Raw genomic sequence first — 479445 nt, forward strand, 5'->3', positions numbered from 1 at the left:
CTCCTGGGGTCTTCCACCAACGGGTGGGGATCTTCAACACAAGTGGCAGCTCCAGCCGGCAACTGCCGGGCCCTCCTTAGGCCATAACTTTAGTGGGGCTCACCCCTTAACTGAAGAACTACTCCCCTTCACTTGGGAGAAATGGCAGGCAGTCCACACCTCCACATAACGAACGAACCAGGCAACCTGTTTTCCTCTGAGTGTCCCCTTCACACTAGGTATGTGAAGTGCTGCTTAACATCCTCATAAGGAATATAATAACGAGGATGAGGTTTCTCCACCATGCGGCCACTCTCCAGAGTGTCCTCAATGCTAAAATAGCGGGGTTTGGGATTGTACTTCCCACAGCTCTGCACTGCATGTTTTAATACGGTGCGGCCCCACCACCATTCTTGCTCAGTGGCCCGCACAAATTTCCAAGCCTGCCTGCGCTTGGCTCTGTCTGAACTACTTAGGATATTTAGGGGCATCTTTTTCTTTCTCTGGATCTCCTCCACGACCCACTCTTCCATCATATGGCCCATCCTCTCATATACCCACAGCGGGGCATACGGCATGTAATAGCCCCATAACATGTGCACCCTAAAATTGATCACACGTTGGATTCTGGATACAGACCGAAATACTGCTGGGTCTGCCTGTCCAGGCAGCACCCAAAACTGCTTCTCCTCCTGTGGGCTGATTTTGGGTGGTGCTACAAAGCTGGAAGGGGAAGCGAACATAGGGCCCTGGTCTGCTGTGGCCTCTTCCCCTGACTCATCACCCCCTGGGGTATATTCACTGGAAGAGTGAATCCCCCCCCTGTGATATGAGGGGGGTCGCCGTTCTGATGTAGCATCCCTCAGGGACTGCAAATATGATGGTGGGGCTAGAACCTCCTCCTGACCCGTTTCAGAGGGCGCTGGTGATGGGGGCCCCATGAATTCTTCCCACTCTTTGTCCCTGGTGCCCTGATAGCGGCCCCGCCTGGGTCCCCGCCGGCTTTTCCGGCCCCTGGGGCAGGTAGCTTGTGTAGCGTCACCCCCTGCCAGTACATCTGGTCTAACCCACGAGTCACTCAGGGTCCCCTGGGTACTCACCGCCTCGGCCGCAGCTTCCACCGCCCAGTCAACAGTGGCGGGAGCGCTGGCCCACTCAGATTCACCCTCCGCACCGGTAGCTGTTTCCTCCGGTTCAGTCGCGGGGTGCATTTCCTCTCCCTCCGGTTCAGCCGCCGGATCCATAACGTCCCCCTCCTGGGTGGAACTAGGGCGGGCAGCAGGGCTTCCCTGCGAATCCGCCTCCTCCTCATCACTGAGGGTGATGGCGGCATAGGCCTCGTCCACGGCCTCAATCTCCAGCACTTGCTGGCCTCTGGGACCTGCTCCAAACGGGCCACTCCAGTACGGCCGGTCACAGGTGGTGCACAGGGCCCCGGGATGCTTCATCGATCCAAAGGACCTCGGCTTCACAGCCGCCACAGAGGGGCACCATCCAGTGCAGAGTGTCATGCACTTTCATTTCTGCAAAGCTGCCGGCCCAAATGAAACGCCGACCGGTATCCTCCATCCGCACCCCCTGTCTCTTGGGTGGCTTGGGGAGCGTTGGGGACTCAGACCCCGATGGCACAAGCTTGCTTTGGTTGGGCATGCTGATGGCTCTCTTCCAACACGCAGCTCCTTCCCTTAGCACAGCCACACACGATCTGCCCAAAATGGCCGCGGTGACGTCACCGGCCAAGTCGCGCCCACTCTGTTTGGCGCACTTTCCCAGCCACACGGTTGGCTAAACGCTCTAAGGGGCGGCTCCAACAATCAGGAATGTTCTGCCTCCTCCCCCTCACGGGGCTTCCCACGGAATTTCCCGGGTCTGTTTGGCGCCACAAGCCTGTGATCTGATTGGCCCAGAGCAACTCCTCTGCTCTTTTGGCGCCAATTATCCCTCACTGGATACAGATTCAGGGTGCCCAAAACTTAACCCAATCGGAGGTCAGGCTTCCAGATTTACACTAGGCCCAAAACTTTGTCATGGCCTTTCTGCACTGTATTTGCTGTTCTTTTGGCTGCTGTTTCGAAAATCTCAGCAGTGCCTCCAAATGTAGCCCACTTTATAAATAGATGTGGCACTACCTGCTGAGATTTCACTGGTTGGCGCTTCCAGGAGTCCTGAGCCCCGCTTACTTTGGGGAACAGCTGTTACTTTATACTTTGGCGTGCCTCCACCCAGAATAGGGATAGACTGAACTATAACTCCCCTCCTGGGACCTAATACTGTACTGCAGTGTGAGGACTCCCAACACTCCTGGCACCTTGCCCCCTCCCTGGGGTAGTTGCTTACCAGGCAGGTGGATCCTCCAGATATGCAGAGACAGGACACTGGATTGATGTTTAACCAGTGGAACTTATTTATTGTACAGTTGTATCAGACAGGCAGATTATGCACAGGAGCAATGAGGCAGTCAGGGTATACTCCCTCTTCCTTAAGAGACCCTCTCTCCACGAGATATTAGCAGTACTACACGCCAGATGATTCCCTTTAGGGGTTCCCTCCGGTACTTCTCGCCGGAAGCCCCTCTCTAGGGCACTTCCCGGTACTACACGCCAAGCGGACACCCCCTCAGCAGACCTCACCCCGGTACTTCCACTTAGATACCCCTGGATTAGGCTAATCTCCTATACTTAGCACTTTATACCCTGACTCCAGCTATGAGTGCTGGTGGATCTTAATCCGTTACACCTCCTGTCGGGGCCACACTGCCCAGCTAGCTTGCCTGTCTCCCACTCCTAGAGTGGTCTATAACAAATCTCTCTCTGTCTAACTCTAACCTGTTGTTCACCTCTTATCCAAGAGGGGTCCCAGGCTGAAAGACCTGAAGGCACATGGCTGCACAGCCTTATATACTGTGTGCACCCTGTGGCCTAACTATTGAACTGCAGGGAAGCTAAATCCCTGTTAACCCTTATAGTGCCAAACCACCCAAGGTGTCCCACTACTAAAGTGTTACCCTCCCTGGGGCCTATCCTGGGGGCAACCAACCTAGGGGACCCAAATTTTGGGGAACCCTACATTTATATCAAAATAAAACAGCCAGCACCAAGGGTCTTTGTGTTTCAAAAAATCTCTCGTGTATTAAAATTGCATGTACAACCGACGTTTCGGTCCCTTTTGGGACCTTTTTCAAGGTGCAAATACATACAACAATTCAGTTTAAATAGCCTCCTCCCATGAATCCAGGGAGGGCCAGTGACATCATATGCATATTAACCCCATAGTGACCATTAATACCATATACTAATTATATATTTTATAAAAGTGCATTCATACTTCATAATAAATCTGTTGCACATATTCAATACATAATATGAATAAAATTGTTGTATAAAATTGTATAATTATAATGTATATGAATATGTATTTCAATTTTGGATGATGCAGTGACACATCGCTGGATCACAGAGGAGCTCAGGGATTATCTATATGTAGAGCACCCGGTAAGACCTGTGATATATACCTTGCCTAAAATACATAAAAACCAGACGCAACCACCGGGAAGGCCAATCATTTCAGCAAGGGGATCCCTGAGTGAATGTATAGCGAAATATGTGGATATGCTTTTGCAACCTATGGTAAGGGAGTGTAGTACTTACCTGAGAGACACCAATGATTTTTTACAGGTAGTGAACAGTATGAAATTGGATCAATTGAATTTCTATTTTGTAACTATGGATGTACAAAGCTTGTACACGTGCATTCCACACGAAGAGGGCATTGAAGCAGTGAGAGAGCTCCTAAGTAATAATCAACAGTATGAAGGCCCTCCAGCAGAATTCATACTGTCCTTACTCCGGTTCATTTTGTTTAACAACTATTTCAAATTTGAAAACCAGTTTTATTTGCAATTATCCGGGACGGCGATGGGATCAAATGTCGCACCTACATATGCCAACATTTATATGTATTGGTTTGAAGTGATGTACATACTGAGTCACCCACTGTTTCGCCAATATGGTGCATATTATAGGCGCTATATAGACGATTTGTTCTTTATTTGGTTTGGTACAGCAGAAGATTTGGAGAAATTAACAAGCGAGCTTAATGCATTGCCCACACCTGTCAAATTGACTTTACACTTTGACTATGACACCATTAGTTATTTGGATGTTACATAATACAAGGATATGGAAAATAAAAGGTTACAAACTAAAATTTATCAAAAGGTGACAGATAGGAACACCCTGCTTCAATTTGGAAGTAATCATCCACAACACTTGCTAAAGTCGCTTCCTAAGTCCCAGATGCTCCGAGTAGCTAGGATTACAAGTGATGCAGATGAACGTAACAAGGGGCTTGAAGCTATGTCAAATCGATTTGTAGAGAGAGGCTATCCCCCGCAGGATATTCAGAAAGTTAAACAATGGGCACAAGGCTTAGACAGAGCTGGCTTATTACAGAAAGAACGAGAAGCTATGGATAAAAATGATAGCAAACTGTTCTATACCAGTACATTTGGTCCATGCAGTGCCCTGACAAGAAAATCTCTTTTGCAGTATTGGCCACTTATCTACACGGACAATGAGTTGTCTAAATTGGTGGACAAGAAATTGTGCTTTGGATACACACGTAATAGGAACCTGAGGGAACTCCTGACTCCTGCGGATCCGGTGGGCAAGTATTTAATTACAACAGGAAACAGTTCCCAAAAATGTGGGGTATTTAAATGTGGCAACTGTGTGATGTGTAATACATTAATCTTGGGGGATAAATTTTATCACCCGCATAATGGGAAACCCTTTACGATCAGACATAGACTAACTTGTTTATCACAAAATGTAGTGTATCTGATCAAATGCCCTTGTGGGCTAATATATTGTGGAAAAACAAACAGACAATTGAAAGATAGGATCAGTATGCACCGCTCCACTATACGGGCAGCATTGGATCCCGAGTATGATAAAAAGAAGGGGAAACAGGATATCTCAAAGCAACCGATTGCACAGCATTGGGCAAAAGCGAGACATTCTATTTCTTCTTTTAAATGTATGCCAATAGACTGTGTAAAAATCCCAAGGAGAGGGATCGACTGTTATTGCAAAAGGAGGCCTTCTGGATTCACAAGCTGGGATGTGTTGCACCGAGGGGACTGAACACCACGTTGCAATTGAACTGTTTTTTGACAGAAAAATAATACCTATTAAGATGTATTACTGTATTATATTGACCCGGGTATAGGTACTATAAATGTCATATAATCTATATGAATGTATTATATTTAAGCAAGGTAAAACTGTACGAATAGGAGTCAATGGGTTAATAATATGGGAAACTTTGGGACCATGGACATAGGAAACTGTGCATAGTCATGTATTGTTTTTAAATTTTACTAATTTAGCAAAATTGCACTTTATATGGTTTACATAATGTTCACATAATATACAATGTTGCACGAGTATTTATAGATGTGGGGGCAATTTTATACACATGTATGCTGTTTAATATCGTTGCAGTTTTAACTAGATTGGGGTATTGAATATGTGCAACAGATTTATTATGAAGTATGAATGCACTTTTATAAAATATATAATTAGTATATGGTATTAATGGTCACTATGGGGTTAATAAGCATATGATGTCACTGGCCCTCCCTGGATTCATGGGAGGAGGCTATTTAAACTGAATTGTTGTATGTATTTGCACCTTGAAAAAGGTCCCAAAAGGGACCGAAACGTCGGTTGTACATGCAATTTTAATACACGAGAGATTTTTTGAAACACAAAGACCCTTGGTGCTGGCTGTTTTATTTTGATATTTATATGATATCCCGTGCACAGGGGCAACTGCAGAGCAGCAGATTTTGGAGTGTGGTGCTGTCGTGTGGACTGTTTTATATATATATATATATATATATATACAGAAAAAGACAGAGCACACCCTAATAATAGTGAACTGCCCCGGGTGCTTGCAAAAAACATGTGTATAGCAAGACAGTGAGCAGCACACACAGGGACTTAGTTAGAAAGCAAAAAATTTATTAATAGAAAAAATCCAATTTTTTCTTTTAATAAATTTTTTGCTTTCTAACTAAGTCCCTGTGTGTGCGGCTCACTGTCTTGCTATATATATATATATATAACCGCTTCACGGGTAGTGTTCCTAACTCACCCTGGACAATAGCATGGCTGTGAAAAGAAAGTTAAACACATTCTGCATTACAGCTACTTTAGATTCCAGTCTCTGGGAACTTTTCTCCCACAGGAGTCCATAGCAAAAAGAATCAACCTCCCTTGAGATATCAGACATAGGACTGTTGTCCCAAATACAGAAACCATCCCACAATGTACAGTCATACCATGTGGAGGAACTGGGCTTTGGTATCCTCATAGGGTATATACTGTAATACTTCGGGTGAGGCTTGTCCACCCATTGGTCATCTCCTATGTAGGTCTCCATATCAAAGTACTTTGTGGAACTGTACTTTCCACAGCTCTTTACAGCATTTTTGAGAATGGTGCTTCCATACCACCACTCTCGCTCAACCGATCTAACGTAGGCCCAGTCCTGCTTGCGCCTCACCTGATCCGGTTTTGTGAGGCAACTGGGGTGCATTTTCTCCCTGCGCAGGATCTCCTGGATCACCCAATCTTCCAGCAAGGCGTCTACCTTCTCATAGGCCCACAAAGGTGCATATGGCATGAAATAGCCCCATGCCTGGTACACTTGGAAATTTATAAAACGCTGGATCCTGGATACAGACGTGAACACAGTGGGGTCTGCCCATCCAGAAAGGACCCAGAAATCTTTCTCCTCATCTTTAGTGATGATAGGAGGAGCCACAAAAACTAACCGACATGGTCACAGAGGGTACAGATCTCCCCTCAGCTTTATTTTTCTTTTTATCATATTCCTCCCAACAGGGAGCAGTATTCGTCAGCCACTTTGGGGATATTAGCAATAAGCCCCTTGCCACTTTCTAGGGGTGATTCTCCCCATTCCAACCGGAACATCCCCGGTCCACAGCAATGCTCCCCGGGGTCACTGGCAGTATCACGGGGCAGCATGCCACATCCTGATGGCCTCACGGGCTCACTAACTGTAGTATGCTGACAAGCGCAGCGCAATTGCAGCACATTCTCATGTGAAGTCCCTCCATCACTTTCAACAAGGGAGGAGGTGGATTGTACCCCAACAGTAACTGGTGCCGAAGGTGGATCTCTGAATTTAGGAGCTACAGGCAACGCACGTTCCAGTTTGCCAAAGGAAAACCTGCTCCACTCAATATCAGAAGACACAGCAGGCACAGTGTTTGGGGCAACAACATCAGAAATTACAGGGGAAGAATAAATGGTCACAGTCATTCCCCCAATGTCATTCACCACTACCTTGCGGTCCAAGATAACCCCGCCTGGGGCAACTTCAGGGCTAGACACGTCCTCTCTGGGTACTGCCACTCCAAGGCCTTTCTCCAGAGCATCCAGCTCACTTACATCCGCCACTGTGGTCGACAGAGGAGGGTGATCTGCATCCATCTGTGCTCCTTGGGTGCTCCCTGCATCACTCTGGCAGGAGCCTGAAACACTTTCAGACGTATAGGCCACATCCTCTGATGTATCACTTGGTAATAGGTCCCCTTGCATCGAGGGTCCTGGAGCCTCCTCAGGCCTAGAAGTTGCTTCCGCACACAGTCCTCCATCAGGACTTCCTTCCGACCTTGCGGTCATATGGGAAGTAAACATAGATAAGTCTGGGCCCAAGCATTCATCATCGAACCCATGACCCTCTTTAGCTGGTAGGGCCTCCTTGGGTTCCGATTCAACTTGGGCAGAACTCGGGCTGGCACACACATCACTCTGGGGAGTTAAGGGTGCTTCTAGTACAAAGGCTGCAGCCGCGGGCACCTCTGACATACACACCTCCCCGCTCTCTATGGAACCCCTTGAAGCTCTTTACCTCCTCTGAGGTTGTCACTCCCCCTGGTGGAAATCGTTCGCTCCCCTGGTAGGGCCCTGTCCACGGTCGCACCCCGCAGTAGGGACATATGCCATTGGGATCCTCCAAGGCCTCGGGTACCGCTCTTTCGCACATACCGCAGAAAGATACCACTCGTGGCCACTCGCTTTAGCACTAAAAGTTCCTTGCCAAACATACCACCTGTCCGGGTCTATCGAGGTATGCAATATGCAGATGTCGCCATCTCATCTATGAATGCAATCTGTTTTTGCTCACACGCGACTCTCTCCAGTGTGCTTGCTACTGCCTGTAAAAGTTTTTTTAAAACATTTTTAGGCTTTACCTCTTCCGCCTGCGGTGGTAGTTTTCGCACCAAATGAGGCAGCACGGGCTCAGTATTGAGAGACACACTTCTGGGCTCATCTACCTCTGGCTGCCTCTGACACTCTGGGCAACTTGTTCTCCCCTCAGCTGGAGACACGGCAATAGTAGCGGCAGCATTTTCTCCCTCACTCTCGGGTACTTGCATGGCCACAGAAACTAGTGCTGGGCAGTATGACCAAAAATTTATATCACGGTATTTTTCAAAATTATATCGGTATCACTGTATTTGACGGTATTTTTTTTTCCCCATGCATGATTAGGTGTTAACCCCAGTTTGCAGGCACACCCCCCCCCCCATATACATAAAAATTGGTGGCCAGGGCCCCTAAATAGTTTGCAGGCACCCCCCCCCCGCATATACATAAAAATTGGTGGCCACCCATCCCCCCTCCCTCCACATAAATAGAAATTGCTGGCCACCCATCCCTCCCTCCACATAAATAGAAATTGCTGGCCACCCATCCCCCATCCCCCCTACCTCCACATAAATAGAAATTGCTGGCCACCCCAAACACCCCGACACCCCCTTCACATAAACAGAAATTGCTGGCCACCCATCCCCCATCCCTCCCTCCCTCCACATAAATAGAAATTGCTGGCCACCCATCCCCCATCCCCCCTTCCTCCCTCCACATAAATAGAAATTGCTGGCCACCCCAAACACCCCCCCACCCCCTTCACATAAATAGAAATTGCTGGCCAGGCAGGCACCCCCATAAAATATCCCCCCTCCCTCCACATAAATAGAAATTGCTGGCCACCCCAAACATTGGTGTTAAGTGATGTCCGAGTGATGCGTCCTAGCGATGGCGCTTTTGTAGAGCGTGCGCGGTGACGTCACATGCGCAACCCGGAAATACTTCGAAAAAATTGCAGGAGGCTCGCACAACGGTATGGGGGTATGTTTAAAATTGATATCATTTTTTTTTTTAAAAAACGGTGTTCGGTTTATATCGGTATACCGCCCAGCACTAACAGAAACAGTCTCTTTTAACACTTTCACCTCAGTTTCAGCTTGCCGTTTCTCTGTACACAACTTGCCTGGCTGAACTGTAAGTGCGTTGTCCACGGACACTGGTAATTCACTATCCGCACCATCACTTGGGGAACACAGGGTTTGCACTTTTGGGGAGTCCTCCATTGCAGACACCTCCGAAGCAGTCACTGGCTCAGTCTTTACTTTAGCAATATTGTTTTTCTCTTTAGCCTTTGCTTCTATTTGTAAAATATGCACCATGCCCACATTGGTGAAAACCATCCCTGCTGCCTTGAGTCTCTCTAAGATACCTGCATTCTCCTTCTCTAGGTTCTTCCTCACATGTTCAGGAACTGCATACAAATTTCCGTATATCAGGTGGTACCCACAGAGATCCATGCCAATGGGGTTCACTGAAAATGGTCCTGAATAATCATAAATCTTAACAGCCTCACTATAGAGTCATCTTTTTCAGAGGCTCTCCAAGCACATAGCTGAAAGCTATCCAGTTTAGGATACCAGGATAATGAGTTATTCTGCTCAGATCATCCTCTTTAGGCACAAAGTCTATGGCGAATGCCTTCTTGGGGTTAATCCCCACTTCTTTAGCCCATTGAGCCATTTCTCTGGGGTCTATGCTACCCATTTTGGCACTTTTTTACTCTGCTTCAGTGCTTCTGAAGTGCTTTGCACAATCACAGCACCAACCTTCACAGGAGGAAAGTCCCAGCCATTCACCCCATGTCCATCCCCTGCACAACCTCCACGGGACGTTTCAGAACCAACCCTAGGTGAGCTCCTAGGGGCAGTAATGAAAAGCCCACCTGGAGGCAATTAAAGTAGACTTGTCTCTACTACAACAAGATTTCTAAAATATGCGTGAATGCACAACTACAGTAGAGAACAGGAACTGTTATCCAGAATGTTCAGAACAAAGGGTTTTCCTGACAAGGAATCATTCTGTAATTTGGATCTCCATAAATTAAGTCTACTAAAAATCATCCAAACATTTAAACCCAGTAGAATTCTTCTGCTACTAATATGGTTTCAGCAGCTTAGTTACCATCAAGTACAAGTTACTGTTTTATTATTACAAAGAAAAACCTTTTTAAAATTATTCAAATAAAATGAAATCTATCTGAGATGGCCTTCCTGTAACTTGAAACTTTCTGGATAATGGGTTCCAGATAAGGGATTTCTTACCTGTATGCACAACAGATATAATCATTGATGCCCAATATTGGCTGCAAACATGGATGTTTGCCACTTTTGCATCAGTTATCTGATAAGGGGCAGCTCTGATATACGTTTGGAAGGCTTTAAAATCATTTTTGGTGCTATAATTTGATAACACATAAGAACATTAGAGAACCTTTCCCCACCTGTCAAGCCATTCACTTTTAGGGCAGTTGCACATGGGGAGATTAGTCCCCAAACATTCCATCCCACCTGCAAGAATGTAAATCACTGGTGGGATGGCATACACGTCGTTTTGGTTTTCCGAAGTTTCCTTGCGAGACAACTTTGGGCGACCGAAGCAATGCATATACCATTCCGCTGGTGATTTACATTCTTGCTAGTGAGATGGCATGTCCGCAATAGTGAAGATTTATCGCGGGTGACTTATCGCCCTGTGTGCCACTGCCCTTAGGGTGAAGACACACAGAGCTACTAATATTAGGTACTTTTTAACGGCTACTGAATGCCAGACAATACCAGCCATAGACAATACTGAAAATAGCCTCTGCTAAAACACATATAGAGACTGTTATCAGTAAATGATCAGCATTGTAGCTCCATGTAGCAGCTACTAGTAGCTCCATGTGTCTTCACCTTTAGGGCTCTGGTACACGGGGAGATTAGTCGCCCGCGGCAAAACTCCCTGCTCGCGGGCGACTAATCTCCCCGAGTTGCCTTCCCCCTGCCATCCCACCGGCGAACATGTAAGTCACCGGCGGGATGGCAGACGCGGCGGCGCGATTTCGCGCAAATCGCCGAAAAAGACTCGCGAGGCTTTTTCGCCGATTTGCGCAAAATCGCCCCGCCGCGTCTGCCATCCCGCCGGCGACTTACATTGTCACCGATGGGATGGCAGGGGAAGGCAACTCGGGGAGATTAGTCGCCCGCGAACAGGGAGTTTTGCCGCGGGCGACTAATCTCCCCGTGTGCCAGAGCCCTTAGACTCCTTCACTCAAGGCTACTAAACTCCAAAAAATACCCTGCCATAGACAATACTGTGAATTGCTCCTGCTAAAACACACATAGAGACAATTATCAGTAAATGATCAGCATTGTCTATTTTAGTAGCTGCTACTAGTAGCTCCATGTGTCTTCACCCTAAGGGCTCTGGCACACGGGGAGATTAGTTGCCCACGACAAATCTCCTGTGTCTCGGGCGACTAATCTCCCCAAAATGCCATCCCAGTGAAATCACGCCGCCGTGTATGCTATCCCACCAGCAATTTACATTTTCGCCGGTGGGATGGCAATCCGGGGAGATTAGTCGCCCATGAACAGGGAGTTTTGTCACGGGCGACTAATCTCCCCGTGTGCCAGAGCCCTTAGGGCTCTGGTACACGGGGAGATTAGTCGCCCGCGGCAAAACTCCCTGCTCGCGGGCGACTAATCTCCCCGAGTTGCCTTCCCTCTGCCATCCCACCGGCGAACATGTAAGTCGCCGGCGGGATGGCAGACGCGGCGGCGCGATTTCGCGCAAATCGCCGAAAAAGACTCGCGAGGCTTTTTCGGCGATTTCCCGAAATCGCCCCGCCGCGTCTGCCATCCCACCGGCGACTTACATGTTCGCCGGTGGGATGGCAGAGGGAAGGCAACTCGGGGAGATTAGTCGCCCGCGAGCAGGGAGTTTTGCCGCGGGCGACTAATCTCCCCGTGTACCAGAGCCCTTAGACTCCTTCACTCAAGGCTACTAAACTCCAAAAAATACCCTGCCATAGACAATTCTGTGAATTGCTTCTGCTAAAACACACATAGAGACAATTATCAGTAAATGATCAGCATTGTCTTTTTTAGTAGCCAGGACAAGTAGCTGCTACTAGTAGCTCTGTGTGTCACCCCATGACAAATCTTCATTGCCGCGGACAACTAATCTCCCTGCAATGCCATCCCACTGGCAAGAATGTAAATCGCCGGTGGGATGGCATACGCGTCGATATGATTTGCCATAGTCGCCCAATCTGCCACTGCCCTAATGCAGTAGCAGATAGAACTGACAGGTCACACTGGAGATAAAAGAATGCTGGCCAGCCCATTATAGTGAAACAGAAGTCATTTTTTCCTAAGACAGGAGCACCCATAATGATAATCATGTTAGTGATAAGTACTAACAAGGGAGGCCTAGGGACAAAGATTTCATAGGCTGGCCTGTGCTTATCTGAGGCCTTTTTTTGGCTTTCTTTTATAATAAAAATTCTTCACACAAGAAAGATTGTGGGTTATGCTAAAGAAGTTCATACTGCATACTTTATTTTAGGAAACATTATACTGTGTTCCTGTGTGCCATGGGCTGGTCTAGATCTACTGCTTGAGTGCCACATAGTTCTGTTTGGTCCTCAGGCCAAATGTTGCAAGCCCTGCCCTGAAAACACAAGGCAAATTTCCTTATTATTTCTTTTTGTTGTTATGGCAGGACAACCCTGTGTGAGTTCAGATTTTATTTGCATAACATACTTTGCTGTCAACATAAGGGCTTATTGTTGCAAATACTTGTTAACTACTCACCCCCCAGCACCTTAAATTTAGAGCAACTGTGCTCTCTGCACTAGAACAAACAAAATTCTAATTTACATTTAAAATTTGGGTCTTCGGTTCTTAAATTTATCAGGGGTGGCTTTTTGCCGCCCCAATAACTTGCAGGGAGCTGCCACCTGAGCTCAGTTGCTTAACTTGCCTCATGGCAGCAGTTCCCCTGGAGAGGGGGCCCAGAATGGATTCTACCAAAGGTTTATTTTTTCTAGGTATACTTGAGCGTACTTTTGCTGCTTGTCACTTTCTGAACATTTTCCACTGCTTCCTTACTACAGCCTACTGTGTTCAGCCAGGCCCGGTTTATGATTAGGTGGAGAGTAGAGGCGGGCTGCATGGGGAGGGGCACATGAATCCTACATCAGTGCTATACTTCCTTTTACTGTGCCTGTACAGCCTGCCCATCCCATTTATTGATTGCACATCTGTGCTGGATATTAATAAAGGAAAGAAGGAAAGCAGTGGATAGTTCCCATGGGTTCAGTCCAACAGGGGTGATGGAAATGCACTAGTCTAGGGACCCATACAGTCAGCACCGGATTTGTGTTGCGGACGCCCCTGTTGATCGCCCCCCCCCCCCCCCCCCGAGCGTGCATGCGCAAACGCATTTTAAAAAATGGAGCAGTAATTAGAACTTGTAGAGTAGTAGATAAAGGCACAGCAGCACCAGCGTAACTTTTGTGACCCACAGCCTTAGCAGCACCCACAACAAAAATAACTGAGATGAACCAAAGCGCCTGAAGGAGCTGGAAAGAGCAGAAGACAAGCGTGCAGGAAGAAGCCGTGAAGATCCGAAGACAGTGGTGACAGAAGGAGCCGAGAGAACCCGAAAGAAGCCACGAAGACCTGAAGACGTGCAGGACACTTAAAGGCACAGCAGGACATTTTAGTAAGTATCTGGGACAGCAGGACAGTGTGCAAAAATGGGACATCTGGGGGTGTGGCCAACAAAAAATCTCCCCGGGCGGCAAAGTATTTTGTCCCTCTTTCTCATTTTCAAATGTTGGGAGGTATGCAAACAGCCCTATGGGTGACTTTCCTTGGGCCGGGTTGGAGCTGCAGAGTGCCATTGAGCCCTATGGGTGACTTTCCTTGGGCCAGGTTGGAGCTGCAGAGTTCCATTGAGTCCTATGGGAGACTTTCCTTGGGCCAGGTTGGAGCTGCAGAGTGCCATTGAGCCCTATGGGAGACTTTCCTTGGGCCAGGTTGGAGCTGCAGAGTGCCATTGAGCCCTATGGGAGACTTTCCTTGGCCAGGTTGGAGCTGCAGAGTGCCATTGAGCCCTATGGGAGACTTTCCTTGGGCCAGGTTGGAGCTGCAGAGTGCCATTGAGCCCTATGGGAGACTTTCCTTGGGCCAGGTTGGAGCTGCAGAGTGCCATTGAGCCCTATGGGAGACTTTCCTTGGGCCAGGTTGGAGCTGCAGAGTGCCATTGAGTCCTATGGGAGACTTTCCTTGGGCCAGGTTGGAGCTGCAGAGTGCCATTGAGCCCTATGGGAGACTTTCCTTGGGCCAGGTTGGAGCTGCAGAGTGCCATTGAGCCCTATGGGAGACTTTCCTTGGGCCAGGTTGGAGCTGCAGAGTGCCATTGAGCCCTATGGGAGACTTTCCTTGGGCCAGGTTGGAGCTGCAGAGTGCCATTGAGTCCTATGGGAGACTTTCCTTGGGCCAGGTTGGAGCTGCAGAGTGCCATTGAGCCCTATGGGAGACTTTCCTTGGGCCAGGTTGGAGCTGCAGAGTGCCATTGAGCCCTATGGGAGACTTTCCTTGGGCCAGGTTGGAGCTGCAGAGTGCCATTGAGCCCTATGGGAGACTTTCCTTGGGCCAGGTTGGAGCTGCAGAGTGCCATTGAGCCCTATGGGAGACTTTCCTTGGGCCAGGTTGGAGCTGCAGAGTGCCATTGAGCCCTATGGGAGACTTTCCTTGGGCCAGGTTGGAGCTGCAGAGTGCCATTGAGTCCTATGGGAGACTTTCCTTGGGCCAGGTTGGAGCTGCAGAGTGCCATTGAGCCCTATGGGAGACTTTCCTTGGGCCAGGTTGGAGCTGCAGAGTGCCATTGAGCCCTATGGGAGACTTTCCTTGGGCCAGGTTGGAGCTGCAGAGTGCCATTGAGCCCTATGGGAGACTTTCCTTGGGCCAGGTTGGAGCTGCAGAGTGCCATTGAGTCCTATGGGAGACTTTCCTTGGGCCAGGTTGGAGCTGCAGAGTGCCATTGAGCCCTATGGGAGACTTTCCTTGGGCCAGGTTGGAGCTGCAGAGTGCCATTGAGCCCTATGGGAGACTTTCCTTGGGCCAGGTTGGAGCTGCAGAGTGCCATTGAGTCCTATGGGAGACTTTCCTTGGGCCAGGTTGGAGCTGCAGAGTGCCATTGAGCCCTATGGGAGACTTTCCTTGGGCCAGGTTGGAGCTGCAGAGTGCCATTGAGCCCTATGGGAGACTTTCCTTGGGCCAGGTTGGAGCTGCAGAGTGCCATTGAGCCCTATGGGAGACTTTCCTTGGGCCAGGTTGGAGCTGCAGAGTGCCATTGAGTCCTATGGGAGACTTTCCTTGGGCCAGGTTGGAGCTGCAGAGTGCCATTGAGCCCTATGGGAGACTTTCCTTGGGCCGGGTTGGAGCTGCAGAGTGCCATTGAGTCCTATGGGAGACTTTCCTTGGGCCGGGTTGGAGCTGCAGAGTGCCATTGAGCCCTATGGGAGACTTTCCTTGGGCCGGGTTGGAGCTGCAGAGTGCCATTCAGCCCTATGGGAGACTTTCCTTGGGCCAGGTTGGAGCTGCAGAGTGCCATTGAGCCCTATGGGAGGCTTTCCTTGGGCCAGGTTGGAGCTGCAGAGTGCCATTGAGCCCTATGGCGCCTACTGGGGAAGCTATCATGCTCGCATGCGTTGGTCTCGGTCCTGCATCATGGGTGATGCATTGTGGGTATTTTTTTTCTATACTAAGTGGTTTTGGGAAACCTAAGGATTTTGATCTACTAAATGGCTTAATAGTTGGCCTGAAAGAGGCGCACTATAACTGAGTATTAAGGTATGCCTTTCCATAGACCCTTTATTGTGCTTAGACTTTCCATGTCCTTTAATAGTTATTTGGGACTCATATCACTGTACAAATTACAAAGTAAAGAGGGTTTTTAGTCATGATACTGAGCCTTGAAAGAGAACAATAGCCTAAATACAATACACGTAACAATACAAAATAAAACCATTATACAATTTTTAGTATGCCTATAGCGACCCACCTATCCTGATCAATACCCATGTATTATGACTGTATTATGACTGGGCAGTTTGGGGATCAAACTGGATTGAAAAATTGCCAAGTGCATGATGCATTGGCAGCTGAGAAAATCAGGTTGTGTGCCTGTATAACCAAAACAATAGCAGCGCGGCCTTACTTGGTATGGCCCATTGTGCATTACCCACTGTCCATCTGTTTGGCTGCTAGGCCAATTGGTCAGATAGTGCAAGGGGTTGCAACGTGTATGGCTGTATATGTGTCCTGTTCTAAAGGGTGATGATGGTAACCAAAGACCCTAAAGGCATTGTAGAAAAGGAGGGCAGGTGCTTTGAATGATATTTGCCAAAATCAGGACTAGGAATCTGTCCTGCCACTCCTGTTATGCTGATAATGTGGGGGCACATTGCTAAACAGGAAGTGCTCTAATCTAGGCAATGCAGGAGCAGTCATAAGGATTTACTCATAAATGACAAGTTGATTTTCATGTTTTTGTATTTGAAAACACTACAAATAAAGAACATTTAAAGGCCCTTTACATCCTGTTTCATAGGGGCCTATTTTTCTGCCAAAATTGCACACAGCTGATTATTGTTGAATTACAACAAATAATGTTCTCAAAAAACATTCAGCCTAGTGGGATGCTTGGAAGTACAAATCAACAACTAGAGGATCACAGGATCTGCATTTATTAAATATACTGTGATATATATGTAACCCTTGTTTGGCTATATTTAGACAAAACCCAGGTTAGTGTCAAGATTCAGAGCATGGGTTACATGTGATTTTCTTGCTCTGGAATGGGCCTCTCACTGCCACTGTGTAGTGTAATAACGCCAGGAGCTCTTGCAAATAAATTGTAACTCTTTATTGTCCAAGACAAGATGTAGCAATTCAGGGATAATATAATATAATACTCACAAACGCACAGATGTAGAAATAGCAGACACCTTAGGTAGATAGTAAGAGAGGATGGCACTGGTAGATAGTAAGAGAGGATGGCACTGGTTTATCCCACCTGTGTGTGAGAGACTGGGCAGGGTAAAGCACCTGTCAGCACGGCACCACTATGGAAGGCAGTCTGGATAGTTACTCCAATCCTCAGTTTGATAACCACTAGCTTGTATGGGTCCTACAGCCGACCGTGGAACAGGGATTTACACTGGCCTGTATCCTGCATCTAAAACAGTGGCCCTAAGCTGAGGCACCATTTCCTGTATGGAAGGGTCCTTCCTTTCTGAACTTCTGGTTGGTGCCTGAACTGCCCTTGCTATCTAGATCTAGCTGTCTCACCCTCCTAGAGAGTGCTATAACAGTATTCTGATATTTTTTCTAGTCCTCATTCACAGGGCCCTGTCCCCGACTTCACCAGAGTGGATGTTAAGCTCTGGGGCAATGCTTGGCTTGACTGGGGCCTATTTCTGATCCCAGGCTCAGTGGAGCTGTTCTTGGGGATTCAGAAGGCAGCCAAAGAGGAAGCCACACCTCCTTGCTAGACACTATCTGAGGCTGCAAGGGGGGACACAACCATCTAAACCAATAAAGTATAAGTGCATAACTATAAACTGATACATGGGTCCTTTGCCCGTAACAGCAGAAATAAGTGGTAGGGTTTAAAGCCATAGGGGCAGATTAACCTTATGGGTCCCTACATATACACTGAAATACCTGTATAATGGAAATATCAAACATTTATTTTCTAGAATGTCCCGTACTTATATTTTATTCGCACATGCAGTCTTTTTACTGACAGGGGCCTAGGGTTAATGCTCTTTTTTACTCCCTAAGGGTTCTTACACACAAGCATTTTTTATCTGTTTGACATGCATTTGAGACACAGGTTTAAACACATCTAAATGCATCAGCTAATTGATTCTGCCTGTTTGCACTCATGAGTGTTCATACGTGTGTTTTATTTCATTCAAGTTTCATCATAAAATTCTGCATTTTCTTGCACCTGACACGGGTTCATAAGGCAATAGAATAATAGAAGGCTGCGCTTTGAGAACGCACTTATATAAGTTTGATAAAATGAATATATAATATAAAAACAATGTTACTTTCAGTGTTATATATACTTTGTAAAGTTTGCAACGACAAACAAAAAGGCTTCTGTGTAAAATCCAACAGGGAATTTCATAAGCTCCTCCTAAAACTCAGAATTAGAATCCTGGGCTAGATTCCAGAAATGCTAGCAGTTTTCTGAATGCAGAAAGGTGCTATGGTTCTATAAAGAGGAACTGCAGTTCTTGTATATTGTATATAAGGAAAGTACAATCTGGATAGAACAAACCAGAGAGCCTTTGCCAGGTGGTAACTTCTCAATGGAACTCAGGATAGTCGCCTTGGTTTTCCTGTTTAGCTGTAAGTAACGTGCAATTTACAAACATTAATCAATAAAATAAGGTCAAGTAACAGATTTTGGATTATTTAAAGAAAACTGTAACCTACAAAATAGAGTACAAAGAGTGGTTGTAAATGGAACATTTTCTAATTGGACCAGTGTGGTTAGTGGAGTACCGCAGGGGTCAGTCCTTGGTCCTTTGCTTTTTAACTTGTTTATTAATGACCTGGAGGTGGGCATAGAGAGTACTGTTTCTATTTTTGCTGATGACACAAAATTGTGCAAAACTATAAGTTCCATGCAGGATGCTGCTGCTTTGCAGAGTGATTTGACAAAATTAGATAACTGCAAAGTTATGCACTTTGGTAGAAATAATATAAACGCAAACTATCTACTGAATGGTAGTGTGTTGGGGGTATCCTTAATGGAGAAGGATCTAGGGGTTTTTGTTGATAACAAGTTGTCTAATGCCAGGCAGTGTCATTCAGTGGCTACTAAAGCAAATAAAGTGCTGTCTTGTATAAAAAAGGGCATTGACTCAAGGGATGAGAACATAATTTTGCCCCTTTATAGGTCCCTGGTAAGGCCTCACCTTGAGTATGCAGTGCAGTTTTGGGCTCCAGTCCTTAAGAAGGATATTAATGAGCTGGAGAGAGTGCAGAGTCGTGCAACTAAACTGGTTAAGGGGATGGAAGATTTAAACTATGAGGTGAGACTGTCGAGGTTGAGGTTGTTTTCTCTGGAAAAGAGGCGCTTGCGAGGGGACATGATTACTCTGTACAAGTACATTAGAGGGGATTATAGGCAGATGGGGGATGTTCTTTTTTCCCCATAAAAACAATCAACGCACCAGAGGTCACCCCTTTAGATTAGAGGAACGGAGCTTCCATTTGAAGCAGCGTAGGTGGTTTTTCACGGTGAGGGCAGTTAGGTTGTGGAATGCCCTTCCTAGAGATGTGGTAATGGCAGATTCTGTTAATGCCTATAAGAGGGGCCTGGATGAGTTCTTGATCAATCAGAATATCCAAGGCTATTGTAATACTAATATCTACAGTTAGTACTAGTGGTTGTATTTATAGTTTATGTATGTGAGTGTATAGATTGGTAGGTGTGGGTTAGGTGTGCTGGGTTTACTTGGATGGGTTGAACTTGATGGACACTGGTCTTTTTTCAACCCTATGTAACTATGTAACTATGTAACTATTGGTAAACTCTCATTGGTAAAATCTAATTTTCTTTGTACAAATAATGATGTGTTATAACTGCTTATTATAGCAACTGTAATAATGATTTAAATTTACCTAGGCGAGTGACTACCGTAATTGTTCTTTATAATGAAATAGTTCATCAAATTAAAACAGATTTGTTTGTGCCTCAAATGTTAAGTGAGTTAAAGCAGAGTTTGGGATTTACTTTTACTTCCAGTCTCCATCAGTACCAAAATGGCTTAGCAGGCTAATGGAAATTGGTGGGAACTTACCAATAGGGTTGGAACTTGTACATTAAAATGTAATATATTAGGCCCCTTCTGTGAAATAATAGCAATTAGAATCACTTAAAGGCAAAACCTTTTTGTCCTACAAATCTAGTGAATATCTACAGAATGCGATTGAAGCACTGCACCACCATCTCTTTTCATGTCTTTACTTCTTTTCATTGTTATTAAACGGATTAACATGATCAGAACAAGTTTTTTTAATGCTTTTTATATTTGACCATGGGACTGTATTTTCTGATATTTGTTTTTTTAATTCCTTCCACCTATGGAACTTGAGCTCTATAGATAATACGGTAGTAGGTATTTCCAGAATGAGTTGAGAACTTATGTAAAAACACATAAGATTTAACAAGAACTAATCAGTCAGTATTTTTAAAATACAATGAATGTTGTCAGTAGATCTAACAAGGAGCTCTATATAATTAGGCAACTTTAACAAAGCTGTCAGAAACCAAAGTATGTCTGTTAGCATAATGCTTTGTCTCCTCTATGGATGTACCACTATGAGTAGTATTTCATTATTTAATGGTCTTTCTGATAAATCCCATTCTGGATGACAGGTCCTGTTATAACAGATTCTGTACCTATATATATATATAGTAGACAGAGAGGAGCACACCCTTAACAGGTACAAATGCCCTTGGTGCAGGATAAATGTAAAAATGTATAGAAAGAGTACCACACACACACACATAGGCTTAATTCAAAAAAAGCAAAGTGTTTCAATAAACTCTTTGCTTTTTTTGCATTAAGTCTCTGTGTGAGCGATACTCTTTCCATATATGATGAACCAAAACCACCTCAAACTGAACCTAAGAAAAACTGAACTAATGATCTTTCCACTTAGTCCTACCCCCCCCCCCCCCCTTTATTATGTCTATCAATGGCACGCTAATCAACCCTGTCGATTCGGTACGTTGTTTGGGGGTGATCTTTGACTCCTGTCTCTCCTTCTCTAACCATATTAACACCACTGTCAAAACCTGTCACTTTGTCTTACGCAATATTGCCAAAATCCGCCCCTTTCTTTCTACAGCAACAGCTAGGCTGCTCATGCATGCTCTCATTCTATCCCGACTTGACTACTGTAACCTGTTACTAACCGGCCTCCCTAACTCCCATCTTTCCCCCCTACAGTCTGTATTAAATACTGCTGCCAGAATTCTCCTCCTCTCACCCAGGAGAGTTCAGGCCCTTTCACTGCTAAAGTCCTTATTGTGGCTTTCCATTAAATAAAGAATATCTAACAAACTCCTTCTCTAAACCTATAAAGCTCTCCATTCCTTTGCTCCTCACTACATTTCTTCTCTTGTGTCTCCATACATTCCTGGCCGACTCCTCCATTCCTCACAGAGCAACCGCTTGATTGTGCCCCCCACTACTACTGCTGTTTCCCACCTTAAACCTTTCTGCCTTGCTGCCCCTTACATGTGGAATGCCCTCCCTGATTTCTGAGTCTTTTTACAACTAAACTTAAAGACTACCTCTTGGAGCACTCGCCCAGCAACTGATCTGGGAACTGGCACTTATATTGTAGTGTCACCCGCTGTGACCTACAGCACTTATATTTGCCTACTTGTGTCTGTAAGTTACCCTCCCATCTAGATTTTAAGCTCTACGGGGCAGGGACCTCCATCCTCTTGTCTCTTTAACTCTTAACTTATTGCAACTGTACCTTGTATTTATTTGTATTTATTGTTATACTTTGTATTTATCTATTATAATTTTAATAACCCCCTGTTGTATTAATGTATTCTACTCTACAGCGCTGAGTACATAAGTAGCACTTTATAAATAAAGATATACATACACACACACATACATATACATACACACACACACCTTGAGAAAGGTCCTAATGAGGACCGAAACGTTGGTTTTAACAATATATTTTCAATAAATTTTTGATAAAGCATTGAAGGGTGTGCTGGCCACAGATGATTATTTTCTGTATATACATAATATTGGCTATGCACCCCGCAGAATATTGAGCCTTGGAGTGCAGACACCATTTGGATTGATATATATATATATACACTGTACATATATAAATATATATATATTTACACAGATCAAAACATTTTCTTATGTGGCTGTAATGTTTATGCTTGTGCATATAAAAAAGGTTCACTCTGACAGGCACCTATGAAATATTTATATGCAATGTTGTTTTTATCATTTTCTCTCCCCTGTAGTATAATTAGTCGCTACTTACAGTCTCAATAAAGTGGGTTTGTCACTGTGACTAATGTGTGATGTTTCCCTGTTCATTTCCAAGGCTTACCGTGGCTCTGCTTGCATTCAGCATGGCTGATTTTACATTAACATTCATGGCTGGCGTTACAAAAGCCTATTTAAAAACAAACAACATAAAACTTTATCAACCAGAAAAAGAGGCACGAGAAAGGAAATTTTTATTTTTAAATGATACCCCACTTCCAGCACACAGTAATTGTTGGCATCTATCAGCAAATGATGCAGAATGTGCAAATGGATTTTCAGCACAGCACATGGCTTCACCTTGCTCTGGGTAAAAAGTAATTCATTAAGGTAATACATGAGAAATTGCTGTCGGGCGATCTTGGGATAAATAAAATAGCTTAACACAACACATGTTGCAGATTAGTGTGCTGTGTAATTCATTTATCTTGAGAGGCAGCTGCCATGCTTGCTGCCCTTATTTACCCACTCCAGCATTAGCCATTAACTCCTGACTCTAGCTAATGAAATTTCTTAGTGGCTTTCTTAGGCTTCCAACACCGACAGCCTCTCTGTATAAACCAGCTCAATGTGTAATGCTCAACACAAAGGGACTAGTACTAAAACGTTATACCAGAACTAAACAGTACAGCGATGCACAAATGCTGTGAGCCCATTAAATGGTCACTATAACTTTCTTAGGTCTCTTACACATTTGTGTTTTGCTCTGCTTTCTCCTTCAGTGGATTTCTCCTGCATTCCACCACAGGGGAGCTCACACACTTCCTTATTGGCCAGGGGCGGGCCAAGCCGACTAGGTGCCTTAGGCAACCCGGTCGGCCACTCCCCCCCCCAAACGACGCATGCAAGCCAAAGCACACGCGAGGGGGGGGGGGTGCGATCCCATCGGTCATTCCCTCCACCGCTAATGACAAGCGGCGGGGGGCAATGACAAAGTAGCACGGACTAGGGGTAGGTAAAACAGGCTCCTGTCTGGCGCCCCCCAATCGTTGTGCCCTAGGCAGCTGCCTCTTCTGCCTACCCCTAGTTCTGGCCCTGTTATTGGCCCATACTGATCCAGGTGCTGCCCAGTGCAGAATGCAGCTGGAACCTAACATGATGCCAAAGATCATTATGTTATCATTATTTTATCTAATTAAAATATAATAAGTGTAACAATTGGACACTGTGCCAGTTATTTCTAGGAAATGCCCCACTTGTGGAATCTTGCAAAAGGTTGAAACTGCAATCAGTAAGAGCTTTACAGAGCCAATGGAAACAAACTAAATGTAAAATAATTATACAAAACCCTAAAAATGAATATAGCTAGAAATGCCATGTTTTACATACTGAACTTACTGCACCAGTCTAAAGGTTTAGCATCTCAATAGCAGCAATGATCCAGGTTTTACAGTTGTCACAGGAGCTACCCATCTTGAATTCTGTTAGAAGTGTCAGTGGCACTGCACATGCTCATTGTTTTGCTTTGTACATTGCCCTCTTGGAGTCAGGATTTTTTTCTTCTTATGCACTGGGGCTACTATATATATGGAATAGAGACCTCCAAAGAGACATAAATAAAAAAAAATGCTTTCAATATTTGTAACCAGAACAAACAAGCCCGTCCGAATTTATACCCCTAAAAGATGTAAAATTATCAAAACGCAACAATGACACCATAGTAAACACAGTATGGAACAAAGGCAAAGAAACCACATATGTATGACTGACATTAATACAGTTTAATGCACTACCTTCAAATAAATGGCAGAGCAAGTGTAGTGATACGTGATGTTGTGTGCAAGTGTAGAGCTGCACACCTATGTGTCCATTTTGCTCTACTATACTTGGCAGTGCAGGGCCAAGGCAACCGAACACCCAAGGCAACCTGGTCAGCTTGGCCTGCCCCAACCAGCACCACATCCCCCCCCCCCCCAGTGTGTGTGAATGCGCACATGGGCAAGTGAGCACACGATGCACACACACAGGGTGGCGGGGTTGCCAGGGCCGCTGTAGTGGGGGAAAAGGGTCCGGAACTAAAGGTAGGTAAGAGAACAGGTACCTGCCTGGCGCCCCTCCACCCCCACTGTTGCGCCATAGGCAGGTGCCTCTTCTGCCTACCCCTAGTTCCGGCCCTGATACTTGGCCTTATACATCTCAGCTCTCTCGTGATGTAATACAAGCAGTCATGCTGTGCTTGTGTTATACATATGTGCTTGCAGGTTTAATCAGAAGATCCAAAAGGATCCATAAGTTTTTTATTATGCCAAAACCACAATGTGCACACTCCCTCCCTCCCATCAATATACATAAGGAAAACAAAATAGTTCCCTAGTTCATAGATACATATGTTTTGTCCAAATTATAAACCCAATGTCCTGTATAATTAATTGTCTAGAAGACAATTATGCAGAAATATTCAAAAAAAGTCCAAAGACACATGCACACATAAATGTACATCTACACACTCTCATACACATACACACATGCACCTATATACATACAGAAATGCACACATAAATATGCTCACACCACTACACACACCTGGCAGTGCAGGCACTGGCCCACATACCCAATGTGTCCCTGGATTACATTGGATCCAGGTTTGCATCTCTATCAGAGAGGGTGGATATCTGAAGAGATTCCACATAGAGAGAGGAGAAGATCATCAATCAAGTTGTAGGGGGGCCCAATAACATTTTTTTGCTGGGGGGCCCAGTGACTTCAAGTTACGCCCCTGATCACTGACTGCGGTCCAATTCCGTTTTGGTTGTTTGCTCTATATGCATGTAAAGTAACCAATCTGTTGTTAATACTGTACTAGTGACAAACCATCATAACCATTCAAATTAATCTGCTTCAAATAAAAAAATGCATTTGTTGAAGGAGATAAAATAAAGAGGAACATTTTAAACATTTTCCACCTGCCAGCTCTGGCCAAGTACAGTTCTGAGACTATAATTTCAATCATTATGGTTATAATTACTTAACACTCAAGAAACAGGATTCCCTTAGCTCCAGTTGCTAGGCTACCATGGAGGGGAAAGACTCCCCTATTTGATGTGTTTGACATCACTATTCTATACTCTATTATTTCAAATTTTGCTTTAAGCAACACTGTATGAGGGAGGGACCTATACTAATAACATTCTGGTATACATGTGTGACGGTACAATTGGCTAAATAGATAATTAGATTTTCAGTGCACAGATTATTTCCCTGCATGATGGACTCCTGTATGCCAAAACAGTTGCAACAAAGGGGAAAGGAGGCACGGGGGTTTTATACTGGTAATCTAATTATCTACCTCACAAGGTCCAACATGGAGCAGCTTCAGTTGTTTCTTAACTTGATGTGTTTAGCTTTAAGAAACATTGGTGATAAAAACCATAGGCAGAAAGTATGTTCAGAACAAGCCCTATTCATTGCACTCATGTTGATAAAGGGGGGTAGGTACTAGAGCTAACACTGCTTTATATGAAATTATTTTTCACTGTGGTTTTTAAAAATAATGTCATATTAATATAATACTAAATATGACAAATATGAATGGCATTCCATGGTGTTAAAGTGCCAATGTTTGGATTTATTACAACATTTTTACACCTTCTCTCCAGTGTCATTTTTCCACTTTTGTAGATGGGTTCGAGGTAAAGTTGTTCTACATTTCCCAAGATCAATGTCATTATATGTTAAAAGAAAGGAAGTCATTACATAAATTCAGTAGCAGCCAGTTTTGTTATTATGCCTTACAACCAAGGAATGATGACCTGGGGCTATAATGATGTTTTGCCATGACGTTGTGTCATGTTGACCCTGCTTGTATGAATATTGTATGAGCCGGACTTTAGTGTTATGTTTCCTCACAGAGATGAGAATAGACCCCATGTGAATTGTAATGTGCAAATCACAATGACAGATTGTGCACGAGGTACAAACACCATTATTTTCTTGGTGGCTCCCTCACACTGACAGCATTAGCCATTAACTCCTTTGCTCACTTGTCTAAGTGATAATTGCAATTACACCCCATGGTTTTATGGACTTTTTTTAAGCTATTACCTGACAGATTCCTGGGGGAAATTAGGTCATATGACCTTAAAGCAATTGCTATCATTAGATGTACAGTGGTTCTTTCTTTTTATAAATGGCCCTCATTTTGGCAGTCCTTGCATTCTTCCATATGCCGAGTGGGGGTTTGAAAATCAAAAAAACAAATTGCTTACATTGCTTTTATGACTTCCTCCGGGGCACTATTAGCACAGTTGGGGCTGACCTTGATATAAAGTTGGTTCTAGATCACGTAGTTATTTTTATGGGCTGACAGCTGACGGAGATGGACATAAAAATAATGGCATGGCAGAAGAAGTTCTTGTAGATAAAGGGAGCCCAGTACACAACAATATTTGCTGCTGTGTTAGCCTTATTGTACCATACCAAATGGAAACAATGTTGTTGGGGGTACACACCTCTCGTCGTCAGGTTGGCAAAAAAAAGGCCATATTCAACCCTACAGAACTTTCTTAAACTTTCTTAAACCTGTTATTTATTTTTTAGTGTGTTGTAGTGAGTGTTATTCAAAGACAATTTGCAATTGATCTCTATTATTTGTGTTTTTTCTATTTCACTTTTTGTTCAGCAGCTGTCTAGTTTGGAATTTCAGCAGCTAACTGGTTGCTAGGGTCCACCAGAGAGTAGTTTGAATAAGAGATTGGAATATGAATAGGAGAGGGACTGAATAGAAAGATAAGTAATAAGAATAAAAAATATCAGTATAATTGTAGCCTCACAGAGCAATAGTGTATTGACTGCAGTCAGAAGAGGAAGTAAAATAATTCAAAAATTATAAAAAATGAAGACCAGTTCAAAATTGATTCATTCTCAAAATGGATTCATTCTCAACATTCTCAAAGTTAACTTAAAGGAGAAGGAAAGGTAAAAACTAAGTAAGCTTTATCAGAAAGGTCTATGTAAATACAGCCATAAGCACTCACAGAAACGCTGCACAGAATTTCTTTTCTCCTTTTTTGTAAACATGTTGTTAGGGTATCTGACTTCCTCTCTCAGAAAAAAACCCATCATTCCTGGGGCCAGAGTCTGTGCATCTCTCTCCTCTCTCCTGCTTCCCCCTCCCATAAGAATTCATAAAACTCACCCCCCCCACCCTTAGGAATGTGTGATCTGAGCAATAACGGCAAGAGCTATAACAGGAAGCTAGGAAGACCAAGCTAAAATGGCAGCTGCAATCTTAAACAAACAGAGAAAGCTTCTAGGGCTCTTTACTCAGATAATGGAGACAAGTCAAACATACCTAAGATATCATGTGCAGTACTTTTACCTTTCAGTATTAATGAATTCACAAATAAGTGCAACTAAAGCAGTCTTTGCACCTGCATCTATGTATACTAAATATCTGATCCCAAATGACACTTCTACATTGGCTTCATGCATTGCCATGACCAACCAGTAAATTTCTTATCAACAATGGTTCTTCCAATCCGGAATATATCTATGAGCAGCAGCTGACGACCGTAAGATGTTATTTTATAGTTCCAACAGGAGGCTAAAATGGTCCTTCCTTAGAGGTTCAGCTGCTTAATGTTCATAACATGCCAACCTTGTAAAGTGACCCTGGGGGTCATATCTAATATGCTTTTAATTTGGTATCTATGGTTTTTGTTTGTAGTTAGAAACACCCAATCAGACTGCAGGAACTTTGGAGCAGGGGTAGCCTTTATATATTTTCTAGTATTGATTTCCCAGGAATAGCATTTATTCCTTAGTACAGTGGGGAGGCACATTTAACAACTTTCCCATGGCTGTGGTTATAGTAGTTTTTAAAACCATGATTAAACTCACTTTCTCTAAAATCATGAATGCCAAGTCATTTATTAAAACAGCCTTTTAAAAAAAGCACAAACAATAGAAACACAGAAAAAACGCGAAAACCACAAATTTTTTGTTTTTCCACAAACGGAGCTTCAGAAAAATCCCAAAACCAGTTATACCATGAAGCAAAACAAGATAGCTTAATTGGAAACAGGACAGTTCCCCATCAACTTCTACATGAGCTCAACAGCTGTAGATAGTAAAGTTTTGTATTAGTGTTGAGTTTTAGCCCAAAAAACACAATGAATAATGAAAGAAAATAAATCCTTTTCTAAATCCCCCCCCCCCCCCACAGTGTATGTACATTTCTTATGTCCTACCTATGAAACATATAAGCACTGCAGAATATGTTTATGCTATAAAGAATAATTATCAGGAATTATTGTATAATAATTATTACTCTCCTGTGCACTTTGCAATGATAATACATTTCTGTGACTGGACACTAATAGAAAGCACTTATGCCATTCATATGGAATTAAGAGGAATATTCCCTGATAGTATTCATTTGTAATATCAGTGATAGATTCAGAATAATTTAGCAGACATATAAACCCTAGTTACTAAATATGCAGCAATACTTTACACAGGATGTAAAATTCTGTTTTTGTATTTATGTTTTGCACTAATATTATCTTTAAAACTTACATTTGCCTCTAATCAAGTCTATATTCTTTATCCTGAATGTTTACTCATAAAAAACAGGGTATTGCGGGGCTGTACTACATTTTTCATTTGTGTTATAGACTGGTCATTTGTAGAAAGGTAGTGGTGGGCAATAATTTATAAGCATATACTGAGCTACAGACACCCAGCAGCCTTAAACAAAGCACAAGGGACATCATTATAAGTATACTGCCAAGTGCTTTCCTCAGTCATGTCACTGAACAACAACTGTAAGGCCACTGTGTCACTGAAATTTCTATTTTCACATCCTTATTTGCCTTTTTAATCAAAATAATGGAAGTGTATTGTTGCATACACATAGTATGGTAGAATCTATTGTTATAAGAGTTGACAACCTATACAGGGCTTGGAAATGTCCTTCAGGTGGAGATGAAGGGGGGGCAGACGGCAAAAATAGGCAAGTGATATCCTAACCTGCTGCTTTGTTACTATACCCTACCCCCAGCCTCATTATTGCCTGCCTGGTATTGCTTAACTACCTCTGTGCGCACCAATAGCTCCAATGAGGGATAAACTGTTTTGCAGACTGCTCTGATAATTCAGTTCACAGTAGGAGTGGGAGCTCAAAAGGTGACAGAGATGCCAACCTGAATCCAAAGTGATCTGGGGACATCTTGGCCACACGTCACACTCGGGCCAGGAAAGTCCTGGAACATCAGTCTAATGGCCTTGTATGGATTGCAACTCCACTACAGGGGCACAGTTGTTGACATGTCACCTCTGAAACCACTCTGTCTCTCTCTGGAGCACAGAATGGCTACATACTTTTATCAACACTACTTCTTACACAATAAGTCCCCTTCCATCCTTATAAAGAAAAACTAAGGGGTTTATTTATCAATTTGTGAATTTGATTTTTTTTCTCTAAATCAATGAAATTCGCAACTGTTCCCTTATTTATTAAAGTGGTAAACTCAATTTTAAAAAAACTCAGATAATCAAATTTTTGACTTTTAAACTAGAATTACAAACTATTGGTAATATCTGTTCTGCCTCTCCATTCTAAGCATTGAAAGTGTGATCTCTATAACTTACCAAGTTGTCTTGAAATAGCAATAACTTACAACCTCAGTAGTGTTGGCAGACAGTTGATTCAATCAGGTTGGCACCCTGGAGATCATTGAGAAGTTTATTCCAAACTGTGAAGATCTTGATAACAGTGAACACTCGGTTTGTTATGTAAGGGGCATTGACGGTTTGGGTTTTCAATTTTGTTGCCTTGATCGGTCCTTTGTGGGCCTGTACTAGGTACAGATAGAACTTCAGTCCTTTTTACTGACACTGGATATCTGTGGTCTCTGTGTGGGCTTGTAAGCTTTGGAGCAGGAGGACCAGGAGGGTTGAATTCCCCAAAGAAGAAACTTGGGTCATTTAGGTGTCTGCAATTTTCCTGATGAACTCACAGAAGTAGGAAAAGGGAGATGCAACTGAATGTGTGCTGCTTTGGTTTAAGACGTAGTTGGTAATGCGTTCCAGGTAACCCTTTGTGTCTGCTAGACTGCCACAATTTCTTTCACTCTCATTAGCCTCTTGTTCTAAAACATTCAGCCTTGCCAGAGCTGTGGCATGCTCACACTGCTTTCCAATGCCTCAATTTCTGCTTTCTTGCATGTGGCTTCTGCTTCCATTTCTGCTTTCTTTTGGGCAAAGGCTGCCTGAACCTTAGCAGCTTCTGCGTCAGCGTGTGCCTTAATAAGTTATTGGCTAAGAATGGAAGATCTTGATTGTAGGGATTTGTTGGATCTCTTGGAGTGTCTCCCAGATACTGAATGATGAAATCTGGATTCATGCAGTGTGTGTGATTCTCACTTCTGCCTTTGTCTTTGTTTGTGATACTAAGTTGTCTCTGTTTAGATTCAACTAATCAAATTCCTTTACTCCTTTCTGTTACTCTGAAGTGTTGTACCGCTTTAAGAAGTTGGTATATTTAAACAGAATTGCTGGTAACTCTCATAGGTAGCAATTAATTGTTTAAGAGTGCCTTCAAGTTGCAGTGGATCAAAGGCAGGTTGAGAAACAGCAGACATACAGTTAACAGTCTTAGGCCATGAGTGGTTAATACTAGAAAGCAAAGCTTCTTTATCTGTCTCAAACATTTGTTGAGCTTTCCAAGTCAATTTTGGTGGTGCGCTTTGATTTTGAACTGGGTTCAGGGTTTAATTTATGATCTGAAAGGACTTCTAATTCTTGCTGTGGATCAGCTTCCACAGAATGTGTAGTGTTGTGCTGAGACATTGTGCTGGCAGAGAAGGAGTTAATGCTAAAGTCCTTCAGCACTAGAGAAATGTATCAATTTAGCTGAGGTTTTGCAGGGCCTGTGTGCAAGGCAATACAGACAGGGTGCACTTTCACTTACTTTACAGGACTGCAGGCAGGAGGCAATACCATGTGCTGATGCAAACAGCTATACTATGTATGTATAATAAAATTCCAATAAACAGTCGCTGCAGTGTTGATAACTTGAAAGCTACTGGGTGCTATGCTGAGGTAAGTTTGCTGGCATATACAGACTTGTATTCCTAGTATCCTTGTATAATATCTCACATTATATTCCAGAGCTATCAATAGATCTTTTGACTGTTTTGCCTCCCCATTCTAAGCATTGCAATAACTTACAACCTCAGTAGTGTTGGCAGACAGTTGACTCAATCAGAATGGTACCTGGGAGATCATTGAGAAGTTTATTCCAAACTGTGAAGATCTTGATAACAGTGAACACTCAGATAGGTCAAAAGATCATAATATGATCCACTCTAGCAAATATATGTTTGTACATAAAATGGAGTCTAGAGATACTGCTGGGGGTGGAGTTAACCACACAGACAGAAAACTGAGGAAACTACGGGTGGAGAGATGGGAACAAATTAAATAAAAAGGCAAAGCATGAAACAACAATGCATGTGTAACATAACAATATGGCTTGACTTTACCTAGGACAACACCCTTTGACTTCTTTTAGATGGCAAAGTTTTACATTCTAGTTTCTGGGTTGTTTGCGCTGATCAAATTCAAGTTATTTAAGCACAAAAAACTCAAATTGAAATAAAAGACCAAACTTGACCATTGATAAACCACCCCCTAAGCCTCTGTAACCATTTGTTATAAATATCCTGGCCTGGAATATAACTTATTTTCCAATACGTAATATTTAACACCATTAGTGCTGAGGGTGAGGAAGGGTGTGATGTGCAAATATACATGCTGTTTTGCACCAGTTTTTTTTGCACTTTGCTCTTTGCCCTGCCATCTGTAATTTTAATTAAGAGCCATATTGTCAGTGCAGATTGCTCCAGTGTGGTTGACTGCCTATGGTTTCTTTCCATAGGGCATTACATCCCCAAAATTCTCTGGCTGCCATACACTTTAGCCAATGTGACATTAAATTAAATCAATATCAAAATGTCACAAAGAAAAAAGAATTATCTAATAAGAATAAAGTTTAACTGATAGGAAAGCAATTTTACATAAATGTCATCTTATTTCATTTACATTTAAAATGCAGTTTCCACAACAGCTGCAGAAGGTTTCTGAGATTCTAGTAAAGCAAATGTCCATTTAAAGAGAGACAGAAATATCTAAAGCATTATAGAAGCAACATAATCAGACCATTTTTGTCACATTGGCACAGAATGGGATTGGAACACAATGGAAGCTGTTGGCAGCACTAGCAGATCCACTGCCTGCAGGCACAAATGCATATCATATTCAGCATATCTGTGCAGTTATTGTCGTTTCTTATTGTTCCTGCTTGACATCAAATGATCTCTCCAATGATAGGGAGAGCGTTCCCAGAGGCATCAGTGATGTGGGAGCGGAGGGAATAAAATGTGGAATGGTTTAACTTGCTGGAAATTCACTTTTTAAAAAGCTGCAGTTTGTTTTTAATAGCATGATGGTGCATTATAATGTTTTTTATACATTTCAATACAGAGGATGCATGGTAGCAGTGCTTTGCTTTTTCTCTTCCTGCTGTTCCAGTTGTTGGGTCCAATGCTGTCTGCTGTGCATTTAAATTTACCTTACCCTTTCCTGCCTATGTTAGTGGCACAGAGCATGTACACATGGGTGGGGTGGCTTAAACCCTAAATTATCTTTCTGTGGGGCGCACACTGGAGGCACATTGTACCATGGGATTGTACCAGGGATTGTACCTTGGGTTCAGGCTCTATGCGCAAACAATTAGAACAATAGGAAGGTGGCCTTATCATGCGTCGCCCTTGTATGCCCTCCAAGGCCTCCATCTGTTTGGCCCATGGGCCATTTGGTCAGAGAGAAAGTCATAATAAAGCATATATGGCCACTAAGTTGACTGGTTGTGGCTTTGGCAAAGTCAATTACAGAAATGTAACAGTTGTTTTGATTGGCATAAAAACAAAAAAAATATATAGTCATGCGATTTGGAATATCTGGAATATAACCCTAATAATAAGGGACAGTGATTGTTTTCTCACAACAGAATTATTATATATTTTCTCTAAAGTTCTAAGTGGCAATATAATAAAAGTTGCAATGTGTCCATCAGTTTTAGTAACCCATAGCAACCAGACAGCAGGTAAGATTTTCTGGTCTCCCGTTTGAAGGCAAATATCTGAGTGTTACAATCTGTGCATTTATTTTGCGTAACAGTAATGGCTCGAATTTACAAACATACAAAAATATATAATAGGGGATATTCTCCCTTTCATTTTGCTGCTTGCACATGATGAACATAAGAGGTAGCTGAGTTTAACCTAAATATACTGTATATTATATAGCGTATTATCACATTTACTGATGACCAGAGGTTGGTGTTGTGAATCTTAGGTCTGGACAGATAAAAAGTGGTGGTTTATTTAGATGCAAGCTGGGGTTTTTTTTAGTTTTTTTTTTTTTAAATTGTACTATGGATGGTCTCTCTGTGGTTAGAAAAGAAATAGGAGAAGAGCAAAAAAATTTAATCAGCCAGAAACTATTCCAGACCATAAATAAGAATTATAAGGGGAATCCTAATAACCTAGTCAGTTAGTACATGTCGGTGATAATGAATAAAGCATTAAACTCCCGGAATCCATACAGGTTGCGGAATGAATTCCATCTTACCATCAATAACGCCATGTTCGCTCAAGCAGTATTGAACGTCACATTGCAGGCCCCACTTACTATCAATACCAGGGCTGCTCAAGCAGAGCGGAATGGCTCATGTGTGGTACTTACAGAAGCAGTTTTAAAGATCACCAATAATAGGGTCATTGTGAGTGACAGAAATCATTATTTTGAATGTGGACTTGACTGCTTCTTAAGGTCAGCAGACTTATTCCATGTGCTACTCTGGCATCTTTACACTTGCCTTGCATATCCCTAACACTGCCTATTGTTTGTGCTTCCCTAGAATCAAAGCTAAACAGATCACAATATACTATATAACTGCAGGAATACAAATCGGGTGAGAAATTTGGATTTGACTAATTCTGTATGTCACTGAGCAATTACATTTATAGGAGTTTTTTTATCTGTATCAATATCAGTTAGTTGAAGTAAAGCCTGCCCTCCAGCATTCTCTGAAAGAATTCAAATTTGTTTTGAATTGTTTAGGCCACAAGAGGATGGGGACTGGCCATCCCAGAACTGGGTAACCTATTCAGGCAGTGGGATTTTAGCAGTTCATTATTCCTTCTCTTATATATTCCAAATAAATACTTTCCAAAAGATGGAAACAAATTGCACCCTTTAGAATTAAATTTCCAGCAATATTAAAGCTTAAAGGACAGGGAAACCAGATTTTAAGGCACACCCCAGTAAAATTATGAATGCTAGGGAACCCATTACATCAAGGATGTTTACTGGCACCCCTTAAAACTAAGTGCCCCAGGCATATATCCTCTGTGCCTTAAACTGCAGCAACTTCCAAACATGCTAGACTTCTGTTGATCACTATAATTTATATAGACTGTAAATCTGGGATTTGTTTTAACTTCTTCCATGCAAACACGTGTGAGCTTTTGCATCCAGCATACAGGAGAGCCCGTTACAGTCACCTTCTAGTTCTTTCATACAGACCCATTATAGAGCTAATTCTGCTGAAGAGCCCGCACACTGCCTGTTATCATCAAGCTTTTTATGCACTTTATCCCCATAAAATATTTGTGCACAAAGCTATCTGGCAGTCCATTGTATCCAAGCCTCTGGTCTTTGCATAAACTGTAGCATAATAGAGTGGAAGGCAGGTGAATTTGTGAGCACAAATCATGTAAATCTCACATTCCTATACCTTAGGAGAGCGATAAAAAAGAATACAGCTTTGCCTGCTGCAGCCTTGCGATAGGCTTCCCTGAATACAATTTGATCCAAGCTGCAATAAATCCACTTTATGAAGCACTTTTTTTTTCTCATTGTAGATAAGGGCATGAGAAACCTGGGTTCATACAATAAAGCCGAAAGTCCAGCCAAGCACATTAATTATTCATGGCAAGTCCATTGCAGCCCCTCACAAGAGACGGCTCCCTAGTTCAAAAAGAAAGAATCCCCCCCTTTTGGTGTACATGCACTGCTTTATAAAAAATAACAAAAATAATCATCCACTTACTAACTAGTACATATAAAAACAAGTTTGGTCAAATAGGAAAATGGAACACATATATATATATATTAATACAAAATAAAAGATCATGTTTACTTCTTTTTGGATAAACTTTCCTCTACTGCTATTGTTTATTTCCTTTACTGCTGTCTTGCAAGCGTGTGTTAGATGAGCACTAAAGGGCACTAAGGGGACATAAATGACCCTGTATATGTATCAAACAACGGCGTAATCAAAAGTTACTGGACCCCACTGCACAATTGGCCCCTTTAGGTCCCATATACCAGCCAGACCCCCCTGCAGTCATAGGGTTGCTCTGATATTAAACAATGTTTGCCAATACCTGTAACTCAAATTGTAATTTTGGAAGGGATGGGTATTAACTTTAATAAGCATGTGGGGCACTTAGACCCACTGAATGTTTACATGAGTATTCATTTAGCCTTTATGCACACCCTAAGTCTCTATAATAAATAACACATTTTAGGTTATAAACCTTGACTCAGCAACAGTCCTAAATATCAAAAAATCTGAAATTATTTTAGTAGGAACATTTTAAGTTACTAATTAGACATAACTTATATGTATTAATTCTACTGATCTAGCTTTGTTGCTCTTATCATAAACTAATGCCAAGAATGAGGGAAATGAATGCACAGAATTTAAATGTCCATATTTTATTAAAAATTCAGTTAACAATTAAAAAGAAATATTATTGACAACCCACTTTTGGTTTCTCCAAAGTTCCTAACACCTTCCAGCTGCATACCAGGCCGAGAGCGCAAATCATTACAGTAAAGTCTCAAAACTCTGATGCAGCGAAGGCCTCCAAAAAAAAGGGGCAAAAATAGCCAAAAGATCAAATCAACAAAAAAAAAAAAGTCTGTATATCATCAGTCAGAATAGAGGTTACTGGGAATTTAAGAAGCAAGTTTATCTATCCTTGAACCGAGGAAGAATTTGTCGAATCAGACAAAAATAAATAAACAGGGTATTAGAAATGGGGAGCAGGGAAAAATATTAAAAAAGCCTTAAAATGTGTTGTTCCTAGTATTTCAGTTACAGCTTTCTAGTTAACCTTGTCCTGAAATATATACAGGTTATTTGTGGCCGCCACTGCAATGATATTTTCTGAAGGGTGCCAAGCCGTATGTAGAATTTTTTTGCTAAAGTCCAGACTGTCCACACTAATTTCATCTTTTCTTCTTTTCCCTCCTACACAGACTTTGCGCGGTTTGAGGATTGCCCTTGGCTTGCTGTTTTCTCTGGAGGCCTCCAATGTGACATCCCGTTTGGTGTTGCGATCAAACATTCTGAAGAAGTTGTTGTAAGAGCCAGTCATGATGACACTGGAAGACAAAAGCATCAGCAGTTCATAACTGTCCAGGAAAATGTTTCAATTTTTCTCATGCACAATAAACAATAACATCCTTCTACTCTTATGGGCATATTTATATATATTTATATAGTCTGTAAGCCAACATCACCAGTAAAATTACCCATAGCAACCAATCAGATCTTTGCTTTTGTTTTCTAGCTTGTAGGGGACTGTTCAAATCTAATTGCTGATTGGTTGCTATTTCCTACACCACCCGTTGGCTTACACACTGTAATAAAAGGTCAGATGTCACACTTAGAAGACATAGATACAAATTCAATGAGCAGCCAGTAAAGTAATTATAAAAGCAATGTCTCTGTCAACATTCTCACCTCACCTAAATAAAAGATTACATGGTTAATACCTTAATATTACATATTTCTTGTCAGATTTGTAGTAAATCGTGAGGACTGTATTACTAGATACATGTATGGATGGTTGGAGATTCTTCTGAATACATGCATACATCATATACAGGGCTTCCATATAAATCTTTGAGTATCACTAACTTTGTATTTGTTCCCTCCCTAGTCACTTTTATTGTAATGTGGGATTATAATGTATATTTTATGTACCAGGACACCATCAAGAGTTGTATGTACACTACATTTTCACATGACACAGCCCTGAAAAAAACCTACTAATTCTGACAGAGCACAGTATTTCTGATTATCTATTGTTCTTAGTGGCCACTTTGAAAGCCTCAGGGAATATTGATTGTTGCAGTATGATATGGCCCAGAAGAGTTGTACCATAGGAAGAGTAGGTTGCTTGTATCATGCAAAGAAACCATTCCTGTCACAACAAATAGAATACAGTACGTTGTTTCAAACTCTTCCAAAGAAAGGGAAAGTGTGCACTACATAGTCATGTCTACTGTGGAAATGAAATGGAAGCACATTCCATTTAATCTGATACAATGCATAGGGTTTCTGTATGCATTTCTTTGCAAATAAACTTGTGCACTAGTGATGTATGGTTTGACCCACAACCCAATGAACCTGCAGGTTTACCCTTAGGTTAGGTGGATTAGGGTTAATATTTGGGCAACCATTGCAGGTTCAGATTGGGTGCAGGTCAGACAAGAGAAGTACACTCTTCCTTTGTTACCACATTTTCTTGGAAACAAAGGTATGCAAAGATGTAGCACAGAGAGTAGAAGACGCAGGTACATTTTGGGTGCAGGTCCTACAAAGGCAACATTGCATGGATTAGGGTCTAAGGTTTTCCCCACCCCCACATCACTATGGTTTATTGCACACAGCATCCTTCACTAATACATTGTGTTCCTAGCTCAGTTAGCTTAACCACCAGTGCACATCTTGTCAGGAACAAGGTAACTAGCACTAGGAGGGGCCTAGACAATAGATATGAGATGAATGTGCTGTTGGTGGTGGCAAGGGTGCTTGTGGGACTACTATTTATACACTCTAAAATGCAACAAATATTGAAAAAGAAAGCTATTGCTCTCACAAATATGCCTGTTTAAAGGTTTTACATTATATTTAAATAGCTATACATCGGGTTATTTACGATATAAGATTGCCCTAAGGATCTACATGTTGTTTGTCCTCACCTGTCGGAGCCATTCCATACACATTCAAATTTGTCAAAAATGCAGTCATTTTCATAGAGCGAGCATAGTTTACTGCGGAGGTAATCATGAACCTAAAAGACATAATGGTGAATAGGAAAAAATTGAGTAATATGGATAATTGTCATGAGGAAGTTCCCCTTTAAAGAATTAATTTATTCAGTTATCCTAGTATTCTTGCTCATGTTCTAGCTAGTCCCTTCACTACTAATCTTCACTTCTGAATTCCACACTATTGTTTTGTTACCGAGGTAAATAAAAGAGGAGTTTTACCTTTAAAGCAACTTTTAGTATGCTGTAATGAGTGCTATTCTGGTTTTCAATTTTATTATTTTATTTCTTGTTTTTTAATTATTTAGTTTTTTATTCAGCAACTCTCCAGTTGGACTGTGGAGACTTGTTCCCTCCCATTATCACTCTTGCCCTGTTGCACCTAGCTGACAAAAGACGCAATGACACCGTTGTGTGGGTGGAGTTCGGCCACAGCTTTATTATCAAATACAACGTCCAAAATTAGTCCTTGCCATGTATATTCAAACTTTTCCAAACAATAAACCATTTTGTTAACGAATGCCGGCCGCTGCGAACGCAGTGGGCATGTAGAAGCCATAAGACAACATCAGAACTTAAATGGGCAAGGACTACCCCCCGCGATTTGCTGTGACAAACCACAAATCTATATTGATATGATGATTTTTTTCATTTTATTTTTTTTAAAAATTTTTTATAAACAGAGTGTGCTTAAACAGGGAGGGTGGGAGGGGGATGCAGCTCGGTGGAATCCAGGAAGCAGAGTGGCAGCAGCAGCGCGGGAATGCAGGCACAGAGGAGGGAGGAGGAGCGAGCAAGGGGGGGGGGGCTGCACTTTCCTGACTGCACTAGCTGGGTAAGTTAACCCCTTACAAGCACGGAGGGAACTGGGCCACAGCTGGCTCCACAGTCCCTCCGCGCTTTCATTATTTATTTCAGCGCTCTCTAGAATGTTAGTAGGCATATGGTTTCTAGGGTCCATATTAGCCTAGCAACCAGGCAATAGTTTGAATGAGAAACTGAAATATGGATAGAAAAGGGTCTGAGTACAAAGAAAAGTAATAAAAGGTAACAATAAAACAACAAATTGTTTTTTGGCTGTCAGGGACCAATTAAAAAGTTGTATATATGTATATAAAAAGTTCTATAACATTCTAAAGGTGAACCACCTCTTTAAGCCCCAACAACCTGACAGCAGTTACATTTCCAAGCTTGACAGCTACACAGTAAAAATGAAGACCAACTGCAAAGTGTTTTTGAATGACAATGCCTACATCATATTAAATGTGCATTTGAACAACTTATTAAATGGCAGTCAATGTTATTAAACCACCACCATTACAAAGAAGTGTGGAAAAGCATGAAAGTCATACCTGGTATGTTTCTATGGGTCTGTTCTCCATATTCAGGTCCCACACTTTTACAGTCAAATAATCTCTGGTCATAATATACCGCCCACTGTGGTTAAACTTCACATCCGATATAGAAGAAATGATTTCAGAAAAAAATGACCTGTTGCTGGGATCCTCGGGCTCTTCAAACACTGGAATTATAAAAGTAACATGAAATTCTATTATTATGTTTAGTTTGTCTTACTACCTCTCTGTAAAGGCAATGGGTTATGTTATTGCTTGTGCAATACCTGCAGCCACAACCCTGGCCCCCTAGGGTCAACCCCTTGTAGAAGAATTGTAACAATAAAGGCCAATCAACAAGTTAAAACAGAGGCCGATAAATGGCTGAACCTGAACATTTTCATAGCAGTGCATAATTGTAGGTTTGTAAACTGGTTATAAATTAAAGTATATATATATATATATATATATACACACATCTGTAAATCTTCTGCCTGCAACTACCAGTCTAGAGCAATGTACAGTCAGACAGGTACACATCAATCGGCTTCATTGCATCAGGACAACATATCAGTATTTATTTTGACAGCTATTATTTTTTTTAAATCTATTGCTCTCCCTGTATGACCTTATTTTGGTTTGCAGCATTTATTCATTAACTAGTTATTAAGTTACTGGTTCTGCCAATCAGAATCCTCTAGACAGTTACCCTTGTAACTAGATGCCTGGTTGTATTTAATAGTGTTCCCGTCAATCTCTTAGGTCTTGAAAACACTGAAATATGGTTTGGATCACATTGTGCAGTTCATAGTGCAGGTATAGGATCTGTTATTTAGAAACCTGTAACCCAGAAGGCTCAGAATTATGGAAGGGCCATCTTCCATAGACTCTATTTTATTTAAATAATTCACATTTTTAAAAATGATTCCTTTTTCTCTGTAATAATAAAACAGTACCTTGTACTTGATCCCAACTAAGATACAATTAATCCTTATCAAAGGCAAAACAAACCTATTGGGTCGATTTAAGGTTTAAATTATTTTTGAGCAGGCTAAAGGTATCAAAATTACAGAAAGACCCCTTATCTGGAAACCCCCAGGTCCTGAGCATTCTGGATAACAGGTCCCATACCTGTACTTTTTGCAACTTAATAAAATGTACATTGCAAGGATTTAATACAAAGAGAGGGCATTATAACTTTCTTGTGCTTTTATGGCTTTCTTAAGTTGGAAGTTAATTAAAATTAAAGGGGAAGTTACCTTTCAACTTCAATTAACTTTTAAAAGTTGTTGATGGGCCCTTTCTAAGCAATTCAATTTGTCATTACTTATTTTGTATGGTTTTGAATTATTTGTGTTTTTATCCTGCCTCCTTCCAGCCTGCTACTGAAAATATGACCTTGTTGCCTGGGGTTACTGACCCTGGTTAACGACCCTGGACCCAGCAACCAAAACACATACTGACTTGGAGGATTCCAGTTTTATTATTCCTATTTTTTATCAATTTCTATTCAAGTCCTCTCCTATTAATATTCCATTCTAGCTTTCTAACTGTGCCCCAGTTGCTACAACCATTTAGTCCTAGCAACCAGGCAGAAATTACAATTTCAAGACTGAGAGCTGGAGAAAGAAAAAAAATGAACAATTAAAGAAAAACAAAACACAAATTTGAGATTAATGGAAAATTGCCTTATAATATTGCTCTCTAAAATTCCCTTTAGCTCCTAGAAAGGCTTATTGCCAAGTACCATATAAAGAAGAAGAATATTTGAGAATTTCTCTCGGTGCAAATGGCAGCACAAATACAGCAGGAAAAAGAGCTCTCTGGCTAAATTATTTAAAGGGGAACAAAAGCCTAAACTTCCCTGCTAATTTAAAAAGAAAAGCAGCACAAAGAATATTATATTTGTCAAAGAATTCTAGAATCTTATTGTACAGCGCTGTGGAATATTTCGGCACTTTATAAATAAATATTAATAAAATAGAATATAAGGACAGGTTTTTTTGTAATTAACAAAAATGTTAGGGGCAAATTTATCAAAATGAGAGATTAAAATTCACAACAGAAAAATTCAGCTTTTTTTAAAAAATGCAACTTTTTATTCATTCCTATAGGATTTTTAGAAGCGTATTTATCAGTGGGTGAAAGTTAGAGCTCACCTTTTGATAAATTCCTATAGGAATGAATAGAAAGTGGGCAAATGTTTCTGTAGTGAGCTCTAATCTCACGTTTTGATAAATCCACTTCTTAATAACAGCCAGTCTAAATGATTAAAGATTGCTCATGTGTATTAATAAAGGGCCATGTATAATATATTCACTATAGCTTGGTATGGCTATTAGGACGATAACAATTTAGATTAAAGTGGAATTTAAAAACATAAAATACACAATAAGAACTTAGAGAAACCGTAATGGGTCTAATTAAAGGGAAATCTAAATTGCATGGTTACAAACAACCACATGGGGCCTTCCACTTGTAGTGTCCATTCAATGCCCTGCAGTTGTTTCCATGGAAACCAGATTCCCCGCTCCCTTCCATCACTCCTTAGAAGGGAAAATCACTCAACTGCCTTCGACAGACAGGGATACACCAGGCAAAGGTCAACTCTATATACAATCTTAACAAAGTCTCTATTGGAGCGATATTATCTTTATTCAGAGAAAGAATTTCATTAGAGACAGTGAGATTAAACAGATGCATATCTCACCGGCTCAGACCTTTCCTTTCATAAAGATAGGGGGAAAATTGCAGGACTGAGATTTCTTCAGCTGCAGAAAAATTTCCTATTGCCCAGATCCAATAGCAACTGTATAAACTAGTAATGAAGTCTGTGCTAGGCAGGCTACACATTCTGCCTTCTAGTTTGTGTGCTCGTATGGTGGGCAGCATTTGTATTTACTGCTGTCGCTATAGGCCTCTAAACCCCAAAATCCAAGGGTAGTTCAGTTATATGAAATTACACCGAGGATACATGGCCCTGCGCAGCCTTACAGTAATATTTATAGCAGCTGCTGGGTCCTAGAGGATATTTTATTACTGCCAGAGCCGGATTTCACTATAGGGCGCCCGCAGGCCGCCCCCTTTTCCACCTCCCCCCCAAAGGATTCGTTCACATACGGCGCACTGGGGACAGGACGCACGGACGTTTTCTGAGCGCCCTGTTCCCAGTGCTCTATAAGGAGCAAAATGTACATGCGGCTGGGCCACATGCCGCCCCTAAATTTATGCCACCCTAGGCCCGGGTCTTTGTGGCCTCGGCACAAATCCAGGCCTGATTACTGCCCACTAGGTAATAGATGAGAGCAATTATATATCTATATCATAGCAATTATATATGCCGGTATATATACAGTGTATATATATATATATATATGTGTGTATGATTTTGAGGAACAGCATTAAAAAAAATACTATATCTATATACAGGATGCAAATCTTGGCTATATAAATCACAGTAATCATTTTTTGAACAGAATATACACTATATGGTAGAAGTATCCGGACACCTGCCTGTCCAGCATCTCTATGCCAAACCTAGATTATTATTATGAAGTTTGCCCACTCTTTGCTGCTGTAACAGCCTCTGCCTCTGGAATAGTGCAGGTGGGATTTGCCTAAGCCACAAGAGAATTGGGAAAGTCTGACACGGATGTTGGCATGTAGTCAGCGTTAATTCATCCCACTCGTATCAAAGCAGACTCATTCTTGTACAGACCTCGTTTGTAAATGGGGAGTACCACCATGCCAAAACAAAAGAGCGCCTTCCCCAAACTGCACAGAATTGTTATACACAGTAATATTCATTTGTTGGCGAGGTTGCCAAACAAGTGGCAGTATGCCCAATCAGGCAGATCCAATTATGTGGGCCCTGCAACAATGATTAGATAATGATGGGCAGCTATGCAGGCCCATTGGGAGAGGACAACATTAATGCACTAATGCAGTCACCACCCAGGGCTGGAACTAGGGGTAGGCAGGAAAGACATGTTCCTAGGCCGCAACAGTGAAGTGGAGCTAGGCACATACCTCTTCTGTTGCCTGCCCCTAGTCCAGGACCTTGCCCGCTTGTCATATCTCTCTCTACTGCATCGGGTGTGTGTGCTTGCTCATATGTACACCATTGTTCTTTTGTGTACTCGTTCATACATGCATGTGCACATGGGGACAGGGTTGAAGTGGCTGAATGGTTGCCTAGGATGATCAGCCAGCTTAGCCCAGCATTGTCCCCATGCGACAGCATTTTCAAACCTGGACACAGAAAAATAAGTTGCCAACTTGGTCTGAAAGAGCAGAATTAGACTCTGAAATCTGTCTGTGTAAGGCCAGCTTTAAAGGTATGCTTTCAATAGAACCCAGGGCCCCAGACTAAACCATGAGTAAGTAAAGCCTCAGAATATTGTTCCCATCTTTACCATCTGCATTCAGGCAGGTAGCATTCTCCTGGCATAAGCCAAACCCAGACTTGTCTGTCTGACAGATGGCAAAATATCACCAGTCCAATGGCGGTAACCTTTCCATCACTTCAGCCTGCACTTGGCATAGCACATGATATTAGGTTCTTTTGCCTCTGGTTACCCATAACAACTAGTTGTTCTGCTTCCTGAGAGAGTCTGTAACTCAGCAGTGAGTTCATGTCATTTTAGAGTGAAGACACATGGAGCTACTAGTAGCAGCTACTTGTCGTGGCTATTAAAATAGACAATGCTGATCATTTACTGATAACTGTCTCTATGTGTGTTTTAGCAGAGGCAATTCTCAGAATTGTGTATGGCAGGGGAATTTCTGGAGTTTAGTAGCCGTGACAAGTAGCTGCTACTAGTAGCCCAGTGTGTCTTCACCCTTAGACAGAATGTCTGAATACTTATACCATATAATGTCAACACAAAGTAATCTGGTCAAGGCTAGCATTGCTGCAAACTTTATTTTTCAACAGATCACCATCTATATTTTTGAGGACTCAAAACGTATTTTAAACTTTCTCAATGCTATTAATTAGGAATTTGTTAAATTAAAAAAAAATAATTTAAAAAAGTACATTTAAAATTCATTTTTTGTATCAATATTCTAAATTAATATATTCATAAAAGTGATAAACAGACATTTCCTTTACACCTGGTCCCATTTCCCCATGTGAAGCCATTCAGTAAAATGAATACAAGGGGACAGGAGATTATTTCACGCTGTGCAGTCCATCTAACAGGAAACCCTTGTTTACTTCTATTGTCACGCTTTCTATAACAGTTGTCATTCCTATTCCTCTATTTTCATTAAAGGATAAAGTTATTAAATTTTCCCAGTGTCCTCTGAGAATTCATCTATAAAAGTCAATGTTACTTTTCATTTTCAACTCTGATGAACTGTTTCACTTGAGCTTTGCCCATCAACTGAACAGCAAATTGACTGAAAGCCACTGAATGCAGGAAGAGGGCGTGAAGAAGAAAATCAATCAGAAATGTCAAGGGAGAGGTCAAACTGAACTATTGTGTTTTGGGAGGATTCCTTCTACAGGCAAAAATATTCAAATTTTTGGTTTCCTTAAATCATTTTGTATCATATGGAGAAAATATTTAGTGTTGTACTAGGTATAGGTCTTCTTTTTATTTTGTCTTTTAACTCTTTAGATTGTAAGCTCTGCTGGGATGGATGTGAATGAGGAAACACATTTCCTTATGACACCATATTAATGGTAAGATTTATCTCTGGCCTAATAAAGCACAGCTTCGATTGGCCAAATGCTATTAGAATGCTCAAACCTACTATTCTGACTGGTCTAATAAAATACAGCTTTGATAGGCCTAATGCTGCTAAAACCTATGCCATAGACATATTAAATGTCTGGTTATGTTCCAGTATTTTATAAGCCTGATACCTTAGGACTGTAACTTTTAACTTGTATAGGCGTCTCTGCCTACCATCCATTTTATCTATATTAGTATATTGAAACTATCTTTTACTACACTGTATATTATATTATTATACTATTATATTATTATACTGTATAATATATTATTCCTTCAGGCCCTAAATAACAGGCATTTCAGAAAAATAAGCCAAATCAAAAGTGTGCTCTCACTGGAATCCCTAGCAGCATGTTGTTCAATAATAACCCCTCTGCACTAATTAGAATTCTCTGATCACACTCTGGGAAGGTTAAGGGCATTTGTTTGCACCCTATGCTTCATTGAACCAGCTAATGTGTATTGTACAGTTGTAAGCTGGCATTTTAGTTAATTAAGGAGCACTTCCTACTGCTGTCCGTCCTGCGCTTTCATTTCTACAAGACAATATAACCGTGTTCACCTGACAGAAAGAACAGGACAATTTATATTCTGTTCCGGTAGAAATTCTGTAGCTCTCCTAAATAAAAAAAAAACCCTACACTGTATGGTAAGTCCCTGACAATCCCCTAGATTGGATTCGGATTTTGTTTTATTGATATTGCTTCTTTTTTTTAGAACAGTTTTCTAGAGTAGTCTATTTTTCATTTCCCTAGGTATGTTTATCTAACTGAACAGAATTAATAGAATTTTGCTAACCCAGAGAAATTGGGCTTAAAAAAAAGAAATTCCCATCTGCTTTGCAACACTTTCATTGCTTGCAAAATGTCTACATTTACATGTTCTGCCTCACAAATCAGGACCAGATTGTGTCTTTATGCTTTTTTAATTATTTGTCTTTCTATTCTACCTCTTACTAACCTGAAAAGATAAATGGTGACTTGGTTTTTATCCATCATGGGCCTGGAAGTTTTTTATTTACATTTATATTCTTTATTTCTGCTCATCTGTTTAATCACACTCTTTCCTCTGCTGGCTTGGTTGCTATGTAAGTTGACCAAATACCTGTTTCAATCTTCACAACCAAAAATGTGTTTTGAAACCAGGTGTATAACAGGGCCAGTATAGGGTAAGGACTTTAGGGATGCATTAGAATGCAGGATTTCGTTTGGGATTTGGCCTTGTCCAGTATTCTTTGCTGCATTGCTCTTCTTAACTCTCACAGCTGCACCTGCTACTGAATTAGACACCTCAGCAGAATTTGGTTTTGAGCCTCAATACATGGCCTAGGATGGGAGACATGTTGATACTCATTTGCCCTGATCTTTCAGAAGGCCTATCCTGATCAGGCTTTAAAGGAGAACTAAACCCTAAAAAACAAATATGTGTAGAAATGCCATTCTAAACTTACTGCACCAGCCTAAAGAGTGCTGAGTGTCCATAACAGGATTGATTCAAACCTTAGAATCAGTAATTTCTTTGATTCTCTTAGGAGTGTCAGTGACGCTGCACATGCTCAGAGAGCTCTGGGCAGCTGTTGAGAACCTAAGCTTAGGGGTCGTCGCAAATCAAGCAGAAAATTAGGTTTGTCTGTAATATAAACAGATGCTTTAAAGCTAATGATTAAATTCTGATGTTACTTGCACTGGTTTTTGATATTTTATTTATATATTTATATATACACAGTATATTGTGCATCGGTCCCTAAGCTTAGTAGCTGACAGCAGCACAGAGCATGTAGGGGCATCTTTGTGCTAAAGGGCTGTGGTTGCCTTGCACTGGTACAGAAGCCCAAGACATAACGTACAACATTTCTAGCCTACGTCTTTACTTAGGTACTTTAGTTCTTTTAGCCAAAAACATACATTAATGTATATATACACTAATACACTATCTGATACGTATATGGTCTGGCAACTTTACAGTAGGAATATCTGTAAAAGTTACTTTTTACTACCATACATTTAATGGCATTCAGTACAATAAATCTGCAAAACATGACATTTTCTTTCCCAACACTCACACACTTGAACACACAGTTAGCGTTGGTGCACTTACATTTAGAATGCCTGTCGCACAGAGCGGAGGAGCGCATGTCGCACAGCCGTATTGTCCCTTTACTGCTGCTGTATACAAATGTGTTGCAATTATGTGGATGGAACTCTGCTGCTGTAATCACTTCTGTAAGTTCTTCCATATTTGTTGGTTTAATATCCACAATATCTGATGTGCGGAAAATTAAGGGCAAACAAGGTTAAACTCCAAAACGTGTTTTTAATGTGTGAGAAGTAATGCAGTTTTATACCTGTTCCAATGTATGTTTTTCTTCTTCGGAGCTAGTAGGAGTCAGACCACATAAATGTTTTTTTGTTCACCTTTAAGTTAACTTTTAGCATGTTATAGAATATCCTATGCCAAGCAACCGTTCAATTGGTCTTGACTATTTAATTGTCATCATTTATTTTAATTATTTGCCTTTCTCTTTTGGTAGCCCCTTTGTGGACTGGCAGCCTACAGAAGGTTCAGTTTGTCAGTACACCTGTTTTTTTATGCCACCAAAACTTGCCCAAAAGCCAGGAATTCAGAAATAAGCCCCTGCTTTGAGGCCACTGGGAACAACATCCAAGGGGTTGGGGAGCAACATGTTGCCCTAAGCCACTGGTTGGGGATCACTAGTCTATGTTATAGTTAAAGTTAATTTAATATGTAACAGAAAGATGGAGACACCTGCACCCCAATGATTTACACTACTCCTGTTTTTCTACATCTCACCTTTTTCTCTCACATATTGACCTAATATTTGTGTCTAAAGGGGTACTAGCAGGTCTAAGTGAATCTGTATATTTACCTAGAGGTATATCGGACCATGCTCCACTACTAACAAACTGGGAAAATCTGAAAACTAACACACATAGGAGATGGTCCCTTAACCCAGCATGGTTAGATATTCTAGACATAGATGAACAACTTGGGAGTACAATAGGAGAATTCCTTGTACATTGGAAAATCTAATACATAAAACAAGAGAAAATATGGGAAAAAAGGCTAGAAAAATCCACTTAGGAAGATATAGGCGGTATTTTAATAAAGCATTTTAAGATAATATGTTAGTAAACTGTAATTTGTGTCAACATCCTGAGGGAAAAGGTCAGAAATGAACGGGGGAAAGGAAAATGGTTACAAATGAAAAAGTCACAATGTAATTTCAAATGCAACATAACTCGCAATTTTTGTCACTGCAAAACATGTCTTATGCTAGAACCTTATTACATTGCGTAACTCTGCCTCATAATATGATGTATATATGCTGAAACTGCTGTAAATTCTTCTCAATAAACTTGCCTGAATTAAAAAAAAAAAAAAAAGTTAATTTAATGTCATGTCCTCCCAGTGCTGCCTCCACCCAACATCTCCCACTTCAAGTTAATAAAACAGTAACTTGCTGGGGGTGCTCACATTTTTACAGCTTCTTTGTGGAATGAATATATTGGTGGTAAGTATGCAGCATGGTGTGGTGAGTAAATAGGGGCAATCAGCAAAAGGCAAGGACTACAGGAGGTAGGGAACATAAAGACTGTATTAGTGAATTGATGAGCAAGCTGTCCTTAATAGTGCTCAATAAGTAACAGACCTAACAAACTGAACATTTGCATCATGCATAAAAAAATGTGCATTTCATGATGTACTCTTGTCCACTAGACTATTCATAGTGACTTTTTCTTCCATTTACTGTCCCCCCACTAGTCTTTCCATTTTTCAATACATAAAGTCAATGTTGCCACCAGCTATATAACCGTACTGATGTTTCCACTGGTAACAAAAAAAGACAATGTTTCAATAAGCAGAAGTAGCCTCCAAACATGAACCAAGATCCCCCCATATCAGGGCAGGTTTGCACAATACTCTCATACAGGGCCGGACTGTGGATTATGTGGATTCTGGCACATACCAGAGGGGCTGCTGTAGGATGCAATAGATAGTCACTATTTATTAGGCTGGGGGGGCTGTTTGGGCCTCTGTGTGCTTAAAATGCCAGGGCCTATTATGTATCAAGTCAGAATTATTCATCCACTTAATGATTCACTAGTTTTCCAGTGAGAATATCTTGAAAATGAGCAAAGTTGAAGGAGGGGATAAGGACAGGTTTGAAGACCTTTGACATATGTCTCCAAGAGGATGGTCAGCAGTGATGCCAAGCGCTGACATGAATCATTCATGGTACAAAAATATACATTTGTAAAAAGGTTGAGTAAATGATTATCTGTCAAGATCTGATCAATATTGCCAAAATCACAGACACAGATGGAAAGCCAACGGTATGCTTCTAGGTTGATTTGGCAGATTCTATGAATAAACAAGCAATTTTTTGGGCAGGCATGGATTCACTGTGAAATTCCAAAGTTCTCTATTTGCAAAACTGCCAAAAATTCTGTGTATAAATATTAAAGTACCCAATACCTTCTACTTTATTTAACCACACTGAGTGGTTGTCCCTTTCCCTGCACTTTCACACAAAATGATCCTGTGCACAAGTTGCTTTTATTAGGTTGAAGGATACTAAAACTTCGATTTGTTATTTCAAGGTTCCACAAGTTTATTCTCAGGTCATCTGCTGACATGTAGGTTTCATAGTCGCTGTTCACAGATATGGAGTTTATGTGATATGTGTGGGCATTGGAAAATACTCTTCTAGGTGTAGCCTCAACCATCAAATCCATTGGCCTCAACACAGGTACCTGAAATGAAAAGTAAAAACAAAAGTCATATAATTTACCAACCCTTCCTACACATGGAGAAAATCAACTCACTTTAGGTTTATTGCTTTTTAGACTTTATGGTGCAACATTTGGTCAAAGTTCCCCTCATAAAAAGGTTGCAGATATATTAATAACATTGTCATATTGATGATACAGCAAGCAAATATGGACTCCAAACTGCATTCTTATTGTCCTTCAGGCTGGTCTTATAGAATTATTAGCATATGGGGGCTCATTTATAAATATTGGGCAAATTTGCACCTCGGCAGTAACCCATAGCAACCAATCAGTGGTTAGATTTTTCCAGCCAGCTGCAAGTTGAACACTGAAAGCAATTATCTGATTGGTTGCCATGAGATACAGCTCAGGTGCAAATTTACTCTGTGTTTATAAATGACCCCCAAGTTGTCTTTCAGGCTGTACCCCCATCATTTGATACACCTCCCCCATAAGGTGTAGCACCTGTAGCCAAATTATTTGGTGAGCTTTAGTTTTCTATCGTACCAAAGAATGGGTAGCATTGTGAATCTAATGTGGTAATGTTATAAAAGCCAAACATTTTGCCCAGGTCTAGTAACCTATAGCATTGATCAGATGCCCGTCTACAGTTTTCCAGTAAATGCTACCTGCTGACTGGTTGCTATGGATTGCTAGAAATGCAGCTGATGTGTTCCTTTTATTACATTGCCCCTAAAGAGTAAACACATAAATACAATTTGTTCTCAAGACCTTTTAAGAACCTCTAACAATGTATTTGTTCCCAGGTTTGAGCCAGTGTTAATTCATTTCAAGATCTACTTAAATATTTAAACCTGCATTTGACAATACAATCTGAATACTCAAACAATTGGAGACAGCATCATTCCAACCCTTGAGGAGTCTCAATGTCCATAAGATAGATGGTGGAAGTGTTAGTTCTACAGCTGGACACTGGTGAGTTGTTAGCATTGCTGATCTAGGTTCTGGTGTTTTCAGGAGTGACCATGCCGACAACCCTTGGCCACCTAGGCAACCCAGTCAACCCAGTCAGCAGCAAGGACAATGATATGGAAGCATGGACTAGGGGTAGGCAGAGAAATACCTGCCTGGAGCCCCCCATCATTGTGCCCTAGGCATGTGGCTTTGCTGCCTACCCGTAGTTCCGGCCCCGAGTGTTTTAATGTGACTAGGGCATGAGCTTTGGATATTTCTCCCCCAGGTCTCCCAGGTGCCCTAGGTTCTTTCCACACAAGGTTAATTGGCTTCTCATAAACCTTACCCTAATATGCATCTGTGTTAGTAGGCCCATGGCACTGTAATTAGAGTGTAAGCTCCACTGGGGTATGGACTGACATGGATGATTAAATACTCAGTATAGCAATCAAGAATATACCATATTAACCACGCATAACAACAGAATCAGATTGCCATAAGCAAGAATGGCCTTTAGTTTAGTTCATTAGTTTGTGATAAATACTGTGCTTTGATTTGATATATAAACACTGGGAATTATTTACTATGAGTTGTATTTAAACCTCCAAGCTTTTCAGCTTGTTATGAAGCCTGATACTGCTATATACTAGGAAGCCTGCAACCACACTTGCTAATGAATGCCTGCCCCAGGTAAAGTATGTATGAAGAAAATCATTGGTTCTCTAGGGAATGCCAAGAATCTCACTCATTTACACAGCGCCATTATCATATTCATTGCATGGTAGGACAAGGTTACAGTATTATGCATACATTTATTATTAGCTTCAGAGCACTAAGGCTTATTCCAAAATGTTGCATATGGTGCATTTTCCAGAAACCCCAAGTGCCCCTAGCTACTAAGCATCATCCAATCGAGCCTCTCAAATACCAAGTCACAGTCAATGATTGAGGCACAAGACTAGAGGATATACAGACAGGAAAAGCCACATTCCCATGTAGATTTCAGTTCTCCTGGAGAGACTGTTTCCCTTTGATCCCCGCATACTTTGTTGTTATTATGAAGAAAAACATCAGTTATATTTACAGCTTTTAGCTGCCTCCACCATTAAAGAGATATTAATACCATACGGATACCAGTAAACCTTTGTCTTGCATGTTATTTACTTTTACATTACCTATCTGATCCCCCATGTCCCTCTATGAGGGGGCTGCCATATTTGTGCAGCAGTAGGCCGTTAGCATTAGAAGCCATAACTGTCAGGCTGAGAAGGCACAGTCAGGTTGGCAAAACAGTCAGGTTTGGGAACTTCAAGTAACAATTACTTACAAAAGCAGCCCTATCAGCAAAAAAACATCAACATGACCTATAGGGAACTTTTAATATATTTATATTTTGAAGAGTAGTTTTTTAGTGTCAGTATCACTTTAATAGCTGCAGAGTGTGCATACATGATTTCTTTTAGCTGTTGCGCTCTACAAAAACCCAGCTGCCCATTATTGCTGGACTATAAACCTTAGCCACACCAGAAGTTCATTTGGGTTCTAAAGTTGATTCACAGAACATCCAGATGAGATAAGTATAATTTCAAATATAGATCTTCTTTCTATTAGACCAGTGCAGGCCTAGCCTGGCACATTCTGTAGAGGCTGCTGTAAGATGCCAAAAATAGTCGCTACTTATTGAGCCTGAGTGGGCAACTGGGCTCTGAGTACTTGAAATGCCAGGGCCTATTTTGAATTCCAGTCTGGACCTGGACCAACGGTAGTAACAGAAGAACAGGAGCAACATGTATAGTTTTGTTTCTCTGGTTTGTATTGTATTAGTTATTCATTCACTGAATGGGCACTAACATTCAATGGCTAGCCACAACATTCCTTATATTCCCTCCTTCCTTATTTCCTGAGGCAAATCTCCTTACAGGGAGGGTGTGTGGTCTCATGTTTTTGGAGACTCTGGCAGACCAGTGGGAACAGATACTTGAGTCAGAGGATTAGCAAGCCTTAAGAAAGTTATCAATAATATGCCAGTATTGTAATTCACTTGTACCAAGCATAATCCATTCTTAAGTGCTCCAAATTACTGTGGCCTTTCTCAACTGCTTTCTGAGTATTACTATTAAATATGTCCGCTTCTGCTTTTCATTAAGGTCACAGAGGAAACAAAAAAGCTAAATAATGGTGCCAGCCGTGAACAAGAATCTTGAAAAATACAAATAAGTGGAAAGAAGGAAAACAGCAGGTAAGTTTCTGAAGCACAAGGTATGATTACATGGCTAGTCAGAGACACAAAGCCACACGCTGACAAAGGGGCGGTTTCAGCACAGGGAACTCTGGGAGAATGCAATCTATTTATCAGCAGTATTCTTGGTAAAAGTACTGCAAATCTACTGGTTAGGTTTCCAGCAATTTAATATTCTCCACTTTGAAGCCCAGGCCAAATCAGACATGAATGAATTTTGCCAGTGTTCCTACAACCTAACAGATCAAGTAACTGCTGTGTCTAGGGGTATTTTCAAAAACCAAAGCCACGATAACAGGGTGCAAATAGCAAACTGAATCTTTTTCATCCCCTAAATCTCTGAGGGCTTCTACAATTTGCGTAGCCACTGCAGTCATGGCTGCACCACTTGATTTTGGCCGTATATTTCCGGTTATGCAGTCATTATTTTTTTTTTACTCAATTAAACCTTAATCCCAAATTAATACAAACTCAATACACATGCCACAATAAGGGGGTTATAACCCAATCTGTTCCAGGGCTATGGAAACTCTGCTGAGCGACAAGGAACCTTTTAAGTCAATCTCTTCCACACTGTTCTGATAAATTACCTTACCCAACTGAACAAGCGCAAATAAGATGCTCTCAGTGATTAATCAAAAATGCACCATACACATACATTTGCTTAGTAATTATCAGCTTTGTAGACCAAACAAGTCAAGTTCTGGAGCCAAATGCAACCCTCTTTCTCATTGTTTGTGGCCCAATGACCTTCTCTGACTTTACACTAAATGGGGCCCCTCTAAAACTGTTCTGTACCATGTAAGAGGACCTATATATATATATATATATATATATATATATATATATATATATATATTGATTTGTATTAGACAATTAAACTACAACTTAAATGAATAAAGTTATTTCATACTAATTATAACTATAAATATTGTAGACTGCCACCCTTGGGCAGTATATGTGGCCCTTTATAGAATGTATGCAGCCTCATAACCTTCAAATAATAATGGATATAGTTCCAATGAACCAGTGCTGTGTATTAGTACACAATATAAGGCAGGTCTCTGTAGCAAACATATAAAGGGTGTAGGAAGCATTACAAAGACTAGTACTGTGCATCAGTCTGGAAAATGCTGACTGACGTTCAGTTATGCTTCATTTTCGGCTTAAGGACTTTCTTTAAAAAGCATTTGGGGCTTGAGTCCAACAATTCTCTAATCGTACAAAGGCAAACAGCATTATTTGCTTGTCAGAACTGCACCGGCTTGCAGAATGTAAAGGTGCCAGCTGGGTTTAATGCTTCTTCCTCTGTAGCATAAAGGGCTCTGGCACCAAGCACTTAATAGTCATGAAGAAATTAATGAGCAGAATGGCAAAATCATTGGCACCAGATGCAACAAAAGCCACTCGCGCTACCTGTGAGAGGTTGGAAAGGAAATAAACTGCAAGCAAATGGCTGAATAAATGAAGACTGACAATTGTCAGACACAGTGCATAGCAAAACTGCCACTGCCTAGGGTTTTTATGCAGAGACAGAAGCACGGCATCCACTGAATGCCATCCCCTCTGTGTGCTTGCTGGGCACAAAATTAAAATTATTTAAAATATGTCTATCAATAGAGCCTTGAGTTTTATTATTTTTTTATGCCTTACAGAACTACAGCTTAAATCCCGTAGACAAATCACTCTTGTTATAATGCTATCCTGGTTATAATATCTGCTTTGACCAATGATTCAAACAGGCAGTAGATTGACTGAAAGTAAATGGCTGTGATAAAACACTACACATATTTTAAGTGAAGACATGACATTTATTATAATTTGATATAATTTAAAGACAAATTAGGGCATAGTACTCTGCATATATAAAACATTCACTGTATAAACATATGTATCTAGATAACCTAAATTTATTTTGCTCACTTCATCTGAGATGTACCTCATACATTTTGAAAAAAAACACATGAATAGAAGTTCATCAATAGAAGAAGCATGTCTGTGAAACACTAAAAGCAGGTCTGGCACCTGTACCAAACTATTGGGAGGAAGCAGTTACTAAACACCTGTTTGGCAGAAAATGATTGGTTGCTATGGGTTACTAGACCTGGTTCAAAATGTGTGCCTTTTATTACCTTCTACATTAAGTCTGGATATCAGAGGGTCTAGCAATGCAGGGCAAAGTTCCACTGCTTACCCAGGGCTTGATGTGCAGCTATCCCACCCTCCCCAGCAGCCAGTTGCTCTCCGTAGTCCCCTCTTTCCCACCACCACTGATCTCTTGCAACTCACTCACCACCGCTTCACTACTGGTTATTTGCAACTAAGTTTCAGACCTCCACAAATTTGTGCCACTTGTTGCGCCACCTACTCTGCCTACCCCTAGTTCTGGACCTGGTACCTAGGCACTAAAGTTTTAAAGAGGATTCATTTATATAGTGCTTTCTTCCCTTGCAGATTCAGTAATAACATGCAATCCATTAAAATAAACTAAATGGACAAATGGCATAAAAAAGTGCTAATACTTCACAATGTTTGACTGATATGTCAGTATTATATAACTATTACATACTACAGATATTCATCCCTAACTATTCATACATGTAGAATTAAAATGATTTTGCTTTCAGAGTATCCCCATATTACCCCAGTCAGAAACACATTTATCCCTGCGGTTGCCCTTATTTACGGTGTGTTCTTGTGTGTGTGTGGCTAACCAACATATTCACACCTTGCGCTGGCAGCAAAACTGCCTTTGAAACTGCAAGGCAGCAAGATAAAGAGGGGTTCCGGCTGACTAACGAAGTGCTTATTGAAGATCTAATGTCACGGTCTTCAGATGAACGTCAGGAACTCTCTGAACTGAAAACTGCACTGTAAGCATTTATTTCTGTGCATCTAATATGTGCTGATTTCCCTAACAGCCAGCTAAAGGGATTTTGTGTCCCCATTTCCTCAGAAACAGAATGTTTGTACCCCACACTGCATGACTGAGATTCTAGTTTTCACCATCTCCTATTCTATTTTACATGTGCACCATTTATAGAAAATAAGAGATTTCTTTAGAAACCAGCATTTGGGTTACAAAATTAATTCATTAAAATACATAATGTGCCCCCCTTGCGCTGACAAGAATAGTTATGCGCAGGCAGGTGGATAGGGGTTAAGAGATATATTCTAACTGAAGCTGCAGAATGGCTCGATCTGCCTTGTTAATAGAAATTATATAATAAGCAATTCAAACCATTTGGGAATCCATTCATGTACACTGATAAAAAGAAAGGGCCTAACAGGGCAGTTTTTGGGAGGTTTTGTCTAACTGTGCTTTTCCCTGCTGAAACTGCAGGTGATTCACATCTGAAAAGTAAAAAGTGCCTGTGCTGATGGGATTCTCACTGCCGATGCCAGAAAATCACCCACTGGCCTAAATAAAAAAAATACATCCATATTTATTTCCTTTGTGTAGGGACTCTTTTTATATACTGCCATCAATGCTTTACTTCATTTTTCCCTTTAATTTTTAAAGAGGGATGACCATGGTTTTAAAGACTCAAAAACTAAAGCAAAGTTAAAATGCCAGTACTCATTCATAAGGATACGAAGCAACGAAACCATTTACTGTTTACCCTGTGTTGCCATTCTGATTAAGAGACAGATAACCGGTATGTGATATCTGAGCATTCAGCTTTCTTTTAGACAGAGGAGAAACTGCACACAGACACCATGCTTCTCTTCCTTCACGAAGTCTCAACTTTATTAACACTTCTGCATTAACAAACAGACATTGTGTCACATAACACCAGATCAGTGTGAGATCTGTATGAGGTCTGTATGAGAGCACATATATTATTGCATATCTGAACACCCTGACAAGTGCACAGTCAATTGTATCTTTACCTTATTTGACTGTATCCATATGTTAGACTCTGGCATACTTCTTCCTTTCCCTGTGGTATTTTTCAATACCTGAGGCTGAGGGCAGCTTTTCCTTTGATAGACTATTAGTAATGCCTCAGGTAAAATAGTACCCACTCATATGTATAAAAGCAACAACAAAGGAAGGTTCTATTTATACAGTAAGATATTTCCTTGTTTGAGATAAATACTCACAAGGATGAACATTTCTGTAAACAGGGTACATACTAAAATCTCTGCTGCTGCTGCTGCTGCTGGACTGTAAAATCAAGACAGCCAAAATACAAAATGAGGAACAAATTGCTTCACAAGCAAAGACCAATGCTCATTTTTTTTATTCAGTAGTAACATTTTATCAGTGACAAAATCATGGTGGCTGAGAGTGTGGCTCCATTAATAATGTATTATGGGCAAAAGCAAATGTGTTTAATCAGTTAATCAGCTAGGAAGGTATCATTTAAACAAAAAAGTTGAACTTGATGGATGTGTGTTTTTTTTTTAACCTAAATTACTGTGTTACTTATATAGTGACATAATAATATAGATTCCATTTTTAAAATTTCAGAAACATCGAGAAATTAACTTGAAGGCTGATTACTTGTACAGCACATTCGAAGCACCACTTATTCTTATTTAGACCTGTTTAGCTTGTTAGTTACAATTGTATCCAAGTGCAGGTGTAGCTTGTTAAGTTTCTGGGCTCTCTGCCAAAAGCTACTTTTTTAATTAAGTTTGAGAGACGTTGTATCTCTTTTAGCATTCAGTGCAGGAGATCAAAGGGAAATGAGTAAGAATCCAGGACTGCAGGGCTGAGCTGTTAAAATCGGGACAGTTGGGAGGTCTGCTAAGAACCATTCTTGGTTACAAAACTGAGGGGTACACACATCACCGGTAATGTTACGCATAGCAACCAATCAGGTATTTGCTTTTGTTTTCTAACAGGTGACTGTTCAAATCTGATTGCTGATTGGTTTCTACTTGCAAAATTACTGGTGATGTTTGTCTCCAGTATTAAATACACACCTAAGTGTTTCTGGGAAACTGATGTTCTGCATAAATTAAATAAGGTTTAAGCCCCCCCCCCCCCCCCCACCAACAAAGCCTCAAAATATAATTATAGAACTGCAAGGGAAAAAAAACACATAAAATGCACATTAAAATTAGTGAATAGACTACCAATGGGATTCCTTAACATAGACAGGGCAGCTAAATATTGTGCTCATTAAAGGATAGCCATGGGTTTGAATAACCTTGGTCTAATACTGGCAGCAGCCCCTCCCAGCCAGCTCAAGAAATCTATAAGATTGTATTTATATCTCTGTGAATCAGACTAGAAGGTCTGGTTTAAAAGGCAAAGCATTGATTTCTTCATACAGTTAAGAAGACACAAAACAATTAACCCAAATTTTCTGAAACCTTCATCTCACAACAAAATTAGAGACATTATTCTATTCTCATTGGTTCAATATTTCAGTTGAGAGGAATAAAAATTTCATGTGTTTGGACCCCAACAGAGAGATACCCTGCAGAGCCAGCTCTTTGTAACCCACAGTGATCACTCTCAATGGCACCTTCACTCACTGTTTGGTACCGCAGAAAAATACATTTTTACAGTATAATTTACCATGAAGGGGAATGAAGCTGATCACAAGTGGAGAAAAAAAACAAGCTGAATAGGCAACTTTTATGTCAAATATACTCTGTGACTGAGTAGAACAGAGACTAAAATTTGGCAATATATTTAAACTCATTGCTCAGACTTTATGGTATTTGATCCTTTTCACTTGTTGTATAACCAAACAGCAGACCGTGGGGCAGAGGGGGTCATGGTAAGGATTGTACATTCCATCATCATGCCAGTCTACATGTCTTCCAGTACAGTTTACTGCAATAATGGGGGGTGGGGTGGGGGATGTGACTACCCCATTTATAAAATTCCATGTAGTACTGAATGTTTAACAAACCTGTTTCCCACACAGTAGGGATTCTTTCCCACTGTTTTTTAGATATTTTATATTGTATTGCCGTGTTTCCTCAACCTACAATTTTCCTCACTGGGTACAACTGGCAGTCGGGCATTCCAGTCTCTGGCTCACGCTGGTGTGCTTTTGTTACATCAAGGAAATCAATGTCTGACTCAAACTCTCTCTACCTAATCATCTTCTCTTCATGTATCCAATTTAAAAATCACAGCATGGGTCATTTGGTTTCACCAAGGGAAAGATGTGTTGAGTTAAGGAAAATTAAATGTCTGTAAACTGTAATACTGTTAGTGAAACTTGTTTACTAAACTTCCTCTATAACTTAGTTTCCCATAGGTGTGTGTGTGTATATATATATATATATATATATATATATATATATATATATATATAGTGGCGTAAGTAAACTCCAGCGCCAAAATTATTACCTAACTATGCTATAGATATTAGTTCCTATTACCTCCACAGAGTGGCATTATCTAAAATGATGCCACAAAATTGCACAGTGGGTACGGGAAGGTGTCAGACCAGTAGTGAATTTAAACTGGGGAAAATAATATCTATAGACTTACTTTTAGGGATGAAAATATTTTTTAACTGATGTTAATTGGCCATAACTAATTTGATAATACATTACTTGATAATTGTTACTCGATAGACATAATGTAGTGATAATTCCTATAAACAATTCATTAACATTACCTTTGGGGACCTGTTATCCAGAATGCTCGGGACCTTGGGTTTGCTAGATAAGGGGTCTTTTCCTTAATTTTGATCTCCATACCTTAAGTCTACTAAAAACTAATTTAAACATCACATAAACCCAAACTAATTGTTTTGCCTCCAGTAAGGATTAATTCTATCTTAGGACCAAGTATAAGGTAATTTTTGCCTGGATGACAGGTTTTTAGATAACAGACCCCATACCTGTAGTTATACTTGGGCATAAAAATCTGCTTTTGTGCTTGCGGGATTCTGCCAGCTATAACAAGACAAATTAGGCACATTGCTTGGGTACTGCGTTTTTTTTGGTGGTAAAAAAAAATTGCAGTATTACTAGATGATGAGGGTAAGCAGATGCCTTAATTTGCTATATAAATATACACAATCTTGTTGCCAAATGCCCAAGGAATCTACCTTGACAGCTTTAGTTCTTCACAAGCCCATGAAGGCAGAGCTCAGAGAAAGAAAGCAGAGAGCATGCTTATTGTGCTTACATGCAGGGAGGCTAGGGTATTACAGAGCAATTACATAGGGGTAACTGAGTTTAACTAGTCAGCTTCAGAACATTATGAAGCTGTCAAATGTAATAAGCCACTAACAAATTCAATTACCTCTTATTTTCTAGTAGAAATTTACCCACATTTTATTCTGTTTAGCAGCTGCCTTTAATCAGATGCTGATTTGCGCCGTTTGCTGTTTATGCATTACGAATACATAGGTAACAGCACTGCCATCTGTATTTTGCAGGTCATAAGTCAGAAAAATAAGAAGAATATAAAACTTGTAAACAGCCAACTAAAATAAATGGGCCTATCTACAATTTAAGCAAAAATTATTAAGACTGAATACCATTTAGTGACCCACATGATTTATAATATTTTGCAAATCTCCCACAATATATGAACAGGCTTCTGATAAGTCCCCAGTGTTCATTTCCTTCAGACAGGCAATTGCCTCGATGTACAATTATGCACGTTATACAGTGCAGCAATATCTTGTAACACTATTGCTGGGAATGATAATGGATTTGCAGGTCTATAATATAAATGTCTCCAGTAGCTGAGAGGTGGCATTTCTCTTACCAACCCAATTCAGTCAGTGCCAATAAACTCCTGGCATAATGTCTTCCGGAGGGAGAATGTAGTCATTCCAATTGTTTTGGCATTCGGGTTCACACTATAGAGCTGCAGTTGCATTGTGGGATCAAATTAAAGAAGCACTCCCCCCCCCTCACTTTACCTCCCCAACTCTCAGAGGCCTTAGCAGCTGGAATATTAGCCATAATGAGTAGCGGATCATAACGATGCATTATAATAGGGGAAAGTGTCCAGCTCTCAATGGCAAGTGCTTTTTGTGCTTCATTGTCACCTGGAGATAAGAGTGAAAGCTGCATATTTTACCTCTCTCCATTTCTAATTGAATTGTAATTTGGCCAGTTGCCTAATGTGATATGCATGTGGCATTTCTTTTTCTATTAAATATTACTTTGTAGGACTGAGCAAGGAAAGAGCTAAACATATGGGGGAAGCTGTGATCGTCGTGTGTGATTTTTTTTCAAATTTATTCAGAATAATTACATGCTGAAGGGTTACATACGTGCCTGTCAGCGCCATCAAAGACAAGCCTGAAATTCTTTTTAACGTGTTATTACTTTTTTTTTTTTAATACAATATCCTTGTCAAGTAAAATTACCTACAGTATTTGTCTAATATGAGGCTAGAAATAACATATCCTTTCTAAGTGAATGGATCAGACCTGCTAACAGAATTCCAGGACTGCTGTGTTCTTCGTCCATAGAACCCTAAACTGTATGATCCGATGTCCATCAGGCAGAACCTCATGACAAGAAATCATTATACATGTCTGTGCTTTTACTTTTTTCTGTGAGTGACAGCCACATTGCTAGGCGGATACAGTATTATGGGCAATGACAGCTGACTTGCAGTGTTCTGCAGACCAACAAAAGCCAACTTACTGCTTGCTGTGGGATACATAGGACAACAAATACCCCAGCCAAAACTTGAACCAGTTTCTGCAGTGAGAAAATTAGCAATAACTTACAGCATCTCCAGACCCACTATTCAATTATTAATATTTTCCACAACATATTACACATTATAAATGCAAAATTATCTTTAACATAAAATGTAATTGATCTGGAACTTTTTGGTAGAACTAGTTGCAAGGTAGATAATTAGATTACGACAATGTAAGTCGCCGGTGGGATGGCACACGCGGCGGCATGATTTCGGGAAATCGCCGAAAAAGACTCGCAGGCGACTAATCTCCCAGTGTGCCAGAGCCCTAAAATGTACACCCTGCCCCCCCTGACCATGATCTTCTGCAGCACCTGGCAATACAATGTTAGGGAAAAGGAACTCTCAGGAGAGAACTCTCTGTGCAAGGGCAGATTGACAACAGAAAGCAATAAAGGATTTGTGGGTGGCTATAAAAGTTGCTAACTGTTTGGAACACACTTACTGACTATAATATATAAATCTAGCTAGTAAACAGCTTGCTGTCAGTAAAAATAACATTTACAAAGGACAACAAGCTATTTTTTAAGGAAAATCGGGTCAAAACATTGATGTGGCAGAAAATGAAGATCGAAATCTGTGAAAAACACCCATTAGTTTTGGAGGGACTAAAAAAAGGATATAAAATTGAGTAACTTAATATGGAATGTAAACATTTTACACACATCAATAGAGTAGTACAGTCCTTTATTGAGGGAAGAAAACTGTCCTTTCACCCTGCAATGGAACTCAATTTATAGCCACATTTCACCTCATTTGGGTAACTTATTATATTCTATTGACAAAGAAATTTGTACATATTTCAAAGAAAGTAATGGCTGAAAATGATGTTAAATTCATCAAATTACTCACTTCTTTACTTACTGCTAATAACAATAATGCACCACTATTCTTTAATCTATTAATGGTAGATTTGTGCTGTAATTGACATTTTATTTGCCATTTAAGACATATATTTCATAGAAGGGAAGCCAGCAAATGCTTATATGATCTGTATGTCTTGGAAAGCTCTGCTATTAGACTGAAGGGACTATGAGATGCTCTCTGATATCATCTTAATATATGAGTTACAGGTTTGTTTCTCAGCACTCAGGGGCATTCAAGGTGATATTTTCCATGACTATACTTTGATGGCAGTATCATGGGGATTTGACCTCCAAATTAATCCACAGTTTATCTGTTCTCTGGGAGGCAAAGTGATGTCGCCTTCGCTGACCCTGCACAGATATGGCAGCAGTCCTATCATTCGGCACACCAGTCAAGGCCACATCGAGTGACAGCTGTGACAATAGGTAAACCACTGTGTCTACTGAACTACAGAGACAACCTTTTATCTTGGTTAATTGAAAACATATATTTCTGTCCCATTTTTCTGTTGTGCCATAGGTTACCCAAAATGGGCTAAACTGAAGCTAGGGCAAAGCTAGGATTTTTGGCTATTAGCATCTAATCTTTTTTTTCAACCTAGAAGATATCAGCTACCCAGCAGCACTGAATACAAATATATTTTACTGAACAACAGTTGTTGTTGTCCAGAGTAAAAGCAAATATATAGCCTTACAGCTTAGGTAAAGCACAAAACAGTATTTATTCCCAAACCTGTCAACACTCAACAATAATGTAAATCTTGTATGTATTGTTTTAACAACCATTTGTTTCAATCACAATTATTTTAATCTTTTAATTTATTTACAAACAAGAACAACATACTACAGGTATAGGACCCATTATCTGCAATACTTTGGATCTGGATTTTTTCCAGAGGTTTTTCCATAATATCATCGTACATTAAGGTTAACATTAAATAAACCCAGTAGGATCGGCTGACCACCAATATGGATTCAAGCAGCTTAGTTGAGATCAGGTACAAGGCACAGTTTTAGTATTACAGAGAAAAGGAAAATACATTTTAAAAACTTCATTATATGGTTTGAATTCTATCATTTGTGTAAAAATACATGTGTTATTTATAATCCCTTAAACTTCTTATTTAGGTTTTAGCTGCGTGACCTTGGCTCTGGCATGTATTACAAACAGGAATAATTAGAAAAATAACACAATCACTGCTCTGCACAAAAGGTTTGTTAACTTGTAAGGAAAATTCTGTAAGCAAAATATGAAAAAGAAACTAGTGTGTTCAATCCGATCAAGTATAGACTTCTTATAAAAATATTTTGGATTCTATTGAGTTGAAACCCAGGTAAAAAGGATTGCCAATATGGGGGTTTATTTTCAGTAATTATATATTGGTGGTGTTTGCCTTTACTAAACAGAGCTGTCAACCACACATCCCACAACCTGATTTTGCCTTCTCTCCCCCCGGTCTCTCATCACCCAGTAGTATTTTCCCATTTTTTTGCCAAACCTGAAGCATTTGAACATGCATGGGTAGCAATCTTTTGAACAGACAACACTTCTGGGTACCATGAAAATTTTTCCCCCAGTGTAATGCACCTTAAGGTTGACAGATCTGTATTAGCAGCAATATGTCTATTAACAACTCTGAATTGGCCATAGGTTACATTCCTTTATTTGGTTAATGATTGCTCATAGCTCTGTCCGCCTCAGTATGAAGTTAACGGTTGGTCATTGCTCTGTCTGCTTCAATATTAGTATATAATAGTGATCTTTTGGGGGGGGGGGTATGGAGGAATACGTACGAGTAAGATATTGGAAAAAAATTTAAACCAACATTAGTAGATACCAGAATGGTTCTATGCACAAAAGATCCTGCCAGGCAAATTGAATTACTTGCTACAAAGTGACTAGGCAAAAGACTAGGCATTGTGGTTGCAGTGGATGTGATCTACTTATATTTTACGAGAGCCTTTGATATAGCACCACACAGAAGGTTACTAATTAAATTAATAAATATTGGCTTGGAACATGTTATCTGTAATTGGATAGACAACTGGCTGATGGATAGATTACAAGAGCGGGGGTAAAAGAAAAGTTTTCTAATTGGATCGGGGTTGTTGTTGGAGTATTGCAGGGGTCTGTCCTTGGTCCTTTGCTTTTTAACTAATAAAATGGCCTTGAGGTTGGTATTGCTGATTATAGTGGCTTGTGCAAAACAAGAAGGAATTTTGCCACTTAGCTGAGTTAGTTGAACATCATTTAAATGGCTCTGTAATTAAATTTAGAATTTTAGAAAAAACATTTGCTCTCAAGTTTCTTGTCACAACTTTTTTGTTACTTTTGGCTATAGTGGTTTCAATACCATCTCTGTAAAATGAATAGGGGAAATTCATTATTTATTGTTCTCTCCCAGTAATCCTACAATACTAGGATGGGTCACTGCAATGATGTTGCAGTGGAATGCATGTCCTTATGCATCTAGGACTTAGTTTACCTATAAAAGACAAACCTGATGAAATAAAATAAACATTATATTTTGTTTTTAGATGTAATGTTTTTTCATTACATTGCCCCATGAAATCACTGCATATCTGGTGTAAAGCTAGTTTTAATTTAGGAAAAAGCATCATCAGTATAACAGTATAATCCCATTTGTGCATATTTATTTTTATTGACTTCAGAAAATGATTACAATGCAGAGTTATCTGACACCGGCACTGCAGCTGCCAAAGCATTATGGCTGCTGTACACCTAATTACTTGACTTTCTTTTTTTCTACCACAACGCAGTGCGACACAGTGCAGCATTACACAAAGGTCAGAATTTCTATAATAATCTCCTGTTATGAGATAACATAATGTCTTTCACTTGAAAGGAAGCCAAACACCTGCCAGGCTGGTTTGTGAGGAGGTCGGAGATCTGTCTACAATCAGCCAGAACTCCAGAGGTCAAATGGAATGGCACTGGCACTAGCCTGAGAGAGAAGTGTCTTTGTAGCAAAGAAACAAGGCTCCCTACTGGACAAGAAAAAGGGACATTCCCTGCACACTTGCCTTGGCAATCATTATGTTCCTCATCCTGGGATTACAGAGAACTGCCATCACTATTCAGAACTGCCATCACTAAGGTTGAACCAAACTGAGCATTCATTTTAGGATAGGATAAGCTAATTTCTAGCACTTTTTGCACAAACGTCTACCCTTATTGCTCAGTGGAGCCAAATCTAAACCCTAGCAGTCATGTGAAAGCGCTAAAGTGTAGGGCTTTAATTTAGAAAGGGATCTGATGAATCTTGTGCGACGTATTCAGTGTTCACTCAAATTATGGTCTGGGTGTATCCCAAACTATAATATTAGTTGTAGTAGTATACAATCAACAGGAAGACTCAGAAATTTGGTGGAAATCAAAGATTATGGCCCTAAAAATTATAAGAGTTTTATAGTTTTTGGATTCATGTAATAAAGTGATTGGCACGTCCTACCTTATTTACCCAGAGATGTCTTTTACATTTTAAATGTGCTTCTTACCAAACCCTGATATATTTGGCTAAACCATTATACATGCTGTGTTGTTCTAATACTGCCATATCTGTCAGTCACACTAGACTGGTGGCATCCTCAATTTGGCAGAGATATTGTTTGTATTTGTTACTCAGCCTACAGGAGGATAGCACTGCCCCCATCCCAGTGTGATGATCAGATCCAGCATTCCTCCTAAGGAAGCATAATCAGGGACTGATTAGTAATGTTGGGCTTGGAAGGGAGGATGAGGAGGGCTTTAAAGAAACAGCACTGCAATTGCTTGTATTTATTTTTGATACTAAGAAAATGTCTTATTAGAAATCTGTTAGTATTTAAAATTATGCACTAATGGGATATCCAGATATCATTAACTATTATTTTCTCTAAATTGTTTGTGGTCTGGATTCCTTTTCAGCTATTCCCCTACATTAACATAAACAGAGTAATGTGATTGAAAGGGACTAAACTGTCCAACCATCCATTGCTGTGAAGATCCCTTAAATAGCAGGTTCAACAAACCAAGCAGATTAATGTAATTTATTTATGTGTATAAACGTGCCAGTGTTTAGCCATTGGTCCTGAGGTTGATGTCATGATGTTTTTGGCACATTGTGCTCTGGATACACACAGTAAGCCTTATAAATACCACAAATGGGTCACAAATGGGGACCCTTAAAGTGGCAATGCTTAAAAACCCTAGGAAATTGCATAATAGCATTAGGCTTTTAAGCTTAGATACACGTATCATATTTTATATTTACACATTTTCTTGAGCTCTGATATTAAGTTTCTTTTCAGCACCTTTGCTACAGCTACCTGAGCATTTTGGGCGTTGCAGTCTATGACAGCTAAAGCTTAAACTGTCCCTGGCAAGGCCCGAGCTGCCATTTGATTCTGCAAATTGCATTTCTCTATTCATTCTGCAGGAAACAGCTCTTTGCAGAGTATTACCTATACTTTAAAGCACTGCCTGAGGTAGCTTAGATTACTAATAAATAGTTCATGTAGAAAAATTCCTCTTTTGATATACTAACCTATCATTTGGCTGTTCTTGAACAGTCTGCAGTGCTGACTAAAGGAGTGCTTTATAATCACACTACTGCCGTTTCTGCTCCTTTGCCCTGTCTATGTATATGTATCTGCGGCTTAGCAAGAGCTCTTTGCAAGCTGTCACCCAGGGGAAAAAGAGGCAGGACAGCCGAGATGAGCTTCATCACACTTGGCTTTACCCAGCAGCTCAGGCTCAGCAGTCACATCTGTTATGTGGAACAGCTCCAAGATGATATCTGTCCCTTCAGTGCATATGAATGACGGCACGGCAGTTTGCTGCTTCCATACTGTGACCTCCCTCCAGCCTGCTTGTACTCCAGGAAGCTCATACAGGTCCTGTAACACTCTGAAACTCTTTGCAGTGTTTGACAAGGGCCAAGAACAACGTTGCTTAGCTGTCAGGATTTCAAGTCTGATTTGAAACCTTTGTGCCTGAGGGAATTCTGAAGTTTCTTCTTTCTTATGCTTCATATTTATACACTTGAACAAAAAAATATTACTTGACAAAATGTGGACCCATTACGACTCTGTGTCGAATTGTACTGGATCCTTGCAGCCTATATAAACCAAACCCTGTATTCCACAAACTAATACGGGTATGAGAGCCATTTTCAGGAAACCCATAATCCAAGAAGCTGCAAATTACAGGAAGGTCATCTCCTATAGACTCCATTTTATTCAAATAATTACATTTTTTTAAAAATGATTTCCATTTCCTCTGTAATATTAAAAAAAGCACCTTGTACTAGATCCCAGCTAATATATAATTAATTGTTATTGGTGGGAAAACAATACTATGGGATTTAATTCATGTTTAAATTATTTTTTTTAGCAGACTTAAGCTATGATCCAAATTACAAAAAGACCTCTTAACTAGAAAATCCAAGGTCCTGTGGAAAAAAACTGAATAACAGATCCCATACGGCTCACTGTCTTGCTTTATACATGTTTTTTGCAAGCACCCGGGGCAGTTGATTATTATTAGGGTGTGCTCTGTCTTTTTCTGTGCTCTTCTTCAGGGTCAAACCAAAAGACCATGGTTATGGTTACAGTCACTGGTTTTTGGCATCCTTTTTTTGTTGAGGGGTATATATAGGGGGGTAGGTTTGTTTGGTCTTTTGGTTTGTCCCTGAAGAAGAGCACAGTTGGTGCTCGAAACGTTGGATTTTTTTCATTAAAACTTTTGTCATTAATTATTAAGTCCTTGTGTGTGCGGCTCTCTGTCCTTATATTCCCCATTTTTGCCAGCACCCAAGGCATTTGAGCCCTAATAGGGTGTGCTCCACTCTTCCTTATTATATATATATATATATATATATATATATATATATATATATGTATATTTGTGGATATCGGCAAGAATCTGTTAATATTATAATACACGTATGTTAACAAATCTGCTCTCTCAGGCAGTTTGGAGGGCAATATAAAGCCACTCTAAAGCCACCTGTGCCTTTTTGCCCAACAGTTGGTCTTCCCAGTATGAACAGACTGACTGCCATCTAGAAGCCAAAAATGTACTGTTAGTTTGCAATTCAAAATGCTCATGAGAGCAAGCACTTCTCTGTACATGACCTTCCAGCTATTCAGAATTAGACATCAGATATCCGAGGCCTTAAAGCTTTGTGTTATCATGCAAATAAGGGATTTCTAGCAAGGAAACTTCCAGCAAAGGGACTATAAATCAATAGTTCTGAATGAACATCAAGCAAGCTGGCTGTTCCAACTGGGTATTACAGTAGCTTTTGTAGAGAATCATACCCCATGGCTTTTGCCTCAACTGTTCTTTAAAGCAAGAGATATAAAAACGTAACAAAATGCAATATGTTAACATGATATTATAAGTTGAACTGTTCTTACTCTGAGTGAAGTAATTGTGCATGGGTCACGTATCCTTCCATCTTCATCTTTTAGGTTATAGCCCTCCGGTCGCTTGTCTCTCTCACTAACTTTCCATAGTTTCACCGTTTTATCTATACATGAAAGGCAGAATGTGTTACAGCATGGGCCTGTAGGGAATGCTTAGACAAAATACCTTTTTTTGCAAAAGAGTAATAGAAACATTATTCAACCTGTCAAATTGTTTAACTAAAATCAGCATGTATAACGTTCTGTACATTGTATAGGATTTCAGCTCTCAGGCACTCTCTCCGAACAGGTAAAACAACACTCATAATCCAAGTAGAGCTTTTTTTAACCTGAAAGCATAAATCTCAATGCCTGTAGCACAAAACCATGTTGTTGTTTTTTTTACCATATATTTCTCTTGCAGTGTTTCCATCAAAATTAAATATTTGTGATTAAGGGGACTAGGCTGTTAAAGAACATAGCAAGCAAGCAAAAAAATAGAGCATGCTGAAAATAAACTATAAGTCAACATTCTTCACTTATATAAGAAGTACTTGTGAAGGCACAGATAAGTGTCTTTGTAGAGAAAATGCTCTCCCTACATATTTCCATTGATGCAGATGCCATATAGACTTAAAGATTGCCTGTTGTTCCCCCCCCAATCTCTGCAGATGTTTCTTTGGTGTCCTTTCAAATTTTAACTAACCAAAGTTTAACTAACCTCTGGTGTGTGTCATCATTGGTAACAATAATTGCATGTTCCTCAGGAATAATGAACAGTTTCTCAACAGATTGAGGCAGCTTTGACCCGGACAGCCCTTCCAAAAACCAGGCTGTGCGGTTCAAATCCAGACAGGTGGCAACCCTAAGGATAAATAAATCCAAGACAGTCCCTAAAGAGTATTCTGGGCAGCCTGAAGCTGTGTTAAACTCCCACTAAACACATCATAATGATGCTTGCCTGATGAAGCTAAGCTAGTTCAATGCATAGCACAATCATCTTGGTTCTGAATATATATGTAATTAACAGTGGCCTGCGAATCAGAGGAAAAGCATCAAGAGTGTGAATCAGAGCAGAGGGGACCAATAGCAGAAGCTGTGGCAAGTTGTTGGTGTGGAGAGTAGGAGTGGACCTAAACAGGTTAGATTTATTTTGGAAAGAGGTACAGTATGGTAGAGGGGGATACTCCAAGGAGATTAGCAGTTATCCACTAATATTAAGAAGTCTGCAATTATTATCTATTGTCTATAATATTGCACTGCCTTGTTCTAATCTTTCCCTCCAAACTATTTTAATGAACTGGCTCCCCGTGATCTGATATAAGTACCAAGGACTCCACACCTTTTTTTCTAAGCCAAAATGGGGCTGATTTACTCACATAAATATATGGAGATGTATTAAAACTGAAGTAAATAACAAGGCCAATAAGATAGACTAAGATATTGTACATTTTGGCTTTGTTCCACAAAGCCAATTATCCAAGGCATGAAAATAATTAGGAAAAAGATAAGGTGACCCTGGTGCCGGTCATCAAATTTTATGCATGTACATTAATAGGGATACTATAAAAAATACAATTTGTGCATGAACGATGGGAGGGAAGGGGGGATGGCACTGAACCAAGCTGTTCAATGTTGCCCTGCTCAGTGCTAAAACAGCAGTTTAAATAGCTTCATAGGATGTGCCCCCAACAGCCAAGGATAAATTGTAAAGAAAAAATAGTCTTAACAGGTAATGAAGGGAAGAGGTATATAGGGCCCAGTCAGGGTATATCCTAACAAATGTCTATCTTTTTGGCACATTAATATATTAAGTTAATCTGTCCAGTAGTTTAATATACAAGTGTTTTCTATTGTTGAGGTGTTTCCACAGAAAAGTACAAGAGCAAATTGTTCAAGTGGCGAATAAGCGGTAAGTGGACAGGAGCATATATTTCCATAATAAGAACACTGATAATTCCTTATTTTATATTGGGAACCTTGTACCTTCCGCATTTGATAGATCTCTTACCTAAATGAAAAACTGCCCCAGGAGTTATACATACCATAGGTATATAGTTTTCCCAGGGGTAGGGAGACAGCAGCCCCCTGAAATGTGTATTAGAATAGGTATACTATTGGATACTGGTGTGCTTGCCTCTACTCTATGGAACATACCATTGGTAGACAGCAGGAAGTAAGCAGCATTCTGCTGAGGAAGCCATCTAATCTTGTTTATCTTTTCTTCTATTTCTAAGCTTTTCAGGTAATCGAACTCCGGCTCGTGGCTCTGGAAAGTGCTGTAAACATTGTACTCTCCCCTCCGATGAGGCTGATTCTTGTTCTGACAAAAGGAGAGAACGGTTTTTGATAGTTAGTTTGGTTAGTAGAGATGAATGTGTTAATTATTAATGTGACAAGCCTCTTTCTTTTTGCCTATAACGCAATGCATCATTTTTAATACACAACATACAGTAAAGAGCCATTAATTAAAGCACTCTGAATCTAAAATGGAAGTGCTGAGTGCAATCCAGAGGATATATATTTAGAACAGAACACATTAACAATTGTGCATTGTATTGCAGATATGGGATCCGTTATCCGAATTACGGGAAGGCCATTTCCGAAATTTAAATGAAATAATTCAAAACAATTTAAAATGGTTTCCTTTTTCCCATTAATAATAATAATAATAATAATAATAATTATAATAATAGTAATAATACTACTTGATCCCAACAAAGATATAATTAATCCTTATTGGAGGCAAAACAATCCTATTGGGTTTATTTAACATTTAAATACATTTTTAGCAGACTTAAGATGGCCATACACGTGGCGATCTGGCGATGTTTCGTACGACCATCGGTCGCACGAAACATCGTCAGATCCGCCACACACAGGTAAGGAGGTAGAAACAATAGGATTTCTACCTCCTTCTGCCGATTCAGATCTGAAGGGAGAATTTTGGTCAGGCGCCTTCTATGGCGCCCGATCAAAATTTTCAAACTGGTCCGATCGGCGAGTCGGGCGATATCAGCAGCTTCCTGCGATATCGGTCGACTCGCCGATATACCATACACGCACCGATTATCGTACGAAACGAGGTTTCGTACGATAATATCGGTGCGTGTATGGCCACCTTTAAGGTATCGCAATCCAAGCTGGGGAAAGATCCCTTATCTGGAAAACCCCTTGACTGAACACTCACAATGTCACACTATGAGCCAGTGGCCCAGCTCAGTGCAAGAACCTCCAGCATGGGTGAAATATGTAGATACTAAAGGTACATATTTAACAATTACTGTTACTATAAATTATATGAAAGTTGTACTTTTACCAAGAATTAAATCTGTCCAAGGTGCCAGTTTTTTCTCTCCCTAAAACCAGCACAGGGCACAAACTAATGTTCCCATATGCTTGTCTACATCCAGTGTTACCTGCACTGTGTACATTGTCAGTAAGCGCTAAGTCATAGGAGATGAAGGCACAGAGCAAACACCCCTCTGTTAATTAAGGCAACAAGAGTTCTTTTATATGTCAGTTCCACTTCTACTTAATTTGAGGCAAGTGACCTACTTCTTAAGTTTAGGTTTCCAGGAGACACTAGCAATCTGCTGTCCATGAAAGCCACTGTATAGAATGAATATTAAGCACTCATATACTGTATAAAGTATCCCAGCAAGCCTTAATAGGTCGCTTTCCATTTCAGTCCAGTATATTTTTACTTACTGTTGTGTCTTAGCGCTAAGTTTTGCTCAAAGAAAATTGTCATTAAGGAGTTAGATTGAGGAGCTGACATTTATCGGTTTTCTTTTTTTATTAAAACTTCCTGAGGATGAAACAAGCCAGAGCTATTTGAATTGGAAGGTGAACGGTAAGATTAGATACGCCAAGAGGTTCTTATCTATGATCAAATTCTCTGCTTCTCTGTAGCTATCTCTCATTTAATGACATTCTGCTGCCAAGAGTGGCTAAGCAGGCCGAGCTCTGTTTATTTGTTCAGCAAGGAATGGTTTACCCTTGTGTCTATGTCGAAATGTAATAAATGTTTTTACCAATTTAATGCCTATAAAATCACAGACATTGTGATAGCTATGTAGGAAATACATACATGTATGAGACCTGTCATTCACAATGCTTGGGACCTGGGGTTTTCTGGATAAGTGGTATTTCCATAATTTGGAAATCCATTTTGGATCTTTTAGTCTACTAAAAAACATTTAAACATTAAATAAACATAATACAATTGCTTTGCCTCCAAAAAAGTTTAATAATATTGTAGTTGGGATCAAGTACAAGTTATTGTTTTATTATTACACGGAAAAGGAAGTCATTTTTAAGCATATGAACTACTTAATTAAAATGGAGTCTAAGGGAGATGGGCCTTCCTGTTATTTTGGATAATGGGTTTCTGGATGATGGATCCCATACATGTATTCAGGTATAGTTTTCCTGAATAAAGGAAATGTGTACATTATTATGACTGGGCCTAAGTGTGCTGCAGAATGTCCTACAAACATACGGATGAGTATTGCAGACCCAACATTTGGTCATAGCCAACATTACATTACATTACTAAAATTAGAATGTGAGAGAAAATGTGCCCGTTAATCACACAGAGACTGCTCAGGCATTAATGGTGCTGCATGGTTTTACATGGTGGTGGAACATCATGTAGTCCAGTGATCCCTAACCAGTGGCTCGTGAGGAACATGTTGCTCCCCAACCCCTTGGATGTTGTTCCCAGTAAAGCTTAAAGCGGGTGCTTATTTTTGAATTCCTGGCTTGGAGGCAAATATTGGTTGCATAAAAACCAGATATACTGCCAAACAGAGCCTCCTGTGAGCATTCAGTAAATACAGGGGCTACCAAATAGCCAGTAACAGTCCTTATTTGGTACCCCCAGGAACATGTTTATGCTTCTGTTGCTCACTAAGTCTTTTTACATTTGAATGTGGCTCACAGGTAAAAAAGGCTGGGGATCCGTAATATAGTCCCACCGAAAACCAATCAGCAGGTAACATTTACTGGACCCCTGATGGGTTGCTATGGGTTACTGCTCCCAGGCAAACTTAGTGCCTTTTATTACATATGGAGGTTAGTACTTTATGCATAAAAGAAATTAATTAAACCTGTCTATCTTTGGAACTGCCTTGTGTCCAACATACACCAGCCAAACCAGGAAATATGTTGCTCCCTATTTGGGTTATTATTAGCCAAGCAACTCTGTTCAGAAATAAACCCTTCCTGATTTGTCGTTTATGAACACCAAAAAAATTATTTCAGATAATATAAAATGCAGGGTTTGTAATTAAAATCTGATTTTATAAATCATGTTTTGGAACACAGTATGTGTAAATCAAACTACTGAATACATTCATCAGCTTATGCAATATCCTTTTGTGTGTATATTAGAATTCTATATATATACATACATACATACACACACATACGCACAAACCCCTACATGCATAATATGAGATGATCTTTTTTTAGTTACTAGGCTACTATGTGTTCCCATATGCCCCTCTCAGCTGTGTTGCGCATCCCTGGAGAGGATGTTCAAACCAATCATTTGCCTGAACTTGACATGCCAGTGTCTCCTGTCAGCCCAAGGTGCTTGGTGCTAAGTCACTGCAGCTGCAATACAGAAGAACTAATGGGCTTGCCTTGTCATCTATTACTAAGCCCCCCTTCGTGATGTTGGCCTGAATGTTCTGTAAAAATCCTACAACATGGTGATCTACTTAATGTTACAAAGTGGATTTGGAAAGCAATTATGTGGATTAAAGTATGGAAGAAATGTAATTTCTTCAAAGTTAATTATTGCAAAAAGGGTCTGGTAAGCAAAGTTCTGCCATCCAAACAGGTTGAATTTATCACATTGTCATAATTTATACATTCAAGCCATTTAATTACATCGGGGTTAATTATGACAAACCAAGAAATATGCATTCTGGCCTGTGTATGGCTCCAGAGGGCTGTACTTGACTCTCCCTGATTTAAGCACATTCACATTTTAATATTGAAAAGCCCAGGTTTGTACAATCTGCCATGTGCTGTGTGTTTATTGATAACCAGGGCAATGTGTGAGACTGAGAAATTAGAAAGCAGCATGAAGCCTGTAATAAGAGGATAAAATACAATTAGATTTGTGGTAGGAAGCCCCTTACCTCCTGCTCGCGCTGAAATATTACAACACGCCCCCCCTTGTCCCCAGTCGCCAGCAATTCTCCGGTGCTGTTGAACTCTACTGTCGAGATAATGTCAGCTATGGAAAGGGGAGAGAAGACAAAGGAACATGTTAGACAGTTTAATTCTTACACTTTTCAAGATGTCTCTCTCTATGAAGGAATGTCTCTGTCAAAGGAAAAACTAAATTTCATGCCAGATGTTCTTCAATTTACATCAGGCTGTGCAATTAGAAAACACTGTCTCTGACAATTTGTTGCATTTTTCTCATTAAGGCTAGAGCTGACATCACAGATTTTAACTGGGAACAAAAGATTAAAACCTAATTTTTTGCTAGTATGCAATTGTGACAATCTCATTATACAGTTTATACACAGATGTATTCTTTCGCCTATAACAAACTATGATGTTTAGTGTTTCTCAGACTGAACGCGCCTTTATTATATTTAAATCTGCTTTGATGGCATTTTGACTACACTGAACATACATAAAAATGAAAATGATCACACTGTGCCTCAATGCACATTGCTCATTTAATATTATACAGTTTACACCTCCATTTTTAAAGAGTTTAAATCGATATATAGTGCAATGGCAACATTCTCTCCACTTCAGATTGCACAGAAACCAATCATCATGTATCAGTTGTTTAGTATGGACATTGTAATAAAAAAAAAAAATCTTGTTGGTTGCTACAGGTTACTGAACCTGAACAAATTTTGTTCAGATTTTTGTTCAGAACAAATTGTGTTTTTTGTAGGTTTTTTGCGCCACTGATCCAGGTACCAACCATAGTATACAGTTATGGTTACGTGGCAAAAATAAAAGGCTTCCTACAGTACAGTAACTTTCTTTCCTTTCTTTCAATTAATATTACTATCAAGTACAGGTATGGAACCCATTATCCAGAATGCTTGGGGACCTGGGGTCTACTAAAAGATTATTTAAACATTAAATAAACCCAATAGGCTTGTTTTGCTTCCAATAAGGATCAATTATCTCTTAGTTGGAATCAAGTACAAGTAACTTTTATTATTACAGAGAAAAAGGAAATCATTTTTAAAAATTAGAATTATTTGCTTATAACGGAGTCAATGGGAGATGACCTTCCCGTAATTCTGATAATGGGTTTCCGGATAACGGATCCCATACCCGTACTTTTTATTGTCTGCCCTGGCACAATACTGCCCAGGTGGCAACACTATACACAGGCAAATAAACTAATATCATGTTAGTTGGTAAAACTTGTTGAGCATACAGATGACTAAATGGAACTAGGCTAAGTATGCGACTAAGTACTTTGGAGAATACAACCTATGGATCCAAGATTTGTTGCTCATTGTCAGATAATGATGGCATGTATATGTCTAATGGAGCTGGTGTGTGTAACAGTGGGCTGTAGTGCAAATATAACATGCTAGTTCACATAAATTACATAAACACTAAGGGGTCCATTTACAAACACTCTGATTTTTTCTAATTCGGATTTCTTAGCGCTAAAATTTGCAGAAAAATAAATATCGACTTTTTTGAGATTTATTATGGGACAAAATGGCTAAAATCCAAATCCAACAAATCATCATCTAAAACTTGTCAAGAATTCAATGTCAGATGTCTCTTCCCTTCCCTGGAGGATCCTTCCTTGCTTTGAAACTTTTCTTTATTGCGACAATTCAAAAAAGTAGGAGGTTTCAGTGTGGCAATTCGAAAAAGGCGCAGTTTTGTTACTTCAACTTTTGTTCCACGTGTACTTTTTCACTTTTTCGTAAATTTCAGACATTCATGGAAATGAGTTTATTTGAATTTGTAAAAAGAAATAAAATGAGAAAAGCTAGAATTTTAGTAAATCTGCTTCTATGGAAAACTACACTAATTGCAAACATAACTCAAAATCACCCCCTTACATTTCCAGACCTAGGTCACAGGGCCATACCCAAAGTTATCTATATAAAGTATGACCTGAATAGCTAGCCTACCCATCTCGGCACAATTACATGCCCTCAGAATGTAGAAAGTATAACAGCAGTAACTATAATACAATCTGGGCCCTGTGGTTCATACAGTACCCTTGCTTACATACCAACATTATGTCCATTCCCTATCCCTAAACAAACCTATCTCCATGATTCTCTTTTCATGCCAAGAGACACACAAGTGTACTGTACTGAGCACAAAAGTCAATAAGAAATAAACAAAAAAACAAGAAGCAACACAAAACAAATCATAGTAAAAACCTCCTACAAACGGCAACGTGAGAAGGGAGTGGAACAAAAGCTTGTTGCAAGTCATAATGCGACATACAGGGATGATACGGATATGTTACCTGCGAGACTGACAGCACAAAGGCTAAATAAAATGTTTCCATTAGCCAGGGGAATTCGATTTTCTGTCTAATACAGTGTTACTGTAGGCCACTAAAGCCACAGCTGCCAATTTATGGATTTTATTACGTTGAAGGGATTTTTCACCCTCAAAAAAGAATCAGGCTTAAGCCATTCAGTCTATAGATTTTTAAACCCAAACCAATTCCAGTGTTTGTCATATTTACGGTCTGAACTAGACGCCACGAGCTTGCATGCAATCCTCTCAGGCTCTATTTTTAATGCATATCTGAACAGGCAGTGTAATATAAAGTAAACTCCATTGCAACTGAAATAAGTTAGGAACTGATTTCCTGATGTTAGAAGTCATGATCCATGGTATGTTCAAGTAATCTGTACAGGTATGAGATATATGGAAACCCATTATTCAAAAAGACTCCATTTTAATCAAATAATTCACATTTTTTAAAAAGTATTTCCTTTTTCTCTGTAATAATAACACCTGTACTTGATCCTAACTAAGATATAATTAATCCTTACTGGAGGCAAATCATATTGGGTTAAATTACCGTTTAAATAATTTTTTAGTAGACTTAAGGTATGGAGATCAGAATTATGGAAAGACCCCTTATCTAGAAAACTCAAGGTCCCAAATATTCTGGACATCAGGTCCCATACTTGTATTTGGAGGAATCAGGATTCCTAATGCATTGGTATTGCACAAGTGGTTTGTATATATACATACATTTAATTGCAAAGCATCCTCTCTTGTTTTGGTTACTTAACATTCCATATTTTTTCACTTTCTTTGTAGTATGAATAGCTTTACCCAACTAAATCAAATTTTTCCAAGCACTCACTGTAAGCCACTTACTAGAGCTGGAGGAGTTAGGGGTATTTCAAGTCTGTGTTTATTTAGAGTTACAACTTTCATTCTTAACGCTAAACACGACAGCCAAAAGGGTAGGTAAATCATTTCTGATTAGCTTTATTGAGGCTATTTCTCCACATTCGTCAGAGGTTAATTCCTGCACAATCAGGCGCTTGATAAGTGTCACCAGTTGCAAACCGCCTTTGCCAGCCAGGCAGGGAAGACAAATGAAGCTGCCAATCCTTTACAAAAATTGAGAATGGACAATAAAGAGAGCGATTAATTAGCACTTCCCTTGCTTCATTGCTACAAAACTCATCTTCACTGTGTAAATGAAGTGAAATAAAAAAATATGGATGGAATAGAGAGGTGGCTCACCTTCTGGCAATCTAAAGGTGCCTATGTAGAACAACAGTAGAGTTAGTCAAGGGAATGAGGGGCACCTTGTAAAATGGAGATATGCAGTTATTATGAGCTGCTAACATGATGGAATGGATAGAACTCAAGTAGATTGTAAGCTCTTTTGGGCAGGGCCCTCTTCACCTCTTGTATCGGTTACTGATTGCTTTATATGTTACTCTGTATGTCCAATGTATGTAACCCACTTATTGTACAGCGATGCGGAATATGTTGGCGCTTTATAAATAAATGTTAATGTAATGTAATATATAGATATATCCAGCATCCTGTTAACTTATCATTTGCCTTAGGATAACTAATTATTGGTACAGGTATGGGACCTTTTATCCAGAATGCTCAGGACCTGGAGTTTTCCCGATAAGGGATCTTTCCATAATGTGGATCTCCATAACTTATGCTAAAAAAAATCATTTAAATATTGAATAAACCCAATAGGATTGTTTTGCCTCCAATAAGGATTAATTATATCTTAGTTGGGATCAATTACAAGGTACTGTTCTATTATTATAGGGAATAAGGAAACCATTTTTAAAAATGAGAATTATTTACTTAAAATGGAGACAATAGGAGATGGCCTTCCCGTTACTCAGAATTTTCTGGATAATAGGTATCCGGATAATACATGCCATACCTGTATATTCAATGGGTTTCTCTCATTAATGTGGAATAATAAAACACACAAGAATATTACACTGGTTCTGGCTTCTTCCAAGGTAACAAGTAAAAAACATATATAACAATAACTTCCATTTGATCGGCAATGTTATAAATCAGTTAGACCAGGCTGTTGACTATGATATGATAACCACGTGACCCAGAAATGATGTAAGAACGTGAATGCACAGAATGTGGCCTTAAAAATGTAAGAGGCAAAATCTGTTATATTGTGATTTTCCAGTTCCAAAATATTATCTTGAAAAAAACAAGATGTCAACTTTCAGCTGTTGTGAACTGCATCTTTGAGCATCCTCAGCTAGCCAACACTGCAGTTCACATCCAAGCATTAGACAGGTAGTACTGATAATCCTGATATATGAAATGCTTGCGAACGATACAATAATATCAACAAGAGCTTTTCTTCCATAGTCCTGCCTCCCCCACCTCACCATCTGTAAGATGCCTATGCACCGTGGCACCCAGTTGCAAGGATCAATGAACAGGGCAGAGGCCAAGGTGGGTGAAATCCCCATGGCCTCCATCAGTACTGAAAGCTTTCAGTGAATGAGTGAATGAATTGTCATATAAATTCCTCAGGGATTGGCCATGGGACTACAGTGGAGTGTGGTTTTCATTGGAATCGTGTGATAACAGCATTTTAGTTTGCCCCAGATTGCTGAAAAGCAGCAGCTGCTCCATTACACATCCAAGATATGGAAGCCACATATCTGTAAATCAGGGCTAGGGTCCCAAGTAGATAAAGGAATGCTGGGGTCTGATGACCAAAAGGCTTCAGCTATATCCTTGCAAAGAACTGGCCTTTTAAAATGCATCAACATAAAAATATTCAGGCAAAAAAGTGTTGAGACCACCATTATGTCAAGGGTTAAAGACCTTGGGATGCATTTGCTGAACTAGCTAGTGTAATCCAAAGGAGCGGCTGTGCTGATAACAGCATGGGATGTGATACACGCATTATGCTAAGTGCTTAGTTCCTTTTAACTAAATTGCTTTACCTTGCTGTGGTTTCAGCTCTTATTAAAGCTCTGCTATGCATCACCTTTTTTATGCAGCAAGACAAGGCTGCTCTAAAGGTCAACAACAACAAAAGCTCATTCCAGCTTAGAATAAAAACGGTAAATTGTAACAATTTTCTTTCTTTTTAAAAAAAAAAAAATGTTTCTAAAGTGAACCCCGGCAGTAAGTTAATAAATGAAATGTCAGGCTCAGACAAAGGCAGGCATCTGCGAGCGCAGAGCGAAACATCACAGTTTACCCTGAAAGACACGTACTCCACCAGTTAATAGACAATTATTACATATTAGGCTGTAACAGAACAAAGTGCTTTTATATGTAGCAGTGACAGGATCATGTAGAAATAATAGCAGCTGCTCTCACTGAAAATCACACTGCCGCCACCGCCTATTGCAAGGGCTGCTTTGGTTTCTGAGATAAACTGTTTTAAGGACCCATTAAACGGTTTTAAGGACCCAACTTGTTTCTTGTGAGTGAAACTCATTGCATCTGAGCAACGCATTTACACATCCTAAAATGAATATGGAAGGAAGCAGATTTAAAGCCTCAAAGGGTATTAACCTTTACATCAATATATGTGATTTATAATATATAACTATTGATTTCAATTAGTGATACATGGCTATAACACATCACTAATATTTACAGTGCGATTACAACTCGCTGCATGGTTGTAAATGGAACTGCTTATACAGTATTTGGTCCAGGTACAATGTCAGTTTTGGTGGCTGTAATGTGAACCACAATATTTTGCGACATTCATAGCAAAATTCATATTCATTCATAGCAAGGAATAATGGATAGCCTAAAACCTTTTATAAAATTGCAACATGAGCAAAGCCAAATGGATACTCACAAGTGATTATGTGACAATCTCAACACTCTAATAAAATCATCAGATCAATCCTACATTGTCAGTAAGGATATATCTCTTCTCGCCCCAATTTCCTGTGCACCATGACACAGGCCCTTGGCTTGGTACATCTCCCCTTACTATTAGGTCAAGTCAATTCACAGTAATCCTCTCAGCAATGCAGACTCAGTTCTTTGTGTTTTATCAAACAGTAGAAAGCTGAGCTCACTGAGCTCTTCGGTTCCTCCTCTGTTACCGTGATTAATCATGGCAGCAAGTATTCTTGAAAAAATGTATTCTTGATTAATGAGAATTTTACCAGGGTTTATAAAATCCAAGAAAAACACTTACTGTGCCTATAAAAATGTTAGCAGCCATTTATCAAGGTAACGCGAATACAGAATTTGTTCACTAAACTCTTAACCATACCTGTGCCTTGAAGGTTTCCAGTATGTTACCCAATGCAATAGAAATGGGCAGATTAGGCAAGTACAACTAGATGGTGGAGTTGTAAATCAGGGCGTGATGGCAGGGAATTCAAATAATGTAGAAAATGAAGAGATAACAGGTATAGGACCCATTATACAGAAATCCATTAATAATTTCCTTCTCTGTAATAATAAAACAGTACCTTGTACTTGATGGTAACTAAGCTGCATGAATCCATTATGGAGGCAAAATAATCCTGTTGGGGTTAGCAGACTTAAGGTATGGATATCCCATACCTGTATCAAAATATAAAATGTAAAGCCAACTAACATTTGTAGTTAATGTTTTTTAAAAGGCTGCTCAGACTTACGTGTTTTCTCATTATAAGAAATAATAATAAAGCCTAATATAAAACATATACTATTAATGTATACTATTTCAGGATATATTATCACAAACTCTTGTCACAGACAGTCATAAAAATATTAAGTAATAAAATATTAAACATCTCATTACCAATATGGGTCCATTCCCCAAGGAATTACTCAGTTTGCCTTGGGCCAACCTATAATTTGGCCACTCAGCTTGCTCTCGCCATGAGGCTGCCATAAGGGTCATTAAATCCACAAAAGCAACATCGACAGTGCTGGTACAGCAAAAACTGAGCCAGACATAGAAAAGCAGTGTCGGTCTCCATCTGGTCAAGTTTCTATTGTTGCTTATTGCTATATTATAAGCTTATATTAAATCCATACCATAACCCATATTATTAAAAGGGTAATATACCCCCACTCTAATTTACAAGCCCTTTGCAAGGTATGGCCCCATATAACCTTTATAAAGTTCTTGGTTCCCCAATGTAATTTATAATCTGCAGTGAGCCTATGTAAGTGCCTATTACTGCTTATACTGGCACTAACATGCCACACTTTCAGAGCTGCCCATTAATAGCAAAGGTGACAGGCAGCAACCAGGATGTAAGTTAACATAAAGCTAATGTTTTTGCTCACATTGCACTCTCATGATGGCGCTAACAGCAGTGCAGACCAGCACAAACATGAACGCATGGTCATTACTAATAGGCAAGATATGTGTCTGTCTGAACATGCTGTTTGTAAGGATATGATATTATGCAGGGTGTACTGTGAAATATATATATTCACATATATAATTGTTTCAAATCCACAAATGTTTATCCATCTTAATTTAATCCATTAAATTATATAACGGTACAATGTTTCAGTTACCTGGTTGGACCTTTATGGTAGTTTTGTTGGTACCTGGTAGCACTTGTAAGTGCAGAGACAAGTTCAACAAATGAGACCAGCACTTAAAAAAAACAATAAAAATGATTAGATTCTCAACAGCATGGGAATTAAGAATTTTTATAATTGGAGTGCTGGTGTCATTTGATGAACTGTGTTTTCACCCTGGTAAGGGGTCAAACCATGCACCATTGGAAGAAAATTATTGCCATTATTCTAAGAATATTACATGTCGCATTAGTAAAATAAAAGAAAATATAGGTGCGAGTGTGAATATTGGATAATAAATATGCTTAGAGTTGTCACTTATTTATTTGGGTAAAGCAGTTAAAGAATACATATACATATTAGGTTAAATCATTTTACATTTAGTGCATAAATGATCGTATTTACACAAGCTCTAGATCAGTGGACAATTAACCTGACAGAATACCAATATTACCGGCTGCTCAGATAGCACAATGCTGAATACAAGATTTAAATGGGATTTTTTACTCCCTAACAGATTGTACAAAAACACCTCTTTGTTACCCGAGTGTGTTAAATCTCTTTATAGTAAGAATTTCCCATCTGCCACTACCTTGCTCCAAATGGCTTAAATTAAAAAGAAATGTTCATGTGTAAAAATGTTTACGTTGTCTGTTATACATCTGGCAAATCCACTGGCTTGATTACTAGTTTGAGCTGTAACAATATGTAGTGCACATTTGAACATGACAAATACTACCAGGAACTGATTCAACTAAAGCTGGCCATATATGTAAAGAGCCACTCATTTGGCAATCCAGATCTTAATGCAGGCTGATGCTGACCCACAGGGAGAGGACCATAATGGGCTGCAGAAATCCCCATCAGGCTGATCTATTATGCAGACCCATATATGGCCAGTTATAGTTTAAATGCTCTGCTTTTGGGTGTTTTTTGGAAAAGAAATAGATATATGAACAACTCAACAATCCACCATAAACATTACATACATTTTACCTCTAGCAGTCTGGGTCTAATGGCCTTAATGCCTATGTCAGACAGCTTTTGTGTGTTCCACTATGATGTTCTAATAGGGTTGCCACGTTGGCAAAAATCTATCAAAGGGGGCGGGCTGATGACATTAGGGGGGTGGAGCAGTGACAAACAGAGGTGGGGTCATGGCATGTGGGTGAGCACTGGCCAGATTTTTGTTTCCCAATGATAAAACCCAAACAGACACTTAACCCCAGGAAAACACAAACCGTTTGATTTAAAACCATACAGGTGGCAACCCTATGCACTGATTTTTTTTTGTCTGTAACTAGACATATCAACTCATGTCAATCTGATTTAAGCCCCTCCTCATCCATAGTAACAGGTCCGTCACCCACTGTCAGTAATTTGCACCATTGATATGCACAGAATCATCAGCTGAAGTCCTCAAATATGTTCAGAAGCAGTAGAACAGAACCATTCAATCATCCCTCTGCTAACTGAAGGAGTATCACAAAAAAGACACCAATTCACAAACAACAAATACTTTCCCCTTTTAAAAAAAAAAAAAAAAAAATCCATTTGCAACAAGTATACAATTTTAAAAAGCAGACTGATGATGCTGAAAGTAAAAAATGACTTTCAAATTATATAGCTAAAAAAATCTTTACAGTAAGTATGTAAATACTTAATGGTTTAGTTGTCAGAGTAAGGAAACCTAACAAAGCATAGGAAACCGCATTTTTCTATTACAGCTATTAACCATATTATCCTAACGGGAGGCCAGCAATATGTATTTCAGTATCTAAGTAGCAGAACATTAATGCGACTTGGCAAATAACTGGATTGCATGTATTAATCATTTATAGCAGCGAGCAATTACATTTCTGTTGGAAACATGTTCTGACAGCAACAGAAATAAGGTTTTTTTTTTCGCCAGCGCTCTCTAGAGACTCTTAACCCTTATACTGCTGAAGGGGACTCGCAAACAAAGTAGGAACCCAGGTTAATGCAACAAGCTCATTGAAGATGAAGAGGAAAATATCTGTGCTGTTTCCATGGCGACCACCCCCTCTGAGGATATGGCTGCACTAAGCATTTCAAAGTGTGTCAATGGCTTTGGCTGCTTTCATGATAGATTCAAAATTAGAAACGGTTTCAGATTTCATCAGGAAACTGTAGGGATTGAGCCAAACTAGAGATGGCATTGAGAGCTACTTATAAAGTTATATATTGCTGTCTCTGAGAATAAAGGAATACATGCACAGCAATAGCTACTGGAACGTCACTGTTTTGATTTTCTAACACGTGTTCTCTTAAATAGTAAATATACAGCACAACACATAAAATAAGTCTATAGCCAAGGTTCCCATGTGTCCCAATTTTCCCAGGATTATCCTGTTTTTAAAGACTTGTGCATATTTATTTCAAAGCTTGTCTTGCTGTCTGGGTTTTAGCTTCAATAACTTGTTAAAATGTATAGATACACCTAATTATGGAGGATTTGTTAGTCTGACATAATTTTTGGACATTGTTTAATATTTTATTGGCAGCCCAAGTCACACATGCTGCCAACTATTATCCCTGTTCACTTTGTCCTCCTTCTGTGTCTCCAAAATCTATGAATCCTAACTATAACCTTGCTCCCTCAGGAACCCTATATAGGTCAACATTTCAGACAGGCCAGTCAAAATAGATCATTTGTCAGTTATAAAATCTTTATGATGTCAGCATATTTCGAGTAAGAGAATTATTTCAGTTTGAATTAAATTATTTGTATGTCAGTTTAATTTGCCATTCACATTAAAATGATTGGAACTCTTTATATTTTTAGACCATATCGGCTTCCATGCAACTTTGGAACTGCAACTAGATTTTTATTTTCCATATAATAATAAAGTTTGGCTGCTAATAAAATCCTTAAGGTGATGCAGAACATTTCATCCTAAACTAGCCACGTGTCAGAAGATCTGGAAAGCTTCCAATGCTATTCCCAGTTGGGTTAAGGGCAATTTGTTGAACAATTGGATTTCCTAGAAATGGGAAAACACGTTTTGGGAGGATTTGATGTTTACTGAGTTTTAGAAAGAGCATGCAGGAATTGGTTACCCTTCCTAGACCTAATAGCAGAAAAAGTAAAACTACAAATTGGTAAACCGTTACAGCAGGAGTCTGAAGGCTCAATAAATATTTTAGCCCAAAAACTGCAGCATAATGCAAAAACACAACATGGCTAGGAAGATAAAAAAGACCAGCACTGGTCACAATTTGTGTCAAAGTTTTTAATTTTCAAAAGGGGATACTCAATAGACTCATAAAGAAGAGCTACAGTAGGGTAGATGGTCAACAAAACAATGGAGCAAAGTACAACTTCTTTCCAAGAATGTAGGAAAGGGGTTGCTAGAAACAATGTGTCCATATAAACTGTTAGTAGGGCACCAGTTATAATCATTGCTTATTGAAGTCACTCGTAACAGGATCCATTCTAACGTGTATATTATGAGCAAATTTCTTTAAAATGTAACCATATGCAAGGTTACCGTAGGCCCCTATGATCATGAAGTTGCCTGGTATCTGTGCCCTGGAAGTATCTAGTGGTTACATATCTATTTTTAATGGCTAAGTACTGCTTTTTCTATTCTTATATAGGTAATACATAGATTCTGTAGGGCACGAGTATGAGAGATACAAATAAACAATGCTTTGCAATGATAAAACCCAAATTGGGGCTTAGTTATCAACACTGGGAAAATGTGCTCCTAGTCAGTAACTCATGGCAACCAAAATCAAATTGTTACTTTCATTATTCTACCTGCTGCTGGCTGAAAAACAGCCAGTCACTGATTGGTTGCTAGAGTTACTGCTCACAGGCAAAATTTCCAGTGTTGATAAATGAACCCTAATATCACCAATATATTGGCTCCTGGTGGCTCCTACAAAAGAGAGCATTGCAAATTATTATGGACTATTATGGCATATTAATAATACACTAAGGGACTGCTAATGAAAGCTATGGCTACCCAAGAGGTTTGGGTATATCAGAGCACAGCCTGTTATTACAGCAATAATGTCAGTAACAGACACTAGGGGGCATATTTATTATATAGTGTGTAAGCCAGCGTCACTAATGATTTTGCCCATAGCAACCAATCAGCAATTACATTTGAATCGGTCACCTGCAAGTCAGAAAACAGAAGCAACATCATGGGCAACATAACTGGTGATGTTGGCATGCATACCATAATGAATAAGCCACTAAGAAAGCTGTAATGGCAATTAAAACAATAAGGTGGTTAAAAAAAATATGTTAAATGGTAATTGCTACATTGTCTATGAGTAAGAATCAGAGTGCCTGATCCACAGCAAATATTAGACTACTCTGCGTGTTATTTAATTGATACTGGTAATTACTCTATAGTCTATGCATTATATTCAGCCAAAGGGACCACATAATTTTAAAAGTAAGCATATTAAGTATGACAAGGTTTCCTGGTCTGTAAATGCATGGATGTGGAAGAGGCGGTGATTTAGAACTAGAAATTGCCCGAGCCAACAGAAGCGGGATTTAGAACCATTTAATCCGGAGACCTGGCTGCCAAATCCATTTTAATACTGATAAATATGGAGTAAAGAGGCTCAGTGCAGGAAGCACAAAATAGAGAAAGGAAGGGATTTCAGGCATGCAATTGCTAGTCTGCATGCTGAGACAGAAACAACAAGGGAATATGAACAAAAACCCAATGGGTAAGGTCCAGTCAATTAAATAAACCAATTCACAGAGCTTGCCAGACTCCTGCCTACAAAAGCAAAGTGGGCTTTTGTACTAACATGTATACTTATGTCATTAGCACCAAATTAAGGAAGTAACAGGGGTTTAACAAGCAAAACAGGGCTTAATCAGCAAAAAGGGATGCATTGTCAGATACAGTAATATGCTTATATTGCACTTATGTTTTAATCACATTCAACAATCAAACTCAGAGGTTTGCCACTCTAGCAATATGCCAGTAATGGGAAATGTCAGCTTTCAACTAACACTGGGCACAAACTCAATCTCACAATCTCTAGTCTGAATGTTTAAACAAACAAACAAAAAAAGGAGATTATCATCTGCTTTTATACAGTCAGTATCAAAGAACATATGATGGTTTATTGGCTATTCAAGGGCAGGGGACTATACATTATTAAGGTAAGGCAGCAAACAGAATAAATATGCCAAAATCTTCACATGTATTTTTACAGCAGAGGCAATAGAAATATATTACAGAACCTGCCAAACAACACAATTCTCAAGTTAGCCACCTGTTTGGCCAAGGTTGAAAGCCTGGATTATGTGTGATTTCACCAAAATGATACACAACATAAAAATGACATTCCGCATTTTTGTATAATTATGTGAGTCATGTGTTTTACCCTTTGCCAATTCCCATAGTCAATGAAAAGGTATTCTGGGACTTTTCGACATCAGTGTGGAACAAGATTTCATATGAGTGACCGAACATCTCATGGACCTTACCCATTGGGTTTTTGTTCATATTCCCTTGTTGTTTCTGTCTCAGCATGCAGACTAGTAAGGAAAGGTAAAAGAAATGTAAAGAGTTATGTTGCACAGGTCTTCAATATGATGTTCCTCACCACCCAGACCATAACTCCCACAGTTTTCAGAAAAAACTGCACTTCTATCTGTTGCATTTATCATCTCATGGGTTGATTGATCAGACATCAGCTAACTCACATAATGTGAGGCCATAAAGGTCTCCAAAAAAACATAGGTTCACATAAGCTTCTGGAGGGTGAAGGCATGTAAGCAAAAGACTGGTGTAATATATAATATTATTATGCCATCTTGTATACTTTGAGTTAGGAAAATCCTTTTAGTTTAGGGCAGGCATAACTGTGTGGGCATCTCCATCGCGATAATGCAGGTATGAAGTTTTTTCCCAGTAAATACAAGGCAGAATATCTCATGGAACTAGGTAGAACACAAGGAAAGGAAGAACAGACAGAAGTAACTGCTTTAGTACAGATATCTTATAGTGTTTGCTAAGAAACACTCTGAAAATACATGTTAAGATTTCTAATGATATTTAGTTATCGTAGGACCAAGCTTGTCCTGAAACTATTGTTTAAAAGTACAATTTGTCCATCAACAAAAATGACCATTTCAACCGATATCATCTAGTTGAAACTAGGAAACTACCTGCTTGGTCCCGCAAACTATCGGACAATGGGCAGATTTCATTGCTAACAAGGAAAAATTTTCAAACCTGCCCAATCGATTTTCGGATATCGGATGAAAAATCACTAGATGTGCGATCATTCTGTGCCCACTAACCTTATGATAATTTGAAAGATTCATCAAATTGCATTGAAATTAGTCATAAGGGAGAGAATTAACGTGTATGGCCACCTTTAGAAACCTTTAGTCTTCTAAATCATAACTATCAGCTATGCTTTTTAAACCAGATGGTGTGTGATCTATTACTCTCCTTTCTACATTTGCTAATGATTTTCTCTAAGCAAAATATTTTCAAATTATCCATGAATAGCCAACATATCTAATTCATGAATTTCATAAATAAGTACACTTTCTCCAAAATCCTTAATGCTCATATTGTGCTAAAAGCAATGCATTAATTAAACCCTTTGTTCAGGGGAATAACATGGGTGTAACATTTTTTTAAGGTCATAGACTGTGGCGAGACAACAAAATTTCCCAAAATGCTGTGTGTCTAGATGCAAGAGTAACAGAGATGGAAGCAAGATTGGGTGACATACCCAAAATCACACACTATTGATTGCAATTGATTTTTTTCCTCCTCACTTAAGGAAATTGTGTGAAAAACAATTCCGCTGCATTAAGCCCAGCATGATACTTATGTTCTGTCATGGCTTATGTTCTGATGGCAGCAATACATCGCTCCTCACAGCAGGTATTAAATCAGGCGCACGCTGGGGGGAAGATGGACTTTGGGCGCTAATATATAAACATATACATAGATGCGAATCATCGTAAGCCTGAAGCTGCTTCTGCATCTACTCAGGTGCTGAGGTGGGAGGTCCATTGCTAGGCAACACAAGTCATGCTCCTCTGACTCTGGTGATAACCTCCAGCTAAGGTGGGATACAACTTCAATGAGATCCAGGAAGCTTCAGATATCAATGAAATGTACAAACCTCTAAAATTAAAAAAAATGAGGTTTAAAGAGATTCTATTGTACTTATTTCCTGAGGTTGTCATTTTCTATTTTAAGTTCTGTTAACTTATTCAGCATATCTATAAAATTACATATTTTCACACTGTTGTGCGTGGGGAGTTTCTATTCCTTTACTTATCTCACCAATATATAAATTATGCCAATGGTACAGGCGGCATGGGGGTGTAATCTGATTCCCAAAATAACTACAATAAAAAACAAATGGTAAAAGTAAAGGAGGAATTCAAGATATGCACCAAAAAAGAGCAAAAATATCCATGCTAGATCAATATAAAGTGCATAAAGTACTTCAATTAAAAGATATTAATGTATACATATTCTAAGTGCATATCATAGGCGTGCCCCCTTCATTAAAAGCATAACAACACAGGAGGTAATAGGCATGTTATTTTTAATCCAGTAATAATCCACTGATCATAATAACAGCTTTGATACAGTCACATGTGCTATATGGGGTGAATGCCTAATTACTTTGTTATACAGAGATTCTTTCTTAGATTGATAATTATATTGGTAATACTTTTCAACTTCAGCTCCTACCTGCTTAAGGCTACAAAAGAGTCATTTACACTTTAAACCCAATAGAATTGGTTTGCCCCCAATAAGGAATAATTATATCTTAGTTGGGATAAAGTACAAGGTACTGTTTTATTATTACAGAGAAAAATGTAATCATTTTTAAAGTCTGAATGACTTGCTTATAACAAAGTCTGCGGTAGATGGCCTTCCAGTAATTCAGACGTTTCTGGATACTGGGTTTCCAGGTACCAGATCTCATACCTGTATAAGCGATTTGATAAAAAGACAATCTTTGGTGATGCCAGGTCTGATGGAGTAATATTCTGCATTAATCTGACTTCAGATAAATGACACACCTTTATAAATATTATAAATCTTACCTCTTTCTAATGATAATTATTTGTGTGACTGTGATACACACAAAAGGACAAGAGAGCTTTACAAATAAGCCAGCAAATTTTTTTAACTTGTTTATAATCGAACAGTTTGTGATTTTTTTTTTATTCGAAGCAACATTTTTGTCCTTTGACCATAATTGGTATCGCTGGTGTAGAACCAGTAACGCACCTAGTTATAATGAATATTTTCAATTATAGAAGATTTTACTGTATTCAGATTACCATAGTGACCCACACTAACCAACACAGGGACCCATTTTTGGTCCTTTAGGTTAAGAATCCCTGAGTTAAAGTTTTGGGAAGCACCTGCATTTCATATCATATTTGTTGCATGTCCTGAATATTGGCATGGATGTTTTGCAATACAATACAATAAGGACTAATTGCAAATGTGTATGATTCTTGTCAAAAACCCAGCCAAAGGGTTAAACACAATATCCATTATTTTAAGCACAATCCGCAATTCCAATTATTGATGTTAATGTCTGTGGGGGATACAAGTGTCCCTTCATTAAACAAATATACACTTATTCCTGAAAGGTTCCCGAAAGGTTCAGAAGGTTAACAGACCAGAAGACAGATCTATATTCCCATATTTTCAGTCCAATTATACTGCTCTCATCAAGAGATAAACCCCACTCAGCGGAATTACAAGAGTAGCCCGGAAGCAAACAGGAGTGAGTGACCATCAAGTTCATTAGCAGAGAGAGAAAGGGACAATGGAAAGCAGCCTAATGACTACAGAATATACACAATAGGGTATTGAAATGTGCAGGAGATGGACATTTTTCATTTACAGGTAAAAAAGATGCATAACAAAAACAGATGCATATTGCCCTTCACCTGAATAACATTTAACTAAAGGCTCTGGTTGTCAGGCCAACGCAGGGTACTTGTGTAAAAGGACAACTTATCTGCTGATTATACGCCAATTACTGCACTCTTTAAATGTCAGTCTTCTGCATCTGCTGTGGGCGATTATTCAGAAACACAAAGCAAACTGTCATTGGCTAAGAAACTGTATATAAACCACCTTAACCTATAAAATGATGTCCCTATGTCTATAGTTAGGGAGGGCAGAAAAGGTTGGCCACCCAACATAAACACATCTCCAGTCAATTACAAGGGTACCGCTACGCTGGCAATGCCGCTGCTAATATATATAATAACAGAAAATACCAGGCCCAGGGCAGTAGTTCACACATTGATACTATCAGCTACTTCCTGGAGCATAATTAAAGCCATTTTTTGGCAAATATAGATGACAGGGAGATATCTGAAGCCTAAATACAAGGGCAATCATTTAATTTAACCCTGTATTCACCAAACATAAAATAAACTGGAACATGCGACATACTTTCCATCAAGGCTTTTTTTTTTTTCCTGTTGCTGAGATAGTAAGTAATGGGCCACGCTTTAGCAAACTAACATTAATGTTGAATTTTTCCATAATAAAATGTGCAACTCGTTAGTTCTGGATTAATAGCAAAGTATGATTATGTGTCCATAAAAATCTTTTAAAGGGCTATTAGACGTTACACCTGTAATAACGGAACAGCATGTTAATTATGGCAATAAGTGTGGGGTCTGGAGATTCTCTTTGAGAATAATTGTTCTCACTTTGTGGAAAAAAATGAACAGCTGCTTTATGGTGTATCAAATCATCTCACTAGGTAAGATGGCACAATTAGAGCTAAGCAATGGAGCTCATTCCTTGTAGAGCAGGGGCGCATCTGGGAAGATGGGAGCAGCTTTATGATGGCTGCACAGTGGTTCCCTCTGCAGTGTTTAGCCAAAGGACAGAGCTTACAGATTCCCTCAGCTGAAATGGCAGAGTCAATACTTAGCTCCATCGAAGAAGAGCGGATCAATTGGATTAACTAATGCACAATGACAATGTAGTTAATGAAACTGGAAAAAAAATTGTCCATCAAATTCAATCGTCACTCAAAGAATTCACAGTTTTTAGCTGAGCCATATGAAAGCAAATTATAATAATGCAAAAATGTGTATGAAGCAATCTCCATTTTGCCTCTGGGTGCCATCCATAATGGCAATCAGAACAGGTAATGGATTACTATTCACAGACTGTAGCTTTCTTAACATCTATGTCAATTAGCTAGGAGAAACCCTTACAACTTTATGTTTATTATATATAAAATGTCAGTATATTCTCTGGGTGAATATCTTGTCCATTACACTGAAAAACCAAAGATATTGATTTAAACAGTTCTCTAATTGAACTGTTTTATGCATAAAAAAAACTTTGGAACGCTAATTATAAAAGGACAAAAAAGAAATTCCATCAAAAGCCAAGTTTATGAGGCTCATGAATAACAAAAGGTGTAGATCGGCCTTTTATATTGGTCAAACCTGTCAATATTTATATTATAGGAATGTTGAAAGACTATAAACAACATTGTTAGTCTTGAGCTCATCAACTGCAAGTAGGGGATTCACTGCCCACTCATGGAGAAGCAAGACTTAGCATTGCTACTTAATAATATCCATCCTTTGTCTGCAGAATGGGGAGGCATGGTCGCCATGACAACAGGCAATAACAAAAAAAGGAAAGTAAAGACAGGAAATGCATGATAACTGCCGTCTCCATGGAAACCGGTTAGGTTAAATCATTATTAAATCACGCTCAGCCATCAGTTTGAAAATATTACCTCCACCCGGCAACATTTAACATGCCAGACACACTCTTATCAGGATTAAACATTTAACACATCAAACATACCTGGACTTTAATAAGAAGGACCGATTAAACACTGATGAGCAAAATGGATGTAATGAGTACATTTTAGCCTTTATACTATGGCTCATTATGTATACCACATTTGCACTGAATTGTAAGCTCAACAAGCAGGGACTGTATTAATCAGCACTTTTCTATGTATTTTGTATGTTTTAAATATACACCCTTCTATTGTACAGCATTGAATATGAGTATGCTTCTGCTTTATACATAGATTTTTCTAACAATATTTAAAACCACTACCATTACCTTTGCCATATTAATCTTGTCAGGTAACTTCATCAATACAGGGCACTGACACTTTTGTTATTGTTTTAATATTTATAACATTTCTACTCATGTAACATGAGAAAATTGGGGTTACTCGGGGTTACATTGATGCCAGCATTGATACATTTCCCAAATACATTTTGATGGCTTGCCATGAAGGAATAGAATAAGTAAATGCAATATATGATCGTACAGGTCTCAGTATTAAACTCATTATTATTATTGTTTGTTTCCAAACTGTAGTACTGTAATACTTTGTTATTTCATTTCTGCTACGGATACTGCCAAATCTGATATGTCATTTTATTTCAGGTTGATCTTTGCAATACCTAGTATCAGTTTAGTTGTGTACATTCATTTGGTTTCTAGGGGTCTATGTAGAAGTAAAATAATGCTTATTAATACATACACCTCACACTTAATAATGGGTCATACTTTGTGCATATAAAACTGTCCAACCCAGAAACCAATTTACTCATGAAACATGACTGACTGACTGATGTGGATGTGCATTGTTAATCTGAGCTTTAAAGTGATTCAAGCATGGCCCTAGAGTAGGAACTATGTACCTCTGTAGCTAATAAATGCAATTCTCTAAAGCTAGATCAGCATAGCTGGCCATATAGGATGGGGTGAAATTAACTTTAGCATTACTGCATGTGCTTTTGAAATTCAGTAATAAGTTTTAATAACATACTGTAACAAAAAAATGCAAATACCATCAACCCTAAAACCTAAAAGGAAATTATCTTATAAGCATAATATATAGTTAATATAGAAACCCAAAGTTGAACCAACCCCTACTGTCTCTGTATATGATGCACATTGTGCATAAATAAGGATATTTATAAACAGAAACAAATATAAATGTAATGCTTGATACTTTGAGCCTAGCAGACTAGTCCTCCAACTGATCTGATTGTTTTAAAAAGACAAATCTGATTCTTTTGTAAGGGTGTTGCGTTCAGCAGCATTAAATACCTAAAAGGGGCAAGCATTTCATTAATGTTAAGGCAGTGCATGTTTTTGACCGAAATATGATTTCCGCCTAAAAACATAATGTAAGAAAATAGATTTCTAAGCAAGCTAGAGCCCTAGCAAGCCCAGGCTGGTATAAGTTGCCAACTCTAGAACAAGTCAGTAACTTATTGGCTAAATCAACATTCTGAGCTGCCTCTATCTGGCCCACCAATTAAGTGGTCAAATCAGGCAAAAATCCACTTATGTGGCAACCAGGGCATCATAAATCATGGGGCCACTTGTTTATTGGCCACTTGTTACCATGATTCTGCCCCCAAAATGCCAGGGTTATTGGTTCCCCTGGGAAGTGGGACCTGCCAAATAAATTGAATGGGAACCCAATTAAGAAAAGCTAAATAGACCCATTACATCCATAATGTCCATTATCTGTCCCAAAATCTGCCCACTCCCCTTTGCAGCATGTTAGACCCTCATGTTCGTCATGTTCCCCTTACCACAGGAACCCAAACTGGACTATCCCTATCCCACCCTAATTGCAGCCCTGAGTTTAGCCAATGGCTGCAGAGATTACTACCTTGTGTAGCCTGTGATATCACTTTGGTGCTAACTCTAGCTATATCTGTAGCCCTGAACTGAAGCAGTTTTAGCAGCTTCCCTGCACTGCCAGGATAAATCCAACATTCTCTCATGATGTGTTAAGAATTGATCCCATTGCGTTCCCCTGCCACAGTGCCTGAATGTTGCACATAGCATTTTGATTTAGAATCAGTGACCTTGTGTTCCATCCTCAGTTCTCAGTAAATTGCAAACTGTGTAATTATACTGGGACTGCTGCCAAACTCAAGACAGTTGGTTCAGTAGGTGCAGAATGTGGGAATGAACACAGTTACATTGAAAATATACATTTCTCTTGACACGGTCAGACAGTAGGCATATTGGCAAATTCAGTACATTGGCAATTCAACATCGCTATGTACTAAGTTAAACACAACTGCTACATAGTAATCTACAAATAGCTAAAGACTTTGCAAGCTACACAATTTTCAGACCATCAGAACAACAGTGTTGAGAGCAAAGGCCAAGGACCGGCCTATGACAAAGTAGAATACTTAAATCAATGATGAGATTTATAGGAGAGAAGGCTGGAATGCTAATCAGAGTGGCTGAAATGAAAGGTCACAGGTTACACATTGCTCTGCCTGGTGGCGATAAGAAAAAGATGTGATAAGAGAAAGTGGTTTCCAGTGGGTACAGGCACATATAACACCTAATTATTATTATTTCCCTGATTTATATGAGGGGATATGCCATGGTGCTAAGGAGATTATACATTGTTCTCATATGTCCCTGCCCCTGTGGAGCTTACAATCTAAGGTCCCTATCACATTGACACACTATGGTCAGGGGACAGCAATGTTAATTGGAGGAATCTGTGCAGACCGTGGTTGGTTTTGGTGGGCTATATGGGCAGTATTTAAAGGCAGTATTCTTCAATACAGAAAACATGCCTAAGCTACAAAAGACACAGCAAATCCTTTCCACGTTGATACCAATCTCATTTCTATGTGTGTCCAAAGGGAAACTATACCACTGAACACTGCAGGTTTCTATAAAAATATATTGCATAAAACAGCCCATATGTAAAACCTTGTTTTACATATATATGTATATATATGAAATATGTTTCTATTAATATGTGCCACTAGGTAATCTTAAATCAAAAACTGCCATGGACAGAGCTTAGTCTCTTATTCACACATTTCTGTTAGACCTGTATTATGTCCTGTCTTTGAGGGAGTGCATAAAGCATCACAAATTGGTGGCTCCAGGTAAAAGGTGCGTAAGGGCAATGTTTAATGGCATTTATGCCAAATTGATAAGATTCTTTAGTAGGCCACTTATTATGATATAAATTATTTGTTGGTTAACTTATTCTGACCATCAGAAGGTTGGTATGGTTTTCCTTTATGGGCAATTGTAAATGGAGAGATTTGTTTTGCTGCCTACACAAATTCCAGTGGGTGGTAAAAAGCTAGGAATTGCTCTTGTATTTACTTTATAGATACTATACTTGCTTGGACCCTGTCAATAAACTCACAAAAAAGCAATTATTGCTCAGAAAAGCAAGCTGCCCGGTTTTCAGCATTAACTGTCTAGCCCTTGAGTGCAGAGCAAAATACTGAGAATATTCCATAGATGCCATAGAAAGTCCTTATGTCAGGGCCTATTCTGAAATAAGAATAAGAATAAACCCAGTCCAGACCTTGTAAGTACTAACACACAAAGAAATTCCAAGTATACATTTATGATAGAATAACCAATCCTCTAGCACATGAAGTTCAACATTGTAAGGCAGGCAGTGAAGCAATGGGCAGAGCTTTTTGTCCATTTCATTAAATCAGCACTGGCAATAGCCCAATAGCTACAATGTCACATGTTTGAATTAACCATCAATCAAAGCAGTTCAAAGGTCAATAGAACCAAATGAAACAAAATGTTTCAATAACCTACATGTATTTATAACTTGTACTTTGCCTAAATTTCACGCTAAAATAAATATTCTAACCTGATGCTAATATGAGACCTTCAACAGTGGTGACATTACTATGCTCAGTGCTCTTTAATTAGTTGTTTTACTTAATCGTACAATTTGGCTAGTATAAATGGAATCCTGGGGACATGGAAAATAACCAAAATGCAGAAGCAGATGTTCATTAGTCTGAAAACTCACAGACAGAGGGGATTTAATTAAATTGATCCTCACAAGAAATTACACAGATCTGGTGAATGTTCTGTTTCTCAAGAGTAAGCCTTGACTGAAACCCAGACAGTGATTCCTGAGCAGGCATAGTGTTAACAGACATTAGTGGGAGAACAAATGGGAGAGATAATCCTCACTCTTGATTTGAGGTCACAGCTCAGTGATCAGGTAGCTTGGATTAATGGCGCCATGATCTATTCTTAGCACAGAAATCTCCAATATTTAATTTGGTTCGGCTTCAGCCTTGACAATTAAAGCAATAGAGAACATCTTTCAGAGACCTTAAAAAAAACCCAAATCACTACAATAGCTGCTAAATATTATCCCTTTTTTCTATTGTAGATGTTATATTCATTAAAATGAGAGCGTATTAGGAGTAACCTGCATACCTGTCAATAAAACTTGATTGTTCTGTAATGAAAGTCATTCATACATATTTCTGAAATTCTTCCCATGACCTTCCCTGATTTAGAGATAATGTCATTATGACAACTCTCTACCGCACACAACCTTGGTTGCAATAATACAGGCAGTATCATCTGGGGGGGGCATACCTCCAAACACTCCCGTTGATCTCCTGCACTGAATCAGCACTGAACGCTAAAAAAGATACAATGTTTCTCAAACTTAATTTAAAAAGTAGCTTTTGACAGAAAGCCCAGAAAGTTAACAAGCTTCGCCTGCACTTAGAAACATTGTTTCTCAGATTTAATTAAATAAGTAGCTTTTGGCAGAGAGTCCAGAAAGTTAACAAGCTACATCAGCACTGCGATACATTTGTAACTAATAAGCTAAACAGGTCTCTTGGGGGAACCAAGACTTGCAGCAATTTCACCTTTTTTTTAGCAAAACTGCAGTAATACATAAAACAAGACTCCAAAACCCGATTTAAATGTTTTCAAACTTTAAAGAACCTGCTAAATTTTGTAAAATGGGAGTGGTATTTAGGGGCGTGGTTGAAAAAATGGGCATGGTCAAAAAAATGTTTTCAAATTTCTTTTTGTCCCTCAAATGTTGGGAGGTATATGTGGGGGGGGGGGGGGGGGGGGGGTGGTAGTCAGGAGTGTAAAGGGCTCTAAGTAGGGTCTTCACTGAAAAGAAATTTCAGTTCATGTGTGCATGAACCAATAACCCAGACTATAGGGAAATAACTATGTGAGCTCCAGTTTACATGCAATTTGGTGAACACAGAGCATAGTCTGGTGCTCATGGGCACCAAATCCCATTATATAAGGCAATGTTATTAGAAAATATGTCTAACTGAGATCTCCTTTGTGCAACAGTGAAACCCAAGAATGCTGGGCCAATCAGGCAGTTAGTTCAATGTTGAAACTCTAGCATCTTGACCAATAAATGCCTGGCTCTCCTTTCATAAAGAATTGTCACTATTACCAAGGCAGGGTCAGCACAACATTTGATGCACCTCACCAGTGTTTTCATGTAATGGTGCCACCCAGCCAATATTTAACCTGCCTAGCTGAGCTGGGGGCCAGTATTACAAATGTAATGGCAAAATGCTAAATTTGTAATTTCCCATCTTCTTCCCACCCCCAAAGCATTTAGCTGGTACAACCTCCCATTTAAACCCTCCCTCTCCCACTTCTTAGTTGACTGGGGATTCAGTATGATTGTGTTTGTGCAAACATGGAGCAGAATGTGACTTTACTTTCAGTTTTGCGCTGTTTATTGCAGGGAACAACAAAAGCTATAGATATAGGCAAAAAGTATAAGCACAAGCCCCAATCACTGAACTAATTCTGAAATAGGGGATATACTGATCCTTAAATGCTTACCTCTAGTTACACTTAAAACTTACTATGTAACCATGGCAGAAGAGAGGAAAGGCCATCACTTTATAGTAACAGGATAACATAGCAGGTTATTGCAGCATGGCACAGAAATATGGTGTCCCAAGGGGAGGGTTTGAAAAATGACATTTGGTTTGTGGCCTGAAGTAAAACCATTATTAACACAAACACATTCACTGGATATTCAATTCCACGCCTTGTTCTTCAGGCAAGGTACGGTGCCCAACTGCTAGGAACAACCCTGCTACCAGGACAAATACTTAATCACTGGACCATGAGCTGTCAGGTCACTTCATCACACCCACTGAAACTATATTGTTCTTAATCCTGGGTTTCACATGATGAATGAGGGCCAAATGTGTATTAGCCCCTTATAGCTTCCTGCTGGGCTCCTTATCAATGGCTGTAATTGCAGGTTGAGTGCTCTAGTTCAGTACAACACAAATAGCCATTTTTAGTCTAGGAATCGCTTCACGCTGTCAACCATTTCTAATCATGATAATGAATTTAACTTGCCTGTTATTAGCATGAATTCAGCAGAAAACAAATATGAATCTTCTGACAAAGACAATACAGTCAAGGACACCAATATGAGCCCCCCTTATTCATCTGAAGCCCTATATCTGTAGGACATTTGGTTTACTGAATACCATTAAACACTGCTTTGCAGGTCCCTTGAAATGAATTAACATTTTCCCCATTTTTCACAGCTAACCAATGTTGCATAGAGGCAATGGACAGTTATTTATTTTGGATCCCAACATTCATTGTTGTATACACGTATATATGACACTACAGAACCTTTTATGGCTGAACTGTATCACACCAGTTACTTTTGAGGTAATTAACCAAAATTCAAATATACCCCAGTATGCTAAAAAGCAGCACAGGCACTTTAACACAATGTGGCTTCCATTGTTTTTAGAATTAATTTTTTTAGATGTGGATGATACATTATGACTTTCAGAATCCATGGCAGGGCTGGCAAAGCTTTTTAATCCAGGGACACCACAATTATTCAATGATCATGAAGGCAATAATAAATATTGTCCCTACCTGTCATTCATTATTGAGAATGCACTTCATTAATATTTTAACATTGTAGTAATTACATTGCTATATTACATATGACAACAAATATGCAAAGCTCTGTTCAACTGCAAAGGGGTCTCTGAAGAGCAGAGAGAACCATTCAATGAGAGAAATGGCAGGACCGCAATCTGCCCACTCCTGCCCAGTGGGGGTAAGAACCACTATGTAGGCAAAAACAGACCCAAATAATTTATTACATTTGCGGAGAAATGAACATTGACCTGCCCAAATTGCTTACAGTATAAAGGAGGCGAGGCATATAAATAAAGGTGGCCAGACACAGGCAGACTTAAGCTGCCAATTTGGGCCCTTCACACCAGACGTCGAACATAAGCTAATTGATGTGGTCCTTGGTCCAGGAGCAAATATTCCCATCATTGTAAACCTGATATCTTCCATCTTAGGCAGGCACATTGGGGAAAATATCTGCGGATGTTATATTGTTCGGCCAACCTAAGTGATTTTACATTTTTCTTTTTATATTCAGTGCTAACGAAAGCTGAAGCAGTGGATTAATACAGGGGAATAAAGAAAATCGCTATTTCTAATATGTATCTACATCATTTCTAGACTGAATACTTTTATTAAAATTGAATGTTATCTACAGGCTCAGAAGAAAATTATGAATCAGTGTTTTGTGTGGGGGGTTTTGTGTTGATAATAGAGAAATGGCAGTACAAACATTTTCCGCACATTTAGTTGGCAGCAAAGAAGGCAGAGATTTCTCTAATCTAAATCACATAAAAACAATATGTGAGGCATCATTTTAATATTGGGCTTGATGATGCTTTACCTAAGCCATACTTTATCAGTTCAGGATATCATGGATTCCATTTGACACATTTCCAGATTGCAGAAGCTTTCGGCAGCAAGCCTCTCTCAGGCTAGATACATATGCCCAATGCTTACGGTTTTACCAACAGATGCCGTTTGTTGGCTCTGGAGGCCCATATAAAAAGATCAATAATTAAGATGTTGTTTAACATTGTAATTCCCGCATACAAGATATTCATTATTTCCTACATCCACTTGCAATGCCTTTCTATGACATGGAAGCAAATAACTGGATAAAAAGGTGAAACTACACTACCCTCTGGGTCAGTGCGCATGGGTGGCTTAATATCTGCACCACTCCTGCTTAATTCCCTGTGTGTGCGCGCATCCTTTTATAAACAATTAGGAGCAAGGAACTGTGGGGATATGACTGGAATTCTGCACACCAAAAAGGTAGACATTGCATATGGAGACACCTTCAAAGTATACATAGATCAATTTGGCTAAATACCAAATCTCTTGTGAGTATTATTATTTCAATTCATTTTATGAGTTTCCCACACAAGCATTTATTTAAGCATTTGCTAATGCATGCTGATTGCATACAAATGCATACTAAGTTCGAAACATAAAGGGGAAGTAAAGCCTAAAAATGAATAGGGCTGGAAATACTGCATTTTATACTGAACTTACTTAATTGTCTCTATTGGAGTAATGGTCCAGGCCATCAAAGTTGTCATAGGAGCTCCACATCTTGGATTCTATTAGAAGTGTCGGTGATACACACATACCCAGTGAGCCCTGAGCAGCTGTTGAGAAGCTAAGCTTAGGCGTCGTCGCAAATTATCAAGCAGAAAATGAGGTTGGCCTGTCATAGAAGCTGATGGTACAGGGCTGATTTTAACATTCTGATGCTAATTGAACTGGTTTCAGAGTTGCCATGTACTAATAATCTGTATTATTTACTAACCAGTCTTATGTTGTGACATTTATATTCTTTATATACAGTATATTGTGAGTGGGCCCCTAAGCTCAGGTAAGTGACAGCAGCACAGAGCATGTGCAGGGAATCCGCAGAAAAGAAGATGGGGAGCTATTGGGGCATCTTTGGGGGCACAGATCTTCCCTGCTAAAGGGCTGTGGTTGCCTTGGGCTCATACAGGAGCCCAAAACATAATGTACAACATCGCCTTTTGAAGAAAATGCACCATGTTTGGTCGAAAAAAAAAGGGATGAAATATGATGATGATGATGATGATGATGATGATGATGAACACTCTTGAGTATAACTAGACAGAATAAAATGGAATCAATTAGATATGTGTTTAGGGGTGCTCAAACCTTCACCTCTACACATGGTCCTTAAGCATTTGCCCAGACTTACCAAGCATAATTGTATAACTTTGGCAAATTTATTAATCAATATTGTGGCTATGAAATAAAGTGAAATGCATAAAGAGGCACCATACAGTCATACTGTAACATCATTTACACTAATACACGTAACTGCAGTCAAATGTCACATTTCTTATTTATAGCGGCAACTGTACAATTTTGTCACTGCAAAGGAATAAAAGCAGAGACATACATGTATACAGTATATGATGGTGGATCAAGTGGGGTTGAGCTATATTGCAAGCAGCAGAAAAATCCTTTTCTGTGTTACATGAAACAGTTAAAATAAACCTTCGATCTAATTTCACAGCTTGATGTTTTTTAAGGCCATAGATGTAAAAGGCTCTTACTGCGTAATTTAGAATATCTTTAATTCCTTGATGACATTATGCAAATGATAGATGTTTTAAGCATATAGAGACAATGATAGATCTTTTACTACAAAATTCCAATAGTACAACCACCCAATTTTATAATTTCACGCAAATTTCAAAAGCAGCTTAATAGCACAAGGAGTATGATTTTGTATTGTATTATATGATCAGGATGGAAAATTCAATACTTCCCTCTGAGAAGACTAGGAATGCGAGTGAGGGATTACCTCCCTAATTTATAATTAAGCTCAGAACACAACCTCGAATATGGCTTGAAAATTATTCTTTGAGGTTGTCTTTATAAATGGCCTTCTGAGAAATGTAAATGATTGGTTTTTACTCGGCTGGAATGTAACAGTATCACAGCTCAGCTTAATTGGAGTAGTTTCATCATGGACTGAACAAGCTCTACCCTCTCCATTAATGAACCAGCCAGCGAGAGTGAGGGGCTTATCCACAGAATAAGAGAGTAACACAACACACAAAGAAATGTGCTTGCAATAACCTATATATCATGAACAATATAACTGTAGATTGGTGAACCTGCTCAGTTCTGTCTAGGACGCAGTACTGAATTTCTATCCACAGCTTCCCTTGGCGGGGTTTGTTTTAAGGCTTTGGTGGGGTTTTCCTCACCCTGCACAGAGAGAGGTATAATATAATTTAACAAAAACAGTGCTAGTGACTGACTTACAGCTTGGTCCGAGTGTGGAGGTTGGTTGAAGGCTTCTACAGCAGTGCTGTGAGCCTGTGACAGAAAAATCAGATAGGGCAACATGCCTATCCGGGACCCCACAGCCTCAAACAGGACTAGGAGCCACCTGAATTGAGAGGCCAGGCAAGCACTTATTCACATATTTCATTTATACAGAAAAGATGCCTGCCTCTCTGACCCTCCTACGGTTCCCTTATTTGTTGGTTTGTGGTCAATTATGTTCCCATAGTGCTATCAATCTGATCAATGATACTGTGCGGTACAGGGTGCATCTAGCTGCTGATGGAAGGGAGGATCATTAGCACGTGCACAACTGATTAGCAGGATACAATGGGACCCAAGAATTTGTGAGCTCTTGGCAAATGGCCTTAGGCATTACCCTTGTCTGTCCCTTTTTGTACCCAATTAAGTTTTTTTTTTCCTTTAAACACCTGAGGTATGCCCCCCTAGACACATGCTCATGGGTGCTAACCCACCACACAAAACTTTTCTTATCTCGAGAAGCACTGCCTCTACCTTAAATGGCCTCTCACAACCATCATGCCAAGGCCCATGTACCTGCCAGAGTAGTAGGTACCTAGGCACAACTAAAACTGCAAGTTGATCCAGTAATCTCTTTACAGATGGTTGTAGATATATTAAAAATAATTCAACATTTGAGTAAATATTTCCATTAGACAAATCTACATAGCAGAGCCAGACCTACCAGCTGTGAATTACTGTAAACCAGTATAACCTGATAAGGAGTAAGATGAAGTATGAAAGAAATAGGTGCCACAGTTGTGTAACCATTGGTAGATTATTATAACATATGTATTCCCATTAAATAAATGAAATTACTTAAATTAATAGACATCTAACCATTCAAGAATTTGCTCAATGAAACAAATATGCTTTGTTATTATTTAAAGCTGCTAAAAAAAAAGAAGTGGGCAATAAAAGTCCAATCGTACCATGGAACCGGCTGTGAATCAAAGCCTAACCAGGTCCCATATTAAATTTTATTTATGACGGAGCAGCAATACTCACCAACAGCACTAATAATTATGAGCTGCCATCAAATAGGTGCACCCACCCCTTGTCAGATCAGATGAGACCCCCCTGCTCCTCATTCCAAGTGCATCACTTGCACTGTGCGTTCCCCTGAGATTAAGTTCGGAGTGATTACTTGCAATGATTTTTATGTACGGAAAGCAATAAATACAATTTATTGCACAGCAAATGCTAACTGCAAATGTAGATAATAAGCAAGAAAAACAGTTCCTTTGGTTCGCTCTAAATGTCTATTTAATTAGAAAAAAGAAATTAGATTTTATTCATCTGGAAACTAGGTTTTTATAAAAAAATAAATAAAAAAAAAAGATATGTTTGCTTTATAAAGCATACTTGGTTTTTACTGTGGGTTTCTCTACAAATACTCCATATAAATCAGGTTGTCTGTTTGCATAGTAGCGTAGAAGTGACTACTGCCAATTATGTAAAATAACCTTTCTTTTTTTATCTTATACAATTATAATATTGAACAAATAAACGGTTTACAACAGCAGTGATGAATTTATGGTTTTTGAGTTTCAAGGGATGATGGGAAATATATTCCTGAAGGGCTGCTTGCTTGGGCATCCCTGTTTAACAGGATATAATCATTTAATAAACTATTTTGCTTGCAAATAAGTGCCTTTGGAAAGGTACACAGCTTCCCAACACAGAAGCAGGACAGAGGTAAAGCTTCTGGGCAGATATAAACATAAAGACTTAAAGACAGACAGGTATGTGACTTACTTATCTGATTTGACCAAATACTGATCCAAGAAGAAGAATAAAAGGTATTCGTAGGACTGTTGATTTTTTCCTAGCCTGACATGGGCTAAAGTTGAGTACTTCAATAAATGTTTTAACCCCCTGTGATTGAACTTTTCCTTCTTCTTTAAGTAGCATTTTGCCCATCTTTGCCGAAGTGGCATTTGCTTGTTATAAGACAGCTATCTAGCACTGCTTATGTCACAGATTATTATTATTATCTTTTGTTCATATTTGGGTACCCAAAATGATCAGTGGGGCAGATAAAATTCTTGTGGATCAGCAAAAATAATACTGACAAACTCAATGCAGTAGCTATGTGGGACAGTCTAGAAATGAACAGGCCTGCACTGCCTCCTTCAGACCCAGCTGACCAGCATGCAAGGCGATCCATCAGATGAAAGCAATGCAGCTGCACGAACATCAAATCATCATGAGTAATAGTCAGATAACCATATGCACAGCCACACAAAACAATAAATCATCCCTCTTTACAAAATAAATCTTTACTGATTCATGAGATCCACCTTAACCAGACAGACAGGAGAGGGGATGCTTAATTACTATACTGAGGGAAGCCCTGCATAACTGTATATTAGAGGTGCTTGACATTTAATGGTGGCTACAGAATTACTTGGCGATAGTACATTGTACATTCATTCTGGCAGTCTGCAGTGCAAAAAATGTATTTCAAAAAACACTGACTGCATTTATAAACACAGCAAGCCCTGGATAGATGTTGATTAGAGCGCTCATCAGATATCCACTGGCATGCCTGAGTGCAACAAATTGAAGCTGGCAGTAGCAAACCCTATCAAGCAGGGAGCTTTCAGTCTGGAAGGCACAAGGGCTCATTAAAGCATCACTAAAGGGTTTCAGTAACTCACTTGCATATCATGTGCTGAAGGAAGAGAAGGAGATTGCCCTTGTGGCACTAGAACAAAATCGTTGTCGCAAATCAACTTCAATAAATATATAATATAATATTTCACATGGTTCTTTATAGTGTATTTCCTAGAGAGGCACAGATCATAGTTACAGATAAAAAACAGGAAAGTCCTACTACATAGCAGAATGTAGAAGACAGGACTGAATAACATGTGATCATACAACACCACAACAGATAAAACTTGTTTTTTTCTTCAATACTGGTCATCTCATATGACAAATGTCATATGAAAAATGTGATTATGAGAAGACAATACTGGACCATGAAATTTAGAGTGTATAGCAAGGCACCCCAGACAACAAGATAGAGTGCTTTAACAGCTCAGATATCCATGGGAGACATGATGGAAGGGTTGTAGGGGTAAGGCCAAGCTGTTACTATTTCAGTAGCACAGGCTATACTATAATCTGTCCAAAAATATACCAGAATGTAATAACTTTTACTTTCCTTGCTAAAAATAGCACTATACCCTCAAATATCCCCTTAGAAATGCGTGGTTAGTACCCATGGTAGCACAGAATTATTGTATCTCTCTGAATAGGCTGTGCTATAGAAAGTACTATTTATGGCCTTGCTTGGCTTACCACATGCCAAATAATATCATGCCAGAGTTTATATTGGCTTCTTGTAATAGGATTATATCATAATAGAAGGGAGGAGATAAAGAAGCTTGTGGTCAGCAAGGCAGAGAAACAAAGGCTGCTTAGGGAAGGATAAAACTGCAAGCCCTCTACTAGGCAAATCTGTAGAGAAAATATGTCAAATGATGAAAGACTTTACTGTCTTCATTTTTAAAACATTTTAACATCATTTTATGTTGTCATCATTTGTTATTTCATTCCTCAAATTAAGTGTAAGTCAAAACTTGAAAATATCCCACTTAAAAACAGATAGAATTTTACTGATGTGCTAGTTATGAGTTCGCAGAGCTATTTGTTAAAATAAAATCCTCTTTGCCCATTAAAAGTAGTAACTACATGTCCCTGAATGGGCTCCATGTCCCTTTGGGCTGAACTGACTCCCCTTGAACACAGGCATCAAGCAGAGCTGAAAGCATGATTCTTTCACAAAACACGTGCGCGGCCTCTCTGACCAGCATTGCTTACCTCTCACTCACACAGGGGCTGGGTTTGGAATTGGTAATTAACCTCAATCCATTTGAAAAATCACCCAGCGGATGCAAGGTTTACAATGGGTCAGAAATTATGAAAATGTGCCACTGAGCGCTAGAGAACCAAATTGTTTAGCGAGGGCTGTTATTTGGCTGATTTCACACTTCATTAGCATATGCATACATTTAAAAACAGGACATTCGGGGAATATTAGATATGTAAATTGCAAGCCTAGAGTGTATATTGGTCTGAAGCTAAAATATTAAAATTCTTTCTAAATAAAATTTCAAAACTCCCCCCTGAAAAAATGTAGGTTCTTTCCTTTTTGAAAAGTCTAATAATACACTTACTAGGGCTAATAATTCAGCTTCATTCTTTTCTGCTTATACATATCCACAACATACCTCCCAAGAGCAATACAATTATTTGTACAAATAGGAAACCCCTTATCTTAAAATGTTTGTATTTTTTACTTTATTTGTGCCATAGCTTCTGCATTCTGACTTCTCTAATAATGACATTATCTTACTACAGGCATTTTTTTATCCAGATACCCAATATTCAGAAAGCCAGCGTCGGACTGGGGCAGTTGTGGCCCACTGGGGCTGCGACTTGAAGGGACCCTGCTCAGTCTACAGGGTCCCCCTCTCGGTATATATATCTCAAACCTAGGGTGGTACTCTGCTTCAGTTTTTGTCTCGGGTGCAGGGTAAATAATTCAAATATCATGCGTTTTTTAATACACAATTGATTTTTTTTGGAATAAACTCTGTGTTGCTGGTCTTTTTTGGATACACACACACATATATATATATATATATATATATATAAATAAAATGTAGAATAGGTCGGCACTCACGAAAAACCCAAACAAGAACGCCTGGGTGCAGTCCTCAATACGTAAACAATCAATCAAAAGATGGGCCACTCCACACAGGACTTATCACAAAATTCAGTCATTTATTGAAGAAATAGTGAAGAACTGACGTTTCGGCTACTCTTGTAGCCTTTATCTTTGATAAAGGCTACAGGAGTAGCCGAAACGTCAGTTCTTCACTACTAAAGGTACTAAAGGTATTACAAGAAGGTTTGTCCAAAATATCAAACTATAGTGGTCCAAATAAAACAAAAAAGAATCGGATGGGACAACGTGTGACTTTTGTCTCACAATATCATACACATAGCCATCAGATACAAACAGTTTTGAATAGACATTGGCATCTTTTGAGAGAGTCATACCCGTCTATCTCAACATTTCAACAACCACCTATGATGTCCTTTCGACGGGGTGGTACTATAGGCAGTAAGTTGGTACGTGCCGAGGTCCCCCCTGCTCCAAAAAGATTCACTTTTCTTGGTCCGCCTAAAGAGGGCATGTATAAATGTAAAGGCTGTGCCCAATGTCGTTTTGTATTGGTAGGTGCCAACTTCACAAATCCTGTTTCTGGGAAAGTGTATAAAATCCGTAGTCACAATACTTGTGACACTAACTTTGTAGTGTACATGTTGGTGTGTCCATGCAATTTGATCTATGTTGGTGAAACCACCCAAAAGGTTCGGGATAGGTTTTCCCAGCATAGATCAACTGTTAATACGGGTAACACCACTTTACCCGTCTCTCGACATGGTCTTGAGATGGGACATACATCAGAAGACCTAAGATTTCGTGTTATACAATATATTCCTCCACCTAAACGAGGTGGTGATCGTGTTTCTATTCTAAAAAGAACTGAGGTTGAATGGATACATCGATTAAATACACTTGCCCCTAAGGGGTTAAATAGAGATTTTGATCTACATTTATTTTTGTGATTTATTTGATTTTTTCTACCTAAATTAATTATGTACTATATCTTGCTACTCTTTAAGCGATCCCTAATATGGAGGTTGAATGAGTATACAGTGCTGAGCTCTTTCCCTTATGATATATATGTCATAAATGGAATATTTTGTATTAGTTTCGCTAATGTATAAGCTGTCTTGATGGATGGGTGTATCGACTTCCATGTAGGCTGAATGCTCTGTTGTATTTGGTCTCCATGGTGACTCGCTACGTCACTTCCGTCTTCTCTTTAAGTATGAAATGATAAGTTGACGTGCTTTGAAAAAGTAAGATGGCCACGCCGCTGCGCTTGAGAAAGGGGGTACAAAGTTTCCCGAAACGTTGCGCTTAGGTGGTATGTCTAACTACTATTCATATTTGCTGTACTGGATGATATCATATGGAACTTTTTAAAAATGTGCTAATAAAGGATTCTTTTTAACGAATTTGGAGTGCGACTCGGTTGGAAAATGTGTATATATATATATATATACTGGAACAAGGGCAGCACTCCTAGGATTTAAAGAATTGTGAGCAAAATGTAAGTGTAAAAATAGAAAGGTTATAAACCTATATATATATATAATATATGAGATTTAACATATCACTGCTACATCATGTGTACCTTTTCCGGCTTGATGATGTCTTGGAGAAATAAACTTTCACTGGTTTCACAATATACCCATATGATCACTCATTCCCTTCCCGTCAAAGACAAAATCTCATAAATCTATTGAATGTGTCCCCTAGCATCACACATAAACTATGGGAGAGGCTGTTTAGTGTCCGTGGTATCTAAACTCTTGGGATTTAGACGGCACCTTAGGCCTTATCCAATTCAGAATTATTGGTTTCCTGCAATGATAGGAAGAGTTGCCTGGGGTTCAATGTTCATCAATAAAGCCCATAAGAAAATAATTTTTCTGCTAAAATCAAATTATGTAGCAAACCATTACATGCTGTATGCAGAGCTCTAGGGGCACTCAATGTATAAATTCACAAGTTAGTCAGAGATATTGTCAAACCATGCATAAAATCATTATAACTTAAAAAATCCCTTAAAGCAATTTTAATATATGAAGATTTTGCAGCTAGAACAGATGGCTAGGAGACCACAGTTAATCCCTGTACAAGATTAAATGATCATGGACTGTTGGCTCCAAAACTGTGGAGTTCAGCCAACCAAATCCCCTCGTTGCCACGGTTCTATCGATGGTTCTATATAGGGTTCTCCTCTGGCCACTGAAGATATACTGGATTTGTTTCCCTGCTTTATTAGTGGTCATATTACTGAACTTATAATAATGCAAGCTTAAAGGAGAAGGAAAGGTAAAAACTAAGTAAGCTTTACCACAAAAAGGTCTATGTAAATACAGCCATAAGCACTCACAGAAAAGCTGCACCTCTATCAAAAGAAACACAGGATTTCTTGTAACCTTTTTTGTTAACATGTTCTTAGGGTATCTGACTTCGTCTTTTAGAAAAATCCTTCATTCTAGGGGCCAGAGTCTGCACAGCTCTCTCCTGCTCCCCCCTCCCACAAGAATTCATAAAACTTGCTCCCCCCTCCCATAAGAATTCATAAAACTCATTACCCCCTCCCTTAGGAATGTGTAATCTAAACTATAACGGCTAGACTGCAAACAGGAAGCTATGGAGACCAAGCTAAAATAGTAACTGCAATCAGAGAAAACTTCTAGGGCTCTTTACTAGGGTATGATAAAGCTTTCCACTGAATAAATATAGCATTCTAGGTGGCACTAATGTGGTAAATCTACTGGCAGTAAAATGCCAAAATGACTTTCCTTCTTTAACATTGAAAGGAATGTTTATGGAACAAGGGTATAAACAAACAATATAAGGAATGACATTACTGCTTACTGAAAATCAGGTCCAATTACCTAACATTACAGATCATTGGTTTCATTGCAATAAATATTTCTTTCCCACTGTGCCTGAGAACCTACCAATATGGACACTGAACTATAAAAGCTCTGCCTGTTGGGTAGCTCTGCAAGTATTAAGTGGTGGGATTAGTATGCAATTTTTCCTACCAGATCTTTTCAACCAAATCAACATTCTCATTTAATGCTAATGTATATAAACTGACTATAGCTCTTTGCAAATGTTCAAGTCAAAAGAACATGCTTAATGCTTAAGTACACAGTATTCAAGTGATTACTTTTAGCTATTCTGCACGGCCACACTGCTGAGTGTTATTAAATATTTCTACTTACAAAAATCACTGCTTTTTTCCCAGAAGAGATAAGCCAGACTAGCTTAGTAAAGATTGCATGCCTTAAATATCTAATTTATAAATAAATAATTATTATAAATAATATCTTAAATATCCGATTCAATTTCCATATAATGTAAATTATTGCATTGCTTTTCTTACTTGATATCATTAAACAACCATTAGATTTTTACACAAACAAGTCACTGTCAGTTTAGGGTCAGTTTGGCCTTCTAGCACACCAGAGGATTTCCCAGTGGGCTCAGGACAATTCTCATGAGTCCTAAAGGTCCCCATACACGGCCGATAGTAGCTGCCGATATCGGTCCTTGGACCGATTCGGCAGCTAATCAGCCCCTGTAGGGGCAGAACCGAGCGGCCTGGCCGACCGATATCTGGCCTGAAATTGGCCAGATCTCGATCGGCAAGGTTAGAAAATCCAGTCGGATCGGGGACCGCATCGGCTCATTGATGCGGTCCCCGAACCGACTGCCCCATGGCCGCAAATGTAATCCGATCGTTTGGCCCCAGGGCCAAACGATCGGATTATTTTTTTTTTTAAGCTACTTGCTACCCGATATCGCCCACCCGTAGGTGGGGATATCGGGTGAAGATCCGCTCGCTTGGCGACATCACCAAGTGAGCGGATCTTATAGTGTATGGGGACCTTTACTCCTAACATGGACCTATTTAAAAACCATTTGGGCCTATCTGTATGTAATTGCTATAACAATGGGCCCAGAGTGTTATGTTCTCATGTGAGTCCTAGGATACTGAGTTTGATGCTGGATTATGTTTATCCTAAACACTGATGTTTTTCATGAGAAAAGGTGATTTCTGCTCCTATAAATAATTCACACTCTGTTAAACTATGTGCTAGGCAGGCCTGAGATACGGTTGATTTTAATAAAGGTTACAGCAGAAACCAAAAGGCAGAAAGAATTGCAAATAGAATTTTTGAAAGCCTTTGGGCTCCAAACGCAAGACCGGTTAATGGAGTAAAGACCATGAAAACGGCATTAAATAAGGAGGAAAAAGAGTCACAAAACCTTGAGGCTGAGACAAATTTGCAAGGCCAAAATTTTCTTAGACATTTAAAAAAAAGTGCTATTGTTGTAAAACTGGCCTAGCACAGCTTGATTTTATTGCAGAAAATAGAAAAGCACTATGAAAGCAGTTTCCAAATATAGAGTAGTAGTATAAAAGGGCAAATAGGCTCCATAAATTCAGGCTACATTTTAAAGCACTTGACAGGAATTACTACAAAACAGTATAAATAACAGAGAAAGAAACAAATTCTACAAGAAAAAAAAACATGATCAAAAATAAAAAAACATAAAATATAATATTACCCAGAGAATGAACTCTGAAGGCAAAAATATGTTCAGTTATCTTTAAGTTTAATACTCATGGATTTGGGCACCCATAGGGAATGACCGGCCTCACAATTTGGGAAACTGTTTAATATGTAATAAGATATATATTTCTCATTTCTCTTAATGCTGTCAGATTCCATAAGTTACTATTTAAACACTGTACTGGGGTCTTTAGTTGGTATGGCAATAAGACAGCAGACCATGTGGTTACTGGGAGTTGCTTATTTAACGTTTTGGAAAACATTTTGCTATTCAGAGCAATTGTCCTCTTAAAAAAGACATTTCATTTTACTTTTAAAAAAATCTGTGTGGGCTGTTTCATGTGTTTAATAGCAAAGTGTTATCTATACTGTAGATCTATAACCCAAGCATAAGCCTGAGAAAGTAATAAACATGCCAATGAAGAACTAGAAGGATTAAATGGATTAAATGGCTACGGGGCCTGCAATTGCCTTCTCTTTCGTTCTGGGATGAAATCCATGGGTCATTTCTGATCTGGCTCTGAGCATTTATCTCTACTTAATGGAACATTCTCATGTACTAAATTTACTCTAACATTACTGCTTGGCAAAAAGGTGCAGCGTTAATGAATAAAAAGAAGTGCACAGTAGCTGCATAGAAAATATATGGTTAATGCCCTTTCCTGGAAATTAGCTTTTTTTCTGGAATTATTAAATAAAGATCACTCAGGACAATACATTATAAAAATATATTTCCCACAACAGACCCTTCTTTAAACAAACGAAGCCAGGCTAAGGAGTGTTGGTCCCCAAAAGAATGCATCAAAGGGGTCCCCCTAAAGAATGTAATTCTTTCCAACATACATTCATGCAACATTCCAGTATACATCCATTAAACATTTTCAGATGTTTTAGGGGACTCCTACTGCTCAAACCAGAACACAAATGGCAGTTAAGCATATACCTAAAAGTGCATCCCCAAGATTTCCTGTGGTAATTTAAGTCTTGAGACCCAAAGAACCTGTTTTGGATAAGCATATAGAGTATGGAATTGTCTTTGGCATACCACATACCCAATAAGGGTAAAATAATACAGGCAATAAGTTGTTTCCTGCCTAAGAATGTATAGCCATGTATAGCAATAAGTAATTTCCTGCCTAAATGTGGCCATATAGAGTAAGATTAGCTTGTCTGGGGGGGCCACAAAACAAGCAGGTTTTTCTCCTGATATGCCCACCTAAAGGTGCAATATTGGTCTATTTCAATCATTGGCCCTAGGGCTAAACAACTGAATTACAACAGCAGGCATAGGCGCCATCGACCGAGGACAGCATCTTGAGCCGATGTGGTCCCCAATCCAATGGAAAATCAAATCTGCCCAATTGAAATCTGGCCAATTTTAAACCAGATCTTGGTTGGGTAGGCCTGTCGAGGGTGCCTATACATGGGCAGATAAGCTGCCAAATGGTTCTGAAGGCCTGGAATCGTCAGCTAAAATCGCCGTGTATGGCCACCTTAAGAATATATAGCTATAAGATCTAAATTATTGTGGAGTGGGTTTATACACATTACCAAGAACATTCCCAGAAACTAGGCAATGGCTGGCAACCGTCGGCAATCTTTCATTTCAACCCCTCCAATGCAATATAGCTTAGTAAAAAGCTGTATCTGAATAATACTGAAAATATTTAATAAGAAAAAATGTGACAGCAGCATTAAACTATAGACTGGTAATGGAGTTTTCTGAATAAACAAATTACCATGCCATTCCACTTAATTAATTCTCCTTCCATAATGGATTAACAACAAGAGTGACTGTTCCCAGAAAATATATTCTGACATCAGCGTCTAATCAGTATTAAGCTACTTGCTTTGTCTAAACCTGATAATAAAACCTCAAAAGGACCAGTCTAATTTTATATACACAAATTAAAAAGGTACATTCGTGAGGGCCTCTTTTCTTGATTTGCTCATCATAAGCCTCTTTTGCAGAGTCAAGCTACCTATGTAACACAGGCCAAAAGCTTACATACATGGTGGATGTACAGCGGCACAGAATTGTTACAACAGAAGATATTTCTGCAGTAGACTTCTATACATAAAGTAGAATCCAAATTAACAGCCATCATACTCAAAATATGCCCTAGGGCTTCCATTTGCTAAAATGCGTTACAATTCTGAGCAAGAATTGCTGCAAATAGCAGAAATGATCAAAGCTATTTTAGCTGATATTCCTATTTCTTTGTGCCTCAGACTACAAAGACTGTAACATGAAGTCTATGGGTCCAGGTATTATAGCACCTAAGTATTTCTGGATATCATCTATAAAATTTACAGAATGAAATTACTCACTCTCTCTATATATAATGATAATATATCCTTTCATACGAGAGTTATTTGTCAACCCTGGCAGGTATCTCAGGAACAGAGAAAGGTTCAGTTCTGCTGAAGGCTTCCATAAGATGTTGCTCGCCAGTACAGATGTTGCCTTTGGTGCTAAGGAAAGGGAAAGCCTGTTTTGGGGAGGAGCAATAAAATTGTATTCCCAAATGATTTTTTTATGAGTGTTCCTCAAAATTCAGGGCACTAAAATATGAATTAATTTCCAAATATATTCCCAACAGCCCCAACGGGAAGAGGAATTAGTATTGGAACAATATATGCACAAACAGCATGCAATTTACTGGGCTTTTTTTTTTCTTTTCAAGCCTACAAAATTGCTGAATGCATTTCCTGCAGAGCACCCATCTGCTTTTACCAAAATAACCTAGATAGAGATCATTTGGCATTATAATAGTAGATAATAGGATGGTTTTATTTCTTCAGAAAGAAGGATACAATTAAATATACCAAAAAAAATAATACTTTTATGACATTTCAAAGAATTTTATGAGCTGCTAGTGCTATTCCAGTACACAGTCATTACGCTTGAACTTTCAGAGCTACATCTGCCAACAAGGCTAAAAATGGGGGGATGCAGAAAGTTGTAGTTTTGCTATATACTGGAGCCTTCTATCAGTATTACTCTGTAAAACATATGAGTTTAAGTCTGTAAGAATGCATTTGCATCATTTTTCATCTGATACAAATGAGAAAGCAGAAAAGCCAGACTTCCTTCTCATGGATTAATTAGACAAGTCAAATATGAATTGATTTCTAGAAGAGACTCGGGGGACATGCTGAATATTGACTCTGTAGAAGAGCCATCACAGCATGGCTGACAATAGCCAACTCACCGCTAATCCAATCATCACTTTGGAACCAAGTGCTTGCAAATCAAATGATAATGACAGATAAGCAGAAACAGGCAGAGCATCCCTTATGGTTTTCCAAAGAATCACCAGTAGATTCAGACCCTATAAAACTGTGTCTTACATAGAAAGGTCAATATGCTAAGACAAGACTGTCATCTAGAGACCTCTAGAGACCCATGGAATGGCTCCTGAACTGCAGGGCCCACCCTGAAGGTAAGTTAGGAAAAGATTTGTAGAGCATTCCTATTCCTGTTCCTCACCTAGATCTTTTTGGTTCCTAGCTTTAAGGTTAATTAGGATTAGACTGAACTGTCCTATATATATTTATAAATTCTTGATATATGACTAAAGGATGTAAAGCAATGTTTTCATATATGAATCATTTTTATGAGCTAAGGGGAGGCTTTGGGCTAATGTTGACTCTTACAGGGAAACCTTAGAGGCACATATCTTTTTTACATAAGAGCTCCATAGAGGCAGACACAAAAAAATAGGTGCTGGGCCCCATCATACTTCCCTATCCAACAGTTACTAACGATTATACATTTCTTATTCCAAACTCTAGCTACCCATATACCTTAAAGCCTGATTCTGGAATTGTTAAACAATGCCACAAGCAAATTTTCTAACCAGCAATAAACAATATAATAATTTCTTGCCCAACTAGGTCTAGTAATCTCACCCCCTATAACTGGACCCCAGGAATAGATCATTGTATGTCATACTGATATTAATATATGCCAGCCTATGAACAAGTAAGAAATCAGAATTGTGCTAAGTGCTCAAAGTTAGTAGCAATACAGCATAATCACATATGGATTTTATGCTGCTTAGAAATACAATACAGGTATGGGACCGGTTATCCAGAATGCTCGGGACCTGGGGTTTTCTGGATAAGAGATCTTTCTATAATTTGGATCTACATAACTCAAGTCTGTTAAAATCATTTAAAAATTGAATAAACCCAATAGGCTTGTTTTACCTTAAATAAGGATACATTATATCCAAGTTAGGATCAAGTACACAGTACTGTTATTAGAGAGAAAAAGGAAATATAATACAATTTAGCTGTATCATAAGAAAAAGAATAAACTTGATGATTTGAATTTTGAAACCCTTATTACATATGGGGGTATAACTTTCAGAAGGCCATCACCGAATGTGACACATTTTCAAAAAAGCCATTTCCATGATCATTTTCCCAGCAGGGACTGGTTCCTATATGCATTAATGGCTATGCTTAGTATGTGTCTGGATATTCTACAAAGCTGACCTGGAATGTTTGCGTAGTTTAATTATATGCCTACTGTAACTTCAATAAATACCTCAAAGTCCCTAATTAGTGTCTAAAAAATTATTTTTCGGTGAGCCATAACAAGCAATAATTGAAATGAAACAAAAAGGCAGGCAGGTAGCAAATATTTAGCTCCATGCAAATGTGCTTTATCACTTCGACGGGGGAACAGTTGTGAGCTGTGCCTTATAATTTATTGGCACAGCAGTTAAGTATTTTGAAATAGCTTTAGAAACACTTGCATTGTGGCCTAAGGGAACAAGCTCACTTCGCTTCATTTTCATTTCTGACTTGTACGGAACAATAACCACAGCCAACAGTGTTTTTTTATACAGGGCAGAGGGGACACTGCACTGAAATTGCAGAGAATGAATCAAAGATTTGTGGCCTTAGGGCTGAGAATGGGACATATTAGGCAAGCGATCTTATGAAGGCTTGTTAATCCTACTGTAGCTAGTATCTGAAATATTTATATATAGCACATCCCCACCGGAGGGGGTGGGGAGGAAAGAAAAAGATTAGTGATCATGAGAAGACTCCAAGCCAGCGGATGCAAATGACACAGCAAGTGACACAGCTCTAGCAAACTGCAACAACCAGAATCTACAGCCAACTGGAAAAGCTCCTCTAACATGTCTATAGTCACTGTCTCACAATGGCAGCCCTTTTGTATTTGTGTATTCTGATATAGAATAGATTGTGCTCTTCTACTACTGGTCTACTACATGCAGAGTAGTTTAACGGCATGATCTATAGTCTATAGACTAATGGTTCCCAAACTGTGCGAGGCACCTGGAGCAGTGGCAGGGTGGCTCAGTCTGAAAGTCAGTTTTGGGTAAATTTGGGTAAAATGCATATTTGCCCTCCTAGATACCTCTGGAGATCTTTTAGGGTTGATATATATTTCTAGAATTATGACAGAATTACTGATAAACCAATGTTTTTTCTCTAACCTGACCTAAGGGGCACCCTGACAAAGAGTTAGCTCTCCAAGAAGGTCTTAAACTACAGAAATCCAACAACCCCTGCTATAGACAATGTAGTCAATGGGCTCTCCTTGTATGTTCTACAGTTTTCATGGTACCCTGTTGTGTACAGTGGTGCTGTTTAATAACCTTCCCAGATGAGCAAGCTCCACAGTTTGGTGACTACTATGTTGTTTACCCATTCTTATGGAAACAAAAATGATTCTTTGTAAATTGAAAAAATAAGCTTGATGAGATAAGCAGTGATGAGAAACACCTAATCTCCATACATCTGGCAACCAAAAATCTATGCCACAATATAACACAGATTTCATATACCTGGATATTTATCCTCCCAGTGCATGTTTCCCTGTATTGCATTTTCTCATTTTTCTGCTTAAAATCTGCTGCAATCAATAGCTATCATTGATCCCTATGGGGCTACAAACACATGCACCTGCAAAAAGCCTAATCATTTTCCATGTGCATGTACCTGTACTAAGGTCAGTTATCAAAAAAAACATTATTTGGCAAAAAAGTTCTATATGTTTCTATATAAGGCATACAAACATTCACTTATATGGCCCTTAAATATAATTTTTAGCATGGGAGGAATATGCTCAATAATGTGTTAGCAGCAGGACAATTGGATAAAGGTATAAGCTGCATTTCTTTAAACCTTGTTTTAATGCGGAGATATCAAATACATCAGTGCAAAATCTTTTCTGTGAGCCATAAGCAAATTCTTCTTCGACTTGTAGAAATCAACTCAGTGACAACCGTTGTTTCAGATTCTTACACATACAAAGAAATAGCATGTACAGTAATGAGGATGCTGACAACAGCCAGCGCTTAACAAAGGGAAAGTATTTCTTTTATATATATATATATTATATATATATTGTTTTATACAGAGCAAAGTAATAATCCTCTAGGCCAGAATGTTAACAGCTAAATAAAAATCCAATATGGCACATTCCTGCTACCAAGTTATATCCACACCTTGGGATTTATAATCTAAAATATATTGCTTAGTGTTAAATAATCAAACCTTGTAATTTATTTTTTAATAACAAGCTTGGCTAATGACATATATATATATATATATATATATATATATATATATATATATATATATATATATATAAAAACATGAGAGAAGCATTAAAAAGAATTATATTCCCTAATGCCCTATAGATAGTAATACAGAGTTTCTAGCAGAGTGAAGCAGGAATATAGTAATGACCCTTTGGTATCTGTCCTTGGTGCTGACAACAATTGTGCATCTATCTTGCTTTCAGGGAGATTTTAATATTTTAGTTTAGTTATTTAAAACACTGCCTTGACTGTGAGCAGGGCTGCTTTAAGACACAGGCCCAAAAATATAATTAGTGGGCCTCTGCAACAGCAAAAACAAAGATAATTATATATAGTTAATGGATCCCTCATCCGGAAACCTGGTATCCAGAAAACTCAGAATTAAGGTAAAATCATCTGCCACAGAGTCCATTTTAAGCATAATTCTACATTTTTTAAAAATCTTTTCCTTTTTTTGTAATAATAAAACAGTACCGTGTACCTGATGGTAACTAAACTGCATTAATCCATATTGGTGGCAAAAAAAAATTCTATTAGGTTTAAAATGTTAAAATGATTTTTAGTACACAAGGTATGGAGATCCAAATTGTGTAAAGATCCCTTATCTGGATAACCCCAGGTCACAAGCATTCTTGTTAGAAGGTCCCATACACACCTTATAATATATACACATATATATAAGCCAAAAAGTTGTGCGCTAACTGGTCTTAGGCAAAAAAATTGAACATGAGTGCAGAATGTTTTTACTACTTCTTTGTTTTTTCTGCACCCAGGCAGCTGTTTTTTACATTGTTTGTGGGCACTCAGTATAACAATGGCAATAGTACTGGCCCTGTTCTGCTTCAGAGTATAAAAGGTAAGTAAATATAAGAACCTGGCTGATCGTGCATATATATATGGGGGTTATTGTTCATTTCAAAATTCTGCTCATCTCTGAAAAAGTGTTTGCAACTGTGAGTTAAACAATTGTAAAAAATGAGAATCAAAACTGATGTGACTGTTTGAGCAAAGCAGTGAGTACTGGCAATGTGGGTGTGTGAGGGACAATGGGGTCAATTATAATGCCTGGGCAAATTTGCACCAGGGCTGTATCTCATGGCAACCAATCAGATGTGTGCTTTCACTGTTTTACCAGTAGCTGGCTGAAAAAAGAAAATCACTGATTGGTTGCCATGGGATACTGCCCAGGTGCAATTTTGCCCAGTTTTATAAATGAGCTTGAATACTGTAAATCACTGTAAATCACAATAAAAGTGTGTGGGATAGTAAGCCCAATTAACAATATAAAAGTGTAAGCATATGTGCAATCATGAGTGTAGAAGTAATTATAGGTGTGAGAATATTAGGATATAAACTATGTGAGAAAGCTTTATATTACACTGCAAAAACAGATCTGAGAATGTGATTGTATGTGCCATAGTACTTATAAGGCTGAGTATGTGAGCATGGGAAGCAGCCGGAACACAAATGTGTGTGGTTACAGTTTCTAACTGTGTGAAAGCTAGTATAAGGATCTCAGTGGGTGAATGTGTTTGTAGGTGTATATTTATACTAGTGTGTATTGTAAAAATGTAGGTGTGTGTGTGGGTATGTGTCAATGACTGTCAATTCAAAGTGCGTCTAAAAAAATTTAAAGTAAACATGAAAATGTGAGTAAATGTACATTCCAAGGTGATTGGCTTGCCAAGTGCACATCCAAAACAGGGCAAATGTAAGGGCCGTGGCAGGCGGGGTGATTAGTTGCCTTGAGAGGAAACTTCTGCGATTTTGGCGCCACGTATGCCATCCCACCGGCAATTTGCATTCTAGCCGGTGGGACGGCATATCGGTGAGATTTGTCGTGGCCCCTAAGTATTAATGTTCTCAACTAGTCACATTTCAAGCAATTCAAACAATCACTACACATTCTCAGGTACAGTATGTACAAATGTTCATATATAAAACAATGCACCTTTTTTGGTAATTGCAAGGGTTTTAGATGCAACCATGGAGGTATTAGAACAAGGGATTTTATGCAGGTTGGTAAAATAAAATGAATAAATCTAAATACAGACCTTGAAGAATTTGCAGAAAATGCTCTGAAGATTTATGGTGTGAATTTGCTTGGTGGAGCTGTAGAACTCCAATATTAACAAAGACAATAAAGGAAAACTTTTGTTATGTGTGCAGGTACTTATCTATAATCCAACATGGTACATTTCTTAAATTTCTTTATCAAGCCACTTGTTTATAGTGCACCACCTATAGTACCAGGCCAGGACTGGCAATCTGTGGCTTCAGGCAAATGCCATAGACAGTCACTAATTAGCAGGCTGGTGGGGGGCTCTTAGGCCCCAGCATTTCAAGTACACAGAGCCCCAATTTTGAATCCCACTCTGGGCCTAGATAGGACTTTGATATTTGAATCTTCTCTCTACGTGTAGTTAACCTATAATACACCGATTGCTTCTCACCACCATTTCTCAGATGACACATTGGTAAGCATGGTCGCACTCCAATGTCTAGTTCCATCCAACCTCTCTCGTATATAGACAATATTGTGAAACAAAATAAGGCCACAGGTCTGTCATTTCCCACACAGACACATAACCACAAAATAAGAAATCTCAGTAGAACCCGGTTTTGCTGACTTTTTGTCGGCACTGGATTTTTTACCTGCATCAGCTTTACATTATTTTAATATTGTACTTATTATCAGAGCGGCCTTTGTATGGAAGCAATCATTTCCTATGCTTCAGGAGTTATTATTAAAATGACTTATGTCCGGATTAGTCCTTTATAAAGTCCTTGGCCATTCAAAGCAAAGAGAACTATTATCATTTACAATTATCAAAGTAATTACACTAGGAATTAATAGTTCAAACACTCAGAAAATACTACAGATGATAAATTTAACTCTGTGCCGCTGATTCAGTATGCATGAGGCGCATTCATTAAAGTACAGTTAGAAACCCAGTATAAAGCCAACTTTTTTATGTTTATCCTCTCCCAAGCATCTCTCAGTTTAATGTGTTCCCATTCCCCTCTCACCAGGGAGCCATCATGAGCAGCTAGCGAGATTTCTCATTTTTTGCTTCATCCTCCTCACATGTTAGACTGCTACATGGTTCTTACATAGCTAGAGAATTCCATTTCTTTCCACAGCCACAACTGTAATTGCAATTTCTTTTTCCCTGGCTTGGCAAAATGTCTTCCTTAGAGTTTATTTTTGTGTTCAGAATATTCATAGGAAGTTATTTTTACACACACTTAAACCTGTGATAAGCTATAAAGAACATTTAAATCCTGATACAAAATTTGCCAGTTTGCAAAATTCTAGGATAGAATGTATTTTTTGTATATAACTATTGCTGGAACACACCATATCCTACTCTTTTCACAACTTACAAATGAAAGGCCCCTATACAGAAGGAAGACATTGGCTGACAACTTGTTCTCTCTTAGTTGGCACATCATTGGCCTGTTTGTGGCCCCAAAATTACCTCGCCCCTTTCAATATTTGATACCTCCTACTGAAGATATTAATTGTACAGGTTCTGCATGCAGTGTTGAACTGGAAAGCCAGTGGATCACCAGGAAACCTTAGCCTGAAAGCCCAATCACCAAAATACTTGTCTGCTTTTTTCACACTCTAATATGTCCTTCCAATTATTTATCCTTTTTGTTCTTTCAAAGAAAAGGGACATGTACAAGGCAAAAGTGTTGGGTGATAGGAGGGCCCACCACAAATTATTCTGGTATCCCAATGGGCCAGTTCAACACTATTTGCATGAGCCCCCAGCACAACACTTGGGTGGGCAAATGCCTGTTCATTTGGTAACCTGACAAAAAGGTGGATCTTTCAAAATACAGGCACAGAATGATTAGGACCAGGAGGTTTTCCAGATAAGGGGTCTTTCCATAATTTGGATCTTCATACCTTAAGCCTACTAAAAATAATTTAAAGATGAATAAACCCAGTAAGACAAGTACAATGTACTGTTGTTATATTAAAGAGAAAAAGGAAATCAGTTTAAAAATTCTGATTTATTTGATTAAAATGGAGTCTATGGAAGGTGGCCTTCATGTAATTCAGAGTTTTCTGGATAACAGGTTTAGGGGTAACTGATCCTATACCTGTGTCATGCATTTTCTGAAAAGTCATATGAACAGTTCAGCCTTTTGTACTTAAAGGGGCTGTTCACCTTTGAGTTAACTTTTAGTACGATGTAGAGAATGAGATTCTGAGACAATTTGCAATTGGTCTTCATTTTTTATTATATGTGGTTTTAATTATTCTTTTATATTGAAAGTTGGAAAATGTCTAAAGAAGGCACATAATTCAAAAACTCTAAAAAATAAATAATGAAGACCAATGGAAAAGTTGCTTAGAATTAGCCATTCTGTAACATACTAACTAACTCCTTAACACCTATGAATAACCAGACATATGGGCAGTTGGTCTACTGCAGTTGTAAGCCATGGGTAAATGATGCTTCTGCTCCTTTATCAAAGTGACCCAGTAGCTGTGCATGCTGGAAGTTTACAATTAACAGTTGATTTTCATGACTTTCATATAATAGGAAAGTATTACTGTGAGGGTACAGTCATTACCCAGACATAACATTTTTTCCTTAAAAATTCTTTGGACTCAGTAGACTGAGCCACCATGCTGATATAGCTGTTATAGTTGGGAACAGAAAGGCTGATGCAGCATTTTGCTATCATGAGAAAATAGTACCAGAAGAATGGTGTGGATGGCGGCATTAGAGAAATATAAGCACTTAATGTTGCGAGTGACAGCTTAAGGTGAGCTGATACAGATGGGCCCTCTCAACATCAAGATAAATTACTGTATATGACCATGAAATGGAAGTTTATTGCTACATTACTACAAAAACCCCCAAAAAAATCAAATTCCATTGGCACACCCTGAAAATTGCTTAACTGGTTTAGTAAAGTCAACGCTGAGACCATTATTGTCTTTCTTAAAATGAAAGGGAATAAAAACAATGGCACCTGGTCAGCAACACACAGTAACCAATCAGCAATCAGCTATGTTCATCCAGCTGCAAAATTTTGGTTGCCATGGCCTAATGCGCTATGAAAAGTCAGCCTCTGGTTGGTAAAAAGCCCAAATAGTTTCATAGCAAATCACCTCAGATTTATAGGCATACATGGTGCCCTCGAGATGAAATAGACAGCAGCCTGTTTTAGGTTATATCACCTCAACTGATTTCTTCTATTATTAGATTCAGTCAGGAAAAAGTGAAGGCTAAGGGGCAGACAGCTCTGTGCCATGCATGGCAAATTATAAATGGGAAAGGAAGCACTGAAATGTTAGGGCTTGATGGTCCCTGTGGATTTTGCACTTCCAGCCCTACTGTATCATAAATTGCCGATACTGAGCAATAAGAAGCTGTTTTTTTTTGTACTGACTGGGACAGGAATCAGTCACTGATTGCTGTATAGTTACGCTGCAAGCAGAGATGCCTGCCTTTCGGGAAAGCCAAACCAACCCCCTCACTGCCCCCCGTAATAAGAAATGAAGCTTTAGGCATTCCTATTATATCTCATTCATAATATCCAGTGCATTGACCTGCTATCAATATTGTATGGGTTGAATGATATTTTGCTCTAGGACACAAAAACCACCACCACCAAAAAAAAAAAAATTTAATGTCAAAACTGCTTATAATTCTATTATTTACACTGTTACAAATTAGTGTTCAGTCCAGCGGAAAGCACCAGAAATGAGTTATTGGCTATGGATATTTGTTTTGATCAGAGGGGAAAATTCAGAAGCCCGGTTCAATAATAAAAATTGGCACGTTTGTCAAAATGCACAACCTGGGATCAATGTATAATTTGCATTCTGTAAAAGTTCCCTCTGAATGAGCCTTTAGGCTGACAAGTTGCTGAAATCAGACAGCTGGCACATCCACAGCCAGGCACAGCTCAGTGCAATTAAAGGCACCGCCAGGCTGCCATCAGTACATTTATGTTTCCACTATTAAATGGGGAAAAACTCACAGCTTGGTGGATTACATTTCCATGTATAGAAACCTTAAGGGCTGCAGATATTAACTAAGGTTAAAAAACATGACTGCCAGGGACAATTATGTTTATCACAGGATTATGCTAGTAAAGCTATATATTTTGTTTGGTGCTTCTTAACCACACCATGGGCTTCACAGCCCTTTAGACATGCAGATCTGTGCCCACCAAAGGCATCTGTAGTAGTTTCAATTACATATACAACAGAAAATTCATATTAAGGCTGATTAGAAATTACTTTGGATCTTCAAATAAAAATCAGTGTGTTCTACATAAAACTTGATTAATAATCAGCCCTTAAATCAGTTTAGAGTTACCAGGGGGCAGCATTTTGATGGAATCTGGCAGAACATAAATGCCATAATAAAATGAATTAAAAATATAAATGAACAATTAAGAAGAAGAGAGGCTTTTAGTGCACAGTCCTAATCTGTTTTGATCACTTTAATGAAACACCTATGCATAGGGTTGCCAACTTTTGTGGCTCAGGAGTCTGGGTGGGGGGCAGGGTGCATACCATCAGTGGTGGGGCACGGGATGTCGTGGGCAGGGGTTGTTACAGGGGTGTGGTTATGAAGTCAGGGGGCTGGGTTATTTCATGGGGATCAGCAATTGGCTGATTGTTGCACCATTAACTTGCAAGGCTTGCCCCGATTTCCTGATTAGGAAAACTGGGCTGTATTGATGAAAACTGGACAGGTGGTAACACTGCCTATGCAAGAAAACTTTAACAGTCTCTTTTTCTAATCATTTTCCTGTATAGATAAATTCCCAAGCCCTAAACAGTCTCCAAATCTGTAGATGGGAAGGGCCCTAAATAAAGGCTTATTACAGTGATGCTTGAGATGAATGTTTATTTTCTTTTCTCTGTATTCTGGGCATAGGTAGTTACAAAGTTTTACATATCCAGAAATGTTATATGCCAAGGGAGGTTATGAATAAATATAGGACCCAAAGGTAAGGCTAAAAACCTCTGTGTTATGACGAACAGACAATTCTTCCATTCCTTTAATCTGGAATAGGGGCAAAGTTCTGTTGCCTGCTTTACCTGAACCTTAAAAAGTGTATATTTACGTGTCTAATTGGTTATAAAGTTGTTGATAACTGAAGTTCCAGTGCCAAGTCATTTACACGTGGCTTGCTGAATGAACACTAACAACTGAAAGGCCCTAAACACCAGAGAACATGAATTTACAGATGGAGGGAGCATTAATCATGAGCTCAGTACCGTGAATCATGCCGAACAGGAACAGCAGCTAAAGTACAGATGGAGGAGCATGTAACGGTACATTTGGTTCACGGCCTTTTTTATGCTGTATGTAGGATTCACATGAATATTCTCTGTAAAACAGATACGTGCATGTAACATCTACACTTCAGTTGTTCTTGGGCAGCACATGCGGTTATTAGCTCAACACAAACCATTATGTGCGACATATTTCTGTTTCTGTTAACTTACTATAAAACTATGTGCTTGTTCTATCTATAAAAACATCAAAATCCATTCGATTTAATGAAACTAAGATTGTATTTAAAAAGAGCCATATGCCACTATCACTGTTACATTATGGTGTTGCCAGTTTCAGCATATTGAGGAGTCATCTTCAATTTATAGCCAATGATTTTAGTACCCTGTGTGTAAATGAAAGCAATCTCTCATCCATTACTAAGCAGCAGAATATCATCACAGCAGCTGGAAAAAGTCTGTAATGCTTTGGTTTGGGGTGGCTTTTGCTTTGAAAATGTAACAGCAGATTTAATCTGATGTATGGATTAACCTAGATTCAATAGATACATCAAAATGATCATTTAGATGGTTGGTCCTCAAGCAGACAAGGGAGGTATTTATTAAGCTCGCCATACATGGGCAGATTTAAGTTGCCGATTTAGCCCCTTCAGACCAAGCTGGCAGTTTATCTGCCCATGAATGGCCCCCTCCCCAATAGATATCTGGTTTCAAAATCCCATTAGGAGAAGGACCACATTGATGCGTTGATGCAGCACCCTTCCGACAGCCTGCATTGGCGCTTGTTATGATCTTTGGACCTATGGCCAAACAACCGGATTAGCTCAATATGGTGCAGCACATAGGTAGTCATGTTGGGCAAAGATCCGCTCCTTTGGCAACCTCACCAAACTAGCAGATCTACTGGTGCATAGCTCTTTAGAAAGGTGCTGTGAGCTTATTAGGGCAGCAACATTAATAACATTAATGCCCCTCTTGGTCCATGGAAGAGAGCTGGTATGCTGCACTTGGTTATTTGTTATAGTTTAACTGCCGTAATATCTCTAAAAATACCCCCTTGGTTATGTTTAGCATATTCCTCAATGGATTATGGTTAAAAGTGGACAATGCCACAATGGCGCCATTTTTAAAAACAATCTATAAACTTCTATTTCTAAATGAGTGAGCAGCCCAGTGGTCCTAATAATACTTAGGAGCACAGCTTATGGAGGGGGGGGGGGATGTCTTCTGATTTCAATCTTAAAGAGGAAGAAAAAAAAATCTTTATATTTCCTTTTTGATACTAGTATTTACCTTTGTATTTATGTATAACTTTATTTATATAGTGGACATAGAATAGGCAGTGCAATGCATTTTTACAATATGGAAAAGTGCACACGGTAGACATTTACAGAGATTAAATACACAGAGGGAAGGTGGTTTCTGTAGGTGCCGTTAAAGTCTCTGCCTGTAAATTTTGCAATCTATGACATCTTATAGAATACAGGTATGGGTAAACCCATTATGCAGAAAGCTCTAAATTATGGAAAGGCCATCTCTCAGATTTTATTTTAAGCAAATAATTTAAAATGTTAGGATCTTTCCAATGGTCGTAGGAAAGATTGTAACTGTAAAGGTGTATGGCCACCTTTACACCATAATGACATAAAATCTGATGTCAAAGACACAAAAACCTACCGTAATGTCAAAGACCTAACAAAGGAATCAAACCAGGCTTCCCTGCTCACAGAACATTGTGTTTTATCTTAGTAAAGGATTATTATTCCATATTTTATTTTAATCTTCATTGTGCTGCTATCGTTTCAGGTTGGCTGGAAACACCCATCCAGTTGGAACCCTTTAACTGTTTTATCGTCTATACAGAAGAAACTGAGAAGATGTGGGGGCTGGCGGAGCAGCGCGACAAGATAACAGGCCATTTAGAGAATATCCCATAGCTTGGGTATTCCACTGCATTAAGCACAATCCTATAGCAAAATACCAAGGTTAAGTGGTTCTGTACCATAGAACTCAAACTATAGTGCGGAGTACAGGGTAAGGAAAAAAATCTTACTGGATGAAAAAATCCTGTGTTTCCCATATGCTAGCTAGGCAGTCTATGTATAGAACAGACTCAGGTCCCTCAGTGGAAATCATTATAGGTCAGAACATGTTGCAGTGGTTCCTTGCTCCTCAGGGGGGGCATTATGAAGGGACAGAAATGCCCTTTCCCAGTCTAACCATTACAACATGTGCTTAGTCAGCACAGTATCAGGATTTGGTTAACTCTTCCTTAAGATTTCCAGAAGTTTAAAAATTAATTAAATAAATTTTAGTAGTACATACATTTGCACCCAAAATAAAAATGAGACTAGAAAATTATCTCCATGTGTACAGTTTTATCAAAATCCAATCTTAAAAACAATTTAGGAAAACATTTGATGTTTTAATAAGAAGACATTTGCTTTCTTTAATCCATGCTTTGGGTATTTTTTTCTCTAAATCAAATTATAGCAGTCACCCCCTTCCAGCAACTAATTCTGCTGCACTGTCATCCGCCTGTGATCGTTATGTAAAGGTTATGATAAGTGATGAGACAGGAAATGAATACATTGTATCTCCTGTGACTTTATCTCTGAGGCAGTGGCGGCTGATGGTGGGGAGAGATGCACTGATACAAAAATGTCACTTTGCCTCCTTAGGGAAACGGAGGGGCTTTAGATGCCACAAGAAAGTGTGAATTCAAATAAAATAATTCTTGCATCACTTTTAACTGGAGAACAAAACAAGGTATCTGGGTTCAAATGCTCTACAGTCCTGCCTCTTAACCATAGCCCCCCCACATATTGTTAACTGCAACTCCCAGAAACAGTTTACCCTTGATCAAATGGGGCTCTGGGGTATAGCGAAATGTAAAGTCACTACGAGATGTTTTAAAGGGCAAAATTATCAAAATGATATAAAGAGGTTTCTGCAATGATATGGTTGGTGCAGTTAGGAAGCAGACTGGGTAGAGAGACCCACCCACAATTAAACCACGCCCTGAAATTAAAAAAAAAAAAAGCTTTTGTGGAAATAGCTCATCACAGGAAGCCGATCGCCAATAGGGAGTATTCTGCAGTTATTGTTCTGAATGATGAAGGGATATTCTATATACTGCTGATCCACTGCAGTACCTGAACTGCTGAGTAACGCTGGATCTGGGACATTCTCCCTTGGCCTATATTACAGAGATGGTAAAGGAACAGTTACTCAGCATTTTTCATGCCTTTCTTATTGATTACTATAGCTTAACAGTGGCTTTGCCTCTGATGCAGAGCCCTTTCTTTTGCATGAAGCCAGAGGGGCTAATTAATGTCATAGGCTGTATACAGCATCAAGCCAGTTACCCATAGTAATCACATATTTCCTTTCATGTTCTAAGCTGTAGAAGGCTGATCATATATAAAGCGCTGATTGGGCAATAGTTCTGGTACAATATAGCATGTTAGTAAACCATCCCAAATCACTCCACATGAACAGGTATGGCTAATTGTTGTGGTTCAACAACATCTGGCCCATAACTGCTCTATCACAGACACAGCTTTGTAGCAAGTCTATGTAACCCCTACCAGCTTAGCTTTTGTGAAGTCAGAGGTCTGCAGCTACACAGTGATGCCAAAAGGTTGTCTACGCTCTAGAACTAGGCTGTAGCAGGGACTGAAGCAAAATACCCTCCGTGGACCTTCAATAATAATATAAACTGCCACTCTCCAGCTGCTACTGCATCTGTCATCATCTTCAGCAGGGGATGCTGTAAGTTTTAGTTTAGCAACAGCTGGAAACCAATGGTTGGCCCTGATTAAAAAAAAAATGTTGCTGGTATTTTCCCCTTTCTATGTACACTACACAAGGGTGTAACTATAGAGAAAGCACCCAGGCTATATGGGGCACATAGTAACCAGGACAGAGTTGTTACCAATTCAGTAACCCACAGTAGAAAACAAGCAGTTAAATTTTACTAGTCTAATGCAATTATTTAGTTGCTATGGGTTACTATTCTGGGGCAAACCTTGCCAGACTTACTACATGACCCCATAAGTGTACAGTGTGACAATTAAAGGAGCTTCAGCCCCACAGCCTAGCAGTGAAGATGAGAGCTACTTCATCACGTCACAGTTATTGTCCAGGCTTCCTACAGCCAGTACATATGTAGTGAGAAATGAAAAACAAGATTAATGAGATAATAATCAAGGTAGGCTGTAGGTGCCTGGGCTCCCAGCCTGCTCACGCACATAACTGATTCTAACCTGGGATTCACCTGTAAAGATTTAACCCATTCCTGCCGCACTGGAGACACCAGGGTGCAGAACAAACAGTACAAACCTGCCCTTCAATAGACCTACATACATTTCTTTTAGTGCAATTCTTTTTCTGGTTATTGTATAAAGCCAGTATATGTTTAGAGCTGACTAACATAATAGAGATTATAGAATGGAATCGCTTGAAGCATAGGTTTATGTGGAGGATCTCCACCCTTCTTCTGAACTGGATCTATTAATAAAACACATAGCATTTGGTCTCTCTCTAAGGGTGTTAGTCAAAAACTGTGTATGTTTGCTAGAGGAATCCTATGTATTTAGCATCTCTGTGCGGAATACCAATCAGTATGATTTCACAAAGAAAGCAGGGCTGACGCTGACCTAGAATATGTTGCACTTTCATTACATATATCAGGCATTCCAATTAAAACTGGGTACTGGTATAATATATGTATATAGGCCTGAATGCAAATAACCCCCCCTGACCATGGATTAGTCAAGGACTGTGGCGCCTCCATGGGTACGACACACCCACCAGATTTACCTGCCCCTACAAAGTAACCTCTGAATGCAGTGGGAACTCCACTGTGCCCATCATTTACTGGAAAGGGGCTGCAACTGTGAGACCAGTCCCACCTAGGAAGGTAGCTTGAATATCTGTGCACTTTATCTGGAGATGCCAGGACCTTGCATGGAAATGGCTGATGCACAGAACTTGAAGTTCTGACTTTTCTGCTAATTGTAATTTTAGAAGTGATTTTTAGAATAGGCGAGGCGCAGGTTTTGAATATGATAAGCAACCAAAAAGGTTGAAAAAAAAGGCAAGAGGCTGCCATTAGTACTTTATATTAAGGCTTTCAAAAAAAAGCTTCCATTTATTAAACTACAATTGACAGCTGAAGGGCTTTCAGCAAGTTGAATTCTACCTGATATTACTTTGCAATATTGTGCCAATCACAGTCACTCCCTTTGGCTCAGTCCTGTGCCACCACTCACACTGTGGTGCAAAAGAGTTGCCACCCCTTGTTCTGTGCCCACCCATCTTTGTCTTATGCTAACACACTGGTCCCCCTACAGTACAGCACATCATGTGTTCTAACTATAGCACTGCCCTTCCTTAAATACAAATTCAGCCACTGCAGGATGATGGTGCAATTTCTCTTACTAAGAATAGGATAATCAAATCACCATTGTGCAAAGTGATCCCCCTGGATTTTTTTTCTGTTCCCTTCTGAAAACCCCTGACCCAAATAACACAGTCCATTATATCAGGCTTTGGCATGGTGTCTGGGAGAGCTCATAGTTTGAATGTTCCTGAATCTCAGCTCAGTTACACTCCTACCAACTGCTTATAAAGCAAAACAACAGAATGACTGCAACAACACTTGGCATTAAATCCCTGCAGCCTTACCAGACCCTTTGCTAATCTCTCAGTGATCACTGGAATGTTCCCATCAAAGCCTCTTAGATGTGTTCCCTTCTAGCCAATTCCGGGGATAGTTCTAGCCCTGCAGCAGTTATAGTTCTGCAGTTTCCATCATGGCCCATGGAGGATGATGGGAGCTATGGTTCAGCAGATATAGGCTTCTAATTTAAAATGCCCTTGGTTACAGTATATATTTTATCTATAAGTTTATTAGTGTGAGCAGAAAATGTTCTATTGTAAGTGCAGAGCCTGTAGCTTATAATAGGAAGTTAATGAGGATGCTCAGTAATGGGAATGAAGCAGCGTTTGGAGGCCAGTGGCTTAGCTGTTGCCAGGGCAATGCGAGCGCTCTAGGCCCCCCTCCCCCCTGCTCGGCCGGTGGAGTGCACAGGAATGCACAGATCGCACAGATGGAGACACTCACCTTCAGTTGCATAGCTGTGATCGCGCAGGAAACTGCTGTTGATTTTGCGGGTATCTATGTCCTCCTCCATTGACAGCAGCGTTACTTTTCAGATGAGTAAAAAGCAATATACAAGTATCCATGATCCCTATGCCAAAGCCTTAGCACAGCTGCTGAGGGAGATGCCTTAAGCACTCCATGGCCGATACCAATCACAAGAAAGGAGGTGGAAAGAGCAGGAAAGGGTGAAGCGGTGCGGCTGCAGCTATTCTAGCACCTGCTACACCAGCAGCCTGGCACTCCCTTAGCCCTGATGGGTCCCCTGAGGCACAGAGTCGAGGTGCAGTGGGTGCGACTGCAGGAGAAGGGGCACCGGGTGAGGGGAGCGCAGTAGTTGCAGTGCCTGTTGGCACCGACAGATCGCACAGTGCGCAGGGAGGACGCGGTGCCAGGTCTGGGAGGCAAGTAGCTGCAACTCGGGATTAGTGCGGAGTGATGCTGATAATTGCACAGAGGTTAGGGCATGGCTGGCAGTGCATGTACTGGGTGTAAGTGCAGATATCAGGGTGGGGGTGAGCAGGGCTTGCCGGGGCTGATGTGGGTGCAGTCCCTGGGGAGATACAGGCAGGGAAAGGGAAGTGCTGAGCTGCCAGTGGGTGCCCCTGTAGCGCCGGGTCGGTGCCAATGCTGCAGATCTTTTGCTGGTTGCGCCGGACTCTGCTGGAAGCAGCACTCGAAGTGAAGGCGTCACACCTGATGTGCTGGAGAGGTTACAATATACAAGAAGGTGCCCTGATGCGATTTTTTGCCGGCAGTGCAGCAGACACTGTTGCATAAGATGGAGGTTGCAGTGGGAGGTGCAGTTACTTGGTAGGGATCAGAGCTGTCCTTATAGTGTCCATCAGTCTGCGTCGCACCTTGCTGAGCCCTCTGGTGCCTCTCCTCTAGCTGTTGCTGCTGCCTGGATACAGTAAGATGCTGCATTAGGCGCAGACTCCTCCTCTCCAGCTTCTCAGTGCAACTGCGTCAGCGAAGGCTTGTCCTCCCCCCACTCTCCCAGGGCTGCTGCAGTGTGGGGGCTGAGAGATGGTACAGCACCAACCTCTCCAAAACTGGCCCAGACAGCCCCTTCCCCATCACTAGCCGCATGGCTACAGGCTACCTGGCATTAGCCAATACACTACCAGCGGGTCGTGTCACTTACAGAAAAGGCTGGGGTGAACGGACCGGGGTATATGGTATAATGCTAGCGCAGAACATTCGTGGATCAGCATATTGACTCTCTGAGTGGCAATGATGCCTGCTATTATTTTGCATTGCTATTCTGTAGATACATTGGCGCTAACCCGTAGTGCCACCTAATATAGTTTCTACAAGTTGGCAGAAGTTGTGCTGTGGAACACAGAAGAAACGAATCTTCTAAGATGCACAGTTATATTTTACAATCCATATTATCTATGTAACTACCTTGTACTAAAGGGGTGTTTTTAAGTCAACTTTTAATATGTTGTAGAATGACCAGTTCCTATCAACCTTTCAATTGGTCTTCACTTTTTTAAGGCTACTATTTCATTGTTATTGTTATTTTTTTATTACTTATATTTTAATTCAGACCTACTACTATTAATATACCAGTTTTTCATTCAACCTATTGCCTGGTTGCTAGGGTAAATGGGACCCCAGTAACCATGTAGCTGCTAAAATTCCAAACTGCAAAGTTGCTGAATATAAAGCTTAAATAATTCAAAACTCACAAATAAAAAATGAAGACCAACTGCAAATTGTTTGAGAATAGCTTTTTCTACAACATATTCAAAGTTAAAAGTGAACAACTCCATGAAATATCTATGTCAAATTAATTTTAAAAGTGATGTCCACATAACATTTTTTTTTGCTTAATGAAAGAATGAAGATGGTGGTGTGGCATCAGCAGCGTAACTAGAGAGATTTGCACTGGGGCCCCACCTTACACAGAGCACCCACCCCTGGGCTAACACTAAAGGTGGCCATACACGCACCGATAATATCGTACAAAACCTCGTTTCGTACGATATTCGGTGCGTGTATGGTATGTCGGCGAGTCGACTGATATCGCAGGAAGCTGCTGATATCGGCTGACTCGCCGATCGGACCAGTTTGAAAATTTTGATCTGGCGCCATAGGAGGCGCCTAACCAAAATCTCCCTTCAGTGCTGAATCGGCAGAAGGAGGTAAAAATCCTATTGTTTCTACCTCCTTACCTGCCGATTCAGCCCTGAATGGTGTGTGGCGGATCTGACGATGTTTCGTGCGACCGATGGTCGCATGAAACATCGTCAGATCGCCACATGTATGGCCAGTTTAACTCCCTACAGGGATTTTGGGGGTGTGTCTTCTTTAAAGTTAATTGCAATGAAAGGCAGTATTTATCTATCCCTTTCTGTTGTCTGTTCAGTCCCCCCTTCAGTAAATTAATTGGATTCTGCTACATTGTTGCAGAAGTCACAACCAGAACTGTGGAAAATATTAACAGACACTACTTCTGTAGTTGTTTTAAAACAACATATTTAATACCATAGCTTTAATGTTTTGTCTGCTGTGTATTTAAGAGAGCATATAAACCCCCTCAAATTTTTTTTTGCCTAAGAAAAAAATCATTTTTTAACATACATTTTAATTTGTAATGGGTTTAAAGTTGTTTGCAAATGTAACTGCTATTAACAACTATTGATAGTGACAAAAATGTAGCAAATGTCAGCTCTCTTTCAGCTGTCTTCTGCTACATTGTCTGAGTCTGAGCCACCACAGCAGAGAATAGAGAGGGATGGACAGACACTGCTTTCAGTAGCAAACCTTTGTTACTAGAAATGGTGATGCCCTAAGTATTATCCAGCAACAGACAGGGCAACTTCCGTATAAGTAAGATATGTGGGATGGTTCCTTGTTGTTACTGAAGATTCTACATTGGAAAACATGTAGCTGCAGTGAACAAGGGCACACTGATAGCCACTAATGTGAGTGGGGTGCTGACTTTAATGTATACTGTATGCACCCTAAGGCTAATGCCACATGTAGTGTAAGTAGCATTTTTTTGGCAAGTTGAAAACTGCTTGCTGAGAATATGCTACACACACTTGCTCCTACCTGTGCCTGCACCCGATAGCACTGAATACGCTCAGGTGCAGGCACAAGCAGCTGATATCCACCAAAAAACGTCAGACTTTGCATTTTCGGTGGATATTAGGTACATGTGCTTCCACCAGAGCGTATTCAGGGTTTTCAGGGTAAGATGATGCAGAAAAACTGGTAAATCTCCATTTCGAGGACCAGGAGGCACATGTGCTATTAAAGGTGGAGGAGGGATTTAATGATTACATAGTATTTGAGGCTGACACATGTCTATTGAGTTCAACCATTTGCTCAGATAATTCCCAACAGATAATATTAGGAGAGGTACTCTCCAAAATTATAGGTAATAAAAAAAAAAAAGGAGGAGAGAAAGGAGGAGTAAGAGAGAGATTTACTTGTAGACTTTGGAATTCTGAGACAGATTGCAGATTATTTATTGCCATGTTCAATAAGCAGGCAGTGATTTGGAAGCCATTATGAAAATTTCATAGATCACCCAGATTACTTTTTTCCTCAACCTTCTAAACAAAAGCTTTTCTTAAATCAATATTAAAAACATGGCATCAAGTAGAGAAACAGATTCAGCAGGGAGGGAGAAGTTCCGTATCCCAGTTATGTCAACCCCACACAAAACATCTCAGAGCCAGCAGCCATTATGCACCAGAATAGAATGACATAACTAACAATTCATACAGATTTCATGGCACTTTCTGCAGTTGAAATAAAGCTCCAGAAAATGAAACAAAATATATTAGAATGTCTGTAGATGCATCCAACCAAGATCCAGTAACTATGCAGCAATTTCCCTCGATGCTGTCATCATAAATCCATAACAAACTGGGTCCTACAGTATTTACCTTTTTGACATTTTCAAGGAATTTTAGTCATTTTTTTACTTCAACTTTTAAAACCATATTCTAACTTTATTTGCTTCCTAGATATTAACTCCATAAGCCTTTGAAATATCTTAATATTTTGCACCAAAACTTTAGTTGCCTCTTTTAGATGTTCAGTCTTTTAACCAGGGGCCAAACCCCTGCAATGGGCTTCACCCCAATGGCCCCCCCCCCCCGCCCCCCCATGTACTGGTAATCCATTTGAATAAAGGGTAGGAGGGAACAAGTAATCACTGGACATGTGCAGGTGACATATACATATAGATGACTTCTGAAAGTCTACGAAAGTCTGCTTCCCCAATTTGACTCATTCCATTGGAGGTATAGCATACTGTATCAAAAGCCAAAGACACCACCAGCACTTATAGAATTGGAGGTAGAGCTTGGAAAAATAATTTCCTTCACTCTGCAGATCTAGTATGAGGGTCATCAAATATTATATATAAGTTTATATTTATATTTATTAAGTTAAGTAGGGTTGAAAAAAGCCCAAAGTCCATCCAGTTCAACCCATCCAAGTAAACCCAGCACCCACACATCCTGACACTCACATACTGTGCATAAACTATATATACCAACATCAATACTAACTGTAGATTTTAGTACAGGTATAGGACTCATTATCCAGAATGCTCAGGACCAAGGGTATTCCCGATAAGGGGTCTTTCCGTAATTTGGATCTTCATACCTTAAGTCTACTAAAAAATCAATAAAACATTAATTAAACCCAACAGGATTGTTTTGCCTCCAATAAGGATTAATTATATCTTAGTTGGGATCAACTACAAGGTACTGTTTTATTATTACAGAGAGAAAAGAAATCAGTTTTAAAATCTAAATTATTTCATTAAAATGGAATCTATGGGAGATGGGCTTTCTGTAATTTGGAGCTTTCTGGATAACGGATCCCATACCTGTATCACAATAGCCTTGGATATTATGCTTGTTCAAGAACTCATCCAGGCCCCTCTTAAAGGCATTAACAGAATCTGCCATTATAACATCACTAGGAAGGGCATTCCCCAACCTCACTGCCCTCACCGTGAAAAACCACCTACGCTGCTTCAAATGGAAGCTCTGTTCCTCTAATATAAAGGGGTGACCTCTGGTGCACTGGTTTAAAGGAACAGTAACACCAAAAAATGAAAGTGTATAAAAGTAACTAAAATATAATGTGCTGCTGCCCTGCACTGGTAAAAGTTGTGTGTTTACTTCAGAAAGTCTACTATAATTTATATAAATAAGCTGCTATGTAGCCAGGGAGGCAGCCATTCAAAGGAGAAAAGGCACAGGCACATAGTAGATAACAGATAAAACACTATTGTATTCTACAGAACTTATCTGTTATCTGCTATGTAACCTGTGCCTTTTCTCCTTTTTTCCAGCTTGAATGGCTGCCCCCATGGCTCCACAGCAGCTTATTATATAAATGATAGTAGTGTTACTGTAGCAAACACACCAGTTTTACCAGTGCAGGGCAACAGTGCATTATATTTTCATTACTTGAAAGCTCTTTCATTTTTTAGTGTTACTGTTCCTTTAAGCTCATAGTTTAAATCTTCCATCCCCTTTACCAGTTTAGTTGCACGTCTCTCACTTAGCTCATTAATATCCTTCTTAAGGACTGGAGCCCAAAACTGCACTGCATACTCAAGGTGAGGCCTTACCAGGGACCTATAAAGGGGCAAAATTATGTTTTCATCCCTTGAGTCAAAGCCCTTTTTTATACAAGACAGCACTTTATTTGCTTTAGTAGCCACAGAATGGCACTGCCTGGAATTTGACAACTTTTATTTACAAAAAACACAGATCCGTCAATACACCACCATTTAGTTTGTTATTTCTACCAAAGTCTCAACATTGAACCTCATTTTCCATTTTGCTGCCCAGTTTTCCAATTTTGTCAAATCGCTCTGCAAAGCGGCAGCATCCTGCATGCAACATATAGTCAGCAAAAAAAGAAACAGTACTGTCTATGCCCACCTCCAGGTCATTAATAAACAAGTTAAAAAGCAAAGGACCAAGGAAAGACATAGTACATCACTGAGCACCAATTATAACTGATGAAATCAATCACTAAGCACCATTTATAAGAATATAATTTACAGGATATTTATGGCATGTATTATGTATATTATTAATATATATGCATATTAGCAATGAGCGAATCTGTCCTCTTTCGCTGAAAAATTTGCCACAAAATCTGATAACTCCCAAACACATAGGGGGGATTGACCGCTCTCTGTACTGTATGGTCATGGGCCCATTGCTGACTTCTAATAGCTTTATACAGTATTATCCTAATAATTTACTGTAGGGCTACATTATTTCCCATATATTTTCACTGCATATTCCCTCAACACAAATCAGTACATCATGCTTCCCTTTTGACCTGGTAATACTTGCATGAATTTTAGTCCATATTATAAGCAACTCTCAGCTATCAAAAGAAAGGAGTACAGCTTTTCTACACAAATATTGTATAACATAAAAAATAGTCTGCACATGTGTATGTATGTGTGCATGTACACATATTCTCATCTGCTCATGCATAAACCACTTAAATGGGTAATTTGAATCTATTTCTTACCAAAATCCCATTGACAATTAGACCCAAATTTGTTTCCTCATAAACTGTAATTGTGCCCCATTGCTACAATGTGTGTTAAGTCAATAGTAACTGCCATGCATTGTGCACACAATGCCTTCCTCCCACTTAGTGCTCTAGATTTGCTCATAGCATTCTGATGAAAAATCAATTCACAGATGTCACTCTCATGTACTGAAAAGAAACGGTAATGAAAAAGATTGATCATATTGATTCCTAAAGACATTAGTGATATCTTTGTATTGCAGTTTTTGGTACACAGTGATCCCCTTTCCTTGTTTCTCTTATCTGCCACATTCCATATAATACACCCGGCACTGTGTGACCGCTGCAGTGGCTAATTCAAACACATTGTGTCTTTTAAATTATCAAAAAAGCTGAAAAAAAACACTCTCTGACTATATTAGGCCGCTGCATATCAGTGAAATACAGTATATGTAAGTGCAGCAGAAATGACTTCTCACCTCTAAAATCAAATGTGGGGGCTAGTGATGAGCGAATCTGTCCCATTTCACTTTGCATTCACTTGTATTAAAGTTGGAACATGATGAAGAAACATACGATAAGTCAGGTTTCACTCACACCATTGCACCAAAGCTTTGGTTTGCTGTAACCAGGGCTGCATTTCTATACTGGCAGTAGAGGGCCAGTGCCTACAGAAGAAGCTTTATGGGGTGGCCCTCTGGTGGATATATATATATGACTCATTATATGTATATATGTATATTATGGCTAAATCTAGTAAGTAGAGGAGTTGATGGGAAAACTATTCCTTTCCTACCTGGTAAAAGCATACATACTACTTGGAGAGGGGTGAGCAAGGGGTGTACCAAGGCTGGGTGTAACTTGGAATGTAACTGTGGAAATGTGCCCTTACAACTGTTTTTCTATGTTAGCAGTCATTTAAAGCACACTAATGTAGAGATTGCAGATATACAGGAGAGAAGACGTGCAACACAAAATAGCGTTCCTACTCCTTGGCAGTGACCCCACTGAGTAAAAAGGAATTTGTGTACCTAGATTTTGGGTTACTTCCCCCCTACATTTGTTATTTAGGCTGTTCCTTAAGCCTGTGTATGGTTGGTATAGTCTGTGACCCTACCTGGGGTAGAGTATAGCTGCAGAATAAAAAAGCCACTAATATTAGGTTACTATAGAGCTCCAAATGAAACAGAAAGTTCATTTTAGGTTGCATTTCTTTAAGGAAAAAGTGTACTCCCAAATTAACAATTGGCATGGACTGCTCAAGAGATTTCCCCATCGGAAAAGCTGCTTTTATCAGTTCTAAACCCAAGAAATTTAATTGTGAAATCAAACTAATAGTGCAGTGCTCTGTGGGATGGGGGAATCTGCAAGCAATAATGGGAGTTCATATGTCCCTGGAGATGGGTGACATCCCACAAGTCTGCTGCTTATAGTTCCTGGGTGGTACAAATTAAACTGTTCACCACTGACATTACTAAGGAGCCAAGGACACAGGGGTGGAGTTGAAAGGAGATGAATGGTGCCCTTTACTCCCTTTAACCCCATTCCTTAGAAATAAATAAGTGGATGGATCATTACCATGGCTCCTGGTGTGCTCATGTAATCATTGCCTGAAATAATGTGATGCTGGAAATCCCAAAAGTTTGATCAGAAATTAACAGCTTTTAGTACCTTTCTCAGTGATTGCCGGCTTTCAAGTTTCTACTTTGGGAAAAAAATTGCAGATAAATTATAATTTTTAGATCTACATTATAAGCCACAGCTGGCTTCAGTTTGGCATTCTAAATGCCACAATTTATTTCCAGCTTTGACCTCCAGAATATTATGCTCTTACTAATGGCATTTGTACATGGGTAGGAAACTGGCTAGAGGATTGTATACAGAAGGCTGTTGTTAATGGTACATTAAGTCGGAGTAAGGTTCTTACAGGGTCCCCACAGGGTTCTGTGTTAGATCCACTTGTACTTAACTTGTTCATATATGACTTAGGGGTGGTACTGGATTATTTGTGTCATCTGCAAACACTGATACTTACCTCTAGATCTAAATGAAAGGGCTTTTTAGAGTGAGAGCTGTGAAGCTGTGGAATTCTCTCCCTGAATCAGTCGTACTGGCAGATACAATAGATATCTTCAAGAAGGGATTGGATTTTTTTTAGCAAGTGAAGGAATGCAAGGCTATTGAAAATAGCACCAGTACCAGGGACTGGTCCAGTTTGAAATCAGGAAGGATTTTTTCCCCACTGTGGCAAATTGAAAAGACTTCAGAAGGGTTTTTTGCCTTCCTGGATCTAAGGTTGCAAACTTCTGACTGCAGTAAGCCTGGGAAGGGGGACGGGGCAGTGATATGTTGGGGGCAAGGCAAGTGATGTTGGGGGCAGTGAAATAATGGGCGGGGTTATGAGAATTGGCAATAGGCCGATTGCTAAATCAATCTAAGAGTCCTGTCCGGTTTTCCAAATTAGGGAAACCAGGCAGGTATTTTTTCGACCCGGATCTGGATCAACTGGAAGTCAGTCAGGTTATATATTTTATATTATATAAATATTTTTAAGTTTTAATTAATAACTTTAGGGGGCAAAACAATCCTATTATGTTTATTTAATGTCTAAATGTTTTTTTTTAGTACCCTTAGGTATGGAGATCCAAATTCTCAAAAGATCCCTTACCAGGAAAACCGCAGGTCCAAAGTATTCTGGATAACAGGCCCTATAATTGTACTCTCTGTATTTTAGCTGTCTCCCATAGAATAATACAAATAATACAAATAATACAAATACAAATAATAAAGTAATAAAGAGTATTAATCAATTGTCCGTCCACTTTAATTTAAGCCAAACAAAAATTAGTCTAAGAATGAAGAGGCAAGCATTAAGCTGTAAAATTCAACATTCTCTGTGCTCTACTCATCAAGTACATGCAAAATGTCTGCACTAAATAAAGGCAACAAGCAATCAATAGGAACCAACAAGGAAACCTCTGTCTATATTTATAATAATTTATTAAATAGCTCTATAATTCATGTGCCTGCCATGCCCCATCTCTGACATCACAAAGAGGGCGGGGCAGGTGGAGGTGAAAGCAGAGCGCAGGAAGATCATGGGTTGGGAGAGTGAAAGGAAGAGCTTGGCCCGAACCCCCACCCCCCCCCCCGTGACCTCAAAAAACTGCCTGACCTGCAGTTTTTGGGCTAGCCTGCACATTACTTATATAAAAAGACTCTCCAACCACATATAGTTGGACTCTCCTATAATACAGGGGGAGACACAGGGGTGTATTTAGGTTCCCCTATGGAATTTCCTATGAAAATCTGCTGGGGGCATATTTTAGAAAAAAAGAAAATATAGGCACCTGAGGCCCACCCCCCAAAACCTGCCGCTATAGGCACAGGCACTTATTATAAGTATGCCCCTGGTGAGACACCAAAATAATGTAAATGGGGTGATTTGGGGACAATGCATATTTACTATCAAGATACCGGATATATCAGTTAGGTCACTTAGAGGGCAGATTTATCAAAATGTGAGTCTAAAGCTTAATACATAAAAACTCACCCACGTTCTTTTCATTCCTACAGTGTTTTTAGAAGCAAATTTATCAATGGGTGAAAGTTAGAACTCATAATTTGATAAATACACTTCTAAAAATCTCATAGGAATGAATAGAAAGATTTAATAATTCTGCCCTTTAATGTAAACTTGGGTTAAACTCTTATTTTCTGTCCTAGATATTCTTAGAATTATGGGTGAATAGCCAATACCAATTTCAATATACCTGTAATCATTTTTTGAGATAAGGGGCTGCAGAATATGTAACTCAAAGAAAACCTAAACCTGACTACTACTTCTAGCCTGTCAGTTATAGCTTCTAATGCCAACGGCCTACTGCTGCACAAATATGGCAGCCCCCTCATAGAGGAACATAGGGGGATCAGAAAGGTAAAGTAAAAGCATTGGGCAAATACTTTAAAGGCAAAATTATAAGTAGCATGCAATGACAATGTTATGATAGATGTAAAACAGGTTTAATTTCTTGTGTCAGTATCTCCTTACCATACAAGCATATGGGCCAGCCTGGAAATAGGTAGTGATTGTAGGTGAGAATAAGCCACTGCATAGGCTTGTTTTAAACTTTTTTTTCCCTAAGACTTGTGTATTCCCCCTTGGCACCAAACTATAACATTTTCATTATCCCTAATACAGCTGTTCCACTGCACACTGAGTAAAGTAAAGTGCATTCACTGTATCAAACACCAAAGGAATTGTTAGCTAATGCACAATTTTGTTATTTCTGTATAATAACTGAAAGCATTAACTATTCTGTGACTGTGCCACCTGTCAGACTCCACGCATAGCGCCGGCTGATCCAGTGCCCAGCTGCACATTAATCGAGTTTAAGGTCTTTATGGAAACAATAAGGATTTGGCATTTCTCAAGAGATAAACAGAACAAAATGGTTTCTGTCAGTGTTATTCTCCATAGCATACTTAATTCTGAGCGCAATGAAGAAAATGCCTGCTTGAAATTAGAATGAGATTTTAGCCAACCCAATGGACTGGAAAACACTGAAATCACATAATTGGTGAATTTTGAGGGAGATGGATAGGGGAGCAAATGGTTACAAATGCAATTACTAGTAAAGTCCTAGTCTGAGACTAATTTATATCCCTGGGGAAGGTTCAGTAAATTACAATGGTTACAGAATACCTCAAGGGTTTGTCTGATATCGAAATGTTTTAAATAGATTATCAGCTTACTCTAGGCAGCAGGCATGGGTCGGCTGCTCTGAAGTCGCGGGTCCCACCATCACAGGGCGCGTAGGCAAAATGAAATGTATTTCAGGGTAGCAATGTTGCCTCTCATTCACACAGGCACAGTCGTTTTATGATTGCTAAGAATAAATTATTCAGTGTTTTTATTACCCCATAATCTCACACAATAGCCAAAAGGAAATAACATTTACATATTGTGATGCACATTTGGTTACTTTCTTAGAGGCAGGAAAAATTACAAGCGACAGGGGAGGGGAAATGGGCAACAGCTATAATATAGAAACTGGAAGAATTGTGTTCATAAAAAGACAAAAAAAAAGAAACTTTTAAAACTACTGCTGGTTAGAACATGTACAAAATATGTATATTCACCATAAACCTACTCATAAGTGCAATTAATCAACGCTGCACAATTGCCCCCTCGGAATCTGATATCTCTGTATTAAATAATTAGCAGGTCATCCCTCATGTTTTGAATGGACCCATGGGAATACGTTTAATTTGCCAAATTGGCTAAACTGTGTGTTTATTACTCTGAAATGACTATTTAAAGATATTGGGGAATTAAAAATACAGGGAAAAAATACTTCCACAGTGGCATGGCTGAAAGATACTGGGCTGTGGCAATTTTATTTTCTGGTTTCATTCCAACTGCCAAAACTTGGAGAGGTGATGTAATACATTCTTAGAAGTACACAAATATATACATATATGTGTATTTATAACAATTCCACATTGGGCCCTCTATACTCACGGCCTCTGCATGTATCCTGGGTAGCATGGTGGCTCAGTGGTTAAAACTTTGCAGCATTGGTGTCCTGAGTTCAACCATGACCTGGGCTCTGTCTGCAAGGAGCTGGTATGTTCTACCCATGTCTGTGTAGGTGTGCTCCAGGTTCCACAATTTTATCCGACACTCCAAAAACATATTGGTGGATTAACGTGTTCCCAATAAAATAGTGAAACATGAAAGAATCCCTAAACACTGCATGGTAGAATGTTCAGCAGTATATTTGTGGGCTCTGGGTGCCACACACCAAACCTACAACTTGGGGTGCAGATCACCATACATTTACACAAAGACTGGCACTCCAAAGCCAAGGCAAAGCAACCCTTGTTTTTGATTCTGAAAACATTCAGAAGTAAAGCCTCTAGTGTTTTGTGCCTACAAGAGCGTAATCATATACTAGCCTATGACTTGTTTTGAGTACCAACCTGTATGTATACAGTATAGAAAAGTGACAGCAGTCCAACCCAAGAACCATTTTGGCTACAAAACCAGAGCACTTGCTACTGTACAAATAGAGATAACTTGTGACCCACGTGTCAAGAAAATATTCATGCATTTCACAAAGGCATCAAGTTAAAACAGTGCCTGTTCTAGACAGCCAGGTACCCCAGTTAACCCAGCCAGCCACCACACCTGCCACATGCACAAGGGGGTAAGGGGAGTTAAGAGTGGGCAGTGGGGTGGACAAGAGTCGTACTAAGAGTAGGGAGACAGAAGAGGTACATGCCTAGCACCCCCTCAACGAACTTTGCACCCTAGGCATATGCCTCTTCTGCCTACCCCACGTTCTGACCCTGAGTGAGGCATAAAGCACAGTTAAAGAATCTTAACTTTACTCATTTGAATTTCTACCATTCAGCCTTTTCCACATAAGCCTATTTTCCTACACAAACCACATAAATGATGGACCAGACTACAGGCAAAAGATGCCATATGAAGAAGTCTGTGGATCCCATTAGAAGGATTTAGGTAAGATAAATTCCTTGAACCACATCCAACATGCAAGCTACTAGCAGGACAACACTGATTAAAGTGCCAAAAATAATATTTCAGTAGTATTTCTTTTTTTTTTTTTTTACATAGAAAGCTGGAAAAATATACAGCTCATATAGTAAACACTCTATATTTATATATAAAAACAAAGCCAGACTTTCCATCTACATTATTCACTAAAGCAGCAGCTTTTTTCAGGTTCCATTTATATTTGGAAAAAATATGGAACATTGCTACTGGGTTTTGCTTTCCCCCAAGCCAATCTGTCCGCACGTCTTATCTAGAAAAACTGAAATCCTGACATTTTGTTTCTTGTCCAAATTCCTCTGCTTGATCAAACTGCAGGTTTCGGCAATCAAGACACAGACCTCTCACCGCTTCACTTTTGGTATCTGCTGATTTCACCAATGTCCTTACTTTTCATTCAGCGGTCTCAGGCAGTTCCTTTATTATACTAATTATGATGTTTATAGGATAGGTATCAAAGCCAGTCCTTTCATTTTTCCAGCCTTTTATTTTAATATTTATTGAGTAATGAAGTAACAAGATCTGCAGTGAATTATTTTATTTTATTTATAATTATTATAATTATTTTAAAAAACAGTCTAGTTAGAATGACCAGCTTGTGAGTTGTCACCCTACAGGTCAAACTACTACTGTGTAAAGAATAGGGCCACTTTTAGGGGCCAAATGACTGCCAAAAATGTTCTATTGGGGACTTGTTTGATGATTTAGGAAAACTACAGTTGACATTCTATTCCTGCATATCATCTCCTTGTCACAATCAAGGTCATTAAGCCTAGCATTGACAATAAGCCCTGTTTCAGCACACTCATCTGCATTTAACAACCACCTTTGACCTCAGGAAGTGCCCACTGCTAATTGGCAGACACTCAGTATGCCACTCGGGAGCTTCCAGGACTTAAACCAAAAAAAAAAAAAATTAATGCAAACTTACTCTAGGTGCTTCTCTGAGCACTTTTGCAATTTACCTTAATTTTCTATGTCAGCCTAAAACATCTAATATCTCAGAAATGACAAAATAGAAAATGAATGTAAATTGCAATAGTGGTCTGAATAAGTCTACAGAAATATATTTCTTTAAAAATTGCATGAGGTTTCCTGAGCAGCCAGTGGCCAAGCTATGAGTACAAATTTAATTTGTTAGAAGTTAAGAGAACTCAAGGTTAGATCAAACAGATCAAACCAGATAAGAAGTCAAATTGCTGAATTAGGTAATGGTCAATACAGGTAGTGATCAAAAAAGTTCATAAAAGAGCAGTCAGGAGCTAGTAACACTGGACCTGTTAGAAATAGGGTAATAGTGCAGGTCTGCAGATCTTTGAAGTACAGGTATGGGACCGGTTATCCAGAATGCTTGATACCTGGGGTTCTCCAGATAAGGGATCTTTCTGTAATTTGGATCTCCATAACTTATGTCTGCTAAAAATCATTAAACATTAAATAAACCCAGTAGAGCTGTTTTGCCTCCAATAAGGATTAATTATATCTTAGTTGGGATCAAGTACAAGGTTCTGTTTAATTTTTACAGAGAAAAAGGTAATCATTTTTACAAAATTAGAATTATTTTCTTATAATTGAGTGTATGGCAGATGGCCTTTCCTTAATTTGGAACTTTTCTGCATAACGGGTTTCCGGATAAGGGATCCCATACCTGTATAGGTTTCAAGTGCAGGCACAGTAAGTTGCACCTCCAGGTACAGATGAGGCCAGTTAACACAACAGCAGAGTGGTGCAAATAGGCATACTATAGACTGACACCAGCAGCCTCTGGGATTCTCTGAGATCAGAGAACCCCAATGCACATGGCCCTGTAGGTTGCACATTACTGCCTTGCTTTTCTCCCTTGCTAAAATAATTCTTCCAAACAAATTTTATGCACCTTATGAAGGTCTGGTTTGTAGAGTAGCCACATTCAGTTTCTAATTATCCATTAGGATAATACAGGTATGGGTCCTGTTATTCAGAATGCTTGGGACTGCTTGGGTTTTCCGGATAAGAAATCTTTTCATAATTTGGATTTTGCCTCAAATAAGGATTAATTATATCTTAGTTGGGATCAAGTACATTATTATTGTTTAAAATGGAGTCTATGGGAGATGGTCTTGTATTTTGGAGCTTTCTGGATAACAGGCTTTCAGATAACAGATAATGTATAGCAAGCTCCATCATGCAGGTCTTAATGTGCCTAAAAGTTTCTCCAACTTTCTAAAGACAAATAGCACAAAACAGAATGAATATATTTCAATTTATTAAAAGTCTTAATATACACAGTGCATGCTGATTTCTTTCCCAGAATGCCACTTTGGAGCCATTCCAGTGAGCAAACATTGACAGAGTGGTGTGTTGAAAAGGTCCATCTGAATTCTTATTAAGTTGAGCTGATTTACAAGATGTGCAGTACATTTCTCTAACTACTGAAGCATTCTGCATGAGAAGCAAGTGAGAAATCTTTTTCTGTTTTAAACCCATGTACAACACAGTCCTTGGTGAGGAGGAGACATACTTTTAATAAAGCTTGTAGCCATATCCCAAGGGCACACTGAATGGATAATTGTGCCACGTTCACCTTTTTTAAAGGGTAAAGGATACTGGATACCCACATGCTTCCACTTCTAAGCATGTACTAGAAAGAGAGGTAATCATTTACTACTATTTCATGCAAAGTAAAGGGAAATGACAGGGCATTAGGGGGTTCGAATGATCCCTCTACAACTGATGCCATGTTGTCATTTACACTTAAAGCTACATAGTGAAGCCAATACTATATTGTAGGGGATCATAAATGCAAAAGGCAAGCACATTGGACAGCAGCCTCTTGACACAATCACTTTGTAGATCAATAGACTAACACAGATCATAATTTATAACAAATATCTTGCACAGTGTAACAGTACTGTAAATGGCCACAATTTGCTCCTAATTTTGTCTATCCAAGACAAGCATTCTGACTCTTTAAAGCCATTCCATTCAGCAAATTTGACAATGTGAATGCATTCAGTACCAATACTGCACAACAGCTTCACCAAATGGAAGAAACGTAACTACATTTGCATTGTTATCAGATCAAGACATACTGGTATGGGACCTGTTGTTTTTTAAAAAAAAAAAAAACAATGATTTCCATTTTTTCTCATCTTGGTGATCCATATGTAGGGACCCATAGGGTTAAGCTCCCTATGGTGTTATTCCCTACCTCTTCACACCTTTACTATTATTGGGCAGAAGCCCTTGTACTCAGTTTACAGTTGTAAAGCTATCCCTTATAGGTTTAGCCTTGTTGTACACACCCCCCGGCAGACTGATATAGTGTCTGGCAGGAGGGTGTGACTTCCTCTTTGGCTGCCGGTCTGCTACCTGAAGCACCACTCCATTGAGCCTGGGTACAGATCCGGCCCAGTAGCCACATCCATCCAAATTAAAGTCGGGGACCGGGCCCCGTGAATGAGGAAAAGACAGCATAGCAACATTTATAATAGCACCCTCTAGGAGGTGTGAGTTCAGTCAGACTTATATAGCAAGGGCAGTCTTTAGCCCCATCCAGGATAATAGGAAAGGAGTAGTCTTCCTATTAGGCCTTTATTGCCTTATTGTAGGGACACAGAAGTGCTAGGGAATAAGGTTAGCAAATATGCCTTGCCCTAACCTCCACAAGAGAAAGGGACTACGCAGGTGAGCTGCCTATACCTATCCTTCTGTTGGTGTTGTACCTACCTAACCTCCAAAAGGAGAAGGGATCACTAGGGAAGCATCATATTCTACCTGTTGATCGTTTGCAATACCTATTGTACTTCTGCATGCTGGTCTGTGTAACATCTGAGTGAGTATATTGACATACCCTGAATATTCATTGTCTTGGACAATAAAGTATTATCTAGTTTATCTGCAAGCTACTGCACTACACCAGTGTGAGTTGTAGTTGAACTATACCATATAGCCCCAGACACAGCTCCCATATAGTGGAGGCTCATCCTGGGAAAGGGGGTTGCATGTAACACATGCTCTAAGCCCAAACTAGCCTGGTAATAATACCCCTATTAAGCCAAACAAGTGTTACACATATTATGGAAAGATCCCTTATCCAGAAAACCCTAGTTCTCAAGCATTCCAGATAATAGATTCTACGCCTTTATAAACTACAATGCGGGACTGCTCTGTTTTAATAAGGGGTAGATTTTCCCTCTGTTAAGAAACCAACTCATAACTTAAACACTTTTGGCAAAGACAATCTGACTTCTTCTAATGATAAGTATAAGGACATATATAAAGGATCAGAAGAAGACTGTAAGACTGTGAAGAATACTTTCTTTAGTAAGCTCAGGTATCTTGGATGGTGCAGTGAATTTTGGAGCTCTAAGGCAAACACTCTCCCATAAGCACCATATGGTACAGAAATGGTGTCATAAGTGAAAGTGCTTGTTTCTACATAGGGTAATTTCTTTCTGTGGTTACCATGGGAACAAATCTTTTTTGGCAGACTTCACAGCTGCCATAAATAAAACGAAGCAACTTTAGAAATACAGTATATGTATTATTTCTGTCCTTCCAGTTAACTATTGATATGAATAGTCAGGGGTGATAAAAGAATATAATTTGATGCAGCTGGATTCTCACTGGCTACAATGTGTGCCTTGGAACAATACAAAGCCCAGGGCTTTACTAATTGTTTGGCATCTAATTGCAAGAGATTTAAAATGGGTTCAGAGACAAGACTGCTCACAAACCAAAAGGCTAGGCTTGGACCTGGATTAATAGAAATAAATTCAAAACCCTAGTCATTAACACATCTTTCTTTTTTGCTCCAGCACTGGTAAAATAAATGCTGCTGGTAGATGAGACCCATTTGTTTTGAAGCAAATTTATTTTACACCTTCAAGTGATCCTTGTATGACAAGACAGATAGAGCTGTGTTAATTATGAATGCGCTGTTACATTTGTACATATTGAGCCTGATTTAACAGCCATCTGGTGGGAAGCAGACTGTCCAAAGGATATTTGCAAGAAGAAATTAGGGAGCATGCAATATAGAATGGATGTCCAAGACTTCACTGAACCAATGACAAATTGAAGATTAAAACTGCGAAATTCATTTATGCTAGGTTTATTGGGATAAATCAAATATATCCTTTATTTAATACAGTAGAACCCCCAGTTTAGGTTTTTCAGGGGACCAGAAAAAAAACTGGTGTAAAATGAGAGAAATGTATTATGTATTATATATTGGTGGGACCACAAAAATACAGTGTAAAATTAGGGCAAACTTGAAATTCTGAAATGTAAAATTAAGGTTTCACTGTATACCAGGATTACCTTAAGAAACTAATTTTTCCACCACCAAATCACTGCAAAATCCCCCATCATTATCATACTGAACACTAATTTATGTTGGTTCTCAGGGTCCTGGAGCAATCTCTAAATTGTTTGGTGAGTAACAGACCTCATTAACAACTGTTCGTACAATACAGTCCACAAAACCCTATAATTATATATCAAAGACCCTGCAACTCCCAGTATACTAACGACTGTAATGCATCAACAACTGGGGAGCATCAACTGTGGTATCTCCAGAGCTATAATTACGTATGTAACTTAAGCATGTATGTATAATATAGGCAACACAATGAAAACTACATACACCAACTAACTTTTCTTTCCTCTGATGTCTATGCTGGATGACATTTACTGTACCTTTATCTGGCTGACATTATAATATGGAATAACTAGGAGGAGTTCAAGATTACACCAACTACATTGTGTGTTTATCCCAACCAGTTCCACACGTATATTATAGAAGATAAATGACTATATTTTTGATTATATGACAATGATATCTAAATTAATTTATCAACCCTTTCATTAACAATTGAAACTGAGACTTACATCTCTAACTGGATTAAAGGAACAGTAACACCAAAAAATGAAAGCGTATAAAAGTAACTAAAATATAATGTGCTGCTGCCCTGTACTGGTAAAAGTTGTGTTTTTACTTCAGAAAGTCTACTATAATTTATATAAATAAGCTGCTATGTAGCCATGGAGGCAGCCATTCAAAGGAGAAAAGGCACAGGCACATAGCAGATAACAGATAAAACACCATTGTATTCTACAGAACTTATCTGTTATCTGCTATGTAACCTGTGCCTTTTCTCCTTTTTTCCAGCTTGAATGGCTGCCCCTGTGGCTACACAGCAGCTTATTATATAAATTATAGTAGTGTTACTATAGCAAACACACCAGTTTTACCAGTGCAGGGCAACAGTGCATTATATATTTATTACTTTAAAGCTCTTTCTTTTTTTGGTGTTACTGTTCCTTTAACTAATGCCACCTCAAACTGATCCTAACAAATGTAACTTGTCATCTTTCCACCTAAACTTGGTCCTTTTCCCCCACACATACACACACCTTTTTTGCCTTTGGAAAATATGACTTTGAATGAAACCACCCATCCATGCTTTGCTAGTCATACTCCTGTAAATCCACGTGTAATTGAAGGGTTAGTATAAAGAAAAAAATTCTTTCTGCCTTCCATCAACTGCACAGCAGTGGCAGACAAAACGTTAAGTAGTATGTAAGACAAATGACAATGCTCACAGATAGAGCATGCCCCTATTTGGTGCAAAAAGGCTTTTGGTTAAAACAAATTACTAGAAAAGGTGCTGGCTTTAGTAATGAAATAGATAGTTAAAATAGCTAAAATGGACAATTGCCTAAGTATTATCTATGTATTCCCTGGATACACTTAAACTAGTGATGAGCAAATTTTTTCAGTAGGCCTGTATTCACAGTGAAATCTCGCACTTTGCCATAAGCTAATGTTTTTTCAAAACAGGCGCAAAATTTCACTGTGGAAACGTAAAAAAAAAGTCCTGGTTGTGTCAAAAAAAAGTCGCTTGTGACGAAAAAGCTGCTTTCCACAAAGTTTTGTGATTTTCTGGTGAAGCAAATAGGACAGATTCGTTCATCACTACAGTTCACCCCTGGTTTCCTAAATCTAAGCTCAGCCAGCAGCCTGGTATTAGAAAATGACAGAAAAGGATTTGGAATTCTCTCTTAGGGTGACAGGTCCCCTTTAAGTTTATACAAGTATTTAATTTAACTGTACTGCAACTCCTGTACTACAACCTCTGTAAAGCGCTCTACTCTGTCCATGGTACTGAAAACCTACACATATCTTCATGCCAAACATAACATTTGTTGGGAGAAATAGAGGAATTCCTCAAACCCTGTTCAGACTGTAACTGTGTGTCCAGTAGTGGGTTTGCGCTGCATTACTATCAGCTCCATATCTAAATCCATATTTTGGGCTTCTCTGCAATGCATTCCCCATATCCTGGTCAGGTGGGCTTTAAGGGTCAATGAGTTTTCTTTTTCACTAGTTTTAAGAGTTTAGGAAATTACAGTAGAGCCATTTCAATTCAACAACCACTACACATTTCAAATTTAATACCCCAATGCATCAGACTATTAACTCAAGTAAAAAAAAATATGCATCAAGAATTATACAACTTGTTTTCCTTGTTCCAGCAGCTACCAAATTTCTCCTTATTTTCGCAACCAGCCCTGTAAAATGGGCCAGAATAATTAAAGGATTGAATTACTACTGCATAAAGCTAAGGCTGATGCCACACGGCACGGAGTCTCTGGCTGTGGAAAAACGCAATCTGAGAATCAGCCCCTACACTGACATCAGCTTTCTACTTTGCCTGCACCCACAACCAGCATTTTGCCTGGGTGCAGGCACAGACAGTGGTTAGCAGCTCTGAAATGCAAACTCTCACATTTCTTTACTGATATCTGCCACATGTACTTGAACCTGGGTCAACACAATGGTTACAGATGCAGGCAAAGTAGATGGCTTATGCCAGTGTAGGGACTGATCCTCAGCTTAATGCCACATGGGGCTGATGTCGGCCTGCGGAAAAGCGCAGGTTGAGAATCAGCCCCTGTGATGACATTAGCTTTCTTCTTTGTCTGCACCCGGAACCATTGTGTGGACCCAGGTGCAGGTACAAGCAACAGATATTGACTAAGAAACGTAAGAGTTTGCATTTTGGAAAGGTAATAAGATGCATGTGTCTGCACCCAGGCCAAAACAATAGTTGTAAGTGCAGGCAAAAAAGCAAGCTTGAGTAAGTGTTGCAGCTGATTCTCGGCCTGTGCTTTATAGGATCTTGCCTGGGAAAGGGTCCTACAACTATTATTAATAATTATTATTAATAATTTCTACAGGGTCAGAATGGGTCTGCCGGGAAACCGTTAAAAAACCCAGTGGCCACTGGCCACTAATGTCCTCCCCTGATGCTTTTCACTTACGTGCGCTCAGGGGAGGATGTCGGGCGGGTGGCGGGGGCACCTGCAGCGGGTTAGGGGGTGCAGCGGGGGGGTTCAGTGGACGTGGCCAGTGGGGGCATCTTGGGTGGCAGCCCCGGTGGGCTCTGCACCCCCCAGTCCGACCCTGATTATATACAAAGGTAGTGTGTTGTACAAAGTGTAAAAAAGTGTTTTTTTATGAATAGGAAATCCAAGCCAAGCAAATTACATAAATCTTTGTTTTGATGCCAAGGATTCCCCTTCTTTACCCTAGCATAAAATGATCAGTGTGGTTCTGGCTAGCTGAGGATCTGTGTACTGTCAAAGTAAACATAAATTTAAAGGTACAAAGGTATTTCACGTGTGTGTGTGCATTTTACCAGATCTTTTAGCAGCAATGCAGGGTGAAACAGCACGTGGAGTAATAAAGATCTGTCCAGATTCTGTGGCTCTTTATGCTGATGCACACACTAAATTATCCTATAAAACTATGTGGCTCCTGGGAGCCCCTGGTGAGGTTGTTGTAAACTATATTTTGGAATGGGTGACTTTTAGTAAAATACCAAGGATAGTTATGGGTTAAGCAAAGAAGAAGGATTTTGTCTGCTAAAAACCTAATTCTTCAAAAAGATACAAGCTGGAAAATTTTTAAATGGAAAAATAATTTTCTTAACTTTGAAATGTAAAGCTATTTTTAAATTTGATTTGCAGGGAAGTGCTGTACCGTCCTTTAATAAATGGTATGAAACAGTAAGAGCAGCCTCCCTTCATTCCTCGGCACTGTGATCACTGATGCCACAATAATGGTCGATAGTGAATCCGAGCGCTCGGCAGTGGCAGCAGCACATGCAAATGACCGATGGTATTCCAATACAGTGGGCTAAAGCAGCTGGTGTGCATAAAATTGAAATTCAATGGATGGTGACAGAAAGTCATTCTCATTACAGAGCCATTTATTATCATACATTATATCTGTTGGTGGTCTTGTTTCACTTTATATTAAGCCCATCACCAAAATACATTACCTATCAACTGCTATTATTGCAGGTATAGTGCTTAATCAGAGCATTTCACAGCGTTGATCATTTCATATATGCAATTCAAAGGAGTGAGATGTAAATGTAAATTGTTATTATGAATGCAGCTGCTGTTACAGTGTCGGCACTGACACATCACAAAGGGGATCCCTACACTGCCCCAGCCTCATCCAACTATACACAAGTAGATACAGATCTACATATATATATGTCTATAAAGATTCTGTTTCAGAATTATTTTATCTGAGCTGTCCTTGTATCCACTTCTTATATCACCACCAACAAATCGTAAATCGTTCACAGTGCAAAGCAGACCAGAATAAAGAAACCCAGGAGTACTGGATACTGTTTGTATTATGTGCTTCACTGGAACTTGCACCTAAATAGAAAAGGCTTGTACTTACTAGAAAGACAATAAAACTATTGTAACACCAAAATGCAAATCATTACATCACTTTCTTTAGTCAACTAAGTTGAAATCTTGGGTTTATAATAAATATATATTTTTTGCACTGATAAATAACCTTTGTTCCTATGTTCATTACTAGTACCCAGGCAATATATTTATATATATACAGATAGATAGATAGATAGATAGATAGATAGATAGATAGATACACATACACACATATACACTCAGGAGGTTTTCCAGTTAAGGGATATCTTTCTGTCATTTGGATCACAATTCCTTGAGTTAAGCTAAAAATTGTTTAAACGTTAAATAAACTCAATAGGATTGCTTTGCCATCAATATGGTTTCATACAGCTTAGTTACCATCGAGTACAAATTATTGTTCTATTATCATAGCGAAAAATATTAGATATACAAAATGCAATGTTAATTCAATCAATTCCTGTTCTAATATTGCCATTCCCAGTAAGGAAACAAGCACCCAGCTAAAAGCATAATCAGGTTTTCAATATTTGAAGGTTTACAGCCCAGGGAAGGGATTACAACGATCCATACACCAGCCAATTTCCAATGTGTTTATCTCCCGAGATGTCCTTTAGAGTCAGGCTCTGATTGATTGGTTTGAATCCTAAGCTCCAATAAGCTTGATGAAGAGTAGATTTATTGAGTAGGCTTTTTCCAGGAAAAATGTGGACAATTTATATATATATAAAAAAAAAAAAAGGGTAGCAATCAATGTAACCTTTTCCAAATACAGATCTAAAAGGGCTTAAGCATTTGAAGTCTAAATAAAAAGATATAAAATAGTAAAAATGTTATTTATGTATGTTACATGCTATAAGCCTTGATCTAAAATAAATATAAACGCACCAATGGTTTGGTAAATGCAGAGGCCATTGATAGAGTTGTCTGTTTGGCTAAGGGTTACAAAGGTAAATATATTTTTATACTTAATGATGATAAATACCTTTATGCTATCTTCACTTACTTTCAGAATTGAAAATCACTGATCATGATGTCTTTTTTCCATATAAATAACTTGTGTTGCGGGCTATAATAACACTCATTTCATATTCCACCCATAAAAGAACAGCAGCAAACTCAATTACATTTACAAATGCCATTGGTTAAGGAAGAGTTGCCGTTATCCCCTAGGGCAAAACACAAGGCATCTTCTAGTACAAACTGTCTGCTTTCTTTTTTTGTTTTGTGGCGTAGGTCTCATGCACTGGACAGGCTGCCATTTTTGTGGGGCTGGTAACATATCTCCAATGCCAGGCATGATATGTGCATAAATGAAACCCCTTCATGGAACATTAACTAACGCAGGACATGTAGGCATATTCTTCCTTCTGCATTAGCAACACATGATGAGGCATTCATCAGACAGGGCCGAGCTGAAGGAATTAATCTGTAATCAGAGCTGTTCAACTGGCAGCCGACAAAGGACATTGACATGCAGCAGAGTGTTTTAACAAAAGTACAGCTGTCACCCACTCTCCATAAATATATACTTTAATTTATGAATATTGTATTATTTAAAAGGACACTATCATTATTATTTCTTATTTTGACAAACCAATTATAGTTACACAAAGTATGCGGTGTCTTTTCTATAACAAGACAGATCCCGTTTTCATAAAAATATAGCAAACTGGGTTTCTATGCTATGATTGGTCTATATCTATTGCTGCCAAATTACTAACACTTTCCCCAGGTAGCTATAATATAAAGCATTTTTTTTTTACATACTGCACCAATTCAAATAATAATAATAGCATACAACACACATAATACACAACACATAATAGCATACAAGACTGTGGAGTACTCAAACAGTCCTGGGGTCCTTCAAAATGCAATGGAGCTCCAAATCTGGCATACAGGCCTTTAGTAGGACAGCACTGGTGTAACTTAAACAATTAGTTTTCGGAACTAGACAAAGTCCAGGATGCCGGGGACCTGGGGGTTTTCTGGATAAGGGTTCTTCCACCAATATGGATTTGTGCAACTTAGTTACCACTAAGTACATGGCACTCTTTTATTATTACAGAGAAAAAGGAAATCATTTTTACAAATTAAAATACTTGCATAAAATCCCCTTCCCCACAGAAGAACAAACATTAAACTATAACATGTAATCCAGCAATTAATTACAGTGAAACCTCAATGTTACAACCCATAATTTTGAGTTATTTCAAATTTTAGTTTTTTGTGGTCCCACCAATATGCAGGTATTTGACCTGTTACCCACAATGCACGGGACCTGGGGTCTTCCCAATAAGGGGTCTTTCTGTAATTTCGATCTCCTTATCTAATGTCTACTAAAAAATAATTTAAATATTAAATAAACATTAGCTAATAAGGATTAATGATTTATTAGTGGAGATAAAGTACAAGGTACTGATTTAATATTACAGAGAAAAAGGAACTAAACTGTTAAATTTTAATTATTTGATTAAAATGATTGCTTGATTAATTATTTGATTAAAATGGACTCTATGGCAGCTGGCCTCCCCATAATTTGGAGCTTTCTGAATAACAGGTTTCCAGATAACAGATCTTATACCTGTATAATGCATTATGCATTTCCCTGATAGGACAAGATCGGAATGGCACTGCTATATTTTGGAGCTTCCTAGATAACTCTACATGTGTGTATGTTGTTTAGCAATCACAGCAAAATGTCCATGGCGATTAAAAGTAAAGTGACATAATTCTATGATCAATAGACACTGTCCCACCCAAGCTTTTTTCCCTTTGCATTAATCAAAGTGACAGCTTGTAGATCCACCAGTCGGATTCTTTCGATAGCACAGCATGGCAAAGACTAAGACACTGCAGACCTTGTTAGAATGGATTCTTCTCTGACTAATTCAATGTATAATGAAAGATGCGCTTTAGGCTGAAAAAATCTTATGTGATGGGAATCATTTTTGGATAACGGCCATTGGTGCCTTATGGCAGATAGTTACATAGGGTTGAAAAAAGTCCATCAAGTTCAACCCATTTAAGTAAACCCAGCATACACAAACCTATACTTACCTATCTATCCACTCACACACATAAACTAAATATACAACCACTAATACTAACTGTAGATATTAGTATCACAATAGCCTTGGATATTCTGCTTGTTCAAAAACTTATCCAGGCCCCTCTTAAAGGCATTTACAGAATCTGCCATTACCACATCTCTAGGAAGGGCATTCCCCAACCTCACTGCCCTCACCGTGAAAAACCACCTACGCTGCTTCAATTGGAAGCTCCGTTCCTCTAATCTAAAGGGGGGGCCTCTGGTGCGCTGATTGTTTTTATGGGATAAAAGAACACCCCCTATCTGCCTATAATCCCCTCTAATGTACTTGTACAGAGTAATCATGTCCCCTCGCAAGCACCTCTTTTCCAGAGAAGAAAACCCCAACATCGACAGTCTCACCTCATAGTTGAAATCTTCCATCCCCTTTACCAGTTTAGTTGCAGTCTCTGCACTCTCTCCAGCTCATTAATATCCTTCTTAAGGACTGGAGCCCAAAACTGCACTGCATACTCAAGGTGAGGCCTTACCAGGGACCTATAAAGAGGCAAAATTATGTTCTCATCCCTTGAGTCAATGCCCTTTTTTATACAAGACAGCACTTTATTTCCTTTAGTAGCCACAGAATGACACTGCCTGGAATTAGACAACTTTTTATCTACAAAAACCCTTAGATCCTTCTCCATTAAGGAAACCCCCCCTACCATTCAGTAGATAGTTTGCGTTTATATTATTTCTACCAAAGTGCATAACTTTGTACTTGTCAACATTGAACCTCATTTTCCAGTTTGCTGCCCAGTTTTCCAATTTTGTCAAATCGCTCTGCAAAGCGGCAGCATCCTGCATGGAACTTATAGTTTTGCACAATTTAGTGTCATCAGCAAAAATAGAAACAGTACTGTCTATGCCCACCTCCAGGTCATTAATAAACAAGTTAAAAAGCAAAGGACCAAGGACTGACCCCTGCGGTACTAACCACACTGGTCCAATTAGAAAATGTTCCATTTACCACCACTCTTTGTAATCTATCCCTCAGCCAGTTCTCTACCCAATTACAGATGCCCACAAAAATGCCCCTTGTAACACAAACCAACCGCAGTAGATATAATAAACCAATATAAAACCTTTTTTAAGGTGCATAGAATGTAAGCTTGCATCTGGTCACAGGTTGGAAGCCAGATTTATACATTCTCTTGGCTATGCATAAAAATGTGCCAAATTGCAATATTGTAAAGTATCCTATAAGCTTATAGTTTTACCATGTTTCTCTTCTATATAACATAACAATAGGAAAAAAGGGATTTCAGTGTTTTACAAAGACAGCATGTGGTGGGAGTTGCTGGAATCATGAAGGGGGCCTTGTGATGTGTGGCAGAGACACTGGGAAGCTTCAGTAGGAACTCTTTTGCAATATAACATATAGATGAAGGCAGCATTATCAGAGCAGCAGGGTGACTAGTGGACTGTGCCAAATACTGCAGAAACATTAGTGTGCTGCAGCTGCGAAATCCATTACAGGGACAGTGCAGCTACAATATTAGATGTACAATTTGTTAAAGGGACTGTAGGGACCCATAGGAACTAAGCTCCCTATGGCTTTAGCCCTACACTGTGCTATCTGCTGTTACTGAGCAGATTGTAATGTTGCCACTTTAGTTATGTGTCACTATGCACTTATTGGCCCTTAGTTAGGATGACCACTTCCTGCACACTGTAATATAGTGTTTTGCAGGGTGTGGGCACTTCCTCTTTGGCATTCCTATCCTTCAGAACAGGTTGCACATTGAGCCTGGGTTCTCAACTGGGCCCAGAAGTCTGTGCCCTAGAGGAAGCCAATCCATCTAGTGATGCTAAGTCGGGGATCAGGGACCCCGTGAATGAGGTGTAGTCATTTGCAGGTTAGACTCTGTTATAGCACGCTTTAGGAGTGTGACTTAGTTCAGGGCTATTTAGTATGAGCAGCTATACGCTCCCACATAGCAGAAGATAGAGGGTTTAGTACACCCAAGGCTCTGCTGCCTTACTGTAGGGACCCAGTGTCAGACATAAGATTTAGGCTGTTATTAACCCCTGAACCACCGTCGCTGTAGGGATCCGGTCCAGATAAAGCAGACACTACCTTTGGGACTCCTGGCTATCCCCTATACCTATCTCCACAGTGGTGCCATACTATTCCTGCTATCTGCAACTGCATTTGACATTTATGTGCTATTCTACCTCAAAGCTGTGAGTATTAACCCTGCATATGCTGTGTACCATCAATAAACCAAGTTCTAGTTCAATGCAAAAGAACCTCTGGCGTCCATAATTACTTGTATATACGTTGTGGCAGTAGAGAGTTGTAGTTCTGCAACACCTCTCAAGTGTAATTCTTCCGTTTTGCGAAGGCCCAGACTGTGTGTTGGAGTCACATGTGCCCGTGCTCATACCTACTAGCCGGTACTGGTAAAACTAGCCAGAATAGGGTTACAGGACTCTAGGGGCCCGTGTTGTATACTTTAGGTCCAGCTCTGCTATAAACTGTGGAGTACACCAGCAAAGTTTTTAGTAAACTACATAACAATGTTTTGGCTTGAACTGTGGTACCAGGGGATGTGCAATGTACTAACATGTTCTGGAGATAGTTACATAGTTACATAGTTACATAGGGTTGAAAAAAGACCATTGTCCATCAAGTTCAACCCATCCGAGTAAACCCAGCACACAACCTATACTAACCAATCTATACACTCACATACATAAACTATATATATACAACCAGTAATACTAACTGTAGATATTAGTATCACAATAGCCTTGGATATTCTGCTTGTTCAAAAACTCATCCAGGCCCCTCTTAAAGGCATTAACAGAGTCTGCCATTACCACATCACTAGGAAGGGCATTCCACAGCCTCACTGCCCTCACCGTGAAAAACCACCTACGCTGCTTCAAATGGAAGCTCTGTTCCTCTAATCTATAGGGGTGACCTCTGGTGCGCTGATTGTTTTTATGGGAAAAAAGAACATCCCCCAACTGCCTATAATCCCCTCTAATGTACTTGTACAGAGTAATCATGTCCCCTCGCAAGCGCCTCTTTTCCAGAGAAAACAACCCCAACCTCGACAGTCTAACCTCATAGCTTAAATCTTCCATCCCCTTTACCAGTTTAGTTGCACGTCTCTGCACTCTCTCCAGCTCATTAATATCCTTCTTAAGGACTGGAGCCCAAAACTGCACTGCATACTCAAGGTGAGGCCTTACCAGGGACCTATAAAGGGGAAAAATTATGTTCTCATCCCTTGAGTCAATGCCCTTTTTTATACAAGACAGCACTTTATTTGCTGTAGTAGCCACAGAATGACACTGCCTGGAATTAGACAACTTGTGATCTACAAAAACCCCTAGATCCTTCTCCATTAAGGATGCCCCCAACTGGGAACTGTACTAAAGCCTATGGAGGGGGCGGGTTACACATTCAAATGTCAGTCAGGACAGTGTAGTTTAGTGAAAGTGAAATCAGCCAAAGCCCACTGTTAAAGGGGTTGTCCACCATTTAATTAACTTTTAGCATGACATAGAGAGTGCTATTCTAAATATTTGCAAATGGTCTTAATTTTTTAGTATTTGTGGTTTTTGCATTATTTAGCTTTTTGTTCAGCAGCTCTCCAGTTTGGTATTTTAGTAGCTATCAGGTTGCTAGGTTCCAATTTAACCTAGCAACCAGGCAGTGGTTTGAATATGAAAGAAGAGAACCTAAATAGAAAAATACTTATCACTAAGTAACAATAACAACAATAAAACTGTAGCCTCACAGAGCAAAAGTTTTTGGCTTTAAGTGACCCCATTTGAAAGCTACAAAAGGTCAGTGGAGGAAGGCAAATATTTAAAAAACGTTAAAAAAAAAAAAAGACCAATTGCAAAGTTGCTAAAAAAATAGGCAATTCTATAACATACTAAAAGTTAACCTGAAGGTGAACCACCCCTTCAACGACACTTTATGGGATGGAATATGCTGCAGGTTTACTGGAGGCTCTGTAATGCTCAGGAAGTGGAAATACACATCACAGTGTATCTTGTGTAAAGGGGTTTGTTATGCCATTAATTACGTAGAAAGGTATTTAAAATTACAGGGTAATAAGCCTCCCTCCTTCAGTGACATCCATCAAACACATTCATTTTAGGAACACCCATGTAATGTGCTGCATGAAGGGAGGCAGCTGTCAGAGAGTGCTATACGAGCAGTTCTTGTTAGTAACAAAGGATGAATACCAGTATGCTTCCTACCATTACAGTAACAATGGGTAATAATGAGAGTGGCAAATATAAAGATTAGATTTTCTTGGAAGTGATTAAGGATTATTCTCTTCTGCGCAAAATAAATGCAGTGCACTTGAATTTATTATGATGGCTGTGTTTCAGAAATATTTGCACTAATGAATTTATTCTTGAAATGCCTTGAAATTCTTTGTGGTTACAGCCATGAATCCATATGAAAAAGTGTGGGAAATTGCATAAATGAAGTAAGTAAATTGTAAAATTATTAAGATAAAAAAATGAAGTATTACCTCCAGGATTTTTATCTTTTGCATCCCCAAACATAAAAACCTGACATTTTTGTGATTATTTTTGTGATATAAATATATCTCATAATTGTGCACAGCTTGTGCAGGGGGGTGCTTCGCAGATCTTATTAACATGCAAAGAGGTGGCTCTACCACAAATCTTGTTTCAATTCACTTCATTTAGTACTATTGTTTCAAATGTCTTTCAGCATAGTAGCACCAAAATCTGTTCTATCTATATCTATTGTATATGGTTCAGTTATTGAGCTATTTCCATAATTCGGATCTCCGTGCCTTACTTCTATATCAAAATAATCAAATAACCCCAAAAGGATTGTTTTGCCACCAATATAAAAATCATGCAGCTTAGTTACCATCAAGCACCAGGAACTGTTATGGGTTTCCGGTTAATGGACACAGGCCTGGACTCTGGCAAATCCCAGAGGGGCTGCTGTAAGATGTGATAGACAGTCACTATTTATTGGGCTGGTGAGGGGCTGTTTGGGCCTCTGTGTACTTAAAATGAGAGGGGCTATTTTGAGTCCCAGTCCAGGCTTGAATGGATCCCATACCTGTATAATAGGTTTGCAGATGTCTTTAAACATTATTTCTAAATTCTGTTTCATTCTGTTTAAATAAAGTTTCATTTTTGGCCTACTTAGCCTGATTCTTAGAGACACAAAGATGCTTATTCCAAAGATGCTCATTCCCAAAGTTTCTAAAACTGTATCTTCTTTGACCTTCTTGGATACAGATACAGTTGATCCCCTCCCCTTCTCAAATCACATGCCCCAACTTGCCTTTTTCCACACTCGCATAGGTGACCCCTATACAGTATCCTGTATTTTACTGGTACACACACCCTGTATGGAAAGAGAACACAGCTGAACTAATTAAGTACAATCTCCTTCTATATAGAAATATATCTGAATCTTATATATATATATATATATATATATATAATCTTCAGTGATGTAACAGGCACTCACGAAAAAGCAATCATAATTGCCTGGGTGCAGTACAAAATAGGCAAGATATATCCAAAAATGAAAGGTACCGCACTCACAGGACTTAAGAAAAACAAAATTTATTTTACTTACAGAGTTGTATCTAACGTTTCTGCTGCTGCTGCAGCCTTTCTCAAAGACGTCTTTGAGAAAGGCTGCAGCAGCAGCCGAAACGTTAGATACAACTCTGTAAGTAAAATAAATTTGGTTTTTCTTAAGTCCTGTGAGTGCGGTACCTTTCATTTTTGGATATATATATATATATATATATATATATATATATATATATATATGTATATATATAATTATATTATAATATATATATATATATATATAATTATATTATATTATATATATATATATATAATTATATTATATTATATATATATATATATATATATATATATATATATATATATATATATATATATATATATATATATATATATATATTCTACAAATAAATTTTTTTGTTCACCATAAGTCCTGTGTGGAGCGGCCTACTTTCGAAAGATTTTTATATATATATATATATATATATATATATATATATATATATATATATATATATATATATATATAAATATCAAAATAAAACAGCCAGCACCAGATTTTGGAGTGTGGTGCTGTCGTGTGGACTGTTTTATTATATATATATATATATATATATATATATATATATATATATATATACAAAAATACCAACATGCGGTGCACTCAGACCCTGACACAATGTTATGGGTGCGTATAAGATAGCTCAAATCGCAGGGAGTCCACCTGCGCAATAATATATTTTCCAACTGAGCCGCACTCCAAAAGCTTAAAACTTAGCTTTTATTAAAGCATCATAAAAAGGTTTACACTGGCCATTCAAAGCAGTATAACAATTATACTTATCAGTCTGTTATGCCACATCTACGCGACGTTTCGAGGGTATCTCACCCCCTTTCTCAAGCGTACCTCGTGGCTAAGCATAATCGATCGTTTGTACAGTCTGTTACTGAGGTATCGGGTCATACAACATGTCCCTGTTCCTAGGAGAGGTGGAGATCGGGTTAAACTTCTTAAAAAAACTGAAGTGGAATGGATTCATCGTTTAAATACACTGGCCCCAAATGGGTTAAATAGGGATTTTGATTTACATTTATTTTTGTAACATTTTTGTAACACTTTTATGCTTCCAATATTTCATTGTTTCACTTTCTCTTATGATTTTTGTGTAAAAATGTTTAGGCCAATAATGAATGATTAGGTAGCATTTAAATCTTATTCCCAGTCTCTAGTATATCGTTCTTGTCAAGCTTTATTTTAATAACATGTATGTCTAGGTACCACTGTTGGATATCTTGACAGTTCCTTATATTGATACGTTCTTTATTATCTATGTAATATGCGGAACTGATGTGCCGGCTTCCGTGTAGACCGAACGCATTGTGTGTTCTGTCTCCATGGTGACCCGTCACGTCACTTCCTGCATTCAGCTATACAAGGAAGTAACAGACTGTACAAACGATCGATTATGCTTAGCCACGAGGCACGCTTGAGAAAGGGGGTGAGATACCCTCGAAACGTCGCGTAGATGTGGCATAACAGACTGATAAGTATAATTGTTATACTGCTTTGAATGGCCAGTGTAAACCTTTTTATGATGCTTTAATAAAAGCTAAGTTTTAAGCTTTTGGAGTGCGGCTCAGTTGGAAAATATATATATATATATATATATATATATATATATATATATATATATATATATATATATATATATATAAAGTCGAAAAATCACATATCAACTGCAGGTAGTGAGGATTTATTCGTCCAACGTTTCAGTCCATTACTTGGACTTTTCCCTGACGAAAGTCCAAGTAATGGACTGAAACGTTGGACGAATAAATCCTCACTACCTGCAGTTGATATATGATTTTTCGACTTTTTATTATTTTGTGCAAAGCCTTTGAGTGCCGTCACTACCTACTACTATATATATATACATACATACATACATACACACATATATACACACATAATGACAGTCAGGTGTCAGTCCGGACAGGGAACGCAGCTAATCCCTTTAGTGTTATTATGTAACATGCTAAACCCAAACCAAAGGAAATCCTCTGTAAAGTCAATTTGACATCTGGGTTATTTTCTTTTAAATGACTTTAGAAAAATGTTTACCCAGTCATTTTTTATAGTGGTCATCAACAATGCTAGGTCTTCCTGATGCACAGATGTCCCCATAAGAGCAGATTTTGGTTTAGGCTTTCCTTATATTGTAAAATATTTGTTAAAATTTACCATTTATCAAGGCCAACATTACCAACCCAAGACTCCTTGAGCCCTGTGCAAGCTGGACATCAAAGAGACCCCCAAAATGATTTTACTCAGCAAAGCGGTACTTCCTTTAGCCTCCCTTATAGATGCACTTGTAATTACTAATACCTATATTGTGAGTAATTTATTACAGAAAACTGTTCTTTGCTACTAATAAAGGCTCACTCCCATTGGTCACTTAAAAAATAGGAAGGTATTATTGGTCATCTACAGTGTACACGTTTATTTCCACTGTGTTTCTTTGAACTGATTCATGTTCCATCACTTGCATCACATTTGAAACTAGATTAAAGACTTACTGTAAATAGGATTTGTTGGTGTTAAGGACTCGTACCATATGGCTCTGGTTCCACATACACAGCTAAGATATCTATTTTTGTGGACCAACCAGAAGCTCATATTACATACTGTATACTGATTCCAATTAAAACATAGTAAGTTGGGTTGAAAAAAGACATATGTCCATCACGTTCAACCATAATGAAAAAGCCTTGTGTGACAAAGATAAGTGTGCTTTGAAGGCACAATGATGAACATGGTGTTCATTTTTACATATTTTTATAATTATTGTCAGTTTGTAAGCAGTTTTTGCACTCAAGCATATCTTGAAGCTGTATTCAGCACTGAGAAATGTTGCCAAAACAAAAGATACAAATTACAAGCTGAAAGAGGGAACCTGGCTTATTTTATAAAGTTACACTGTACTTTTTCTATGTAATATTTGCCTAACTGAAATATTAAATGCCGACTGTATATTTAGTTTTCCTATTGCTATATTTCTCCAAGATTGTATCAAGATATTACGGACTCACCCTGGAGCTTTCACTTTGCCTAAACTGCCACAGCCTCTTTATCAGGCTGGCCCCTATTACTTCCTAAAGCCCTCCTATTGTGTTATAATATAATTACAAATAGCCAGAAAGGAGTATGGCCTAGCAGTCCAGGAGCATAGCATAAGGTCACTGGGGGTATGATTCCATACTGGGGCTGTTAACTCTTTCCATATCGGAAACAAGCAAGGACATTGCAAAGTGTAAAAATTTGAATAGTGTAAAGTGTCAAATGTGAATTGGTCATTGTACCCTCCCAGTCAGTTCTGATTATGTGCAGGCTGACACAAGGGAACCCTGGAATGAAAGGCAGCCTAGGCAGGAACAGGAATGTGAGGATTCTCTCAGGGATGCAACGCACTTGCATCAAGTGATTCAGACACTAAAGCCTTTCTTGACCCCACACACAGGAGGTAACACAAATCGTACATAAATGCAGGAAGAAAAGACATGCTTAGTTGCATCCATATTGTTGCATCAAGCACCTATGGTAGCAGATACTACTTAGATGGCACCTGCTAGATTTCTTGAAAGAAAAACTAATAGTGGGTAAAAATCATAACAATTTGAGTTCAAATTTTGTGATTGTACTACCTTCCTAAATTAGCCCTCATATCTCTAATTGTGTTTCTCTTAGCAAAATATAAGTAGTACTGCCGAAACATTATCGTTATGGACAAGGATGAGGTCAACTCAAATTTCCAACTCATTAGCATCATACAAGTGTGCTAATCCAGGTTAATGGTGTGGAAGATTAAAATAATAATAATAATAATGTCAATACCCTTCAACAAGCAGAGGGAATAGATATCTCTTACTGCTGCAGTGGGACAACTGCTCACTGTGTCTGGAGTTGCAGCTACCAGACTTAGCCTGCCCCATCTCAGCAAATTTTCTTCTCTAGATACAGAAGATTGCCCAACTAAAAAAATTAAGTCCTATTATTATTAACATACGGCACCATATTCAGCAGCACTGTACAATAAATGGGAGCATAAACTAAACAGAGTTACATACAAAGACCTATGACTGATACAAGGAGGTAAAGAGGGTCCTGCCCAAAAGAGCTTACAAAGCCCTATATAGTATTGCCTCCAGCTTTTTAGGAAATTAAAAAAAGAATGGATATAAAGCCCTATCGATTAGCACCTCATGCATGTTTTGACTGCCATTTGGAAGCTTCACCAATCAATTCAAGAGAGTGTATCTCCACCCATGACCTTTTTTTGTCTGTTGGTTTATGCCCCTTTATACCATATGCATTCACTAGACACAAGGCGTGACATATCTAATTTAACTTGGGCTGTTTTGTTAGTAAGGTACCTATGTTTGTCCTTTATAAATCTCTTTTAATACAACAGTACCTATACCCGTCTTAGACATTGCGCCATTTCCCTTCTCCTTTTTCCAGATGTGACTCAGCTGACTTGGAGATAAAAACAAACCGCAGTGCAATATTGTTTTAACATTTATTAAAACAGTATTGCACTAAGGTTTCTTTTTATGTCTTTTCACTAACTAAGAGCATTGAAGTGACATTACAACCACCTTTGCTATAGGAGAGTTTCCATTAGGTGTATACTCGCAAGGTATCACCAAGGGAAGGCTGTGCTGAGTGTCACAGTGGTGGAGTTCATAAAGTTCAAACTTTCCATACACGTTCTGTCTATACCTGGGCCTGTGGTTTCCAGTGTACAAGTGTTGATTATATAAGGCCCTGTCTGATGCGTGCACTTCCTTCCATTTTATAAGCTTTTGGATCTCAAGGTCTGTTAGTTGTAAACAGTAAGTTCAAGGAAGCAGCCCTAGAAGTGAAGTGGTGTAGTATTGATCCAAACTTTTTGTTATCCTAATTCCTCACTTATTTTATAAATCAAAATAAAAAAAAAAAAAGAAAGGGGCATGCAATATTTTTTGGTTAATGTAATAAAAGGTACACATTTTGCCCTGTTCCATTACTCTAAAGCAGTCAGCAGTTTTAATTAATGGTCTACTATTAAAAGAAAGCATCAAATCAGATGCTATGGGTTACAAGCCCTGGAGCTACTGTTAACGCTTATTATTATATTATCACTGTATTGTTTTCTGAAACCTCACTTGGTCATAGTAAGATCCCTTTAAAAAATGCTTATTTTGCTTATTTGCTTATTAAAATGCTTATTTCCACTTAATAGCAAGATTACACTTGATAATGTGGTGCATTGGAAGTATTTCAGTGGAAATGTAACTATAATGTGGCTTTGTCATAAAAAATTGATCTGCATGATGTAAGATAATGAATAAATGTATAATGCAGTATAATGACGGAGCAGGAGATGTCTGGCATTTGGAGTCAACCAGTGACCCGTGACCAGAGACTTTCTCTGAATTCCCCCTCTCCTGTGGCCTGCAACATAGACACGGCACTACTGGCTCCCTGTGGCAGCTCCGCATTAATATCCCATCAACACAATACATCCTTACACAAGACTCCTTGCTTCAGTCTTCTATAAATATATATTCTTTATATATAAAGTGCTTGCTGTAAATGGAGCACTGTGCATATTTAGCATTTTTGTGGTTTATTTGCTTCATCTTATAAAGAAAATGAAAAGATATTACATTTTTTTAAAAAAAATATGATTTAGATTTAAATCATAAAAAAACCATCTTGACTCTTGCATGACACGCTGGCTCTTTAGTGCTTCATTTGATAACCGTGGAATTCTGATTTTATGGTGTAAAAACTAGAAGTGTGCGTGGTACCCTTGCCAAGCATTAAATTACTTGTCTCATGCAGGCATTGAGTGATGGCAGCTATATTGCTTTAAGGCACATGTTACAAATTGCTTGCATAAATATGCATTTAAAGTAAGTACTGCCATAGCAGGGGTTGATTTATTTTTCGGAGGAAATAATAGGGATTCTGACCAATGTTTCAATGCTAAATATGATGTTTAGTTAGAATTTAAACAAACAGGTCATGCAAAAAAAAAAAGTGTAAAGATTTGGTGACTTTTTTTCCCATTAGTAATAGAACTTATCCGTCTTTTATTATTTTATTTATATAAAATGTATTTTTTTCTGTTTAATGTGCATTACTAGGGGATATTTAGTACATAGTAAAGGAAATGTATATCTTATGTGTTTTACCTTCATCAAAAAAAAATAAGCATCACTAGTAAGATTAAATATAGTCTTTTTTGACAAATTTGGGACATTTGGCAAGTATGGTCAGAGCTTAGGGTTGCCACCTTTCTCAGCAAATACTACCGGGGCTTCTGCCTTAGGGGCCCCTACACCCCCCCAATGGCCTCCACCACGGCCTACACACACCTCCCCACAGAGCAACCCCCCACGCTTAAATGAAGCTTATGACCGGAGGATCATTGCAGCGCCCTGCGGGGATTGGGTCTGGTCGGGGCGGCCCAGTCCAACCCTGGGTAGGGCAGAGACCTAGGTAGAGATGGGGTGCATTAGGAGTGGGGGTTTAAGCTGTTATTTTAGTGCTTAGGCTAGGCATGCTTCACTGTTAAAATTAGACCCTTGTTCAAAAATAGGGTATATTTTTCTTTGACAACAATATAAACAAATATGAATAAATAATGCACAACAATTTACAGCACATGTTGTGATGTGTTGTATTTTATATATCCAGTATGCAACCCATTGGTTTTGCTAGGCAGTGTTTCTACTGATACTCTGTTAAGAGAGAAAAGACTGTACAAAAAAAAAAAATGTAAAAATATGAGCTTACCTAACAGTGTGAGCACCAGCATAGCTGCTGTATCAAAGTTTTAAGAATTTTTAGTTTGTCTAAATATGACTCTATTTTGTATTCCTCTAATTGGTCTTAAACAGGGTCTTAAACAGGGACAGCCCCAACCTCGCTCTTCACATTTTGTTACACCTTTAGATTATTTGCCCGGTCTGTCAGAAGCATTCCTTAATAGGCGTGGTTCATATTTCCCCCATTTCAACTTCTAGTACAGAAAAAATGCCAAAGAACCAAGGACTTGAGTTAATTATTAAAAAATGGTTTCACATCCTATTAATGTTCTACATGTAATTACCAAAATCACAAGTCCATGGGCTTAGCTGAAGGAAAACTAGACAAATGCATGTGTTCAGTTAACCAGATTAAAAAATGCCTGAGGTTAGACATTTACACGAATCAACGAGCAATCCATTTCTCCACACCGAAGGCAGGAAAGCAGGAGAGGTATCAATCACTTCTCCATGTCTCAGTGCTGAGCTCAAAAACCTGGTCCTCATATAGGTGCAGGGGGGAAATAGCTGTGGGCTGTACACAGAAACATTGCAGGTAGGAAGCAAGATGGTGACAACAAGGCAAAATGGTGAAGGCCCATCCTGACTGAAAGCTGGTTGAAAGGCAACCCTAGTGGAGCCACTACTAGCTACTGTAACACTTGGCTTCAAGAAATAATGAATGTATTTTGTCTTAACTAAATCACCTATGGGGGAAGTATTGGAGGTGGTGGTACAGACTGAGGCCTTGCAGTGTCTGCACAGAGATTGGTGTTTTGGGGTTGTGGTTGGCTTGATGCTCAAGAAAACTATAGTCTTCCCGGCTGATGGGATACAATGTTGACTGGCTGCTGCAAAGTCTGATCTTGTAAAGCAGCACCTTGCATTTTAATGCCAGCTGGGGATTACTTATTCTCAGCATATTTCAACATAATGGTCTCTTCCACCTGGTGAAGAGACATTCTTATTGTTGCTTTGTATTAGTAGATATACACCGTAATGTAGCACCAATCAGTGACCAATACAGTAGCCAATCACATGTTTGCTTTTATTCTTCTAACTGCACTAGACTAATCAAAGCTGATTGCTAATAGTTGCTATGCTACTGCTTGCTGTACACTGGGTATTTTGAACCATATTTAGATGCTGTCTGAATTACAAATGAATTGGTTGAGGCCAAGGGGAAGGGGGGGGGGGGCAGGAGACAAGACAGATGATGTCCCCATTGCAGGTGCTGTGAATATGCCTGTAGAATTCATCTAGGCAATTTCCAATTGGCAATAACAGAATCAGTTCTGTTTGCAACACAGTAGAAAAGATTTATTGATTCAATTAAATAACAGTGTATCAAGTACACCAAATGAATACACTGAATATGTTTTCCTTTTCTACTTATCCTTTTCTGCCTATCAATGTTATTTTTCCTGCTGTTGTAGACAATAAGATTTTGATTAAGGTTTATAGTGATACAGTAAGCAGTTTTTTTTTGTTATAAACAAATGCTTTCTACTAAACCAAGCATTAAAGCAGAACTCCACCCAAACACAAGTTTGTAAAGTGAAAAGTAAAGTGGACTTGTCTGCTTGTATACTTATATCTGTCCTAAATTTGGACTCTTTTCATATTGATTCTATATCTATGTCCTATTTGGTTAGTGTAATGTTCCTGTAGAGCAGAGTTCTTTAGACTTTTATGGTCGATGTGACATAACAAACTGTATAAGTTGGATGAAACCATGAGATATTTCTGTTTATGCTGAAATGTACCCCCTGCCCCCTCCTACCTGTTGTAGCAAATGCATTGTGTAGGTTAATCTCATCTAGGTGTGTATTGTGTGTATCCAGCCGGCTCTGTCTGGCCCTCCCCATGTAATTGCCCCTATTGTGAGGGCACACAGAGCCAGACCCCATAGTGACACAATACACATAGTTACCCCTTGTGAGAGCAGTGCTCTGTCTAGTAAATGCAAAAGACTGAACTGGGCATGCTCACTAGGGGGCTTCCCATAGGCCCAGTGGGATTAGCTATGATTGGCCCCTCTGGAAGCTGCCTTTGGGTTGGCAGAAGGAGCCAAATCCTGTTTTGGTTTTACGACAGGGGCTGCTCCCTTTCTGGCTACAAAGGTGGCTGCCAAGAGTTCCAAGGGGCCTTTTGTCTGGGGTGTAACCTTAGCTACGGCAGGACCCCCTCCCCTGTGTTCCCCTGGAATCTACCTTAGCTGGGGCAAGAAGATTCCCCCCAACTGTGTGTATTTCCCTATTCCCTAAGGAACAAGAGTGCAGGCTGGCTACCACCTACTGGCTTATGGGAACCTGCTGAGGGCTACTTGCCATTTCTCCAATAAACGCCTCATCCTGTGATACCAACTGTTTGCTCTTTGGGTCCTGCCCTATGTCTGGGAACTCACGGCCCTGAGGTTGTGACATAATTTGGTGGCAGCGGTGGGATAGGATCCCAGGACCCAAAAGGCACCATGAGCACCCCACCTGGATTCTACGCTGACCCATTGGATCTCTTCGCTTGCATGGATTACTCCTGGACTCCAGAGATCCCTACTGATCCCAGAGAGAGGACCCTGTTCTGGCTGAGATGTGAGTCACTGGGACTATCTGGGGATGAGGGTCTGGCATATGGAGTAGGGCAGTTAGTGGCAGGAGAGGCAGACCTGGAGGATGGGTACTATGTTCTGCAGCGCACCATGCACCAACCAGGTGGGAGATATTGGCACAGTCCCTATACAGTGCTCCCGCTTCCCTGTAGCTTGGCGGAATGGCACGGCCAATGGGAGAGGCTGAATTTCTGTGACTATAGCACCTTTGTGGGTAACCCAGAGGGGGAATTCCATACCCTCTATGCACAGCGCTTCTTTTATATAGGAATGAATGATACAGAGGAACGGAGGGACTGGCTTGCTGACCTGGTGTATCAGGAACTGGAATTGATAAAAGAGTATGGGAGTATCCAGGAATTGGAAAACCAACGCAAGGAAGCACTGAGGGTATGTGCACCATCTTTTTGTGGTTTTCAGCAGGCACAGCCTTGTCTTGGTACTGTAGGTCCAAAAGACTTTCACTTACCCCCCAGTACAGTCAGTGCCGGGGTGGGGGAGGAACAAGAAGCTTCCCAAACAACTTTATTATGGTCCCCAAGGGAAATCCCTGTTTGTGAGGAGTTCAGTGGTTGTGTTACCCCTGAGCTGGTAGAACCGGAGAGTGGGTGCTGCCACTTTAAAGGCTTGGCAGAGGCTGAGGCCTCCCCAAGTGAAAACCCTGTTTGTTTGGAGTCCAGTGGTTGTGTTGCCCCTGGGCTGGCAGAACCGGAGAGTGGGTGCTGCCACTTTAAAGGCTTGGCAGAGGCTGAGGCCTCCCCAAGTGAAATCCCAGTCTGTATGGAGTCCAGTGGTTGTGTTACCCCTGGGCTGGCAGAACCGGAGAGTGGGTGCTGCCACTTTAAAGGCTTGGCAGAGGCTGAGGCCTCCCCAAGCCAAATCCCTAATTGTGTGGAGCCTGGAGTTGCTCAGTTTGAAAAAAGCTCCAAGGAGGGAAGAGAGGAGGATTCCCCACTACCTGAGTTGTTGCTGGCTGGAGAGGCCCAGGAACAGGACCAAGAGGAAAGCATTGCTCAGCATTCCCCAATGTCTATCAGAGCAGTCAGTTCTGGGAATGGAGTAAGGGGCACCCCAAAAGCACAACGTGTAACCAGGGCAGTTGTTCCGGAAACCCCCTCTGGCAGACAACAAGGCCAGAGAATTACCCCACAGAGAAATAAAACACTGGTGAGTCCCCGTGCTGTCCCTACAATATCTCCCAGATGGAGGGGTCCCCCATTGTGTAATGTTACAGGGACCGGGGCCTTGAGAGAGGTTGGGTGGAACTTAGAATTAAAGAAAAGACAGGGGGATAAACATTTGTCTAATACTCTTTGGGGTCCACTGGTTATTGGGGTCACTTGAAGATGAGTCACCTTGGCCTGACTGCTTGGGGGGGGAATACAGACTGTACCACCTGGGATTGTTCCCTTCTCCCTGGAAGGCCCCTTTATTGTCCTGGAGGCCAGAACTGTGACATTACAGGGTCGCCCATATGGAGGAGAGAGGGTTAATGACGGCCACCCTGAGATATCCCTCTTAGATCCTGTGGGTTCTGTTTACACCCCATCTTGTTATTCCTGTTTTGCCAATCTGCCCCCCCCCCCCAAGGAACTAAAGACTTTTGCTTTATGGGAATTGGCTAGTGAGGCTGCTGGGAACCTGTGTAGGCCCCCAGCAGGCTCACTATTTGGGAAGGGGGAGAAATGTGACATAACAAACTGTATAAGTTGGATGAAACCATGAGATATTTCTGTTTATGCTGAAATGTACCCCCTGCCCCCTCCTACCTGTTGTAGCAAATGCATTGTGTAGGTTAATCTCATCTAGGTGTGTATTGTGTGTATCCAGCCGGCTCTGTCTGGCCCTCCCCATGTAATTGCCCCTATTGTGAGGGCACACAGAGCCAGACCCCATAGTGACACAATACACATAGTTACCCCTTGTGAGAGCAGTGCTCTGTCTAGTAAATGCAAAAGACTGAACTGGGCATGCTCACTAGGGGGCTTCCCATAGGCCCAGTGGGATTAGCTATGATTGGCCCCTCTGGAAGCTGCCTTTGGGTTGGCAGAAGGAGCCAAATCCTGTTTTGGTTTTACGACAGGGGCTGCTCCCTTTCTGGCTACAAAGGTGGCTGCCAAGAGTTCCAAGGGGCCTTTTGTCTGGGGTGTAACCTTAGCTACGGCAGGACCCCCTCCCCTGTGTTCCCCTGGAATCTACCTTAGCTGGGGCAAGAAGATTCCCCCCAACTGTGTGTATTTCCCTATTCCCTAAGGAACAAGAGTGCAGGCTGGCTACCACCTACTGGCTTATGGGAACCTGCTGAGGGCTACTTGCCATTTCTCCAATAAACGCCTCATCCTGTGATACCAACTGTTTGCTCTTTGGGTCCTGCCCTATGTCTGGGAACTCACGGCCCTGAGGTTGTGACAGTCGAGGCCCCTCTTTGGGGGCCCTATCAAAGTTTGACTGCAACCATGTTGAAGATATGTAAAAACAAAGTCAAAGCAGTCATTCCTGTAAGGGATATCCAGGATTATAAATAAGCATTTATTGTCACAAACAACCCTAACTGGACATCAAGTTGGGTCTTCTAAAGGAGCTAGCCTAGCAGTTTAGGCACCACTGCCCTTTCAGTCAGGATGTTCCCTGCAGTAAGTATTTCATCTTTAAACTCTATCCATGCCTTCTATTGGAGGGGGTGGGGTGCAGACCAATATTACACCTCTCATTGCTTCTAAGAACTATAATGTAATCACCAGCCTCTCTGGTCCGTAACTTGGAGGAATAATAAGATTATTCTAGCCCTATAGGGCACTTAAGGTCAGATGGGGGTTATTTATTCTAAAAATAACAGCAAAACCTTGTCTCATTTGTTAAATATCATTAACAGAAAATAATAACCATGCTCTCTATGTTCCCTTGCCTCATCTATCTATCATGCCATGGCCAACAGGACCCTTACATTCTATAAGGCAAAGTGAGAATCTTCAGAAGTGTGTAGCTTTAGGCAGTAAAATGCCAAAAGCACCCCTAGTAAAAAAATAATTAGAATTACTTCTTCAAAATTATATTAAATTAGGATTTTCCAGGGCTCATCTTATTCACTAGAACTTGTAAACACATTCTGATGATCATATCCATTTAAAAATACTAGTTAGTCCTTAAAACTTAGATTTAAATAAAAAACAACTCAAGAAGAATAAAATACATTAAAGATATGAACAAGGCATAAAAGGAAGCCTCTTGGGGTGAGAATCAGAGATCAATGGCAAGGAAAATGGGACACAAAACAGCAATTTTAGCACGTATAAGTTAATGAGTAATAAAGCTTTATACAGCACTTCAAACAGCATTATAAAATGACAAAGAATAACACCTAATATGGTGCAATAAGTGACCATCTTAAATTAGGTTTTTGAGTCCTAAAGCATTTTTGGTAAAATGAAGAGGGCTTGGGTCTGTGAGAATAACAATGGTTCATCTGACTGATATGTGGTTAAAATTCTAATGAGAAACACTGGGGACCTAATTTCCCTTCAAGCTAAGTACAAAAAAAGCAAACTGCGCTTTAAGGAGAAAAAAAAAGCATAAAAAAAATAATTGACTTATTGGTCCTCAGAGTCTCCCTGTACTTCAAACCACTTTGATATCCTCAAGAACCATCTCAGGAAATCTTGTCATTAAAGGAAATACAACAGCTTGTTTTTGATGTGGCTAATAAATTATATCCTGTGGTTTTATCTTAAAAAAAAAAAAAACTGTATACCACCAAACAAACAAAACTGTAATAAAAAGAATATTAGCACATTGAGCATTTGCCATGGCCCTAAATTAAGTGTTTTACTTTTTAGTAACACTTTTTATAGGCTAAAATAATGGAATATTGTAAAATAAAGTAAATCATGAATAAACATATGTTATAGGAAATAATGTACCCTGTTTTAAAAGATATTAGACATCACTTAGAAAGTTCCATTATCAGATACAGGGAAAATGGCAACAGGACCAGTACTTTTATATAGAGGGTGGACTTCCAAGGTCACTATCATTGTCTTTTCTGCCACTTCTACCCCACTTATGCCACTCGCACCCCTCTCACCCACCCACTGCTCGTAGCATCCTCCCCCACCACTGCTCTGACGAAATTGTTTCCACTGGGGACTGGGTGGATGGAAGATTCAAACGGCTGTCAAAATCTCCCAGCCAGTTGCCAGTGGAGATGCGGTGAGCAGGCAGCATGACGTCCTAGGCCCAGGCCGTTGTGGCTGGTCGACAAATGCTACCTGATAATCGGTTGCTGTGGGTTACTAAACTAATAGAAACCTTTGATTACATTACCCCTACACTCTCTTGTGGTAGATAATAGTTTCTTAAACTTAAATGTCCCCAACAGTGGTCACCAACAGCTATGATTGATTGTTCAGAAGACTCTGAAGGACCATTAGCTTGTAGCAACCTCTGGTTGAATGCACACTTGAACTTTTGTGTCTAAGAAGTACTGCAGCATGATGCAATCGTTCTATGCCTGTGTAAGCTACCCACACCAGAAACAAGCACCCATTGCAAGATTGTTGGGTAAGATGGTGCCAGCCAACCACTGGTTGAAGTTCAATGTGCTCAAGGGTTTGAAGTGTAGCATCAGAGAAGAAGAAAGAAATAGAGAAGGAATATGAGGGGCGATGAGAAGGGCAGAGTTGGGGATCTACTGTTTAACATAAAGGAGAACAAAACAAGGGCATACCATTATTTGACATTCTGCATACTGAAAGTGTCACACACAAAATGGTACAACAAAAAGACCAGCAGCTCTCACAAGAGACTCTTAACTACGGCCCATTTAATAAATGCTTTATAGGGATCACATCTGTTATAATGTGTGGCCACATTTAGTTTTAATAGCTCCCAAACCATAACTATTGATTTTCTTCTAAACAAAAAAACTTTCCTTGTCATTCCCTTTTAAATCATTTTCAAGGCAATGAACCAATAAAATACCCCATGGGACTAATACAAGCAAGTGGAATCATTTTCTTAACAAAAAAAAAAAATCACTGGATTATGACATAACATGAGGCTATCATAATACATACATACGTATATACACACACACAGATATAATATTTTGTTAATATTTTTTTTTTCTGTCATACTTTTCCTTCTTTTGGGTTAACACTTACAATCCACAATGAAGGTAAGGGCAATTAAAGTAAATTTATGTACATGCTCTTTCTACATTTAGAAAGAGGTCTCTGTGCGCCCTGACCAGCCCTCCCCACACTGCATCCTTCCATTGTGCATAAGCAGAGAGAGGAGAACAGCCCAAAAGCAGACATGAAAGCTATGAACAGAATACATTTTAACATAGGTTCTCTGTGTTCAGCTAATTTTAAATATGTGATTAACTACTTATCCAAAAAGGTTTATACGCATTAGGACTGAGCTGCCGATTCAGATACACAGTAGCAGTGTGCCAAATCTTTGCTGACAAATAAAACAGCTGTTTTTTTTTTTTGTTTTTTTTTTTTAAATCAACCAAAAAGAAAAGAGCTTCTGTGAGGGACACATACTATTCCTAGCAAACACACAGTCTGACAACACAAGCAGATGGGTCACATGCTAGAAACTGCTGAATCTCATAATGGGGAATGCATTGCAAAGAGTCACTAACAAGCATGAATGGAAATGCTGAATGTGAATAAACCCGCGGTGCAGCCTGTAAGCTGATAAAGCAGTTACCTACAGAATAGAGCTGGTTCAGCCGCTCACAGTCTGTTGCCATCATTGACCGAAAGCCAGCACTTCACCAGTTAACACAAGTTTCTACAACTCATTTGTTCATCAGTACTTGCCCATGCAGTATTATAGTCTCTAAATAACCTTTATTAGCACTTTAACCCTTCCATGACAGGCACCTTTGATCTTTACGTGCTACTTGTTGGCACCCCCCAGTGAAATAGACTTTACATGTCCTTTAATACCGGTTCATCTTGTACTTGAGGTAAAGTGGCCCTTTTACCTTAAAAGTGTGAAAATACAGCAGCCTACTGCTTATAAAGCTTAAAGAAAAAATTATACCCCCAAGCAATGTAGGTCACTATAAAAATATATGTAAAACCCTGCTTTATCTAAATAAACCTTTTTCATAAAAATATATTTTTTTAGTAGTATGTGCTAATGGGTACTTCTAAATAGAAAATTGCCATTTTAAGAATTAAGGGCTGCCTCCTGGGATCATAGCAGGGACGCTGCTGGCCAAATGGGTGCCCTAAGCAGAAATTTACTTTGGTGCACCCTCCCCCAAATATTACCGAGGTAAAAATAAAATAATAAAAAAACACACCTACTATAGGGGCCAAAATAGAACCAATTGCCCCCATAAACAGTACCCCCCATAGACAGTAGCCCCCACACAAAGTTCCCCCAATTGCCTCATACACAGTACCCCCCATAGACAGTAGACCCCACACACAGTGCCCCCATAGAAAAGTACCCCCAATTGCCCCCATAGAAAGTACCCCCCATAGACAGTAGCCCCCACACAAAGTGCCCCAATTGCCTCATACACAGTACCCCCCATAGACAGTAGACCGCACACACAGTGCCCCCATAGAAAGTACCCCCAATTGCCCCCATAGAAAGTACCCCCCATAGACAGTAGCTCCCACACAAAATGCCCCAATTGCCTCATACACAGTACCCCCCATAGACAGTAGCCCCCACACACAGTGCCCCCATACAAAGTACCCCCAATTGCCCCCATAAACAGTGCCCCCAAAAACAGTACCCCCAATTGCCTCATACACAGTACCCCCCATAGACAGTAGCCAGCCCGCACAGTGCCCCCAATTGCCCCCACAGAAAGTACCCCCAACAGACCAGCGATCGTCGGCGCCTCCTTCTCTCTTATGCCGCGGCAACAGGCACTACTATAAGGTTGCGCCTCGTCGCTGACGTGTGACGTCATACGCACGGGCGCAACCTTATAAAAGGGCCTGTTGCCGCGGCATAAGAGAGAAGGAGCCGCTGGCGCTGACTGGCGCTGGCGAAGACTTGGTATGTTGTTGCGCAGAGTGCGCACTCTGCGTAGGGAGCGGCGGTACTGTCTGGGTGCCCCCCTGGGAGTTGGTGCCCTACGCAGAGTGCGTACTCTGCGTATAGGGAGCGGCGGTACTGGATCATAGAATTCACAGTGCACACAAACAAGCCAAGGCACACACATGCTAGGCCCCATCAGCCAATTAATGGACAAGGTTCTGCCTTTTACTCCCACACTACTTCCTGTTACAGTTAGAGCTGCATTATTTCCTGTCAGGTGAACTCTGAGGGAGCACCCAGCCCATCACTAAATGGTGGATCAAGGGAAAGGATGTAAAAGAGCAATATTTACTGTTTATATATATATATATATATATATATATATATATATATATATATATATATATATATATTCCAGTTTGGCGAGATTCATTAATAGGTCATTTAACATAATATAAACTATCTCCATTCTCCATTCTGGGGGAATAGTTTTTCTTTAATGCAAAACCCATGTTTCCTGCGATCTGCAATGTAATCATAAATTAGCAAAACGTTCAACATTAGTAAACAGTGATTTATGTTCATGTCTGTCCTTGTACCAACATCAGTGGAATAAGGCATGCAGCAATAATATAACTGAATTAATATTGCGTTAGCCTCAAGCCAGAAAACGAGGCCGACAGTGGGACTTTATATGAACTGGTGGCAATTAATCAAATTCCAGTTACACGTGTAACAGACATTTTTTAGCGCAATGGGTTCTCACTTCCCAAATTTAGTGCTGGTGTCCCTGGAGTGGACTGCTATGGCCAACATGTGCCTCTAGGCATCTTTGCCCTGTGCTGTAATGAGATGGCAGCCACTGGAGGTTTCAGAGTTAAACAACACTTGGTTTGAAAGAGTGTGGCACATACAAGCTTTTTCTTTATATCTAAAATTAACAATTGCTTTCCCTGAGATATTATCTCCTGTTCTAGTCTGTTCTGGTACTGTGTTAGGAAGAGCATAAAATCCTTAATCATTTCCCCATAGAAACATTTATGTCACTAGCAAATGTAATGCTGGTTGGGCAATGGTGTTTCTTGTGGATTGACTCTGTTCTGATGAAGTTGTGGATCAGAACTCTCCATAAAGTTATTGCTCTATATGAAAGCAAGAATGCAAAAATATTACTGCAGGGAGTCAAAGTAACGCAGACTCTGGAGCTTGTCACTGCTTTGCTTTAACATGTCAACTACGGCAAATGTAGAACTACAATCCATCGGGTTGCATTTGTCTAGGATTCACAACTTTAATAGATCATTCTGGACAGGGGGTAAAGCAGGTGATCTTGGGGGCAGGCCAATGACATTTAGGGATGGAGTGAGTGACATTTAGGGGCATTAAAATGATGCCAAGGAAGCTATAGCGCAGTGGTTCATGATTGGTCAAATTGTACATCAATCAGGGTAAAGTCCTGTCTGGTTTAAGACTTCTAAAATCTGGGCAAGCAGTTCTGAACCAGACAACCTGTGCAAAAAACAAACTGACCCCAATTTGTCTTTATTAATGCTGGTAATACTAAGCAAGTCTTGAGCCTCTTCACTACCAGGGGCATAATTGCGAATAAATGAATGACCAGGCCAGGGCGGGTGGAGTGAGTGGTTGCATGCATGGGGGGGGGGGGGTACAAGAGCACAGAGGTGGATAGCAGTGCAGGCAGCAATGGGCTAAGATATAAATACTACTCGACCCGGCTCTGACAGGTACCATATCGCTAAAGCATGATTCAATAACACTGCAGCTCAGAACAATCCATAACAAAGGGTTGCTGCACATGAACATTGAAATATACTGTATAAGCACAAACTTTTCCAGCTGCTAGAAGCAAAGGGCTGATCAATTCTGCTAATTGCATTTGTTTAAAAGTTACTGCAGTGGAAAGAAGTGCCTCTATTTACTGGCATTGTTGGCACAAGTCTTTTTTACATAGGCCTCCAGCTCTGGCTTGTGATTTAGATAAACAGAAATAGATCTGCTGCACTCAGCCATATCAATATCAATTCCAGCAGGCCAGCTACAACAAAGTCACCCCTAGCCTGTACTATACTCACTTTTATTCCATTCATTGGGAATGCAGAACTGCAACCTTTACTGTGGATTAATATAATGGTTAAACATTTACATGCCATTTACTTAACGTTAAAACCATGAAAGTATAACCCTATTTAGTCAACATCCCAGAGATTGTTTCAAGGTGGTGTTTGGCCATGCCCCTAGAACACTCCTGCCACTACCCATTATGGCCCAGCCCCACCAGGTACATCCAGACCAAATCAGTTTATAGGGGTGGGAGTAACACAAGAACAAAATGAGGGTGGGATCTAGGGAAAGAGATGAGGGAAATATTGAAAGGGTTATACCACTTTTGTTTTGGAGAAACATAAGTAACCCCCCCCCCCCCCCGCACACAAATAATTTAATCAGTGAAAAGCCTCTTTGGAATCTTTAAATACCTGCCACTCTGGTTGCTAAACACTTAATAGTAAGAGTGAAGCATCCCCTTAATCACTTATGATTCCATCTCTTCCTCTTAACCACTTGCCCCCCTCCCTCAGGAATTTGCTTTGGCTCTTGGCTACTGGCCATGCTCAGTTCTTCTTAACTCAGGTTAATGAACACACCCTCCATTCTAGCAGCCAATGAAGAGATGGCACTGTTGGTTTCCATAGAAACTCTGCTCTGGATGTCCACTCTGCTGGAGAAACATGTCTTTTCTCCAAAAACCCAGCTTAACCATTACAGGGCACAATGCAGGAAGGACTTTTTTGCCTGTGTAAGCCTGCATTCTTCATTGCATGAACTTTATTAGTGCACATGTACTGTTTGCCAATTGAAGCAGCGTAGGTGATTTTTCACGGTGAGGGCAGTGAGGTTGTGGAATGCCCTTCCTGGAGATGTGGTAATGGCAGATTCTGTTAATGCCTTTAAGAGGGGCCCGGATGAGTTCTTGAACAATCAGAATATCCAAGGCTATTGTGATACTAATATCTACAGTTAGTACTAGTGGTTGTATTTATAGTTTATGTATGTGAGTGTATAGATTGGTAGGTGTGGGTTAGGCGTGCTGGGTTTACTTGGATGGGTTGAACTTGATGGACACTGGTCTTTTTTCAACCCAATGTAACTATGTAACTATGTAATGTAAATGTCACTGAAGGTGTGTGAGGGAAAATGGCCACTGGGTGAAAGCTGCTATTTGTTTTATGAAAATGTGATGGTGCTGGCAAATGGAGGGGACATATGCAATACAAATGGTCTGGTTTGGGTGGGGGAGATGTGTCCAATTTATATATTTGGTAAGAAAATGTATAGTTTACATGTCCCTTTAAGGGTATTTGCACAATGGTATTTATTAATTTTAGTCCTTTATTCATATAAAGACATTTCTTTATCTTTTCTCACACCATTAAAAGACTATAAAAATTAAAAGGTAAGTAATGTGCAAATCATATGTATGTTTATCAATTATATTTGTCTGTCCAGTAACAATGTGCACAATAATTCTTGGCATCAATAGTCTGCTTGTGTACAGCAGATAAAAAAAAAGATCATTGCGAATGAGTGTGAAGAGCCATGATTGATTTTTAACCCCTGAATAACACCCTACTTAAGTACTGCAGCCATTGTATCCAAAATATTAGTCTTCTATTCTTACAGTCCTGTATGGCAGCCTCCTCAAAACAAAGAAGCTCATTTAGAGACAAAGTATTAATAAAATGTACATTATATTTAAATGACTAAAAAACAAAAATGTAATCATACTACTTGCCCTTACAAAGGGTTGTTCAGTGATTGATTTAAAAGTGATTTGTAAATCTAATTTCTACTGTGTTATCTTCCTATTCCCTGCTATTTTCTGTTTGTTTGTTACTAGCAGGGAGTATGGTTGGGGGCTTGGCCTGGCAGAAGTCTGTGTACAGAACCATGTGACTTGGGCAGAATGGGGTGCGACAGATTGACAGAGAGCTCATGCCAAGGCCAAAGAGGTATGTGCCTAGCACCCCCTACATTGTCTCAAGAGTCAAAACCAAATTTGCAGAAAGGGACAGCTGCTGTTTTCAACTGCAATTACAAATAAACAAATGCATGGGTAAACATTGCATTTTAGGCATGTCCATCCACAAAAAAAGTGATTTGAAAAGCAGTCCTTTAGAAAAATTCCGTTAGAAACAAAGGGCTAAACTGAGTTTCAGTTGATGAATAAACATTTCTGTAATGAATCTTGTGCAGGATCTCTAAACAAATCAATTGAAATTTTTGTTTTCCTTAATGCAAATCCAATGTATTTATTTGGGATAAAGAGTGTATTCATCACAAACAGGAAAGAGATAGACAAGAAAATGTCATTCTTGGTTGGACAACATGGGATATATAGTGCCAAGAAAAAGGAATATTGGCCAAAAGTACCAGATACACTTTACTGGTATCATGCTATATGTGTTTACATGATACATGGCAAGACTAATTTGTGGCGATGATGATTTTAATAAAGGGTACATACTAAAATCTTTACATAAACAAGGAAATACTGCCATCTTGTGGAAGCAACATAAAATGCACTCAAATGCAAAATCCTGTAAAAAGCATACAAAGGTTCATTTAAATACAGGTATGGGATCCCTAATCCAGAAACTCATTACCCAGAGAGTTCAGAATTATTGGGAGGCCATCTGCCATAAATTCTATTTTAAGCAAATAATTCAAAAATTTTAAAAACAATTTCCATTTTCTCTATAATAATAAAACAGTACCTTGTACCAGATCCCATCTAAGATATAAATAATCTATATTGGAGGCAAACAATCCTATTGGGTTTATTTAATGCTTTAGTGATTTTTGGCAGACTATGGCATGTATGGTAAAAAAATTACAGAAAGAACCCTTATGTGGAAAACCCCAGGACCCAACTATTCCAGATAATAGATCCCTTACCTCTACTATAATGGATGTAAATCTGCACAGCACTTCACAATGGAACTACTTTCAGATAAGCTATTGTTTCCCCTACTCAATACAACTGCCTCCAGATTTGGGTATTTTATTATTGGGTGCTATTCTCATATCTACCACTAGGTGGTTCACGGGAGCATTTTTTTTAGCAATACAAGTGTCAGTGAGCTGTTCTCTTGCCTCCTTCCTATTGTTCTGCTGATCAGCTGCTGAAAGGGGTAGATATCACTTCAACTTGCCGTAAAGAGTGGCAGAAGTTAATCATATGGCCAAGGACACCTGGGAAATTTCAAAATTAAATATAAAAAACTATTTGTTCTGGATTTCAATGCAGGATTCTGCTAGAGTTGCACTATTAACTAATGTATTAACATGTTTTCCTGTGACAGAATCCCTTTAAGCAAGACAGTTATGCATGCTATTTATTATTACCAGTACAAGAAATGGAACAAACAAAAGTAACTTCATTAGAGTGTTCTATCGCTGCCCTAAAGAGACTCCCTCTCTCATATCAGACAGTCACAGAGACATAAGGGGCAATGTAAAAAAAATGCACTAAGTTTGCCCAGGTGCAGTAAACTCTAGCAACCAATCAGCAGGTAGCATTTATTTGTCACCTGTTTAAAAGGAAACATCTTACTGGTTGCTATGTGTAACTGCAACTGGGCAAACTTAGTCCCTTTTATTATATATGGGGGGTACTAGAGCTGAAACGAATAATAAGAACTGGCTGCAGTAATGAATCGAGAAGTGGAGACTTTTTCCCAGCTAAAGTTTTACAAAACAACCTGAGAAAACATAGCTTGTTTCTTTCAAATTATTCCAAGCCTGGAGCCCCTCACCATGTGTAGGTGAGAAACCTAGGTGAAATATACACTTTTTCCACTACTTTTCCAGCCAGTGCCTCACAAACTAAATAGACAGATGATAGATAGATTTTTGCCACAAACCAGGAGGAAACATTTCCTCAAAGGGCACTTAACCAGGGCTACCAAATTTCCCCCTGGTTACATTTGTTTTAGAGACTTTTGTTAACATTACTACTAAACAGAAATTCAGCTGTTTTAGAGCAAAGAGTGCAATAGTTCCCTTTGTACCGGATATACCCTCCCTCTCAAGCTACACAAAAGGTAAGTGAGTAAAAGCACAAAGGAGTGAGGGCAAAGCATTAGGAATTTTGCCTTGTGTAGCAGCAGCCCCAGAATCATCCCTGCCTGAAAGACTTGAGCTTTGGACCACGGCACACTTACTAAAGCCAAAGGCACCACTAGAGGGCTGTTATAGCAAATGGGCAAACATATTAGGGCTCATGTACGTCAGTAAGTGCAGTTGTAATTTCCACACTTTCCTGCAGCCAGTTCTGCATAAAACCACTTTGATAGAAGGTACTTGTGTCAAAATGCACTCTTTGCACCTCCGTATAGTTGCAGTTTGTGCTGCTCATTCCTTCCTGCCTTCCAGTCTGAATCGAGTACTGCTGCTCCTATTGATGCAGGGGAACCTGTGAGCTACAGCCACCTCCTGACCAGGCAGTAGCACCAGCGTTCTCTTCGCACCCAGCATGAATAGGTGCAGCACACAAGAGCCTGAAAAATCAGGCGTATATGTTGCTTGCATGTCAAACGCTGGATGCCAGATGGAGTTCTGTGCAATAACTATTTCCGACTATTTTGGTGAACCAGAAGAAACTGTTAGGTTCAGCATAATTGCACCAAGTGCATCATCCTTTCATTGAAGGGAAAAAAAACATGGCAATTGTGCCTTAAATTACACTTTACTCACTGCTCTTGTGGACCTATTAACCCTAATGACTGCATTATAAGAGGTAAGGTTCCCACTGCTAAAACTTTAGAGGATTTTCTTTAAAAGGTTACACACGTTTTTGGTCACTGCTAACAGTCTTATAGATCACAATTTGTGATGCAGTATGTTCCCACCTTGTCATGATATATATATATATATATATATATATATATATATATATATACACACATACACACACACACACACACATTTACTTCAGCGATATTCCAACTACCATTGAAAGCAATGAGATTATGTGAAAAAAGCGAAGTATTTATACATAAAATCTTAAAATCTTGTGAAGGAAAAATTGCCATGTCAGTGCAAATGGGAATAGCTTCAGCTGACAGAAACGGATAAGGAATGGAGAGTGGTGTGAAGAATGGAGCCAGAAGCTTAATCAATGTGTCATTCCTGGAACAATGGGCACAGATGCTGCATGGTGTATATATTACCCTTGTGTGCGAATGTTTAACAAATTCTGAATAAGAAAGTTCTCTCATCTTTGGTGCATGTACCTATAACTAAAATGTATACAGGGGAATAAAATGTCTGCTTTTGAGGAGGAAAAAGGTTTTGACAGGTACCATTTGATATTAAATGTTAGTTTTGGTAGACAAATCATAGGTTAGAATTTGTACATACCATATTTTTTGGATTTCCCAGGTATCCCTTGCAATTCTCCTACATACGTGTATGCTTAGTACAGAGACCTGAGAAAATGTTCTCTATGGCAAATGCACCTTCCAAGCAAGGTCAGAGAAGATTTGAGAGATGCAGAAAATATGGTGGTGCGGCGCTCAGCAGAAAGGAGGAGCAATGATCCAAGGTACTAGAGTCACTGGGGCATACTTGGCATCCCCCATAGATTTTACCTTTTGTTCTGCATTACGGTGGTTGTAAACTCCCTTAATCTTGCCTAATGAAAATATAATTTCTAAACAAATTGCCAATATATATCCAATAGTTTTTATTTCAAAGTACAGGGCTTTTCTAACATTTTTTTCCAATCTCAATTAGTATTCACTTGTATGTCAGTGTCAAAGCCACGGGTCTGAGCCCAACTGCCACCAATCAACCAATTTGCTCCCCCATGCCACTGCTCCTGCATATCAGCCCCCAAGCCCAGCACAGTTTCTTGTGCCCTGTGGGCCAGTCCAACCCTGCTGAAAATTTCAATTTAAACCCACGCTTATGTGCCCATTAGAAAACATGTAAAACCTTTCTCATTTCTCTATTTTTTTACTATTAAAATTAAATCAGACCCTAAGTGCCCAATATGTGTTAGACTTTTTTAAATGTAATTTCTTAAACTTTTTTTACCTGAACTCATTGTTTCAGGTCCACTTTTTAATTCTTGCTTTTTTCTATACTTTGTGATTCTTTTCCTATGTTGAGGGCCTAGGGAAGTTGCACAAGGTTCTCACATACACTTTGATGAGTTTTAATGCTTTTTTGTTACCTTTTTGTGTGTTGGGTGAACTGTCAAAAAAGTAAAAGTTGTGCTTCCCACTAAATTTTAAACCATTAAGCAGGGGTGTGACTGTGAGGCTGTGACTACAGAATTCAACTCCCTGTTGAAGTTCCCATCCTTCCCAGGTACAGTCAAGTGATCCTAATTGTGGCCAATAAAAGGGCAACCATTTGGGAGTATTAACTTTGAAAACAATCAAGTTGCAGGGAAACCTCAGTGTAAAATGTACAATGAAGCATTAATGAATCAGATTAAAGGAACAGTAACACCAAAAAATTCAAGTGTATAAAAGAAATTCCAATATAATGTACTGCTGCCCTGCACTGGTACAACTGGTGTGTTTGCCTCAGAAACACTACTATAGTTTATATAAAGAATGCAGCTGTGTAGCCATGGGGGCAGCCATTCAAAGGAGAAAAGGCACAGGCACTTAGCAGATAACAGATAAAACACAATTGTATTCTACAGAGCTTATCCGTTATCTGCTATGTAACCTGTGCCTTTTCTCCTTTTTTCCAGCTTGAATGGCTGCCCCCAGGGCTACACAGCAGCTTATTATATATAAACTATAGTAGAGTTACTGAAGCAAACACACAACTTTTACCAGTGCAGGGTAACAGTACATTATATTTCATTTACTTTAAAACTCTTTAATTTTTTGGTGTTACTGTTCCTTTAAAGTGAGTGTAGGGCTGAACAGACCAGGTTGACTTGGACATAGTTGGCCAGCTTGAATCTATTGCAATAAATGGACAAACAATCCCTGTTTTGTTTAAAGGGGAGGGCTTTTCTTAGTAGCTCAGTACACAGAGGGGCTGATTTACTAACCCACGAATCCGACCCGAATTGGAAAAGTTCCGACTTGAAAACGAACATTTTGCGACTTTTTCGTATGTTTTGCGATTTTTTCGGATTCTTTACGAATTTTTCGTTACCAATACGATTTTTGCGTAAAAACGCGAGTTTTTCGTATCCATTACGAAAGTTGCGTAAAAAGTTGCGCAATTTTCGTAGCGTTAAAACTTACGCGAAAAGTTGCGCATTTTTCGTAGCGTTAAAACTTAACGCTACGAAAAATGCGCAACTTTTCGCGTAAGTTTTAACGCTACGAAAAATGCGCAACTTTTTACGCAACTTTCGTAATGGATAGGAAAACTCGCGTTTTTACGCAAAAATCGTATTGGTAACGAAAAATTCGTAAAGAATCCGAAAAAATCGCAAAATATACGAGAAAATCGCAAAATACCGATCATTACGAAAAAAACGCAATCGGACTCCATTCGACCCGTTCGTGGGTAAGTAAATCAGCCCCAGAATGTCTTAATGTCTTCTTATAATATAATATAATGTTATATTTATAATGGGTTAGTGCCAACACATTGTGTGACACCCCACCCCAAAAAATATTTGGATGACACTTAGCTCCAATCCCACTGGTTGATTTGGAAGGTATCTCCCTGTGTATCTAGGAGCTGTCAGGGAACTATGTTTGGAAGATATTGGCAGCATGGAAGCCATTTTTTCAATGCAGAACAGTTGTATCATATTGGAAAGGGGCTATATGCTACTGCAGAGCTAAAAAAAAAACACCTGAGCCTCCTTACTAATGACTCCCTTGTATTTCAGCAACATTTTGCATTTTTCCAATAATTTCTGTGCAGCACATTTGCTTATCACTAGCTATGGGGTGAAATTGCGGATTTGAGTTGACAGATTTGGGCATGTGCAATCACTTCTTCCCATTGTGTATACACAGTTTTTGAAATTTCAGACTATCCATGGTGCTGCCTATGATAGTGAAAAGAACCTACCCTCCCCGTTCTGAAAGTTCTGTTCTCCTATCCCTAACACCATGGTATCCAGGCACCCAAAACAACACATTTTCTGCTTGGCCAGGATCTTGGTCCAGGCCAAACTTTTGCTGCTTGGAAGGGTCTTGGAACAAGCCATGTTGACAATGCCTTTTGCAGGTTGGTTTTTTTTTTTTTTTATCAGTTTTCTGATAAGCAGGGACCTGGAAACAGCTGTGGTTTAACCATCCCAAAAGGAGAGCAGGAGGGTAGATCTGAAAGCACTAATCCACTGTTTCAAAGGTATCCTCACCATATTGTATGTACATTGAGGCTGGTCTGGAAGAATCAAAATAGGTAGATGGTATGCACAAAAAGGTGCTTATTTATAGATCCTTCTTTGTATATTTGTTTACCCAAATACTCCCAAATGACTTATTTATTTTCCTTTCAATGACTACATTCATCATGTAAAAATGTGGGGTTTTTTTTTACAAATATGTACACTTTTTTAGTACAGTGGTAGTTGATCATTTTTCATTTCAAGTATAATAAGGCTTCCTCTAGTGATCAGGCTCATATATCATGCTGCTTTTCTTGGGAATATTGTCAGGGAACAAGGGAAATAAGAGGAAATGCTTGTAGGCTATATATTGGTGCTGCTGACAGCAGGCTTGCGCCATAAGTCCCTCCACAGCTGCAAAATGATTTTGTAAGGGCAGTTTCTTTTCAATAGGTTTTATAACATGATGCTCCCTTTTTATGTCTTTATACTAAATTAGTCTAAAAAGATAATAGAAGGGTAATAGGATAAAAGTCACAAATCTTGAAGCAGGTCTATTATAACAGGACAACCAGTAAAATATTTGGTTTTTAATCTAGTTTTGTTTATATTCATTAGCGCATAATAATAAAGGTTCAGGAAGGCTTACCATCCCCAAAAGGAGACCATGCCATATGTAAGTACAGGTATGGAATCCCTTATCCGGAAACCCCTGTCCAGAAAGTTCTGAATTACAGAAAGCCCATCTCCCATAGACTCCATTATAAGCAAATAATTACAATTTTTAAAAATGATTTCCTTTTTCTCTGTAATAATAAAACAGTACCTTGTACTTGATACCAACTAAGATATAATTAATCCTTATTGGAGGCAAAACAAGCCTATTGGGTTCATTCAATATTTAATTGATTTTTAGCATACATAAGTTATGGAGATCCAAATTACGGAAAGATCCCTTATGCCAGGTCCCGAGCATTCTGTATAACAGGTCCCGTACCTCTATATAGGTATAAGTTCTCCCTTGGAAAGCCATCTATTAGTAGCCACCAAAAACACAAATGTGACCCCTCCAGGGATTTTATACAACTGATCCAATTTGTGAGTCAAACTTTTATTTATTATTGTCTACGCCTTCAAGGTAATATGCCACCAAATAATGGTTCAGAATGTTTTCTTTTATTTCTTCCAGTGGATTTTATTAATATCTAAAAAAAAAAAAGCTGGTTTTCTGGAAGCATAACCACACTTTGCAACAATATTGTTATGATTTGATCAACTCATAACAAATATGAAATGACTGTTGTGGTAATAAATACTAATGATGTTTATGGATTGATCAGAATTAATCACTCAATAATACCTAAAGCAGCCCCTAATTTATCTTCCCTGGTACAGAAAAGGGTTCAGAATTTTCCCAATATTTAATAAATCTCTGTAAAAGTACAAAAGTGAACAATATTATGCCTTCACTCTCCAGTGAAAAACTTTAGTGAAAAAAGGTAATGAGTAAAACATATATAATCACTGTAATGTTCTTTAAATGGGGACCTGTCACCCAAAGAAACAAATCCAAATCCTTTTCTATTGTTTTAAAATAAATTCACAACTGCAGTAAACAGACAGGCACCATTAAGTTTTGTTTCACCCTAGAATAGGGCACCTGATGCCCATGCAATGGCTTAATTATAGTCAGTAAGGAGGGAGGGGGAAGTGAGGTGTGCAGTGGCATGTAGGAAGTGCTGAATGGAAAGTGAATGTAAATTACTGCCCCGCCTCTGTGCCTCACACATAGAGGTGGAGCGGCAATATATGACTGACCGCTGAGGTTTGTATATGGATGTTTTCAATAAAAAAAGCATTTGGGTTTCATGTTTAATTAGCAAAGGACTTATAAATTTAAGTATGATAAAATTAAGTTTTTTATGTCGGAGTGACAAGTTCCCTTTAAGTTGACTATAGATTTAAACACGGTGGATAATTGGAATAGCTGCACCATTCGATCCAAAAATAAGCCAACTGCATTAGACTGTGAGTGGATCTATAGAGATAAAGGCAACAGAAGCTGTTACAGCTTGTCACCTAAGTGAGAGAATTCCAGATATCTAAGGCAAAGGTTATTTTGATCAAATCCCAAGAATAAGCATGCACCTCTCCAGATGCTACAGTATCTTTTCTGCATTTTCTAGATTGATACAAAACCTTTATGTAAAATGAAACTGAATGAACACAAGCACTTCATTACAACATTAGTTCAGGCCAGGTCGGAAAAGACACTGAAACAGACATCAGAGTTAGTCTTTCTAGCGACTGGTCACTATCAAAAGACAAAAGTCACAGCAGCCAAAGTGCTCATAAGAACATCTGCCGAGATCTTCATAAGATACAAAGCAGATGGATCTTCCCTAGAGCTGCCAGCAGTCATGGCAATATGCAGTCTGACTGACGGCAGCCTGGGTAAACATCACGATCCATAGACATTTAATCAGCAAGCCCAGAATGGAAGCTAAGTTACAGCAATAAATCCAGAAGTAAGAACTAAAAGCCAATATTATTGCATAGAGTAATGCACATACAATAATGAGGGCCAGCTAGGTTAATAGTACAGGTAAGGGATCGGTTATCTAGAAACCTGTCATTCAGAAAGCTCTGAATTATGGGAAGGCCATCTATTTGATTAAATAGACTCTATAGACTCTATTTTAATCAAGTAATTCAAATTTTACAAAATTATTTCCTTTTCTCTGTTATTATAAAACAGTACCCTGTACTTGACCCCAACTAAGATGTAATTAATCCCTGTTGGATGTAAAACAATTTTATTGGGTTTATTTAAAGTTTAAATGATTTGTAGTAGCCGTATGATATGGAGATCCAAATTACGCATATACCCATTATCCAGAAAGGACAACAGGTCCCATACCTAAACATATACTTGTTATGTATATTCATTACAAATACTATTATTCAGGCAAATAATAAATCATGCATTTTAACTGTATATCATTTTTAGACTTCATATTAAGAAGTAAACATATTCCCCTTTTTGACATGAGCTCATTTATTTGGGCTTATGTAGAAAAGGTGCAATAACACTATCTGACCTTCTAGAAATGGCCTTTTTTTTCTACACAGACATATCTAATCCCACAAATTTAAAGAACACCATAACACTCATAGGAACCATTTGCCAACCCCCTTAGGCTCACAGGTGTCATGCAACCCCTCCCTCACCTTGTTCCACTGTAAAGTGAATGATTTTGGGACTTGATGTGCCTTTGCTATACATACAGGGTGGTGCACAGGTTCTCTGGAAAGTAGAGGGACTAAGTCCCAGAACCCATTATTTCACAATGCAACAAGTCACTGTGAGCCTAATCAGGGTTTGGGAAATCAATTGTTTAAGTATACCATGATTTCATTCCAATCTGGGGAATCAGGTACCTCTGTGTAATGTAAAATACATTTCTATTTATTATTAAAAGTTCAGATAGTGTTAATTCACCTCTGCCGCATCAGCCAAACTGAATGTCAAAATAGGGGGGTATTTTCCCTTTAAAAGCACAGTATATTGTGTAGCTTAATGACAGTGTCTCCAGACTTCTACTGAAGCCGTTTAATGCTAAACTAAAACCTCCTTGCTGATGGAACAGGGGGGCTGTGGCATAATTAGGAACTATTATTATGTGAAGGTCACATGTGCTCTTATTTCAATATAGAACTTTTTCAACTAGAATGAAGAACTCATTTCATGTCTTGCCAAAACATTTCTACAGAGTATAACTTGTCTCATTTGCGCATAAAGCATTATTGTACAAGTCTCCTGGAACATCCAGCTGCCTTGTGGCTAATCTGGGATGGGCAACAATGTTCCTGTTATAGAGCAGTTGTTTCTTCCTTTCTCTATGCCATAAACACCATGTCCATTTATTCCTATTTCTGATGAATGACTAGGGAACACAGCCACATAAAGTCAAACATCTGTCCCTGCATGTCTGTTTTCATGTAGCTATCCCACCCCTTTATGTAGTTTGTTTGCTACATAAACTACTGTAGATTGTAAAGTTTACAATGATGTAAAGCTTCAGTCATCTATAACTTTTTTAACACTTGAAAAAACTTGGTAAGTTTAGTACAACTATTTAAAGCAGTTTGACTGCCTTAATAAAATAAATGTGCTTAATTAATTTAGGGGTCACCATGCACTTTTAACTGCATGTTAAAACTCACCCATCAATAAGAAGCCCTACCCATGTGCCATCACAGATACAAATGTCCAATGGATTTAGGGGTGTAACAATAGTGCAGTGTCAGTAGACTCTAGCAGCTTCAGGAGTATGGCGAGAACAGTACTAACAGGGACACAAGTTCAATATATTTGTTGATTTATGGGATATGAGCCAAAAATATTTAGCTGTGGGGACAATAACTCTGCTTCTAATATTATTGACTAAGTTACTTTTTACATACAGGTATGGGACCTGTTATCCAGAACCCTGGGGACCTGGAGTTTTCTGGATAAGGGGGTCTGTTATTTTGATCTCCATACCTTAAGTCTACTAAAAAATAATTTAACATTACTTAAACCCAGAATCTGTTGCTATTAAATGACTTACTAACCTGTTACTGTTAAAACATTAAAACAAAAAAGTATTTTTTTTTACACCTCTACTTTCATCTGTGCCAGATTTTCTCTGCTGTTTCCCAAATCCATCTGTAGAACAGAAACATCCTCCCTTGTGTTCAATACTTTACGTAATGTTGTGCTGCTGGCAGACAGAAATATGTTGCTTTTAATGCCAACTTCAAGGTCAATATTGAAAGCATTGGAATGTGGGCCAAGGACAGAAGCCCCGAGGTATTCTACTTGAAACAGTGGGCCAACCAAAAAATATCCCATTATTTCCCACTCATCCCTTTATTCTTTAGCCAGTTTTCTGTCCAAGTACAAACAAGATCTGGCTTTAGACCAATATTGCTTTAGTGCACAGTAACCTTAAATGAGGTACCATCCTGAAATCCTAAGAAGCATGTTACCATACCACTTCCACTGTTACACTGCTTTGAGTTTACTGCATACATTACAGATCATTACCTGATCAGAAGCTAACAAAACCATGCTTAATATTAGCTTTTAGCCAGGGATCCCCAACCTTTCTTACTCGTGAGCCACAGTTAAATGTAAATAGACTTGGAGAGCAACACAAGCACCATAAAAGTTGATGGAGGTGCCAAATAAGGGCTAAGATTGGCTATTAGGCAGCCTCTATGCACCCTCATCAGCTTACAGGGGGCTTTATTTGGTAGTAAATCTTGTTTTTATTCCAAACTTGCCACCAAGTCAACAATTCAAAAATAACTACCTGGTTTGGGGGCACTGAGAGCAACATCCAAGGGGTTGGTGAGCAACATGTTGCCCCCTGAGCCACTGGTTGGGGATCCCTGCTTTAGACTTTTAAATGTATCCTTTAGTCTTTAAAGTCTATTAAATGTACATTGCTTACAATAAATTGCTAGTAAAGCTAGCAAGAACAATTTTTTTGATTATTGGTTAAGCTGTAATTACATGGATTCCTTTGAATTGTAACAAACATTACTACGAACAGAGAAACTGATATTATTTTTAGTAACTGGTGCTATAAGGATTTCTATGCCTTGAGATATCTGCATTACTGCCTATCTTTTCATATTTTCCACTACATATTATCAATGGTCCCTCGAAGATATACTGTATATATCACTGGCATCTGTACCATCTAGGGCATATATGTCAAACACAAGGCCCGGGGGCCAAATCCGGCCCACCTGGCTGTTTTATGTGGCCCTTGGTGAGTGTGTCTGACCATCCAGCCTGATCAATTTCCATTTGCCTCACATAGTAACTAAGACTAAGGAGTATATTTATCATGCTGTGTAAAAAGTGGAGTGAAGCATTACCAGTGATGTTGCCCAAGGCATCCAATCAGTAATCAGATTTCAACAGTAGCAAAGCATCTATTGGCTGCTATGAGCAACATCACTGGTAATGTCTTTCTCCACTTTTTACACATTGTGATAAATATACCCCTTTGTATCTTACTAAGTATATTAATAAAAAATTTGGCCTGCGACTTAGCCTGTGTTTTAGATTTCGGCCCCCTTATGTGATTGAGTTTGACACCTCTGATCTAGGTCAACTAGGACTTGGTTAACGAATATAACTCAACCATGCCTACACCATAAATAATACCAGCTATGAGATATTTTCAATCTCACACCCACCTTCTTTTTACCTCTAATTGAAATCCACATACAATATCTTCAAACTGACATTTGTAGCTTCAAGGCCAAGATTGCAATGCAAGGCTTTAAATCAAGTTTAATATGGAATCACAGAGCTACTCTAATTAGAAAGGAATTCTCAAGTGAATATTACTGTAACCTTTGAGCCTGGCCAATGAGAAGCATGCCGGCCTAGGGCACTATTCCACTGAGCACTGCACTGCCATCTTCTGTGATGTACCAGGGATCCCTTGGCTGTCAGTGAGACAGTATCTTGGGCCAGTGTACTCTTTAGCAAAGATAAGTGCTGGTTTAGGATCCAAGGTTGGCAATTATATTGATGGGGGGGAGCCTAAAAAAATTCCAACCCCACTTTCCAACACTTTCCATGCCCCTCAAAGTTATATATCATACAAAAGTGCAAGAGGTGCATGGAATAGTAGTAGTTATTTGTTCTACATCTCCTCGGGCTCGGAATCAAAACTGATTGCTACCCCATATTTGCCATAGTAACGAGGTGAGATATAGAAGACACAGAAGTGACAATTTGTTTTTGGTTGCCAGGGTCAGTGACCCTGACAACTAGAGAGCACTCTAAGTTGAAAGCTGGGAAAGGGCGTAGTTAGAAAAGAATAAGGTACAATGAAGGCACAGTGGTAATATTCCTAAGAATATTTTTGCATAATTATTCAGAGGTATGAAATAATATTCATATTCCTCTAAATGCTTTCAATCTCTTTTGAAAGCATTTCTATTAAACTGCATAACATTTCTATAAACTGCAAGATAAAAGGACCCTTTGTTATACAAAGATGTTAAAATTTACCTGGAGTATCTGCTTTGCATGTATGGCAACATTAAATCTATCACAAATCGAAGATCAGGTGCCATATGGTCCCTTAGATATGTTTTGAGTTGCTATGCTACAAAGTAAAGGAACAGCTTTTAAATAAGCTTGTTTCCATCCAGATATAAATAATTCATTATAGAGTCAGAACAGAGCACTGTGTTAAAAGGCAATCACTTAAGTGACAGGGACAGATGTGATATCTTCAAAGAAACACCAAAAGTGAAGTGAGGATCTGTCAACACTATACATTGGCACCAGTGTCTGTCTGCTCTGTTCTGTATGCAAAAGCCAGACTGGCAATTCATACCTATGGAGAGAATGTATCCACTTAGCTGGAGATCATTTACACATTAGGTACATGTCTGCGTATTTATGCTCATCCGCTGGGTCCGGACAGATTGACACATCAGCACTACTAGCAAAGTCACAGAGTGGAATCTAAAGGTAACCATACACAGGCTCATGAAAGCTGCTCACTTGCTGACCAAGTTGGCAGCACACTGTCCTTTACAAAGGCCCCCATTATGATCAAATCCTTGACCCAGGGGCCAAATGATGGGATTCATTTCTATGTTAGTAACAAAGTTAGGTAAAGATACATTAGTTTGCTTATCAACATTTTATACAGTACATACAGCACAACTCAGTATAGACTGTTATGCTTTATGAATAATAAGTGGGCCCCCTTATTCCTAGTATCTGAGACTAAAAATAATAAGGGCTTTGTTCTGGTCAGTACAGCTGCAGTATATGCCATTTTCTGCAGGCCACTTTTTTACAAGCCTTCTGTATTTGCGTATGAGTCAGATGCTAAATATTTTGCTTATTTTTTTCCACACAAACGCTACTGTGAGGCAAGGGGAGAGACCACAAGACTGTGAGTGTCATTACTCACTATTGTTTGTTTCCAAGAAAAGCCTTTAAACAAAAAACCCTTGCACAGAGACCTAATATTGCTTCTTCAGACAAGATAGTCTGGAGTCAGTAAGGGCAAAGCCACAATCACAGCAGATGTTTTCTTTCTCCCTAGCTTGGAAAAAAACAAATGCTTACCTGCAGCCATTTATAAGCTCTTGTTCTCTGAGCCGTCGCATTAGCACACATAAATAATATTGTTCAGTTTCTTCAGGTGAAACAAATGGATCAAAGTTGCTACTTTTTATGATTTTAATTTAAAGGTTTGTGAGAGTAATAGCCACACAGAGAGCAATACAGTTATTACAGGGTGCACATGGAACACTTTGCCTATTATGATTGAAGCACAGTGCCTTACCACAGTATACAGAGTATAATTACATTTAGTACACCTTGTTCAATAACCGTGTTTTCTGTCTTATGGTTAAATGCAGTTTTATTTCCCTTCATTTCACTTAAAGTGCTATCAAAATTGGTGTTTATGTCTCCTTTGTTTACAGTAAGTCTGGCCATAAACAAACAATGACAAGACCAGACTACGTCTATGTCCACCAGTTGCTTTTAAGGGCTCTGGTACACAGGGAGATTAGTCGCCTGTGACTAATCTCCCCGAAATGCCATTCCATGGGCGAAAATGTAAATCGCCGGTGGGATGGCATACGCAGCACCACGATTTCTCGAAATCACGGAAGTTTCCTCTTAAGCCCCGTGATAGGGATTTCACCCAGAGGACAAATTGTCATTGCTCCAAGGGGCCTGTGGCTACTTCCCTTGAACAGATACAATATAAATGGGCTCTTGGAAAATTTGCCAACTTGAGGTAAGGAATGTGAACACCAGTTAGTACTCCTTATGTAAATAGCAGCAAAGATCTGGTGTAGGCCCTAAAGAATAAGAATAGTCCCAGGGTGGCAAGATATTCTGCATCAGGTATCAGGTTCGCAGCACACCATCTGTTTGCTCTCCTCAGCTGAATACAGGCCCAGATTTGTGGAAAGGCCACAAAGGCACAGGCCTAGTGCTTGGCTGCTGGCTGCATACACCTTCCTGTGGCAAAAAAAGCCTGCATACCCCTTTCTGTGGCATGATGGCAAAAAAGGCACAGAGCACCAAAAATATTAATGTAGTTAGTGCACCATATGGTCATGAACTTCAATATGATAAATTTATAAACATCATGCAACATGCAGTTGTCCCAAATTACATACAATTAGGATCCTTATACAAAGAGAGATGTGTACATATACTAACATTCTTCAGTAGCAAGGAGCAAAACTGTCCCCTTTCGCCTCGCTAAAAATTTCTCGAAACAGCAAAAACATTGCGAAATGCAACTACCTACGACTATTTTGATGTGATCACTACTTTTTCCTCACTTGCTGAAAAAGATGGTGGGAGGCCTATGTGAAGAAATATTCCTTGGCACCAGTGTCATTGGTAACCTTCAGATGTCACTAGACAACTTTTCTCTGCACTCCCGACTGCCTTTGGCTAGTGGCAAGATCCAGAAAATAGCATTTCAATGATAGGGTTACGATTTGCCTATCTTTGGTCTACATAACTAAACATTACTGGAGACATTTGAATATTTCCACCTTTAGGAGTAATTGAAGCCTAAGGGCTCTGGCACACGGGGAGATTAGTCGCCCGCGACAAAACTCCCTGTTCGCGGGCGACTAATCTCCCCAAGTTGCCGCCAGTTGCCATCCCACCGGCGACAATGTAAGTCGCCAGTAGGATGGCACACGCGGCGGCGCGATTTCGGGAAATCGCCAAAAAAGCCTCGCGAGGCAACTTTGCCGATTTCCCGAAATCGTGCCGCCGCGTGTGCCATCCCACCGGCGACTTACATTGTCGCCGGTGGGATGGCAACTGGCGGCAACTGCGGGAGATTAGTCGCCCGCGAACAGGGAGTTTTGTCGCGGGCGACTAATCTCCCCGTGTGCCAGAGCCCTAAAAAGTGCCTGAGGTCCCTGGGCTCCTGCAGCTGTAGCCCAAATGGTAGTTCTGCCCATGGCTCACTTAGGTTAGCTTCTGTCTCATTAAAAGTTTATATGAACAATAAAATAAAGCTCTCATATTATGTATTTTAAGATTAAAGAGATATTTTAATATTTTTAGTGCCATCTAGTTAGACTAAGCACAGGTTTTCAAGCCCCATGCATGTAAACTGTTAGTAAAGATTTGGGTTAGAGGAATGCATCATAAATCTTGGCACCAGGAGAACTTTGTAATCATTTCTGAACAGTATTCATTTACAGCACATTTTCAACCAAGACTTACAGCTGTAATGCAGAAAGCAATAGCTCCTGTTTCTGAAAAATGCTTTGCTTGGTTAATCCAGCCAAGTGTTTTAACCTTATTCATAATTTGACCATTGGGGAGTGGGGGGGGGACCACTGTTTGAAGCCTTTAGAAATAAACCAATTTGCCTCAAACAAACATGAAGTATGTTAGCTACCACCCATATTAAAACAAATGTGGGTATACAAGACTCTTTGTACAGAATAATCTATACCCAGACATAGAACTAAACATTTCTAGAAATAAACTGAAGACTATATGTTAAAGGATTTGCTATAAAGAAAAGTATATAATAAACAGTACCTTGTACTTAATGGCAACTAAGCTGCATGAATCCAAATCTGGGACAAAAAAATCCTATAGGGTGTATGTAATGTTTAAATTAATTTCAGCAGGTTTAAGATATGCAGAACTAAACCCCAGGTCCCAGTCATACTGAATAATAGATCCTATACCTGTTTTTATTTACCCTTTACAGCAGTGTAGAAAATAGAACGATACAAACACTGGTCACAATTACAAATAACTGAACACTAAAAATGTTTCATGTGTGTTTGGAAAATCCTTAGAAAGCTTTATTATGCAAAAAAAATTAAACGTATGTGAAATTCCCCACTAAATGTGTAGAATTTATCGATATGTATGTTAGTCTTACAGGTACAGGTTAGTCTGCATTATATATAATCTGTTAAGGGCTCACTATAAAACATTATTCCCATGTTGCATGGCTAATCATTACATATGCCTGATTCACACTGCACTGATTTTTAAGACCTAATTACAAACAGAGCTGGACTGGGCTGATGTGACACTGGGAAAAAAACCCGGTGGGCCCTGGCTTCCCCTCCAAACACAGATCCACTTCCCTCTGATCTCCCCTCCAGATCTCTGCTGCATCAGGGACTACAATGTACACACAATGGAGGGAGGGGGGTTTGTGCCATTGCATATTTCTTTGGAGGTCTTGACAATGACCACACAACTGGGGTGGGGGGACTGAGGTGGCAGCCCTGGTGGGATCAAGACCTCCCCAGTCCGACTGATATTAAGTACAGGACAGCCAAATATTCAGTGCACCAACACAGCTATTTATAAAGAGATGTTGGCATAAATTGTATTCACATGACCACCTTTTAAGTGGTACAGCCACTTAATGGTACAGAACAGAGGTAATATACAGCCGGAAGCCTGACCAGCTCTATAGCTGCTTAAAGCAGGAGTTATAGAAAATTCAGTTCACCACAACACTGTCTACATTTAGTTTCATGAATAAATAAAGTTGTGTAGGCCAGCAAGAAAAAATGTCATATAAAGAATAAAACCAATTTGGCAACCTGTAGTTACCCAATGTGCCATAAAAAGGACCAGTCACATGGGCCACGCAAAGAAGATGGCTACTTACCTGAACTCTTTCTCTGCCTGCGTGTGTACTTTCCATTGCAATGGCGGGCCTCTTCAGAAAACACAATAGATTCCTGCAGTTCAGGGATCATAACACTGTACCTGGTGTTGCAAGATCCCACACTGTCTTCTATAGAACAGGGCATTTATTAAATGGATATCTGTGTTAAACAGCAAAAACCTCAGGACAGCAAGATGCTGCTCAATAAATATATATGCCTTGCGGGGGCAAAGTCATTAATCTTTAAATTCCTGGTGTGTAAAACTGGATTTTTCACCCCAATGCAGCTGAAGTTTGCTTGGAACAGTTTAGTCTCAGGTATTTATCAAACTATGGCTGCATATAATATGCTGTTAGCAACACTCTAAGAAAATCACAGTGTGCAACTTCATAACACCAGTTTACTGATCTCACTGCAGTAGGGTGGGTAGGCCACAGTTGTGGCCACTGATTGGACCAATCTATGCCAAAGAATGGGAGTATCTGAAATTTGATTTGCTAGTAGTCATGAATTTAACTATCATCATAGGAAAATGCTTACTACAGGTTTCTGCTAAAATCTGTGTAGCCCAACATTGAATATATTCCTTTCAATGTCCCCTTTACATGGGGCATGTATAAGAAATTCAACCAATCAGCAGCTAGCAGGGGTATTGCCCTGATGGTGTACAGGGATATGCTGAATCATATGCAGTCCCACCTTAAGGTTATTACTCTTATTCCTCTAAAAATAGGTGTGCAGTATGCTTAAGGCCCTCAACCCGCACACAAAGAACAATTCCTCTTAAGGTGGCACTGTATTAAAGGGATATGCTGTGGGGAGTATGCCTACATCTGAAAAACCCTAAACCAAGTATAAACTTTATTCTGAGCTGTCACTCACAGCAACTGCTAAGAACATTTCTTTCATTAGTCTTTATGCAGCTGACCAATCAGTACTAATTACGGACTGATTGCTATGGGTTTAGCCTCTAAATTTAAATGACTCCAGTTTTGTGGTTTAATCCTGTTGCTCTGGATTCTGGGAGTAGGGGCTAAACTCCACGGGAGATTTTGTGGGTCAGATTTAATCTGATCTTGTCATGCAACACCACGCAAACCACAAAATCTGATCTCCATAGGCTGTAGTGTAAAGTTGGATCAGATAAAGTCAGATGGTATGTTTTGTTCCTGCATCTACATCCGACACACAATGTATTTTAATGAGAAAAAAAGTCTGTCAGACACATCAGATTTTATTGGATGAAGACGCAGAATGCAGAATTCCCTTCTGACAGGCACGTCATGTTGGATGGCAAATCTTTCATGTAGTTTACACATCAGATTTTTCTATTACTCCCCTTCTTTTGATCTGACACCATACAAAACCTCTTGTGGAGTTTAGGATTCTGACACAGGCACATCCAAATTGTGCTTCCCTTGCATCCAGCACTTACCTGCGCCTGTGTTAGTTCAGACCCACTAAAAAAAATGGGATGCGTTTCTTCCTGTGACTCTCTGCGGTGGAGCACAGGAGAACGCCATCTGAGAAAGCAACGCTCACGAGTACGAGCCTTCAATGACAAATTCACAACTGTTTGAATGCCATTTTTTCTTTTTTTTTTAATTTATGCCAGAAATGTTTTTCTGTATTGCAGTAAATAAGGTCAATATGGCAAAAAAACACTCCTGGTTAAGTTAAGATTCAAATTTCCATTTTTTTAAAAACAGAAATTTGTTCTACACTAGCGATGTGCCCCCAGACCCCCTCCAGTGCTGTAAAGGTAAGCGCAGGGGTGCTGAGGGGGAGGCGGCATTGGAGGATCCGCCTCTGGCGGCTCAGGGGCCAGAAACACCACTGATTAGAGTTCAGCTGGCGTTAAGCTGGAGTATTCACAACATTTCGGAAATAGGGGAACTAATTATAACTTGTAGTTAAACAACTTTAGTGAATCTGGAGTACCAAATTTCTTCATACAAATTTTCAGCCACGCTAAAGTTGGTGTAAGCTTTTTTGCTTAGTACATTTTATGGAGTTAATACGGCTAAATTCAGAACAAAAGAGTTCTGCAAAATTGCAGAACTCCAACTTTTTGATGAAAAAAAAAATAACATTTTGGTGTAGCATGGCATAAATACAAAAAAAAATGTCATTCAGACAAAAAATGCTTTATATGCTCCACCATGACATTTTTTTTTATGTGTTTCGCCCCATAGGAATATGTTCGTTAAATGGAGCCCATTTATTCCATTAAAGGCTGTACTGATGGGGCTGAACCCCAAAACGTAGGTCATGCAGTGTTTCACCTGCGCAGGCCAGTTCAGTGTGGCCCCCATGAGTACAGCCCATAGTAGAATGAATAGGTTCCATTTACACAATTAACACATTGTGGTAAAACACATAAAAAAGCCACCACATGGAAACACATGAATGAACACTGATGTGCAACAGCCCTTATATTTCTTACTCCAATTTAATTTTAGTCCATTTTTGTGAACTCTTGTCTGATACCCTACCCTTTAAATATTTTTTAGTCTGACATGCTTTTAAATCTTAGCTTTACTTAGCCAGACCAGCTCAATTTCTTAGTATAAATCTGTACAATCTACTGATTAAGTGCCTTTGGATCAGTCAAGACAATTTTCCCTTTAAATTGGTTACCATGTTGTTTACCTCCACACTTAGTATGTCCATGTATGGGATCTCTTATCTGTAAACCCACTTTCCAGAAAGTTCTGAAGTACGGGAAGGCCATCTGCCATAGACTTTTGTTTCATTAAACAATTCAGATTTTTAAAAACAATTCCCTTTTTCTTTATAATAATAAAACAGTACTTTGTACTTGATCCCAGCTGAGAATGAATCCTTATTGAAGGCAAAACAATCCTATTGAGTTTAATTAGTGTTTACATTATTTTTAAGATGATGTATGTTATGGAGATCCAAATTAAAGAAAGATCCCTAATACAGAAAACCCCAGATCCCAAGTATTCTGGATAACAGGTCTGATAACTGTACCAGGTTCTAAAGGGTTGAGGTGAAAATTTTATCTGTATCAGAGTCAAATGCCCCCTGTTGGGGGAAACAATATGGGAGTGATAGGTGCCCTGTTTCCAGGTTCAAACACAAAGGCATCTAAACAGTTTATGAAAAATACATACTGCTGGTCTGTTTGGTATTTTCTGCATTTAACATTGATCCTTTGTATGGGTTGTTCAGGGCACACCACCATCATCCCCTACCTTTAGGGTTGCCACCTTTTCTGACAAAAAATACCAGCCTCCCTATATTTTTGTGGGTTTTCACAATAACATTGGCAATAAGCATCATCTTTAAAATACCAGCCAAGTGGCAATCCTTGTTCCTCTATAAGGACCCACAATTCCACCCCCCCCCCCCCCATCCCACTAACCTGTAAATCCCTTGGCCTAATATTTTAATAATGAATGTTTTTAGGGTGCCCCCCCTTTATGGTTCTTCCACAGATGTGTTGGTACTAAGTTATGCCCATGAACTACTATGAGTTTTCCACCAAGTTAATGTGTTTTATATTGTTTTGTTGTTGATTGTTGTTGGTACAAAGAGGCTTGTGCTAGGTTCAGGGCTAGCATTTAATGTTATTTTGGGAAATCAAAACATTAACTACTGAGATTTCCTCTTGCAGGAAGCTAGAAAATTTACTGCATCCTGTTTAATCTCACACACACAGCAGATAGATGCCTTTGCACTGCTTTACTGGAGGAAAGTTATTCTATACCAACATGCTACTTTGTGTTTTATAGAGATTATTTGTCATTTACATCAACCCCAGCAGAGCTAACAATCTAAATCACAGTCATTTTTTTCAGGACCTGTCTATATGTTTTTGGAGTGTGGGAGGAAACATAATCACAGGAAGCAGCAGTACTAACCCCTGGGCCACCTTGCTGTCCATGTATCACTGGGTATGCAGATGAATGTGATCTAATCATGTACCTCTTCTTTCTGCCTACACCTTGAATGGGCCCTTGTCCGTCCGTCCGCCCCCCCCCCCCCCACGGCTGGTTACTTACCACCCTACCCCGATTCTTGCGCATACGTGAGTAGGGCGAGGGTTGAGCGGCTGAGTTGCCTGGGGATTCTGGCCAGTTTACCCTGGCTCTGTATCTCAGATATTGTCGCTTTCTGTTTTTTACTTACAGCTGGCTGAAAAAAGCTAAACGGTTTCTGCACAATACTGCCCACATGCCTTTTTGCACAGTGTTAGTAAATGATCCCCAAGTGAGTGGGAGGGGGCTCAACAAGCCTGACAACAGCAGGGTGTTGAATGTGCACTAGTAGCTTTAATAAATGGCGTATGCGCCCTTTTGCAGATGTTTTTGTGTTTTACTTTGCTTTAGATTTCTGGCTGAATTTGCCTAATGTCCAAAGCAGGTAACCAAAACCAGAGCAATTCTTAGTCATTTGGAGATGAAACACAACAATGCACCACATATAGACCATACAATTTAGATTAGTGGAGGTAATAAGAAGGGAAAGTAGCTATAGCAAGGCTATACCTAACAAGTGGCCTTTCAGATGTGGTAAAGCTATAACACCCAGAGCCCCTGCCAGTCAGGCTCAAAAAGCTGCACTTCAATAGCAGTTGAGGGGCCATATGCAAAAAAATCCATATTCATATTAAAACATGAGGCCCTGTAAAAAAAACATTTTTGCCCAGGGACATTACCACCACTATAGGCAGCCCCAGTAACAGCACCATTATTAGTATATTTACAGGTAGAATGGGCATACAATAACACATAAAGCACGACATTTAAACATACGATATTGACACCTCCCACTGCACTTGCTAGGATATCTGTGAATGTGCTATTAAACACGTGAGAAACTCACACTTAAAAAAGAGTGTTAAGGCCACATCAGGCTTTACAATATTTTTAACTTTAGATATTATTTGCAGTTCTATCTCATGCAATTTTATTGTGAGAAAAAAAGCCATATGCTGCACCAGTTTAACAGCACCATTAACATTTTAACAGTACAATTAATAGCATGTTTGCTCGTGACCTTCTGTAACTGAAATGTGTAACTATCTTACCTTCACTTAAACTTCAATTATAAGAGTTATTTAAAAAAAAAAAACAGCTGCTTTACATTTTAATAGATTTCACTCTGCAGTAAACACAGATTTTGTAAGGCAGGGATGACCCAAAAATCTAATAAGAAGGAAGGTAATCTAATGGAGCTGCTACCATGGACAATGCTTTGCTCTTCAGATCTTCAGATGTCTTCTGGGCACAGCCCAGATATGTTACTAATCTGACCGTATTCTCACCTAAAACCTGTCTTTTTATTGATTAAAAAAAAATTCCATATGAGGGAGGAAAAAAGCAATAGATGCAACAAAAAATGAAGAACACAAGCAAGTGAAAGAAATGACTGAAGGATAATAAATCAGCCCCTAGGAGAATGTTATTAATAAAGAACCTTGCGTGGTATTCTGCAATCCTACAGCTGCTCATTCTGGTGCTGCAGGCTAATCCTGGGCGTAGGGAACTAGTGTAATTACCACAGAGGCCATACACCTCTATAATAACCTTACCTGCTTAGCCAGAATGTAAAATGCATTTATACCTGCAATGTACATTCCTGTACAGGAAAATGTTTGCAAATCCTTCCCCCCCCAACTATGATGGCTGCCTTGATCGTTATTAATTCAATAAAGTGCTTTGAATCCCATGGGAGAGAGCACTATATAAAAACTTCCCTTTACATATCCCTTCTTTTTATTTAATAAGAATGAATAGAGGTGATTCATTATTGTGCTGTAATTATGCAGCTCTCCTAACAGCAGTGACATGTAGCATGGAACTATTTATAAGCAACGTGGCCAAGAGATGATATATGTATCTTCCTCATTACTTAGCTTTTTTTTTTCTTACGTCATATGCAATGTTTTTTGTCTCAGAATCACCTCAGGGCTCATTTACTTACAATGGAGCAGGGTTCAAAGGGCAAAATACAGACACAAGCCAACATGTTTTTGCACTTTACATGTATACCCTGCTCAGACATCAGTTCCTTGGCCTATTGGTCCTTGCATGCCACAAGTGAGCACAAGGGCCTGCATTCCTTACATGAATAAAGCACTGTCTAGGTTTGGCTGCACTGTATTGAACAGGGGCGTGTGGGGGGGTACATATTCCCTCCTGCCCCCTAGTTTAGACAGGCATGAGCTAGGTGCAAAGGAGCTCTGTATTTAGAATTTAGGTGGTAAGGACAAGCCTGCCGTATATATGCATCCCCTTTCTCACCTCCTAACTTTGACATTCAGACAATTCATAAAGGCCCCCTACTTTGTTACAATCTCTGTTGCATGTTACTTCCTGCCTTATCTGTTTTATTTTTCTTTAACAAGACATTTTTCATCCCTCTCCGGATCTCCCCCACTGCATTCTTTAAAGAGCAGTGACGAATACTGTTAATGAGTTCTTGTGTATTTGCTTTGAGCATCCTCGACTTCCTTCCTACGAAAAAACTGCCCTCTTCAGTTGACCCAATGGGTTTTAAGAAGTACATGATGGAACAAATTGTTAATAATCATCATCATAGTTATTATTATTATTGTTATTATTAACTGTGCTTAATACATTTAACAGATAATTATGGGTATTTTAAATAATACAGGCTGCCATGAGGTACATTGAGATACTCTGCCCCTGAAGTTAAAAAGCTGCTCCTGGTAACTTAAAGAGACAAAATTCTGATTTTTAAATCAGAGTTTCTTCTCTCTGTATCAATGCTGCCCGCTTGGCCCCCTCCAACACAAAAAGCCTAAGAGCTGTGGGGGGGCGGCATCCCATAGGCCGCTTCAGGGCAGCACTAGGAGCCAGAACGCCCCTGAATAATCAAATTATTTATGGAGAGTCTGCAAGATAATTAAGAGTTTTTAGTATGTATTTCATTTGTTTCCTCTGAAAAATTGTTTCAAACAAACTGTGGGCTAGCCAATTGATGGGGAGGTGGGCCAGAATGAAGTCAGTAAAATTATATTTGCTAATGAATGTTCATTAACTGACTTAAGAATATGTGGAACTACGGAAAGGTGAATGCTACAGGCATGACTTTCTTACATCCAAACCATTGTTACATGGGCCACAACCAACTACTAACCTACAAATTGGAAGCAAAACCTCTGCTAGAGGGTACAATATGGAGTTAAACATCACTGATGATGTTTCCATAGCAACCAATCAGATCTTTGCTTTTGTTTTCTAACTTGTAGGTGACTGTTCAAATCAAATTGCTGATTGGTTGCTATGGGCAACATCACCGATGATGTTTGTCTTCAGTGTTAATAAATACACCCCTATATGTACTAGTTCTACTAGTTATTTAACATCCCCTTTCTATGGAATCTGAAAAAATAATGATATATCAATGAACAAATGATGCCAGTTCAGTTTAGGCGAGTCCTATATCTTTGGCAGAGATGTCAGCTGCAGGACTATTTGTATCAAGTAAAATTATATAAAAGGCTGGGCTAAAATAGAAACATTAATACTATAGTAGAACCTTCATCTTACATGTGTAAAAGCAATTTATTCTTTAAGTACTCAAAGGATATAAGCCCAGGAGTCTGTTTTACATTGATATACTATATTTACTGTATTAATAACAAGGGTTAAGCATTGCAGCGTTAATGTTACATTGTGGGGGGCATGTGCAAGACCTCTCTAACAGTCACACACACAACCTAAAGCAATAAGTGCTTTGTGCATGGCTGTATGAGGTACAGACTAATTGGAATTGGCTATCTACAGGCAGAACCATGGCAAAGTATTCATCTGATTAGTGTTTTAAACCTTTTTATTTTCAAACTATGTAGCTATGTAATACTCACCATCCTCTCACTCTATTGCCTACAGTATTTTATCCACCGATGAATAGCAGTCAGCTGAAAATACATGCCATTGTTTTTTTGGGGGGGCGGGGTTTATGCGGGATACCCACAATAAACACATTTAGGGCTATGGAACACAAGGTGAATTTGAGAATTTAACTACATTTCCAGCTCGCGGGGCAGGCAGAAATTTGCATTTATGGACTTTAATAGTAAAAACTTCTTGCCTCATGGGAAAAATGCCCCTGCAAATATTCCTGCTGAAGAAACCCTTATTTCACCATTAAAATATTTCTCACATTTAGCGTCCAGAGAGTGTTAAAATGCACCAGAAGGCACCACAGCCTTAACACAGGGCAAATTGTGTACCTGTACTTACATCATTCATGTATGAAATTACTAAAGAAAATAATATCAGAGCAAGAAGATAATTAAGGAACAGTGCTTAATTTAATGATAAAAGAAACTACATTTGGCACACTTTGGCAAAGGTCAGAATAAAATATATAACAGTAGAGATAGAATAACAAAATATGTACAAATTGGGGCAATCATGTGCAAATCACTTACGCATAATGCAGGAATGTGATGTTCTGTTATTAAAATCTGCTTTGTTGAATAAATTCTGTTCCCTTTTATAATTTGTGTGATACAGTCTGCATGATTTAAAGTATGAAGTCATTTGGGATTATATGCATGGGTCTTCATAGAACATGCACACCGCTGCTGTCTTGGTGCCATGGACTGACTTGGCTACCATAGAGGAAGAACTCACATCTGTTATTTTCATATTACCTCTTTTACTTAACAGAAGCTTTGGTCTTGAAATTAATTCAAAACTGATGTAAAAGCAGAATGGGGAAGTCAAAAGGGACCTTTAATTTTCTGTTATTATCTATTATTTTCTGTTATTATCTGCCTGATATTGAATGCCCACTGTTCAACATAAAAAAAAAAAAATTCTGGGTTTCCAGAATTTCACCCTTCCAAAGTTTTACCCTGTCAAAGAACATGAATATTAGTCATTTATTTATTTTGCCCTGAGTTAATACTAACTTAAACTGGTCCAGATGCTGCAGACATTTGTTTAAATAAAGCACACTGATTTCTATGCATTTATATTATCTACTATGTCTGATTTTGTGAAACCCTGCTAATTAACAAGGATGCAACAGTTTCCGGCAGATGCATGTTACATTATGTGATAAAACAGAACAGTGAAAATGCTGGCCTAACCCAGAGACTGTCACAGGTTTTTGGCAATATTTTTACAAAACCATTTCAGGCAATTTTGCTTGTTCTCATTAAGCAGAACCAAGGCAGAGCTGAGAAACAAATAACAAATAACTCTCACCAGGAGAAACAGGCAATAATAAAAAGTGCTTTTATATTCCTTGTGTCCCATGTGGTAGAATTGTATGAATTCCACTGCTCATCAACACTGACATTAACTGATTAACTGAAGTGTCTCTTGTGGATCAGGTCAGGAGCAGGCATCAGTGTTGAGTAGAGAAAAAATGGGTACAGACCCACAGGGAAGACTAAAAATCTATGAAGACTTGTATAGCAAGTGCCACTTAAAGTGCCTGTGGGTATATACCTTAAGTATATTTATTTAGGAATAGACACAAGATAGTAAAAAGGTAAAGTTGTGCTCACCATTAAACAATTTTAAACCATTAGGCGAGGGCTCAATAAGGATGTGACCACAAAATATATATGAAGACAAGACATCCTCTGCACTCACTTATGAGTATATAATACACAAGAGCCATGAATGTCATGTTATAATCAGTGCTTAGTGCTCAATGAAACTTGTGTATTATAATAAATAATGTACCCCCTGTTGTAAAATATGAGGATATTAGAAGTCACCTCAGAGTACCATGGAATTTCTTTGTATTTATATACATTATAATTTATAATCCTTATACTTTACAACAAGGGGGTACTTTATATACTATATTAATAAACATAAGATTGTGGTAGCGCCTGAGTGTTAACTGATTATTCTCTGCCAACCACCAGGTGGAAACATTCAAATATTATGGGCTACCTGAATGACCAGCCTGCAGGCCATTTGCTTCCACATTATGGAATTTAGAAATACACATATATACAGTAGGTAGCAGGACAACAAATTATGGCCCCCAGATAAACCACTGACCACATTCAAGCTCTTCAATGTAAAAGCTAACAAATTTTGTGTGTTTGGTGAAAAATGTATTAAATGTGGTATTTGTTGATTTGCATTTGCTTGCCTCTGTAAGTCAGAAGCTTGAGTTGATAAAAATTTACTATATTCTATTTAGTTTGCAAGCAGCCAGTCATTAAAAATGTGCTTGAAGAAACAAAAGAGACACTCTGGGGTTCACACGATGGTTTTCTGCACCCTTTTGACTGCAAAGTAACCTAAAATAATGGTAGCTAATACCAATGTGGCATGTCTGAAACAACATAACTAGTACAGTACTGAGTTATTCCACTGTCTCTGCTGCTCCCATATGTATAACTGGTATATTGATATCGCTACTGGCAGCTGGTCGGAAGGGTACCACCAAATTGAAAAGAAGTTTCTAATAAACTTTTTGTGACATCACTAGTAGTATGTTTAATGGCATTGAATTTGTAGGTGTAAGAGTCAAACAAATAAATCTTTTCAAACTCACGTCAAGGTCAAGATTTTGGTAGTTTTCCTTGTCATATATTTTCAGACAAAAATACGACATTACAATGTCTAAAACTTCCTGCACTGCTGTCTATGAGGATCACTTAAAATTGTGAGAACTGCCCGTGCTTCATTTTAGTGTAAAACATCCATGGGGTGCAGAATGCCCTAAGCTACTACTTTTGCCCTTGGCCTAAAATGCATTCTATGTACATCATTTTAAAGCACGGAGACTGCTATAATTATAAGTTACATTTGCTTTAGTACATTGTATGTTTATAATAATTTATGCACATTATTTACTAGTAAAATATCAAAATAAACCATAATGGAGAAGGACCTTGGAGTCCTTGAAAATAATAAACTTGGCTGTAGCAAGCAATACCAGCCAGCTGCTGCAAGGGCAAACAATGTTTTGAGCTGTATTAAAAAGGGAATAGATTAGCGGGAGGAGAGGCTCCTTCACTTTACAGAGTGCTACGAGGCCCCATTTAGAATATGCCATGCAGTTTTGGTACCCAATGCTTAAATGAGATAATGTTAAATTAGAGAGAGTCCAAATAAAGGCAATTTAGCTGGTAAAGTCTCAGTTATTAATAAACACTGGCCAAATTAGGTCTGTTAAGTCTGGAGAAAAGTTGGAGAAATATGGGAGGTATATGATAACTATGTATAAATATATATGGGAATCATAATAATCTCTCTTATGCTTTATATACCAGTAGGTCCTTCCAAAAGACACATGGCCACCCATTCCTATTAGAAAAAAAGGAGGTTCTGTTTAAATATTTAAAAAGGATTTTTTAAAGTGAGTGTTGTGAAGTTGTGGAATTCTCTCCCTGAATCAGTCGTACTGACTGATACATTAGCTAGCTTCAAGAGGGGGTTATATGGCTTTTTAGCAAGTGAGGAAATTCAGGGTTATTGAAATTAGCTCTTGTTACAAGTTGATCCATGATCTGGACTGATTGCCATCTTGGAGTCAGGAAGGTATTATTCCCCTCTGAAGCAAATTAGAGAGGCTTCAGCAGGGGTTTTGTGCCTTCCTCTGGATCAACTTGCCATTAGGCAGGTTTCACATGGGCATAAAATGTTGAACTTGATGGAAATGTGTATTTTTTTCAACTTACTAGTATTATTCCTACCATATCACCTTCTGGCATCTTGGTAGCTTTTCATACCCTTATACTGCACATCAGGGAAAACATTTCTCACACAGTACTTGATGACAGGAATTACTTTTATAACTTTACAGTTATGAGTTTACAGTTATACACTAACAAAAACTGACTTTTATTCCTGATAACATTTAAGTTGCCCCAAACAATCGCTAACATACTGTAAAAAATAATGAACCCTCTCCTGAAAATGATGAAGATCAGCAGAGCAAATTTCTGTGACCTGTAAAATAGCACCTTCCTGAGACCTTGATCCTTTATGTGGTCATGGGACACCCTGGTTTTGATGTAGTTTCCTGCCAAGGAAGTGTTCCTTTGTGCCGAGGGAAATCAGATGGCTATGAGCCACCCATTTTGTTTCTCCTGATAAGGGTGAGGGAGATTGTAGGAGTGCGCTGTTTAGTCTGCTCCTGACATACAACCAACCGCTACCCATTCCGTCCTAGGCAAAACCCAAAATGAATATAAGCCAATAAACTACTACTAAGCCTCGATGGCAGCAAGCAAATCCTAAAGGCAAGTTCAGCGCTATCATGGGTTATCAAGGCCTCACTGTGCTTACAAATATTTTCAAACATGTATCAGTTTAGGGATTAAGTACAACAACTTATATAGTGCTTGACTCACATAGCAAAAAAAAAATGAAGGGAAAAATAAAGCCTGGACATACATGTTTTTTAAAAAACTGCAATTTCTACATAGACTTTAATGCACACAACTGCACATTAATGCTGACAGAAAAACTTATATGTGTTGCAAATTGACTAAATGAGTATACAAAGTGCATTAAGCAGACAGTGATAAAGCATTCAGCTCATAAAGTGTGCAGCTCAGCAGCAGCCAGGCAGAAGGCTCTGGCTTAATAACAGCATTACTCACAGACGCACATTAAAGTAAACTTAATTACTAGAGAATGACAATTGTAGTAAAAAAAAAAATGAATGATTTACTGACAATGGAAGAGACTGCTTGTGTGCCCTTGAGGAAACATTTCGCTAACAGAGCTGACATTCTGGAACCCATTCACTAAAGGGAACACATGCCAATAGCAGTAGCTGTCTCTGTATATTTTTTTTTTTTTTTGCACACACTGGATTTTTGGCAGAAATGGCTGTCATCTGCTAAGTGAAGCAGTAATGTCAGCAAAAAGATGTTTTGAAAGTGGGGTTTTCACTCAGTCCACTTTCTCTTGCCCCCACCCACATACAGTACCCACCCTTTCATAGTCTGTACCTTCTGTGTGGCAGCTGGAAGACAGGATAGTGTTGGGAGGTCTGAAGATGTACGGTAGATAACGAGAAAAACATTTCATCTTTACATGAAGGGACATGTACAGTCTCCTCATTCCATAAGGACCAGGTGTTCAGAGTAGGACAGACAGCAGATGCATTCTCTGATGACTCCAGGGCTCTGCATGGCCAGCAAACACAAGTAATCTCTGGAGCCAGACCCCATTTTTTGCCATCAGCGGCAAGAAGATCAGCCTGACATTACTGCATGCATCCTGCTCCAACTCTCCAGCAGGCTGGCTGAGCCTCTTCATTGGCTGTGGCTCTGTAGTGCAGGATTTGCTGACTAAGTCAGTCCCGCTTGTAAACACACACACAGTGAATAAGGCTGCTTGCCACATTCATCTCTCCACAGCCACTGACAAACACATTCATGGGAATGACTTCCCTGGTGACCGCAGAGAGAGCTTGATGTTTAGTCACAAGCTGGTGGCGGGTCTCACTATCCTGTGTGTTTGGGAAATGGCACTGTTCTGTCTGCTTTTCCCTTGTACTGCTTCCCTCCCCTTGTGTTCTGTCACCATTCTCCCCCTAAGTTAAGCTGCATTCTTAAAGGCTTTGTACCCTTTTTTACCTTGCTCTTAGAACTGGCACACCAGGTCTTTTGGAAGCAAAAACACCAATGACAAGAAAATAATTCATCATCAGATTCTCTTTTCAGTGTAAAATAAGGTAACCCTATGTCTGAGAGAGAAAAGTTATTGCTCAGCAACACTGAGCAAGCATTATGCCATTTTTTATGATAATAGTGTCTACTTTTGTCTCTTGAGGTGTACTAAAGATATTTACATTTAACTGAGAGAAGACAGCAAGATGGCAGCTACCACTAGGGTAGTCACCTGCCCAGTATTTTACTGGTCTGGGGAGTAAAAATGGATGTTTTAAATCTAAACCCTGGTTTATAGGAAACTCTCTTTTATAAAATTCTTACTGTATTTATAAAGGCATTATTTTGTAAGTATGCATCTGTGAGAGAACAAGCCAATTATAGCATAAATTACTTGCACACATTTAGAGCTGCACTGAAGTCGCCAGGGGTATTATAATAAGTAACAATAAATCAAGGCATGTGTCTCTTAGGAAAAAAATAACATTTGCTGGACATCTACTTAACTGTCAAACCCAAAAATGACAAATGACCTCATAAATACTGTCTGTCTATTATGCATATGTATATATATTCTATTACACAGATGTATATACGCACACAACATTCACAGCTCCCAGTGCCTGAATCTTGTAAACAGGCATATTTAATGCTAATCAAATGCTTGTCATTATAAATACACTACAGTCCCTAAAATATAGTACAGGTATGGGACCTGTTATCCAAAATGCTCGGGACCTGGGGGTTTCTGGGGAAGGGATCTTTCCATAATTTGGATCTCCATACCTTAAGTCTAGTTAAAATTATTTAAACATTAAATAAACCCAATAGGATTGTTTTGCCTCCAATAAGGATTAATTATATCTTAGTTGGGATCAAGTACAAGGTACTGTTTTATTATTACAGAGAAAAAGGGAATAATTTTTAAAAATGAGAATTATTTTCTTATAATGGAGTCTATGGGAGATGGCCTTTCTGTAATTCAGAACTCTCTGGATAACGGGTTTCCGGATAATGGATGCATACCTGTACTACAACTATGTTATTATTAGGGAATCCCTAATAGGGATGCACCAAATCCAGTTTTTTGGATTTCTCATAGTACCAAACCTTGCTGCCCAAATGCCCAATAGAATCAGTATCCTAATTTGCATTAATCGACAAACGAAATCCGGAAAAAGTCTCACAGTTTCCTGTCATGTTGTCTTATGTCATATGATTTTAAGAGTTCAGATTCAGGTCGGCCAGGCTCTTGAATTTGGTTGGATCTATAATTCCAGCTGAGCCAGGACTGGCAGTCTTCAGATTCTGGCAAATCCCAGAGGGGCTGATGTGAGATGCCATAGACAGTCATTATTTAGTGGGTTGGCCACTTGAGCCACCAAGTGTTCTAAACATCAGGGCCCATTTTGAATCAGGACAAAAAATAATGTTGGGTGCCAATAGAAATGTACTGCACAACCAGACAACAAATAATGTTTCTTAGGTATCTCTCCCCACTTTGGACCTCACATGGGCCTACCAGTCCAGGCTCTCTGCCTGGAAAGTTAAGAAGCTGAAGAGAGGAATCCTTCCTTAACAGAGACTTATAAGGCTAGATGTTCATGTAGTACTGTATATGACAGGATATTTAGTGGTGATTTCACTGTGAGAGGTCCAGCCAGGGGAGTAACTTACATTTGCAGGCCACTGGACCAATAATCTGTGTATTCTGAGAAATCTCAAAGTGGCTGCTAGGTGCTGCAGAAAACCACTTGGGGGTCCAGAGTGGAGGGTACATCCCAGTGAATTGTACAGTGCACACCATAACAAAAGTTTTCCTTCTTCCAACCAGCCTATCCACATACAAATTTGAAGAGTAGGTAAAAATTCTGGAGGGGCCGTGGCCCAACTAGTTCCAACTCCTATAGGGAATGCTATAAACTGGTATTGCCAGCTGTATATATTGAAACTGTGAGGGGCTGTTTGGGCCTTACTGTATTTAAAATGCCAAGGTGCATTTGATTCTCAATGCAGGGGTGAATAGAACCTCTCAGAACAGTGTTTTATTGGTGTAGACAAGAGGACCACTGGAAATACACCAGTTAAACAAAAAGGCCAGAAATATATTTCACTGAGCTTTATTTATATTACTTCAAGTAAAATGGTGCAAAATGCTTTTACATGACATCCCAAAACAGATCCATAACACGCACACATATATTTTTAAACTTTGACACAAAATAGCACAGTGCTGATGTCAGAATGTTCTTTTTGCTGTAAAGCATAACAGCTCGGTCATAATCTAATAATGGACAGTTTACAACCAGTCTCCAGTTTTACTGGATGTTATTAAAGAAGCTAACAGTGATGCTTGAACCCATTGAGCTTCTCCAGGAAGGGACTGTGCTACAGAATACTCCATGTCCAGTGGGAAAAAAATGGTCTGTTTGAAGTATTATTTTATCACAAGACATATGCAAAATGTGGGATAGACTTCTCTGTGAGCCGATGCAGATTAGAGAGGGAGACCTGGTATTGCCTGGCTCTGCCAACTCACTGGCATAAAGAAAATAAGACGTTAATGGTTTGTGGTTTTAGTCATACACTAGTTTAGCATATTTTTATATGTATAATGCCAAACATAAGGACAAACCAAAAGAGGAAATCCCACTTTTTAAAATATTATTAAAGTTAAAACAATATTTTATTAAATCCATTAAAAATACAAGGTTCTATCCCCTACAAAAATAGCCATAAGCTAAAACATCACTGCACCGCTCCAACACTCAAAACTACTGTGTTAGAGTTTATATATACACCCTACAGGGTTTCAGGGTGCTTTTTCAAAAGTCAAACATGTAGCATTAATCTTAGCCATCTTTCACTGAATCAATACTTGCAATATATCCAGCAAAATAGACTGCAATGAAAATAAGAGTTAGTAAAAAGATCTAATGTGCCAAGTGACACCACACTCCCTTGTAACTTATGTGTTTATGCCTACATGCCATGCTTTCCATGGTTGGCAAAAAAAAGCTAACCTTGGGTTTTGGACAGGGTACATTGTAGACATGTGTCAGATTGGGGTACCTGGGGCCCATTGGAAGACCTGAGCCAAGAAACAACCCTGCCAACCCAAAACTTCCCCGTCGCTGCAGACATACCTGAGCCTGAAGTTTAAATCCTGCGGTCCTGGTGGGCCAGTCCAACCCTGAAAAAAACTATGACATAAGCTCTAATGTTTACTTTTTATTTTGTCTAGTGGCCAACATTTTAGAAGTAGCTATACCCAAAGGACCTGCTAATAGTGGAAAGCATCTTAGGCACAATTCAGAGACAAAACATAAAACAATATCTAGTATATGTATTCCCCTGTTTCAGGCAAAATTAAGCCACTAACATTTGAAGCAACTGCAAATACTGTAGCTTAGGTCTGCATTTAAAATTGTTTAACAGTGATGACACTTCCGTTTATAATATAAAGTGAACATATAACAACATATGTGCATGAAGTTCTTCCCTATTGGTTGCATGGCCTGCAGTATGATCTGACCATTGGCCCAGAAGCTAAACTATTGGCTCATCTTAATTTGGCCCATTGTGCTGGTAGCCAAATAAAATTACCACTTGATTGGCAACCCCACCAAACAAGCAGATCTTGCATGTATGCCCAACATTAGCCAAGTTTTTTTTATAGATTAAATACAAGATGGCAAGAAAATTGACCTTCATAAGGCACACAGGCAAGTGTCAGTCACAACCAGTAAGCTATGCTGTCTGGACTTACTTTCAAGATTCAGTCAGCTATGGCTCCTCTTGCAATATAATTTATGTGAAGCAATTAACAGCTTACCATTAATTAGTAAGCAGCTATTTTCAATATGTCAATTCCACCTTACAAATGGCAAGCTAAGGTTAACCGTATTTTTTGCCCAGAAGGGATTATAGCTCCAGGAACTATAGGTTTAAAACAAAACAAAAAAAAACATTTCTATGGAAATGGAGGAAACCATAGGTTTCTTTTAACTGACAATAACCCTGATAATGTGATAATGTCTTAGGGATTGCCTACTGAAATTAAATATTATGAAACACTTATGGAAATGCTTTAATACTCAAATATCTTGACACTAGAAAACTATACAATATCAAAACAGTACTCCCCCAGTGCACGTGCCTCTGCTGCCTACCCCTAGGCCCTAAGGCTAACAGAGTTGAGGTTAAACCCTTACCTTCAGAACACTGTTAAATGTTGATGTGTTAATACAGCATAGGGTTAATTGGGCAAATAATCTGTATATTACTCTGACAATGCTGTAAAATGTCAACCTGTGTGACCAGGTGAAGAAAGGTTTCCGCTTATCCAAATAACAGAAATACTTGTTGAAGTCAGTCACAGAGCCATAATTAATCACTTTTGTTAAATGTTAAATGAGGATTATATTTTAGCTCCAAACAAATGTTCTATCTCAAAGTACTTTATAATTAGATATGTATCTTTACCTCAAGGGTATTCATTTATTTTGACATGTTGCAGATCATGGTAAATAATATCTAATGAAGCCTAATGTTTGATAATACATGAACACAAATAGGGTGAGATGCTATATATAGTAAAAATTATTTTAGGTGACAAAAAAACCTAAAGAACATAAAATGGTCTAAATGGTACACATTATATAGGGGAAAAGGGTATGAAATCAGCTGTGAGGAGGTTAAAGGATTAGTATGGTGCAGCTATTTAATTATTTACACATAGTTTCTGCACAGAAATTCAGCAGCAGGATTTTAATACAGTTTAATGTAATACAAAGGTATGCAGTGGGTTATTAAAATCTCAGGGATGGCCACATCCTGCCTGATGTTCCAGATAAAACACATAAGATGTGTAGACAGAATGTAGCACTACCTACAATACATCAAATGTTTGAGACTTTCAAGCAATATCAATTAATAGTATCAGAGGAACAATATGATATGGTGGTTATTACAGAAGCATGACAATTAGAGTCTATTGATTGGGCCTTAAATCTCAAAGGCTATTCAGTATTCAGGAAGGATAAACGGAATACTGATAACTCAATACAGAAACGTGTCTATAGAAAGCAGTCATTAAATTCACATGATTGAAATGAACAGACACACTCAGTTCATAGAAAAGTGGCCATAGTTTTAGAGCATAATTGCTGCTATTTCAGGGCAGCCATTATTAAAGTAGCAACTGATGTTCTTAGGTATATAAAAAAGTTCATAAATTAATGTCAGTAGTTAGATGTGCCAACTCCATATACCATATAAAGTCGCTTTCAATTGATCAAACCATACTTTTGCTGTTTTATTCCCCAGAGCACATACTATGTCTTCACACAGCGGTCAAGTAGTTACAGTGAATATAAATAGAATCATTAGTGCAAGTAGGCAATATGATAGGTAAAAATAGGAGTACTGTATGTATTTCACACAGATTTTTAAGTGTAGATTAGTTTAAAGCAACCCTCACCCATTTCGGTGTTGTAAGAGACTTTGGTGTAGACTGGAGAGTTCTAAAATAAACACATGCCTTTAAGGTTGTTTGTGACCTATAAAGGTCTAAGATAGATGTAATTGTCTCTTAATGCCAACAGCTAAAATTATGGTCTGATATTAGGTATTAGATGAAGTTTGTACTATAACAGTACTACAGCTCTAGAGGACCTGCTGCCTTACCTCTGTATCCATCTGGGTGGGCACTATATACTACAACACACTATTTCCTGAAGAGGTTCACAGCAAAATCGGCATTATGCTCACTTCTGATGGTCTTTAAAGAGCCACTATGGAAAGTTTCAGTACAACACAGGGGTCCTTAATGTTTCTGAACACTGATTAGTTTAGTTAGACAGTCAGTCTGCACTTCAATGCTTAGTTTTGCTAAACATCTCTAAGAGTAGCGTGTTATGGGCACTGAACAAGTAACATCAATTACGGGCACTCTCAGTTATATAATATTAGGAGCAGTGTCAGACAGACAGAGGTGCTTTGACTGCCACTGGTTTCTGCTGGCGGTTAAATTGCCCCATGTGCCATTGGCCTTACCCATACATCTGTCAACAAAACAAGGTCAGTGGTAAAGCATACATTGAATTAAAAATGCAAGATGAATTAAAATGTCATATCTGGGAAAGCGCAACATTGATAAGGTTGAAAACCTTATAGCAAAAACTTTATCCCACTTTATTCACCAAATTAAAGGGGGTTAATTATATTTCCCCTAAGGTGTAAATGCAAGAGCACTAAGGGGTGCAAGGGAGCTCCCCTTACTGCTCATTTAGACAGCACTTCTGCCAGGGGGAACACTGTAACTGTGCTGTGTACTTTACACCGGAAACAAAATCCAATGTGAGGTGCACAGAGCAGCCCCCTTGCACCTGCTTCCTAACTTGTGTGTCTGACTATTGAGCAAGTTACTGATTGAGCAAGTTAGTGAATTTTTTGTACTTAGTATTCAACCTTCTTGTAAATTACCCCTTAATTCTTCTCTACAATAATGGGCAATATGCCCCCTTATTTTGGTTTGTTAGTATGCCTCTTCAGTTGCAGACTGCATTTAAACCTAAATCATTGGTTATAATCACTGAAATAAAGCTCTGCAGTTTCACCAAGTCACCATGGAACAGCCACAGTGATAAAGCATGTTTCAGTTCACTATCCTTCCAAGACATAAGAATCTATTGAGGTACCATATACTAACATCAACAACATCTCCAGCAATGAAATATTCCCGTTACCAGAATTTTTTTTCTCCTGGCAAATAATAAATTAATTTTAAAGTGTGCTGCATAGTTAACCCCTCTCCGCAGTATGAACTGGGAATGCTATGTCACCATGCACATGATACAAACTAATAAAAATGTTCACAAAAGCAGCAATATGAACAGGGACTAATTTCCTGATCATCACTTAATGTGTCATTTTTGTTTGAAGGTGAACTGTCGTTTTCACTCTATGAAATGGAGTGTTTACAGACTCATTATGAGTTAGCTCATGAGGGATTTAGAGATTGTCTTACTACTAGATAAATCAATAGCACAATTCGCCTGTCATTTGATATGCTTTTGTAAAAGTATATATTACATTGCAATCTGATATCTCATAAGGACTTAAATTGAATTTTTTGACTAAAGTGGATATCAATCCTAAGATTCATATGCTGCCGACAGTAGTCTTTTAAACTGCTCTGCAATGGTCTCTGCAATTTTTATCCCAAAACTGTTTTTGTATCATGAAAAGATAATTTTTTAAATTATTTAAAAACCATTATACTGTAAAGAGTGTTAATTAACCAGGGTCAGACTGGCCAATCCCAGCAACAGAGAATCAGGCACCAGCCTAAAGCTGGCCATACATGCGCCGATATTATTGTACGAAACCTAGTTTCATACAATATTCAGTGCGTGTATGGCGGCTCAAGGAGACGACCGATATCGCAAAGGCTGGGGATATCGGTCGTCTTGTCAATCGGGCAGGTTAAAAGATTATGATCAGACGCCATTGAAGGCGCCCAAGCAAAATCTACGTTTAGGGCTGAATCGGCAGGTGGAAGTAGCATTTCTATTGTTTCTACCTCCATATCTGACGATTCAACCCTGAACCTCAATGGAGGGTGGGAACAATCCTTTCCAATGGTCGCACAAAAGATCGTTATTGCTACGTGTAAGGCCACCTTAAGAATATATCAATCAGCCCTTCCTGTTTCCGTCTCTGGCCTGTACAAAACCAATATAATTTAATAATATTAACTCTATTTAATGTTTGCTAGAGTAGGCCCTGAATCTGATGAATCCTGCGGGACCAGGATAACACTGGTTCTCCGGTGTGAAAATTAAACTATCTGGTTTCTTTATTATCAATGACACCAGCAATCAGGCAATAGTTTAAATAAAAGCCTGAAAGACAAACTGGGCCTGATTAAAAAATACATAATAAATATAATAATAACTATAAAAGTTCAGCCAGACAAGCAGTCTGCTTACTGGTTGCTGTGGTATCTGACACTGGTAACTAGATAGGATTTTAATATTAGGTAGGAGAGGGGTGCAAGAGAAGATCAAATAATTCATAAACCACAACCTGTGCAGGGATGCTAAAGGTTAGTTTTCCAGTGAACCTTACCTTTAAAAACACTTTACTGCATGTGAAATTATTAGGCTGAATTACTGCTATTTTGTCACACACAAATGAGATTTCTATAAGCTGTTTACCCCATTGTGTCGTTGTGCTTTATTCTTTTCCATCAGAATAGACTCTGCAAGCTTCTGGGATCATAGAAGGGCCTTTTATGTTTTTCCCAAATGCCTCATCACAAGTGTATTATTAGAGCATTCAAAAAATGCTGCTTTGCAATAATATCTGTGTTGGGAGCTGCTGGGATGTATTTATAAAGCTGCATTTCACGCTGAAGCATAATATTCCTTCCTTTTTCCACCACAAAAAAAATGTAGTGCAGTATAATTAGAGTGTAACATCCCTGGGGCTAAGCTCTGCTTTTGTATGAATTTATATTTATATCATGTTCAGGTGTTTAAAAAGCCTACTCAACTGTTGTAATTAACTCTAAATTATTAAATGAAAAATGTAGGAGTAATTTATAAATGGGTGGCAAGGTGCAATATGTAATAAAATAAGCACCCAGAATGCATTTGCCACCCCCCTAGGTACCTTAAGGTGCAAATCTTTGCTCTCCCACAAGGAATCACAACTATTCCCTAAATGGTACATTCAGGGCTTAAAGGTGAACCACCTCTTTAACTGATCCAAGGGCTGGTCCAAATGCCATCTTGACATTTTTTCCCCCTGTGAAGCAAACTGAAAATACTGTAGCTTAAGATGGGTTTTTGCCTACTCTGGCTCTATTAGCAGTTAGTCGTGTTTATTCAGCTGAAAAGATGGAACATGATGGAAATGTGTCTTTTCTTCAACCTAAGTTACGGTTACTATGAATAATTTTTCAATCATATCCAACAACTGTCTAGAGGCACAAGGTGTATCTGTACTAAATGCCTGCTCAAGTAAGCATAAAATACAGGGTTGTCTTACGTCAATGCGCCTTTCAATATGGCTCAAGGTGCAGAACACAGCTTGCAAAGCACTATGGGTAGATACAAGAGCTTTATAGTGTGATGCTCTAAGGGGGAGATTTATCAAAGTTCTAATTTGATCTTTTTTTTAACCTCAGAGGGGAAAAAATATCAAGATGGCATTCGGACTAGAACACCCAAAAAAACTTGAATTTAAAACTTTGCCATCTTAATGCTTGCAATTTTATATAAAAGTCAACGGGGAGTTGTCCTAGGCAAAGTCAAGCCATATTTTCAATTTGAGATTTTCGAGTTTTTAGAAACAAATTCAAGTCCATAGGTGTAGGTGCTCTTTGCATCTCATTCCAGTACTTGTGCCAGAGTCCAGACCATACATAAACGAGCCCTATAGTGTTTTAAAACTTTTTGTTCTTTTAACACAGTAGCACCAAGGCTAACTTGTGAACTCTGCACATTACATGGTGATACACGGTGAGTTATGCATTCTAATGCTATCTAATTTAAGTATAAAACATATAACAAGTATTATTATAATTATTAAACTTCATTGCTTTTATCACAGTTTCTTTATACACTGTATTAGAAGCACAAACAGCTGACTTAATAAAAAGGGGCTCCATGAAAAGAATAGAAAAAATCATTTTCAAAAAATTGTTTTAGTCCAGTAACCGTTTTCTGCAGAGCACATGTCCTACCGTCTGGATCTCCAAAGTCCACAGTCCCTTTGACTTGGGAGAAAAACCAAAGGGTCTCCTGAGTCAGGTCACTAAATCCTGTAAATTATGAATGCAAAACATTAAAGGAATACTGTCATGAGAAAACATGTTTTTTTTCAAAATGCATCATTTAATAGAGCATGAACTGGTCTTTATTGTGTACCTTTTAAAAAAATATTTTACAAGATTCAAGATACCCTGATAGGCAAAGTAACTCTCGAAACCAGACTGCATATTAATTGTTCACTTATTACATTACAGTATTTCCTCTTTATACCAACCTTTTTTAGCTCTACCTTCGCACATATTTAAAAAAACAAAAACACAATCATATTATGAAGGGTAGTGACTTCTAAACAATATGCTACACAGTTACAGAGGCGCATAGACTTGTTTTAATCTAGATTCAAATAAGGTGATTGCTTGGCTAAACTTTTAACGCTGCTAGGTTGCAATAGTTGCACAGCAAAAGTGCAAACACACAATCGTTACCAAGTATTTATGGCATATTTTACAATAAGTAAGTAGATTCCCCATAAGAATATATGCAATATCTGCTTACCTGGTATCATTTTTCCTGAGAATTTAATAATCCTTTCCGAGAGCAGTTCTGCTGCTGAAATGCTTCTATTGCCTAGCTGCCTAGCTATCTCTGTGCTGGCTGAGCACAATGGTGGCTTCATTAAAGAGTCGTTCAATTGGAGCCAGTACCCCGCACATCAGAGAACTATGAAGGCCTCTAGTCACATACTTTGTCTCTGGAAAATATTCATTAGAATACTAATAGAGTTGACTACAAAGTCCTTAAGTTTTAATAGAGTACAGTTCCCACACAAAAAGAACCTGAGGTGCTAATAAAAGATTCTGAAGGCCAAGAGATCCTTCATTGTATTTTTTTAAGTAAAACTTGAGATAATGAGTGGAAGATAGGAGAATCCTTGATGGAGAAAGGAGTAATAAATGGGGTTGTAGCAAGTAATGTCAGTTTGCAGCAAGATGGCCAGCAGAGTATTGTCATTGTGGGAGGGCTTGGGCATAATTGTGGTGTGGCAAAGCAGATCAGGGGCATGACCATGGGCACAAGGGGAATTTTTTCTCACTGGGGCCTCATGTAACTTGTTGGAAAGGCCCACCGCCCAGGGGCCCAGGTGGGCAGTGGACTAGTTCTCCTTGGGGAAGTATAAGTCCCCATAATGACTTATGGTGGTCCCGACAATACTGGCCAAAAATTTCTTGTACAAAATGACTGAACTGAGCTTGGGCAAAGTACCAGTGCTAGCCAAAAGTTATTTCAGCCAAGCACTGTCTGTGTTGCTATACAAATTCCTTACTGGGGGTTTAGCAATCAAACAGGGGGAATATACTAATTCTTATATAAGACACATTGCCACAAGGCAACCATGCAATTACCACCAGTTACAACTGACTTTCTGTACGTACTCTCGCCCACCAGTGTCCAGTGCCAGCCCTAGTTTTAAAGCCCCCTTTTCTTATAATGCAGCATTTTAAAAAAGTGCATGGGCATCGACATATCCTGCCTTTCAATTATACTGTGTTTAAATGTTATTGCAATGTCCTAGGCAATAAGAAGAGCAAGAGTGCCCTCCCCTGACTCCTGAACAGTAATACAGATTCCTGGAAAAAACAAAATGTCATTGGTAAATATTTACAAAAATAATATAGTGGTAATAACTTAACTGATATCAACTTATTAGATAATTTGATCATTAAAATAGCATAAAAAATTGCATAAAAAAGCATTAGCAGAATTGCAAAATGCTTGTAATTTAATGATATTTATATAGATTAAATCTTCAGGAAATAATCCTCCTTGAAACATAAATTCAGCAGTTATATTTAAATCTATTTATTTGTATCAACTGAATCCTGCACTATTACTACTGGAAAAAAATACCAGCCATCCTATACATTTATTATTTTTCCCTAACAATAACATTGCCATCAAGCACCATTTTTACCAACTTGGCTGGTAAAATATCCTTCAGATGCTTTGTTTCTCTGGAAGGCCAATCTAACATTTCCCCTTTCTGCCTCTCTCTCTCTCCAGTGGTCACTTATGACTTACTATGGACTAAGGGCTTGATTTAATAATTATTACTATTGGAGGGGGTAAATCTAAATCAGTGGTTTTAAAATTGTGGTGATGCCTCCTTTAGGGACAAAGAGCAGGTGGTAGGAACATAACCTGAAGGCCCATTAAAGGAACAGTAACACCAAAAAATGAAAGTGTATAAAAATAATTAATATATTATATACTATTGCTCTGCACTAGTAAAAGTTGTGTGTTTTCTTCATAAACACTACTGCAGTTTATATAAATACCCTGCTGTGTAGCCATGGGGGCAGCCATTTAAATTGAAAAAAGGAGAAAAGGCACAGGTTACTAAGCAGATAACAGATAAGTCGCAGATTCCCATTGTATTCTACACAGTTTATCTGGTATCTTCTTATGTAACCTGTGCCTTTTCTCCTTTTTTCAATTTAAATGGCTGCGCCCATGGCTACACAGCAGCTATTTCTGTTACCTATAGTAGTCTTTCTGAAGCAAACACGCAACTTTTACCAGTACAGGGCAACAGTACATTATATTTTAATTATTTTAAAACATTTTTATTTTTTAAGGTGAGATTTGTGGACAGTGAGGTTAATTTATTAATATAGGTGCTAAATTGTACAGGTGCAGTTGCAAATAGCAATCAGTTTCATTCTCTTATTTGGAGCAGACTGTTCAAACCAAATTGCTAATTGGTTGCTTATTGACAGATGTAACTTTTGCAATTGGGCACCTATGGTAGAAAATGATCCCTTATGCCTATTCAATCTGCTTGATAGCACATCTCAAAATGTTGGTTCTATTTAGGGTGAAGACAAACTGAGCTACAAGTAGCAGCTACTTTTTCACAGCTACTAAACTCCAGAAATGCCCTTCCATAGACAATAGAGTCTCTATAGATGCCTCTGCTAATACACATGTAGAGACAGTTATCAGTAAATGATCAGCGTTGTCTATTTTAGTAGCTGCTACTATCCAGTTGATACGTTCGTCATTTCTTTTACAGTAATGGTATGAGGCTGCATATTAACCTCAGTGCTTCCAATTCCGCACCCAGTACACTATGGGGCCTATTTATTATGCTGTGTAAAATGAAATTCGCCCAAAAAAAAAACTGTGTAAAAAGCTGTGTAAAATAAATTGTTAATTTTGCTGTCCTAATACCAGTCCTTATTTAACGTAAGTTCTGGCAGGAGAAAAAATGCATAAAAAAGTTAAATTTTTGCGCTGACGTGTGCCGAATTTTGATGCTGTTTTTTACACAGCATAATAAATAGGCCCCTATGTCTTCTGTAAATGCAATGTATATAAATGAAGTGTGAAAAGAGCACTATGAGGGTCAAACTGCCCATGCAAAAATAGTTCAACTCGCTTTACAGATTTGGTCACCTGTGTTCAGTGTCAAATCTTGCTGACAATCAGAATCTAAGGGGTCCTAAGCAGACTCATAGCGAGAGGAACTCATGAATGCACCGCCACAGTCCTTTTCCAACAAGATTTTTAAACCAGATATTAGTCAGCCATCGGTAGGAGCCCACACACAGGCCATTAAGCTGTCCACTGGGGTTTCTGTTTCACTAGTCTACAAGCTAAATGCAAAATATAATATTTTCTTAATTCATTCTCTGTTTGTCTACATATGATTTTTACTGCTTTCTGACATTTGACCCATTTGCCTCTGTGCAGATATACCATTCCATTAAATTCTGAAGAAACAACAGGCATCCTGTAAAGATACCTGGAGGGCAGTGGGGACACCGTTGCCTTAAAGGAACAGTAACACCAAAAAAATTAAAGAGTTTTAAAGTAAAAGAAATATAATGTACTGTTGCCCTGCACTGGTAAAAGTTGTGTATTTGCTACAGTAACACTACTATAGTTTATATATAATAAGCTGCTGTGTAGCCATGGGGGCAGCCATTCAAGCTGGAAAAAAGGAGAAAAGGCACAGGTTACATAGCAGATGTATGTATGTATATGTATGTATGTATGTATGTATATTTTTATTTATAAAGCGCTACTTATGTACGCAGCGCTGTACAGTAGAATACATTAATACAAACAGGGGGTTAATAAGATAATAGATAAATACAAAGTATAACAATAAATACAAATAAATACAAGATACAGTAACAGTTGCAATAAGTTAAGAGTCAAAGGCAGCAAGAGGATGGAGGTCCCTGCCCCGTAGAGCTTACAATCTATATGGGAGGGTAACTTACAGACACAATTAGGCAAATATAAGTGCTGTAGGTCACAGTGGGTGACAGTACAATATAAGTGCTGATTCCCAGATCAGGTGCTGGGCGAGTGCTCCAAAAGGTAGTCTTTTAGTTTGGTTTTAAAAAGACTGGGGGAGGATTCTCTCCGGAGGAAATCAGGGAGGGCATTCCAGATGTAAGGGGCAGCAAGGGAGAAGGATTTAAGGCGGGAAACCGCAGTAGTAGTGGGGGGCGCAGCCAAACGGTTGCTCTGCGAGGAACGAAGGAGTCGGCCAGGGACGTACAGAGACACAAGGGAAGAGATGTAGTGAGGAGCAGAGGAATGGAGGGCTTTGAAAGTTAAGAGAAGAAGTTTGTAGGATATTCTTTGTTTGATAGGAAGCCACGATAAGGCCTTTAGCAGGGGAGGGGCCTGAACTCTCCTGGATGAGAGGAGGAGAATTCTGGCAGCAGTATTTAATATAGACTGTAGGGGGGAAAGATGGGAGTTAGGGAGGCCGGTTAATAGCAGGTTGCAGTAGTCCAGTCGGGATAGGATGAGGGCATGCATGAGCAGCCTAGCTGTTGCAGTAGAGAGAAAGGGACGGATTTTGGCAATATTGGCAGATAACGGATAAGCTCTGTAGAATACAATAGTGTTTTATCTGTTATCTGCTAAGTGCCTGTGCCTTTTCTCCTTTGAATGGCTGCCCCCATGGCTACACAGCTGCATTCTTTATATAAACCATAGTAGTGTTTCTGAGACAAACACACCAGTTGTACCAGTGCAGAGCAGCAGTACATTATATTGGAATTTCTTTTATACACTTGAATTTTTTGGTGTTACTGTTCCTTTAACTATGGGGGCGCTTGCCACCTCCCTCCATGCGTTCCTCACGATGCAAAATTCAAATATTTAAAGGGGCCGTGCACTATTTTAAATTGCCCAATGTAGGTTCAGTTTTACTTGTTCCTTGGTGTGTTTCCTTGCTTGATTCCTGTGTTTGATCTGTGCCTAGCCTTGACCTTGCCTGTACTGACCCTTTTCCCTGCTCTTAGACTACCTTTCCTGGATTCCAATTTTATACCTCGCTCCTAGTACGGTTTGACCTCGGACCTTTGTGACTTTTTCTCCTCTCCCTGTATACCAAAATACGCTTTGTTCCCTTGCCTGCCCAGAATGATTGCCTTGGTTCTCTCACATTAAGTCCTGGTGGCATCCGAGTAGCGGAGGTCTCCTCCCAAAGTGAAAGGCGACTGTTATAGGAAGAGTAAGCTCAGACCGGAATCTTGGTGTTCTTTATGGGTTTTGGGATACTGTGCGTGACACATCCAAAACAAGCACTATGGCAGTTCTCACTTAAATGTATTAAGGCTCAAGTACAGAGAAGTACTGTTCTGCAAAGCTTGCCTTTCTTTGCCACCTCTACACTAGTCCCTTTATCTGACAAATCTTAGGGCACATTCACTTACCCAGACACAGTGAGCAATTTTTGGCACAATCGCTATGTTTTTTTCCCCACAATGCTCCGTTTTTTGGTGGATGCAATAAAGGCTTTGGATTGGATGCAGTTGTGCTGTGCCTGAATCAACTGCGCTGCGTCCAAGTCTTCAAAATGGATGCAACTGTATGTGCACTTTCTTGCAAATTAGATGCAGTCTGCCTGCCTTCATTTCTGGTGTTTGCTTGCGGCATCCAAATTATGTCTGTGCTCAGTTCTTTAGCTGCATGTGCTGTGTCTGTTGACACCGGGTACTGAGAGAACCCTGGAGCTACCTGGTCAGAAAGTGTAGATAGTTCTAGGGTTCACACAGCATTGTGATTATAGTATTCTTTATGACTTATTTTTTTGTCTGTGAAAATTTGGCTATATATTTATATTTGGGTGTCTCTACATGCCAAATAGTTTGTTAAATATATGCATATTGGGAATCAAACTATTCAGTATACCCCTTGCATTCATATTTAGAATGTTTTATGTTCATTATGAAATATGGAGCACATCATGGGGTGAAAATCAAGCTTTGAGACAATTTGCACAAGTGAGAGCACAACATTTTTAAAAAAACATCTGAGTGCAAATGAAATTCAAAATTCTGCTGGCTCTGCAATAATAAACTTCCTTGTGTTCCCCAAACAAACAACTATAAAGACAGCTCCTTGGACAAAGCATACTTAGATGGGCTGGCAGCCAAGGCTGCTCCTCCAATGCTGCCCCCCTTGACCCCCCACGCTTACCTTTACAGAGGCTATATCACTAGTGTAGAGAGCGATTTTAAAACCCGGAAATGCGGCTCTTAAAGTTACCAGGAGTGTATTTTTGCCACCCCTGGTAACTTTGGGGGTCCTACTGCCTGAGGCCTCATGGTAGCAGTGCCCCTGGCTGGCAGGACATACTTGGTCCCCCAGCCTTTAATGACAGGTACAGCATGGCCGCAAACATTTCATAACAGACACAGTGGGGCCCCCAGCATTTCATGACAGGCACAGCATGGCCCCCAGCATTTCAAAACAATAAACATATCAGCAATTTACTTGTGTTGAAAATTTTGCACCATTTAAGAAATAACAGAGTTTCTCTTGCTTCCCCTGTGTGCCCTCAAGGAAAAATTGTATTTTTGATTTTTAACTATAGACCACTTTTAAAGGCACAGAATACACCCCCTTTCACCAGGAGCGCAATAAACAGGGCTTGTGCTGAACATTTTTTGCCAACTGTTTTAATTGAGAAATATCCATGGTTTCTGTTATTTCTGGCACTAAACAAGAATATGAAGCCAATTTCATTATAGCACTTCCCAGAATAAGTTTAAAAGAGCTCCTACTTAAATACTGCTACTTGGGGAGGTTTATCTGTTTACAGGTATGTAGGGACCCATAGGGTTAAGCTCCCTATGGTGTTATCCCCTATCTTTATGTAATCTGTATTGTTATAGGGCAGAGCCCTCTGATCTCAGGTTACTGTTATTAGGCTGCCCTCTATAGGTTTAGCCCAGGTTGACCACTCCCCTTGGCAGACTATATAGTGTCTTGCACAAGGAAGTGTCTTCCTCTTTGGCTGCTGTTCTCTCAGGCTGCATGTCATCGGGCCTGAGACACACGGTCTCAGTAAAGAGAACTGCCAGTATTGTAAGTCGGGGACAGGGCCCCGTGAATGAGAACTAGCCAGCACAGACAGGTTTACTTATAGCACCCTCTAGGAGTGGTGAGAGTAGTCAGATTATTTAGCAAGGGCAGTCAATAGCCCCAACCAGGAGTTGTAAAAGGGTTTAGTTCACCCCGGCTCTGTAGTCGTTCTTTAGGGACCGGTTTTATTAGACGTCAGGTACCAATGTTAGGAGCTCTCCCCTGGACCACAGTCGGCCGGAACACTCCCTTCTGAAAGGTCTATATCTCAGGTGTCAACTAATCCTCTGTGCATCCTCCAAGTGGGTTATTCTGTGCCTAAGTGTCACCTTTGTATTATCCACGGTGACCACACATTCTATACTGCTGTGTCTGTGAGTATACCCTGCTGCACTATTAAGTTGTGCCTTTGTCTAATAAACTTGTACCATAGTTAATAAGCAAGAATCCTCTGGCGTCCATTATTCTCTATTTGCACTACACACCTCAGCTAGTTGTAGTTCAACTACACCCTCAGCTCCATCTAATTCTCCCATATAGCGGAGGCTCACCCCTTTGTATTAAGTGTCGCAATGTAACCCATGCTCATATTATCACTACTAGCCTGGGTTTGGTAAATTGGGTCAGAAAAGCGTTACATTTATGGCGCCCAACGTGGGGCCCGAAGGGTTAAATTCATTTTGAAAATTTCGGAGCCATTACCTGAGGGGCTGAGTAAAAGTGTGTGTGTTGCTTTAAAACTTGCTGACAAGCACTGCCGGACGCGTTAGGCAAAAGGCGCCGCAGTCCTGATCGTAATCCCTGATAACTAATTGGCCGTGGGTTCGGGCTTGAGGATTCCCCCCCGTGTAATCCCATTGGCCGGCGGAACTATCAATCACCGCCCCTAGAATTTGGCGCTCTTTTCCTACGAAATCCCGCGAGAGGCGGGTTGTTTGTGAGATTTGGCGGCCATTTTCCGTGACACTGACGTCACGGCGGCCATCTTGTGCCTCTCACTTGCATAGGAAAGAGACGCGTGAGAGAGAGCTCCTGCTGGTAAAGTTTGGATAAGCGGCTGCTTCCATTCTACACCAACCATTTAACTTCCCTCTATTGTGCACTTGCCTTATTGCTGCTCCATCGGCATATAGAGGAAGGTCCGTGCCCTACCAGAAACGCGGCTGCGTCTGGACTTAAGGCCGGATAATATTGCCAAACATACCTGTACCTACCTTCTGTGCGGCTGCCAGGAGAGTCGGTCGGCAAATAAAAGTTCCCCCGGGAGAACCAGGACTCGCGGCTGCGACCTGGATATACTGACCGGGAAGGAAAAGCATAAAAAGTGAGTACTACCCGCGGCTGCGGAATACTCCTGATACGGCATAAGAACCGGATTCACGGCTGTGACCGGATACTACTGTCTGCTAAATCAGATCCCTATAACAGTCTGAAGATTGACCCCAGGGCGCGCCTTAAAGAGGCCATAGGCGTTTGGGATAAACTGCGCAAAGGGTCTGATCATTATTGCTGCGGTTGCCAGACAGCATACTCTGTGAACTGCAAAATTGTGCCTTTAAAGATGGCTGACCATGCCAGTCCCCGCTCACTGACCCCGGACACCCTGGGCAGTGATACAACCTCTATACCTTCCCAGTCTCAACGCTATGTGTGGCTGGGCACGTTTGGGGAGCGCACCACCGAGGATGGTAGCGTAGTGGTGGAGCCTTACTGTGAATGTTGTGGACAGGTCATACTTCAAGCCTGGAAGGAACTGGAGATCCGCTGCCCATTCTGTAAGTCGCGCTGTTGGGCAAAACCCCTACAGAGAGCGCAGGGACCATTTGTCCAAGGTGGCGCGGTGGGACTTGACATACCCAGGCCTATTACTCCTGCTCCCACTGATATTCTGACTATTAAAACTGAAAGTGTTCCTATTAAGGTTACACAGGACATTGATACCAAGTCTGATAGCTCAGAGGAGGAAAGACTGGATTCCGTTTCAGTGACTGCCTCCCAAGCCATATATCCTCAGGAGCCTGTGATTCCTGTTAAAAGTCAAACTCCTCCAGATCAAGTAGGTGTATCCAAAGCAGAGGAAAACCTGCGATTACTGCTACTAGGGGTGGGTAGGGGTAGATCAAAATCCAACACCCCTGAAAAGGAGAGCGTGGCGTCTTCTCATTCCTCAGGGAGTGCCGTTTTTTTAAGTGGTATGTCACAAAGACGGGGCCACCGACCTGACTGGGCCCACATGACCTTTGGGCCGCTGCCTAGACGTTCTCTACCAGAAGGACAGAAGGGACCAGAATCTCCAAAGGAGTCTGAGTTATTATCAAATGACCCACCAGGTTGGCCAGTTGTACCACCGCCACCCCATGCCGTGAACAAAAACACCTCTTGTTGGGTTGCCCCAGGGAGGGCAGACTCAGAGAAATTTCGCTCTGTATCTAGAGTGCAGAGACTGATCAACGAAAAAGTATTCCAGCAGTGGGGTTTCTACATGCCATACGCCCCAGAGTGGGTATACGATGAGGTGGAAGCCCATGTTGATGAGTGGTTATATGGGGAATTGATCCGTCGGGAGGCCCTGATCCCCTCCTACACCAAAATGCAAAGCGGAGAACCCAAGATGCCGAGTACTTATCAAATATTGCCAGAGAGTGGTGGTTCGGACGAACCATACTGAAACACGGAGTTCATTCGTGTGGGAAGTTTCAAGATGACCGAAATTTCGCCTTGCTGTCAAATCTTCCTTCAGGAGGGAAGACGGACAAACCACACCCTGCCTATTATGTGTCCTACCGAGTGACCAAGGAGAAGTACGACAGGAACCTCCATTAGGTAGGAAAACCCCATGCCGGTCTGGATCTTCATCCCAGATGGGATTTTTCCCCGGGTGGGAGGTGGGTTGTTAGTTCCCTAAAGTTAAAGGGTAAAACACCCACCGTTTTGGGCACCTCTAAAAAGACTGCCGGTTTGCCGCCATGGAGTGTGACCCCATCCTGCAGTTATGTCCACAGTGATGGACTTGTTTTTCTCCTTTTAAGTTTGGAACTCTCCACATTCCGTCAGGAGAGACTGTGAAGTTTGTAAAAAGTTGGGTGAACAATAAAAAAAGACTGCTGCGCCCCATCCCACTTCAACTTCTATTTTCATCTACCTCATCTAAGGGTGGAACCCATTGCCTAATCCACACCTACGGAGTGCATGTCGAGAGATCCATGAACACTGGGTTAGGGGGGAAGGCCTGGACTTAATAAAGTTGGTGGGTGGGAGTGTGCCACAGTTTAAATTGTGCCCAATAACAATTTCTTTACAGCCAAGCAAAGTGCCTGGAGACACCTGAGTGAAGGCAGGATCGTTTCCATGTGTAAGTGTGTGCCTGAGCACCCCTGTAGTGGTCAGGAAGGTGACTCAAGATTTGCTCTAAGTATTGTGCCTGTCATACCTCTGTTGCAGAGTCAGATGGTATGTCATGGATCTATAAGTAAAGTGCCTGAGTGATCTATTATGACACTCATGATTGTATATGGTTTACAGTAACGTAACTAGCAACGAAACAGTTAATATTTTGTTTAAATCAAAATTCTGTTACAGCTAAGAAGGTGCCTGGGAACCTGTACTTCAGGAGCATTTCCCATGTGTGCACTGGAGTGATCCTACAGGACACTCAAAGTGTATATGATTCAATACAAGTTGCTGTATGTGCCTAATCTTTTCCTTGCAGATATCCAATGTACCGGATACTCCTCAGGAGAGGGTATCAGAAATGGATGTATGGATACTGTATTTTTGCACTAAATCAATGCACTACTGTTATTGCTTGAAAAGTGTACTTAATGTTATTTACCATTGCCGGGTCGGAATGGATTCTTCCCCCGGGTGAATGTAGGGACCCATAGGGTTAAGACCCTATGGTGTTATCCCCTATCTTTATGTAATCTGTATTGTTATAGGGCAGAGCCCTCTGATCTCAGGTTACTGTTATTAGGCTGCCCTCTATAGGTTTAGCCCAGGTTGACCACTCCCCTTGGCAGACTATATAGTGCCTTGCACAAGGAAGTGTCTTCCTCTTTGGCTGCTGTTCTCTCAGGCTGCATGTCATCGGGCCTGAGACACACGGTCTCAGTAAAGAGAACTGCCAGTATTGTAAGTCGGGGACAGGGCCCCGTGAATGAGAACTAGCCAGCACAGACAGGTTTACTTATAGCACCCTCTAGGAGTGGTGAGAGTAGTCAGATTATTTAGCAAGGGCAGTCAATAGCCCCAACCAGGAGTTGTAAAAGGGTTTAGTCCACCCCGGCTCTGTAGTCGTTCTTTAGGGACCGGTTTTATTAGACGCCAGGTACCAGTGTTAGGAGCTCTCCCCTGGACCACAGTCGGCCGGAACACTCCCTTCTGAAAGGTCTATATCTCAGGTGTCAACTAATCCTCTGTGCATCCTCCAAGTGGGTTATTCTGTGCCTAAGTGTCACCTTTGTATTATCCACGGTGACCACACATTCTATACTGCTGTGTCTGTGAGTATACCCTGCTGCACTATTAAGTTGTGCCTTTGTCTAATAAACTTGTACCATAGTTAATAAGCAAGAATCCTCTGGCGTCCATTATTCTCTATTTGCACTACACACCTTAGCTAGTTGTAGTTCAACTACACCCTCAGCTCCATCTAATTCTCCCATATAGCGGAGGCTCACCCCTTTGTATTAAGTGTCGCAATGTAACCCATGCTCATATTATCACTACTAGCCTGGGTTTGGTAAATTGGGTCAGAAAAGCGTTACAGGTAGATAGGGAGCTCTGAACTAATTGTCCTGTTTAAAAAGGACGCGGGGGTTAAGTGCATTAAACATAGCTAACTTTTAAATTAGTATTTCTAATGGCAAAAAATTGGGACTCTGTATAAAAACTGTGTGAAACAGTTTATTTACCATGAATAAGGTAGGAGGTGTGTGTGAGTGTGTGAGTGTGTGTTACTTTTTTCGGACAAGTCCCCCCCTCCCCATTCATCCACCTTCCAGTGATGTCATCACTGGCCCCTCCTCTGAGCGATGTCATGCCTCAACCTTCCTCCATCTTTTTTATGGGCTACAGAATTATCACTCAGATTTATCACTCAGAATTATCCTTCCTGCTCTCCCATAGACCTCTCCCTTACAAAGTCATCCCAGAGGCCCTCCTACTTCAATTTTTTTTCCAACATAGCAGGGCGGATGGATGACAAACGATTCTGCAGCCCTTAGGAAGAATAGAGGAAAGCAGAGGCGGGGACATAGCTGGGACCTGCCAGGAAAAAGCAAGAGGGAATCGTATAGCTGACATTGCAGGCAGGATGATGTATAGGGCAGACAAGACCTGTCAACACAAAGTAAGAGGAGATCGAATAACTGTTCACAGCAGTATGGGAGGGTGATAATTATTTCTTAACATGAATGAGTTTTTCAAGTGGGTGAGAGGTCAGGATGCCCTAGTATTTGGTGCATATATGTCCTATATTGGACACCGTAGAGGGCATGACTGACATATTTTGCGCATGCTCAGTCAAGTCCTTGCCTATCTCTGCCCCTACTCCTCCCACATCCTCTGACAACCAACCCATTTTGGTACGTAGCACTGTGACGACATGAACAGGTCTATATAAAGGCCGGTAGTGCTTGTAGATCGGTCCTTACAGTTCGCTTGGAGGAAGAGCAGATGTGCTGGCTGCCGGCCAAAGAAATTTGTATTAGCGGATAGTGCGAGCCTTTTTACATGAGAAGCAGCGCAGATATGGCTGCCCTGGGTCCGCTGGCGCGGCGGCCGAATATCCCCCTCATTCGCTCCTCTGGGTTTGATTCCGGCTGAGTTTTTTTACTACTGCGAGAAAATCCCCACCTGGAGCGTTATAGTAAGGTAATGCCGGCCGATGTGTTGTTACTATGTAGAAGTATTTGCAGGGAGGTTCATATTTTGTTGTAATGGGGGCAGGGCAGCTCCTGGGAGGCCGAAGCCCTAACCCACGTGGCCGGACTGCGGAGCAGGAGTCTCCTAGTACTAACCTGCCGCTGTGTAAGCACTTTGTGCCCCCACCCCCCCTGCATTCCCACCCCCCCTACACTCCCACCCGGGCCTGAGTAAAGTACGGGATGGGGGTGCAGCTGGGGCACAGAGCTTTAAGCAGTTTAATTGGAACTGGGGGAGGGGTGGCTGCAGGGCAGGCAGGGTTGTCAGATTTATTTTTCTAAACCAGCCAGTCACTTCTAAAACTAGCCAAAAGTCACTTTGAAAGTAGCCAAAATATAGCCCAACTTGCACAATGAGAAATTCTAAAAATAAGTGTATATTGGAAAATGTGCTTTTTTTTTTTTTTTTTTTTTTTTTTTTAAGCTTATAATCACTGCCCATGCCCTGTGCCCCCTGTTTAGTTACTGGGATGGCTGATAATTCCCTGCCCTCTGTGCCAGTCCAGCTGGGAAGTCACTACAGAAAGATTCAGAATGTTCCATTAACCCCAGGTGTGAAATACATAGGGGTGCGTTGAACTGCAACTCTGGGCAGCCCAAGAGATCCTGAGTTATAGCTTAAGGATCAACTGCAGAACTGCCCCAACATCACAGTAGAAAGTAACAGTACAATCACATACCCTATAGAGCAGGAAGTTGCTTGTAGGGCAGACAGGTTGAGCCTGAAAGAGCAAAAAAGGAATACAAAATGGAGCCTTTGTCTATACTGTCCAATTGCATGCTGGGTATTGTAGTTTTGTATTAATCCTAGCTGTAGGTTAATTGTTAAATACAAACTACATAACCCAGCATGCAGTGGAACAGGCACACTAGGGGAAAAACTTTGGCTACAAGGCTGCAGAATATAGCTCAAAACTGTACCTTGGCAGGTTTTAAATTAGTAGCCTAATTTGGTGGGAAAACTGGCAACCCTGGTGCAGGGGGGACTCCTCTGGTCACAGACACAGCAAGGAGGGCTGCAGGGTTCTTGTTCGGCCTATCTTTTTCTTACCCCCTCCCCCTTCAGTCATGTATTCCACGTGATTGGATGCCTGCGCCAGTTAGTCACAGCTAGCAAGCTTTTCCTGTTTCATAGTCCCGCAAACATGTGGAAGGGAGCACTTTCACACAACAGGGTCCTTTTACCAGCGGCGATAACATAAGCATCAATTTAAAGGTGTAGGGGTTTGACTGTAGGGAATGTGATGTCCCACAGGTGACAATGCCCCATTGCCATGTAATAGCTACTGACTAGAAGTTGGTGTTTGCTGTTCAAATGCCAACCTTTTATTGGTTGGTATGGGTTGCTGCAACTGGGCAAATAGTGTTTTTTTATTAAAGTTTTTTGTTATCCCTGGAGTTATTTTGTCTGAGTGGCTGAAGAGAATTCATTGCCACTGTTTATAAAAAGTCACACTAATTTTACTTTAAGCGATTTGAACTGTGATGAGTCTATCCCGAACCTGAGTTGTGATGACACTTTCTTATGGATCTGACTGCTGAGTTTGATATAATTTATCACCTTTTTTACTGCAAATATATATATTCTCAATTAATACATTTTTATTTTTGTAGTTTTCTTCTGGAAGCTTGATGGATCACAATCTTTCACAAATGGTAAGTGAGCTGCTAAATTGGATACACCTTTATATTACGTATGCTCTTTGGCTTGAATAAGGGAGGCTTTTCAAGCAGTGATGAGTCTATCCCGAACCTGAGTCTTTGATGACACACATATGGATCTGACTGCTGAGCTGTTACAAAGCCTCCCCAAAGGCTTTCTAAGTGAGCATTAAAAGAGAAGGAAAGGCTAAGTGACTTGGTGGTGCCAAGGTGTTGAGCTTTTCACTCTACTGTGTATGCGCCGGCCCAGGGACTTTGACAGATGGAAGGAGGAAGCACTTGCTGCAGGTACGCTGGGCTGGTGCGGTTTTCTCCTAACGGGGCCACCAGCTTGGGGTTCCTGCAGCAAGTGCTTCCTTCAGTCTGTCCAAATTCCTGGGCCAGCACATGCGCATTAGAGTGAAAAGCCGACTTTTTTGTTAAAGTTTGGCTTTTCACTTTACTGCGCAAGCGTGCAACAAGGAAGAGTAAATGCTCGCTGGTACCCTGGGGTAAAAGGTAAGCAATTAAAGTCACTTGGGGGTGCCTAACATTTTGGCACCCTAAAGTGACTTAGCCTTTACTTCTCCTGTAAAGCAAAAAGGAATTTGAAATTAACTTGTTCAGTTGGGACTTTTTTTTTTTTAGACATGCTTTATTCCCCATATTGAAAGTCTGTTTCTGTGCAGAAGGGACAAGTTCCTCTGCCTCAGTTTAGCTCAGTGATCCACCCCCCTCTTTCACCTTGTGCATTGAGTGATTTATTCTGGGACCCCTGCTTTCCAGAAAATCTGTGCAGTACCCCAAATACATTGCTTTCTAATGGAACAAGCTGAAGAGTGGTTGCATCACACTGACTCTGAGGTTAGAATGTGGTTTGTATGAGTAACATGGCTGTTTCAGTCTGAGGTGTCAAAAACAAACTGCAGTTAAAATGTTAATATACCTCAATTTTTGACAGGAGCTCGTTCACCAAGACTTGTGTTAAGTACACTTTCCCTTTAAGGGTTTTAATGGATAAAAGGCTGGGTTAAAACTATCAATATAAATTCTTTAAGAAGCACACTACTTTATTGTAATATGTATTGAAATAGAGTAGATGCTTTTCTACCAGTGTCTGTTATACCAGCATCTGTTAACTTCAACCTCGGTCTTGGTTATAAATTCTTTGACACTTTCCTTTCCTAATAAACATACTAGTTTGGAGATTGGTAGTCCACTTATTTTCAATTGATATTGTGACAATTTTGTTCCCCTGGTAATAAGATTAATCCTGCTCCCACTTCTTTTCCAGGACCTGATTCTTTGAGGTAGAGTGCAGCTGGGATATACCCCAAGTGGCAAGGTAAAAATGTTTATGCACCTTCATGTATTAGGGCTTGGATTGGTTACTGCTATTTTGCAGCTACCTAATTTGCTGTATTGCCTGTGAAATGTCAGTGATGTTTTTTTTACCTACATTGTTTGATTATCTAAATGAAAAACATCTTAGACTGAGACATTCTTAGTGTTAAAGTGATTGTGTATTTATATTATTTTTTAGTCTTACGGTTTTTGTTTTGCTCTTTTCCCACCTAGTCTTCTGTAAAGGAAAATGGTTGAATAACAGGTATGTAACTTTTCAACCATTTTTTCACTGGGGGTGCAAATGTCTGGCAATGCCCAGTAAATTCAGTCACTAGGCTGTGAGGTGGGTGCTTAACATGCCCCCCCTCCTGTGAATTTGGGTATCCTTTAAAGGTCTAGAACAGGGAACACAGTATGTTTCTGGAGATACTCTAAGCAAGAAATGTATCCCCCCCCCCCCCCCAACACTGGCTGCAAGATTTTATCCCTCCCCTAATTGCAATGGGTGTCCTAGAAATATTCTCATATGCTAATAAGTCTAATGTGAAATTTGCTCAGTTATTAATGCAAACCTAGGGACTTGTATTCCCCCACCCTCTCAAGCAGCATAAGATGGCAGTACCTAAGCTCAGACACTTGCAAGATAGTAACACTTGTCCTTGATTTCTTCTTAGAAGTTTTTATATTTATGCTTTTTTTGTCTAGTTCTTCTACATGCAGTTAATTCTGCAGCATGAATAACTTTGGAGCCTGTTCTTGTGGAAATCCTGTGATCTTTCAGTAAAGGTATGTTTGAATCAAACAAGATCTGAAAATGCTGATGTGCAAATGATGTTTATACTCACGATGGTCTTCCAAGCCTCGTGGTGAAGAGGTTTTGACGAAAGTGCCAGATGGCTTTACTGATGCTTTGCATAATGTTGGCTGAAATACAATGTGTATGATATAGTGACTGATCACTGTGTTCTTTAAAGGTTCATCAAGAATGACTAAAGCTGCCATGCAGTGAAGCATCTGCCTGGCACTACATAAAGGTGAATATGCTGAAGGGGAATGTTCTGTCTTGTACATGGATTGTACCCAAAGAGGTTGGGTGTTAATGGAACGTGCTTCCTTGTGTCGGCTGTAGTTCAGTATAAAATATTTTCAAAATTAACTTTTTGACAGCAGCTGTCCTGTTGAGAAGCTTTCAGTTTGTAGTAGTGGCATTTCATCCATGGTACTTTATCCCTGGTCTTCCTTGGACCAATCCACAACTTTTTTTTTTTTTTTGTTTTGTTGTACAGACTTGCTTTTTACCATAGCTAGGTGTTTGTTCTTAAAATAGATTCCTTTCCTCACTGCCCCCTAAAGTTTTTCTGTTTCCAGAAGCAAGCTCTGGCTAGTAACCATAGTCCTACAGTAGTTTCAGCTATGTACAACTGATGCATGAAACTGCATGTCTCTTGGCTACTGACTTTGTACTGTACCAGTTCTCCTGTAATGTCTTCCCTTAAGCAGCAATATGATGTATTTTCTCACGATGGTCTTCCAAGCATTGATGCTTTGACGAAACTGCCATTTGGCTTTGCTGATTGCTGAGCTTATAAATGTAGAATATTTACTGGTTTTTTTTAGTAGTTACATTTTTTTTTTTTCTTTCCACTCTAGTGCTTCTGAAAGACTCCTAATGTCATCATGATATGAGCCTTCAGTAAGAGGTATGTTAGGATATATGTAAATGTTAACATTATTCAAAGGACTCTAAGCAGGGGGCAGGGCTCTGCAAATGATGTTTACTCACGATGGTCTTCCAAGCCTCACTGGTGAAGAGGTTTTGACGATATTGCCAAATGGCTTTACTGATGCTCTGAAGTTTGACAAAAAATTCATAGGTTTCTGTTGGCAATGCAACAATTCTATTCTTATTTTTACAGATTAAGTTAGAGGAAGAATTGAGAAGTACTTCTGTTTTACAAGGTTAGTTATGAATTTAACATTCAATCTGCTATGATATGATATAAATGTGATTGCACTTTGTCCTTACAAAGTGTTCTCTGCTCATCTGGATACTTTTTGGCTTAATGATACTGGCATGGTTGCACTGTATTTGGGCAACCATAGTTGAGTCAATCCTCTAGTGGCAAGTCATTTGGCAATAACTTAATTTCACCACCAGCATGAAAAGGCCAATTGTGTTGTGTAGTTGCTTAACACAGGCCTGTCAGTGTGCAAGGTGAGTTTTTGCCAGAAACCTTTTTGCATTTTCTGTTTTAAATCTACTTTTCAGTGAACAGAATAAATTAAATCCTCACAACATGTGGAACAAGTTCAGACAAGATCAGCCTCTCTGCTGGTGAAGATGCAATGTGTGCCATAAGCACTTGAAATTGCTGATTTACACTAGACAGGGATTCTCCTGCTCTCTAAGAAATTTCTTCCAGTTACAATGTCTGTTAACTATGATGAGTCTATCCCGAACCTGATTTGTGATGACACTTTCTTATGGATCTGACTGCTGAGTTTAACTTTCCTATTTTATACCCTGCAAAAGCTATATGCTGTACTTCTTTCAATTTAGAAATATTATTTTTTGCAGTTTAATGAAAGACTCAAGTTCCATGGTCTTTTGCATACGGTGAGTTGTCACTTAAATTTTATTTAGCATATTTTATTAAAGGAACGGTAACATCAAAGTTAATGTGTTTTAAATTAATTAAAATATAATGTGCCATTGCTCTGCAAAAAACTGAATACAGAAAAGCTACACTATAAATAAGCTGCTGTGTAGCCATGGGGGCAGCCATCCAAGCTGGAAAAGAGAAAAGGCACAGGTTACATAGCAGATAACTAGTAGATAAGCCCCATATAATGGGGGCTTATCTGTTATCTGCTAAGTAACCTGAGCCTTTTCTCCTGTGAATGGCTGCCCCCATGGCTACACAGCAGCTTACTTATATAAACTATTGTAGTCTATCTGAGGCAAACACACCAGTTGTAGCAATGCAGGGCAACAGTACATTATATTGTTATTACTTTTATACACTTTCATTTTTTGGTGTTACTGTTCCTTTAAGTGTTCTTGTATTGAGATGTTTGCAAGCTGTGATGAGTCTATCCCGAACCTGAGTCTTTGATGACACAATTATGGATCTGACTGCTGAGCTTATTAAAGTGGTTCTGAGTAACTTCCAGTCCTATGAAACTTGCACAGCCTGCTGGTTTACAATGCTGTTTACATGTATACACCATATAGCTTAGTCTATACCATCCTTACAAACAAATTAAACATTTAACTGTATAGTATAGTAATTCTAACATTCTGCAATTTTAAATGCATGCAAAACGGTTATGGGCATGTTCACAATGCAGTAAGGATGTTGATGCACTCTTTCAAATGCATTTATTTAGCAGATCTATAATTTAATAATCAAAAGGCAGTGCTTACCTGATCTGAGCTACTGTACATGCACCCAATGCATTCACTTATGCTGAATTGGTCTTGGCTGCTACTAACAGTAGTTAAAGCAGGCACTGTCCTAAGATTCTTCCCCACTGCCAATTTCCCTTTTAAGTGCTGGGGTTAGGCAACCCCTTTCTCTAGAGGGAAGTTCAAATTGTTTTAGCAGGCATGGGTATGATCCAAATTACAGAAATCCCCCAGTCCTGATCCTGGATACCATTCCTGTACTTTGTGAGGGGGAGTGCACAATAGCCTGGCTTGCAGTGACATTTACTAATAGGTTCAGCTGCCTGGGTAAATCTTTTTATACTGCAGGACTGTATGCCATGTATAATTCTAAAATCTTAATTTTTCAGAGTGGCAAATGATTGCAGTTCTCTGGCATTACATCAGCACTGTCTGTAGAACCCTTAAAGATGTCATGAGTGTTAAGAACCTGAATCTTGGAACATGTCTGGATCCAACCAAGATATTGGAATCAAAATTGTTCTTAATGGAATAAATCCCCATTTCCTCCTTGTGGCCTGGAGACTGACTTCAAGAAATATGAATTAAGAATTATGTATAAATGTTGGAGCTATATAAATAAAGCACAAACTTCATGGGATTTTTTTTATATTTTTTTTATTTCTAAATAAGCAGTTTCCATGCATTATAAGCATCCAATGATATTGCTGACATTGTTTTATTAAACATTATATAGGGTAACTTTCTTTCATATTGTCCAGTTTTCATATATGATATGTAGTAAACAAGATTATTTGTACTTTAACTTTAAAATGCTTTTAAAGGCTTTGAAACTATGCACCTGAGAAGGATTTCTGTACTTAAGAGCCTTATGCCTTTACAAAAGCATGTGTGCTACAGATAGGTTTAGTATTTAATATACAGTTTTTTTAGTAAACTGGAATCATGATGGCTCCAGCTTTGCATTCTGCCTGGGCCATTAGTTGCTTGTGATCTAAAGTAGGCTTCTCTTTGATTAGGAGTAGTCAATGGCAGTGCATTACAGTACTACCTAATGTATTTCACCTGATATCAACTGGAATCTACTTGCTCTTAGCAGGACATCAATAGAAAATGTGGCCAGATAAGGTCAATTGTTCCAAAAACACGACTCCTTATAGTAAAATGACTATTTTTATGAAGTTATGAATGAATTCAACATAGTATGCAAAAGCACTTTTGCATGTTAAATTAAGTCTCAAATTCCAAGTGCCACTTGCCATAACATGGTATCTCCATGATGGGCACAGGTTTCTGTTATATATCCTTTTCTTGTAATTTTGTAAGGATACAGGTGCATCATGGTTACTCACATCTACTGTACCAACACATAATGTGTCTATAAACAATTCCTATGGGAAAAAAATCCTGCTTCATCAGGATTTGTGTTTTCATAAAATATACTAGTATGTTCTGTTAGGTAATTCAGAATAGAAAACTGCCATTTTAAGTACGGAGATCATACAAGTCAGTGCACACATACATGTTAGGCCACTAGCCAATTAATGGACAGTTCTGTCTTTTACTCACACAATTCTTCCTGTTAAGAGCTGCATTATTTCTGGTCAGGTGATCTCTTACCCCCTAATGACAATGACATCCATTATGACCACTGTCTTAATTTGTGGGAGGAAGGGTTTTGAGCCACCACCAAAGCCAGCCTCTTGTGCTCCCCCCCCCCTCCCAAAGATGAACATTTTTACATTAGTAACTGTTTTACATCACAAGGTTTGCATATTAACTGGGTAGTCCCTTGGGTCAAACTATGCATGACATTACTTGGATTGTCCAACAGATTCTAAATGGTAGATGTGACCATCTAGTTACTAGGATGTTGTCTTGAGCTGTTTCTGGACAGAAGAACATTGAGGTGGAGGGTCAAAAGGTACTAAAGTTAGTTTCAAAGACCTGCATCTTCTAGTCTGGTTAAACCTGACTGGTGTCCTTTCACCCCCTGTGTTTATATAGTGCCAATAAATTTCTGCATCATTTTAGAGATTACACATGATTACATTTCAACTAATCTTGTAGGATACCCTATACATAACTATAGAAGTGCATATGGGCCCATGCTGACTGCTGATCTATCTCCTCTCTGTCCAGATAACTCAATGGAGAAAGATTGGGTGGATCATGTTTGTGGCACACTGGGCCTGCTTGGTCTAGTGATGCCAGGGCCTAAGGACACAAAACCTGTTTGGATTAAAAAGGTGTCCTGCTGAGTCAGAGACCTTTTCACTCTCAAGCTTCTTAAAAGCAGTCTAAAGTGCTCCCTAAAATGCAGGCAAGACACCCTCCAGACCACCAAAAGACAGATCAGATTCCACCCATGTGGGTGATACAGGGCCCTCCAGGCCACTGACAAATTGCAGGCAACCTTCTGTTTTACCTTTTACTGATATTTAACGTATTTAGCACTTTAACTGAAGGCGGAATGCGGAGAACTAAAAGAACCCAACAATATTCAAATCTTGCTAGCAAAAAAAGAATAGAGGTGAAGAATGTTACTTTTAAACTGTAATATCAGTTTCTAACACTAGATGGCAGTGTTGGTTTAATCAGAAAATAAACTGCATTGGGCTGCATAGCACTTTCAGAGGTAGTTTGCCCATTCATCCATTTCACACCATGAAGAGCTTGCACTTTAAAGATATAGTTCACCTTGAAGTACACATTTAGTATGATGTAGACATTGATATTCTGATACAATTTGCAATTGGTCTTCCGTTTTTATATTTTTCTGTTTTTCAGCAGCTCTCCAAATGGGTAATTCAGTGGCTACCTGGTTGCTAGTGTTATATTTACCATAGCAACCAGGCATTGGTTTGAATGACAGACTGGAATATAAATAGGAGGGGGTGTGACTAGAAGATGAATTAAATAGAACAATACAATACAAGTAGCTTTACATAGCAAAATTCGGCTGGAAAAAGGCAGAGGAGCAAATAATTAAAAAAAATATAAATAATGAAGACCAATTTCAAAATTGCTAGGATCACACAATTCTACAACATACTAAGGGAACTTAATTGTGAACCAACTACTCTTTTGGACCATAAGTGCAGTACAGGTATGGGGCCTGTTATCCAGAATGCTCAAGACCTGAGGTTTTAGTTGGGATCAAGTATTGTTTTGAAATTACAGTAAAAATGGAAATATTCCCTAAAAATGGAGTCTATGGGAGATGACCTTTCCGTAATTCGGAACTTTCTGGATAATGGTCCCATACCTGTAAAAGTTTTCTCAAAACAGTTTATACTTACTTCTGGATAAGTGACTGTTATTGTTCAAACAAGGAAGTTTCACAAAATAAGATTAAAAAACATTAAACAAAGGTTAATAACATGCTAACACTGCAAAAGCTAAACCCATGTTTTTAAGATAATAAACCCATAAAACCCTGATTAACCTGTGTTTTTACTCTGATATACTGCATATTTTCTCATTCCGTGCATTAGCCTTGATACACTTAGTGGCTTCAGAGAACTGACACAAGTGTTGGCAAGCAGCCACAGGGTGGACCTCAAAGAGGGCATTCATTAGCAGATGAGGGTTGCACAGAACAAGAAAGAATGGAATGGGGCACTGTGACATGCAAGGTCCCTATACTCAGAGCTGGCATTTCATGTCCAGGGCACTGCACACAGCGAGGCACACAGAGCAGCAGATAGGGAACAACACTTTACATTAGTCTCATCTTTACCTTAGCGTTGTCTACAGTCCAAAAATATAACTCTTAACCCCCAGCTGTCAGAGGGAGATGCCTGGGAATTTTAGTTAACAGCTGAATGCCTGTATATCGGATAGCGCTATGTTATATTGATTATGGGGCTTTGAAAAGTCTGGGTGAATAGTACATCTAAAGGGGTGAAAACCTTTAGGAGCCGAAATGTTAACAAACGTATTAACCCTTTCACTAACAGGTGACTTTTTATATTTTATAATCTTTTTCTTTCCCTTTTTATGAGGGGTAAGGTAATATGGATTTTTAACAGATAGCATGACCTTTTTAAATGAACTTTGTGTGTGACTCCAAAAGTTAAAAAAAGGGAGAGAGAAGAAGACAGAGAGAGCGAAAGATAAATGTTAGGGCAGTTGCAGAAAGGGCAGTTCCAGGTATTTTGTTGCCCAGTCATTTTGTTGCCCCAGACTCCACTGGCAGGCAACAGAATGCCTGTTATCACTGCCTATTTATTTCAAGGGCAATCAACCCATGGGAACACATGCCAGTTAGTGGAATCAAACCACCTGTTTTGTGCACCACTACCTTCCTTACAAGCAGTGTGGGACTGGAACCCAGGGGCCCACCAGAAAACCTTAGACCATAGGCCCACTCTCCAAAATATTTTTCCTTCTTTCCTCACCCAACCTCTTTATTCTCCTATTATATTCAATTACATGCTAGCAGCTATTCTTCCTTCTATTTCTCCTTTTTGTTCCCATTTATAAATAGGGAATGACCATGAAGTAGGCCAAATGGTTAAGAGCAGGAGGGCCCACCGGGAGTTTTCCTGGTGGGCCAGTCCGACACTGCTTGCAAGCTTTTATTTGTATGTTTGATATATACACCCTTCTGTTGTACAGAACTGGGCAATATGTGGTCACTTAAAGGGGACATATTGTGTAAAAACATAAAAATGTGCCAGTGCATTATACTTTAAAATGTAGAAGGTATGTGCTTTAAAAAAATGTGTTTTGGGATGATTTTTTGAAAATTTCTCCAGAAATCCAACTAGTTCCACTTCCTGTTGCCTCCTTTCCCAGGCTGTGCAGGGAAGCCATCGGCACTCATCACACTGCACTGTGGGATAGGAACCGGTCAGCAGCTAGGCTGACCTGATAGGGAACTGATTCATTTGAAGCTGGGACAGAGACCATAGCAGATCTATAGGGGGCTTCAATGAAGAGGCTATTAAAGTTATTAAAGATAATTACCATTTTTTGACCAGTGTGATTTCTTGCATTGAAATTAGACAATATAAAGCAGTTATATCTTTATTTTCATTTTAAATAATTTATTACAGAAATACTATGTGAATTGAGCAAAACTGTCAGCCATTGTTAGTGCCGTGGCTATCCCTGAAAAGACTGCAGAGGTCAAATGCCCACTTGCCATCAGTAGCATAACCCAGATACCCATTGGGTTTGAGGAGTAGTTTATGGCATTGACGTGCAACTCAGTATTTACCTCCTGCTTCAAGGACAAATTGACAATATTTCTACAATGTGTGCAATAGTTTCTGTAATTAGTGCATTCATGGGCACACAACCAATATAACGCCTGCACACTAGTGATGTGCGGGCTGGGCCGATACCCGCAGGACAGGAAGGTTTGGGCCGACCTCGGCACATCACTTGCGGGTTACGGACGGGTTTAGGTTGAGTTCCGTTCACCCTCCCCGTCCGCAACCTAACACTGTCAGCTTCCTCTTCCGGCTTGTCAATTTAAAGGCGCGCACCTGACATGCCCCACCCCTTTTGTGAAGTCATTGCGGGGCAGCGCAGGTCTATAAATAGAGGGGAGAAGCCGGATCTGGTAGGGTTAGGAGCGGCCGGGTTAGGGCCGAGTGAGGGTTGAGGTTTTCTCAACCCGCACATCACTACTGCACACATATAAAAATTGGGCACGGCACAAAATAGTTTAGCACTTCTTACCTCCCTCCAATTTCTAAGTGCGGACCTAAACCTGCCCCTACATTGTGTGTGTGATGTCACACACATTGCCGCGGAAATTACATCACGCAGTGTGCATGTGACGTATTTTCTTCAGAGCCCGCAATAAAAGAAAATAAGCCCCTGCTTTATAGGGGTTGTAAGTAGTGTTGTGGAGGCAGGGCCGGAACTGGGGGTAGGCAGAAGAGGCACCTGCCTAGAGTACAACACCGGGGGGGGGGGGGGGGGGGGGCGACTCCTCATTGATTGATACGCTTATTGTACTGCAACAATTGTAAGTGCAACTTTTAAGTATTAAACCATTTATTTTTGATTTTACACTATGGGAGCGTGCCTCTCTGTTTTAATGTGTTTTTAGATATCTGAATACGCACCTGGAAACCTGTATATACTACACTACATTTATTCGGTATGTGTATTGGTTCAAGAACACTGACTCTTTATTTTTACTTTTTGCTAATTATATTTGCTTTTTGGCTTTTATATATTTTTTGCTATTTATATAACGCCCCTTTTTTCTACTTTTAATGAGGTACCTCTCCCTTGCCTTGGCCCCTTGTCATTACACGGCATCCCCCCAAGATGTCTCTGCGCATGTGCACTTCTGCGTGCACATGTTGGGGGGATGGTGCAGGGGCAAGGTAGCCAGCCGGGTTGCCTAGGGGGCCCGTTTGGGTGAATCTGCACACACAGAATTTATTCCTTAGAGTAGGTTTAACTGCCCTTTGTTCCACGCTTGATAAGGACAGTGGGGGACCCTGGACCGATTGCAGAATGGCATGTCTATTGACTTCTACAGGGGGGTAGGATTGCCACCTGTTCGGTTTTGACCTAAATAGCTCAAGTTTTCTTAGGGTTGTTTGGGTCACAACTGGCTGTTAATAATCTGGCCAATAACCAACTCTGATGTCACGACCCTGCCCCCACAGGACACAAACATGCCCCCAAATGTCACAACCCTCATATGTCACTGCTCTGCCCTTCCTTATGTCATCATTTTTGTTCCTCTTGTTCGGTTTTTGCAGAGGTCTAAGGTGGCGACCCCATTTGGGAGTGTCATGCACTTTATAGCTTGACCCAGGCCCCTTAACATTTTAGGATTGCCCTGCATAACATATTAAGTATGTCAACTCCTGGGATTCTGCTGGTTATAATTATATTTAATATAGCACCACATTTGCAAGAAGAGAAAGCCTGGGTTCAGTGAGGAGGGTGGGATAAAGAGTAAGGCTCTCTCAAAGTAGCGGACTGGTCTCATTAGCTGCCAAAAAAGAAAGTAGGAGGTGGGTAGGAGCAGGAGCTCAGCTGTCTGAAAGCACCAGGCTGCTCACTGACTCATAAGCTGAGAGACAGTATGACGGGAGATCTGTCTAAAGCAGGTGGTGCCCTGCTGATTGCACAGAGTGGTACTGAGCTGCAAACATTTGGGAAACCCCACACAGGCTGCTGCAGCCATTTGGAGGTTAGGTCACCTCAGGCCTATATTTGGAATATATTACATGTAATCCTTTTCTAGGCAATCATCTTTTTCCAGTATGACAATTCCCAGACGTGTGGCTGAAAAGCAAAAGCAATGCATTTAAAGTCTTTATCATAGCACTGGGTTGTTAGCATACCTTTAAAATCAGATGCCCCTAAAATATCTGTATGGGTGAAGACACACTGGGCTACTAGTAGCAGCTACTTTTTTAAGGCTACTAAACTCCAGGAAATACCCTGCCAGAGACAATAGTGAGAATTGCCTCTGCTAAGACACATGCAGAGACAATTATCAGTAAATGATCAGCATTGTCTTTTTTTAGTAGCCACGACAAGTAGCTGCTACTAGTAGCTCCGTGTGTCTTCACCCTAAGGGCAGGGGTACACAGGGAGATTGGTCCTCACAAGGCAACTTCAGCGACTTTGCGTATGCCATCCCACCGGCGATTTACATTCTAGCCAGTGGGATGGCATTGTGGGGAGATTTAATGCGCGCCAACTAATCACTGCCCTTGAGGCAACTTCGGCAAATCACCGGCGCCGCGTTTGCCATCCCACCAGCGTTTTACATTCTCACCGGTGGGATGTCATATCGGGGAGATTAGTCGCCCGCAACAAGGGAGATTTGTCGCGGGCGACTAATCTCCCCGTGTGCCACAGCCCTTAAGCGCAGTGTGGGATAAAATATATATATATAAAAACTCATTATAATTATAATATTTATTATGTTTAGGAAGAAATAGAGGGTATTTTGTATTTTTAGTTTTATAGCTATATATTGGAATACTGATTTTTGTAAACAGAAAAAAAGTTTTCGAGAGATTTCTTTATGAGACATTCACTGGTATCGTTAATCTTTATTAAGGCCTCATATATAAAGATTTCAGTGTGGCCAAGAGACGCCTTTCTTCGTTCTCTGGCTTATAACGAGCAGCAACTTGCAAGGGCGGACATATAGTTACAGCTGCCACAAACAAGTGCAAATCGCGTCACCACTCGCGTTCCTAGGAAGCACAATGCCCGGGGCTTGCGTGTTGGCCCGCCCAGTTACCAAGGCAATGGGGAGTGGCAGTGAGACATCTATAGTCCCAACGCTGTGCGCCCTGGAGCAATTAACACCCACTCCTTCCTAATACGGGTGGCCATATTGTACCCGGGAAATGAGGCGCCATTTTGTTTCTAAGCTTCTCAAAAGCGGAACATAACGTGGCATAAGCGCCTCATGCTGGCAGATAATTACTGCAGTACTTCAAAAAATAGAGCACTGAGAATGGTAGCCCAATAATACCGTCAAGGTCAAGAACTGACAAGGTGGTTGTTATAATTGTGTCCTTTAACGAGGGGAAGCAGTTGATATGTATTTGAAATAGGATCGTGTTTCTTCGAAACGCACGAAAATGCATCTTAACCTATATGCTGCATTGCGTAGATTATGCCTATTAATGCAGCAAGCTTTATATTATCGAGCGTCCCATTATCCTGTTTACAAATGGCCGAAAGGCGTCTGGGAGGGACGCTACGTCTTCGAGAGACGTAGCAACTTGCTCCGCCCACAATATGCGTCAGCCCTAGCCCAGTACCCACAGTTCAGTGCGCGGGCGGAGGAGGGCATTTTGTGGCGAGAGAGACTGCTAGAGGGGGGAGCAGGAAGAAGAGAGTACAAGATGGCGGCTTGAGGAGGAGCAGGAGAGGGGTTGCGGTTGTATTAGAGGGTGGGAAGTCGATAGATGAGCGTGTGACTGAGGGTCGGAAAGCCATCAGAGGTACACACCGCTCCGAGAGAGGGGATTCGGGGCGGAGAAGAAGTGGGGGGTTGTACAGAAAGAACGGAAACGGGCGCCCGGTGACCCCCCTTACACCGAACAAAGAACCCAGGGAACGCGGATATTCTTGTCCCTAAGCCGAAGGATCTGCTGTTCTCACTACTAGTCGCATATCTCTGTTTGACTCCATTGTAATTGTTCTGCTTTATCGCTGGGGATCCCTCCCCCTTCCACCCCGGATCATGGCGAGTAGCAGCGGCTCCAAAGCTGAGTTTATTGTCGGTGGGAAATACAAGCTTGTGCGGAAGATCGGATCTGGCTCTTTTGGAGACATTTACCTGGCGATCAATATCACCAATGGCGAGGTAACCTTGTTTATTACATGTGTACGCGGCTTGTGGCGCTGCACCGGGGTGGGGCGAAGCCGGAGGGTTCTATGGAACGTACACGGAGTTCCTGGCTGGCCGCGGGGGCTTCTGGGAGTTTGGGGTCAGGAACCGAGTGAGAAGCAAAAGTAGGCGATTCCTTCGGTTGTTCGGCCCCCCTGTTGGCCATGGGATGCTGCTGACTGCCGATATACTGATCAATAATTGTGCGTGATAGTTCCTCCATTTCTAATCCTGCTGCTGGGAAATTACTTTTATTTTTCGGTCCAATTCCACCTACGTTTTGGTTTCGGTAAACACGTAGTGGCGTCATAAATTCTACGTCATTCGGTAGTGTTTTTTGGTCGATGTTTCGATATTTTAGAGGCCCCCCCCCCATCAAGCAATTCTGTGGTTGGTCATTTGATATTACTGGTTGGCGTGTCCCCCCCCCCCCCCCCCCCAATCTCTGTAATGTTGTGCGTTTGTAATCTGGTGGCCATTTTAGCAGACACTGCTATCTGTTAGAGCTCTTGCCCTCCTGTAAAGAGTTGCCTGTCTCTGCTTAAACCCTTTCATCCTACAAGACTGACAGTGTATTATGTATTTGAAAGGATAAAAAGTGCTTTTTTTGTAGGTGGCTCTTAAATAGGTGACACAAGTGCAACTTATTCTGTGTATATTAATATATGGACAATAATGATCAATCATACAGGCTTAAGGTATGAGGGAATGGCTCCTCAAGTGGGTTTCCAGTTAGGAAATGGCTTTGGTTACATTCCTACCTTTGAATAGTTACATAGGGTAGAAAAAAGACCAATGTCCATCAAGTTCAACCCATCCAAGTAAACCCAGCACACCTAACCCACACCGGTGGGTCAACAAAACACTTTGCTTTTTCATTAATTTATTTCCTGGTATGTATGTAGCGGCGACACATTTCCACAGCGCTTTACTGAGATTTTACATCATTTGCATCATCAGTCCCTGCCCCGGAGTAGCTTACAACCTAACATCCTTATCCCATTTACATACACGCACTATGGTCAATTTTGTCAAAAGCCACTTAACCTGCCTGAATGTTTTTGGGGTGAGGTAGTTTTGGAAAACTGGTAACACGGGGAAAAAAATTCAAAGTTGTAGTGGCTTTTTATCAGCACTGTTAAAACCTCACCCCAGTGCCATACTGATCATTGATCCCCTTTATTGGTTATGAAAAGTTATTGCAGAGACTCTTCTAAGTTAACATTGCTGTTGTTGTCATTAAAGTGACAGTTTTCCTTAAATATATCCCTTTAGTGTATTTGTCAAGGGTTGAATTGAATATTCTCAACAAAACCTAAAATTAAATTCCAAGCAGCTGTAGTTATTTATCTTAGCCACTAGGTAGTGGTTTAAATATTGAAATGAAAGAATAAAAAAGGGAAGGTCTGCCTATAAAGACAAGTAGGGAAAAAGTAAAGGGATTCAAGTAAACACTTACTCTGGCGTTACTTAATTTAACCTTGTAAGTGACACCCAAAACAGATTGACAATTTTTTTTTTTTTTTTTTATAAATGCAGCAGTGATTGTCACTTAAAACTCCTAAAGTTAAATGAGCCCAGAAATTTTTTGCACGTTTGGAAACATTGACTGGGAATACTTTACCCTATTTCAGAACAAAGAACGTGAAGGGGCAATATAACCTTGTTTAATGAGTTGTGTACTGGGAATATAATTTTCTATATTTCAAGAACCAAACATGCAGGAGGCTCTGTCCGTTTAGCTCAACAAACAACCATTTTTGTGATTGAAACAATATGTTCTGTACAAGCCAGTGCATTGAACATTGAGCAAAAAAAAAAAGCTAAATGTAGCCCCATTAAAAAAAAAAAAAAAAAAAAAAAACAGTGCTCCTTAAAGGGAAACTAATGTCTGAAAGCAAGCTTAAAGGAAAAGTAACACTAACATTTTTTTAAGTAAAAAATCTATTCTACCCTCCTCCAATAATTGACCTAGCCTTCCCAACGTTTATTGTTTTAAATGCTTTATTAGAAAATACCTTGTAAAACGCTGCATCCGGTCATTTCAAATACGGCAATCCAGAAGATGCAGAATCCATTATGCAAAGATCAACATCTCCTCCTAGTCCCACTCCGGACTAGGAGAAGATGTCGATCGGCGCATAGTGGATTCTGGATCTTTGTGTTTGAAATGACCGGATGCAACGTTTTACAAGGTATTTTCTAATAAAGCACTTGAAATAATTAATTATTGGAGCGGGGTAGAATAGATTTTTTACTTGAAAAATGTTATTGTTACTTTTCTGATAACCAGCAGACAATAAATATCCTTTTAAGTGACCTATCAAGGGAATTTTATAGAATAGGCATCTACATTTCAAGAAATATTGCTTTTAAACCAGTGCTCACTTTTTGACATGTAAAAATATATTCAACTAAACAAGGAAAGCCTATGGCAGTAAAAGACAGAGCTCTGTTCCTTGATTGGTTGGTGCAACCTAGCTTGTGTGTAAGCACAGTGCATCATAAGAGCCAGAGGCACAATAGTATTTAATGGGGTGGTTCACCTTTCTAGAACTAAAAAATCATTAAGCAGTCTTCATGAATATAAGCATTTTATCAGTAGTTTGTTTTTTTTAAATCTGCTTTAAATAAGTTGCATCAAGTTACCTTATCTATGTTTCTCTGTCTGTACAGTGACCTCGGACTATTACCCAGGGGCTGATTTATCAACGTCCGTATTCATATTAACATGAATTACATTTTTGTCAAAACTCATAATAACATAATATTCAAATAAATATCGAACATTCAAGTTAAAAAATAATTTGAAATAAGTGAAAACATTTAACAAAAAACACAAATGTAAGACTTTGTTTTCTAAAAGCTTGCTAATTTTTATAGAAGGCAATGGGAGTTGCCATAGGAAAATGTTGTTTTTTTTTTTTCCTTCAATTCAAATTTTTGAAAATGTTAAGTAGAAAATGAGTTTGATAGTTTTGCTCAATTTAGTTTTTTTTTTTTCATAAATAAGCAAAAATTCAACTTTACATTAATTAAAAAAAACACACATTTGTTTATTGATAAATAAGGCTACCTTTGTTCCCATATGATGTGTCTGTGCTTTTAAAAAAAATTGGCCATGCTTAGTAAAATTGTGTTCTATTGACTGCCAGACACTGAAGTTCCAGTTGAGTGTTCCCTTAGGCCCTGGTCACATGGAGTGTTTTCCTTCGCTTCTCGCTGCCAGTGGTTTTTAGTCAGGCAGAGAGAAGCAAATCCACTGTAATTTGCATCACCCTGCAGCTGTATTGACAATCCACAGGCAGAGAGAAGCAGAGGGAAATGCTCCGCGTGACCAGGGCATTAGGCTTATGGCACACTGATCACATATGGAGCTCTGTTTCAAATGTAAAAGCAAAATTATTTAATACTGATTTTATTTAAGGAAAGGCATAATAGTGCCTGTTAACTACTGTATTGCAGACCCTCTTTGAGGTGGCAGCTCCTGGTTACTGAGTATCCAAGGCTGATGCCACATGGGACAGATTCTTGCCAGCTTAAAGGGGTTGTTCACCTTTGCGTTAACTTTTAGTATGATGTAGGGAGAAATATTCTGAGACAGTTTGCAATTGGTCTATTTTTTTATTTGTAATTCAGTTTTTGTTCAGCAGCTCTCCAGTTTGATGGTTCAGCATCTATTTGGTTGCTAGGATTTACTTACCTTAGTAAACAGGGTGCAGTTTGACGAAAAGAGTATGAATAGGAGAGGACCTGAATAAAAAAGTAATATAAAGTAAATAACAATTAAACTATAGCTTTACATAGTTTTTTGGCTGTGGTGGTCAGTGACCCCTATTTGAAAGTGTTTGAAGGCAAATAAATCAACACTATAAAGAATAATGAAGACTAATTGAAAAGTTGCTTGGATCTGGGTTTTCTATAACATATTAAAGGCGAACCGCCCCTTTAAGGCTGGTGCCACACTTGACTTGCAGATAAATGTAGGCAGTGAATCTGCCCCTACGCTTAAATAACTCTTGTGTCTGCACATATAGAAAACCCTCTACACTACAATCTATAATTATGGTTTTGGTCAATAAAGGTAACCATGCAAGAGCCTATAGGGCAGGTTTAGAAATTCCATCGGATGAGGTTAATGCATTGTGTTGATATAGTCCTCGAGAGGTCTCTCTAATTCAGTGATCCTCAACCAGTGGCTCAGGAGCAATATGTTGCTCCCCAACCCCTTGGATGATTTTCCCAGTGGCCTCAAAGCAGGGGCTTATTTTTGAATCCCTGGCTTATAGGCAAGTTTTGGTTGCATAAGACCAGGTGTACTGGCAAACAGCCTCATGCAGGTTGTCAGTCCATAAAGGGACTCAGAGCCCTTATTTGTAACCCCAGGAACATTTTTCATGCTCGTGTTGCTCTTCAACTCTTTTTACATTTGAATGTGGCTCATGGGTAAAAAAGGTTGGGGATCCCTGGGTCTAATTCATTAAATGGGCAGCACTTAGCGTATGCTCAGGTTTAGACTGTGCTGTTTGGAGTGGTGGTAAGTAATAGTAGAAAGTGGGCTATTTTCTTAAAGGGGAAGGAAAGGCTAAGTCACTTGGGGGTGCCAAAATGTTAGGCACCCCCAAGTGACTTAGATCGCTTACCTTGTACCCTGGGCTGGTGCCCCTTTTAGGAGAAAAATGCACCAGCCCAGGGTACCTATAGCGAGCGCTTCCTCCTTCCTTTTTCTTCTGCCGGCGAAATCCGTCGGCCGGCACATGCACAGTAGAGTGAAAAGCCAACTTTCTTATTTAAGTTCGGCTTTTCACTCTACTGCGCATGTGCGCGCAAGCGAAAAGGAAGGAGGAAGCGCTCGCTGCTACCCCGGGCTCGTGCTGTTCTCTCCGTACAGGGGCACCAGCCCGGGGTAAAAGGTAAGCGACTTAGCCTTTCCTTCTCCTTTAAAGGGGGCCTCATTGATTATTTTTAGTGTTCTCTTTATTCATTTTAACTCCTAATTTTGCTTAAGTGGTCATTAGTGAGTGGTACCCACATGCCTCTGCCAGTCTCTGCTGTGGAAGTGTTGACAGGCAGTTAAGGAAGATTTGATAGCTCTGGCTTTCTCTGAGAGCATTGTGGCAGTTAAAATTCCATGTGTACCTAAGTCTATGGCACTTGAATGCAAATAGGCAGACTTACTTACTAGTGCTGGGCAGTTTTATTAAAATATTTAGTCTTTTTTTTGTTTGTTTTTCAAAGTTTTATATAATAGCACTACTGTTGATTTTTCCTCTGCGTTGACAAGCTTTTGTCTCGGCTCAGACTCCTGCAGTGATGTAAACAATGTATTTCCAGTGTGATACAATGTTCTGTCATGCCACAATCACAGCCATAACAGCAAAGCAGCCTTTTGGAACAGTTTTACTTCACCTAGAAAGGTCAAAGAATAGCTTTTAAGAATTTTTTATATACACTATACATTGTATTTAAGAACAAATTACAAAGAACCAGGAAGCTGAAAAAATAAGTTCACCACACACAAACATTGTTCTCTTACCCTGAACTTGGGGTTTAAATTTTATTACAGCTAATGGTACAAGTGCAGAATCTGAACCAATTCTTCCTTTGCATTCCTCCAATAACATTTTATCACACACAATAGGTAATAAGGTCTGTTACTCAGCTGGCTTTTGTGTAAAACTTGTATTAAATGATGGTTGTTGTAACTAATATCTGTGGCAAGGCACACATGGAGGATAAGCTAGGTGTTCCCCTGCTGGTTTTTTTTTTTCTCACCAGTGAAACTGAAAAATACCAGAAATTGCCCTACTGCCATCCCAATTGTGCTTCAAATGCAATTTGTGTGGGATTTGCTTTGGTGGAGAAGCGTCCAAAGTGTCTAAAATGACATTAATACCTTCTTAAATAAGAATTTTTGGGACAGCACAGAACTCCTGGATCTGCTAATAATTAATTTGCATTTAATTTACATTTAAGTGATGGCTTAGAAGATCCTGGAGTGGGAAATTGCTTACCCTCCTCCTCATCTGCCTTGGGCGCAGTTTGACAGTAATTTTTCAGAAAGAGTCAGGGCAATATAAGCTTCAAGAGCTACTGTGCATGTCCCACAGCTTCCTTATTGATTTGCTTAGTATGAATTGTACTGCTAGCCAATATGATTAATGCTGCACATATAAATAATGAAGTGACAAGTAATGTGCTGCTTTGAAATTTTATAAAATAAGCCAGTGTTGCCAAAAATGCTCACATTGCAAACAGGAAAAACACTAAAAGAATTGCCATTTAATATACAAATACACTAGCCAAATACAAATTAATTAAAAGTGCTATGCATGGTTAAATATATAAGTCCCTTATCCTGGCTTCTGCTTTTTTTTTTTATAATATTTGCCTAATTTCCAAAATTGCTTTCCCATTTATTTATCTGTACTTGATCTGCAAATATTGCTTTATTTTTTATTGTTTTTAAAAAAAGTATTCTTTTCTTGTTTGATATTTAACATATATTTTTATTGCGGTAGGAAGTAGCTGTAAAGCTGGAATCACAGAAAGCTCGCCACCCCCAGTTGTTGTATGAAAGCAAATTGTACAAGATACTTCAAGGAGGTGTTGGAATCCCTCATATCCGGTAAGAAACAACCTCTGTTATAACCATACATTCTTTCCTTAGACTACTGGACTCTTTAGGCTCTTGCTGTGCATGTATCTATAAGCAGTATTTGTGGATCCTGCAAAATAATCACTTCAACATGAGCAGCAATGGTGTTTATCAGTAATTGCAGAGTTGCGCCATAGTGGGAAGCAGTCTGTAGTATTTGCTGCACTAATCATCTAATGTAATGTAAAGATGCATTATTTTGTTGTAAATACAATTCTTTTTAAATGACACTAGGGTCTATGGCGCATGGTGCATTTACTGCAAGAAATAAAAAATAAATACAATTGACAATTTTCAAAGCACAGCTTTTATTAAAATAGACCTTGCCGTTTTTTAATCACAAGAACTATTCCACTTAATGGTGGTAGCACACAAAAAAAGAATGCTGCTAGCCCCTAGGCTTATCTCCCACAGGCAGCATAGGGCAGGCAGGGTATGTAGGGCCAGTTAATCTAAGTACTGATACCTTTTAGAGGAACAGTAACAAAGGGCAAAGACAGATGGGGCAATTAGTTGTTGTGACTTTTAAGAAAACCCCAGTTGCGATGACTAACCTCCGTGTAAATTATAAAAGTCGCCTTGACTTTTAGAGATGGCGATTAATCATGACAACTGGATTATTAAATTTATGATGTCTAATTAAGATAATAAAAAAGAGAATGTACTGTTGCCTTGCACTGGTAAAAGTTTTGTTTGCTTCAAAATAATTACTATAGTTTATATAAATAAGCTGCTGTGTAGACACAGGGAAAAGTAAAAGCAAGGTTACTTAGCAGATAACATAATCTTTGTGAAACACCATTGTATTCTATAGAGCTTATGGTATCTGCTATGTAACCCATTGCCTTTTAGCCCTTTTTCAATTTAAATGCCCACACAGCAGCTTTGTTTATGCAAACTATCAGTGTTTTTAAATCAAACTCACAAATTTTACCAGTGCCGGGCAACAGTACATAATATTTAAATTACTTTAATTTTTTGGTATTACTGTCCCTTTAAGGTTTTCACAGGGCAAGCAGGAAGTGGTTCCAACCTGTCTGTCAGTATAGGGATCCTTGTCAATAAGGGAATTACTTTGAATTTCAAATGCATATTAATGTACAGAAACAAAATGAAAGGACTTAATTTGGAAACAGAAAAACTTTGCTTGGGGTACTTGTACTGAAATATGTATAAAGGGAAACTCTCGATGTGCTGTGAGTTTTATCCTTTGTTCATCATGAGCCAAATTATTAGGTTTTGTGTTAAAGATATATATACAGATTTTTTTTTAAAAAAAACTTTTCCATTATATAGTGCTAATGATTATGGTTTTATATTTGCTGTTACTGTTTTTCCTTTCCCCCCTCTGTAATAATCTGGTAAGAAAGTTTAAGCTAGAGCTTAAACACGATTACAGCTATAAATACTCTTTATTTTATATACTGAACATGCTGTACCAGTCCAAAGGTCAGTAATGTTTATTTCTATTAAAGTTGCTCACAGCAGCTCCCTATCCTGGACATGCTAGGCCATCTTTTGCATGCCAGCCCCACTTTACTTGCTCAGTCTGCACTGGGTTGCTATTCAGGTTCCTCTTGTGAGAAGGCTAGGACTTGGCAGCTGCAAGGGCATACATACAAAAGAAGTCCCTTGCATATCTGGTAATGTGTGTTCTGTGGAACTGCACTTGCCAATTCTGAGAGAAATTTACAACTCTCTTAATCGTAGCACCATGCTGAGCAAGAAAGATGGCTAGATTTGCTACATGCCTTTCTTGCTAAAACAGCATGGGTGTGATCAAGAGGAGAGGTGCTCTCTGTAATAAATTCTATAGAATCAATGTCGCTCTTTCAAAGCTGGTAAAACCGGCTGCTTTTACTAGACATGTCACACCCATATGTTGTGCTGCATTTATGAAAGGCACCATATACCCCCTTATTTAACAGTGATTCAATGAGCAGGGCTCATACTAAACTTAAATATTTTCTAATTAAAACAAGTGGCAAAATTTATGTTTTGTGCAGTAAACAGGGCAAAATATTACAATATAACAAAAGCCACCTTCCTCTTCCTGATCCCAAAGAGCAAAGTCAAACCAGCAGCCCACTGTGTAATGAGCTCTTCTTTAGCTAAAAAATGCCACAGGCTTTGGCTTGGGAGATGGGGTGTTTGTTAAACAGGCTTTACAGTAAGACTGCTTGGTCTGTCAAACTTATTGACAGTTGTTCAAAGAGGGGATCACATTTATACCAGAAAGAAAATCTAGAGGCATACATAAGAGTTTAGAAAGGTTAACATTACTGCATTTTGTCACTGCAAAATTAAAATAGTTTATGCACATTGTCTGAGCTAATATGGTATGGTATATATTTTTCACACTTACTGCTTTTCTTCTTTTCAGGTGGTATGGACAAGAAAAGGATTATAATGTTCTAGTTATGGACCTGCTTGGACCCAGTCTTGAGGATCTCTTCAATTTTTGCTCGCGTAGGTTCACAATGAAGACAGTACTTATGTTAGCGGATCAGGTATGCAATTTATTTTCAGAATCCCAAAATTTAATCTTTTTGGTCGGTTAGTGTGGGGTTTAAACAGTAGTCAGAAATTAAATGGTGCCTGTAATGCTTAATAAAACCATCTGTCATATAAGGACATTATCAGGCAGTGTTACAGTTTCCAGTAACTAGGTAAAAGCATTAATGTACAACTGATGAAGAATCTGCACATGGGAGAGGAGTCCCTTAAAGCCTGAATGCAGTGGAAGTCCAGTCTTATTTTGCATGTACCCTGGTTGTTATAGTTGAATGGAAAAAGTAGGTCAGGGGATGGGAAAAGGCATTCTGCCATGCAACACCGTGTATTAACTGTTACCAAGGACATGGGACCTTAGCAAGCAGAAAGGTTCAAAAGGGGCTGCCTGCACTTGACAACCAGCATTTATGTATTATAATTATGGCATAAAGACATCTAATAAATATTGTTGGCAGTATGTTAAATGTTAGTTATTAAATAATCTGTTGTAGATTTTAAAATCTGCAGCACTGACTGTCAGGCACTTGACTATCAGAACCTTGGATTTTGTTTCCAGATTCCATGCTATTGGGTTCCTTTTTGAGAAATTAGAAATCTCATCTGACATTGGAAGGGTTACTTTTATTTCTGAAGTACTTTGTTTAGAATGTTTAAAGGACATGTAAACCCCACACACAGAAATGTAATCAGTGAACAGCCTCTTTGAAATGTTTCAATACCTGCCACACTGGTTGTCCAGAGGTTAATAGTAAGGCTGCAGTGTCTCCTTTGTCACTTAGATTTCCTTCTCTGCCACTAACCCACTCGGCCCCCTCCTTCAGGAATTTGCTTTGGCTTGTGGGCATGCTCAGTTATTCGAAGCTCAGATTACTTAACACGCCCCCCAGTCTAGCAGCCAGTGAAGAGATGGCATTGCTGGTTCCCAGAGAAACTCAGCTCTAGCTGTCTGCTTCAGTTTTCTTCTAACCTTGTCTCCTTAGCTCATCTCAAAGAACTTTTATCAAAGACAGTTCTGCCTGTGTGAGCCTGCATTCTTGAAATGTATACTGAATAAGGGTCTGTGTGTGTGTATGCTGTTTGCAGATTTAAATGTATCTGATTATGTATTAGAGGAAAAATGGCCACCGGGTGAAAGCTGCTATTTGCTTTAGGAAAACAGAGTGGATATATGCAGTACAAATAATGCCATTTGGGTGGGGGAGACGTGCTCAACTGATATACATTGTAGGTATATGTAGGCTTTACATGTCCTTTAATTTATATTTGACATAAAGGCCTAAATTTTGATATTATGCAGATTTGTTTGTTTCATCAGTTAAACAGGGCAAATAAGGTAAATTTAACCTACTCCATATTTGGTCCTTGAGAGGTATATACTTAGATTACCATTCCCAGCAACCTCTCTCATCTAAGTAATCTAACTAGCACTTGGCAATCTGGTAGCAGTTAAGAATAATGTCCCACAGAGCAATTTATTCACCCCCAATAGACCTCTGTTACCGCTGGTGATTAATTGTTCCGAAATGCCTTTCCACCAGCAGCAAAGGAAATCGCCAGTGGAAAGGTCTATGCATCACTTTGGTTTTCTGAAGACACACAAAGTTGCCTGCTAGAGAACTTCACGCCACTTCAGGAAGGTCTTTCCACCAGCGATTTACTTTGTTGCCAGTGGAAAGGCTTTTTGGAGCGATTGGTCATGTGTGGTAGCAGAGATCTATCATGGGCATCTAAATCACTCTGGGACATTAGTCCAAGACTCCCACTTGTTTCTTTCCAGTTCCATAGCAGTAAGTGAAGGGGGCAGCAGCTTGCTCCCATTCCACGGCAAGCATTCCATATAAGGGTACAATACTTATATAGGAAAGGCTGTTTCTATATATTTGAGTGCACTGATAACGCAATTATTTGTCTCTGTGCATTCGGTCAAGTTCCCCTATACTCTTACGTGATGAAGTTGAAAATCAAAAAAAAAAAAAAAATTTCTCAGTGCTTTGTGAAAAACTTTTTTTTTTTTTCTTTCCACCACAGATGATAAGTAGAATTGAATATGTACACACAAAGAATTTTATACACAGAGACATTAAACCAGACAACTTCCTAATGGGCATCGGACGTCACTGTAATAAGGTTAGTGTTTAAATTTGTTTGCCCTGAATTTTTGAATGAATGTTCTGCCTGCTTGTTGTCACTTATCAATGCTCACAACTATACTGCATTAACATCTAAACTAATCATTGAAAAAGCTGCCCTATATTAAAATAATCTGGTCTACTAGACTGCTTTTCATTTTGGCGTACCATTGTAAAGGATATACAAATGTATATTGTGCAGCTACCTAATTGAGAAGAGTTTCTTGATTACAAATTTATTAAGATGAAATGTGATTAAAAGAGGTCATGCGTCACACAATAAACTCAAGTAAAATATATTTAAAAAGTTGTTATTTTACCTTATAGCAAGACCGTACATACAAGACTAACGTACTGCAGACCTCCTTTAATTATAATTATGTTTTAGGAAATGACAGGTCTGGATTTCATTAGGTTGCTAGTGATGCATGATTTCAGTAATTTGAGCGTTACAGTAGCAGCACTTTAAGGCTTGTGGCATACTGTGATTTCACCACTAGTGTATTTGCAATAGTAGAGAAACTCCAATACCTGAGCTGCCTACCATTGGCTTAACCAGCAATGTTAGTTTCGGCCCTAAATAGGCTGGACTCTGCTGTGATAGTCATACAGCACTCAAATTTGCGGATGGCTGCCGGGACAGTGACAGGCATTTGTCTGCATAGGAAATACGCCAGCAGTGAAAACGCTACATGTGCCATGAACCTTACTGAGCTAACACTACATGACTTTTTGACAGTTACTATGTTAAATTTGGGCAGACAGGCAGCAATTGGCAAATCAATAAGCATGCTGTGCATTACATTAACTTCTCCAGTGTAATTTCAACATGGGCACACTCCAAGCAGATATTTTTCAGTAGAAATATCCTAATAGGGGGACAAATGTACATCACCTTATTGGAAGCAAGATTGCCAATTGTGCATTTCTATCATTTTTTTCTTTGTAGCCAATGTTTACCTTTGTTTGCCTGTATGAATGCCAACTCAAGGCCAGAACATGTTAACTGGGTTCCGACCAAGGTGCTTTGTCCACCATGAAGGCATAGTCAGTGTTTTCCTTTGTGTTTTTTTTTGTTTAATTTTATTTTGTGGCCCTTCTCAACTCCTCCTCAGCTCTGTGCTGGTATATAAATCCAGACCTTTATGGAAATACCTTTTTTCCATTTCATTCTTTCCTTTGGGGCTGTTTGCTTGGGAGAAGTCTCTCTTGTAGCATTTGATTCTCTTTCCCTCCCTCTTGAACCTTATATACTCTGTAGTAGCACTTTTTAGAATTTGCATATATCCAAGATTATGCTTTGCTTCATAACAAACATTGCTCTGATACTGGAATGCTATTCCAGTATGGACTTGAAGTAAGCTGTATAATTTTTATGGCTACATTTGAAAAGGTAAACTTGCAATACACATGCTGATAATTTATTTTTTTTTACGTTGGCTGGACAGTCCTGAACAACATTTATATTGCATGTTAGCCAGTGTATATGGTGTATTAGCCGAGGAAGAGTCCCAGCTTCTCTTTGCTTCTTGCTGTTCTGATTGTTCAAGCAGAACAAAATAGAAACCCTTATACATATATTTTTTCCTTCATGTTTCTGAGAAGCACTTCACTTACTAAAAACATTGGGCTGGCTTTTATTTGGTAAAATAAGCCCTCTATAAAACCCTTGTCATAATTGTGAATTTTAAGCGGAGCACATTGCAACACTGTGTCTAAGGATAGTTATTCACATTCCACAGGTCAGCCTTCCCCACCTCCAGCTAACATCAACCACTCATCCTTTGACAAGAGTTTAGATGAAGCATTGGATTAAAAAAAACTTCTTTGTATTGTTGCCACTAGCAAGGTGCATTTTAATTGTTTTTAGATTGGTAGCTTCTCCTTAACAGAATGACTTTGGGAATGATTCCCTCTTTTCCAAGTACTTTTGGTAAGTGAGTTTGAAGCAGATTTTCTGGGAGTGTACATTAAAAGGTTCTTAGAAGCAACTCTTCTTGCTTTTAAGCCTTAAGATGGCTATACATGGGTAGATTTAATCTGCCAATTCTGCCCCTTCAGACTAAATCACCAGCTTATTTGCTTGTTTATTGGTCATATGGATTTTTGTCTAAAAATCGAACTGATATCTGTCCCATTGGGACGAGGGCCTGCACTGGTAAAACTCAACTGTTTGCTTTAAAAATCCTACTATAGTTTATATAAACAAGCTGCTGTGTAGCAATGGGGGCAATTGAAATAGGGCTAAATTGCACAAGTCAAATCCTTTGGCTGTCCCCTGGCTTCATAGTGGCATTTTATATAAACTATAGTCTTCCTGAAGCTAAAACATCAGGTACCTTAAGTGCAGGGCAACCGTTATTATATTTTAACTACTTTAATACATGTTTTAGTGTGACTGTTCTTTGAGGTGTATGGCCAACTCAAGGCCACTAGGTTTAGTCTTGATGTGGCTGCTGCATTGACACTGTAGAGTTTAGTACAACTGTGTGCTTTAAAACATTTTAAAGCTCATTCAACGAAAGTTGGAAAAATAAGTTTTCCTTTTCGAAAAATTTTATATTTTTATATAGAAACACTGCCATATTTCCAATTGCCTGCGAGGGATATTGTGGGTCTGTGGGGATTTCTGTTGAAATATAAAGCAATACAGGCATCTTGTTGCCCTTTTTATAGAGCTGTTATATGTTCAGATGGCAAAAGGACAACAGTATACAGCATAATACTAGGCAAAGTCTTCATTTGTTTAAATGGGAATCGGCTAAAGGTAGAGAGTGTTTTGGCTGTCATGGTTATCCATGGGACCACCATGCTAGTCAGTATTTCAGTATACCATAGGCCAGTCAGGCCACACACATTTATTATGTGTAACTGGTAACATGTTTGTTTATACAGCCCTTAGAATTGGTACAGTGGCTGGAAAGGATATCTATGTGATGTCTTTGCTCTTTGTGGCTTGTGATCCTGGTACAATAAATAAGGATCAGTTATTGTATTATTGATTGGACAGTCTTGAAAAATGGCTTGGTTCAATAAGTTTGTTAGGTCTAATAATATACACAGACAGTTGTCCAACTAATTGCTCCATGAGTAGATCTGAGCAGTTGGTAGTTTGTGGCAAGAAAAGTTTCAATTGAAGGGGGAGTAAAGTCTCCAGTGACAGTGATTTCTTAGACTTAGCAGTAGATTCAAGGGTCTCCAGGGCTAATTGTTGCATTTGTGCTATTCATTCAAACAGATTGGCGGGACATGTTGCCACTGGCATCAAGAAATGCAAGTGCAAGGAGCAATATTTTATGCAAAATCTTATAACATGTGGTCAGCTCATGCAATGACTGATTGCATTGAAAATAATGCAACCTTATCTAAGTTTGTAAGTTTCACCTTGTTTTCCAGGTATTTACTCTTCTCTACCCCTGCAGAAATGTTCAGAAAAGTGCTTCTATATTTTGATTAAATACGCACTACCCCCTTTAATCCGAAATGGATACATATAGTATTAGGCTAGATAATTATGTATAGAACAATATTTGTAGTAGTAATTTTTAGTTCTGGTTTATAGCTGACTGTAGCCTCTTAAAGTTTGCTGATGTGTTCCATGTTGGTGTAGTGATATGGTCCATACCATGCAAAATCGTTTTGCTCTGTTATGGATTACTGGTAATCTTGTTCCAGTAGCGTTAAGATGCATTTTTGTGTCCCTAATAATCTGCCCTTAAAGGTGGAATATGTCAATACCAGGGTTTCTGCTCCTCTAGTAACAAGCCCTGCATGCTTATCTCTCTATAATCAGGTGACTAAATGCCTTGCACCTCTTCCTTACTGAAGATTTTTAATGATATATATTCTAATCTGTGGGATGACCTAGAAAGGGCATAATGTTAAATGATTTGATTCCATAACTGCTGAGCTGGTAACTCCCATGTTTCTGCTCACACATTATGGAATGGATCATTGCATTCCCCGTACAGATTTAAAACGCTAAACTTTTTCCAGCTGCTAAAGTGTGGGCAGTGTCGTACTCTCAAAGGGCCATTAAGAAAATTTCAAATTAATTGTTGGAGGGAGGGAGTTTTGGAGGGGATATATATTTCATATTTTATTGCCCATAGCTGCTTGGTGGAAGGAGGATGGCATTTGACTCCTGTTCTTTAGCGCCTCGGTGTTGCCTGTCTGCTCCAGCCATTGTTGCAATGTAAGCGATACTGTTTGATGCACTGCCACCCTCTATTGTCTGTTCAGTGTTTAGAATCTCCAGTGGGGAAGAGGAAAAGAAGCATGACTGTTAGTACCTCTCAGGACCCATCTTTCTCAGGATTAAACCAGGTCTGAACAACTGTCTCCTATTCCAGCCTCCACCCCAATCTCATCTGCGCTTTTAATCCTCCAATTTAATCCTTGGTTTCATTTTACACTTTCTATATTTCTGTTTAACGATCAATTCAGGCCTTGCACAAGCACCTCTTATGTTGGCATTATTCAGACATACTTGGCAAACATGTAACATTACTAAGATAATTTCCCTTTTAGCTTCTTGCTTGTTAATTCTGAATGCATAATTTTTTTTTGTCCAGCTTGCTTAAAAGCATGCTTCAGAGATTAGGAAACTAACCCATGTAATCCCACTAGGTTTGAACTACACAAAACATTGAAATGATATACAGCCATTATGCATTTTAATGTGTATTGTTTTAAGTCACATGATATAGGGTTTCTGTGACTCATCTGAGAGTAAACGCCTCAAGTTTAGGTCGAATAGAAGATGGGGTTCTTTGTAAATAACCAAAAAACGCAAACACAATTTTTCTTTGTTTGCACTTGTTACTGGCCCTGGTTCTTCAGCCGGCCAAGCTGGAATACACTACAAAGGTTACGGAAGTAGGGTGCACACTGGCGTGATAGGTTTGCTATTCACTGAAAGCACGTTAACACTTTTTCTACACAAACCCAGTTTACTGAATGTGGAGTTAAAGGAACAGTAACACCAAAAAATGTGTGTAAAAGGAATTACAGTATAATATACTGTTGCCCTGCACTGGTACAACTGGTGTGTTTGTCTCAGAAACCCTACTATAGTTCATATAAATACCCTGCTGTGTAGCCATTGGGGCAGCCATTAAAGCTGGAGAAAAGGCACAGGTTACATAGCAGATAACAGATTAACAGATAAAACACCATTATATTCTGTAAAACATATCTGCTATGTAACCAGAGCCTTTTTTTCCCATCTTAGATAGCTGCCCCCGTGACTTATTTATATCAACTATAGTAGTATCTCTGAAGCAAACGCACAACTGTTAACAGAGCAGGACAACATTACATTATAATTACTTTAAAACAGCCCTGTACTGCATTTGTCACTGTTTGTGTTTGCTGTGTCTCTTCAATGGAAACATTTGTGGAATATAATGATACTTAAATATTGGACAATAACATAGCCAATACAAAAATTTAGAGAGAAAACTCTTAAAAACTATGGCAGGCTTCAAGGGACCGATTTTCCTGCTTGGTTAATGAATAGGGCTTGTGCTCAATATACTTTTTTGCTTTTTTAGTCATTTAAAAATCTGGGATTTTGTCATTGCTTGAGCTAAACAAAGAAGCTGAAGCTTGAAAGTAAGAAATTATATCGCCAGTATACAGCCCCCTCCCTCCTTTGTCACTGTTTTGCTTGGGGGCAGGGTCATTTGTCCTGTTGGGCTGTTTTTTTTTTTTTTTTTTTTTTTTTATCAAAAACAGGCAAAGGGTATGTTAAGCAGTATCCCTATTCATTCAGCTCCTGTTGAAGAAAATATACTGCCCCTTTAACATGTAAGGGCTCTGGCACACGGGGAGATTAGTCGCCCGCGACTAATCTCCCCGGATTGCCATCCCACCGGCGAAAATGTAAGTTGCCGGTGGGATGACACGCTGCGCAGGCGATTTCGGTAAATCGCCGAAAATGCTTCACGAGGTACCTTCGGCGATTTGCCTAAATCGCCTGCGCAGCGTGTGCCATCCCACCGGCGACTTACATTTTCGCCGGTGGGATGGTAGTTCGGGGAGATTAGTCGCCTGCGACATGGGAGATTTGTCGCGGGCGACTAATCTCCCCATGTGCCAGAGCCCTAAGAGTTTTGAATTTGATTAAACCAGAATAAGTATTTAGGGAAGATTATACTATACTACCACACCTATAGCTTTTCAAGATAAGAAATAGCTTGATCTAAAATATGTTACTTGTTTGTAGAGTCATTCACTCCCAAATATTGCACCATATTAGAGTGCTCAGGCCATCAGCAGGTACTGAAAGGTGTCTGTCCTCAGACCTTAATTTTGAAATCTTAAGGTGGCCATAAATGCTTCTCCCGTCATTCCCAACCTACAGGTGGGTGATATCGGGCTAATTTGACTGGTTAGAACGACTGGTATAGGCGTCCGTCGGTCGGGGACTGCATCAATGAGCCACTGCGATCCCCAATCAGACTAAATCTTTAAACTTGCCCGATCCAGATCTGGCTGATTTCAGGCTGGGCAGGCCCGTCGTTAGTGCCCATACGTGGGCCGATAAGCTGCCGAATCGGTCTAAAGGTCCCCATACACGGGCCGATTGTAGCTGCCGATATCTGTCCCTTGGCCCGACTTTTTTTTTTACCTACACATTCCCAGATACCGCCCACCCGTAGGTGGGGATATCTGGTGAAGATCCGCTTGCTTGAAGATCTCGCCAAGCGTGTGAATCTCAATGTGTATGGGGGACCTTAAGGGACCGATATCTGCAGCTAGAATCTGCCTGTGTATGGCCACCTTTACTTCTGTGTCTGTGAAATTGAGTGCTGTGATTCCTTTTGAAGACTGTTTACCAGGGATATGTAGCTGAACCTGGGCCAATAAAAGTTAACACTGCCCCTCCAGAGCGTGTCAGCAACTTATCAGGCCATGTAATATGTGTGTGGGACAGCCTGTCTGACTGTATCAGACCGGCTTGAAAATCTTATCAGAGAGGACTGCATTGGCATGACAACATGATTCTCATCTGACAAATCCCCATACCTGCAGCATGAGCTGATGAGGGCTCACAATCACTTGTTTGGCAACCTAGTCAGACTAATGGATCTCCACATGTATGGTCAGTTTTGGGCTCTGAGTCTCTTGGTGGAACACTCTCCATTTAGGACACTTATCTATGACTGAATTATTACTTTTTTTTTTTTTTTATTCTAGTTTTTCTGTAAACTAGTTAAATATGCAAGTTTTTCAGTCTGTGGCTAGTAACCGTTGTGTCAAACCACAAGGAGTATTAGGGCTCTGGCACACGGGGAAATTAGTCGCCCGCGACAAAACTCCCTGTTCGCGGGCGACTAATCTCCACGAGTTGCCATGACCCGCCATCCCACCGGCGAACATGTAAGTCGCCGGCGGGATGGCACACGCCCATCGGGAAATCGTGCCGCCGCGTGTGCCATCCCGCCGGCGACTTACATGTTCGCCGGTGGGATGGCGGGTCATGGCAACTTGGGGAGATTAGTCGCCCGCGAACAGGGAGTTTTGTCGCGGGCGACTAATTTCCCAGTGTGCCAGAGCCCTTAAAATGCTGGTCTCAACCTCTTAACATATAACCAATAAACACAATGTTTATGTAATGGTTATGTGGTAAAGGCATTTGAGAGGTTATCTTGGTTTGTATTGCTTCAATAGACTGCTATAGCCCTTACTACCAGTTATTTTATTTGCCTTTTAATAGGTAGTTTAACTTTCTAAGTTAAGTAAATTGGATCCTAGCAACCAGATAGCTGTTCCAGTTTGGAATTTCTGCTGTTAGTTATTTAAACCCCCCCACACCTACATTTTGTGGGCAGCAGCCCTTTCAGTTTCAGTCCCTGCTTACCTGGAGGCAGTCTTTGCTGAAGAACCCTTTGAATGTAATTTGGAGGTGAACATGGCCTGTAATGTAACTGTTGTCCATACTGCAGTTCATATAAATGAAGCAGATCTTGGTATTTTACTTGTTTTTCAAGTATTTGTGAGCTTCTCTGTATTCTGGGTTTTGTTTGTTTGAGACTTTTGGAAAAGGTCAGACATAAGCTCAGGACAGATCTATTCCCCCCCCCCCCCCCTTTTTTTTTTTTTTTTTTTTTTTTTTTTAGTATTATGGGTCATCCAGTAATAAAATGCCAGATGTCTACCTTTTTGCTAAATCTGAAGAAAATCCCAAATGCCACTATACGTAAAATAGATCCTTCTGTACATGGCTTGGGTGCCGTGAACCTCTGTGCCACAAGGTTTCTAGTACATGGTTTATGCCTGAAGCTTTCAATTACTATTTTCAGCCAGTTGTGTTCCTTGGTCAGGTTAACCACTCTTGGTGTTTTAGTACATGAATTAGAGCATTACTTGAGGGACTATGGAAAACATTAAGGACGCTTTCAGAAGTATTCGCAAATTTATTTTTGCGCATAGCCAAAAACAAGTAAATGAAGACAGTGCTATACATGTATCAATTCTCTGCTGAATTGGGCATGAAGGGTGAGCCAGGTGCTAATGTGGCCCATTTGTGGCCATCTTAAGAGTGTGGATATTAGTCTGTATGAACTAAGATTTAGAATGAAAATATTAAAGTATGTAACCTACTGGCCCTTAAGAAGTGGATCTTGCTCAAATATTCTCCTTGCAAGATATTGTCCCCATGGATTGTAATTGAGAAATATAGTTGTCTGCTTTTGTGTGTGTCTGTGTCATAAAAGCCATGTGTTTTGGGTTTAAAGGATGCTGTCTTTAGAGCTTTATTTTGTGAATGCTTATTTTAGGTTTTTATATAATCTAGTTATTTTTGAACATGCTGAACCACATCTATGCATGCAGTCGTGTTTAGCATTTTTCTTGCAATCTGTTTAAATTGACGCTGAAGTTGACTTGTTGTTGTTTGCCCATATCTTAAACTTTATTTCTTTTTTGCCAAGTTATTCCTTATAGACTTTGGTTTGGCCAAAAAGTACAGAGACAACAGGACGAGGCAGCACATACCTTACAGAGAAGACAAAAATCTTACTGGCACGGCTCGCTATGCTAGTATAAATGCTCACCTAGGAATTGAGCAAAGGTAAAGATGCAATTAAATCGCTTTATGTAAAGCAGCACCCTTATAATGTTACTAAAGTTGGTCACTGGCTTGCTCATACATGCATTTGTATTAGTTTTCCATGTGTGGGGCACATGGTCAGATTGGAGAGAACCTGGATAGCTGAAGACTATCAATCACTAACCCTATCTCCCCCAGTTGACAGATGTATGGATCATCAGATATCCAGGAATAGGTTATGGCCACATCAGTTTGTGGTCTGGATCACAGTCAGTTTGAGCAGCTACATGTATCTACCTTTATTTTGGTGACCATTGTTAACAGCTGCTACTTAAAATGCCTTTTTGTACAGGTCACCTGTATTCTACTTTCTTTGATCTAGAAGCTGAAAATGCTGCACTATTGGTACCTAGCTAATAACTACAGCTAGCTATGTCCATTAAGGCCTTGTCTGACCAATGTAGAGTAGGATTCTTGCATGTTTAGTATTACCTTTTAGACTATTCACCCTAAAGCCGATTTTTTTTTTTTTTTTTTTTAATAGAGGAACAGCAAAGTTTTCTATTGTTTGTAGCTTAAGCTGGATCCACGTAGCCACTATGGACTACTCTACTTGGATTTACTACTAACCTCTGCATAAGGTTAAGATTCAGGAATGCACTGACAACTGCAGTGGTAAATTTGAACCCTGAAGGAGACCATAAGATTTTTAAATATAGATAATACCTTCTAGGGTTGTGGCACATGGAACTTTGCCATTACATGTCACAGGGCACAAGGACATGATACAATAAAACAGTGGAAATTGTTTTTGCTCCCACTTGACAATAATCGGAAAAGTCACAAGTAGCTGTGGCCTGCAAAGACTGTCTTAAAATGTAGACTAGCAAGTTCTCTGGAAATAAGTGTAGTCTAATTCCTTCTGTTTCCACTGTAGAAAATGGGAAGCAAGTCTGTGCGCCTATGCACCATAGTACGCAGGTTATATATTATAACTGTATGATTTATTGAACTTCTGGCAATGTGTGCCATTTTTGAACCATGACTACTGTGTTAATATGTAACATGGATATTTGTTGGCTGGAAATACCAGGCCATAAAGACTATATCGGCATGAAAGTATATGCAATTCGATGTGCAATCTGAAGACTGACAGAGGTGTTTGTTGTTTTGCAGTCGCCGTGATGATATGGAGTCTCTAGGGTACGTGCTAATGTATTTCAACAGAACCAGCCTTCCATGGCAGGGATTAAAGGTAAGTCCTGCACTCAGTCAGTAGTTTTCAAAGCATCAGGCCTCTCAGATCATTGCACAGGGACACCATTGCTGAGATGCTGCTTATATAGTTTTCTTTATTTTTTTTCTGCATCCATATGTTTTTTTTATAAAGGTAGGAGAGGTCTAGTGACGCTGGTCCGTACTGGTCTTTGGGCATGCTTCTTTTAAATGTCCAGACTGACTACAAATAGACTTATTTGTAGGATGACCAGTGTAAATGACAAAAAGAAAATTCCATTTGGCATTGTGACTGCCGTGAAATTGTTTTCAGAGCTTTAAATGGACAGTGACATCTTATGAGGTTTCTCAGACTAGAGAACAGTGCACCCTCAGCACTCTGCTCCATTTTTACTGCATTCTAGTACACCGCAGTAAAACACTGACAGTGAAGCCCCCCCCAAGGTAAATGCAGCAAAAGAAACATATAAACTATAAAGCCAAAGCGACACACATTTTCCTACCGGTGATTTACATTGCCACCAGTAGGAGAGCATTCAGAGGAGATATGTTTCTGCAGGCCCACGATATGTACCATTTATTGATCCAGGGGCCAACAGTTGAATCGGCTTGATTTGGCTTAGCTCATAGCCAAGCTGGCTTTGTTTGGTCATCTTAAGTTGCTTGCTTACAGAAAAAGTAGCTCACTGTGCCTAAGGGCAATGGCCCACAGGAAGATTAGCCACAGAATGCCTTCCCAATGGCAGTGAAGTGAATTGTCGGTGGGAAGACATATGCGTTTCCTGTTTGCAGCTTTTAAACAAACCATAGAGCCAAAGCAAGAGATGTCTGCATTTTTTTATGGTTTTATATTATATGTAGTATATCATTAGAAACAGTTGTTTACTGTGGTACAGGTTGGCCAAACAGTATATTGGAGTCATTCTTTGTGACAAGTTATTTATGTGAACCTCTGCATACAGTTACTTTCTATAGAAAATGAATAGTTTTGATTGCATAATTTTCTTGTATCCTCCGGTTTAGTCTGGTATTGCACAACATTTTTATATTGTGAACCACATGTTCCGCAGGCAGCTACAAAGAAGCAAAAGTATGAAAAGATAAGTGAAAAGAAGATGTCCACTCCAGTTGAGGTATTGTGTAAGGTAGGTTGGCGATTTTGGTTGGGGATATCTTCTGAGACATTTTGTTCTATTTAATCTACTAATGCAGCTGCTATCTGTTCTGTTTCATGTCTTTTTATAGTAGCATTGCTTTGTCTGTCATGTACAAATGAAAGTACTCCTCAGCTCAGCCCAATATCCACACATTTTCAGGCTCAGAACCTTTGCTCTCCGTGGAATTATTAAAGCATAATATTATCCTGTTCTTATCTGGCAACAGTTGAATTTGTAAGCGCCTTAAAATTTGTTGCAAGGTAATGAGCATGTTATGAAACCAAGAGGAAGTTTTGGATACAGCCAATAAATAGTATGGGATGATTTCTGTTCTGCATATTTGTTTTTTGTTGACGTTTTGCTTTAGATTTAAACTGTTTTCACAATGGACTTTTAGGGGTTTCCTGCAGAATTTGCAATGTATCTGAACTACTGCCGCGGCTTACGATTTGAAGAGGCACCAGACTACATGTATCTGCGACAACTATTCCGTATTCTGTTCAGGTTAGAATCCACAACTATGACTGCAATAGCATGATTTTCTCAAGTTACTTACCTCATAATATCTTAGTTAAAGGCACTTTACAATAATTCTTAATTGATTGTTTGCAATATTGCTTACCACTACATCATTTAAGGTGAGACCACATGGGATACGCTTTGTTGTCTGATGGGTTATGATGCAATTAAGTGTTAATCGTATTAATAGTTGCTTCTTCCCCAACCCTCATACAGCCCACACCCGTTTCATTGTCCTTACAGCTCATTCCCTTGTCTCTGCACCACCACATTATGCATAGTGACCTATAGGTTTATTTTATTGGTAACAATACGCATTACAGATTTTAACACACGCAAAGTTTTTTGATATTTTTCTATTTTCATTTTCTGTACTAAGTGAAAATCCCTTCTTTTCCAGAACTTTGAACCACCAATATGACTACACGTTTGACTGGACAATGTTAAAGCAGAAGGCAGCTCAGCAAGCAGCCTCCTCCAGTGGGCAGGGCCAGCAAGCCCAAACCCCCACAGGCAAGCAAACTGACAAATCCAAGAGTAACATGAAAGGTTAGTAGCCAACAACCCAAGGGACGTTGCAGGGAAAACAAAATTCTAAGAAAGCACTAAACAAATTCGATATAGCCTTTAAAGAGAGTTAGATCAAGGAGGTGGTTAAATTTGGCTTAAATTTAAAAGAAAAAAAAAAGAAAATACGTCCTTGGAAAATTTGACTACTAACTTTAATTTGAAACTTCCTTGTATATTTATAGCAATATCATCTTTTTGGGATGTTGGGTCATCTTAACAGCTACATCTTTCTCATGCATTAACTCCCTCTTTCAAATCTGGGAAACAGTTTTGGTGAAGTGAATGTGGAAGCTTTTCTTGGCTCACATTCCTGGACCTAACACTTCATGGATTATGGGGGGGGTCAGCCTTCTTGTTTTATGACGGTAATTAACACTGACTGTTTTCTTTTAAAGTACTTCTGCTGCAGAAGGGAACTGTTACTTATAGCAGGTCCCTTTGGCAACTGAGTGCTAATGGTGTGGGTTTTCCTTTTTTTGTTTTTTCCTTCTCAAAACCAATGGGAAAACTGTGACATTTTTATATATAGAAACAGACTACCTTACAAAGTAGCATGTTTTAGGTTCCTTCAAGACTGTTTTTATAGCTCTGAATAGGAATTGTGGTACTTTAAATACAAAATACTTTTGTCACATTTTTCCCTTTGGTGCCCTTTGGCTGCTTTTGAATTTGATCAGTACTTCCAATATATGTATAATATGTGATTTGTGTATATATTTAAAAAAAATAAATAAATAAATAAATATATATATATATATATATATATATATATATATATATATATATATATATATATTTTATGATATGTATGTTATTAATGTTTGTGCATCCTTTGAAGATATTTGAATTGTCTAATGCAAGGCCAGTTTTATGCTCCCTCTTTACATTCCCTTTAGACTTGTCTTTGCTTTTATGGCTTGGTTAGTCCACAGATGAGGATCATGATTAGCTGGGATGCCTTTATTAAACATGTTGGCTGTCCACAGGTCTCCTGCTGTGACGGTGAAGTACAGCGGATCTTTCTGCGCAATGGGAGGATGTGGAAAGCTGTCCAGGGCTGGGCATAAGGCAAAACTTTGGTCAGCAGGTGAAGGGGCAAATGCCAGTCACCGGGTTTTAGAAAAGAGGATACTCTAAAGAACTGATTTAGATTTAATGCGCAGTCACATGAACCAGTTGATTTCTTAGTATACACCGTTTTTCTTTTTAATGAATATTTTTAGAGCAATTTATCTTCTAGGGCTTATAAGATTGTTAAAGGGGGAAAAACACCTTTGTATATCACTAATTGGAGCTACTGTAAGTAAAGGTCTGATGCAACGTGCAGATTCATGTTTATTTGAAGAATAAAGGCTTGGGTTAAATATCGTGTCGTATCAGCCTGAGAAAATTTTAGGTTCAGTTGGTTAGTAAATACATTTTAAGCATGTGGAAGCCTTAATTGGTGCTTGTTGGACAGGTTCTTGATCTAGTTTTGCCGTGAGTAAATGTAGACTTAGTGGAAGATGTTGCTGAGAGAATGTCACTGGCATTTCTGAAACTGATACCCCTTGATTTTTATCTTTGATGCTTTGGAGAGGAATATGGAGTGTTTTAAAGGAGAAGGAAAGGCTAAGTCACAAGGCGCAGTAGAGTGAGAAGCCGACTTCTCTGTTAACGATCGGCTTTTCACTCTACTGTGCATGCGCACGCGAGCGATACAGGAAGGAGGAAGCGCTACAGGTACCCCGGGCTGGTGCTGTTCTCTCCGAACAGGGGCACCAGCCCGGGGTACAAGGTAAGCAATTCAAGTCACTTGGGGGTGCCTAACATTTTGGCACCCCCAAGTGTCTTTGCCTTTCCTTCTCCTTTAAATGGATGCTTTTAATGTGTTGTGAAACTACAGCTTGCTGTTCTGTTATTAGAAATTTCTTTTAGTCATTCCCTACCCTGGCAACTATGTCTTCCAGAGCAGCCCTATCTAATAGCCATGTACAGGCAGTTAAAAGCTGCTGTCTGCTTGTGTATGGGCCCTCAGACAGGCCTGCCTGATCGATACCTTGCCATAAATCGAAGATGTGTCAATTGGGCAGGTCTAAAATTCCCATCGGGACAAGGAGTTTTGGCTCATTGATGCAGTCCTCTCCCCGACGACCTGCATCCCCATCAGTGTGATCTTATATTGCCCACTTCGAGGTGGGTGTTTCAGAGAAAGATTCACTCATTTGGTGACCTTGCCAGATAAGCAGATCTTTCCATGTGTGATCAGCTTTAAGTCTTTGATCTGACACTGCCCTTATAATATTTGATAGGCTGTTAAACTCCTTAAAGAGCTTTTTCATAAAAATGGCAAAGAACTAAAGTTAATTGTCTCTAGTTCTGTAACATCTAGAGAACACTCATGACTGACTTGGTGATCATGAAATCTGAAGTTTACCTTCCCTTTTATTTTAATGCTTCTCTGAGCATTTACTCTAGCACCAACCCTGGGAAAGAACTTAGCAACTGGATTCATTGAGTGTTCCTAAGATTTAAGCATCCCCCAGTGAAACCACATTTCCTTGTCTTTAAACACAGTATCCTGTATCCTAGATACATTGTTTGTTGGCACTTGTGTCCATGGGTGCATACCATTGTTCTTTTGCATTATTGAAACACTGCTTCTCTTGCTGCTTTTGTGAAAATTGTTTGCAAATTCAATCTATACCAGATTAGATTAGTGTTTTTAATGGTAATACTAAGACTTTAACTTAAGGTTAAAGGGATACTGTCGTGATTTTTTGATATTTTTTTTTTCTAAATTACACTGCTTACATAGCAAATAATTGACTTTACCATTTAAAATTTGATTCTGGGACCAACAAATGTATTTTTTTTAGCTGTAATATTGGTGTGTAGGCAGCCATCTCAGTACCTTGTGCCTGAGTCTGAGCTTTCAGAAGGAGCAAGTGCTACACATTAGAACTGCTTTCAGATAACCTATTGTTTCTCCTACTCTCATGTAACTGGAGGAGTCCCAAGCCGGACTTGGATTTCTTACTATTGAGTGCTATTCTGATATCTACTGGGAGCTGCTATCTTGCTCCCTTCCCATTGTTCTGCTCAGCTGCTGGGAGGGGGGTGATATCACTCCAACTTGCAGTTTAGCAATAAAGTGTAACTGAAGTTTCAGAGCACAGGCCACATGGCTGTGGCATCCTGGGAAATAAAGAATATGGCTAGCCCCATGTGTTATTTCAAAATTAAATATAAATAAAACTCCTGTTTTTGAAAAACAGATTTCAATGCAGAATTCTGCTGGAGAATCTCTATTAACTAATGCATTTGTAAAAAAAGGTTTTTCCATGACCGTATTCCTTTCCTATGGATAACTATATCCATTGTAGATGGTCCTGATATTGAACTGGTTAGAGAATTTAGTCAGCCGCAGCTCCTTGAATTCATGCTTTTCCAGTTGTTTGCATATACTCCACGAACGATAAGAAGTATAGTAAGGCACCATACAGAGCCTATGGGTAGATTGGTTGGAGATCATACTAGATTGGCCTGGTTATGGCCATCTTAAGTTCTCTGTGCAGGTAGGTTATTTGGCCCCAGACTGCCTAGTGATCCTGGTAGTAAGCACTAAAGGGACTGATGAACAATCTCTGTAAGTATTAAAGGACAAAGGTTCATATAAATTAAAAGTAAAGTCTAAAGGCATTCTTTTTAAGTACTTACTGCATATCTAAATTCCCAGATCCCTGCTTGCTTCTCTGAGATATGGTGCTGGCAGCCTACAGCAGTGTGAAGACTACAGTGACATCACTGAAATCTCTCTGTCCTTCCTGTATGCTGCCAGCGCAGCCTTCCTATTCTCTGAGCATTATTATTAACATTTATTTATAAAGCGCCAACATATTCCGCAGCGCTGTACAATAAGTGGGTTTCATACATTGGACATACAGAGTAACATATAAAGCAATCAATAACCAATACAAGAGGTGAAGATGGCCCTGCCCAAAAGAGCTTACAATCTACAGGGAGCATGTGTGTAACTTGATCCTGTCTCCTGTTCTGAGCTACACATGCCCACCAGCCAGTCAGAAGCAGATCTGGCGCAGAGGGGGGGGAGGGAATGAAACATGTGCAGTATGAACAAGGAGGGAAAGAAAGGGAGAATACCTTTTTAGAGATGGCTGCCTGTTCTAGAAAATGTGAAGTAAGTGTGACTGAGTAAATATTTGATTAGGTGAGCCAAAAGTGTGGCGTTTTTACTAAACAATAGGACGACTATTGGGCAGTATGCTTTTTAAATTTTGGCTTGCATTCTCCTTTAAGTCTAGATAAGTATTGCATAATAGTGAGTTAAAAAAGAAAAGCCATTAGTATTTGGGTATTGGCAGAGAAATACCTGTACTTGCCATATAAACTACCAATGACTTGAATTGCAACCATTTGATAACTGCCCACAGAGGAGGATTTCAGCCTCATCTCTAATAGCAGTAAAGGCGAGTGTCATTCAAACCAATGGCAGTCTCCATGGGTGATAATGGTCATCTCCACTACCACTGCATGTGGTGTTAACTGTGGTGTGTTTGTCATAACAAGGTTCCAGATATAGGAAAATGTCTTTCAGCCATAGTGCCAAGAATATCTAGGATACCAAAATGTTTTCCCTCCAGTTGGCTTTCTGGCTGGGTGTTAAGGTGTTTCTAGGAAGGAATATAGGCTCCCCTTAATTGGCCTTCAGGCTGCACCCCTTTTGCCACTGCTTTAAGCCCCACCAGTAATGAAAAGCCCAATCACCACAGAAGTGGAGGCTGGTGCTGTCCATCCCTCCTTGCTCTTGGCATGTGAGGGGGCCTATCATACCCTCTTCGTCACAAAGCTGGGATTGCTTTAAAAAAATAAGACCATTTTATTCTTAAAGGAACAGTAACACCAAAAAATGAAAGTGTGTAAAAGTAACTAAAATATAATGTGCTGCTGCCCTGCACTGGTAAAAGTTGTGTGTTTACTTCAGAAAGTCTACTATAATTTATATAAATGAGCTGCTGTGTAGCCATGGAGGCAGCCATTCAAAGGAGAAAAGGCACAGGCACATAGCAGATAACAGATAAAACACTATTGTACTCTACAGAATTTATCTGTTATCTGCTATGTAACCTGTGCCTTTTCTCCTTTTTTCCAGCTTGAATGGCTGCCCCCGGGGCTACACAGCAGCTTATTATATAAATTATAGTAGTGTTACTGTAGCAAACACACCAGTTTTACCAGTGCAGGGCAACAGTACATTATATTTTTATTACTTTAAAGCTTTCATTTTTTGGTGTTACTGTTCCTTTAAAAAGTAGCTTGCATGTAGGACTTGTGTTGAACGTAGCTGGAATAGCATTTTCTAGAAGTCGCTTGGTTAGTCAGGCCTGTTGGTAAGGTATCTGGTATAGCAGTTATCTTGTAATTTTACTAAATATAAATAACTGAAAAAATGACAACATTTTCCAACTTTCTTTGACCTTTAGTTTATAGACATTGCTCTGGTTACAGATACGTTTTCTACCCCTTCCTAACTCTGGTGTTGCGATTTTTCATCAGCTAAACAAATCAGGTGATCACAATGGGTTAATAACACCTGCTCCACCTCTTTCCCCCCTCCCCTCTTTTCTACAGGGTTTTGAACACAAAAGGAGCAGTCATCACAGACCAGGCTGGAGCTGGAGCTGGACCTGTCACTCCCCTGAAACCTAGAGATTTTTAGTTCATATGTACACTTGCCAGTTGTCGTCGGAGACCATTTACTTGGTGTAAAGCTGAACTTAATTTCCGTATAAACTGGCTACCTGCTGTGTCCAATATGCCGAAAGTAGCCGCTGTTAATAATTGTGAATATCACTAAGATTAGTGAAACATGGTGTCCAGTTTTCTATTGCGTTCCCTCCCCCCTCCCCGAAAGCGTGGGACAGGTGGTTCAGATATTAAGTGTTGGCAGACTTGTGGAAGAAATTGTGCATATGCCAATTTTTTTTGGTTTTTTTTTTCGTTTTACTATGGTTAACCTCCTGATCCTTACACTGCTTAAGACTTCTACTACTTGAGAAGAAAGGCATGAGCTGGTTTCCTAAAGGCCATTGTATAAAAGAAACAAAACTCTCATTGTTTCCGCATTTCTCTTTTCTTCACTCGTTATCACCTTTTTTTAATTGTACACTTAAAACATTCTTAACTGTTTCACTGTTTAAAATATCTACAGTCTGGTAGAGGTGCACCTTCAGTGAATGAGTTAAATCATTTTTTGTTTTTCCTTTTGCCACCTTATGGTTATTATGGTGACCGCATGGTTTCGGATTATTTGGACCTTGTGGCACTGCAGCTCATGTTTAGGAGCTTGTCTCCTAAACAGTGTAATAGAAAATAAATTATCTTTGCCAGATCTTGGTAGTCTGAAACCATCTTGTCTCCTTAATTTAACCAAAGATTACAGTTTTTAGGCAAACCATATGACTGTGTTTTTTGTTTTTCTTTTTTTAAAGGATAAGTTAGGGTGCAGACATAAGACACAGCTTAGCTTGCTTTTCTTTAGAGAATGGAATTTAACTGTTCATGTTGTAAAAGGAAAAACTGCAGCATATTGTTCACAATCTAGATAACATCTTACAACTAAAGCTTGTTTAAGTGGCTTAGGAAATGTAATCACTGTAAACATGATCTGGGATACCTTTGTTTTTATTTTGAACATTTTTGTTTGTTTACATGTTCATTAAAAACTAAAATTTAATCCACTTTCTTGAAATTATTTTGTCTCACTATTTAGGCTTATTTAAAAAAATGTTGGAAATACAACATACAGATGCAAGCACTCCTGCCATATTGATTTGTTTACACATGGTCTATTTGAATCTTATTTTGTACCCTGTTAATGTACTGTTCTGCTGTATGGAAGTGTAAAGCATATTGATGGCCCAGTTACAGCTCTTTTCCATCGCTCATTTTTTGCAAATTCCTACTCTTTACTGCAAAGGTAAAGATGGAGCGAGAATGCTTTCTTTATCCTGCTATCCCTCACACCCCATGGTGGTTTAAAGCAAAATAAAAGCATGGAATGTACCTATTAAATGGAATTCCTCTCTAGGACTACTCAGTAGATATTTTTCAGTTTCACTTGCCATGATGGAATTGCTTGAAGTTCCATTAGCATAAAAATAACCTTCATATCCATGTATTACCTATATTTTGGCATCATTTATTTTCCGCCTGTTTTCACTATGTTAAAATAAAACACATTTGGCATCTCTGATCTAGTTCATGACTGTCAATGGCTGGATGTGGTGGTGGATGGGGTGATTACTCATCAAAACAAATGTGCTAAAAAGGACATCCCATCAGGATTCTGGGTCATATAAACAAACTGAATGGCAATAGTTGGTATCCCAATGGAGTTATGTACATTTTTTTTTTTCTGGTCCTTAAAATATGTGATTGGAGCATACCAAGTTGAGCCAACGTGTGCTAACATTGCATGCAATTATTTCAGACCTGTTTATCAAGCCAGCTTAGTACTGGACACTACAATGGGCCCTTGTGCACATTCTTCTACCCAAGGAGCAATATGGAGATTTTCTATCTTTTCTCTGCTCAAAATAGAACAAAAATACCAAAGTTAATTTTTTCTGCATGCCAATATGAAATCTGGTTGGCTAAGAGTATGTTATCCCATTCTGTATACACTAGATATGGGTATTTATTTTTTGATTGAGTGGCAAGCCTAGATGCCCTTAGCCAGTTAATAAGTGTCTATCAAAAATATGTAATGTCTTATTATCCCCATGTTACGTTGTTCTATACTGCATTTTAAATGTGTTGTTTTAAAATCAAATGTACCTTATTTGTTGATAGTACCAATAATATAAATGTATTATGACTTTGTTTTCCTGCCTTTTTATGATTGTATTCACCAATTTAGAAAATGTAAATATTGCGTAAGGATACCTGTAGATCAGTGCTGTCCAACTGGCGGCCCGTGGCTCCCCTCCTGTCTGGCTGCTTTGATGGCTTACCTTTTGAGTAAGCTTTAAATGGTATCAGTACTGATTAAAGGTGGTCGCACGAAAGATCGTTCAATCTGCCACTAACGTTCAGGGCTGAAACGGCAGATAAGGAGGTAGAAACAATAGGATTTCTACCTCCTTCTGCCGATTCAGCCCTGAAGGCAGATTTTGCTCAGGTGCCTTTTATGGCGCCCGATCAAAATCTTTTAACCCGCCCGATCGGCGAGTCGACCGATCTCAGCAGCCTCCTGCGATATCTGTCGACTTGCCATACACGCACCGAATATCGTACGAGACAAGGTTTCGTACGATATTATCGGTGCGTGTATGGCCAGTTTAACTGGCCCCCTGCATGGTTCTCACCTCAGATTTAGGTGAAAAAAAAAAATGTAATCCCCTGTTATGTTCACACCTTTTAATCCCTGCATTGTTCATACTCTGCAGTGTTCACACCTCAGGCTGTAATCACCCGCATTGTTCACCTGTAAACACCTCAGACATTGTAGGTACTGCCTGGACTATGTTGCCTGTGTGTATGGCACACACAGGGAGCATAGGGTAGGCAGATTATGGCACACACGGGCAGCCTAGGGCAGGCAGAGTATGGTACACACGGGCAGCCTAGGGCAGGCAGAGTATGGTGCACACACGGGCAGCTTAGGGCAGGCAGAGTATGGTGCACACACGGCAGCCTAGGGCAGGCAGAGTATGGCGCACACACACACACACAGGCAGGGTAGGGCAGGCAGAGTATGGCACACACAGGCAGCATAGGACAGGCAGAGTGCTGCCTGTGTGTGCCATACTCTGCCTGCCCTTTGCTGCCTGTGGTAGGTGAACCTGGCAGGGGCTTGTTCTGGGTGTTTGTAAGCAGTTGGAAATAGCCATAAAATGGTCCCTAAAGTGTTTTATTATATGCTTTATTATATTCTGGGCTGGGTTGCTGTGCTATCCACAGGGGAGGAGAAGGCATAAGGGTATATCTTAATATGACATAATATAATTCTTTCACATAAGAATGACAGTTGATATCCCCACAGTAAGCACCAAGCATTTGGGTTTTTGCTGCACTACCACCATTGTGATAAAATAGGTGTGGTTTGAAGTAGGTGTGGTTTAAAAAAGGGAGAGGGGTCAAAACTGGCTTCCATTAGCGGCCCTCCACCATGTATGCTAGAGAAATTCTGTCCCTCGGCACCGCAGAAGTTGGACAGCACTGCTGTAGGTGAAAGTTAATCCAATTTGTTCTGTGTATACCAGTATGTTATATGGGGATATATACTGCTTTCCATCCTTTTTGACTAAAGTGGCCATACACGGGCAGATTCAAGCTGCTGATTGGAGTCCTTTAGATTGGGCAGATTATCTACCTGTGTATGGTGCCCTCCGGCAGGCCTCCCAGATTGATATCTGGCTGAAAATTGGCCAGGTGTCCTTCCGGCAGGTTTGATTTTCCTTTCTGATTAGGGACAGCATCGGCTCATTAATGCATTCCTCAGTCCGATGGCTCCTATGCCTATATAATTTGATGGTAACAGTGCTAAATATCAGAGTAATATTTGGTGTAAGGGTTATGGGGCCCAGTGTACACACGACTTACATTTCTGCATAAAAAAACTGCCATTTCTGTGACATTCTTTTGTCAACGAGAAAGGATATTGAAATAGCAACATCATTATCATAGATTTTAAAACTAGGTATACATGGTAATATCAACTAATTTAGTAAAGTAGAACCTAACTGATTTGGCCACCAGTGCGTTGGGCCTACTTGGGATGATCAGATTGTTTGGCCTCCTGGCCAACAATAGTTTCATAATGGAGGACTATGCAGAGATGACCACACCAACACTGATGGAGTTATCGTCCCATGGGAGTTTCTAACCTGTCCGATTGATAACTGCAACGTTTCCAGCCACACATTCTGGCAGGACTTTTTGAGAGCATCATACATGAGCCAGCTTAAGCATAACGGAACTAACTTGTACACTATTACACATTGTTTTAATGGTACCTTGGTATACTGATGATATCATTTTAATGTGCAGTTTTGAATGTTTTTATTTTTTTATATAATGACCATTTTACCTGGGCAGAAACAGTCGTTTATCTCTATGATAAAGATGCAATAAACAAAACTCTAGCTAGATAAAAGACGCTGCAGCTTTTTTTTTTTATTTAATCATCATTTTAAGGCTGCTGCACCCTGTTAAACATTTCCTGATGAGTTAATATTAGTACAAAGGAACACCTCTGACATTGTTTTATGGTGCCTCTCACTAAAGCTACTGTGCCCATAATTTTCCATAATTGGCTACTTTCTACTGGCCATGTCCTCATTTACTTTAAGTGCCACTCCTTGCTGCCAGCATTATAACACTATAGAAGGACTTTGGCCAGAGAAGTTTCTCCTACAGAGGATGACAACTTAGTCCTATGCAAAGTTGAATGTATCTGTGCAGTGAATAACACTTTTATAGAAGATACAAATCTGGGTAAGAAGGAAATAATAAACTATTGGACAACCTTATCTGTAGTGAACTCTAATCCTTGTGTTTTGTTCTGTAACATCTAAGTTAATTATTGTAAAGAGCGGTGTAACTTGTTGGTAGGGATGCACCAAATCCAGAATTCAGTTTGGGATTTGGCCTAATCTTGGCAAAAAAAAGATATATAATATACATTAGCACCCATAATCTCGCTGTAATAAAAATTACTGTAAGCATGCATGGCTGCAATGATTGGGTCTTTTTAGGTGAGGGAATGTAGGACTAAAACAGCTTTTTTGCTGCCAGTTCTTAGTGCCATTACTTGCAATAGACAGGAAGGGTGTGGCACAATTTCAGTTAAGCCTGTAGGATGAGATAAGTAGTGCTGATCCTTCAAACCCTTACCCGTAGTGTTTTCTGCCCTCTTGCAATTCTTTTTTTTGTGTTTTGCTGGATTCTGACTTTAAGAGAAAAAAAATGATTCTAGTTTCAGTGTTGCAAATGTATAGATCAGACTGTAAGCTCTAACCTAGTCCAATTTACTGTATATTTGATCAGTTATACTAATAGTATTTTTATGTTTTATGTGCAAAAACAGCCTCTGACTATGAATATTTTTATTCATCCAGGTCATGGTATATCTAGTATAAATAAATTTAAAGCAACTGGACTTGTTTAGTAATCATTGAAGACGTTTCATTACTCATCCAAGCAGCTTCTTCAGTTCAACTGACTGGTATGGGAAGTCCTCGGCATATATACTCTTCCACTAATCCAATCACAATGGCACATTGTAACTCTTCAGAGAGGTGTGAATGCTGTGGAGTGAAACGTCTTCAATGATTACTTAACAAGTCCAGTTGCTTTAGAATTATTTATACTAGATAAACAGCCCCTGAATTCTCATTGACGTTGTCTTGTTCTGGACTCTGATTTTGTATGCTAATCTTTCCAGCATGATATATATCCTATTATTTCTGTCTGGTAAATCTAGGTACTATAGAGTGGACCACATCTACCTCCAGTCACAATAGTATGTTTAATGTGTGTGAAATCTCATCCACTAATGGTAAAGACCCACTCTCAGTTTTGCCAAACAGGTCCTAAGTATGCAGACCTCATCCTAATGTCAATAATCAGACCATGGTGCCTACCTGCACCTTCTTACTCTGGCACTAGTCAAGCACAGCAACCTAGCCATGCTCTAATTCAGTGATCCCCAACCAGTGGCTCCCAAGCAACATGTTGCTCACAATCCCCTTGGATCTATGCTCCCCTGGCCTGGAGGCATAAAACCGTGTGAACTGCCAAACAGAGCCTCCTGTAGTCTGCCAGTCCACATTGGGCTACAAAATAACCAAACACGGCCCCTTTTGGGCACCCTCTAGGTACTTTTTTCATGCTTGCTGCTCCCCAGTGTTTTTTATGTTTAAATGTTGCTGATGATTAAAAAAGGTTGGGGACCCCTGTTCTATTTGATGTAATGGCTCTTGAGGCCAGCCTCTGGCACAACAAGGAAATTGCCCCACAAACAACCAAAATCGTCATGGCAGCCAAAAAGCTTGTAACATTGAGACTTTATTATAAGCCCTGGCACACATTTCACTTGCTGCATTCCTCTGTTTATGGTATCACTGAGTTCCTTACAGCAGGTTTTTACCAGGGATTTCACTTTGTGCTCTAAAACAACAAACCTCTGCACTGGTCAACACTGATGGGCCTTAGAACTAGAGGTACAGTTTTTTTTTTAGACAACAGTATTGTTAGTGTTGTTTACCTCTGAATACCTGGCTTTCTGTGGTGTTAGATTCCTTACATTGAAAATGTCTTTCCTTTTGGCCGTTACATAATGCAAAATGTGTATCCAAGATGCTCTATCTTGTAAGGAACTGTTACTAAATTCAGCTAGAAGGTGCACTATGCCAGCATGTTTTACACCAAATACATCATATAGAAAGTACTGTCTGCTGAATGACTAGTCAGTGCTTTTTGTTCCTATCCCCAACATTACCATTCTATAACTATCCATGGGGGGATAATTTCATTGTCATGTAGCCTGCCTGCAGTTCCTATTGGACCTGTTCAATCGTATTTGCAAGCTCTGGAATGCATGTATAGAAGTGAATGTTGTACAGGACAGTGACTTCTCTTGGAGTCTACAGCTATCACCCTGTGCATGTTATATAATGTAGTTTTAGAAAACCCTTGGTGGTAGGCTAGCTTTGTTTTATTGCACACTGTTTTTGCATCAAAATGAATGTTTGTTATCAAAGGTTTAAGTTTGCTATATTGCATAGCAAATCCCTTCTTATCTGGGTATTTTATGCATGGGTAAAGATTTTTTTGAGAACCACATTAAAAGTCATTAAAACTACTTTGATAGCTGGAAGATAGGACGGCTGCTCCCCCAGCTGACTCTTTATGTGCTGAACCACTCATCCCCATACCCGGTCTATTTGAGTTTAGCATTCATGACTAACACAATTAGGCAGTTTAATTATTGTGTTCTTCCAAGCATCCCATGATCCCTTTCTTGCGTGGCTTCAAGCATAAACAAGTTCATAGACCCAGCATTTATGGGAAAATAAATAACCTCAGTAAACATGGAAAGTGCAAATTAGTAGGTTCTAACTTGAAGGTTTGAAGGTTCTAACAGGAACACCTACTATAACTATCACTGTAATCTGTTCCTTCAAGAAGTACGAACAAATACCCTTTTTAGGGCTCTGGCACATGGGGAGATTAGTCGCCCGCGAACAGGGAGTTTTGCCGCGGGTGACTAATCTCCCCATGTGCCAGAGCCCTTAGGGCTCTGGCACACAGGGAGATTAGTCACCTGCGACAAATCTCCCTGTTCGCGGGCGACTAATCTCTCCGAGTTGCCATCAGTTGCCATCCCACTGGCGACAATGTAAGTCGCTGGTGGGATGGCACACGTGGCGGCGCGATTTCGGCAAATAGCCGAAAATGCCTCGCGAGGCAACTTCGGCGATTTGCTGAAATCGCCCGCGCAGCTTGTGCCATCCCACCGGCGACTTACATTGTCGCCAGTGGGATGGCAATTTGGGGAGATTAGTCGCCCGCGAACAGGGAGGTTTGTCGCGGGCGACTAATCTCCCCGTGTGCCAGAGCCCTTATATGCTGAAATCCAGCTGCAAACTGTTCTTCCCCTTCTGCATCATTTGAAATTCTGGAAGGGAAGGAGGGACTAAAACATTGATGTTACAAATTGTAACAACTTCCCCACAGCATTCAGGAACTACATAACCCACAATTCATTGCATTGATTTTCAAACCTGTCTAATTGATATCTTTCTGATTTTTGTCCCATAGATAAAGGAGAGCAGGTAAATGTATAATTATTAATTTAACACCCCAACAATTTAAAAATGTGACTCCACCTCAAACTAAATAGAAAGCACATATCCCCTTGAATAGGAAGCGGTTGTCATTATATTTTTTCTCATTGAGAGCGCTGCAGTGATTTAATATACCAATGTACCATGGGAATAAAGTCTGTATTGGGTTATGGACTGGCTTATGGTTAACTTGAAACAAATCTTTTAATTAGTGTGTGAAATAAGTTGGGTATACAATACGTAGCTCTATAGGTGTGTCCAAATGGCCTAGATATCCCAAATGATGCACCGCTGATGTGATATGGTGCAATCGGGGAGATTAGTCGCCCGCAAACAGGGAGATTTGTCGCAGGCGACTAATGGTGTTTACCTGATAAAGTGGAATGTACATCAAAAGTCAATAGTAGGTATTGTGTGGGGAGGGGAAGGGACACGGTTCAAAATAGATTTGACAGTTAAAAGAATAATGTTATCTTGTTTATTACTGTATGTATAAAAACAAACAAAACTGCTTTGCTGTTAAACAGAACCAGTGATTAGCATGGAGCTGCCCTTCTGTGGGACAGGGCTGGAATTAGAAACTGTAGGGCTCATTCCTCCACCAAGGGCTGTGTAACCAAAATGCAACGATCCAAAAACAAAATTCAGTAAAATTGTAGGGTAACATAGTAACATAGTAACATAGTAAGTTGGGTTGAAAAAAGACATACGTCCATCAAGTTCAGCCATAATGCCTATATATAACCTGCCTAACTACTAGTTGATCCAGAGGAAGGCAAAAAACCCCATCTGAAGCCTCTCTAATTTGCCACAGAGGGGAAAAAAATTCCTTCCTGACTCCAAGATGGCAATCGGACCAGTCCCTGGATCAACTAGTACTAAGAGCTATCTCCCATAACCCTTTATTCCCTCACTTGCTAAGAATCCATCCAGCCCCTTCTTAAAGCTATATAATGTATCAGCCAGCACACCTGATTTGGGGAGGGAATTCCAGAACTTCACAGCTCTCACTGTAAAAAATCCTTTCCGAATGTTTAAATGGAACCTCCCTTCTTCTAAACGGAGTGGGTGCCCTCGTGTCCGTTGGAAGGACCTACTGGTAAATAAAACATTAGAAAGGTTATTATATGATCCCTTTATATATTTATACATAGTTATCATGTCAACTCTTAAGCGCCTCTTCTCCAGTGTAAACAGACCCAACTTGGCCAGTCTTTCTTCATAACTGAGACTTTCCATACCCTTTACCAGCTTAGTTGCCCTTCTCTGGACCCTCTCTAACTCAGTAATGTCCCGTTTGAGCACTGGAGACCAAAACTGAACAGCATATTCTAGATGGGGCCTTACCAGCGCTCTGTAAAGGGGAAGAATAACCCCCTCCTCCCGTGAATCTATACCCCTTTTAATACAGCTCAAAACCTTGTTTGCCCTTGCAGCTGCTGCCTGGCATTGCTTGCTACAGCCAAGTTTATTATCTACAAGGACTCCAAGGTCCTTCTCCATTATGGATTTGCCTAGTGCAGTCCCATTAAGGGTATACGGGGCTTGCATATTTTTACATCCCAGGTGCATGACCTTACATTTATCCACATTAAATCTCATCTGCCACTTAGCTGCCCAGATTGCCAGTTGGTCAAGATCCTGCTGCAGGGATGTCACATCCTGGATAGAATTGACTGGTCTGCAGAGTTTTGTGTCATCTGCAAACACTGATACATTACTCATAATACCCTCCCCTAAATCATTTATGAACAAATTAAACAAAAGTGGACCCAGTACAGAACCCTGAGGGACCCCACTGAGAACCTTATTCCAAGTAGAGAATGTGCCATTAACAACCACCCTCTGTACCCGATCCTGTAGCCAGTTTTCTATCCATGTGCAAACGGCTTCACTAAGACCAATAGACCTTAGCTTAGAAAGTGGGAACGGTATCAAATGCTTTGGCAAAATCCAAATAGATGATATCTACTGCATCCCCACTGTCCAGCTTCTTACTTACCTCATCATAAAAAGCAATTAAATTGGTCTGACATGACCTGTCCTTCATAAAGCCATGCTGATTACTGCTCATAATGGCATTCTCCACTACATAATTTTGAATGTGATCCCTTAACAAGCCTTCAAATAACTTGCCCACCATGGATGTCAAACTTACAGGCCTATAATTGCCAGGCTGAGATCTTACTCCCTTTTTAAATATGGGAATGACATTCGCCTTCTTCCAATCCCTAGGTACCATACCTGATGAAAGAGAGTCTGAGAATATCAGAAACAAGGGCCACTGCAATTCTGCCCCTAGCTCTCTCAGTACCCGAGGGTGTATTCCATCTGGCCCAGGTGCCTTGTTTACATTTATCGTGTGTAACCCTTTAAGCGCCATATCCAGTGCCAACCACTGTGTAGTTGGAGCTGAGGCAACAGTGCAGCTATTGGGTGTGACTTGGCCCACTGGCTCCTCTACTGTATACACAGAAGAAAAGAACTGGTTAAGCACATCTGCCTTTTCTGTATCCGCTGTAACCATATTGTTATTATAACTCAATGGGGCCACACCCTCAACCTGCATCTTTTTACTATTAATATACTTAAAAAACTTTTTGGGGTTAGTCTTGGCCTCGGCCGCGATGCGCTCCTCATTTTCTATCTTTGCCTTCCGGATTGCTGTTTTACAACACTTGTTATAGTGTTTATAATCATTAAACGCATCTACTGTCCCCTCTGACTTATATTTCTTAAAAACTTTCCTTTTTCTCCCTATTAACTTCTTTACCTCAGAGTTAAGCCACATAGGGTGATTCTTAACACTTCTACTTTTTCTTATTAATGGAATAAATTGAGAACAGTAATGATTTAATATCATTTTAAATGACAACCATTTCTGCTCTGTGTTTTTATCAGAAAACATAATGCCCCAATCTATGCCCTGAAGCGCTGCCCTTAAGGAGCTAAAATTTGCCTTCCTAAAATTCATTGTCTTTGTTGCCCCCGTGTAAATTTGTTTCCTGCACCAAACATCAAATGAAATAACATTATGGTCACTATTACCCAGGGGTTCAACCACTTGCACATTTGCTATACGTTCTGGGTCATTAGAGATCACTAGATCTAGTATAGTATGGTTCCTGGTTGGCTCCTCAACAACTTGTGACATAAAGTTGTCATGCAGCAAGTTTATAAACTTGTTCCCATTTACTGTCCTGGCAGTACTATTGCCCCAGTCAATATCAGGGTAATTAAAATCCCCCATTATTATCACTTGCCCCAAACTAGCAGCCTTTTCTATTTGCAACAGGAGCTGGGCCTCCTCCTCTTCGCTTACATTAGGGGGTCTATAGCATACCCCTACAAATTAGTTTGGTAGATTCTTTACTATCTGTGAGAAGCTCAACCCATAAGGATTCAGCTCCCTCTGTTACCCCCATCACTTCCTCCCTAATATTTGCTTTTAATTTCTGCTTAATGAACAGACACACTCCTCCTCCTTTTCTATTGCCCCTGTCCCTCCGAAACAATGTATACCCCCCAATATTAACTGCCCAGTCATGAGACTCATTCAACCAAGTTTCAGCAACTCCAATCACATCATATTTCCGCTCCAACGCCAGTACCTCCAGCTCTCCCATTTTACCAGTCAGACTCCTTGCATTGGTAAACATACATTTAATACTGGTTCCGGCGTGAGAATGACGTGTAAACAACTTATGGGCCTCCCTGCCATTATCAGTATCCCGAAGCAATTCTCCTCCCCCATTTTCCCTTACTATGCCCACTACCTCATCTATCCTGTCTACCACAGAATTTCCCTCTGCACCCTCCCCCCCCACTCCTAGTTTAAAATCTCCTCCAACCCTCTAGCCATCTTTTCCCCCAAAGCAGCTGCCCCATCATCATTGAGGTGCAGCCCATCCCTGGCAAAGAGCTTGTAGCTGATTGAGAAATCAGCCCAGTTCTGGAGAAACCCAAAGCCCTCCTCCCTGCACCAATCTCTCAGCCACGCATTAATCTCCCTGAGCTCCCGCTGCCTTCTTAATGTTGCTCGTGGCACAGGTAATATCTCTGAGAAAATTACCTTGGAAGTCCTCGCCCTCAACTTCGCACCTAGCTTTTTAAAATCGTTCTTGAGGACTTCCCCCCCTCCTCTAACTTTGTCATTGGTACCTATGTGTACCAAGACCGCCGGGTCTTCCCCAGCCCCTCCCAACAATCTGTCCACTCGTTCCACCACATGCCGAACCCTAGCACCAGGCAAGCAACACACAGTTCGGCATGTAGGGTCTTTGCGACAAATTACCCTATCCACCTTTCTAATAATTGAATCCCCTACAACTATAGCCTGCCTTCCCTTCCTAGCACTATTCCCCCCACCTGTATTAGAGGTGCCGGCTCCCAGGGTGCTCTGAGAGTCAGCCCGCTCCATACATGCCAGCTCAGAGCTGTCTTCCCCAGCATCTTCACCTAAAGTGGCAAATCTGTTGGATTGTACAAGCTGTGAACCAGCCCCCCTACCCTTGTGTCCCCTACTTCCCCTCTTAACTGTTACAAATTTGTCTCCCTTATTAACCTCCACTGTCCCTTCTCCACCCCCCACTATACCGGCCCCTGCCAGTGGTTGCTCAGTGAGCCTCCTGTTCTCCCCCATGCTTGCAGCTGCCCTCAGTGCTGCCAGTTCCCCCCTTAGATTCTGCACCTCAGATTCCAAGAGGAAAACCCACCTGCATCTCTCACAAGTAAATGCTGCATGGAACTGCTGCTCCAGGACCACATACATGCGGCAAGATGCACACTGAGTAACACCAGCAATCATACTGCAACTCATATTGCCACTGGGTACTTACAGTCTCCCGAGTGCAATCCCTTGTATAGTGCCTTTTAAGTTTCCAACTCCTTTTTTATTTTTTTACGCCTACTATACACTTAATCTACATGCAACACTTTAAATTACATGCAACACTCGCTAGCAGCTCCCAAACTCGCTGTGCAGTCAGAAACTTATTGAGGATAAAGCCCTAAAAAAACCAAATCAGGATGCTCTGAACATGAAATAATTGGCAGACACCAATTGTACAAAATGTCTTCCTGGAAATGCATTGTAGGTCCCCCAAAGATTTGGACTACATTTGTGAAGGTATGGCTGCTGCCTAGCACTGGAAAAGCAGAATTTCAATTTGAAAAATTGAAAATTCAGTTTCTATAATTACATGCCGCACACTGCCACCTGAGGGAAGGTTCTCACTTTGCCTCATGGCAGGAGTGGCCCCAAATGAATAACCTGGATTACCCACTAGAAAGCTGTATATGGAAGTATATTAATTTCAGGGCAGAGCTATAGCCTCAGAAGACACATGGCAGGATCAGTTGATGTTTATCTTATATACGTAATTACATTTAGGGCTACTTGTCAGGTGATAATTAGGGTGAAGACGCACTGGGCTACTAGTAGCAGCTACCTTTTCAAGGCAACTAAACTCCAGAAAATACCCTGCCATAGATAATACTGAGAATTGCCTCTGCTAAAACACACATAGAGACAATTATCAGCAAATGATCACCATTGTCTATTTTAGTAGCTGCGACATGTAGCTGCTACTAGTAGCTCTGTGTGTCTTCACCCTTATTGTAATTACATTTAGGGCTACATGACATGGGCCAATAGTACTATGGTGTTTCTCTTTGCAGTTAGTGAATTTGTTTACATATTCATGCAGGTGAGAGGGGTGTAGTTTCCATATCCACACTAAAGCCCTGTACTTAATTCCTGTCTATTCTGGCTTAAAATCAGGGCCCTGAGATGCCAACCTGGATCCATAGTGATCCAGTTGTATCTTTGTTATGCCCCATGCCACCCTGGCCCCCATTTCCTTGCGATGCTCTTTGCTTACTGCTTCAGACAATATCAAAAGACTTTTGGTGATGATTCTATGAATTTCAATGGGGCAGATAAGTTAGGGTGCAAGTAACTAAAAATGAGTGAAGGTCCTGCTACTGCAGGTGATTATGAGAGGGGGCTTAAATACAGGCTAGTTTACATGTTTGTAGGCCCTGTATAGGGTTGTCACCTTTTTCTAGAAAAAAATAACGGGCATCCTATGCCATCTTTTTTCCCCTTATTAATAACATTGACATCAAGGATAATTTTACCAGCCAAGCCCGTAAAATACAGGCCAGCTGGCAACCCTAGCCCTACAACATTTTGCCCAAGGCCAGGGAGTAGCTTATTACAAAGTTACTAGGCCCCACAGAAGAATTCTTTTGGGTTTCCTAAAGCAGGAATAAAATATTTTTATAAACATTTGCTAAAACTGATAGTCAGTCCCCCAACTTAGCTCTCAAGCAGTTGCAGAATTTTTTTTATAGTTACGCTCCTCTCTGGGACAAACAGATTGCCAGCGCAATTAGAAGCTACCTATGGGGCTCAGAAACCCAGTGTGCATTAAACATTTTGCAGTAAATGGCTACTGACTGTCTACTCCCCATACATTCTCAATGGCAGTTTCCTTTTGTGCCACAAATGTTTATAAACAGTTAAAGGCCTGAAGCTGAGAGATGCAGATCACATCCTGAAATGTGCTGACATTTTCAAGTTATCAGCTGACTTCACCTCAATTATGATTTTAGAGCTTTCCCCCCAGGTAGAGAACAAGTTTAACATGCCCAGTCACGCTATTCTCAGTTATAGTTAAGAAAAAAAACCTACTCAGGATCTGAAGTCTAAACCCATTTTATTCGAGCATGTCTTTGAGATGAATTCACATTATTACTAGCATTCTGTGCAGAGCCATTGACCCCTCCTAGAGACAAAACCACCTGCCATTATTTGGATTAGTATGATATCACATTAGTCAAAAAAAAAGACAATAAAAGTCAATCTTTAATTCAAATTATATTTGTTAAAGGGATCCTCTAAAGACATTATGGGCTTTGCAGTTTCTGCCTTGCACTACAAATCCATTACTTGGCACACATACCTCTGTTTAGTCAGGCTTCTGGAATTAGGGTTCATAGGAGCATGTAACTGATATTCCAGTCAGGAATAATAGGAGGCATGTTTAGATTTTCTTAAGGTCCTGCTGTTCCAGCCATACTGCAGTGAGAATAGATGGAGTAGACCACCAGACTAGAAGGAAAGCAGAGTAGTTATCATATTTTTAGTTGTTCTGCCCAACAAGCACTGCTGGCCATTATGTAGACTAGCAGTTATTCCAAAGAGCCCTGCATAATAACTGTTCTGACCAAACATGTATTATACATGTTATGTACATGTTTATATATTTACACGTTACGTTGGTTGATGAGAACGGGGAAAAAGCAGAAATTTTTAACTCTTATTTTTCATCTGTCTATACATCTGAGGAGCCAGATAATGAAGGCTTCCCTTTTAATATACCCAGTGCTAGTAATTTAGCTACTGACGCGTGGGTCACTCAGGAGGAAATTCAAGAGACTTGAACATGTAAAGGTAAACAAAGGTCCAGGACCGGATGGGATTCATCCCAGGGTATTAAATGAGCTGAGCGCTGTGATTGCCAAGCCTCTTCACATAATTTTTCAAGATTCGTTGAGGTCTGGCATGGTGCCGAGAGACTGGCGAATTGCTAATGTGGTGCCGTTATTTAAAAAGGGATCTCGTTCTCAGACTGAAAACTATAGGCCTGTTAGTCTGACATCAGTAGTAGGAAAGCTTCTGGAAGGGGTAATAAGGGATAGGATAGTTGAATACATTGCAGTTCACAATACTATTAGTTTGTGCCAGCATGGTTTTATGCATAACAGATCTTGCCAGACTAATTTAGTTGCCTTTTATGAGGAGGTGAGCAGGAACCTTGATGCTGGAATGGCAGTTGATGTCATCTACTTGGACTTTGCTAAAGCGTTTGATACACTACCTCACAGAAGGTTAATGATCAAATTGAGGAATATTGGCCTAGAACATAATATTTGTAATTGGATAGAAAACTGGCTGAAGGATAGAGTACAAAGAGTGGTGGTAAATGGAACATTTTCTAATTGGACCAGTGTGGTTAGTGGAGTACCGCAGGGGTCAGTCCTTGGTCCTTTGCTTTTTAACTTGTTTATTAATGACCTGGAGGTGGGCATAGAGAGTACTGTTTCTATTTTTGCTGATGACACTAAATTGTGCAAAACTATAAGTTCCATGCAGGATGCTGCCGCTTTGCAGAGCGATTTGACAAAATTGGAAAACTGGGCAGCAAACTGGAAAATGAGGTTCAATGTTGACAAGTGCAAAGTTATGCACTTTGGTAGAAATAATATAAACGCAAACTATCTACTGAATGGTAGTGTGTTGGGGGCATCCTTATTGGAGAAGGATCTAGGGGTTTTTGTAGATAACAAGTTGTCTAATTCCAGGCAGTGTCATTCTGTGGCTACTAAAGCAAATAAAGTGCTGTCATGTATAAAAAAGGGCATTGACTCAAGGGATGAGGACATATTTTTGCCGCTTTATAGGTCCCTGGTAAGGCCTCACCTTGAGTATGCAGTGCAGTTTTGGGCTCCAGTCCTTAAGAAGGATATTAATGAGCTGGAGAGAGTGCAGAGACATGCAACTAAACTGGTAAAGGGGATGGAAGGGTTAAACTATGAGGTGAGACTGTCGAGGTTGGGGTTGTTTTCTCTGGAAAAGAGGCGCATGCGAGGGGACATGATTACTCTGTACAAGTACATTAGAGGGGATTATAGGCAGTTGGGGGATGTTCTTTTTTCCCATAAAAACAATCAGCGCACCAGAGGTCACCCCTATAGATTAGAGGAACAGAGCTTCCATTTGAAGCAGCGTAGGTGGTTTTTCACGGTGAGGGCAGTGAGGCTGTGGAATGGCCTTCCTAGTGATGTGGTAATGGCAGACTCTGTTAATGCCTTTAAGAGGGGCCTGGATGAGTTTTTGAACAAGCAGAATATCCAAGGCTTTTGTGATACTAATATCTACAGTTAGTATTACTGGTTGTATATATATATTTTATGTATGTGAGTGTATAGATTGGTTAGTATAGGTTGTGTGCTGGGTTTACTCGGATGGGTTGAACTTGATGGACAATGGTCTTTTTTCAACCCTATGTAACTATGTAACACTAGTGAATATCACTAACAAAAGTTTGTGAAGCCTTGATATGTAAAAACCAGTAATTTTCAGACTCTACAGGTTTAGAATGTTGGACTGCAGCATTTTAAATGTTAATTCCCAGTCTTCTTTGCCCAAGTTCAAGGTTGTTATTGATAGTGCTATAATTGTTCTTAAACATAATAGAGCTAAAAAAGAGGAAGCATAAAGATCGTTTTATGGGATCTAAATGTTCTATGAGATAAGGGATGACAGAATTATTGCATTATTGCAGAACTAAAATATACATAATATATAAGATATATTGAAGGGGTAAAGGTCAAACACAACAGCACATTATTTATATGGGTGTCTGGCATACACAGATGGGTGACATTGGTAAAAATATTCACAATGTTTGGGGAGTTTCCCCTAGGTGCCAAGGCTAAATCAGACACTGTGCCAAGGATCCACAAGGTGAGATCTGAATTTAGTTTTGAAGAGGCTGGGGAAGTTATGGAAAAATTCATAGATGTCGGGAGCAGCAACAGAGAAAGGCTGAAGGTGGGAGATGGTAGTGGGAATGATGGCTTTGAGAGAAATGGAGGACAGAACCAGAAACATAAGAAGAGACAAATGAAGAGAGGAAGAGGGAGGGGATATGCAGTTTATCACATGGATTTTGTATGTTATCCTTTGCTTGAAACAGGGAGACGGGAGACATGAGGAATGGGTCCATTAGCTACAGAACCTGGGATGTATTTTTTCATTCACCGAAATTATTTTCCGCTTCTTCCTTGCACAAGTAGAGTGATGTGTGAAAAAGCTGTCTTTTTGTGTATAAGTTTGCTTTTCTCTCTGCTTGCTCACACCAGAACAAGAGAAGAAAGAAGCTTTATAGAGAAATAGCCTACACTGGGGCAGGTGCACCAGCTCAGGGTATCAAGTGAGACATTATAATCATTGGGGGTGCTTAACATTTTGGCATGCCCTATTGATTATACCTTTGGTTCTCCTTTAGTGAGAACTAATTAAGATATGTTTTAAAGGAGACATATGGGATTAATGAAGAAAACACTACTCTTGTAGCCAATTATGAATAATATACGGTGCTGGTTTCACTTTGGTCAACAAATTAATACTATCTATAAAAACTCTCTATAGATCCTCTCGGGTCCCTGCCCAAGTTTCAAATGAGGGGTGGGCGTGTCCTAATATTTCCTGCCAGATGCACAGTAGGAGGGGGATAGCCAATCACAGCCCTGCAGTCACACAAGCAAAGACAGGACTCAGTTCCCTATCAGGTCAGCCTAGCTGCTGCTTGGTTCATATTCTACAGTGCCGCCCGCGACAAATCTCCCTGTTCGCGGGCGACTAATCTCCCCGAGATGCCATCCCACCGGCGAAAATGTAAAAATGTAAAAAGTTTCCTCTAGAGGCAGAGAGGCCAGGGCCCTAATAGATACTTATTTTGGAGAAGCAGGTTGTCCCATGGTTGCATGCTGACACTGTATGTTCTACATGTACGTTCTCCGTTCTTTTGTTTGTTCAGCAGGTGGTTAGGTGTCAAATGTCGTCCCTTTATAATTATTCTTATTTCACTAACTTTCACACTTTAACTAAATCCCCAAAATGGTGTTAGTAAATTCTCACAGTTCTAGCCTTGATGTCTTTGTTATATAATTCCTCTATATAGGACCTCTTTGTTACCAGAACAACACCAGTTGTGTGTTATATAAAAGTAATTTTCTAAAAATGCTAAACTTTTCAACTTTCTAATCCCAGCCATGCTTTTTACTTTTTCGCACCTACGGGTGGGCGATATCGGGCAAATTCAGGCTAGTTTGTATTAGAACGACGGTAATAGACGTAGTCGGTTCGGGAACTGCATTAACGAGCCGATGTGGTCCCCGATCCGACTAAATCTTTTAACCTGCCCGATCGATATCTGGCCGATATAGGGACCAATATCGGCAGCTAGAATCGACCCATGTATGGCCACCTTAAAGGAACAGTAACACCAAAAAATGAAAGTGTATAAAAGTAACTAAAATATAATGTGCTGCTGCCCTGCGCAGGTAAAAGTTGTGTGTTTACTTCAGAAAGTCTACTATAATTTATATAAATAAGCTGCTGTGTAGTATGGGGGCAGCCATTCGAAGGAGAAAAGGCACAGGCACATAGCAGATAACAGATAAAACACTATTGTATTCTACAGAACTTGTCTGTTATCTGCTATGTACCCTGTGCCTTTTCTCCTTTTTTCCAGCTTGAATGGCTGCCCCCATGGCTACACAGCAGCTTAGTATATAAATTATAGTAGTGTTACTGTAGCAAACACACCAGTTTTACCAGTGCAGGGCAACAGTGCATTATATTTTTATTACTTTAAAGCTCTTTTATTTTTTGGTGTTACTGTTCCTTTAATACCCATATAAAGGCAAAACCCTTTAGGGATGTTTCTGAATGAAGTCACTGATCTAGCCCCAACAATATTTAAAAGAGTTCAGTTCTTTCCTGTTTGCATATGCAGGAAAGTCTATTACATTGAAATGGAAGCCGCAAACCACCCCAACCAAGTTTTAGGAAAACCAGATAAACCAAGCAGTGCCCAAGTATATGCTCCTATAAGGGCAATGGCACACAGCGAATTGTCTGCTTTCCTCCACCTTGTTGTTGTGGAGCTACAGGGGTAAGCACATAAAAGCAGATCCAATTCCCTGCGTCTGTGTACAAAAGGTAGGTGGAAACACCGCTAAGTGTGCCCTTGCTCTAAGAGAGGTTGACCCAATAAGTTCTCAAAAATTTGGTCCCGTTGGCTGGACAAACATAATATAAAAAGGTTAGCACCAGCATTAGCCCTAATTTGCCCCAACACCCTTTAGCCCCCATGATTATGGTTATGTTTCTTTACTTTGGAATGCTACAGGGCATGGGTCACATTACATTTGCATACTGTAGGGAGGGAAATGAAATGTAGGAACAGAGAAGGAGAGACTGAATTCAGGGTAAAGCTGTATTGGCAAGGGCAGGCCTGCAATGCAGAGAGGAAAAGTGATCACATCATGCAAGGAAGTAAGTTCCCCTCCCCCCACCACCATATTGGGAGCTTGGTGTCATCATTCAGGTGAAAGATGCTGCTGGCTGAAACGGCTACAGTTCAGCTTTGCTTTGCCAGAGCGTATGAGCCCCACCCAGAGATACTTCTATTTAAGCTTTTACCTGCTAAGCAGGTTTGCAGAGCCATTATGAAAGCAGTGCTTGTTGTTAACTCTTGTGTTTCCTAACAAACTAAGGTAAAGACATTCAGAATTGTCGCGTATCAGCTCCACCCTTTCCATTGGCTGCTTTGAAATCTGTATCATATATCACTGGTGTGCAGTACTGCACGGTGACTGACATGTTTGTGTTACACACAGGCCTCCACCCACCCCCATGCCTGGCAGGCTGTTCATAGGATAAACAGTATAGAAGGATGTTGTGTCCTCCTATATCAATGGGGAGCTGAACATTTACTGCAGTAAAAAAAACATACATTTTGCAGCACTGGGCTATGTAGCCAGCCGCGCATGCTGCATTCCACCTGCGTTTGGGGCTTACATGCGCCTTTGTTAGTACAGGTATTGGACCCCTTATCCGAAAACCCATTATCCAGAAAGTTCCGAATTATGGAAAGCACATCTCACATAGACTCCATTTTAATAATATAATTCACATTTTTAAAAATGGTTTCCTCTTTCTCTGTAATAATAAAACAGTACCTTATACTTGATCCCAACTAAGCTATAATTAATCCTTATTAGAGCCAAAACAATACTATCGGGTTTAAATACTGTTATTTTCTTAGTAGACTTAAGGTAGGAGATCCAAATTACGGAAAGATAATGGGTCCCATACCTGTACAGCTTCATAAGGAAGAAAAGGATGCATTTCTACCTGTGCTCCCCTGCAAAGAACGCCACCACAGGGGAGCGCAGGAATAAACACCCGTGATTATGAGCCCTTACAGATAACATACAGATGACATACAGAGCTACTCATGTGAATGGTTACTCTCCCTAAATTTATGTAACATACATTGGATTTAGAATAACACGGGGAGAGATAAGTTCAAATAAAGTTTAGCACTTGTGCATATTATAAGATAGAGAAGAAAGTCACACAATTTGCTTGTGGCCCTGCAGTCACACAGTGGGCTTGTGTAGTTTTACATGAAGCTGACAGGCAGGATTGTGATTGGTTAGTGTGTATGGATGCCTAATAGCGAATAGGCAGTGACTAGAGTGAGAAGGCAGAGATATGACTGAACCATCACAGCACAAAAACGAAAACAAATAAATAATTGTTACATTAGAAAAATATTCCTTGTTGCCTAAATTTCAAATAAGTGTTTAGTGCCTATTTTGATAACCACACACAGTAAGTTACATGGGATCTGCCATCTCCAGTATGCAGTGAGTTAAAATCCAGAGTAAGTGCAGCTTGATGATTATGGATTGTTTTATGGATCTTTTTTCTGTTGTCAGCGTACATTGCATTGTCCAAATGGCTGGTAGAAACAAATGGCAAAAGCAGCCGATCGTTCCCTCTGCTCTCTGTTTTACTGAAATGCTGAGACAAGGGAAAGCCCATAATCCCCTTTGTTGTTCAGTTTGTGCCCTGGCGTGTGAAGGTCATCTCTTGCTTCTCCATGCAGTTCAACTGCTGCTATGTGCTGTGCCATTGAGCAGCACAGCTATTAAAGGGACAGCCCTTTAAACAGCAACTGACTTTTGTTTTCCTTATGCCTTGTCTAATAGAATTCAAAGCTGAATGTATGAATGTTTTCCTTTTGCATTATTTCCCCAGGAATCTTTCAAGGCTTTAATGACTCAGTTTGCAGGTTTAGATTTGTCTAAAGCTGGCCATACACGCACCGATACTATCGTAAGAAACCTCGTTTCGTACGATATTCGGTGCATGTATGGCATGCCGGCAAGTCGACCAATATCGCTGGAAGCTGCTGATATCAGTCGACTCGCCGATCGGCCAGGTTAGAAAATTTTGATCGGGCGCCATAGAAGGCGCCTGACCAAAATCTGCCGTCAGCGCTGAATCGGCAGAAGGAGGTAGAAATCCTATTGTTATCTGCTGTTTCAGCCCTGACGGTGTGTGGCGGAACTGACGATGTTTCGTGCGACCGATGGTCGCACGAAACATCGTCAGATCGCTACGTGTATGGCCAGCTTAAGATGCCATTGTCTCTCTGGCAGGATAGTCACAAGATTTCATTATCATTGCCCCCTATGTTAGAACCTCTTTCAAAACTACTCAAACTAGGGGATGTAGCCTAACAGTCCAGAAGGTGGGGTGTGCATTCAATAGGGCAACACCCTAGGCTGCTCACAGTCTCTGCAAAGATATACCATAAACCTATTACAGCAGTGCTGTCCAACTGGCGGCCCGCGACCCCCCTCTGTGTGGCCCCCCACCTGTCTGGCTGCTTTGATGGCTTACCTTTGAGTAAGCTTTAAATGGTATCAGTACTGAGATTAACTGGCCCCCTGCATGGTTCTCACCTCAGATTCAGGCTGTAATCCGTCTGTATTGTTTAAAAATGTAATCCCCTGTGTTTTTCACACCTTTGAATACCTGCATTGTTCACCCCCTACAGTGTTCACACCTCAGGCTCAGACTGTAATCACTCCCATTGTTCACTTCTTCACACCTCAGACATAGGTACTGTAGGCAGAGTATGGCACATACAGCCAGCATAGGGCAGGGAGGGTATGGCACACACAGGAAGGGTAGGGCAGGCAGAGTATGGCACACACAGTCAGGGTAGGGCAGGCAGAGTATGGCACACACAGGCAGGGTAGGACAGGCAGAGTATGGCACACACAGACAGCATAGGACAGGCAGAGTGCTGCCTGTGTGTGCCATACTCTGCCTGCCCTATGCTGCTTGTGGGAGGTGAACCTGGCAGGGGTTTGTTGTAGGAGTTTGTTAGCAGTTGGAAATAGCCATTAAATGGTCCCAAAGGTGTGTAATTATGTACTGGGGGTTGCTCTGCTATCCACAGGGGAGGAGGAGGCATATGGAATTTAAGGGTATATCTTAATATGACATAATTCTTTCACATATGAATGATGGTTGATATCCCCACAGTAAGGACCAAGCATTTGGGATTTTGCTGTGCTACCACCATTGTGATAAAATAGGTGTGGTTTGAAGTGGGTGTGGTTTCAAAAAGGGGAGTGGTCAAAACTGGCTTCCATTAGCGGCCCTCCACTATGTATGCTAGAGAAATTCCAGCCCTCGGCACCGTAGAAGTTGGACAGCACTGTATTACAGTATGGGTCTCAACCCCCTATCCTTATTGACTGTAAGCTCTATTGAGAAGGGCCCAATTGTTACTTGGTTGCTTTGTATGTAAGGTATGTCCATTGTATAAACCTAATTATTGTACAGCGCTGAGGAATATGTTGGTGCTTTATAAATACAGGTTAATAATAATATGGGTGTCGTCCCTGGTAAAGAAGCTGAGTCTATAAAAAAAAATCTACCGATATCTGTACTATTGTCATGCACTTCTTTGAAAAGTACCATGACTAGAATTTGAAGGTCCGCTCATGCAGTGATTGGTTAGATCAGGCCAGAGGTAGACTGAAGTGGAACCAGCATTAAATGTAAAACTCAGATTTACAGATTGACTGCTATACTCCCTCTACCAGGATTTTTACAGCTTTTCTTATTTCCGTATAGGAAATGAATGTTTTGACCGTCATAGTTGGGGTGATCCATGTTCCGTCATAGAGAGTAGGTTTATGGTTTGCAGAGCAGTGGTGGTTTCTACACGTGATTCGCCAGGGGAAGCATAGTGTTCTATAAATAAGTATAATGTAATAAGTCCATTTCCAAAACATGGAGGAGGGGCTTATTTTCCTAAGAGTGTAATCTTGCTGCCGATGCCATTGATTTCAGCAGCTCTGCTTCCCCTGAGTGCACTGACGCCACACATTTTTCTCATGCAGACCTGACAGGCAGCAGAACAACACAAACACACACACATTATACAGCACAACCAGAAGATTTTAACACATGTTACATGGATCTGAGTACTTCAATGGACAATATACAATTTACAGGGTTTACGTTTATTTTATTTTCTGTGGGCGTTTAGTAACACTAATTATGGCATAGATTGTTATATCTGCAAGGTAACCTTAATTATCTGAAAGTAAGCAGCCATGATGATTCTGATGAGGTAACCTCATCCAAAGATCTAGGGGCAGATTTATCAATGTTTGAGTTTGTAAAAAAAAATGCAGACATGAAAAAAATAACGCAACAAACTTCTCTTCTCGAATACTAGCTTATTAAAAAAAAACAACACAACAGAATATTCCCACGTGTGTTTTGTCTCAGAAAAAAGTCACACATGTGACACCTGATGAGAATCATATTGTTGAGGCCAAAAAACTGGGAAAATAAATAAATTTATTAATAACGTTATTAGAGACCATTTTCAATCTCCCATATGTAATAAAAGGCGCAGATGTTGCCCAGGAGTAGTAACCCATAGCAAACAATAGAATGCTTTCATTTAATCAGGTGACCAGTAAATGTTACCTGCTGATTGGTTGCTATAGGTGATAGTAGCATAGCTACTATGATATTACTTAACCCCCATTGACTTCTATTGAACCAGGTTTAACCTGCCAAGTTTTTTCTGGTGACTTGTAAAGCGTTTTTTTTCTTTCTTTAATAAATACTGACTGTTTGTGGTTCTTAAGAATATTCTTGAGTATATTCACGTTTGCATTTTTTCGCTGTGTTTTTTTTCAATTCATGAAAAAACACCAAACCCGAATTAATAGAGCTTCTCCAGCAGAACTCTGCACTGAAATTTGTTTTTCAAAAACACAAACAGATTTTTTATATTTAATTTTGAAATTTCACATTTGGCTAAACATGTTCTTCATTTCCCACAACCACGTGACCTGTGCTCTGATAAACTTCAGTTACCCTTTACTGCGGTGCTGCAAGTTGGAGTGATATCCAATGGGATAATGGGAAGGTAGCAAGATAGCAGCTCCCAGTAGATATCAGATAGCACTCAATAGTTATAAATCCAAGTCTGGCTTGGGACTCCTCCAGTTACATGGGAGTAGGAGAAACAATAGGTTAACTGAAGGCAGTTCTAATGTGTAGCGTTGGCTTCTGAAAGCTCAGACTCAGGCACAAGCCACTGAGATGGCGCCTACACACCAATATTACAGCTAAAAAAATACATTTGTTGGTTCAAGAATAAAATTTTAAATGGTAGATTTACAATGTAAACAGCGTAATTTAGTACACCGTAAAAATCATGACAGTATCCCTTTAAAGGCAAAATAAAGTGAAGGAGAAATGATAATATCTAGAAATAAGAAAGGAGACTATGAGAATAAAAAAGATAAGTGAGGAGAAAAAAATAGTTTGGAGAGCGAGCTTGTGGTGTTTGCTTTCCTGGCAATGCTGTTGGATTCTGCTAAGGCTCTAATGAAATAAGTTTTGTATAATTTTCGGAACATGTGGGGGCTCCAAATGATCATCCCAATAATTTTTATACCATGGCAATTGGTCATTTAGTCAATTGGACAGGTTAGAAAATTTCAGTCAGATAACGTTAAAATCTGCGCATCTATTGGGTATCTGACCATATTCTTGGGGGACCTACAATGCATTTACAGGAAGTCACTTTCATCTGCCAAACATTTCATGTTCAAAACATCCTCCTTTTTATTTTTATCTATGATTTCAGCCTGCATGTTAGTTTTAAATCATTGCACGATCAATATCTGAACGTTCGTCAGAAGAAGACTCTGAACGTGTATGGCCACCTTAATACAAGTGAAGCAGAGATGCCATCCTGGATCGGAAGTAATCTGAAGGCATCTAAGCAACTAAGTGCATTTTGAAATGCAATCCTCTATTCTATTGTCTTATGAATGCTTTTCAGGCATAATAAAATTCCGTTCTAAATACACATGATTACAAATAGGCAGAATATAACAGAATCTTCTCTGCTATATATTCATATATTTAATATATATATTGAGAGTTCAAGCTGGTTCCCTCACTTTAATGGAGGTTCCACCTGCCCTTGGAATTTGTCTAATTAGGTGGCAGATCCTGACGTTCCTGCTGAGTGACTATAGGGAATATTTAGTTTTGGGTTGACCTATATAGAAGAATCAGTATCACTATGGGACAGGAGAATGATTTGCTGTATAAAAATAGATGATGAAACTGCATGAACTTTACTGGTAGTTATTATTTATTACAAGTGAGACAGAATGTACTTGCAGGAAGATGCTATGTCATACTAAGTTACCTAGTTCTGAGTCTGGCCGCTTACCTTACTTGTGCACCTTGTGCGTTAAGGTGCCCATTTGCCAAAATCGCCTGCGCAGCGTGTACCATCCCACCGGCGACTTACATTTTCGCCAGTGGGATGGTAGTTCGGGGAGATTAGTCGCCCGTGACTAGGGAGATTTGTCCTGGGCGACTAATCTCCCCGTGTGCCAGAGCCCTTAAGGAGGCCATGCATGTTACAATTATGCATACAATTATCTTTCCTGTGACCACTGATAATGTTGAGAGCTGAATCGTTAGAAATGGAGGTAGAAGCAAAAGAATTCTACATCTATCTGACAATTCAGCATTAACGTTTTGCCAATATTTTGGAGCCTTCAAAGGCACCGGATAAAAATGTTTCATCCTATTGAATCAGCGAGAAGACCAATATGCAAGGCTTGTGCCGATATTGGTCACCTCTTCGCTCACCATACACGCATTAAATATTGTACAAAACCTTGTTTCAGAAGATAATATCAGTATGTGTATAGCCAGCTTAAGGGCAGTATTTAAGACCCGTCAACTTATTGTATCATTGGGAGTCTCCCTCATTTAAGCCTCTTACCTACTCACCCAAAGTAACTAGATAACAGGTCTTCTGTAGTTTGCACCTGAAACCTAACTTACCCGCCTTATTGAAATTCATAGACTATTGTCTCAAGCAGTGAGTGTGACCAGGGATGGGGCAGGGGCTGAATGAGGCCGAAATAGAACAGGAGTGGGGCCAAGTGTGTGGCAGTCATGTCCGAGATGCCCATGGATCACTAAGGATCTGGGTTGGCATCTCTGATGCTCTGATTACGTGGAGCAATTTCAATCATTTGGCTGTCGAATAGTTTTCTTTGCTAAAAAAAAGTGCCTTCAATGCCTAAAATTGCTCCACATTGCCCCTCATTGCCCCACAAAAAACATACACTTCTTTTAAATGAAAGGACAATGGTGGGCATTTTGTAGGGACTGATTTACTAATAAGGATGGTATTACCACCCTGTAATATAGTTAATAAGTTAACAGGTTTCATATTTAACAATTTATTTTCCTTGCTGAAATGATTGACCAAATTCTTAATTGCAACTTGTAGTTAGTGTAAGGGTTAATAGAATAAGAGATTTCTGAATAAGGGATCCTATACCTGTATTAAAGGCAGGGTCACCATCAAAAATCTTGTGTCCCATACAAATAAATGGCCTGGTGATCAGGTGGGACAATTGACATGAGTTTTGTGATTTCCTCATATCTATCAAAGGCGTTGCAATGTCCTGAGAGCAATGGGCAGGGGTTCATTGTACTATACAAACTATAATTAATGAAAGGAATGCATTAAACACTATAGGAGAGTTATAATGAAACCATTTTCACATTTCACAGATTACCTATTTCAGAGCAAGTTCCGTGTGAGGAATCGCCTCAGAGACAAATAGCTGCTGGAATAGATTTTCTAATGCAGCCATCTGTAAGAATGATTTAAATATATATATAAAATTATTATATACAGTGTTTTCCTGGTATTTCTAAATGCAAAATGATTACATGACAGAATTGGTGGAATCAATCCAGATCTGAGGCGTCATGGGGAAATTCAGCACATATGACTCGGCTTGAATCATAAAAAGCTGTGACTCAGAGGCATAAATCACCTGTTATCATCTGTAAGGGTGTTTTTCTTAGGCAGGGAAGGTAGAATTATTGCATATATGTTAGTAATTATGTTAATGATGGTACTCTTCATTGGGTGCACCAGATGTAAGGGTAGTGACCTCAAAGGGTCCAACTCTTAATGGCATTCCTAGTGTTAGGATGGGGCACTGGTTCAGACTGAGATTTAAAATAAGCCCTGGAATTTAAGTACACAGAGGTTCAAATTCTTCCCCCCACACAAGCCCAATAAATAGTGAATGTCTATGGCATTTTACAGCAGCTTCTCTGCCATTGGCCAGAATCTACAGATTGCCAGTCCTGGGCTAAAGGGGAAAGTGCACACCCTAAGAACTGTGAGGTGCTTTTCCCAATGAGGCCGCCCATACAGAGTTTCCTAATTTGAACAAAAATCAAAAAGGGGAAACCCATATGTTGTAATGATTATTTCCCTGTTTTGAATTTTGTCAGTTCTGGACTGGCTGGGGCATTTGCCCTGTATATACTGAAGGGAAATCCAACCTCTCCTTGACTAACTATCCTATTAACTCCTTCTTTTCCCACCTGACTCTCCTTTTTTCTCCTTCCCTCCTGCCTAATGACCAATTATGGCTTTCCCTCACCTTTCATTCAGGGCTTTTTATCAGCTGCTTACTGACCAGGCATTCCACCCCCCCCCTTTTTTTTTTTTATAAGTGATGGATGTAACATTTTCACTGCATTATTTATCAAGTCATAGGATTAGTAAAGAGTTAGGCTGAATGTTATTTGCTTTGTTTCTGAGAATGCTGACACTGGATCTTGAGCTTTTGGTCAAATCTCATTCCTAGTTATGTTGCCAAGAACCACCTTTATTAGTCAGTATATGAACACAGACTAAGCTTGGGTTGCACGTGTCAGCGCAGGTATGTACCCAGAGTTTTTGAATTAGTTCCATACCGAGTAGAATTAAAAAGTAACTAATGTTCCTTGTGATGTTTGGACAAGTCAGTTTCCTGGTGCCACACTACACTTATTTAGGAGAGCACAGTCTGTTCTATATCTAATAATCCATGCCAGCCAAATGAAAATGTATTAACCCATAGGTTACTAGACGCAAAAAAAACAAACTTTTTGCTTTTTATTGCTCTGCCCATATGTGCACTCAAGACAAAGCATTGACTGGTATGAAGTGAAAGTAAAATCAGTGGATAGGGTAATGGCACATGGGACATTTTGTGGCCTGCAATAAATCTTTGCAACCACAGGCAACAAAATGTCCCTTATTTGCCCTTTGGTTCTTTCCTACCAGCTAAATTGCAATTAGCTTGTGGCGAAACATAGACACACTTCAGCTTTCTGTTATAGCCTAAAGTTTTCTCGCAAGGAAACTTTGGGTAACTTTGCGCCACATATGTTTCCTCATCTGGGAAAATAGTGACATAATGCCCCTTGTGCCATTACCGTTATGGTGATTCATGTGATTTCAGTATAGAGCTATGTAGACAGTCTGTTTTTACTATCTGTTTTTACTATGATGGTGCCTGTGATTGTTGTCACTTGTGTGCCATAAATAAAGGGGTTATCCAGACTTTTGCTTACAAATATGATTAATAATTAGTATAAGTTATGATTAACAAATGTAAAATTGCTTACGCCCAAGCAATTTTAAGGTACTTTTTTTTATTTGCTCTTTATTTTTTCTTTTTGATTCCAAGCATTTTCTACATGTTGTTTATGTGGATCCTCCATAATCGACCTGGACCACCTATTTTAGTACGGTATGTGTTCACAGAAAGGTGAATGGGTTTAGGATATTTTCCATGGCAGAATCAAATCTGTCCTTTTCATCATACACTGACCATAACAGGGCCCTTTGCAAGTATAGTAACAAGTTGCACTAAAATAGACACAACTGTTGTGCAAATTGACACTATTAATTAAAGGTACTTGCGTTCAAACATGATTCGCTCCCTTCTACACATTTGTGCCAAGTCTATCTGATGAATCACAAGCAAGGGCCTTGATTGTGGCAGTAATTTCAGAGTTCTCTCAGTGTACTGTGTCAAAAGGTGCAGCAGAACTTTCCAATTATCCAATGAGAAACAACCTATATTTTGGCTGTAGACACAATCCTGTAGCTCAGCCACCTCACTTATAGGGTAATACCTTATTACACTAACCTAAGATGTTTTACCTTCTCAGGGTTGCCACAAGCTCAGTATTACTAACCAGTACAATAACCATCCAGGCTGTCTAGAGGAAATACTCTATATATGGCTGCAATATTATCTGTTAAGAATTAATCTTGTAGGTCTATTCAGTTGTCAGTTAAACATTAATTTTTTATTTTGGCAACAGCAACTTCTTGAATATTTCATAAGAGTCAGTGTCGTGTAATATATAACCATTGCATATCAGTCACATGAAGTATGTTTCTTTAATCTGTGTTAATAATAAACAAGCAAATCCATTTTTTCCCAGTTAGTACTATTGTGTTCATGACCTACAGTTTAAAAAACAAATTAGTTAAAAGGAAAGACCCACAAATGATATTTTGCCATGCAGTACACTGTTGCCCTTAGTGAAATGCTATATTTGCCTTGCTTGTAAACGCTTACTTTTAATACATCAATCCTTTACAGAATCAATCTTTCCTTCATATTAGTGGTAGCCATTTTGGATCCACCAACATCATCATTCATGCAAGCTCATTCTTGCCTAGATACTACTAGATCCTGTTAGCTACTTCTAGTGCTACTAGGCTCAAGAGACTTGAGAGATTGCTGTACGGGGGGGGGGTTGTTTGAGGGTTAATCCCTATTCAGAAGTCTTCCCACCAATTAGAAGCATCCACCATGCCCTTACAGCCTGACTCAGGAGGGAGAGAGGAATAACAGACCCAAGCCCAGCACTCCCACCACCACCTCCAAACCATTCCAGTGTTAGTATAGCATTCTTGTCAGTGATCTGACACAGGGTACATTAAAACATTTAAGGTCCCTCCAGAACCCAATGCAAATCCATGAGACATGCGGGCAAAGAAATGGGGTCTTCAAAAATATAATGGAGGCATTTCTACATATTTACCTTCATTCTGTTCAACTATTCCAGAATAGTTAAACATTGGAGTCACAGACAAAAACTGGAAAACTTCACAATAGATAGAAGAGGCTCGTTCTCCCTATTGCAGTTTGTGTGTGTGTCTCCTGTTTTTGATTATTCTAGAATATGGAACATCGAATAAGCAAATCTTTCCCCCTGATATGCCCACCATGGGTGGGTGACATTGTGCTAGGGCCGAATGATTGCATTGCAATGAAGAGGATAGGAAAAGTAGGAGCGAGAACTGCATCAATGAGATGAAAAATCAATCCTGTCTGATACAATTTTGGCCAGATATCGGTTGGAGAGGCCTGTTGGAGGGCCCCATACATGGGCAGATAAGCTTCCGAGTCAGTCTAAAGGACCCAAATCTACCTATGTATGGCCTTTAAACCAACACTCCTGCAATATAAATTTGAGAACTGTAGCTATGGTACAAAGGAATGCATATTCAATACAGTTTGACTATGTTTGGGTAGATGCTCTATCTTCCCTAGACCTGTTCTCTGCTGCTTCTTCTGGTCATTTCCATTCATCTTAGACCAGCATATACACATACACTAAAGGTGGTCGTACATGTAAAGATCTGCTCGCCTGGCGAGGTCGCCAAGTGAGCAGATCTTCTCCCGATATCCTCACCTACGGGAATTTAGGCTAATTCAGTTGTTTGGCCCTGGGGCCAAACGATCGAATTAAAACGACTGGAATAGGCGCAGTCGGTTTGGGGACTGCATCTATGAGCCGATGTGGTCCCCGATCCGACTGAATTTTTCAACCTGCCCGATCAATATCTGGCCAATTTCAGGCCAGATATCGGTTGGGCAGGCCAGTTGTTGTCTCCCCTACATGGGCCGATAAGCTGCCGACAATTGGCCCGTGTATGGCCACCTTTAGTCATTCTTCAAAGCATCTTGTAAGGGAGAAAACAATGGAATCTAAGACAAAAGAAGAATCTGAAAAATACCTTTATGGATGCATATTGTAGCACTGCAACAGCAATATAATTATATATTAATTGGGTTAGTGTGTCACTAAGTATATCTAATTACCCATAACTACATAAGATGTCACACCAAATTAACATTGAATAACCTTACATACTGTTCATGGGATTCTGCCCCTCCAGGATACAGACCTGTAAAAGGGTAGCCTGAAAATAAAAAAATGTATCTTTCTTGTGTTCTGTAACATGCAATTACTTTCTAGGGGCAGCAATAAAATTGTGCTTCTCTTTCTGAGCAGTACTAAAGAAAAAATGTTGATATCGTATGTTTTGCGATTTTTTCGGATTCTTTACGAATTTTTCGTTACCAATACGATTTTTGCGTAAAAACGCGAGTTTTCCTATCCATTACGAAAGTTGCGTAAAAAGTTGCGCATTTTGCGTAGCGTTAAAACTTACGCGAAAAGTTGCGCATTTTTCGTAGCGTTAAGTTTTAACGCTACGAAAAATGCGCAACTCTTCGCGTAAGTTTTAACGCTACGAAAAATGCGCAACTTTTTACGCAACTTTCGTAATGGATACGAAAAACTCGCGTTTTTACGCAAAAATCGTATTGGTAACGAAAAATTCGTACAGAATCCGAAAAAATCGCAAAACCTACGAAAAAGTCGCAAAATGTTCGTTTTCAAGTCGGAACTTTTCCAATTCGGGTCGGATTCGTGGGTTAGTAAATCAGCCCCATAGAGTCTGTTATCAGTAAATGATCAGTATTGTCTATTTTAGTAGCCACGACAAGTAGCTACTAGTAGCTCTGTGTGTCTTCACCCTAAAATGTAGTAAAGGTAAAACAGCAAGTGTTTTACTGGAGATAAATAGGCACATTCTCTGTCAGCAATGCTGATTATCTCAGAAATGGAACAGCTTTGTCAGGTCAGGAGAATGCAGCTTAGAAACCATCCCTGGTCTTTGGTATCTCTTTCTGATAAAAGCTTCATATGGAGGCTATTATTCTCATGTACGGCACCAAAACAACCACCTTTCCCACTAATGCCTGAACAGGACACATTAATATACTGTATCAGTTGGGTTGAGTGAAAAATCCTGTTGGCCAGGGCTCTCTGTGTCCTGGTTTGCATATACTTCCCATGTGATCCAACAATCTGAGAAGATTTTTGACATAGATTGCCTCATCTGGAACAGAACTTGTGTTTGTTTGACAAGTCACCCTGGGAGATATCAATATGTTTGGGCCCTAAGGTCTATGTCACTTCTGGGTGATCTATTGCCACTGTAACTGGCTATAAGTTGGGCTCATTGTTTACTACAGGGGCTACTAAACAGTGCACCCAACAGAAAACAATTAATTGTATTAATAACAAGCTACAAGTGCAATTTTCTGGTACAAACAGTAATTATTGGCTTGTCAGGTGTTCAGTTATGGCTATCCTGAACAGAGATTCCAGCTTGAAAAGTCGTATGAGATTGTATGTGACAGTAGACCCCTTTACTTTCAGGTTGACCATTAAATCCCATAAATATGTGCTGGAGTCACTGGCAAACTGGATTTTCACTTTTTGTTTAAGAGAAGCCCTCAAACAAATTAAAAAGTGGACAAGCACATCAATACATGGCCTATTTTACCAAAGTTTAGGACATTATAGCAACACAGTAACATAGTAACAAAGGTTAAAAACACATGTATCTGCTGAGTCTAACCTTTCCAAAACCCTTTAAAAATGCACTCAGTATATTTAGGATGCCAGCGGTTCTGCTATGTAATCCAGTTAATTAAACTAAATTCCTGGCATCCTGATACTCCTTAAAGCACCACACATTATATATAGCTACGTTACGCTAATGATATACTTTTCCACAGTGCAAATAGTGCTGCACTCTACAGAGAAGGCTTATTATAATTATGCAGTTTAAGCCCAGTGTAATTATGCAGTAGAAGCCCAGTGTAATTATGTAGTATAAGATGCGTTTGATGACTCCCAACAACAAACTTGCTCTGAAAGCAAAGCTTTACACCCCAACAGTGCACTCTGCAAACTTGTCACCAAGGTTTCATTTCTATTCTTTATTGTGCAGCAGGGATCCCCAACCTTTTTTACTCATGAGCCACACTCAGATGTAAAAAGTGTTGGTGAGCCACACAAGCTTGAAAAAAGTTCTTTGGGGGTGCCAAATAAGGATTGTGATTGGCTATTTAGTAGTCCCATGTAGACTGGTGGCCTGCAGGAGGCACTGCTATGATTTCCTTTTTTCTGTTATAATTATATCAGTACCTTGTACTTGATCCCACCTAAGATGAAATTAATCCTTATTGAAGGCAAAACAATCCTATTGTGTTTAATTAATGTTTAAATTATTTTTTAGTAGATTTAAAGTATGGAGATCCAAATTACGGAAAGAAATCCGGAAAACCCCAGGTTCCGAGCATTCTGGATAACAGGTTCCATACTGTACATGAAACCATAAAAAGTTACAGAGTAGACTAAATGGCTTTATAATTGAGGAAAATGGTATGAATGGGTTTGCTGAGTTAGTGTCCATATTGCATTTCAGCACATTCTAAATATTGCCTTGTATTTGTCTTTTATTGTCGTCACACTGCACCACTCCTTGGTAATCCTTTTGTCTCCATGACTTGCTTACCTATTACTGTACATCGCAGACAAAATAATGCCTTTTTGAATGCATAACTGCCTTTGAGCCTATGAACCTGATTCAACGGTATGACAATACATCATGTCACAACTCAGATATTCTCCTTCAAGGCTCAATACTTATCACAGGTTTTTCTGCGTTTCATCTCCTCTCCAGCTGCACCCATGCACTTGATTAAACAATCAGTCATTTTAACCACCACAGCAGTTTTATGCTTCAGGCATTTTGTAAATGGAATTTGTCTAGCTCTAGAAGCCTCACCTACTTGTTACTTTTCAAGCGAATCTCTGCCTTTTTTTGTGGCTTAACAATTTAAAAATCATTTGGAGGAACAGTATGCGGAAGTGCAGAAAACATAGATAGGTGGACCACCTAAAAGAATCTCCAGTTCTATGGGAATCAGTAGGACAGGAATTTATTTGGCATTTAGAGAAATGTACATTTAAGTAAATGCACACTTAATGGCTGTATAACTAATTCTTTCTCACTAATAGTATTAAAATTCAGAGCTGCTTTAGCTATTGATGCAGGGTAACCCCTGCGCTGCCACACAGGAAGCAGGGGCGATTCCACCCCCCGACTCACAGAAGTGAGATGGGGGGCTGCGTCACTAGTGCAGAAATCATACTTGCGCACTTTGCACTAGCAGAGCTGAAATTTCAATTTGAAAATTGGAATTTTGTCTCTTAAAGTTACCAGGATTAACTTTTTGCCACCCCTGGTAAATTTACGAGCTGAAAGGCTGCTACCTGAGGTGACTCTCTCAGTTTGCACACCAGAAATGACTTCAGGTAGACATCAAAATTTTGGCAAATTGAACACAATTGCAGTAAGCACAGTGCAATTGCATTAAGAGCATCACCTCTTTGTGACCGTAATTACACTAGAATTCTGGGGAAAATTGCACTGTGCTCACTGCACTTGCAGACGTACATGTGCCCTTGTGACCACAAATGACCACTGTACCCTTTAAGGCTATGGCACACAGGAAGATTTGTCGCCCACAGGAAATCTAGGCTACCTGCAGGCAACAAATCTCCTGAAAATACCTTAGCTTTGGTGTCAGTGTGAATCACTGGCTGTAAAACAGGAATCACTGGAAATTGTCTTCTCCGGTTATTCAGTTCCAGAGATGCCCATTGACACCATTCCTAAAGTATTTCCAGAAAGTTCCAGGTGCTGGAATTTAGAGTACTTTAGCAATGTTCCACTTTCTGCTGTTGCTGCCACTACAATAAGATACATGGGGCTACCAGGGATCTCCCGGAGGGTCCCAGTCAAGCATAAATTTCATCATTGGCATATATATTTAGCACTATCTGCATCCAATTGTTATGAGAGTAGGCCCACTATGTCAGGTTCTCTAATGGGGCCCAATTGGACACTGTGTGGGGTCACAAATTAATGCAACCCAGCTGTCTGAACTTTTTGGCTGTACCAAGGGATGTATATAAAGTCTAGACGTATGCTCTCAAGAAGAAACAATTTGACTTTTCCAATATGTGAATGCTAACAGCAAATCCATTAATACAATATAATGAGTGTTCAAACTATAATTATGAGAAGAGGCACATATCCTGTGGGAGGGGAATTTATGTAAGGTTACACCTAAGGTGTGCTCACTTTCTGGCATGTTAGGACAAAGCAAACACCAGGTAAATGGGATTATTATGAAGGAAGACTGTGTAATTGTGTAGCTGTATCGGGAAACTAGATCTTCCTTTCAACAGGTGGTTCTTATGAAAGTATTAGGATCATCCGGTTGGCTGGCTTACATTTTTAAGCATATACATTTTAATTTTGAATGAGATAGATAAGGTGCAGCCTTACAACCTCCCAACTCACAGTAGTAATATATATTTTGCACAAACATTGTGATCCATATAGATACACATACTGTATATAGATGTATATTGAAACATTTTCCTGGTAGTGTGGGGGGGCATAGTGCTAAACATTAGGTAAGTAAAAGTATCAGAACTTTTTTTTTTTTGTGGCCTAGTGTCAAATAACCTGGCAGGTGCTCCAGTCACTTGACTACAAGCTAAAATAAAGGACCTATACCAGGTCTGGACCAGGATACAAAATAGACCCTGGCATTTCAAGTACACAAAGCCCACACAACCCCCCACAGGCCCAATAAATAGTGACTATCTATGGCATCTTACAGCAACCCTCTAGTTTTTGAGTCCACAGATTGCCAGTCTGGGCCTGACCTATATCTTCTACCCTAGTTCTGTAAAGTTGATAACCAAAAACCTATTTACAGATGCAAGAGAATTCACCAATGAGAAGGCAGCTTACCATGAATGTGAGATACCATCTTGATATCTTACTTATGGATATTATTGAACAGCCCTGACACAGAGCTGTCACCTTTTAAGCATCGGTAACAGGGGGAAACTGTGGTGCGATATCTGGAAGTGATGTCACACGTAGTTGGACGTGGATGATGTGTACTGCGCTCTACTTGCACTGTGCACTCGGAATTGGGGGAATAAAAAATCTGGAGAATGCTATTGGACAACAGGAGACCAGGGGAGAGAAACCAAAATTGGGAAACTCCTGAAAAAATAGAAAGGGGGAAGGGGGTTGACAGCTTTGCTGACATCATGATACTACATAGTAATATGATCTATGGAGGGAGGACATTTTGCTGTTTAGATGTTCTGTGAAAGAGAAGCTGTGTCTAAAGCTACAGTTACAAGGGCAAATAACACAAAGACAGTTTTACACAGATCAGGTGGGGTTTACATCGGAAGATTCTTTTGTTTTTCATTTGAGTCACTGGAACTGTAGAAAGAGAAAATATTTATCTCCCATTTTGCCAAGCACCACTACATACCTAACCCCTAGTAAAAAGCTTTCTCACCAGTGAACAGCAACTAGAACCAGACGGCCATTGGGTATTTTGATGATCTCCTACCCTCTTCTGCTCCTAATGCTCCTCTCCCTCCATTCAAAGGTGTCAGAATGCAGCCCAGAAAGATGCACACTAGAATCTCAGGTGGTAAGTTGTGGTGCCCACCTCACCCAGCCTCTCCGCGCAGATCTGGAAACAAATGGGGTTCAGGCAGATCTCAGGGGATATAGGGTCTATCAGACCAGCCCAAGCTCCAATAGGACTTGGACCCACCAGGATTTTCCCTGGTACACTGGTAGGCTAGGCCAGTCTTGGTTTTATTACTTTGGTGGCACAGATAATTACTGCTACAGCATACCTCCCAACTGTCCCAATTTTCGCAGGATAGTCCCTCTTTTAACAGCTCAGCCCGCAGTCCCGGATTCTTACTGAAAAAGCCTCCCCTGCACTGAGATACAATTGTAACTAATAAGCTAAACAGGTCTCTTGGGGGAACTGAGACTTGCAGCTTAAAGGGCAATTTCACCTTTTTCAGCAAAACTGTCATAACACATAAAACAAGACCCCTGGAAATGTGTTCAAACTTTAAATAACCCGCCAAAGTTAGTCAAATGGGAGTGGTATTTAGGGGTTGTGGTCACAAAAGTGGGCATGGTCAAAAAAATTTGCCGCCCTGCACGCGGCATTTATTTTTGTCCGTCTATTCGTTTTCAAAATGTTGGGAGGTATGCTACAGAGGTTTAGTTGGTACGGTAGCTATACCAACAGATGTAGCTTTTCCACCCTAATTATTTCTTGAGCTTTGCTTCTATAAAAAATGTTTTTAAAAAGATTACAATCTGTCCTTGAGGCTTGAGTCACTGGTGTTCCACCTGTTACTACCCCTATAAATGCCTTTATTACACATTATGCTGATTGTTTTCTCAGGCTAGTCTTTGGCATTAGAGCCAAAAACTTGGGTTTGTCACAGCAACTGTCAAGCAGAATTTGACTTCTTTGTTTACCCAGGGCTCTTGGTGCTATTCCTGTCGTATAATCCCTGCTTTATAGTAGTTCTCGCAGCAGAACATATACATTTTTACATATAACTTGGTCCATGAGCCAGTCTAGCAGACAGATATTTGTATATTAAATCCAAAAATATTGTATAAATTATGACAATTTCTCTCTGACAATAGGGTGCTGCAAAATATAAAGTAGAAGAATAACATTCATGGCTGTCACTGGCATGCAACATATGTCACAATATGAATAAGAACCATTATGAATATCCTTTTTTAATACCATGATACTAAACACTGAAGACTGCAGATCTAGAAGGTGATATGGCCCCAGTAATTAAGAGGCCAGTAGGAGACCTGAAAGAGTACTAAGGTGCATGGCCCTTAGTGCATATTCCCTATGGGGTGGGCACTTCCTAATTTCTGCGTCTGAATGATGCGCAAGTTAGGAGCGGGATGGGGCACACCAACGTGTCCCTTAACCCATCCTTCATGGCACAGCGCTGACAATACACCTTGTAATACATTGGTGGGAACCGTCCAAAGACTGTTGTACAATGTGGGGCAGGGTGCAAATATGCAAAAAGCATGGTGGTTTGTGCCCCAGCAATTGGTAACTGAGGCCCCCAGTGTATTAGGGACTGCCAACCGCACAGGCACTTTATTATTGCAGAACTATGGAAAAGAGTGAGAAAGGATACTGCAACTTTTAACACCTGCCTTGCCAGGCACCTTTGACCTTGTTGACATGACTTCAGGGGCAGTCCTGGGCCCGCTCTGCATGAAAGAGAAGATGTACTGCTGGCCCACTGGCACACGGAATGACACTGGGGCTTGTGCAAAGAGTGTAATTGTGCTCTAGGCATTAAAGCAGAATTTCCAGTTAAACAACAGGAAATTCAACTGTTAAAGTTACTTGGTGGGGGCAAAGTTCTGCCTGAGGCAAGGACCTCTCACCTTATGTCTTGTATAAAAATGACACTTTATATAAGCAACATTTTTGGTTAAGAAGCCCTAGAACCACTTCAAAAACAAAGAACTACTGTGTGGGTCCTTAGGACTAAAGGACTCATTTAGATTTCTAGTTCTGCCACTCACAGAAAGGCATCTCCTATTTCTGGGAAAGTGACAGGTGGATGTAAATATATGCCTGCCTCTCACTTTATTCATTTCCTACTTGCACCCTATTAGGTTAGGGTATCTCATATAATGTGCAAGTGTTCTATCCATGGAAAGTGTAAACCATGGAGATTATGGAATAACACTCTGCTAATTAAACTTTTCCCCTTTAGCAGCTAGGGGACAGCAATCCTACTGAAACCTCTGCTAAAGGAATTAGTGGTCAGAACTTCATCTTTAAATTAACTAGTATGATGTGGAGAGCGCTATTCTGAGACTGAGGCTTTGGAATTATTTCATTCATCATCTTCAGCAACTTTCCAGTTTGATATTTTAGCCACTATCTGGTTACTATGGTCCAATTTAAACTAGCAACCAGTCAGTGGTTTGAAAGAGGACAGGGTTATGAATAGAGAAGGACTTAAATAGAAAGATAATAAAAAGTAACAATAAAATGATAGCCTCACAAAGCAATAGTTTTTAGTCTGCTGGGTCAGTGAAAAAACTGGAAGGAATATCATTTAAAAAATAAAAATTGCCCAGCTGAAAAGTTTCTAAGAAAGGGCCACTCTATAACATATTAAAAGTTAACCTTAAGGTAAACCACCACTGGGTGGGGGGGGGGGGGGAGGCTAGTTTAAGGTTAACCATCTTCCAGACCAGGATGCTTCTTGAGGTAGACTCCCAGAACTTGAACCAGGAAACAGGGGGCGCTACAGATAAGGTTGGCTTGACTCATGACTCCAGAAAATGTTCTTAAAATAAACCTTTTGATTTTGGCTAAGACCTGGGAGATTGGTGGAGATTTGGGGCCCATGTCCTGGGTTTCTAATCCTGTCAACAACCCTGCTATTCAGAAGCAGTAAAGTTGGCTCTGGGTGTTCCTCTAATTAGGAATTTGTTAGGAATGTAGTCTAAACCACCGTGCAACTGTTGAGTGTAATGATAGTTCAAGCACCACTGTATGTAACATTACTGTGTGCTGGGCACATTCAGGCCTACATACAGAAACACACAGCATAAACATGTCTTCAAGTTTTCTCCTCTAGAATATGTGATATATAATTAATTAAAGTATCTGAATGCAAATTACCTATTTATATTGCTTGATGATACTGGGCCAGATACACCAAAACCCTCAAAATACTGTATATACATATATACTGTGTATACAATATACAAATGATGTCATTTGTCCATTATCTATAAATGAAAGATATTTTGGCAGCAAAAGATAGATGTAGTAATCATGTAGAGAGCCATGATTATCATTTGACCCCTGATTATCAATGTTGAGTACTAAAACCAATGTATAGCTAGGCAATGTCAATGCTAGTGCGACCTTGCCCTGTACCTAGATATACATTAGCATTAGTGGGTATTTGGTAACATCAGACCTGCCTTTGTTGTGGACACTGCTCTGCATTGAAGGAAATAAGGTGCTGCCATGCTATGACCCAGCATCCTTCATCAACCTGTTTTTCTTACCCAACAACATTCTCATTCAACCCCCGAATCTTCATTTTTTTTCTTTCCCTGCACTATAATAACAGTCATTGTGTCCCTTCCCTGATGCTAAACTGCTGTCTCTTTACAGACAAATAATGTGGATGCCAAGAGACTGGCACCTGTAGCAATTTTGTGCTGAAATGTGTGCTCTATAAGAGCTATGGCCATTGCAATGCTGAGAGCCAGGTACTACTGTGGGCACGATAAAGCTTTGCGAAGATGGTTGATTGTAAATGTCCATCTTGTAAAATATATTATATAACATAAACTCTTGAAAGAAAAAATATTGGTATAAAGTAATAAACAAAATATGTATTTATATCTTTATTTATAAAGAGGCTCTTATGTACGCAGCGCTGTACAGTGCAACAATAGATTAACACAACAGGGGGTTATTAAAATAATAGATAAATACAAATTATGACAATAAATACAAATAAATACAAGGTACAGTTGCAATAAGTTAAGAATCAAAGAGACCAGAGGATGGAGGTCCCTGCCGCGTAGAGCTTACAATCTAAATGGGAGGGTAACTTACAGACACAAATAAGAGAAGAAAATATTCTTTCATATTGTAAGTTGAACATACACCCACAAATATGTAACTACTGATGATGCTGACTGTGCTGAAAAGGAAACTTCCCCCAGCCTTTTATTGTTTTACTGTAAGGCTGACTGTAATTCAAAACCAGGAAATTACTGGGAGAGATTAAAGCAGCGCACTGTGTTCCCGGCCTTCCAGGAAATTGCAGTTACTGGTACACATAACGCGGCTGTTGTTTCATGCTGCATTTTGTTCGGCCTTACTTTTCTGTTGGATTTGGGATTAAACTAGGCATGTTTTGTGACCAATTTATGTGCTAATTTATATAGAGTATACCCATGCAATGAAAATCACAGAGTTGCATGAATACAAAGTCTCAGGCTGAGCGCTGTTATACAGGATCCTAGGATCCTAATAATTTACAATGATGATTATTTATTTGTAATTCACAAGTTTTAAAGATGTCATGTGAAACAAGTGACATCATTAAGCATCAATAATAACCCGCAGTGATAGTTCATAGCATGCTGTGAGCTGCATTATTGGTAAGGGGGATAGGGGCGGTGCACCATGTCCTGTAGTGTTTTAGTTAAATTACTGATTATAACTATGACATCACCGAGGCACTGTATATAAGGATATATCTTGTATATTGTTATTGACATCATCTCTCCTTATGAGGCTCAGTGCACTTTTCTTATTTTCAGCATGTAGTAACATCACCTCCGTGGGTGCCCAAAATAAGTAGTTTTAAGTAGTTGGTATAATCACTTTTAAATTCTGATGAAAAATGTCTCACACTGTTTTTAATACAGAACCCTAGAGTGCAGCCTGTGCAAGAAAATCAACTGGGCCCTGCTTCCTCAGTAGTGATCTGCGGGTCAGCCCAAAACATACAGGGACCCGGGTTTGCCCACAGTTCGTCAGGTTCAGGCTAACATCCTAACAAGATTTGTGGGTCACGGATGGGTTCAGGCTAAGCTCTTCCTTCCACCCTCCCCACCCACAACCTTACTATGCCTTGCTTCCACCTCCAACAGTACCTGTTCTGTCAAGCCACACCTTTTTCGTGACCCACCCAATAGCTGCACTGTTGGCTAAGCTCAATCTAGTCAGTGGTTGACACAGGATATTGTGTTACTGGTTAGGGTTACTCAAGATTAATGTAAACAAGGCACCTGGGCCAGATGGAATACACCCTTGGGTACTGAGAGAGCTAGGGTCAGATTTACAGTGGCCTCTATTTCTGATATTCTCAGACTCACTTTCATCAGGTATGGTACCTATGGATTGGAAGAAGGCGAATGTCATTCCAATAAAAGGGATTGCGATCTCAGTTTGACATCCATGTCTGGCAAGTTATTTGAAGGCTTGTTAAGGGATCACATTCAAAGTTATGTTCTGGAGAATGGCATTATGAGCAGTAATCAGCATGGCTTTATGAAGGACAGGTCATGTCAGACTAATTTAATTGCTGTTTATGATCAGGGCCGGATTTATCTTCAGGTCGCCCCGAGGCCGCCCCCGTTGGTCGCCCCGCCCCGCCCCCTGTGCGCATGCGCGAACGCGCGACACACCCCCGTGCGCGGGTGCGAGTGCGCATGCGCAAACCTTTAAACTCCCATACGGAGCAGTGGGGAGAGGTCCCGACTGCTCCGTATGGGAGCCAAATGTAAAAATTTTGTTGCGGCGGGGCGGCATGCCGCCCCTAAACTTCTGCCGCCCTAGGCCCGGGCCTTTGTGGCCTCTCCACAAATCCGGGCCTGTTTATGATGAGGTTAGCTAAAAGCTGGACAGTGGGGGTGCAGTAGATCTATTTAGATTTTTCCAAAGCATTTGATTCCGTGTCCCACAAATGACTTCTTTCTAAACCAAGGCCTATTGGTCTTAGTGAAGTTCTTTCCACATGGATAGGAAACTGGCTACAGGATTGGGTACAGAGGGTGGTTGTTAATGGTACATTCTCTACTTGGAGTAAGGTTCTCAGTGAAGTCCCGTAGGGTTTTGTACTGGGGCCACTTATGTTTAATTTGTTCATAAATGACTTAGGGGAGGGTATTATAAGTAATGTAACAGGGTTTGCAGTTGACACAAAACTCTGCAGACCAGTCAATTCTATCCAGGATGTGGCATCCTTGCAGCAGGATCTTGACAAACTGGCAATCTGGGCGGCTAAGTGGCAGGTGAGATTTAATGTGGATAAATGTAAGGGGTCATGCACCTGGGATGTAAGAATATGCAAGCTACTTATACCCTAAATGGGAATGCACTAGGCAAATCCATAATGGAGAAAGACCTTGGAGTCCTTGTAGATAATAAACTTGGCTGTAGCAAGCAATGCCAGGCAGCAGCTGCAAGGGCAAACAATGTTTGAGCTGTATTAAAAGGGGCATAGATTCACGGGAGGAGGGGGTTATTCTTCCCCTTTACAGAGCGCTGGTAAGGCCCCATCTAGAATATGCTGTTCAGTTTTGGTCTCCAGTGCTCAAACAGAAGGGCAACTAAGCAGGTAAAGGGCACGGGAGGTCTCAGTTATGAAGAAAGACTCGCCAAGATAGGGTTGTTTAAAAGGTGATAACTATGTATAAATATATAAGGGGGTCATATAATAATCTCTCTAATGCTTTATTTACCAGTAGGTCCTTCCAGCAGACATGAAGGAGGAGAAAGAAAGGAGGTTCCATTTTAATATTTGGAAAGGATTTTTTACTGTGAGAGCTGTGAAGTTGTGGAATTCCCTCCCCGAATCAGTCGTGCTGGCTGATACATTATATAACTTCAAGAAGGGGCTGAGTGGCTTTTTAGTAAGTGAGGGAATACAGGGTTATGGGAGATAGCTCTTAGTACAAGTGAGGGAATACAGGGGTAGGGGAGATAGCTCTTAGTACAAGTGAGGGAATACAGGGGTAGGGGAGATAGCTCTTAGTACAAGTGAGGGAATACAGGGTTATGGGAGATAGCTCTTAGTACAAGTGAGGGAATACAGGGGTATGGGAGATAGCTCTCAGTACAAGTGAGGGAATACAGGGTTATGGGAGATAGCTCTTAGTACAAGTGAGGGAATACAGGGGTATGGGAGATAGCTCTCAGTACAAGTGAGGGAATACAGGGTTATGGGAGATAGCTCTTAGTACAAGTTGATTCAGGGACTGGTCTGATTGCCATCTTGGAGTCAAGAAGGAATTATTCCCCCTCTGCTTCAGATGGGGTTTTTTGCCTTCCTCTGGATCAACTAGCAGTTAGGCAGGTTATACTGTATATGGGCATTAAGGTTGAAGTTACTATGTGGCATCAGATATGAGGCCAGTCGGGTGTGGGTCTATAAATAGAGGTAGATTGCTGGGTCGGTTTGGGCATAGGTTGGGAGCACAAGGGTTAGGGTTTGCTGCAGGTTGACTTTTGTTGACCAGCACATCACTACTACTTAGTCCATTAATAATCGCTTTTACTTCTGAACAGCTAACTCTTCTGGATCCTGGAGTTACCACCTTTTCTGGAAAAGGCTATCAGCCTTCCTATATTTTTGTCTTTCTACTCTATAAATAACATTGCCATTTGAGCATCAGTTTACCCGCAGCCCTTCTGGAACCTAGTGTTGCTACACTGGCTGCACTGTGAATAACTCAGCCCATAGGTTTTGATTGTGCTCTAGATTTTAAATCATGAATATTCTAACTACAGGTCCCCTTTATGTTTTAATAAGACATCCCTTTACTTGCAACATCAGTTACAGAAATATTTGGGGCCTTCCAATATATGAACTGTGTGTAGTGAATAGCAACAATAATCAGAGCATGACTTGTATAGCATCCAACTTCTATGGTACCGAGGCCCAGAATTTTTCTGGCCTACATGGTGGAGGGCTGATAATGGAAGTCAGTTTTGACCACTCCCCCTTTTAAAACCACACCAACTTCAAACTGCCCCCATGTTATCACAAGAGCTTTAAGACCATACCCACATTAATGGTGGTAGCACAGCAAAACCCCAATGGTTGGTGCTCACTGAAGGGTTATCACCCTTCATTCACATGTGAAGAAAAATATAATGTTGTATTAAGAAATACCCTTAAATTCATATGCCTCCTCCTCCCTTGTGGATAGTACAGCAACCCCCAGCATATAATTACACACCTTATGACTATTTCCAAATGCTGACAAACTTCCAGAACAAACCTCTGCCAGGTTCACCTTATACAGGCAGAATAGGGCAGGCAGAGTATGGCACACACAGGCAGCATAGGGCAGGCAGAATATGGCACACACAGGCAGCATAGGGCAGGCATAGTATGGCACACACAGGCAGCATAGGGCAGGCAGACTATGGCACACATAGGCAGCATAAGGCAGGCATAGTATGGCACACACAGGCAGCATAAGGCAGACAGAGTATGGCACACACATGCAGCCTAGGGCAGGCAGAGTATGGCACACACAGGCAGCATAGGGCAGGCAGAGTATGGCACACACAGGCAGCATAGGGCAGGCAGAGTATGGCACACACAGGCAGCCTAGGGCAGGCAGAGTATGGCACACAAAGGCAGATTAGCGCAGGCAGAGTACTGCTGTGTGTGCCATACTCTGCATACCCTACCCTGCCTGTGTGTTCCATACTCGCCCTGCCCTACCCTGCCTATATGGTCGGACTGGGGGGTGAAGGGCCCAGGGGCCCTGCACGGGGGGTGTTAGGGGACACCTGCAGGGTCCCTTGAAGGCCCCCTAACCCCCCTCCACAGGGCCCCCCACCCGACGTCCTACCCCAAGTGCGTAAATTTAACGCATCAGGGGAGGAGAGGTCAGGCAGGGGGAACACTGCAAGAGTCGGGTCTGGGCTGCTGAGGCCCACCGGGATTTTTCCCGGTGTCCCAGATGCCTAGTCCGACCCTGCCTGCCTATGTGTGTCATACTATGCCTGCCCTATGCTGCCTGTGTGAGCCATACTATGCCTGCCCTACCCTGCCTGTGTGTGCCCTACTTGCCCTGCCCTACCCTGCCTATGTGTGTCATGCTATGCCTGTCCTATACACACAGGCAGCATAGGGCAGACAGTACATACAGTGACACAATTCTGGCACTGCTACTACAGTCTGCCTGAGGTGTGTACAGGGGATTACAATAAAGAGGTTTACAGCCTGAATCTGAGGTGTGAGCAATGTAGGGGGGCAGTTAATCTCAGTACTGATCCCATTTAAAGCTTACAAAAGGGGTAAGCAGTCACAACAGCCAGACAGGTGGGGGGGCCCACACGGAGGGGGCCGCGGGCCGCCAGTTGCACAGCACTGATCTAACCTGATAAATACCTTAGACTAGGCTAAGTAGAACATGCTGAATAAATATTAAATTACAAAGGAGGACAATAGGAAAGGGTTATGTTGATGTTTCATTAAACCAGTAGTCACTGGGACTGAACATGAGAAATATCAAGGAGACGAGAGACTCTGGAGACAGGCAAAGGTTAATTGCATCATTATTGATTTAGCAGAGAAGGGAAGGAATATGTCATCCCAAAGTTGGGAAAATCAGAGAGGCTTCCGCATGAGTCACTGAGGTTTCACTTTATCTCTGCCCCACCTTCCACACACACATGCCATTGACTTCACAGATCCCTTCAAGGAGATATCTTCTGCCCCCTGCTGGGCTCATTTGAATGATTACATAGCAATAACAAAGGCACATTTATATATTTAACCTGCATTTCTTTTTAGTTTAACAATCATTACATAGAGACAGTTCATTAGTAAGGGTATCCAATCTGCTGAACTTCCTGTTAGAGGTTATATTTATATATATTCTGTTATCTGGAAACCCATTATCCAGAAAGCTCTGAATTACATAAAGCCTTTTTCCCATGGACTCCATTTAAATCAAATAATTCAGATTTTTAAAATTGATTTCCTTTTTCTCAGTAGTAATAAAACAGTACCTTTTATTTGTCCCCAACTAAGATATAATGAATTCCTACTGGAGGCAAAACAAACCTATTGGGTTTAGTTAATTTTATTGATTTTTTAGTATCCATACGTTATGGAGATCCAAATTAGAGAAAGACCCCTTATCCAGAATACCCTTGGTCCCAAGCATTCTGGATAAGGGGTCCTATACCTGTATAGCCAATCAGGAAATAAATATTACCTTTTTATTGGTTGTGACGGGGCATTCGAAGTGGGGCAAATTTTGCACCTAGTGTTACATGACCAATTAAATTGCCATTCTAACATCTTTAATCTCTTGATAAAAATGACAAAATGTATGCATCTATATCTGGGTTAGGTTACAAGGAACTTACAAATCTAAGGTGTATGGCCTGCTTTAGCACAGACAAGTGGGCCCCACTGAGAAATGCAGATGTAAGCTGGCCACTGGTTGTGTCTGCCGTAGGCAGATTGTTCCCCATGCTTTGTTATAACAGATAGTTTTGGATGCTTTGACTGTCTTGGTACTAGAGCACCGTGGTGCACAAAATGCCCCTGTGTGTCATAGGCCTAAGGATAAGGTCAAACTAAGGATTTAGTAGCTTTTCTCTGGGTAACAGACATATTTGTTTCAGAACTGCAACTCCCAGTGCTAAGGGCAGCAGGCCCGGACTGGGCTGCTGTAAGGTGCCATAGACAATTAATATTGATTGGGCTGGTGGGGTCTGTTTGGAATTCCGTCTACTTAAAATGCCAGGGCCTATTTTGAATCCCTGTCCAGATCTGAATGGCAGCAAAGGATGATAGGGGTAGTATTTCACTAATAGCTGAAGTGCCAAGGGTTGCCTACCCCCAAATTAGAAAGTTTTAAAGAGCCAAATATGGATTTTGCATATGTGCGACAAATATGTCATGTGTCCAGCTCACAGATATTACTGATGGATGTAGCTGTCATATATCCAGCCAGCTGGGTGGGCGTGCTGTTGCACCCACTCTATGAATGGCATCTCTCAAATTCCTGCAATGACTGCATGCAATATTAGGCTAAGTAGAGACTGGGTGGACTCTAAGTGAATCACAAATGTTTAATACATGTGTGGAAAGGATCTAGGCAGAGCTCTAGAGTAATCCTGCTGTGTCAGTGAATATTCTGGGATGCTGCATGCTTGTTCATCCGCATTTTTCACGTTTGCTTTTGGAACATTCAGTTTGAGGAAAGAGACATTTAAAGTGCACGCCCTTTTGTCACGCGTTAAACATTTACATACCTTTCTACTTTAAATCCATTTGTTGTTTTTGAAATTAAGCATTACCAAAAGTGTGACTCTGTAAAGCAAGATTTAAAAGATCAGGTCAACTCCATAATCATATAATGTACATCCATCATATTTGCTCAAATAAATATATAATTCTCTCCTTTGTGCTTAATGGGATTCAGGATGAAAGCTTGCATGCTATATCAGCGGCTTACATTCTGATAACAATATTATGTTATATTTTTAATGGTGATTGTAATTCATGAATGTAAATATCACCCTGAGGGCCAAGGCTCCCACTAGCAATCATGGGACCCATACTGATAAGTGAGTAACTGGCCCTAAAAAGTGAGCAAGTTGCCCCAATTATTAGCTTACCCCCTGGTTGGTTAGCAGCCACCCAGGCCATACCCCAATTAAAACAGAGCCCTTTCCATGATCTGCCGAAACCCCATTCACTCCTTGCAAGTACTGCCCTCTTCCAGGCCGGAAGTAGGGGAAGGCAGAAGAGGCACCTGCCTAGGGCGCAACGGTGGGGGGGGCGCCAGGCAGATACCTCTTTTTTTACCTACTACTATTTCCGGTTCTTTCCCCCTAATGCAGTACCCCCTGCTAGCGGGCTGCCATGTGTGCACGCATCATGCACTCGCTTGCACATGCGCGCCTGCACACGGGGGGGCCAAGCCAACCAGGTTGCCCGGGGCGCCCAGCCGACTTGGCCCGGCACTGGCCCACTTTGTGACCCACAAACTGCACATTACATCTTCCACTTCCTTGGGCAGGCATACCACTGTACACTTCTGATGGCAGACCTGCTAAGGGCAATGGCACGGAGGGTTATTCCTAGTTGGATGTGAGTTATGGCAAATCCTGACATTGCTTCACTGACTGCTGTTACCTTACCATTGCCTAAAAAGCCTAAAATCTAGTGCTTGTTAGGCAGTTTGTTGCTTGGAAACATGGACTGCCACATTTCCAAGCAACCCATCACCAGATAAGAACATTGCATGAGAACTTTCAGGTGGTTGCTGTAGTGCAGTAGACAATGTGCCATTGTCTGAAGTCAAACACAGGCAACCTCAATGGTGGAACTGGGCAGTGTAGGGGGAATTTCAATTTAGGAACAAAATGAAAACTGCATATGAACTGCAATGGCAGCCGTACCCGAGCATTAAATACAGGGCTTCACAAGTCACTCACCAGGAGTGGAACTACAGAAGAAGCAGACCCCGTGTATGTTGGGGGCCAAGGGGACTAGAGGGCCCAAGGAGGCCCTGAATAATTGAGCAATTCGAGTATATCTCCATAGAGTAGGTACATTTACAAATGTTTAGGGGCCCTAAACTGTGGGGCCAGTAACATATAATGCCACATATACCCTCTGATGCCAGGCAAATTTTATAAGCAATTCTGTAGCAGTGGTGAAATATTAAGGTAGCAAATGAGGGTGTCTCCTGTAGAATTGGGCACATATGTCTGGGCCAGCAATTCAGATACCCCTAACAGATCTACAAGGGCACTTTACAGACTAGGCAGCTGTTTTGCTACTTTGGTTTAGGGTGAAGACACGGGGTGATTAGTTGCAGCGACTTTTAATTAATTCAGTTGCAGCTCAGTCCATAGAGCTCAGTCTCGGTGCCGCTACAAATTGCGTGCGCAATTTTTTCTACTATCTTCATATTTTCAACAGGGGGTACGCTATTTATTATAATACACAAGTCATTGTGTCATGTGACACAAATGGCATCACTAAGCACCGATTATAACTGATGACATCACTAAGCACTCTTTATAATAAGAATTTACAGGATATTCATGGATCTTCTGTATTATAGAAAAATAATGGTAGGTAAACAAAATACCAAGATGTACCGCTTGAAAAAACATTGTCTTTTGGGATTCCTGACCAACTGATAATATAATAACAGGTTCAGTGTTTGCTAGTCTAGTAGCCTGTGGCAACCAATCAGATTTGTGCTTTCAAACAACTCACCAGTAAATGCTATTTGCCAATTGGCTGCATTAAACAACACTTATGCTTTGCATATAATATCATGCATATGATACATTCCTTCTGCTGTCTCTCGGTCTGGGTTGGTCTAGACGTGTAATTGGTAGCCGTTTTAAATAGCAGTTTTATGGCTTTCTTTGCCTACTTCAGCGCTGAGGATTTATAGGCTGTTACTGAGCATTCTGACATGCTGTTTAACTGTGAATGTAGTAAGGATTTTGTTTCAAACTTGTAAATTTAAATAATGTATTTAGTTTTAGAATTCTACGGCATTAAGAAGGCTTAACATGGCAACTCGTAACTTTACCAAGGAATTTTCCTTCCTTACAAAGGAAAATAAATTCTGGTATAGCTGGTTCTCCAACAATCCATGTAATTCCACATAGTAGAAACAGGCGTAGTCACAATTTGAATCTGTAACTGCTGCAGCGTTATTTAAAGGCTTAAATAAAGGAGGGAAATTGGATAACAGGCAACTGCCGCCCGGTTTTCTACAAGATCCACCCAGCGCTGCTTTCAGAAACCCAAACAGCCCTGGGAAGCCAGTTGAACTATAAGAGAAAGCTTCCCTGTGCTGCAAACAGGGCTCTTAAAAATCCCGTAAACTGAACTGGCAATTTTATTGTGCAATAAGGGGGGTTAAAAGAATTGATTATATGGAGGGCACTAAGGGTTAAGCCCTCCAGAGGTAAAGTAGAAAGCTTCAACAAATTACCAATAACTTCTTCTTTCCACCAAGATAGATATGAGATGCTTTCACAACTTCAGAAGTTGATATGGAGCATAGAATGGTTCAGCTTCCTCTCAATGCCTTTAAGAGGGGCCTGGATGAGTTCTTGATCAATCAGAATATCCAAGGCTATTGTGATACTAATATCTACAGTTAGTACTAGTGGTTGTATATATAGTGTATGTATGTGAGTGTATAGATTGGTAGGTGTGGGTTAAGTGTGCTGGGTTTACTTGGATGGGTTGAACTTGATGGACACTGGTCTTTTTTCAACCCTATGTAACTATGTAACTATGTAACTATGTGGTCATTGCCTACCCAAAAGGCATGCAGCAATTGTCAAAATGAAGTGTGTTCAGGATTCTTTAGGAATAAGTGTGCTGTGAGTACTAATGCAGGCTGCTGTGAGAACCCTTGACATGGGGAGGTTGCAATAGCGGTCCCCTTCCCTTTAACCCCCCCCCCCCTTTTCCACTTAGCCCGCAACACCAAACACAGACTTACATTTCTTTGGGTGGAAAGGCCGCAGCTTATTTTATTAAATAACATCACAGAACTGTAATCAATGTTTACTTACAATACACTTTTCACCAATTACATAAACATAACATAAACATAACATTTAGCCGCTGAAGGCTGCATTACAATTGTTACCATTAAGTAACCTTAAATTAACCTTAAACATTTGCAGGACCCTTTTAAGCCTGTGACTAGGCCTCCGCATCCAAACTTTCCTACCTCCTGTGCCTACTATGCCTGTTTTCCCCCCAAAGCCTAGCCCCCAGGCCTGCCCCTCCAGAAAAACACCTGTACCTTCATCTTTTTATCCCCTTTTTGGCTCCCCCTAGGGCAGCCCCACCACGCCTACAGCTGCGACTACTAACTGTTACCCCATTATCGCCTACCCCCAAAGTCCCTTACTCTAGGGCGGGAGGGCGGGAACGCTGTCCTCACTCTTCAGCTGCCACGAGGTAGTGATCCCCCTTTCTTCCTGTCTCTTTTATTTATGCTGCCTCTCTCTCCTCCCACTTGCTCTTTCTGCACTACAACTCCCATCATCCAATCCACTAACTTCCTGGGTTCCTATTCACCCCCACTGTCATGGCCTCGTGCCGCTCTACCTGTCCCAGGCTCGCTTTTCCGGGCTACTGGACCTCAAGGGGTTGTTCACCTTAAAATTAACTTTTATTATGATGTAGAGAGTGGTATTATAAGACAATTTGCAATTGGTTTTAATTTTTTATTGTTTGCGGGTTTTCAGTTATTAAGCTTTTTATTCAGCAGCTCTTCAGTTTTTGCAATCTGGTTGCTAGGGTCCATGTTACCCTAGCAACCATGCATTGATTTGAATAAGATACTGGAATATGAATAGGAGATCGCCTGAGTAGAAAGATGAGCAATAAAAACTCGCAATAACAATACATTTGTAGCCTTACAGAGCATTTGACTTTTAGATGGGGTCAGTGACCCCCATTTGAATGCAGAAATAACCCAAAAACTATAAAAAAAGAAAAAATGAAGCCCAATTGCTCTGCCAATAAACAACAGGGACTTACCTCCCCTGCCCTCCCTCAGCACCTGAACTACTATGTATTTATTACGTACATATTCCTGCATTGCTGTACATTAAATGGGTGTATAAATTGAACATACAGATTAAAATACAAAAAAAACAATAACCTATACAAGATTTAAACATGCTTCAATGTAAAGATGTGCTAACTGAGCTAGTCTGCCTTAACTAGCTAGCTACATCAGACAGGGCCAAGCTGGGCAACAAAGTTTGCCATTTTGCCCTGCCCTATTGCTGATCGAAAAATAGATGATTTTCATTTCATTACTTTTTAGTAGAACCTCGGTGATCCCTTTTCCCACCAGCAACTGCGTCCCATTCGTTTAAATAGAGAACATGCTGCCTGTGTTGGCTCTGTCAGATGTTAGCTCTGAGTGTTTCCCAACCAAAAGGATGGAAAGTGACTGTTTGGCAGACAATGGCATTTTCAAAGCCACACTCACTACTGATTGAAAGGGCCAGGGCAACCAAAATGTCCACTGTACCATCAGCCAGTCTTGTAGATAATTTGGTTGGAGGGACACAGTGCGCCACCTGCTGTTCGCCATGTGACATGGTGCAGCTGCTATTGCATTTTACGCTACCAAATCTGGGCAAATGCTTGGGTAATGGTTAAAATCCTGTATTCCTTCTTTTAACATATTCCTTGTTCTTATAGAAACGCTTAATGCACTTTTAATCACCCACTCCCAAATATCCTGCTCTCCCAAGGGTCTCCTTGATCTTAAATGATAGAAGGCAAACATGTAAAGGGAATAATGTGGTTTTACTGATCCTGGATCCCACTGAGACCAGTAGCTGCCAGTTGTGGGCTGCACCTAAAACCCATCCTCTCATCAGCCAAAAGGACTTTCCAGGTTCCTGGTCAATATCAGACAGAGCCCTAATAATGTGTTAGCATATAGATATAGTGATATGCTGTTGACACAAGTTTGGTGCGTAGGAATCCATTAACATATGTTTGGTGATGTAGATTCCAGGGCCCTGACACAATTTTCTGTCTCTGTATGTTTAGGGGCCATACTACAACCCATGGAGGGCATTGCTTCAGAGATAAAAAGCACTAAATATATTATAGCTGCCATTTTAAAAACAGACAGCAGGGGGCGGCAAAATATTTTGACTCATCCTAGTGATTCCAATCTGTAATCTGCTTCATGTTGCAGCGGCACAGACAGGCATAGCACCATCCTCCAAGTTCATTTCTGTGTGAAAGTGAGAAACTAAATTTTTGCCCCCAAATCCTCCCTGTGTGCACCCTGGCAGGTGGGGGGCTATGCCTTTTAGTGTTGCTGCAACACAGGGCAGATGGGAGTGAATTCTCCGTCTTCATTTATGTTGTCTGAGAAAACATCATGTGTGCCTTACCCTTACCTCACTAATACTTGTTATTGTGGGTGACCTGGTGAGAGGGGGTTAAATTGGAGTGACTCCTAAAAAAATGCATGGGTGAGCCAACATGTCTGGTTGGTGGAATTTGCTTCCATTTATATGGACAGTGATGTTGGGGATCACAACCAGCCCATAGTTTTCCAATTAATCCCACAGGAGCTAAATAGGTTTAAGGGTGGGGTTCTGAGCAGGTCACTCAGGTTATTCCACTCGTAGGTGGCCCTGGGGCCAAACGATCGAATTATAACGGCGGGCATAGGAAAAGTCGGTCCGTGGGACCGCATCAACGAGCCGATGCGGTCCCTGATCCTACTACATTTTCTAACCTGCCCGATCGAGATCTGGCCAATTTCAGGCCAGATGTCAGGCAGGCCTGTCGGTAGTGCCCATACACGGCCCGATTAGCTGCCGAATCAGTCTAAGGGACCTTTAGGCCTAATTCATTGACTCATCTCAGTATTCCAGTGCAAAAATCCAACTGATCTCTTTGAAAGTGTGTTGAGTTTTTTATTTTATTACCTAGACTCTGATGTGACCAAGCTGCATGAACCTGTACAGAGTGAATGTCTCTATATAAGCAAGCCAAATATCTTAAATTCTGTTTGGACAGGCAAAGGGCCCTGGAGAAGGTATGCCTCTTGGCTCACCCAGATGATGGGTAGACCAGATAGACAGACTGTAATGGGATCATATGACCAGCCAGCTGAGGGGGCTTCACACAAACTGCACAAACTGCCCAACCACATTTTCCACTGTATGTGCAGATTGATGTGTATATGTATTTGCCATATATTTGTGGTAGACAAAAACAATAACAGACAGTTAAAAGTGCTTTATTGATCATAGCTGAGATAGATATGCTACAAGGAAGTGAAACACAAATGGCATGATAGGAAACAAAGCAATCAGTTTTTGATATTTGGTTCAGTTTTGCCAAAATACAAGAAAGAGCCACCTGCTGTAGGAGTAACTCAGATGGAATAGCCATTCTGCAATCTCACAGTTCTGAAACCAAAATATACTGTACATGCAGCAAATATCACCATGGTAAATCCAGGCTGGTTCTCATTTTTTTTTTAAATAATCCTACAAGGGTGGGTCTTGGCAATTCCAAATCAGAGAAGTAGGAATGATGGTTATCAAATTCCTAGGATTAGATTAGCTGGTGCCCTATAGTCATGATGAACGCTTACTGAGCTGACAGTTAGTACAATTGGGCACCCACACAAAATGCAGTGCAGGAGTTTACATGTGCTTACCACTTTGTAAAAAAGGATATTTCCTCCCCCTGGGCTGGAGATATGAATTCATGCCCTAATCATGTCTTAACTTCACACACTGTATTTTTCAAAAACATTTTAACTTTTTGTACCAGCTAGACTGTAGAATGTTAATATTTGGCTGCTTCATACCCTAATCTGACATTTGCTATGAAGTGTGTGTCCTTAGCAGAGGGGATCTGGACAAACTGGCGATCTTGGGGGCAGATGAGATTCACTGGTGAAAACTGTAATGCTCTGCACCTGGAATTTAAAAAATATACAGGGTACTTATACCCCTTACTGGGATTAGGATGGGGAATCTTTGATGGGAAAGAACCTTTAGATAATACCTTTAGAAAGAAATGCCAGTCAGGGTTGCCTTTTTAACAAGTTATTGTAATTAAATGCACAATGTTGATACAGGCACTGGTATAAATCCCCTCTTGGAGTCAGGAAGTAATTTTTTACAGTTTGAGGCAAAGTGAAGAAGCTTCAGATTTCATTTAGCCTTCCTCTGGATCAGGGGGCAGTAAGGAAGGTTTCATATGGATTTGACTTGATTTTTTTCCTTCTTTGCAACCCCATTTGCTATGTATGGGTTTTATGATTTTTAATGCTGCAGGGGTTGCAGCACTGAAGGGTAATTCCAAAATGAAATAGTTAAAATCTGAACTCATTGCCTTAATAATTGATGGCACTCAGCAGGCCAGTTGATGATAAACATTGCCTAGAGACAGAAGGTTAAAAGGGAACACTTCTCAATCAACATGCATTATTTATGTACATTTCCATAGTAAGCATATGTGTTAGGATGCAGACGGATGCGGTCTCTGCTGTATAAGTGCTTTATAAGGCATTTGAGCTAACTGCATTAAACACTGTGTAAAAGAGCAATGGTGGAGACTTGTGGCCATCTAGCTGTTTTGAACTAAAACTACCATCATCCTCAATGAATTGGGTAATCAGATGGTCCATGTTGAAACAACACCACTATGCAAGACTATGAATGCAAAAGTTTAATGCTATTATTTCTAGATGCATTTTTGAGGATACAGGGGTAAAATTACAGTTCTTCTATTTCTTAAGCGATTCTAAGAAAAATATATATAACAGACCAAATGTAAAGTAGAAATAACATACTTGAGATCAGCTGTATAAAAAGAAATTAATCCTAAATTATTATTTTAAAATAATTTGATTCTTCTATTGGAATAGGAGCTGCCATATAGTAATGGTGTATATAGCATGTATAATTATATTATATATTGTATATATTAAAGTACATATATATTATATTGTATAGTTACCATGCACTTACCTTGCTCTTTATGATGAACTGAAAAATAGGTTGGCCAATGCTGGACCGTTAGAGGTCTAGTAATGTAAAAATGCTACAGAAAGGCTAGAATGTTGAACTGGGAGAAGTGCAGCATGCTACCATACACTGGCAAGGGAGTGCTCTGCCATGTTGAGGTATAAAAGATTAGGTTTAGGTTGGTCTAGTACTATGGCAGACACATTGATCTGATACCTGACTCTTTTTGGGGACATCTCAATCAAACACTAGCTTATCTTAATGAAAGGAAGAATCTTATGAAAGATTCATATGGAAGCCTGGGTTTAATAATTATGTCTAGTAGTCCTACTGGTAGGGGATATAAATGCCCCTATGCATAGGTGCATTGGATTCTAACAAGATAAACTATGGGGTTTCCTCTTATTGCCATGACTGGACACTGCTAAGGGGCCCAAGTCTAAGGGGCTGATTTACTTACCCACGAACGGGTCGAATGGAGTCCGATTGCGTTTTTTTCGTAATGATCGGTACTTTGCGATTTTTTCGTATGTTTTGCGATTTTTTCGGATTCTTTACGAATTTTTCGGATCCAATACGATTTTTGCGTAAAAACGCGAGTTTTCCTATCCATAAGAAAGTTGCGTAAAAAGTTGCGCATTTTGCGTAGCGTTAAAACTTACGCGAAAAATGCGCAACTTTTCGCGTAAGTTTTAACGCTACGCAAAATGCGCAACTTTTTACGCAACTTTCGTAATGGATACGAAAAACTCGCGTTTTTACGCAAAAATCGTATTGGTAACGAAAAATTCGTACAGAATCCGAAAAAATCGCAAAACATACGAAAAAGTCGCAAAATGTTCGTTTTCAAGTCGGAATTTTTCCAATTCGGGTCGGATTCGTGGGTTAGTAAATCAGCCCCTAAGGCTTGTTATGGTTTCTAGGTCAGGAAACTGATTATACTTTCATATGTCAGATACAGACAAGAAACTGACGGGCATCCTTTATCAGAGCAGAACAAATGCAAGCCATGCAGGTTTTACACAGAATGTAAATCAGATAGTTATGGTGGGAGCAGATGTACAGCTTTGCTGACAAATTGTTTATTGCCTGCCACATATTAATAAAACCATGTAAGCTTAAATTTTTTGTTTGTTTGTTTTATTTTTGATATACATTGACTAAAGTCCTGTGAGTGCTATCCTTTATTGCAATTGTATCTTGTTATTTTGTTTGCATTAGCACCCAGGCAGTGACCCCTTTTTAGGTGGTGTGCTACCTTTGCTGGAACTATATATATATATATTTCTTTGTGGCAAGATTACCCCTCACTGTGTAGTTCCGATCTCTGATCACAATATAGCATCATTTGGAACAGTGAAGCAGGCAACTGATGCCAGGAGTACTTCAGTATCCTACAGCTCTTACATTCTGAGCCAGCTGGATAACCATACAAGGAGCTGGAATTAGTCACCTGGTCACTGGATGCTTTAAAATATTAAATAATTAATTACAAGTTTAGAGATGCCATTACTCATTTTCGCTTAAAATTAGATAACAATTCCAGTTGAGATCTGCAAAAAGAAAAACAAAAAGAAACCTTTTGTAAAGGTGAGTTTGGTAGCAGTGTGTTGAAAAAAGCAGAATACTGAAATTAATTTATATTAAAAATGGCAACTATATATATATATATATATATATATATATATATATATATGTATATATATATTGTTATGTTGTGTTTAGAAAACACATTTGTCTTGCCTAAGGTGGGACATTAGCCCTGCGGGACTAGTCGCTTGTTTGGTCTCTACATAAAGAACAATATGAATCTCCAGTACCTAAACCAACGATACTACTTCGAATCACATATCGCTTCTAAACGCTCCAAGACCCTTTTTTGAGTGATTTTACAAAGAAAGCATTGTCATTCAAAACTATTGGAATTGCTTAAAGAAAAACCCATTGGGTGGGAAGTCGCTGCAATTGTTTGCAAATTTCCCCATTAGAAATGCTAGAGAATGTGACACTCACTTGTGGGAAACAGAATCGCTTTGTTGTTGAAATCTCTAGCAATTGCTTATTAGGAAAATTGAACAATTAGTCACTGGAACTCGCTTTTTAAAAATCGCAGAGACATTAGCCTAAAAATGAACAGGAAAGTGTGCATTTCAGGTGCAGGATATAGACTGATATAGACCAAGGGGCCTGTGACTGTGCCTGGAACAAGGCAATGGTGCCTGGAGAAGGCAGAGAAGCTGACTTGGAAGTAGGCTGTGTGAACCTGGCTTTTAGAGAGGAGTTATCTCTGAACTGCGAGTAAGATGGTGCTAACCTTGTGGTGGTCTGGGAAAGGCCCTTGGGTAATCAGGAAGATTGCCATCTCTTGTTATGATTCCATATGAAGACAAATACCTTGTTAATGTTTTTGAGTGAACAATTAAAGCCAAAGCATTGTTTTTCCTGCATTGTTGGTGTCACTGTCTCATTCTTTGCATACAAAACCCATTTACCTTCCAAGTCTTGGATTTAGGGAGCAAAGCCTGGGTTCATTTTCCACTCTTAATTAGATAAGATATTTACAGGCAACATAATGAGGGAAGGAAGTCTGCTTTAGTACTAGATCCCCTGTGGTCACCAATGAGCAGGCAGCATGTTCTGGAGTGCACATGTTATTGCATTTTCCCTTTAGCACATGCAGTGAAATTAAATTGCAAACCTTACAGGACAGGGACTCTGTGGTCATAAAACGTTGATACAAATATATTTATGTGTTACTGTGACTGCTACAGTAAATTTAGACAGCTGGCCCAACATTCAATTATAATAATAAAATTACCCAGTCTTCCCTCAAAAGCTGTTGCTAAAGAGAAATTCTACACAAAGTGCCAGGAATCCAATGTATGTACAACATGAAATTGTAGAGAGTTCCAGTTGCCACGCCTACACCCCAAGAACAGTATTTCCAGGAATCCCCACCACAGCACCCAAGGGATTCCTGGGAAAACTGGACCTTGAGGAATAGGTCACATATGACTGTGAGCATTTGTGGATGTCGAAGAGGCAACGATATCTTGCCCTGAAAAGCATTACCTGCATTTGGATAAAGTGGCATAATTGTAATACACAAGGAAACACTGCTCTTTCATTTGTCCTTTCAATTTCAGGGGAAGACAGAAAGCTATAGTACCCAAAAACTAGCATTAATGTTCCCTCAAGACATGCTCATGCACCCAGGTTATGACACAGTACAAAGATTGTCTTATGGAGCACAATTAAAATGTTATATACACAAATAATGTGGCAATTGTCAAGATTTTTGTGCATCCAGACTATACAATATTAGTGGAAACATTACTCTAGGTCAGTTGCTCTGGATTGCTGGTCCAGGCCCAGCCATTATGGATTGCTCTCCCATATCTTTCAGGTCACTGGAAAGTGTTACAGAAAGTTTTATGCAAAGAGGTCCATGCGCATGTCTTATCTAATACTAGTTGTGTATCAAAACCTATGGCTTTTAGATACATTGTGAGAATTTTGGTAGAAGTTAAATGTGTTCAATTATCTAACCTAAAGGCGACTACTGCAAGACTGGCAATACACATGAATCGACAGTTGTTTAATTGACATGCAACAGAACTGCTAATCTGTCAAAACGCACCCCTGAGCTGACATATATGCCCAATGTTCACACAGTATGGTTGAAATCAGCCAGACTTTCTGACCAAATCTGGGCATGTGTGGGCAGCTTTACTCTGTTGCATTTCCTTATGCTGATGAAAAGCCTCTGTATCTCACATTTCATTACATTTTAGCCTAGTATGTATTTGCACATAGCTTGTCCTGCTGCCATCTTGGAGATGTTTCTGACTACTGATTCCGGTCCTCTTCTGAGTTGCTGTGTTATTCCCCCTTCCCGAGCTACAGTGCTTCATCTCAGACTCACAACTGACCAGAGATGCAGCACTGCACCTTGGGCTGGGAGACAGTGGGTGTCTGCCGTTAGGTCCATCTGTATCATCATCAGCAAAGAAGATAATGAAGTCTTGAACACAGAATATAACAAACCAGATAATACAAGTAACATTGTACATCTAGAGTTACTTTAGGTCAGCTTAATGGAATTAAAAGCTGCCTCTATGTGTATTTGCTAGAAATTTTTCATATGGTCTAAGGAAAAAATCCAACAACAAAACCAGTCATTTGTAAGGATAATTAAACCCTAAAGTGCTCAACCTGACCCAGTCAAGCTGCAAATTGTGCAAATTCAAATTCCTCCATAGCTGATTTATTTGGCGTGGGGTGCTAATTGTGAGGAAAAGCGGCTGCTTTTTGTGACAGCCCTTGTATACACAAGTGTGCTCGCAATTTCCTCTGCTTCCAGCTGTTATTTGGAAGTTTGGACAAAAACATTAGAGAACCCTTCACAAGTATAGGAAAAATAACTCCACGCAGGCCCTCCGCCTCTCACCTGCTCTCCCTTATGTCTCACATGTTGCCTTGCTGCTTTCTGGGATAGATCTTCTTCACTGGGGCACGGAAAATGTTGGGCTGGTAACTCCATCACAGTAGGGAGGAACGCCCTGCAAGAAAAAAATATGGGGCTCATGTATACTTATGGTTCATGTAATTGAAAATGCAAAACAAATACAAATGGGACACCATGGAAGTCTGTTATATACTCGCACAAGTAATGGAAAAGTGACTTAAGCTGGCCATACACTGAAAGATCTGCCAGGTCTGGCTGATTTTCTGCCAGATATTGGTCAGGTATGCCCATCGGAGGGCCCCATACACAGGTTGATAACCTTTTATAAGCCTGTGTATGGCCAACTTAACAACTTTTTCCACACTCACTGCCCAGGGCACTCAGTGACCATTTGGCAATGAGATAATACTGTACAAGCCCCCATTTAAATGTGTTGGCCAATATATATATATATATATCAGGACTCCTATGTATAATAGGATATGCATAATGTATAATATATATAATATATATATATATATATCAGGACTCCTATGTTTTAACATTGTTTAAAACTTTGCTGCAAACAAAAACTGTTTCCACTACCTAGCCAGTTAAAAAATAGTATGTGGATTTTAGATAATTTAAAAGGAAAAATACTAGATCACTGAAAAAAAAAATCTCACTAAGAGCCTGAGAACACATACTTATAAACTGATATACTTGTCACAGGAAGGGCTCATATTTGTTTCATTGCTGAAATGTTCCAGATTGAACTATGCTTTGAAATATCTCAGCTATGTCCATTTCTGTGGGAGAGGTTAGCAAATGTTGCTTTCTGATTTATAATGTGTTAATTTTTGACCCCTATACAATGTTGTGCCATTAACGGCTGTGAGCACATTTGGCAATACTCTCCTTCCATTTGTTTGTCATTGAGATGCACTAAAATAGGCTCTTGGGATAGCTTCCCCTCCATAATGAGATGGACCTTTCAGACTGTCAGTACTGTGATGTGTTTTGTCTCGGACAAATATGAGCTAGTACAGTTGTAAAATGAGATTTACAGGAGCCACTGGCATTGGATGTGCTCAGTTAACAGGCTTTCCAGGCATTGCGGAATTAACTGTATTATGACTGCCATTCTATGGCTGGTATTCATCGGAGGTGATCAGGTTGCGTTATTTACTAGTACCTGCTGGCATATGGAAAACTTCCAGCACGTGTCCCAGCAAGAGTGGCTTCCTGAACTATGAACACTGCTTTATTTTTGAGAAGGAGTAGTTGTGGATTTTTTTTTTTAATTTTGATGTTTTTGAATGAACAGATGGGAAACAGCTGAGTTGTCATTTAACATGTGGAATAAATATCTCCATCAAGTACAGTTATTATCTCTGCACCCAAGGATCTGCTTTTATACTGTGCAGGCCTGTAATGGTCTGTAATTTCTGTATAAATGTGGCTAGATATAAATCACTAACCTAAGGAATAATATACCCTAACATGTATAATTAGGTAGTCAGTATGTGCCGGATTTGCTTTTTCGTTCCACCAGAGCTTCAGAATGTTTGAGTATGCATTTGGCACACACATCCCTTGAACTATTATGCACCTCAGGCAGAGCACAAAAACCTGCATGTACACAGTATTGTGTTTATTGGGCTACAAGTAGGGAAGTCCTACACTGGCTTTTGCCATAAAGCAACGTGACCACCTAAACTCAGCACTCCTGCAAGGGCCAGTAGCCTCCCACAAATGAATATAGAATATATGTAAAATGAAGAGATTTTTGTAGCCCCGACAAGTAGCTGGCTACAAGCAGCTTTGTGTGTCATAGCCTTAAGGGCTGACATACAGTGATACCTGTAGCCAGATACTTGTCATGGCTACAAAAAGCCAGAAAATACTTTGCCATCGACAATACTAAGAATTGTCTCTGCTAAAACACACGTAGAGACAGTTATCAGAACTGTCAATTTTATAGCGTATTGTTTACCGCAAGTGACTAAAAAATACACAAATTTTCCCTATTTTAAGCAGTTAGGGAGCTACTTAACATACAGAGCCCCAAATCTGTGCAAAGTTTTTAAAATCTCCACTCACTGAAACATGGACAGCTACTTACAAGCTAAGGTGCTTAGTTATTATTACCAGTCAGGTGATAGCCCACCATATCCAGCATGTTGGGTTTACAGTTCTGCTGTAGACAAAATGATTTTTTCCTGCTGTCTGGGATTGATGTACATCAGACTGATTGGTGCTCTTGTGTGGGTGGCCAATATGCCTGTATTGTGTTCAAAATATATAAGATTTGTGGTTATATCTATAAGCAACGCATGTGGCCCAGCAGCCCTTGCTTGGGCCCCTCGGCCATACTTTGGAGAAAGTTACCTCAGCATGACCCCACTGTAGCCTGAGCAAGGTCAGCGAGGGGTAAGATAATAGTGGGCCTAGGAGTGAAACAAACATCTGCTCACAAGCAATTCATATTTGGCAAGGATTTGGGAGGCACAATGTGAGCAGGAAATGGTTTAGCAGGCTAGAGTCACAGCTCTTTGTAGTTATGACCTTTGTGACTGTTTGTGTATGAAAGGATTGTACCAATATGAGCTAATATAAAATTCCTCAGAGCTCCTGAAGCTCCAGCCATGCTGTGGCACTGTGTGTAAATTAGGAATAGTTAAAAGAAGGAAAAAAAGAAGGAAAAAAAATACTCTTGTGAGTGGTGTATTCCGCCATACCTGTCACCCAACATGAACATCACAAGATATTATTCTACCTTAAATGGCTTTAGCCTGGCACACAGACAGCAGTGACTTATTGTATACGGCAGAGTTGGACTGCGTCAGGCGTATAGATCACTATCACACTCTGCAGCTTTGCTCCCAGGCAGCCAAACTTCCAACTAAAAATAGCTTTTTTTTCCATGATCCGGACTCAGGAAAAATGTCTCTTCCTTTTATGGTCAGAGGCAGATTGCTGCGACTTCAAACAGCTCAACTCCCCACCCCCAGTCCTGCGGCAGTCAGCCAATCTGCTAGGGGCATGTACTATTTGTCTTTGTGGCTTACATTAGAATTGAAGACTTTTAGGCAAACCAAGGTGTTATTAATACTGGTTCCACTGTAAGCTAAAGCCATGATGGGCATAATACCCTTTATTATATTATTTCCATTGCTCATCCATTGACTTTACTTTCCATTTCTTCAGCTTTCAAATGTTCTAATTCAGCAAATTGTTTGCATGTAGAAAGAGTATGGAGAGGGTGGAATGGCGATGCATTATTGGGTGATATGATGGTGGCACAATGGTTAGCTTTGCTGACTAGCATTGTTATTGGTATTCTGAACTGCTTTAAATACATTGCATGATTTCTGTAGGTTTGCTCCAATGTGGGTGTCTGTGGTAGCAAAAAAAGCAGGGACCCGTGGGAAGAAATGCAAGTTTAGCTTGTGAGTTTTTCATTTTCATGGAATATCCTCAAAGCTAATGCTCATAAGGATTCCTGCTGTTTTGTATAGAAATAAGGAGAATTACTTGCATGGGGAATGGCTATGCATGCACCTTTTGGCAATGATAGTGGCACACCATGAATCTAAGTTTTTTTCTTGTAGGATAATGTGGCACCCCAGTTTAATATGTTTAACTAGCCATCTACCTATAGCCATATGGCAATATCCAAGGCCGGAGCAAGTGCCAGCTGCCAATGAAGAAGTGGTAGGGGCCCAGAGTTGGGGCAAAACATTTCAGATAAATCTGGATGGGATGTCCAATGTGCAACCCTGCAGCTCAACAGAATCTGGAGAACACAAGAACTTATACACAAGATAATATATCTTATAGTTTGAACTACTTTTTTCCCTTGCTAAGGAGTCTTTTTGATATTAGGGATGCAGACCAATTTCTACCAGGCCAAAACTGTGGCTCTGCAGCTTACTGGAATACAGCTCCCAGTATACCTTGGCAGCCAGAATGCTCTGTAGCTGTGTTATAGGTTAGCTTGTTTGTATATGCATTTGTTTTCCCTGCAGCATTGAGCCTAAGGATTCCCAGACTGAGTACTGGCCTGTCACGAAATGGTTGATTGTTGCAGGAAGTGGGGAGCGTGTGAGTTGCTGCTCTGTTTATGTTTAACATTCTTGATTGTATGAAAACAACTGGATAGTCATGTGGGGGGGGGGGGGTCAGGGAGCATGTGAAAGGCACACTCCATTTGTAGCGGAATGAAACAGTGACCAGTGACATCCAAATGGGACAGCAATGAGGAACTGGGGTTCCAAAAAGAGCCCTGTTATTCCTTCCTGGCAGTACAGAGCAACCTGCAGGCTGTGTAATGAGGCCTCTCTCCTTGCAATGTGATATTCAGAGTCTTTTGTGGCCCCACATTGTTAGCAGCACTATATAGAAAAGCAATTGTTTGCAGTACGAATGTAACAGAACCACATTATGCACCTTTAATGCATTATCAGCCTACATGTTAAGACAGCTACAACATATTCTGCATCACTTTAGAAAGAATATACAGCATCTCCTGTTCCAGCAGAGCTTACAATTTAAGGTTCTTATCACACACACTATGGTCCAATTAACAGTGAGGGAGGAAACCCACTCATATACAGGGAGAACATACAACTTGCAGATAGTGTCCTGGCTGGAATCAAACTAAAAACCCCAGTGCTGCCCGATAGCAATGCTACTTACTGTGCCACTTTCTGGGGCTATCGGTACTGTGTGACTTCTTCCACCAGCTGTTTATGCTGAGATTTTATGTTAAACAACAACTGAAGAAACACAGTTTGGGTGTTTGAGTAAATTGTGAGCTGTATGGGCAAAAGGCTTCCTTCTGTGTCTCTTAGCACACTGCACTAATTACAGATTTCTGACCATTTATATTTATTTAGTGCAATGTTTGTCTTCCTGTTTGTACTTTTACTGTATTATAAAAACGTACAGTGCTGCATATACAAGTAGTTCTATATAAATGAAGAGCACACACAGGGTATATTGTTCTACATGGGAAAGCTTTCAGCCCTACATCTGTATAAGGAATAAAAGAGATAAAGATAAGAAGATATCCCTATATTAAAGTTACTATACATTCTCCGAAGAACTGTGGAGAACAACCCATGCCTTCCTGTCTGGGAAGTAATTAGGCTTAAAGGGAAGCTGCTAAATGGTTTCAGACTGCACTTAGTAGCTAGTAGAGAACATTTAGGTGCAACACCACTCTCTCATTTTTATATAAACAACCTGTATGCTTATCCATGAGCCCTTGCGTAAATGCAGGGATGGAATTCCATTTCCAGCACCCTGCTACTGGCTTCTGGATATATACCCATGGGCATTGGTTGGTACACATGGGCTCTGGTTCAAAACTGCATTGTTTTTGCTTGTTCTATCATCCCTAGTTAATATGCATAATAAGTCCTCCTATCAGGACTGTGTTTGCCAGTCTCAAGCATTGCTCTGCAGTCCTCTGTGTTTTATGATCCTATTCATCGCATTACATCTTGCTTGCCTTTTGGCTCCCCATTTTGTTCTAGTGTTTGTATCATTCACCCACAAGCATCCTACACTATTGCAAGTAAATGTGTGCTTATGGTAGTGCTGGAATATACTTAGCATTGTTTTCACTGAAGCCATAAAGCTGTCTGTCAGGAATGATTGCATAACTGTTTTTTCCTGATCTTCAGCTCCAGTTGCACAATGGACTCATACTTGGCTTTATAAGCAGGAGATTATGAACTGCGTAGTCTGATCCCCAAGACTATCTTGCAATGTATCTTCTGTGATGTGTAGAAAGCAACTGGGCAGTAGAAGCTAGATTTATCACCATGGTGGAAAATTCTTTCACATCCATTATTTAACTACTAAGGAAGGGAAGTCAAGCTTTCAGTCTCCCAGCTGTTGGCAACTACATTTCCCAGCATGCCCAGCCAGAGGCTGAATGGTTGACCCTCCTGGGTGATGTCTTTTGAGGATTCTGTATTTGGCAGACTCTGCTACAGGGACTATTTTAGTTGAATGACATATGGAAAAATACACATGTATTTAGAATGAAAGAAAAGGATTTGTGTGCCAAATACAGAGCTTTTCTTACTGTCTAGCACATCAACTTGCTGATATTCTAGCTCCAGTAACACCTGCTATTATCACTAGAAAACTGAATTATCATTTATGGTAAACAAAGGCTTAAAAGGCAATCTCAACTGATGTCATCCCCAGAGATTCTTGAGTTTTCTAGGCACTGATATATCTTGCAAAATCACATGATAAATCATAATTCTCTTAGCTGCACTGAATAGGCTTTGTGTGATTGTGCCATAGAGACTACATGTAAGCTTGTTTGTGACTTACTGCAACATGCTCATGAAGAATTATATCACATGACTTCATGTCATAAATTATGTGCCAAACTAGCAGCTTATTCCTACTGATTACTAATAGAAGTTATCTATGACCATTCGTTTTTTCCCTTGAAAAGCTAAAGCAAGTCACCATACCTGATTTTACCCTAATGACATACAATATATAAAAAATGTGACACCTCAAGCAGGTGGATTAGCTCACAAGTGACTCAATGGAATCTGGGTGACCATGCCCCAGACCTCCCAGGCACTCACAGATCCCATGGGCAGGCCAAGTAGAGAAAACAGCAGAGACTGGCCAAAGTAGCTGGCCACCATGCCTCCCCCCACAAACACGTGCGTGTGTGGCAGAGGTACACGCAAGTGCATTGACATTGCAGATGGAGGGGGGAGTGTGGTGAAAAGCAACGCCATGGGTAAGTGATCCCAGACATGGGGTAGGCAGAAGAGCTACCAGCCTAGCGCCCCCCTTCCCCTCACTGTTGCGCCCTAGGCAGGTGCCTCTTCTGTCTACCCCTAGTTCCGGCAATGGAAAACGGCAAACTTTATTTAAGCAAATATAAAGCTATGATTGAATTTTAGTCTTATGTTTGCTCGTATAAAGTTTGATCTTTCCTTTACATGGCCTGTCTATGAGATCTGTGAGTGCCTGCTACTTAAACTACCAAAAGGGATGGTTTAACTGTACAAAACATATAATTTTAGTACACCACGTAAAAAGACAGTTACAGTTTTTTATTTCCCACTTTTCTAGGTTTTAAAAATAAAATTGATTCTTTATTTTCAATCTCATGTTTTTAAGTGCCAGATGAGTAAAGTTGGTCGCTCTATAAACTGTTACAAGATTCATGCTTTAGTTGGTACATTTTGTAGCAGTGGCAGAAGCTTCAGTTCCTACTGAGCATGCTCCCTGTGCTCCACTGCACCCTGTAACAGAGCCACAGTTCTAAATGGTTGATCAGATCTCAGAAGCAGAATTGCAGCTCCTACTGAGCATACATGTTTTAATTAATTCTTTAACAGAGAAAACAATCCATTAGTTATTGGCATTGCTCTAATGCAGCTAAAAATGCACCAACTAATGTAAAATGAAATATTCATTGTTTTTATTCCAAAATGTAGTAAACAGAAAGCAAGTGAAAAATATTGATATTTATGGTATACTTTTTTAATTTGTTTTGTAAAGATGAATTACCCCTTTAATACTAGTGGGGGCACCAGTTATATTTTGTTAGCAAAAGATCCCCCATCAGTGTTGGCACACACCCTGTGTTCTCATGCCTTTATAAGGTCTTGGTAAGTCTTAGTGACTTGTAATATTTTAGAGTGGGGGGGGGGGAGAAATGAATTCTTAATATTACAGTTACTCTCAAGCAAGAGTAAATGGATTAAAACTTCACAGATGAATGTGCAGCTGTGAGCAAGTGTGAGGAAAAGCAAGTTAACTGTGCCTGACTTAGGGCCATCAGCATTTGTGTGACTGTCTCTAGCGATACACTTTTACTTTCTTCTTGCCTTTATCAGTAAAAAATTCATACGTGCCAAATTTCCGCTTGCTATAACCTATGAAACCGCACATTAAGAATATTTCATAAGTCTCTCTTTAAAGAGGAATCTTGCCATGTATGGTTATACAGTACAGTGCTGGGAATGAGACAGATTGGTAGGCCAAATCTTCCCCAGGCATTTAATGTGCTGCCTTTTCATTGGTTCGGCTCGGTGTAGAATGTATTCCATCAGTTCCAAGAAGTACATTCAGTGTGTAATGAAGTGTTTGTGTAGTCAACTGAGTGCATTTATATCATTCTTTCATAATGCGAGTTAAACCATTTTAGTACTTTTCTTATCCCCCTGCAGACAGATACACCATATAGTGTTTTATTTAAAGCTGCATTGTTTACAGACTAAGGAGGGTTTGTCTTTCATTTACTTAGGCAATGCTATATGCATTGTGTGCATTCCTTTTCAGAGTATTTATATCCATCTGTATTAATGGTAACCTAGCTGCCTTGTGGTATGCCCTCGGCATAGGGATTATTTGTAGGCTACAATTAAGTAACATCATCAAGTGGGCATTTCTAGATACTCTGTTGAATGTTTATGGATGTCAAGCACTATGGCAGCACCACCACATTTGTATAAATCAGGGCCAGAACTAGGAGTAAGCAGGAGAGGCACGTTCCTAGGGCGCAGTGGTGGGGGGTGCTAGGCATGTACCTTTTCTTTCACCTACTCCTAGTGCCCCTGTGCCGAGGAGGGGGGGAAGTTGCTCTCTGGGGCAGACAAAGTTGCCTTCCGTGCCTGGCTTGGCCTGCCACTGGTATATATGAATATTACTAAGGAAATTTGTTCTGTGCACATAACTGGTATAGGATCTCTTATCAAGAAACCTGCTATCCAGAAAGTTCAAAATTATGGGTTGGTCATCTCCCACAGATTCTATTTTAATCAATATTTCCATATTTTAAAAACAATTTCCTTTTTCTCTGTAATAATAAAACAGTACCTTGTACTTGATGGTGACTAAGCTGCATGAATCCATATTGGGGACAAAAAATAAAAAAATTGTTGCCATACTTACCGTAATTTTATTTTCCTACCCATCACCCATAGTAGCATCTGAACACTTGGGTGTTTGAGAGCTGAGGGGAATGCTACCTAAGTGTTTAGATGCCACAAGAGGGATGGCCAGGAAATACTATTCATCATATTTAATGTTCAAATGATTTTAAAGTATGGAAATCCAGATTATGGAAAGTCTCCTTATTTGGAAAACCCTAGGTTCCATGCATTCTGGATAACAAGTTTTTTTAGGAGAAAATAAATACCTGAAATAAACACCTTTTTGTGACTCTTTCACAGTTGGCAAGGGCCTGTTGTTTGTGTGGGAAATCAGATCATCTAAATGAATAGCTAGTGTACTTAGGACAACAGAGTGTCATATACAGTATGGGGGAAAAGTAGTAAAAGTCTTTAACAGAATACAACATGCAAAAACATGCAGTGTAATACACCTACTTAGAGAGTTATTACACTGAGAATAGTAACTGTGCTTAAGGCATTTTTAAGACCTGTCTGAAAGTGGAATAAACCTTACACAAAAGAAGAATTGTTGGCATTGTGTATATTTTCTCCTCTGACGACCTTTCCCTGGGAGTCTCAGTTGTGCTTGGTATAGCCGGTTATTGCTTTGGCTTCATTCACTCACCTTGGCTCTGTAATGCTGGTTGAAATCACCTGAATCATATTGGTATGCAATAGCATAACTATGGGGGCACAGACCCTGTAACTGCCAGGGACCATGTGCTATGTGTATGATATCTACAGTGTAGTACCCCAAAACCCTACACAAGTATTTGTCAGTGCACTTTTTTATTCATGGCTGCTAAACAGCACAACACTAGTGTGAACTTTATATGGAATAGCAAATCTTGATAAATAGTCACATTTTAGTATGTTTTATAATGTCCTATTCCTAGCAACTTTGCAATTGGTCTTCATGATTTATGTAGTTTTCTATTTTTTCTATCTTTCCTCTTCTACATCTTTTCAGCTTTCCAACTGGGGTCACTGACCCCAGGCAAAAAACTACTGCTATGTAAGCTTAGGATTTTATTATTATTGTTACGTCTTATTTTCTATTCAATTCCGCTCTCATATTACAGCCTGCCTGGTTGCTAAGGTAAACAAGACCCTAGCAACTAGATAGCTGCTGACATTTCTACTGAGTATCCTAAAAAACAATAACAAAAATAAAAAACAATTGTAAATTGTTTCAGAATGTCAATGATTATGTCATACTTAAAGTTAATTTCAGGTTGAACAACACCTTTAAAGGGGATATCCACCCATTTTTGCATAATGAAGGAAAATGTAATTTTAACCAACTTTCCAATACACGTTAATTACATAAAACTGGTTTTGAAATTGTTTGTGAGTGTAATTGACATTGAGAGCAGTGCTTGTTTATTTCTTTATTTTCTGGTTCTGACTCCTGAAACAATGTAGCAGAAGTCAGTTGTCCTCCAGTTCTGTTAATCAGATGGCTTTAGGAGTCAGAACCAGAAGTACAGGGGATATTAACAGAAAGACAAATGCTGCTTCCAAAAGCAATTGCATTTACAACTAACTTTAAAACCGCTGAAAATGTGCAATTAATATACATTTAAAAGCTGTTTAAAATATAATTTTACTTCATTATAATATAGTTAAAAATTATCCTGATAGTAGAGATTATATTTAACATATTTGTATGTTTGTCATGCTGCTAATTTTAGTTTATTATACAATACAGACTTACAAAACACAAATGCCACTAATATGCACAAATCCTATAAACCTCTGTACAAACCCGTGCCCCATTGCCAGAAGGATTGGAGCGAATCATCTAAAGCATGAAGGGAAATCTCTAAACCCACTAGTCATAGCCTGAGCATGGCAGAAAGCGCCTCAGGGCTTTTCCAGTGGTTAGAGGGGCCACATCTGGCTCAGTGTTCCGCTGCCAAAGCCTTTCCCACTCTGACAGGAAGTAGCTGTGAGGTTTGGCAGAACTACCAGGCCACACTCACTCTGAGAGACTACACTCGTGCTGAGCAACGCTCACTTGTTACTCTCTCTACTGAGAAGTACAATCTCCAGAATTTCATAATAAGCAAGTCAGGAAATGAATTCTGGACTCTTGTTCCAATGGCGCCCCCCTCCTACATTAACTGTACCCTTTGTCAGCCAGAACAGTACATGCATTTTACACTGGGATTTCATAACTTAAATCTATTAAATCAATGTGAATGAAATCTCTGCCAGCCATTATAGGGGAAGTTTTCTTTACAAACATGTTTAAGTGAGATACAGATGTTGTGATGTAGATATAATTTAATATTTCTTAAACTTGTATGAACTATATGTGGTTGAATTGCAAATCTTTGGTTCTGACTGATTCTTTATTGAAGGATGCTGGTGATTGCATTCTACCAACAATCGGGGGAATCAAGGTTTAAAAAAAAATATTGATCTAAAAAAGAGCATTCCTATGTTTTCAAGATTTTCTTATCTGTTCTGTTTCATTGTTCTGCAGCTCCCTATCTATCTATCTATCTATCTATCTATCTATCTGTCTCTCCGTCTATCCGTCCATTGTCCATCTGTGTATCTATCTACCAATCTGTCTCTCTGTCCAACCGTCCACTATTTATCTATCTGTCTGTCTCTCCGTCCATCAGTCCACTATCTATCTTTCTATCTTTCTTCCCTGTTAGAATAATTTTGCATTAAAATGCCCATGACTGCTTGCATGATAATGCATTGGGGAATATAGTACTGATTATTCTTTTCTAACCCACAGAGCTAACATGGTGTTTTAAAGCTCCCCAAACACCACTTAGGAATTCTAGGGCACATGGCAAGTTATGATATTAAGCATGGCTCTTATAAGAAAAAGTTATATGCCTCAAATATATACCATTGCCTTTCTCTAAGGTGTTTTGGACTCTAAAATTCAAATTTATTGTGCTTAAAACCTGCAGATATAAACAAAGGGTTTGAAGCATTCCAGACAGCTGGAAATGAAGGGCCGTGCCGGTCCTGGCTTTTGGAACAGAAAGCGTCTAGACTATGCATGGCAAAGATGAGAGAAGATGGTTTTGTCTGTGTAGGAAGAGAAAGAGAGCGAGACAGGGAGAAACACATAAGAATGAGAACCTGGAGATATTAATATGGAAAACAGAAGGCAGAAATCTGATAGCAGAAGGTAGGCCTCAGGGAGGAATGGCATGACATAATCTTATAACATATTGCTCATATGCACTGATAACAGCAAACACATTGCAGTCGCTGAACTTCTTAGGCACAAACTGCTGCAGATGCATAGGCAGCAAATAATGAGATAATAAAGATTTACACGGGAGTAGCGTTCTTAAAGGTGCTTTAAAACATTTTTACATTTTAAAATATCTGAGTATTTTACTCATTTGATTACCTGCATTGTGTATGGCTAAAGTATATGACAGAATGGAGTGTATAAGAGAGAGGGTGTTATTTCATGCTTACTAAGCCATCATCACATTCAACAGACATGATGTGCACTATAATATGTTTCTTGTTGGTAGTGCTGGAGGGTAAGGTAATGGCGCGTATGGATAACTTACGTGGTTAACAAGAAAAGAACAGAGCACTTACCCGTTGTCCAGAGAGAATTTTCATACCAGGAGCAAACTTGGGGCCACACATTTAACCCTTGACTGAAGAGAAGAGCAGAGAGGGACTCTTGCCTTGGATAAGCACTTCCTTTAGTATGTGCAGCTTCTGTGACAAGGGGCTTCCCTGCTACCATCTGGGAGGAAAGACCTTTTTTCTTTTACCTTATATGAGCTGGAGGGAAGAGAGACCAGCCTGTTATAAGGCACATCTGTCAGGCATGGTGGGACGCCATTGGCTAGGGGTACAGTCACGTGACACCCCCTCCTTTCCTTGCCTTGACCTGTGACAGTTTAGGAGGTTTTCTGTTTTACCCACTAAGGACTGACTGTTTGACAATTTTCATATTTCTTCTAAATTTGGAGTTTTCAGACAATGCTAGGAGGCTTGGCTGAGATGCCAAGAACCATGTGGGAATCATTAAGAGTGGGAGAAGGGGGGGAGGCTGAGCAGAGGAGGGACAAAACTCAGAGAAACAGAGTGAGACTAGTCATTCTGCCATTACATTGTCTGGGAACTCTAAGGCAGCACCCTCACAGGGTCCTAGCACTGTTAACCCTTTCACTTCTACCCCCTAACTGCACATTTTGATGATTTCCTGTTTATTTTCCAAGGGAGTGTGGGAATCTGCTCTTAGTGTGCTTGAGAAAAAGGCACGGGGGCTGCATCAAAACAAGGCCCTTTCCCCCCATCCTTCATCTTAAATAAAAATAGATTCAGATCCCCAAGGGGATTCATTCTCCTCAAATCTCTCCCTATAACCTTGAGGCCTAAGACCTTGAGGCCATTGCAGTACAAAGTAAAGGGGGATTCTTCTTCAGTACTGACAGTTTTCCCAGCAGTCTGTCATTTGGTAGAATCTGCATGTGCTCCATGTCAGTGCATTTCAGATAAGGACATTTATTTCTGTCTATTGATGTTGGAACAGCCCTGTGCGTCTTCTATTTATTGGGCTTCCAGCCTACCCTTGTTGCCATTAGAATGACGTCAAATACAGTGATCTGGAATGTGTTGTCTTCTCATAATTATTTCCAAGTCCTGTTACAGCAATACAATGTATATGACATAATGCAATTGTTATACTGCTTTCTTTCTCTAATGGCTTGTCAGCAGGGAAACCTCGATTCCCCACAAATAGCTTTGTTCTAGGGTGGAACGCAATGACAAAATTGTACCACCAATGTTGTTTCTGAAAATATACCATAACTAACTGTAAGAATACAAATGTAATATATTCTCACATATTATTTACACTATATATTTGCGCTCTGATGGCCAGCCTACTAATTTATAAATACTAAATGCGGCTTATGGTATTTTAGCAAGGAATAGCTCAGTGGGCAAGGCAGTGTGCTGTAGCATTGACCTCCCAGTCCATTGTCCTAAGAAATAACATTATATTGTTCTACCCCCTTCTCACCCCCTTATTCACAAAAGTTCTCCTCCTCCTCCTCCTCCTCCTGCTCAGTGCAGGTGTTCCTTGTCAGCTACATACAGATTTAGACAGGAAGCAGAAAAAGGTGACGCTTCCATAAGAGGTTGAAACCGGGGGTTCATAACCTCTGGGTCCCCATGCTGTTTACATTGGGTATCCATGATTAATTACCTAAAAATGTCTTTCTATAGTGGAAAATGGTAATTCATACAATGTCCATACCAGGTATTAAACCATTTTTTTTGTGTTGGGAAGTTGATTCCAGATTTAATATGTGTCCCCTTGTGTTTACTGAAAGAGCTATTACACAATTACACCCTCCATTTGCCTAAACAATTATGTACAGCTGGAGATGCCCATATATGCTCAGGTTTGGCTGGGCAGATTTGCCAATTTAGAACACACTGCACAACCATCTGTGCATTTTTGGCAAGTTACAAGCTGTTTCAACGGATAATTCTGCAATCCTTGTGGAGCAAGGACTAAAAAATTCCATTGGTTCGCAAAAGAAAAACAATTCCAATTGTTTGTGTAATATCTATCCATTCTACCTGCAGGCTGATTGGTTGGGTACAAATGGCTACTGCTTCTGTACAACTAGCAACACTTTATACATGGGCTTGAACAAAACATACTTTTAAAGCTCAATATTATCAGATCTTACATTTCTATATTCACTGGAGTGGCATTGAATAAAATATGCCCGTGTTTTTTAACGTCAAGGGATTAATGGATCTATGAAAAATATAATTACTTGATGAGCAAATCAGTGTTAAAAGATGTGATGGACTGTGCTGAAAAGTACTCACAAAGTTAAAGGAATATAGCCATCACATACAGTTAGTACACCCTTTTGTTATCATCACCATTTTATACTTTGTATGAATAAATGAAAACTGAAACTGTAAGGCCCTGCTCTCAAGAAATTATATAATTTTATATAATTTAAAGTGGCAGGGTTATTCAAGGTTACTATAATGATTGCCTATAGCAACCAACCAATAATTAGCTTCAATCAGTCTGCTACCAAAGGGAATGTCTGCATGATGTGCAATTTATCTCATTTATTTAAGCTTTTAGTTCCAGTTGTAGGAACATAGAATCTGTAGAGTTACCGTAGAAACACAATATCACCATCTTATTTTTCTCCCTGGTCCCTCTGTGAAGGACCCTCGGGGTGAGCATGAACAGTAGAGTGAAAAGCCAATCTAGAAGCAAAACACTGGCTTTTCCCTCTACTGAGAATTCACACCTGGCCCAAGGCTGCATGGAGCATCCACTAACAGAAATAAGATGGCACAGCGATGCCTATACAGTAGTACCCTGGGCCAGTGCAGTTTTTAGATTTCTTTGTATTCTAAAACCAGTATCCCTATATATATCCCTAGAATGGCCATTACCATTGGGCAGATGGATGCTATTGTTTAACTGGAATCGTTTACTTTAAGAAGGAGCTAGTTTCAGAGTTGGCCTCTTAGGTCCCACCAAAGAACCTGACATCAAGGGCCCACTCTCACAATATTTAGATGGATACAGCCCCAAATGATATAGAGATTATACAGGCTTGTGGCAGAAATAAAAAGGGTTAATGGGAGTTTACCAGACAGGGACTACTAGGGCCTTGGCCCACAAGGTGATCCTCTTATACTTGACTGACAGGCCATTGTAAGTCTGGGAGAAACAGAAGGAAGCTATTCATCAATGCACAAAAACATACAAAACAAATATGGATCCATGAGAGATAAAGCTATAACTATTTTCTAGTCTACTTTCTTCCAGTCTCACCTAAAAATAGTCTGTGGTCTGGTATTCCTTTGTTTTTTCAACATTTATTCAGCTAAGCATTACACATTGTTTTCAGGCTTATATATATATATATATATATATATATATATATAAATCCAAATGGTGTCCGCACTCCAAGGCTCAATATTCTGCGGGGTGCTAGCCAAAATTATGTCTGTATAGAAAATAATCATCTGTGGCCAGCACACCCTTCAATGTTTCATCAAAAAATGTTTTATTTTAAATTTATTGTTAAAACCAACGTTTCGGTCCTTATTAGGACCTTTCTCAAGGATAAAATCCTTGAGAAAGGTCCTAATAAGGACCGAAACGTTGGTTTTAACAATATATTTAAAAAAAAAATTTTGATGAAACATTGAAGGGTGTGCTGGCCACAGATGATTATTTTCTATATATATATATTTTTTTTTTTTTTAATTTTTTTTTTCAGATGATATTGTGCTCTTAAAGGGATAGCTTACCTTTTAATTACATTTTAATATGAGGTTGGCAGTGATATTTTAATTTACCTTTGTAACCATGCAGGGGTTTGAATGAGAGATGGACTGGAAGATGAATATTAGAAGACCTGAACAGAAGAATAATAATAAGATATCATATGTATATCTTTTGTATGTATATCTTTATTTATAAAGTGCTACTTATGTACGCAGCGCTGTACAGTAGAATACAGATAATAATAGATAAATACAAAGTATTACAATAAATACAAATAAATAAAATATATAGTTGCAATAAGATAAGAGTCAAAGACACAAGAAGATGGAGCTCCCTGCCCCATAGAGCTTACAATCTATAAGAACACTTGGCGACATCTTTGGACCTCCCAGTCTTAAGGTGCATGTGCTCACATTTCTTCTGCCACAATGGCAGGTAAAGACACTGACAAACTTAGCCCTTTGCCTCTTAAGCTTGGTCTATCCTAGGAACCCTAGCCTTGTTTTCTGGTTTGTGCCTCTGGTTGGCTTTGCCTAAATACTGACTCTGCTATCTTCGCCTGCCCTGACTCTGGCCTGAACTTTCATCCTTTCTGCCTGCCTCGATCTGGACTTGTTGACACTCATTTCTCCTCCTTGGATACCTCACTTTTTGGCCTAGTCTCATCAGCTAGTCCCTTGTAACATCCTCAGGTGGGTTCTGTGTTCTGGCAGGAAACTTGAATCAGATGGCAGTGCCCAACAGGTTACCAGGGGTGCCAAAAAGAACTCCTGATTATTTTAAGAAATAAAATTCAATGAAATTCATTTTTTTTACTGGAACATTGCCTCTTCTAGTGCAGAGAGTGCAATTGCATTTTCTGCATTGAGAAGGCTATCTCAGGACACATGGAAGCCAAAATTTCCCCTGCTTCTACAGAATTGGTCAGCTTGTACACTGAATCCCTCTGGTAAGCCTGATAGTAGCCTCACAGGCCAATTGGTTTTTGGTTACTTTTAGCAGAAGAAGGATGCAAATAATTGTTAAAAATTATAACAAAAAATATAAATAACAACCAATTGAAAAGTTGCTAAGAATACGAGATCCTATAACATACTAAAAAAGCATTTAATGACCATGGTATGGAGCTAAACCTTAGCATTTGCATTGCAGGCGCACCCTTTCATGGGTGCAGGGCTATAAGCCTGTACCAACACCTTGGCATTTTATGGTTATTTTGCTTTAAATAGCAAGTCTGTCATATTAAGAGGGTTTCTTACTACTTATCCATGTTCTAATAATCCAGGCAAAACCAATATGAAGTATTAAGTATAGCATTAATTGTTCAAGGAAAAATCCCAGCTGACTGAAACTAAGCAAATGTTATCTTTCCAACAGAAGCATTACCGATAAAAAAATAATAATAATATTGCATGTTTTCTTCCCTCAACCCCAATTTGAAATAAAGTGCTTTACCCTCCATGTGCCAGATCAGTGATCCCCACACATCCTAGCCCCCTCTGGGCATATATATTGGATTGGGTGCAGGCTGGGGGAAGAAACCTGGTGCCTGCAACCTTATTGGCTTTACCAGTCTGCTATTGCTATATACACATCCAAGTCATTGTTCCGGTGTCCCACATTGTACTGCACACACACACCTTTATCTTTAGCAAGCAAGGAGTTTAATACCACTTTTAGTAATCCGCATATTCATAACACAAATATCCTTTTGGAAAAGATCTAGTGCAAATATTGACATTGTTAATGGGTCCATCAGCTAACAACATTTGTAATTCTTTGGAAGTATCTCATGCAATATTAACCTAGTTGTTGCGACTCACTAAAAAGAGAAGTCTGTGAAACAGGAATGTGATTGACCCTGGTCTGAACTTACTAGAGATTATCTTCATAGACATTCAGGGACATGTACGTGAAAGTGTTTGGTCGATGAGGGTAACAAGGCTAACTTCACATTCCCACGGTAGTTTTATGAAGAGGAAAGTGGGTCAAAATGTGAAAAATAACAATTTAAGGGACAATGCATAATGATAATACCAAACCATGCTTGGTGGGGTCTTACTCTTCCAACTGCCACTGCTCACTGCCTTTACAAACATGTATTGAATGTCATGGGGTATTAGGCTAATGTCCCTCGCTGCGATTTTTAAAAAGTGAGTTCAAGCGACAAGTTGCTCATCTTTTCCTAACAAGCAATTATTAGAGATTCCAACAGAGAGATTCTATTTCCCACAAATCCAGGTGTTATATTCCCTGCCCACAATTAGAAATTCCATTCAGTGCAATGAGGAAATCGCAGTGACTTCCCACCCAGTGGGTTTTACTTTCAGCGATTCCAATAGTTTTGAATGACAATGCTTTCTTTGTAAAATCGCTCGAAACAGGGTCTCATAGTAATTCAGAGCAATAAGCGATTTGAAGTTGTATCATCGGTTTAGGCGATTATATTCGTCTCTATGTAGAGACAAAACAAGCGACTTGTCACTGAACTCGCTTTTTAAAAATCGCAGCGACTAAATATCCCCGTGGGACATTATTCTTAAGGTTTCCTCTACACCTTCTACTTTTCATGGCTCTATTGCACCCAAGGTATCAGTCCCTGGTTAGAGCCTACTTAAGATAGCTCTGCCTATATACATTCAAGTAAATACAGAGTCACTGGTGGGCTTATTGTCCCAAATCCTAAACCAATTCGATGGGTGGCACAGTGGTTAGAACTATTACTTTTCTACACTGGGGTTCTAGGTTCAATTTTTCCCACACTTTATAAAGCATACAGGCAGGTTAACTGACTCCTGATATAATTAACCATAGCGTGTATGAATGTTATAGGGACCTTGCACTATAAGCTCCACTGGGGCAGGCACTGATGTGAATGCTGTATAATCTCTGTAGTGTTGAACATGTCAGTGCTTATATACATGAGATATTGAAAATAAGGATACAACTGAAAATCTCATAGGCAATCTATGTGACTAGATTACAGGACAATGAATGTGTTGAAAAGTCTATTTAAGTATTTACTACTCTTTACACTCCCTAAAAACTTTATTGACTGACATTCCAGGCAATGTTAAAATCGATAAAACTGTTACTTTCAGCCTATATGCGTACTGTAGACCTTTTTCTGGGACAAGAATATTACTTTTTCTTTATTCTTCTCTACATGGAAGTGTTGAAGATAAAGTATTTTGTGTACACAATACAGTTTATTTATTGCAGTCAATGAAAGGGAACCATAATGTATAAAAGATTTAATTACCTGAGCTTTTTAGTTGCTTGCGTCTATAAAAGCTGTCACTGTACACAATTTTCTTAGTGTCCAGAGACAAAACCTCAAGTGTTCATATAATCTCAAATATTTATATACAAAAAGGTGAATTCATTAATACACAAAGATTTTTTTTTTTCAATCTGAAATTCCTTCTTGTCTTCCAAATATACTCCTATAAATAGAGAGCTAGACTTTACAAGATGAAAATCCTAATGTCAGCCTGTGTTTGTTCTTGGGATGGTAAAATCATGTTTCATGACCCAACGGGCGTGACCCTACCTTCCAGAACAGGCTTAATAAGGCAATGTTTAGATGGAACCCAGCTTCTCCGCTCCTGTCCTGTCACATAAACACTTGCAATGAACTTTGCTTTTCAACAGCAGATTTAAACTATTCCAGAAGTATTGTTCGAGTTTATAGATGGAGGGTGGTGGGGAAATTACATGACCCCCGCTTGTCCTATGACTGTTCTTTGTTAAGGTCTACAGAATGTGTTGCATACAACTAAATTTACAAATTTACAAAAAGGGGCATATAATTGCCCTCATTTAAATGCCATAAACTTGGGGCAAATTTGCAGATTCTACCTACACTCTTAAGGTTAATTATACTGGGTCCCTTGGACCGATTCGGCAACTAATCAGCCCGTGTATGGGCACTCCCGACGGGCCTGCCCGACCAATTTCTGGCCTCAAATCGGCCAGATCTCGATCGTGCAGGTTAGAAAATCTAGTTGGATCGGGGACCACAACGGCTCGTTGGTGCGGTCCCCGGACCGACTTTTCCTATACCTGCCGTTATAATTCGATCGTTTGACCCCAGTGCCAAACGATCGGATTACCCTGGATTCTTCCGATATCGCCCACACGTAGGTGGGGGATATTGGGAGAAGATCCGCTGCTTGGCAACATCGCCAAACGAGCGGATCTTATGGTGTATGGGGACCTTAAGGGCCAGATTTATTATACAGTGTAAGAAACAACAAAACAATTCACCACACATCATCGGGATTCGCCGCTTAAAAAACAGCATAATTATTTGACGGGTATTTCTTAAAGCAATTTCCACTGGAAATAACGGCATCAAATCTGCCGTTTGGACAGTGTAAAATAAAAAACACCTTGATAAATTCGCCATTGATTTTCCACGGCTTTTTACACTGTTTTTCTGTAATAATAAAATAATACTTTGTACTTGATCCCAACTAAGATATAATTAATCCTTATTGGAGGCAAAACAACCCTATTGGGTTTATTTAATGTTTAAATTATTTTATAGTAAAAAAAGTATGACGATCCAAACTATGGAAAGACCCCATGTCCAGAAAACCCCAGGTGCCCAGCATTCTGTATAACCGGTAACATACCTGTAGTAAATTAATAAGCACTCTTACATTTCTCCCTAAATGTCTGCTGTTACTATTAAAATAATGCAATAACAGGTCATTTGTATTTTGAACAAAGAAAAGTTTCTGACCCATAGGGATCAACTCTTCCTTTTCATCCTGCAATGCAGAAGCTTGAGTCAGACACGCTCACTGTTCCTAGAACAATAACTTTTCAAGGGGAATTTAAGAGAAGCATTTGGGACTTATATCGCTAACCAATTACAGATGGTTTATAAAGGATCACTCCCCCAAACTAATTAGTTAAGCTGCTATGAAGAGTTAAGTAGGAAACTGGAGTAGGGCAAGACTGATCAGTTGATATATTTAGATTCTGTTGGACATTAAAGATCTTTTTCATGAAACAAGTGTAGTAGGGGACTTGGGCAAAAGGTTTGTATTCAGAGATTTGTTATAAATGGAACATATTCCAGCTGGACTAAGGTTAAACTTAAAGTTCACAAAGATAAATGTGTAGGCTTTTTTATGTATATTATTAATTACATTGTTATCTGGATTCTGTAGCAACGTTGTACTTTTTGTATAGTACGCTGGCCATTTGCTAGGTCATATGTTCTCAAGGCTAAATTCTTTAGAAACTTAAAATTATACAGTGTATATATATTTGTAAAGGTCACACATTTTGTTGCTGTTTCTATAGAAATTCTTGTTAACATATGAATAATCAACATACTGACACTCCAGACTCACAGTCTGGTTGAGCCATTGGTACATTGTGTGAATCATATATAAGAAAAGAGAAAAAGGGACATAGCCTGGCTTAGGAACATTAGGGGACTGAATGATTGACTGAATGATTTGAGGTGAGAGTCAAGAAACTGTTTGCATTAGAATGACATGAGTGCGGTAGAGCTGATATTATTAATACAAACAAATAAATACATGGCCAATATATAGATATTACTTGCTAGCATACATTGGCAAATAGAAACATAGAAACCACAAAAAAGGGATACAGACAATCCAGCATTCAGATAAATCCCAATGCTTTTGTATCATTTGAATAAAAAAAATCTCAAATTGTGAAATCTCAAATAGAAAATATGACTTGACTTTGCCTAGGACCTCTCCTATTGACTTGACATACACTCACAAGCTTTTAGATGCCAAAGTTATACATTCAAGGTTTTGTTTTTTTGCACTTAATGCAAATAAATATTGGAAATTCAAGCTTTTGAACCATAATTTGAATTTTGGGAGTTTTAGTGCAAACTAATCGTCAGAAAAAATTAAATTCGAACATGGATAAATCACCCCCTTAGTCATGTGACATTAAAGCTCTGGACAAGTGAATGTGACAATTATTGGGTTTATCTCAAATCTAAACATGCAAACCAGCCATATCTATTGTGGGGATTTTGATATTTGGTGCATGCCTAATCACTTGATCCTGTGAGCTTAAGGGCAATGGCATATGGCCCACTACTGAGGGCAACAAATCTCCTGACAATGACTTGCCATAACATAACATTAGGATTGCCATAAGTAAAACATATTACTCGTTGCAATCTGGCTTCATCGCAGGAAAATACAAATGAATCCGATGAAGCCAGATCGACATAAGTAATATGTCTTACTAGTGGTGATCTTAATGTTATGCTATGGCATGTTATTGTCGGGGGATTTGTTACCTGCGGTAGCACAGATATAACCGTGGCTGCAACAAATCTTACCTCATGTCACTGTCCTAAAACTGGTGGCTCTTGGTAGCCTAAACCTAAACAACCAAGTAATAATGTGGACACTTTGGTGGATATTTAAGAGTGTACATTTGTATTCTTTAGCATTCTTGATCCTTACAGAATTACCCATGCAAATAAATAAATATTGAGGGGGGTGGAGGTTGCTCCTGTGTACATTACTGGAAACACAAAAAGCTAAACATAACTTCATTTAATTATTAAAACTTGATGAAGAAATTGTTGAAATTGGATCAATGTCAAAACCGCTATTCTAGTGATCCAAAAACTAGTGGCAGATTATGACTACTAGGAACCCAGCCCATTCAATCCTACCTTGCATTACCTAATGGACTGTTATAGGGTGTGGAACGGGTCTGCATCACAATAGACTTCACAGATCACTTAGATACTAAATACTATACTAACCAAGTGAGAGCAGAGACAATAGACAGAAGGAATAATCAACAGCAACTGGCCATTGAAGGGTGGCCAACGGTTGTATTTGTTGAGTTGTAACCATCTATCCTTATTATTATAATCCTCCACTGAGCTTGGTTTGTTCTTGCTGAAACAAGGATATACTTATTTTTATCTGAATAGCTTTTACACAATTACTTTTTGTGTAATTCATAAACGTTAACCCAAACTGACCACAAACCACAGAATCCTGCTCATGTTTGAATCTGATTTAACCTCTCATGCAGTGCATTTTTGCTCGTGGCTTGAGCGCTACCTCTATCCCCCTCAGAAACAAGCCAAATCTTCCTCTCTAAACAGAAACATTATTTACTTTAACAAATATTAACAGGCAATCTCTCAGTGGAAAAAACCCCTCTAACTTCCAAGCATGACAGAGGCACAGGAAGGCGGGGGACTGACATACACAGAGGGAAGAATTGTCAGCAATAAATACATAAAGGCAGACAAGATATGCCATAGGGGCAATCGAAATATAGGCTGATTAACAAATGAGTTTATATAAAAGCTGACAGGGGTTAGGATAAGGTACTTGGGCTTAAAAAAGAAGCATTGTTAGGGCAAACGCATACTTAACCTTACTTGCTGCAAACTCTAAGCACATGCGTGAATTTATTAGGGAAGTCAGGCAACAATAAAATGTTAACATTTAAATTCATTTCCTGCGATTTGTTGAGGATTTTGTTTGTTTGGAGAAACCTATATCCCTAAGCTATACGGTTTTGCATGGCATGAAAGAGCTGGAACAGAACTCATATTACCCCATGATGTCATCATGGCCGCAGATCGGAAAGGGGCAGCCACATGTGAAACCAGATGTGGCTCCTGGAATATCCTCCATGGAAGGAATAATGTAACCCGGCCAACACACAGTTTCTTCATCCGTATACAGGTATGGCATCTGTTATCTGGAAACTCGTTATCCAGAAATCTCTGAATTACAGGAAGGCCATCTCCCATAAACTCCATTTTAATTAAGCAAATCAATTTAATTTTTATCAAATAATATAACATTTTAAAACTGATTTCCTTTTTCTATTTAATAATAAAACAGTACGTTGTACTTGGCCCTAAGATAGAGTTAATCCTTACTGGAGGCAAAACAATCCTATTGAGATATCCAATGGACCTTGCAACCTTGCAGCGTAAGGAAACATTTACAAAACAAACTGTGTTTACCGTTTTCTACATATTTGAATAGTGATATGCAGATTTCTGTTAGCTGCACAATTCATTCATTTTATTTTCAGGGCTCTGGCACATGGGGAGATTAGTCGCCCGCGACAAAACTCCCTGTTCGCGGGCGACTAATCTCCCCGAGTTGCCATCACCTGCCATCCCACCGGCGAAAATGTAAGTCACCGGCGGGATGGCACACGCAGCGGCGCGATTTCAGCAAATCGGCGAAGTTGCCTCGCGAGGCTTTTTCGGAGATTTGCTGAAATTGTGTCGTCGCGTGTGCCATCCCACCGGCGACTTACACTTTCGCCGGTGGGATGGCAGGTGATGGCAACTCGGGGAGATTAGTCGCCCGCGAACAGGGAGTTTTGTCGCGGGCGACTAATCTCCCCGTGTGCCAGAGCCCTAAAGGAATTTGTTTACTTTTTCTCATCTCCTCTTTCTTTGTATAAACAAACCAGGTTTGCAGTCTTGTGATTTATATGGCTGCTGGCTAATTTTTTCAGTGAGACTGTGCAGGAATCTGACTGATAAAAAGCAAACTGGCTTGTGCAGAAAAGTCATGTTAACTTCTTCACAACTAGGGATGCCCGGAATCTATGTTTCTCAGGCAAATATTGAATTCTCCGCTAAACATTATTATTATTATTGACATTTGCTTATAAAGCGCCAACATATTCCGCAGCGCTGTACAATAAGTGGGTTTCATACATTGGACATACAGAGTAACATATAAACAACCAATAACCGATACAAGAGGTGAAGAGAGCCTTGCCTAAAAGAGCTTGCAATCATTTAACCAAATACTGAATTGAATCTAAAACCCGATTTTCAAACTCAAGATCACATAGATTTTGAACAATATATTGCCATGCTGGGTTGTGCAGAGCTTAAAATCACATGACTGGACGGTAGAAAGAAAAGAATAATTTTATTGTCATTGTAAAACTGAAAATATATATATACTGATATTACTGCTCCTTTATACCAGACCAAATTTTCATGTATCCATGATACATCGTTTAGGATCATTTATGCCAGACAAAAAAATATGGGATCCGTTATCCAGAAAGCTCCAAGTTACACAAGGGTCATCCCCCATAAACTCAATTTTAATAAAATAATTCAGATTTTTAAAACTGATTTCCTTTTTCTCTGTAATAATAAAACTGTACCTTGTAATTGATATAAGATATAATCCATTTTGGATGCAAAACAATTATAATGGGTTTAAATTCAAGTTTAAATATTTGTTTTTAGTAGACTTAAGGTATGGAGATACAAAAAAACCCCCAGGTCCCAGGCATTCTGGATAACAGTTTATATACCTGTATACCATGTAGATTGTGCGGCCCTTTAAAAAAGCTTTGCCAGTGAGAGAACTGGCACCAGAATGGTATAGAAATAACAGGGTTATTATATAAAAGTGTAAGTTGAGAATCTTTAGTTTTAAGCTTTAGGAAAGTGAGCCATGTAGGTGGCCAAGAGACCATATCTGCCACCACATCTACAATTCTATTTTTAGGCATAAAATTGTAATCCTTATAAAGCCGTGTACACACTGTGCAAAGGGAGGAGGTTGTCACCTACTAAAACCCTCTTGAAAACTGTGGAATAAACACTGAGCAGATAGTATAACAATGTGAGGCTCAATGTGAAGAAACAAAAGCGCAAATAGAAGGTAATACTGGGACAGTAAATATTTAGGGCACTTTATGTTGGAAGATAAAAGTGCATGAAGTGTATATAAGAAAACAGACACAGGAAGAATGGCATTTAAATGTTTGTGGGAAAATTCTGTATATTTAGAGATATGAATGAAAAAATTCAGTACACACCAGTAAGAACATATGCATTTATAATTAGGCCAACGTGTGTTTGATAACCATGAAAAGGTTTAAAGTTAGTATGTGGCCCAATCCAAGTCCTACAAAGCATTCAGCTGAATTATGGAATCCTAGGAATTAAGTCAAATCAAATCTGAACCCTCAAAATCAGCTTTGGATTTTTTGTTCAGGATTTATGCAATTTTTGTATATCTCCCAAATGTCTATACGCAACTTAGGGTTGTTATTCAGCCAAATCTTTTTGGAGGGTTCAGTATTTGGCCAAATACCAAAATGATGATTCAGTGCATACCTAGTTTAAAGGAGTACATCACCTTAAAATTAACTTGGTATATTGTAGACATCAGTATTCTAAAGGTGGCCATACACTGTAAGATCTGCTTGTATGCAGATCTTCTCCCAATATGTCCACCTACAGGTAGGCAATGTCGGGCTTATTTGATCGCTTGGCCCTGGGGCAAATTAAAATGGCGGGCATAGGCACAGTCGGTTTGGGGACCACATCGGCTCATTGATCCGACTGAAAAATCAAACCAGCCTGATCGAGGTCTGGCCAATTTCAGGCCAGATATTGTTCAGGGAGGCACGCGAGTAATGTCCATACACGGCGAGATAAGCTGCTGGATTGGTCTAAAGGACCAGTATCGGCAGCTGAAATCAGACCGTGTATGGCCAACTTAAGCCTGTTCTTGCAATTAGTCTTCATTTGTAATTTTTCGTGGATGTAAATGCCATGTGATTGGTCCACAGAGTAAGAGACAGGGAGAAAATAGAAAAGGCTAGAATAAGTGAACATTGGATACATGGAGGAAGCAAGCTGGGAAGTGTAAAGTGAACATGATGCAGATAGGTAATAAAATATGTTGAACAGAAATATGCTATATAAGAGAGACATAAACTTTAGAGTTACCAGAAGAGAAAGAATCGGAGAAGAGAATGGAGAGAAGGGTAAGTGATGAATAGTAAAAGTTAAGTGAACTGGAGGGAGGTCTTTGGTGGGTCCTCCTCATTTTGATGCTGCATTGATGGAGTTCTATAGACTTCCCTTTGTGGTCCAGCATTTGGTCTGGGTCATCCTCAGCTTATAACACTGTTACTATAAAAAAAAGAACATCCAGAACCACAATAAGCTTACACTGTAAAGCTTACTCTACAAGAGAGAAGCACAATGTAGGAAGCTATGGGGTATCGCTAGGCTGCAGTGAGAGCTGAAAGTGATTCGAGTGGAGCTCACCGCAGGCACCACATGGTTGTTAATGATTTGTAATAATGAGCACTGTGCGGGAAAGGGTGAAATTTTCTCTTGTTTTCTTTGGCTTTGATGACTCAGAGGTTCACATTTCCTCCTGCAAAGCAGCTTGTGCATTGAGTTCAAGAGACTTAAAATGCATTTTCTGGCTGACCCCGGCCCAAGCTTGTGGGTTTGTGCAAATATGGCTTGGAGAGAAACACAGGGATGGGAAAAATGATCATCCCAGGAGAATATAGATCTGAGCAGGAGAGAGAGTGTGAGAAAATCCCTGCCAGATCCACTTCTCTCTGCTGTAATAAAGATCTGCCCTGCTTAGGACAACAGCAAGAACACATTAAGCATTATTACTGCTGTAATGCAATACATCCCCCATGGCATTTTTCTGCTAAGTTAATGCCTGCAAAGATCCCCCGTTAATTAAGCACACTTACCTTCCTTCACCAGTGTTATTAGTGCATTTAAATATCATTTTGCCCTACAGAAATGTTCAAAAAGTTTGAGAGGAATATCATACAGAGACCCTGGGCTCATGGCCACAATGGTCATATAAGTCATGCCCACTATGGAAATGTCATGCCCACTATGGCAATGTCATGCCCACTATGGCGATGTCATGCCCACTATGGAAATGTCATGCCCACTATGGCAATGTCATGCCCACTATGGTGATGTCATGCCCACTATGGTAATGTCATGCCCACTATGGCAATGTCATGCCCACTATGGCGATATCATGCCCACTATGGTGATGTTAGGCCCACTATGGCGATGTCATGCCCACTATGGCGATATCATGCCCACTATGGCAATGTCATGCCCACTATGGCGATATCATGCCCACTATGGTGATATTAGGCCCACTATGGCGATGTCATGCCCACTATGGCGATATCATGCCCACTATGGCAATGTCATGCCCACTAGCCTGAAAATCACTTAAGCAGAGAATATAATGACTTATCATTGCAGAGCTCTTATTACAGGTATAGGATCTATTATCCAGAATGCTCAGGACCTGGCTTTTTTTCGGATAAAAGATCTTTAGAAGTCTACAAAAAATAATTTAATCAATAAATAAAACCAATATGATTGTTTTGAATCCAGTAAGGAGTAACAGTATCTTAGTTGGGATCCAGTACAAGGTACTGTTTTATTATTACAGAGAAAAAGGAAATATGTTTTAAAATTATTTGATTAAAATGGAGTCTATGCGAGATGACCTGTAATTCAAAACTTTCTTGATAAAGGGTTTCTGGATAACAGATCCCATATCTGTTTATAGTAAAGGGCCTTTTACTTGCAAATGGTCTTTGTTATTGATTTATGTCAATTAGGGTATTTTTTGGTGCTTTTATATGTGGTGAGAGGAATTAGTGATGAATTATATATATATATAAGGTTTTGATAAGGTAAACTATAATATGAACAGCATATGGTAGACTTTTTGTGTTAAATTTCTTGTAGAATAAAGCACACATCCGTAGCCAATAAGTAAAGCCCAGTTAGAATAAAGACAACTCTTTGCTATGTTACGTATGTATATTTTTATCTATAGGGCACTACTGGTATACACAGCACTGGCCCCTGCCAAGCTTCTCTTTTGAAGAATGCAACCAGGGATGTACAACTGGGGGCCCATGGGCCCTCAATTATTTTTATAATTGCCTAATCTGCCTATAAACTCCATAGACTTCTCCATATGATGTAATTACTTAAAAATATTCTAGTCTCTGGACATGTATTATATGGGAAAAATCTGCCTGCGACCAGAAAAAACAGCACTGAAATAATCAATTGGAGGGGGATCGCTCACTTGGCTGGGTATTTTCTCATCACTTAGTAAATCTTCCCTTGGTCTCTTGCCAGGAGTCTCAGTTCTTTGACATGAGAATGCTTGGACTCAGATTTACGGGACAAAAACAGAGAAAAACAAAACATTTTGCAGCCCAAAATTACTGCCGTACAGTAAACGTAAAGCAAAAGTTGGCGTTGTGTAGTGTTGCCTGCTGTGACATGGGGGCAGAAGATTTCTATCAGTATGATTGTGTGTATAATAAAAAACACTGTTTAGTCGCACAGCTGAGATCTGGGTCTCTACTCGAGACAAAAATCTAAATCTAGTTGTCCTAGCCCCCGCTCATGCTGCCTAATGTTTTCCTCACAGACCTCCAGACGTCCAAAAGGAACGTTTGTGCCCAAATTTGGATTTTGTTCTCTAGCGTAGATAATAACACTTCAAAATATATATACCCCCATCCCCTGCATAGTTTAGCATTGCGCCAGGGAGCAGAAATGTATTCCTATTACTAACACTATGTATTCTTTAAAAAAATGCTGACTTAACGTAACATTTAAAGGTTTATTCATTGTTCCTTCTCTTTTGTTTAGCAATGTGGCGTGTCCTTGTGGATACACAGGAGATGAGACATTTGGAAAACTTATAGCACCTTAATCTGCAGACAGCCACCTAATAAATTAGATGAAACAAAGAAAGAAATGGCCAGCGCTTGCCTTAATTCATGCTGTAGCATTGACCAGTTGTTAGAAGCACCCATATGCAAGCACTCAGCCTAAACTACACTCTTGGGTTGACCAGCTGCTAGAAACAATAATGATTCGCACACAGAGAAGGAGAATGATTGCTGGAGCACAGCCTACAGTACAGTGACAGTCCCTGACATGTAAGCGTACATATTTGCCCAGAGTGTGGAACTAACACCTCATGTTTGTAACAATTAGATTGCCAGAAAACACTGATGTCTCTATACTCACATTGGTATGTTTGGTGAATTCCAAGCAATTTGATCTAGGAATTTGCCCACTACTGACATCACCTTCAGTTTTTAGAGACTTTAAGCAGGAGGTGGGTTGGCTATGGGAAACCTCTTGGTCCGGAAGGAGCCCTGTGAAAAAGAACCTTAAAAATGGAAATCTGATGTGAATAGGAATATTGCTCTCCCCCTCATTATTATTGTAGATTCTTGCTTCTCATAGGATCCTAAAACCTTATGCATAGGTTCTTCATTATTAATAGTCACTTTTGTAAATCAACTTTTATTGATTATTTAATAAGATAGGTTCATGTAGTGTTGTCTCTATGATGCAGTTGGAATAACACACCTATGTTAGTAAATGAGCTGTTTCTATGTGACTACAGGGCCCGTTGGTGCCTATTTCCCAGCATTCCAAGTCGCAATCTATAGAGCCTAATTAGAACTCACATGGGCACCCAAAGGAACTTAGAGCTAAACTGCATCCCCTGTATGGCTGTGCTAGTTACTTAATGATCAAACTTATTTATTTGTCTATCACAACAAAAATGAGGGAGCAATGGACAGTTATAGCAGTATTTTTGTATATGGCACTGGCTAATTTGAAAATTAAAACAAAACTTTTATTGTTACACCCAAAAAATGAAGAAGAAAAGAACGCTGTTCATCCCATTCAGTGAATAAAAACAATTAAAATGAACGTTGCGTAGAGTGTGTAACTTAATGGGAGTACGCTACATATTCTTGGATTTGTGTAACTCACATTCTATTATTCACACAAACTACAAGTGGCTAAGAAGATGTCTGCAAATATCTCCCCTTCCCTCAGTCACGCTCTATGAACAACTCGACCTTGCCCACTATGAATGGGGTTTACATGACTGACAGAGCATAGTGGGAACATGTATGTTATAGGCAGTGCCACAGCAATTTACTGAGCTGGTGTCCCTAGCCCAATGGATTCTGGGGGTGTATGATGTATCACTGCCATAAAGCTTATTTATATTTCTCTGGGTCTCCCCATCCAAAGCCAATGCTTATTTCCTGTACTGCTCCTCATTTTTATTTGCTTGTTCACTTCCTTCAGCAGGATGAAAACACAGGGCCAGAGTCTGCAGAAAGTTTATATGAATCTTTCCTCCCTTCACCCCCTTGTAGCATTCCTCTCCGACTTCCCCCCCCCCACCCTCCCTTTCTCCTTCCTTGGGGCTTATCGAATTTGGCAGTGTTTGAGAGGCTAAGTTTCCATCTCACCAAAAAAGATCAAAACCTTGTAATTGGTGGTGGCCGCAGACTATCTTTCCTTCCCCTCGTGTCTAAACATTGCTTCCAAATGTTGATATAAGAGAGGCAGCAGGCCAGGGGAACCATCCAAAGCAGGCCGGCTAGAGGGGGCGCACAGACTCCACTTGATGTTTAAAAAGAGTCTGTACCTGCATCTTATAAACTGCAGTGCCTATATAAATATATATAGCATCATATAAGACTGCACTCGCAGGTCTTGCAAAGTGAAAAAACTGGTAATTTATTAAACTAACGTTTCAGTCTCTGCAGAGTCCATTCTCAATATATATATATATATATATATATATATATATATATATACACACACACACATGCCTATATCCTGCCTTTTAAGCACAACCATTTAGTTGTGACTTCTTCTGACAGGGCCATAACTTTCATTGAGAAACTTTACACAGTATTTCTACAATCTTAAAGGGAACCATCATAGTTACAAGCTTGCGCCCAATACCTGTGGCTGATGTCTACTACATCTCGTTGATATTCATATTTTACTACTTGTTTTTATAGTTTTTTTACATACATATAAAAGGTTGTTTAGTGCAATCCCAACTGCAAAGTTACACTGCTTGGAAGGCAAGGATTCTTTAGAATTCATGCTGGAATCAGTGTGGAGTGTTAGACCAGGTTACAGGTTTTGTGGCACAGTCAGGGCTTTATATAGGCAACCAGGAGCCCATGCCTAGGTAATTTTAGGGAGAGCACCCCTTGGGTGCCTATATATAAAGATCAAAACAATTAAAGGGAGAGTGGAGGGGACCAACTGTTTCATGATGGAGCAAAGTGGGAGCATATTGTGCCTATCATGAAATGCAATAAAGACTATTTGTGAAAGAGTTTTATTAGACATTCACACAGTTGTGTATTCCCAGTGTTTGTGCCACTCCAACTGCTGCAAAGCTAATGCTTAAGTTGTTGTTGATAAAGAAGTTGTGTAGTTCAACAACAGCTGGACAGGATGAAGATTTCTGGCATGAGAAATCCAGACAGTTCCACTCTGTAAGAGATTAATATTATTTGGACAATATGTTGAGCTCATACACTTTATAGCTATAGTACATATGTCTTATGCTTCATATGGTTCTTATTTTCATGTTACACATTGGTCTGATCTTCATTCTGCTGACCAAGCACAGCTCTAAATATGTTGTGTAAAGTTCTCTGTAGGGGTCATGCTGTGTGTGAGATATGTAATGAGTGCTATGGAGTAAGTCTTCTGTCCTAGTGCTACATTAGCACATTGATTTTGGGGTGCAAAAATTCACCTAGCTGAATAAAATGAGAAGAAACAATTTCGCAGGGGCCCTTGTTTTAGCTCCTTACCTACTGACTAGTCCCATCTAGCAATGTCTAGAATGGAAACCAAAAACACTATGGTTCTTGAGTTCTGTAGAGTTCATTATCTATGGCAGTGAACCGGTTAGAGTAATATTTACTTTGGTCCCTATATCAGTTTATAATTACAAATAATAATAAAATACATTCAAATATTTAAAAAATTACATCAGCTGCAAAATTAAAAAAAAAAAAGTATTCAGGTAAAGGTTCAGGGTTCAGGTTGTCCAAGTCTGCAAAAAGTTCTAGGATTTGGCCAAATCTGACTTCTCACACAGCTTTCAACAGACAGAACAGGATTTCATCAGGTTATATTGGATGAAAAGGTAATCCAAGTTTCTCATAAATAGGGCAAATTGCATTGGATTAAACCTTTCTGTTAAACGTGATGTTCTATAAATGGCACACCTTACAATAAATAACAAATAACTCTAAAACCAATGCATGTTTTCAATACTGGGAAGTTGTGTTGAATTACATTTGATTTCATTGTGCAAAATAAACAGTTTTGGGTGAAGATTTTCTTGATCTTGTGTCTTACAAGGGCCAATAGGATTACGTGCTATCTTTATTATGGGCTTGCTGTTTTTATTACATTCCATGCTACAGAACCTAATGTTTGTGATCCATGGAAATATATACTGTTTCCAAGAATAGCTCAATTCATCTGTGATCATCAACCTTTTTACTGTGTGATTACCTAGGCTGATTTATTACTAAATGTGGTTCATGTATTCTCTAGTTATGTTATCAGCTATCCTTGGGCACTTTAGCTAATATGTGGATTGGTGTGCAAGTAGGTATGGCTGCATCCAATCTTCTCTTTACCCTATATTCTCTAGGAGTTCATAGTCAAAGATGGGTTTTTTTCATGTGCAGATATTTAAACCAGGGGGCTCAAACTCAATTTACCTGGGGGCCACAGGAGGCAAAGTCAGGATGAGGCTGGGCCGCAAAAGGGATTTCACAAAAAATTGGCTTTCAAGGCATAATGCAAGGCACGGCGGGCGGGAGCTACTGATTGCGGAAATGACGTTATGCCATCATAACAGTTATTATGGGAAGACGTTCTGTGTGCACAATTAGCTCCTTAGCAGCTAATTGTGCACACAGAACGTCTTCCCATAATAACCCGCCGTGCCTTGCATTATCCCTTGAATCGCAATAAAAATCGTGATCCATTCATTACTTTTGAGAAGGCGTTGGTGCGGGCCACAAAATACTGTACCGAGGGCCGCAAATGGCCCACGGGCCGCGAGTTTGAAACCCCTGATTTAAACTGTGCATGAGATGACAAGCTATAATTTGTCCAGTAAAAGTGGGTGTAAGCACTTAAATGGGTGTTCTTGCTGAATTGTGTTTTGTACAGGGGGATTTAATACACATATCACTAATGTAGCCATGTGTCAGTGGACTTCAGGCCATTCCAATGGCCATAATCCCACTTTGGAAGAAGATAAAAAACCTGTGTAGGCAAGCTAGAAAACAAGTTTTTGCAAGGCTGAATCTGTAAGCGCATAATAGCGTTAAAGAGGCAACAGTAGTTACTTAGTAGTAGTTACAGTATTCTCTCAACAGCAGTTGGAGGCTTCTGGATTATGAGCATTAATTGAACAAATTAGTAATTAATTATTTTAACTTGTTGTGGATATCCGCCTAGAATTTTAGGACACTAATAAGATGGTTATCTACAGACAAAAATGTAATCCATTCCTTTGGACCCCCACATTTGGCAGCTTCATAATTGGCAATATCAGAGCTAGAAGAAACAATAAAATATTTACATTTTATAGATACAGGGGTAAGTGTTAAAAGAGAGAGAAGTCATATTTCACTATATTCTAGAAATGTATTGATTTCCTAGTGAATCCAGGATTCAGGTTGGGAGTTGGCTTGTAGCCTGGGTACTTTTTGCAGGATGCCGATTTGGACAAACCCTAATTTACAAAGCCCCAGTATAGATGATAACATAACTATAAAAGTCATGAACCACATTTAATAATATATCAGCTCAGATTATCACACAGTAAAATGTTCATGACCACAGAGAAATGGAAGCTATTCTTGGAAATAGAATATATTGTTACGAATCATAAACATTCGCTTCCGTAGCATGAAGTGTGGTAAGAGTGCCAAGTCCATAATGAAGATAGCATGTAATCCTATTAGCCCTTGAAAGACCTGAGTTAAAGGGACACTTGTAAAAAAATGAAATGAGATTTTATTGTGCCAGAACATAGGATTCTGGGACACAAGGCGTTTTCACGGCCATGGTAGTCTAAAAGGATCTGTGGTACCTGTAGTAAAAATATCCATCCCCGCATGCAGTTGCTTATCACTCAGCTCCTCAATGAGCCAAACAATCGCACAAAACAACAGCACTGTTCATGTAGGCTAAATAGATTCACCCCAGAATGTTCCTTAAATTCCTAAACAACACCCTATATTTTGAGGGCTGACAACTGACAAAGGGGCAGCTCCCACAAAACACAGTGTGTTGTTTGGCAACAAAGATAAAAGTGATGGGGTCGAACCTGCTTTTTCCTTTCTAAACAATACCACTGTATGATAGGTTTCCTCATTGTTAGACCTGTTACTTGCCAGATGATGATCTCTGTGTGCTGAACAGGCTTATACAGGCCACAGATCAGTGATCCCCAACCACTGGCCCAGGAGCAACATGTTGCTCACCAACCCCTTGGATGTTGCTCCCAGTGGCCTCAAAGCAGGTGCTTATTTTTGAATTCCTGGCTTGGAGGCAAGTTTTGATTGCATAAAAACCAGTGTAAAGCCAAACAGAGCCTTCTATAGGCTGCCAGTCCACATAGGAGCTACCAAATAGCCAATTATAGCTCTTATTTGCATCCCAGGAACTTTTTCCATGTTGCTCCCCAACACTTTTTCCATTTGAATATGTATAAATAGGTATAAAAGGTTGGCGATCCCTGCCATAGATGGACCAATGAAACCTGTCGGTTTGGCTTCTTCACACCAAATTGGTACATTATTGGTCTGTGTATACAGACTTTCCAGTCACCTGCCTGACCAATATCTGCCTGAAAATCTAACCAGGTAGGTCAGAAAATCACAAACAACATACTAAAGCACTCAGCTGCGAACCCCAGTGGTATGCTGCTGCTGCTTCGGTTTTAAAGTAAGTTAACAAAGGTGCGGTGTTGTACTATATGCCTGGGAGTAGTTGGAAAGGGGGAATGTTCATTTTATGTTGTTAAAAAGTATTGTAAAATACTTATATAATGAAATCCAAAGTTCTGTACTAATATACGAAGTACAGGTATGGGACCCATTATCCAGAATGCTCGGGACCTGGGGTTTTCCGGATAAGGGGTCTTTCCGTAATTTGGATCTTCTACCTAAAGTCTGCTAAAAACATTATTTAAACAGTAAATAAACCCAATAGGATTGTTTTGCCTCCAATAAGGATTAATTAGATCTTAATTGGGATCAAGCACAAGGTACTGTTTTATTATTACAGAGAAAAAGGAAATCATTTTTAAAAATGTGAATTATTTGATTAAAATGGAGTCTATGGGAGATGGCCTTTCCGTAATTCAGAACTTTCTGGATAATGGGTTTCCGGATAAGGGGTCCGATACCTGTACTGTTTTAGGGCTGTGATTGGCTATTTGGTAGCCCCTATATGGACTGGCAGCCTAAATGAGGCTCTGTTTGGCAGTACAACTGGTATTTATGAAACCAAAATTTGCCTCCAAGCCAGGAATTCAAAAATAAGCCCCTGCTTGAGGCCCCTGGGAACAACATCCAAGGGGTTGGGGAGCAACATGTTCCTCCTGAGCCTCTGGTTGGGGATCACCGATGTATACTGATACACTACCATATGTTTGTAACCTACATGTGCATCCTTGAATTATAAGCTATAATAATATTTAATATCTCCCTTATCTATGCATGATCCATTGTGTAATAGATAATATATGTACAGGGATCATTGAAACGAGATCACTGGTGATTTTTACACTTGAATGTGGTATGAACTGCTGGATAAATAATTGTGAGCACTTTCTTTTGCTTTTTGATTTGTACTTCTTCCTTTCATGTACAAATCTGGCAACGCAGCATGAGGTTAAAGAGATTCTGTCATGTTTTAAATTTTATTCTTGAACCAACACATTTTTTTTGCTGTAATATTGGTGTATAGGTGCCATCTCAGTGCATTGTGCCGGAGTCTGAGCTTTCAGACGGAGCCAGCGCTATTAGAACTGCTTTCAGGTACCTATTGTTTCTCCTAGTCCCAAGCCAGACTTGGTTTTCTTACTATTGAGTGCTATTCTGATATTTACTGGGGGCTGCTCCCTAACCATTGTTCTGCTGATCGGCTGCTCCAACTTGCAGTTTAGCAGTAAAGTGTGACTGAAGTTTATCAGAGCACAAGTCACATGATTGTGGCACCCTGGGAAATGAAGAATATGGCTAGCCCCATGTGAAATTTCAAAATGAAATATAAAAAAACAGATTTCAATGCAGGATTCTGCTGGAAAAGCTCTATTGACTGATGTGTTTTGAAAAAAAAAACATGTTTTGCCATGACAGTATTCCTTTATGTTTTAACCTCTTAATTACCATCCACTGAGAACAGTCAAGGAAATGCCATCGGTCAAGGACTGAATTGGCCTGGCAACGCATTCCTTTTCAGAGGGCCAAACCATTATATCAGGCTGATTTGACCCAGCATATGAGTTGCCAGTTTGGGCAAAGAATTGTTTGTTTTGCAACTCTGCCAAGTAAGTGTATCCATAAATGTCTGGCTAGCTTTATCCTGAGCACGATATTCAAGGGGTTGAAAAAAGTTTGCTGTAGTTCTAGGTATTTGGCCCTGATATTCTGTTAAGAAATTTACATTGTGTGTAGACAACTAGCTCCCGCCCACACTAAGTCAATATTAATTTGTTGCCCACCTAAAAGGTAATTTTACATGAGTGACACAAATGCCCCATGTGCCACTACCCTATGGCACGCCAGACTGCAGTGCTTTCAGTCCCTGTGGGTTCACATAATTTTTCCTGCATATTCCTAACGGCTGTGTAATGTCCCTATGCCACGGAAAATGCAGCTGCAAAAAGCAGGTCAAAATACTATTTAGGGTAAGCTGATTTTTTGTGTTTCTTAATGGAGGCATCGGTAGCAGCAACACAATAGGTATTTCATTTGATCCCACTGCATACCCACACATGGAAAGTATCTGTCTCCCTGAGCTGCAGTTAGTGAAACAGCAGTTAGTAATGCAGAGAACAGCGCTCCCTGCTGGCAAAGTCAGAAAAATAAAGAGGTAAGAACAGGCACAAGACTATACCAAAAATAAACATGCAAGGGGGGATATCTAATATGGGATTAAAGTTTAGATCAAACGCTATAGCAGACAAGGGGTGTTACAGCCTTGATAAGTGCAAAAACAGCTGATCAAGAAGTAATATGCTCTCCAATGGAACACATTTACCTTTAAGTACTGAACTTTCAAGAGTGTTTGACTCTGTAGCACTACAAGTACAAACAGGGAAGGTAAAATGCAGCAAAGAAAATCCAAAAAGCTCTAAATTGCGGGAGGGTCATCTTTCATATACTCCATTTTAATCATATATTCATTTTTTTTAAATAATTTTCTTTTTCTCTGTAATAATAAAACAGTACCTGTACTTGATTATTGGATGCAAAATAATCCTATGGGGGTTATTTAATGTTTAAATTACTTTTTAGTAGACTTTAGGTATGGAGATCCAACTTATGGAAAGGCCCCTTATCCAGAAAATTCTAGGTCCTGAGCATTCTGGATAACAGCTCCCATACCTGTAATTTATATGACATAAACCCGCCACTTCTTCCCCCCCCCCCCCCCCCCCCCAGCATACTGGAGCTTTTGAGAGCAGCTGCTCAAGCCATCCGTCTTTGTCGTTCCATTCCAGTACAGAAGATTATCCCCACCGGGCCACTGTATATATTTGTTCCCACTTTATATATATGTTTCTGTGTGCAGACTACAAAATGGGCCATGACGAAGGGAAGTAAAAACTACTACAATCCTTTCACATTAAACTTGAAATTGGCACTTGAATAATGTTATGTGGGCATTAAATGTGATTTTGGCACTGCATTTATATATTGCTATGTGTTTTTGTTAAACATTGATTGATACTTTTTCTTGCTTATTGCGCCAAATGATAGATGTTGCACATTTTTAACTGTGGTAGATCTCATGACGGAGACGAGGTGGCAAGAGTAGATCACAGGGTGCCAAAGTCTGGGCACCCCTGCCCTACAGCATTGCTTCTCTTAACTAAAACCATTGTCTTTCATACGAAAGAGATGCTCCCATAGGGTTGCTGACTGGTATAATATAACACTATTCACCAAAAAAGGAGGCTGTAACACCATACAAGGTGCCGCTATGTACTGCCAGAACTTTTGAAAATATCCTTCTGTTTCATAGCTGTTAGGGAGGTTACATGAGGGTGAATAATACCTTAATAATCCCTTAAATCAAACTGGGATCTTTCATGTATAATTTTAACTTTCTGCAGGTTCAGGCTTGGTCTAATGTTCCATTAGTTGCACATTCAGCTTCCTAGCCCTGGACTAATACTGGCTTTGCTCAGGATCTTTTGTTTAGATTGGAACAGGCTGAGGGAGGGATCCTTAGAGAAGAATTCAGGGATGGAATTTGAAAGGTAAGCAGCAGGAAGAAAGCAAGGTGTAATTGTAATGAAGGAGGTGGCATATAAATGTATATCTGACATGCAGACTTTCATTCTCATAGGTTTGGAGGATTGTTATATTGTAATATTTGAATATGTAATATTTGCACTTTAGGCTTTGTAAGGGATTTATGTATTCACTAATTGAAAGTGAACCTGCGTCTTAATTTACGCAAGCACAACAAGTTGCAATACAAACAGCCTTTTTAACTTGGTGCCCATATGAACTTTATGGAGAAGGGGCTATAGGAACAGGTGGAGAGAGGGAGGTGCCGGCAGAATGCATCTCTTTGTATTGCAAAGGTTAGCCTCCACAATCTGCATCATAACGCTGGAGAAAGTGACTGATATGCGCTCAGAAGTGGGACTTATGTAAGTGCAATAAGTTTAAATCCTTTTAAAAATAAAGACAAATTACACTATGGGCGCTGTCCCTGCTATTTAATGTCTTCACTGAAAAAAGTCTTGAAAAAAGTTACTGTGAATTTTGTCTTTACAGAGAAAAGAAACACTGGAATTAGAACTGATATGCTGTGTTAAAATTAGGAATCTTGTAAATTGCTAATTCCACTAAAGAGGGGAAATCTGTGTGCCGAGTTTTATTTTCAAAAAACAAGTATAGCACCTTGTTTTATTTAATTTTATTTTTGGAAAAAAGCACTACAGCACTTTGCAGAAATCAGAACAGCATTAACAACACACAGAAAAATCTGTGCAACACCCTGGAGTGTTAACAAAATTGCACTAGGTTCTGTTATTTGTTTCTTTATCATAGCCTGTGGCTTGAGTGGGTGAAGTGAAAATGTGTTGATTCCGAGAAGAATGGAAAACCACAAAAATAGAGGCACAGAATAAAAACAGTGAGGTGCAGAGAAGTAGGAAGCTTTGAAAGAAAAGCTTAATGATAAATATCCTTGGTTGAACTGATACGACTTCTTGGTGGACTTTTTTCTTGGGGGGAGAGCTGGAGGATTCTGGCAGCAGTTCGGGAGATAAAATTATGGCATGGATGAGTGTTTTAGTCATTTTTTGAGAGACAAAGGGATAGATGTTGGCAATACTGCAAAGGAAAGAGCGACAGGGATTGACAGTGTTTGTATGCATCCATTGTCTGTATTCATAAAAAGGAGAGCAGGACCAGGTTAAGGTGGATAGAAGATCAAGAGATGGAAAGATTAGTTTTGTTTGGTTCCCGTTGAGATTTGAAGTTTATATTGGACAAATTTGAAAAAGAATTTGAACAAAGGGGAAGTTTTGTGACTGGTGAAAGAAAGAGGATATGTGCCATAGAACATGGATTTAAAGAGATATCACTGGTAGCAAGTAAAACCAGGTCAAGGAAGAGGATTCAGAAAAGGCTCTAAAATGGCTGAACTACGTACCGATATATATATATATATTATAAGCGAGATCAGACATACAGACAGTTCTTTAAGTGAATAAAGTCAATTTATTACATGCAGTATTAGACTCTGGTATCAGGCAGGAGCATAAGCAAAACAAAACAAAACCCTTGCCACACTTGTGCTCTGACTAATACATAGGGTGCTTTCCCTCTCTGCTAATGGTCCCCTACTGGGATACCCAGCTAAACCCACCAAAAAAAACACAATTAAACAGAGTTACAATATCCTGTAAGTTATGGCTTAAAAACGGTGCTTTTGGACTCAGCAGAAGTAATATGGAGTTACTACGCTGAACTACAATGGCAGACATGGGAGTCTGTGCCACAAATTCTGGTCATGTAGCAGAACAATATGTTGTGGGATGCCAAAAATGTCTCATCCTCCATGTTATGTAAAATCTGATGAGATTGAATTTGTCAGTGTATTTCAGCCATAAATAAAAGTCGATCCAACTTTATGTTGTCAGATGAAAACACAGCATGCAGATCTTCCTTCCAATTGGTTGTGTTGGATGGCAAATCTCTTGTGTAGCTTTTAGTTTAGATTTTAATATCAGTTTCTTTATCTCAAACGAGCAAATAACCTCAAATTGTAGTAAGCAATTAGTCTATGAAGAAGCAAACGCTTAATATAATTTAGCCCTTATTGTGCAAAAATATAGACTGAAGGGCCACAGGAGAGAGAAAAATAAGGTGGCACAATTATTTGTAAACATACAGAAGAAAGTTATGAATTCATACTCCTTTTATATCATGTGTCAATGATTTAGTTTGGAACAGTTCACCCAGCCCTGCTCTCCTCATAGAGTGCCTAAAGATATAGGCAACAGAGATAGCTCACTGTTGATCAAAAATGTTCTGTTTTGTACAATTACCAAGTAGCCCTGCAACCCAAGACTTGCGTATCTTCAACTATTACGACCCCCATGACAACTTTCTTCTTTTGTTTTTGTAACTTACAATTTTTATTAAGAAATTTGGGGGGTACAGAAAGGAAGAGGGGAGGGGGTTAGCAAGTTCACTTCCACAGGTGGACAGAGCATAGTAAAACATGTTGTATCCTTGATTATACAGTTGTCTGTTACAGCCATGTATTGAAGTGAATGGAAAAGGAGAAAAAGAGGAAGAGGACACTGAATGGGAAATATATGGGTGCAAAGGGGGGAGGTACTCAAATTTAAGTTTGTGTTGGCTGTGTGAGTAGGTCCCAGGGTGACCATATTTTTACACACAGTGGGGTTCTATTTTGTAGCCGGGCTAGGTTGTATTCAAATTGTTTGATGTAATTTATTTTTTGTTTTACTTCTGAGAGTGAGGGGATAGCGGTTGTTTTCCATTTGGCTGCAATGGAAATGCGGGCCACCGAGAGTATCTGGTTGACTAGTTTCTGTGTATGTTTTGACAGTTGTTTGTATGGCTTACCCAGGAGTAGGGTGGTAATGTATTTTTCTAGAGGTGCAAGCATGATCTGGTGTAGCAGTGCCAGGACTTTGTCCCAGTATGGTTGTATCAAGGGACAGTGCCAGAAGATGTGGGGTAAGTCTCCGGGTTGCCCGCATTCCCTCCAGCAGTTTTGTGTTGTTTCCGGGAATAGTGCATGAAGTTTGACTGGCATATGGTACCAAAACATAACTATTTTATAAATGTTTCTTGTTGCTTTACACACGTAATGCCTCGTTTCATATTGTCCCATATGGATTCCCATTCAGTTTCCTCAAGTTCTCTACCTATGCAAGTCTCCCATTTGTGCATATAGTTGTGCTTATAGTTCTCCTCTGAGAAAGGATTGACTAACATTTTGTAGATAGCGGAGATCAGGCCTCTTTGAGGTAGGCCATGGACCGCCAAGCGTTGAAAAGGTAGAAGGAGATCCCTTCTACCGATTGACAGTATAGGCTTAAAGAAATGTTTTAGCTGAAGGTACTCATACCAGGCTAGAGTAAGGCCGGGGGCTTATCGTTCAGGGTCTCTCGTGAGAGAAATCTGCCTCCCAGGTGGTCTGTCATGTCTCTTAAGGCAAAAAAAGGGGTATCTATCCATCTCTGTAAATATTGCAAGGGTAGTGCTAGTTGGAACCTTGGGTTTCCCAAATGGGAGAGTAGTATGGATGCAGGTGATGCCAATTTAAATTTAAATCTAAGTTTCCACCAGAGTTTTAAGGTGTGCTCTGTAGATTTGAGCATTGCTATCTTTGGCTTATCCTTCCCTAAGGTGGACCATATCCAAGCGTTAGGGTGATAGGGTTTGAACTGGTTTGTTTCAATGTTAGCCCATACAATATCTGAGGACCACCTTGACCATGCCAGTATCTGGCGAATTTGGGCTGCTCTATAGTACTGCTGGAGGTCTGGGATGCCCAGGCCGCCTAACTTAGTCGGGGAGGTAAGTGTCTTTTTATTTATTCTATGCCTCTTTTTCCCCCAAATGAAGTTATGGAGCATGGCTTGAGTAGCTTTAAAGGTCGTAGGAGGGACACAAACAGGTAAAGTTTCAAAAAGGTAGAGAAATTTTGGGAGAATAGACATTTTTATTGAGGCTATCTTGCCAAACCAGGATATTGGGTATTCTGCCCATTTTTGGAGCTTAGATTTCACCTCATGTAGTAGGGGGAGAAAGTTTTGGCTATAAAGAGTTTCATATCTAGGAGTGATGCGTGTTCCCAGGTATGATATATATTCTTTCTTCCAGTTGTACTTAAAAGTAGATTTCAGGGCCTCCAGTGTTAGGGGAGGGATATGTAGCGGGAGTGCCTCTGTTTTAGTCACATTAATTTTGTAGCCAGAGAGGGTGCTATATGATTCCAGCAGTTTGTGTAGGGATGGGAGCGAAATCTGAGGATTTGTGAGAGTGAGAAGTACGTCCTCCGCAAAAAGGGCAATTTTATAGTGGTCTGTGCCCATTTCTACCCCTTTGATGTCTGGGTGGTTGCGGATATTGGCTGCCAGGGGTTCTATGCTGAGGGCATAGAGAATGGGCGAGAGTGGGCACCCTTGTCTCGTGCCGTTGTATATAGGTATGGGGGCATTGGAGTGGCCTGGCAGTTTGAGAGTGGTAGTTGGGGTGCTGTATAGGGCATATAGTGCCTGGAGGTAGGGACCTCGTAGGTTAAGGTGTTGGAGGAGAGCGAATAGGTATGACCAATCTAGGCGATCAAACGCCTTTTCGGCATCTAGACTTAGAATCAGAGCTTGCTTCTTCTGCCTATTCAGGATGTCTATTAGGTTTATTGTCCTCCTCGTATTGTCTCCGGCTTGGCGGCCCAATATGAAACCCACTTGGTCGGCATTGATCATTTTTGTAAGGATGGGGGCTAGGCGGTTAGCTAAGATTTTTGAGAACAGTTTTAGGTCTGTGTTTAGTAAGGCAATGGGCCTATAGTTTGCGCACATTGTTGGGTCTTTTCCCTCTTTGGGAATCAGTGTAAGGAATGATGCGAGGTCTGTTGGGGGAATCGGTGTTCCTTGTAGGTAGCTATTATATAACTTAGTAAGGTGGGGGAGGAGAGTTGCCTGAAGTAGCCTTACCATTAGGGAGGGTTTTTAGAGTTGCAGATATCTCCTCTTGGGTGATTTCTGCATTTAATTGTTTTAGGTCGTTTCCTTGAAATTTGGTAGGTTTGCCTGTTGGAAAAATTTCTGCAATGTGTGGGTTCTGTTGGGGGAGTCTATAGTTTGGTTTTGCTTCAAGTTATATAGAGTTGCATAGTATTTATGGAACTGGGCAGCTATAAGGTCAGGGTTATAGGTCAGCAGACCTGAGTCATTCTTAATTGCTGTGATAGCAGAGTGTGTTTTTTGATCTCTCAGCTTCTTTGCTAAAAGGGTGTGCTGTTTATCGCCCTTCTCGTAATATGTTTGCCTAGTCCATATCAGTGCTTTCTCCGCTAATTTTTCCTTGTGGCGTCGGAGTTGACTGCGCACATCTATAATTTGCCTGAGTGTAGTGTCTAGTTTGTTTTTATTGTACATAGAATCTAAGTTTTTTAGTTGTAATAACAGTTGTTGTTGTGCTTGGTTTTGTTGCTTTTTCCTAGCGGAGGATAGGGCTATGAAGTGCCCCCTCATGGTGGCTTTGTGGGCTTCCCAAAGAATAGTTTGAAATTGGACTGTGTTTGTATTTATAGTGAAGTATTCTTTTAACAGGCACTCTATTTCCTTAAGGGTTTCTGGGTCGTGCAGTATAGTTTCGTTGAGCCTCCACTGTAGTTTTTTAGGCGGGGCTGTGTGTAGGTCGAGGGTCATTGTGACAGGTGCATGGTCTGACCATGATATTGCTGCAATATCTGTGATAAAGCGTAGTCTAAGGCATGGTTGAGAGATGAATAAATAATCTAGTCGGGTGTGGACTTTATGCATAGGGGAGTAAAAGGTGTATTGCCGAACAAGTGGGTGGTCAATGCGCCATGAATCATATAAGGCCGTTCTGTGGAGCAATTGTCTAAGATCCCTGGATAACAGGTGGGCATTGTTGTCAGGAGAGGGGTGTGATCTATCCTGGATTTGGGAGACCGGTACATTAAAGTCCCCTCCAACGATTTTATAGGGGGCCGTGGAGGCTGAGATTTTGTTAAGGACCTTCTTAAGGAACTTTACTTGGCCTTTATTGGGAGCATAAATGTTAGCTATAAGAACCGGGGTGTTAAGTATTTCTCCCTCTAGGATCAAAAAGCGTCCGTCTGGGTCGCTGGTTATTTGGGTTACCCGTAGTGGGCAGTCTTTATGCACAATAATGGCCACCCCTGCTCTTGTGGAACTTGTTGAGGCATAGAAACCTGTTGGGTAGTTCTTAGAGTATAGTTTATGTGGTTTCTCCTGAGAGAAATGAGTCTCCTGGATCAGTGCAATATCTGTTTTATGGAGTCTCAGTTCTCTCAGTGCTAAATAATGTTTAACAATTGTATTAAGACCTTTACAGTTAAGGCTTGTGAACGTAACCATCTAATGGGTGGAAACAAGAGTTTGTATTAATACACCTTTGGGTCCAAGTAGCTTGGGTTGTGCTGTCTGGGTGAGATCATCCTGGGAGCAAGTCTGAGTTCTGGAACCGGCGACTGGTGTTGCGGTGGGGGTAGGCTGGTGGTCCCCGTGGTCCCTATCCTGGGTCTTACGTGCTTTTCGGGATTCAACATGAGGAAAAAGGGAGAGAAAAGGGGAAAAAGGGAGAAGAAAAAAAAACCTGGAATAGAAAAAAGTCAAGAAAAGAACCAACTAATAAAGTGTTATTAACAAGTTAACAAACCCAAAAGTTCAGTTAGTGTGAGTTTTTGGGGAGCAAACCGTGCTCTCCGAGGGGGGTCCGGTCTGAAAGGCGGAAAGAGGTAGGTCTTGGTAGAGAAACAAAGCGTGCTCACTGCGTGGATTCCATCCGGAGATTTGGTAGTGGTTTTTCTTTCAGCCTGGTCTGGAGGATTCGCTTTGACGCTCTGAGGAAGGTGATAGGTTCAATGGTAGCCTGCGTTGGGGTGAGGGTCTGCCTACTTGTTGCCACTGTGGTCGAAGCGCTGGTTTCTGTCGGTTATCCTTGGGGCTAGGGGGTACCTTGTTTGGTATACCCAACGCTGCCAGAAAATGCTGTGCCCTATTCGGGTTTTGCAGGATATAGGTTTGTCCATGTTGCTGTACTATTAACTTGAAGGGATATCCCCAGCGTTAGGGTATTTTCATGTCCCTTAGGCGTTGTGTAATTGGTTTGAGCTCTCTTCTTTTGCCCAAAGTGATGGGTGAGAGGTCAGCAAATACTTGGACTTTATGATTTAGGTAGATAATTTCCGCGAAGGAGCGGGCTTTGGGTAGAATCAGCTCTTTCTGTTCAAAGTAGTGCAGGCACATTATGATGTCCCTAGGAGGTTTAGTTAGCGGGGGTTTTTGGCCCAAGGAGTGGTGTGCTCTGTTGAACCTCCATTGATCAGGAGGTATATCAGGGCATAGCGTGGTGAAGAGTCCGCTAAGGAAGTTCGGTATGTCTTGTGGTGTGATATCCTCAGGCACTCCCCGTACTCTAAGGTTTTGCCTCCTAGATCTATTTTCCAGATCTTCGCACATATTGGTAATTTCGTTGGAGTTTGTCTTTGAGAAGTGCGTTTTCCTCCTCTAGAGAGGATTGTCTTAGTATGATATCGTCTGCTATGGATTCTAGTTTATCTGTACGGTTGCCTATTTCGGTGATCTCATTCTGCAGTTCTTTTACTGCTGTAGAGACTGCCTCAGTGACCGCTTTAGTCAGGGCCGCCGTAAGATTGTCTTGCAATGCTAGCAGATGAGTTGAGAGAGCATGTAGCGTAATCAACTCTGAGTCAGTGGCCTGATTCTATCATGTTGATCTAGGGGCTTCTGTGGTCTGGAATGCCTGGGTGTATAGTGGCTGTGATATTAGAGTCGACTGACCTGGCGGGCTCTGTTGTGGGGAATCATCACCTTGTTGTGAGGGTGCTGGAGAGAGCGATGGAGACGGGTCCTCCTGTGCTTCGCCATCGTCGGCGCCATCTTGGCTTGGAGCGCGCCTTTCAGCTAGGCCGGATTTATGCAGGTATGGAGACATCGTTACCCGTTGCTCTTTTGGTTTCCGTTTCACCATTGTTTTGCGGCAGATATTCTCCTGTGGTTAATGTGAACCCGATTTCTTCAATCAAGCTAGTGTGAATGCTTTTTATCGGGGATTTTGTACACCCAGTGCACGGAGCTCTCAGTGAACACGTCCGCTCTTCACCATGTCAGGCCACGCCCCCATGACAACTTTCTTCTGTGTACTTGTTGGCACCCGACTTTAGAGATCTACACCTCCCAGTATGCCCCAGAGTTCAGCAACATCTAGATGGCTTGTGCATGCCTGATTTATCACCTTTCTACCTATTTATAACATTTAATTTTCAGTTAGTGATATGAAGCTCTTTAGAAATGTCGATTTCACTTGATCAGAACTTTAATCAAGGGCCATTCACCATTGTAACATCTGATAGAATGTCATAATTTGGGTTAAAGGACTTGTGATATCCCTAAACACTTCTTCCTAATACAAAGTTGCAGAATAGCGTGCAACATTATTTTGTTCCCAACAGAGCACTGGTAAGGACCCATCTAGAATATGTCACGCAGTTTTGGTCTCCTTTGGTCAAATGGGGTATTATTACATTAGAAAGGTTAAGGAGAGTCTCAATTTGTTTATGCTGGATAAGAGGCACATAAGGGGGGGATATGATATCTATGCATAAATATATAAGGGGATCATATAATAACCTCTCTAATGCTTTATTTACCAGTAGGTCCTTCCAACGGACACGAGGGCACCCATTCCGAATAGAAAAAAGAAGGTTCCTTCTAAATATTTGGAAAGGGTTCTTTACAGCGAGAGTTATGAAATTCTCTTCCTGAATCAGTTGTACTACTGGCAGATACATTAGATAGCTTCAACAGGGTTATTGAAATTAGCTCTTAGTACAAGTTGATCCAGGGACTGGTGCCATCTGGGAGTCAGGAAGGAATTTTTCCCCCTCGGAGGCAAATTAGAGAGGCTTCAGTTGGATTTTTTTGCCTTTGTCTGGATCAAATAGCAGTTAGGCAGGTTATATATAGGCATTAAGGTTGAACTGGACGTGTGTCTTTTTTCAACCTAACTTACTATGCTACTGTGTTTCAGCTTGCTATAAAGTCTAGCACTGCACTAGTACGATCACACAAGAGAAATATCCTCTGCTGGTAGAAGCATTTATTGTAACCGTGGGCAGGAAAGGGTTGAAGTGTTTGGAAACATTTCAAACTCATGCCTCTCTTGCCAAGCCACCGTATCCACGCACGCACCTCCAGGGATTCCCAGCTGTCTACCATACAGCGCCTACACACATCCCTTGCCAAATACTACAGTCACAAGCCCTGGGACTGAGCCCGCACACATTAGCACTAATTATAACCGCACTCCAAGGATTACAGAAATAATAAAGATCGTACATTTTGCTTTATAGAAATCATAAACACACATATTTTCCAGTATATTAAGCCATTAATGTGACAAAAGTTCTTTCTTGATTTTTAAATCATGGTTTCTGGAATAGTACTTGCAGATCTGAATTATGGTTGGTTGGTATTTAATTGTGAATGTCCTACTTAGACAAGCACCTTCAGTCCATGGTGGCACTGGAAGTTACCTAGTAATCCCTGACAAGATCATTTGCTCATTTTATTCATCATTTTGCACAAATGATGTCTTATAGTTCATATATATTTGTGGCCTAAACAGTCACTGCAGGGTCTCCTACCTGTATCTTTACACATCCTGCCTTCAGGGGTAAGGGAGACTGATTTGCTCTTGGAATCATGGCTCAGTGTGTATTGCAAATATAGTATTTGTAATGAAGCATGCTTGGTGCAGTGCTGTATATTTTCCCTATGATATGCCCCAATGCCCCATCAGTGCTCCTGATGCGAAACTGGTTGGTCATGGGAGCATGCAGAGTACTGTTGCAACTCCATTCACCTTAACTTTACAGTAGAAGGATTGCCATCAACAAAATATGTATATTTGCGATGAGGGAAATTTTCTGTTGTTTTCAATGTAGAATTCTTCAGCAAACACGATATAATAGATCCCATTGTATTTACTTGTATACATGCAAATTCACATTGTTAAATACTGTAAATAACCTATATCTCATAAGCTCAATAAATGATCAACTAAATAAAAAAAAAAAAGTTTAATAGTACCAACAAGTTCAAGTATGGGATCTATTATCTGGAATGTTTGGAGTTGCCAACATTTGGCCCGCATTATAACAGGCTTTGGGGCGGGAAAAGTAATGACAGCACTTGGGGGGTGGGGAGATGACAATGACATGGGGTGGGGAAATGGCCAGATGGGCGGGGGAAATGGGCTGCTGGGGAAATGGACCTCCTGGGCAGGGGAACTGGGCTGCTGGGGAAATGGCCAGATGGGCGGGGGAAATGGGCTCCTGGAGAAATGAGCCTCCTGGGCAGGGGAACTGGGCTGCTGGGGAAATGGCCAGATGGGCGGGGGAAATGGGCTCCTGGAGAAATGAGCCTCCTGGGCAGGGGAACTGGGCTGCTGGGGAAATGGACCTCCTGGGCAGGGGAATGAGCAGAGCAGAGGTGGGCCTGTTTGTATAAGGGGAATCAGGCAGCAGAGAAGGTGAGGAAAGGGTGCAGGACTGGGATTCAAAATAGGCCCTGCTGGTGATTTACTTGCTAGGCCAGTCAAATGCAGGCCCGGTGGCAACCTTAAATGCTTGTGACATGGGGTTTGCCAGATAAGGGATCCTTCTATAATGAGAAACATTATGCCAATATATGCACCAATATAATCATATGAAACTTTGTTTCAATGGTGTGTCGGCCTCCAAATTATTGTCCCAATAATTTTCATAGCATGGTGATCGGTCGTTTAGTTGATAGGTTTAGTAGACAGGTTAGACATGTTTGGTCAGATAACCATAAAATCTGTGCATGTATTGCGTATCTGATGAACACAATGCATTTCCAAGGCGTCACTTCCGTACAATCGTTATCTGCCAACTATTTCATCTTCGGAACATCCTCTGATTTGTTATTTTTATCCTACAAATTCAGTCTGAATGTTGGTTTTACATTATTTCATTTATATGTACGATCAATATCCGAAGGTTCGTTGGAAGAAGACTAAAATCTGAAGGTGTAAGGCTAGCTTTAGATTACTATGGGGCCGATTCATTAAAGTACGAATTACAAGTACAATTTGCGACAATTCGCATTAAATACAAAAACTTCTGATATGCGTTAATTTTGCAAAAAGTCGCCTCGTGCTTGTACGAAAATATTGTGGTACAATCCAAAAGTTACAAAATTTTCGGATGCAAATGATCATAAACAGTACGAAAACCTTTCTGACTTTGATCCTTCTGTGCATGATTTGGAAGCCTCCCATAGGACTCAATGGCACTCTGCAGCTCCAACTTGGCCCAAGGAAAGTCTCCCATAGGGCTCAATGGCACTCTGCAGCTCCAACCCGGCCCAAGGAAAGTCTCCCATAGGGCTCAATGGCACTCTGCAGCTCCAACCTGGCCCAAGGGAAGCCTCCCATAGGACTCAATGGCACTCTGCAGCTGCAACCTGGCCCAAGGAAAGTCTCCCATAGGGCTCAATGGCACCCTGCAGCTCCAACCTGGCCCAAGGAAAGTCTCCCATAGGGCTCAATGGCACTCTGCAGCTCCAACCCGGCCCAAGGAAAGCCTCCCATAGGACTCAATGGCACTCTGCAGCTCCAACATGGCCCAAGGAAAGTCTCCCATAGGGCTCAATGGCACTCTGCAGCTCCAACCCGGCCCAAGGAAAGTCTCCCATAGGGCTCAATGGCACTCTGCAGCTCCAACCCGGCCCAAGGAAAGTCTCCCATAGGGCTCAATGGCACTCTGCAGCTCCAACCTAGCCCAAGGAAAGCCTCCCATAGGACTCAATGGCACTCTGCAGCTCCAACCTGGCCCAAGGAAAGTCTCCCATAGGGCTCAATGGCACTCTGCAGCTCCAACCTGGCCCAAGGAAAGTCTCCCATAGGGCTCACTGGCACTCTGCAGCTCCAACCTGGCCCAAGGAAAGTCTCCCATAGGACTCAATGGCACTCTGCAGCTCCAACCCGGCCCAAGGAAAGTCTCCCATAGGACTCAATGGCACTCTGCAGCTCCAACCTGGCCCAAGGAAAGTCACGATATCGAAGCTTGAATGAATCCAAAACTTTCATACTTGTTGCGACAAATACAATTTTGATGCACAAATTGTCGCAAACTACAAAAAAGTTGTGGACATTAAAGAAAAAATCGCAGAAAATACGCACAGTTCTAAAACTTAGAGAAAATACAGATTTTTTGTATTTGGACTCAATCATACACTGATAAATGGGCCCCTAAAAGTTAAAAACCCAACAGCAGTCATGAGCCTAAATTTAAGCTAGCTTAGTGAACATGAAGCACCATGTAATGACTTACTACAGACATATAGTATAAAAAACAAATAGCATACTATGGGAAATGCCCAAGCTTTCTGGATAATGAGTTTTCCTGATAAAAGATCCCATACTTTTAAAATATTACTGCATACTCCATTGCCTAATCTGCAATTTGTGTTGCTGGACATTTATTTAAAGTAAAGCTCCCTGTACCAGGATTTAGGTGGAGACTCTTGGGAACAAGGAAGTCTCTCTATTTTCTCAAACACAGGGCACTGTTCCAAAAGCAAAACAAAAAAAAAATCTCAAAAGGAATTGAATGCAAACAAAATGATTTTATACTTATCTTGTTTAGACCACACATTGGTTTTTATGACGTGGCTGCCAAGCACATGATTACCTGGAAGTGCGCTTAGCCACGCAGATGAGAAAACTGAGACTATACATACACAGAATTATGCACTATACATGCTTCATGGCAATAGATTGGGCGGCATCTGGGAGGCCATAGGTTTGAATTTATGAAGCCTTATAATTATTATTGCCATTATAAATGTATATTTGTACCAGCATATCCTGCTGTGCTGTACAATATAAGGGCTATAAATCCAAAGGTACAGTGGTGTGAAAAACTATTTGCCCCCTTCCTGATTTCTTATTCTTTTGCATGTTTGTCACACAAAATGTTTCTGATCATCAAACACATATAACTATTAGTCAAAGATAACACAAGTAAACACAAAATGCAGTTTTTAAATGAGGGTTTTTATTATTTAGGGAGAAAAAAAATCCAAACCTACATGGCCCTGTGTGAAAAAGTAATTGCCCCCTGAACCTAATAACTGGTTGGGCCACCCTTAGCAGCAATAACTGCAATCAAGCGTTTGCGATAACTTGCAACGAGTCTTTTACAGCGCTCTGGAGGAATTTTGGCCCACTCATCTTTGCAGAATTGTTGTAATTCAGCTTTATTTGAGGGTTTTCTAGCATGAACCGCCTTTTTAAGGTCATGCCACAACATCTCAATAGGATTCAGGTCAGGACTTTGACTAGGCCACTCCAAAGTCTTCATTTTGTTTTTCTTCAGCCATTCAGAGGTGGATTTGCTGGTGTGTTTTGGGTCATTGTCCTGCTGCAGCACCCAAGATCGCTTCAGCTTGAGTTGACGAACAGATGGCCGGACATTCTCCTTCAGGATTTTTTGGTAGACAGTAGAATTCATGGTTCCATCTATCACAGCAAGCCTTCCAGGTCCTGAAGCAGCAAAACAACCCCAGACCATCACACTACCACCACCATATTTTACTGTTGGTATGATGTTCTTTTTCTGAAATGCTGTGTTACTTTTACGCCAGATGTAACGAGACACGCACCTTCCAAAAAGTTCAACTTTTGTCTCGTCGGTCCACAAGGTATTTTTCCAAAAGTCTTGGCAATCATTGAGATGTTTTTTAGCAAAATTGAGATGAGCCATAATGTTCTTTTTGCTTAAAAGTGGTTTGCGCCTTGGAAATCTGCCATGCAGGCCGTTTTTGCCCAGTCTCTTTCTTATGGTGGAGTCGTGAACACTGACCTTAATTGAGGCAAGTGAGGCCTGCAGTTCTTTAGATGTTGTCCTGGGGTCTTTTTTGGCCTCTCGGATGAGTTGTCTCTGCGCTCTTGGGGTAATTTTGGTCGGCCGGCCACTCCTGGGAAGGTTCACCACTGTTCCATGTTTTTGCCATTTGTGGATAATGGCTCTCACTGTGGTTCGCTGGAGTCACAAAGCTTTAGAAATGGCTTTATAACCTTTACCAGACTGATAGATCTCAATTACTTTTGTTCTCATTTGTTCCTGAATTTCTTTGGATCTTGGCATGATGTCTAGCTTTTGAGGTGCTTTTGGTCTACTTCTCTGTGTCAGGTAGCTCCTATTTAAGTGATTTCTTGATTGAAACAAATGTGGCAGTAATCAGGCCTGGGGGTGACTACAGAAATTGATATTGAAATTGAAAATTGAAATTGATAAACCACAGTTAAGTTATTTTTTAACAAGGGGGGCAATCACTTTTTCACACAGGGCCATGTAGATTTGGAGTTTTTTTTCTCCCTTAATAACGTAAACCTTCATTTAAAAACTGCATTTTGTGTTCAATTATGTTATCTTTGACTAATAGTTAACGGTTTTTGATGAGCAGAAACATTTAAGTGTGACAAACATGCAAAAGAATAAGAAATCAGGAAGGGGGCAAATAGTTTTTCACACCACTGTATTAATAAAAGTATTATGATAATGATTATTACTGTTATAATAATAATTTTAACAATAATATGCTAATTTATGTTAAAATGGCTAATGATGTGTGTTTTGGGTTAGTCAAATCTCTGTTGGCCAACAATTAAAGAGGCCAGATAAGACACAGGGGCTTATCCCTATGCCTTGGGCTGTAGGCTGTGAACCAAGGAAAATCAGGACTATTGAAAAAGCAGTACCTGGATGGCCTAAATGTTCTATCCATCATCTCCTGTAACTCACCAGCAAGAGCCCTGGGCAACTGTGCAATGCACTGGCCAAAACAGAGACATCCTTTCTCGTACCCACTGTATACACATAGTTCAGGCCATTCACCAAAGTGATAGTACATGAACTAAAAATGGAGCTTTTTCAAAGAAAGTCACGTTGCTAAATTTTATTGGCTAAAATCTTATCACTGATGTTTAGACTGCAGAAACAGAGGAGCTTGTTTATGAATGAACCATATGTTCCATCCATATTTTTGGGACAAAGCACAGCAGTTAGCTATACATGCCCTCTCTGTGTGGCAGGGGCACACTATACTACACCTAAACATGCCATCTCTTTCTTAGCAACAATGCAAATGCATGTCCCTCTCTAGCTCTCTTCGTTTAGCCCTAGCATTCTCCCTATCCCAATTTGATCAGTAGAGATGTAGCGAACCACACAAAAAAAGTTCGCGAACCCGTTCGCGAACTTCTGCCAAAAAGTGCGAACTTTTGCGAACTTTGCGAACCCCATAGACTTCAATGAGAAGGCGAACTTTAAAAACTAGAAAAGCCATTTCTGGCCAGAAAACTGATTTTAAAGTTGTTTAAAGGGTGCCACGACCTGGACAGTGGCATGCCAGAGGGGGATCAAGGGCAAAAATTTCTCTGAAAAATACATTGTTGACACAGCGTTGCGTTTTGTGCTGTAAAGGGCAGAAATCACACTACATTTCTAAACTTGTGTAATAAACTGCTTTTACAAGGACTATTGGGTTACAGCAGATGAGATCAGCAGGACAGCTGTACCCAGCAGCTACATACAGAGCAGTAGAAAGTAGATTACTAGTCAGCAAAGCTACCTAAACTCTCCCTCAAATCCCTGCACAGCTCTCTCCCTATGTGCTAATACAGAGCAGTAGAAAGTAGATTACTAGTCGGCAAAGCTACCTAAACTGTCCCTCATATCCCTGCACAGCTCTCTCCCTATGCTACCTCAACAAGCACACACAGGCAGAATGTAAAATGGCTGCTGGGCTTCGGTTTATATATGGAAGGGAGTGGTCCGGGGGTGGTCCAGGAGGGAGAGCTGCCTGATTGGCTGCCATGTATCTGCTGGCTCTGGGGTGAGAGGTCAAAATTTGGCTCCAGCTAAGGCGAACACAAAATTGCGAACATCGCTAAAAGTTCACGAACTTGCGAACACCCGATTTTCGTGCGAATAAGTTAGCCGGCGAACAGTTCGCTACATCTCTATTGATCAGTAGAATCAGCTACATACTATATTGGTACCTTCACTGTCCTGCACTAGTACACTTGGCTTCAGGAGGCAAATTATATATGAGACCCCTCTGCTTTCCATTCTACTGTCCATTTGTGCTTCTCTACTCTCTTCTGCCAAGATCTTGGCCCTAACATTTCTGCAATAAGAAGCAGCTGTCCATCCCATACAGCTGAGGCACACACACACACTTTATTGCCCATGACTTCTGAAACCTTTTTGCAATCATTCTAAATTTCTATTTTAAAACCCTTTAACCCTTGTACAACACACCCACTTACTCCACTTGTAGTATGAATATTTTGCATTGATATGGCAACAATGTAGCTATTCCCATATAACACTATAGATTGCATATGAATGAAACATACATACATACATTCACAGGCTATTAATGCCCTTACCTTTTCCATGAATTCACAAAATACAAATGGATACAAAGTACACAGTCATTTGGGCCGTCATTAGCAGGAAAATGCAAATCGGTAAGACTTTAGGAACAAGACTTGATTAGTCGGGTTTATTTCATCACTTTGTGTTTATCTTATATCAAGGCCATTTCTAAACAATCCTCCACGAAGTACCTTTTGATGTTCTTTGGGAATAAGGACAATAGCTGCTTATTATGAATGACAAGGAAATGGTACAAGTTGCTTATTACACTGTACAATCTACTCTGGCTGACAAATGCCAGTTTTCTTGGCTGTGAATCTTGTTATTGTGTTTTTAAGGTGTATGCAGAGCAGAGGGAGACAAGGAAGTCATCTCTGGGAAAATGTGTGTGTTTATAACTTTGTGAAGAAGATGACATATGAACTGGTTATGTTCATGTTTATAGTACTAACACCTGTTTGGAATGGTCCTCACCTGCTGCTACATACTGTATACAGAGAGTACGGGTCTGTGCTGATGAGAAGCTCTCAGTCTCAAACACAAAGCACTTTGTTAGCAATACAGGATGTTCTGGGAAAGCAGATACTGGTGCTTGGAAAGAACGTTTGTAGAATAAAAGTTTGACCAGACAAAGCTATGGAGCTAAATGTTTTCTTCATTTTTAAGACATTATTATTTATTATTAGTAACATGTATTTATAAAGCACCAACATATTCCGAAGCGCTGTACAATAAGTGGGTTTATACAACAGACATACAGAATTACATACAAACCAACCAATAACTGATGAAGAAGGCCTTGCACAAAAGAGCTTATATAATCTATAAGACGTCTTGGAAAAGCTTTAAGTATTAGAATAACTTGTGTCAACTAAATGTGTGTTACTAAGGGGCTGATTTACTAAGACACGATTTCGAATCCGAATTGGAAAAATTCCGATTGGAAACGAACATTTTGTGACTTTTTTGGTAATTTTGCGATTTTTTCGTATTTTTTGCGATTTTTTCGGCGTCTTTACGATTTTTGCGAAAAAACGCGAGTTTTTCGTAGCCATTACGAAAGTTGCGCAAAGTCGCGATTTTTTCGTAGCGTTAACACTTGCGCGAAACGTCGTGCCTTTTAAGTTTTAACGCTACGAAAAAGGCGATACTTTGTGCGCAAGTGTTAACGCTACGAAAAAAACGCGACTTTGCGCAACTTTCATAATGGCTACGAAAAACACGCGTTTTTTCGCAAAAATCGTAAAGACGCCGAAAAAATCGCAAAAAATACGAAAAAAATCGCAAAATTACCGATCATTACGAAAAAAACGCAATCGGACGCATTCGGCCCGTTCGTGGGTTAGTAAATGTGCCCCTAAAAGTCACACACATATATATGTACATCATATCTTTATGCAATCGTCTGCTGTTTTGTGCTGCTTTTCCAACTTAATATTCAAGTATGGGATCTATTATCTGGAATGCTTGGGACATGGGGTTTCCAGATAAAGGATATTTTTATAATTTGCCTCACCATACCTGCTAAAAATCCTTTAAACATTATATAAACTCAATAGCACTCTTTTGCCTCCAATATGGATTCATGCAGCTTAGTCACCATTAAGTTAAGTTATTGTTTTATCATTGCAGAGAATAAATAAATAATGAAAAAAGAATTGTTTGCTTAAGATGCACTCTATGATAGATGGTCTTCCCATAATTCAAAGCTTTCTAGATAACAGATCCCATACCTGTATTTAAATACCTTTAGTTTTAAAATTCAGCAAAATACGTTAATTCAGTCACTTTTGTTATGCTGCTGCTTTATAAGAAGTGCCCATTGCTCAAACATCCTTTACTTAATAAGCCAAAGTGCGCATAGCCTACTCTATATATAAGCATTAGAGCGCACATAACTCACATACTCCATAAATCCAATGCTACAGCACAGTATGCACTCTGAGGTAACTCGCACACCATAAACGTACAGATAACATAATACTACACCATGAATAGGCAGACTAATCCCTACTGTGCTATTGCTTCTGCTGACATCCAGCTTCTCCCAAGCCCTGCTTGCATGGACAAGCCCATTGCTAAGTCACACACTAACAGCATTTACTTGCTGACAATGATCTTCATGCTATTCCTAATTTAGCTGCAGCAGAACAGATTGTGTAAAGGGATACCCCTTGCCCGGGCTGCAGCTGGTAATATTACAATTTCACATTTCGCCATCTAACTCTATTAATTAGGAGATTCCAGTCTCGACTGGGTTTCCAAACAAGCAAACAAACAGAGCCTATCTATCAGGCAGAGTGTGAGAACGGAGCCGCTGTGCACTGCAAACACACTACCTGCACCTACAGCCAGGGCCAACAAAAACAACGCAGAGGTGCAGAGCAATAGGAGGAAGGGACCAACCTGGCTTTTGTTACCTTTGTATTCAGTACTTTTAAAATAAAACAAAATCAAAAGAAGTGATTGGATGCAGCCCTGCCCCATTACAGGCACTCTCTAAAGGTGAATTTCATGCCCTCGCACACTGGGAATATATTTTGTGGCAGCTGGAGAAGCCTTCCCTTGAGCTTGGAAGCCCTGCAGGTTTCACAATGTTTGGCTCCCATAGACTGGTAAGTTTTCACTTCAGCAGACCTATAATATACAGTATATATAATATATAGCCTGCTGAAAGTGCCTTTAATTAGTGTTTAGTGGGCATATATAATTTGCCAGTGGTTACATTATATTTTGAACTGCTGGGCATTAGCTATGCGGCTGTATGTTTGTGAGTATTTATCATTGCTTCTCTGATAGTATCTAATTATGTGTTGGCACAGAGTTTTTGGATGCACAGTATATTATAACTGCATTGGCTTTTATTAGTGTATACAGTGTATTAGGGATACTCTGTTGACATAGGTGTGATATTTTGCCATGTGAATATGTGTATATATATATATATCATATATAAATTTGTGTATATATGGCCTTTCTGTTCTAGCCTGTTTTCCTTTTAATATTACACCTATGCGGAAATGATAGGAAAGGATGTCCTTTCTGACAGGACGTGTGGTGTTGTGGCGTGTGCTGCTTTCTATTCCAAATGTCCCTCCGTCGGATGTTTATGTGAGCCCCTTCGCACATGGGAAATGTCATTCCATAGTTTATTTTGTGCTGCAGAGAGAAGTCTGCTGCTCTGTCCTTTCTCTGGCTCTGATGTCTGATCACCTGAGTCCTAGGGAGAAACCAAGCAATAAATGCATGTAATAAAGTTTGGGTTTCTCTTTCCCATGCCTGGAGCAGAAGTTGATGTGAGCTTTTGTTAAATTCTGCAAGATATGCTGAGATTGAAGTACTAAACATAATCAGCAAATTATTAAGATACTTATGTTTATTTTGCAACCAATTCAATTTTTATCCTCATAACATTGACCAATATATTACACAGAATGACCTTGTGCAATTTATAAACCCAAAATGCATGGCTGAGAAAATCGTAATAATCCTTAGTGCAAACTAGCATGACCATTTAGTTTATTTTATAGACAAAAGTCAAGACTACATACCAACAGGAATATAGGCAGTCTCCCCCCTTACATGTGGCACCTTCCTTTCTGCACTAAAAAGGACATCCCAGCCTAGAAATTCTACAGTTCCGGCCAAAGGAAATAACTAGTCTTTCTTATACAGGTATACAGGTATCTGGTAACCTGTTATCCAGAAAGTTCCAAATTACGGAAAGGCCATCTCCCATAGACTCCATTATAAGCAAATAATTCTAATTTTTAAAAATGATTTCCTTTTTCACTATCATATTAAAACAGTCCCTTGTACCTGATCCCAACTAAGATATAATTAATCCTTATTGGAGGCAGAAAAAATCCTATTGGGTTGATTTTATATTTAAATGATTTTTAGAAGACTTAAGTTATGGAGATCCAAATTAGGGAAAGATCCCTTATCCGGAAAACCCCAGGCCCTGAGCTCCCTATTGTGTCAGTGGAGACATAGAGGCACATTTAACAACATTCTGATTTTCATGGTTTTAAAGGTTTTTAAAACAACTCCTCTCCACCCCTGATACCATTTACGGATACTGGGAAAACATGACCATGGTGCTGATGATAAAGTACAGTTTAGTATCTTATTATCGCTATCTTGACCGTCCCAGAGCCAATGGAGAGTACAGTAGTCAATGAGGGGCTTTAGCAGTTGGCCTGGATAAAGCAAATATTGGCCTATTTATCTTCAAGGGTTTAGGGCATTTTACAGTACTGGTGGGTGAAACACATTTTACCATTCTGACACTGTTACTGTTGTGATGGATGAGGATGATGAGGTGTATACCCAACATGCAGCTTGCTCCTTAAAGGAGAAGGAAAATCATTTTGGCATTTTACTGCTAATAGATTCACATTAGTGCCACCTAAAACAGTATCTTTATTATGCAGAAAGCAATACCATACCTGCGTAAACAGCTCTAAAGACAGCAGCTGCCATTTTAAGTAGCTTCCTGCAGCAGCTCTAGCCCTTATAGTTCATATCACACATTCCTAAGGGAGGGGGAAGGGAGTTTTTAGCATTCTTGTGGGGGGGGGGGGGCAGGAGAGGGGAGAGATGAGAGAACTGAGCAGACTCTGGCCCAGGGAATTAAGGATTTGTCTGAGAGAGGAAGTCACCCAAACAACATGTTTCCAAAAAAGGAGACAAGAAATCCTGTGTTTTATTTTGATAGAGGACTCAGTGCAGCATTACTGTGAGTGCTTATGGCTGTATTTACATAGACCTTTCTGATAAAGCTTACTTAGTTTTTATCTTTACTTCTTCTTTAAGTATAATGCACAGATCAAAACAGAACCAGTGGCTGGAGCACACAAGCAATACCATTACATACCTGTACATGATTGGCTAGTTGTCTGGATGCAGTATCTTCTCATTTATTATTGCCTTTCTTCTCAGTTCCTTTTGATAGCAACTTCCCTACTTGTGGCTCACGCCCTCAGCTCAGACACTCCAAATCCTTCAAAAGGCAGAAAAAAAGGTCACTTGAAAGGAAAAAATACTCACGGAACTGCTCAGGACAGAGCAAAGGGCAAAGCTTCCCCTGATCCAGTGTTAGGAGGAAACTCCTTTGCTCCATCACAGTTATATAGTTTGGTGGAGGATTATGAGCAGAGCCTCATGGAAATGGTGAGCCAGCTGAGGAACAACTCTGATGTATCTGCAAATCGTTGCGAAGTCAGTCTGAGACTTTGGCTTTCTAACAGGAGAAGCCTTTCCCCCTGGGCCTACAGGTTAGTTTCATGGAGAAGAATCTAAGTAATGGAAACCAAAGCCAAGGAAACTTAAAAAGTGTCTTATGAGCAATTCTGTTTGAAGGTTGTCCTTTTTATACTGTATTTGTTATGTATGTATGTATATATGTGGGCAGCTGGTAATACAGTTTCCCAAACTATAGAGCAAGCAGACCTCACAGTCCTAGCCCCCATGTTCCCCACCCCCACAACCATGGGGTCTGCTTCCTCTATAGTTTATGCCACTGGACTTAGGGTGTCTAAGCATGTTGCAGCTGTTGTGTGAAATTAACATCATTATTATAAGTGACAGTGCTCCAGTGTCCCCAAATGACACAACCCAAAGTCCCTGCAGTATGTTGCACACTCCATCCAGAGTTTCTTAAATCCATTTGTAAAGCCCAGCATCTTTCCTTGCAGGAAAATAGTTCAGCCACAGACACCCTTCAGCATACTGCCCAGTTAGAAATTAAAGGGGTGGATCAACTTCAAGTTAATTTATTTATAGCAAGCCCTATTTCTAGCAACTTTGCAATTATTTGACATTAATCATTTTTTATAGTTTTATTTTTTTTCCCTCATCTTATGCTTCTTTCCACCTTTCAAATGGAGGTCACTGACCCCAACAGCCAAGAACTATTTCCCTGTGAGGCTACAATTTTATTGTTATTGTTACTTTTTATTACTTATATTTTTTAATATAGGCCCTCTCCTTTTCATATTCCTGCCTCTTGTTCACCCCACTGCCTGGTTGCTAGGGTAAACAGGACCCTAGCAACTAGATAGTTGCTGAAATACCAAACTGGAGAGCTGCTGAACAAATAATTGAAAAACTATAAAACAGGCAGGCCAATTGCAGGAGCTGATTTATTAGTAATGTATAACGGGGCAGAGAGTTGCACAGTGCTTTATATTAATATACAGTCATTTAACAAACAAGGGTTACAGACTCAAAATGGGATCAGAGGGCCTTGCTCACTATATAATAGCGGTTTCTGTTTTTCACAATTCTATAATTGGCATGAGTACATCAGTAAATAATCACAACAAAGCAAGCCCCCTTTCCCAGCTATCCCCTTAGCAGGGGTAGATCTTCCTTGCGAGGGAGGCGCTAGAGACCTAATTATTAGAGTGGATCAGATCAGAACACTTAATGCCAGGGAAACATCAAAGAAAATGCAATTCAATATCAAGTTTAGAGGGAAAAGTTTGTAACTTAGTAGCAGGGCTTAAGACACCTAAATTAGAGAGCGGATTAGCCTGGGCAGCTGCAGCCCCATCAAATAGCCTCGTAAGCCCCTCTTGTAGGAGTGCCACAGCCTTCTGTTTGGGGTGCACTTGGAATGGTAAGATCACTGACATACAGGCCCACATGGTTGTCATAAACATAAGATAATAATGATTTATTGGTCTGCTGGTGTCAAGTTGATAAGAAAGCGAAGTCACGCTTACATACCCCTGTGTGCCTTTCTACTGGATCAGCCCTCCAAACTTAACAGCAAGGGTATTCTTTCACCCACTATGAGAAGGCAGGGAATAGAATTCCCTTAAGTGGTGCAGATGTTGCAGAATGAGGGGGACAAATATATGCAGTCATGGGGCTATTTTTTGTTGCAGTGTAGAATTTATCCATATCAACTATGCCAGGCATCTCCGTGCGTTTACTTTTACAGTTAAAGGGGAGCTGTCACGAAGACATAAAAAGCTGTAAAATAAAAATCCTTTTTTAAATTAAACATGAAACCCAATTTTTTTTTTAATTTAAACTTCCATACCTGTTATAAAGGTATTTTAAAACCTCAGCTGTCCATTATATATTGCCTGCATAGAGGTGGGGCAGGCACTTTCACTTTCCATTCTGCACTTCCTAAATGTCTCTGCTCTCCTCACATTCCCCCTCCCTCCAAGATTTATATAGTTTATAAAGTGTAAATAAAGTTTATTTTGCATGACTAGCACAAAAGAAAAGAATTCGGAATGATGTCTTAGGGTGACAGGTCCCATTTAAAGCTACTATAGCTTGCATAATCTTTGTAGGGAGAATAACAAGCAGCTACAGCATTGCAACAGAAACGACTGCACAAATGCAGACTCTAGTGTACACTGGTAGACACAACAGTACAACACCCCCACAACTCAGTCTCTCTACTTGTGTTCTACCCCCACCTATCTCTATTAGCCCTCTGAATCTGTATTAACACCATGGGTTCTAACAGTAACATCACTGTTTCTATTTTCCCTCAGTATAAATCACGATGAAAATCGCATTCCAATTGATATTCCAGAAGCACGGTGCCTATGCACAGGCTGTGTTAACCCTTTCACCATGAAGGAGGATTTCAGTATGACGAGTATACCCATCTACAGCAAGATCCCTGTGCGGAGGCGACTGTGCGAGGGTAGCAGCTCTCCAATCAGGGCGCGGAGAAGGAAGAAGTGCCACAAAGAGTACATGGCTGTCATGGAGAACATAGCTGTGGGCTGCACCTGTATATTCTAAGAGCTTCTCTCTCTCTTTTGAATTTGCACTACAGTTCTTTATACCAGAATTACACAGCACCCACATTCCTACAATAGACTTGATGCCACTGGCACAGTCCAGCACATACACACAACATAAACCAGGAAAGCACAGCTTTGGCTTTCATCAGGCATGTGCCAATGCACAGAGTAACTTTTTTCTCTAAAACATGCCTGGTGATGTACCAAGAGCGTGCCAGGCCCCCCAGCAAAACAAATCTTCAGAGGGGCCAAGCGCACGCAGGTACCTAGCTGCCACTACCCTCCCCACTTGCTCTAACATACAGCCGTACCCTGTGCAGTGGGTGCGCATAAATCTGGCCAGACCCAGTGGTCTGTGCCCCCGTCTGCTTCCTCTACAGTTACACCACTTAATGTGTCCCTTAGCCATGTTTTATACACAGAGGCACCTGTGCAGCAGGCCACAAGCTGCTTTGTCTGCTTAGAGCTACTTTTGTGTTTTTGTTTCTTTCATCCAGCAAAAGTTTAGGTTTGTAATGTAACAGATGTTTGTGTTAGCAAAGCCTCCCACTGGCATCAAGCCTGTTATATATGATTCACCTTCATCCAAAATAAAGTCTTAATTCAATAAAACCAAGTTACAAGTGAAAACTGATGATCTGTGTTTCTTACAGAACATTGTTACTCTTTTACTATTCACCCCCAACATTCCAGATTTAGAAACAGGAACCTTTCAGTTTGGCACCCAATCCACTGAGCCCAGTTCCATCTAGCCACCACCCTGATCCATCCCACACACACTCAGAGAAATGTACTCTTTAGGGCAGTGCTGTCCAACTGTCGGCCGGGACCCCCCTCTGTGTGGCCCCCCACCTGTCTGGCTGCTTTGATGGCTTACCTTTGAGTAAGCTTTAAATGGTATCAGTACTGAGATTAACTGGCCCCCTGCATGATTCACACCTCAGATTCAGGCTGTAAACCCTCTGTATTGTTTAAACATGTAATCCCCTGTGTTGTTCACACCTTTTAGTTTCTGCATTGTTCAACCCCTGCAGTGTTCACACCTCAGGCTCAGACTGTAATCATCCATATTGTTCTCCTGTTCACACCTCACAAAATAATCCCTGCACACTACAAAAAGAACATATAGTGAGGTGGTACTGCAATTAAAAAGTTTTTTGATATATAGTTATGGAGCAGTAGGAGCAGTGCCAGCATTGAGTCACTGTATGCTGCCTGTGTGTGCCATACAGCATAGGGCAAGCAGAGTATGGCACACACAGGCAGGGTAGGGAAGGCAGAGTATGGCACACATAGGCAGAGTATGGCAGGTTTTTGCTGATCCACTCACAAGCACACCCTGGCCTTTCCACTCAGGTTTTTGCTGTACTACAACCATTAATATGGGTATGGTCATATGATAACACGGGTGTGGCTTCAAGTGGGTGCAGTTTCAAAAAGGGGAGTGGTCAAAACTGGCTTCCATTATCGGCCCTCCACCACGTAGGTCGGAAAAATTCCGGCCCTTGGTACCACAGAAGTTGGACAGCTCTGCTTTAGGGCAAACCTTTAAATATACCATTGGATTGTGAGTGCAAACTTTGATTTTTCTTCCAACATAAATAAGTTAAAAGATACTTTTATTGCTATCAACATTACCTTACTATTGGGGTTATGTAATAAAAGACACTAAGGGGTATATTTATCATGCTGTGTAAAAAGTGGAGTAAAACCAAATCCAAAGCCAATCAGATGTTTTGCTTTGGTTAAAATCAAAACTATTAAAATCTAATTGCTGATTGATTGCCTTAGACAACATCACTGGTAATGCTTCACTCCACTTCTTACACAGCATGATAAATTTACCCTTAAGTTTGCCCAGAAGCAGTAAACTATAGCAACCAATCAGCAAGAAGCATTTACTGGTCACCTGTTTAAAAGCAAACATCTTGGTTGCTATTCATTACTGATCCTGGGCAAACTTAGTGACTTTTATTGTTGTTTTCAATGAAATGGTTAGCTGAATACACCTTATTATGTAACATCACTTTGGAGGGGATAGAGTTTAAACTGCTCTGTTTGCAGAAAAAGAAGAAATCAGAGGAATTCCATTAGCTTATCATCACCAAAACTCCAGGAATAAACAGGACCAATTAATTTAGCCTTTAGGGCTAAATCTCCCTGTTTGCGGGCGACTAATCTCCCCGAGTTGCCATCAGTTGCCATCCCACCGGCGAAAATGTAAGTGGCCGGTGGGATGGCACACACGGCGGCACGATTTGACGAAATCGCCTGCGCAGCGTGTGCCATCCCACCGGCGACTTACATTGTCGCCGGTGGGATGGCAATTCGGGGAGATTAGTCGCCCGCGAACAGGGAGTTTTGTTGCGCGCAACTAACCCCCCCATGTGCCAGAGCCCTTAAGGTCGATATCAGAGGATCTCTTTGCCCATAGGGAGCAATGTAGTAATAGACACAAAAGGTTGCCCAAGTATAAAAACCCATAGCAACCAATCTGATGTTACCATAACAGCAGAGTTTGACATTATTTGTCCTTTAATATGCAGGTAAAAAGCACTTCTATGGACTGTCATTTTATGTCTTGTTTTCCACTTCAAGGAGAATGAAAGTTACCAACACTAAATAAAAGATCTTTGTGGTATATCAAATTGCTAGGCCCATTTTTCCAAATGTTCTTATCTACAGCAGTAAATCATGATTCAATTAGGCATCACAGCAATCAACACACCTCCGCCATCTTTGTAAGGTATCTGCACACTTTGGTAGCATTTAGTTAGCTAATGTGAAATATCCCTTCTGTGTCATCTTTGAATGATAGAAAATGGGTATTTTCAGGAGCACGTGCAGGCTGAGGCAAGACTCGGCTAGGCATAAACTTGGCCACGGCCACTGGGAGGGAAGAATTGGATGAATCCGCTGAAATCATCCTAGTGGAATGAATAGGTCTTGAAAACTACACAATAAAAAGTAGGACAGTGAGCTCAGTAGAAACTATAAGTGCTATAAGAGCATTGTAAAGACAAGTTAACAAAAAGACAGACTTGTTATGGGTTTCCTTGTCCTTTAGGAGGCATGCACATATTCCCAGAAGTTAGAGGTGCACTCTCTGCAGGCACAATGCACAATGGTCACGGCGCAGAGATATCTGTGCTCCTTCAGAAGTGGCAGATATTTCTCAGCGTAGAACATTGCACAATGCCAAAGATCTGTTGGTAAGTGTCACAAAGCACACAGCACATCACAGCTGGTTTAGTCAGAGTTGGGGTGGGGAATATTATACATACACACATGGCGTAGAAGGGTCTATACCTCGTGTGTCAGGCCCAGAAAAGGACTGTAGTATCTCTTTTTGGAATAATTATTTTAGGCAACGCTCTGCTATCTGGGCAGTAGCAAACTGCAGAAGTAACAGGGGCGCTAATCCTGAAAGTCAGTTACAGTTACATTTTGGGATGTTACCTAAGTGCTCTCCTAAATACCCCTTAAAGGTCCAATTAGAAGGTCAGTTACAGTAAGGTTTGGGGTGAACACTTTGCTGTTCTAGATTATTCTTGGATCTATGGCTGAATGGCTGATACTGCAACAGGCAGATTGGCATTAACTGTACCCAGCCAAAGCTTACATTTAGTTTGGCTACAGGGAGGTGTATCTTACAGCATGGGTGTTTGCTATTAATTCAGCAATTTCAGAATGTATTATTTCAGTTATAAAGCGTACAAAATTTACCACAGTATTTCAGCCCTTTCTGATCTTACATGTTAACAATCAAAAAGTACTGGGTTTGTGGTACCTAGCTTGATCTGTCCAACTGGAGTCATGAAAAACAGAAGACAGCACTGCATGTTTAACATTTAGTTTTACTATTGAATTTGTTTTTTTGTGCTAAGCCTGTTGGCAGCGACGTATATTCCTGCGAAGTATATTCCTGCATTTGTTCCGGTGTTTAAATGAATGGATAAAACAGGAAATGTAAACCACTGATGATTCCCAGACTCTGCTTGGAATAAGAAGAAAAAGATCTGCAAAAGGATCCTATGGTTTTACCAAAGATTAAATCAACGCAAGAGGAATATGAGGCTTTGGTCACTCAGTTCCTCGATTATCAATGAATAAGTAAAAGAAAGCAATCTTACATTTATTATGACCTTGACATTAGTTGTTTTGCTTTTCTTATTTGGATGAGATTTTGTTTTAGTATAATTCCCAAAGAGACCGGTAGGACAGCTCCCAATCATATGAATACAAACATAAAGTACAGGTGATTTTAGGGGGTCGTGATCACATCATACAATCAGGAGATGACATCTAGACATGGTAGTATGACAGATGTATCCACTGCAACATTTTATTTCCCCCTAAATCAGTGGGCTGCAAAGTGTGTGGCCAGCCCCCGTATAAGCCTGTCCGAGTGAAATGCTTATGTACTATCTTGGACATCCCTGGAACTACAAGAGAGGGATTGCTATGACAATATTTTCCTATATCTGCATACTCTCAATCAAATGTACCTATGTAAAGGGGTCAGACCATAAAAACTCTGTGAACATTACACCCTAAACATTAACAGAAAAGTTACACAAGCAATTAGGTAAACAGAATAGATCTTGCTATAACCTTCAGTGGATATTACATACCATTTTAGGAGCTATAGCCATGGCTACCTGAATACTAGAGTAACTACAAGCACACCCTGCTGCTGTGGGGATTCGGACTGCAGGGTCCGAGTATTTTACTCCCCCTCACCAGTGAAATAAAGTTTGCTGGCACAAATAAATGAGCAATAGGGGGCAGCATGCAGCAAAGGGTGAGTGCCAGAAGATTCTTTTGCTTGGTGTTTAAGCACATGTCCATTGGGGTATTCCTATTCAAAGTGGCTCTTTGCATCTTATAGTAACCGGTAAGCATCCAGGACAACCAGAGAAGATGCCAGATAAATATCCAAGAGATTAGGAGAAATTTTATTATCTTCAAGTGATTCACCTGACTGAGCTTGGTCAAGGAGATTTGGCAGCCAAGGCAAGGGTAGCAGCACGCACCCCCACCTCACACTTTTTTCCTGTTTGGAGTGGACACGGACTAGGAATCGCAAGGCACTGTTCTAATGATAAGCTGCTCAGATATTGTGCTGCTGTGTATACCACTGTAACTGCTGTCCCCTGCTGGGACGCTCCATCTGCTTTTACATGTGCCTCTGTTCCGTGAACCCTTGGCACTTATATCACCCATTAAGAGTCATAGTTTCAGACAGGAAGACCCATTTTTAAGGCCAAAGATGGAATATCACTTTTTTGAGTGGTGCTGTTAACATTTAATTGGATATGGACAATAAAAGAGTAATAAACCACTATAAAAATATTTTTTGAATTGCCACCTCCACACTTTTCTAAAAATGGCTGCACCCTTAGAAGATGCTTTTGCTGAATACCCATAGGTCTGGCCCTGGTACCTAGAAACATGCACAGAGGTTTTATGCAAAAAGACAGACAAAGTCAAATTCTTTAGGGATGATTTAAAAGAGCATTTGTTTCTGCGGAGGATCATAAACAGCGAGTTGCAACATGTGGTTACATTATAGGTAATACTGAACTATAGGAAGTGCAGTGTTCCCATGACATGTCTTAAGGTGGCCACACACATGGCGATCTGCGATCATCAGACCTGCCCCTAACCTTCAGGGCTGAAACGGCAGATAAGGAGGTAGAAACAATAGGATTTCTACCTCCTTCTGCCGATTCAGCCCTGACGGCAGATTTTGCTCAGGCACCTTCTATGGCCCGATCAAAATCTTTTGACCTGACCAATCGGCGAGTCGACCGATATCAGCAGCCTCCTGCGATACCGGTCGACTCGCCGACTTGCCATACATGCACCGAATATCGTACGAAACGAGGTTTCGTACGATATTATCAGTGCGTGTATGGCCAGCTTTAGGCAGTCAGACATCTGAGAAACATTTTGTGAGATACAAATAGCACCTAAACTTCATAAATATTTCTGTAACAGTCTCCACCATTAGTTTCTTTGTTCACTGATCCAATCTGGGAATGTCCACATGTCCTGCCATTTTAATGACATTACTTCAAACCATATTAAAATAGCTGCTTTAGAGGTTTTCTTTCTTGTTTAAGTGCAAAAAAAGGCAAGCTGTTTTCCTAGGGACAATCCAGCTTCAATCCCACTGACCACCTGAAATCTTCACCTTCTTTGTATGGCAAATAATGGCTTTGTTTCATGCTCGCTCATGTCCAGGGTTCCATTATTAGTGCAATGTTTGCAGCATAACAAAGAATAAAATGTCAATGTGTGTGGAATTAAAAGGTTACAGTTCAGTTTTCAGTTTGTGCATCAATTCAGGCTGGTCTATTTTCTCATTGAGCTCATACCACCGATTAAAGGCTAAGAGGGCCACATTCTTAGCAGCCACAGCACTCATCTCCACAGAGCTGGCAGCCCACTCTACTCCACTTAAGTAATACAGACCATCATGCATTATTATTCGAGGTAAGGACCGTGAGGATCCATAACTTGGAAATGCCTGCCATTCTACAACCTGCACAGAATAGTAGGACTTAAATAAGGTCTTTAGCTCCTTTCTGTCTAGAGGATGAGGTGATAGCACTCGCCATACTGCAGCTTCTTGTGGGGGTTTGCGGCGGAAACCAACAGACACATTGACTGGGCAAAGATTCTCTAGGCTGTAGAAGGTTGAGTCTGGGCTCTCCACTGACAAGATACTGGAAAAAGGGAAAAGCTTTGGATCTGGGAAACCAAAATAGGAGCAATTCAGGTAGCCATGGACAATGGAGGAGACCACACGATGGTAGGTGCCATTAGGTTGTTGAATAGGAGGCTGAAAGTTCAGAAAAGAGACTGGGTATCCAGCCTTGTGCAAGGGAGCAGCAATTATCACCAGGTCATAGAATTCTGAACCCATCGAGCCCTCTTGTTCGTACTGTACCTCATACAGTGGCCGTTTTTCTACAAGGAAGCGAATTTATTCATTAGGGCCAGAAGAATATATTAAACATATAACATTCTTTTCTGTTTTCAAGTCTTTTGCTAGTAATCACTTCAACCTCATTAGGTATGTACACACATTCACCCCAGAATGGGAAATGCATTCTTGGTCACGCCCATGGAGATGTTATTATTGTGAAAGTTGTAAGAACACACTTGCTACGCATGCATGTCGTAAATGTACAAAAAAAAGCTACCAATGCATCAGCTTTGAAAGCATTCTTGATACCAATGATGTTTTACATTCATAAAATTCCTTTAAAATCTAATTATTTACATATTTATCTTCAGTGGAACAGTAACAGTTCATTTAAAGTTATTAAGAACTAGTATGGTTTATTACAGTTTTGTTGCTTCCTAAGCTATGGAGGAGGAGGTTGGAATTAATGAAAGACTGGCAATGACAGTCGAGAGAACTACCTGGTACATTAAAAGGAAGTGAGAGATAGTGGTGCATAATGCTCAGCAGTAAAGTAGTAGCTCCAACATAATCAATTAATGTGCATCGACTCTACTGTCTTCAGCAGATCTAAAAATAGAAGGCTAAAATGAAAATGTCTCTTTGCATGTAAGCACCTGGCAGCCATGAACTAGGAAGGAGCCAAAAAGCCACTAGACTGCGACTGCATTGTAGTCAGACTGCCTGCCAGGTCTCAGGGGAGACAGCAGATTTGTGGGTTTTAAGTGTTTCTGACCAATCCAGGAAATGTAGTGATTACTGGGCCGGCACAGCTAAAGATAAGTGAATTTTTCGGTTTCAGACTATTTTAGGAAACATACAAGACCAAACATTTAGCCAACATTTGCTGCACAGGGAGACAAACCCAAATATACTTAATATACTATACTTAGAATATACTAAAATATACTACATTTACCTCTGGTAACACACAAATGCAATAATGTGACATCATACTGTGCTAGAGAGGAAGGATTAATTATTAAAAAGTAAAAGTGTGTACAGAGAATGCAAAGCAGGGAAGAAAAACAAACTGTACCTGTGTTGTGCAGTGATATGGCTGCCACCTTTCCATGGATCACATTAGCTTTTGTCATCTTTAGCAGTCCTGAACACACCAACTTGTTACCTCCTTCTACAGCCCACATGTTCCCTGGCGTTCCTGCTAATGACATGGCCCCTGGTGGGTGAAGGAAGAAAAAAAAAGGGACAGATAAAATGTAAATTTTTCTACAAAGCTTTAGTTTACCTGAATAGATTGTAGGTGCCCACAATTACATACATACTAGAGCTACTGGGTGCTGAAAGCTATTGCACAAATCCTATTGCATTCTTCTGAGTGAGGATGTAATATTATACCAAATTACCAAAGAATCTGATACAGACTTTTTTTCCTGCAAATTCTTAGTGGGAGCAATCAAACAGTGATAATCTGTAATGCCCAGCATGCTCCTACTATTACAGCTCACCAACTGCAGGAGGGACACAGCCTTTTTAGCACCTTAATAAAAAGGGCTGGTGGGGATATCTTTGATGGCTGAGTGAAAAACTAAATTCTGCACACTTTCCATAATTTCTTTGGGCATCTGGAGTAAGAAGATCAGACTATACTGTTCAATTAAGCCATTAAAAATCTCTAATTCAGCTGGCAGATTTCTGTCATAACAGCATTTTGTGTTTAAAGCTATCATAGCAAAATCCTTTCCACTGAAGGGTTGCCTAAACAGTGATGTATTGACATTTTTGTTAATTCCTATAACCCAACGCATTTGCAAACATTATGTAAACTGAGATCAGCTAGTTAAAGCTGACATTTTGTTATTGTGAGAGGCATTTGCAAATGTCTTTAATACTTAAATTTGTAGTAAAACAGTAAAGCCATTTGGTCATTAAATCTTAAGAAATGTTAAGATTCAATGTCAAGATAACAGTCAAGCAGCAAAGCCTGACCTGACGTTGCCTACAGAGTATTAGTAAATCTGTCTATGAAAACAACACTTTCAAAAACCTAAAAAGGTATTTACAATTTACTCTGAGAGATCCTTGGTAAATATGAACTGTGTGCTTCAGCTTGCAGCACCATTCAGTGCCTAAATCTAGCACTAATTTTGCTCTTTAGCCTGTAGCACACTCTAGTGGCTCAAATTAGTATAACTTTAATTAGCCTAGCACAGCTTACTGTATAAAGGTGCCCATACATGGGCAGATTTCAACTGCTGATTCGGATCCTTAATACCAACTCTGCAGCTTATCTGCTCGTATATGGGGCCCTCCTCCCCAAACGATAGCACTAGCACAATGTTGCCCACCCAAGGTGGGCATATTGGGAGAAAGATTTGCTCATCACCATGTATGGCCACAAGTTTGGTGAAAGAGATGCAGGGTGAGTAAAGGACAAGTACCAGCAAAACTAACAATTACTATGAGGAATGTAAAGGAAACATGCACATGATATTGTAGCTAGCTGCTAATTGGAGCAATATCCAATAGTGCCATATAGATTAACTTTAGGCCCAAGTAAATGAGGCCTCAACTCCATGTGTGGTAGGAAAATTACTATGTTTTGTTGTGATTTTATCTGAAAATATGTTAATATTACATTAACATTTATTTATAAAGCGCCAACATATTCCGCAGTGCTGTACAATAAGTGGGTTACATACATTGGACATACAGAGTAACATATAAAGCAATCAATAACCGATACAAGAGGTGAAGAGGGCCCTGCCCAAAAGAGCTTACAATCTACAAGAATAATAAAGATGTACTATGAATGCTACTTAAAACAACAATGCAAACTAAAACGCCCCCGGAATTTCTTGCTGTCTTGATAATGACTTACCCACAAGAGCAGGGATTGATACTGACTGTCCATAGCTAGCTCTTATAACCGCACTTATAACTTCATCAATAAATCTCTGCGACACACCAATCCCTTGCAGAGATTCTGCCACAGACTTCTGGGTCATGTTTACAAAATGCTCTCCTCCCAGAGAGCGCAGCAGCTCCTCCATAGTAGAGAAGGCGTATTCGTGAGCTTGGTATTTATAAATCCTACAAGAAGTAAAAAATGGTTTGAAATGTAGTGCTATGTACACATATATCTAAATATCCTTCACACACACACGTAATGATGCAAATATGCTTTTTTAATAGCATAATTAAGAAAAATAAAATAGCGTAACTGTAACTGGTAATACAAATAGCATCTTCCAATTCCATACAAAAATTTTCAGAACAAAAGTTTCCATCATATTCACCTTTTATTGCTTTTAGTTTTTAACTTTTTTATTTCAAGGGCAACTAAACTCCAAAAAACATGGGTTAAGCATTGCAAAGAATTTGTATACCTCAGTTTGTACATCAGCCACAATGAAATTAGGGTCCCTTAAGCCTTTATCATTAATAGCTGGTCTTGCAGTGTGGGGAAATCCTATGTTTCTCTAGGGGCCTGTGTTGGCATATTCTCTCTGGATGTAGTTACATTAATGCACTGAGCATATGAGACTAAAAAACTGAAATGCATAGACTAACCCCTAAGTGCAAGATGAAGGGACAGTCTTGCAGGAAGTGTGATCACTGAAGCTTGAATGATATGGATCAAATGGTAGGTGTCTAAATATTCAATACCTCATAAATTTTTCCATGATTTCTTCCACCCACATCTGCAGTCTCAGGAAACTGATCCCATAATGCCACCAAAGGCGGAAGAGGTTAAGGAGGTACCAATCTGTCTCTTCTAGAACCAGATGTTCTCCACTGAAAATGGCATTTTTTCCAGCTACCTCTTTCCTGTGCTTAAGACCTGGGTGGTAGGAAAAAAGAGCAGTTGCACAGTGTAGAAATCTAAATGCCCAATTTACTCAAACCTGACAACATTTCACAAAGTTCACAGTGTCAACAACTACTGCCATTGCCAATGCCAAGAAAATAAGGGAATTTAAGTCTCCAGCAATCTATATCCTTTCCTCTGCTATGTATATTTCTATTTGTATAACCGCAGGAGGGGCAGCTCTGCTGAATTTTGTGGAGAATGCAAGTAAAAGCAATATGTCATTATGAACCCATACAAAGAAAGAATCTTTTATGAAACCTTTATTGGTTTATGTCCATATATGCTGTACTGCTAATGTTAGGGTGTATAAATAAAGGATAATACTAGATATACTTCTAATAAACATGGTATATACTCCCCTTAAAAATTTTTGCAGTCAGTATAAGCTGACACTTACCGAGAAGCTTGACAAAGCCTTGCATGTGGAGATTCAGTGAATGGATAGCGGGGCTGCCTGATTCATACTGCTGGTTATTCACTGTTGTTGTTGCCAGACGACCCCCAACTCTATCTGCCTCATATACATCAATCTGCACCTGGGCACCAAACTGCTGTTGCAGGAAATGTGTGACTGCGGAACCCCCAATGCCAGCACCTATCACAGCTAGAAGAAAGAAAGGAGACGCTAACAATACTGAATAGAATGTTTGTTTCTGTAATTCAAATTGTCCAAAGCTATTTGTACGCAAAAGAAACTATAAATATATATGACATGCAATTCTTGCATGGCCTGGTGCAGTTACATTTATTCTGTTTCAATTATCAGATCTGAAAATACAGCACACTGCCCCTGGTGTCCTGATTGGGGCAGGTTTTTTGGCTTTAAAGGATACATATTGGATAAATGAAAAACCCCTAATTTTGTAGGTAATTATGAATAATATACAGTGCTGGTTTCCCTTTGGGCTAAACATTAATCCTATCTGTAACAATGGCCCCTTTATTGGAGCTCCCTATAGATCCTATCCGTTCTCTGTCTGTGTTTCAAATGAGGGGTGGGCGTGTCCTAACGGTCTCCGCCAGAAGCACAGTAGGAGGGGGATAGCCAATCACAGCCCTGCACTCACACAAGCAAAGACAGGCTTCAGTTCCCTATCAGGTCAGCCTAGCTGCTGATTGGTTCCTATCCTACACTGCAGTGTACTGAGTGCCCCCGGCCCCCCTGCACGTCCAGAGAATACAGCCAGCAGAAAGTGGAACAGATGGGCGGGACTAGTAGGGTTTTGGTGTAATTTCTCAAAAACAATCCTTCTATATCTAGGAGTATAATTCACTGGTACATTAATACCTAATTTTTATATGATATGTCTCCTTTAATACACTTAGAAGCAATTGTGTGTGCATGCCCTTAATGTGATAGACATCATGGTAACTTCTCACATACTGCGGGCAGTCTGCTATGCAGGTTCATGTTTGGTAAAGCAACTCACTTGTAAATTTGGCAACTTGTTTGCATGGCTGCCCCCACAGGGAATGTTTTATAGATATTATGCAACACAAGTAGAGGACACCAGTACAGAGGCACTGCAGTTTCCTATTGGATGATTACCCCATATACATATGGGCCCAACCTGTATCCTGTCTTAAATAAGATGGAAAATGATTGACCTATGAATAGCACCAAAATGATTGCTTCCAGTCACTTATATATCAAAATGAATGTGGCACATGGAGCAGGTAGTACCCTGAGAATGGGCCCCCAGTGTTATCCAACCTGTGACCTAAGGGACAAATACTTAGGGGCCCATTTACTAATCCACGAACGTCCGAAAAGCGCCCGAATGCGTTTTTTTTTTAATGATCGATATTTTGCGACTTTTCCGCGAATTGTCGCAAATTTTTCGAGCGCTCAATACGAAAAAGTCGCAATGGCTATGCAAAAGCCATGACAATTCACGAAAGTCATAATGGCTATGAAAAAGTTGCGACAATTCACGAAAGTCATAATGGCTATGCAAAAGTCGTAACGGCTACGAAAAAAAATGCAAAAAATATGAAAAAGTCGCAAAATGTTAGTTTCCAATGCGATTTTTTCCCATTTGGGATTCGGATTCGTGGATTAGTAAATCAGCCCCTTAGTATTCTGCTGCCAAAACAGACAAATAGGATTTTAGTTGCCAATGTCATTAATAGGGAAGAACGATCCCAATGATATGAAGGCCAGTCCTCACACTGATAATGCCACATACAGCTATTAAACCCATTTGGATACCAGATGTGTGTGCTAGAAGGGGGGTGTAGTTCATCACCAGCTTATGAACCTTAAATTATATTTCTCTAATAAAAGACTTTTAAATTAAGCCATCACATCTGCGCCAGGCGTGTTTATTTAAAAAAAAGTTTAGTCATTGCCATTCTGTTTATAAACATCAATGCAAATACAGCCTCTGGCGTTTTTGTTATGGTTTAATACAACTCCTAGCAGCACCCCAGACATGAAGGCAGGGCGAGCCCCATGCTGTCAGTTCGCAGCATCCCTCATGAAGGCATTTCCCAGCTACACTACAAGTAACAGCAGAGTTCTGCAGAACTTCTCCATTTACCGATCCTGCCAGGAGACTCCGGCGGCTGTCCGGCACAAAGCTGAAAAAGCAAAGCTGTCAGCGTTATAAGCAGGGACATTCTGTGGATGGAGCCTCCGGAAGCCATACCACATCTTCGCCTGTCAAGCCATTCATCGCGACAGAGGCCTGGAACACACGCATTACCTCGCAAGCTACGCATTCCAAAGCGAGGCCAGAAACGCAAGCTGTGGGTGATCGCAAGTAGCCCAGCTGAACGTGATTAGGCGTTTGGGATGCTGCGTCGCTCTTGTAGAACTATTTTCTATATGTCATTTTATAAGATATATTTCTTATAACAAGAAATATTTTCTCATGAAAATAACGTAATATAACATCGGAAATGTGAAAATGTTATAGTTCTATAGTTTGTATTTTGATTTATTTTCACACCGCAATCCCGTCAGGCGTGTTATGTTACAATTTCTCTCTTCCCCAGTAATATCTTGTGCCCATTTATTACTATAACACTACAGCTTTATGTAGAGACTAGATAAGAGATTCAAGGACTTGACTATATATATATATATATATATATATATCACACTTTCCAGCAATGGTGCCATTGTGTGATCTAGTCCAACTGTCTTACACCCAGGTACACTGCTGTATCCCATGAGCACTCATGGGTGAGCATCACATTCACGGTGCATCATTGTGCTTTCAGACTCATCACGGACTAGAAACCAAATCTTTGTGATTTTTAACCAACCCCTTATGCCCTGAACATTATTAACATTTATTTATAAAGTGCCAACATATTCCGCAGCGCTGTACAATAAGTGGCTCTTTTGCTGCCTCTGCAGGGGGTATAAATATCTGTGACTGTCTGTCCTTTGCCATAGGATATTTTTCTGGCTTCCTGGTTGATTTGGGGCCCATACTTAGCTGTTTCTACCTTTGAATGCCAGCTATAGAGAGAATACATATACACTCATATCAGCAGCCAGCATAATAACTCTATGCACCTCTTGCACTTAACAGCTGTTTGGAGAAGTTTAGCTGAACTTTTGTCCCTGACAGCTGTAAATACTGGATAACTAATCTAGCACAGCTACACAAGGAAATGGAATGTTACAGTGGGATGGTATATACAGTGGAGGAAATAATTATTTGACCCCTCACTGATTTTGTAAGTTTGTCCAATGACAAAGAAATGAAAAGTCTCAGAACAGTATCATTTCAATGGTAGGTTTATTTTAACAGTGGCAGATAGCACATCAAAAGGAAAATCGAAAAAATAACTTTAAATAAAAGATAGCAACTGATTTGCATTTCATTGAGTGAAATAAGTTTTTGAACCCCTACCAACCATTAAGAGTTCTGGCTCCCACAGAGTGGTTAGACACTTCTACTCAATTAGTCAACCTCATTAAGGACACCTGTCTTAACTAGTCACCTGTATAAAAGACACCTGTCCACAGAATCAATCAATCAAGCAGACTCCAAACTCTCCAACATGGGAAAGACCAAAGAGCTGTCCAAGGATGTCAGAGACAAAATTGTAGACCTGCACAAGGCTGGAATGGGCTACAAAACCATTAGCAAGAAGCTGGGAGAGAAGGTGACAACTGTTGGTGCGATTGTTCGAAAATGGAAGGAGCACAAAATGACCATCAATCGACCTCGCTCTGGGGCTCCACGCAAGATCTCACCTCGTGGGGTGTCAATGATTCTGAGAAAGGTGAAAAAGCATCCTAGAACTACACGGGAGGAGTTAGTTAATGACCTCAAATTAGCAGGGAACACAGTCACCAAGAAAACCATTGGAAACACATTACACCGCAATGGATTAAAATCCTGCAGGGCTCGCAAGGTCCCCCTGCTCAAGAGGGCACATGTGCAGGCCTGTCTGAAGTTTGCCAATGAACACCTGAATGATTCTGTGAGTGACTGGGAGAAGGTGCTGTGGTCTGATGAGACCAAAATAGAGCTCTTTGGCATTAACTCAACTCGCTGTGTTTGGAGGAAGAAAAATGCTGCCTATGACCCCCAAAACACCGTCCCCACCGTCAAGCATGGGGGTGGAAACATTTTGCTTTGGGGGTGTTTTTCTGCTAAGGGCACAGGACAACTTATTCGCATTAACGGGAAAATGGACGGAGCCATGTATCGTGAAATCCTGAACGACAACCTCCTTCCCTCTGCCAGGAAACTGAAAATGGGTCGTGGATGGGTGTTCCAGCACGACAATGACCCAAAACATACAGCAAAGGCAACAAAGGAGTGGCTCAAGAAGAAGCACATTAAGGTCATGGAGTGGCCTAGTCAGTCTCCGTACCTTAATCCAATAGAAAACCTATGGAGGGAGCTCAAGCTCAGAGTTGCACAGAGACAGCCTCGAAACCTTAGGGATTTAGAGATGATCTGCAAAGAGGAGTGGACCAACATTCCTCCTAAAATGTGCGCAAACTTGGTCATCAATTACAAGAAACGTTTGACCTCTGTGCTTGCAAACAAGGGTTTTTCCACTAAGTATTAAGTCTTTTTTTGTTAGAGGGTTCAAAAACTTATTTCACTCAATGAAATGCAAATCAGTTGCTATCTTTTATTTAAAGTTATTTTTTCGATTTTCCTTTTGATGTGCTATCTGCCACTGTTAAAATAAACCTACCATTGAAATGATACTGTTCTGAGACTTTTCATTTCTTTGTCATTGGACAAACTTACAAAATCAGTGAGGGGTCAAATAATTATTTCCTCCACTGTATTCCCAGGGCTGATGCTAAATTGTTATCAGTGCAGCTACCAATTCATATTGAGAGGATTACTACAAATAAGAAAATGTAAGTAACAATCTCATTGGTTGCTACAAGCAACTGCACTAGCATCTACAGTATGTAAATAAACAACATTACTATTTCAGGCGCAAATCCACCCCAATACTTTTTAACACGCTTTAAATAACACTGTTAAGAAAATAAATAATTCACTACCATTTAAATTTGGTTCCTGAACCAACAAGTGTATTTTTAGCTGTAATATTGGTCGGTAGGCACCATCTTAGTGCATTGTGCTTGAGTCTGAGCTTTCAGAAGGAGCAAGTGCTACACATTTGAACTGCTTTCAGCTAACCTATTGTTTCTCCTACTCCCATGTAACTGGGGGAGTCCCAAGCCGGACTTGGATTTCTTATTATTGAGTGCTATTCTGATACTTACAGGGAGCTGCTATCTTGCTCCCTTCCCATTGTTCTGCTGATTGGCTGCTTGGAGGGGGTGATATCACTCCAACTTTAATACATATACAGCTCAGCAGTAAAGTGTAACTGAAGTTTATCAGAGCACAGGTCACATGGCTGTGGCACCCTGGGAAATGAAGAATATGACTAGCCCCATGTGAACTTTCAAAATTAAAATATAAAAAAAATGTGTGCGGTTTTGAAAAATGGATTTCAATGCAGAATTCTGCTGGAGAAGCTCTATTAACTGATGTGTTTAAAAAAAAAATCATCTTTTCCCATGACAGTATTCCTTTAAATACATGACTGCTTTCCCAGAGCAGATTGGATGCAGGGTTTTGACACATTTGAGAGTATTTCCTTATCTGGCACATACAGAGACCTCTCAATCCAGATAAATAGTTCTTGGCACTGACCATGCCCTGGAAAGTGTCCTAAAACACTGCCCCCCCACACACAGACGCATGCTGACTACTGCAGCGAAAGTTGTAGTGATAAATAAACAATAGCAACACACACTTTTAAAAATAGCTTTTTATTTGGATTCATCACCTTTCCAGGAATGGTGAAATAGTTTCATCTGCTTGACAAAAGACTGTATTGAGCCCAGAAACTGCCCGTTCTTTTGTTTCAGATGCACCTCTGCTAAGCACTTTGCTGATTTACCCACAGTTACCATAATAAGATGTCATCTGTTAGTACTGTAAAGAACAAATGATTTGGCCTGCTCGTGCGTGTGTATATAATCTGAGCAGTACATTAGTTGAACTCCTTTCCAGATGAAAGGAGATATAAACTGATTGAGTATTTAGGATGACAGATTGCTATATATTGCCTACTATCCCCCCCCCCCATGTGCTTTTGACTTCTATAGAAATTTTCAAAGATATATACATATCATATAAGTTACTGAAATCATATATACATAAACACATTTATAAAGAGTCACCTAATTATTTACAATCTGTGCTTCAAACCATTTCTCTACATGTACTTGTCACACAGGAAACAAGACAATAGTGTGCGCTAGCAAATGTACAACAGAACAACAGTACAGTTGGTTGTAAAGGCCGAGAGTCAATGTAAACACATAGATATGACTATTGTCCATTTTGCTCTTAAAATAACAAAACTTTACAGCACGTTAATACTTTCATGGCGCTAAAAGTATTGCTATTCAACACAGTAACTATCACTTTGTTGGAATTGCTGATCAACAAAAGTAAGTAAGTAATATCCCCTTGTATTCTCCACCCAAATGTGCACACATGTAACACTTTCTGTGGTCTAAAATGAGATTCGATTTCCAACTATCATATCCTGCTGGCGGTCATGGCACCAAATGTACATGCTCCACGGTGGCGCTGCACAGACTCCATGTACCATCCAGTCACTGGTTAAGAATGAACATTCAGGTCTGTGCTAAGGGTCCACTTGTTTGATGGCACAGTTAAAGGGGTAGTTCACCTTTAAGATAACTTTTAGTATGTTACAGAATGACCTACTCTTAATAACTTTTCAATTGGCCTTCATTTTTTTGTTGTTGTTGTTTTTAAACTATTAGTCTTCTGCTAGTTTCCAGCAGTAAGATGGGGGCCTCGGACCCCAGCAGCCAAAAAACTATTGCTCCATGAGGCTACAATTCTACTGTTGCTTTTTATTCCTTATTGGTCTATTCCAGCCTTTCCCTATTCATCCTGCAGTCTCTTATTCAAACCACTGTCTTAGTTGCAAGGGTGATCTGGACCCTAGCAACCATAAAGTTACTATATTCCACAATGAAGAACTGCTCAACAAAAAAACTAAATAATTAAAAAAAAAACAAAAAATAAAACCAATTGTTTACATCATATTAAAAGTTAAAGGGGAACCACCCCTTTAAACAAAGATAATCATGTATATGACCAGATAAAATTTAGACTAAGTGCAGTCCAAGTAGAACTTGTTTCTGTAGATTTGATATATAGATATATACTGCAGTAGCTTCCATAATCCCCACAAAATAGTCATTGCAACTGCCTGAAAAATAATCTTTAACTTTAGTTTAGTTTTTTGTTTCAAAGAAAACACGGCAGACCTAAACCAAACATATCAATGCAATATGCTGAGGAGTAAGAAGTAAATTAAAAGTAAATTCACCCTGTCTGCTAAAGGAAATAAAAGTAACAGTAGTTAAAATAAAAATCCTGCTTAATACTTTGCAGCTCTGTTGCTTACAGCAGGCTTCGGCAGGCTGTTGCCATACTTCCCAACAAGTGTCTTCCCAACAATAGTGAAGCAGTGGTCTCCCCAGACAAGTAGGGTGCACAGAAATCCTCTGTACAGACATTCACAGACACATGCAAAATCCAAGCAATTCAAGTTTGCCAGTCAGCTCAGAGTCATTAGCTACTAGGAGATCAATAGATCATAAGGGGCCTTCCAAATCTGCCCTGTGTGAGACGAGCCTTATAAAGCAGTTCATTTCTGGAATGGATGTAAATAAAATATGTATAAGATACACAATAGCTTACAATTATTAAAATTTGGAAAAATCCTTCTTTGTATTATAGATAAATATAAGTTTTAAATGATAGGGCCTTTAAATCCAATCTAAAAGATTTATAATATATATTTAACCCCTTCACGTTGCTTTCTGCTAGTAAAATACATGAAAGAAGAGGGCGGAAAAGTGCTAAGGAAATCAAAAAGCTAATTTAAGTTGGCCAAACTTCAAAATATTAACTATTTGGCCCTTGGCTGAATGAACTGATAATGTATCATTTGTAGGAAGCAAAAATGAGCTGCGGCTCCTCCCACTCCTTATTTGCCAATGCATTGGCAGAGGAAATTCAGTCTGAACTGGACAACTACAATCCATTAGGGCTGCAGAATAATCTGTCAAAACTGAGCCCCCAAGGTGACACAAATGCCCAGGCAATGAGCTTGAGAGAAGCCAATACCCTGGCCAAATATATATATTTTTGTACTGATGTCACTTGTAAGACTAATATCAAGCAATGCAATTTTCTCTGCTGGCAGTAAAATGCCAATACAGCATGCTGCAAAACAGGCACAAATAACCCTTGTTGACCAAAAACTGCCTATGTGCAGCACTGAGATCATGTGACAGTCTTATACATCTAGAAGATAACATTTCCAACTACCCTTTGCTTACTATTGTAAGGGTTTACTAAAGCAATCCAAATAACATAAAAGAACCCTACTAACAGTACAACCTGCAGATAATCTCACGTTATATTTTGGACAAAAACGTTATTTCCTGTTTATCGTCTGTGAGAGCTAATCGGTAAAATGCATACTCTGTGTAATGAAACAGCATGAGCTGTGCAGACTAAAATGGAAACCTTAAAGGGGTAGTTCAACTAAGTTAACTTAACTTTTAGTATGTTATATTCCTATATTATATATGCCATAAGACCCTAGCAACCAGATAGCTGCTGAAATACCAAACTCGGCTAAACAACTGAAAAAAAACAAAACATGAAGACCAATTGCAAATTGTCTCAGAATTTCAATTCCTACATCATACGTAAAGTTGATTTAAAGTAGAACTAAACCCTAAAAATGAATATGGATTAAAATGACATTTTATATACTGAATTCACTGCACCAGCCTAAACTTTCAGCATCTCAATTGCAGCAATGATCCAGGCCTTCACAGTTAAGTGGGCTCTAAGCAGCTATTGAGAAGTTAAGCTTAGGGGTCGCCACAAATTATCAAGCAGAAAATGAGGTTTGTGTGTCATATAAGCTGATGCTACAGAGCTGATTACTAAATTCTGGTGCTAACTGCACTAATTTCAGAGCGGCCATGTAATGTGAATCTGAATAAATTATACATCTTCCATATATTTTTTGTGTATACAGTATATTGTGAGCGGGTCCCTAAGATGACAGCAGCACAGAGCATGTGCTGGAAAAAATGGCTGCCTTGGGCTGGAACAAGACCTCAAAACATAATGTACAACATTTCTAACCTACTTCTTTAGTTCTCCCTTAAAGATGATGCTCATGGCACACAAGGTGTTTTGACAATCACAATGCTAAGGTGGAAATCAGCGACAGTCAGAACTGCCCTATCTGCTGATCACTGCTTTCCTAAGAAATATACATTACACAGCGTCTGAGGCAGAAGAGATGGCAGCAGGTGAATTGGCTTTCTGAGCGGTTGTCCATCTGTCCCTGCTAGGTGTGCCATAGGCAGCACATCAAAATCTCACAAAAACTTAGAATTCTAAATGTTTTAATGCAAATGCCACTAGATAAAAAAAGCAGAACAAAAAGAAACAGGGTAAATTAAGAGTTATAAAAACTAGTGAAAAGTGTCTGTTGATTGTAAACAACCACAATCTGACATTAACTGAACCCTTAGTGTAATGTCCCGTGGGTGACTAGTCTCCTCAAAAAGCCTTTACTCATCGTTTTTGTTTTCCAAATTAGCACAAAGTTTTCTCCTGCAGGCAACTTTGCATGACTTCAGAAAACCAAAACGATGGACGTGCCTTTCCACCAGCGGTTGCCTTTGTTGCTGGTGGAAAAGCATTTAAGAGCGATTAGCAACCCACGGTAGCAGAGGTCTATTGCAGGTGACTCTGTGGGACATTAGCCTAATGCTTGCCAAAACACAAATGTAAATATTGGGGGATGTAGTTAAGTGTTCATATTACTGCTCTGCGTATTACATTTGTACAGTGTTTTTCTTATATTGGGTATAAAGAGTTCTGCACAAAATTCTAGAAGCAAAATGCAACTAACCATTCATAACCAGCAAGATGAAATGTACCGAGTAGATATTACTATACGTTTCATGGCCTGTGCATCATTTATGTGGAGGAGTACTCAATTCAGATCTATACAGCAAAACAACGATTTAAATACTCCCCAACTCACACTGTCAGATTCATTTCCCACTGAGCTCTAAGTAATGGCACACTGGATGAATTCAGGTTTTAAGAAGGCACAGCCAAAAAATGGCCTGAAATCCCCCTACATTGCTTTCTATGAAAACTGCATAAAGTAGAGTGCATTGAGTCTGCTGCTATTAAACTGCTCAAATGGAAGAAGTTTTTCTTTTTACCGACTTTACTCGACTTGAGGAGCGCATCATATCACTACAAGAGTCCCTAAGAAGTTGAACACAGAATAGGAGATTTGCATCATGAAAACATTCCCTTCCCTACAAAACATGTGAATATTATCATAAATCCTGAAAAAGGTATAGGAACCATTACATAAAGATTTGAAATATTGCAAAATAGACTAATCTATGCTTCATTTACAGTCTGTAATTAAAGAACTATTTACATATATAATATCTAGGCAGCCTATTTTATGCTGCACCAGCTTATTAGAGTAAGATAACAATAAATACTTTAACACAGATAGACAACATATAAAAGAAAAACAAAAATATTTTTATCCTCTCTAACCGAAATGCCCAGTTTCAGCCCCATACACCAAGTACTGGGTACACTAATCTTTTTTTTCAGGATGAAATAAAAAGTTATTTAGCATTTAGGCCAAGAGAACCACCAAAATGAAAATAAATTTAAAGGTAATTAAATAAATAAGGAGTGTTTTGGACAACGCAGGTGGGGTTTGTTGGCAGTCAAAGCATCTGTCATTCCTGGGTCTCCACTGCTATTCCAACTTGTGCATGCCGAATGGTACGGCCATGTAGTTTGTAGCCATCCAGTGAAATAGTTGCTATGCTGCCCGGCTTCTTCCCATCAGCAGGTACATGGCAAACTATTTCATGGTCATAAGGGTCATATTCGCCTTCAAGTGGGGTCATTTTCTGAAGTCCATGTTTAATGAAGACACCCTGAAGTTTTCCATCCAGATGGGACAAGACTGCTGCCATATCCCTTATCCCTTCTTTTGTGGCCTTCTCCACTGCCTGCTCAATGGTATCTGCCACCTCCACCAGGTCCCGGCAAAAGCTCTGGATACCTGCAAAAGGTACAGGGGGTAAGCCATATAAATCACTTTAGAAGGTATTTAGTAACAGAAGCTGGTGATGTTACTCCCTTCTGCAAGCTAAAATTTATGAGGAGGTGGTTAAGAAAAAAAGATTTTCATCTAGGAAATATTGATATATAGGAAAGTCTATAGTATGGTCACAATTTAAACATCTGCTGTTTCTACTAAATTAATCGCACAAGTTGAAACCATGGACTCACAGAATATGAGCTGCACAAATCCAGGGCTGGTGATTGTTGATGGAAAATGACTTAGCAGAAATCTGAGAAGTATTAAATATAAGAAATAAAAAGGAACCAAGCATGTTTCCTGGCAGCTATTTATGAAGTAATGTAACTTATTTATCCCCTAGCTCATGATTCCACACTGCATGTTGTCAGTTTCCATAACACAGAAATATCCATGGTATGAGAAGAGACGCACTTTTAGGGCTATAATTATACAGCAAGCTACCAACTTTCAAGTTTGGAATGTGAAGTAAATGAATCATGAGTGGAAAGTATATTCCATGAAAGGCTACTGTGCAGCACCCCTAAAGGCCCAATCAGCCACAGAGGACACACTGTGAATGATTCAAAGCAGCAGCACTGCATCCAGGTACTAACAGATGAGCTTAATCAAGCTTAGCTACACACGCTCCTAAAAATCGACATATCTTTAATAACCCAGCTCTGCAGTGCTAGAAAAAAATGTACTCCCCTGGAAACCGTCTAGGGGCAGCTCAGAGCTCACTTGCGTTATTCGATTTTCTTTCTGCTCAAGAACTTAAAAAAATAAATAAAAAAGGCACATCCCAATACAGCCAAGTGCATCTGTCATGTTAACATATAAAAGGGCATAACTAGCTGCAGGAAAGATTTCGTTGCTGCCTCCAACAAATGCACTTGGGTGTTAAGACACACAAGTGCATGTTTTCAGAATTAAAAGCTGCAGAAAAACAAATGTCACACATTTTACATTTAACTTGTGGAAGGAGCAATCTTAGGCTCTCTAGCACTGCATTGAAACCAGCTGCATAGCCAAACCGAGAAAGTCCACCCGGTGGTGCCATATCCCTTAAAGGACAAGTAAAGGCAAAGTCACTTGGGGGTACCAAAATGTTAGGCACCCCCAAGTGACTTTAATCGCTTACCTCGTACCCCGGGCTGGTGCCCATGTACGGAGAAAACAGCAGGGACTTTAAAATATTTACACTTTTGGATGTAACTGTTCCTTTAACCCTCCTGCTTCTTGAAATATCTGTAGATCTATTCTCTATCTATTCTCATTTCAATTACAAGCTGTCGGGGTATAAACAAGAAGCATTAGCAGAGATCTGCTGAACTGCCTGCTCACCAAATAGTTTTGCATCCTCCACAAACTTCTGAGTTCTTTTTCTAACATTTTCAGAGTCAGCAATAGCTCTCTTGTAGCGCTCCTTAAAAAAAAAGAAAAACAGAATGAGTGTATAGCTAAAAATATCCAAAAGCATTACTTAATGTGTATGTTACAGAATGAATAATACAGGCACTAACAGGGCCTAAACCCCTCAATTAAATACATTCCCTCATATTGTCAGAAATGAATATGATGCATATTATACAAAGAAGGTCCACCTCTGGCACTGGAATGACAGACTATTATTCATTCACTAAATTCCCAGTGTATCTAACCAAATTCTGGATACAGTCTGAGTTTACAAGTGTAGGGATATATTTGAGTCTTAAATAGTAGAAGTTTGGGGGGTACTTTGAGGCTGCTAATGCACTTGGATTTCTTGGATTTCTTTCTAAACAATAAGTTATGTAGGGATAGCAGTTAACTTTCAAGCACATAATGTTATACATAAAAATGGTGAAATGAGGGAGTCCCCAAAATTTTTGATGAATGGCATCACTTTGAGATGGAGTGGGTTAGACAACCAATGCTGCCTACTGTGGTATTACATCACACACCCTTGGGAAGGGCACACAGGAAGTGCTGCGTGTGCTCCTATGAAACTACTACTACTTTCTGAGCTATGTAGGGATGTATGTATGAAGGGATGTGTATATATATTTTATTTATTTATTTTTCAACCACTTGCTAGAAAAACAAATACATTGATTAATCAAAATGAATTATGTCTTAGTCCAGGTATTTTTAATATTCATCCAATGCAGTGTTGGGTTTTGGCGCAGTCAGACCACTGCAGGAGACTGTGTGGCTAACGTACAAGTGAGATAAATACAAAAAGCACCACATTGTTTAAACGTCCAGAGCCCCTTATGAAGTGGTGTACTTATGGATAAGGGGGGTGTAATTGAGCAATGCACATTGCCTGGTCCCATATTATAAGTAATTTAATATCTATGCTAGTTAATGTATTTTCAGAAAACAGGGATTTAGTTACAAAATTAAGATTACAGAACTGGTAAGCCACCATATCACGGTAAACCCTATATGGTGGTCCTAACTATTTACTTCATTATATTTTTCAAAGGCTAGCATCTACCTGCATGGTAGCATTTCTTGGGATAAGTGTCTCCTGACCAGGGCATTGTCCACCTCCATGCCATTAGCTTTTATAGAAGAGAGATTGTTAAAATGACAGCATTGGTTAGGACCACCATATAGAGTTTACCTTGATCAATTTGTAACCAATTTTCTGAAAATACATGCACTAGCATTGATACGAATTTACTTATGAAACAGGGGACCAGGGAATGTGCATTGATCAATCCCCCCTCTCTTTTGAATGCTTGTAGCTAATTTGGCCAGATCAGTCGCACTCCCATTGTACTTGTATATTACACAACCCCCCTTTTTGTGCACATATGGATAATACAGGAGTATAATAGGGTCCAAACAGGCTGTGGAAGGCACACACAGAGTTGAATATATATTTAATGTAAAACATCACACATTTTGAAGGATGGACCTCCAAAATGGACAGAATGGAAGGGAGGTGTGGTAGATCCATAGGCTAAACCAGCAGTGCGTGTGCATTTTTTTCTTAGTTGTATTAATATTATATTTAGAACTATTTTGTGCTCTCTAGTGTTTTTTTTTTTTTTTTTAAAAGACAGCCAAGTGCAAATATTAACATTTATTTTGCAGATCTGCTCTACTAGGCTTTAATTCTGATTTATTGCTATAATACAAACTCATATTCTTTTGTGAACCTAATCACAACTTCAGCAGAGCAATGCCATGCTGCGTGAATAAGCAAAGTACCATTGTAAAAGATGTACAGGGCTTCACTGTGGCTGGATTGGCTGCAAGTCTATGTAGTATGGGAGCATTTAATACTTTGCATGAATAGAGACTGTAAAGCCCCAATTTAAGGACCTCCTCCTCCAGTACAAAGCCTCATTACTACAGCTCTAGTTCTATTCACACACACAAATAGCTTGCCATTTATGGCATTTATCCACCACAAGCAGAGTGAATACTCTCACAGCATGTGACAGTCCCCTGATGTTCATTTACACTTGGACTTGCTTCAGGCAAACTTTAAAGTAAACCTAAACTACCCACAGGCAGAAACAGGCCTTGACTTTTGCAACTGTATAATTGCTTCAGAACCAGAGCTACATATAACCACATACATTGCAATGCCTTAGGCAGAATGCCATTTAAACAATATACTTTAAACACAAGCATAGGGCTTAGATAAAATATAGAATCTTTCAGTAATCTGGAAATACTACAGTTACTGTTCGTTTTATTGAAATCAATGACAGGTTGCTCCACAGGATTCCCTTGCTTGATGTTAACCTCCTTTCTTTAAGAAATCAGTATAGGCCCCGTTTAGAGAGGATATCATCAAAATATCTTTTGAGATATCATAGACATTTTCTCGCAAATATTTTTTTTTTCTTTGCGACTTCACAGTCTGGCAACCATTGGGAACAGTTCAGATATACAGGTGTTTCACCGTGTCCATCACACTACGTTTAGAATGCAGGCGAAGGAGAAAAGCTTTAACTTTGGGTGGTGGCTTGAGGGTACACTGGTGAGTTAAACCTGGTACAGGTATTGTGTACTCTGTACCAGCATTCCACTAAACCACACGCAATGAAAAGGATACTCCAAATTTCCATAACCCACACAGCACCTGCTAGCAACAGAATATCATCAAGATATCTTTGGAGATATCATCGGCAGTAATCTGTAGCAAGGAATTGTTGCTAATCCAAAAAGAAGTGATAAGAATTTAGAGAGGGATGCTTTCTTTTCTGTGTGGCAGATTTGCAGCAGCTTTCTTAGGGGAAGGTCACACAGGACATATTGTTGTGCCTGATCTGGAAGCATTGAATCCGCACACACAGCCATTATTCACCACCGCTTCAGAGTCTCGCGCTAGTTGGCAGATATCGGCTGCATGTGCCAGCACTTGGGCAGATTCAGTGCTTCTGGGTGCACGCACAAAAAGAATATTTTTTTTATTTAAGCATAGGGGCATATTGTCAGCCTGTGCTTATCTGCAGGCTGACAATATGCCCATTGTGACCTTGCTCTAAGCATTATAAAAATATGGCTTCTGTTATCACTTTTTGTTTTGTGCAGATGCAAGAACTTGAATTTGTTATGTCAATATTTTTTTTTAGTGCGCTAAACAGTTACAATATACAAGTTTGAATAATTTCATGCAAAGAACTCACTGATAAGTCTCGAACTTCCTCCTCTAGTTTGAGCGCTTTCCTTTCTAGAGCACGCACAGCATACGACTGCTGGTCATCCACAGTGTTATCATCAGCAGTAGTCTGGTCTCCAGCGCTTCTCTGCTGAGCAGCTGTACTATAGGCACACACGGAACACCTAAAATGTAATATGAAAATGAATTACTTGGTGGGAACCTACTGCTACATTCTCCAATAGTTTATAATGGAAATAAAGTCATTGGAAATCACAACATTTGAAGGAGACATTATAAAAAGTTCGTATTCAGTTATAATATTCATCCTCCCACCCTCCCTTGGTGGGAGAGGAGCGAGCAGAGCAAGAATGGACTGCCTATTCACTGCATTTTAAGTAGCTGATGTTCTGTTATTGAAGTCTATCAGGGCCCCAGCCACATACTGAAGAGAGAGCACAGTTTTCAAGCAGTTATTGTCATAATTGAACCCAAATGTATTAAAATAAAAGCACTTACTTCTATTTTACATGGTTTAGTGCATTGTAAAAATGTATAGTATATATCCCCTTTAGCAGGAAAAGTGTAGTGCAAACATTGTTATGTCCCTTGCTAGTTTTAGTGTAAAGACCCCATGTCATTAGAACGATAATTCCAGAATTTAAAAAAAAAAAAAAACATAATTGCTCCTCACTCCAAATGATAACATAAAACAACATGCTGGCTAGAAACCATCAGCACATTTATATATATTTAACTTGCAAGTGTCCACCGAAGAAGTCCCTGTATCAGCAAAACAGTCAGAAAACCATTTATCTATTGGAACAAATAGGCTAATAAGAAATATATTTTTACGTTTTGCTCTTAATATTGCTGTTTGACAATAGGTAAAAAGAAAAAATAAAGAAGCCATTTAAACATCATCAAATTCTTTCTTATTAAAGTGATCTCTGTCTCAGGATTGGTAGAAGTTATTAGCACTGGGAGCCAGGTGACACGGGCAGTTTTGTTAAAGAACACTGCAGTACTGACACATTTATTATGGGTATAGCAATGTATGTAGAAACTTTACAATATATCAACAGAAAGTTCCAATATTGTGCCCTACAGACTGAACCTTGATAGCCAGAAATGTCATGTCAATAATGTGATGAGCACAGTAAACTATCACTCCAAACCTACGTTACCATAATGACATATGGAAAGTATAAGTTAAAGTATGACCTACAGTTATATGTAATTGTTCTAGTGACATAGGTGCCATAAGGTCAGGATGTTTGGTTAGTAGCTTCCTATTTTGAAGAGCATGTGCTGAAAGGAAATCACAAAGACTAACTTGTAAAACACTACTGAAAGCCTCCAGGCAGCCTCTCAATCTCATTCTTGACTAGCAACTGTTTGCCTGTGTATTTCAGAGTTATCCACTGAAAAGAAAGGATTATGAAGCTTTGTGGAGCATCATACATGAAACAGTGTTAATGAGGAAAAACAATGTTGCATTACATTCCTTATTTGAGAACCAACAGGTATGACCCACTAAATACTGTTGACTTGTAACATATACTATGTAAAGCTGCTTAGATCCCAAACTAGGTTACTGGACAAAAAGCTGAATAATTAAAAAACACCACAAATACCAATGAAGTTACAGCATGCTGTAAATTCCTATGGCAGTCCAGTGTAAACTCATCAAAATCAGTGACATTATATTCTAAATTCTAAAGCTCTAATGCCCCTGACAGGGGGATTAACAATACACTGTTTAAAGCTGTCCCCTTCTCTTTTGTGAAACAATGTGTTGCAATTCTGAGAGTCATAACAGAGTCTAAAAATAAATCCAAGAGCTGTAAATAAACTTGTATCTTGTGACTGGCAAACGGGGAGAACCTTCTATATTTTAGTCTTCCTAGGAAAAAGTTGCCCCCAGGAAATGCCCTTATAGTGAAAAATTGCTTCTAGTTATAGTGCATGTTTGTGGAGAAATTTCATCTAGCGCTGAATGTAGTCATGGGACAAAATGTTAAGTTATTAATAATAAAATAGAGCAAGTATAAATAAAACAATGAACATAACCCCTAATTATAAACAGGGTCTATTTAAGGCTAAATATACTACAATGTCAGCTTTTCTGCAGAGTAAGGGAGTGGAACACTAGAAAATGGGCATAAGTGAGGAGAAAACCATGGGTGCGCACACACAAACACGATTTACATACACGCCTAAGACAACAAGGAAGTTTTACATTTAATTTTAAGGTTTCCACTTAATGGAAAGTCCCTCTAGTAGCTGGCAGAGCAAGAATACTCTGAAAAGATGCAAATGTTTTTATATCACAGGGGGTGGAATAAATGCCTTCTGCTGTAAAATAAAGCTTCACATTTTAGTGCCAAAGTAATACCCATGAAGCTTAAAGTGGACCTGTCACCCAGACATAAAAAGCTGTATAATAAAAGTCCTTTTCAAATTAAACATGAAACCCAAACTCATTTTTTTTTATTAAACATCCATACCCATTATATAAGCATTTAAAAATCCCAGCTGTCAATCATATATTGCCTGCCCCGCAGGGTAGATAGTTACTTTTACTTTGAATTCAGAACTTCTTAGGGCTCTGGCACACGGGGGAGATTAGTCGCCCGCGACAAAACTCCGTTTGTGGGCGACTAATCTTCCCGAGTTGCCATGACCCGCCATCCCGCCGGCGAACATGTAAGTCGCCGGCGGGATGGCACACGCGGCGGCGCGATTTCCCGAAATCGCCGAAAAAATCTCCCCCGTGTGCCAGAGCCCTTAAGCTGGAAAAAAGGAGAAACGGCACAGGCACATAGTTAGCTGCTATATAACCTGTGCCTTTTCTTCTTTTGAATGGCTGCCCCCATGGCTACACACCAGGGTTTATATAAACTCTAGTAATGTTTCTGAAGCAAACTAACAACTTTTACCAGTGCAGGGCAGCAGTACATTATAGTTTAATTTCTTTAAAATATATACATTTTTTGGTGTTACTGTTCCTTTAAAATGCCTTACAATGTGTTTATATATGGCAGCAGTGCCATATGCCAAAATAGCCAAAATTACTGTTTCTCGATCCGTAGGACTGACTTGCATATATGGTAAGATCCATGTGCACTGGCATAGAGCATCCCTGGCATACATCTGCTCTGTATCCCTGCCCAGTACCAAATCTAACATATTTGCCTATAATTTTCTGCATTCTTGGAATTCCTACTTTTACAACTCGGTTCCCAGATTACAAATGTCTAAGTAGAGGTTGGCTTTACCAGGAAGCACAAAGGAGGTTTTTATAGCTCAATTAATGCTGCACCACAAGAAGTCCCCTAGATTTTCTCTCCTACAGGCATTACTGACATTTTTATATTTAAAGTCTCTTTCATTAAGAGCACTAAACATAGTGCTGTTTTTAAAATTATGGTAGCTGAAACAAATAACGATAGAAGCAATAGACCCAATATATGATCAGGATTTTTATGAAACAATCTTGTAATATACACACAAACCAGAACACATTTTTCTGCAAAAATGCTACATACAAAACGGTTTTATTGCTGGCTTACAAACGAGATGCTTCCCTTTAGCAACCCGACCTACCAATGGGATTGATAGACAACTGTGAAGATCATCATTTAAATTATTCAGTCTGCAAAACGTTTACATCAGATGCATGACCCATTATTTGGTAAATGCTCTTATAAAAAGGTAAAAACCTCAAAGATTGGCACAACCACCCAAGCTGTCTAATAGTCATTATTATATACCAATGACCAATTAGGGTGCAAGAGATAGGCAGATTTTTTTTTTTAGGTTGTGCAATGGTGTGATCACCACAATCTTAATGAAATCTACAACATTCACGATGCATGGAACCAAAGTCTCTCATCCCTTTATAGCACATAGGACTCTTACTACCTACAGTACAGTAATATCAGTAAGTTACATCAGTGGTATCTTAAAACTGTCCAATAAACTATGCGTTTATCTCGTAGGGCGATGTGATAAGGGGTGGTTTATTTGTTGCTACTTGCAGCCTCAATGGTGCCAGTGCAGGAGCATCAAGTACCTGAGAAAATGCACAACTCATGATCTAGAGCAGGGATCCCCAACCTTTTATATCTGTGAGAGTCACATTCAAATGGTAAAAGAGTTTATGGAGCAACACAAGCATGGAAAATGTTCCTGGGGGTGCAAATAAGAGCTATAATTGGCTATTTGGTAGGCTGTATGTGGACTGGGAGCCTACAGAAGGCTCTGTTTGGCTTTACACTGGCTTTGTATGCACCCAAAACTTGCCTACTAACCAGAAAAAAAAATAAGCACCTGCTTTGAGGCCACTGGGAGCAACATCCAAGGGGTTGCGGAGCAACATGTTGCCCACGAACCACTGGTTGGGGATCACTGATCTAGAGACATTATCTTTAGGTGAAGCTACTTCTGTGAGCAAAAACACAGTAGCCCTATGCTACATATGATACTGTTTGCGAGAGATTCAGTAGAATCCAGAACTGAAACCTAATTTGCAGGCAGGCTCGGAATTTCATCATGATCTGAAAATTTTTATAATGTTATTTCTTTATATTTTTCTGTACAAATTGTCTTGCCTCTTAATAGTAACAGCATGTTACAGCATTGCAGGCTCAGTTCCATCAGCTTGACAATCATCTCTTTAAAGCAATCACTCCTCTGCAGTGGGAAGCAAGAGTTAATGTATAACTATAACTGGCTGAAGCTACGTGAATAGGAGAGGGAGCAGAATGGTTTCTAAAGCAGAACCCTCCCCTCTGTCCCTCCTCAGTTCTTGCTAGCAAGATCACTGCTGTCCTCAGCTCAGGTAATACTGCAAGCAATAAGCAGGAAAACATCTGGTATATTCATGACTATGCATACCACATGCAGCTTTCACATGGTTCCTAGCACGCAATGTAACAAAACACCCAGTTAACAATCCACTACAGGGATGGAGCTATGTTTTGCTTAGTTTAACCCTTTTACTCTTAAATGAGAAACTGAGATACCGAAAAATACACTTCCTTCAAATATTAACTGTTCACCTAGCACCAGAGCTGCACAATTTTTCGGAAATGGGACATGTTTACTGAACTCACAAACTAGTCCAAGAGTTTATACAAGTAAATAGGCTTTTGAATTATTCATTTGAGTGAAAGGGCTCTTCACCTTTGATAAATATGACCTTATGCGTGCAAAATGATATTAAGTTTAATTCCTATTACAGCTTTCAGTTCCCTCTGGTGTGGCCCAATTCCAGGTCCAGACCCAGGGGGTAGCAAATGTAGCATGCTTACAGAACGGAGGATAAGAAGGAGGAGGACCATGACCAGAAGACAATTAGGGGCTAAATGGGGGACCTGGCAGCTGTGGATAGCTGTATGGCTGCTCTATGCAATGGGACTTATAAAACAAACCCATGTTTATATAGATCTTAGGTAGTTTTCACACTTTGAAGGGCAAGTAAAGGCATTGCCTGGCCCAAACAAGAATCAGACAGCAGAAGGCCATCACATAGTTGACTAGAATCACACCAGACAAATTGTTCACCAGCAGCAAAAAAAACTCTGTCCACCTTTGATAACCTTTAATTTAAACCACCTGTTATTTCAAGTGCAGGCAGTCTTTGGCCCAAAAATATACATAATCCATAGCATAAGTGGTTGCAGACAATTCTCCATGGGTAAAGAATCTACCTGGCATGATATTATGCTGATGCCACACAGATTCTTGGCCTGCAGAGAAATGGCAGCCCCTACACTGGCATCAGCCTCCTACCCTACCTGCACCCGCAAGAACTGTGTTCATTAGATGCAGGCACATGCGATATTGGTTTGAAATGCAAATTCTCACTTTTTTTTTTTTTGCTGCGTATCCTTTCACCCGGACGGATACAGTGAATACAGCTTAGGGCAAGGTAGAAGGCTGATAATAGCATTGGGGCTGCAGCCCCGTTTTGCATCAGCCTAAGCTTTAGAATAATAAGGTGAATATTATTCAGCCCCTACGCAACCATGAACAGTAAGAAGATAGGGTAGGACATAATCCAAAAACTATTGTTGTGTACAGTGTATATCAAGTAAAAGCAGCACATTATGACAGTTGAGAAATAAGAGACTGTAAGGGTGAAGACACACTGAGTTACTAGTAGCAGCTACTTTTCACAGCTACTAAAATAGACAATACAGATCATTTACTGATAATGGTCTATATTTGTGTTTTAGCAGAGGCAATTCTCAGTATTGTCTATGTCAGGGTATTTTCTGGCATTTAGTAGCTGTGAAAAAGTAGCTGCTACTAGTAGCGCCATGTGCCTTCACCCTAAGGCAGGGTAAAGGAATAACGAATTCCCAGTCAGTATCTGGGGTTAAATCAATCCAGTAAATTGTCAGTTTTGACCAGCGACTTTGCTTGTTGAAGCTGGTGGAAAAATGTTTGTCTGATGCAATAAGTAAATTCTCTTTATGCATGATTTGCATAAAAGTTTCAATTAGAATGCATTTCCTTGTTCCAGAAAACAATTTAGCAGAGACTTGGCAAAAATAGGTTTTCCATGGCCTTTAATAACCAACATGCAAACTAGTAAATCTCTAAGTTACTCTCAGTCACTTATGAAGAAAATAAGGAAGAAAATGTCACGTATGTATGTCCATGGTAACGCAACCTCCATCAGTTATTGCTTGTGTCATAATACTCAACTAGAATGAGACATTCTGTACAGAACACACTATGTAAAACCAGGTTGCCTAAAGAAGAGTGCTTCAGTCACTGACTCCTGGGAGGCCTTATCATAGCTGATCAACCAAACGGCCAGTCTAACCAGCCCTGAAAGAGATCTGAATACTTTCCTTATCAGCTTTACAGTGCAGACGCAGACAGGCCAAATACCGGTTACACCCTATGCTGCCTTTCTTGTAGTCACTTTCATGTTATTACACAGGATCACTGCAGTTTAAGTGTTTTACATGCAACCATTTTAATTAATAATAATGATGGCAATGTGGCTTTGCAGGAGAAGCGATTTCCCATGAGTGACAACTCACCTGTGCCATTAGCCTAAAGAATGTCATACACTGGCTGATGTAGTACATTCTCCGACTGATCGGCCCATACAATGAACAGGGAAAAAGCATACAGGGGGCCACATATGCTATGTCTGCCTTTCTATTGTTGAAGTAATTTAGGCTGTCTGCCCAATCAATTGTTACAAATAAAAGATGACCATAGCTGCAACTCCTTTTCGCTTCATCTGCCAATGCACCATAAGCAAAGGGGTGAATGTCAACCAGAAAATCCACCTTATGTGCTGTGTGAAAGGCAGACTGCTTCCTGTCAAGGCATACAGAAACTGGGCAGTTTTGATCCCTATTTGGATTTTCTTCGCCAGCGTAAGAGTAAGCTAAAAATTTTGATGCCGAGGTCCCTCTGCCAACACACTGTGTGAGGCGGGAGGGGGGGCCACGTGACATTCTGGAATGGTTACAAACCGGAGTGTTTTGTCAGTCACTTTTTTCCCTGGATGGTAGCTGTTTTTTCAGGCACCAAGACTAATGTTTCTCATGCTTACAGAATAGAACCTGAATCTGCCTGGGGTTTTAGGCTAAAAACATTTTAGTGTGCATTTTCAGGTTGAAATTCACCAGTTGTGCACTGTGACAGGAGGGCGCCATTGCATTAACTGTCTGCACACACTGAGCAGATTTATACTATATTGGTGTTTTATATTCTGGAATAACATTAGCCTTTGTTAGCCTTATACAACCATATATTGTTGTATAACAAACAATAATAGGGCCCTGTCACACGGGGCTCTTCAACCTTACTTACAGCTCGGGTGATTGAATGGTTATTGCCAGCCAAAGGGCTGTAGCAGGACCATGACCAAAAACCTAATTCTTTGTGTTCTCTCTTGCGATATTTCCTACCAACTATAAGATAACACAAAATTTATAGTGACAAAAGCCAAATTAATGTTGCCTTTATGCTTACTTTATAACACTTGTTAGTTGTTCCAGCCATGAGTAGGATCATGAGACACCCCATGCAATTCCTACAGGATAAAAAATCCAGAATGTCCAATCTGTCACCTGCACTGTTACTCTAGTGCCAGCAACAGAGATTCTAATAAATAAGCAAATAAAGGGTTCCCGATATAAAATAAAAAGGTAATGGCGCATCGGATGTTTCGTACCAGAACATTTGCTCTTTAAGGAGATTTCCTGTACATTCCGTAACGGGAGCAATTGTTATAGATTCTCAGTTATTTACTTGGGAATTTTCAAAATTTTGAGAGGGAAGGAGGGAGTTATTAATTTGTTGCGTAGGACCTCAGGCTGAGCATCATAGGTATACAGGGTATAACAGGGCAAGCATGATCTATTATAGCACATGAACAGCAAGGGGTCATTGGCTTTAACAGACAAATTTATAAATAACTACTTGGGTCATGACATCCAACTGGAGACTATGTGTGCTGTCCTACTGACACATTTCTGTCACTTATTTTACACAATACACACAGACAGACAGTCTTGGACACAGTAAATATTTATGTTGCGGCCAGGCTGCAGCAAAGCAAACAAGATCACCATAGGAATTCACACATAGAGAAAGTAAGGCATGGGGTGGAAATACATCAGAACAATAGGACTAGACCCAAAACAATAGAGCTCTCCTATCACTTCAGTGAATGTACACAGATGGTAACTGAATTAAAAATACATTTTAGGTGTAAATGTGAAAAGATAGCAGCCGGTTGGGACCGCCTTCATAACAAACCACAAAACTAAATATGTGCCTGATAGGAAGTGAAGTAGAAATCCTTTCTCCCTTTGTTACACAGCTGCAATACTCACATTACCTCTAAGAAAGACTTCTGCTGTATATTATAACATGGATTTATTAATGAAACAAGAGCTTGCCGTTTCTCCTAGAAACGTAAATAGAATATACAAGTACATTTATAGGACTCCTGTAGCATGAGACAAAGCTATGAAAGTTAGCCCAAAATGAGAGAGCTGAAAGAACACCACAAAAACATCCATGAACAAAACAATGTAATCTTATCAGTCTCCCCAGAAATCTCCTAAACGGAGACCTTATTTGCATGAGGTGCCACACATACTACATAACAGTACCTGTGTTTGAGCACTCAACAGGGGAGCAACTTTTTTGAAACAGCCTGAAAAACCACTTCGTGGACCCTAAATTCTTTTGATGAACCACTTTGCTATGGCAACTTGGGGTAAAGCAAGGAGGGGGCAGCAGCAGCACTGCACAGCCTATAAGTTAAAGCCTGAGGGAAAGGGAACACAGCTGATCAAGAGCAGAAAACTGAAACGCCGTGGGGCCCACATGACTCAGAAGGGGAGCAACGACACTCGCACAGATAACAGGATGAAATCCAGATCATATGCATTCCTTGCCAAGCAGTTAAAGTTGCTGCCACTTAGTGCACACTGCTCTGTGAGCAGAAGGCATCAACTTTATTTCTAAGGTTGTGGATATATTATAAATATATTCATGCAGAATATTATAGATGAGCAGGCAGCATATTAGAAAATAAACAGTGATTAGCTGTAGGGCTGGGCGATATACCGCTTAACACCGAATACCGGTGTTTTTTTTTTTTAAACTATATTCATTTTTCAGATACCGCAATACCGGGGTGTCAGGGTACTCACCCGTGCGGCCCGGTCTCGCGCGCCTCCTTGCGTGCGCACGTACATGTCAAAGCGTGCACGTCCGCGATGCGCTGACGGCGCCGGTTCTGCGCATGCGTGGGGGGTATTTAAAGCTATCAAACGCCTCCTCCTGTGCTATGTTGTCTGCGGCCTTGCCTGGTAAACTAAGCCTGCCTGATTTACCTTACGACTGTCTCTTCGCTCCTTCGCTTGCCTGACTCTACTGCAGTATTGAAAATCAATTATTCTCTAATTTATTAGGAAATGGGGTTAACACCTAATCATGCATGGAAAAAAAAAATACCGTCAAATACTGTGACACCGATATAATTTTGAAAAATACTGTGATATAAATTTTTGGTCATACCGCCCAGCTCTAATTAGCTGCATGGTCAGACTACTCATTCAATCCCTTTTGATAACAATACATTTCCATCTTACAAAGTAAATATATGACTTTACAAACCGATTTATAACGATATAGTGGACAGCAGCGATTATCTGAAATTGCTCTGTCCCTGGTGGTGCTACATGAAGGATAACATCCACGGTGACCCTTCAGGCCACTGAAATGAAGCCGGACACACCTCCCCCCCTGACACTAAGTACATGGGTGGTCTGACGAGAGTACAACCAGTATAAGGGATTACTGAATCTGTAAATGAATAGGGTGCACCTGTCAGCACCCACAATGAAATGTTCATTCATTTGCTATTGCAGCAACAAATAGTAAGCACTGAGCACTACATAAGAATACTCTCACTTTGGTGCAATGTTTGTTCTTGTCAATGGCTCCCTAAAGGGGAAGTGCAACTATAGCTTCCTTTCAGCTTAGGACAAGCGGGAACCAAAAGATATGGAGCTAGGATATTCTGCAAGTTTATACCTAGTAATGTGAGACTGCACAATATTTACTAAGAGGCCATATGATTATGAAAATGCCTCAGTGCTTGGTTAGCGTTACCTAGCAACAGGGGGTTACCTATAAAGAAAACTGATTCAGCAACCTCTGGGGGTCCCATAAGGTATATTTGGCCCAATTGGAAACTGAGTGATAAGCAAGTGAAATAGTTTTGTATAAGTTATATGTTATAGGCAAAGGTGCTATATTGCAAATGCTGTGGGGCCCAGAATCTTAGCCACTGGCCCCCAATAACCTCTGACCTATGCACAAATGGCAGCACTATTGTCCCATTCAGCAGAAAAGCCACACAGCACGTCTATTGTTTTTACAAACCATAATATTGAGCGCAGAAAGTGTTTCCTCAGTCGCTTTACATACGGCTTACGTAAACAACGTGGCTTCCCAGCTGTTACAAACTACATCTCCCATCACCCCACATTAGCCAGACAGCTGTGGGACGCTGGGAGGTGCAGTTAGCGGCATGGGCATAATCCGCGCTACATATGGATACTTTAAAATGGTCGTGATGCCATAGTAGCTGCCATAAAATGATACCAATTTCTACCAACAAACACTTCGCAGCATAAAGTTGCCCCGTTTCTACTCACCCGCCGTGTCTGCTGCTCCGTGCCCATAAAGCCCCAAGTTGTTCCGCTACAGCCCGCAACCTACACCCAGCCATATTCATCTCGTCTTCACTCTCCTCACTCGCTGATACTACGTCGCGCATGCGTACTTACTCTACAACTTGTGGGCGGGGCGTGTTGTCTACAGTGTTATAGTGGCAGCCAATAGAAATAGGGGGCGTGTAGCGCAGCATGGAGTACACTTCCCGTCAAGTATCGCAGCTTCTGCCCCATATCCCAGAGCCGTGGTTGTAGTGTGTTCCGTGGGTCGGAAAACCGGATCGCACCTGAATCCGAAAGGTTTCTTAAATATAAGCACTTTTCTTTCGTTAAGGTTTTTGTTCAAAAATTCAAAAAATTTGTACTAAAAGAGATGGTAGTAAGACACATTTAATGAAGGATGGCACGGTGCAAAAACAGGTGCAGAGCAGCGCTACAATGTCGTTTTCTACATAAATGATAAGGTTGCCATCAGGCCCTGACTGGCCATATATGGGTCCTGGCAAATTCCAGTGTGATTGCTGTAAGATGCCACAGACTCATAGGAGTCCATTCATTAAAGCATGATTGACCACAAATGAGAACAATTCATATTTTTTCCAGTTGTTATAACCTTTCATAATGACCATGATAATATCGTTAAAATAGTACAACTATTTTGTGGTTTTCGTTAAATTCCACTAAAAAGTTGTATTTTTTGCAAAGACTACGACCATTTCGGAATTCATTCAAACTTCGGTATCGTGACTTTCCTTGGGCCAGGTTGGAGCTGCAGAGTGCCATTGAGTCCTATGGGAGACTTTCCTTGGGCCAGGTTGGAGCTGCAGAGTGCCATTGAGCCCTATGGGAGACTTTCCTTGGGTCAGGTTGGAGCTGCAGAGTGCCATTGAGTCCTATGGGAGACTTTCCTTGGGCCAGGTTGGAGCTGCAGAGTGCCATTGAGTCCTATGGGAGACTTTCCTTGGGCCAGGTTGGAGCTGCAGAGTGCCATTGAGTCCTATGGGAGACTTTCCTTGGGCCAGGTTGGAGCTGCAGAGTGCCATTGAGTCCTATGGGAGACTTTCCTTGGGCCGGGTTGGAGCTGCAGAGTGCCATTGAGCCCTATGGGAGACTTTCCTTGGGCCAGGTTGGAGTTGCAGAGTGCCATTGAGCCCTATGGGAGACTTTCCTTGGGCCGGGTTGGAGTTGCAGAGTGCCATTGAGCCCTATGGGAGACTTTCCTTGGGCCGGGTTGGAGCTGCAGAGTGCCATTGAGCCCTATGGGAGACTTTCCTTGGGCCAGGTTGGAGCTGCAGAGTTCCATTGAGTCCTATGGGAGACTTTCCTTGGGCAAGGTTAGAGCTGCAGAGTGCCATTGAGCCCTATGGGAGACTTTCCTTGGGCCGGGTTGGAGCTGCAGAGTGCCATTGAGCCTTATGGGAGACTTTCCTTGGGCCAGGTTGGAGCTGCAGAGTTCCATTGAGTCCTATGGGAGACTTTCCTTGGGCAAGGTTAGAGCTGCAGAGTGCCATTGAGCCCTATGGGAGACTTTCCTTGGGCCAGGTTGGAGCTGCAGAGTGCCATTGAGCCCTATGGGAGACTTTCCTTGGGCCAGGTTGGAGCTGCAGAGTTCCATTGAGTCCTATGGGAGACTTTCCTTGGGCAAGGTTAGAGCTGCAGAGTGCCATTGAGCCCTATGGGAGACTTTCCTTGGGCCGGGTTGGAGCTGCAGAGTGCCATTGAGCCTTATAGGAGGCTTTCCTTGGGCCAGGTTGGAGCTGCAGGGTGCCATTGAGCCTTATAGGAGGCTTTCCTTGGGCCAGGTTGGAGCTGCAGAGTGCCATTGAGCCCTATGGGAGGCTTTCCTTGGGCCAGGTTGGAGCTGCAGGGTGCCATTGAGCCTTATAGGAGGCTTTCCTTGGGCCAGGTTGGAGCTGCAGAGTGCCATTGAGCCCTATGGGAGGCTTTCCTTGGGCCAGGTTGGAGCTGCAGAGTGTTATTGAGCCCTATGGGAGACTTTCCTTGGGCCAGGTTGGAGCTGCAGAGTGCCATGGAGTCCTATGGGAGGCTTCTAAAATCATGCATTGAACTTTCAAAGCCGGAAAGGTTTTTGTGCCGTTTACGATCGTTGGGATACAAAAATTTTGTGACTTTTTGATCGCAACCATGAAAAGACCAAGGAAAGAATTTTCGCACATCAGAAATTATTGTGGTTACTCCAAATTTTTTCCAGTCGTACTTTTAATTTGGGAAAATTCATGCTTTAATGAATGGGCCCCATAGAGTATAGACAGTCACTATTGAATGAGCCTTTAGGGGTTTGGGGATTTGTGTACAGTACTTTAAATGCCAAGTAGTATTTTCAAACGCAGTACATGAACCAAGTTTATTGGCCTGTGTGTGGGGGCTCTTTTTGACTTCCCCCCTGCCTGATGCACCGTAAATGTGTATGGGTAGCTTTAGATTATAGGGGTTGTTTATGACCAGGAATGCAGTTGTGCAAATTTACCCACTGTTGTTGCACAAAATAAATCCCATTTGTTAAGGGTGCTTCCGTCAAAGGGCACCAAAGAGCCCAAAACTACCCCTGCCATGCAGTCCACTTGCATGAGAAATGCCTGAATCAGGCCCAAAAATTCCAATTTACGCTAATGGGAGGCAACTGGGGCCTGTTCCGCTGCTTTTCCCTCTATATCTAGCAGACAAAGCATCCCATCTTTATATTTTACAGTAGGGTGTACAAGAGCGTGACACTGATTACAGTTTAGAGCACTGGGGGTTCTAATATGTTGGGCACCTCCCAACTTGGCAAATAACTAACCTTGTGCTTTAAGGTGGCCATACACATTAAGATCTGCTCTTTTGGCAAGGTCGCCTAACAAGCGGATCTTCTCCCAATATGCCCACCCAAGGTGAGCGATATCGGACTAATTTGATCATTTAGCCTGAATTACATCTAAGTTTAAAGGAGTTGGCGAACCAAGGAGTGCATCAATGAGCCGATGCGGTCCCCAATCCCAGGGCCACCATCAGAAGTCCCCTCCTCCCATGCCCCACAATGGCCCCTCCCATCAGTACAAAGGACACACAGACATTGGTAGCCAAGCCCTCCCTAAAACATGGTAGCTAGGGGTTACCTTTTGCATTGGTGCCAGGGAAGGGACCCCATAAAACATTTCTAGCCAGCCCAGGGGCCCCTAAAACATTGCTGGTCCTCCCCCAGTGTCCTCATACTATAGCCTGCTCCCCACTGCAGCATCCTCCAGCTCCCCCCTAGCATCCTCCAGCTCCCTCCCTCTCAGTGTCCTCACCAGCTCCACCCTAGTATCCTCCCCAATATCCTCCAGCTCCCCCCTAGCATCCTCCAGCTCCCTCCCTCTCAGTGTCCTCACCAGCTCCACCCTAGCATCCTCCCCAACATCCTCCAGCTGCCCCATAGCATCCTCCCCAACATCCTCCAGCTTCCCCCAGCATCCTCCAGCTTCCCCCAGCATCCTCCAGCTCCCTCCCAGTGTCCTCCCCAGCATCCTCCAGTGTCCTCCCCAACATCCTCCAGCTCCCTCCCAGCATCCTCACCAGCTCCACCCTAGCATCCTCCCCAACATCCTCCAGCTGCCCCCTAGCATCCTCCAGCTCCCCTCAGCATCCCCCCCAACATCCTCCAGCTCCCCCCCAGCATCCTCCAGCTCCCTCCCAGTGTCCTCCCCAGCATCCTCCAGCTTCCCCCAGCATCCTCCCCAACATCCTCCAGCTCCCACCAACGTCCTCCCCAGCGTCCTCCAGCTCCCCCTGCTTCCTGTGGCTTCCCCTGCTCCCCCCAGCACCCAACTGCTGCGTCCGCTTCCTCCGACTGTGTCCTCTTCTTATGTCCTCCGGCTCGCAGCTGCATCGAGTTTTTATAAGGTTGCGTCCCGTGCGTACTGAAGTCACACATACGCACGGGGCGCAACCAATCAAATTACCCACTGACCACCGATGACCAAAGGGCCCGTAATTCTTTAAATGATCGTCCGGGCCCGGGACAACTGTCCCCCCTGTGCCCCCCTGATGGCGGCCCTGCCCAATCCTATTGGAAAATTAAACCTGCTGATCAATACCTGCCTGATTTTTAGCCAGATATCAAGCGGGGAGCCCCGTACGAGATAAGCTGCCAAATCGATCTAAAGGACTGCCCATGTATGGCCACCTTTAGGCTGGTTTATATTTTCACAATAATCTCCCAGGCCATGGCACTGATTAGTTTGATGCATTTTATCAAGGATCTGCCTTTGAAAACACATGTGCAATATGGTTAACTCAACCAAAAGCACTGGCAGGGTTTGGATTTAATGTTCTGCAGAATCCTGGAATTGGAGCATCCCAATAGCTTTTCATCAGTTTAGTAAAAACTAATTTGCATTAATATAGTTTGAATAGGAAGATATATTTAACAATTATTAATTTTTTTACATCTTCAGGATCTGTATTTTCTAAAACTACATGGCCTTGATGGGTTATCTTACTGATAGAGGCATTTGCAATACCAATACTTTAGACTGTATGTTTTCATAGCAAGTGACAAAGCAGAATAATATACAAATTCAGGCATATTTATAAAGTTAATGCTATCCTACAAAAAATGTCATCGTCATCGCTTCAAAATAAATTTAAACAAATCTTAAAAAGTTTAACAAACAAAACCATGTTAAACTTATTAAGAGTAACAATAGGATCAGTGGGCCCTTCTCCTAAGAGCTTACAATCTACAGTTTTCCTAGGTAAAATCTGAATATGAATAAACACATTATGGCAATACTTTCAGTCTCACGATTGGTTGAATTAGCACATGTTCATATACATGTGAGCAGTAACGCCACGACAAGGCTTCAACCATGTTACTGGCATTCACACACCATTCACTCCGGGCGTAACAAGCCTTGCCTCCTATAACATATATAATACTTAACATTAACATTATAACAGTAGTAGAATAATAATAATATAACTATGAAGGCTGATAAAGACATGAAGTACATCCCTTTGCACAAAGAATTCCAGCAGATCCAATGAAAGGGAAGAAACCCATCTGAAGCGGGGGCCAATTTGCTGCAAAAGGGAAAAAAAAAACCTCCCTGGATCAGTGGTCTGTGCATTAAAAACAGGGTATGGTCTTCACAGACAGGGTATAAAAACAGAGCCTGATGGAATTTGGTCCCTATAAGAGGAGCCATCTCTGCCTGACTTGTTACGCCCTTAGCTTTTTGTATCTCACATTCTCTCACACAATCACGCACACATTCGCTCAAAGTAATATAAATGCCACTTACCTCTTCCTGATGTTACTGGGTGAGCTCTAGAAGGGGATTTCCCAGATGGCACTGGCACAGATGGTAGGACCAGGCATTGCAGAGTGTGGTGGTGTCTCCATGCAGCAGGTGAAGATGTTTAGACGTCCATAGATGATGGTCACCAATGTTTTATTGTCCATGCCTGATGAAATTGCATGGCTGAGCCTCAGAAGCTTAATCCTGCCAAGAAAAATCGATGAAGGAAAGACCTGGAATGTTAATTTTATCCCCCGATGCGTTGAAGTTCTTCGGGGACTCCAGGAATGACAGAGCCTTTCCTTCATATGTGTCAGTGTGCTCCCTCGATGACTGTAAAAAAGGGAGAAAAAATCACGTCTGGATGACATAAAATATCAGTAAGTGAACAAATAAAGTGTATGCCTTTAACATTTAATCAGACAGTCTAATGCACTGAATTAGCTGTATTGCAAGTTATTTCTTAAAACCAATACTATTCAAAGGACAAAAGAATCCAAAGGTACTAGAGTGGCAATGTGTTAGTTGCCCCCCAGTGACTAACCTCTTCCCTCTTACCCTGAGACTCCCCTTCTTTAAAAACTGCACCAGTGTGGGGTAATTTTCTGCGGGGTGGGCCACCGCCATCCTTCCCCAGCTTGCCAGCCATCCCCTGCTTGGTGCATGGAGCACAGAACTTTCCAAAAAGGGTCTGCACTGTGCATGTGCCAAGCTTAAATTTGCAAAGGAACAGCTGTGAAAAGATGGTTATGGCCTGCTCTTCAGAAAACTACCTAAGACCAGTTCCATTTTTTGTATTTTATAAAGAAGATTAGAACAAATAAAGGGTGCCTAACATAAGTGGTTCTTTTCCTTTTTTCTTTAAATTCTCTATTTGTTCCACAGTACTGCATGACGAAGACTAAAATGTAAACTTACTGTTCTTAGCTTGAAAGGGGGTTGTACCGACTGCATTTCCAGCTCCTCCCACTCAAGGGCTGAAAAGAATGGGTGGTGTCTGATGTTGCCATTTACACCATGCGCCGGTCAGGATTCTTCTCCAGTAGCTAAAGCAACAAATAGAGAATTAGAATAGAGAAACAAATTTTTTGAAAATTGCAGAACTTGGTAATGAATGAATTGGAACAAAACATCCCAGGAACTCTTAGGGCTCTGGTACACGGGGAGATTACTCGCCCGCGGCAAAACTCCCTGCTCGCGGGCGACTAATCTCCCCGAGTTGCCTTCCCCCTGCCATCCCACCGGCGAACATGTAAGTCGCCGGCGGGATGGCAGACGCGGCGGCGCAATTTCGCGCAAATTGGTGAAAAAGACTCGCGAGGCTTTCCCCGTGTACCAGAGCCCTTAGGGCGAAGACACACAGAGATACTAGTATCACCTACTTGTCGCGGCTAAAAAATAGACAATGCTGATCATTTACTGATAACTGTCAGCAGCTATACCCACCCTTCTCAGTAGGTCTTTTAGTTCCCCACTCAGCCAGTAAGGGATGTTGGGCTCGTCCCTGCTGACTCCATCGATGAAATTCTCGTCATCCCTTTCTTCTGCAAATGGGGACTCGCCGGTGGCCATCTTACAAATGATAACTCTGAGTGCCCACCAGTCCACCGCCGCGTTGTATGCCTTGTTTAAAAAGATCTTTAATAGAAAGGAAAAATAATTGACATTTTGAGCTTCCTGCAACCTTTTGTTAATTCAACACATAATTTCTATTGTAACACCAATGAGCAGATCATACAGTGTAAAGGCTGCTTAAACCAACTTGAATATGCTAAACCAATCAGCGCAGAAATAAGAAGCAAGATTTACCTGGTGTATGTTTAAAAGGAAAAGGACAATTTTTTATTTTACAAACCTTTGCAGCTAGTGGGAACTGCCGAGCAATGCAGGTGCAGGTCCTTTTTCTTATTCTTTTTAATGTTTAATGGATAAACTGGGTGATTCTTTATGTCTTGTAAAAAAAAAAGTGGGAAGTAGATGGATGACTGGATTACAAATGGGAGAAGAAGTATTTAAATTGACAGTTTTCTGGATTGGGTCTCTTAATGCTGACAAATATTTATATAGTTTCAAGGCACCTTAACTTAAAATTTAAGAAGATAAATTTTGAAAAGCAAACTTAGATGGATATATGCAGACACCGAGTGCATGAGATGCAATGAGAAATGACTGGCCAGCTGGTATCTCGAGCTGGGCCCAGTGACACTTGCCTGCACCCAGCAAGAGTTGTAAATGTATAAATCAGTAATTAGTAAAAGTATCATCATATAATACTAATCATAAAGACTAATTTTGATCTGCCTAAAGATGAGCTAAAATAGTAAGGAGAGTAATTTAATGTCTTACCCCACCGGTGCACCCTAAATTAGTGCTAATACTGATCAAGGTAGGACTGAGGGACGCAGGGCCCACCAGGGCTGCTGCCTCAGGGGCCCCTGCACCCCGAGGATCTCCCAACACAGCCTTCGCACACACCCCCTCCCCCGAGTGTATGTAATTTAAACTTAAATTAAAGCTGTATATTATCCTCTGTATATTTAGCTGTTAAACATTTCCAGTCTTGAAAAAGATTAAGTTATGTAAATTTGTTTATCATATTTTGAATTTCTGGTCCATAGATGTCAAAATTAATGGAACTTAATGTAATTTAGTCACTTTTCACCCTTAACTGCTATGTTAAATATATGTTGTTTAATCACTTGTTGTAAGCAGAAGAAATCCTTAGTAGTAATGAGCGAATCTGTCCTGTTTTGGGTTGCCAAAAAATTTGCAAAACGCTGAAAATGATGCAAGTCAACAAACGAGCGCAAAAAATGGTTGAGCTCATCAGTTTTCGCAAAAAAAACCCCATATGGCAAAACATGGAAATTTGCTGCAAATCCATTCACTCATCACTAATCCTAAACAGTTTTCAATCTGTCATTAATCTGTATGGGAGGTGCCGTAACGCCCCCAACATGCTGGTTTATATAAATGGAATATAGGGTACCTCATAAATTTAACTCTTGAAACACTGGTTTGAAAAAGATCTACCCAAATATGGGTACTCCCTGCCCTCAAGCAGTAGGATAAGGAAAATGTAAGTAATCAGTTGTACTATATGGCATTGAAATCCATTTATTCTCGTTCAGTTGAACTGAATTATTTACCTATTTACTTAATTCACCCCACAATTATTGGGTTTGTTGGGGCTGCTGTGTTTTTGCTTTAATGTTGGAATTGTTTGCATGTAAGGTCGGGAAGGATCTAACCCCCTCAGATCCCAGGTCCCATTAGTGATTGCAACCTCTGCACCCCATGTAATTAAACACCCCTGATGAAAGGTAAGTTTTGGATCTTGACCTGGGGAAGGCTGCTAACATTTGGCCTGTGGGCTAGAGGGCAAAGAAAACTAGTGAAAGAAGTGGGTATGTACGAATCCAGGACTTGGTTCAGTAATTGGATGATTTGGAGATTTAGACAACTGTATGCAACAATTATTGGTTTACAATAATTGCAATTTTAAATATGAAAATTAGGGTTTAGTATTCACCAAATCCAAAAATTATGGATTAGCTCATCCATCAGGTACCATGGTTCTCGTGGCACCATTAGATATTTTTTGCCTCACACAACTAGATATTCACAGCACTGTGTGATAAGTCTATCAGGCCCTTTGTTGTGAAACCTATGTTATATCAGCCCCTAAGTGTGTACAGTAAGGTGGGGCATAACCAGCTTTGGCCTCAAGCAGGAGGAGGAACAATGGACCACTGCACATCATAGGCTTACAATTATTTTTAATTTGCTGATCTGATTTACGGTAAATTCAAACTATGAGTCATACTTAAAAGACTAAAACACTTGGCAAATTGAAAACATACTCAGAAGAGCATGGAGAGTAAATTGACAGTGATATGAAGTATAAATATGGGACCTATTATCCATAATACTCGGGACCTGGGGTTTTCTGTGATTTAGATCCCCATCTTTTGTCTACCTTTAATAAGGATTACTTATATCTTATTTGGGTTTAAGTACAAAGTACTATTTTATTATTACAAAAAAGGAAATAGTTTTTAAAAATTAGAATTATATGATTAAAATATTTGATTAAAATAAAGTCTATAGGACTTCCCATAATTTGCAGCTTTCTAGATAATGGGTTTCCAGATATTGGGTCCCATGCCTGTATACTGTATGTTACTCCCAAGGCAGTTGTATTTACATTTTGCAAAAACTTATTTAACATTGCCACATAACCAACCAATGTGTACAATTATGGATCTAGGAGTTTGTTATTTGTAATATAATGATCACTGCCTAGACTGACCTTTTTATTCATTATTATTTACTTTATTTAATTTATACAATATAAGGTTTCCATATATGCAATTGACAGTCAGCTATACAATATTAGAGAATCAGGGCTTAACTGTTGCTCAGTACAGTAATGTGACCAAAGCAAGCTTCACATCCCAAAGTCCAATGCAGGAGCCAGATGAGGCAAATGAGAACCGGATGTACATCCCCATGCACAGGCTACACAGTTACTGACAGTAAGGAGAGTGGGGCACACAGTTACTGACAGTAAGGAGAGTGGGGCACACAGTTACTGACAGTAAGGAGAGTGGGGGCACACAGTTAGTGACAGTAAGGAGAGTGGGGGCACACAGTTACTGACAGTAAGGAGAGTGGGGGCACACAGTTAGTGACAGTAAGGAGAGTGGGGGCACACAGTTACTGACAGTAAGGAGAGTGGGGGCACACAGTTACTGACAGTAAGGAGAGTGGGGGCACACAGTTAGTGACAGTAAGGAGAGTGGGGGCACACAGTTAATGACAGTAAGGAGAGTGGGGGCACACAGTTACTGACAGTAAGGAGAGTGGGGGCACACAGTTACTGACAGTAAGGAGAGTGGGGGCACACAGTTACTGACAGTAAGGAGAGTGGGGGCACACAGTTAGTGACAGTAAGGAGAGTGGGGGCACACAGTTACTGACAGTAAGGAGAGTGGGGGCACACAGTTACTGACAGTAAGGAGAGTGGGGGCACACAGTTACTGACAGTAAGGAGAGTGGGGGCACACAGTTAGTGACAGTAAGGAGAGTGGGGGCACACAGTGACAGTAAGGAGAGTGGGGGCACACAGTTACTGACAGTAAGGAGAGTGGGGGCACACAGTTACTGACAGTAAGGAGAGTGGGGGCACACAGTTAGTGACAGTAAGGAGAGTGGGGGCACACAGTTACTGACAGTAAGGAGAGTGGGGGCACACAGTTACTGACAGTAAGGAGAGTGGGGGCACACAGTTACTGACAGTAAGGAGAGTGGGGGCACACAGTTAGTGACAGTAAGGAGAGTGGGGGCACACAGTGACAGTAAGGAGAGTGGGGGCACACAGTTACTGACAGTAAGGAGAGTGGGGGCACACAGTTACTGACAGTAAGGAGAGTGGGGGCACACATTTACTGACAGTAAGGAGAGTGGGGGCACACAGTTACTGACAGTCAGGAGAGTGGGGGCACACAGTTACTGACAGTAAGGAGAGTGGGGGCAAACAGTTACTGACAGTAAGGAGAGTGGGGGCACACAGTTACTGACAGTAAGGAGAGTGGGGGAACACAGTTACTGACAGTAAGGAGAGTGGGGGCACACAGTTACTGACAGTAAGGAGAGTGGGGGCACACAGTTAGTGACAGTAAGGAGAGTGGGGGCACACAGTTACTGACAGTAAGGAGAGTGGGGGCACACAGTTACTGACAGTAAGGAGAGTGGGGGCACACAGTTAGTGACAGTAAGGAGAGTGGGGGCACACAGTTAATGACAGTAAGGAGAGTGGGGGCACACAGTTACTGACAGTAAGGAGAGTGGGGGCACACAGTTACTGACAGTAAGGAGAGTGGGGGCACACAGTTACTGACAGTAAGGAGAGTGGGGGCACACAGTTACTGACAGTAAGGAGAGTGGGGGCACACAGTTAGTGACAGTAAGGAGAGTGGGGGCACACAGTTACTGACAGTAAGGAGAGTGGGGGCACACAGTTACTGACAGTAAGGAGAGTGGGGGCACACAGTTACTGACAGTAAGGAGAGTGGGGGCACACAGTTAGTGACAGTAAGGAGAGTGGGGGCACACAGTGACAGTAAGGAGAGTGGGGGCACACAGTTACTGACAGTAAGGAGAGTGGGGGCACACAGTTACTGACAGTAAGGAGAGTGGGGGCACACAGTTACTGACAGTAAGGAGAGTGGGGGCACACAGTTACTGACAGTCAGGAGAGTGGGGGCACACAGTTACTGACAGTAAGGAGAGTGGGGGCAAACAGTTACTGACAGTAAGGAGAGTGGGGGCACACAGTTACTGACAGTAAGGAGAGTGGGGGAACACAGTTACTGACAGTAAGGAGAGTGGGGGAACACAGTTACTGACAGTAAGGAGAGTGGGGGCACACAGTTACTGACAGTAAGGAGAGTGGGGGAACACAGTTACTGACAGTAAGGAGAGTGGGGGCACACAGTTACTGACAGTAAGGAGAGTGGGGGCACACAGTTACTGACAGTAAGGAGAGTGGGGGCACACAGTTACTAAATGTAAGGGGTGAGAGACATCTGTGCAGAAATTAAACTGATTACTGTGCCTCAGCATAGAGTCAGAGAATGTAAAATATGATTGACAGCTGAGATTTTTTTTTATTGGCTTTCACATTTCATTTAAAAATTACTTTTATTGAACAGATTTTTATGTTTGAGTGAATGTAGCGAACACTGAAATGCATATAGATATAATAGTAGGTATTAGGTGAGCATTCATTACCAAAGCCTATTATGTAGTCTATTAGCGCCTGCACTCTGGCTGGATGAAACAATAATGTTTTTACAAGAAAATGCCTTTGTGAGTGGTTTGTCGCTGGTTTTAGGGCTCTGACACACGTGGAGATTAGTCGCCCGTGACAAATCTCCCTTGTCACGGGCGACTAATCTCCCAGAACTACCATCCCACTGGCGAAAATGTAAGTCGCCGGTGGGATGGCACACGCTGCACAGGCGATTTCGGCAAATCGCCGAAATTGCCTCGCGAGGCAACTTCAGCGATTTGCTGTGACAAGGGAGATTTGTCACAGGCGACTAATCTCCCTGTGTGCCAGAGCCCTTAAGGTGGCCATACACGGGCCGACTATAGCTAATCGGCCCGTGTTTGGGGAGAGCAGAGCGGCCTGGCCGACCGATATCTGGCCTGAAATTGGCCAGATCTCGATCGGCCAGGTTAGAAAATCTGGTCGGATCGGGGACCGCATCGGCTCGTTGATGCGGTTCCCGATCCGACTGCCCCATTGCCGCCCACATAATCCGATCGTTTGGCCCCAGGGCCAAACGATCGGATTATTATTTTTTTTACCTAAATGCTCCCCGATATCGCCCACCTGTAGGTGGGGATATCGGGGGAAGATCCGCTCGCTTGGCGACATCGCCAAGCGAGCGGATCTGCTCGTGTATGGCCACCTTTAGGCTAGTTTCTAGGTTAACAACCCAAATAACTAATTAACATTTGTATGTACCCATAAATGTACCAGCTTATGTGGAATACATGTAACTTTTGGGTGTATCTGATTTTAATGTCATAATAATTTATTATGGATACACTGAAGGAAGGTGATCATTTGGAATTTAATACCGGTACCTTGGAAACAGTCTCTATTTCTGTCTGCTTCCATTCCTAGTGTTCCTATTGTGGTGGTGGGGTACTAGTAGCCTCTTCTGGATGTTTCTGGATAGTTTTTCAGCACACTCCATCTTTTGAATAGGAGAGAGAAAGCACAGTTTTTTAAAAGTGGAAAAAGAGTGTGGCCGTCTTGATAGACCAGAACCATTAATCAGTATTAAAAGAGAGAGAGAAAAAGGGCCAGGGACGAAGAAAGGGGAAAAAGAAGAAAAAAAACCCCATGAAATGGAATCAAAGCTCACTTTGCCCAGATTCTAATGCTTCCTTACCCATATAGTGCCTCTATAGTACACATTAAAGAACGTTAGCTCCCTTAGCATAGTCCATATTGCTGAAATATAATTTACTCATTTCATTCAGATGGACAATAAGAACAGAGCCAGCCCTGGGTCAACATAAAAGGTTACAGTCAACCTTGTCCGGAATGTAGTATGTTCAGCTAATTAAGTGCAAGGTTGGTCCACCAGTCACAACTGTTTTTTCTTTTGATCTTGTTTTTTTTTGTTGTTTTCAGCTTTGCTTCCAGTACAAAACTAGAGATGAAGCAACAAGCACTGGTTCAAACCCTTTAACCCCAAGTGCCACAGCTTCTGCTGGAAACAAACAAGGACCTTTACCCTTATGTTGTAGTTACATTTTAAATGGCTAGCATAGCAAATAGATGTCCCAAGGTCACAGTACATCCCTCCTTTAATGATGTGTAAGAAAGGAGTGCTAGGGGTCGCACGTCTCTCTATCCCTTGTTTTATCACCTCACCTACTGTTAGTAAATAAGACACCAGCTTTTTTTTCAGGGTGGAAGGGTGGACACCCAAGGACTGCAACCATTACCTACCCCCATACCAACCATTACTTACCCCCTGCCCATACCGAGAGCAGTGCCTTTGAATGCTGCCTCACACTGCATCTTAATTCTGTTTTCTCTGCATTGTGTCAGTGGTTTCAGTGCCTTCAACTCCTTTCTAGAAATGTTCAGAGGTGGCTCACAACTACAGGTATTGGGGGAGAGCAGTAGATAGGAGACACCAACACTGCAATTTGTTTTGAGCAGGGGTCCCCAAACCTTTTTACTCGTGAGTCACATTCAACTGTATAAGAGATTTGGGGAGCAACACAAGCTTGAAAAAGTTCCTTGGGGTTCCAATGCGGGCTGTGATTGGCTAACGGTAGCCCCTATGTGGGCTGGCAGCTTACAATAGGTTCTCTTTGTTGGTACACCTGGTTTGTATGCAGCCAAAGCTAGCCTCCAAGCCATAAATTCAAAAAGGCAACTGCTTTGAGGCTTCTGGGAGCAACATCCAAGGGGTTGGTGAGCAATATGTTGCCCTAAGCTACTGGTTGGGGATCACTGGTCTAAAGGTTGGTGGGAGGAGCGGATCATTTGTCAGGTGCCTGCAATGAAAATCATTCACCTGTCATCCACTTGTAAATCATTCACCTTTCTGAACTGCCGGAGGGCCCTGTGCTGTCACAGCAGCTGTATGGGCTACATTGTCTGCCTGTGTTCAATCATTTGAGGGCCTTATGAATGTTGTGAAAATTGTGCTACAAATTGTCTCAGTTTAAATAATACAATAGAACTTAAAATCTTTTTAGAAATAATAATTCTTTGAATGTCTTAATTATAGTGCAAAACAAATTAAAAATGATTGTATACTTTAAAATGCACAGATGCAAAGCTGGTGTAAAGCTCCTGGACATTATAGGGTTACTCTCACAGCTTCTATTAACCATACGTTTTCTAGGCAGAAGCAGGAAGGATGAAACACCGTCTTATCTGTTTTACTGGAAAGGACTTTTGCATTTCTAAGAAACAAGCTGACTTGGTATTAGCCTCAAACTGAGGAGGATCAATTCTGTTAATTAAGTCCCATTTACCCAAACACGCTCCTTTTTAAAGTAAGAAAATGAATACTCTGGACACACAATGAATAAATACACTTGACACACAAACTTTTTGTTGGAGAATGGCAGCAGCTTATTTATTGAAACAACTATTAATGCACTACTACGTGTAAATATATAAATGTCTAGCCAGCCTAATTACCTTCCTTAGGCTGCATATACCGGTATAGTTCTGCCTATTAATTTTAAGGAAACTATTTATATTATAAAGCATAACTTTCCTCCATGCTGTGACAATACAATTATTTATTTATTTATTTTGAACATATAATAAGAGTGGATGATGGGGTATTAATCTTGGGGAGCATGGCGACATAATTCTTTTTCACTGATCTTCACTAAATGTCTGGTAAAGTCCCTTGGGAACCAACATTTTAAGCCACTTTTGCTGCTACCACGTGCAATGAGCCACTAATTGATCTTCTTTTTCAACACCTACAGCTCTGCACCTGCAGGCCACCTAGAAGCCCATTACTACGCAGCCAGATATTATGAGCAGACAGTTAACCCCAAGATAACCCCTCCCTTGCCAGCAATCGTCCCATTATGTCTTTTGGGGTTAAACATCCCTTAAAGGACATGGAAAGGCAAAGTCACTTGGGGGTGCCAAAATGTTAGGCACCCCCAAGTGACTTAAATCGCTTACCTTTTACCCCGGGCTGGTGCCCCTGTTAGGAGAGAACAGCACCAGCCCGGGGTACCTGCAGCGCTGGACATCGTCAGATCGCCACGTGTATGGCCAGCTTAAGGCACATGTCTATCCTGCCTACTCCTTGTTCCTGCTGTGGCATGCAAAGCATAGTAAGAATTTGCAATGTCAAGTCTACACTAGGAATCCCTGGGTAGACAGGGTAAGATGGCAGTGCAAGGGTACCAGAGAATGATCCCCAGCCTAAAGTTTTTTTCCCCAACAGAGTTGCTAGTGCAACTAGAAAACACTTATAACTTCCACTTAATGTTAATGTGTAGTAGCAGGATATAAGAAGGCACTTCTGATTGGCACCACCACATTCTGAATGACACCCTGGAGCTGTTATAGGGGTAGCTATAGAAGGCAACTATCTAGCTCAGGGATCCCCAACCTTTTATACCCGTGAGCCACATTCAAATGGAAAAAGTGTTGGGGAGCAACACAAGCATGGAAAAAGTTCTTGGGGGTGCAAATAAGAGCTATAATTGGCTATTTGGTAGCCCCTATGTGGACAGGTAGCCTATAGAAGGCTCTGTTTGGCTTTACACTGGTTTTTATGCAATCAACATTTGCCAGGAATTTGAAAATGAGCACCTACTTTGAGGCTACTGGGAGCAACATGTTGCTCACGAACCACTGGTTGGGGATCAATGATCTAGCTTATAGAACTGTTCTTGGGCTGGCCTGTTGTGCTTCTTATGTAGAGCTTGACACCTCCATGAACTTTTATGATGCTTTTTGACTTTGGCTCATGAGTAAGAAAGGTTCGGGACCCTTGTTTTAATTACTTCACTAAAGTGTTCATTTACTAACATAAGTGCTCAGTGATAAACTTTGAACAGTCTACTAAATGTTAGAAAATATATGCAAGATCTGAGATGAAGAGCATCAAATGTTCAAGAAAGCATGGGAATGTGCATGAATGTACTTAACAAAATACATAATCCTCAATAGGGGCAGGGAAATCATGGTGTGCTTTTGGTACTTTTGAAGCTCTGCCACAAGAAAGATAAATGGAGAGGGGGGCTTTCAATAGAGAAAGACATTCTAGTGATATTCCAGTCTCACGATTGGTTGAATTAGCACATGTTCATATACATGTGAGCAGTAACGCCACGACAAGGCTTCAACCATGTTACTGGCATTCACACACCATTCACTCCGGGCGTAACAAGCCTTGCCTCCTATAACATATATAATACTTAACATTAACTTTATAACAGTAGAATAATAATATAACTATGGAGGCTGATAAAAACATGTCTATGAAGTACAACCCTTTGCACAAAGAATTCCAGCTGATCCAACAAAAGGGAAAAAAAACCATCTGAAGCGGGGGCCAATTTGCTACAGATGGGGAAAAAAAACCCTGGATCAGTGGTCTGTGCATTAAAAGCAGGGTATGGACAAGGTATAAAGACAGAGCCTGATGGAATTTGGTCCCTATAAGAGGAGCCATCTCTGCCTGCCTGTTACGCCCTTAGCCTTTCGTATCTCACATTCTCTCACACAATCACGCACACATTCGCTCAAAGTAAAGTAAATGCCACTTACCTCTTCCTGATGTTACTGGGTGAGCTCTAGAATGGGATTTCCCAGATGGCACTGGCACAGATGGTAGGACCAGGCATTGCAGAGTATGGTGGGGTCTCCATGCAGCAGGTGGAGATGTTCTTATTCCAAAGTCCATGGATGATGGTAACTGATGGTCTATTGTCCATGCCCGATGGAATTGCATGGCTGAGCCTCAGAAGCTTAATCCTGCCAAATAGAATCGATGAAGGAAAGGCCTGGGATTTTCATTTTGTCCCCTGATGCGTTGATGTTCTTCGGGGACTCCAGGAATGATAAAGCCTTTCCTTCAACTGGGTCACTGTTCTCATTTGATGGCTGTATAAAATGGAGAGAAAAACTATGTTTGAATGATATAAAATCATTAAATCAAATGCCTTTAACATTTAAACAGCCAATTAGGCAGAAAGGTATGCACATCCTAATGCACTACATTCTGCATGTTGCAAGATGAGCGGCCTCAAAGGCAAATGGTTACATTTGCTGAAGGGTGACTAACAAATTGATATTTGTTTTCCCTTTCCTATATGATTCCACTGTATAATCAAGACTAAACTTTAAACAAATAAAAGACCAAATTAAACTTTGGATCTGAAGCCGCAAAAATACCAGGCAGAGAAAGCGTTAATGGTTGCACAATAGATACTATTTCTTGGTATTCCACTAAATAAAACCTGCGCTACCTATTTTATTAGTGGGTTCTATATTTCTGTCTAATAAGTATTTTAGCACCCATGTACTTACTGTTCTTAGGTCGAAAGGGAGTGGTACCGGCTGCCTTTCCAGCTCCTCCCACTCAATGGCTGAAAACAATGGGTGGTGCCAGATGTTGCCATTCACACCAAGGCGCCGGTCAGGATTCTTCTCCAGTAGCTAAAGGAATAAATAAACATTTATTTGAATACTGCTGATGTGAGTCTGTGTAATGAACCCACCAGTAATACCGTCACATTACTCAGATCATACAGTAGGTCAGTTGTCTTGTGTGAAAAAAAGGTGTAATGGTACAGAGGGCATTTTCTAGGATCACTAAAAATACCAAGACAATATGCAAGGAATTATTAATATTACTGGATGGGTTTATGGATAATAGACCCCATACCTATTAAAAGAATTTTAACATTTATGCTTCAAAATAAAGAATGAAAAGAAATGCTCATAACAGTGCAAATATATGGTATGTATATGTGTGCAAGTTATAGTTCTTCTGTCCCAGCAGCCATACCTACCTCCCTCAGTAGGTCTTTGAGATCCCCACTCAGCCAGTAAGGGATGTTGGGCTCGTCGCTGATCACCGCATCGATGAAATTATCATCATCACTTTCTTCTGGAAACGGGGACTCGCCGGTGGCCATCTGGCAGATGATAACTCCTAGTGCCCACCAGTCCACCGCCGCATTATATCCCTTATTTAAGAAGATCTTTAATAGAAAGGTAAATGAATTGACATTGTGAGCCTCCTCATTTCTGTTGTTACACCAATGAGCAGATCATACAGTATAAAGACTGCTAAAACCATCTTGAATATGCTAAACCACTAAAATGGGAATCAGTGCAGAAATGTAAGGATTTAATGGGAACTGCCAAGCAGTGCAGGTGCTGTTACTATTTTTTAATTGTTACAGTAATGTAAGGTATTGTGTGCCTCCTACCAGCGCTTATACTGACACCTGCTGGTAACTTTCAAGTGTATATTGCCTATCCTCTAATATCCACATCTCTGTGAATGGCATCAGTTTGGTCTGAGGAGCACTTCTCTCGTTTGGGCATATTCCCCTGTACTAAAAGTGAAATCTTTAAATTCAATAAAATGACTTACCTCTGGGGCTATATAACCTAGAGTTCCTGCTCTGCCAGTGACGGTTCTGTTGCCAAATACATTCTGCTGGAACATGCCAAAATCTGATATTTTTATGTGGCCCTCTTGGTCCAGCAGAATGTTGTCTGGTTTGAGGTCTCTGTAATTTAGAGATAAATGTAGTTAATGAAATAAAGAACTCAATTCTGGATAAATATTACTATAAACAAACATGGGAAAACTATTGAAAATATACTAATGAATACTCATAAATGACAATGAGCAAGACTCAAAGTGTGAATTGAACTTAGTAAAGTTTTAAAGTATTTTAACATGTGTGTTTTAAAGGAAAAAGAAAGCCAAAGTCACTTGGTCACTTTGACCACCTACCTTTTACCCCGGGCTGGTGCCCCTGTGAGGAGGGAACAGCACCAGCCCGGGGTAGCTGCCGGCGCTTCCTTCCTTCTGTTTCGCTGCGCACGCATGCGCAGTAGAGTGAAAAGCCGAACTTAAACATTAAAGTCGGCTTTTCACTCTACTGCGCATGCGCCCACCGCTGGCATTCCGGAAAAGGAAGCCAGAACACGGAAACGATCTGCTCCAGGTGCCCCGGGCTGGTGCTGTTTTCTCCCAACAGGGGCACCAGCCCGGGGTACGAGGTAAGCGGTTAAAGTCACTTGGGGGTGCCTAACATTTTGGCACCCCCAAGTGACTTTACCTTTCGTTTCCCTTTAAATGGGAAGCAAAAAATGTTTTTTTTATTGCAAAACAGGTCTTTGCACTTGTGTGCCCAATTTACTAATTGACTCTTAATATTAGCATATATCAAGAGTCATTTAAGGGACCAACATAAAAATATAAGAACATTAAAAAAAGCATTCTGTGGTGGGGTATATATACAATACCAAAGTCCTCAGCGCTCTAGATGTGATGTAGTTTCCAATCTTGTGTGAACCGTATATCAAATCGTATGCGTGTAACGTGACTTTCCTGCAGCTCCGCTTTAGATCAACCCCTTTGACTGGGTCCCAAAACGAATTCAGCAATGCGTACAGCCGGAGCGCATATGTAGAAAAACAAAAATATACAATAGTGCAAAAACGTATGTGCAGAGAAAACCCTTCTCACCAAAAAGAAACAGAACAATGTAAAAGATAAGAGGGAAGGTTTGTGCTCGTTTGATTTACACTCACACCCAAGTGCAGTACTGCTAACTGCTTACCAGATGGCAGTGTAGATGAAGCAGACAAATATAATGTATCCAATAGTAGCATATAGCTAGATGGATGAATGTTGCATCCTTGATGTAACTTGCAACTGTATCCCCGTGTAGAATCAGTCTCATGAATCTTATTGCAGAACGTGGCTGTATCCTCAGTGAGGCACAAAAGAAGAACAGCAACTGGTGCAATATTATTTATTATAAAAACTCAAATAAAAGAATAAAACTTACAAATTGCGATGTAACACAAGCTCTTAAAATAGCCCAACGCGCTTCGTGTACTTGACGGTACACTTCCTCAGGAGCAAGAATCAAATGGTTGTCACCCCCAAATGAAAAGCCTTATATAGCGCTATTGAAACGATATCTATATATAAATATATATAATATAAAAAAGAGCAAGCTAAAATAAAATAGTGTTGTACTGACCGATGGACGATCCCGTTGTCATGAAGGAACTGGAGCCCACAAACCAGCTCTGCGGAGTGGAACCTATTTAAGGAAAGAAAATAATGATCAGCTCAATAGAGATAGTCAGAATCTCCATAATGTATATTATTAGATAAGGCAATTATCTAATGAACCCCCTGGGTAATGCTGTGGGGATAATTACTGATGGTATTAATTTAAAATGGAAGTGAGATATATAGTACATGTGCACATTACATATAAATGAAGGGTCACAAACTCACATAGAATTACTGGAAAAGACACCCAATATCTGGCATTAGCACCCACAGAACGTGCCCATTTACCACATTCCCACATGTGCCACTTACTCGACTCTGGTCATGTCCAGTGCGCCGTGTGTTCTCAGCTGATCCTTCAGGGTTCCCCCGCTGGCATATTCCATGATGAGGAAGGCATGCCGCTGGGTACAAAGACAAAAGGAAAAAGATTAAAATATGGGAGATTACATTATTGTATGGGTAGAACAAGGCAGGCAGGGCTTATATACTATATGTAAGGGCAATGTGTAACAGTTTGGTACAGAATGGCTGGATTGTCTGGTTGGTGCTGGTTGGTCAGCATTAATACCACACTGAGTAATTTATGTCATTAATGCATACCCTGATAGGCCACCTAAGTAATACAGGCAAATTAATATACATAGTAATTGACAATAATAACCCAGATTTGTACCTGAGTTTGGAAAGTGGCATATCCATGGCACAGGTATGGGCTTCCTCCGTTGATCCTCAGTAAATTTGCCTCGGCCCGGATGCTGCTGAAACTACCAGGCTTCTTCTTGAGGATTTTGACAGCCACTTTTGATCTGCTGTCTCTTAATGAAGCCAGCATGACCTGAGAAAGGCAGGGAGATTAGAGTAAATATATAAATAGCCATTGTGGATGTAACATACTGACATGGTTTGAAGGACTACTTAAACTGTTGAATTAGATCTATGATAGTATTTAAAATGATGTTTCACTAAAAATATTCTTTAAAATCCTTTTGAAGAATAACAGGAAACTTGTTTTTTAAGTTTATCTAGATATACTTCCCTCTGTTTCCCACCAAGTCATGTGACCTGTTCTGAAGCCCATCACTCACCGTGCCATATCCTCCTCCCCCAATCACGGAATAGAAGGTGTAGTTGGATATCTGCAGCGGGTTCAGCCCTTTAGGATCAGCACGAGGTCTCTTCTGGTCACTTTCACCTAGTGGAGAAAAAAGATTCCCATAGCTCATACACTTGGGGGCTGATTTACTTACCCACGAACGGGTCGAAATGAGTCCGATTGCGTTTTTTTCGTAATGATCGGTATTTTGCGATTTTTTCGTATTTTTTGCGATTTTTTCGGCTTCTTTACGAATTTTTCGTTACCAATACGATTTTTGCGTAAAAATGCGAGTTTTTCGTAGCCATTACGAAAGTTGCGTAAAATCTGGCGATTTTTCGTAGCGTTAAAACTTGCGCAAAAAGTTGCGCTTTTTTCGTAGCGTTAAAACTTACGCAAAACTTTGCACCTTTTAAGTTTTAACGCTACGAAAAAGGCGCAACTTTTCGCGTAAGTTTTAACGCTACGAAAAAAGCGCAACTTTTTACGCAACTTTCGTAATGGCTACGAAAAACTCGCGTTTTTACGCAAAAATCGTATTGGTAACGAAAAATTCGTAAAGAAGCCGAAAAAATCGCAACAAATACGAAAAAGTCGCAAAATGTTCGTTTTCAAGTCGGAACTTTTCCAATTCGGGTCGGATTCGTGGGTTAGTAAATCAGCCCCTAGGTATATTACTTGTACAGTATACTTATACACGCAGTGCTACTTGAAGTTATTAGGCTGGCACATATTGTATAATGTACAGGTATGAGATCTGTTATCTAGAAAGCTCTGCATTACAAAAAAGCCATCTCCAATAGAGCTCATTTCTTTTTTTCCCCAGTAATAATAAAACAGTACTTTGTACTTGATGGTAACTAAACTGCGCAAACCCTTATTGGTGGCAAAGCAATCCTATTGGGTTTATTTCATGTTTAAATGATCCAAATTACGGAAAGGCCCCCTTATCTGAAAAGTCCCAGGTCGCAAGCATTTCAGATAAAAAATCCAATACCTGGATAGAAGAATAAAGGTTCCTGCCCAAGGTAACATGCAGAAATGGTATCAGGTCAGTCTTTATCCATTTAGTATCACTAAAGCCAGTGATGTAGCAATGTTGCCAGTCAGAATTAGAGTTTGACATGTGGAAAATGTGGACATGGCAGTGGGCAAAGAGAAAAGTGCAGTTAATTATAAATGTATGGATTGAAGAATAATAGCAGATATTGAGCCAGCCTGCTGTACAATATATTAAACTGTTAGCATATTTGAAAGCAAGGTTACTTAAAGGAATAGTAACACCAAAAAAAGTAACTAAAATATAATGTGCTGCTGCCCTGCACTGGTAAAAGTTGTGTGTTTACTTCAGAAAGTCTACTATAATTTATATAAATAAGCTGCTATGTAGCCATGGAGGCAGCCATTCAAAGGAGAAAAGGCACAGGCACATAGCAGATAACAGATAAAACACTATTGTACTCTGCAGAACTTATCTGTTATCTGCTATGTAACCTGTGCCTTTTCTCCTTTTTTCCAGCTTGAATGGCTGCCCCCATGGCTACACAGCAGCTTATTATATAAATTATAGTAGTGTTACTGTAGCAAACACACCAGTTTTACCAGTGCAGGGCAACAGCACATTATATTTGTATTACTTTAAAGCTCTTTCATTTTTTGGTGTTACTGTTCCTTTAAAGCAATGTTTTGGCATAATTATAGGCCTTTGACACAACATAAAAAAGCAACAAAAGCAAACCCACCCATTAAACCGATAGCATGATACATATGGGCATATGCCACCCCAGGTCATGCAAAGTCCCAAAAGTATAGGGGGAACAAGTGGATAAATGAGTAGAAGCCCCACCTCACAGAATAGAGTATGAAAGTTTGTATTATTTGTCTCAGGGGGTTAACATCCCTAAACAATGTAGCACCTATCCTGTGTTTGATTCCCTGCTCCAATAACCTGAAATTAGGAACAGGAACCATATACACAGTGTAATTCTAGTATGAATACTAAATCACAAGGCTTTTTTGTTAATCCAGACCCGCACCAGCAGATACAGAGACAGTTTCTACCCACAAGCCATCAGGCTTCTGAACTGCTGACATTCTGCCCACACCAACACACACTCCCCATAACTACTGGACTCTTCACAGTGTCACTTTAAGCAAAGTCACTTTAAATCCTCACTGCACAATTTCAAATATTTCATTGCACTTTTTTATTGTAAGTACTTGTACCTTTATTGCACACTTTTATTATATTTAATATTTGTATTTTTTTTTTTTTGTCTATGTAAAGTTGGGAGGAACACGGGTCAAAAAAATGTCATTACAGTAATGATGCTTCATTGTTATTTGTATATGACAATAAACTTGAAACTTAATATTTCTTTATACAGTGACTTTCATAAATATTCCCTCATGTTTTTTGTGTTGGTAAAAAATGGGTGATAAAATGTTTGTCATTTGGTCATTTCAGTCCCTTATCCAGTGCTGAATCTAAGATTTCACTTTTCTAGAATAGCACAACTCTATTTACAGTGAATGGGGGGAGCTAGATAATAAACTGTGTCTAGAGTTTATCCTTTGGGTTTATATTTGTAAATACATAATGTGCATATAATTTTCACACCATCCCATTAAAATATTCCACATTCTCACCAGCTAATTGGCAGATCACTGATTTCTGAGAAGCCATGGAGTATGCATTTGCATTCAGTGGCAGAGAAAAATGTCAGGTGATTTATTGATTGGCAGTAAGTGTGACTACCTGTATACTGGAATTGTTGGCTACTGGGTCATATTATGGCTGGCTTTGGAAGCATTGCATCAGGGACTGTAGTTAGTGTAGGCTATTGGGCTATAGGATATTTTACTGAGTAACAGTGTGGGCCATGGAATCACTTTAACTTGTCAGCTATGGACATACTGTGGGCTATGTCAGCTATGAATACACTATAATAGAGCATTTCTGACACTTTGCTCTGGAAAATGCAAGCATTATACTTGGTTAAATGTGAGTGATAGGGTGAGCTGGAGTGGCATTGTGGTGCTATAGTGTGCTAACCTGTGGGCTGCAGGGTGATTTGGGCTATGGAAGCATTGGTTGGGTAGAATAATTATTCTTCTTATATCTTCCAAACAGTCGCTTTCTCTTCTTCCAGTCTTCCCCTCTGATTTCTCTTCATGGTGTTTCTTCTTTCCCTTCTTCTTCCCTGGTCCTTTCTCTTCTTTACTCTCTCTCTTCCTTTTAACGTTGACAGGTGGTCCTGGTTCTGATCCATCCAAATGATTGCTCTTCTTCTCCATTTTCTCCAAAAAGCTGCGCTCTACTGTCTCTCCTTCTCTCTGGTGTCTTCTCTAACTGACGCTGTCTCTCCAACTGCCAAAAGCCTGTCCCTATGGCATGTGCCACTTGTGTGACATCACAATCACAGTGCAGCAGGTTACAGTACAGCGCAGGCCCTGGCCCATTGTTCATGAGTTAAAAGGCACAGACAGAATATTTTCTTATTGGGGTCTTCTTGTGCAGGAGACAGAGAATAGGGGACAATAGCCCATGTTGGTGTAGATCCCCTTTATAACTGTGGAGCAAGAGTTAAATGTATGGCTTGCCCATAGGGTTGCCATACATGTGCTTTTGACCAGGACAGCTTGATTTTCAGTAGGGCTGTTCAGCAGGGGCGGGCCGAGCCAACTGGGCGCCCTAGGCAACCCGGTTGGCCACCTCGCCCCTGCATCGCACCCTCCCCCCTCTGGTTTTGGTGCGCATGCGCAGAAACGAGCGCGCAGGGTGGGGGGGCGCGATGCGATGCGCATTGCGATGTGCAATGTGACGCGAAACTGACTAGGGGTAGGCAGGAGAGGTTCCTGCCTGGCGCCCCCCAATCGTTGCGCCCTAGGCAGCTGCCTCTTCTGCCTACCCCTAGTTCCTGCCCTGCTGTTCAGGTCAAAACTACCTTTCCGGTTTTCCCAATTTGGAAAACTGGGGAGGATTCTCTAAGATCGATGCGTGCATGATTGCCCCGTCCCTGTGATATCCCGGACTGGAGAGGTGGCAGCCCTACTTGCCCATAAAATGTATATTGTCTTTAACTCAACTGTGAAAATGTATAAAATATCAGTTTGGAGATTCTTCTGTATATTTTGTAGTCAAACATTTCCATTTTTGTAAAAATACAGTTCTGTAAATATGTTTATCCAGTCAAAGTTAAACCTAATGGAAATTGGTATTTTTCTCCGCCTCAGGTGCTATGTAAAATATATGTAGTTTAACCACTGGTTGTGAGCAGGAGACATCATTAGCAGTTATTAATCTGTATGGGAGGTGCCGTAACCCCCTAACATTCTGGTTTATATAAATGAAATATGGGGTACCTCATAAATATAACATTTGCACTAATGGTGTGAAAGAGATCTACCCATATATGGAATACTCCCTGCCCTCAAGCAGTAGGATAAAGAGCATTTTAAAGTATGGAATGATACTATATGTCATTGGAATTCCTCTGTGCCCTTTCAGTTAAATTTCCTACCCACCTATTGCATCCCACAATTATTGGGTTTGCTGAGGCATCTCTTTTCTTGCTTTGATTTTGGATTTGTATGCATTTAAGATTGGGAAGGATCTAACTCTGTGTCACATTGCCGCCCCCCACCCAGATCCCTGGCCTCACTAGTGATTGCAACCAATGCACCTCTTCTACTTTGTAACCCTAAAATTTACATTTAAAATGTACATCTCTAAAACTTTGCCATAGGATCCCTGACTGGTCTCAACGTTACTCCCCAGTGGTGTCCCTGAGACTTGAAGGCAGTGGTGTAACGATAGAGGAAGCAGACCCCAAGGTCATGGGGGGTGTTATCAGGGGCCCCAGACAACAGGGTCTGCTTTCTCTATAGCTTTAGAGAAACCTCACCCTACTACTCTCCCACCTGAGAGAGAGCGGGCGGGGGTGGAAGTGGGCAGGTGACCAAAAACCTGGAACCTTAGTACTGTTCAGTAAATGCTATAGACACGTATGTGCCCTATATCCGGCATCTTCCACTAGCTGTAGACAAATTGTTCTACACCTCTCTAGTTTGGTTACCGTGTTCTCACTTCCCCCAGCAACTGGATAAAGGAGCATATTTATCTTAGGATGAAAAGAAAGTTCACCAACTGAGAAATCAACCGAACCCTATTGACTTGAATAACATTTTTAGAGTTCTCCTCTAACTGAAGCCATCTCCTCCTTTACTCTTTGATAAATATGTTTTCATCCTTTGAGTCAATGCCCTTTTTTATACAAGACAGCACTTTATTTGCTTTAGTAGCCACAGAATGACACTGCCTGGCATTAGACAACTTGTTATCAACAAAAACCCCCAGATCCTTCTCCATTAGGGATACCCCCAACACACTACCATTCAGTAGATAGTTCGCGTTTATATTATTTCTACCAAAATGCATAACTTTGCACTTGTACTTGCACTTTCTCAAGGGAAAAAAGAAAAATTGTCACTTTTTTGTTTTTTCACTTTTTCATTTTTGTTTATAAAATGTCCATGTCATTATGTGCTTTTGTTTTTCTTATATATATATATAGGCATAAAGGAATTTCACACAAACACACTACTCTGGGCCATAACCACAGGAGTCCTTACTGTCTGGTGGGTGTCTGTATATAGAGAATTACCCCACTCTACAGTTATCTCAGTGGAGCACAAACCTAATACAAGCCCTCATTCACAGGGGCACAATAAGGGCCAGACTACTTTACCATCTCAGGTTCCTACTGAGGCCTCCCGAGGCTGGTTTTCCTGTGCAAATTTATACAGCTGGTACTTTCATACAATATCTTTTTGGCTGCTACTGGAGCTGCCTACTACTTGCTGTATCTTCTAGCAGTGCTGTCCAACTGGCAGCCTGTGGGCCGCATGCGGCCCCCGACCCCCCTCTGTGTGGCCCCCCACCTGTCTGGCTGCTTTGATGGCTTACCTTTGAGTAAGCTTTAAATGGTATCAGTACTGAGATTAACTGGCCCCCTGCATGGTTCTCACCTCAGATTCAGGCTGTAATCCCCCTGTATTGTTTAATAATTTAATCCCCTGTGTTTTTCACACCTTTTAGTTTCTGCATTGTTCACCCCCTGCAGTGTTCACACCTCAGGCTCAGGCTGTAATCATCCACATTGTTCTCCTGTTCACACCTCAGACATTGTATGTAGTGCCTGGACTATGCTGCCTGTGTATATGGCACACACAGAGAGCATAGGGTAGGAAAAGTATGGCACATAGACAGTATAGGGCAGGGAGGGTATGGAACACACAGGCAGCATAGGGTAGGCATAGTATGGTACATAGGCAGGGTAGGGCAGGGAGGGTATGGAACACACAGACAGCATAGGGCAGGCATAGTATGGCACATAGGCAGCATAGGGCTGGAGGGTATGGAACACACAGACAGCATAGGGCAGGCCGAGTATGGCACACGCAGGCAGCATAGGGCAGGCAGAGTATGGCACACACAGGCAGCATAAGGGAGGCAGAGTATGGCACACACAGGCAGCATAGCGCAGGCAGAGTATGGCACACACAGGCAGCATAAGGGAGGCAGAGTCCTGCCTGTGTGTGCCATACTCTGCCTGCGCTATGCTGCCTGTGAGAGGTGAACCTGGCAGGGGTTTGTTCTGGGAGTTTGTTAGCAGTTGGAAACAGCCATTGAATGGTCCCTAAAGGGTGTAATTATGTTGCTGGGGGTTGCTGTGCTATCCACAGGGGAGGAGGAGGCATATGGATTTAAGGGTGTGTCTTAATATGACATAATATAATTCTTTCATATATGAATAACTGCTGATATCCCCGCAGTGAGGACCAAGCATTTGGGTTTTTGCTGCACTACCACCATTGTGATAAAATGGTTGTGGTTTGAAGTGGGTGTGGTTCAAAAAGGGGACTGGGCAAAACTGGCTTCCATTAGCGGCCCTCCACCATGTATGCTAGAGAAATTCAGTCCCTCAGCACCACAGAAGTTGGACAGCACTGTTCTAAATAATCTTCCAACCTGTGCTTGGATACAGTAACTATACTGTGTACCGTACTGTCCACGTGGGACCTTTATAAAGGTTTGGAGGTTTGAATGTACAATAGGAAACTGAAAGGCCTGTGACCAACCCCCTCTGGAGTGGAGGATATATTTATATCTGCACAGAAATGTTCTACGTGCAAACACATATCGGCTTATTTATCGGTTTTCTATTTGTGAGTTTTAGAGTTTTTTTCTACTTCATATAAACTCACAATTTAGAAAACAAACTTGAATGTGTGCTTATTTATTAAAAAAACAGAATATGAAAAACTTGAACAAATAAAACTGTGTAAAAAAACTTGAATATGTGAGTTAAGAAGCTCAAAAAAACTTGAAAATCTCAAATTGAAAAAAAAACTAAAGTTTTGCCTAGGATGACTCCCCATGGACTTCTACATGAACTTGCAAGATTTTAGATGCCAACATTTTTGAATCGTTGAAAAAAATTCAAATTAAAACAAGGTCAATTCCCACCATACAGTAGCCCTATACACTGACAATATTTACAGCTTGTGAGGAAGATTTTGTTGCACTTTGTGATATCAGTGGAAACCTAAAAGTGGGTGTTTGATTGTAGCGTAGGTCACACTGAGTGCACCAGCAGTGTGGCACCAAACAGATAGGGGCCCTTGTTTGTCAACTTGCAAACATGGGTGCAATTTTTAATTCTTAAGAGTACTGTATAGGCAAGATTTACCCTGTGGGTACGAACTTTCTGTGTCCGTTTGTATCATGCAAGGGTTAAAGGGCAGGGTAACAGTGAATTAAACGTGTGGTATGTACAATACCCAGTCCTCTTGATAATGTTCAGTGAAGTCAAATAATCATA

General features: G+C 40.2%; 6 protein-coding genes, 2 long non-coding RNA genes and 10 other non-coding genes across 25 annotated transcripts; 12 read left to right on the forward strand and 6 right to left on the reverse strand.

Moving 5' to 3' along the window:
• Nucleotides 1-36103: 36103 nt before the first annotated feature.
• Nucleotides 36104-217298, reverse strand: ppp2r2b (protein phosphatase 2 regulatory subunit B, beta). 3 transcript variants are annotated; one of them, XM_012959021.3, is made up of 9 exons: nucleotides 216799-217298; nucleotides 75580-75677; nucleotides 71582-71747; nucleotides 69437-69549; nucleotides 50145-50322; nucleotides 47645-47809; nucleotides 39825-39994; nucleotides 38404-38495; nucleotides 36104-36798 (listed from the first exon to the last, which is right to left on the reverse strand). In XM_012959021.3, exons 1-9 carry the CDS (start codon nucleotides 216908-216910, stop codon nucleotides 36519-36521), a joined length of 1374 nt encoding a protein of 457 aa, XP_012814475.1. In that variant the 5' UTR covers nucleotides 216911-217298; the 3' UTR covers nucleotides 36104-36518.
• LOC101734016 lies at nucleotides 174508-176242 on the forward strand. Its single transcript, XM_012953475.3, has one exon. The coding sequence runs from the start codon at nucleotides 174632-174634 to the stop codon at nucleotides 176108-176110; it is 1479 nt and encodes a 492-aa protein (XP_012808929.2). The 5' UTR covers nucleotides 174508-174631; the 3' UTR covers nucleotides 176111-176242.
• A 22919-nt stretch (nucleotides 217299-240217) lies between the features above and the next one.
• LOC100495377 lies at nucleotides 240218-247705 on the forward strand. Of its 2 annotated transcripts, XR_001170290.3 has the most exons (10): nucleotides 240221-240512; nucleotides 242177-242218; nucleotides 243498-243548; nucleotides 243782-243812; nucleotides 244256-244336; nucleotides 244525-244584; nucleotides 245201-245250; nucleotides 245467-245509; nucleotides 246129-246167; nucleotides 247349-247705. It is a non-coding gene; the product is annotated as an uncharacterized LOC100495377 (long non-coding RNA). The 2 variants fall into 2 exon arrangements; XR_004221951.1 differs by lacking the exon at nucleotides 245467-245509 and having other exon boundaries at nucleotides 240218-240512.
• LOC116409915 lies at nucleotides 242040-242107 on the forward strand. The gene has a single exon (XR_004222163.1). It is a non-coding gene; the product is annotated as a small nucleolar RNA SNORD50 (small nucleolar RNA).
• LOC116409912 lies at nucleotides 242291-242357 on the forward strand. Its single transcript, XR_004222160.1, has one exon. It is a non-coding gene; the product is annotated as a small nucleolar RNA SNORD50 (small nucleolar RNA).
• LOC116409905 lies at nucleotides 243635-243707 on the forward strand. Its single transcript, XR_004222153.1, has one exon. It is a non-coding gene; the product is annotated as a small nucleolar RNA SNORD34 (small nucleolar RNA).
• On the forward strand, nucleotides 244374-244465 carry LOC116409906. Its single transcript, XR_004222154.1, has one exon. It is a non-coding gene; the product is annotated as a small nucleolar RNA SNORD35 (small nucleolar RNA).
• On the forward strand, nucleotides 245050-245133 carry LOC116409908. The gene has a single exon (XR_004222156.1). It is a non-coding gene; the product is annotated as a small nucleolar RNA SNORD35 (small nucleolar RNA).
• LOC116409907 lies at nucleotides 245314-245404 on the forward strand. Its single transcript, XR_004222155.1, has one exon. It is a non-coding gene; the product is annotated as a small nucleolar RNA SNORD35 (small nucleolar RNA).
• LOC116409914 lies at nucleotides 245987-246054 on the forward strand. The gene has a single exon (XR_004222162.1). It is a non-coding gene; the product is annotated as a small nucleolar RNA SNORD50 (small nucleolar RNA).
• LOC116409911 lies at nucleotides 246630-246696 on the forward strand. Its single transcript, XR_004222159.1, has one exon. It is a non-coding gene; the product is annotated as a small nucleolar RNA SNORD50 (small nucleolar RNA).
• A 7981-nt stretch (nucleotides 247706-255686) lies between the features above and the next one.
• Nucleotides 255687-287395, forward strand: csnk1a1 (casein kinase 1 alpha 1). 5 transcript variants are annotated; one of them, XM_012958779.3, is made up of 11 exons: nucleotides 255688-256278; nucleotides 262824-262930; nucleotides 265344-265470; nucleotides 267503-267601; nucleotides 271846-271929; nucleotides 276543-276682; nucleotides 277838-277916; nucleotides 278968-279042; nucleotides 279452-279558; nucleotides 279974-280122; nucleotides 285775-287395. In XM_012958779.3, exons 1-11 carry the CDS (start codon nucleotides 256156-256158, stop codon nucleotides 285780-285782), a joined length of 1098 nt encoding a protein of 365 aa, XP_012814233.1. In that variant the 5' UTR covers nucleotides 255688-256155; the 3' UTR covers nucleotides 285783-287395. The 5 variants fall into 5 exon arrangements, with proteins under 5 accessions (XP_012814234.1, XP_012814233.1, XP_012814236.1 ...); XM_012958782.3 differs by having other exon boundaries at nucleotides 255689-256278; nucleotides 279974-280086; XM_012958780.3 differs by lacking the exon at nucleotides 285775-287395 and having other exon boundaries at nucleotides 255687-256278; nucleotides 279974-280127.
• A 57142-nt stretch (nucleotides 287396-344537) lies between these two features.
• LOC101733648 lies at nucleotides 344538-360587 on the reverse strand. Its single transcript, XR_208436.4, has 3 exons — nucleotides 360243-360587; nucleotides 347704-347815; nucleotides 344538-344806 (listed from the first exon to the last, which is right to left on the reverse strand). It is a non-coding gene; the product is annotated as an uncharacterized LOC101733648 (long non-coding RNA).
• On the reverse strand, nucleotides 346174-346259 carry mir145 (microRNA mir-145). Its single transcript, NR_049683.1, has one exon. It is a non-coding gene; the product is annotated as a microRNA mir-145 (primary transcript).
• mir143 (microRNA mir-143) lies at nucleotides 347138-347220 on the reverse strand. The gene has a single exon (NR_049681.1). It is a non-coding gene; the product is annotated as a microRNA mir-143 (primary transcript).
• A 45486-nt stretch (nucleotides 360588-406073) lies between the features above and the next one.
• On the forward strand, nucleotides 406074-412086 carry il17b (interleukin 17B). Its single transcript, NM_001006698.1, is given in 3 exon segments — nucleotides 406074-406290; nucleotides 408620-408954; nucleotides 411199-412086. Coding segments are annotated over 3 exon segments (612 nt in total). The 5' UTR covers nucleotides 406074-406269; the 3' UTR covers nucleotides 411455-412086.
• Nucleotides 412087-413973: 1887 nt separating this feature from the next.
• Nucleotides 413974-425023, reverse strand: pcyox1l (prenylcysteine oxidase 1 like). Its single transcript, XM_002939107.5, has 6 exons — nucleotides 424811-425023; nucleotides 422665-422871; nucleotides 422063-422237; nucleotides 421275-421486; nucleotides 419472-419612; nucleotides 413974-418434 (listed from the first exon to the last, which is right to left on the reverse strand). The coding sequence occupies exons 1-6, from the start codon at nucleotides 424989-424991 to the stop codon at nucleotides 417776-417778; spliced, it is 1575 nt and encodes a 524-aa protein (XP_002939153.2). The 5' UTR covers nucleotides 424992-425023; the 3' UTR covers nucleotides 413974-417775.
• A 3505-nt stretch (nucleotides 425024-428528) lies between these two features.
• Nucleotides 428529-449893, reverse strand: grpel2 (GrpE like 2, mitochondrial). The gene is given in 4 exon segments (NM_001142216.1): nucleotides 428529-433964; nucleotides 435330-435411; nucleotides 438620-438776; nucleotides 449808-449893. Coding segments are annotated over 4 exon segments (651 nt in total). The 5' UTR covers nucleotides 449888-449893; the 3' UTR covers nucleotides 428529-433632.
• Nucleotides 449894-479445: the final 29552 nt, after the last annotated feature.

The sequence above is a fragment of the Xenopus tropicalis genome, chromosome 3 (assembly GCF_000004195.4).
Source record: "Xenopus tropicalis strain Nigerian chromosome 3, UCB_Xtro_10.0, whole genome shotgun sequence".
Taxonomy (NCBI): Eukaryota; Metazoa; Chordata; class Amphibia; order Anura; family Pipidae; genus Xenopus; species Xenopus tropicalis.

Bases quoted from the DNA above. Each gene is read 5' to 3' on its own strand.
- csnk1a1 (XM_012958779.3), top strand. From the start codon at position 256,156: ATGGCGAGTAGCAGCGGCTCCAAAGCTGAGTTTATTGTCGGTGGGAAA. The intron at 256,279-262,823 runs GTAACCTTGTTT...TTATTGCGGTAG, and splicing joins TCAATATCACCAATGGCGAG to GAAGTAGCTGTAAAGCTGGA. The intron at 277,917-278,967 runs GTAAGTCCTGCA...CATGTTCCGCAG, and splicing joins TTCCATGGCAGGGATTAAAG to GCAGCTACAAAGAAGCAAAA.
- LOC101734016 (XM_012953475.3), top strand. From the start codon at position 174,632: ATGAGCACCCCACCTGGATTCTACGCTGACCCATTGGATCTCTTCGCT.
- ppp2r2b (XM_012959021.3), bottom strand. From the start codon at position 216,910: ATGAGGAGACTGTACATGTCCCTTCATGTAAAGATGAAATGTTTTTCT. The intron at 75,678-216,798 runs GTACAGACTATG...CCCTTTCCATAG, and splicing joins TTCCAGCTGCCACACAGAAG to CTGACATTATCTCGACAGTA. The intron at 47,810-50,144 runs GTATCCTTCAAC...TCCGCACATCAG, and splicing joins AATAACAAATCGAAGTTTTA to ATATTGTGGATATTAAACCA.
- pcyox1l (XM_002939107.5), bottom strand. From the start codon at position 424,991: ATGCGTAGCTTGCGAGGTAATGCGTGTGTTCCAGGCCTCTGTCGCGAT. The intron at 422,872-424,810 runs GTAAATGGAGAA...TCTTTCTTCTAG, and splicing joins GGAGTCTCCTGGCAGGATCG to CTGTGATAGGTGCTGGCATT. The intron at 422,238-422,664 runs GTAAGTGTCAGC...CCTACCACCCAG, and splicing joins AGGCTTTGTCAAGCTTCTCG to GTCTTAAGCACAGGAAAGAG.